Source organism: Drosophila ananassae, chromosome 3L, assembly GCF_017639315.1.
Source record: "Drosophila ananassae strain 14024-0371.13 chromosome 3L, ASM1763931v2, whole genome shotgun sequence".
Classification (NCBI taxonomy): domain Eukaryota; kingdom Metazoa; phylum Arthropoda; class Insecta; order Diptera; family Drosophilidae; genus Drosophila; species Drosophila ananassae.
Genome location: NC_057929.1, coordinates 1,343,048 through 1,897,793, shown reverse-complemented (window position 1 = coordinate 1,897,793; position 554,746 = coordinate 1,343,048). Strand labels below are relative to the sequence as shown.

General features: G+C 43.4%; 66 protein-coding genes, 6 long non-coding RNA genes, 1 other non-coding gene and 1 pseudogene across 112 annotated transcripts; 35 read left to right on the top strand and 39 right to left on the bottom strand.

Annotated features, from left to right (window-relative positions):
- Window positions 1-16,076: 16,076 nt before the first annotated feature.
- LOC116654731 lies at window positions 16,077-17,465 on the bottom strand. Of its 3 annotated transcripts, none has more exons than XR_004309923.2 (3): window positions 17,001-17,465; window positions 16,680-16,945; window positions 16,077-16,336 (listed from the first exon to the last, which is right to left on the bottom strand). It is a non-coding gene; the product is annotated as an uncharacterized LOC116654731 (long non-coding RNA). The 3 variants fall into 3 exon arrangements; XR_004309922.2 differs by lacking the exon at window positions 16,077-16,336 and having other exon boundaries at window positions 16,676-16,851; window positions 16,913-16,945; XR_004309921.2 differs by lacking the exon at window positions 16,077-16,336 and having other exon boundaries at window positions 16,676-16,945.
- Window positions 17,466-23,596: 6,131 nt separating this feature from the next.
- Window positions 23,597-24,890, bottom strand: LOC116654775. 3 transcript variants are annotated; one of them, XR_004309991.2, is made up of 3 exons: window positions 24,519-24,890; window positions 24,199-24,463; window positions 23,597-23,855 (listed from the first exon to the last, which is right to left on the bottom strand). It is a non-coding gene; the product is annotated as an uncharacterized LOC116654775 (long non-coding RNA). The 3 variants fall into 3 exon arrangements; XR_004309990.2 differs by lacking the exon at window positions 23,597-23,855 and having other exon boundaries at window positions 24,195-24,370; window positions 24,431-24,463; XR_004309989.2 differs by lacking the exon at window positions 23,597-23,855 and having other exon boundaries at window positions 24,195-24,463.
- A 20,852-nt stretch (window positions 24,891-45,742) lies between these two features.
- LOC6495204 (POU domain, class 6, transcription factor 2) lies at window positions 45,743-110,013 on the top strand. Of its 5 annotated transcripts, none has more exons than XM_001958817.4 (11): window positions 45,749-46,412; window positions 63,161-64,023; window positions 102,081-102,546; window positions 102,996-103,607; window positions 104,029-105,286; window positions 105,340-105,575; window positions 107,563-107,743; window positions 108,331-108,384; window positions 108,787-108,870; window positions 108,976-109,124; window positions 109,197-110,013. In XM_001958817.4, the coding sequence occupies exons 2-11, from the start codon at window positions 63,199-63,201 to the stop codon at window positions 109,319-109,321; spliced, it is 3,990 nt and encodes a 1,329-aa protein (XP_001958853.2). In that variant the 5' UTR covers window positions 45,749-46,412; window positions 63,161-63,198; the 3' UTR covers window positions 109,322-110,013. The 5 variants fall into 5 exon arrangements, with proteins under 5 accessions (XP_044571679.1, XP_001958853.2, XP_032306922.1 ...); XM_032451031.2 differs by having other exon boundaries at window positions 108,328-108,384; XM_032451032.2 differs by lacking the exon at window positions 108,331-108,384.
- On the top strand, window positions 74,505-75,741 carry LOC6495202. The gene has a single exon (XM_001958827.4). It carries the CDS (start codon window positions 74,644-74,646, stop codon window positions 75,547-75,549), a length of 906 nt encoding a protein of 301 aa, XP_001958863.1. The 5' UTR covers window positions 74,505-74,643; the 3' UTR covers window positions 75,550-75,741.
- LOC6495446 lies at window positions 75,745-77,572 on the bottom strand. Its single transcript, XM_014907824.3, has one exon. The coding sequence runs from the start codon at window positions 77,371-77,373 to the stop codon at window positions 75,880-75,882; it is 1,494 nt and encodes a 497-aa protein (XP_014763310.1). The 5' UTR covers window positions 77,374-77,572; the 3' UTR covers window positions 75,745-75,879.
- On the bottom strand, window positions 77,627-78,645 carry LOC6495445 (cysteine-rich motor neuron 1 protein). Its single transcript, XM_001958825.4, has one exon. The coding sequence runs from the start codon at window positions 78,571-78,573 to the stop codon at window positions 77,644-77,646; it is 930 nt and encodes a 309-aa protein (XP_001958861.1). The 5' UTR covers window positions 78,574-78,645; the 3' UTR covers window positions 77,627-77,643.
- On the bottom strand, window positions 78,744-79,789 carry LOC6495444. The gene is made up of 2 exons (XM_001958824.4): window positions 79,652-79,789; window positions 78,744-79,544 (listed from the first exon to the last, which is right to left on the bottom strand). Exon 2 carries the CDS (start codon window positions 79,448-79,450, stop codon window positions 78,902-78,904), a length of 549 nt encoding a protein of 182 aa, XP_001958860.1. The 5' UTR covers window positions 79,451-79,544; window positions 79,652-79,789; the 3' UTR covers window positions 78,744-78,901.
- LOC6502552 lies at window positions 79,717-81,798 on the bottom strand. Of its 4 annotated transcripts, XM_001958823.4 has the most exons (3): window positions 80,889-81,788; window positions 80,818-80,833; window positions 79,717-80,764 (listed from the first exon to the last, which is right to left on the bottom strand). In XM_001958823.4, exon 3 carries the CDS (start codon window positions 80,720-80,722, stop codon window positions 79,880-79,882), a length of 843 nt encoding a protein of 280 aa, XP_001958859.1. In that variant the 5' UTR covers window positions 80,723-80,764; window positions 80,818-80,833; window positions 80,889-81,788; the 3' UTR covers window positions 79,717-79,879. The 4 variants fall into 4 exon arrangements, with proteins under 4 accessions (XP_001958859.1, XP_032306924.1, XP_044571681.1 ...); XM_032451033.2 differs by having other exon boundaries at window positions 79,717-80,833; XM_044715746.1 differs by lacking the exon at window positions 80,889-81,788 and having other exon boundaries at window positions 80,818-80,840.
- LOC6495443 lies at window positions 83,703-84,678 on the bottom strand. Its single transcript, XM_001958820.4, has one exon. It carries the CDS (start codon window positions 84,477-84,479, stop codon window positions 83,841-83,843), a length of 639 nt encoding a protein of 212 aa, XP_001958856.2. The 5' UTR covers window positions 84,480-84,678; the 3' UTR covers window positions 83,703-83,840.
- On the bottom strand, window positions 84,935-86,751 carry LOC6495441. The gene has a single exon (XM_001958819.4). The coding sequence runs from the start codon at window positions 86,613-86,615 to the stop codon at window positions 85,671-85,673; it is 945 nt and encodes a 314-aa protein (XP_001958855.2). The 5' UTR covers window positions 86,616-86,751; the 3' UTR covers window positions 84,935-85,670.
- LOC6495203 lies at window positions 87,087-88,184 on the top strand. The gene has a single exon (XM_001958818.4). It carries the CDS (start codon window positions 87,275-87,277, stop codon window positions 88,031-88,033), a length of 759 nt encoding a protein of 252 aa, XP_001958854.2. The 5' UTR covers window positions 87,087-87,274; the 3' UTR covers window positions 88,034-88,184.
- A 152-nt stretch (window positions 110,014-110,165) lies between the features above and the next one.
- LOC6495440 (UNC93-like protein) lies at window positions 110,166-118,888 on the bottom strand. The gene is made up of 6 exons (XM_001958816.4): window positions 118,668-118,888; window positions 112,342-112,745; window positions 111,179-111,709; window positions 110,691-111,118; window positions 110,474-110,636; window positions 110,166-110,410 (listed from the first exon to the last, which is right to left on the bottom strand). The coding sequence occupies exons 2-6, from the start codon at window positions 112,704-112,706 to the stop codon at window positions 110,344-110,346; spliced, it is 1,554 nt and encodes a 517-aa protein (XP_001958852.1). The 5' UTR covers window positions 112,707-112,745; window positions 118,668-118,888; the 3' UTR covers window positions 110,166-110,343.
- A 9,829-nt stretch (window positions 118,889-128,717) lies between these two features.
- Window positions 128,718-135,927, top strand: LOC6495205 (COP9 signalosome complex subunit 7). The gene is made up of 5 exons (XM_001958815.4): window positions 128,718-129,013; window positions 129,067-129,319; window positions 135,059-135,279; window positions 135,361-135,514; window positions 135,651-135,927. Exons 1-5 carry the CDS (start codon window positions 128,825-128,827, stop codon window positions 135,674-135,676), a joined length of 843 nt encoding a protein of 280 aa, XP_001958851.1. The 5' UTR covers window positions 128,718-128,824; the 3' UTR covers window positions 135,677-135,927.
- Window positions 135,928-137,722: 1,795 nt separating this feature from the next.
- LOC6495208 lies at window positions 137,723-155,737 on the top strand. Its single transcript, XM_044715284.1, has 15 exons — window positions 137,723-137,921; window positions 146,779-146,888; window positions 146,955-147,240; window positions 147,293-147,489; window positions 147,548-147,733; window positions 147,786-148,026; window positions 148,083-148,262; window positions 148,319-148,524; window positions 150,774-150,936; window positions 153,288-153,494; window positions 153,891-154,000; window positions 154,057-154,406; window positions 154,467-154,836; window positions 154,896-155,070; window positions 155,133-155,737. The coding sequence occupies exons 1-15, from the start codon at window positions 137,756-137,758 to the stop codon at window positions 155,546-155,548; spliced, it is 3,363 nt and encodes a 1,120-aa protein (XP_044571219.1). The 5' UTR covers window positions 137,723-137,755; the 3' UTR covers window positions 155,549-155,737.
- Window positions 138,951-139,779, bottom strand: LOC6495439 (larval cuticle protein 1). Its single transcript, XM_032450742.2, has 2 exons — window positions 139,523-139,779; window positions 138,951-139,464 (listed from the first exon to the last, which is right to left on the bottom strand). The coding sequence occupies exons 1-2, from the start codon at window positions 139,532-139,534 to the stop codon at window positions 139,084-139,086; spliced, it is 393 nt and encodes a 130-aa protein (XP_032306633.1). The 5' UTR covers window positions 139,535-139,779; the 3' UTR covers window positions 138,951-139,083.
- On the bottom strand, window positions 140,722-141,422 carry LOC6495438 (larval cuticle protein 2). Its single transcript, XM_001958813.4, has 2 exons — window positions 141,281-141,422; window positions 140,722-141,217 (listed from the first exon to the last, which is right to left on the bottom strand). The coding sequence occupies exons 1-2, from the start codon at window positions 141,290-141,292 to the stop codon at window positions 140,843-140,845; spliced, it is 387 nt and encodes a 128-aa protein (XP_001958849.1). The 5' UTR covers window positions 141,293-141,422; the 3' UTR covers window positions 140,722-140,842.
- Window positions 143,645-144,357, top strand: LOC6495206 (larval cuticle protein 3). Its single transcript, XM_001958812.4, has 2 exons — window positions 143,645-143,803; window positions 143,869-144,357. Exons 1-2 carry the CDS (start codon window positions 143,792-143,794, stop codon window positions 144,193-144,195), a joined length of 339 nt encoding a protein of 112 aa, XP_001958848.1. The 5' UTR covers window positions 143,645-143,791; the 3' UTR covers window positions 144,196-144,357.
- LOC6495207 (larval cuticle protein 4) lies at window positions 145,830-146,514 on the top strand. Its single transcript, XM_001958811.3, has 2 exons — window positions 145,830-145,981; window positions 146,041-146,514. Exons 1-2 carry the CDS (start codon window positions 145,970-145,972, stop codon window positions 146,365-146,367), a joined length of 339 nt encoding a protein of 112 aa, XP_001958847.1. The 5' UTR covers window positions 145,830-145,969; the 3' UTR covers window positions 146,368-146,514.
- Window positions 148,838-152,121, bottom strand: LOC6495437 (probable cytochrome P450 4ad1). The gene is made up of 9 exons (XM_001958809.4): window positions 151,911-152,121; window positions 151,100-151,209; window positions 150,740-151,019; window positions 150,204-150,273; window positions 149,997-150,123; window positions 149,769-149,933; window positions 149,472-149,712; window positions 149,228-149,410; window positions 148,838-149,170 (listed from the first exon to the last, which is right to left on the bottom strand). The coding sequence occupies exons 1-9, from the start codon at window positions 152,074-152,076 to the stop codon at window positions 148,959-148,961; spliced, it is 1,554 nt and encodes a 517-aa protein (XP_001958845.1). The 5' UTR covers window positions 152,077-152,121; the 3' UTR covers window positions 148,838-148,958.
- Window positions 155,738-155,974: 237 nt separating the features above from the next.
- On the top strand, window positions 155,975-158,016 carry LOC6495210 (probable cytochrome P450 4e1). Its single transcript, XM_001958807.4, has 6 exons — window positions 155,975-156,180; window positions 156,327-156,436; window positions 156,496-156,845; window positions 156,906-157,275; window positions 157,338-157,512; window positions 157,571-158,016. Exons 1-6 carry the CDS (start codon window positions 156,021-156,023, stop codon window positions 157,984-157,986), a joined length of 1,581 nt encoding a protein of 526 aa, XP_001958843.1. The 5' UTR covers window positions 155,975-156,020; the 3' UTR covers window positions 157,987-158,016.
- On the bottom strand, window positions 158,013-159,965 carry LOC6495436 (maltase A1). The gene is made up of 3 exons (XM_001958806.4): window positions 158,610-159,965; window positions 158,355-158,550; window positions 158,013-158,296 (listed from the first exon to the last, which is right to left on the bottom strand). The coding sequence occupies exons 1-3, from the start codon at window positions 159,937-159,939 to the stop codon at window positions 158,089-158,091; spliced, it is 1,734 nt and encodes a 577-aa protein (XP_001958842.1). The 5' UTR covers window positions 159,940-159,965; the 3' UTR covers window positions 158,013-158,088.
- A 1,719-nt stretch (window positions 159,966-161,684) lies between these two features.
- On the top strand, window positions 161,685-163,815 carry LOC6495211 (maltase A2). Its single transcript, XM_001958805.4, has 3 exons — window positions 161,685-163,214; window positions 163,273-163,401; window positions 163,460-163,815. The coding sequence occupies exons 1-3, from the start codon at window positions 161,713-161,715 to the stop codon at window positions 163,530-163,532; spliced, it is 1,704 nt and encodes a 567-aa protein (XP_001958841.1). The 5' UTR covers window positions 161,685-161,712; the 3' UTR covers window positions 163,533-163,815.
- Window positions 163,816-164,385: 570 nt separating this feature from the next.
- On the bottom strand, window positions 164,386-166,382 carry LOC6495435 (maltase A3). Its single transcript, XM_001958804.4, has 4 exons — window positions 166,188-166,382; window positions 164,763-166,128; window positions 164,561-164,704; window positions 164,386-164,503 (listed from the first exon to the last, which is right to left on the bottom strand). The coding sequence occupies exons 1-4, from the start codon at window positions 166,333-166,335 to the stop codon at window positions 164,437-164,439; spliced, it is 1,725 nt and encodes a 574-aa protein (XP_001958840.1). The 5' UTR covers window positions 166,336-166,382; the 3' UTR covers window positions 164,386-164,436.
- Window positions 166,383-167,078: 696 nt separating this feature from the next.
- Window positions 167,079-169,128, top strand: LOC6495212 (maltase A3). The gene is made up of 5 exons (XM_001958803.4): window positions 167,079-167,905; window positions 167,964-168,020; window positions 168,080-168,278; window positions 168,348-168,799; window positions 168,867-169,128. The coding sequence occupies exons 1-5, from the start codon at window positions 167,094-167,096 to the stop codon at window positions 169,084-169,086; spliced, it is 1,740 nt and encodes a 579-aa protein (XP_001958839.1). The 5' UTR covers window positions 167,079-167,093; the 3' UTR covers window positions 169,087-169,128.
- A 657-nt stretch (window positions 169,129-169,785) lies between these two features.
- LOC6495213 (maltase A3) lies at window positions 169,786-172,120 on the top strand. Its single transcript, XM_001958802.4, has 6 exons — window positions 169,786-170,074; window positions 170,137-170,597; window positions 170,656-171,108; window positions 171,170-171,624; window positions 171,680-171,823; window positions 171,883-172,120. The coding sequence occupies exons 1-6, from the start codon at window positions 169,864-169,866 to the stop codon at window positions 172,049-172,051; spliced, it is 1,893 nt and encodes a 630-aa protein (XP_001958838.1). The 5' UTR covers window positions 169,786-169,863; the 3' UTR covers window positions 172,052-172,120.
- Window positions 172,121-172,175: 55 nt separating this feature from the next.
- LOC6495214 (maltase A3) lies at window positions 172,176-174,208 on the top strand. The gene is made up of 3 exons (XM_001958801.4): window positions 172,176-173,343; window positions 173,403-173,998; window positions 174,066-174,208. The coding sequence occupies exons 1-3, from the start codon at window positions 172,192-172,194 to the stop codon at window positions 174,130-174,132; spliced, it is 1,815 nt and encodes a 604-aa protein (XP_001958837.1). The 5' UTR covers window positions 172,176-172,191; the 3' UTR covers window positions 174,133-174,208.
- A 929-nt stretch (window positions 174,209-175,137) lies between these two features.
- LOC116654714 lies at window positions 175,138-175,765 on the bottom strand. Of its 2 annotated transcripts, none has more exons than XR_004309887.2 (2): window positions 175,451-175,765; window positions 175,138-175,372 (listed from the first exon to the last, which is right to left on the bottom strand). It is a non-coding gene; the product is annotated as an uncharacterized LOC116654714 (long non-coding RNA). The 2 variants fall into 2 exon arrangements; XR_004309888.1 differs by having other exon boundaries at window positions 175,138-175,375; window positions 175,451-175,720.
- A 916-nt stretch (window positions 175,766-176,681) lies between these two features.
- On the bottom strand, window positions 176,682-178,752 carry LOC6495434 (maltase A1). The gene is made up of 3 exons (XM_001958800.4): window positions 177,185-178,752; window positions 176,982-177,125; window positions 176,682-176,922 (listed from the first exon to the last, which is right to left on the bottom strand). Exons 1-3 carry the CDS (start codon window positions 178,648-178,650, stop codon window positions 176,838-176,840), a joined length of 1,695 nt encoding a protein of 564 aa, XP_001958836.2. The 5' UTR covers window positions 178,651-178,752; the 3' UTR covers window positions 176,682-176,837.
- A 313-nt stretch (window positions 178,753-179,065) lies between these two features.
- LOC6495215 (maltase A1) lies at window positions 179,066-181,872 on the top strand. Its single transcript, XM_001958799.4, has 4 exons — window positions 179,066-180,196; window positions 180,262-180,716; window positions 180,794-180,937; window positions 180,996-181,872. Exons 1-4 carry the CDS (start codon window positions 179,096-179,098, stop codon window positions 181,060-181,062), a joined length of 1,767 nt encoding a protein of 588 aa, XP_001958835.1. The 5' UTR covers window positions 179,066-179,095; the 3' UTR covers window positions 181,063-181,872.
- A 465-nt stretch (window positions 181,873-182,337) lies between these two features.
- LOC6495433 (metabotropic glutamate receptor 2) lies at window positions 182,338-223,954 on the bottom strand. 2 transcript variants are annotated; one of them, XM_032450740.2, is made up of 17 exons: window positions 222,325-223,954; window positions 193,600-193,742; window positions 191,966-192,136; window positions 191,603-191,747; window positions 189,179-189,321; window positions 188,647-188,755; window positions 188,394-188,565; window positions 188,231-188,337; window positions 187,608-187,757; window positions 187,251-187,384; window positions 186,736-186,926; window positions 186,299-186,433; window positions 186,068-186,230; window positions 185,790-186,003; window positions 185,548-185,699; window positions 183,269-183,452; window positions 182,338-182,930 (listed from the first exon to the last, which is right to left on the bottom strand). In XM_032450740.2, exons 1-17 carry the CDS (start codon window positions 223,535-223,537, stop codon window positions 182,410-182,412), a joined length of 4,047 nt encoding a protein of 1,348 aa, XP_032306631.1. In that variant the 5' UTR covers window positions 223,538-223,954; the 3' UTR covers window positions 182,338-182,409. The 2 variants fall into 2 exon arrangements, with proteins under 2 accessions (XP_032306631.1, XP_001958834.2); XM_001958798.4 differs by lacking the exon at window positions 222,325-223,954 and adding an exon at window positions 195,330-196,657.
- Window positions 223,955-244,817: 20,863 nt separating this feature from the next.
- Window positions 244,818-250,475, bottom strand: LOC6495431 (trichohyalin). Its single transcript, XM_001958796.4, has one exon. The coding sequence runs from the start codon at window positions 250,432-250,434 to the stop codon at window positions 244,987-244,989; it is 5,448 nt and encodes a 1,815-aa protein (XP_001958832.2). The 5' UTR covers window positions 250,435-250,475; the 3' UTR covers window positions 244,818-244,986.
- Window positions 250,476-250,508: 33 nt separating this feature from the next.
- Window positions 250,509-256,932, bottom strand: LOC6492911 (alpha-amylase 2-like). 2 transcript variants are annotated; one of them, XM_044715743.1, is made up of 3 exons: window positions 256,808-256,932; window positions 251,931-252,134; window positions 250,509-251,874 (listed from the first exon to the last, which is right to left on the bottom strand). In XM_044715743.1, the coding sequence occupies exons 2-3, from the start codon at window positions 252,105-252,107 to the stop codon at window positions 250,567-250,569; spliced, it is 1,485 nt and encodes a 494-aa protein (XP_044571678.1). In that variant the 5' UTR covers window positions 252,108-252,134; window positions 256,808-256,932; the 3' UTR covers window positions 250,509-250,566. The 2 variants fall into 2 exon arrangements, with proteins under 2 accessions (XP_044571678.1, XP_032306632.1); XM_032450741.2 differs by lacking the exon at window positions 256,808-256,932 and adding an exon at window positions 253,619-253,704.
- LOC6502549 (gram-negative bacteria-binding protein 3) lies at window positions 256,928-257,326 on the bottom strand. The gene has a single exon (XM_032450744.2). It carries the CDS (start codon window positions 257,324-257,326, stop codon window positions 257,018-257,020), a length of 309 nt encoding a protein of 102 aa, XP_032306635.1. The 3' UTR covers window positions 256,928-257,017.
- A 358-nt stretch (window positions 257,327-257,684) lies between these two features.
- Window positions 257,685-258,054, bottom strand: LOC116654713 (gram-negative bacteria-binding protein 3-like). Its single transcript, XM_032450743.2, has one exon. The coding sequence runs from the start codon at window positions 258,052-258,054 to the stop codon at window positions 257,722-257,724; it is 333 nt and encodes a 110-aa protein (XP_032306634.1). The 3' UTR covers window positions 257,685-257,721.
- Window positions 258,055-259,783: 1,729 nt separating this feature from the next.
- On the bottom strand, window positions 259,784-265,506 carry LOC123257273. Its single transcript, XR_006507298.1, has 4 exons — window positions 265,248-265,506; window positions 264,750-265,195; window positions 259,948-260,001; window positions 259,784-259,863 (listed from the first exon to the last, which is right to left on the bottom strand). It is a non-coding gene; the product is annotated as an uncharacterized LOC123257273 (long non-coding RNA).
- Window positions 265,507-269,565: 4,059 nt separating this feature from the next.
- LOC6495430 (probable cytochrome P450 6a14) lies at window positions 269,566-271,946 on the bottom strand. The gene is made up of 2 exons (XM_001958793.4): window positions 270,478-271,946; window positions 269,566-270,420 (listed from the first exon to the last, which is right to left on the bottom strand). Exons 1-2 carry the CDS (start codon window positions 271,589-271,591, stop codon window positions 270,005-270,007), a joined length of 1,530 nt encoding a protein of 509 aa, XP_001958829.1. The 5' UTR covers window positions 271,592-271,946; the 3' UTR covers window positions 269,566-270,004.
- Window positions 271,947-272,265: 319 nt separating this feature from the next.
- Window positions 272,266-273,955, bottom strand: LOC6495429 (annotated as a pseudogene).
- Window positions 273,956-275,753: 1,798 nt separating this feature from the next.
- Window positions 275,754-277,621, top strand: LOC6495216 (probable cytochrome P450 6a14). Its single transcript, XM_001958790.4, has 2 exons — window positions 275,754-277,025; window positions 277,085-277,621. Exons 1-2 carry the CDS (start codon window positions 275,921-275,923, stop codon window positions 277,498-277,500), a joined length of 1,521 nt encoding a protein of 506 aa, XP_001958826.1. The 5' UTR covers window positions 275,754-275,920; the 3' UTR covers window positions 277,501-277,621.
- A 486-nt stretch (window positions 277,622-278,107) lies between these two features.
- Window positions 278,108-279,726, top strand: LOC6495217 (probable cytochrome P450 6a13). Its single transcript, XM_001958789.4, has one exon. It carries the CDS (start codon window positions 278,142-278,144, stop codon window positions 279,627-279,629), a length of 1,488 nt encoding a protein of 495 aa, XP_001958825.1. The 5' UTR covers window positions 278,108-278,141; the 3' UTR covers window positions 279,630-279,726.
- A 699-nt stretch (window positions 279,727-280,425) lies between these two features.
- LOC6495427 lies at window positions 280,426-292,606 on the bottom strand. Of its 5 annotated transcripts, none has more exons than XM_044715739.1 (11): window positions 292,387-292,606; window positions 291,151-291,739; window positions 290,105-290,240; window positions 288,957-290,026; window positions 288,817-288,879; window positions 284,132-285,334; window positions 283,740-284,075; window positions 281,881-282,346; window positions 281,616-281,821; window positions 281,116-281,299; window positions 280,426-281,056 (listed from the first exon to the last, which is right to left on the bottom strand). In XM_044715739.1, the coding sequence occupies exons 2-11, from the start codon at window positions 291,278-291,280 to the stop codon at window positions 280,729-280,731; spliced, it is 4,122 nt and encodes a 1,373-aa protein (XP_044571674.1). In that variant the 5' UTR covers window positions 291,281-291,739; window positions 292,387-292,606; the 3' UTR covers window positions 280,426-280,728. The 5 variants fall into 5 exon arrangements, with proteins under 5 accessions (XP_044571674.1, XP_044571675.1, XP_044571676.1 ...); XM_044715740.1 differs by having other exon boundaries at window positions 291,151-291,723; XM_044715741.1 differs by having other exon boundaries at window positions 292,501-292,606.
- A 6,546-nt stretch (window positions 292,607-299,152) lies between these two features.
- LOC6495218 (histidine-rich glycoprotein) lies at window positions 299,153-300,959 on the top strand. The gene is made up of 3 exons (XM_001958786.4): window positions 299,153-299,278; window positions 299,981-300,042; window positions 300,555-300,959. The coding sequence occupies exons 1-3, from the start codon at window positions 299,258-299,260 to the stop codon at window positions 300,814-300,816; spliced, it is 345 nt and encodes a 114-aa protein (XP_001958822.1). The 5' UTR covers window positions 299,153-299,257; the 3' UTR covers window positions 300,817-300,959.
- A 737-nt stretch (window positions 300,960-301,696) lies between these two features.
- LOC6495425 (cuticle protein 1) lies at window positions 301,697-303,216 on the bottom strand. The gene is made up of 2 exons (XM_001958785.4): window positions 302,521-303,216; window positions 301,697-302,308 (listed from the first exon to the last, which is right to left on the bottom strand). The coding sequence occupies exons 1-2, from the start codon at window positions 302,533-302,535 to the stop codon at window positions 301,835-301,837; spliced, it is 489 nt and encodes a 162-aa protein (XP_001958821.1). The 5' UTR covers window positions 302,536-303,216; the 3' UTR covers window positions 301,697-301,834.
- A 601-nt stretch (window positions 303,217-303,817) lies between these two features.
- On the bottom strand, window positions 303,818-307,749 carry LOC6495424 (endoplasmic reticulum junction formation protein lunapark). Of its 3 annotated transcripts, none has more exons than XR_006507296.1 (7): window positions 307,597-307,749; window positions 307,266-307,495; window positions 307,057-307,189; window positions 306,561-306,990; window positions 306,306-306,482; window positions 305,790-306,057; window positions 303,818-303,888 (listed from the first exon to the last, which is right to left on the bottom strand). XR_006507296.1 is itself a non-coding variant. In XM_001958784.4 (6 exons), exons 1-6 carry the CDS (start codon window positions 307,621-307,623, stop codon window positions 305,900-305,902), a joined length of 1,155 nt encoding a protein of 384 aa, XP_001958820.1. In that variant the 5' UTR covers window positions 307,624-307,749; the 3' UTR covers window positions 305,695-305,899. The 3 variants fall into 3 exon arrangements, 1 of the variants encoding a protein (XP_001958820.1); XR_004309878.2 differs by lacking the exon at window positions 303,818-303,888 and adding an exon at window positions 304,969-305,718; XM_001958784.4 differs by lacking the exon at window positions 303,818-303,888 and having other exon boundaries at window positions 305,695-306,057.
- A 416-nt stretch (window positions 307,750-308,165) lies between these two features.
- On the top strand, window positions 308,166-318,054 carry LOC6495219 (zinc finger protein 136). Of its 2 annotated transcripts, none has more exons than XM_001958783.4 (4): window positions 308,166-309,097; window positions 315,120-315,332; window positions 315,394-315,738; window positions 315,794-318,054. In XM_001958783.4, exons 1-4 carry the CDS (start codon window positions 308,396-308,398, stop codon window positions 317,165-317,167), a joined length of 2,634 nt encoding a protein of 877 aa, XP_001958819.1. In that variant the 5' UTR covers window positions 308,166-308,395; the 3' UTR covers window positions 317,168-318,054. The 2 variants fall into 2 exon arrangements, with proteins under 2 accessions (XP_001958819.1, XP_044571673.1); XM_044715738.1 differs by lacking the exon at window positions 308,166-309,097 and adding an exon at window positions 313,624-315,071.
- On the bottom strand, window positions 318,055-319,707 carry LOC6495423 (fibrinogen-like protein 1). The gene is made up of 2 exons (XM_001958782.3): window positions 318,509-319,707; window positions 318,055-318,254 (listed from the first exon to the last, which is right to left on the bottom strand). The coding sequence occupies exons 1-2, from the start codon at window positions 319,639-319,641 to the stop codon at window positions 318,083-318,085; spliced, it is 1,305 nt and encodes a 434-aa protein (XP_001958818.1). The 5' UTR covers window positions 319,642-319,707; the 3' UTR covers window positions 318,055-318,082.
- Window positions 319,708-320,692: 985 nt separating this feature from the next.
- Window positions 320,693-330,352, top strand: LOC6495220 (latrophilin Cirl). 4 transcript variants are annotated; one of them, XM_014907705.3, is made up of 13 exons: window positions 320,693-321,317; window positions 321,442-321,516; window positions 321,595-321,747; window positions 322,005-322,194; window positions 322,291-323,750; window positions 323,810-324,037; window positions 324,088-324,301; window positions 324,362-324,602; window positions 326,063-326,228; window positions 326,286-326,515; window positions 326,573-326,670; window positions 326,734-328,509; window positions 328,570-330,352. In XM_014907705.3, the coding sequence occupies exons 4-13, from the start codon at window positions 322,160-322,162 to the stop codon at window positions 329,057-329,059; spliced, it is 4,938 nt and encodes a 1,645-aa protein (XP_014763191.1). In that variant the 5' UTR covers window positions 320,693-321,317; window positions 321,442-321,516; window positions 321,595-321,747; window positions 322,005-322,159; the 3' UTR covers window positions 329,060-330,352. The 4 variants fall into 4 exon arrangements, with proteins under 4 accessions (XP_014763191.1, XP_044571533.1, XP_044571534.1 ...); XM_044715598.1 differs by having other exon boundaries at window positions 321,595-322,194; XM_001958781.4 differs by lacking the exons at window positions 320,693-321,317; window positions 321,442-321,516 and having other exon boundaries at window positions 321,596-321,658.
- A 1,164-nt stretch (window positions 330,353-331,516) lies between these two features.
- On the top strand, window positions 331,517-332,384 carry LOC6495221 (vacuolar protein-sorting-associated protein 25). Its single transcript, XM_001958780.4, has 2 exons — window positions 331,517-331,655; window positions 331,707-332,384. The coding sequence occupies exons 1-2, from the start codon at window positions 331,606-331,608 to the stop codon at window positions 332,179-332,181; spliced, it is 525 nt and encodes a 174-aa protein (XP_001958816.1). The 5' UTR covers window positions 331,517-331,605; the 3' UTR covers window positions 332,182-332,384.
- A 28-nt stretch (window positions 332,385-332,412) lies between these two features.
- On the top strand, window positions 332,413-334,703 carry LOC6495222 (nucleoporin Gle1). Its single transcript, XM_001958779.4, has 2 exons — window positions 332,413-332,511; window positions 332,565-334,703. Exons 1-2 carry the CDS (start codon window positions 332,509-332,511, stop codon window positions 334,575-334,577), a joined length of 2,016 nt encoding a protein of 671 aa, XP_001958815.1. The 5' UTR covers window positions 332,413-332,508; the 3' UTR covers window positions 334,578-334,703.
- Window positions 334,671-336,291, bottom strand: LOC6495422 (zinc finger CCCH domain-containing protein 15 homolog). The gene is made up of 3 exons (XM_001958778.4): window positions 336,080-336,291; window positions 335,551-335,988; window positions 334,671-335,494 (listed from the first exon to the last, which is right to left on the bottom strand). Exons 1-3 carry the CDS (start codon window positions 336,146-336,148, stop codon window positions 334,781-334,783), a joined length of 1,221 nt encoding a protein of 406 aa, XP_001958814.1. The 5' UTR covers window positions 336,149-336,291; the 3' UTR covers window positions 334,671-334,780.
- A 6,565-nt stretch (window positions 336,292-342,856) lies between these two features.
- Window positions 342,857-344,623, top strand: LOC116654717. 2 transcript variants are annotated; one of them, XR_006507225.1, is made up of 3 exons: window positions 342,857-343,915; window positions 343,977-344,270; window positions 344,332-344,623. It is a non-coding gene; the product is annotated as an uncharacterized LOC116654717 (long non-coding RNA). The 2 variants fall into 2 exon arrangements; XR_004309891.2 differs by having other exon boundaries at window positions 343,647-343,703; window positions 343,823-344,270; window positions 344,332-344,369.
- Window positions 344,624-353,779: 9,156 nt separating this feature from the next.
- Window positions 353,780-368,640, top strand: LOC6495223 (protein patched). The gene is made up of 6 exons (XM_001958777.4): window positions 353,780-354,908; window positions 363,673-364,226; window positions 364,399-366,331; window positions 366,396-366,603; window positions 366,662-366,933; window positions 366,998-368,640. The coding sequence occupies exons 1-6, from the start codon at window positions 354,780-354,782 to the stop codon at window positions 367,772-367,774; spliced, it is 3,873 nt and encodes a 1,290-aa protein (XP_001958813.1). The 5' UTR covers window positions 353,780-354,779; the 3' UTR covers window positions 367,775-368,640.
- Window positions 368,641-368,969: 329 nt separating this feature from the next.
- LOC6495224 (long-chain-fatty-acid--CoA ligase 3) lies at window positions 368,970-382,109 on the top strand. Of its 6 annotated transcripts, none has more exons than XM_014907710.3 (12): window positions 368,970-369,071; window positions 369,979-369,995; window positions 375,607-375,779; window positions 377,053-377,188; window positions 378,099-378,161; window positions 378,566-379,004; window positions 379,067-379,273; window positions 380,122-380,596; window positions 380,657-380,829; window positions 380,893-381,156; window positions 381,213-381,488; window positions 381,553-382,109. In XM_014907710.3, exons 3-12 carry the CDS (start codon window positions 375,757-375,759, stop codon window positions 381,705-381,707), a joined length of 2,211 nt encoding a protein of 736 aa, XP_014763196.1. In that variant the 5' UTR covers window positions 368,970-369,071; window positions 369,979-369,995; window positions 375,607-375,756; the 3' UTR covers window positions 381,708-382,109. The 6 variants fall into 6 exon arrangements, with proteins under 6 accessions (XP_014763196.1, XP_014763193.1, XP_014763195.1 ...); XM_014907707.3 differs by lacking the exon at window positions 368,970-369,071 and adding an exon at window positions 369,175-369,511; XM_014907709.3 differs by lacking the exons at window positions 368,970-369,071; window positions 375,607-375,779 and adding an exon at window positions 369,176-369,511.
- On the bottom strand, window positions 379,275-380,057 carry LOC6495421. Its single transcript, XM_001958776.4, has 2 exons — window positions 379,611-380,057; window positions 379,275-379,554 (listed from the first exon to the last, which is right to left on the bottom strand). Exons 1-2 carry the CDS (start codon window positions 379,934-379,936, stop codon window positions 379,335-379,337), a joined length of 546 nt encoding a protein of 181 aa, XP_001958812.1. The 5' UTR covers window positions 379,937-380,057; the 3' UTR covers window positions 379,275-379,334.
- Window positions 382,110-383,585: 1,476 nt separating the features above from the next.
- Trnal-cag lies at window positions 383,586-383,668 on the top strand. The gene has a single exon. It is a non-coding gene; the product is annotated as a tRNA-Leu (tRNA).
- A 2,234-nt stretch (window positions 383,669-385,902) lies between these two features.
- On the bottom strand, window positions 385,903-386,418 carry LOC26515431. The gene is made up of 2 exons (XR_001408684.3): window positions 386,247-386,418; window positions 385,903-386,181 (listed from the first exon to the last, which is right to left on the bottom strand). It is a non-coding gene; the product is annotated as an uncharacterized LOC26515431 (long non-coding RNA).
- Window positions 386,419-390,332: 3,914 nt separating this feature from the next.
- On the top strand, window positions 390,333-391,157 carry LOC6495225 (serine protease 1). Its single transcript, XM_001958774.2, has one exon. It carries the CDS (start codon window positions 390,342-390,344, stop codon window positions 391,155-391,157), a length of 816 nt encoding a protein of 271 aa, XP_001958810.1. The 5' UTR covers window positions 390,333-390,341.
- Window positions 391,158-392,381: 1,224 nt separating this feature from the next.
- Window positions 392,382-393,289, top strand: LOC6495226 (serine protease 1). The gene has a single exon (XM_001958773.4). It carries the CDS (start codon window positions 392,400-392,402, stop codon window positions 393,210-393,212), a length of 813 nt encoding a protein of 270 aa, XP_001958809.1. The 5' UTR covers window positions 392,382-392,399; the 3' UTR covers window positions 393,213-393,289.
- Window positions 393,290-393,611: 322 nt separating this feature from the next.
- Window positions 393,612-395,686, bottom strand: LOC6495420 (phenoloxidase-activating factor 2). The gene is made up of 3 exons (XM_001958772.4): window positions 395,594-395,686; window positions 394,621-395,104; window positions 393,612-394,556 (listed from the first exon to the last, which is right to left on the bottom strand). The coding sequence occupies exons 2-3, from the start codon at window positions 395,086-395,088 to the stop codon at window positions 393,678-393,680; spliced, it is 1,347 nt and encodes a 448-aa protein (XP_001958808.1). The 5' UTR covers window positions 395,089-395,104; window positions 395,594-395,686; the 3' UTR covers window positions 393,612-393,677.
- Window positions 395,687-395,839: 153 nt separating this feature from the next.
- Window positions 395,840-397,645, top strand: LOC6495227 (phenoloxidase-activating factor 2). Its single transcript, XM_001958771.4, has 3 exons — window positions 395,840-395,941; window positions 396,087-396,599; window positions 396,671-397,645. The coding sequence occupies exons 1-3, from the start codon at window positions 395,912-395,914 to the stop codon at window positions 397,535-397,537; spliced, it is 1,410 nt and encodes a 469-aa protein (XP_001958807.2). The 5' UTR covers window positions 395,840-395,911; the 3' UTR covers window positions 397,538-397,645.
- Window positions 397,646-399,335: 1,690 nt separating this feature from the next.
- On the bottom strand, window positions 399,336-400,530 carry LOC6495419 (CTD nuclear envelope phosphatase 1A). Its single transcript, XM_001958770.4, has 2 exons — window positions 399,921-400,530; window positions 399,336-399,862 (listed from the first exon to the last, which is right to left on the bottom strand). The coding sequence occupies exons 1-2, from the start codon at window positions 400,362-400,364 to the stop codon at window positions 399,458-399,460; spliced, it is 849 nt and encodes a 282-aa protein (XP_001958806.1). The 5' UTR covers window positions 400,365-400,530; the 3' UTR covers window positions 399,336-399,457.
- Window positions 400,531-403,619: 3,089 nt separating this feature from the next.
- Window positions 403,620-405,997, bottom strand: LOC6495418 (mitochondrial sodium/calcium exchanger protein). Of its 3 annotated transcripts, XM_044715274.1 has the most exons (9): window positions 405,804-405,997; window positions 405,535-405,755; window positions 405,400-405,479; window positions 405,154-405,330; window positions 405,025-405,099; window positions 404,473-404,970; window positions 404,283-404,422; window positions 403,996-404,230; window positions 403,620-403,939 (listed from the first exon to the last, which is right to left on the bottom strand). In XM_044715274.1, the coding sequence occupies exons 1-9, from the start codon at window positions 405,876-405,878 to the stop codon at window positions 403,656-403,658; spliced, it is 1,785 nt and encodes a 594-aa protein (XP_044571209.1). In that variant the 5' UTR covers window positions 405,879-405,997; the 3' UTR covers window positions 403,620-403,655. The 3 variants fall into 3 exon arrangements, with proteins under 3 accessions (XP_044571209.1, XP_001958805.1, XP_044571211.1); XM_001958769.4 differs by having other exon boundaries at window positions 405,154-405,479; XM_044715276.1 differs by having other exon boundaries at window positions 405,154-405,479; window positions 405,535-405,744; window positions 405,804-405,819.
- Window positions 405,998-406,252: 255 nt separating this feature from the next.
- LOC6504315 (peptidoglycan-recognition protein SC1a/b) lies at window positions 406,253-406,903 on the top strand. Its single transcript, XM_001967756.4, has one exon. The coding sequence runs from the start codon at window positions 406,296-406,298 to the stop codon at window positions 406,851-406,853; it is 558 nt and encodes a 185-aa protein (XP_001967792.1). The 5' UTR covers window positions 406,253-406,295; the 3' UTR covers window positions 406,854-406,903.
- Window positions 406,904-406,911: 8 nt separating this feature from the next.
- LOC6504313 (mitochondrial sodium/calcium exchanger protein) lies at window positions 406,912-409,368 on the bottom strand. Its single transcript, XM_001967757.4, has 8 exons — window positions 409,170-409,368; window positions 408,895-409,115; window positions 408,511-408,836; window positions 408,371-408,445; window positions 407,827-408,309; window positions 407,614-407,753; window positions 407,321-407,555; window positions 406,912-407,262 (listed from the first exon to the last, which is right to left on the bottom strand). The coding sequence occupies exons 1-8, from the start codon at window positions 409,230-409,232 to the stop codon at window positions 406,964-406,966; spliced, it is 1,842 nt and encodes a 613-aa protein (XP_001967793.2). The 5' UTR covers window positions 409,233-409,368; the 3' UTR covers window positions 406,912-406,963.
- Window positions 409,369-409,625: 257 nt separating this feature from the next.
- On the top strand, window positions 409,626-410,323 carry LOC6504316 (peptidoglycan-recognition protein SC1a/b). The gene has a single exon (XM_001967758.4). The coding sequence runs from the start codon at window positions 409,719-409,721 to the stop codon at window positions 410,274-410,276; it is 558 nt and encodes a 185-aa protein (XP_001967794.1). The 5' UTR covers window positions 409,626-409,718; the 3' UTR covers window positions 410,277-410,323.
- Window positions 410,324-411,956: 1,633 nt separating this feature from the next.
- LOC6502539 (peptidoglycan-recognition protein SC2) lies at window positions 411,957-412,664 on the top strand. The gene has a single exon (XM_001958767.4). It carries the CDS (start codon window positions 412,008-412,010, stop codon window positions 412,560-412,562), a length of 555 nt encoding a protein of 184 aa, XP_001958803.3. The 5' UTR covers window positions 411,957-412,007; the 3' UTR covers window positions 412,563-412,664.
- A 208-nt stretch (window positions 412,665-412,872) lies between these two features.
- Window positions 412,873-418,970, bottom strand: LOC6495417 (tetraspanning orphan receptor). Its single transcript, XM_014907818.3, has 5 exons — window positions 418,814-418,970; window positions 418,389-418,592; window positions 414,711-414,900; window positions 414,512-414,650; window positions 412,873-414,445 (listed from the first exon to the last, which is right to left on the bottom strand). Exons 2-5 carry the CDS (start codon window positions 418,575-418,577, stop codon window positions 413,638-413,640), a joined length of 1,326 nt encoding a protein of 441 aa, XP_014763304.1. The 5' UTR covers window positions 418,578-418,592; window positions 418,814-418,970; the 3' UTR covers window positions 412,873-413,637.
- LOC26514191 lies at window positions 414,827-418,380 on the bottom strand. The gene has a single exon (XM_014908502.3). The coding sequence runs from the start codon at window positions 416,858-416,860 to the stop codon at window positions 415,157-415,159; it is 1,704 nt and encodes a 567-aa protein (XP_014763988.1). The 5' UTR covers window positions 416,861-418,380; the 3' UTR covers window positions 414,827-415,156.
- Window positions 418,971-419,292: 322 nt separating the features above from the next.
- LOC6495229 (protein germ cell-less) lies at window positions 419,293-423,934 on the top strand. The gene is made up of 4 exons (XM_001958765.4): window positions 419,293-419,533; window positions 421,551-421,713; window positions 421,772-422,719; window positions 422,784-423,934. Exons 2-4 carry the CDS (start codon window positions 421,580-421,582, stop codon window positions 423,409-423,411), a joined length of 1,710 nt encoding a protein of 569 aa, XP_001958801.1. The 5' UTR covers window positions 419,293-419,533; window positions 421,551-421,579; the 3' UTR covers window positions 423,412-423,934.
- On the bottom strand, window positions 423,929-424,400 carry LOC6502548. Its single transcript, XM_001958764.4, has one exon. The coding sequence runs from the start codon at window positions 424,387-424,389 to the stop codon at window positions 423,946-423,948; it is 444 nt and encodes a 147-aa protein (XP_001958800.1). The 5' UTR covers window positions 424,390-424,400; the 3' UTR covers window positions 423,929-423,945.
- Window positions 424,401-424,481: 81 nt separating this feature from the next.
- On the bottom strand, window positions 424,482-481,021 carry LOC6495416 (protein EFR3 homolog cmp44E). 5 transcript variants are annotated; one of them, XM_014907816.3, is made up of 9 exons: window positions 480,119-481,021; window positions 427,450-427,654; window positions 427,235-427,388; window positions 426,932-427,177; window positions 426,720-426,761; window positions 426,482-426,612; window positions 425,551-426,414; window positions 424,867-425,491; window positions 424,482-424,803 (listed from the first exon to the last, which is right to left on the bottom strand). In XM_014907816.3, the coding sequence occupies exons 1-9, from the start codon at window positions 480,132-480,134 to the stop codon at window positions 424,651-424,653; spliced, it is 2,436 nt and encodes an 811-aa protein (XP_014763302.1). In that variant the 5' UTR covers window positions 480,135-481,021; the 3' UTR covers window positions 424,482-424,650. The 5 variants fall into 5 exon arrangements, with proteins under 5 accessions (XP_014763302.1, XP_001958799.1, XP_014763301.1 ...); XM_001958763.4 differs by lacking the exon at window positions 480,119-481,021 and adding an exon at window positions 428,797-429,309; XM_014907815.3 differs by lacking the exon at window positions 480,119-481,021 and adding an exon at window positions 428,296-428,439.
- On the top strand, window positions 430,721-453,917 carry LOC6495231 (serine/arginine repetitive matrix protein 2). The gene is made up of 9 exons (XM_001958761.4): window positions 430,721-431,485; window positions 440,809-441,110; window positions 447,525-449,340; window positions 449,393-449,954; window positions 452,086-452,271; window positions 452,338-452,495; window positions 452,548-452,997; window positions 453,056-453,356; window positions 453,417-453,917. The coding sequence occupies exons 2-9, from the start codon at window positions 441,017-441,019 to the stop codon at window positions 453,603-453,605; spliced, it is 3,756 nt and encodes a 1,251-aa protein (XP_001958797.1). The 5' UTR covers window positions 430,721-431,485; window positions 440,809-441,016; the 3' UTR covers window positions 453,606-453,917.
- Window positions 432,514-433,332, top strand: LOC6495230. Its single transcript, XM_001958762.4, has 2 exons — window positions 432,514-433,118; window positions 433,190-433,332. Exon 1 carries the CDS (start codon window positions 432,680-432,682, stop codon window positions 432,950-432,952), a length of 273 nt encoding a protein of 90 aa, XP_001958798.1. The 5' UTR covers window positions 432,514-432,679; the 3' UTR covers window positions 432,953-433,118; window positions 433,190-433,332.
- A 7,849-nt stretch (window positions 481,022-488,870) lies between the features above and the next one.
- Window positions 488,871-554,181, top strand: LOC6495233 (nephrin). Of its 4 annotated transcripts, XM_014907712.3 has the most exons (23): window positions 488,871-490,117; window positions 495,204-495,321; window positions 508,704-509,045; window positions 517,075-517,227; window positions 519,182-519,355; window positions 521,239-521,392; window positions 521,485-521,621; window positions 523,736-523,903; window positions 524,048-524,179; window positions 526,981-527,117; window positions 527,886-528,039; window positions 528,268-528,405; window positions 528,819-528,983; window positions 529,179-529,457; window positions 529,526-529,807; window positions 529,919-530,342; window positions 530,432-530,598; window positions 531,261-531,452; window positions 532,427-532,576; window positions 539,200-539,354; window positions 540,673-540,784; window positions 544,698-544,879; window positions 549,817-554,181. In XM_014907712.3, the coding sequence occupies exons 1-23, from the start codon at window positions 489,098-489,100 to the stop codon at window positions 550,459-550,461; spliced, it is 5,580 nt and encodes a 1,859-aa protein (XP_014763198.1). In that variant the 5' UTR covers window positions 488,871-489,097; the 3' UTR covers window positions 550,462-554,181. The 4 variants fall into 4 exon arrangements, with proteins under 4 accessions (XP_014763198.1, XP_032306135.1, XP_001958794.2 ...); XM_032450244.2 differs by lacking the exon at window positions 532,427-532,576; XM_001958758.4 differs by lacking the exon at window positions 531,261-531,452 and having other exon boundaries at window positions 495,198-495,321.
- LOC26515208 lies at window positions 524,276-525,631 on the top strand. The gene has a single exon (XM_014908618.3). The coding sequence runs from the start codon at window positions 524,405-524,407 to the stop codon at window positions 525,509-525,511; it is 1,107 nt and encodes a 368-aa protein (XP_014764104.1). The 5' UTR covers window positions 524,276-524,404; the 3' UTR covers window positions 525,512-525,631.
- Window positions 554,182-554,746: the final 565 nt, after the last annotated feature.

Sequence of the window (554,746 nt, the reverse complement as noted above, 5' to 3'; positions counted from 1 at the left end):
GATGTCGGCTTAGAAGTTGGGCTTACACTGCGTATACTTGATGTGAAATGTGTAAACTGAATAAATAATGGAAGTAATTAGTTTTAATTGAATGCTTTGGTTTCAAGGCATTCGTGTTTAGTTATTCGTTTTATTGAGTTATGGTATCTGAGATAGCCCTGACCACATTATGTGTAATATTCCCTTTGAAATTGAAATTGACAATTTCCTTGGCCCACAACTGATGGCTTGTCAGCACCTTGTTCGACCAACCTTGAAAACTTCCTTCGGGCTCACTCAAACTTTTCACGTTTTCCGCTCAAAAATTATGCTCAAAGAACTAAAAGGATTTCCGAGTGAGTCGGTCGGTCGGTCGGTCGCCCCCTTTGGCCAAGAAGTCAAGAAAACTACCCCCGAATTCGGGAAAAGCCATTTCTCCTGCTCTGCGGCAGCGATGCGGCTGCGCTGCTTTCTCCTGCCGGCAGCGACGCATTAGTTTGCAGCGACGTAGCTGTTGCCTAACCTCAAGCAGCAGCAGCAGAATCGGAAGCAGAAGCAGAAGCAGAAGCAGCAGCAGCAGAGGCTGCCAGAAAGCAGCGTCTGTCATTGTCAGCGTTGGTTTGATGTTGTTGTTGTTGCTACTTATGTTTTCCTCGTTTCGTTTTTCTGTTATTTATTTTTGCGCGCTTTTCCACGAAATTTTGTGATTGGTCGCGACGCCGACGAGGATGCTGAGAAAAGCGATGACGATGACGGCAACGACAACGACAACGACGACGCGGAAAATGTTCCACCCATCTTTCCCATTCCCTCACACCCACACATAAATGGCACTATATGTGTGTTCCCTTGTAGGTGTATATGTGTGTGACTCATTTTTTCCGCGAGTCGCGAGCCGGAAAGCTGAAGCTGTCTCTGTCCAGCGTTTTTGGGGGATGGCGTCGACGCTGGCGCATTTCTTATTATGATAAAAAGGATAATCTTCAGAAGTTGTACAAGTTTCTAATATTTATATTTATGAAAAACAAGGTTTGAATAATTAAACTATAGTTTCTTCAAATTTATTTTTTAAAGCATACTTTTCGGTGCTTAAATAAACGATTTTAAATCTCCCCTTTTTCATCTATCCAGATTAACCAAATATTTAATTGGATTTTCCCTTTTTTATTGGTATTTAATCTTTCTGTTTGTTTTGGAAGTAACCTTTCGGTCTTTTGGCTTTCACGGCCAAGCATCGAAATCCATCCACACCCCAAAAAGCTGAAGCTTTGACCCAAAACCTTGCCAATAAAGACATTTTTGACATCATCCTGCCACATACACTGGCAGAGCTCCTTCGCCCCACTTTGTCGGCCACATCCTGTCTAGCAAACATTTTGTCTGCGCGTCGTCTTGCGTCCTTGAAAAACAACACTCAGCCAGCTGGAGGGGGAGTCCGCAGACCATAGATGCCCCAAAAGGAGCAAGAAGGATTGAAAGGAGAGCAACAGGAAAACGTTTCAATTTTTTCCTCGTTTTTGTTTCTGTGTTATTCGTTGTGTGACACTTTGCCAATTTGCTCCAGAAGATTTCCAGGGGGGTTGGTGTCCTTAGAAGAGTTTCCACCGCAGAAACTTCGAGTGGAAAGATATCTCCTGACACTCAAAGTTATTCAAAATTAAAGTCTTACCTTTACAATTTAATAGGTAATTTGATTTTAAACACCCTTGCTAAAAAATTACTAATTTGTATGCTCTTTATGGTAAAAGGATCCATCATATGTAACATCATATTCCAATTTATTTATTTCATTTTAGTTTATTTACGACATACCTTGACTGTAAAATAATGAAATTTATTATCTGCGGCTGAATCCATTAAACTGTAACAATAATCAAAGAGTCAGGAGAAGCAAAAACGACAGAGATTGAGGTTTTTGTTTTGGGGTTTTTGGACGTTTTCATTGAATTGTCGTGTGACCGAGAAACGTTTTGCATTTAATTTGCTGGTTCTGGTGATGGGGGAAAAAAGTGTGGCTCGCTTTTAAGCCAAATATGATGAAACAATTTGATTACCGGCTGCCAGGCCAGCTGACAGACATGGGGCCATACAATCGTCCAAAGCATAGGATTGAGAAGCCAACGGGCCAGGACCGAACCGGCCTGGCCCGACTCCGGAAACGGAAGTGCCGCTGTCACATATTGACGTGGCGACAAATGCGACGCCATTCAACTTTGAGATTGTAGCAAAAGTTGCCCTTTGGACCCCCCCAGGCCCGTTTCCTTGATCCCTCGACTCTCCCTCCTCAGCTCGGCCGGCTCTCGGCAATGCAATTAAACTATTTCCGTGCTGCCAGTGGCTGTCGCATAGTCAATAAAAATTAAAATAAAAATCTCTATAAATAAATAACAATGGCGACTGGGCACAGGACAAAAAAAAAAAGTATAAAAGGGGCGGGCTATTGGCGACTTATTGGCTCCATGTCGCTGGAAACAGCCAGGTTATTAGTAAATTGGGCGCCGAATAACTATATAGATGTTTCGCAGCCATCGTTTATTCCCAATTGTCTGGTAGTTGCAAGTCAATGGCCCCACAAATCATAAATGAATATTACTTTAATCTTATTATTTATAGGTTCTTTAAATTAAAACCTGATTACCCCATCTTATCCATAGATTTTTCTCACATCATCTAATGCTGGTGGGCAATGCCACATATCGAAAATGAGCCTCTGCTATGCCACAAAAAAGCAATAGTCACAACAACAATAATGCAACGTCTTCGATTCCAGGTGGTCGCGGACTTTATAAGACCACAAGTCGTTTGTTGACCACTTGGGTTAGCTGGCTTTAGAACACTGAAAGAAAATAGGAAATGAAATGAGTATAATTAATATGAAGTAATAATAGATGATATAAAATTATAATCTGATGACAGTCTTAATATATATTATAATTAAAAGCTCTATCTAATTATTTTCTGTGCATTTTGGACCGCCTAAGCTGGGCCAAGATTTACACTTCCTCGTCCATTGTTAACATTTACGCCATTAACCTGCGTTGGCTTTTAGTGATATGCCACAAGAGACCACACATCTTTAGAGGTTGTGCTGGATGCCCCATGCTCCCCATGGCCCGGCCACCTTGCCACTCCGTACGCTGCATATTTGGTGCAATTAAAATTTTCGTTCGGCTTTTCTTGCTTTTCGCTTTTTGGGGTCCAGGCCTTGGGGGTCTTGTAATAATTTCTTCTTGGCAATGCGGATCTCCTCCGGGCAGAGTGGGAGGTGGGTGGGATTGGTTGGACAAGACGGGGAAGGGAGCGAAGCATTGTGGAGATCGAAGAGCGGGCCTCGCCTAAGTTACTTGCGCTGTCCTATGCAAATGCAATTGCCTCGTCTATAAATTAAATTATGCTTGGAAATTATGCATGCATAGCAGCGTCAACGTTCGGCGATGAGAAGCGGCCAAATGCAAGACTCCAGACCAACCGCCGACAACAAAAGTAAGCTATTTGTGCAAGGGCACTGAGGGAAATGCTAAGAGGTTTCTTGAGAGATTATTAAAGTAAATTATGGACAGGCCTGTGCCCTAAGAATTTGTTGCAGGAGGCTAAAATATATGTCTTTCTTATATATATTTTTCAAACATTTTCTTTCAGTGCCTTAGTGGCGAAGACCTAGCTATTGGTAGTGTGCCTGTGTGCGAGTATCTGTGTGTGGCGGCCGCAATCGTAGTGCACTAATTCACATTTGATGTTCGTCGAATGCGTTTGGTCAATGAGGTTAAGTTACATGACGAAGGCAGGCAGCAGGAGGCAACAGGAGGCAACAGGAGGCGGATGAGGAGCACTTGGAGATGGAGGCTAAAGAAGGTGGAGCAGCAGCAGGAGTTCACCGTCTATTGATGAAGCTGATGTTTCTGGCAGCAGGCCGCGAATTGCAAGGCTGCTTTAGTCCAGCTTGAGCTCCATTTGCTGTTACCAGTTTACTAGTTGCAAGTTGCCAGTTGCCAGTTGCCTGTTACCAGTTTCTGTAGACTGCAAGCTGCAATTTGGCTGCGGCATGCTAATCGATGGTGTTGCCAAATGCCGATTTTCTTCTTCTTTATGTTGTAATTACATAAAAACTTCTAGGGAGGTGGTCAGATGGTCAGTTGCTTGGTTGGTCGGTTGTCTCCACTTTCAAGTTCATTAAAGTTGGTTTCTAATGTCTCTAAGGAGGAATTCCTTAGGGGCGGGTATTTAAAGCACTACATTAATGATTTGTGGCCATTGGAATTCAGTTATCTCAGCTATAATTTCAGGAAATTGCTCTTGAGTAATTTATTGTTTCTTAACAATTGTTTATTGCTTATTTGCTTTTATTATGCAATTAGTGTTATCTTATGGATTATATATTTAAATTTATTTGCTATTTGAGAGTTTTTTTTTTAAATTTAAATTCCTTTAGTCCTCATCTGAACACTCCTTCAGTGGTGACATCAATCATCCTTTATCCGATCCAAATGCATTCTGTTCACCATTGACTAATCCACAACTTTTGACACATTTTAGCATCTAGATTCTAGACCAAAGTGCCTCAAGCACTCTCCACTTTATGTCCCACTCGGTGAGCTCATGCTCCAGTTGGCAATTGAGTGAAAAAATGTGCGCCACCCAAGCAATTAGTGGAGTCTTCCTACACGACCTAGCCCACTAAGCATTGCTAGTTGCAAGTTGGCCAAATTGACAGGAGACCCCAACAGAACCGGTTGCTTCTCTGTTGCCTCTCCATGCCACACCATACCATGCCACTCCATACTCCACACTCCCACCTGGCACCTCGTTTTTCCAGCACTTTTCCCCCGTTTGGGTCTGGGTCTGGGTCTGGGGCCTGTGTCTTCATTTCTTACTTCCTTCCTCTGGCAGTTGCTTGAGTTGCTTTGCTTTCTTTGCTCTCACGCCTTGCTTAACTCAATTGCTCACCCACCACTCACTCGAACTGGTCAGCAGAAGCAGAAAGCATCACCATCAGCAGCAGCAGCAGCAGATGCGGCAGTCACTCGTTCGTTCAGTTTTGTTTTTCCCCTTTTTTCAACCTTCGTTGGCTCGGTCTCGGTCTCAGTTTCGGTTTCGGTTTCTCCTTTTTTGGAGTGCTCACCACCCGTGACGTCACTCCCACGACCACTCCACAGCTGCTCCAGTTCTTTTGGGGCATTCCTCGAGTCCGAGATGCTCGCACGTATCCTCGCAGTTTGCCTTCGGTCAGCACTGAGGCATGTGGCATGTGGTCCTCATACAGCGGGATGAGGAGTCGCAGCCTCGCTGGTTTTTGGTAATGTTTGCTTTTCGGCCAGGTTACGTGAGTAAGGCCTGGAATTCTTGGTTTCTGGCTCAGTCAAGTGCGCATTCCAGAAACAATAAATTAAGTGGCCAAAACAGAGTTGGTATTTATTGAAAAAAGATTATTTACTGAGGCTTATGATTCAAAATTAAGAGAAATTTTAAAAGTACTAGTATAAGTTAAGATATTTAGGTCTGTTTATGGCACAAAAATGATTCAGAATTTTATTGTATTTTAGAAATATTAAGTCAGATAGCAAGATTGCTTCACAACCTCTCTTATAATAACTCTCTGAATAAGTTGCCTAAAAAAATGAAATTGTTGATCTTATGCACACAAATTAGCCCCCCACCTTGGCTCCTGTCCCTGCCACAAACAAAAGAAGCCAATTTCACAATCCCCCGCTCACTTCCCTGCAACGGAAATGCTAAATTTTCATATTATTATACGGACAAGCCAACTGATCGATATCGATCGATCGATCGGACGCTGCGACTATAACTGTTTCGACAGAAGCACAAATTAACATAATTGAATGAGGCAGAGGGGCTTGGAGGTAGGGGGCAGGAGGCACTCTGTGGCAGATACATGTGGTAGATGGAGATGTGGTAGATGAGGAGGGAACCAGTCTACTCTACTCGCTTTTCTTGGGTAATAGAATTACAAATTAAACGCGCACACAAATTATACCAGGCCACGGATATCAAAGATATCCAAACAACCAGACCCCCAAGGCGGGCAGGCAGGCAGACTATCTGTGGGCCTCCCTCCAGTCTCCAGTTCAGTGTCCAGTCCCCAAGCTGCGTTCTCCATTCTGCGACGCCATCTCCGGCATTTATGTAATGCAAAATTAGACTACTTTTTGAATGATTGGCGGGACGAAAGGGGGTTCGGATTCGGATTCGATTTACAATCCAAATGTGCTTGTGACGCAGGAAATGGTCGAACTAATTCCATCGAATTGGTTGTGTTTCGAGTGTTTACAAAAATTGTGAAAACTTTTGGAAATTAACAAAAACAATTTGGAAATCAAATGGGCGAACGCACTTTTTGCACATTACTGACGACTGCCATTCGCAAATGTTTAATGTTTTTAATTTCCTGTTTCGAATGACATTTTAATGAAGGTCTTTTTGCCAAAAAATCCACAACACAACATAATCGAAGTGAGGTTTGTGTCAGGATTTAATTTTCCATGCGTTTTTAATGCGTTTCATCCATGAAAAAGGATTCGAGGTCCTGGTCCTGGTCCTGGACCAAGTACTCACGCAGCGGAAGTTAATTAATAAAATATTAAAAGTTATTTATTATCATTTAAGTTAATTACAAGCAGATGCGAAAGGGGGCAGGACAACAGGAAATGCGAGGAATATACAATTTTCTTCTTGAAATATGAAATCGAAAGGGCAAACAAAAAGTTAAGTCCTCTTCAGAAGGGGTTGTTGCAGGATACTTTTTTATGAAAATGAGTCATCTGCTGAGTTTCTATTTTAATTACTGTTTACCCTTCGTATTTTTAAACATTATTTAACTTTTTATAAAGCTTTATTAAACTCTGTGTGACCTCTAACGTTTCCCATCCATAATCTATTTACTTATTTAAACAATTTGAAATTACAGTGCCTGATGAGCATTTTAATGCCAACTGGCTTTAGTTTAAGCCAAGTTCCCACGACTAAACACCGTGATTATTAGCAACAATTGTGGCAATCTGCGTGCCAAGAGCCTGTTAACACTGGTAAAATAAGAATGTGCTAATTATAGAAAGTAAAGAGCCAAGAGCTGCCACTACTTAGCCGGGCTAGTTGAGAGACCGAAACTAATTGCGAGTAATTGTCTGGCCGCCTTGGCTTTGCCACTCATTAAATCAGCCTATTAAATATGGAAAAATAATGCGAGTTTCATGTCGGGTTTTAGTTTCCACAACCATATTTCTGCACTGACACTTTGCCACTCAACACTCACCCACCCACCCACCCCATTTTTCAATTAGTTTCTCTTAGCTTGTGTGCCGTGCGCTAATTTTCCAATAAATTAAATTCTCAAGGAAATCTAAACAAAGGCATTTTCGGGAAGCTGCGCCAAAATGCAAATTTTTGGCCCAAGAACTGATAGGGTTCTCCAACGTCAAAAAGGACGAAGGATGGTATGGTTGTGTGGGGATGTGCTCTCATACTCAGGACTTTGTGTCTAAATTAATTTGGTTGTTGTTCGTCCTCGACGTCGTCATCGTGGCCTTTCCGCATCGGGGCTGCACTGCGTCCTGGCTGCGTCCTGGCTCACCAAGGCTCACCCGGCACATAATTGCATTTATTATTGAGCAAAATGAGTAAGTTATTGTGGCTGTGACAAAAGGCAACCGCATATATGACGCTGACACAGCTGCCAGGACGCACTTTTGAGCCTCAGCCTCTGCCTCTGTCTGCCTTATGGTGCTCCAGCTATTCAAACTTGTAATCAATATAATATGGCTGCTCCTTTGACATTTGACTTTGTGCCGTCAATGTCATTGAAGGATTTCCCAGAGTTCAAGTCAACTATATAGCTATATAGTCCCAATAACCTTTAAACTTAAAGGATAGAAATGTTGTATAGCCTTGTTTAGATATTATAATTAATATTGAAGCCTTCTAATTCTAATTTTGTTATAAAATCTCTGGCTAAGAATAACAAAACTTTCCCTTTAGCATTTTCATTATACCCCAGTGGAGGAGGATAGGCTTCCAGGCACTCGGCTTGGCTAGTTCCATTGTTCGAGACAAGGAATGCTCCATGATGGTATTCTAATTGAAATACGTAAAATAAAATTATGAATATGCAAAATAAGCAAATGGATGACAATGCTAAGCAGCTTGGCTCTCGACCAGAATGGGGAAAAAGGACGAAGAAGGATGTTTTTGCTGGTTATCCACTGCATAGTGGTAAATGTTATGCTGAGTAGTCGACGTCCAGGTTCTGGCCATAATGAAAACTAAAAATCAAAATGCGTGATTATCAGGACTCTGGCCAGGAGGGCTTGGAGGGCCTGGAATGGGAGTGAAAGTTATGAAAAACATCAAAAGTTTTGCATAATTCGGTTTTGCTTAAAATTGTTCAAGTTGTTTCTGTAAAATCCTGTGAACTAGGACTGGGACTGGAAGTTGACGAATATTTTTAATTAAAATTTCCGTATAATCAGAAATGGTGCAGCTCAACGGCTAAAGGCGTTTGCTTATGTAACAATTATCTTTTGTAGATGCCGTTGCTGTACGCATGTCCTTATGTAATTGCCATTCGTACATAAGTTTCCATTATATATTAAGCAATAAACGAATTTACAACAGCTGCACTCGAGTCTCGAGTCAGGACATGTATGTACAATATATATAGGTATTTGTTGGGATAAATTGCATTGCGTACTTCTAGGCGCCTTAGAGAATGTCTGCAAAATTACCAATTTGCAATGTCCAAGCGTATGTTAGAATGTGTGTGTCCAGTTTCTCAGGGTGTTTATATGTGGACATTGAGTATCACTTATAATTAGAAACTCAAAAATGCACAAACACATGCATGGGAAAAGTTGCTAAGGATATGCAGCAGACAACAACAGCCCTGAGCAGGACAACGACATCGACTAAGGATCCCTCCTAGCTCCCACTCTCAGCCCCCTTCCTTCAACTATCCTGTTTAATGCATATTTCGTATAACTTTGATGTGCTGCAAATTTACTTGAAATGTGTGTATGTGGGTGGGTGGGTGTGTGTGCACTTTCTGCCATCCAGACTGCCAGCCAGCCATCTAGCCAGCCTGCCTGACTGCTTTCCTTGCCACTTGTGTGTATGTGTGTGTGTGTATGAGCTGGCTTTTATGTATTTACGTTGCATATGAAATGATATTTATAGTAAACAGATTATTTTATATGCAGGTATATGCAAGCCTGAACAACTTTGGAACACTGCAATCGCCTTCTGGACACTCCCGCTCCTCTCAATCCTCCAAAAATCCAATCCTTTTCCACTTTCATCGGTATGTGCCAGAGATGACAAAGACAGAAATGTCTGCTTTGTCTGTTGTTTGCCAGCCAGGACTTTGCCAGCCAGGATGAGTTGCTCCACTGGCTCGGCGCTGCTGTTGTTGTCTCTTTAGGCATATAAAATGATTAGAACTAATGGTCAATATGCAGATGAGTGTTGAGAGTAGTTTGGTGTTTATTTGCACATTGGAGCATGGATTGATGAAAAGGATTTAAATTTTAAAGGAAAAATTAATATTATTGAAGGGTAAGGTAGGTGGAAGATAAAAGGGAGATAGGTGTATCTAGGAGATTAGGAGGTCTGGGAGACTAATAGGTCTTCAATATTTTAAGAGATTAGTTTCCTAATTATGGGGTTGGTTGGATATCACTTTTATAAATATTTTATTATTTATATTGTATCATATATATTTAATATGTTTTATTTATTTACTAGTTACTTCAAAGATTTCCCCTAGAAAATGTATCTTAAAGATAATTAAATGGATTTCACACCAGTGTCTCAACATCTTTTCTCCAGACATCTCTCCCACACCAGCTCCACCCGCTGGCTGCTGCAGGCCACACTCTCGACCACAACTGCATCCGAGGCATCTGCAACTCCATCTGCATACTCATTATATGCATTATGTATTGGCCGAGTGGACGGAAAAGAGATGGAGCACTGTGCGCATGTATCCTATAGATACTCCATCCAAATTGGTATGTGGGTGTGTGTATTGAGAGCTCTAAACAAATCAAGTTTTACTCAACATTATTATCAACATTTATGCATTCAGAAGTCACCCACACCCAAGACACTGAGCACACACACAAATACACAAATGCCGGCCAACTAAGCCGCATTGGAAAGACATTGCAGCAATGGCCCGAAAATGCAAACTGCCTTCTTGGCCCCCCTAAGAAAATTTATCGAAATGTAGAAACAGATTTTGTGCACTAGTTTTTGGGGAGGGGGAGGTGGTTGAGTGGTGGTTTTGTAGGGGGTGGATGGAGGTGGTTTAAGGAGGAAGGGCACAGAGAAAAAATTCAAAGGACTATACCATTTTAAAAGTAGTTCTCCGCTTTACTGCCTTGATAATATCAAATATTAAGTCTAAATTAAAAAGTAATTATTAAAAATTATTTAAAATAAATCAATCATCTTAAAAATGAACTAATTAACTATCTTAGCTAGTTTATTTTGTCTGTGTAGTGCCTCGATCCGAGGTGGAACTGGCTGACAGGCAGGCTTGGTCGACTGGCGGACAGCCGCATGGACACAACCGAGGGGGCTTCTCCTTCGCTTTCCCCAAGTCCTCCCGCTCCTGGAACCCTGTCCTCCTCCTACTCCTACTCCCTACTCTCCACCACCACCACTAGCTTCAGATTCGGCTTCTGCTTCTTCGAGGTTCCTAATTTAAATGCAAATGAGATTCATTTGACGACGACACCAACATACTTTGTCCATGTCCATGTCTTGCGCTCGCACACAGCCATTGCTTTAGTGTGTGTGGAATTTGATAATGTGCAGAAGTGTGTGTGTGTGTACAATTAGACATCGGTCTGTGCATGTATTTAGTTGCATGTTGTCCTTTCGTCCATACATACATACATAGCTAAATCTCGCATATAATACATAAGTTGGCTACGAGTTTGTCTCTTTTCCCATGAGTTTGTGTGCCTGTGCTTGGATTTCATATATAAATGAACTATTGCAGTGTAAATGAATTAGTCCAAGGACAGTGACGGCGAGTTTGGTAATTGCTGGAAGGGGGGTTGGGGTTCCTTTGCCTTTTCTGAGAGATAAGGTCATAAGAGCAACCAACATTTTGTTTCAAAAGCAGCTTAAACAGATCACTTAAATAAAGATAATTCTATTTACAAATTTTAAAATAATTATTCATTAAGTTTTATAAAATATATCTTCCATAAAAATATTGTTTATATTATATAGATTAATTTAAAGTTAAAAAGTATTGGTTATTTATAGCTTTTTATGGTATATACATATGACTGAAAAGACTTATAAAATCCTCTTAGAATCATCATCATTTTTTACCCAAAAACTATCATATTCCTTAGAATATATTTTCTAAACTGAAACCCCTTTTTAAATTAGAAACTTAGACACCGCCTCTGCCTTAATTAAGCACTTGTCTGCATACATTAAAAGCTGCCACTGTCGCTGTCCTTTGCCGAGTCCTGCTCTCCTTCTCTGGCTGCAGCTTCTTCATTTTCCTTATTTCGGCCAAATACAAAAGCCTATTCCGCACCGATAACTGCAAACACAACAAACACAGTAGAGACAGCAGCAGCAGTAGCAGTGGCAGTGGCAGTGGCAAGAACAACAACAACAACAACAAACAACTTGGCCAGTTGGCTGTGTTTTGGACAGGAAGCGTTAGGAAGCGTCAGGACATGCAGCCAGCTACTTGCACTCATGTAGATGACTTGCTGTTCCCCGTCGTTTCCGCTCAGATCCCTTTTTCGTATATATGTATGTATGTATCTACTACCAAAATAGCAACAACAACAACAGGGCACAATTATAAATCTGTCCACACACACACACACATAGATGTAGTTACCCCCTTTTTCGGACATGGACGTCGCCAATGATCATCATGGAACTACGACGACGACGACGACGACGACGACAATGATGATGATGATGACGATGACGACGCTACGGCTGCTTAAGTTTTTGGCATTAACAAAGCTACCAGCCACACCCGACCCTGTCTCCCCCCCTCGGGCTCCATCAAACCAGAACGGAAGCCGACACACACACACTAGCACACACACACATACCAACACATTGCCGGAGTGCCTGACAACACCATACCAACACCAATGCAATGTCCTTGCCAACGCTGCCAAAACCGCCTTGGAAAATTAGCATCAAACGCATAAAATGACCAAGTCTAAGTCTGCCGCAGTGCGGGTTGAAACGGGAGGTGGGGTTGTTTCTGCGGGGCTGGCAAATGAAGGAGGGGGGGATGGGGATCAAGGATCGGAAGGAGGGAGGACGTGGCGCTTCGATGCAGAGAAGGTGGAGCCGGGCCTTGCATTCTCATTTGGAATTACGAAAATTCAAAATTTACAAACGAAAATGTTATGAGAACGTAGCTTGGGCTCTAGGATTTTACCCCCTCTTACCCCCCTCTCTACCCCATCCCATCGTCTTCGTGTCCTGTGCCTTTGGCTTCTCTCTCCCTTTCTTCCGCACTAATGCCATCTCGTTCTCCGTCTCTGTCGCCGGAGTGACGCACAATAGTTGGCTAGTGTAACAGGGTTGTCCTAGGTTGGGTCCTTGGTCCTGGGGCAGGGGTATCCTGGGGTGGCCATGCCGTACAAGTTAATTCAGTTAAAGGACCCAAAAAGTCTGGTGTGCATTTTCGGCTCTACCCTAACGGTGGGTTGGGATTGGGGTGGTGGGAAGGCCTGGGTTTGGGTCGGCTTTGCCAATGCATGTATTAGTATGCGTAGTTAAGTTCTGACGCCCAGGACCTCCCAGGACCCAAATGCGTTGTGGTGCGGGTCTGAAGGAACTTTAAGTAAATGAACAGAAATGACAGGCAGACATTTGCATTATTATTAGTACAAGTTGCAGTCGTGTATCTGGGTGGGCAGCTTGGGTGGCCTGGTTTGGGTGGTTTTAGATGGGGTGGTTTCTGGTTGGGCGGGTACGCCTCGAAATGCATTTCATTGCATACATTTAGGAGGTTTTCATTACGTCGCAAAAGTTCTAGCTTCTCATTCTCTCTCTCTCACTTGTGTGCAATGTAAGTTTTCGGTTACGTGTTGAGTCCTCAATGTCTATAAGGATATCCCTGTGTGTATGAATGTGTCTATGTATGTATATTCAAAAGTCATTGCAAGTTATTGAATGGAATAAAATGTAAATTAAGTAAATTAGAATTTCAGCCGCATAGGAAAATTTTTGATCCAGGTATGCAGTCGAGAACACACACAGGATTCTATCCAAAAGCAGTGGCTCTTTGATTCGGAATTCCACTTACTTCCCGGCATGCCTTGCATATCGATTATTGTCTCTGATGGGTGATTTTCTTTGGCAAGTTTTGTTGCCAAGGCAGTATTGCATTTAAGTACGCAAATAAAACCTATACATTACGCAAACTAACATCAATTGCTGAATCACCTTTTTATCTGTCTAGTCTCTGGCCGGAGCAGGGAAAGTCAAAACTTGGCTTGCAATTGACCAACGCTCTACTCCGGTTTCCAACCAGGTCCAAAAAAGGGCCAGAAAGGGTATGAGATTGAATGAAACACACATTCGGTTGTCGTCTGGCTCAGGTCCTGGCCCAAACCACCCGTCACTACCCTCAATTGAAGCTGCTTACCCTGGCTACCAGCGATTTTTTGCATTGCCATTTTTAGCGCTTCAACTTCACTCCCAACCCCACCACCGGAGATTCTTTTATTTTCGCGTAAATTCAGCGGGGAACTTTCTCATACAATTTTTTGTTTTTCGGCCAACAGTTTGGGGAACTGTCGCTTGACCAAATGGTCGCCACCCAGCTGCCCCCGAGACGACTTGCAGGGTGTACCTACCCTTTTTCGACTGATTATGGGTACGTGCACGTTGGAAAAATGTGCAGCGACAGTGCCGTGTTCCTTCCATTCATCCAGCCAGTCCTCCGCCTCCCAGCCACTCCATGCCACTCCAGCTCCCTCCAACCACCCAGCAATCTCCAACTCCTTGCCACATGCGCCCAAAAGTTTGTTTTGTGTTTTGTTAATTTTTTCTTGGCCGCGAATTTGTTTTCATTTACGTTTTTGCATCGCCCTGTGCCAACGTTGTTCTCCCATTTTCTCATTTTCCCCACCCCCACCAGAGGAGGTGGTGTGATGAGGGGGTGGTTGCGAAAACAACGCGCGGGTTTCGGTTCACTGAAAATTGGTAAAAAACGATGCCAAGGAAGAAGCCGAGCCACGGAGTATGCACGGAGGAGGACATCGCATTCGCATTCGCAATCGCCAGCGCCACCTTAAGCCGCACACCCGAGCATTAAAACCAAAAAACCCCACCTGCCAACCCACACCAACCAAAGCCCACTACCCCCTACCCACCCACATGAGCTGGCTGGGGGTTGTCCCTGGCTCAGCTGTTCATTTTTATTATTTTGACCATTATCGCGTGTGGTTCGTTGCTTTGGTCAGCAGCCACGGATGCTGCTCGCGGTGGTGGTGGTGCTGCTGTTGCTGCCGCTGCTCCTGCTTGGCCGTTTGTTCGAGTCCTGCTGATTAAACATTAATTAAGGAAAACAATGCTTCTGGTCTCTCTCTCTCTTGCTTGCTCTCACTCGTCCTGTCACTTTTTCCATTCCTCGTATTTCGGCCAAAAATAAAAATAAGAACAAACTCGCGGAATTTGTATGAAAATGCAAAATTACGAATTTCGCGAGTTTCGTATTCGCCTCGCATTGTCCACATGTATGTGGCGGTGATGTGTGTTCGGCTGGGGAGGTTGACTGGACCATAAAAAAAACACCAAAAATTTTACTTAAATCGCCATAAAAAGTAGTAGAAAAATCATCGACAGACGTAATAAATTAAAAATTTTTTGGTGGAACGAGCGAACAGGCTTGGATTGTTAAGCAGAAGACCCGGAAATGGATTGGGGATTTGTCCGCTGTACACTCCAGGGGTAGATGGACCTTTGTCTGGACTTATTAGAATTTCACTAGAAATTCCATTCATCTTCATTAAACTCATAACATTCTGGTCTACTTAACTCTCCTTTTCCTTTGTAATCAACAGCTTTAATTATAGTTATCCCAACTGGATGATTTGAGCCAAATTAGTAATCAACTTGCCAATTAAGTTTGCCAATTTTATGTCATGACCTGACATACTTCCACTGCCCCCTCGAGCTTGTTTGCCATTTTCAATGAGCAAATATTAAAATTCAAATCACGTATTTTCGTAGCTTGACTCAGAAAATACACACACACTGGAAACTCTTTCACACGAACACATAAACACACACACATAGTGACCCTTTTATCCAGGCAACGCGCATGATAATGCATTTTGTGTCTGCAAATTAAAATTTGCCATTTCATACTATTATCCTGACGTGTGTAATGTGTGGGTGTGGTTCGAACTCCCTACGTTGTTAGCCAACTTCTAACGTGGGGGTGTACGGGCTGTAGTTAAACAGAACCAAATTGCCAGATCTACTGCAAGGTCCAGAGGATATACCTTGGGGACGTATGGATGGGAGTGAAGGGCGTGCACTTCTTGTGGTCTTAGACTAAGCTCGACGGATGGGGTGGTTCTTTTCACGTATCCATACTACACATCATCAAAATAAATTTAAGTGCACTAACTAGATGCAAATTAATAACGAAAACCCGGATGATTGTCTTACTGACTCAAATCCAAAAGAAAACTAAGGAAACAAATCACCTAAAAGGCAAACAGGCTCAGAAGAAAGAGAGAGAGAATGACTTTGATCAGTTGTAGGGTATTAGATGTTCATTATACCCTATTCTTAACCCACCCGACCTTGGCGAGATCTACGACGTTTGATTCGCCCCATATCACAATCCTATGTGATACCTATTGTGGTTCCAGCATGGCTATTTGAAGTTTCGGTGGCGGATCTGTAATGGCCTTAAGCCTTCATGGAGTTCCTAACACTCAAATTTAAATTGGAGCGAACTTGATTCATTTTTCCCAGTCGGGTATTTCTATTTCATTATAAAATTTCTCCTCAACAGCTACTTTATATAATTTCATTAGAATTCATATTAATATATATATATATAAATTTATATTTAGATATAAAGAAGAGATTTAAAAATATTGGGTTAAATTCAATAAATCAGTTTAACTACGTTTGGGATTAATGTAGTAATTAAATTAGGAATTATAAAATTTGCGATTTCATTAGTTAAAATTATTATCAATCCAAAATTATCCAATTCATGCCTTGCTAAAATTTACTGTTTGCTTCGCAAAACTATTAAAATTTAATTTAGGGATATTCACTCACCGATGTTCGCCGCCGTTGAGCTCAAGGACAGGAATAGCTAGAGATGTTTATAATTATTAATTTAAATAGAACAATAAATTAGCCTGGCCATGCTCGAATATTATCGCAAAGTTATCATTATTTAATTCAATCTAAATTCTTTCCTTATATTTTCATATCACTTATATATATATATTTACATAAATCTATATATTTATAATAAAATAACAACGGATATTAAGATATTAATTATTTAAAAAAACTGAAGGGTGTGCAAAATTCGAATTAAGATACAATATTCTTTCTTTCCGCAGAATAATTTCATAATTAACAAAAGGGATTTGAGCTTTGAATAAAATTCAGCAGGCCAATATTCACATAATTGCACTTCTTATAGTTACAAATTTATCAATAATTCGCTGGAGTTTTCTCTCCGTGTAGCGAAAAGGGGGCTTGTCGTCGAATCCAAAAATATTTATCAAAAGATTGCGATCCCGCGTCGAATCTCTGCACTAGTTAATTCCCATATTTCATCCATTTCGGCCTCCAGATAGCCGGTTGCATAATAGGGTGCTAGACGATTACATAATCCTGTACTAGCCGATTAAAAAAAAAACTGGTGCTAGCCGCTTACATAATTTGGTACTAGCCGCACTGGCACGTGGCACTGGGGGGGTAATAAATTCATGAAAAAACTGCACTGCACTGAATTTATAACATACCTGGCATAAAATAACTAAACACTTATTAAATGAATCCCGATAATTCGTCTGGGATTTAATTTTATTTATTTTCAGCACTATTTAAATATTTATTAAACTTGGCTTACAATTGCAGCCGTATTGCTTTCAAGCTCGTCAAAAAATGTCAAAGCTCTCCTATGCAAATCTAGCCCTAACTATGCTAGAGAAAAAGCTTTTACATAACGGCACTCTTATCTCGATATGCAAAAACATAGATAAGAATCGCGTGATGTTTCGTTCACTTATCCAAGGTGACCGCAGATCAATGATATTCGGTGATAAGCTTTTAAGCTTTTCTATGTCTATCTTATGACCGCTCTTCGCATGCGTGCCCTGTTGGAAATCCACACACTACACCACAGTTAATGCTCCAAAAATCTTATTAGCAGGGGTCATTAACTGAAATCACTAATATCTACTAATATTTTATTTTATTTTATTACTTGAATGTCCTTTAGTGGTAGGTTCCTAAAATTTTCCCTGATTCATTTACCAGTTCATAATAAGAACGTCCTACTTTCTTTTTCACTTTAGCTTTAATAAAGAGAGGTGCTAATTTAGCGTTAAACTTCTTGCTGGCATTACTTTGTGCGAAATTACGAGCAAGGACTTCTTCACCATTTTTAAATTCTACCGATCTAGTCCTTAAATTATAAACCTTAGCGTTTATTTCATGAGCCAAAGATATATTATTCTTAGCTTTATTTCGAATACACTGCAAGGCGTCAGTACGCTGTATTTCCGTATTGTCTTTTAAAAGATTCAAATTTCTCAGCAGTTCGTAGTCTTTCCCGTGAAGGACCATATTCTGACCGAAGGTCATAAAGTAAGGCGAAAATCTAGTACTTTGATGGATATTGGCTCTAAGGGCTCCGCTTATCTCCGGCAGATGTCTATCCCAATTGGAATGATCGGTGCCGATGTATGCGCGTATTGCGGCGAGAACTGACCTATTTAGGCGTTCGCTTGCGTTAGCCTGGGGCGAATAGATCGCTGTACAAATATGCTTGGTTCCAAACCGGGTCAGAAATGATTTGAACTCGGCCGATCGGAACTGTGAGCCATTCGGTTAAAATCGTCTCAGGAACACCGAAGGTATAAAATACTGAAGTTTCGAGAAATTCACAAATCCGGCTCGAAGTAAACTTCTTGATCGGATGTAAAAAATGGAACTTAGTATAATGATCTACTATGACTAGTATGCCGATATTCCCACTTTTGGATCTGGGATACGGGCCTAATAAATCCATGTACAATTTTTGAAAGGGCCTATCTGACGTTAACGGCTTTCCCATCGGAGGTTTCAACACTACGTTTGGGCTTTTCGTTGTGCGACATACGGAACACTTCAAAACGTAATCCCGAATTTGCGAAACCATTCCTGGCCAAAAGAAAAATCTTTTTAGATTTGCTACCATTTTTCCAATGCCGCAATGAGCTGCGTCTGGGGGGGCATGTGATCTGTATAAAGTCCCTTGTCTTAAGTTTGAAGGTACCCATAATTTCCATGAATTCATTTCTTGGACAACGTCACCAGTGGCCTGCTCTACTCTTTTATAAACAAAATTATCCATAATCTTGAGATCTGGTAGCTTAGACTGATTCCGTTGGATGTTTTCAATCAGATCCGTGTATTCTGTTGATTTAAATTCAACCGAGGTCAAATCTATCAATGGACCGAAGTCTTTGATTTCAGATACCGCTGGTTCATGTTGACGGGAAAGAGTGTCAGCTACTACGTTTAGAGTTCCACGCCTATGCTCAATTTTCATCTGCTTGGCAAAAGGCTGTAACTTGACCGCCCATCGACCCACGCGACCTGTCAAATCTTTCTGTTCCATTAGCCACTTCAATGATGCATGATCAGTGACTACTGTAAACTCTAGACCTTCAATATACGCTCTAAATTTCTTCACACCTCTGACTACTGCCAAGCACTCTAGTTCGGTCACTGTGTAATTGCGCTGCGCTTTTGTCAATTTCTCGGACATATAGGCAATCGGCATTTCGTCGCCGTTAGCATTTGCTTGTGCCAAGACACATCCCACTCCATATATACTTGCATCGCACAGTAGTATGAAGGGTCTAGAAAAATCGGGAGTGTGCAGTATCGGTGCTGATGTTAACTTTCCTTTCAACTCAGCAAATGCTTTATCTGCCTCCTGGGTCCATTCTAATTGTCTATTTTTCCGTAGCAACTGAGTTAACGGGAAACTAACAGTTGCATAATTGTCCACAAAGCGTCTATACCATCCTGTTAAACCTAAAAATCGTCGCAGTTGCTTGACGGAAGTGGGAACGGGGAATTCATTGATAGCCATAATTTTCTCGTTGTCTGTTTTAAGCTGACCATATCCAATGATGAATCCTAAATATTTTACTTCTCGCATGCAAAAGTTAGACTTAGCGACGTTTATTGTCAAATTGGCTTTCCTTAGACATACAGCCACTTCTTGAAGAAGCTGCATGTGCGACTCAAAGTCTTCCGATAAGATAAGAAGATCGTCTAAGTAAACAAAAACTCTTGTACGAAAGTGAGCCGGGATCACAAGGTCCATTAATCTACAAAGTGTCTGAGGTGCATTGCACAGACCAAAAGGCATTACTTTATATTGGTATAAAGGCCTGTTCGGAACTGTGAACGCGGTGTACTGCCGAGAGTTTTGTTCCAGAGGGATCTGCCAAAAAGCGTGCTTCATGTCTAAGCCGGTTATGTAACGTGCTGGTGGTAAACGGCTGAGAATTCCGTCAATATGTGGTAGTGGATAGGCGTCCTTTATAGTTACCTTATTAACCACTCTGGAATCGAGGCAAAGACGAATCTTTTCTCCTCGTTTTACAATGACACTGTTACTACTCCATGGGCTTTTCGATTCCTCTATGATACCTAATTCCAACATCCTATCTACTTCCTCAAACATTAATTTTTCAATTGCAGGGGATATGGGCCAATGTCTCTGCTTTACTGGCTTTGCTTCGCCTACCTCGATGACGTGCTCCATGAGATGAGTACGACCCAAGCCTTCCCTATCGAACGATGGAAATTTACTGATGACCTTATCAAGGTTGTTTTGTTGATCAGGTGACAAAAGGTGTATTTTTGGGCTTCCCTTTTGTTCATCTCTCTCAGTATCTAATTCTGCAACCTTAGGGCTAATTAGGTGGTTGATTAGGTTGAAGCTTTTCCAGAAATCAATTCCTAAATAAACATCCTGACTTAATGTTGGGATAACATAAAATTCAATAGGTCTTATTTTGTCACGGTAAGAAATATTAGTCACATATTTCCCTACCACGGGACATTTATTATTATTGGCTGTTCGGATATTTCCCGAGCATTTCTTAAGTTGGTGATTGCTCATAATTTCGGTAGCTGCTTTTCCGCCTAAGCAACTTACTGATGCTCCCGAATCTAGTAATGCAACATAGTTCCTTTCTCCTATAATAATATCGGTATACAACCTATCATCGGAGTTAAAAAATATAGATGAAACTAACTTTTTCCTGGTATTGGTAACATTTTTCCAAAATAACTTCAACCGAGTGGTTGAACGTCTTGGTTTCAGTTTGGCCGTCGTCTTCGGGTATCCGAATATGCGACACTTTGCTTCATTGTACCTTTTCCATCGAAGGTGTAGAGGTACGAATGAGTGATGTTCGGTGACTGCGCAAAGGGGCTCTGCCTCTTCCTGAACTTTGTTATTCTCTGGAATAGGTGTTGTAAATTCCGTTTGAGAATAATTTTCTTTAACTATTGGTTTGGATTTTAAGGATGCGTCAGATAGGTGGTGTTCTGCGCATCCCGCTGACGGTTTTCCGACGGGTTACACCGAGAGCATTTTGGCTTATAAACATCTTTGGCTCCGCAGCCATAACAAAATACTGATCGGACCTCCATACAATCGTCGAACCTATGACCTGGCTTCTGACAATTCCAGCAAACCATCTTCCTCTTATGGATTTCGTCTACTTCCATTTCTAGTTCATCTGCTGAAGTGCCAAATAATTCTGAAACGGAACGATTTGGTATCTTCGGTTTCAAGGATTGGGCCTTGACGTGCTTTTGAAATTGCTCGTGAGTACGAATTTCTTCACGTAATCTAGCAATGGTGTTAATACCTAAATGCATCAACTCGTAACGTAACGATATCTTTGCATTTCTGATAAGAATTCGTACGGTAGATTGTTCGGATATGGGAATCTTTAGTCTACCTAACAAAGTTTCTACAGCGAACTGATATTCTTCGAATGGTTCGTGTTCTGACTGTCGTCTAACATTGATCAAGTCCCAAATGTCCATATCGGAGTCCACTTCCTGAAATTTTTCGCGAAATTCCTGTTGGAAGGTTTGCCAAGAGAAATTAGGACGAGCACGATGAAACTTCCAAAACCATTCATTCGCCTTTCCTGCGAACAACAAGTACAAATGATCACACAAAAGTTGATAGTCGCCTCCTAAATTTTGTGCTGTAAGGGAGCGAATACGATATAGGAAGTCTTCGACTTGCATGCCGTTTCGCGCACCGTCGAATTTAATTCGCCAGCCTTGTATAATGTTAGCGACTTTTTCAGGGGAAATACTGGACGTTCTAGAATTTCCGGCTGATGTCTCACTATGATGACTGATATTTCTCTGAATGGGTGGTAATTGCGATTGGTAATCGTCAAAGCATCGGGGAACGCTAGGTGACCTTTGATCCTGTTCTGTTGACTCGATATTAAGGGAAGTCATTTTGCTTTTTAGAGCTTGTTCTATCGATGAGTTAATAATTTGGGATATATTCTGCAACATGTTGTTTTGTTGAGCTTGTATACATGATTGTACTAAATCCGTTATTTCGGTTCTGCCTAATCCTTCTCGATGGTTGTCGCTCTCGAGGTATGAGTCACTTGACTGTCCCTTACGTTGCATAGACCTTGTCTGTACCCCTTTTCTTGCTATAGCACCTTTCCCTCTGTTATATGGATTAGCTCTAATTGGTTGAAGACTGGGATCTAACATTTCTCCTAAGGCCTCTGCCTCGTTTATTTCAACCGTTACGTTATTGTTAGTAAGGGATAGTCGGTTCACTGAGCAACTACTGCTGCAAACGGGACAAATTGATTTAACTTGTAAAAGTGGCATTAAACAGCTGTAATGAAATTTATGATTACAGGGAGTCGTAGCCAACATATCGTTTGAACTCGTAGGTTCGCGACAAGTGGAACAAATAGTTTCCTGCTCTCCTACGCCTTCAGCTGGATTCTCTAAGCTGTGTCGTACTGCCATGGTAAAATATCAAATTATCTATTCAATATATAAAAAAAATTACTATAAAACTCCAAAATTAAAATTACGCCAAATAAAAAAATCAAAACCAATCCGCCACCAAAATTCGTATAGCGCTTTTCGGAAATCCGAAATGTGCTGAAACACTTAACTGATCAAATCTCTCTTTCTCTGATACTGTTTGGGGATACACTAGAAAATTACTGACTCGTAAAACTTCCGATAATATGTACATCCAGTAGGTCAAGAGCTAAAACTCTTTCAGCGTCTTGCGATTCCTAACCAGATTTATTATTCGGACCTGATAAATCTGAAATTATTTAACTTGGAGAAGTGAAGTTACACACAAGAGTCGCTCTGGTCGATCAGTCCAAGCTGCTGAACTGCAATCGCAATTCCTAAAGACGAACAGTTGGTGAATTCCATCGAAATTCAAGTTAAACAGATCTAATAGGTTTTACTAAAAAAAATACTACTACGATATATCATTGTCTAATGGGTCAAGATGCCAAAAAACTCTAGCCTCTTGCAGTTCCACAAAAGACGATATGAAAAAAAAGGAAACTGACTAGATAACTCTAATCAGGCCTCACCGTTTGGGCGCCAATTTTGTAATGTGTGGGTGTGGTTCGAACTCCCTACGTTGTTAGCCAACTTCTAACGTGGGGGTGTACGGGCTGTAGTTAAACAGAACCAAATTGCCAGATCTACTGCAAGGTCCAGAGGATATACCTTGGGGACGTATGGATGGGAGTGAAGGGCGTGCACTTCTTGTGGTCTTAGACTAAGCTCGACGGATGGGGTGGTTCTTTTCACGTATCCATACTACACATCATCAAAATAAATTTAAGTGCACTAACTAGATGCAAATTAATAACGAAAACCCGGATGATTGTCTTACTGACTCAAATCCAAAAGAAAACTAAGGAAACAAATCACCTAAAAGGCAAACAGGCTCAGAAGAAAGAGAGAGAGAATGACTTTGATCAGTTGTAGGGTATTAGATGTTCATTATACCCTATTCTTAACCCACCCGACCTTGGCGAGATCTACGACGTTTGATTCGCCCCATATCACAATCCTATGTGATACCTATTGTGGTTCCAGCATGGCTATTTGAAGTTTCGGTGGCGGATCTGTAATGGCCTTAAGCCTTCATGGAGTTCCTAACACTCAAATTTAAATTGGAGCGAACTTGATTCATTTTTCCCAGTCGGGTATTTCTATTTCATTATAAAATTTCTCCTCAACAGCTACTTTATATAATTTCATTAGAATTCATATTAATATATATATATATAAATTTATATTTAGATATAAAGAAGAGATTTAAAAATATTGGGTTAAATTCAATAAATCAGTTTAACTACGTTTGGGATTAATGTAGTAATTAAATTAGGAATTATAAAATTTGCGATTTCATTAGTTAAAATTATTATCAATCCAAAATTATCCAATTCATGCCTTGCTAAAATTTACTGTTTGCTTCGCAAAACTATTAAAATTTAATTTAGGGATATTCACTCACCGATGTTCGCCGCCGTTGAGCTCAAGGACAGGAATAGCTAGAGATGTTTATAATTATTAATTTAAATAGAACAATAAATTAGCCTGGCCATGCTCGAATATTATCGCAAAGTTATCATTATTTAATTCAATCTAAATTCTTTCCTTATATTTTCATATCACTTATATATATATATTTACATAAATCTATATATTTATAATAAAATAACAACGGATATTAAGATATTAATTATTTAAAAAAACTGAAGGGTGTGCAAAATTCGAATTAAGATACAATATTCTTTCTTTCCGCAGAATAATTTCATAATTAACAAAAGGGATTTGAGCTTTGAATAAAATTCAGCAGGCCAATATTCACATAATTGCACTTCTTATAGTTACAAATTTATCAATAATTCGCTGGAGTTTTCTCTCCGTGTAGCGAAAAGGGGGCTTGTCGTCGAATCCAAAAATATTTATCAAAAGATTGCGATCCCGCGTCGAATCTCTGCACTAGTTAATTCCCATATTTCATCCATTTCGGCCTCCAGATAGCCGGTTGCATAATAGGGTGCTAGACGATTACATAATCCTGTACTAGCCGATTAAAAAAAAACTGGTGCTAGCCGCTTACATAATTTGGTACTAGCCGCACTGGCACGTGGCACTGGGGGGGTAATAAATTCATGAAAAAACTGCACTGCACTGAATTTATAACATACCTGGCATAAAATAACTAAACACTTATTAAATGAATCCCGATAATTCGTCTGGGATTTAATTTTATTTATTTTCAGCACTATTTAAATATTTATTAAACTTGGCTTACAATTGCAGCCGTATTGCTTTCAAGCTCGTCAAAAAATGTCAAAGCTCTCCTATGCAAATCTAGCCCTAACTATGCTAGAGAAAAAGCTTTTACATAACGGCACTCTTATCTCGATATGCAAAAACATAGATAAGAATCGCGTGATGTTTCGTTCACTTATCCAAGGTGACCGCAGATCAATGATATTCGGTGATAAGCTTTTAAGCTTTTCTATGTCTATCTTATGACCGCTCTTCGCATGCGTGCCCTGTTGGAAATCCACACACTACACGTGGAATACAATTAGAACCTTGAATATTGTCATAATTACTTTGGAAATTATGTCAATTACTTTGGGAAAAAGGATGTCGACATGGGAAGGAGGTTAGTCCTGTTTTTAAGATTATTTAGAACTTGGATTTAATATGTTTTGGGGCTAGTAGGTAGTTCCGGGTATTATATAGTTCTTTCTACTAAAAGTATAGTTAAATAATTTGATTTCATGATATACTGTTAGCTATTTATTTGGTAGCTAGCCACCACCTCCATACCAATTTCTGCCACCTGAGCGAGTGCACCTGCGTTTTCCCTGGCGGTGACCTCCAATCCAAATTGGTGTTCATTTAGACAAAATGAAATTCGTGCAATTAAGACCGCGCTGCTGAAGCTGCTACTGATGGCGATGATGATGATGTTGCACTGCTGTTTCGAGCAGGACTCACCTTTCGAGCATCAGAGCATCACCTCCTCGACCCACTCCCCCATCTGCTCATAGAAGTTTCACGCGCTTTGGCGGTCGCGTCCTTTGGCTGCTAGGATCCTGAAAGCAGAGTTCTATTCCTGTGGCATCTTCCCAGGCAGCTCTTCATTTGCATCCGGTAGGAGGTGGACGGAAGGTAGGAGGTGCAAGGTGCGAGGACATGACTGTCCTTCATTAAATGGGCCGCTGGCAGAAAGCAGCGTAAAATAGGTTAGAGGTTAATTTTAGTGCAAAGTTATGCGCCCGAAAGTATGCAATTAGATTCTGGCCCTAGCCAGGAGCAGGCCTTCCTGTTATCCTGCCCCTTAAACTAGTGATGGCATGAGAGCTTGTTTCTGGCTTGGGTCATTGAATTTAAAGTAAAAAACTTGAAGAAAATGAAATAATGAAATAGTTTAATGATTTTAAGAAGAAAGAGAAGCTTAATTATTAAATATATTTTATTCCAATATCATGTTAGCTTGTTTTTAGTATCATCATTGTCCATTTAGCAGGCTTTCCCCCGTGTTTCAGTAGCTGTGTGAAAATTTTGTTTGCCTGCAATTAGTTATAGAGCGAAGGCCGAGGAAAATGGCATCCTGGGCGGCAGAGGTGGCCATGGGGTCGTGTGGCAGAGACAGTGTGGCAGAGTGGAGAGCATGCAAATGTAATTTTGTCATTAGGCAAATTTTTTCGTAATTGAGTGCATCCTAAGTGATTAAATTTCACTGCATCTAGTTTTTCAAACACATTTTACACTTCTTTTTTTGGCCCTTACTGTCCAGTTTTTCCTTATCTCTCCACCATTAAAATATTTCAATTTTTCTAAATCCATTTCGATTTGATTTTTCAATTACTAAAATCCATAAAAAGTTTGACTGATAGGGGATCTAACAATAATTAGAATATTGTGGCCATTCGACACGAAAAAAAAGGATTATTAAAATAGACCAGAAATGGCATGGGTGGGGCGGCGCAAAAATATGCAAAATTGCGGCCAAAGCGTTCATTATGTTATATGGCTCGATATGTCAACATCGAAGCCCCCAAAAAACTGTCTGCTTCCCCCGCATTAGCAATTCAAATTTGCCCATTAAAAAGCCAGCTGAGAGGCGAATGCAGGACACCAGGCGACACCACCAGCGACAGCGACTACAAAAGTCAAATATTGCCCGATTTCAAGATTAATTGTCTACGCACCTTACCAACGGCCAACGCTCCGCTCTTCTCCGTCCAATCCCCGGGATCCAAGGACCCGGGACATACGCCCCAACCCTTTTTCCGGGATCTTAAAGGGTTATTCGTCCGGCCCGGGCCACGCAATTAATGCAGAACTCAATAAACTTTTGTCGAATGAAATTTTATGCTAATTAGAAGTTGATTTTTTGGTACCCATCACACACAAAAGCGTATCCAAATGATAATGCCGAGGCATTCGGACTTTTGGGTTTGCCTACTTGAGACAGCCCCCTGGGCAGCCCCGCCTCCTTGGCTGGCCTGACCCGCTCCTGGGCCGCCCTTCGCCTGATTGATTTGCATTTCTAAATGCGTTGTCGGCATTTGTCGTAATTTGCTGCTGCCAGGAAAATGTTGTCGCATTTTCGTTATAATTATGCATTTTAATTATCTCGATGAAGACGGCCGTCTTCTGATGCCAATAAAGGGTTTAACTTTGGGTTCAGCCTGGTCGGCTCTCTAAACGTATGCTAATTTATCATTTGGGTTCTATTTAAGATTGGGCGACATTTAAGGGAGTCTGACTTTGGCCAAGATTGAAATAATGCCCTGAGGATTAGCGTTATAGGACATCAATATACTCAGGGATATAATTTCTAAGAGGTAAGTATCTAAGAGTTTCTTGTACCTCATTTAGATAAGAAACATAAATACCTTTTAGTTTACTTTAGATTCTAAAGCTTCACATTAACTATTCACTATTTACCATGTGTCTGGTGCTGGGCCGAGCAATTCCCTGTATGTCTGACAGTCTAGCAAGTAAATACCCGTTGGAGGTATTATCCTCCTTATCAAACTCTTACGGTGGTCCCAGCAACCAATTGAGGCATGACAAAAGCCAGAAATTTATGTCATAGCCGCCTGCTTTACATAACTCACAGGCCACTCTTGACTTGGCCTGGGCTTTCTTAACTTGGCCGGGCTCGGCTCGGTGTGGTTTAGCCCGTGGGCTAAGCGTGCTGCTCTCCATCCGATGAAGGAGAAGAACCTGAAGCAGAAGATGCTGGATGTCCAATGCGCATGCCAGCCCCACCGGCCAAGACAGCCCGATGTCCGGGCCAGGATCCAGTCCAGTGGCCAGTGGCCAAGCTGGCCGAGCTGGCAAGCAGCCGCGCTCCACCATCCACTCATATATGTATATGATTTCGACGAATGCTCGTTATCGATTTGAAACTTATATGGAAAAAACTAATGAAAATCAGGCAACATCATCATGCCACAGCGACGAGTGCCACAAAAGCAGAAGCGTAATGAAGGAAAACCAAAAAAAACCCGAAAGCCAAGCAAAAGTGAAGCTCTGGCCAAAGCGAATTAAATTAAATTAAATGAAAACTAAATTCAAATGAGTTTTCGTTGGCATTAAGAGGACAGACAGTAAAACAGGGACCACAAAAAAAAAAATGTGAGGGAATCGGGAGGAGTAGAGCAGCTTAGGGCCTGTCCTTTGGTATCCGCTGATTGTTGTTATTATTTCTTGTGCTGAACGGGTTTTTGTAATGAATTAATCCTCACAGCGCTTGGCAATTTGACTGTTGGTGGCTTCGGATTCGTTTCGATGCAAATCAGCTGATGGCCTGACAGTCAACCAGTTAATACAGTGTCCTCAAAGGATTATTGATTCAAAAACATTATACTAATAAGAAGCTATGAGAAAGGAATTATATTTTTTAAGTTTAAGCTTTCTGGTGATATTTTAGGTTATTGTCTTATGAATAAAACTATCTTTTAGAAGCTTGAAAAGGGGTTTTCATATAAGGCGAATTAACTATCAAAAAAATGATTTAATCTTTAAATTTTGTTAATTATATTTTAAAAAACTAAAACCACTGTTAAATCTTTTCGAACTGGAGTCTCTGTACTTGACGTCTCAACAAAACGAAACGTAAATGAAATAAAACAAAATCAGCCAAAACAAAACAAAACAGCGCAAAACATCAGCATCAGCAGCTTGCTGGGAGACAAATGCAAATTGCATGATTTCTTTTGTAAATAAGAAACTGATGAGCAAAGGCAGGACCCACTGCCATGGCCAGAGTACCCACAGACAGGGTAAGGGTTAAGGGGCTACCATTGGATGGTATTGGATAGGAGGAGTAGAATGGCAGCTGGCGTGTACTGGTCGTCGCGAAATGAAATCGATGGCCCCCAACGATTGACATGTGCAGGCAAAGGACAGTTGGGGACAACTTATTGTCGATGCAAAATAAGTTGTCTTGCCATCGACGGAAATTAGTTTAATTGTATGAAGGAATTGACCCAGCGGATGTGGTGGCAGCTGCAGATATCCCCAAAAAAAAACAACACACCATTTTTTTGTAAATAAAAAATTGAAAGAAATAAAAAAGGATACTCACTCGTTGAACTTTTTCGATGGATCATGGGGAGGTGATTAACATTTAACTGAGCTGCGGGGTTGCCGGCCAAATTGTGCATTCCATCAAACATTTATTTAAACTTTTGCGGCCCAGTTGCCAGGATCTGATGCTGATGGGCAGTGGTGGACAAAAAAAAAATAAAGGAGAGTTAAAATGCATCGCATACTTTTTGGCGTAACCGCATAAAACAATTTTCATTTCCTTTCAACTACCAGAGCAATAAAATATATATCCCCCCCGCACACACAGTCGGCAAAAAAAAACATTAACTGGATTCGGCTCCCTCCTGTTTGGTGGCTTGAATCCAGGTAACATCGAAACAATTTTTAACCATTGTCAGGAGGACCAGGGCGCGAATTACAATGTTTGAACAGTTCAGTTGTCCACCCAATATCTATGGATAGCGCCGAAAAGGGGTACTAGGGCCGGGCCGGACCTTAATGGCCACGCATATCCGGTGAATGCCGGAGCCGCTCAAATGGATCAAGGATATGAACAGTAAAGAGCTTGGTTTTCTTTTTTTTTATTTGGCATGCAAGGTTGTCCTATAGAACAGGATGAGGAAGAATTTTTCTTTCAGCGAGTCTGCAAAAGGGCTAACCGCGAAAATCCATTCCGGTGTTGTTCATTCTATATTTGAAATATGTGTTTTTCCAACTAGATAAGGTTAATTTTTTTTCTCCATTTTGTATTCTTCATCAAATTAGTCCTTCTAACAAGCTGGACTAGTGGATGATAGCCCTAGAGAGTAAGAATAGCAACACAACAGCGGCTGCTTGTAATTAGTGGCAATAACGAAAAACTTCATGGCATACTTGCAGGCACTTAAGCGTGTCCCTTTCTGTATGTGTGTTTGTGGGTGTATGTGTGTATGTTTATTTTTATGCCCAAGCCTCACTTCCACTTCCACTACCACTTCCATTCTCCCTGTGTGCATTTAAGTATGTTAACAAGAAGCGTGGAGCGCGGATGAGGAACTGCAATTGCAACAATTGTGCATCTAAACAACGACATAGCATACTTTTCTGGGCCCCAGTTTCAGTTCCTTTTTGCCTTTTCCCATTTGCCAGCTGCAGCGCCAAGTGCCGTGTGCCGGCTCACTCAAATAAAAAAAAATTGCCTCTCGTTGTCAGTTTAATTATGACATAAAAATGCCCGCAAGTAATTTGACATCATTAGCCCCAGCCAAAGGATGGATGGCTGAATGCAAGGGGCAAGGGGGCGTGGCATGAGGACAACAAACTCAACGAGGACACAATTGTCAGCGGAAGTGAGCACACAACAACACACTCATCGTTCCCGCCTCCCCGCGTTGTTTACTGGTTTCCTAACTACACTTAAAAATTATTTTATATTTTAAGGATTTTTTTAATAAAAAATATTGCTTTTGTGGCTATATGATACCCGGTACTTGATCTTATACTTCTCCCAGTACTATACTAATATGATACCCGGTACTATTCCTATAAAAATATATTCAAAAACTATTTCAAGTGTACTGTTTCCTACTAATTAAGCGGCGTAAGTAAGTTCTCCTCGGCCCTCGTCGTCTATTTCCACATTCAGTTTGTGACTGCAACAATAGTTTTGCTGCACTTTACATGACAAGAAATATGAGACAAGTGCAAGTGGCATCCCAGCAGTCTAAGCTCAATTAGGTGCATCCACATACATGCATACTAGTAGCACATAGAGTAGAGGTGGCCTCTCATTTCGGACATATTTGCATACGAAAACCGGCTGAGGGCAACGAAATTAAAATGGCACAAATAGGTGTAATGCAAAATTTCCTCGGAGCTCGGAAAATGGTCTTTTGGCAATGTACGCTATGCTGTGCGGACAGTAAGCGTAAGCTTTGTCCTTTTCCAACTTCGGATATGGTCGTCCCATTCTAACTGGATTTCTGCCCAGGCATGTGACATAATCCCATCGCCTGCCAAAAATTCTTCGGGGCCTGAAAATCTTGCGTAGAATGTTGAAAATCATGTTGAAATCTACTCCAATGCACAAGGCCAGGTGTCCTGTTTGTTGCTGTTATTGTTGGGGTTTTCGTCCTCGGCTATCCATGTGTGTGTGTGTGTGTGTGTGTGTGTGTGTGTGGACTTGGGAATGGCTTATGATTTTTGAGACGCACACTCACACAAACATGCCCAAGGATTTCTGTACATAAGATGCACATGCAACTAATTTTTCTTAATTTTGTTAGTCCTTGTGTGTGGGTGGCTAAAGAGCAAACAAGCCATAAAAGGAAGCCAGATATGCAGATATATACGCATATATACTCGATTTGAGGGATACACATATCCAAGTGATATATAGATGATTTGTATATGAATATGCGATAGGCATCTAAAGCACATAATGTTAAATTTATGAGCCTGCTGCACTCCAACACAACAGCCTCATTCCTCATCCCTCTCCAGTTGCAACGTGTGGATGGATGGGCCATGCGATGCAAATGAATTGAAAATTTGAAAATTTGCTGCATTGAAAGCGAATTGATGTTGGGGGCAAACGAATGTCTTGTGTCAAGACTTCGTGGCTGTGGTCAAGTGTGGGTGACTTCAAATTAAGAGAAATGTTTTATGCAATAAACCAAATGAAAATGTTGATTAAAGTTTTGCTTTTTCATTTTCCTGCCAAATTGAACAAAAAGCAGAAGGTAATCTGTGGAAAACCTTCAGCAAAAATTCGTTATTTTTTGTGGAAAATACATATTGTTTTTACTTAAGTCTTGTGATGTTTTCAAGTAACAATCTATTTGGTTTTCTCTGCAAAAAATCGAACAAGGTATCCCTCGCAAGGATATGATGAAAATTGGTCAAATTATGGATACCGATAGGGGCCGAATATGAGTATCCAGGATTTCACAAGAGGTCCCTCCTAAAAATTTGAAATTTGATGCAGATTGAAAGAGAATTGATCCACAAATCGAACAAGGTATCCCTCGCAAGGATCGGATGAAAATTGGCCAAATCATGGATACCGATAGGGGCCGAATATGAGTATCCAGGATTTCACAAGGGGTCCCTCCTAAAAATTTGAAAAATAGGAGTCAAAAATTTTGTTGCTAGGTTTTGATGCAGATTGAAACAGAATTGAACCACAAATCGAACAAGGTATCCCTCGCAAGGATCAGATGAAAATTGGCCAAATTATGGATACCGATAGGGGCCGAATATGAGTATCCAGGATTTCACAAGCGACCCCTCCACAAAAATTTGAAAAATAGGGGTCAAAAATTTTGTTGCCAGGTTTTGATGCAGATTGAAAGAGAATTGATCCACAAATCGAACAAGGTATCCCTCGCAAGGGTCGGATAAAAATTGGCCAAATCATGGATACCAATAGGGGCCGAATAAGTAAAGTATATTTAATTATCTTTTGTAATTTCCATAATCGCAATAAGAAGTAAGTGCAGGAAGAGCTTTACATTTAATGTGACACAAAGTCATATTTAATTTTATTGGCCGGGGGTTGCCGAAACCTCCGCAGAATGTTCTCGAGGACCCCCACTGCCCCCCACTCGGAGACGGCGGCTGCAATTGACCCGACGCCAATTATCAGCCCAGTTGCAGCAGCCATGCCCTGCCCCGGCCGCCCCTCGCTGAGCCAACATGGATGCGCTGACAGCGACAAACTGTTTTTGTGGCCAGCGGCAACCGCATTATCGAAATCATGGCCATTGCCACAGAGACGCGGCCCAGAGACGTCGCCGCCTGGCCAATAACAGTCCAAAAATGCAATTTTACGTTTTCAATTAATAAACATTTGGCGTCACGGTTACGGTGGGAATGGGGGAGATACGGAGTGCGATGCGGAATGCCCGGTTGCCCGGAATGGTGTATTTTACAGTTGCGGCTGCATAATTTGGTAAATCATTAACGGTAAAGCAAAGAGCCGTGAAGCGATGACCGCAATATGCAGTAGGGCTTTCTGGTTTTCACTGAAAGGATGAGGCTGAAGGATCCTTATTTCATTAATGGAAATTAAGGCGAAACTTGTGACTTGCCTATAAAAACCCAAGCTAATAATGATTTATTTGCCAAGCCTCTGTGTCAAATGGCCTGGTGTTAAAGTTCAACGGTCAAACAGATAACGGTTATCGAATTTTAATTCCATATTCATATTTACTATAGAACACCGTGCATAATTTCACAAAAAAGTACGCATTTTTTTTTTCTTGTTTTTATTTTTAATTTTTTGTTGAAAACTGAAATGTTACATGAACAGTTTCTCTTTCTCTCTCGCCTCTCGTATCTCCTTCGCTTTCTCTATCTTTCTTTTATGAGACTTTTATTTCGGTTTTCCCGGGGAGAGCTCCTCCCTCCTCCTACCCGTTCCCATCGCTCTTTTAACCAAAACCGTGCACCCAATCCTGCTGCCTGCCTACACACGCCCATTGCTAAAAAAGAAGAAAATGTTACAAATGCCGGCAAAAACTACGCAATGGCGGCGGCTCAGTAAAAAAGGCGCGACAGCAGCGGATAAAAAACAGGCAGCACTTGCAGTTTAACAACAACAACAAAAAATCAACAAAAACAATAACAACAACAGTCATATACCCCCTCACACAAGGCTCCGCCCACCAAAAAGGCGAGCAGAGCAGCAGCAGCATCGTCGGCAGCAAGAAATCAACAAAAAAATGCTTATAGTTGATTTTTGACAATTTTTTTGTCCGCTGACTTTTGGGGCTTTATTTTCATACATACATACATTCCTACATATATGCAAATGTGTGCGTTGGAGCCATTGTGTTTTTTTTGGCAGGAACAGGAATGTTTTTGTTGGCTTTGTTTCCCTGTTTCCTGCCTTACTGCATTCGGTTTGAGGTGAGCCTGCCAGTTTATTGATAAACAGTGATGACTGCTGGCCAGGTGGGAGGGTCTTTAAAACGGGGAAGGAGGAGGTATAACTCAAAGAAAAGGATTCTAAAGGTAGAAGGACATCCTCCTAACTCCTCATACCTTTAATCTTTCATCTTCAATCTTACTCACAAAAATATTAATTGCTATTTAAGACACTAATTGGTTACTTTAAACTGGCGGATGGCATACGCGGCGTATGCGTAATGCATTGACCCCGCCATCCAAAAACAAACAAACGTACGCACACACACACACTGAAACACTCACACTTATGCAGGCAAATGAAAATTGCATTCCAATTGAGCGGCTTTTAACAAAACACTCGAAACGAGCTGTGTTTTGTGTGTGTTTTGGGATGCGGATAAAGATGGGAATGGGATTGGTATCGGTATTGGATTTGGGGGCTATGGCCAGCCAAGGATGGACTGGGAGAATGGCGAGGTCCTGTGGCAGGCCACATGAATCATCATAACGACAAGTGGCGGTGGTATCGGGGATCAGCCGATTTTATAGTTAGGCCGTAACAGGCGCCAAAAGTATGCCACACAATCAAACACACACACACACGCACCATGAAAATCTGTTATTTGTTATGTGTTAACAAGAGCCAGAGACAGAGTGTGAGGGGGGATCTGGCAATGGTCCAGGGGGCGTGGCATTCACGCAACATTTTATGCATATCCGTTTTTGGGGGAAAAAGCAACAGTTGGCCAGCAGACATCCAGTTTTTAAAGCCAAAACGGTTTTTTGTTTAAAGTACCAGAGTCCGGTCGTTCGACCTTGACATATTTACGACAAAAGGGACTAAGCCCCCTTTTCACTAGGTTTTTTTTTTCACCAAGCCACCCTTCTCTGGAACGAGGAAAGTAGCTTTACGAACTGGAAACGTCTCTAGTAAGACCCAAAAATATATTGCATGCTTCGCAACTGAAGTTTCTACCCACACACACACACACACAAGCCCAAAAACAGAGGAATTCCGAGAGTGCAGAGAGACAGATAAAGATGGGGCCATGGGAAGGTGGATGTGGAAGAAAGGTGGCCCAAAAGGCGGCAAAGAACAAGTGGCAGGGCCGGAGGCAGGACCACAACCAGTTGCAGGACTTGGCAGGACCCAGGACAGAAACAGGAGGCAAAGTGGAAAAACTCAGGCGACTCGCTCGAAAAAGTATGCTACGTTTTTTCCCCCAACACGTGTGACTGTCTGTGTGTGTGTGTATATGGGTGGGTGTCTGAGGTTCGTCTATGTGTGTGCGGGTGGCAGTCCTTGAAAATAGCATTTCTCGCACAGCGGGACAATGTCTAAGCTAGCCAAAGTTGAACGAACGTCTCTGTGTCTTTTGGCCTTTTTTCCTGTTACCCTCCCCTCCCTCCGAGGCAAGGACTTTCCCTGCTTTTTTTCTCAACCTTCTGCTTGGTGAATTTGTTTGCGTTTTTCGGTTTAACAGGTTATGGCGCTTTAAGCTGAATTTAAACGACCTTGACTCCAACGACCCAGAGAAGATGTCGTGCGTATTTGTAGCATGTTTAGCACGCCACTGAACCTGCAACTGCAACTGGAACTGCAACACTGTGACTGTAACTACAACCGGCAACCGCTCTGTGTCTCGTCTTTTGGACGCATCCTGCCAGTGCATTCCTCCGCCCACTCGTTGCAGTTTTTCCGGACATGACCATGGCCATGGACAAGGACATGCATATGTGGCAATGTGGCTATATGGCTGGTGTGGGACAGGATGAGGGACATGCAGGACACCGACATGCACCCTATTGTCGCTTGCCGGCATGCGTTTGCCATTCACTGCTACCCATCCAGTCTTTCAGCCAGCTAGTCTGTCCTGCCGCCTGTCTATCTGCCTCTTGACTCCGACTCACTTTCATTCATTAAAGTCCTTTGACTGGCTATTTGCCATTGAGCTTATAACTGACACCTCCACTCAATTTTTGACTTTTCCTCTGATTTAAACTTTTATTTTCAGTTCAATTGGCTTGAAAATATAATATATATTTAATGGCTTTAGCAGCCACCCATGTAAACCTAAAATTAGCTCCGATTTGGCGAATAGGGAGTCCTGCCATCCAATCAGCAGGATGTCTAGTTGCCAGGGCCAATGGCAGACGCAGTTGCCAGGCATCTCCAATTGGCGCGGCAAAAAACGCGCCCGCGTTTTCGGATAATGAGCAAAAAGTTGATGAAAAACTCACACAGGAAGAGTTTGCTAAACATCCGGGGGAAACTCTAAAATGGGGATGAAAATGGCAAGCAACTAAAGGGCAGTTTGGGTTCTTACTTTTTTTTCCAGTGGAGAGATAATCTGTGGCATGATATTTTTCCCCACTCTTAAGTTAAAATGTTTTTAACGGTCCGCTTATTTTTAATGAAAATTTATCGCTTGAGGATCAAAAACTGATACATGCCAGATGCTGGAAGATTAACCAAATGAGACCCCAAAAACGGCAACTATGTATGTAGTATGTAGAGGCAGTAGACCCACTAACCGGGCCAACTAACAACACCAACGTGCAACAACAAATCGCAAAACCTTTTGAACTACAACCAAATCCATTTCACACAATTTATGTACAAGTTTATTTCGCGCTTCCAATTTTCCGTCGATGTCGATTTGCTTTTTGGGTGGCTCGGAGCATATCGGTTTGGACTTGGACTTGGACTTTAGAGTGGCTGCTGCCACGGCGACTGCGGCTTTCCACAGAAATGTTAACAAGCTCTTAGCTCACATATACCCGAGTGTCCAAAAGAGTGTGTGTATGAGTGTGTGGTGCAGGGGACCTGGTCGATGTCTAGATTGGCCTGGCCTGGCTTTAAGCATGTTTTCGGGGACCGCTGCTTAACCCAAGGTTGACAAGAACTAAACTAGGTTGACAAGAATTAAATTGACGGGAAAATGTTGAAATTTAAACAAAAACTCAATAAACTATAATATTTTAGTCTTCTCCTTTATTTCTCAAGTCATAATTCCCTTTATAAACAAATATTTAAGATTGTAAAGCAGACCTTATATACCCTTTTGGGTTAAAAGAGTGAAAATTACAAGGCATACCCTGGACTGTCAATGCCGGAGAGAAAGAGACCGCAAGGTGGGAGTGAGCAGAGACAGCCTGTTTTAGCCAGAAAGAGGAGGAAGGAGGACCTGCCTGCCAGAGGATCGGGGAGAAGGAAGACCAGACTTGGAGTAGAGAGACCCATGCATTCCTAATCTTGTTCGCTGAATTCGTAATCTCATTAAATTTACATATTAATCAAGGGATTTTAATTACTCTTACACCGCATTGCCAATGGCAGTGCCAATGCAAAAGCCACTGTCAGAATCAAAGGCCCAGCCAGTGGTAATGGTAGTGGCCAAAAAGGAGACACTCGAAATGAGCCAGAAGACCCCAGCCGGCCGGCCCCAACATCCTGAAGTGAGGCATAAGCAGTTCTTGATATCGGAAAGTCTTAGGGTCTGGATACACAAAGAAAAAGAGGTAATAAAATATAATTCTTCTAAAAACATACTAGTCTAACTATTGTGAACTCTACCTAGGCTTCCCTTCTTTATTTACCATTTAATAAGACTTAGTATTTAACTTTTCTCTCAGTGTTTTAGGGGGGGACGCAGTGTGAGGAGTCACAGACTGCTGTGGTCGTCGCCGTCGTCGTTGTCTTGGCGTGTGGACCCTCATAATTTAATTGGACTTTGTGTGGCGCATTGGCAATGGCTCGATGTGGTAATGGTTCGGGCCATGGCTAAGACAGCCACTCAATGCTAGTCCCCCTTCTGGTGCCCCCTCGAGCCTGATTACTAGCCTCCTGGCCGGAGCAGCAAGGATTACACGAATTTGCGTGTCAGGCGTCAATGTAAAATCGCAATAAATGAAACTAAATTACAAACTAAAATGCAAAATGAGCAAGAGTACCTCCAGTTGCTCCCCTCCTTCTTAATTTGTGGGTATGCGGGTGTCTCTGAATACAGAGAAAGAAATATTACACAAATACTATATGAAATTGAAAGCCATTTAAATCTATACTTTACCTTTCTAGATCTGAAATAATTATTTATTTTTTATAGTGTCCTTAACCCTCTTTATCTACCAATGTCGCCATGCGTGTTCTCTTACTGGTGGTGTATTATGCATAATGTTTTGCCTGAACTCTATCTGAGATAGAACTCTGGGTTCCGGGAAGGTAAAGGAGAGGTCCAGGCTCTTGGAGATCCAGGGACATGTGTGTAGGAGTTTTTCTGAATATTTCTCGAATTGTCAAATCGGACGAGTTTATAGATGGAACTCGATGTCAGGACCATTAAAATTGTACTCTTTTTGGCTCATAATTTGCCAGCAAATGAAGCGAGTCTCTCCCTCGTCTTCCAAGACCAAGATCCGCCAAGCAAACGTGAGGGACTTGGCTTGGGGGGACCGAAATTTATGGCATTTATAATGACTACTTTGAGGCCATGTTGCAGCAGACACAGTTTTAAGGCTTCATAAATTATAAAAAATAATTATAATGAGATCAATTTTTAATCGCCAGACAGGGCGAAGAGCTGGGACCGAGGGCCGAGGCATCGCAGGGGGCAAGAGGCCAACTTCCTGGCCAGATGGAGATGGCAGCAGCGAGCAGCAAACGTTGAAGGTGTAATTATTATCATATCCTGCATCGCATAAACAACCGGCCAAAGTAGAGAACAGCCAAACGGCCAGCCAGCGGAGGAGCAGCAGCAGCAACATGAAATACAACACTCGCGCCTAAACACGCAGCACCAGCAGCATCATCATCAGAACCATGCCCCTTGGATGCCCCTCCTTTTGCTCCTCCACCAGCTGCAAGCTGGAACCTCTGAGCAAACACATTCAGGCGAGCACTTTGGTGCAAACATTTAGAGTAGCAACTCGTAAAACTTCAATTTAAGACACGTAATTTGCAATTCACTCGAGTGCAGATTAGAAGCGGCATGTCCACCATCACCGGGCCAGGGAATGGGTGGTGTGTGTGAGCGGGTCTAGTTGCAAAGAAAAAGGCAATAGGAGCTCGAGTTGGGAGTTGGGAGTGGCCAACTGGCCACGCAGCCAATGATCATAATGATGAAGGGGCAGGGTGCATCTAAAAAGAAGTTTGGCTACAATAAATGACTTAAAAATATATATTCAAGACTATCATTTAGTGGTTTATAATTTCTTTTAAAATTTATATTATTTTAGTTTTTTATCCTTCATTTCTACTTATATTTTTCCAGTGTACTCCCATCTAGGAGTGAAAGAAGCTTGCATGTGTACTCGGCATTGGAAATCTTGAAATGATCAACATGTACGAGTACTTAGCAGGCTGGTTAGATCAATTATACAAGTGGAAGACTTATTAAACGAAACTTTATAAAATGACTAAGAATATAAACAGTATCAGGGATCTGTTGATGAGGTTGAAACAAGGACCAGGATGTGCTAACATTCAGGCTTGTTTTGGCTTAGAATCCAAGAAGTAAGGATCTTCTAAGAAACATTTCATGAGTAGTCTTGTTCAAAGTCAATGAGTTCCTAAAATCAGAAAAGGAATTGGGCGGCAGCTACCGCCTTAATCCTTGAACTCATAAAACAGCGGCTCATCCGGGCCAGTTGCTGTTGGTTGCCTGGCTGTTGGTTGGCTGCCAACTATTACTTGGCCAACACCAGTGACTGCCTTGGCCAGTAGTATAACAACAACAAGAACATGAATAACAACAACAGCAGGCAAAACAGGCCGCGATTTTAATCGACTTTAATCAAAGAAATTTCATATGTGACCACGCCCACATGCAATTATGTTTAAGAATGCAAAACGATTTCGCCAAGAAGAGGCTGGGGAGGATGGGGAGAGGACTGGAAGCGAGAAAATTAAAACTGGCAAAAATAAATAAAAAGACGAAGACCAAGTTGGCTAAGAAGACTAAGGAGGCTAAGGAGGCTGAGGGCGCGCCAAGGAGATGCCGAGTGCCGAGGGGGCAGCTTCAGCGAAAGGCTACAAGGCAGAAAACATAAATTTAACAGCAAAAAGAAATATTATTATGAATGCATTAACCACCCGAGCAGAAGAAGGCTAAACAACAACAATAACGCTGCCTAATTATAAAGTCGTGAGTCTGGGGCAGGAACAGGTTACCTCCAAGACTCCAAGATCCGAGATCCGAGCTTCCAGCTCGCCCAGAGACTCGCCCATGAATGAATGTGGAGTGAATGCGGAATGAATGGCTCCAGACCCATACCCATACACTCATACCTCACTCTCTCAGAAATAAAAAATAAAGGATCAAGAAACAAAAAGGTGAGCAAAGGTTATGCAAAAATCCAAATGCCCACGACTAATCATTAAAATTATACGTATCTATAGGCCAGAGTCACATAAATCTTTTATTGATTTATGTCGGCTGGCAATGCACTTTTAATTGGCTTCGTTCCGATCCACTCTCATAATTAGAGCTAATTTTAATGCCGCCAGAGAAGCATTCGCTTTCGCATAAATCACCCAAAAAGGAAGTGAGTCATAAAAGTGGGCTGGCTCGACCTCAAAGCTTCAGTCTAGACTTTAAACTTAGACTCTCTACAGAGTTGACAAAGCCCTGGCAGGAGGAAGGCTTTTTTTTCAGAAAACTCTATGAGTGTGCCGAAGGTGGTGCGTTCAATTAAAAAATACTTTACGATATTACAAAATTACCACGTACCAGGGTGGTGCAGTGGACTAGGCGGGCGTGGCTCAGGTGGAGGGGGAGCAGGAGCTGGAGCTGGATGGGCGGAGGCAAGGGCAGAGCCCAGTGGTTCTCTCGTTTTCGAAAACCAGCCAGATCGAAGCCTGGCCGAAGAAATCGCCGTCAAGGGGACGCATGCGCATAATTCGAATGGCATTAAGTACGCCACTTGAGGCAACTGCACATTGGCTTAAATATAAAGTAAAATCTAAAGAAATAATATAATATATTTATTATAAAGTTTATTGAATATTAGCTCTATTAATTCCTTTCAAAAATATATAATTTTTTTAGCCATTATATATTTTTTTAGTAAAATACTCTAGAGTCTAGATAAATCATATAATTCCACTGTTTTCTGACAAGAGGCTTCCGTGTTGCCTTCAGGCTGCTTCAGATCTTTTTATTATTGTTTCTGGCCTGAAAAAAAAAAATGTCAGAAAAAAAACAGAAAGTAATAATAAGAATTCAATAATATTAAATTTTTATGCGCGCGAAATTATTGCCGAGTGCGCATAGTTGGTGGACATGTTTGGTAAGGAATGTTCCACAGAATGCCAGGAAACGGAGGGATCCCAAGGTGGAGAAGTGCCATCGAAGGCGGTTGACTCCTGGCTGGAGTACAATAACAATTAGCATTCGTTGGCGGGAACAGGAGACTGTTCATTTGTCAGTTAGCACCTTCCGCATTCGCATTCGCACAGAAATCTCCTTTGAAGAAGGTCTCTTTCTAGATGGATAGTCGTTCTCTTTCTGGTATGACAGCTTGGGTCTTTGTTGGGTTTCCTTAAAATTCTTTTATTTATTAGCACTGAAAGAAAAGGTTCTTAAATTGGATGGTCAGTTAAGAATATTAGCATGAATATTATTTGTTTCTCAACCATTTCTTTAGATTTTTGTTTCTACTTCATCCATTTTGTTTAGATATTTTTTGTTAATTTACTTGACATTTTTTATAAAATTCTTAATTCATGTGGGTCTCCTTTCCTGGTCTCTTGGTGGCTTGTGATTAAACTTCAACTAATTTGGTACTCCCGAAGAAAACCGGTCGTGGACTCTGGGCTGAAGAGCTGCCTGCTCCCTGATGCCAAAAGCTCCTCATCCTGCCCTTCCCCGCTGGCTAAGCGAATGAATTATGTTATTTGAAATTAGTTTGTGCCTGGCTTTCAAAACTCCTCCAAGCCGCACACTCTCATCCACATCTACATCCACATCCATACACGATTCCAATCCCACAATCTGAGAGAGCTGGCAGCGCCTGCGGAGTAATCAGGTTAATTTTAATATGTTTTGTATGCACTGCCCCTCCTTTCGGACCAGAGCCCCCCTCCTCTGGACACCCTTCTTCGGCCGTCATGGCCATGGCCAACTGACGCCGTCGCCGGTTAATGGAAAAATATCTCAAATGATGCTGGCCAGGATGCCTTTTGTAATTAGCAGCCATTTCAACGAGGCCCGTCGTCCACCGAAGCTAAAAAGTTTGCACGCTCTTAATTACTCTCCCCTCTGTGTTCCTGTCTCTGTCATTGTGGGGCTTGTTGTCTCTTTCTCAGGCTCTACACTCCCTCTATCACATTATTCTTTCTTCCAATGGGTCTTTGAACCTTTTTTTTTAATTTTTTAGCTTTATATTTTACTTCAATTAATTCCAGTTTTTAGATAACATTTTTAAGGACTTGGTTTTAAGATTGGATTGGAGGAGTTTGGATTGGAAGTAATCCCAGGATATTTATATAAGCATTAATGTCCTTGTTTTAAACTTTAGTCCTATACTTCGTTACACTAGTTATTCATCTAATTATAACCCTAAATCCAAAAGATGCAGAGATATTATCACTAAGATACTTGGTACTCAACTTGTAATCATCATAACCTAATACCTTAAATAGATATCCTTATATCCTTTATAAAGAGTATCCCCCAGCCTGTCTTCCCAGTGATCTCTCACCTTTATGCCTTTTATGGCCAGTCTAGGCGATAATTTTAATGTTATTTGTTTTATGCACATACTCGTATATGTGCACTTCATTTTTTCCTACACCATGAGGCAGTGCTGACAAGTTTCGGAACGTTGCTGAAAATGTGGCCACAGTTTGCCCCGTGGCACTATGGCAATATATTAGACACGGATCAGGAGGGGGCATCAGGGGAGATTTGCATTTAATTACGAGCTGGGGTTCCAAGGGGGGGATGGGAGTTGCACGCCCGAAAGCCAAGTTTAGATCGACTCAAGACGCTGGCCTGTCCCGGCCTGGCCTGGCCTGGCGTGGCCTGCGTGTGTGTTCCAAGGCAAACGGACGGAATGGCAAGTGATAATTACAGAAAGCATGTAAGCTCTCAGCCCCAGTTCCAGACAAGGATGGATATAGGCGGAGTGAGAGAGACAGCCGGCCGGGAAGCGAAAGAGAAAGGAAGACGAACAATATGCTGGAAAACGTTAATTTCAAATTTATGTAGAGCGTCTAGTTTCTCGGCCGTCTAAGCCGATGATGAAGCCCCAGCACACTCCCCAGCACACCCACCCTCCTTGATGAAATCCAACCCGTCCGCCTCGCCGGGCCAGAAGATGGAGAAGTTTCCAAAGATGCCCGCAGGGCGCGTGCTGAATTTAATCAGTTTGGCCGGCCAGACCGTCGAGCTGCAATGACAATCAAGACCAAGATGGAAAGTGGGCAGTGGCTTGAAGCCGCAACAGCACCAAGCATCCCTCTACATCCCACCGCCCACTTCCCAATTTTCACCTCCCATTTCTCCGCATCCTGCATCCTATCGTGGATGGAGCCTTCAGCTCCCGGGTAACGTAAATTAGACGACAACTCGACGACGGTGCAACATTTAACGGTAATACGCTTTTATAGCTGCCGGTAAAATGCAGCACAAAATTAGACATAAAAGACAAAGCCAGCTGGAGTAGCCTCCTCCACCCTCCCAGCGAGATGGACGACGTGAAATTCGGAAAATTAAGTTGATGAGGTGATGTGGAGTACTAGACGTAGTCGACATGCTACCCGACAGTGCCCCTAGAAGCTGAAAGCCTCGCCAGGCCTTCGGCAGCACTTAAATATTGACCAAAATTGGCCAAAAAACAAAATCAGAAATTACGAGAATTCAACATCCAAGAAGATGTGCGAATATTAAATGCTCTTAAGGAACTAAAAAAGAATTATTATTTTTTTTTAAATTAAGAATTATTTTCTAAGGTAAATTGGCTTAAAAAGTTAATAGTTTTTAGTCTTTTAGACCTAATGCTATTCCCTTAAAAATCACATTAAAAGAAGAAACTACAAACTCATTAAAAAGCGTAGGCAGTTGCAGTCACTTGGCTTGTAGCAGGAGATGGAGTGGAGCAGGGGGGGATTCAGATTTCAGAGGTCTGGCCAGACGACGTCGACGTCATCGACACCTCCGATAGCCGAGGCGGGTGGGTGGCTAGACTGGCCAGAAGCAGCCACATCACCAGCAGCAGCAACAGGGGGAACAGGGGCATCTACGGCGGGCAGGAGGAACAACAACAGAGGCAGCCTGTTTGGCAGCTTCGACTGACCGACAGCGACCGGTTGAAGACCGCACGAGTCGCTGATGCTGCTGCTGCGGCTGCTGTTGCATCTTCTGCCCCCCAAAACAGTAAGAGAGAGGGGCATAGTGGCCATCAAGGGGACGAGGGCTTGTCTACTGACTTGACTGTAACCTCATTGACCAGAAAAATGCAAGCGGCAACAGCAACAAGCGCAGACAACAAAACATCAAATGTGAATTAGTGCAGAGTTAGCCAAGGAGCAAGGATGTGCACTGAAACCAGAGGGGGTGACTTCTTATGCAGAAGTATGTATTATCTCAAGGATGTAAAAGAGAGTTGGCCTTATAATTAGTCCTTGAAAGTGCTTCTCTGACCACTATTCTCTGGGTCCAAAAAACCATAACTAATTTTTAATTAATTTTTTTCGAGTGTATAATATAGAAGAGAATAGAGTGAGAGAGCTGAAGAAGGAACAGAAGACTGTGGGGCAGTTGGGGTGTATCGGTAGTGGGCGGAAGAGTGGGCCGAACAAGGCAAAACGTTTCCATATTTATTGGCACTTTTCGGTTTTCTGGAAGCGCTTTGAAACGGGTGATAAAATAGGGAGGGGGCGAGGAATAGGAAGGGGCTGTGCGGTTGAGTGGACCCGGCACACGACAGTTGTGGGTGAGACTTCCACAAGAAGGGGGGGGCAGTGGAGTGGGAGGATGGTAGGACATGAAGTTCGAGTTTCGAGTGAGGTTGTGAGCGACTAGAGCTTTTGGCATTGGATTTGCTCTGCGGATTGACACTTAAATTATTAATTTGCAGCAATAGTTGTCGAGGAATCTGGAATGCGGCAAGTGACAAATGGCATAGACACTCTACTTGGTCTGGTTAATGGAGAAGAAGTCCAAGTTCCATTAACAAAGGATAATGAACTGCAGAACTTACAATTCATTTTGAATTAATATTTATTTTTCTATTCCTAACACTCTCTAGATGCTATAGGCTTTGTCGCCCGACTGAACCTACATGGCGTATGAGTGATTTTCACACAACACTTTTATGGCAAACTTAAGAGCAAAATTAAACGTTCCAATCAAAAATGTGCCAATGAATTTTCTAGATTACAAAAGCAACAAACAACAAAACAACAACATCTTTGGCTCAATTTTCCGCTCACAGCCCGCCACTCTCACTCACTCTACAGCTCACCCACACACAGCCACACTTGCATTGCACACATGGAGCCCTCTCGCGCTCGCCATTGCTCTTCTTCTCTCTCTGTCTCTCGGTTCGGGAGCCATCGTTGAGTGCGCCTTCGTCAAGTGTGCAACTTCTCCTGCCCCAGAACAGAAACAGTTATAAGCTCTGCCGGCGTTGACTGTGCAGCTAGCAGCGACTGCAGCATCGGCAGCAGCGCCGCTCATTTGTGCGCTTAATGACGTCATTATTTTTATTTTAGTAGGCGAGCAAATTGCATATACTATTGCTGCTCCTGCGCAGTCGACGCTGTCGGCGCAGGGAAGCGCAGGGGAGGCTAGCGCTCTCTCGCTCACTCCTGTTGGGTATCGAGCCGAAGCTCGGTTAGGGTTCGGGCGGCAACGGTTTGTTTGCTCGTGTTTGCTCGGGGGCTGGCTGTGAGTGTGTGTTGGTGTGTATCTGTGAGCAGGCTGCTACTTATGCTGATGATTGCTGGGGGTCCAAGCGCCGCTTGTGCGCCACGCGTTCATTCAGTCTTCGAACGACGCTGCGCCTGAACATACGACGGCTGGATCCGAACCGGACCGCGTACAAGCCAAAAACAAACAAACAAACACTGAAGGCACTGAAAACCGCCAAACCAAAACTCACTCACACACACGCGCAACCGACGTACCCACACACTCGCTCACACACACACACACACACACACGCTGCATTCCACTGCCGGCGTGTGCCAAGAAATATTATCGGAGACACTTAGCAGCTGCAATTGCAATTGCCACTGCAACTGCAACTGCAACAGCAGGCAGGCGGCAGGCGTCGCTGGGACAATTCTGTGAGATTCAAAATTCGAAAGTCGAGATTTTTTCCACTTTTACGCGCGACGCGATCATCTGGAATCTGTAATCTGTAATCTGGTATCTGGTATCTGAAATCTGAATTCGATCTGTGCTTTGGTGCGATAAGAAACTCGTAGATACTCTCAGTGATTGGCAATCCCAAGAATACTTTCGATTGGCTCAGTGCAAGTGATAAAAATAATTAACAAAAAACAGAAAACAGAAAAAGTGTTAAAAAAACTTGGATTCATTAAACTTAAGTCTAATTAAAAATAATTAAGAAACTCAACAAGGAAATCGAATAATTAATATCATTGTGTTGAAAAAACGGTAAATTTTATGATAATTACATATTACTTAGCATACATTTTGGGCACATTTTAATGGTTTTTGTAAATAGAAGTTATCAGTTTTAAATATTTAAATAAATAGTTATTAAATAAGTGAGTGTTGGCATTAAATTATTTGTTCCAAAGAATCAATCAAACACAGATCACTGTTCTTATTAAATTAGTTATTAGTTTCTATAAAGTGCTGTAAATAAATTATATTTAAATTTAGTTAAAATCCTCTTTTTTATTGACCTTCTCTCATTATAATGCATTATAAAGATGCTTCTTAAGAAACCTTTTAAGCTTCACACGCACTTGACTCACTTGAAAATATGGCTTAAAAAAAAGCAAATGCATTTTTTATGTAAATCTCAACCCTGACATGGTAGAATGCAAAAACCAATAAATTGATGCGATTTCGCTGCAGGCGGTTAATAACTTTAATTAACGTTAATTTTATCAGCATCACTCACCACCACAACACACATTCTACACACCGCACTCTAAACACCACCATTATTATCGTTGTGGCATGAGAACGACGGTGCCCCGGCATGAGCATGTGCATGGGCATGGGCATTTTTGCTGGCTACTCGAAAATAGTTGCGACGTTCTAATAATAAAATCAAATATAATAAATAGCCATAAACAAACTAATAATACGGCACGACGACAGCGGACGGCTGGTGTGGCAATTTGCAACAATGAGGCTCATCAAACGATCTGAAATCAGAATGAAACTCTACACATAAATAGTTTAATGTGCTAAGCCTTGCAAATGATGCCACCCCACGAAAAAATTACTAAAACGTATTACAATTGACTCGCGGTGGCTCAGTGTCATTTTTGCAAAAAAAAAAAATTCAGATAAACGTATCTGTGAGATACAATAAACGGCAGCGGACAACAGTAGCAGTAGCAGCAGGCGTAACAACAATTGTAATAATCAGTTTCATTTCAAAAGCCGGACCAACCTGCGAGCTACATTTTTTTCCCAGTGCCCAAGTTCCACTTGATCCCCTCCTCTGGTCCCATCACCACCCAGTCCACCCACCGATCGTGCCTCCTCCTCCTGCTGCTGCTGCTGCTGCTGATGCTAGGTATCTATGCAGTTCATTGTTAGCGTGGATCGCTCATTTAATTAAATATAATTAGCTGCATTAATTGCAAATTAATACAGAATTTAGTCTCTTTGTTGTTAGTTTCATTGTCGTTGCCAGGCAGAGTTCACTTGGCCAGTTCTCCTGCTGCCAACCAACTAGTTCTCTACGCCTCGTTATCGCTGGCAATTATTTAGCGGGAATTAACTTGGCTCAAAGGCACACACACTTGAGAGCAATCGACTGGCCCGGAATGATATTCGGCGGGTGCATATTTTAGCCTAATGAGGTTTCACTTTATCTTCAAGATCTTTAAGTTTTCAGTTAGTTTTTTTTTTTTATAATTTTAATAGCCAATAGCCGTCGGCTTTTCTTAATGAAATGTACTTTCTTCTTAAGCTTATACTAAAAATAGTTAAAATTAAGTAAATATCTCGTTTCTTTCGATTGTGAGACGTGGCTCATTAAGTTGTCGAAAGGATTTCTATAATTTTGATTGGCATCTTCAGACAAATCAGAGAAATCCATTAAAATGGCATTGCGACAACTTTTAATGCACAAGTGGTGGGAAAAAAAAGAAATGATTAGATATTAAATTATAAATTAAATGTTGTTGCTGTTTCTCGGTTTCGGTTTTTTATGACAAACGGATGACGAACGCATAAAAATGCAGCGGCACAAGAAGCGGAAAAGTGGCAAGCCGACTGTAGACTGCCGACTGCCGACAATCAGCCAAGAGGCAACAACAGCACTTGGCATTAAAAATAACTAAAAGCCAGCGGCGAAATGCAACTGCCCCACCGCGATTCTTCCCCTCAACGATCGCGTCACGTTGTCACTTTACGTAGCCAAATCGTAAAAAAATCTTTGAAAATAAGGAGAAAAAAAAATTAACGCTTAATTATGTGCCGTGTATTTTGGACAGCTGCCTGACCACGCCCAGCCGGGTGGGCGGGCGTTTTAATTAAACATAATTAAAGTAATAATTATGGCCCGGCAGAGGAGGCATTGAAGTGCAAGGCAAATGGGGCGCACTCTGAGGGCGGGGCGGGCATCTTGAAAGGATTTCGCCTTCTGTTTTTGATGTGTGGCCAATTTGCAACTTGTGCCAACATAAAATGCAATTTTATGGCCTAAACACACAGAGACAGGGCCCAGAAAGTGCAGGAAGTAATGGTAATGTCTCTCGAAGAAAATAAAAAAATTATTGAAAATGTATTTGCTGTTGGACGTAAAGGTGGAATCAAAGGAAATTCTCTAGATCTTCTATTATAGCTATTATTCTTATTTTCTAGTTATAGTTTTTTATAATTTTTGTAATTTAATCCGAAAGATACACTTTTAGTTTGAGATACTTTTCGTGTCAACTAGATTCCCTCCAATTATTTAAGAAAAATAGATCATTTTCTGAGATGATATCGCGGGGATTGGATCACTTTTCGTGGAGAGAGCCACCAAAATGAGACATTGCATGCCGCACATGCCGCACATGCCACAAAGCCTACACACGCACACGCCTGGCGACAGAGACGGCCGAGATGCAGGCTCATTTAATAATGAACAATAATGAAGAGTAATAATAACCATCAACAAAACGTGCAATAAGAGTGTCCGAGCGGAGGAGTCACAGACACACACACTGCCACATACTGCCATATAGGAGGCAACGAAATTTTATCAACGAACGCGCATCATTTCAATTAAGAAAATGTCACAAGTGTCCAAGTAGCAACATCGGGCTAAAACACGCTAAATTTTACTATATGTGTGAGGGGATAGTGAGTTTTTGGGGGGATCTCCGGCAGCGCACTTTCATTTCGCCATCCGCGCGAGTAGTCCCTGCCCCCCGATCTAATACTCGCATTAATGGCTTATTTTTTGGAGCATTTCTTGTAATAAATGCGAATTGTCACACGCTAGAACTGAAAATAATGTCAACTGCCTTCGATTCGCCTTCCAATTCATTAGGTTTATCGCTTGCTGGCCGTTTCCTATTCTTAATTAGTAATTAAACAATTTATGCTTTTGCGTGAACAATGAGAAACTAACAATAAGTGAAATAAGTGCGCATTTTTTGTTGCCCAAAAACATGAAACTAGAATTAATTTCATTCCATAAAGTATTTTGCTCAATTAGCAATTAAAAACAATACTTTACCGCCCTACCATTGCGTGTATCGAAATTCTGGAAATGAAGTGTCGGAAAACACAATTTGGGGTTGTTCTATTACTTTTTTTTTTTGGGGGAGTAGGAGTAGGGGCTTTGGCTCAATCATGCTTGATGGATGGATTGTCAAAGATTCAAGATATACGATAAGAATAATGTAAGTCTGTCGTGCTTAGGTAATTATGCTGGCAATCGAGTGCATTTGTAATGCCAAGTAGTATCATATCATCGCGGGGGGGTGGAACAATGAATAAATTCAATTTGTAGAGATACTAGATACTGTCATTCTATGAGATACTTTATCCCGACGGTGAACTATCTCAAAAGTCTGAAGATTTCTTTGCAGATCACTCACAGATCAAGAATTTCATCTAATTTTATTTCTCATTTTTAGTGTTTTTCGTTAAATTATTGTTAATTAAATGAGACGCCATACAGTTGCACAGATGTTCCACAAAACCAGCTAATTGCGCAATTAACTTGATCGGAGGCGGGGCCGGGACCCAAGGGGGGCGAGATAGGGACCAGGAGTCATGCAACATGTGGCAGCTGTAAATGTGCTGTATTAAGTGCAGAAAATCTCGAGCACTTAATTCACGCTTTGTTGAAGGTGTTGAAATCCTGGTGGCCGTGTCTGGATGCCCAGAATCCAGAGTCCTGTATGGCAAGACCCAAGAATAGGACGGGTACTTACCAGTTACCAGTTAAGTTAAACCAAATGCGAAAACCGCAAAAAAGGAGCTGCCACACACGAACCCTCGTAACCTTTTTTTTTTCATCGTGTGTGTGTGATTTTTTTGCTCATTTGACTTTGGCCGGGACTAAACATACTGCTTATCCTTTTGCCCAGGACCCGGCCGAAAAGAAAAATGTTAATTACCCTTTGTGTTTAAATAGACCCCACTCATGCCCACCCGACATCCTTGTCCAAGGGTCATACAATAGACCCTTCTGTGTTATTCGAGGCAATTAAAATTATTATTTTAATGTCAACACTTTTTTTTTGGTGGAGCGTTTCATTTGGTTTTTGGTCAGGATAATGCATGTAAAACGACTAACGCCTCCCGGAGAAAATCCGTTAAATGCTTCCCAAGATTTCCGGGGGTTTGGGACTACATTTCAGGCAAACGCAACGTCTCCATTGCCACTTTTTGCCGTCGGCACTTGGCTGCGACTTTCAAAACTTTCGGTTTTGGGTTTTTCGTTTTGTTTGGTTTGCTTTTTATCCTCTCGAGTGTTGTTTTTTTTTTCTTCTGTCGTTTAGTCCTGCTCCTGCTCCAGCTCCAGGTCCTGGACCTGGAACTTGCTGCTTGGCCAAGGGGTGGATTTAACGCCCCTGCCCTGGTTTACCAGGCGTTGAGGAATTCCGTATAAGTGTTTCTACGGTATTTGTTGGCTCAAGCATTTTCCGGGGGGGTTAGGTCAGTAGTCAGTAGACGGCAGTCGGCAGTAGCTTCCCCGAATTTTCCCTCTCGTTTCGAGAAATGTTTTTCGGTTGCCGTTGGGCTTGCGGCTTTGCTTTTTTCGGAAAGGGTGGGTGTTTCTGGGGTGCTCGGATGGCATTTGAGATAAGCAGGTGTTATATTTTTATGGCTAAAGTGGCTAAGCAGTTTTGCGGAGAAAGCCCTGGGATGTGCTCGGTGTAGGTGTTGGCAGTGGCAGTGTGATAACGCCCCGAGTGGATTTTTGCATTCTGGAATAGTCATCAGGATGTATAGAGGACAGAAACATGGCTTATTTCTAAGGGGGACTTAAAAGTTAATCGATTTTCAGGCTAGAACTGTATCCTTATTATTTTTAACCCACTTTCCCCTGAGTTGTGCCTTATGCTTCCGAAAAAAACCATACTATCCCAACAGTATCCCGCCTCCAAAACCACAAACCGTTTGCTGGTTAGCCAGAACAGCTGCTTTGGGGTCGGGCACCCTCTGCATCACTCCTGACCTGGGCGAGACCCGTCCCAGACCCTATTAACTACATAAGCAGCAGCAGTATCTAGCAGTGACCGCCTTAATTGTTTCGCACTTAATCAAAACGAGCAGCGCAGTGGCCCAGGGGCGGAGTGGCCCAGACCGAGACTATCAAAGGCTGTCGACAGTCCTTGTTTTAACCAAAAGTCGCACAAAGGCCAAAAGCAGATACTGGCCAGAGAGTGCCGTTTGCCGAAAAGCAAAAAATTGAAAACTAAAGAGCAACTTGGGGCGCACGCCAGTCCCGGGCTTGGAATAAAGGGCCAGACTACCGGCAATATACACTTAAACAAATCTGTTGGCCATCCCATATATAAATGAACTAAATATTTTAAAAATAAATTGAACATTTTGTTCTGTGTAGAAGTTACAAGCGACAACGACATCAACACCCTGGCTCTTTGAAAAGAAAAACGTTTTATGAGCTCATTCACAAAAAGGGCGAAGGCACAATCACACTCACTCCCTGGCTCCCTGACTCCATGGCACATAGAAAAAGGAAGTTTTCTGAGGATGACGACAGAAGCAACCTGTTGAACCCTCCATCCGTCTATCCCAACCATCCCACCCCCGCCAGTCATCCAATCCGCCTTTTCCCCGCTTCTGTAAGTGCGCCACACTTTATTTTTCCTGATTTCTTTCCTTTTATTTTTTTTTTTGTGTGACGAGTCGTGTGCCAAAATTATATGTTAAAACATCAGCGCCCAGGGGGGAGATGTCTTCAAGTTGGCCATGTTTTATTTTCGTAAAAGATTTGGCTTTTAGAGCTGAAAAGGTGGCTGGAAAAAAGAGTCTTGTTGGCTGCCTTTGAATTGGCTTGTTTGTCTGGCAAGTGTCTGTAATTTCCTTTTTAGTGGGAGTTTCCCAAACAGCCTGCATGTTTGTATTTTTTTTGTTGGAAAAGTGTTTGAAAAGAGGGCTTTGAAGAGCTCTTAAAGAGTCAAGTGGCTGACTGAATGTCGCTAGTTACAGACTAACTTTTGGAGGACTTATTACTTGTTTAAAATTAGCGCATCTATAGCACCTGCTCAGAAAGTTTCATCATTAAAAGCATAATTAATATCTATACACTTCCATTAAACCAAAACCCTATAGATAACATACCTCCCTACGCTCTATGGGGCTTACTTTTCCCACATTGCTGTGTGCAATCACTTGTTCAAATCGGTTTGACTTCATCTGGCTGGCTTTCCTCCACCCACCACCGAAAACAAACAATTCCGCCACCCGCTCGAGGGCGGAGGTGGGGGCTTTGGCTCTTTGACTCGTTGGGGGCTTTTTATCGGTGAGCTTTTTCTGCTTTTGTGTCGGCGCACACGCTCTACTGCCAACGTGAGTTGTTGGCGATGCCGGGGCCGGGGCCGGCCCGCCACCTTGCTTCCGAATGCTGAGCGCCTGCTGCTCTTAGCCAAAGTGGAGGCGCCGGTTGAGCGCCAACTAGTTGTCACAAATGCCGCCTGTTGCGCCGGCCGTTTTGGCCAAGTTTTGTTTCAGCCGTGCTGGGGCTGCCTTGGCCAAGACGCTAAGCAGAGGCTTTACAACTTCATAACTTGGCAGCAATGTCACGGCTGCTGCCACGATTTTTTTTTCGCACATCACTGGGGAGATATTTATGTAGACTTGTGACGTTGGGCTTTGGCGGCGTCTGCCTTTGTCTGCTGGGCTTCTGTTATTCCACCGATTTGAGTTGCTCTCTCTCCGCAAGTGTGTGTCTGTTGGCCATTTGTTTGTTTGCCGGCCTGGCTAACACAACCATTTGGCTGTCAGTCATCCGGGCCATAGCCCTACCTTGTGGTCTGTCCTTATGGTCCTGAGATTAGGGGGTATTGCGTTAGAACAGGAATAACTTATCTAAATGAGCCCCGACTTTATGGCTGGCAATTATAGATCTGGCCAACGTTGCGTATGTGTAATTGCAATGCGATTGCAGCCAATCCGAATCGCTCCGACCGACTTTTCATTACCGGCATCAACACTTGCATATGTAATTTAGCATAATTTCAAATGCACGACCCAGGCCATAAAACTGGAGCTGGAGCTATAGCTGGTATAATTAATAAACGGTAACAACTCTGGCTGTGGCAACTTTTGCATGTAAAAAGCGTCAAACAAAGCTGATTTCTATTGGCAAAGGAATGCCAAATGCTATTTTTTTGTTGGCCCTCTCTCTGTCTATTGGTGTAGTTCGGTCTCTTTCGAACTGACAGTACAAATGCACATATAGCCATGTCTTGACGGCAATTTATGAGCCTAAATGAGCGCAAATTTCAGCGAATACAGTGTCGTACTTTGCATGTGAGTCGTGTGTGAGCGATTTTGGCGCTCAATTGGCAATAATTTCTGATCAATTTTCCATTGACTGACAAAAACAGAGCAAAAGAGACAGACCCACTCGTACAGAGGAATTTCTGGATTGGCCATCATGATAAGCTCCGCGAATACGTTTAAATGTGGAAAGTATTTTCACCTATTTTTCTTTAGAATTTATTGGTCTGCAGTCTTCCAAAATTTGTATTTCGATTGGCAAGCTGAAATCGAGCATTTTATAGCTGAATTTTTCATTTGGCATGAAATAATCAAAGAGCCCATAAATTTAGCTCCCGTGCAGGGGGCTGGGTGCCCCTTCCACAGCCCTCTCTCATGGTCGATTCTTAGCTTGCCACTTCACTTAATTACCCCTTTGGCCTGCTTTGCTGGGTTCTCGTATTTTATTTACAATAATTAAATCTGTCAAACTCTGAAATGTCTTTCTACAAAGCCGCCACTTGCAACCAAAGTAAAAAGAACAACAAATATGGGCTCTCTGCGAGCTGCCATTGAGTTTTCTGTGATTTTTGTGATGGCTGGGCTGCATGGAATGTTGTTGCCGTTAATTGGCTAAATTATTTTTACTGATTATTAATAAATATGTATTGTACTGTCGTAGTTGATTAATTGGCATTATGGCCAGGCGGCCGGGCATAATTGGAGAGCAAAGTAACTCTTGATTGCGTCATTTATAACGCCTCATTTAATTGAAACGATAGAGAGCTACTGAGTAGTAGAAAAAACAATCTTTTCACCATAACTCAGATTCAGATACTACGGGCTAAGTTCTTTCAATTTTCCACAGAATCACCATCATCATAAGAAAGCCCCAACAAAACAATAGCAAACGTCGTATAAAAATTAACACATTTAAATGACTTTCATTAAAGATTGATTAATATGGCCCTGATTGGTTATATTTTTTTATTTATTTCCCTTTCTTGGCTCATTGTCGTCATTTGCCAGGCACCCCTGGCTCTGGCTCTGGCTCTGGCTCCAGCTCCCCTATCCCTACCCAGTCCCAATACCCCTCTCAATTATTGTCACATAAATTGAACATTTACTGGCGGTTTTTCACTGATTTCTGATTTTATTAATTTACGTATTTGTTCCGTCTTCGTTTCAGCTTTTTTGTTATTTTTTCCTTCGTATTGATTTCCAATCATAGAATGCCTCTCGACAATTTGTTTTCAATGAGCCGTAATTTAGACTCATTTAAATAAATATACTTTGGTTGATTGGTCTTTGGCGATATTACTCTATCGCCGGCAATTGCGATAACGAGTTCAATGCAAAGATATTTAACCTTTTAATAAGCTGGTCGACGGACAGAACTAGATGTTAGATAATCGATCTTATGAAAAATAAATGTACTTAATGGGAATGGCTGAAAATTGCCACAGATATGGGGGCTGGTGAGCCGACTTCCTTTTGGGAAAGTTTCCTGTCGAAAGAAAAGGAGGTACAGTTGTGCCAGCCCGGCTTAGTTGGCCGCCTCATGAATTTATGCATCAGTTGGGGCCGTCACGCACTTAATGAGCCCCTGAGATTGAGTCGGCGACTGACGGCAACAAATTGACGCGTTTAATAATGTTCCACAATGTGTGTTTGCAGTTGCTAATTTCTTGCAGGCGTTATTGTGCGCACACCACTTTCAAAATGTTGCGTGGTGCGCCCCTTGGGGGCCTCATTTGATGCCCGACAGCGTTGCCATATCGCCTGTTGCTGTTGCAGTTGCAATTTTCATTGCACTGTTGCAGTGTTGCTGTTGTCGGTGTCGTGTTGCCGTCGTCGCCGTCGCGTAATTTACATTAATTGGCACACGGCGTCGTACATATAAATTTTTGCGCGCTTAAACTTTAATTTCATGCGTGCCATTTGATTTTTGTTGCCACTCTGGGCACAAATTATGGGCAAGTGTACGGGACTAAGGCCTGGCAGCCACTTTCCGTCCTGATCGTGTCCGTATTTTTGTTGTCTGCGGCAAACACTTGTGCTGGGCGTTGTTTCGCAGTGGGCCGAACTGAGCCCCGGGCCCATGAGGCCTAATAGTTTAATATCTACGCAGATTTGCTGGCATCTAGTTACTGCGGGGCCTTTGCATAATGGAAAGGTGTCTGCAAATGCAGACACAATCACCTGATGGGTTTACCGTTTCCATGGATTAGCATTCCCAATCGAAGGTTATCTCACTGGCTTACTGGATAAATTGTTACTTTTAATTGAAATAACTTTGGCGTCATTAATTGCAAGACATAAAAATTGAGGTTAGCTTTTTGAAGCGAAATAAGTACAGTTGCGTCAAAGATCTCTGAAGTGTCTCTGGCGCTCTCGCTCTTGTTCTTCCATTAATTAACATACTTTCACAGAAATTTCTTTCTAGCAACAATTTTTCGTTGACGTCAATTTCGCTCATTGTTGGTCATTGTTGTTGTGCTCATTTCGCCATATCATCAGGTCAAATCTCAATTAGCAAATATAACGATTGTAGCTTTCTTCCCTCTCTCTAGCACTCTGGCACTCTACCCCTCTGGCCCCTCTTTCGCTTAACTAACAATTAACAAATATTAATGGAAATTTATTTCAATTGAAATCAAAAATTTCACTTCCAAATGGTTGGAATAGCAGTCGTATTCTTGTAGTTCTATCGGGCCTGTGGAATAAAGTTAATAACTAGGTAGTAGTCCTTGTCTGGGTTTAGCGTGGCCATTAGCCAGTCATTGGCTCCTCAAATGACTTTCCCCCTAACTCAAGTTAATTAAAAAACCGCCCACCCACACAATCAGCTTATAATCAGCTTATATTCTGGTAAAATTTATATCCACCCGCTCCTCCTCGCGATTATGCCAGGCAAGTTGTCATAAACTAATGACATGCCAAACCATAAGCGCCATCTAGCGAGCGGTGCGTGCAGCTACGTGGACTGCATATTAAACTGCAATTCTTTTTTTAATTTTTATTTTTTTCTAGTAAGCAAACTGCAAGTGCAACAGCAACTACAGTAATTATGACGAGGTTACATCGGGGGGAACCTAATGGCCTGGCTCGCCAGCTAGCCCATTGTTGGGCACGCGGGGCTTTAAGTAGCTTTTAATAAGCGTTCGCGTCAAGCAAATAAATAATTATAATAAATAAATAATAAATTACGGCAATCGTCAGACATTCGCGGGCTAGATGGCTGAATGGCTGGCTGGTACAGTCACACCGTGTTGCCGTCTCCTTCCGGCTAATTACACCCGCCAAAGGGCACATGCAAAGTGCAACATTTGATTTGATTTCCTCCTCCACCTATCCACCTTTCCACGTAATAACAGACCTCCCTCCCACCTGCCATCGACGTCCTATTTTATCGCGGGTTAATTAAGCGTTTTAAAGACTCAATTTGAATGCAACTTAGACGATCGATTGACGGCCATTTAGTTGCATTTTCATATTTTGCAGCTCATTATCGGGGGAGACTTTTAACGAGTATGCAAATGATGAAATGCATTTGAGAGCGTTATTGATAATGAAAGCTGCTGAATCGGGCAACCCACTACAGTACTTGACCAAGCTCTCACTGGCTTTATCGCAAGAAACGGGACGGTTACCCGGATAATCGATTTTAAATTCGATTACCATAACACTTGCCTGGCAAACCCCCTTAGCCGAATAAAACACTTTACAACCCCAGATAAGGGCCAGGAACCACCCTCGGTCGTATCGTCGAATGGTCATGTCATGCCACACGAGGTCCATTTGCAAGGACCCTGTACACTGTATACTGTGCTGTACTGCAATGTACCCCGCGGCCAAATTCTAATTATAATCGCATATCGCATGTGCCAAAGCCCCAATAAACCTTTGTCAAGCGATTCGCCCACTAAGCTCTCCTGCCCCGCGGACCCTTTCCCGGACTCTATGTCATTAACGCCCCATACTTCCCACAGCGGAGGTCCTTGCATTAATTTTTGCACTGCCACAGAGTGAAATAATAATAAAAAAAAAAAAATAATCGCAATGAAAGAAAGAAATTTCCATAATGAGCACGTACACAATCACTTACCCCATGCAATTGGCAAAAAAAGGGGTTTTGCGCTTAACTCCGTTCGGGGGTTGCAAAAATTTTATAATTAGTTGGCCGTTGCCCACCAACGGCACCAAAGTGCAGGTTTTCGAATCCAATTTTTTCCAACTTTTTTGCCAAATATTTAGACGTTGATTATGGCCGCTTCACCCCTCGAGTCGGGTTCTGCAAATGATTTTGGTGCGTGCTCAATTGGGGAGTTTTCAAAAGCGAACTGGGAATGGGAACAGGAACAGAACCGAATGAGTCGCCTCCCTCCTGGCATTTCTTTTGTTTTTCGCTAATTTAGCGAAATTATGTTTTGTGCTCTCATGTCTAGATGTCGTGTGCGGTTCGTGGTGCACTCCTGGTTGCCCTTCCGACCGATCCTTGCTGGTCCCTACCCCCGGCTAGATTACACGGCTGCCACACGAAACAGGACATGCAACTCACCTATTACTCGATGTTTTTTGAGTGGAGGGTATTATGATTGTTATACCATCTTGGTGGCTAATAAGGAATACAGATTCTTTGAAGAAGTCCTAGATAGCTAGATTTTTTATATTAATTATAATAATAAACATAAAGGAGGTCTAAAATCTATGTGAATTGGTTTTAACATGTTGTCTAAGGCACCATTTTTTTGAATCCTTCCTTATAGAGCATTTAAAATTCGTTAGTAATCAACTAATGATACCCTGCTATTTCTCATTATTATTTTCCTTTATAAATGAATTAAAATCGCCGAATGTGGGCGATCAACTGCCAGCGAGCCAGCGGGAAAAAATCGAAAAGGAAGAACTCTTCTTTGCAAAAAAACCAAACAGGAAAAAATGCGAATAACTCATTACGCGGCGCATTAAGGACAATGTCTGGCCGAGTGCGAAGGGGCAGGATCCAGGACCCCAGGATCCCAGAGAGGGTTGATTTTTCAGCTTCAGACTGGGCATGACTTTGACTTCCTTTCCCCGGTTATTTATAATTTTTCTGTTTTTATTTTGTAGCTCGTCTCTCTCTGGGGGCGTTTGGTTGCACATGTTTATTGTTGCTGCCGTGCTTGTTGTATTGAATACGCCTCCGGCGATTGTTGTTGCTGGTATTGGCATCGCCTAGTGCGTGCTCGGCTTCAATCACGCAAATTTCATTATTATTATTATTATTTTTTTAATGATTTGAGTGGAAAATGTAAATGGAATGAATAAAACGGGCATTTGGAAAGGAAGTTGGCCGAAGTCTACTGACCGGATTGCAAGTGCCCATTGTGTTCGATATTTCTGGATGGGTTAACGATGAAGATGGGTGAGGCCTTAGTCAAAATATGCTTTAAACGAATATTTATTCATTAAATTTTGTCCTGGAAAATCCCGCATTAGGGACACCTACCACAACACCTTGAAAACTTTGCCAGGACAGAAAACTTTAAATACATTTCGTTCTACCCCAAACCATTGGTTCCATTATAATACATATATCAGTCGCTGTATTTCATGTGTAATCGTGTGTAATTTTTAAGAAAATTGCACGTTTTGGTATACACCCTCAGTGGCAGTAGAAGCAGCAGTTGCAACCCTAAAACAATGAAACCCCATCCCCCCAACAAGAACTTGTGGAACTTTTTATGCTCACGTCTATGTCGGAGTGTGTGTGTGCGTAAATAAATGTTGCATAAATAATTTCAACTCAATGACTTAATGTTGCTTTGGCCACCCGTGCCTTCCCATTATTGATTATTTTGTGCCCCGGAATAAGTTGGCTAAAGCAACCAAAATCCCGGGCAAGAAGGGGCAGCAGGTTGCAGGTTGCAAGTTGCTAGTTTCTGTTTGGCTGCTCTGCCCAGTTGCTGCAACCTCCATTCACTTCCTCGATGCCGGGGCACTCGAGTTTGTCGTTGGCTATTTAATATGCATTTTGCGCTAATTACAAATCAAAAGAAAAATTTAATAGCCCAAGAGTTGGCCATAAAAATGAAGTTGTCTAGAGCGGGCCGTGGAGTTCGGGTATCGGGGGGTTGGATGTCCGTTGGACGTTCGTTGCCGTCCGGGCACTGGTTTCTAATCAAAAATTGCTTTGTGCCACATTTGGCTCCTAACTCTAAATGATGGCAAGTGTGCTACAATTTAGTTTGACTATTAATTACAACAAGTTGCAGCAGCGGCAGCAACGGCAGCAATAGCAGCAGCAACAGCAGCAGCAACATGTTCTACATGTTTGCAAAGCCATGCAAAATTATTGATGATTTTATTAATTTGAATATTGCCTACGAATTGCTGTCGAAGACAAAACGCTCGCCAAACGACTCTCCTCGATCCGATCCGATACGATAGCATGCCCATCCTCTCCAGAGCTGGCAGCTTTGAATGATAAATTTTTTATGCCCGCTTCTTGGCGGCGATAGAAAGTTGCATGGAAATTGCAATTTATAGCTTGGCAGCAGCAACTGCAGCAAGAGCAACATGTTGCAGGTACCAAGAAAATGAGTATAATTAGACCGGTTTGTAATGCGTTTGCCAGTCGATAGGATAGGATAGGATAGGAGCTAAGCGTGTGTGTGTCTCATGTTGCGGATGGCATGTTGCTGGCGTGCATTGAAAATGAAGCTAGCTTGATTTGAATTATAGTTGCCAGCATGGCGATAATTAATCGTGCTATTTAGTGTGCTACATGAAATTCTACTAGTTTGCTAGTTATTGATTAGATTTCGTGGCGAGCAGCGATCGCAGGAAGCGACAAAATATTGCCGTTGCCGCATGTTGCTGCATCGCTAGCAATTGCTCTTGCCGTTGCTACTGCTGCTGTTGTAGCCACTGGCCTCCGTGTAATTTTGTTAGACTTTAATATGCGCAAATTGTACTTAATTTGGCTGCACATTTTGTCGCTCCGATTTTTGCTCGAGTCACCAGCTTTCACAACATATTGCCAGATCATTGCAGTGGCAACTTGCAACCTGCAACCTGAAGCATTGCTCCCTTAGATTGCACTGATAGCCTCCGCTTGCACTTCACTTGCTTTTGGCATTTGCTGTTGACGCATGCCTGAAATTATTTTGTGTATTGCCGATGTGCACTCTGGCTTTTGAGTTTGCCTTTTTGTGTTTGTTGCTGCTATTGTTGATATTATGCATTGTTTTTGCTTCTTATGCATATGCCAGATGCCAGGGCAAGGGACAAGGGGCATGGGGCAAGGGGGAAAGGGCATGGAGCTGATGGCCAGACATTTGCATGCAACGTACGAAATTAATTATTACGTCCTCTCACCGAAACCCTCCAACCACCACCTACCCAAATGCCTCCCGGTTTCCTGGCCAAAATCTACAACACGCTCAGCTCTTTGCTCAACTCTGCCACTCGGGCTTGGACTCCGAGGCAGAGGCATTGGCATTGCATGTCCTGCACACTCCAACTTTCAAGGCACACGGTTCCTGGTGTGTGTTCCTTCTTCCTCCTCCGGCCACTACTTGCCCCTGCCTCTTGTGGCTCATTACGGCGATGGCTGTGTGGCCGGAAAAGTGCGTTCGTTGACTGCTGCCGGCTGGCCAGTGTCGACATAAACAACAGACACTGAAAGAAAGGGTTCTTATCTGATTATATCCTTTACTCTGCACACAGTACATAAAATAAGAAGAAACTAAGTATTTTCTCATAGTGCATAAGCTGCAGAAAACTGAGGGTCCGAATTCGAGCTACAAAAGTTCGAGTCTGACTGCGACTCGAGTTCTGAGTTCCGAGTGCAGTTGCTTGCATTATTACAACTGCAGACACACACACACTCAGATAGAAGGTCCTGTGGTCCTGGGAAGGAGTTGAAAGGATTACTAGGAACGGGAGCCAGCTGTATGCATTATGCATTAAAATCAACGCCCGTTTTGTGTAGACCTGCAGACAATGCTGCCTAGGACCTGCACTTCTTCTGTCTTCTGCTCTCTGTCCCCGAAATTGGGGCTTGTGTTTTTTTTTTTGGGCCAAATGTAAAGGCATAGGCATTGATGTTTCCTTCGTTGGCCAAAGTTAGGAAAGCTCTTTAGGCAAATTTTTGGTTAAATTTAGGCGCCTTTAGGACCTGGCTTTTACCTGGAATTTCTCTCAGCCCCAACGATTATGAGAGCTCATTGTATTTAAAGTACGCTTTTGAAAAGTGTCTACTTCTTATTATCCTTATCTTGGCCAGAGATAGCATTCCATGGTCCATGTTTGTCCTGCACTCCCGAAACATTTTCATACGTACATATCCCTCCTCTTAATTTGGTCCTTAATTTCTCCTTTTTCTGGAAAACTTTCTTGCCAGACACGTACGCCGCATACTGCACCCCCGAATCCTTTTTGGTCAGCTGTCCCTCTTCGGACATAAATTATAATGCAGAGTAGGTGTAAAATTTTCGATCACGACTGTGCACAGACCCCTTACTCCTTCCACAGGCCACCGAAAGTTGCATCCCTCTTTTGCAGAGATATACCACCCGTATGCCTCAGAATTTGTGTCTATCATCTGGAGCTTTACACCGGAAATAATATATATATTTAAATATTTAAAAGTATACATAATTTTATAATATAATTATTTTTGTTAAGAAGATATAAAGAGATTCTTTTGATGATATTTCTATTTAATCGCCAAAATGACTTTATTTTATTTCTGTGCAATCCCCTCTTAACGTTTCCGGTGTGCAGACCGCCGTGACTGGAAAAGGACATGGCCTCAGAATCGGACTCCGACTCGAGCTCCGGCTACGCTTCGCATTTTGCAAAATTATGCGGCATATGTGGAGAGTCTGTGTGTGCCACCCCCAAGTTATTGTTGTTTGTGCCATGTTGCCGTGGTCAACCGACGGCCAACAGGGATAATTAATGAAATTAATGCGCTTGGGTATGGGTCTTAAGTGCACGGAATATATTCGATAAATGCAAATTCTAAATTATGAAGCCAAAGCCAGAAACCTGAGAAGGAGTCATATCCTGGAGGAGCTCCAACCAGACAGTATTAGATTGGGTACAGAAAATTGGGAATAATGGTTGGATTTCAGTCAGGTCTCTATATTTATTTTAATCCCTTAAAGTCTTTGTTTTCTTGACTTTAATTTTGTTCTTCAACTTATATCTCTGCGTTTAATTTTTAATGCCAGCCAAGGTACTTAACGAGGCCATTCTTTTATCCTTATTTTCAGGTGTGGCCCAGGATGCGAGCGGGTCAGTGACACGGGACATGGCCGAGGGCTGCGAGGACTCTGCCGGTGCCGCTGAATCCACAACGTCACAGTCACAGTACACACACAGTACGCTGGACAAGATGCTGGGCACTGTTCTCCCATGCGAGGCGGCAATTGGGGCAACACCCGGTGGCAGTAACAGCAGTAGCAGCAGCAGCAACACCAGCAACATCAACACCGGCGGCGGCAACACCAACAGCAACAACAGTAGTGGCGGTGGCAGCAACATTGTTAAGAGGGAGTTCTGCGATGGAAGTTTAATGCCCAGTGCTGGGGCCAGTGTTAACAATAATAATAGCACCATAACCAACAACAACAACAACAACAACAACAATAGTAGTAGCAATAACAACAACAATAATGCCAAATTGCAGGCACTGATTTGCAAAAGCAACACTGCCAACAACAATAGCAACAGCAACAATAACAATAGTAGCAGCAGCTCATCGTCCTCATCGTCGTCCTGCTCCTCATCCTCCTCGTCATCCAGCTCAGCCACCAGCACCCTGACCAGCTGCACCACCGCTGCCGTCGTGCCCTCCAACTGCTCCACGAGTGCCAACAAGTCGCCCGGCTCCGTATCACCCTACTCCCTCGGTCTCGGCATGGGTCTGGGCCTGGGCATGGGTATAGGAGCGGGTGCGGGAGCCAGCCCGAGTCCACTGCGCGAGGCCAGTCCGCTGCCCAGCAGCCGGTCGCCGCTGGGAGCCGCCGCCGCGGCCGCCAAGTCGCCCTGCAGCGGAGCAGCGCCCGCTTCGCCGCCGTCGGCCTCCTCCAACAGCTCGTCGCATGTGTTGGCGCTCAACATCAAAACCGAGTCGGTGAGTCGCACAGAAATGCTGAATCTGATTAATTCCCATATCGTATGAGCAACTGCAGATCAGTGGAGGACAGACGCGGTCACAATAGTAGCATTATTTACCCGATAATCTGAGAAATAAACCAGAAAAGTAATCATGTTGCAACGACTCCCATATGGGGTTGCAGATTCTTAAGATTTTTGTGTCAAAGCTACAGCTATTACTCTGACTGTGTCTGTCCAGAATTAAATAAATAACACCTTTGTGATTAGCTTGCGTGACACGTCTACCTGTAATAAGCATAAGCCGTCAAGAAACTTGTCTCTGGTGTTGAAGGTATATTAACCTCATGTCTTGCTGTGGGGACACTGGGGTCCTCGTGACTCACGTGCCACCCTCACGTCGCTGGATTGATTTTGATTTCTTGCTTGAATTTAATTAGCATGCACTCAGGCCTGAGACCGGGTTCGGGCGACGGATCATTAATTAGTCGCAGCTTTTGGACCGGCCTAATCAGTTTGATCGGCGGGCCAGCGGGCCGCAGAATGTTGCAACAACGCCAATCAAGGGCAACACCGCCGTCGCTGCCACAGCACTCTCAAGTATATAGTGCCCCGGGGCCGTTGTTGCTCAGTCGTGCTCTAGAATCGGTAAACAACAAAACGGCCAGCAAGCCAGAATAAAAGAATAAAACCTCAATTCCGAGCGCGGTCAAAATATTTCTGTCCCAATTTTAATGACCATAAAAAACCGATCACAGAAGGGAAAAAAAGACTTTTGTGCAATTGTCAGCAATAAATAAAAATTTCGCATGTCCTCGTCGGTTCGCAGCTTGGTTCTGTTTGTGTTTTTTTCTTATAAAAAATAAAGCTTTTTTTTTGTATATTGTGGTTGCTTGTTGCCTTGTGGCACATAGTTAGCCTGCGAATCAGAAAACTTTAACCGAAGCGGCAAGAACCAGAAAACAATCTGCTGATCACTGCGGGTTCTAATTTTTGTCCGCCAATGGGTCTTTGGCCGATTATTGTCGTTGGTCTTGTCGTAAAAATGCCTAAGTTATGAGTTAGCAAAATAAGGGATCAGCTTGTTTATCTTTCTTTTTTTGTTTTGAACTAAAAAGTGTGTCAACCGAAATGAATATAAATACGAAAAGGGCCGGGCATAAACAACTGACAGCTCAGAAATGCATGCCTATGGGAATTATTTGATAATTTTCCATTTAAATTCGCAATTAAATTGAATCGCTTGCCGATTGCTGACCCAATTCTAATGGAAAATCAATTCGCTGCGCAGTCTCGAGTATCTCTTCGACCGCATTCTGTGGCATTTTGGCCGCTTTGTCTCTGTCTTGGTCCTCGTATCCGCTGGATACGATCCACTCTAATGACACAATCAGCTCACACGATACAGGCACGCACACTCTGTCTTATAGAAACACTTACCTCCTCCACCGCCGCCACTAACAGAATGCTGTAAAAAGCAATTAATAAAAAATAAAGCAATCAAAATATAAAAAAGGAAAAAATGAGTAAACAAGAAAGGAAAGCTAACTTCGGGCGGAGCCGAAGTTGATATACCCTTGCAGTTCAGTCGCAGTCCGCTAGGTGGCGCCACCCATCTTATTTTATTAGATATATGGCGGATCGTTTATAGTCGGCCGATCCTTATGAAAATTGGCAGATCAGATTGTTTTCCCCAAAATAGAATCTGTACCAAATCCCATCTTTCTAACTTAAAAAACACCAAAGTTATGCCAATTTCGATCGTTCTATGACAGCTATCGGATATAGTCGGCCGATCCTTATGAAATTTTGTACATAAGATATTTTGGTCAAATATAACATGTGTAGAAACTCCCAACCCTCTAACTTAAAAAACACCAAAGTTATGGCATTTCCGATCAATCAGTTATATGGCAGCTATAGGATATAGTCGACCGATCCCGGCCGTTCCGACTTATATACAGCCTGCAAAGGAAAGAAGGGTGTGTGCAAAGTTTCAACTCGATAGCTCCAAAACTGAGAGACTAGTTTGCGTAGAAACAGACAGACGGACAGACGGACAGACGGACATGCTCATATCGACTCAGGAGGTGATCCTGATCAAGAATATATATACTTTATAGGGTCGGAGATGTCTCCTTCACTGCGTTGCACACTTTTGACCAAAATTATAATACCCTCTGCAAGGGTATAAAAATAGAAAAAGGTGCATTAAATTTATGTGCTTGCAGTCAAATGAGTAATCGACTGCGACGGCGAGACAAGCGGCAACAAAGCCGCAACATTTATTGAAAATTAAGCAAAAAACAAAAAGTTTCTAAAGAAAAAAAGCACAAGCTCAAAGGCAGCAAATAATAAGCGCGAAATAATCAGCACACACACACTGTTCACAGTAAAGATTGAGGAAAATAAACGTATAGGAAAATAAATTGTCTATTGGCAGCGCCAAACAAGAAAATCCAGGTGCAATAAAAATCGAATTAGAGGCCAGAGGAAAAAATAAAGTTATAAGTACAAAGCATTTTGAAAAATTAATGTGTCTCTCTGAGATATTAACAAGACTACATGATACACTAACTTGAATATTTTAAAGGAGGTAGCTTGAGACCACTCTTGTTGAAATGGAAACTGGTAGCATGCTTTTGAAAGCCTTTAACACCCTAATACCCTTACCTCAAGTAAAATATATTACATCTAATTATGAGGCCTAAGCCAACTACGCAGCTGTGTCCAGTTTTTATTTTTTTCGACCAATTGGCGGTTTCTTGAAGGCCTAGATAGCCGCCAACCCGCTGGGTGACTCATAGGCCTCTAATGAGTATCAGCCTGTGGCCAAGCCTTTTGGCCTTTTGGCTGGATAGGCAGCTAGGCAGCTCACCTGGTGAAAGTCGTCCACTCTAATTTGAGGCTTACTAATTATAAGCGGATCACAAGCTGTACTCGGACTACTACAACTCCTTCTGGGTGGAAAACATGCCGCGCATGCGCAATGAACCGCCCGAGAGTTCTACTACGTGCGTGCCAAACGGATTTGACTCTTGTGGGTGTTTTTTTTTTTTTCCACCTTTTATTTTCTCGTTTTCTGGTGCAGTGTCATCGCGATGATGACGAGGGGCCCATGCCGATGATGAAGTTTTTATGGCAACCGGTTTCTGCATTTTACTTTAAATGTTGCAAATATTTAAGCGGGATTATCCATCCACTGCCACACGGCCCCAGCTCCGTTTCGATGGAAAGCCTGGCCTGGCCTGGTTCTTTTTGTTTTTGGTCTTGTTTTGGCCTGAGAGTGTTCTTGGCCCTGGTTATCGTACTCCCAGCTGTGTTGCATGTAAATCGTTTGTAATTAGTTGAAAGTCTTGACGCGTAAGTGCAACACAAAACCAAAACAGCAACAAGAACGGAAAGGCAGCAGCAGCAGCAAAAAAATATTAAAGAGGAGCAGGCAATAATTGCTTATTAAATGAATGTTTTGTGCAAAAATTTTTATGACTAACCACGTGAGCGCTAAATTGACTGCAAATGAGCCAAAGATGGCCCATTGTCGGCACTGAAATCGGGGTGGGGCAGGGTAATTTAAATGGTAGATGCATTGATAAATGACTGGGGGCCTCTTAGCGGGCCCTGAGATCTTCGTATGCGGCCGAAATTTTAGATGCGTGCTACGAAAAACTTTTCACACATTATACCTCCCCAGTGTTTAAGGTGCCCCCATAAACTGCAGCCAGCTCCCAGCTCCTTTGTCCAAAAGTCCATTGGGGTTTTTGTTTTTGGAAGAAAATAAATTGGAAACCAACGAACCCCAAGACAAGACCCAAATTCCTTGGCAGACATTTTGGTTCGTTCGTTTTTCGTTGATATTAATTCAAAATTAATTGCAAATAAATTACAAAGCAATTTGTGTGTCGAGCTTGTTGGTTGCGGCTTTCGTCTGCGCCAACCAACAGCTGCATGCAACATTGAAATTGTCAGTGAGTTTAAGTATAAATTAATTATAATTATTATTGCAAGTAAGTTCAACTTATGCCCGTCCACGTAATGCCAATAATCATCGGGCCAACTCGACGCAGTGTAATAAGTATATGGCAAGTTGATTTTGACGTTGTCTCTGACTCTGACTCTGTTGGCCTGCCTTAATTTCATTTACGCAAAAGCCGAGAAAAAATAACAAACTGCAAATGGCAAATTGCCTTCATCTTAATTATGGTGGTATTAAAAAATTATTAACAATGTTTCTGACGTTGTGCCGACAACAGCATGAACTGGTTGTTAAACGTAGAGTCCAGCTTGTGGTTTTAAATATCAGCAAATAATAAGCTAATTTCTATTGCGTGATAATGCCATGTAAATACTGTACTTCAATGATTCATAGATGCATCTGCAGGAGTGGATGCACATATGAATCACTGCTCAGGATCCAGTCTTCTGACCTTTTCCTTAGTCATATGCCAGATGGGCATCCAAATAAAAAAAACTGGTACAGATCAGGACTGACCCCGAACTATCGATGGCATCCCGACTGGCGGGGAGATAGGAGGACCGGCCAAATAATTAGCGAAACGCGATTTGGGCCAGTTGCCGGGACCAGAAAGGCCGCCATGGGAGAAAATATAGAAACCATGCCCACTGGCCATATGAGCGGAAAGCTAGCGAGGCTGGAGTTTGGCATTAAAATAAATTTAATATAGCCGCCGCCGCAGCCGCCACCGATCTCCTAGCTTCGAGCCGGTTGGTCCATACCTAAGCCTGAGCCTCGGCCTGAGCCTGAGCCTGAACTTGGCTAAAAAAGAGCTGGGACAGGGGCCTCTCATAATTTGCGAGGAGAGTCCAGGAGGAAGCTGCAGGCCGAGTCGCCAGATCGAACTCGAAACCGAGACACTCCACAGACGCTGTGTGGCTGCCTCAACTTGGCTTCAATTAAACCTGGCTAGTATGTGTGTTTGTGTGTGTGAGCCAGCAATAGTTAAAGCCAAAAATAGCATTTAAACTCATTAATTTAACGCGTGATTATGACCATGTTTGTAAGAGTACAACTCCGACTCGGAGTTCGTGGCTTCGACTTGCCTGCTGGAAGTCTGTCGAGTCCGGAGTATGAAAAACGTTGCCAAAAGGCATAATATTTGTTGCTTGTGTTATTGTTACCACTCGCTGTTATTTTTGTTTTTGCAATTGATGTTGCAGCTATGCTGTTGCTGTTGCTGCTGCTGCTGCTGCTGATGCCTTTGCTCTTGGTTTTGGCATTTATTTTGCGCTTCTTTTGCGGCCCCAAGAGATGAGCGGGTATCGGTTTTTGGCTTGTGAATTGGCCTGGCCAGTTCGTTTCGCCTCGCATTGTCGATGTTTTATGCATCAGCGGGAAAATTCAGGCCACACAGATAGAAAATTAAGAAATAAAATCGAGGGTAAAATATCCTTAAACTTAAGACAAGCCGACTCTAAAAAATGATTTTGTTTCATTAGTTTATTGTTTCTAGGAAGAGTAATAGCTGAAAACTAGTCAGTAATTTATGTTTAAATTACCATTTGAGTTTATATTTTTTTATTAAGATTTCTGTCAGTGCATTTCCCTGAATGCGTCACAAATTAAATGCACATTCGCCTTGACTTAAGGAAAAAAAATCCACAAAACAAGCTGGAAAACCAAAAACATAAAAAAGATGCCACAATTGCGATAATTTTTCTATTTGTTAGCATTGCGTTTTGGCCCCAAAAGAAATTGGCCATGAGCAGACATACCTTTATGGCCCGAACCGAGCGGGAGAGCATTAATTTTTTTATGTGCTCATTGTGGGGCCAAGTCCAATGGCAATGGTCTAAGCCAAGTCCAAGTCCGAGCCAGGCTCTTAGCCCGTTTTGTTTATTTAGCCCAGCCATGCAAAGGAGGGACGGGACATGGTCTACAGGGGGGCTGGAGGAATAGGGTGGGGGTGCCTCTTCTCTACTTGATAATTGCAATGAAATTGCATTCTACTTCCATTTAGCCAAAGGCGCTAATTCGTTTATTATGAGCTTCGTGGGCGGAGCAGAGCGGGGAGAAGGTAGAACTGGGTGCTTGGTGCTGGGTGCTGGGGGGTCGTAGTCCAACTTAGATCCATTCCGCAGATGGCATAGAAAATTTCCAAGAAAAATGCATAATTTTCTAGTCTCTGGATTGGGTGTGGCACAGATAATAAAAATAGAAATAACAATGGCAATGGCCAACAAGTTTTCTCTCCGATTTTGTTTGTTTAATGAGTTGCTTTTGCGGGTGGATAGCTAGCCAGGCTGAGAAAGGATCAACCACCAATATATTGCAAAAAAAATATATTAAACAACATACAATTTTTTAAAACCAGTGACTTTGGAGAGTAATTAGTCTGCTAACTAATTGCCACTAATGTGCATGTGCAAAAAACAAGAAGGGCGGTCCATAGGACTTTTCAAAAGTTTGTTGGTGTCATCGTTAGTTGGCTTTGTGTTGTTGCTTTGTTATTGGCAGTGCCAATTAAGTGAAGTTTATGTGCATCAATAAATTATGAGTGTCGCAGCTGACATATGCGACACAGTTTATAGAATAAAAAAAAAAAGAAACCGGGTGCGGAACAGTTCGAGCCAAAAACATTGACGCAAAACTTTTGGCCAAAAAGGACAACGGAAATGTGGTTCTGTCGGCGAGTGCGACACATGTCGCTAAGGTAAAATAGTTATTAGTAAATATATTCAGTACTTTATTTGCATACCGCCCCCACCGCTCCCCTACCCCTCACACACACACACACTCTTGTCCTGGGCATGTATATTACACATCCGCCGGGTTGTCCGCCAAACAAGCTCGTCTGAGGGTAACTAATGAAACAATTGACGTGCAGAGAGGGACCCGAAAGCCGGTTGATACCCGAACCGAACAGTAGTTGACTGCAATAATTATTCAAGCGCCAAGAACAACAGCTACGGCAGGGCAGGGTAGGGCATGGCAGTAACAGGAGCAGGAGCAGGTGCAGGAGCAACATCGTCACCGTAGACAGCAACATCAATACGGCAGAGGAGCAACAGCAACAGCAGTTGCTGGATAGATGGCTATTATGCGCCCAACTTAACCTGTTTTAGTAATTAATTTGGGTATTGTATGTTTTAATTAGTTTAGAAGGCAGTAGTTGCACTAACGGCAAACAGGAGGCTCATCCCAGAGAGTCTTTTGAGAATAAAATTTCATTATGAGGCATATGTTGCGTGAACTTTTATAGAAAAGGTTTTGAGTTCAGCTTTTTTTAATTTCCTTTACCTTAAGAGCACTTTTTCAAACCCTTTTCAGAGACCATTTCACTAGAAATTTATTTCTTTTTACCGTCAATCGTAGTTGCAACCCTTCTGGCCACATCGCGAATACACACCCCCAACATTACCCGACATAGTCGGACATATTCCGGCTAATTACGAGTCGCCTTCGGGGGCGGCCAAAGCATATTTCAAAGTCCGGCTAAATACATTTTTAATTATGATTTTGCGTTAATAATTATGACCTAAGCTAACGGCAGCAACAAAACGAGTTGCAAGTTGCTGTCGTGCACGAGTTTGCTTGGTGTTGCTCCTGTTGGTGTTGCTGTTGCTGTTAGTGTGTTGCAGCTCGTAATAGCCTACGATACCCAGCGGAGTCGTCGAATGGTTTAAATTAATAATTACGCGAAAAAGGCAAAAAGGCGCAGGCCACGAGGCACCGACCAACGGCGACTGGGAGTCGTTCTTGTTGCATGCATGTCAGTGAAAATAATTAATGCACTTAATGTATAATTATTTCAATTAAATGATATACCCCCCTATTCGCAACCGCGATCGATCCGGTTCTCCTTCTCTTCGGCCTAATTGGGTGGGACTGGTAAGAATTAGGGTCGGCCTAATTGGCATTTCGTTTACTGATCACTGATAGACATACACATAAAATGAGGAGCCTGCTCCTGAATCAATCTGCGATTAAGAAGCCAAAGCTGATTGAAAACTTGTCTGGCCGTGCCTTCACTTTAGTCGACTTGACTTGGCTTAATTATGCTAATGTGGTGGCTAGTGACATTACCGTAAATATCATATGCTTGCTGTGAATTTATATTGACGGCCAATTGGATTATGGCCTAATATAGCCGAGCACTTAACTTAGTCGCCATTTGTCGCCGGGTGTTAACCAACTGATTAGCCGTCTTTCCCAATCGTACATTGGTCTCCACTCTGTATGACTTATGCTCCCCACCTGCAATACTCTAATCTTGGCAGCATAATTTAATGCAAGCTGCTAGCCAGTCTACCTGGCCGCTAATGCTCCTTTCTTAATTTGGTTTATTTTTTGTTGGCCACCCCGGCAATTATATTGCGATTAGAAAGTTTTTCTTCGCCGGTTCATGCCATTTCATATTTCTCCTCGTGTTTCTGCATGTGCAGAGTACGAATTTGGAAGGAGTTAGTATGCGGGTTAATGGCATATTTATTTATTATGGCCATTTTGTGCGAATTACGCTCGCGTGCTGAGTAACTTTAACTTCTCGGACTCAGGCTCTGGTTCAGACTCAGGCTTCCCCTTTTCTGGACTTTTCTCTTTCTCTCGCCACAGCCTAAAAATCGAACAGGCGCCCAGGAATCATTGGCAGCACAAATTACTTCTGGCTTTCTCTGCCACAAATTCTGGGCAGCCCACGCACTCTTTCGAGCCTCACAAACTTGGCTGAGAGGACATAGTACTTGGGCAGGAGAGAAACCTCCATTTGAGACAAAGAGAAGTTGGAATGTGGCAAGATGCAGAGTAACTGAGAGCAAGTCCAGAGTAACTGATACAAAAGTGGCTTAAATAAAATGTGGAATTAATACTTGATTTGTCTTTAATAGTATTAGATAGGAGAATCTCGAACAACTTCCATTAAAATCATGTCTTTCCCTGCCAGTGCTACCAATTTAATTATGCCATGTCCAGCAGCTATTTTAGATTTGATTTTCCTGCATGTTTTTTCAGTTTTTCCTGCTGATGTTTGTGTCCTGACATCAGAACCCTTTTCCCTCCTTCCTCCGGCCAGAGTATTTTTCATATTTTAATTTAAATTAGAGGGCAACACCCACTAAGCCACTCAGTACTCAGTGGATGATGGCTGCTGCTGCTGCTTCCACTGTTGCAGACAGTGGAAAGCTGCTCGTAACTCAGTCAGACACTCGCTTCGAGCTTAACGCGCTGATGTATGCTAATGAGCCGGCATTGTCGCCGACTCCGGCTCCGGTTCTCTCCCTCCTCCTACACACTACGGCTCTAACTCGATTGCCGGAGCTGGTGGCGGTGTGGGAGGAGCTGCAGCCGGAGCGCTTCCATAAATATGCATAATGCAATTAACAGCCAAATGTAATTGCGAGCCAGAACAAGAAGGACGAAAAAAAAACAAGAGAAAGTTTTCAATAACAGAGAATCGAATAATAAATACCCGGTACTTGGGTCAGATCTTTCTACTACTGTCTATCTACTAAGATAAGTGTATTGTTCTTGAAATAAATATTACATAACTCTAAGGATTTCCATTAATTGTTCAAACTTTCCACTCGGCTGTGTTAACTTTCCACATACCTCGTACCAAGAGCTGGCAGGAGAGCTGCCTGGCTGCCCGGCTGCCTGGCATTAGCAGCTGACAAACCACCCGCATGGCATTCACTGTCTCGTCACATCACATCACTTGGCGCTACATGACAGGGTTTCTTTCTCTTTCCTTGAACGGCCATCCGTCTCTTTTGGTTTGCATATGCCCGACTTTCCCGGACCGACCAGCCAACCGGCCAACCGGCCAACCTGTTCCCTCGCACATTTTAATTAGGCTATTAAACAATTGCAGAACGCATGTTAGTTAGGCCCCGGGTTCGAGCCGGAGTCTCGAGCCTCTAGCCTGTCTCTCTAACCAGTTTTCCGCCAGCGGCCTGTCCTCGCAGTTCGCAGTTCCGCCTCAAATCGAATTGAATTGAACCAAAATACTTCGAATCTGCCCCGGCAAATCTGTGCCAAATTTCGCATAAGCTCTACCAACAGTTCAGAGCCGAATAACCGTTGCGTGCCTAGGCCCAGTCAGCAATTTTGGCTTTTGGCTTTGTCTTAGTATATGCAGTGAGAGAAAAAGTGACAAAATATATTTAATAAAATATACAAATTCATTTAATTAAGAAAATTAAATACTCATGAATAGATTAATCTCTTTTTTAATAACTTATGAATAGTGTTTCAGTTTCTTAAATATTTCCAAGTGCTTCCAAGTCTTTAACTCCAACTATTTTTTGGGGCCCGGCTAACTCCGCTGACTTCATTCGACTTGGCCTGGCTGATTGGGCGCGCGTTGTTTTGCATTTCCAGGCCAGAAAACGGCGGACGGGGCTGCGTAATAAAATGCATTTTAATTTGGCTAAATGTTCAATTAAATTTAAACATGCGCAGTCCGCTGTTCGCGTTTTGTGTTGCCTGTCGCTCCGCTGTTTCGGCTGAAAAGTGACAGGACCCTCTTCTGATTCGACAGATTTTCAACAGTCCTTGGATCAGATGTCAGACTTTTAGTTTTTATCAAAAAGAAAAGTATCCGCTACCTCCATTCAGAAAAAAAAAAAATAGAAAATTTTAATTTGAAAATTCTGGTAATAAATTAAATGAATTGTTTTGGAAATGTTTTGGTCAACACTTAGCCGGGCCTTCACCAGGCGACAGAACTCCTCAGCATCTGCTGGTCCGCCAAAGAAGCCATCGGGATCCGATGGTCCGCCAAAGCCACCGGGATCTGGTGGTCGGTCAAAGAAGCCACCGGGATCTGGCGGTCCGCCAAAGAAGCCACCAAAGAAAACGGCTGAGTGCGAGACTCGAACGATGTGCAACCCAGGCGCGTATTGCGCCGAGTCCGATAGGTTTATCTCCATGTGGGATCCCCCGAAGAACCGCCGCAAGCCATATCCCTTCATAGTCAGCCGCTCCAATGCGCTCTGCTGCGAGCCGAACTGCACCAAGCCGCTGCCCTCGTTCGATGAGCTCTACTACTGGCCTTCGTGCAAGAACAAGAAGTACCAGAAGCACTGGGTGGAGTGCCCGCAGTTTATGATGCGCGTGAAGAAGGTCTGCGCCTACGACAAGCTGGAGGCCCTCATAGGGGAGTCGAATTTATCTGGGCCCTGCCCCCATTTGGCCCAGCTCGCCCGCTGCATAAAGGGCCGTAAGCCTCCCATATGCTTCAAGGCCAAGACGCCCTCCTGCTGCCGCCGACTATGCGCCCCCATGCCTTGCTGGTCCGAGTGCAAGAAGCCTCCGCTGGCCAAGAAGCCCCGCCGCCCGGCCGAGTGCGAGTGCAAGAGGCCGATCAGTCTCTGCGAGGTGGAGCGCGGACGCGTGTATGCCTTGAAGCATGGCGAGAATCATGTGTGTCCTGCCGCCATCAAGAGATACAAGGAGAGGAAGGCTAAGGAAGCCGCGAAGGCGAAAAAGGATAAGGGTCAGAGGAAGAATAAATCGGCCAAGGATGCCAAGAAGGAAAAGTGCAAGAAGAGCAAGAAATCAAAGAAAGATAGCAAAAAAAAAAAATAATAAATTCTAAATTTTGTTTTAAATTTCGACGACCCATCTGGATGACCACTCTAACCAAATGGCTTTACCACTAAAATCCTATTTTGAGAACTCCAATCTACGCCCAAAGTTTCATTTTAAATCCAATCGAAGAAATTTGGGAATGAAGAACCTCTCCCGAAATGGCGTGAGAAATAAAATATCAAAAGAGAATCATTTGAATTATTTTTGTGTCTCAATTGGTTGGAGGATTTTTTATCTACGGCATAAAGATTTTAGAAAAACTTTCCTCTGGCTTTACACAGAAGTTACCAGGTTCGCAGACTACAATATTTTAGGTAGGACAGCTAGTTATTGGTTAGTAATATCACTCGGCTTGGCCATCAGAATGGTAGCAACATACTGGTTTTTTCCTTCCTCTAAATTATTTAGAGCCTGCCTCAAAGCCAATCTCATTAAATGCCGCGACTCGGCCTCCGGAAGTTCGGCCCAAACGTTGTATCTCTTGTCCTGAAACGGATGCACTTCATCCTCCATAGTTTGTGACCCTTTCATCGTGGCTTTTTTGTTACAGGCCTTTAAGCTCATACTGCGGTTTGGCTTATTAGCCGGCACTACGATGGTCTTGAAGGGTCTGTAGGTATGGATGTCTTCTTTAGGATTAGCGGATGGGTTTTGCGGGTTTTGGTCACCGGCCTTCTTGGATTTCTGATGGCTCGGATTTGCGTGAGGAATGTTCTTGTTTTCGTCGGAAGACATCCACTGGAGAGGTTCAGCCTCCGCGGTGCAAGCCAATCGATTTCCGTCAGCCACTGAATCATAATCCAATAGATACGATTGCGGATCCAGTTCGTATGCCGAGATTAAGGGAGCTCCAAAGTCCTCTTGAAAAGGATCATCGTCGTCATCGGTTATTTCTGAAACTTCAGATGTGGACTCGTGAGAATCGGCATCTTGAGGAGCGTCTTCCTTGGTTTCCACCTGAGCTGTTTGCTGCTGTCTAGAAGCCTCCATCTCCCTGAAGACAGGCAGCTTTTTCAAAAGACTTATAACTTCATGTGCTTGAAAAACCTCCACTAACTTTTCATCCTCCGCTTTATGTTCCTTTAAGACGTCTTTTAATGAACTAATTTCCGATTCAACAGACCCTAGGAGAGTTTTGTGGCTTTGTCTTTGTTTGGAATGAAGATAGCCCCAAGAAGCATTCTCGGGCCCCACATAAGCGGATCCTATATTTTGGCAAGCGATCGCTGGATTTTCCGTATTCTCCAACGTTCTCAGGAGGCCTGATATCTCACGTATTTCTTTAATCATTTCGTTCAAGTTTTCGTGGACGTAGTCGATGAACTGAGGATCCGGTTCTTTTGAATTCACTTGAAGGGCCAGACGATCCCGTAGAGACCGCAGTGGATAACTAATAGAGTCCTCCCGCTTGGGACTGGGATTCTCGGCGTATTGGTAGTCACTCAACGCAGATATTTTGATACCGTCCTTGGAATTCGTCAGATTAGTTTGGGCATCTACGTCCAGTTCGTTGGGCTTGAAGTTCCACGTAGCGGTCATATCCTCGTCCTTTTCATCGGGGAGCTCAGAAGATCTGATCTTGAGATCAGAAGTTGTAGCGGCTTTTGATTTCCGCTCGGTATGGACGTACAGATCGTACGCTTGTCCCTCGAAGTTATCGACATTGAATTTTCGGCGTCTTCGATTTGCATTCCTGGAGCTCTTTGGTCGTAAAAATTTATCACAGTCATCTGACCTCCAGCGTATGGAATCCGCAGGCCTTATGCGGAGCGACCCGGAAAGAAATCGCGGCATCCTGCTGAAAGCCGATAGACGAGACATGTTTGAATTTTGGATATGTTTTGGAGTTCAGGGTTCCGGAAGTTAGCTCAAATGTTTCAAAGTGAGTTACATATTTGAAGTTAGCCTCAAATGTCCGGAAAGTTTGCTGGCTATGTCCAAGATTGCTGAGATTTGGGGGAAAACCTACGATCACCGGCAGACCATATCCAAGTGTGAATATTGGCTTCCGGTGATTGAAAGTTTTCCGGGAACTATGCAAAGTCCTTTGCTCCAAGCATCAAATGAAAGGACTTTGCATAGGTGGCACTCTTAGAATTTTTGAGGTGCCTGAGGACACTTGGGGCAGGGACAGAGGGGGATTCCGTGCTTGGCCATACGAGCGGCGTGTGAATACATTTCACACATGAGTGGCATTATCCTGCATCTGCACTCGGGCGGACGCTCTGGGACGATGGCTCGATCTTCCTGCAGGCACTCGGAGAAGCTGGGAAACGGACACTTGATCTTTTTGCAACCGGTAGGCGTTCGTACGATTTGGCAGGTCGGAGGAATCCGGGCCGCGCGACAGCAGGGCATCGTCAGGCGCTGACATTCCTTGGCCTTGCGGTTAATGCATTCCATGCGTTTCTTCTCATGATCCATGTTGCAAGCGGATGTCGGACAGAGTGGCAGGTTGCGGCGCATCACCTGTGGCGGAACGGCGTCGCACCAACAGCACACCCGCTTGGGCACCATCCGGGGACAGCACTCCCACCAGGTGCGCTGGTAGGTGCGGCACTTGTCCGAGGGCTTGTAGTAGAGAACGTCGAAGCGTACGTCTTCGCACTTGGGACAGCAGTGCTCTGGGTAGTGCCACAAGTACTCGGGCCGCTGATCCTTTGCATCCTTATAGTTCTCCCACATGGAGACGAAGGGATCGGGCCTAAGTTTGAAGTCCTTACTGTGACCGGACTTCTCGCAGGGGCGCTTCGAGATGCGCGAATCCACGCAGCAAGGATATCGCGGCTTCTTGCAGTCGATTTCGCTGCAAGGACGTACGGGTGGGTTCGTGGGACTGCACGGAGGTTCCTTCACGTTCTTACATTGTTTGTCCTTGGTCGCCGGACAGTCTATCGGCTTCCGGTAGTCGATCTTATCCTTTTTGAAAAATGCCTGGCTGGAACAAATTTCCCTAACCGGAGCAACGAGTGCCGGAAGGGATCGTGACGGCAGAAGCCTCTTGCTCAGGTAGCTGAGCATGGCTGCTGATTTTGAATTTGGCCTCCTTCTCGAGGAGATTAAGTTCCAAAACGTAAGCCGAAAGGGTGGGGTTTAAAAAGTTTAGTGTGAGATTTTTTGAAAAGGCTATGTCATTATCTATCCATTCCGGCTACTTAATAGTTTATTGGGCCCGGAAATAAAAAACAGTCTTTTGACACGAAACATTTAATACAATTATAATTGGTCCGTTCCCGGATATCTGTTGCCCTTCTCATCTGCAACTCAGTCACAAAACACGTTTTCGCGTTTGTGGCTGAGCTGCATCTGAGCCTGGCAACAGCACCAAGGATGATCCACTAGTGTCCAGTTAGTAGCAGTCCCTATACAGCTTTGTGCCATCGAATGTGGGGGTGTTCTGTCCGAAGGGTTTCCTGGGCGCGTTGGGGCTTTTCTGGTTTTTGAAGAGACTGACCAATGATGGTCGGTATTGCATGGACCTCTGATCTTTCCAATCCCTGAGGTTGGTTGATGTTTCGATATTCGCCGGATAGCCCCCACGGATACGTCTTATTCCGCTACCCGCGCCCAGGATGGGAAGGCAGGCCGCCGGATCTCCAAGAGCCCTCTTGCGTCCGCGCTGGAATCGATTACCAAAGCCGGTATTGATGCCGCCCAATTGATGCCATTTCCCGACGAAGCACGTCTCGCCGGCGGGTGCCGCCAATTTCTTCACCTGGCTGGCGGCGGTCAGCGGCTTCAGATAGGCCACGGTGGCCTCGGTCTTGGGCAGGGGACTCAGCACCCGGGCGGCGCACTGTGAGTGGTTGCGCACCACCGGTGGTTGGGCGCGAGCGTATCGGACCAGCAGCTTCGTAAGGCGCTCGGCACAAATTGTGGCCAAAACGGAGGCAGCCATTGTCGATCCTCTCGAACTGTCGCTGGTATCTTCTGCTCTATAAATGTTTTCTCTGGTTTGTTTGAATGAAAACGTTCGATTTGGAAGCCTTTTACTTGATTAAAAAAGTGGCACACCGGAATGAGTAAATCGGAACGGGTTGGGTTGAGTGAAATTAATGGCAAGGCCATCGCTATCGGGTTTTCAGTAATGTTAACTTACCGCTGAGAAGGGATGTTAACTTCATTAACAAGGGAAGTGATAATCCTTGAACAATAACAATATCATAAGAGTTGGAAATAAGTTTATTTATGTACAATGGATTCTGTTAAATTGAATGCCGTAATTTTGAGTATTAAGTCCTGACTTTCTGAGCGAAACAGTAACGACAACTAGCCCTTACAGTTTCGCCCAGGAAGTCAGAACTTATGATTGAATTTGTGTCCCCCGCTAGACGTGCTTTAGCTTCAGGGTCTCGATCCTCTTGGCCGCTCTCAGAGCCACACAAAGAGGAATGGGGTCGGGGCAGAGGCATTCGGTGGGTCGGCGTGGGCGGGCCCACTTCTTGCGCAGCTCCGAGAATGAGGGGTAGGGGGCTCGCAGCTTCGTGCAGCCGGTGGGGCGCTTCATGCCCCTGCAGTGCGATTCGCAACGCGCCGGCTTGCAACAGGGCCAAAACATCTTGGTGCACTTGCTCGTTGGATCCTGCTCGTAGTGGACAGCGGAGCAAAGTCTTTTGAGCCTGCTGTAGTCTCGCTCGCAGGCTGTTCTGGGGCATTCTTCCTTGATGCGGTAGAGAACCTCCGGCGGCTTTATGCCATCCAAACAGCACACCTTCTTAACGCGCTGGTGCAGCGGCGGACACTCCACCCAGGTGCGCTGGTAGCACCGGCACTTGTTCGAGGGCGTGTAGTAGATGGCATCGAACCGAGGAAGCATATCCGTGCAGTGTGGTTGCTGATCAGTCCGGCAGGGTGGCTCCCACATCGATCGGAAGGGTTCCGGCTCTTTTGGAAGCTCTTTTTCCTTTTTCCTTTGGCCAGCGCACGGATCACGGTGAGCCGATCGCAGAATGCAGCACTTCGCCACCATCTTCTCGTAGTTGTCCAGGAACTTCTCGCGCGGCAGTTCACGGTTGATCACATTCCTGGCCCCTGGGCAGCCTCTCGAAGACACGTGATGGCACATGGGATCCGCATCGATGCAAGGTGGATCCGGAAAGGAAGGCACCTTACAGGCCAGACCCCTGGTTGCCGGCCTGAAGATGACGCGGAGTGCTGACTGCAGCTTCATAATTTATGGGGGGAATTTTGAAACGAATCAGAAAACCAAAATCTAAAAAATAAAAATTAAAAACTCTGCGGTTTTCGTAGAAGGCCTCGCATCACCTATCCAAATGCCGTTCTAAAATCTATAGGAATGAAACGACAAGTCTAAAAAATAGGGCTTGGATTTTTACCTCATGGGTTACCAATGGGTTGCAGATGGTATTCCCAACAAAGTCTCATTACCAGGGGAATCGCATGCGGGGTCTAAAGGGAGTGAACCCTATTAAGGGCCTAGAACAGACTTTTCTGGTTCTACCCCGTTCATGGTAAGCGGTCCAGGCTTCGCACATGCTGGCCGGTGCCGAACAACTGCACTCGGTAGGACAAAATTTGGGCATCAGGTGCCGGCATGCCTCCGAGAAACTGGGCATCGGGCTACACTTCTTCTTGCAGTTGGTGGGCCGGCGGATTATAAGGCACTTGGGAGGAGTACGACCTGGTCGGCAGCCGGGCTCTGTAAGAGTGGCTTTGCATAGTAGGGCCATCTGATAGAGGTGCATTTCGATTGGCGATAGCCGGGTTTCAGCGGGGGGATGAGGTCGCCGCTTTCCCGTGGGATAGTACTCCGGATCCGGGCAGCAGTAGGGCTTAGGACGCAGCCAAATAAGTGGACACTCGGCCCAGGTGCGCTGGTAGCGACGACTCTTGTCCGACGGCTTGTAAAGTGTAGCATCACGCTTTATTAAGGTGCAGTCCTGTTCGCCTTTGCTCCGCGCGTAGATTTCCTTAAGGCGCTTCGGGTACTCCTTCTCCCAAAAGTTGGAAGTGACACTCCGGCCGACACACTTGTTTTCCATCTCCGGCCAAGGACAAAAACTCTTTCCCGACGAACAGGCGGCTATCTCCTTATCACGCATCTTGCAACATTCACCCGAGCTGGCATCGTAGTTGCCCCAGTCGTACTGCCCCTCACTGGATTTGAACCTCTGGAAAACCCTCAGCATATGGGCCGATTGCAGGCGAAGCTTTCGGGTGAACATGATGAACCAAATTTAGAAAGGCCTTGACCGAAAGGGTGTGAACTAAAAATTGGACGCCAGAGATCTGACACGTCAGCAAAGGGACCCCCTGTCCATCGACCACGTTCTAAACACATAGTACTTCAACTTGTATAGGCTATATTTTATTTGAAATAATAATTTTGTTTTAGTTTGTTTGGAAACTCTTTTTAGCTTTTTGGGGGTACCACAGATTTTAAAAGTACACGATCCTTAACATAGCCGATCACGAGGGACAAACTATGACTTTTTCATTCGATAATGATTCCACACGGTGCACGTGCTTGGTTGAGGTCGAATGCAAAAGCATTCGACGGGTGGCAAGTGTGGACTTTTGGCTTTATCGCACTCCGAGTAGCATGGGTACTTCGTCTTGCGTCTGATGCACGGCAACATTGATCGCCCAGCGTAACATTTACCGGATAGGGCTGGCTTGCAGCGGGGCAGCTGGAGCTTAGGGCAGGAACTTTTCTGCAATCTTTTACAGGCTGCCAGCCCCAAGCTCCGGCTGCCCTCTGCAGATGGCTTACATGTTCCATATGATAAGTTTTTACGGGGTCGCCGTTTAAACTCCACAGGCTTATGTGTACACACGGGCTTTCTCTTGGGTGTCTTGACAATACATTCCTTCCATGTTCTTTGGTATTCGCGGTTCAGTTTGTCGGAAGGTTCATAGTAAATGGAATCCATAGCCGGAAATCTATCGTAGCAAGGATCAGCGAGACAAAGCTTGCTGGTATTAATAAAACTATGGACTGAAAATTCTGGATCAGAGCGGCACTTGAACTCGGTGCGACGCATCGCCATCCAACAGATGTCGGCAGGGTCCCTTTTGGTCACATCTGGGCTCTTTAACTTCTTCAGATCCTTTCTCGGTTTCGGCATCGGGTAATCACTCTTCGAACGTATTGTATTGTTGAACGACATAATAAGTGTGGACGGCATATTTCCCACAGTTCTTCTCGTCACAAACATGGCTACCGTGTTCTAGAATTTCAAACCAACCGATGCTCAATACTTACTATAGTCGAACAAATTTAGAAATTAAAAAAAGGCCAAGATAGAGTTACTGGTGAGAGCATCGGTCAAGCTCAGAATAGTAACTGACTGTTAACGGGTTTCAGTTGATATGTCACAACATTGACAGTTTTACAAAAGCCCACTCATGATCCAATATACAGAATATTGCAAAATAATCAAACAAGTATAAATCTCTAACCATGTTAATTAGATTTCTCCCACTTTGATGAAGACCTTGATAATTTCTAAGCAATTATTACCCTACACAATATTTGATTCCTCTTTCTTATAACATTCATTGATTATTTAATGTATTATTTAATTTATTCTAAAATAACGAGCCCCAAACCAATCCCATATGAAATTACCCATTGTGGCATCCTGGATACACATAGATAACCCCATCCAGTATCCATATCTTGGCCAATTTTCATCCGTTCCTGGAGAGGGATAGCTTGATCGATTTGTAGCTCAAATATCTTTTATTCTGCACCAAAATCGAAAAACATTTTTTTTAGATTTTTTCCAATTTTATGGGGCATCCCCTTTAAAATGTAGACAGAGAATGGAGACCCCAACATGACCCACTGCGAAGGCTATATCTTGGCCAATTTCCATCCTATTCTCGAGCGCAGTACCTTAAACGATTTGTGGATCGATAAATCTACATCAAAAGCTGATAACAAAATATTGTTTCAATTTTTTATATAGACCCCAATATGACCCACTGCGAAGGCTATGTCTTGGCCAATTTTGATCGTATGCTAGAGCGGAATACATAAAACGATTTGTGGATCGATTCTCCATTCTCCATCGATTCTGCATTAAAATCTGAGGATTTTTCATCCATATCTTTGCAAATTTTTCGAACCCCTTTTAAAATCCGGGATATCCCTATACGGCCCAGACCATAATTTGTTTAGATGATAATTTTTTCCAAAAGATGTTATTTAATACCACAAATGTTCAAATTTAGATTGTGTAGATCAATTTAACTAACCGATGATTTTTTCACAAAAGTTAGACCTTTTTTTTGGCATCGGGATAGCGTAAGGGGCAGACTAATCAGACTAGGTAGAATCCCTCTTGTCCAATGCGGTCGGAGAACACCTCTGCCTCATAGTGTCGCATCTTGTTCTTCCTTTGATCCGAAAGAAGTTTCGATATGAACTCGCTGGCAGGCACGGTGATCTTCTGAAGACGTCTTGTGGGATCCAAAGACTTTATGAATGGATGAGCAGTGGCAGTTGGGCCAGAGTCGGCACTAGCGCCAGTGCCGGCGCTATCTGAGATGGCTCCAGATGCCGAAGTGGCATAATCGATTCCACGCTTAGCCCCCCGGGAGGCGTGGCCAGAGGTCCTGGATGATCGGTTCTCATCCCGTTGCGAGCCCGATGACATCTCTTCCTCCATAGTGGTCTGCTCCTGCAGCTCCTCGCGCTCAGACCGTCGGGCAGACTTATTGCTGCTTGTTCTCCTATTGCCTCGACTTTCGTTGCGGCGACCACCTTGTCCGGGCCCCTCTTCCGGTTCCTCCGTCATATGCTGCTCCGACCAGGTTTGCTGGTAGACGCGTTCGCGGTAGGAATTAGGCTTATAGTGCATATCATCCAATCGGAGCTGCTTCATTCCCCGTGATATGACCGGCTTGAAACACCTTGAAAACCTGCTGCAATTGCATACCAGAGCTTTTGACGAATTCATTACTTTTTTAATAATTTTGATTCCTCAAATTGTGAGACAAAAAAATAAATATTTTCCAAAAGTTCCAAAAAAAAAGAAGGAAAAAAAATATTTATATAGCTTAGCCCGAAATGAAGCTTTATTGTAGTAGACGAAAGATAAATTTGGGAAACGTGTTACATCTGGGTTTAGAGTTGAAAGTCATGGCTGCCTTAGTTTTGGAAAATTCTTAATTGTACAAAATATTTGATAGTCATTTTGGTAGAATTCGACAATTCAGTATTCAATGGAATTTATGTTAAATTCAAGCATCGCCTACTCTGATGCGACGTTCCTTAAGATTCAAAAATTACTCTATTTGATAAAAAGCAAAGCCAAACCTTCGGTGAAAACTAGACTAGATCAGCTCTCAACTATCTCCCATTGATTCCCAACTGCCAACCCAGAAAAAATCTTCCCAAATAAGAAACCATTGATACTTTATATAAACATTAGCGTTCTTTAATTTCATCGAAAGATTCTTGGATGTAGCCATTAAAAAAGGTGACTAGATCATTGAATTTTGTTCGTCTGGGCAAACAACACCTAGCCTTCCAGTGCTACCCACGGCAAGTTACATTTATTGAGTCTTCAGTCTTGTCCAGTCAATCTAGAATTTGGCAGCGTATCGAGGATGTTTCTAAGCCAAGTCAACCTTAGAGATTCACAGTGTACCGGTTGTGGTCAGCACTTGTCGAAATCCCAGCAATCGCACTCCTTAGATGGTTTTGGATCTGTTGGCTTTCGCTTGCATTCCGAGTAACTGGGGAATGGCGTTGGCACTTTCGAGCAGCATTTCTTTTTTGGAGATCGCTTGCAACTGCGCTCCTGTCTGCCCTTCCCCTTATCCTTCCCCTTTGATTTTGATTTGGAGCCTTTACCGCATTTTGAAGGGGAGGAGCAGTCACCAGAGCTAGAGCAATTGGACCACCGGCTAGCGACGATTGGCATTAGGTTTTTGAGTAAATACTTTCCGAAAGGTTTCAGCAGCATATTTGGAATTTGGAAAACGGTTTAAGACGATCAGGTTTGATTAAACAGATCACTATTGTAGTTCTGGAAGGTAACTAAGCACTGGAAATTTTTTGATGCGAGCGGCGCAAGGATTCCGACCGAACTGTCACCGTTTCTCCATTGCCGCTCCATAGTTACAGAATGTTCCGTCATGGCCGTCTAGAATTCACCGCATTTAACTATAGGATCCTTTCCCCTGGCTATCCGGCGACGCAGCTCAGCCCACATCTCGCAAGCCATTGGAACTTTCAAGCACAAGCACTCGATTGGTGGTGCCTCGGCAAGTGCGTCCTTCTTGCATTCTGAGAAGCTCGGATATGGTGCAAGGCGCTTCTTGCATTTAGATATCCTGCGAGTGAGCTTACAGCTGGGTGGGTTCCTGACTGGCTCACAGCAGGGTAGGACCCACCGGGGACACACCAGCTTATCCTCCTTTTTGCATACCATGGGGTTTAGCATTGTCATTGAGGGACGGGCCGTGGCAGCGTTCACCTTGCGCTTCCTACGGCAGGGCTTCGGGCGTGTGCTCTTCTGGTAGATGCAGACCTTCTTGGGCTTGATCAGAAGTCTCGGGCACTCGTTCCAAGTGACCTGGTACTCCCGCTCTGCCTTATTCGATATCCGATAATGCTTTATATCAAGGCGGACTGGCACGTAGCACTTTTTCTCATACTCGCACCCGGGAACGTACCACATCGACTTCATTCTTAGTTCGTCTGCCGTTTCCATCGTCTTCTTGGGCTTATCCTCGTCCACTTCCTTCTTTTTCTTTTTTTGACCCATTTGACAAATGGTGCCCTTGAAGTGGGCAGGGCCGCAGCTTTTGCTCACATCCTTTTCCGCTTCGCACGTCTTCGGTTTCGGGCATTCCTCGGGTTCACTGTCTTTTTTGCCTCCTTTTTTGCCACCTTTTTTGCCACTGCTGTAACGCCGGACCTGGATGGGTTGAAGGAGAACGCTGGGGAATTCCCTTTGGCGCAGCAGGCCACTTTTTTTCACCCAGTCGACCTTCAACTGGGTGCAGGAATTCATAAGGGATTCTATGCACGGTATCATGCTACGGTCCATCAGCAAGCGACACTTCAGACGCAACATTCGTAACATTTTGAAATTTTAGTGTTTTTTTTTCAACAAATTTTGATAATAGTGCCGAAAAGGACCGAGAAAGTGTTAGGCCGAGGACTGAAACGTAGACTGAAGCTACCCAGAACACACACGGACTGAGTCACAGTCGAACGCCAACTAGATTACATGTTCAGGAAAAAACGGATTTTAAAAAATTTCCACAGCCTACTAGAGATCCACATTCTCATCTATGCGCGTAGCTTCTCTGACTAAGTGTTTTGTATTAGAGTAATTTATTTAAGTTAAAATAATAATATTATTAATAACTCATTAATATGTGTCATCCCAAAAGGAAGAATATTTTACCACAAAAATCATATTTCTTTGGCCTGTAACTCAATGTTTTCTAAAGATCTTTCCCCTACCAACATAATACCTAAATATCAATAAAAAATTTTCCAAAAAAGCATGCCTTGAAATGAATTTTAAGTATAAATACCAGATGATGTTCCCCGTAGAGCTCAGTTTGTCTCGACTTCTTCTAAATTAAACATCGGCTCCATGAGCTGAATGTTTTTCGGTTTATTATTTTAGTTAGGAAATTTCTCAACTAAATACTTGTTCGGTTTCGGAATTTTCTTTTTTTTTTTACGGTGTCCTTTTATAAATATAGTGGTTAGAATCTGAAAAGCACGAAAATGTCATTGTTACGCAGTGTGTTAAAGGGGGGAATAGGGGCCTGCCTTCTACCAAGAGGCGCGACTAAGATGGTATCGATGCGTCGATATGGAAAGAAACCAGATCATAACCCATCACCTAAGTGCAGTGACTCCAAGAAAGGTGGGGGCTGCGGCAACTTCAATGACTGCGGTGATCCACGCTTCGAGTCAAAGGACCGTAAGGTGGTGGATAGCGATCCCTTCCAGTTTCATCATCTGGTCGCTATGCCGGAAGACTGCTGTGATGACCCCTGCTTCGATAGATTCCCTCCTTTTGACGAATGTTATTACAAGATCTCGGACAAGGCTAAGCGTCACTACCAGGTGACCTGGGTGGAGTGTCCGCCCATCAAGATCAAGCCAAAGAAGATATGCTGCTTCGAGAAGGGCATCCGTCCGCCGATCCCGCGTCGCAAGCGCAAGGAGTTCAAGGCGGAAGAGTGTCCTCAGGAGCGTGAGTGTACATTTGCCGATGGTCCCTGCCCCAAGATACGGCTTCCCGGCTGCAAGGCCGTTCGCAAGTCGGTGTTCTGCACCCTCACGCGCAGGATTACCCCGTGCACGAAGGTAAAGGCCCCATACCCTTCGTTCTCAGAGTGCGATCGTCCCAGGATGCGCCCTCATCGTCGTATCGAATGCAATTGCTTGACCGTTCCTTCGCAATGTGAGCTAGTCCGTGAACTCAAGGCTCGTGGAGGTAGTCCTCGGAAGGGCAACTGCGGTGGTAGCAGTCTTTAAACAAAATTGTCCTTCGCCTATTGTGGATGGAGTATGTACCGAGCGAATACAACTGAGTTACTCTTCCGATTCCGGAACTGATCCAGCAACTGCCATCTACTCAAAACCACCGAAAATATTCCAACTATAAATAAACCGAACTTTCGACCCATTTTGGTTTTTTTGGCTTGGCGGGACTTTTCTTTCAGTGTCTTCGGCTTAAAACTAAATTCCAGTCCGCTGTTGCTACTTAGCCATGGTAATTCAAAACGTTTGCCCAACTGCGGATGAGTATGCAAAATGTGTGTCCGGGTGGATCCGGTGGAGGGAAGGGAGCTGACGACGACGCCACAGCCACTGCGTGCCATATTAAAGTCGCTTTATAGTAAATTACCAATTCAGATATATACGGGTACACACAAATCAGTTATACCCCGGCATCTATCAGCATATTCCCCTGATTGTTCTCCTTTTTTTCTGTCGTTTTTGGCTTTTTGTTTTTTTGTTTTTTTGAATGCAAGCAGGCCGTCACATTTATTCGCGTTCGAGTTTGATGTACGAGCCGAAATGCATGTGCATAATCAAAAGGGGAGCGGAAGAAACGCTTCTCCCAAAGACAATCGAAATCCAAAAGACATCGAAGGCATCCCCATAGCCCAGCTGCAGACATAATTGATGGATAGCCGGCTGACTGGCTGCAAAAATGTTCTGGTCGGATCCAAAAAGGGGTCTCGAGTCGTTCGCCTACCTCTGTCTAAATAATGATGTCGCATTATTTATGCCGCTGCTGATTTGCATAGGCAGCCAGGCAGAGGAGTGAGGAGCTTGGCTAAGAAACCGAAAGGTAAGACGATTTAGAAGTGGGGTGTACGGGTACTAAGGGGGACTGGGAAGGATGTGGAGTGGTTGCGTTGCCCCTGGGCAATGTGTGCGCTTTCTTTAATAAATGTTTAATTTATAATTGATTTTCCCCCAATGCCTTCGCTCGAAAGACCTCTAAAGTTTTGCAGAACCGAACCGCAGAAGGATTTGCCCGCGCACGAAAACACTTAATTAATTCGCATAGACAGACAGCAGTGAGTGGGGGGGTGGGGAAAAGGGCAGGGAAGGATTTTGGCCCACCCAGATGGTCAGACAACCAAACACCCGACTCTACTTCCACCCACATACTCACACACACACATGAAGAAATAATTAGAAATTAGAATGGAAAATGGCTTGCCAGCCAACTTGGCGATAACAACGCCCCACAAATGTCCGCCCACACACTGAGCTGCCGCCCCCTTAACCTCTTAGACCCCACAGAAACTAACCCCTTTGCAACCTGCCATCCGAGGGCCAAGGAAGCATATTTAAAATGTAGCCGAGTTGACGTCGACACGAGTATGATTTAAACTATATACTTAGACCCTTTTAGCAGACCAAAGCCCAAGACGGCGGCAGCCCGAATCGAAAGCGATGAGCTCTGGTTATGGCTGAAGCAGTTTCAATTTACTTATTACTAAGGGAGATGGCAAGGGACTATCGAAACTATCGATCATTTCGATAAATCGATAACTTAAAGTATGATAGCTTAAGATCTTAGAGGTTAAAGTGTTTCAAAGCTATTTTATTTCTTTTGTATATATTTATATATTTTTTAATAGAGTAAACAGAAGAAGTACAGAAACAACAGATTTTTTCGATAAACGGTTAATCTATTATTTCCTATTAGCACCTTATAGGTAACATAGTCTATTTAATAACCTAATATCCCTCATCACTAGTCCTAGTAGACTTGGAAAATCAGGACATGGGAGGGCTTAATTTGCTGCTAATATCCGTTTACGTCTTTAGTTGCAAGAAAATTACAATATTTCGTGAGAGTTAGTTGGCACGCATCCACATCCACTCCCCCAGCTATAGATACTTTTGTATCTAATTTAAATTTCACAATTTTCGGCGTGGCCAAGAAAAACTTCTAGCTGGAAAATGAGCTTGGGCCTCCGCCTGAGCTTCGGCTAATTTTCCATAGACGTTACTGAGGGGTGGCTGGGGGTGGAGGTAGCCGGATTAAGGCCCGGCAAGTGGACATGGGCTGGGGGAGCCACTGCTTGGCCAAATTATATTATGACTTGTTTAAAATTCAAATTTGAAAACACTAAAATCATGTTTTCGATGTCTGGCCACCCCCATGTCCGCCCACATCCCCCCCTACCCTTTGCGGATAGTTTTCGGCAAGGGTTTAAGTAGCACACGCGGCCAAAATGGGGTGGGGGTGGGGGTAGTTCTGGTCACAGGAGGTGGTTGGGCGACTGATGCGACTGGGTGGCTGGGGGGTGTCTCCGCTTTTAAGGATTTGCCTCTGCCTTCAACTGGCAACTTTTGCTGTCTGTCCTCGGCTTCGGCCCCGATCCTAACTCAAGGCAATGTCCTTTGCCGAGTGTCTGTGTGTGTGTTTGGTGCTTGTATATACAAATACATGCATATATATGCATATTCGTAGATATGTCCCGGTGTCTCTGTGTGCGTGTGTAATGCCAAAACATAGTTTCCAGTTGCCACATAAATTTTGCAGCTATCCTAAGCCTTGCCCGGCCAACGAAAATTTGCTTTTAAACAATTTTAATGATTTCATTAGTCGCAGGACGAGCCATTTAATGAGGACGATTCGGGGGTAAGAAATTGATTTTCCCCCAGGATTATAAAACAAGGTAATAGATTGGTTATCCTAAGGGTTATCACTTAAAAGATCTTATAAAATGAGGATGTTCTTTAAGAATCTCTAACCTCCCTAACCTCCCTAATCCCTAAACCTCTATATATTTAGACCTATTTTATCTTTAATTTCAAGTCTAATAACTATGAAATCCTTTTATTTTAATATAATTAAAGTTTTAATTTTTATCATATATGGTATACTCTTTGCCAGCACATGAAGCTGAATCCTTGCTGCCTTAGACTTGAGTTCTTGAAACCTATGGACTGAGAAGCCATTTTGCCTCACACACTCTCACTCCGACGAAGACATAATTAGATTGCATAATGTAAGTGTTGCTTAGTCCGGCCTGTACAGAGAACACTCGCCCCGGAGTCTCGGCAATTTCAATAAAATTTGTGCTGGCCATGGAGTGGGCCCGAAGGCGAAGTAGGGCTTAGCCCCAAAAAGCAGTCAAATGTCTCAGACACAAGCCGCAGCAATGTCTCACACTAACACTCACACACACATACACATACTAGTTCCCTCTCCCTCGAACACTCTATCTGCATCTCTGTTTATCCTTGGGTCCTGCAGGGCCTTAACCCTTGTGGCTAAGTGTGTGTGTGTCAGTCCTGGCCAAGGCAATGGCCTTTCAAAATTTTCGAATTTACGTAAATTTAACTTTCTTGAAATACACTTAACTGTAAAATTAATTATAAAAGGCAATTGTGAGAGTATGTGTAAGGCATCCCTGTGTGGTATGTGTGTGTGGATTTGCCTGTGCCTGTTCCTGTGGAGGGGCTTATGTTGGACCCACTCTGCCACCCACTTAAGTTTGTCTTGGTCTTTGGCCGAAAAGGTGTTGGCATGGAATTTGCATAACCGACAAAACATCAATGTCTTGGGAACACAGAGAGCGGGAGAGAGAAAGCATTCACATATTATATGTATTAGTGTATGTGTATGTGGATGTGTTGGGGTGAGCATGTACAGTTGCGCCCATCGCCATTTGCATACCCAGACACACATACAAAGATGGCTCCCTGTGTGCGAAAACACACTAATTAAATGTTGAAGGCAGTTTATATTGAGATGCCACCCAACCACCCAACCACCCAACCACCCAGTCGACCTAACCACCCACTTGCATGGCCAGCGGGCAGACAAAGGCCACAGCCAGGTATATATATGTGTGTGTGTGTGAGTGGGTGGGTGCATTATGTAACCCCTTTTCACCCCAAACACCTGCATACACACTGCTCTGTGTGTCGTAAGAAAATCTATAGCCTACGGTGCTCAAGCCCGAACCGCAAATTCAAATGTCTTCATTTTGCACATCAAACCAACTGCAGCCGCAGCAGCAATCCTGGCCCCCCAAAACTCACCCATACACCCACTCAGTCCAGCCATTTACTGGAAGGAGCTGCCATTTACATATGTATATTTGCTAAGGATTTCTAATTACATTCGGCTTCGTTCGGACTTTTGAAATCGGGGAAGGAAGTGGCCCGGAATGAGCAGAGGTCTGCTGCTTATGTAAAGTATTTCAATGTCGATAAATTATAATGGTATGTGATAATGGGAACCCAATCCTTAGACATCATATATGATTTGACTTTGATGAAAAATAAGAAATCCTTATGATTCGCTTTGCTGCTTCTAATTGCATATTAAGCCTGGCAATTATCCTTCTGACAGTTGGGCTAATGTCACGGCTTGAGGCCCAGAACCCCAAACCCCAACTGCCTTCTGGCTTCTGGTTCCTGGCCTCTGTTTTCTGCCACCTGCCCCGGTTTACACACGCAGACATTTTTAATTAAACGTAAATTTCGCTCTATTGATTAGTTGCCAACAACTCTGGCAACTTCGGGTGCCCGCGGGGCGAATATGGGGATGTCGAGCGGGTGTGGGGCTGAGCATGTGCAACCTTTGTTATTGCGAACGCATTAGTATTAGCGCAACGGATGACGTGACCGGGGGAGGCAAGAAGCAAGAGCCTGACACGCAAACTACTGACGGCAACTACAGGTGGCCGGGACGGGGTGGAGGGTGAAGGAGTACTGTCATTGTTCAACTGGCAGGCCACAGAAAGAGGGCGGGGCACGAACGCGGAGTTTTTGGTTGCCAGTTTGGCGTCTTTTTAACACAATGACAGTTAATTAGATTGTGTTCGGGATAAGGATAGCGCGAAGGATATGCCGGTGTAATAGTTGGCAAACTTGTTGGCTCCCTCGAGGCCCCCCCCCCCTACTTGAAACTAATGGTGTGAAAAGTGTTATTGGGGGGCTGGAAGGCCGCAATCGATATGGCTCATATTAAAATATTGATTAAGCCGTCTTGGCAGCCTGTTCTGACCGCAAGAAAGTCTTCCCGAGCCATGCATATTCCAGTTGCTTATAGACAGCAATCATTGCGGAGACCTACGCACTTTCTGGGCACTGGAAAGGCTCCTCGATGTCCTGGCCAGACTAACTAATGACCAACGCCTGGGCTAAAATATTGATCAATAAATTGCTGCAACAAAAATGGCTTAAAACCCAAATGTGTATGGACAAATAGTGGATGCAGTTAGCAGTGGGTGGACTTGGGTGGGGGTGGTGCGTTTCCCACATCAGTCCTCGACAGGAAGGCTCTGGCTATCCAATGAATGGTATGCCTGCAACACACACACTCGCACACCCTCAGAAAGCCTCGGAGAGGAAACGAAGCAAACCGACCGAAAATATTTCAAATTCATGACAAATGCATAAGATTTCAACAATACAGGGGAGCCGGGCCGGGTGCGGGCAAGGAGGTGCGGGCTTGAGGCCTTGTTACATGTAACCCCAAACAGTTAAGTGCAATAAATACGAGCAAATACGAGTGCAGGCCCAGAACAGGCTCTGTGCAGACGAGTACAGTCTAGCCCGGCACAATCACAATCAAATAAATTACACAGCATTTAATAATTCATGCAAAAAACGGCCACAAACACATGCCAGATACTGCCGCCCACTCCTGCCGAGGAGAGGCTCCTGCCCACTTTTCGACAATCTGGGAGCGTGTGTGTCTGTGTGTGTGTTTTAAGACTTGATAATTTCAAAAATCAACAGGATATATGTGTATTCATAACTTCAAAATGCATTTTGACCGCACACAAATCGGATGTGGGTGGGCTACAGGGGTGTGATGTGTTGTGGAGCAGTGGGTGGTGGTGCTGCTTGGATTTTGCCTTTGTCTTTCTTATCGACTGTCTCGCTCTGCAATTTCCCAGCGACTCGCCTTACATATCGCTCACATGCCATTGCACTCAATTAAAATCCCTTTGTCGAGACACCCTACTCCTGCTCCTACTACCGACTCTGCCCCTGCCACAGCTTATGCCCCTTGGCTTTCTTTCTCTGTCATCGGCAGGCGTCTCACTCGCACGCACTGAACCATTCGAGTTAAATTTTCGTAGCCATTTTTGTTATTTTGTAGTTTTAGTTTAAATATTTGATAGCCTGCATATTGATTGGTGCTCGGTGCAACGTGGCGCATGAGTAATAAGTTTCGGGACGCTCGTACATGCCACAGCTGGGGAAATATTTACTTAGATAACGGTTTGATTGGACTGCTAAAAAGTGCTCAAGGTGTTTGCTGTTTTGGATTTTCCCAAATTAGCAGCCTTTTCCGCCCGAAAGTCACAAAACCCACTCCCTTTCTCCCTCTGGGCCTCGCACTAATCAAGAAATCCAAAGGGCATGGCTTATTTCCGGACTGATTATATTTGCGGTCCAGACATCCTGACAGCAGGCAGCAGGTGGAAGCGAGATGGCTAACGCCGACCCCGCCATTGTTAAGCTTGAGGTTGCAACTTGCAATCGCACTTGCAACATGCAACGTTCTGCAACGCCTGCAACACGGCCCTAATGTATGCTACAAATCTCGCCAAAGCAACGCATTTTGTAGCCATTTAAGCTACTTGCATAAATGTAGATGGCCGCCCCAAAAGAAAACACACTAGGCTGCAGTGGAGAAAGCCTGGAAAGCCGAGATCCCACCCGGAGAAGGAGCACCGGGGAAGACTCGTGTGTCTGCCCCTCTCTGTGTGTTAATGTGCGTCTGTCTGTGGCATTGTTTGTGCCAGCGTATGTGTTGGAGTGAGTGTGTGGCATTGACCAAGTGGGTGGGTAGCAGTGGGTTTTGGGGAAAGGGTAGAGCTTTTCCAAGCAGGGCCATGGCTGCAGCCTGGACGACGTCGTCGTCAAATGAATCTCATTTGCATTTAAATTAGGAATGAAGCCCGATTTGTTGCTGCCTTTTGAGGCGAAGAGTGGGCGGTGAAACCATTGCAACTTCCAACGTTGTACAGGGCAAATTGTGCCCCAAAATTCTCTAATTATAGATGATAAACTCCATAATGAAAGCTGAATCAGGCACTCAACCGGAAGTATCTATATTACTTTGCAGCTGTTTCGGGTAAAACTTACCTTGTAACAGCTAGCAATTTCTTTCAGTGCCCCTAAGCGTCTGCTGCCTGCTAGGGGGTGCACAATTTTTAATGAAGACAGCGCAGCTACTTAGGCGACCATGCATGCACCTACACATACTAATACTATACATGTCGGCCATGATTGCGGCAACGATTTCGAACTCAGTTTTTCGGACAAGTTGCCCCATTGCATGGCAAACTAATGGCCAACAGCCTGGACAAATAGCACACCCCCACTCGACCGGGTACTGAGCTCCGTTTCCTCAAAAAACACTCCCTCTAGTTATGGAAAATATGTTAATAACCTGGCCTCCGACCAGGGCTCTACACAAAATTTTAATTAGAAATGTTATATGAGTTGTATGTTTCCCTGAAGCCTCACTTAGGGCCAGTCTGGCCGGCTGGCTCATTTTCCAGTTCAATGGCAAACTACTTTCGGCCACATATGCATAAATGTAGCTATGAAAATCCTAAAATCTACTTGAGTTGTAGTGAGTTGGTTCATTTAATTGTAGAATGGCTTATCCTGGTAGTGTACTACCGTTCGCATGTCCATCGATAACATTCCTTTCAGCTGTCACTGCTCGGGCAGTACATTCTTGTCCGACTTATGCAAACTCGAGTGCTTGGCTTTAATTAACGCTAATGCGGCCATTACAACAATCTAAGATGGAAGCCAAGCCAGTGGCCTGCCGTCTCTCTCTCCCCCTGCAGTGTCCATCTCTTTCTTTCTGGGTGCTGCTGGCTGCCAAATGCAATGAATGCGGCTATTCATTTATGTCAGCGGTAATGACATTTTACATTCCGCATTGGGATTGCAATGGGGACTGCAGTAGGGCGTGTTAGTTGCCTCCGCCAGTAGGCTCTCCTCTCCTTTGAGGCCTGGGGGGATACCTGGGGGGTGGTGCCACATTGGGCTCGGCCGGCATAGACAAGTGTCAGTGGTAATTGAAAGTACGAATATTAATTCCAAAGTGTTGCAGCTAGTATTCCAACTGAGGCATGTTCCGGGAGACAACGACATGGTGAAAGTATGCCGGAATAAAGTAATTGCAGAGCAGGGCTCGAAGGATCAACTTTTCGCAAAGGACATTATGTTTCAGTTTCCAATCAAACCTTTATAATCATAACCATATCAAAGGTATTTCCATCACCTCGCTTTAGCTGCTTCCATCGCTGGATACACACTCGAAGGGGCTTCCGTGGAGTAGCTGCCACGGCCAGCAAGGGGCACCACCCATGCAGCCACCCACATGCCAGAGACAATAAAACGGGTGTGTTGGTCTACGGCTAAAACAAAAAATGTGAGTGTGTTGTTCTCGCAACTACGACGGAGGCATGGGGCATGTGGATGGGGATGGGGGATGGGGGCTGCAAAAGCTCCGAGATGAACAGAGGGTGCAACCAATCAGCGAGGGCCGCAAAAATGTTACTTTTTCGTTTTCTTGATGGGAACGCAGCAGCGAATGAGAAATGTAGCTGAAAGCGTTAGTACTCGCTCTCACACACATGTGTGCCGGCAATGTGCCCCCTCTTTGGGAAAAAAAATGGAAAAACGTGCCACAAAAACTGGCAAACTTTTGTGTGTTTTCTCAACGGTTGCCTAAAAAATAAGAACAACTCTGCCCGCCACAACCAATAAGAAGGAGACAGTGCCAGACAAACGGCAAACAATCATTCATGGGGTGACCAGAAAATCAAAAATATTGGAAGGATCTATATCCTAGGATCATATGACAAAAGGATATAGGGTTTAAGAAGTCACTTTAACCGTCTCGCAGAGTTAAGCCATCGTGATTATTAGCCAGGGTCTGCTCTGATCTAATTTATTTATGAGCTTAGCACTTTCAATCAATTGCCATCGTTGCCAGGACCTCTGTCCTGCCTTTTATCGCCATCCTTTAACGTTGTCCATTGCTAGCGCCAATTCCAATTAAAAATTTTGATGCAAATGAGCAGCGGAGAGGCAAACGAATCAACTCCCCGGGGCTACATTGCGGCAATAAATGCCGCGACAGGCGCCCAAGCCACCTACACCCATTCACCCACTCACCTATCCACCCAAGCCACCACCCACTGGCTGACCAGTGCGTGGGTGGTGGGATTTACTTTTACTTTTTATTTTTGGGGCGAGAAGAAATGGCCAAAACAAAGTAAAAAAGAAATGGGCCGCCAAAAGTGAAAATCAAGCAAAAGTGCGAAGCTTTTTCGGGAGCTGGTGGGTGGTGGGCTGGAGATGTTGGGTGGAGTGGAGGAGTAGGGATTTATGCTCGGTCCACTCAAGGCTCAAAGGAGTGGGGGCCATTTGGGGGGGGGGAAAAGAAAGGGAGGGGGTGGTACACAATTGCATTTATTTGACCAGAGCGGTGACCAGTGACTGCTGCAACAGTTTCCCCAGCAGCCCGGCAGCCCAGTGTCCAACAACCCAGTGTCCAACAGCCCAGTGTCCAACATCCAAAGTCCCATGTCCAGCGACCGGTGCCCCCAAAGAATAACTGCGGCTGACCAGCGACCAAGCAGTCAGAAAGTTGTAGCAGGCGACCGGGCCGTAAAAAAAATTGCCCAACGAAGCAGCGGCCGAAAAAGAAAGAGCCAGACCAAAGAGGGCAGAGAGAGAGAAAGAAATTAAAGGCATAAAAAGTGGAAAAAAAATAGAGTAAACGAAAAGGAAAAAAAATTGGGACAGGCTTGCTGGCACACACACACAAGGACATGGCTTTTTTGGGGGTTGAGCGGAGTGGTCCTGGGAGTTTTTCGGCCTGGACAATGCTTGCCCTTCATTGTTGTCAAGCAGTCAGCACCCACCACCCACCAGGAAAAAATCCCCCCCCATCACTGGCCACCACCCACCCACTTTAGCCCAAAGTGGGGTTGATTGAGTGGCGCGCCCATTGATGTTGTTGCTGTTGTTGGTTTTTTTCGATGTTTCTGCTGCTTCTGATGGACCAGCTTTCAGCCTGGCTCAGCCCCTGCCACCTGCCACCACCCACTCTCCATTCGGACTTTTATTTTTGCTCTTTTGTTTTGCTCCATTTCGCCCCCTCCGTCGTTCATCATTTTTTACACATTTTTGTTTTGGTTTTTGTGCTTCGCTGTTGTTTTGCTTCGTTTTTTGTTTTCCTTCGCTCATTCGCCATGCGACTGTCAGCTGCGCCGCCCTGTCCATATAAGGTAATGGCCATATATACATAATAATATATAGATATACCGATATATCCGATACATGCCCACGTGCCGGCATGTACCAAATACGCGTATATGGCCAGGAGTTGCAATGTCTGCAGCGTGCAGCTTTTGTTTGCCGCCAGTGGGTGGTGGCGCATCCCGGCAGCAAGTGGGCTTACACTTTTTATCGACGCCGTCTGTGTGGCAGGGAAATGGTGCAAGAAATCGTCTCGTCACATTAAAAACTTGATGGGCCATTCTATTTGAGTTTAGGAAATGGTTAAGGCCCCTGTTGGCTTAAGAGGAAAGTTAGTCTTTAGATCAGACACCATTCTAATTATAATTAAGGATATTCTTTACAATTATCGCTTAAAAGAGATATTTTTCTATCCTTATCAGTTGTGTATAACCCTTACTAAGGATACGAATATCCTTCTCCTTCAATAGACCTGTTTTGATAAACATTTGGGCTTCCTTTTCTGCCGATCCATCAGTCGGCAATGGGGAAATTATCAATTCAGGCACATAAAGCAACATAAATATTAATTGAAAAATATTTTCACATCTCCCGGCAAAAGGAAATCGAGAAGGAAAACTACACACACACGCAGCCCATGCAGCGCAGGCCAGTGATGAAATTATGTGCATTTGCATTAAACAAAGCATTAAATATGCAAAAGTGCAAGAACCCTACTCACCTCCCCACACCATCCTTGCCACAACACCCCACCCCACCCAGCTCAAACACGGTCGTCCTGCCAACAGGAGGAGAAGGGAGGAGTGCAGTATACTGAATCGGAAAGCATATTGCTGGCCGCAGCAGGCTCTGTTGGCCGAATGGGCCTTGGGTGACCAAAAATAGAACAAGTCAAATATTTTTCGACAATTTATGAGCCAGCCTCCCCAGGATGGAGCATGGTGGTGGTGGTGGTGCTGGTCAGCTTGTAACGTGTATGTCCGCCGCTACCACTTCCACTTGCCCCGTTCCCAGGACTCGTTGGAAAAAATGCCATTTGCAATTAAAGCAAACAAGCAACGCAGCCGTTCGGCGACGTCGACTTGCTCCGCGTTTTCGCTTTCTTTTTGGCCGGCTACTTTTTGGCAATTGCATTTTTTTACTGCCTCTCTGAGCAGTTGGGGTGACCGGGCACCACCCCAGCGGCCCCAGCCCAAAAGCCACCCAACTGCCCAACCACCCAAATGGCAAATGGCCGAGCACCCCAGAAACCACTCACCGTTCCCCATTCCCTCCGTTTGGTCACATGTGTGAATTATAATTTCGCGTCGCGCTCAAAAGCGCGCTACATAAAAAACACAGACAGCGAAAGAGATAGGACGATGGGCAACGAAAGAGAAGGGGCTATTGGCATTGGGCAGTAGGCGGTGGGCGGTGGGTGGTGGGAGATGGTAGAAGTGGCAGAGCAGGCATAATAAGAAGAAAAGCAGCGGCTGCCATCGAGTTTTCCATTTCGCGCCGGGATTTTGCTTATCACATTCGAGGCTGTCAAGTGCCCCGCTTTCCCATTTCCCTCTCCTGAGCCCACCCACTCTCACTCCCACACCCACACCGACACCCACCTGCCCCTGACTGGCCAGTGCCCATCCCTGGGAGCTGGCATCTCTGGCTCTTTGCAATAATTCAATTCATTTTCTATTTTTTGACTTATTTTCATTTGACGGTGGCGCAACAAAAACAGCAAAAGGCAGAAACGAAAATGTTGCTGCCACCAGAACAGTGGGGTGCACTGCCTCAAGTGGGCTTCACTGTCCGAATCTGGCGGATACGATTGTGCCGACTGACCAAGGCGATGGGGTAGATACACATTTGTTCTCCGTCGGAAGGTAAATGGCACATTGGTCGCTGGGAATGGATGTGCATTCCAGTTTAATGCCAATACCTTTTGAAATTAATAATATTTCATATCCTAACTCCACTCAATAAATAGAATAGGACCTCCTTTTTATGAGAAAACTTTATCCTGTATCCAATCGGGGACATTTACCCAGTTCCACCTGCCTTATGCTAAATCAGTTTTTAATTTCCGCTCATTTGCGAGGCTGCAAAAAATAGAACTGCTGGGGAACAAAAGCCGGGCGACAGCGTCAGCGCCTCATTATGGTTGCCACGTTTTGTTCTTCAACTTTTAGCGGCAGTATTCCTCCTGCAGGGACACTCATTCACCCACACACCGGCACTCACACTCCTGGCCCAGTCCCATTCAATTGAGCGTGAGTAAATATGTTGAAAAGTTAATTCATTGCACATCAGTGGACGCCCAACTACTTGTGGGTGGGTGGGTGGGTGTAGGTGTGTGTGTGGCATAATGGCTGTCAGCGGCCGTCTGTTTGCCGCCAGTTTGCATAAAGGACATGCACCCACACCTACAGACACACTACTTGCACATACAGGAACACTCTCAGGACATTAACGTTGCCAGCTATGGGTTTTTTCTTGCTTTTTTTTCACTCTGGCTCACTCTGGCTCTCGGCGTGTCATAAATTTAGTTCGATTTGCTGTTCAACGACATTAACTTGGTTCGTCCTGGCCAGGACATTCTTCCATTTTTTCTCCCATTTAAGTAGTTGCTGTTGTGCCACTGACGGCGCCAATAAACGTCAATTTCTAATGTATTTGCCGCACGTTGCACTGAAATTTATCAACTGCTCTAATTAATGTCCTTGCTTCCCATTCTCAGATAGATAAGAGCGTGGTTTTAAGCACACTTACATGGCTACTTGATCGGCGATAGAATTCCCTATTCCTGCTCTTTAATTGCCGCACTTGCAACGCCCCCCAAACAGTGGTATATGTATTTGCATAAGTACACTTTTTTTAACACTTTTGCGTCGTGGCTGTCACGTTTAGCGCTTATTTTTATTGCTTTTCCTGGAGACCTTTTCCGATTTTCTCATTTTTCTCCCTTCATTTTCATTTTTTTTTTTTGGGTTGGTATTTTGCACTACAATTATGTTAATTTCCTATGCAAATAAAATTTAATTGAAGCTCCGCCACGGCGCAAAGAAGGGTCCTTCCTCGCCGGGTCCTTCCGCCCGCTTCTGCTAAGCGCATTTGGCGTCGCCAGCATTAATTGCCAATAATTATATTGGTTTACCTTTCCAACCGTTTTTTTCCTTCTATTTCGTAAAGAGTCTGCTGGGTGTCCTGGCTATTTACCCAACAGCCGCGACAATTCTTTAAATTGAAAGCCGTTTTTGGGAAATGTAAATGGAAGGACCATAATACCACTTGACGACACGATCATTTAATATTTGCTAATCAAGCAAATATTGATACATTTCGCTGGCATATTCATTACGGAGCCGGCAAACAATTGCAACCAATTAAATTTGCATAAATTGGCCAGCTCATCCGCCTGTACCCAGATCAAAATGCCAAACAATAAATGTGCACTGACAATTACAACAAAAATTAAATTAACTTATTAACACGCCCCATGTAGATGTCGGAGCCTCGACTCGACTCGATTCGACTGCAATGAAATGAAATGACACAAATGAAATGTAATTCGAGTCCGAAAATGCCATCGTTGGCATTTTAAATATATAATCCAATCAGCAAACAATGAACGGGGATTCAGGGCTCGTCATTAGCCCACGGCATGGGTTATTTCTGCCGAACAATTGCAAAATATGTAATTGAATTTTGTCACTGATTTGCAGTTGCTCCTTCATATGGTTGAAAATTTATGAAATAAGTTCTATGCCTATCCAAGTTTTCCCACTAATGTCCTCCTGTTTCTGATTTGCAGGACTTTGATAAGGAGATCAGCTGCCACAAGATCCACTCACCCACCAGCAGCAGCCACGCCCACTCCCTGCACCACCACCATCACCACCACGGCCTGGGTCGGAACAGCAACCGTGACGATGAAATGGAGACCACGGACGGCCACGCCCTCCTATCACCACCGCCGCCCTCCCACTCCCATTCCCACTCGCCCTTCGACAGCAAGGATCACGTCAAGGAGCTGGAGTTCTACAAGAATCTGGCGGCTAAGGCGGCCTCCCTGGCCAACCATCAGTCCTCGCCGCCCCTGCCCATGCCCCTCCCACTGCCCATGCAGATCGACGGGGAGGAGGACGAGAACGAGGGCGAGGGCGACGGCGAGGGTGAGGCGGAGACGGAGGATCAGGAGCAGGCGGCCGAGGTGCTCCGAATACGGCGCGAGGAACAGGCCCAGGCCAAGGCGTTTGCGGCTCATCTGAATGGAACTAGTGAGTACATATCGAAAGCCAAAAAATAATCAATCAGAGCACATAACATATCCTGTTGGAAAAAGTATGGAAGCTTAGACTTTGTAATAATATTAAATATTATTTTGAATATTAAATGTCACTATATTATAGTCTTTAAGTTTTCTTGTTTTCTAAAGTTAATTTACATTTGCTTAACGCTCTAATTCCCTTAGACTAATTTTGTGTAATTTATCTAAGACTTCTTTGCCCGTCGAGTTTCCATCCTTGAATTCCACAACGACACGCAGTCATTTATCCCCGAAAAGCCAGCCTGCTCCAAAAGTAAACTAGCAATTAGTGCTGGCTGGCCCTTCTGCCCTTTGTCAACCACCACCCATCCCGATCCACTTTGCACTAATTCGGCAAAAGAGTTTGGCAACAAAAACTAATGACAACATTTTGTGTGACTCTTGTTCAAAATCCCACAGTGCAAGACATGATAAATTTGCAAAAATTACAAAATTTGGCAACGCTACAACAGCATCAGCAGCAGCAACAGCACCAGCAGCAGCAGCAACATCCGCATCAGCATCCGCATCATGGACATCATCATCATCCCGCCACGGCGGCTGCATTGGCAAGTCTTCAGGGCTTAGCCGCCTCCGTGTTCAATTCGCCGTTGAATCTCAGTGTGGGCGGAGATCCACCGACAACCGCAGCAGGACCAGGAGCTGAAGCAGGAGGCGGAGCAACGGGGGCATCCACCACCTCCTCGCCCACCCACAACGGCGGTGGCAAGTCGGGAAAGACGGCGAAGGGCGGCAGCTCGGGGAGCACCTCGGGGGGATCTGCTACCAACTCCGGCTCCGGCTCGAGCTCTGCCCAACAGCAACAGCAGCCGGATAATCCCGCCAGCAGCAGCTCACCGCACGCCCTTAGCGCCAGCACTCTGGCCAATGTCCTGGCGGCGGCAACCGCCTCGCCACCGCCCGCCCTCCAGGCCCCGCCAGCCAGCGCCCAAATGCCCCAGCTGATCCTGGCGTCCGGGCAGCTGGTGCAGGGCGTTCAGGGCGCCCAGCTGCTCATACCCACGGCCCAAGGTGAGTGGGGTGCGGTTGGGGGTTTGATTTTAGTTTCCCGGGACTGTATGGGTATCAATAACATAGTTGACTTGGTTTGACTTTTTGGCGGATTTCGTGGACGGAGGAGTCGCGGGGCCTTAAAGCTTATAAAGCGATTAGGTAAACTTTCAATTTCCTCTCTCCATCTCTCCGAGCGGAAAAAGGATGCGGCGTAATCCTGACAAAAACGAGAAACGAAATGTTAGCCGTTCATAGAAGAAATAGTTGAAAATGTATGCGTTTTTTGGCTAAAAAAGGATACAAACTAAGATTCATTTTAAGGGAAGAAAATTCTTATTAATATCTTAATAATTTAATTATAATTTCCTTTATTTTTGGGGCTAAGAATACTTTACAAAAATGTTTATTAAAAACATATCCTTGATCGAATATTTTACAGGCATTGCTGTTCAGACCATTCTCACGATTCCCGTGAGCCCGCAGATTCCCACCACTGAGCAGTTTCTGCCCAATGCCTTTGGCGCCTTTGCCAGTTACCAGCAGCAACAACAGCAGCAGCAGCAACGTGACTTGCTGCCACCCTCTCTGGCCGCCTTGCAACATGCCAGCGCCCTGCCCCAATTGGCCCAGACCCCCACGAATTTACTCAAACCGAATCTCTTCTCCACGGGCGTGCAGCAGTTGCTCACGGCCCTGCACCCGGAGCTCTTTGCCGCCGCAGCAGCCACGCATCAGCAGCAGCAGCACCAGCAGCAGCATCAGCAGCAACAAGTGCAGCAGCAGCATCATCAGCGGGAAAGAGAGCGCGAGCGGGAGAGAGAGAGGGAAAGGGAACCGGAACGGGAACGGGAAAGAGATCGGGAACAACACCTGGCCATTGGTCATCTGCCACACTCCCACTTGGCCGCCGATCTGAGACGCTCTGCGGACCGATCTCCCCCAGCCCGTTCACCTTCGGGCGGAAGTCCAGGGCTGTCCGCCAAGGTGGCACCCCCTCCACCACCCGGAGCCGCTTTTCTGCTGCAGCAACAGCTGCACATCAAGCCCGAAACGCAGACCCACCTCCATCATCACCTGCAGCAGCAGTCCTCGCAATCGGTCTCCTCTTCGATGCCGCAGATCAGCCTGCGCCATCCGGACGAGCTAACCGCCCCGCAGATGGACCTTAAGCCGCTGGAGCTCGCAGGCAGCAGTTCGCCACCAGCTCCACCGCCACGACACCACTTCGGGCACGGTCTGCGGGGCTCTTCGGCAGTGTCGCCTAAGCACAGTCCGCAGAGCAGGAACCCGGGCACCGCCTCCGCCGGAATGAATCTCAGTCAGCATCACGAACGGCTGGAGCGATTGGAGCGCCAGGAGCGACACGAGAGGCGTTCCCACACGCCCACGGCGACGGCCACAAGGGCCAGCGTGTCGTCTAGCTCGGGCGGAGGTCATCTGTCTGGACGACTCTCCCCGCCGGTGCCAGCTCCGCCCAACTCAGCCACCAGTATCAGCGACAGAGGCTACACATCCCCCCTATTCCGTACGCATTCGCCTCCGGGCCACCCCCTCTCAATGGGCGGATCACCGCGTTTGGAACGGGACTACCTGGGCAATGGACCAAGCTCCGGAGCAGCCACCTCGACTAGCAATTGTGGAGCGCCGGCGATAGGAGGCTCCAGTGCAGCGGCCAACGTACTTAGCAGCATCAACAGGTAAGGACACAAATCATTACCAGAAATCCAAATCTATAACCCTTTTGTAACAGACTCAATGCCTCGAATGGCGAACTGACCATCACCAAGTCCCTGGGAGCACCAACGGCCACGGCCACGAGGGCCTCGTCCGCATCTCCGCGAGAAGATTCTCCGGGCCCGGGGCCATCCACCTCGGGCGGATCCATCATGCAGCCCCTCAAGCTGAGCCCCTCGTCGCGGAGCGAGCCGCCGCACATGTCGCCCAATGGGAACGACAATGACAACGACCTGCTCATGGACTCGCCGAGTGAGTAAAGATCGATTCTCTGCTAACAATCAGATTACTCAAGGGAGGCACACTGGTTAGGAGTTTAATTGGAACTAAAATAACTATAATAAAAGCACCATAGGGTCAAGAATATTTTCCAAAAAATTTTCCAATCAACCAGTTTGCATCCCAACTTTAAAGCCCATAAGTTAGCTTAGAATTAATTTCTCACACATCCTTTTTTTGGGCAAAGCCTCTAAGCATCCTTCAGCGTGTAATGATCCCCAACAGCTATGCCTGTCGAAGCTCAAGTGCACTTTGCGAAATGTACTTGTTTAATTGGGGGGAGGTGGAGTCCTCGGGGAGCTGATGATGATTTGATGTTTCAAGAGCCGCACTCGTGTGCAACCCGGCGTATGAGTGATATATGTTCATATGCCCAAAGGCGAGGGCGAAAATCAACTTTTTGGCCAACATTAATTAACGAAATTTTCGTCGAAAGCCAACTTTCCGGCTGCCTCGTTTTTGGCAATGCCAAAAGCCGTAACAAGTTGACTGCACTTTATGTAATTTTCCAAAAGAAAATCAACTTGAAACTCTCAGTCTGTGGGGGTGGGGGGTCCGTGTGAGTGGCAAAAGTTTCGCCGTGCATTTACACGACTTCCCGGGGATCCGGGATGCGGATTCATAATTGATGCAGCAGCCGAGGAGCGTGGTGGCCGGGGGGCCTTGGAGACCGGGGATTAGGTGAGCAGCTAAACAAAACTTGCAAGAATGCATGCCCCAAAGTTGAGAGATGTCAACCGAGAGTGTTAGGCAAATTAGCAGAAGCGCTGACGTTGTCACGCTTAGCATTTGGCATTGGATTAGGTTTCGGGCCAAGACAGCAAGGAGGCTCAGGATACACACACCCACTCACATATATGTACATTTATAGAAGCTGTCAGAAGGCATTTGGCCCCAGTTGATGGGATTAGCTGGGGGGGGGCGGATTATGGCCACCACCGGAGGCTGACTCTCTCTCTTGTTTGAGCATATTGAATTGATTAGACTCCCCGGCAAGCAGTAGAGCTGTACTCTTCCGCTCGGCAGGCCTTAATTGAAACTTTTGGATGCATTAAAAATGCAATCAGCACAAGCTCTAACAACGACAAGAAATCAAGTCAGCTCCCGGTCTCAGGCTGAGCCATCACCCATTAGAGCCGGGCCATCAGGATGGTATAGCTACCTAAAGCAGTCTCGATTGCGACAACGGATCGTTTGCGCATACAAATTGCAGACAATATGCGGCTTAATTACTACTAATTGATGCATACAAAAACTTAAGATGTCTTCCGCATTTAATGACATATTTCAAACGCTGCAGCAAACAACAACCAGCCATCCAACCAGCCATCCAAACAGCCAACCAAAGAGCCAGCTGGCTGGCAAACAAAGCAACCAAACTGCGACGACAGCTTGAGTTACGGCTTGGCAAAGGACGCTTCCTGTGGATCCTTGCTAGCTTCGTCCACCCTGCCTCTCCACCCTTTCAATCCTCCAATCCATTCTCGCATCTTAATTACCGCTAAAGCACAAGGCAGCAGCCATTCAAGTTGCTGTTGCAGTTTGTTATTGCTGTTGCTGCCAGGACCCTTGTCGTTCCCTTCTTGCATATCATTAATAAATAAATCAAAATTCTGCGCGAGTAGTTGGCTGGCTGCAGATTTCCAGCTTCCTCGCTAACAAATTAGGCAGATAAAAGCCGAGAGCTTCGCACTTGCCTAATAGACAAGAACAACTTGCACCGTAGACACCGTAGAAGAGGCATCTTCCCTGTGTACTTTATCAATTTACCTGGGCTGTGCGGTGCCATAATGTTTTCCCATTACCGCAATTACCTGCAATTAAGACCACGACACGGCAGCAATTTATGGCGACATTTCCTTGGCGTAATATAATTTGTCATTTATTAGTTAGACTTAATCTCGAATGTAATTGCAACTAGAAATGGCACTCACCGGATAATTTCTCTTTTAATCTCTAGATGAACCCACCATCAACCAGGCAACCACCAACGTGGTGGACGGCATCGATCTGGACGAGATCAAGGAGTTTGCCAAGGCCTTCAAGCTACGGCGACTTTCGCTGGGTCTCACCCAAACCCAGGTGGGGCAGGCCCTGTCGGTGACCGAAGGACCCGCCTACAGCCAGAGTGCTATTTGCAGGTGAGATATGCATGGACAAGTTCAATCCTCTTAAGTCTAGGGATACAACGAATTCGCGCTCCAACTTCTCTAATTCTTGTTAAATAATCCCTCTTAAAAGTCTGCAGTTTATTAGTTTTTATTATCAAAATTAATTTAATATTTGAAAGAGAAGTTTGGATTTCCAGCAACTTTTATAATACTATTTAAAGTCACTAGAATTTCGGATACGTTAACCCCCTTTAGCAAATGTGTTTCATTATATTTTATCAAAAGAGTATTGTTTGCTTAAATCCACATATTTAAGTTTACCTGATTTGTTTTTCGTAAACTTCTGGAACCGATTTTGGTAGAGTGCCAGGACATTTTCGAATAAAGCTAAAAAAAAACCGATTAAATGCTAAATTAAGCACGAAAAACAGACATCAAACAAATTAAATGCTAAATTAATTTTATTTATTTTATTTGTTTATTTTTTCGATTCAAACGCCAACTCTATCTAACTCTCTCTCTCTCAACATCGAATGTCGAATGCTACGAATCGAACGCCACCCGAATACCAAATCGAATAACGAATCAATCGAATCCTGACTATCCAATGCAAGCAGTGCACTCGCTGCGCAGATGTACGCCGCTCAACTATCGACGCAGCAGCAAAACATGTATGTGTGCCACTCTGAGGGTGTGTGAGTGTCTGGTGTTTGCTTGTGTGTGTGTATGTCTGTGTGTGTGGCTGAGTGTCCTGGCTTAACCCAGAGAAACCTAACTAAAGTGCAAGTCTCATTAAACTGTTCATTTCGCCATGTATTTCTTTTGTTTCTCGTTTGATTTGCATGAATGCGCTTTAAGAATTGGCCCAGGGCATTGCCAATGAGCAGAGTATAAGCAGCTCATGAAAAATCCAACTAATAATATCAATTGAAGATACAGAAAGAGCGTTCCCAATACCAAATTGAATGCTAATTGACAATGTCCTGGCACTTTAGTTATGTTTCTTTTGCGTTAAGCCGAGAGACCGAGAGAGCAACGATCTAATCCCATCAATATCCAACCCAAAATACCAGGTTCGAGAAACTGGACATCACACCAAAGAGCGCACAGAAGATCAAGCCTGTGCTGGAGCGCTGGATGAAGGAGGCCGAAGAGAGGTGAGAGTATGGAGGCAGTTCCACGCGCCGTTTTCGCCCGATCGCTGGGCGCCATTAGGCAATGGGTTTACTAACAGGACACTTTCTTTCTACTCCCATGTTTAGCCACTGGAACCGCTACAAGTCAGGCCAGAACCACCTAACCGACTACATTGGTGTCGAGCCATCGAAGAAGCGCAAGCGAAGGACATCTTTTACGCCCCAAGCTCTGGAACTGCTGAATGCGCACTTCGAACGGAATACGCATCCATCGGGTGAGTGGTAACTTTCAGTTACAACAAAACACCGAATCCTGGACATAACTGACTTTATATTCCCTCCAACAGGCACCGAAATCACCGGACTGGCCCACCAACTGGGCTACGAACGGGAGGTGATCCGGATCTGGTTCTGCAACAAGCGGCAGGCCCTCAAGAACACGGTTCGCATGATGTCCAAGGGCATGGTCTAGGGCCAGGGGCCCGTGTAAATAGATTATCCTTGTATATAGCTAGGTGTATAAGTGTACGTGTGTACTGTGTGTGTAGATGGACGTGTATTACAGTGTGATAGTTGTACAACCAACTAGAGTTTAACAGTTAGGCCATGTATAAACAGTGTGTGTCATAGCATTTACATAGGACATCGGCTGACGGAGAGCGAACCACAACCCGAACCGTAACCCAAAAACCCAATCCAATTGAATATCTAGAGACTAAGCATTACTTAACACTTATCATATCCCAAATAGCCTAAAAGTAGTCTAAAGTCCCACGGCAGACTTGTGCAGTTTTAGGCCAAATTTTATCACATTGATGTGCCATTCCAAAAACGAAACAAAAGTAAAAGAAAGAAACTTCATACCGCATAAAAAATTTAAAATTAATTGTTTAAAAACATTCAAAATGAATAACTGCATGAAATTGATGTATGTACTACCGGCAGTCTATGAAAATGAAATTCTTAAGAGCTCGTAAGGGATGAGTAAAATATTTGCATTTAATGCGTTGGCTAAACTTGTATACTGAAGTGAATTTGATTTCAACCATTTATAAAACAAATTATAACCTTAGCAATTAGCCAGTTCATTTTCGGTAAGAAAACTCTATATGGTAGCACTCAAAGGACAAGCAAATAATAAAGACAACAAGAGTTTAGAATAAGCAACTTTATGTAGCAATTTAAAATCATGATTAAAAGAACAAGAAACGAACAAATATTTCCACTACGAAATTTAAATGATACACAGCAAAAACAAAATACAAAACAGCTACAATTGAAAAAATATTTAAATGATTGTAATAAAAAAACTACTATTTAAAAAATTAAAACAAAAATGGTTTTATTGTCACTTGGGAAATGGCTTACATATTATTGTCTTATTGGCAATATCACAACGGGAAACACTTGTGAGAAGTGTAGAAACTTGCATTTTTTCAGTAAACTTTAGAACAAGGCTTAAATGGCAAGATGATGGGGCATAGTCTGTTAGTCTTAGTCGCTTAGCATGGCTTCCAGGTTCTTTTGCTTCTGCCAAACGCGGTACTCGATAAGGCCATAGCTGAAAATATAATTTACATCTTAAAAAGAGGGGTACGGAATGGGTATAAGACCTGAAACCTACCCTATACAGCCAACAAGCATTACGGCCATCAAGATAACCAGTTTCGTGGATGTACAAAGCTGCGAGCTGATGACATAGCCAATAACCGAACCAGTGCTTTCCCACAACCGGAAGTTGCTATAAGCGGCAATCAGGTGGTTCGGAAACAGGATACCATAGAAAGCTGCAAAGATTTGCGTTTGAGCCAAGTTTATACGTGAGCTTTTAGGCCACTTACCATTAACCACAACCAGCCAGACTCCATCGCAGATGCCCCAAATGGCCGCAAAGGTGCAGTAGCGTAGATAGTCGCCCTCTCGTGCCTCCCAGTGGTACATGTAGGTGAGCAGGCAGAGATTTAGGACAGCACAGAGTCCGGCCAGGGTGACTCGACCGATGCGCTCCACCAGCGCCCCCGCTATTCCGGCCGCCACTGCGTTCGCCACTCCAAAGCAAATCATGGCGAAGCCTATTCTCGAGATGCCCCAGCCGCAGGCCACGAAGGAGCGGGTGAAGTCCACTGCCAGAAATGCCTCCTCCAGCCCGATGAACATTGTTATTGGTAGCATCAAGATTTGGCGACGCTTCCGGAGAAGGTTAATGGTCACTGTGAGCAGTTTCAAGCCAGAGAGGCCATCGCCAGTGTCACCACGTTTGACGCCATAGCTGAGAACAATAATGATATTTTAATAAGCTAACATTTACTTCCTCTACCAAGATACTCACCGCTTAAGGGAACTAACACCGAAGATCATCATGACAACAGCCGCGGCCATGCACGCAAGGAAGATAGAGTTCAGGAGTTGGATCTGCTCGGGGGCGGGAGGCACCAAATTGGGATTCGCCTCGGCTCCCACTCCGGGGCAGAAACGAGCGCCACACAGCTCGGCCACCCTGCTGCGCTCCAGTTCCAAGGCAGTTTCATTGGCCGGTGATTGAGTGGCCGGGGCACTTAGAGTGAGGACCGAGGAGGAGATCAGATTGCCCCAAACCTGGGCCATCTGGTAGAAGATGAAGAACAGGCCGAAGAACTTGACAGTGTTGACATCCTTCCGGGACTTGTTGCCCCGGACCTGGGTGAGGGCCTCGGAGACGGTGGAGAGGTAGGTACACTTGGAGCACCACAGCGGTCCGCCACCAAAGCCCACCATCAGGGCGGCCGGTATGAGGGTCTCGAACCGGGGATAGAACTGGGCGGCTATATACGGCATATAGGCGAAGAGGGCCAAGGCCATGGTCAGTCGACAGCCGAACCAACTGTTGATTAAAAAACACAGAAAAGTTAGGATGACGGCTAGGAGTAGGAGTAGGAGGCTGAAAGCTGGAGGCAAGTGGCAAGTGGCACATGCTTAGCAGGCGGTCATTTATTTCGGTCCCCTGGGCCATAAATCTAAATAAATCGAGTTAACTGATTAAAGTTGCCTGAGCCAGCAGTTCGTGCCTCGAATAAGCCAAGTGAGGCGACGGTTGCTATAAATTAGCGATTTGTTTAAATGTCAGATGGCTGCCACCCACGGAATGGGATATACTGGGAATAGGTTTTGGAAACGGAATTCAAATGAGGGATGGGGTAAGTCAAAGGGGAGCTGGGAGAAAGGTTCTAATCCAAGGACTTCCTGTTGACATTTTTACAGCCAAATGCGTCTGCTGACTGCGCTCTCGGTGTTGGATGTTGTCACATCTGCATAAAAACACCATAAAAAACGCCGCCAGACAATCAACAAACTTTTATGGCACGCCACACGTTTGAAAATGAGTTTTAGCCTCTCAGGAGATCCAAAAACAAACAAGCAACAAAAGTTCAATAATTATACGAAGAGCGGTTAATGTTTGAGTGGTATTCGAATTTAATGGCTTATTACTTTTTAATTAAAATTGAAATCACTCACCTTATCACCGTCATGGGCAGAAAGATATTGGACAGTATCAGCGATCCGTAGATGACGGCCAGGGTGGTGGTGCCCAGTGCCTTGTCCGCATTCACCGAACTCTGCAGGTTGGACGTCCCGTGGAAGGCCGTGAAGTGTATCATGAAGGCCAGGCCTATCACAACCACGTTTTTGGTTATAATGAATCTCTCTCGCGGCTCGTATTGACGCTGACTGACTTTGTTATCCCCATTTGGGCCGATGTCAGTTGTGGCCCCAGTCGAGTGGCCATTGATGTTCGAGTTCCTGGTGCCACTGCCATTTCCCTGACCCTCGAGGGCCAGTTCTTCGTTGTTGCCATCCGATGCATCAATTGGGTAAACCATCCTTGGCTTTTAAACGTAGAACGATAGCGGGGGAGAATCCTATAAAGCAAATGAATTTCATTGTTTAGTATTTGCTTTGCAGCATCAAGCCAGGTTGCAGTTTCAACTGTGTTTTTTTGGTGGGAGTATTACGGTCAAAAATTGAAAATGAACAATGAACCACCTGACAAACATCGCACTCTGCTGGATGCTTGCTCCCATAGGATTTTCGAACTCGATTATGGAACTTACGCAGACAAAACCTTTGAATTCCTAATTGGAATTGCAGTTTGTAGGTTGCATTCAAATTTTGACTACATGACAAGAGCCTGGGATTTATTTCGAATTCGTCTTTCAAATGCCAATTGTTAGACCATTCAGAGGCCTCCAAATGGGGCGTCCTGCCGTTTCAGATGCTCAACTTGCTGAACTTCACAGGATCAGCTTTAATTTATTCATATCGCTTTCCGTCTAGGCCATACATTCTCGGAGCTTTTTGGGGTTCAGTTTCTTTATTCGCATTCCGGCAGTAAGCCTATTCCCGATGCCGATGCCGCTGCCACGCCCATTCGCCCAAGACACACAAAACGCCCACACATCCAAATGGGCTCGGGGCTCAAGGACATTTTCGCCAACTTATAATCCTTTAGGCTGCCTCACAGCACGAACTCCGTCTGCCAGCCGACAATTTATGCCCGTCTACGCCCAAAAAACGGGGATGGATGGAAAGCGATTCTGTGACTTTGTTTGCATTTGATTTTCGGCAACGCCAACGACACTTTATGAAATCTTACACCTTTGATACAAAGTTAAAGGTTTGTTTGCCAACTTCTGAGTGGCTACACATCCCATTCCGCCTCGCGGCTCTTGTCTTGATGTAATGTAAATCGCTGGCGGTACACAAAATCGTTTTAGAAGCGTTGTGGGCCTCCTTTGGTGGCATCAACACTGGCTGGAAGTGTAAATTGATTTTGAATACCTTGAGGCGTTCCGCGAAATTAATTGCCGAAAGTTGGTTGAGTCATTAGACCAGTCAATGATTGTAATAGCATCAGCGAAATCGGAGCTGTAAATCACATTAAAAGCCATTACAACCCCACACTTAAACATTAATCATACGCAGTGTGGGCCAACATGCCGTGCGGCTGGCTTCATTACAGTCACATTCCTGAAAGAGAATGTACTTTAAATGGCTAGTTGACAGCCCATATGAGTGGCAAAATACAAGATAGAGGAGGTGTTTGGAGGCAATAGAGAATTTTACCTAATGTCGGGTCAACGAGAGCATCATCGTTCATCATCTAAATGAAAATCTGGCATAATCATCAAAATGGGCGCAACCCAAATGGCTGGCCATTTGTTTTTTATGCACAACTCCCCCGCTCTGCCCCCTTTACACTCTCGGCCCGGACTCCGGCATTAAACAAAATATAAAGCAAAGCCCCAGGACATGACGTTGGCTCGTTAAAGGCCATTCGGGCTTTATATAAAATGCGAAAGAGTCCACTGGACTCGGCCTGATAACAATGATTTTGTTGAGGCTTGAATTCTGTTTCATGTTTTATGTTCCTCCTGGCTGGTTGACCAGTAATTTAGTTAAATTATTGCCCCAAAAATGACAGTCGGTCGGTCGGTGGGTCTATCAGTCAACTAGAAGGGCCTCCAAAAGTGTTACGGTTTTCCCTCAATTGAATCTGTATATGCACAGCATATATATTCGCTAGGACATAAATCTCATTCGAAACTTCAATTTGTATCCCTCAACTTTGTTTTACATTTGTTTAGATTTGATAAATCGACTCTGGCATATGTTGAGGTTCTTGTTTACACATTTGCCTGTCGTCCCGAAATATACAAAAAATAAAGGAGCAACAACTCCACACACATTTACCTTCGCCTCCTACACACTAATCAATCACTGCCCCCCGAAAAAAAAAAATTGGGTTCGGAATGTCCGTATGTGGGCCAAACGAAAAGATTGACTTATGGCGCTGACACAGAGCAAATAAATACAACAGCCTCCTGGCCAAAATAACTTGGCACTTAGCCGCACATGTTGCCCTCGTCAGGCATTAATGTCTCGCAATTAACTTTAGATCAATTATGTAGCCGGCGAGCCTGGAGTTTTGCCTGTTAATTAGGCAGCAAGCCAGGCAAAATGGCCAGATGAGTGGCCATATAGTGGGTTAGAGGTTAGGCTTAGGGGAGTAATTTTCCAATTCCCTTCGCTTTCACTTCCTGTTACCAGGGAAAAGGTTTGTAAATATATGGCCGCATGCCAAGAACAAATTATCGAAAACACTTTTTTAAACAGTCTGAATAGAAACATTTACTAAAGTGATACGAGGAGCACCTTGGACCGATTCCAATTCCCATTACCCTTTGATGGGCAATGGAACAATAGATCCGTTCGAACAATTGACCGACTTGAATCTTTGATTCTTCGTCAAACGTGTGAACTCAGATACCATCAGCTATTTGATTTTCTTTCCAGTTGGTACGCTGTGTCGTAGCTTTGGCATTTGGCATACAACCTGGCTTTTATGACATCCTCAAAGGACTTAACAATGCAGTGCATCCAAAGGATGTCAAAAACTTTTGTGCCCAGAAAACTTTGTTCCTACACCGCAGCATCGCAACAAAGCAAGTGCAAATGAAAATGAAACTGCGGCGATAAGTTTTTCCTAGGAAGCACCTCCAAGAAAAGGATAAAAAAAGATATGAAACTAAATATATACATATCTAGCTGACCACTTGCTTGAAAATAAAATACAGTATTAATGCCCAGGCGCAGCAAAGTGAAGATAAATCTTGGAGTGAACGACGCCTCAGGATGGAAAATATTTTTATGGCTCACTTCAGGGCCAAAAAGGAGCATGCTTTATAGCCCGACATGTGGCATCTAGTTGGATTGCCGGCGTTTTGTTCGCTTTGCAGTCTCTGAAAATATTAAATTAGTTGAATCACTTCGAATTCATTTATTCAGTGAAATTACAATGCAGTGCTTATCCCATTTGCATAACCCGAAAGTTTCTTTGCCTCTGCAAATATTTTTGCTTTCAACTAGTAATCATTGAATTTCATAAGAGCAGTGATTGTTTTCAATTATATAAGCTGCAAAGCTGTGTTTAAATTAAATACTTTTGCTCTGGCAAATAAAATTATGGTAAAACAAAATAAAGCTAATTCCGGCGAGTACGTCAAAGTTATAAATATTAAATGGTCCATTTCAACCACTGTGCAATGCCGTAATGCAAACGTAAACGTTTTCATTACTCCAGCGGAAGTTCGGGGCCAATAAAAATGACAATAATAACAGCGGGTGGGGCGGAGGAGTGTGTGGTTGTGGCGGAGTGAGCTCCACCAAAAATATATCCGACCCAGTTCAATCAAATCATTTTTACTTTTACTTTAATATCAGCACTTCCATTCGGATGCTGTGATTCCGCCGGCTACAGGCTAACAGACGGCTGTTAAAATTTCCCTCTTTTAGCCAACATTGCCTGAACAGACTAAGAGAAATAACCAAGAGAGCGGTAGTTGCTCAGTTTCTAATCAATGATAAGGATTCAAGGGAATCCATCTATCAAATTGATTGATGGTCAGGACTCTCAGAGATAAACGAGAAATGGTTAATAAATATGCAAGTTATAATTGGCACTATTCAGGGAAAACTAAAGAGCTGGAGCATGACTTTCGATGCAGATACGGCAGCAGATGCAACTTTGTGGCCACATTTATGCAACTGACTGAAAACTTTTGCGTGCCCCAACTAATTTTCCCGCTTTATAGCCAAACAGCTGCAGCAACAATGTACAAAACATCAAAAGTAAAAGCATCTGGTGGTAAGGGCAGGTGTGGAGCTCATAACTGTGAAAGCGCTAGGAAACGGAAATGAAGTGGCCGCACCAAACCACTCTCACATGCATGGTCTGATGATGTGGCCAATAACTTTCTGGTGGGGCTTAATGTCAACCCGTCAGACCTTCAATCGCGGAAATCTTTAAATTTTCATTCACTGTCCTCCGCGTTGGGACGAGCCCTTTGGGGCATTGTGTTTGCCGCTTATTTCCGCTTTGCCGCCCTCTTCCTGTTTCCGCTTGCGCCTTAGTGCATGTGTGTGCGTTATGCGTTTTGCGTATTCCGCTCAGTAACTGCACTTTATGCGCTTTCTGCACTTGTTGGATGTCCTCGATTTTCCACTTTTCCGGCTGTTGTGTTTGAGGGCTCGTGCTTAGCTCTGCAATCGAGAGTAAGTGCTTCCTCGTTTTGGAAATATGGTGCAGATTGAATGTGTTTATTTTTTTCATAATAATTTCTTTAATAATTTCCCTTTTTCACATAAATATTTATTTGTGATTGGATCTCTAAAGTGCTAACCATAACTAGTGGTTGAAACAGAACGAAGTCGAATAATTATTTCAAATTATTCAGAGATTTTAAACTTTAATTAAGCTAAAGTGATTTGAAAGTGATTTCTGGGTGTGCAGAAATCATAGCTAATTATCAATGCATTTGCTTGAACGCCGCCCTCCGCAACTACCAATGACCCCCATTCAAATGGCAGCCAAATGCCAATATTGGCAATGTGTTAGCCTGGCCAATAGACAACCATAAATACGGTAATGGAATAGTGAATGAAAATGTCAGCCAAGCTCAGTCTGCTCCTCCTTTTGAATCGAAGGGTCGGGTTCTGGATTAATGATAAAATATGCGATAATCAACATGAACTGCATGGCCAAGTGTGGGAAGTTGTGCTAGCTTTTGATGATGCAATTTTCTCAACGATTTCCAGTACAGTTTGGTTTGGTATACTCCCCCTATCCGGGGCACACTCACGTTTCGCTGGGCAAGTTAAACACGATATTATGACTCCATCTAGTTTGCAAATGTAATTTATGCCAACTGAGCAGCAGCCCTCCACGACTGACATTTTCGTTCTCCATAATTTATTTAATATACGAAAGCATAATATAAATATTTGCCACATGCTGCACGATGAAAGCGCTGATGAGGGAAAGTTCGGTTCGTTGGCAGAAGCGACACGGTTTGCCCAACGACAATTGGCTGCAACAGTAATGAGTAGAAGCCACCTACTCCTCCACCTTGCCACCCACTTTTGGCCTACTTTCTCCCCGGAATGCACTACAGCTTCCACATATATTCCTTTTTTCTACTTTTTATACAATTTCACGCTTCCGCAAAGAATGTTAATAAACTCAAAAAACAAGGATAAGGAAATGCAGAAAATACTGGCTTTAACAGCAACCCTTCTTATGAAAGGACAGCTGCATAATGTTTCATTCACATATTTTTAAATGATATTATTGATTCAATTTCTTGAGAACAATTTAAAATTCACCAGTTGTAAGTGAAACTTATAACAGGAAGGACATTGTGTATTTATTTGCATTCACTTTGATTCTGCAGTTACATATTTAATGAAAATGGAATACCCCACGATGGAATATTCAGAAACTTTTCATGGCAGCCCGGATTAATTCGTTGAGCATCAAGAAAACAAGGACATGAAATCCGCAGCGGTTAATTAACAGCGAAGGATCGATCAACGACTTCTGCTCTGTGGAGAAATTATTAATTTAAGCTCAGTATTAAGGTATTCATTGGACAACGATTGTTTCTGCTCTTCTGTTCTGTTCTTTGTTCATTTTAACTTTTTTATTTCAATTAATTTTCGGCTCCTTGCACAAATATTTTACACCTGTCTGATAAATTGTTGTTCATTTATTTACTTTTTTGTATTTGATGGAAGAAACGCGTCTTCTTTATGGTTGCATTTATGACTTTTAATTAACTTTTCTGGCGAGCTTTTTAATTTAATTAACTTGGCATGCCTGCTGCAAATATTGACAATAACCACCATCGATACGTATTGATATGTTACAGAAAACCACAATAATGAGACGGTATAATAAAGTATCGGTGTTCTTTAAAAATATACACTGTTTCACAAAGATTTACCTGCAGGCTTCTTGTTCTTTTCAAGTACAGTTTACACTGAGAACCCAGCTCTTCCCTGGTCTTGACGTTGATGCCCAAACGTGGTGATATCTGGTTTTATTTATTGTTTATTTTATTTACATCAAGACGGGCACGCGGTTTTAAAACAAGTCGGACAAACTTGGAGTCGCTGGGGAACTCAACCGTTTTCGAGCGCAATTAAAACTAAACTAAAATCTCGGACGGCGAACTTCTAAATATGAATTGGAATGGAAATGAATCGAATGCGACAGCTCGGCAGCAACAGGTTTGAGCTGTACGCTCTCGGCTTGATGACGATGGATTTGCATAATTCCGACATTTCAAATGTTTAATATTTTTTTTCCAATATTCCAATATCGGTATTTTATTGCAATTCCCTTGAACAAACTTACAAGAAACGTGACGACAGTGTGGGCGTGTCAGGGCCTTATTTTTAATGCCAAGTTCACCACAGTTCTGCGGTTAGCCACCTGGGATGGCATCTCCAGTTGCCAGAAATGTATCTTCTAATTACAATTAATCATACGCAGTGTTGACGGTTTCTTGACTTGCTCACTGATTCATGTGAAGCAACCCAAGCTGATAATTAAGCTGCACACCTAAACTGGTAAAGATTAATTTGGAATAACTAGTTTTAAATTGTTAAATAGTTTTCTATGCAGAAACGCTTTGCTATGCAAAATATTTTGAACAATAATGGTGAATTTTTTCAAGTGTTCAAGACCGCTCACTTGAACTTGTTTGCATATCAAGGAAGTGTAATGAACGCCAAACACTGCCGACCTGAGCGATTTAGATAGTCAGTTGTCTTAAAACAGATACATTAATTAACTTTTCAGCGGGTTGTTGAGTACTGAATCAACTCCGAACGAGAATCACCATTTAACAAGTCCGATTGACAGTAACAAATGAGGTCCAAAACCGAGCTCGACGAACTTTCTTACCAATTACGATGAGTTTTCTCCTTATAGATAACGTCTGATAAGGCGACAAGGTGTTGCAACGCATTCAAGATAAAATCGGAGAAACAATTGGCCGGAATCGACACTGATAAATGTAATTTGTCGATACATCAGCCATACTCGATACTCTCCCAGAAAACACTCTAATTTGTGTATTCCGATTCGATGCTAATTATAAAACAACCGCAGTCATCCAATTATTTGTGACCCGAAATGGATCAATATTTTGGTCCAGGGAATCGGGGGAAGTTCGAATGGTAAATTCCCTCGATGCGTCACAGAGAAAAAACAGGTTTAGGAATGTTTTTGTTTATTCTGGCCGCTTGCCCTGCAAAACCACCGGGTAAGTGATACGTTCGATATTAAATTGTTCACAGTTTGAACGTTTTGGGTATTTTAGTATTTTGCATAAGCTGCTTATGTGCTTCTCAAAATCAGAGAACCCGAAATCCAAACATCAATTCGGTTTGTGGCCGATGGCGCTTGTGGTGATTTTGGCCAAGTACGAATATCACGTACTCGGACACCTTTCACTTGCTAACTATGTGTCTGAAATTCAGTGCTCTCGGCTCGCAAATCTGGCCCAGGGTCAATAATTGTGCTCTTGTGCGAATATATCTGCCGGCTAGCTCTGAGTTGACACGTTATTAACTGTCAGTCGACGACTAATAGATTTCAACTCGCATGGCAGTTGACATGCCTCTCGATGGCTGGGCTTGAAATGCAATTTTGATGCAATAAGCAAATATTTCTTTAACCTTAAATTTTATTTGATTTTAATCTATTTGATTATTTTCCTCTAATTAGTAACCACCTCCCTAAGTAATCAGCTAAGAGCTGTTTAATCACAAATGTCAAAATGTTTATGTAAATCAAATGATACTCAATATGTTGCTTTAATGCAGCTGTTGAAGCGTTGTGTTATTTTCTTTTTAGTTAAAAGCGATGCAGGGGTTTATTTTCAAATCATTTGAATGCTAACTCTTGTTCTGGTGTTGATTTTTCGCCTCATTAAAAAAATTGAATGGGCCATCAGCATATTTCCCTACTGTGCAAGTGCATTGCATAATTTAAAATAATAAAACCATGAATTTTAATCCAAAAATTAATTATTTATTAGTTAACGATAGAGCGATAGTAGCGATAGGGATGGTAACATTATCAGATTTTACTTTTCGTAATTTAAAAACTGTATAACTTGGCTAATAATTGGCAGATCCACAAATGGTATACCTTCCCGATCTTAGAACTCCGAGGAGCATCACATTCAATCAAAATCTGGCAGCAAAATTTTTGACCCATTTTTCGAAATTTTTCAAAGGGGTACCATAATGATTTTAGCGAAAATTTGATCGAAAACTTTTTTGTACCATGTTTTCTAAACTTTGATGCAGATCAAAGCGCATTAGAGTCCTGATTCATAAATGGTATTCAGTTTTCAGATAGGTTTCGAAATAGCTAAAATATTGACTAAAAAGTGAATAAAGAGCTTCTTTTTTGGCCAACGAAAAAAATATGAAATAGGCTGATCCAATTTTTCACTTTTTGTAATGGAAAAATATTCATAACTTGGCTAATAATTGGCAGATCCACAAATGTTATACCTTCCCGATCTTAGGACACCGAGTAGCAACATTTACAATCAAAACCCGGCAACAAAATTTTTGACCCATTTTTCGTAATTTTCGTAATCATGATTTTAGCGAAAAGTTGATCGAAAATTTGATTGTACCATTGTTCCCATATTTTGATTCACATCAAAGGGCATTAAAGTCCTAATTCATAAATGGTATTCATTTTTTGGATCGGTTTTGAAATAGCTAAACTATTCACTAAAAAGTGGATGAAAGTTTTTGGTTTTCAGCAGGATGAATGGCATTTTTGTTATGCATAAATGCGTTGGCAGTAATATTAAGCAGATGAGCTTAGATATTGACATAAGACTCTATTAAGTATTTAGAACAGTTAGAATTGTAGTAGCATTTCGTTTTAACATAAGATCCACTTGGAAAAGCTCATTTTAAGCTAGTGCCAAAACCGAGTTTTGGGACAAAGCTCTCTTGAAATATGATTTCTAGTTACATTTTTCAATAGAAAAATATCATGTCTGGAAGTAAAATTTACAATTATTTTAATTTTCTCTCTTTTAATTTATTTTTTTTTTAATTTTCAATATAAAATTAATTATCAAAATAAAATTTAGTATCAAAATATATTCTTTTGATGTTCCATATCAGGAAATTATAAATTGGAGAGAGTTTCTTATCCTAATCCCTAAATACACATTCCCTTATTAAAATCAATTTCAATAATTGAATAAATGATAGCACATGTTTTAATATTACAAAGCCATTTTGGGCAATTAGGTAAATGTTTAATCAGCCGTAATGAAACGCAACAATTTGCCAATCATATCGAGTGTAATCAGCTCAATTGCTGCCAAATTTTGGCGTAAAATTCAATCAAATGGTTTTGCTTTAATTCCTCATTACCATAAATAGTAGTATAGATAAAATCGTTTTAGAAACAAAATATTTTCTTTGTGGTGTAACAATTCATGGACTTAATTACAAAACAATTCATCAATCACATCACATAATCAATCCAAAAATATATCATTTACATGTTGCAGTTGCAACATGTTAGCAACTGCATTGAACATTCCTCATTTAATTGCACGCATTCATATTCGGACATGAATCCATTAATTTGTCCATTCATGTATCCTGTGTATGTCTGCATTGTCCATTATACAAATAATGGCTCTCCAATTATACACATCTGCCAAGGATCCAGGACGCCCCCGGATGAATTTCAGATCCGCATTTCTGGCCTTATGCTCCTCGCCATAAGTTAGCCAATTATTCAAATGTGATTTGGATATGTGTAAGCGAAGGAGCCATAATTATCATTGATTATAGCCAAACCACTTCAATTAACCTGTACTCAGGTGCTCAATTCAATAAGCAGGAGCCCGGAGCGTGAAGTCTCCAAGGAACTGCATTGAACCAAGGTTTAAAATAATTCCAAGGAACTAACAATTACCTCACTGGAGCAACCCTATCAGGTCGATTTTAATTTAAATCTCACAGCGAATAGTTGTTGAAGAATGAATTGCATTACAGTTACAACATTTTGCTTTTAGCCAAAAAATGTCATTTTATGGCCCTACGCGCAGTATTATGTATTATTAAAGCGCGTTATATAAAATTGCAATTAAGCGAACAAAAACTAATTGAAAATTCCATGGGGGACAGCACGGATGGGAGCCATCGCCACCACCTTTTCCTCCATCAAATTAAACTTAAATTTTGGAAAGTCACACGAACAGGATGACAGACCGGGACTTCTTTAATTAGATTATTAAGGCCATCTTGAGTGAATAAAACTTTAACATATTCATCCTACAGATACAAACAAACATACACCATTTGGTGGAAATTTAATTAAAAAACTTTTAGCCAATCGAGAAGAAAACGAGGCAAATCTGTTTGTCCTACAGCCCGGCAAATAAATCTTTATGGATTAAGCGCACTGCTTGTGTTGATATTGTTGTTTTGCTTTAGCCACAGCCTCATCCTGCTCCTCTGGCTTTCCACTTTCCCACTTTTCTGACAACAAAGAATTTTTGGAAAAGCTTTAAAAACTACTTTGTAGCCGGGAGACCTCGATGCAAACTTTTGCGCCGCGCAATGAGAAGGAAACCAGAAATGATAGACCCGTCCCGAAAAATTGAGGGCCACAAAAGTTAAGACAGGGGGACGGCAGGAGGAAGGTTGGTCTATAGACGGGCGAGTGATTTATGCGTTTGGCCGAAAACTTCCAGCCAAGCGTGTGAAAGCCAGCTGAGCTGACTTGAGCCAAGCTGCTGTTCCCGTTCCCTGGCAGCAAATTTTTGGTTTAATGAACTCGAATGTTAATAAATAAATTTGTCAATAAAGCCCCCGTCACTGGTGAGGTGCTAGGTTATCTCCGACTTCCAAGGAACATAATGAAACGAAGATGAATAGAGGATGAAGGCCTCCGCCATCGTTTGGGCTGTTTAATTTGCTTTTGCCCCGAAAAGCAGGCAACACATTGCTCGGCCTAATGAGCTGCGATGAATGAAAATGGTCGGTGAATGGCCAAAGGATCTCCGAAATAACAAGAAGCATCCAAAGAGAATATCTCGAACAATCACTGACATTAAAATGCCCCAAGAGCTTAAAACTTCCTTTTGCGACAAAGTACACAAATTCGGCTAATTAACGTTAATTAGCAAATTTTCGTAAATGTTTGAATCGGACTTCAAATCGAAATGGAAATTGATCGGATAAATGTCTTTTTCGATTATAAAAAAAGAAAAGGCGGAATTAATGGAAAAACACAACCTTTAATCTGGCAAACTTCATAAAATTCTGTCTTTACTGGCCACTTTGTTACCCTATTTAAACGTGATTTAATTTGATTTCTATATCCACGCATGCAGTTGGAATTGCTTCGATTCTTATTCCCGCCGGATTTTACTGCCGTCTGACCAATCGACTTGCCCTAGCGGAGGGCAATCAACACATCATCGACGAGAGGGGGAATCGCCCGTATATCTCCTAATGGTATCGACATCCTTATTATCCGTATCCAGCTCATCATCAAACCCAACCCGGGTCGACACTGATGGGTACGGGGGATTGTGGATTCTGGATTGGGGATAGCAACATTATCGTTTGTTTTGATAGGTTTTTTGTTCGCTTCCTCGTCGGGATAATTCTCTACACACGCTGGCTTCTTGCTCTATGACCAGCTTGTTTGTTTGTTTGTGACCATCTTTTCTTTTTTTTAGGAGGCTCTCGTGTTTGTTGTTCGGGCAACGGGCAAAAACATTCATCAAAATCGTTATCCCTGAAAGCAAAACCCTGAGTATTCCGATCCCCCAAACAATGTCAGGTGCTTACATGCGCCCAAAAATAGACGAATGCAGATTGAAATTGATGGCCCGTCTGTCGGATTAGAGCCCCAGCCACTTCTTAAATGTTTAAGTTCTCGATTACACGACAAAAGCTGCTTTTCAGCACTTGGGTATTTTACCATGTTAGCCGGGTAGGCAAGGGCCTTACGTTGAAAAGTGCTTACCGGTTGCATTTAGGATAAATAAACTACCATACCATAGATTTTATCGTGACGATGGCCAACAAAAACTTTCCACTAAGGTAGCACGGCAAAACCAATCCACTTAGGAGCTGAGCTGGGTGGGACAGATTTCGATGGTAACGAATAGCCTGGCATTTGGAAAGTATTTAAAAAGGGTGCACCATTCCACGGAAATGTACAATTTAGGGATAAGCTCTTAAACTTTCAGACCTTGATTGGCCCTTATAATTTGTATTACTCAAAGGCTGTCAGAGCCTCTAAAAACAATAAATACTATAAAGAAAGCAGATGTGATTGACCAAGCAACAAGTGTATTTAGGACAACCAGGAATTGTTCATTGATTGAACCGCCTCCTCACCAAAAATGCCACCCATCCAACCGATATCCTTGTACCAGGCACCTGTCAATTTTGGTTTATATTCGTGTTTCTATTTTGGCCCCCTCCTGTCAAGTAGTTTTTTCCTGATTTTTGCCTGCGGTGGAAAAACAAAAAAAAAGAGCTGTAATAATATGCCATACTCGACTAGTTTCCATGTGGAAATGATGTTTGTGGTTCCGAGAGTACTCCATGTCCTGTTAGTTGGCTTGATTTGTTTTTCCTTTGAGCGTTAGACGAAATTTGATTTGACATTGTTATTGCGGTTGTGGTTACTCCTCACTGCTGTGAAAACGTTGGCATTTGCTCTTGGTCGAGTAACAAATTGAAGTTCGGGGCTATTTCCGCGCTGAACTCGAAATGGTCTCGAGATTTTGTTATTTAAATTAACTGTCCTACTATCGGTGGCATCTATTCCGTTACCCATCATACTCTATATTTCTCACCGACCGCGTCCGTGGAACTTGACCCAAATTGCTTTTTACTTTGCTTCATTCCATTACTCCACGGCGATTCTGTTCTTTTCATTGCGCTTTCAGCAACAAAGTTTTAGTCTAACAGGAATTCCTTGATAAATTGTCATAAAGAAAGCGCAATATTTTATCATCAGCCTTTGTGCAACCTTTCGCTGCACTCGTCGAATGGAGCGATTTCATCGTCCTTGTTTATTACGACTTATTTTTATATTGTACCGCCTTCAACAGCAGTGACCCGCGAGTCCTGTCCCTTTGCCGAAAACAAAACAAACGAAAAATCCCATGATCCAGGTCAAGTCAACCTTGTTCCGGGAAATATAAATGCGGGGGAAGTTGCCAAAGTTGTCCAGCCGCTTGTCATTTGCATCGATAAGCGTTCCCAATGCCATAACCATAATGACAATACGTCCAGTAAGCCCAATAATCGCGGTCGAAATACACTGATAATAAATTATTTTTATAAGATTAGTTTGATAGAATTATTGGACAATTTTAAGGGCAAGGCTTATTCTTGTTAAAAACTTTATTGATTAATCATTACACTGACAATCCAGTCTTGTAATATGTTGCTCTTAACATAAGTTTTGAACAAACATCCTGTTTTTTTCAGTGCCACAACAAACATGCAGACGGGAAAAGCAATTTAAGTCCTAATGAGCAGAGCGACAAACTTGCTGGGAAGGTCAAGTCTTTGTCCTGCCGGCCGATAAAAAATGATAAGCCAAAGGCAAACGCGAAAGCCGCAGCTGCTCCCCAAAAAATAAAGAAATGTATATAAAATAATGCAGAACGAGGGGAAAGAATCGTTTTTAGAACATTGTTATACACAGTCCCTGTTGGCGCGTATAACAGCTCGTTGTTGGCCAAGTTAGTCAAGCGTTTTGCATGCAAAGCGCGTTCACGGAGCTCAGTGCTTTTATGTGGCTATTTGAGCGCCCCGAAGCTGTTTTGATATTTTATTTCCATACAGTTTTATGGGCTAGTAAGCAAATTGTCGGAGCGCGTGGCAGGATCGAGTGGGTTCCACTTTTCGGGGATTTTCATGTGATGGATTCGAAAGTGAAAAAGTGTAATTAATTTTAAAGCTTAGTTGTCAACCAGCTAAGCGGCGTTCCAGCTCCCAACAATTTAGAAACTTGCTGCGATGCTTTTCCCGCAAATTAAACTGAAAGCCTTCGTTCTGTAATCTGGGAAATACATGTGAAAAACCGAAGAACTGAACAACTGAACAACCTGCCAACTGCCGATTCATTGTGCGTCAAATTAATGACAAAGTAAAATCCCAAAAAAAGAGGCGAAAACCAACCACGGCTAAGAAAGTTTTTCGCTGTGACAAAGCACTTTCCAGAATTCGGAAAACTCAATCTGAATTAGGAAGTCAACTATAGCTTACCCTAGCTTGAAATTTTCATTAAAAGCATAGAAAACATACACATATTATTAAATGTTTGCTTTCCTCTAGTTATCCTTTTGAATGGTCCTAAAGTTTTTGATATGTTGGCTTCATATGTTGAATATTTCCCTGCTAAAAACAGGTAAGGGGAAGTTACCCTTAAAATAATTGAACAAAATATTAATTTCAACAATATTTTTCATAGCTTTTACCTACAAATTCCAACAAACCCAGAACCCTCAGGGAACTGGCTCTGCGCAGTTTTGGCCAAGATAAAATATTATAGAAACACCCACTTGGCTGTCCATCATCCTCCCATCTACCTCAGGAAAAAGGCCACTGGGTGTTGGTGGTTTCGAAAACCAACAACAAAAAAAAAAAGCGACCACGGCAGGAACTTTCAGCACGCAGGCCGCAAAATGCAAGAGAGCCAAGGCAATGGGATTTCGCATTATTCTAAAAATGTTTCAAACGCACCAAGGGAACTAATCACGAATGTATTTCCACGTCCAACACCGCAGAAAAAAGACCGCATTCACGGGTATTGGGCCGAAACGGCCAAAAGGAAACTGCAGCTGAACAGACCAAACGGTAACAGAATCTAAACCAATTTTGTAATGGCCAAGCGGTATTGCGAAAATTGCCGAATCCAATAATATGCGTAGGCCCACTCAATAGGAGGCAGTCGGCGTTGGGCGTGGGGTGGTGGGTGTAGGCGTGCCAATCCAATTGGAAAAAATTGCAAATCAGTCCAGTCAATGTCTGTTTAAATACGTGGAACTTGAAAAACAAAACAAAAAATCGTAAAAACTACAGAAAGGGAAAATATGCCAGCATAATGGACACAGTGTGGAACAGTTTTAAAAACCGACAAAGTGGCTTTAAAGATCAGCTTACCTTTTTCCACAGAGCTCTGTCTGTCTGTCCCCAGAGAGCCCTGACCTTTAGTTAACTTTTCATAATCGATGAGCAGGCAAATCCCTTCAGATACCTCACACCCTCCTTTTCCACCCGCAGGACTCGATAAAGGGTTTTCAACTTTGACCCTGCACCTTTTTTTTATATTTTTTCCCAGCATCCCCCGTAGCAATAATAACAAGTGTGGCTTGAGCAAAGTTTTGGCAGCCCAAAGTGGCTCAAGGAACATATATATTTTTTTTAGGCCCGGCCATCTCTTCTCCTCATTTTCCAACTGCCCCCAGGGGCGTGGCGTGTGTTTGGGCGTATGTATTTGCAGAGTGAATATTGGGTGAAAAGTGTTTTAAAATGAGCCCAATACTGAGTGTGCTTTAAGCATAATGACTTCAGAGAATAAAAGGCGCCAATGCAGAGCAGGAATCCGATTATAGTATTAAATCTTAAAAACTGTCTTTCTGAGGATTAAAGAAGTATTAAATATTATTTCACAGCTTTTAAAGGTGTAATCATCTTTATGAACATATGCATTGTGAATTCTTTTAACATTTATAAATTTATTATTAAATGAGCATTTTCGATAAGCTATAAGACTTATCAAACGGGTTTCAGCGAACTACAAATGAATAGGCAACCTAATAAAGAACATTTTAACATTAAATGGAAATAGCTAAACTATTTCCTTTTGAATTTACCGCCAAAATGGCTGCCACATCGACGTTAGGGGGTTGCCGGACTACTGCCGGATAACAAACAGCTGGTCCCGGCAAAGTAGCAATCGTTTTACAACACTAATCTTAAACAATTTCCCATCACTGTGAAATCATTTGCAAAAACACAACAACTTATCAGAAAACAGCAAAATACTTCAAATTAAACGTACAAAATGACTCAGGACATGCTGCTTGGTAACGAGGAACCGAGCAAAAGCAAGGAAACGTTCCTAGAGAAGTTTTGTCTGTTGGCCAAAGCAGCAACCACGACCTCCGCCCTGCTCGACGTGATTCGCCAGGCTCTGGAGGCTCCAAATGTCTTTGTTTTTGGTGAATTACTGGCGGAACCTTCTGTAGCACAGGTTGGCTGTGAAATTCCATCATTAAGTAATCCACTAATAAGCTACTACCCCAGCTCAAAGACTCTGAGGATGCCAAGCACTTCGAGACGCTGAATCTATTCGCATATGGAACCTACAAGGATTACCGCTCCCAGCCCGAAAAATACATTGAACTAACCCCAGCGATGCAGAAAAAGTTGCAGCACCTTACCATCGTCTCGCTGGCCATTAAGGCCAAGAGCATTCCCTATGCTCTGCTACTCAGCGAGCTGGAGATCGATAACGTTCGCCACCTGGAGGACATCATCATTGAGGCCATCTATGCAGGTAGGTGCTGACTAAAGCAAGGCAATCCTGATGAAAATAGCTGTTGAGGGCTTTATTCTGTGTTTCTATTCAGTCGTTTATGTTCCAGTCTGTAAGGCCAAGTCTATACAGTCTATTGTGTTTTGCCAAAAAAAAGTTCAGAAACTTCTGATTTGTCTATTGTAGTTCTGGATATTTAACGGATCTGGAAAGCAAGCTTTAAGAAAGCATTGCAGCCAGGAAGTTTGCTTAAAAGCTGAAACTAGTTCCCTTATAACATCAAGTTGCTTAAACGAGTCTGTTTTTCTAACAAAACTGTGTAAAATATAAGCACGAGTGTTTCACCTGGTCTCGTACTTAGCTGTCAGCTTGGCTGATTCACATTTCCGGGAAATATTTTCATAATTAACTTAAATGCTAATTTTTTTGCAACTTCGCACCCACGCAAGTGTAGGAGTGCCAATTAGCATTTTAGAGGGATGCTTCTTTCGCGCCTGCGGCCCATCAGCTGTAAAAGCAGCTGCTGCAAAAGCAGTGTCACGTTGCGCCGCCCCACTTCCATCTAGTCAAGTAGCCATGTAGCCACCGAAAATATCCACCGACCACCCACCATCATCTGCCTTGGGGCAGTGCACTTGATTAGCCTGGACAGCTGACGCATCCTGGAAACGACGCTGGTAACGAAAAGGGAGAAGAATCGAGTCGAAAAGCGAGGCTAACAGAGCCGGGCCAGATTCATTAAGCCTGTCGGTGGGAAAGTCGGCTACCAGTTGCTTTGTACCCCAACTCCCCCCTGGGGAATCAGTTTTTATGGCATTGAAAGTCGTCAGCTGGATGAACACTTTTGCCTCGATGATTTCCTTTCTCAACTCAGCAAGCATTAGCTCGACCAACCACAGTGAACAGTCAATGATTGACACCAGAGGTGTTTTAGAGGCTTATAGACTAGGTGTAATTTTAGTTATTTTTAGGCCAAACATGTCTTTAATATAGCGCTTATTAATTAATATTATTATATTTTTAATAATAATAAATAATGTAGAGGTAAGACTATAAAAGCGTTGGTAATAATAGCTTGGTATCCCTGTGAATCGAAGAATGGCTTGCTGAATAATTCAGATTCTGACTCCAATCGAACTCGGGTGGCCTCCTCCTCCAATCAATCATAATGCGCCGGCACAGATTGCAAATTTAACACACTCTGCGTTTGTGTTTCCGCTTGTTCTGCAGCTGTCTGGAAAAAGCCGTAAATCAAACGCAACATCCGGAATCCGGAGCCCAAACATGGGGCTAAAGTGCCCCATGAAAGCATACTTTTAGGCCCTCGATGTGGTGCTGAACTTGTTGTTGCTGTTGATTTTTGAGCTCTGGACTCGTGATCTATGGTCCGGAGGAAAAACAAACAGAAGCTGGCCAGGAATACTAAGCCCTGGGGGGAGAGGGAAAAACAAGGAGCACAAGCTCTTCAGATGATAGTAGGCTAGTGTGGTATTTTAAGCGTTTCAGCGTCCGACAAGTGTCCACTCGAACCGCATTATTTGGGCGAGGTCGAAACCGGCCAAACACGGCCAAAACATAAGCGCCAGAACATTAGTTGGGGTGGGGTGGGGTGGAAAGCAAATAGCAGTCGGCACTTTTTAATGGAGTCTTTGCCGTCCATTATCTAAGCAAATAAAGTGACAACTCAACACCCGACAGCCATCTGTCCCATAAATAACCCAGGACTCCAAGTCTCCCAGAGCCACCAAAGCTCCAAACGTCGTTACACCTGGCCCTCCTTCTAATTGCTTTCCAAAGCCCGGCGATGAGCAGACAAATAAATTCCCTCGTACCAGCCAAGATTTATGTTATGATAGCCATCATTAGGGCGTCACTGGCGGAGGGGGCAACTGCCAGATGGCTTGGTTCCTGATGTCTGATGCCTGATGCCCGCCGCCTGCCAGCCGGAATGCGAAATCATTGCGTTCTATTAGGCGCCGTAATCTGACATCGCAATTTAATGTAGCTCCCAACGTGGGTCGCCATTAGCCGGCGGGCAGGTGGAGCACTTGCCCCGGCCTGCGATTCCAGGTCATCCCATTAGAGCATCATTTGTCTCGCGGGCCGTGCAGTTGGGGGACTTGGATGGTAGGATATGGTAATTAAATGCCTTCTATAATTGAAATTCGCTTGAAATTTATTTGGGCCCGGTTCCATTAGTGAGCTGCCTCCTGGTGATTGATTTGGCTTAAAAGCAAGAGGGTGTAAAAATACTCTACAAAAATAATATAAATGAAATAAATAAATTTTATTATAATAAACCTACTTCATTACTAGTTAAAATAAAGCTTGTATGGTAACTAAGCGAACAACTTTGTCCTAATTAGGTTTCTGATATTTTTTATCCTCCCTTGGCTAGGACACCACTGTTAACCCTCTACAATCTGTCATTTTAATTAGAGCTTAAAATAGAAAAAACAAGTGGAATATTTCTGTAAAAGTTTATAATGTAAAATAGTTTTGAATGAAAACAAGCTGAGCACCCACGGGAGTCAAACTATGATAGATACGACCAAAATTCAGAGGAATCCGGTGGGATAACAAAAAAAAAAAAACCATTAAAACAAACAGAAAACCCGCGGACCTGTGGTATCTACTTTATTAAAGCCTTGGGATATCGATGCAACCACGAGCTCAGAGGCAAACAAAATGAGACGACCCAGGCGTTCCATATTTTTCGAGTACACAGCTCCGAGAGCTCGTGGGCTTTTAATTTTCATGCAATTTCCTAAATATTTCCCCCGATGGACTTACTGCATCAGCCGCGCAGAGAGAGAATTATTCAAAGGACTGCTTTACCTTTTTGGGGGAAAAAGCCTAACGTTCTTAAGAGCTCCACGGTGCAACGATGTTGTGGATGTGGATGGCACCTCGTTTTTCGAGAAACTGATGCCATGTGTGGCTTTTTTGCGTTGCATGGGGAATGCATGTGTGTCGGGGAATGTGGCGGCTTGATTGTTGCCTTTTGGGCCCAGTTCTTTAATACCTTTTGTGTCAAAGAAAAGTTTCGCATAATTCAGGGTGCTTAAAAGCGGCTTTCAGACCTTGCTCTCCCTCATACCATCCATCTCGGCCGATTTGCAATTCAGGGGTGAGGCGGAAACACAAAAAACAAGGATGTTTTTGTTTGGAGGTAGCATGGGGTAGCAAAAAACACAATCCTTAAGCGCCTTTTTGGATGGCACAAAAAAAAATGGTTATCCTCTTTTGCAATCGGTTAATTAACAGCATAAAATGGAAATGTGCGTTGCATTCAATGGCAAGGCAAAGAGCTGCATCAAAATCGGCTTAGATGATTGCGTCAAAGGTTAGGGGTTAGCCCGCGACCTTGCCACAGAGACTGAATTCTCGGCAGCCACGCAGCTTGGAGATAATTTGCATCCTGTCCCGAATTTAGGACTCCGCCTAGGACTTTTTGCCACTCGAATAGTTTTCAGCGGCTGTGGCTCTTGGCAATAACTACACCGGAAAACGGGAACTTTATGAACAGTGCGTGTCTCTATCGAGCACTTTGTCAGTTTTAGGTGAAAACTTTACCCAAGTTCAACGCCAACTCATATTGATGGCTGAAGTTACCAGTTAACCAAGGGAGTCTGGCAGCAGATCTCCTAAATCTATTAAACAGGACTTAAAAAATCGTATTATTAAAACCAAGGCAACTAAAGTGGTGGACAATTTGTGGCCACACTGGTGGGGCATTGCCCACAGCTACCTTTATCTTAAGCCATTGTCATGGTCTGCTTTTGGCATTCGGGTTTTGTGTAAATTTCAATTAATAAGTTCTACAAAGTCCCCAGGTTGGGAAATGTCTGAAGAGTTGCCAAAGATGTCAGCGGCAGGTGCGTCCCTAAAAAGAACGCAGCCCAAGTTCGGTAGCTCCTTTGCATGGTTGACTAAAAATTCTGGACAGCGCGTGCAATAATTTCATGTTTTTTATTCATCTCGTGGAGGCGGCCAGACTCCAACCATTTGAATTCCAACAGAAACCACAGCCGTCGGCGGCTTTACATCATCGCCTCCTGAAGCCTGGCAGCCGGCGATTCATTCTGCTGCTGTCCGTCAACAGTTTTTGCACAATTTGCGGGCATAGCAGTAAGCATGATTGATTGCCCTGGCGTTGAGTTTCCCGCACGCGACAGCAGGCGGCTCTAGCCCGCAAGGACGGAGAGGGGAGAGAGACGATGGCCCAGGATACCAGACACATGTCAACGCGGAAAAGCCGCACAAATTTTACAGCACTTGTGGCTGAAGGCGTCAAACCACGAAGGAATCCTCCATTCCCCCATACGCTTCAATTATTCGGCCCAGCTCTCGGCCCACTTGAAGGCGTCAAATCAATAAACATTTTTGCACACAGCTCTCAAGCTAATTAGAAAAGTGTTTGACAAATTGTCGAATCAAATGCCAGGCCTCGGTGCGAGAGCATCCATGGAATTGAATATGCGGGCGAATTCCCTGAATATTTGACTGAATATTTATGGCAGAAGTCGGTGCCATAAACACGGAAACTTGGTCCTGAGACTGGGTCTCCCGTTCGGGGCACCCGTTCAAGGACAAGTGCTCGTAAAGTCAAAGTAAAAGAGCTTAAGGACTTAACTAAAGCTTAGCCTTGGCCCCAGAATAAGTTTCTGGCTCGGGCTCGGGCCATAGTTAAGTTTAGCTTTCAACGCCAAACGATTGAATTTCTGGGACTTTCTCTCCATCGATCGTCCCTTTAAGAGGCCGAGGCCTGACGATGTCGACGAAAACAATTCCCCAAATCCACTTGTTATAAATTCTAATCCCCGCTGAGCAGCAACTACAACAACATGAACCTGAAAGCGTTGCAAACGACTTTTCAAATTAATTACTCAAACTACTTTTTAGCATCGCCCATGACATCAAATTGCATCTGCCGGATTACATCCACTGGGCTATATTTTTGGTAATTGAGTCCAGCTCTCCCGATACACAAAGCTAATCTTTCCCAAGCCACCCCCACTGGGGATTAGTGGGACGGTCCCAACGCGTTCTAAACAAAAGTTAAAATGTTTGTTTTTGATTACACACCGTACGTGTCTCGCCAACCGCAATGTTTTCCTAACATTTGGGATTTCGGAATTTTGAATATGTGGTGCGAATTTGGCTTATACATTTATGGAACTGAAACTTCCATTTGCCTAATTGTAGCCAATTTTAGACTGTTGTTTTTACGCTTTACTAACTATTAATTTATCAGTTTAATTGATTGAGTGTTTCCCTCGGCAGCTCAGGGGGAGTAAATTGAAAATTGATTGAGTGTTCTTGGTTAGAAAAAAGAGTTTGAAATTAATCTTCTGCAGGTTTTTACCAAAATCTATACAAGCTTCGTAAACTGAGCATCTGGATTTTATGTACATCTTGAATTGTAATCAATCACTAAGTAATTTTTGAAACTTCTTCCAACAACATGCTTTCTGTATTTGATAAACAAACATAGGCCTTAGATAATCCATTTATTTATTTGTTATGTTTTTTAAGACCTCTCTTTGGTTAAAGTGTATACTTTATATGCAATTGCATCACAGTTGCAAGCACTTGTTGCATATACTTTCCCTTGCAACTGAGGGAACTTTAAACTTGCCACTTGAGACCGGCAGTCGGGACAACTTTAGAGACTGTTCGTTCTGGGCAATTAGTCAGGAAAAAGCTGACAGAAAATTTAAAAAACAACTTTCTTTTTGTCGACTTTCTTTTGCGCAGACATCATCCACGGGAAGCTGTTCCAGAATACTCGTGTTCTGGAGGTTGACTACGCCCAGGGCCGGGACATTCCGCCCGGCTACACCAGCCAGATCGTTGAGACCCTTCAGGCCTGGGTCAACTCCTGCTACAGCGTCTCCAACTGCATCGACATGCAAATCAAATACGCCAATGCCGAAAAGTCCAAGAGGATTTTAAACAAGGAGCGGGTAGAGCAAGATGTAAGTATCTTTCATACGGCCTTAGTTAGGTATTCAATTATTAAGTTATGCATATTTTTGCTTTAACTTTCTTCCCCTTAGCTTATTAATTTGAAAAAAGTACTGAAGAGCCAGGCATCGGATAGTGACGAAAGTATGCAAATCGACACTCACGGACCTGGAACGAGCGGTGGCTTGGGTCAATCGGAGCTACGCAAGAAGCCCTCGAAGCTGAGGAATCCACGCAGTGCAGCTGGTAAGTTAAAGTTTGCATCTGAAACTGAAGAGAACCTCATTTGCGGAACTTAACAGCTAGCTTAGGGAGAAAAGGAATGTTATAACTGATTAGTTCTCTTGCTAATTTTCTATTATCACTCTTTTTCTTTTGTTAGCTGTTGGCCTGAAGTTCAGCAAATGAGTGGAGCCTTGTCGAGCGGATGTGTGGTGGATGTGGTAGGACGCCAGCCAGCTGCACTTGTTGCCACTTAAGGACGAGTGCAACCCAACGCAGCACTCGATGATGGGGGAGGAGAACTTATTATCTAATACAATCACAGGAAAAATCATCTCAATTTATTAAACAAATACCAGCTGCCCGCGAAATGGATTCCATAATTAGCATCAAATTGATCATGAAACCAATAATAAATACCATCTTGTAATAATGAATCAAAGTTCTCTTTTTAATTATCCTACTTATTTATCCACATTTGCGTGATTTGCGCGCTAAACGAAAGGCCGTAGTTTACCTCTAGATGCTGTGGGGCTTTCCCTCAAACGAGCCTTTAATTAATGACAAAATAATTCTGGTTTAGACAAATGTTTGTTTGGCACATGTGCATAAATCTAAATGGTGCGTGTTGCGGTCTGTTTATGCACATTTGTGTTATATGTGGCCAATTACTAATCGAAAATTGAGTTTTTCCTGCGCCCTTTGATGGTCATTAATTCTGCCACTTGCAACCATTCGGAATTTTCGGCGGCTTCCCACATATTTCTGGCTAAAAATGCTTAGGTAATAGCGTATTTTAATGTAAGTCTTCAAAATTTATGTTTTTATCTATCAAATGGAAGTGGCAGAGATGACAAAACTGATTGTTTATAAAACTGGTAGAACATTTGGTAATTTTTTTCATTAAAAAGTGACTGAAAGTGACAACCTACCCCAACTATTGTGTCAGACTTGCAACGAGTTGCCCCCACTTACATGGGACCTGGCTTGGGGCAATTATATTCCATTCTGTGCTACTGTTTGCATTTATAAAGTTCGCACAGAAAACACAATCTGCACACGACGTCAGTCAAATGGCACTGCAATGTTGGCCAAAACCCAGAGTGTTGATTTACATCTTCCTTGCGGCTGTTTTCATTTAAATATTGGAAATGGCGACAGGAATTGACTTTCCTAAAAATAACGTTTTGATTCCATATTGGAAAGTGACAAATACAAGCAGTTTCAGCATGAAGGTTATTGCTCACTTGTGTTTCTTTAGGATGATTGTTTAATCCTCAAAACATAACACTGTGCGACAAAAAAAAAAAAAAAACGAAATACACTTGGGAAAGGAGATAGTGTAGGTTGTTAATCTGGTCGAAGAGAACTCAAAAATATTTTTTTTATATTTTTGGAACCCTCCAATTTTTATTTATTTAAAAAAAAACCGTTTTTTCGGGACTTTTTTGCGCTTAAAAATTCCTGAACGAGTTTTTTTCAACCGATTTCAAAATTTTCGGTGTTTTTCAATAGTTAAATGTTGTAGCTTTAGAAAAAAAAATATATCTTCGATTTTGTTGAACAAAAAGGACAAAACTTTTACACCTGAAACTGAAGTTTTCGACTTTTATTCGTGTTTTTCGGATTTTGATGCCAGTTTTTCGGTACAACTTACAAAAATTCGGCCATTTTTGATACATATCAATGTTGCCTCATTCATTCTGAATAAAACGAGACAAATTTCATCAAAAAATTATGAAAATTGGTGAAGTTATAACGCTTTTCCCAAAAAAAGTCAATTCAACCTTGCGTGCGCTCCGGAGTAACAGTGAATTTATTTAACTATTGAAAAACACCGAAAATTTTGAAATCGGTTGAAAAAAACTCGTTCAGGAATTTTTAAGCGCAAAAAAGTCCCGAAAAACGGTTTTTTTTAAATAAATAAAAATTGGAGGGTTCCAAAAATATAAAAAAAATATTTTTGACATCTCTTCGACCAGATTAACAACCTACACTATCTTGTTTCACAAGTGTTTTTTCACTGTCGCACCGTGTAATTGATACCCAATTTGAATTTATCTTGTGAATGGGAGGCTATTGAATTTATATTTTGTATTAAAACATTGTTGTACTGATTGGTTGTGATTAAAGCAGCTCCCGTCAGTTCAAAGATCAAATATGATTATATTATTCTATCAATTAAGCTGCCATACTCGGATAGATCACACTTAATGGACGGGCACTTTTTGAAATCAGTTTACACCGGTCGGTCGAGCAGTGAAAATGTTTGATTTTCTGTTTTCCGTCGGCATATTGGGCATTATTGTGCTTTTCGCCATTCTTTATAGGGAAAGGTATAAACGGTTAATCCAACACATCGACAAATTCAAAGGACCAAAAAAGATTCCAATTTTGGGCAATGTATTGCAACTGGGATTCACTCCAGATGGTGAGTTTTTGGTTTCGATTTTTAGAAGAAATCAGATTCAGGTTTGCAACCAGTTCTTTGTTATTGAAAAAAAAGAACAATTAAAATAATCGTATTTATCGCTTGGCGACAAATTTAAACTTTATGGGTGTCAGATTTGTAGATTCGCACTTTTGGCATTCAATTCTTCAGCATCGCAATCGGGTTTTGGCAATTTTAAGATATTTAGAAATGTTAAAGTTGGCCTCCCGTCAGGCTTTATTCGAAATCTAGGGCAGATTCAATTTATGCTGAATATTCTGAACTCGTTTTGGCAAATGAAACCGAATCTAATTCGAACAATCAGTCGACTGCATAGTCCGGTGATAGCCAGATAACATTTTTGACCTCATCAAGAAAATTATTTAGAAATAAAAAAGTTCTTATCAGCATATGCTTTATTTTTATATTTTTTATACTATTAAGATCGTAGTGTTTTCTAAGTAATGGATATTATTATAATAAGCCCACCATACTTTTAAAATAAATACTTACACCACAGACATACACACTTGTTTTTCTTACTTGGATAACTGGCTTTGAACTATCTAAGATTGTTTTGTTCTCTGTCTTATAAATAGTAAACAATTACTAAAAAGTATTATTAAGAACCTCAAGTACAAGGTGTAGACCAAGTGGGGTAAATATAATTAAGTTATTAGAACCATTTTTCCTTAATCCCCTTGGTGACTAGAAAGAGTCCGAGTGAACTACAATGTCATTGATATCTTGAAATCACTTTTAATTATATTTAATTAATTAAATTATTTCATATTGAAAAAGAATCTCCACGAAAGTTAGCCTAAGTGTTCATAGCCTTTGTTATAATTTGAACACTTAGAACACTCCCACCTGAAAGCGTGTTTTGGCCATTTGTTTGTGCACATTATTGGTTGAGTGCAACCACTTATTGTTCCAATGTGACAAAAATTCGAGTGAATCGAAAGCGAAATTGAAACTGGTTGGGCGAGTTCAGAACCGTTACAGTTGATTAAAGCCAAAGCCACTAACTTGTTACTGCCGTAAACAATTTGCATGTATTTCGAAAAACAGAATTCTTAAACAACTAGGTCGAAGGGTGTCCGGAGAACAGTCCACATTGCGATTCACATTTCAGGTAGGAGGTGGGTTTCCTGGGGCGGTCCTAGTGGTGGTAGCTGGGCTCAGGTGCTGGGGGGTGGGACTCCAACCAGGCGACGGCGCGGGCGATGGCCTCCGGGATTGGGGGTGGGGTTGGAATCCAGGCACCCTGGGGCTGGTATCCGTTCTCATCGGCCACATACTTGATGTCTACGTGCTCGCCCTCCGGGGAGATCCAGCTGAAGCTTCCGTGGATGTTGCCATGGACATCTCCGCTGGCGGCCTGCTGGATTCCGTTGCTGGTCTGCAGGCTGGAGTCGAAACCATCGGCACGGATGTCGTCCGATCGGGACTGCACCTCGGCGTGGACATCCTCGGAGCGGCCCACTCCATGGGACACTGGAGGATTGGCCAGGGCCAGTCCCAGAACGGCGCAGATCATAGCCTGAACAAAAGAAGATACTTTAGCTTTTGGAGGATTCCATGTCCTGCCTGCTACTCACAATCTTGAACATTTTGGCTGATTTCTGTCTGGTCGAGTACGAACGTTGACTGATAACTGCATCTGGCCAGTGGCTGTCTTTTTATATGATTATCCCGAGCAGCGGCTTCTTCGAAAACAAATCGATACATCTTGCACCCAATTTTCGCTTTGAGTTATGACATGACTTCTCGGAGGCGCCCGCACCCAATAAAACAAAAATGAATTAAAAACCCCCACCTGGCGACAGCGAGGCAAATGCCAAACAACGGGATAAGTACTATATATATTCATTTAATAGATGCTAAAATGAAGCACTCGCATTAATAAAGATCCGCAAACGGGTCCGAGTAGCATCCCAACATCCAAACGAGTTCACTTCTCTCCTTTAGACAAAACCCTCTCAACTTTTTGTGAGCCAAATTTTAGAGTCACCCGATTCTTCATTTCGAAATTAAAAAATTAACGACTTCTAATAACAACAAATACCTCTTAAAACTGATTTCTTGTCATACATTTTGTCATTGGGAACTCCTCAGCAATTGAGTTTCAATATGGTCTCTACAAAAACATAACAACAGGCTTTAAAAGTTTTAAAATAATGGATTTTGTTAGGGATGGTAGAATTTTTTTTTAATATTTTAAATCTTATTTCACGGTAGTAGCTTTGAATGATTCCGGTCTTAAAAAAATTGTTACATTTTGTAAAATAAACCATTGAGATAGGTACATACATAGGTAGAGTATATTGGTTCATACATTTATTGGCATGGATGTTATTTAGGATCTTATTTATCTGAAGTAGAATAAAGCCTAATTGCTAAATATTATTTAGGATCCTAAAAATATCGTGCGATTCAATAGTTTATCTTGAAACCTGAGGAATATTTTATAAAAGCTTTAAATTGTTCTTGGGGTTTTTTGCTAGAAGTTTTCCAAATTATAATACCCTTTCGTACCCCATTTGTTTGTTTTTGTATTTAGCTAACACCTGACATTATCTTCTATTATCTATTTATGAACTTTTTCTGAAAATGGTATTCCACTCATTAGCTTTAAGGCTAATGAATATCTCAGTTCGATAAGTCAGCTCTAAATGGTAATGTGCTTTATTTGCAGCTATATATATTCAACTATGCCCACATGTAATACCAATACTACAATCTTCCTTGAGAAGTAATCCATTATTGTTTTGCATGTTTTTGGAATTAAAAGAAAATGTTTTACTATTTTAAGCAAGTGCATGTATTCTTTTGAAAGTCAATAAGTACAGCTAAACAGCTAGGTGCATAGGTATCGAGAGAACAGTCCGTTGAGCGATCCGGGTCCGGAGCAGTGGAGTTTAGTAATGACGGGGGTGCTCGGGTGCTGGGGGGTGCGACTGCAGCCAGGCGACGGCACGAGCAATGGCCTCTGGGATTGGGGGTGGGGTTGGGATCCAGGCACCCTGGGGCTGGTATCCGTTCTCATCAGCGACGTACTTGATGTCCACATGCTCGCCCTCGGGGGAGATCCATCCGAAGTTGCCATGAATGTTTCCATGGACATCTCCGCTGGCGGCCTGCTGGATTCCGTTGGTGGTCTGCAGACTGGCATCGAATCCATCGGCGCGGACATCGTCCGAGCGGGAAACCACATCGGCGTGCACATCATCGCCACGGGCATGAGAGGCGGGGGAAAGGGCGGCGGCCACTCCCAGAAGGGCAAGGATCGTTACCTAGATTGGAAAAATACATTCTGTTACTTTATCCCTTCCTCAGTCATCCTGCAAGTTACTCACAAACTTGAACATTTTTGCTGATTTTTGTCTGGCCCAGAGCGAACGTTGACTGATATCTGATTCGGGTCGGTCAGAGCCTTTATATATGATTTCCAAGCCAGTCTTCAAATCAATTACCAAAAATCATCTTTTTAAAGTTATCGGGTGCACAAAACGCCCCTAATGCAGAAACCATAAATTTCACACTTGACTCTGCCATACAAATGTCAAAAAACGAGTCTTTCGATATTGAATGGATGAAGCAAAATGAAACATGCTTTCGCATATTTCGTTGTGAGAGGGCTCCGTTCTGGTTTGTGATTCTTCGCTAATCGATGACGTTTTATCTTTGACACACCTTCAGATACACATCATATTTTGACTAGTATTCCGATTGGAGCTTATAGATCTGATAAGTCCACTAGGCAACCGAAAATGTAATCTATTATTCCCAAAAATTCTATTCAATATACATTACATAGATGACACTATATATATTCTATAGTTTGTGAAATATTAATTCTTCATGTAATAAACAAGAAAGGAAAGCTAACTTCGGGCGGAGCCGTAGTTGATATACCCTTGCAGTTCAGTCGCAGTCCGCTAGGTGGCGCCACGCATCTTATATTATTAGATATATAGCGGATCGTTTATAGTCGGCCGATCCTTATAAAAATTGGCAGATCGGATTGTTTTTATCGGACAAAATAGAATCTGTACCAAATCCCATCTTTCTAACTTAAAAAACACCAAAGTTATGCCAATTTCGATCGTACTATGACAGCTATAGGATATAGTCGGCCGATCCTTATGAAATTTTGTACATAAGATATTTCCACACAAATATAATATGTGTGGAAAGTCCCAACCCTCTAACTTAAAAAACACCAAAGTTATGGCATTTCCGATCAATCAGTTATATGGCAGCTATAGGATATAGTCGACCGATCCCGGCCGTTCCGACTTATATACTACCTGCAAAGGAAAGAAGGGTGTGTGCAAAGTTTCAACTCGATAGCTCCAAAACTGAGAGACTAGTTTGCGTAGAAACCGACAGACAGACAGACAGACAGACAGACAGACAGACGGACAGACGGACAGACGGACAGACGGACATGCTCATATCAACTCAGGAGGTGATCCTGATCAAGAATATATATACTTTATAGGGTCGGAGATCTCTCCTTCACTGCGTTGCACACTTTTGACCAAAATTATAATACCCTCTGCAAGGGCATAAAAAAGGGCGCATATTTTAAATACTTGCTATAAAGTAATTAATTCACTCTCATCGGATAATAGTAAAAAAATCACTACTTCCTTTTGAACACCTACCAATATTTAAGAACCGACTGTTTAACTTAAAAATTCTTAAATGAAATAAATACCAGCTTCAAACTTTATTGAATGCTGTGTGTTTTTCTGAGCGCTTCGTATGTCTCCAAAAAATATGCTACATTTTAAACCAAATATTTCCTCCTGATCCAATTCAGGCAAATTCATTTATTGTATTTGCACGTATTTTGATCTGACGCAAGAGAACAATTAAAAATTTCTTATGAATTATTCATTGTCTAGTCAATTTGCATTGCGTTTCCGTTAAGCGCTGGTTTATTATACCCTTGCAGAGGGTATTATAATTTTGGTCAAAAGTGTGCAACGCAGTGAAGGAGACATCTCCGACCCTATAAAGTATATATATTCTTGATCAGGATCACCTCCTGAGTCGATATGAGCATGTCCGTCTGTCCGTCTGTCCGTCTGTCCGTCTGTCCGTTTCTACGCAAACTAGTCTCTCAGTTTTAAAGCTATCGAGTTGAAACTTTGCACACACCCTTCTTTCCTTTGCAGGCAGTATATAAGTCGGAACGGCCGGGATCGGTCGACTATATCCTATAGCTGCCATATAACTGATTGATCGGAAATGCCATAACTTTGGTGTTTTTTAAGTTAGAGGGTTGGGACTTTCCACACATGTTACATTTGACCAAAATATCTTGTGTACAAAATTTCATAAGGATCGGCCGACTATATCCTATAGCTGTCATGCAACGATCGGAATTGGCATAACTTTGGTGTTTTTTAAGTTAGAAAGATGGGACTTGGTACAGATTCTATTTTGGACAAAATAATCTGATTTGCCAAATTTCATAAGGATCGGCCGACTATATACGATCTTCTATATATCTAATAATATAAGATGCGTGGCGCCACCTAGCGGACTGCGACTGAACTGCAAGGGTATATCAACTTCGGCTCCGCCCGAAGTTAGCTTTCCTTTCTTGTTTTTTGGCTAAAAATCTTTCCAGCAGCTACTGAGGCTAATTTTGATCTGATTTGCATTGAGATATATTTAAAAAATTCGGCAGACGATTTTTATGGACCTCAGACTTCGAATCGCATCCATTTAATTAAATAATCATATTGCATCAGCATTATGCTGGGAAGATAGATACCTATATAAAGCCAGACTTTGGCTTCGATTGGTATCAGTCTCACAGTTCTTTAGTCTGACAGTAAAACCAAATCAACATGTTCAAGATCGTAAGTATTCAGAGGATATTTTTGGATATAACTCCCTCTAATAATGGATTATCCCGCCGCATCAGCTGCTTGTCTGTTCTCTTGCCGCCCTTGTGGCCGCCAACGCCGTTGTGGAGGTTAAGGAGCTGGTGAACGAAGTGAACCCCGACGGTTTCCAGAGCAAACTGGTCCTCGATGATGGATCCGCTTCCTCTGCCTCCGGAGATGTGCACGGAAACATTGACGGAGTCTTCGAATGGATTTCCCCCGAGGGCGTTCACGTCCGTGTGAACTACAAGGCCGATGAGAACGGATACCAGCCCCAGAGCGATCTGCTGCCCACTCCCCCGCCAATCCCTGAGGCTATCCTGAAGGCCATCGCCTACATCCAGGCCAACCCCAGCAAGAACTAAAGGAACCCTGCGAAATACCCACCATCGAATAGGAACAGCTAGTTCGAGATTGGATTACCTTCGACTGCTGCTTAAAAATTATACAATCGGAATGATTCATGTACATGAATGTTGTTGAGAAAATGTTAAATAAAATAAAACTTTGCACGCTTAAAACATAAACAAAATTGGTTTTTAATAATTATTTTTTTGGGTGAAGGAATATGTGTTTTTTGTTTTACTTTTTATTGAATACCATTTATGAATCAGAACTCTAATGCGCTTCAATCTGCATCAATCAGTAAAACACATTTCAAAAAAATTTTCGATCAAATATTCGCTAAAATCATGATGGTACTTTGAAAAATTTCGAAAAATGGGTCAAAAATTTTGTTGCCAAGTTTTGATTGTAAATGATGCTACACGGTGTTCTAAGATCGGGAAGGTATAACATTTGTGGATCTGCCAATTATTAGCCAAGATATGAAGATTTTTCCATTACAAAAAGTGAAAAATTGGATCAGCCTATTTCATATTTTTTTGTTGGCCAAAGTATAAGGTTTTTATTCAGTTTTTAGTGAATATTTCAGCTATTTCGAAACCTATATAAAAACTGAATACTAGTTATGAATTAGGACTCTAATGCGCTTTGATCTGCATCAAAGTTTAGAAAACATGGTACAAAAAAGTTTTCGATCAAATTTTCGCTAAAAATCATGATGGTACCCCTTTGAAAAATTTCGAAAAATGAGTCAAAAATTTTGTTGCCTGGTTTTGATTGTAAATGATGCTACTCGGTATTCTAAGATCGGGAAGGTGGATCTGCCAATTATTAGCCAAGATATGAAGATTTTTCCATTACAAAAAGTGAAAAATTGGATCAGCCTATTTTTTTGTTGGCCAAAGTATAAGGTTTTTATTCAGTTTTTAGTGAATATTTCAGCTATTTCGAAACCTATATAAAAACTGAATACTAGTTATGAATTAGGACTCTAATGCGTTTTGATCTGCATCAAAGTTTAGAAAACATGGTTCAAAAAAGTTTTCGATCGAATTTTCGTTAAAATCATGATGGTACCCCTTTGAAAAATTACGAAAAACGGGTCAAAAATTTTGTTTCCAGGTTTTGATTGTAAATGATTCAACTCGGAGATCTAAGATCGGGAAGGTATAACATTCGTAGATCTGCCGAGAATTAGCAGTGTTATAACTATTTTTCCTTCAAAAAAAATCTGAAATTTGGAACAAAAGAAATGCTCCTAAAAAGTATGCTAAGCTCAGAGCTGAAGAAGCAATCAAGTTAGGCCCAGTTAGCAACACCGTTTAAATTAAGCCATCTTCTCAAATTTTACCTGATGCAATGGATTGAAGGAATTTTACCAAACGGTAATCACAAAATTAATTACTATCTGTGCGGTTTGAAACAAAAATTCCTTCAGCCCTGTCCGAAATACGAAACGATTTATATGCCAGAGCCATTGAAAGCTGGTTTAACCTTTCCGACGAATCGTGGTCGGAGAATCATTCTAGAATAATTACGGTAGCAATTTGCATAGACTGGTGAAAACAAAAAGAGTGCAGCGGACGATTTTTATCACCCCGGACCCGGACCAAACATTCCCAACCTGTCCGTCTTCACCTAACGAGGCTTATGTTGGCCGAAATGTTAATTAAAAACGGGTTGCATCAGCTTTGAGCTTGATTTGGCCTGGCTGAAGCGTATAAAAAGCTTAATCGCTCCCGGATTGTCATCAGTCTCTCGAGTTCTCTAGTCGGACAATCAAAACCAGTAAAAATGTTCAAGATCGTAAGTACGATAGAGTGAGTTGGCCTGATCAAATCCCTAATCCCGGATTATCCATCTAGCTGCTTGTATGCGCCCTCGCCGCCTTGGTGGCCGCCAACGAGAATGCCGAAGTTAAGGAGCTGGTCAACGATGTGAACGCCGACGGTTTCCAGACCAAACTGGTCCTCGACAATGGATCTGCTTCCTCCGCCACCGGTGATGTCCACGGAAACATCGATGGTGTCTTCGAGTGGGTGTCCCCTGAGGGCGAGCACGTCCGTGTGAGCTACAAGGCCGACGAGAACGGATACCAGCCCCAGAGCGACCTGCTGCCCACTCCTCCCCCAGTCCCTGAGGCCATCCTGAAGGCCATCGCCTACATCCAGGCCCATCCCAGCAAGGAATAAGTACTTTCCCGGACTACCCAAATCGACCAATCTATGGGTCATCAAGTTAAATTTGACTTGCTGTCCAGTTCTTAGAATTTAAACCGCATGCAGACTATATTAGTTTGATTATCGAGTGAACCAATAAATTCGATTTTCAATAGAAAACAATTTTGTCAATTTAAATTGGAGTGGGATGGGCACTCTTGATACACTTGATTTGTTTTGGCTGGGACAATAAAATATTCTCCAGATGGCCCACGCTCTGTTCGAATGATTTTTGATTGATATTGGGCCATAAAACTTGGAAATAAACTGGTTTAGTTAGCGATACATCTAAACAGCATCAAACCAGATTTACATATTTACCTCACTGTCTGAAAATTATTATTAACGTTATTATTAAATAGAGCTTTTTTATTTAATCCATAGCCTATTTGAAAAATGTTATGAAATGGTACAAACAATTTGATTATAAGAACTTCTATGTTTGGATCGGGCCGATTCCATTTATCTTACTAGTTGAAAGTAAGTTCGTTGAGGTGAGTTTAATTTTGTCTTTACTTTTTGTATACCCTAAAAAATATATAAATTTCTCCATCAACCAGCATGTCCTTAGTAGCAATACCTTGACTTACAAAGAGGATCCGTACTACTTGATGTATCCCTGGCTGGGAAGGGGTCTGCTCACTTCCAATGGACATCAATGGTTGTTGCGCCGAAAGCTCATAACTCCTTCCTTCCATTTCAAGATCCTAAAAGAGTTTCTTCAGGTGATGAATGAAACTAGTGGCCGATTTATTGAGCTGCTTTCCAGGGAGGCAGCTGGTTCCAAAGACCAGTTGTTGGACATTCAAAATTTAGTTCCCAGACTTACCATAGACGTAATTTGCGGTGGGTCCTGCAATATTTTAGTGAATCCAAATCCTTCTTAAATTATCTGTAGAAACCGCGATGGGTACAAAGGTCAACAGCGTGGAAGGTCAGCCCTCTGAAATTGTAGAAGCCATTGGAGTTCTTTGCAATATAATTCCCGAACGAGTGCTGTCGTGCCTAAAACGTATTGAGTGGTTTTTTATGTGCACTCCCATGTATTGGCAGCAGAAAAAAGCCTTAGCCACGCTAAGGAAAAACTTTGCAAAGGTATAGAATAAAGTTATTCAAAATATATATTTCTCTAAAACTGGAGACTTTTTCACAGATCATAGAAGATCGTCGCCGACTTTTAGAGACCTTTCCGCCCATTTCAAACGATACTGAAGAAGATGAATTCACCAGCAAGCGTCCTAAAATGGCTTTTCTTGACAATCTCCTGACTGCAGATGTGGAGGGTAAGCCTTTAAGTTTCGAGGACATCTTCGAGGAAGTCTCTACCTTTATGTTTGAGGTAATATTGTCTAGAATCTTTAAAAATAAAGTTTTTCAAAATGAGTCGTTAGGGACATGACACCACTGCCACGGCTATTATTTTTGGAATCTATTGCCTGGCCTGGACACCACGAGTTCAAAAATTGGCCTACGATGAACAAAAGCTAATATTTGGCGAGGATAGCAACCGTCATCCAACTTATGATGAGCTCCAAAATATGCCCTATCTGGATTTGGTGATTAAGGAAACTCTACGTATTTTTCCGAGTGTACCATTTATATTCCGTACAGCTCCAAATGATACACATCTTTGTGGGTATAAGCTTGTTAAATTTCGTAACAAAAAAAAATAATTCGGGTTTTTTCAGTGGACAAGTTCTTGCCGAAGGGTACAGCTATGGTTATTCCTATTTTTGGCCTGGGTCATAATCCTCATAATTTCGATGAGCCGACCGAGTTCCGTCCGGAACGTTTTGCCAATACTGACAGAACCAAAGTTAATGTTTTTGATAGTGTGCCATTTAGTGCTGGAGCTAGGAATTGCATTGGTAAGAGGATAATCCAAAATGATATTTTTCTATGTTTAATAATGTCTAACCCTTAGGCCAAAAGTTTGCACTACTTGAACTGAAAGTGATCCTGTCGAAAGTATTGCGTCGTTTTCAGTTACTACCAGCTCCTTTGGCCAAACAAAATATTGCGGATATATTAAACCCTGATTATGAGCCCGGAAAACAAGAAGTTAAGATGTATGTGTCCATCACCCTAAAATCACTAACTGGAGTGCCAGTAAGACTGGTAGAGCGAAAGTGATTTAAACCAAACAGTTTCTGTCTTTTTGGATCTGGAAATGTATATATTTTGGTTGCACGTTATGCAATAAAATAAAATCAACCCGTCTCAAAATTAATTAGTAGCGAATACGCAAACATATGCTAATTAAAATGAACTATTTGCCAAGTCAACTTTGATAATTTGCACAGAAATAATGATGCGAACTATGCGAAACTGGTTTGATGTGGAGTCTAAAACGAGAACGAACAGAACATGGCAACAAATATACACTTTTACTTCTTATTATAATTGAATAAAAACAACGGGTTTCTTTGTTAAATATGTTTATTTAATTTAAAACCATATGTTTATTTAATTTTTTGTTGTTGAAGTCAAGAAAGATGGTTTTTTTCCAAACTATTTGAAAAATGAAGAGTAAAATATAGTTTTGTTTTAATTTGTTTTTGGGATTATCGTTTCTTAAGTCTTATCTGTATTCCATTCTCCGATTTAAGAGTAACTCTTATATTCAGTATTGGGTCATATTCACTTTGAGGCACACAGTCAACACGGGAATGATCATTGATGCCCGGAGGAAGACCATCAACAGCAGGCAGGATTTCATAGTTTCGCAGCAACTGTGACAAAATTGACTTCAGTTGGTACATGGCGAATTTTTCAGCTGAAATAAGAGGTATTTAATATATTTCCGTAAATTAAAATAGACTTTTCAACATACCAATACAACGTCTAGGACCTGCACTAAAGGGCACACTTTTAAAAGCCTCGATGCCCACATTTCCACTGGAATTCTCGAATCTTTCGGGACGGAAAGCGCAAGGTTCCTCAAAATATTTCTCATTGTAGCCCATAGCAATGAGGCACATAATCACAGTAGTACGCTTAGCCACCTGAGTGCCATCTACATAGAAGCAAAGATTATATATAAGGAAAGGATACAATCAACGACTAAAGAAACTCACTAATATCAATGGCTTGGCGGTTGGTTCTTGCAATCAGTGGCACTGACGGATACAAACGCAATGTCTCCCGTATAATAAGCTCCAGATAATGCATTTGATCCAGACGAGCCAAGTCCGCTTCTCCGGCTAAATCCTTGCCGAAGATTCGCTGCTGTTCCTCGAAGGCCTTCTGCTGGATTTCCGAATGTCGGGAAAGAGTGTAAAGGGTGAAGGATATGGCAGCGGCTACGGGGTCATGGCCCTAATTAAAGGAATAATATGTTAGGGACAATATGGTACAATATTGTCTTGCCTTACTGTGAATATGAATGTGGATATTTCCTCAATGATTTCGCGCTCCTTTAGAGCTCGTCCATCGAGCTTTGCCGCCAAGAGCACGTCAATAAATGGCTTATTAATATTTTGGGTATTTGTGCCACTTGCATTTTCCTTAGCCAGCTGGTGGCGACGTTGGGCGATTATCTGCAACAAGAGGCAAGTATATACTTTAAGGCTGACTCATCCGCTGAAAATTTAGAAGCTTACCCGACCCAGTTCACTTCGGAGGAGCGATAGAGCCCGGCGCTGCTTCATGTAGTATGAAGTTAGTCGAAATAGAGCATCGAACCTCTTCACAATGCTGAAGGTGCGCTCCTGCACCACATCGCATAAGCTAGAATTCGAAAAGGACATTGGGTTGTGGGTGGTGGACAGTAATCCTTGGAATCTCAGGATTATGCAAAATGAACTTACTCTTTGACGGAGCCATGCAAATCGGAGGGCTCCCCGTTCAGGGAGCTGCTGTCCAGGCCAGTGGCATTCTCTGCGAAAAACGAACGAAACGATGAAACACTTAGTTTAAAGAAGGCTAAATGAACCTGAACGAATCAAAATATTCTCTATAAATTACCGCCGGTTAACAGGGAAATTCTTCAAATCATTTCGTCCTGCCCAATATGCACCAAAGTGGGTCGGTTGTATCTTCCCCGCCGACGGGGCCAGTACCTTAACCGCGAAACTTTTCCGCCCGCACAATCTGCGGCACTTGTAGCCATTTTCTACGCTATAAATCTTATTTATAAAACGTTCATAATAAATTACAAAAAATAAACGAGCGCGAAGCCCGGAGTGCGAAACTCGGCCCCGAAAACGACATGACAAATGTGTAAAGTTTCGCTCTACTACACAGTGGAATATGTTTTCTAAAATTCGCAAAAGATTTCTTTCCTAGGTTAGCCTAGGGCATAATTTAATCTTTCAGTGCAGTCTTACCGAGCACCTCCACTCACCACACACAATATCCAGGGTACACTGGGCCACTAGCTCCTGGGCGTCGAAGATTTCCTGTGTTTCCGACAAGGAACTAAGCTTCTGGATGAATTGGCCACCCGTTCGTTGAATCACTCGGAGATATCCCTCGATGGCCGACCGTTCGAAGGCGGGGAGGTAGATCTTTTGATGCTTCAGCCACCGGGCACCGGAACTGGTAAGCAGCCCATCACCCAGCCAGGGTCGGAGGAAGGAGTACAAGTGTTCCTTGTACAGCAACGATGAACTTGACAAAATATTCTGCCAAGCAAGAGCACACAAAACACAATGTGATGAGGGTTGTGAATTGGTAGTGGGCGGGAAGGACACTCCTCACTCACCTGGATTTCCGCCGGATCACTCAGCATCATGTGGTACTGCAGGAAAACCATTGAACGGAAACCCTGGAAATCATATTTCCGGCAATATTGCAAAACCTTTTTTGGATATTCTGTGGACAAAACAGAAGTCACTTTCATTAAAAGGGACAAAGTCCAGGTTTGCTTAGCACTACAGTTTTTAATTTCGTCAAATGTATATGGTTATGGCCAATTTTGGTAATGAACATATACGGTTGTTAGCTTATTGGTGTTTGCTTTTTTTATCAGGGCTACCAGATATTACTGGAATAAGTTTGTAAAATATGAAATTTAAGGACAACAATTTAAACAGGCACAAACCGAATAAGCAACAAGAAAACTACATGGATCCGTTGAATTGGACACCCATCCGAGCGTAGAAGAAATATGGCATTATGGAAAAATATGCTGCAGCATCAATTCTTTCCCCTCCAGGCATTGTGCATTTGAAATGATTACTTTAGGCACGTGCACCCAGGGAGGAAGGAAGGGCGGCTGGTTAGAAGGAAAAACAAGACCAAAATTATTCAGCCGTGCAAAAGGAAAGCACTTGGGAAATGCAGATAGAACCTGATGAAAGTTGTAGCAAATATTACAATAAATAAGTATTGGGAATCAGACACAATTCAAATGCGCAACTCGATACCAACGGGAATTGAATGCATTGAGTTCCTTTTGTAATGGCAACCGAAGGTTTTAACGGATTCGATCAGACAAATGACATTCCATATATGTATGTACATATGTACGTGCATACGACGGCCAAGAGTTCATAAATATAGCCAGTACTTACCGGCGGGCTTAAGGCCAAATTGAAATAGATTGCCAACGAATGGATATGGCGTCGGTCCTGGTATCATTTCCATAATGCTCGCCATATGATCAATATAATTGAATATTTTCACTCCCTTGAACACCAGAATGGTGGCCAAAATAATGGCTATGGCTATCAGAAACATTTTGTTTCGTATAACTGTTCTCGTTTAATGCTCTATCCAGACTAATTTCTCTAATTCTTTGAACCAGCTATTGGGCAACCCATTTCCTACACGATAACCCCTTGATAGCTTATCAAAAATACATTTTGCATCCTTTTTTTTGTGTTTTGTGGTTGTATTGGGTTGTTATGAGTCTACCATCGATACAAATAACATTATCAAACCATAGTAGTTTATGGCTTGCTTCTGCTATTAATTGATAAATTATAATTAGCCTGAGCTACCAACCAGTTGGAGGCGATTTGACTCACTAGAACAGTGACGTGTGGGTCTAAAGGGTGGTTTAGTATCGCCAGAAGATATAGTGCCAATAAAAGATTGTTAATCGTGAAATTGATATAAAACTGTAGGTTACGGTCAAAGCTTTGAACAAAAACACTAAATTGGAAAAAACTTGAATAAAAGGGGTTTTCAATTAAATAATTTTTTTAATTATGTGTCTTATAGTTTTCCATAAAAATTTCTCAATGTTACTGATTTTTTTGAAAACTTGGAGTGTAATTCAATTATCTTGGAAATACATCACATGAATATATCTGGTCAGTTTGAATTTTTAATATTTTTTTAAGTTGCGCCTAAAGCTATTTTATTTTCAAAATATACTTCTTTAAGTGAATCTTGTAGTCAGTAGATAAAAGTATAAACTTAAAGCGGATTTAAGCGGGTCTTAGTTATGTTACTTTATTTTATACATATTCTTTAGCATAAGCAAACTTTAGACATTTTTTACTTATGTAAAATTAAACAAACCCTACTCTTTGATAAGAATTTTTACTCACTCTTAATTTTAAAAAGAGAGGCAACCAAAAACTCTCTGTTGACATGAGATACATTTTTTTTGAGCACGTTTTAGGTTTGTTTACTTCTTTAAAGTACTCATTTTTTATCTTTTATTACCAAATTTCTTATCTTAAAGTATGGAGGAAAATGCAGTAAAGCAAATAAACTTCAAAAATATGATGCTTCCATAAAAGATTCTTTTACTTTAATAGATTAAAAGACCGCTGCCTAAAAAACAAATCTCTTTAGAACTTGATTGTCAAAATGCCAAGTCATGCTGAACGCACTAAAATATATTCAGATACTTTTAAAGCGATGATATTTTGTAAGAGAGTAACAGAGAGACCACATTAAGTTGGCTGAAAGTCATGTATATAACCGGAGCTCCCCATGAAAATACTCTCATACTGCAACCCGATCCCAGCGCGTCGCGATCGAAATGTGGGTCGTGCTTATTTTGATTCTGGCTCTGCCACTTTTGGCAGCAGCGTATCTCCAGTTGACCACTTACCGTCGAAGGAAGGTTTTGAAGAAGTTCAATGGACCGAAGGGCCTGCCCCTAATTGGAAATGCCCATCAAATGGGCAAGAATCCTTCCGGTGGGTTTGTGAAAAGCCTTCTTTGGTTTCCTGAGGATACGTCCAAAATGACTCATCTCGAATAGCGTTGTGACTGATGGTATTTAAATATAAATCCGAGACAATGCTATTCTTGTAAAGTCATCTTGACCAAGCAACTTTTTCTAATCGATTCTTAATAGTGTCGGGACTAAGTTATTTTCGCTACTACACTTCAAATCAAGTACTGCAACTTCACAGATAAGAAAATGAGAACTTTGCTCACGTGTTGCGTAAAACAAATAAACTTTAAATTTGCAAAAAAAATAATTGGCGTGCTGAGAACATCGCGTGTGAAAAACAAACAATCCTACCTCTAATTTATAGATTTATATGTGAGGTGTGATTCGCATTGTAATTAGCCTCTGAAATCCACAGAAATACTCGACCAGGTCTTTGCTTGGTGGCATCAATTTGGAAAAGACAATTATGTCTTCTGGATAGGATCCTACTCCAATTTGTTGGTCACAAACCCCAAGTTCTTGGAGGTTAGCTTTTACTATATTGAAATTTTATTCGGATAATAGAGATCTTTCTTTTCTAGTATATACTCAGTAGCCAGACGTTGATCTCAAAGTCCGACATCTATGACCTTACCCATCCCTGGCTAGGACTGGGTTTGCTCACCAGCACTGGCAGCAAATGGCACAAGCACCGCAAAATGATCACCCCTGCATTCCACTTCAATATCCTGCAGGACTTCCATGAGGTGATGAACGAAAACTCAAGCAAATTTATCAAACACCTGCAAAAGGTAGCTGCCGGGGACACTATCTTTGATTTCCAGGAACAGGCCCACTATCTGACCCTGGATGTGATCTGTGATACAGCAATGGGAGTGTCCATAAATGCTATGGAGAATCGTAACTCTTCTATAGTTCAGGCTTTCAAGGAGTAAGGAAGATTCTTTAATAACTTTTTTAAAGAAAACTAATAAATTTATGGAATTTTCAGCATTTGCTACAATATTAATATGAGAGCCTTTAATCCTCTGAAGCGCAATGAGTGGCTCTATCGCCTTGCTCCTGACTACCCTGCCTACAGCCGGACTCTCAAAACACTTAGAGACTTCACCAATGAGATAATTGACAAGCGAATTGAGGCCCATAAGTCCGGTTCCGTGACAACAAGCCAAGGCGATGAATTCTCCCGTAAAAAGATGGCTTTTCTGGACACCCTTCTATCGTCCACCATCGACGGTCGTCCTTTGAACTCAACCGAGCTGTACGAGGAAGTGTCCACCTTTATGTTCGAAGGACATGACACCACAACTTCAGGAGTTTCCTTTGCAGTCTACTTGCTTTCCAGACATCCTGACGAACAGGTAAGATTATGATATATTATAAATAAAAACTCCTTACCTAAATCCATTTCTCCTTTAAGAAAAAATTGTTTGCTGAGCAATGCGAGGTAATGGGCACTTCGGAACTAAACCGGGATGCCACCTATCAGGAAATCGCTCAAATGAAGTACTTGGATCTCTACATAAAGGAGGCTCAGCGAGTGTATCCCAGTGTACCATTTATTGGTCGTTATACAGACAAAGACTACGAGATTGGTAGGATTACATGTTATATTAATTATTTATCAGTCTTTTATACCAAGCAAACTGTTTTGCAGACGGAAAACTTGTGCCCAAGGGCTCCACCCTGAATTTAGGAATCGTAATGCTTGGTTACAATGACAAAGTATTCAAGGATCCCCTGAAGTTCTCTCCCGAGCGCTTTGAACAGCAGAAGCCAGGACCCTTTGAGTATGTTCCTTTCAGTGCCGGTCCACGAAACTGTATTGGCCAAAAGTTTGCCCTACTGGAAATCAAGACAGTAGTCTCCAAAATCATCCGAAACTTTAAAGTACTCCCTGCCCTGGATGAACTTGTCTCCAAGGATGGCTATATCAGCACATCTGTAGGATTGCCTCCTGCGGAGAGGGCAAAGCGGGAGGAGCATCGTCACAAATACGATCCCATTTTGTCTGCTGTTTTGACCTTAAAGTCTGAAAATGGCTTGCATATCCGTTTGAAAGAGCGAAATTGAAAAACTCTGTTATGCCAACTCACATCTACTACGTATGAAGAAGGCTTAGGTTTTTGTTAAGCTTATTTTCGATCCCAAAACAGGTACTTGGAAAGAAATGTTCGTTCTCGTTTTTTCTCCCAAAAGAAATAATTAATAATGAAGTGTTAATTAAAAAAGTAGAACAAATAAACATTGAAATGATTTATACTTTGGACTGGATCGTTTACTATGTGTATTTAATTTATTGTGAAATTTTAATCAAGGTGAAATATGCCAAGCCGTGAAAATTGTAGCTTTTGACTCAATCATCTGGGTGCTGCCTTGATCGGCTAAAGTCTTGAGTCTTTTTGAGTGATAATGAACTGAAAGAGAGCGATTGAGACAAAGAGAATACAGCGTCATTATCGCCTAAGAATCCGGTATATAAACCCAATGCGTTTAAGTTGAAACTTAGTCAGTTCTCAGTTCGCGGCTTGTGTCTCTTGGGAATATGTGGGTTGTGCTGTGCATTCTAGTAGGCTTGCCGCTGCTTTTGGTGGCCTATTTCGAACTTGGCCTAATGCGCCGCAAACGCATGCTAAACAAGTTCCAGGGGCCCCGAATGCTGCCCGTAGTTGGGAATGCACATCAAATGGGCAAGACACCCACAGGTAAATAGTTTTGAGAACAAGGTTTATCTGATATCTGAGCAATTTGATAATGTGTATACCTTGTTATACATCAGAAAGATATAAAGTGAACTTTGATCTTGGGATCTTGAGTGAAAAAGCTTAATAGAAACTATCTGTTTTAATAGAAATTCTAAATCGCTTCTTCGGTTGGTGGCACGAGTATGGCAAAGGTAATTTTCGTTACTGGATTGGATCCTATTCAAACATTTTGATAACATGCCCCAAATATATGGAGGTAAATTAAATAGCTATTTTGAAGAATATATTATACAATACTGCAAATTTCCTTCACAGTTTATACTCAGTAGTCAGACACTGATTTCGAAGGCGGATTCATATGATCTCATGCATGCCTGGTTGGGTTTGGGCTTGCTTACTAGTACGGGTAGCAAGTGGCACAAACGCCGAAAAATGATCACTCCTGCCTTCCACTTTAATATCCTGCAGGACTTTCACGAGGTGATGAACGAGAACTCCAGTAAGTTCATCGATCAACTGAGAAAAGTGGCGGACGGGGACAACATCTTCGATTTCCAAGAGGAGGCTCATTACCTGACTTTGGATGTAATTTGCGATACCGCCATGGGGGTTTCCATAAATGCCATGGAGAATAGAAGTTCATCTGTTGTGCAAGCTTTTAAAGAGTATGTGTTTCTAACGGCAAGATGAACAATAACTTATAGTGCTTTTTTTTTTTATTACAGCATGTGCTACATCATTAAAATGAGGGCCTTTAATCCGTGGAAACGGAACGAAAAGCTATTTCGCTGGGCATCCGACTATCCAGCTTATAAGAGAACTTTGAAAACTCTTCAAGATTTTACAAACGAGATCATTGAAAAGAGGATTGAAGCTCGAAACTTGAACAACACACCGGAAAGTCCTGGCACTGAGTTCGTTCGCAAAAAGATGGCCTTTTTGGATACATTGCTTTCTTCCAAAATCGATGGTCGTCCCTTGACTTCCCAGGAGCTTTACGAAGAAGTATCCACTTTCATGTTTGAGGGTCATGACACCACCACCTCTGGTGTGGGTTTTGCGGTTTATTTGTTATCGCGACATCAAGATGAGCAGGTGCAATAGCTGAATAATTTTTTTAATGATTGTGACACATAATTAATTGACATTTATTTTAGGCTAAATTATTTAAAGAGCAGTGCGACATAATGGGTGAATCCAGCCTCTGTCGGGATGCTACTTTCCAAGAAATCAGCCAAATGAAATACTTGGATCTTTTCATAAAAGAAGCTCAACGTCTCTATCCCAGTGTTCCGTTTATTGGACGCTTTACTGAGAAAGACTATGTAATTGGTAAGTTTATTGTTATCCTAGAGGAACTACTCTGTTAATATTTTGTATATTTTTTCAGATGGTGAGGTAGTACCTAAGGGAACTACGCTGAACTTGGGCATTCTCTTCTTAGGATATAATGATCGCGTTTTTAAGGATCCACATAAGTTCCGACCCGAGCGCTTTGAAGAGGAAAAGCCTGGTCCCTTCGAGTACGTGCCATTTAGTGCCGGTCCGAGGAATTGCATTGGACAAAAGTTTGCTCTTCTCGAAATCAAGACAGTAGTATCCAAGATTATACGAAACTTTGAGGTTCTGCCTGCCCTTGACGAACTCGCCTCTAAAGACGGCTATGTAGCCACCACTGTTGGGCTACCGGCAGCGGAGAAGGCTAAAAAGGATGCATTAATTCACAAATATGATCCCATTTTGTCCGCGGCCATGACACTTAAATCGGAAAATGGTCTCTTTCTACGCATGAAATCGAGGCTGTAAAATAAAGCATACTCTTAGGCCCAAAATGAATTTTTAGATTGTTTTTATTTACATTTTGACGTGTAGAATCCCCGCTAAATATTTATTGGTTTTTAATACAAGTTAAACTGCTACTAGAACTGTACCCACATATGGGTTAGCCGTGAAGGAGACGGGGCTAATGACCTCTCCATCGGTGTGCTGCGAGTTTAGGGAAGTGGTGATGACCTCCGCTTGGGTGCCCAGTGCATAATACTTGGTCAGGTCCAGGGTCTTGGCGGTGCTGCCCAAGTTCAGCACGATCACATACAGGTCACTGCCAGACGTTTGGCTGTAAACAATTGAATATTATTAAACATAACTAGATTTTTTGAAAAGTAGGATCTCACCGTGAATAAATAATCACGTCATCATCAATGGCCTGAATACTAAGCTCTCCTTGACGGAAGGACGGCTCCTTTCGGACGCGGACTAATTTCTTGAAAATCTGCAAGTGAGAACGAGGAGCACGCAGCTGCTGCAGGGCATTATTGGTCTTGTAATTCTCTGCCACGGGCAGCCAGGTGTGATCGGCACTAGTGAAACCTGGGGGTGAAAGATATTGTAATAAATGGTACACTGAATGTATCCTTTTTAAAACTCACCTGCGAGGGAAGAGGCATCCCACTGATAGGGTGTACGTTCTGGATCACGAGTGCGTTCATAGTAGTTATCGGGATCCGAGTTACATGCTGGAGGATCCACAGTATCTTCCCAGCTAATCCAGACATCGGTCATGCCCAGCTCCTCGCCGTTGTAGGTGACCGCATGACCAGGCAATGTCTGGAGCAGGATGTTGATGAGATCAGTACGTTGGATTCCCAGTCGGGATGCTACTCTCTTGTTGTCATGGTTACCCAGCACCCAGTTGGCGTAGACACCAGCCGGCATGGCGTCCATCCACTTCTTAATGTGCTCCACATAGTCACCTGCAGTTGAGGTATTGGAGATGCTCGTCAAGAAGTCGAAATTGAAGGGGATGTGGGAACCGTTCCTCACTCCATTGCCGTAGTACAGCATAATGTTGTCGAAGCTGGTGTAGGCCTCCGTCATCAGGATTCGCTTGTCGCCGCCGTGTTCCTCTTGGAACTCGTCCACCAATTCACGCCACTGGTAAACCATGTCGATGGTCTCCGGCTGGTCTTGGGTGTAAATGTGCTGCGTATAACAGTGGTCATCCGGGTCCGGGCAGCTTACTGGATCATTAGTGAGGGGCTCATCGGGGTACTGATTGTAGCGATCGAGCTCAACCTCAAACAGGTAGGGCACGGCATCAATACGGAAGCCGGAGACACCCTTGGCCAACCAGAAACGAATCACGTTCTTCATTTCATTGACCACGGCCGGATTGCGGTAGTTCAGATCTGGCTGTTGAACAGCGAACTGATGGAGATAGTACTGCTGACGGACCTCGTTCCATTCCCAGGCACTGTAGCGGAATTCCGAGATCCAGTTGCTGGGGGGCTCACGCTCTCCGGTCTCGTTGTTGATCTTTCCATCGTGCCAGATGTAGAAGTCCTTGTAGGTGGGGTCACTGTCCACCGACTTGGTGAACCACTCGTTCTGGTCACTGGAGTGGTTGGGCACAAAGTCCAGGATAATCTTAATGCCCACCTCCTTGGCCTTCGCAATCATGTTCTCGAAATCCTCCATGGTACCGTACTCAGGGTGGATGTTGTAAAAGTCGGATATATCGTAGCCAAAGTCCACCATGGGCGACTTGAAGATGGGCGACAGCCAAGTGGCCGTAAAACCGATGTCCTTGAGATACTGAAGCTTCTCGGTGACGCCATTCAAGTCGCCGATGCCATCGCCATCCGAGTCCCGGAAAGATCGAGGGTAGATCTGGTAGTAATTGCCACTCTCCCACCACTCGGTGGCTCCCACAATGCCCGCCAGGGCGAACAGTAGACACGCTGCCGATTGAAGCCGCATTTTGTTCGAATTTGTTCGCTGGCCGACTTGTCAGCCGACTTTTATACAGCTCGATAAGGTGGCTCCTATCAAGATCTGGCCCACTTGGAGTGGCCATTTGAATTGCTGCACAAACACGACACCTGACTTTCCAGGCCGCTCAAGTTCTCATACTAAAATTATCATTGTTTTCGCACTCCCAGTGACTCTACTTTACGTAAAACGATTAACTCACCATCGAGTAGATTCTGATTGTTGGAAAAATTCCGATGACACTTCTGTGTATCTATCTGAAAAAGTCTCTTCACTCTGTTTTGGTTGGGTCTCTGAAGTGGCTATTAGTCAGCTGATAGGAGAAGAAAAACAATTGGCCCAAATCCTACTCCTTCAACTGCAACACTGAAAATATGGTTTTTTCGATGGTTTTGTAGAAACACACTAAAGATAACCTTGCCTAAGCTCTCTGGGTCATTTTAGCGTGACAAAACATAATCATTGTTGCAGAAATGTTAAACCAATTGTTATTACTATCTATGTCTATCAAGTATCTCTGATAAGTCTACTTTTTAGCTTGAGTATCTCATTGCCGGGCCGAAAGACATTAGGGAAGTACTTATTCTTCAAAGAAATAATATGGTGTTACCTGGAAAACAAAATAATCTGATATATGAAACCATATCGGGTGCTCAATTAATGATAAGTGTTTGTATAGTGAGCTTGATTCATATTTATGATCTAACTTTATTGTTTTACACACTTCGTAAGCAATACTAAAATTTTAGATTTTATATACTGCTCCTTTAAACAGGACTACTTTTTCAGACAACAAATTCAAGCCAAACTTTTATGTTTGCACTGTCAGCAGCTTCCACTGTAAACTTTGTAACTAAAAACGGTATATTTAATTTAAATGGATTAAATTAGCCAATATTAGCCCAATCAGAGCTTTTGATATGTGAGGTGTTTGTTGACTTTTTGGTGAAAACACTACCCAAAGGATTCATTTCCGATCCAGTTGAAGTGCCTAAAAAGGAGGCCAAATGGCAAGCGTGGATTTTAATTCAATTAAAACCACTTGTGAGTGGTTTGCTTCTGACGGTTTAATCAGCAAGTGTATTTCAACAGAAACTGCAATCTCCTGTTGGAGAGGATTCAAGGATACTACATGGAAATTATATTCACTTTTTGCATCAGGAATTGGAATTTACTTTATGGCGTATACATTTGAATAGCAGTGCGGGAAAAGTGTCTAATTATGTGCTTTTGCGGGGCTTTGCATTTGGAAAATGTAGGTGGAAAACTAATTTATTTAAAAGCAACTTCACAATTCAAATATTTTAGAGAGCTCGCTTATAAATTTAGCGAGAATTTTTAGCTCCATTCATATTATTTAACACCTTGTGGTGGTTCTGTTTAAGCAAGAACTAAAATTTCTTTTCTAATTGGGTTTGAAAACATCCTTCAGTGGTTCCTGTTCCAAGTATTACTAAGAGTATTGATCCAGTATCAGAATGCGTGGCTTGTCAGCGGTTTATTCCTGCAATCGTATTTAACATTTTTATGGCAATTTTACGACACTTCGCGCTTAAGTGGAATATCCAATAAAATGGGCGAAAGGAGGGCCCGGAGGAGGAAAGCCCTGCCCGCAGTTATTTAATCTAGCAAATATGCGATAAAACACTGACAGATTACCAGTTGGTCGGAACAATTGCGGCCTTATCGGAGTTCCAATCGCTACATGGCCGGGCAATTGTTATTAGCAAATTGAGTTTGGCCCACTCAAACGCTATCGAAATGCCAAAGTGGACACATCTCGGCCTGGTGGCATTCCTTCTGCTTTCCGCCGCAACGGCGGGTGCTGCCGACATTGATTGGTGGGAGAACGCCGCCTTGTACCAGATTTACCCGCGCTCCTTCCAGGACAGCGATGGCGATGGTATCGGCGACCTGAAAGGCATCACTTCCCGGCTGGGCTACCTCAAGGAAATCGGCATCACGGCCACCTGGCTGTCACCCATTTTCACCTCGCCCATGTCGGACTTTGGTTACGACATCTCCAACTTCTACGACATCGACCCGATCTTCGGCACTCTATCAGACTTCGATGCCCTGATCGTCGAGGCCAAGTCCCTGGGCGTAAAAATCATTTTGGACTTTGTGCCCAATCATTCGAGCGATGAGAACGAGTGGTTCGAGAAGTCGGTGAACCGCGAGGAGGGATACGACGACTTCTATGTCTGGGATGACGGAAAGCTGAACGAGGTTACGGGCGAGAGGGAAGCACCTTCCAACTGGATCTCAGTGTTTGGTGGACCCATGTGGACGTGGAACGAGAAGCGCCAGCAGTACTTTCTACACCAGTTCCAGGTGAAGCAGCCCGACCTCAACTTCACCAACCCGATGGTACGGGAGCACATGCTCGACGTGCTAAAATTTTGGCTGGATCGTGGTGTGGATGGATTCCGTATCGATGCAGTGCCCCACATCTATGAGAAGCGAGAAGCCAACGGTTCGTATCCGGATGAGCCAATAAGTGGCTGGAGCAATAACCCGGAGGCCTATGACTACCACGACCACATCTACACCAAGGACCAGCCGGCCACAGTAGATCTGATGTATGAATGGCGGGCCTATTTGGATGCCTATCAGGCGGAGAATGGGGGCGATTCACGGGTGCTTCTGGCTGAAGCTTACTCCTCCGTGGAAACTTTAAGCGCTTACTTTGGAAACAGCACCAACCTGGGCACTCAGCTACCCATGAACTTCCAGCTGATGTACCTGGATGGCTACTCCACCGCCAGGGATGTGGTAGGATCCATCGACTACTGGATGAACACCATGTGGAGGGATCATCAGACGGCCAACTGGGTGATCGGAAACCATGATACTATTCGGGTGGCCGATCGTATGGGAGCTCACAAGGTGGACCTCCTAAATGTGATAGTTAACGCCCTGCCAGGAGCATCAGTTACGTACTACGGCGAGGAGATTGGTATGTCCAACGTAGAAATCGCGTGCACTGGCGACTCCTGCGAGGATCGTGATGGAGAGCGGACACCCATGCAGTGGACACCAGGACAGAACGCTGATTTTTCTTCGGGTGAGACAACGTGGTTGCCCGTGAACCCAGACTACGTAAGGTACAATGTCCAGACTGAACGGGGAGTCGCACGATCCTCGTTGAACATCTTCAAAAGACTCCAGGCATTGAAGAGTAGCTCCGCCTTTCTGTCTTTCAAGGAAGAGGGAGGCTTCTCCTATGAAGCGGTCACAGAACAGGTTCTGCAGATCATTCGGTAAGTAATTTATGATTTATATCCATCTTGTCTTAAAAAAAACCTCTTTCTTTTCAAGTACCAACAAAATCAGCGAGGAATATCGAATTCTGGTAAACATGGGCAACAACATGGAGATCCTAGATGGCCTGGACTCCAAAACCTACGAATATGTCCTGGTCACTGCTTACTCACCACGTTATCCAGGGTAAGTCATACATTACAAATTGAATTTGTTTCAAATAACTATTATTTATTTTCCCCAGCAACACTGTTAACCTAAAAGAGAGAATTATTCTTATGCCATACGAGGCGGTGGTTTTACGTTGGCATGCATGAACAGCGTTGGATTTACACTATGTGCGGTCGGTGCTCGCGCACAGGGCGGCAAATTTCGGGGGGCGGCAAAATTTAAAAAAAACAAATAAATCTAATTGATTAAAACAAGTAATTGGAATCCTACAATTCCGTAAGAAATAACGATGTATTCCAATGAAGTCAACAAAAACAATTGTGACATTAATAATTACGGTATTAGCTAAAGTCAAGTTTTAGTTTTTTTGAAATAAACCTTATGTGACTATTTTTATATCATAAAACAATAAATGAATTCAACCAACGATATACATTTATTTAATCTGTTAATAATTATGTATATAGTTCACGGTTTCCCCGACATTTGATTTAGGAAGTTTTCAATTTCAATTAATAATAAGGGCGGCATTTTCTACATAAATCCGGCCCTGTGCATGAAGTATTTTTGTTTGATTAAAATTAATTTAAAATACAAAATATTATATATTTTTCTTAATCAATAACTGTGTTGGGGACCCCCATAAAGATATGGATTGGATGGTTAAGTCAGCCGTTGAGTGCATGTGATTCGCGGCGACTGAACTTTGAGTGGCAATTACGTAAATCTAGATTACAGGACCACCCACTTGAGACCCCCCAGATATAGCCTTCTGATATGGAACTAGGAAATATTACCTTGGAGATTAATCTTAAAATCGTGCGCTAAGAATCGGAATATTATGATACGGGCTAATTGCCCAATGAATTTAATAGCTATTAGTCCGAGTTTTCAGTTTTTTCCGGTCTAATCAGTGCTTATACGACTTTGTGTGGGTCGTAATGCGAGGCATTACGATAAGCCTCGCACTGAGTAATAAAAATCGGAAAGTCCGCCAAATTTTTGTTTATAAATCGTTTTTTATTTTTATGAAAAAATTACTATATTAGTTTAAACAGTGCTCAGGACGACTGCTTCCTTGGGCAGCAGCAGCACAGAGTTGGCAAAGGTGAGGTCACTGTGGAAGGTCAAAATGGGTTAAATATAGTCTATAATATTAATTTTTCAAACTCACTTCTTTCGGCGCACACTCTTGTCGTTCACGACGACGTACTGCAGCTGAGTGGAGATGGAAGTAAAGGCGGAGTCCAGGTCAACTGTCTCGACGTCGTCGTTTATGTTAATGACGGCGATGTAGGACTTCTGCCCGGCCAAGGAGCTAAAGTAAACCGACCGAGTTGGTATGGAAAAAGGATTAAATCAGTCCTAACACTCACCGCTTGATGACCAACACATTGGGCCCAATGGCTGTTACTGTGGTATCGCCCTGCTTCAGAGTGGGCTCATCCCTCAAAGTGCGAAGCTGTTTGAAGATGTTCAGATGGCTAAGAGCGATTCCTCGCTCCCGCTTCACATTGACCAGCTTGTAATCCGAAGACACCGGCAGCCAGGTGGAGGAGGCGTTGGAGAAGCCGGCGTTCTGCTCGTCGCTCCACTGGAAGGGAGTACGCACGGGGTCACGGGTGAGTCGCTCAAATTCCTCCTCGTTCGACTGACAGGCCTGGGGATCCACTGTATCCTCCCAGCTAATGAATACGTTGGTCATGCCCAGCTCCTCGCCCTGGTAAGTGATATCAATGCCGGGCAGGATGGATTTGATTATGTTAACGGAGTCGATTCTATCAGCTCCCAGGCGAGTTCCGATGCGACTTTGATCGTGGTTGCCGAACACCCAGTTGGCAGTCTGTCCCTCGGGCATGTTGTCCAGCCAGTTGTGGATCAGCTCGGAGTAGTGGTAGGCGTCCGAATAGTAGTTGATATTGGCCAGCAATTCGAAGTTGAAGGGGATCTGGGAGCCGAGATGGGTGCCGTTACCGTAGTACTGCATCAGGACTTCCAGTGGGGAGTAGGCTTCAGTAAGCAGGATACGGTCATCACCGCCAAGTTCACGGTCCATCTCCTCAATGACATCACGGAAGGCGTAGACCAGTTCAATGGTCTCAGGCTGGTTGGTGGTGTAGATGTGCTGCAAGTAGGAGTAGTCCTCTGGGTCATCCACACCCTCGTTGCGGGGCTCATCGGGCCAGTTGCCATCAGCATCAGCGGACACTTCGAAAACATGGGGCACAGCATCGATACGGAATCCATAGGCTCCCTTGCGCAGCCAGAAGCGCAGGACATCCTTCATCGCCTCCACCACCTGGGGGTTGCGGTAGTTAAGATCGGGCTGCTTGGCATGGAACTGGTGCAGATAGTAAGCCTGACGCTGCTCGTTCCACGTCCACATCTGGCCGCGGAATACACTAATCCAGTTGGTGGGCGGTTGGCGGATGCCATTCACCACCTTGCCAGTGTGCCAGACATAGAAGTCCTTGTATTCCTCCTCGCCGGCAGCGGATCTGATAAACCAGTCGCACTCATCGCTAGTGTGGTTGGGCACAAAATCAAGGATAATCTTGATGTCCAGTTCCTTGGCGCGGGCCACTAGTTTCTCAAAGTCCTCCATGGTGCCGAAGATTGGGTCAATGTTCTTGAGATCGGCCACATCGTAGCCAAAGTCAGCCATGGGCGAGGTGAAGATGGGGGACAGCCAGGTTGCAGTAATGCCGATTTCCTTAAGATACGGCAACTGCTCAGTGATTCCTAATGGGAGATTATAGTAATTCAATAAGTTCTTCCAGCAAAAGAGACTCCTAACTTACCATTAAGATCTCCCACTCCGTCTCCATCGCTGTCCTTGTAGGACCTGGGGTAGATCTGATACAGCTGAGCTGTTTTCCACCAGCCAACCTCCGCCAACGTGGGCAGAGCCAACGCCAAAAGGCAGCCGAGCACCAAAAACTTAACCATGACTCCCGTAGAATCAATCGACTACCAATGGCCGGACGGATTATGCAGCTCCCCTATTTATGCACATCACCCGGGTGTTGATAAGGATGCGATAAATAAGCCCCGCCATAAAAAAAACTATTTCTGATTAGCCCAACGCGTTGGCAGATTTACGATCCCCGTTCGCTTTCAGCAATAGGTTTCTTATGATATGGTCATTCTGGAATTTATTGGCTCCAGGCCACAGTGGAGTTAGATTTGTGGGTATTTCGAACTGGCTCACGCGAGAAGATCATGAGACAGATTGGCAGTTGCATATTGGCAATATCTTATCAAATTCGGAATATTGGTACGAAGAAATTCTTGGGGGTGAATAATTTATTGAATCACTTCTGTTGGGGGTAGATATAGAAAGACTGGAGGGTTCAAGGCCGTGATAAGGAATGAGAAGAACGCATATTTTTCAAAAAACATAAGGTAGGTAAATACTATTATCTAATACCATAAAATATGGCTAACCTAAAATATGATGAGATGAAAGGCCTTTTAAATTAAAATGGCACTTAGCTTCTCGGTGATTCCCTTACAATTAAATGCATATTAATTTATATTGTCCAATCAAAGGTACCACCATATATTATCCCCAGGTGGTCGTATGTGTTTTCGTCGAAAGAATATGATCCGAACGATAAGGTTTAACATCGTTTAGATTATGAGGAAGGCTCCATGGCGGCTGGTATATAAAAAACCACTAATAGCCTCAGTTCTACTAGTTAACAATGACTGCTTGGACTAAAGTGTTCTTGCTAATAGGCCTTGGCCTTCTGGCCGTGGATGCGGCGGCGCCCTGGTGGAAGACAGCCTCCTTCTACCAGATCTATCCTCGATCCTTCAAGGATACCGATGGCGACGGAGTTGGGGACTTGAACGGAGTCACCGAAAAGTTGGAGTATCTGAAGGAGATTGGAGTTACGGCCACTTGGCTGTCACCTTTCCTTAAGTCCCCTATGGCCGACTTTGGCTACGATATCTCCGACTTCAAGGAAGTGGATCCTCTGTTCGGAACCATGGAAGACTTCGAGAAAATGGTGTCCCGCGCGAAGGAGCTTGATGTTAAGATCATTCTCGACTTTGTGCCCAACCACTCGAGTGACGACTGTGACTGGTTCCTCAGATCGGCTGCCGGAGAGGAGCAGTACAAGGACTACTACATCTGGCACCCGGGATTCGTTGATGACGATGGTAACCGCCGCCCACCCACCAACTGGGTGAGCGTGTTCCGCGGCAGTGCCTGGGAGTGGCATGAAGGTCGCCAGGAGTACTACTTGCACCAGTTCCACAAGAAGCAGCCGGACTTTAACTTCCGCAACCCTGTGGTGCGTGAGGAGATGAACAATGTGCTGCGGTTCTGGTTGGAGAAGGGAGTCGATGGCTTCCGTGTGGATGCCATTTATCATGCCTTTGAGATCGAAGCCGACGAGAATGGAAACTATCCGGATGAGCCGCGCAACGACTGGACCGATGATCCAGATGAATATGGATACACTCATAAGATCTACACCGTAGACCAGCCAGAGACCCCTCATTTGGTGTAGGTTTTTTAACATATATTGTTTATAATTTTTTTTCAAATACTTGTTTAACAACAGCTACGAATGGCGCCAAATCCTTGAGCAGTTCCAAGCTGATAATGGCGGTGATGAGCGGTAAGTAAACGTTAAATAACCTATGAAAGTAATCTGAAGACCTCCTTACTAACTTCTAGCATTCTTATGGTGGAAACCTGGTCCCCCATCGAGATCGTTATGGACTACTATGGCAACTCTACTGCCGACGGTGCCCAGATACCATTTAACTTCCAGCTGATAAGCAATCTGCACTACGATTCCGATGCCTATCATTACGAGTACCTGATTAACAACTGGCTCAACTTGATGCCCGAGGGCAAGAGTGCCAACTGGGTGGTAGGTATTAAATGGGGATTGGCCATTAGTCACGTTGCTAATCACATCAATTAATTACTTTGCGATCAGATTGGAAACCACGACAAAAACCGAGTGGGTTCCCGTTTCGGTGCCGATCGCGTGGATCTTTTCAACATCCTGCTCTTGACCCTGCCTGGCTGCAGCATCACTTACAACGGCGAGGAGCTGGGCATGCTCGATGGGTATGTGTCCTGGGAGGACACCGTGGATCCCCAGGCCTGCAATGGCTATGAGGCAAACTACATGGACAACTCTCGTGATCCGGCTCGTACTCCGATGCACTGGTCTGACGAGAAGATGGCTGGATTCACCACGGGTAAGAGCACCTGGTTGCCAGTGGCCTCCGACTTTACCCAGCGTAATGTAAAGACCGAACGTGGGGTATCCCTCAGCCATTTGAATGTGTTCAAGCGGCTGCAGGCCCTGCGCCAGGAGCCCAGTATTGAGGAAGGATCTGCCGAGATTAAGGCGGTGAGCAACTATGTTCTGGCTGTTAAGCGGTAAGTAAATCAAAGTTTTCAATTATGTATGTGTTTTCCAATTATAATATATTTTTTATTTTTTTAGCCACTTGAGCGGCAACTATGTTTACATCTCTCTGTTCAACATCTTCGACTCCATTGAGAATGTCAACCTGTCCAATGTTTTCGACGATCTTCCCGCAAAGTTCCAGTATGCTCTGGTCACCGAAAAGTCCATCAAGAAGGTCGGAGATCAGTTGTCCACTAGCAGTGTCACCCTCATGCCCCATGAGTCCATTGTTCTCCGATCCACCGTGACCGTTTAAGTTTATAATGCTTCGAAAATTAAAAACAACTGAACATTTTAATGCTTTTTAAAGCAGATTTTAATCGAAGGAGGGAGGAATATATTTTATATGAATAACTTCATTCAAAATAACAAAAGTTGTTGATTGTTTAAGCTGAAGAGTTGATTGATAACCCTCCTTATATGTTTATGAACAAGCCGTGATAAAACCTTTATAGTATATATGTTCTTTTTAATATACAATGTACATATATTACTCTTTAATTAAAGCTAAGATATCAGAAAACCTATAAAATAAATCGAACAGAAAAAATTTGAAATTTGAAATTCGATTCTAAATAAAAATTAAAATAATACCAATAAAATAAATTAGGGTTATATTCTAAAAAACTGTAAATATTTTCTATGGGTTCTTATTTCTCTCCCACTCTTTGATTTTCGCTGGTCGTTCTATTTTTCAAAAAAATTTGTTCTCTCTTTATTTATAAATAAAATATATGTACGAAAGTATATGCATTCCATCATGGGCGTAGATACCGGCGAAAAAGAGGGGTTGGGTCATATCTTGGAGTTAAAAGCTTTACGCCGCAACAAATCAATATCCAGTATCCAAATTATATTTACTTCTACTACTACTTCCCCTTGTTAACTACGCCTCTGGTTTATTTTTTTGCTGTAGTCTCTGTGCTTTAGTGAGCTTTGGATTTGCATCCGATCGTCAGTCGCGTTTGTTTACTCACTCAGGAAAGATCAAATAATAAGCAAGAATCTGCTGTTAAGTCAATCAGCGGGCATTATGATTACGCACCGACTGGGGGCAGTACTCTTTGTCCTGCTTCATATTTTAGGGGTAACCTGGAGTCAACCCTATCCCAATTACCATGTGGACTTTGAGGACATTTTGAAAAGGAACGAAGGACCAAAATGGTGGCAGACAGGTGCCTTCTATCAGATTTATCCAAGGTCATTCAAAGACAGCAATGGCGATGGCGTTGGCGATCTAAATGGTGAGTTTACCTAAATGTTGTCTATATTCATTATAGCTTACATTATGTTGACTTTCGTGTAGGTATTGCCGATCAACTGCCCTACCTCAAGGAACTGGGAATCACGGCCACTTGGCTCTCTCCCATTTTCACTTCACCCATGGCGGATTTCGGCTATGATATTGCCAATTTCACAGAGATTGCTTCCATTTTCGGAACAATGTCGGACTTTGAAAACCTTATGAAGGTGGCCAAGAAGCTGGACATCAAGATAATTCTGGACTTTGTCCCCAATCACTCCAGCGACGAATGCGAGTGGTTCCGTCGATCGGCGGCCAAGGATCCAGATTACAAGGACTTCTACGTGTGGCATCCTGGACGCATAGTGAACGGTGTTCGACAACCTCCATCGAACTGGATCAGTGTCTTCCGCGGCAGTGCCTGGGAGTGGCACGAGGGTCGGAAGGAGTACTACTTGCATCAGTTTGTGAAAAAGCAACCAGATCTCAATTATCGCAATCCGAAGGTTCGCGAAGCGATGAATGTAAGTCATACATAAACATACCGATGAAATTATTATTTCATTTATCAATTTCCAATAGAACGTTTTGCGCTTCTGGCTGGCCAAGGGTGTCTCCGGATTCCGTATCGATGCAGTGCCTCATGTCTTTGAGATAGCGCCTGATGCCCAGGGTCAGTACCGCGATGAGCCGCGCAATGACTGGGACAATGACCCCGAGGACTACGGTTATCTGAAGCATATTTATACGGTGGATCAGCCGGAGACCATTGACCTGGTTTACTCGTGGCGGGCCGTGCTAGACGCTTTTGTATACGAGAACGGTGGGGAAGAGCGAATCTTGATGGCTGAGACCTATTCACCCATCGACATCGTCATGAAATACTACGGCAATGGCACGGCGGAGGGGGCCCAGCTTCCGTTTAACTTTCTTTTGATTAGCGAGCTATCCAACTCTTCAAATGCCCATAACTATGAAGATACAGTGATGAAGTGGCTCCAACATATGCCAGAGGGTCGCACCGCCAATTGGGTGGTAAGTTGAAACACTCTTCTAATCAATGAAACTCTTCCTTATGACTTTATACAACCCCTAGCTTGGCAATCATGACAAGCCCCGCGTTGGCTCCCGTCTGGGCAGAGATCGGGTCGACATGTTGAACATGCTCACCTCTACCCTTCCCGGCGCTAGTGTCACATACCAGGGCGAGGAGCTGGGCATGACGGATGTTTGGATCTCCTGGAAGGACACCGTGGACCCTTCTGCCTGCAACACCAATCCCAACATCTACGAGCAGTTCACCCGTGATCCGGAGAGGACACCCTTCCAGTGGAGCTGTGCTCAGGATGCCGGATTCAGCAATGCCAGCAAGACGTGGCTACCAATTGCATTGGACTACAAGCAGGTCAATGTAGAGCAGGAACGGCAGCGTCCTCTTAGTCACTTGAATATTTTTAAACAGCTTTGGCAGCTGAGGAATCAATCCAAAACACTACAACTCGGAAACACCAAAGTCAAGGCCGTCAGCGATGCAGTTCTGGCTGTGATGAGGTCAGGAAAGTGAGGCTTAATCCTGAAAGTAATATAAAAAACTCCTCTTTTGCAGATACTACCAGGAAGACTCTACTTTAGTGACTGTTCTAAACATTTACGATGGAGTTGAGACTATTAACCTGCAGCAAAGCTTCCCTGGTCTTCCGGCTCAGTTCAAAGTTCTGGTGGTCACTGAACGATCCATTGCCAAAGTGGGGTAGGTCGAGAGGGCTGAAGTTTTAAACTTATGTACAAACTTATATATTTTATTTGTAGCGATGTCGTGAACTCTTCGTCCCTGCAATTACAACCCAAGGACTCTCTTATCCTACAGTCCACATCGTCATATTACAGTTACGCCACTAATGGAGAGGTTCGCTTGCTTCCTGTGCTGGGGGTTTATCTGTTTCTGGCTCAAGTGGTACTCTATGTGAGCAATCGATGAGTCGAATATTTGGTTCCAGCTGCTGGTTTATTATTGAATACTTAAAATAAAGGCAGTCAAAATACTTGAGCTTATCGGGGAAGATCTTGGGGAGCTTGGCTATAAAAGACGTGCCTCAGCGGCGAGGTGGTCAGTCAGTGATGGCGTGTCTCAAAAACTTAAACTTAATCGTAGCGTTGCTCGTTCTGGGGCAGCAGTGCGCCCTTGGGCGATCAGCGGCCGTAGATCTGGAGGAGCTGGAAAGGGCTTCCACCACTACAGATACCACTCTGGATTGGTGGCAGACGGCGCAGTTCTATCAGATCTACCCGCGCTCCTTCAAGGATTCCAACGGCGATGGTATTGGTGATCTGCAAGGCATTATCTCCAAGTTGGATTACCTAAAGGAGATTGGAGTGACGGCCACTTGGTTGTCCCCCATTTACACCTCGCCAATGGCAGATTTCGGCTACGATATCTCAGATTTCTTCGACATCCAGGAGGAGTACGGAACCCTGGCGGACTTTGATGAGCTGATCCTGGAGGCCAACAAGCGAAACATCAAAATTGTCATGGACTTTGTGCCCAATCACTCGAGCGATGAGAATGTCTGGTTCCAAAAGTCGGTGAAGCGCGAGAAGGGCTATGAGGATTATTACATGTGGCACGATGGCTACCTCAACGCCACCACAGGGGAGCGCGAGCCTCCTTCCAACTGGCTGCAAGCCTTCCGGGGAAGCGCGTGGGAGTGGAACGATGAGCGGGGCCAGTACTATCTCCACCAGTTTGCCGTGAAGCAGCCGGATCTTAACTACCGTAATCCCGCCGTGGTGGCGCAGATGAAACGGGTGCTTACCTATTGGCTAGATCGCGGAGTGGCTGGATTCCGCATGGATGCCGTGCCCTGGTGCTTCGAGGTCTTGCCCGACGCCAATGGACGTTATCCCGATGAGCCTCTTAGTGGCTACACAGATGATCCGGATGACTCTTCTTATTTGAAGCATATTTACACACAGGACCTGTACGAAACGGTGGACATGGTGTACCAGTGGCGCACTCTTATGGACGACTACCAGCGCATCCACGGAGGCGATACTCGAATCATCATGGTGGAGACCTACTCCGGTCTGGACTATGTAATGCAGTTCTATGGCAATCGCACCACCAAGGGCGCCCAGATTCCCTTCAACTTCCAGTTCATAATCGGCGGCAATGGCGATAAAAATAATACTCAGCTCAATGCTGCCGGGTTTGTGAAGATCATCAACAGTTGGCTAACTCAGATGCCAGCCTCAAGAACAGCTAACTGGGTGGTAAGTTTGAGGAAAAATAAGTTAATCCCCTTCCTTTTTAACTAATTCTCAATCATTAGATGGGAAACCATGACCAACGGCGTGTTGGCAGTCGCTATGGGGAAAATCGCATCGACCTGATGAACATGCTCCAGATGTTCTTGCCCGGAGTCAGCATCACCTACCAGGGCGAGGAGCTGGGCATGACGGATTTGGACATTAGCTGGGAAGACAGCCGGGATCCGGCGGCTTGCAACTCCAACGCGAACATATATGAACAGTTCACCCGGGATCCTGCCAGAACTCCCTTCCAGTGGAGCGACGAGGCGAACGCTGGCTTCTCCACCAATTCGACCACATGGTTGCCCATCAACCCCAACTACGTGACAGTGAATGCAAAGACGGAGAACGCAACAAGTCCCAGTCACTTGAGCCTGTACAAGCAGATGGTGGAGTTGCGAAAACTGAAGACTCTGCAATCGGGAGCCACTCGATACGCGAATGTGGGCGAGAATCTGTTGGCCATCAAGAGATCGCTGACCGGGGAGACTACCTACATCCTGGTGGCCAATGTTCTGGATACCAGTGTCTCTGCTCTGGATGTGGCAAGTGCCCTGTATGCCCAGGGCAACTACAAAATCAAGTTGGCCAACCCGCTGGCCAAGGCAACCGTTGGGTAAGTCCTATTCGGTTTATGACTCAAAAATTAAACACCAAGTAATTTCCAAATTTTATATCCACAGTGACAGCGTTACTCTGAGCAACTTGTCGCTGGAGCCATATGCGGCCCTCATCTTGGAGTCAGTCTAGAGTTTACATAATCATATGTTTTAAAAGAACAACATGCCACAACATACATAAAGTACATCGATAATGTGGCCTGTTATATGGGCGTATAAGTCATTGGGGCGAACGACATTGGAAAACTTTTCAATTTTAAGGTCGCGTGCTGGGGGGACGGAGATGGAAACTTATTATAAATTATTAAGGAACTTTGTCCTGGTTCAAGAGTCAGGCGACGGCGGTGGGGCAAAAGAAATTCCATTAGACGTGATTGATAAGACACACAAATCACGCATACGCAGCGTTGCCGCCGCACAAAAACCAAAGCACTGTCGAAGGTGTCTCGGATATGAGGCGAACAGTGGCAAGTGTAAGTGCTTGTAGGCGTGGCACTTGTATGTGTTTAGGTGTGGGTGTGGGTGTGGGGTAAGTGTGGGTGTGTGCGGGAAGCTTGCGTGGTTCAACTCGCTGTTTTTGACAGTTGAGGTGGCCAAAAGTGAAAAAGAACCAACCACACGGTTGGCTTTTTAATTTTCGCAGAAAAATGAAGTCAAATCTTGATGAATTTTCCCCATTTACAGTCAGTGGCTATTTTTAGGGGGAAATGTTTCCAACGAAGCTAAAATAACTTTAAATAGAACTGATTTATCATCATCACCACTCGGTGAAAAAAGTCCCCCCGCATGACATCAGCGGCAATTGGTCTGTCATCGGCTGGGTCCTTTTGCGGCATTAACCTTTGCCCCCCAAAAAGTGCCAACAACCCCAAAAGCCGACCTACGTGAGTGCCATTTAAATGAGCAAGTGCTCTTCACCCCAATTGGCCATTTTGGCCGTTCCGTCAACCCGTTAGTCGCCAGTTATGAGCCATGTTTGCGGTGCAATTAATGAGCGGCCAGCGATTAAATGAACTTCCAGGACCAGGTGAGTCCTACCGTCCAGCCAACCAGCCGTCCAGACGGCACGTGCCAAATCAGAAACCAAGCATCGGGGCTCGTTAGGAGCTCTCGCATTATTAATATGCAAGCTCTGTCTGAGTGGATGAATACATTTACTACATGAATGTGCAAGGATGTGCCGGGATACTGCTGGGCCTTCTTCCGGCTTTTTGGTCCCCCGGATCCTGCCAGATTACAACGGGCTTAATGCGTTTTAAAAGTTTTCCAATCGGAAGGGGAGCAAAACTTTTTGCCAACCGGCGTAAATCTGCCAAAATCATCTTAAATGTAATCATTCGGTTTTGCTCCTCCGACATTGTGATTCATTTCTTCTTTGGGAAATTAACTTGATTATGCGAACGAAAATGAAATGCACAAAAGCCAGAAGACTTTGCCAGGAGACTCACCTGATGGTTGGCTGCCTGAATGTCTGTCGGTAAGTCCTGCGGTTTTCATTTTCACAATTTTATATATACATATATGTATGTGGCATCTTTTTTTAAGGTTTCTGGTCACGTGCGCAAGGGTAAAGTGGCCCAGGCAGTCGGAGCCGTGTCTGTGACCTTTTTAATGGGGTGACGGGTCACGCAGCCATTTACACGATTCCATTTTATTCATTTTTGTGGCCAGCCCGGCACAGACTGCTAATTTTTCAGCGCACTTCACACAATACTGGGCCGTACAATCGAACAAATCGAATGGGCCCGAGATTATTTAAAGGGAGAAAATAATTTGTAAAGATTTTGAAGGGAAACTCACTTAGCATTATGCTGAATGAAAAATGCAATCTGGGCTTTGTTCTGTAACTAATCACACGTAATACCCCCTAAAGTCAGGTAATTATTTCAAAGCTCATTGAATTGTTACTCCTGTCGGACTGTGGGTTAACTTTACCTCCATCCTGTTGCCTAAGCCTTCTCAAGTTTTTCCACAAGCATTCATGACTGAAGACGAAAACAAGTTAACCTAGTTCGAAAATCTTTGCAGCTGGCACACGCGGCGTATGCTTGATGCAGGGGTATCGCAACCGTCTGCCAATTACCATGTGTAAACGCAATTTAATTATTTATAACGCAATTGAAGTCCTACTCTCGGCTGCCCCGTTTTAAGAGGGCAGATGCGAGTGTAAATACTGCGGGGCTGCCCCAGAAATTTCCAAGATTGGTAATAAATCTCGCTGGCGAAATTGCCAGAGCTATCTGCATGAACTCATCAAGCCCCTCTCGAAGGTTTCGACTTCAAAGAGCCCAGGATTCTGTGGGGATGCCAGGCAAAGTCCCAGTCCCAGTGCCAGGCCAGACCAGGCCAGGGATCTCTGTTTTATAGGCCTAGTCCCCCCTGGTCGTCGTCGTCGACATCGTTGTCTGTATTTACATTGTGTAGCACACACAGAGGCACATACACTCTGTTACACACTGGTTTTTGGTTCTTTTTCAAGCACACAAAGTATAAAACACGAAATACTTACCGAATAAACCCCAGGGGGTTGGGGACTTGTGCTTGACTTTAATTTGTGTGTAAACACTTTAAACGGCGAACCCCACCGCCGAACGTGAATTAAAAGAGTATGCCGACCACTTGAGCTTATCTCCCACCAGGATATGTGTGCTGCCGCCTGGATGGAGGTGGAGTGGCTTGTTTGTCTGGTTCTTTACTTATTTATTTATTTATTTATGCAAGCCACAGCATATTTGCCCAAGAGCCAAAGATAAATGCCAATTGAGTGCCCGACCGAGTTTGCTTTTTTCAAGTGTATCGGATAGGAAATTCCATCTAATCGAACCAGGAAGAACTTTAGCTGCTGCTGCTACTACTACTGCTGTTCAATACCAAGGCTTCGCCGGCAGCCAGACTTAGTCCACTGACCTCAAACAGAGAACTGAAAATATATAGGAGTAAGCCAACGCTATAATATTGGTCAAATGCCCCAGTACTCACCCCTCCGCCTTGGCGGATTGCAGACTGCGAATGAGAAGTGTCAGATGCGTGGGCAGGGTCGTGTCAAAGTCGAGCAAGCTCACAGTCACACCCTTGCTGGCCAAGTTGGCCACGTATATAATGGAATCAGAGCCGGAAAGGTATCTAAGTAATTTAAATTAAAGACTGGCTAAAGATAATAACTAATGGCTTAAATCTCTTACCTCTTCACCACAAATACATTGTCTGAAATAATTCCGTACTTAGTGGATCCATTTTGGAGCGTAACTGAGGATTTTCGCAAGGCTACCAGGGCCTTGTAGATACTGAGGTGGGAGCGCTGTGCTGCGGCTTCTGTTTCCACATTTACAGTTTCGTAGTCCGCCGCCAGGGGCAACCAGGTCTTGGCCGCAGTCGAGAATCCTGCATTTGTGCCACTCGTCCACTGGAAGGGGGTGCGCGAAGGATCACGGGTGAACTGCTCATAGATGTCCTGGTTTGAGTTGCAGGCCGCAGGATCCTGGGTATCCTCCCAGCTAATATCGCCATCAGTCATGCCTAGCTCCTCGCCCTGGTAGGTCACACTGGCTCCCGGCAGGATCATAACTAACATATTCATGGCATCCGCATTTGCGGTTCCATACCGACTGGCTGCCCTTCTCTGGTCGTGGTTGCCAATCACCCAGTTGGCAGTGCGTCCGGCGGGCAGGTTGTCCAACCAGTTGTCCACAGCAGTTTTGATAGAGCTTGCCGAGAAGCCATCGCTTGCCAGAACAGTGATCAGGTTGAAGTTGAAGGGCAAATGGGCACCGGCCACTGATCGGTTGCCATAGAACTGCATCGTGTAGGCGGGTGGGGCGTAGGTTTCGATTAGCAATACTCTCGTATCACCTCCGTGGATACGCTGGTAGTCGTCCATCACCACTCGCCACTGATACGCCATGTCAATGGTTTCCGGAAGGTTCTCTATCAGGTCGCTCTTCAGGTAATTACGGGCTTCGGTGTCGTTCGTCAGGCCACTCACCTCTTCGTCGGCATACTGTCCGTTCTCATCCGGCTCGATCTCGAAGAGGACGGGCACAGCATCGCACCGGAAGCCTGCTACTCCGAGATCCAACCAGTAGCGTAAGACCCGCTTCATTTGCTCCACCACCAAGGGATTACGATAGTTGAGGTCAGCCTGCTGGACGGCAAACTGGTGAAGGTAGTACTGCTGACGCACATCATTCCATTCCCAGGCACTGCCCCGGAAAGCCTGGAGCCAGTTTGAAGGGGGCTCCCTCTCGCCAGTCTCGGCGTTGGTCTTACCATCATGCCACACATAGTAGTCCTCATAGCCCTTCTCCCGGTTCACAGACTTGACAAACCAATCATTTTCATCGCTCGAATGGTTAGGCACAAAGTCCAGGATGATCTTAAGGTCCAATTCGTTGGCCCGCTTGATTAAGGCCTTGAAGTCATCCAGGGTTCCGTACTCCGGCTGAATGTCAAAGAAATCCGAAATATCGTAACCAAAGTCCACCATGGGAGAAGTGAAAATGGGTGAGAGCCAGGCAGCGGTTACTCCAAGGTCCTTGAGGTACTCCAGCTTGCTGGTAATGCCATTCAGATCACCAATACCATCGCCGTCGGAGTCCATAAAAGATCGGGGATAAATCTGATAGAACTGTGCCGTTTGCCACCAGTCCATCGAGGTGGTTGTCGTGGACGATGTGGTGTCACATGCCCAAATTGGTTGGGCAAGGACAACCACACAGCACAGAGCCACTGATAGTTTTGTGAATATCTGCTGCATTCTGATGACTTTTCGAAAAACCACCAATGATGGGACTTTTATAGGTTGGCGATGCGTAAAGTAATAGATTGATAGCAAGGGCTTAAATGATAACCATACGGAATTAGTTGAATCAATGGCTAAAACACTCAAAAACCACTTCAGTAGAAAAACAAATCGGAAACTATGTAGTATATATGTGTTCTACATTCGTCATTAACCAATTGAATTAAATTGAAGTATAGGTGCGTTTTTTTCCATTATGTCTAACTGCTTATCTAACTGACTTATTGAGTGGCCTATAAAAGATCCAGTAATACCGGGGATCTTACCCAATGTGTTTTGAATCTTCGACCTAGCAATGCGGTTTTTTCTGCTCCTTACATTTTTTATATTTTCCGTTGGCAGCGGTAACGGATGTCAGCTGGAGAACTCCTCCACAGAAGCTACCAAGGACTGGTGGGAAACAGCACAGTTCTATCAGATTTATCCGCGCTCGTTCAAGGACTCTGACGGGGATGGAATTGGTGACTTGAATGGTATTACTAGTAAGCTAGAGTACCTTAAGGATCTGGGGGTAACCGCGGCTTGGTTATCTCCCATTTTTACTTCTCCCATGGTGGACTTTGGCTATGACATATCCGACTTTTTCGATATTCAACCGGAGTATGGAACTCTTGAGGATTTTCGCGCCTTGATTAAGCGAGCCAAGGAACTAGATCTCAAAATTATTCTAGACTTTGTGCCCAACCACTCGAGCAACGAGAGCTCTTGGTTCAAGAAGTCCGTGAAAAGGGAAAAGGGATACGAGGACTATTATGTATGGCACGATGGCAAGATAAATGCAACCACCGGCGATAGAGAGCCTCCTACCAACTGGCTGCAGTATTTCCGAGGCAGTGCCTGGGAGTGGAATGAGGAGCGCCAGCAGTACTACCTCCACCAGTTTGCCGTGCAGCAACCAGATCTTAACTATCGTAATCCCTTGGTGGTGGATCAAATGAAACGAGTGCTCCGGTATTGGCTAAACGAAGGAGTATCTGGATTCAGATGTGATGCCCTGCCGCCACTTTTTGAGGTTCTGCCTGATGCGGATGGGCAGTTTCCTGACGAGGTTATGACCGGCGCCACCGATGATCCCGATGATCGCGACTACTTAACCACCACCTATATAGAAAATCAGCCCGAAACTATAGATATGGTGTACCAGTGGCGAACTGTCTTGGATGACCACAAGCGTATTTTCGGGGGGAACTCCAGTGTCTTACTTATAGAGACATACTCAGCCGCCTGGTTCAGCATGCAGTTCTACGGCAATCGGAGCACCGAGGGTGCCCACCTGCCCTTCAACTTTAACCTCATCACGGTGATGGAGCAAAAGGGCTTGAGTGCCAGTCATGTTCAGGAGGCCATAGATCTGTGGTTGAATAATATGCCTGCTGGAAGGACTGCCAATTGGGTGGTAAGTTTTGGCAATCTTATATTTTTAAAACCTAATATCTAACTAATATTTTCTTTAACAATCAGATAGGAAACCATGACAAGAGAAGAGCGGCCAGCCGATATGGTGAGGAGCACATCGACGCCATGAATATGCTAGTGATGATACTTCCTGGTGCCAGTGTCACCTACCAGGGCGAAGAGATTGGCATGACCGACGGTGACATCAGTTGGGAGGACACTGTGGATCCCTGGGGCTGCAATTCCAATCCAGACATTTACGAGCAATACACAAGAGACCCGGAAAGAACTCCTTTTCAGTGGACGTCGGGCAGCAATGCCGGATTCACAGATGGACCTTCAACTTGGTTGCCTCTGGCCGATGGCTATGAGACCGTAAATGTGGAAACGGAATCATCCGCAGACCGTTCTCATCTCAAGATTTACAAGTCTCTAGTGGCTCTACGTAAATCCTCAAAGACCCTTCAAAATGGTTCTACCAAATATGGGATTCTAGAGGAGGATGTCTTGGTTATCAGACGGTGAGGATTAAAGATTCTTTCTTAGGATAAAGATTCTTTCTTATAAATGTACTCATTTTAAAATTTTTCTTCTTCAGATCACTTACCAACTCACCTACCTTAGTGGTCTTAATTAATTTTGGAACGGAAACCAAAACCGTCGATGTGAGCCAGTTTGATAAGAGTCTTACAGCCAACTTGAATTTGCTGATCCGCAGTCTGGACTCCACCAAGACAGAAGGGTGAGTAGAGAATACTTAGACCTTTTCGATTATTTTTTATGTTTTAATTTTTATGCAGAACTGGGTACGATCCCCTCTCCTTGAGCCTGGAACCCGCAGAAGCTCTAATCCTTACCACCGAATAAAACTCAGTTCTTAAACAGGAAAGTGTTTTTATATTCTTTGATAATCGTCTTGCTTTATTCGTAAATACATACATACATATATGCAGCCAAATAACATTTAGCATATTGTTGTCAATATTATTAATAGCTATAAATCGAGTAACTTATTTGAGAGACATTCAAATCTTGGATGTTCCATGGGGCCTCAGTAACACACACATAGAAAACGAATATATTTCGCTAATATTTGAAGGAACCCCATGACATGGCTAGACATGATTCGCATTTCTTAAGTACTTTAACAAATATGTAACTACGCGTATTGGAGATAGCACATTTCGAGGGGAAAGCTGCACACAATTAACATTAATTTGTATTCACATCAAAGTATATAACTATAAGTAGAGTTATGATCATATATGTACACCGCAGATGGACAACAATTAAATCTACCATGTTGATGGGCTCAAACAACACAATAAATGCAATTGTAATTGTTCTAACTAGCTGGATTTGGATTCGCCTTGACTCGACTTGCCGCTACATTGCAAAGGGGCTGGCTCCCAGCCCTTTTGGAACATAATTGCGCCCCTCCTCCTGGTTACCTGGTGCTCACTGTACAGCTTTGCCTTCCTTAGCCTACATATTTTCAATTACTATTCAGATAGTTTGTTAGCTTGTTTCGGTTGTAGAAAACACATTTTTGAAATTATATCACATTTTTTGTCATTTTTTTGTTTCGTTCGGAACTCTTTGAAACAACGCTTAGAAAACTAGATAAGCTTAAAGATTAAACACTTATTAACAGTAAAGGAATGACTATTATTCTGACATATCTTTGCATTTTTTATATAATTTCCTATGCTAGTTAAGTGGCGGAATATACATTCGTAAATTGGAAGAGTTTCCAATCGTTTCACTTCGACATATTTGAGACATTTGAAGTAGCCGGCTTTTTCAAGAGTCTATCAATATTTGAAGATGTAACAGAAACCATATCAATAGAAGCTATCTTTTGAAAAATAATCAGTTCAGAAATAAAAACGAAGCCAGAAGAAGTAAACTGTTTGCAATCTCATTAATAAAAACATTTGAAAAAGCCTTCCTCATATCTTACCTCCCCCTATCTGAACCTTTCAATTACTTAAGGACTATGGATACTTTCCTATACTTACGTATTGTTTATGGGGATTTCCCGTTTTCATTTCAGACGGGAATGGCAGCCCGTTTTTTTGTTGCACTACCACTGCCCGTGCTGCCGGCATCGCTGGAAGAGCTTTGTGTTGCAGGTTGCTGCTGCTGTTGAGATTCTGCTTGTTGTCGCTGCTGCTCTTTCAGTAACTGCTGTTGTAATTGTTGTGCGTTTAGCTATAAGTTTGTTTGTAGAACCGGTGGTCGATTTACAGCGGCGGATGTGGCCTCACCGGCGTCAGTTGTCGGTGTTATCACGGCACTCATTGTCGCTGTTGTTGCTGGTGCCGCAGTTTCTGTTGCTGTAGCTGTTGTTGCTGTTGCTGTCGTTGTGGTTGCGGCCGTGTTGGCTATGCGATTGTTGGCCGTTGGAATGGCGAAGCCTACGGCGGCTTGGCCATGTTGCCGCTGATTGATTTTGTTATTGTTGGCCACAACTTTCTCGACAACCTCATCGCCAGCACCATTGCTATTGTTGCTACTTCCATTGCCGTTGCTGTTGCCATTGCTGTTGCCATTGCTGAGACTGTTGCCGCCGCCCTTGTCGGTGGGCGTGGTTGTGGCCGTAGTCGTATTGTTTGGCACATACTGATCGGCATATGGTATTTGATTGTAGGCATTGATGTCCAGCGAGGTGATGATGCTCGAAATTGTCTGTGTTGCCATTTCGCACAATTTCTTCGTCTTGAGGGAGTTCTCTGTACATTTTCATGGTAAACAGAGTGGAAAATGAATAATACTTTGAGGGTTTCCATAAATATTTATTAAATGAAAATTAAGGCAGTTAATACCAATCACTTGCTAAGCTTTTCCGAATAACAACATTATTAAACTGAAAGATAATCCCATTTTGTTCAAGTAATGCCCTTAAACAATAGCATAAGTAAACTTATTTTAATAATAATGTAATTCATATTTTTGTTTACCAAAAAGCAACTAATGATGTAATCAATATTAAAGTGCTTCTCTGTTTGTTTGTTTATTTTGTGTTTGGTCTGGTCGCCCAAAAACCTTTTAGGAACCCCCCGTGGCTTACCTGTGTTTGTGGGCGTGATATGCTTCTGGATTTTCTCCTCCTGGGCACAGGTGGCCGCGGTCACCACAGCAGCTGCCATCATGGACGAGGGCCCTGTGCCAGCGGTCCGGTGCATGTTGCCATAGCGCGGTGGCATCATGCTCTGTCGCACGTTTCGCTCCGGTCGAATTAGTATTATGTAAAGCTGTAAGGACATACATATGTAAGCACTCGAATGAGAAAATCTGTATGCTTCCAATTAGCTTAATTCGTTTGATTGACCCCGGGGGTCACTCCACCACCAGACATTAATCATACGACCCATTGTACTTAATAGCCGCTTGAAAGCCAGTTCCAATTTGGCTTGTCCTCTCGATGGCTTATCTGCAGCTCTGGCTTATGGTTTTTCATTAGAAGTCGCTGCGTGACCTGCCACTGCCCACAACTAACGCTCACGCCCCCCATTCGGGCCAAGAGCTTGGCCAAGACCCAAACCCAATCAGAATTCGAGTGTCATTAGCCATTTCCCGTTTCGATGGCCAGCAGTAATTGTGGGCTAAACAAAAGCCACCGACAAGAGTCAGTGTCATGCACGGGAAAATTAAAAAGAAAAGATTGAAAGGATATTGACTAAAGGATACTGGACACCCTGTACACTGTTAAACAAAATCGAAGTGGATAGTGGTAGTTTATTTGATTTCATAATTCAATTAAGGGCTTCTTTTTAAGTTTTCTCTTTGTAGATTTTTTTCTGTGTGCTCTATGTTCCAATTTGCGTTTGACTTGCGTTGGGTTGCGTTGCCCGTTCGGCCGCTCGGCCATTTCCGCCTTCCTTTGACACTGTTTGGCTGCCATTTGGACTCCGTTTGTTATTGTTTTGGCCTGGCTCTTATTTGCTGGCAAACAAACCGACGCGGGAAACACAAAAACAAACTGAGTCGAGGAAGCAGAGCAAGGAAACGTGAACCGGGCGAATGGGTGACTTGGTGAATGGCAGTCGGAAGTCGAAATTGCTTACCAACTCGGTTCGCCTTTGTTCCTGCGGAAGGAGGCGTGGCTGTTGGCACCTTTACGGCACGGGCCTTAGTTTGTTGCCTCTTAGTCCAGTGATCCCCAGTTGCTTTGTGGCATGCGGCATTCATTGTTGCCTGTGCCGCCTTGCCCCTCTTATCGTACAGCAATTGTAAATTGCATTTTTATGGCCCTCGGTGTGGCCTGGTACAAACAAATAGTATGTGGATAGCATGGGTGTGTGTGTACATACGGGCGGGTATTTATGTGCAGCGCGCCTTCCATGTCGGCAACTAACCGTGCATTAGGCGACATCTGACAGCGGATAGTTGGCCCGGCTGGGAGACACTGGCCAAAGAAGTATGTTACGCTCTGTAATTTAATAACGCCACCTGGGCGGAGGGTTTATGGCCAGCACGGAGGTCCTTCCTCAGAGATTTGTATTATTTGCTATCAGAAATATGCATGCAAGCCCATGAACTGCGACAATTTAAGCCAGTCCTTTGTTGTTTACCAATTGTATATGCCATTTGCATTGGTGAAGCCCCACTCTGATACTCTGCATACATATATAGTTATTGTGTGTTTTCATGTTATTTAACTTTATCTTCTGACTACTGACGACTCCTGTCCCTTGACTGCACCCTTTGCTCTATGAACTTAAAGTGCCGTCCTTATTTGGCTTCACTGGCTGCTGTCATTCGACTTAATGGCTAATAATGCAGTGGCATTATAAAAATTGTGGAGCTGAAACTGCGGATGGAAACATAAAAAGCAACACGCCCGAAGGACGACAGAGGAGCCAGGGTCCATTTTTTCCTCTTTTTTGTTGCAGCTTACTCAGCGTACTTGGCTGTTGACATTTTAACTTTTTTTCGATTAAACATAATGAAATGGCAAAGGGCCCCCACCAGCTCGGAAATCTGGAAAGGAGTAAGCGAACAAATGAAAATACAATATTGATGGAAATCCATCGCACGTAATGATTCCGGTCTCTGAATTAAATACCCCTTGACGACAGCTCGTCAAAAGCTTCCGTCTTATTGCATTTTAATGAACCTCCCATCCGTCTCTGCCTCTGTCCAGGATGAAGTGAAAGCCAGTATTCTCAATAAACGGGCACTGTATGCACCCGAAATCATTAAACGGGCTCAAGGAAAATACCCAATAATGGAATGCATAACGCAATTAACGATTGACCGTACTGCATTAATTTTTCAATTGTGAAGCCCAGAGGCTTCCTACTTTTAATTTGAATCTTGGTCCTTTGGCCAATTATCTTTACTTACCTTTGGGGAGAACAGACAGGCAATAGTCACGCTGGCGGAGAGACTGATGGTCACCGACATGCTGGTGATGCGGAGCGGGACGTGGTTGGCGGTTCCAAAGTAGAGTGGGACGAAGGCCAGCCAGATCACACAGGTCGTGTACATGGTGAAACCTACAATAAGAGGAAATGAGAATTGTTAAAATTTAATTGGTTATCAAGCAGATATTGGTCATAAAACTCAGATCTCTTTGAGACACATACCTATATGCTTCGATTCATTGAAGGCCTCGGGTATTTTTCGTGTGAGCACCGCGTAGACTGTGCAAATTATAATTAAGACGATGGGATAGAAGAAGGCTATCATGTAGGAGGCGTCGATATACGAATCGCAGACAAGCAGGTTATCCTCGCGTGTCGGATAATGATGCATGGCATGTGATGGCGCAATTACCATCCAAACACCGTTGATGAGTATCTGAAAATGGGGATAGAATAGCATTTTGTTTACCGCCCACTCTTCCACCGCCATACACACTCACCTGAACACTGACCAGGCACGTACAGATTACCAGCTGGGACTTGGGACTAATGAATGAGGGCCGTTTGGCGGATTGTTTGCCGGCTTTGAAGATGCGTGCGATGCGATTCGTTTTGGTCAACAGTGCAGCATAGACGACCGTGAAGCAGAATCCCACACCGAACCTGTCGAAGGCGGAAAGTGACATTGTTGTGTGACAGGTCGTCATTTGGGATGGCACTTCTGCACTTACCGCTGAATGGCACACACTATGTTGGTGGGCTTCAGGACCAGGGCAAACGTGACACCGTAGCACATGAAAATGCCGGCCAAAAGGATGTAGCTCAGCTCCCGACCCGATGCGCGAACTATGGGCGTGTCGTTGTGTCTGCAAATAGAAGCAGCATGAACTTCCAAACTTTGACCATACACCCATGAATCTTTCTCCCCAATTAGAGCATATTTTTAACGACTCTTTTTCGCAAAATTGTAGCATAACTTTGCAAGGTTTTTAAACTAAAAGTTTTTAATTGCTTTCCCATATATCCGTGGGGGTCACACTTTCATGGCAAAGAATGCACTTTTAAAATTCTCTAAAGTTTTCGTTGGCAAAGGTTAAAACTGATAAATGTTTTACTGTTTTATCTTAAAGTAATTTTTCACAGTGATTGCACTTTGCTTTTTACGCACCTGACGAAGACGCCCATGACAAAGAGTGTTATGAGAATGCCTGTCGCACTAAACGCCATCGCTCCAATGGCCCAGGCGGACTCCGGCCGGAGGTATATTTCCGGGATGGGTCGGCAGTACTGCTTGTGGGCATCGGGCAGGGTGCCTAGCTTGCACAGCTTGCAGTGGGTCTCGTCATCAGGGTGTCGGATCTGCAATGGACACGGGGGCACAAGACACAAAAGAACGCTTGATGAATAGCAGTACATGAAGGGGTAGGAACACAAAGGCATCGTGTTTTAAATTCAATTGCAGAATCTTCCGGTATGGACAGCTTAATTGTTTCTGCCTGCGATTCCCCATTTTTCTGCCTGCCATGGCAGATAACGCGTTAGTTCCAGAATAATTCACTCAGAAGCGCCGCTTTTCAATCGCGTCGAAAGCCCTACAAATAAATTTACCCCACAGGCTGGAGCTGGAGCTCGAGCTGAAGCTAGAGCCCAGCTGAGCCGGATGGGACGCCATGTCTCACTTACTTGATAGGTTGTGCAGTTAAAGCAATGCCAGCAGCAGCTTTCACCCTCGACGTACTTCTTGGCCTGGCCCAGCTCACAGGGCAGGCTGCAAACGGATTCGGGGGGCTTTGGGCTCAGACGCTTGAACTTCACCTCTGTGGAAGTGGCAGTAATAAAATATAAATCAAATTCCGTGTCATGGAGAGGGTGCTGCCAACTCTGCCATCTTTTGTCTAACAATGGCTTCAAGATGGTGGAATTATTATTGTCTTCGTTCTGTTTACACTTAAATATTTGCAGTCTAATTAAAATTGAAGACAAATCCATTCCTCTAGTTGGCAGCACTTTGTCTTGGAAGGCAAAATCTCTATTATTTACCAGACATATTGAGTCGCAGTTCGCCCTCGGTATATTCGCCCACCTTGACCCAGTGGTACTGGCCCGCCTGGGATTGCTTAAAGTGGATAATATTGTAGCGGGCCGGGCCGTCGCCGTTGCCATCAAAGCGGAACTCATCGCCGCTGAGACCTGCGGTGGAGAAAGTGCGGAAGGATCGAGTGGAAGGGATGTTAAATGGGTTTATGGTTTCACGCCTGCAAAGCCGGCACTGCCGCTTCTGCCGCTAGTGCCGTATCAGAAAATTGACAATCTGCGTCAGTCAGAAGCCTTTGGCTTTACTCTGTCCGTCTGTCTGTATAATTTATTGAATTTCAAATCGAGTTCAATGACGATGACAAGCAAGTCAATTTTCCACTCGAAAGCATGGCCAATGCGCCTTCTAGGGGCAAGACATATGTACCAGACTGCTTGTGTATTTGGCTGTTCACACAACTGCAAGGATGGGCGGCTAGGATACTTCCACTTAAACTATTTGCGCAACACTTGCCCGCTGAAGGAACGAAACAAGGCCAAAGAACTTAACTTGGTTCGCTATATTGAGTTTGTCTGGCATACTTGAAGGAGCCCACTATTCCGGTTATATTAATTCTACCCCATCCTACCTTCGAACTCCACTTTTCGCAAGTATTTCAGTAAATCAGCTCCCTTGGTTGGCTTCATGGCTTCGCACAAAGAAGGTCCTCCGCCACAGAGATCTCGGTGCATGTCCCTATGAGGAAGTAAAGGGTAAAAGAATATCTAATAGATTTACCATTTAGTAAGTACCTCAAAGCATAAGCAAAAGCCATCACAGCATCGCTTACAAACTGCAATTGATCCTCAAAGTCGGTGTTTTGTCGAGAAAGTCTCTCTTTTTTGGTGCACTCCTTGGTGTAATTATTGTAAGGAGTACTGGTACTGCCAGGATAACGACACTGAAAATGGTCTTCCCAGAATTCTGCACGAAAAAATCAATAAAAATGAAATAAGTATTCAATTTGATATACTGGGCTTTGGGATTTGGGTTCACATTACTTACCGACAAACCAGGGATTACGTTGATTATTCTCCACCGTCAGACCGAGAAAGTATTCCTCGAAACCACGAACAGGATTCGCCTGAGGCTGCACAGACAGTGTGCCTTCCACCTGTTGATGACACACGGAGAGCACGTGGCGTATACTTAATGAGTTTAAAAAAAATTTGAACTGCGGCGTGAGTATTACGCGCTTAGCACGCGCTCATCTCTGCCATGAAAGGTTTTCACAAATTAATTAGCCAGCCACACACCAACACACACACAATTAATTTCAATTAGGCCATAATTCATCATGGGAAAAAATGGGGTGAAAGTACCATATCCTACGCCATCATTTATAAATTTTTGGGGGTGTCCTACGACATGGTCACGCCCTCGCGAATGGACGCGTGTGTGCTAGTATGTGTGTTGGCTAAATCCGAGTCATTAATCAAAACGTAGTTGGTGCGCCCATTCAGGCTCATAATTTCCGGGTGACAGAAACCGCCCCGTCATCGAGCTGATGATATAGATCCGGTCATAGTTCACTTACCTCCGGCTCATAGTCGTCAGATACCAGATTCCGGGCACTCCAGCCATCCGATCCAATCCAGGAGAAGGAACCAGTTGCATTCGCCCGCCGCACGGCCCGCATCACTTGCCTCACCTCCTGGTCCGAGCCGAATATTATGGCTCCTGCGAGGCGAAGGATTAAGGGATACAGGGCGACACAAAAGAAGAAGAGCCAAAAATTAATTTTAATTGCTTTCAATAAAGGATAAGGGGCTTAGTGCTTGAAATGGAAGCAATCGGCAAACGCCAGACTATATCAAGTTTTGGTTATTACTCTCCAATTAAGTAAGCCTTATTGAAACTTACACAAAGTTGACTTATTGAGGTCGTGTATGAATAATTAAGTTACAAGCCTTTTAATCCTAAATTAAAAGTAAAATCCCATAAATTTTTAATTTTTGAAGTTAAATTTTCTGCCTCAAAGCTTAGCTGAGTTTTATAATTGGCTGTAATTTAAACTAAGAAAGGCACTTTTAAATAAATTTCAATGCAGTGGCTAATTGCCAAAAGCTAAAATTTAAGCCAGAATCCTTCGGGCTTAGGTCCTTTGCTCTTTGATGAAATGATTCTTTTGTTGCCGCTGTCATCAATGTCCTCCTTTGATAGGATTTTCCTGATGTCGGCAGCCGTTATTATTACGGACCAGGAGCCCGGATCTTCTTAAGATTTCCGAGAGGGAAACGTGAGCTGCAGTTGTCACTTCATATCGGCCACGCCCTGGAGACCGTTGTCCGCCTCTTGCCCGTTTGTCTTAGCCATAATTTTTTTCCCCTTCAACATGTCTTGGTATCGATTCGCCTTTAGCGAAAGGAAACTTAATCAAACGCAGCATCGACAACAAGAGGAAAACTTTCCGATACTTGTTTGAAGTGAAGCATGTTTGCCATAGATTTTCACTTCAACGGCTTCTTTGTCCCAACAGGCCTTCTACTATATACAAGTAGGTATATATAAATTGGTTGCACCCTGGTGCTATCATGTTATATTTAAGGGCAAACTTGCCGGAATGCTTATGCAGATTTAGTTGCGAACTTCCAGTGCTCGAACTGATCTAAAATGGCATCGTACTCGCTAAAAATGCTACGAAAAAATCTTGACACAACAACGATAAAAAGCAAAAACATGTCGTGCCCTCCGCCCCAGTCATTTGTGCTCCAAAAACGAGCGACATGTGTGGGGATCCGGACAAGCATAAAGTTTGCCCTCGACGGCAGTTACCAGACGCAGTTACGGAAACCCAGAGCATCATTTTTCAGATACCCAACACGAGAACGTACCCCTACCCATATACCCATACCCATACTGAAACCCCAAACGCAACCCGAACCCTCGATATGCAAAATTAAACAACTGATGCCAAAGAAAATACTTTGTCAAATTGATTAATCGTTACAAGGGGGCAAAAATGGAATGGCCCGGCACCAGTAAACGGCGTCAAATCACAAATCACAATAAATAATGATGCCTGAGGAACCCTTTTTTCCCTTTTATTTGCCAAAAGTAGTCGCTGGGGCGTTTCGACTGCTTTACGACTCTTGATGGCACATTTATGTAAATCAAAAATTGTTTGCCAGACAAAAGTCAATTGTTATTGGTTGGCCCCCGTGTGCTTTTTATTGGCGTTTGAGAAGTCTCAGCCTCCTCCTCCCCTCCTCGACACTGTTGATTAATGATATTCGGCAAAGGTTTAGGCGGTAATTATTTTTAATACATATTTTTGCAAAGGGCTTCTGTAACTGGCAGTTGATTTATATCTGCCAATGTTCTTTGACGCAGGTCTAAAAAGTTTCAAGCTTAATTGATTGACATTTATTATTTATTTATACCGTTTCGTTTCGAATCCACACGGCGTATGATTGACGCAGATTGTGGGTGTATAAAATATTTCTGTTTAATTACTTTTTTTTGGCTAACTGACTTTTAAATTGGTTCTGTCATGTCCAAAAGTCGAACCTTAGGGGTTTCGCATTTTATATATATATATATTTAAAAAATATCGGACACTCTGTGTTGATTATCGTTCAACTTGTTTGCAAAGAACTTAGCATTATTTGCGTCCGAGGACTCAACCCCGATAAAATGAACTTTTTAATTTCCGGTTGCAGCAGATGGGACAAAGGCACAAACAGCAGACGGCAGCGGTCGCTGAATGCTTTAAATATTTTCATTTAATTTGCGCAATTTCCGTGGCACAACCCAGTTTAAAAAAAAATAAGAAAAAGTTGTCGCAGTTCACGCCCGACAGCTGCATTTATTTGGCTGGTTTTTGGGGGAAACGTTGGGAGGAGAGCGCTTTTCCGCTCGCATTTGCGAAACGCCTTCGTTTGACATTTTCCCTGGGAATTGCATTTTAACTGGCACTCGCAGTTGTTCCTGTATGGTCTGAAGTTTACATTACTCTTACCTCGAGCTCGCGGCTTCGTCAGCAATTTCTGTACGATATTATCGTACGCAATGTCCTCAGCCACTCCCGAATCCTTGACGAGCTTCTCCTTGATGGCAATACAAATGTTATGGCGCGCCAGTAGCTCCTCAAGTTCCTCAAAAGCCTGAGAGAAAAATAACAACCAAAATTGCAACAGCAATGGTGAATGGGGCAATAAAAAACATGTTCGTGAAAACGGAAAGGTACTAGAAGGTAGCTATTCTTGTTACCATTCTTGTAAAATATGTATTGGCCACTTTTGAAAGGGGGAATAATTTTATGGGTAACCGTTTAAGGATTACATGCAAATTGAATTCATATTTATTTATAACAAGTAATCACCTTTATGCCATAATTACTCTCCTCGTAGATTATCGACACGTAGCTCCATCCCATCCTCTTGACAATCTCCACCATGGCCTTAACCTGGTAGTGATCCGAGGGAATTGTGCGAGAAAAGTACTCAAAGCGCTGTTTATTACTAAGCTCCGGGCTGGTAGAAAAGTAGGATACCTGGAAAAAAATTAAATATGGTTCCTGGATATAAAGCAAAAAACTAACATAATCTGACAGAAACGTTCTTGCATTTCCATGGGAAATACACTCGACTATGATGGCTTTACCTGAAAGCGTATTTTTACGTAAATTAAAGAACAAAAACCTTTTTTTTCCTTAGCCACTGACCTGCGTTTCATATGTTTTATACTGTGATTTTACATTCATATTTTTCTTCCCCTTGGTTTTGGTGAAACCGCAAACAATGCTGCAATGTAGCCGAAGGAACAAAAAAGCGCATGGTATTACTTGGCAAAATGCGCTGTTGGGAATGCAAATGGGAAAAGGGCAACTGGAGCAACCGAGCTAAAACCCAAAAACCAATTTCACGCACAAATTAACTCCCACACATGAGATTCTGGAAAAGGAAATAGATGCACTGGAAAAAGGACTGGGTTCTGGCAAAGGAGACTCTTTTCTGCCAGGGGGAGTATAAATTAAATAAAATGTTTAGAAACTGCTTGCTCTCTAATTAAGTCTCATTAGGCCCAAGTTTTGAGGCTTTTTCTTTTGAGTGCTTGGCAAGGACATGTAACTTTTGAGAAATGTTAAGCAAACTGAGTTTGAATTATTTTTTAAATATATACAACCCATATAATAAACCTGAATTTTGATATTTTTGTGATTCTCAAGATTACCAAATACCTTTGCCAGCTTAACCTCCTATTGACATTCGCATTTTTCAATTGCAGAGAACCACAAAATTTGTTGCAAAATGTCCTTTTGCGGCACTAGGATACGAGGCCGAGTGGCAAACGCGTACAAACAAAATGCAATCAAATGTTTATGGCTGATTTATGAGCTCTTTTCGTGGGGGACTCTGGCATGGCTGCTCCTTTGGGAGCAGATCCTTCCTAGATCCTGGGCGCTGCGTGTGCGTTTTATGGCGTAACATTGGGTTGTGCTTTCGGCAGTCAGGCAGTTGGTTACTTAGTTATTGTCGCGTATTGACTTTTGGCCTCAAGCTCACGTACTAGTACCACCGGCCACTCAATCTCCTTCAACGTCAAAGACGAGATTCGTGCTCTCACTGAGAGAAATTAATTGGTTTCGTTTGAGGTTTGAAATGGAAAATTCCTGCTAGCTATTGCCATTTTCTTGGAGTGCACTCACAACGAGGAAAACACAATGCCTGCCAAAGGCTATTGTTGGTCTCAGACATTTTTCATGTGCAACGGCTGCACTTTGTCCAATTTTTTTGCTTGCTTGGCTCGCAGGACTCGACTAATTCAGTAGCACGTGCAGGCACTTAATAGTCGGCCACTATTACATGTGTTCTCATTCGGCTTTTGGTAAATTTTAATTACGAAAGTCGGAAAACTTTTGTTGGCCAAGCTGGCCAGCAAAATATCTATCCCCCCTGGCCATGTCTGACCTTCGAATGCACGTATATTCCTTTCAACTTGGGAAGAGTAACTCACCTGGGGAATGCGAAATAAACGCAATAAATTGGCCACTTGTATGGATGTGACCGAGGAGGCGGCGCCCACCACCCCCGAGATGACCTTCCGCACTTGCGTCTTGTTGCAATGGTATTCGGCATCATCAATATTGCTAATGGATCCTGCAAATATGAAAGAAAATATGGAATGAGTTTCCGTACAAATCAATCATTGGTGCTTTAAAAAAATACTGATTTTCGTTTATGTCGGATCGGTCCTCCTGCAAAATATAAATTAATTAATTCTCTGGGCGAGATAGTGGCTTGATTCTGCCCATCCAATTGATGCCTAACTAGATTATTATTAACCAAAATATGCGTAGAAGCAAATGGCAGTGTCTGCCTCCTGGGAGGCAACTATAGTTTACGGCCTGCCTAATCCTGTCAATATAATTCAGTGACTTGGAAAATTATATTTTTCGTACGTCACACTTCACAAAAGAACGAAAGAGATGGCCGCAAAGCCACTGAAAGAGATAGACAAGGGTTAAAGTGAGAGAGAGAGGAAGAGTGAGAATGGGGAACGCAGCACGTCGCTCAAATAAATCCTTGCCGCGCACATAAATAATGAAATTATGGAGATTAGAAAGTGTTCAGGGACGATGACAAGGATGCCAGCCTGTGCCCAATTGATTATGGATCGTTGAATGTGTGTTATTTTGTTCTAGTGCTTCAGTGTGTGTGCCTTTGTCTGGGAGAAAGTGTTTGCCTCTTTGCTCGACTCGATAAAAGTAATAAGCGGCACTTTATGTCCCGCCTAACTGCCTTGTCCTTGATCTTCCCCCTTCCCATGGCAATCTCAATAAGCCTCGTCTCGCTTTGTCTTAGGGGAATTATGCATATTCCTTTGGCGGGAGAGCTTTGCCACTTTCCCCCAGCGTAATCCCATAATTTATTTATTAATTTAGTTTATTAATAAAATCATTGGCATGACCCCAAGCCAAGAAAGTCTGCTTGGTTAGTATGCTTGGATGATTGATTACATTTATGAAACTGTGTTGAGCTTATTTTTATTTGTATGACTCTGTTCCACCACAATTACAGTAACTGCAATTGAAACTGAAACAACGCATGCAACCTATAACATAAAAATAAGTTCCAACTCCCAGAGGTGAGCAAAATTTTATAAAAATACAGGAATGCTACCGACGGGGTACGTGGCGTATACGCAATTTGTAGAGTGCAAAAACCGCACTCCCTGCTATGAAAACAAAACAATTCGAGTTACGCTCTGGGCTTTGAATTAATTTAAAACAAAAAACACACTCATAACTTTTTCGAACTGCAATAAATAAGTGAAGCCATTCATCAAACCAGAAAAATTTGAATAAATGCGCAAACATTGAAAATTTGCGTTGCCAGTTTTTTGCTTTATATTAAATGGACTATTAAATTGCTTATTGGACTGTGGTGTATGGTATTTTTAGCTTGAGCAGGACTACAAAAAAAAAGGGCGGGGAATGCATGGGTAAATGAATAAAACCTATTTTACTTACAAATTCATGGTTTAATTTGGTGCAATTTGCTTGAATCCAATGTTTCGATGTTAATAAACAAGAAATAAAAAGCAATAGTCTGCCCGAGGTATGCTCAAATTATGTTTGAGGAAAAAAGCTTTTATTTTGTTTGGTTATATAATTACAATTATTTACTTTTATAATCGATTTTGTGTAATACTTTAAATATCCTTTTTTCGTAAAAATACCTTACCTTTGATAAAATCCACTGCCATTTCTAGCCCATAAGAGTCTTTGTCGCAATCATCCAGGATATGGGCACCCAACGTGATATTAGGCAACAGTTGCTCTCTGTTTATTCTATCGATGGTAAAGAGCATGGCCTCCAAAGCCTGTATACCACCCTGGGGCATTATCGGGCCACAGGTGATGCTGTCCTCGCGGGAATGGACCATCATCAAACCGCCCAGGATCACGTCCCCCTCGACGATAGCCTCCCGCTTCACGGGCCAGTGCCGTTGCGGCTGGGTGGCATACAGGCGGTCATGTGGAAAGCTGAGGGAGTCCGGCAAGGATCTAAGGTACTTGCCAGTGGGCAAAGCAGCTCCCGACTGCAGGATATTGTTGTTAAGCGGCAGATGGCGACCCCGATGTCGACCGGAGCGAGGGGCGGCCAGGTCAATGTTGGCATACCGCTGGTAGTCCTCCAAATCAAACTGGCCATAGATCTGCGACTCCGGCACCCGCTGCGGACTGAGACTGTTTGACTGAGATTGATGCTTGGTATCGTGGGACATGGTCCCATCGTTCACATAATCCGGGGACGGCAGGTGGCTTACCCACTGGCGCCAGTGCTTGCCAAGCTGCTGCTGCTGCTCCTCCAAATGCAGGATCTCGTAATGGCTTTGCCTGTGCCTCCGGATGTGCTTTCTGCGGTGATGATGCTGACGGTGATGGAGGTGCTCTTCCTGATTGTGATTGCTCCTGTGATTGCGATTGTGTTGATGGTGTGGCAGCGAGTGGGAGTAGGAGAATGGGTTCTCGTCCACTCCCTCCTCCTCGTCCGGAGGTATATCGCCAATTACCTGGCTCTCGGCCCGCAGCCTGTGCCATTCGGGCAGTACTACTAATACCAGTAGCACACAAATTTGCACAAACCATTTGCTGTGGCAAACTCTTTTCATATTGGCATTGGGTCTAATACTACAACGTGATATATTTCTGTGTTTATTCAGTTTCCGTTTCTGTTTCGATATGCGCGTATTTTTGGCGGATAAATTTCAGGATTAGCTCACAGTTCAATTGCGTTTCGGTATTTGTGGCACACATTTTGAGTTTTGTTATTTGTTTTCATTGATTTCTCACAATTTATTGCATTTTTTTCGCTTCAACATTTTGGATGTCTGCTTTTGAAAACATGAGGATTTTGTGTTTAATTTAATGTGTAAATAAACATTTTCAACTAGCCGGCCGTTGTGTTTAACTTGTTTGGATTGCAAAAGTCACATTATATTTAACGCATGTGTGGCATTGGTTTAAATATTTAATTTCAGCGACTTGTCATTTTAACACTATTTTACATGTCACAGCAAATTAAATTAAGCTCTTTCAATTTCAATTAAAATTTTTATGCTCAAGTCTAATAATACATCTGATTATATTCAAAGCTGCTATATAGAACCTTAAAGTCTTAAAGGCTTAATGGGCATTAATGGGAAATATGCAAAAACATTTCCTCAAAGCACTACAGTTAAAAAGTTGTAATCTCTAGTTTTATGATGAAGCCCCCCATCAATCTGCATCAAAACCGGTGAACAAAATTTATGACCTTCCAAATTCCTGGAAATCTATAAAAAGCTAGTAGGATGTCCATATCTCTGCTAATTGGCATCCGATCCTTGAGCGGAATATCTTAAATGATTTGTGAAACGATTCTTTACCATTCTGCATCAAAATCTGAGAACATTTTTTTTAGATTTTTTTTCAAATTTCGTGTGGGATCCCCTTCAAAATGTGGACAGAGCATAAAGACCCTATGATGACTCACTGCGAAGGCTATATCTTGGTCAATTTCTAACGGATCCTACTGCGGAATACCTTAAACGATTTGTAAATCCATTCTTTACCATTTTGCATCAAAATCTGAGAAAGACATTTTTTTAGATTTTTTTTCAAATTTCATGGGGAAATGTGGACAGAGCACAGAGACCCCAAGATGACCCACTGCGAAGGTTATATCTTGGCCAATATTGTTCGGATCTTAGTGCGGAGTACCTTAAACGATTTGTGGATCAATTCTCCACCATTCTGCATCAAAATCTGAAAACGACATTTTTTTGGATTTTTTTTTTAAATTTCATGGGCGATCCCCTTCAAAATGTGGACAGAGCATGGAGACTCCAAGATTACCTGCGGACAAAATTTTTCATCCATTGGGACGAGTACCTTAAGTGGTTTTTATATCGATTCTTTATCAATCTACGTCAGAACCTTTAAACGAAATTTCGAAGCAATATTTTTCCTGTGTTGCCCCTGTAAAATTTTTGTAATGAAAATTTTAATTTTTTGGTTCCAATAAAATTTTAACGAAATTGTCTCGATGTCAACCCGAAAACCCCAAAAGGTTTTTCATTAGCATTGTTTCCCCCACAGGCCGCAAACATAGACCCCGCTTATGACTGTCAACCTCGTTTTAGGGTAGGAGGGTCTGTGGTGGGCGTAGCTCTTGGGCATTTGCCCATAAAAATGATTGCCCTGAGGTAAATTAAATTTGCATAAAATTTTACGCGCCGCCACAAGCCGAAGGAAAGTAGCAGAGGGAAAACAAAATGCAAGAAATCCTTTGCTGTGGGGTAGTGCAAAAAAGAAATATAAAGTCGGGACTCGGCGAGGGTTGCCAACGGTAATTAATCAAATTGTTGGCGTCGTAATGAGCTTGTCGGTGGAGCCCAGGACCCCAGACCCTAGAACCCAGACTCTGGGTGTTTGTATCTTCCACCCAATAAACCTCCTCCCACCCAGTCGGGCTAATCAACAAACGCGTTAGCGCCACTTTAGACATGGCCTGCAGTTCGAGTTTACAGAATTACTTATCATCAGCATAATCAGTGGCATTATCAACGAAAGGTAACGCAGAATGGGATCAGTTGGGTGGTGCGGCGGTTGGGTGGTTGGTTGAGTGGTTGCCTCAATGCCTGTCACTGTCAGGCGGCCGTGAAGCACTCGCCTGCAGCATCTGCGCCCGAGGCTCTGTCGGGTCGCATCAAATAATGAGATTGCGTTAAACAAATGGTGTTTTCCCTTTTTATTGTACGTAATAGACACCGGAGGCTGCTTACACGCTCGTAATTTATTTTGATTACGATTGTCGTTCTATCTGTCTGTCAGTCTCTCTGACTTTCAGAGTCCCTCATCCGGCAATCACTTTCCCTGCATGACGGGCATTGTGACTGGGTCAAGTTTTTTGTTGATTTAACTACAACTACGTACAATTAATCTGGCTAACAAGAATTCCGAGTAATAAAAACTTGATTAATGGCGAGACAGTTTTCAGCTAGACCCTTTTGGGTGACGACTTTATAGAGAAAGTTTTCTGTTTAGCTTGGAAGTATTAGACCTTTAACCTAAGAAGAATTTAAAAACGAGCAACATGCATGCTTAAAGAAAAAGCAATTTTCTATGTTATATCCTGGACAAGTCCAAGGATTTCCCACAATTTTTCCAACGAAGAGCACGTATTTTTACTTTCTCACTTAAAATTCAACTCCAACTCCGAATTCTTGCATAACGAAAACAGCCTCTGGCTGTCAGTGACACTTGTCCCATCGTATTCTGTTGGACAATGTTCCTGCAGAAACACTGCAAGGAGCAGAAGCCCATCCCAGACCCCCACAATTCCCACAATCCTATCCTGTCCCATCCCATTCTGAAACCAAAACCCGAGCTCGAACCCAAAAGCTGTCTGTTTGAAAACCCATCACCCATTCCTTTGCATTTTCATTTTGTCATTGTCTTATTTTGCATTTTGTATGGGAGACTTTGATTTGATTGAGCATTTTGTTTCCTCGCCTGTCCTTTTTTTTCGCTGATTTGAATTTTCGTTCGACGGTTGTGCCTGAGTGCTGAAATATTTTGTATAATGCCGTCATGGCTTTAAGGCCAACGCAGACGATATCAATTTGTTGGCTTTTTCAATTCGTTTCCTCTCGCTCGGCTGTGCAAATTGATTTCCGTCGATAAGATTTACAGTCGCATAAAATTGACGACTCTTCTGAGTCCCCAAGTGTTTGTTGAAAGCCTCGCGACAAAGGTCAGTTTCGGGTAATTCGAAATTCACAAAAAGTGTATACATTACATGGCCATATTTTTTGGGGCCAATGTTTCAATACTCCACAGAGTACACAAGAATATTCTTTCAACATATTTCGCCATTACCCCGGCCACTTAACGTTAAATATTCGAGACACATTTCCATGCGGCCCTTCACTTAAGTGCTTAAATAAATGTTTTTCACTTTTTTTTTGCCGAAGCTCAAAGGAAAATGTAATTCCTCTCAATCGCTGAATGCTTGATGCTACTTCAGGCGGAAAATTAATGGCAGATACATTAAATAGTTGGGTTACATAGTTTGTTCATTTGCATTCAAGGACCTTGCTCGAATATTTAAGTCGGAAAATTAATGGCAGATACATTAAATAGTTGGGTTACATAGTTTGTTCATTTGCATTCAAGGACCTTGCTCGAATATTTAAGTCTTGAGGACTTTCAATGCCTCACTTTAATGTCTAATTTAATTTAAAGAGATTTCGGTGACAACCGCGCAATTCGGCGGCACATTTGCATAAATGCCAGGCCCAACAATAAAGCAAATTTCACATCAAATAATATTCAGTCACCTGCCACACATTTCCACCATTTCGGCGACTGACATCTGAGCAGAAAGCCCATCCTCCTGTGGTGCTAATGTCCTAGCAGGATCATCCGCCGTCTTCAATTTCTTGGCAAAAACATAGAATTAATAGTAACACATGTAGGAGGTGTGCGGTGGGCAGAAAAGTATGCTACTCGCTGCCGAAAATATGAATAATTCGGAACGAGACATGCAAATGCTGTACCCAACAAATGTGAGTCTGTGATAAATTTCGTTGACATGCCAGAAACACAGAAAGTTGTCAGCCTGGAGGACGTGGGCGACGGGGCCAACGGGCCCGACGATGGATAAGGTAGCAAGTAATCACGACATTTCAAATTCCATGTGCACCTAGCTGCCTCACCTACGCTCCAACGAATTTGTGTGACAGTTGTGTGAATAAATTTTTTTTTTAATTTTATTATCGCGCAGATGTATTACGGGCAATAACATTCAGTCCCCAAAGAGACCCGGAGACTGAGATGAAAATTATGAAATTTTCTTTAAGGCCCCTTCTGAATGATCAATCAGATTCAGACCTTCAGGACGTCAGACCTTAAGTTCAGTGAGACCGGCCCCTTTTGTATTCAAAGCACACAGAAAATTCAATGGGTTTTCGGCAGGGTTTCCCTCCAATTTCGTTTTTGTTTGTCTGCGTGCTTAGATGGGCTTATAAGAGGCCTTCCCCGAGGGAAAAACGCGTCAAACACATGAAATCAATTACATTTCTCTAATGTAGGCACATCTGCCCGTTCTTTCGCAAACTTTTGTCCAGGAGATGCCTCTAGTAGCTGGAAGGTCTTTGTTTTTCCTCTTTTACCATCTTGATGGTACAGAGGAAGAAATAGGCACTGACTAAAATATAAATATTTTGTGTATGCTATTCTTAGTGCGAGTACTAAAGGTGGAGAATTGTTTTCCGTGCAGCCACAAAACTCTGCTGAGGCCAAAATCTCAGGTATTTGCGAGCTAATAAAGTTTGCCTTAAAGAATTTGGCATAAAACTTTGGCGTCTGCGTGGGTCGGGCATATTTGTTTTAATATTAGTGGGTCCTAAGCATGCATGACATGCCTTCCATCTAGTCTATTCATATTTGCTTAGTTCAGCTGTCTGGCCCCGTTAGATCCAGTTTTGGCCCGTTCCGTCCTGGCCAGGCCGAAAGCCCGTACACGTGGAGCTCTGCGCATTGGTAAGCAATTTCCATGCCCCGTTTTACTTGGCTCGTATCAATAATTTCTTAGGTTTTATTGTTATTTGTGAGTATTTTTATGTATTTGCCAAAGTCCAACCAACCCTCGCTCTAGGCGTGGATTCCTCTTTCCGCCCAACCAGAAATGGGGCTTCCGACTGAAATAGTTTTCTGACCTTAATGGGAGGAATGTTGGCAACCGGTGGCAAATTAAATTTCATTTTCTGATATACTGAAATCAAGATTGTTTCAACAAAAAATTAACTTGTATACACAAATAAATTAATTCAATGGAGTTGCATTTAAAATAATATTGTCAGTTGATGCTTTTGAAATCAAATAAAATGGTTTTAATTGAAACTCAAAGAAGCCGCAACAATGCAAAATAAAATCAACTTTTATAAATAATTGGTGCTGTGTCAAATGCAATTAACATCCAATATAATGCAACCAAACACCATTTTATTCAAGGAGTGGAATCAAAAACCGGAAATCAAAACCAGCCATTAAAACGAAATGCGCCGGAAGTTTCATATGAAAATGCAATTACGCACAGCCCAGAGTAGGGAAGGAGCTGGATGCTAACAGACGACACGAAAACGTATAGCAATTTAGTAGAAAATTGCTTTCTTTCACCTGACATCAGCAGATAAGCTTCTATTTTAATCGCAAGGACAGCGGAGGAAGTGCCCGACCTGGAACTGGTATGGTGGAATCAAATATAAGTTTATTGAAATTGAATAGTTCCCCATAACCGTAATGTGAGAACGTGTTTTTGGTGTAATTAAATATTTCACAACACATAAACGCATTAGGCTAAGTAAGTTAACCAAAGTAACCAAAAACGGGCGTAAAGTGAAAATTTTCATAATTAATTTTGTGCTTCTATCACGGCTCCTCTGGCATGTCTAAGCATACTTTGTCTAGAGAAAGTTTCTCCTCCGAAAACAAAAACACCCCACACCCACACCCGAGGGGGGAAATTTTCAGGTGGGCCTACGGTTTACGACACGCCTCTCAATGCATACAAGTTGTGAATTATTCAAGCACTGACCGGGCTGATCCACGGCTATCCATTCCAGTTAATACATGGCATATACTTCAGGCCCATGGCTTCTATAAAATTCGATTTGAATACGGGATAGACCCTCCTACTGGCATTCGGCCATTTGGCTAATTGAATTCCGTTAGGCCTTAATGGAGAACAGACCATTCGGGTCAATGGAGTTCCAGTGGTTACTCGTAATGGCCGATTTGCATTTCGCCAGGGGTATAATATTTATGGAATTTTATTGTTTTGTTGATGCCATACAAATGTCCTTTTTATTAGCGTGACAGGCAAATTTTCATGGAATTGTAAAGCAATTTTAATGTACTTTTGACAGCCAAGGTCACAAATTCATTTCGAACACACAATGTCGCGTAATTTTAAAAGCAATCTTGGCTAAATCACTTTACTTTTCCTAGCCTTTTTTTTTGATAATTTTTCCTTTATTTAGTGACGATGAACACTGGGATGTAGGGTTCGGTGAAAAGCGTTTTGCACAAATCGTTGTGCACCGCGCTGTAAATAATCCAACCATGTTTGCTTGCCACTTGTCAGGACGGAGATTCTGATGGCAATTCTATAAGCGTGCATAAGTGTATGTGTGTGTTTGCCGAGCAGGAAGGGTTCTGCCTGTTTGTTACTGGCTAACAGTCAATATCAGCAAACAGCCAGCATTGGCAGCAGCCACCACGCCACCATCTAGCTGCCAGCAGCTGGCGAGAGGCAATATTACCAGTATATTGGTTCGAAAATCGAATTGTGACACGAAGGAGGGACTTTTTTGTTGGCCCAACATAATGCACTGAAATGCAGTCACCCAAGCTTGAGTTTATTTGCCTATCAATATATGTACTTTACTCATAAAAAAGGAGAAACTTTCATCTACAAGGAGTATTCCTTGTTACCTTAAAAATCTTTTAAAAAAAAAGTTTAAAGCTCACATAATCGTTCCCGAAATTAATTCAACCCTCTGGTCCACTTTTTTGAAACGGAAATTACTACATTTCCCCTTGATAATGTTTTAAAAGACCTGTAGATCTAACGAATGAATAATGCTCAGCTTGCATTCGACCATTTCTCCATAAATTACATGAGAAATTGAAAATTTAAACGCCCTCGACATGCAACAGGATGCACTAGGATTACCCGAAAGGGTGAAAGTTTGGCGCCATGTGCGAAAAAGTGGTTTAAAATGCAAATTGAATCCTGTAAAATGGTGTTAAGAATATTTTATCGAGTTCACTGGCTCGACAAACACCCCAACTGGCACGACTTTCTGTGTGTATTTGGATACCAAATACAAATTATATTTAAGCTCCAGGAACACTCTTTTTCATGGCATTTTGCTAGTTTGCTGATTTGACTAATTAAAGTAAAACTAACTTTGAAAGTTTACCGCTTAGCTGCTGGATTATACGACTCTAGGCAACCAAACTTTACGACTGCAAAAATTAAGCGGCTTTTGAATACACTATTTCATCTGAAGAAGCGCCATCATGGCAATCCCTCTTGAGGGTTACAGTCCTTTGCGCATTTTATAAAAGCTACTGGAAAGAAAAATGACAGCCACGTGGCCACTCAGGGATGGATTTGCCGAGTTAATTCCAAGCAACATTAAATTGGGTGAAAATGTAATACATGGGAACAGGAAAAATTGATGTCAGTACAAAAATATAATTTGCACACACGTAAGTGTCGTATTTTTTTATGATATGCATATAATTTGACTTTTTAATACCGCCAGACAACGACGATTCCATCCGCGTGTCAACTCGTAAATAATTAGGGCTCAAGTTGGAATTTTTGTCGGTAAGTCGGAATCCTGAGGCGGTTACAAGCCAACTGACAAGACACTTGAGATGCGAATGCATTTTTTATGCTTTGCCTGTAAAATAAAATTAATTTTATTGCCGGCTTACGTGGCGTATGTGTAACTTTTTGATGTCCCGGCTGTAAAGTGTCATTTTAAGTTGATTGCCATGGGAAATGCTTAAAAAATTTCCTTTAAATCGTGTCCATTTAGCTGCCCATATAAAAGTTTAGAGCACTTGCAATGCCAGTTACAAGAATTCTGATTTATTGGAATGGTTTTTTTTTTTCAAAAAGGTTACGTTAGTCAAGAATTCACTAATTGGAAAGCAAGTTAATAAAAAAAATTCTCCAACGGCGAGTAAAAAATTATATTAGCGGCTTGTCTGCAAAATTGAACCGTCAGCTGCGTTTCAATTTTGGCAGCAAAAAGCTGCCCAAAAAAAGAAAATAAAGTAAATAAGCTCTCATACGCCCTGTTGGACGAGGGGGAAAAAAACGGAATCTGCCAGGTCGCTTTACAATTAAGTAAACGTGCCAGGTGGTGCTGCCACTCAATTTGAACATAAAATTTAAATGAAACATTTTGATTTCCCCATTGAAAATGTTAAAACAAAAAATAAGCCTCAACAGCGATACGAAATTCTACGAAAGTTTACACACTTTAAAATATCTATGTTTCGAAAAACAACCAAATTCGATAAAAGGAAAATATGGTTTTCATCGATATTATAAAACATTTTTCATGAATAATTTTTATAATACGGCCTTATCATGAAAAAATATTTAAGAATTCATTAAAATTAATCGGCTTTAAATTAAAATGCAGCGTTTGCTCTGGGTGAGTGTGTCCCGGAGCTCGAATTATTTTGTATGCATATGGGGGGAAAGTGCAATGTTGATGTTTTCTTTATTTGTATGCCTTTTAATTAAAACTCATTTGCACATTTGTGGGCTGTCGTTAAAAGTTACGTGAAACCGAAACGGGATATGCAAAGGGAAGGCCGTGAATACGTACTTGCAAGTGGGACGTGCCTTACGGCATTTATGCGCCGTATTCTGACTGAAAATGAAAACTAAAACCGGCAATAAACGAAGTCAACCGAATAAGCAGGAAAATATACAGGGGGTGGACATATATACGTTAATATGCACAAGCATGAAGCCATCTCATGAATCGATATTAAAAATTTAAAAAATGTACAAACTGGCATATAAAAAATGAAACTTCAAAGTATCATTTCAAGCGTGTTTTTCTCTCGTTAATATTTAAATTCTCAAAGAAGTTGGCAATCGGATGTTGAGAATCAGCAAAAAATATATATTGATATATTTTAACAAGGGAATATAATATTATTGAGGAAAATGGGGAAAACAGATCAATCATATGCTGAGTATTTGATGGGTTAAAAAATGGAATATACATATTTTTTACGTACAACAAAGTCATAAAATAAAAGACATGGAAAGGAATATTAGGACGACTTTGATCATCTGCTAATTATTCAGATTTTGTGCTGACGTCACAGCCAACACAGGAGAGCCCTTCAGATTGATATCGGCGAATGATATACTTTTATTCGCTGCCGTGGGTAATATTTATGCCAACACCAAATACAGCCACTAAAGCAGCCATAAAACAGGCTTCATAAAGTGCTCAAAACCGCATGAGAATCGCTTTTATTTTTGGTGTGTGTGTGTTTGTTCACCATATCCTCGCAGCCCTCCTGTTATCAACAGTCAATAAATAAAATCTCATTAAGTTGAAGGCGCCGCAGGAGAGTGCAAAATGGAAGAGAATGAAAATTCCTTCCAGTGGCAATGAAGTAAAATTATAAAATTTCCATTTTATTGACATTCGAAATTGACTGATATCAGGTTGGCTGGGGCAAGTACTAGAGGCAGGCAAGCAACAAAGTACTGGGGCGGCACGAGGCACGCACGACTGCTGCGGTTGAGTTTAAGTGTCTAAGGCGAGCATAAGAAGCCAAAAGCAAATTTGTGGCTGGCAAAGTAAAAGCCGACTTGAACATGCGCCAAGGAAGTAAAACAAGCAGCAAGGGGCAACATGGGGCCATGAGTCAATCAGGTTCGTACTAACGAAAAAAAAATGCAAAAAAAATGGTTCAATAAAGTCAACACCCATGGGAAGTTGGAGGCGTGGCATTGCCCATGGCCATCCCGCCAGTGAGCCGTGCAGCCAGTCAGCCGTCGCCATCGCCGTCGAAGTTCAAACAAAGAGCGTTGAAAATATTCCCCGGCATCCAAATTACATTAACGCCGCGCCCAAAGGAGAAGACATCCAACAAAACCCAAATGAGTGACTGTCGAAGAGTCCCAAGTGTCGATGGCTGATAACAGCCGGAAGCCAAGTGCGACAGTGGCGAAAGCTCAAAAGACAAAGACTTTGGGGAAAACAATTTTCGCCAAAAAATAAAACACAAAAGGACGAATAACCAAATTGGCTGAAAAGCAATTTTTTTCCTTTGTTTTTAGAGTGTAGGTGTATGCCTTAAAGGTAGGCGTGGCCGAATTGATGGTTGACACATAAATTTAGACATTTTTGGGGGGGCCGGGCCCGTAAAAGGAAACTTTCGCCAATCAATAATTCAAATTGGTCGCTTGGGCGCAAAAACCAAACAAAAACATGGCCAAAATATATACAAGTAAACCAGAAATTCAAAACAATTGCGTTAATTTGCATTGGAAAGACAAGTAAAAGGGAAGAACTTATAAGTACCACCAAATATTTATACTTTTCATTCGTGAAATATGCGAGTATAAAGCACAATTGAAATTAACATAAAAACGCAGACAAACAATGGAACTCGGGGAGGCAAGAAGTAGTTGCCATAGAAATGAATAAAAACATGAAGGACCTCAGGGAAATATGTGGTTTGGTTTGTTTACTTTGATAAAAATACCAGACAATGCTAATTGTAAATTCCTAAGCTGCTGAAAACAAGACTATTTTAAACGGACAAAAGGTATACCACTTTTTCTTCAATTGAAGAACATTTTTTGGCTCCTAGTTCTAGTTTCCATAGAATCCTATTCTCATATGTTTTTTCTGGCTAAAACAAATCAAGAAGTTTGTTTGTTGCTTTTCCATGCAGTCCGAGATTTTTGACCCATGTCCTGGCAGATTATGATTTATAGCCTTGCCACATGGATGCGTTACTATGCCACTTTTATGAGTTGAAATAGAACAAAACAATTTATGTTGCACTCGTGTAGTAGCTCAAAAAAAATGTCCAATTGATTTTGTAGCCGGGTCTCTGTAAGCCTGCTTTGCTATGTATTTCATTTAAATATTTAAGAAACTATGTTTGGTGTATATGGTATTAAATTATTTAGAATCTACCTGTATTCCAATTTACTAAAATCAGAAGGTCCCAGGGCTAGACAGCACGTGCCTGTTGTCCGGGACTTGAAAAATAAACAAGTGAACTACAGAGGACAATCAATCGAGGGTATGTTGTCGATGTAGGATGTATAAGAGGAACAAAACAACATCATAATACGAAAATCAACATCAAAGACTGTGTGAATGGTGAGCGAGGCAAAGGCAAGCTTAACTTGTCGCCCATAAAACAAATTGGCATTTTTATTATTATGACAAACAGTCAGGATGTCACACACTCAACCCATCCGCCTGTGAGCCAAAGTCGGGCGGGCAGAAATGTCGGGGGACAATGAGCTATGCTTATCTTTTGAAAGCAGCTAAACGTTTTTGATTATATAGGAGTTGGCCAGAATGAGCGGGCTGACGGCATGAAGCGGCTCTAATAAAAATGGCAACAGTGTTTCCGAGCAAAAGCAACATTTTTGCCACCATAGCCTCCAGTCTTTCCCTCTCTAGTCGCTCTAGCCTTCTGGGTTTTTTGGCTGTTTTTAATGAGTTAACATCACAGGCATGGCCTGACGTATGTGAGGATTTGCGGTTTTTCCCCGAGTAACGCTCTCAGCCAAAAACTCACAGCACACAGCATGTTGCAGCGAAATGCCATTTTGATGGTGTCGGAAAACGCCATTTTGATTTTCCGACTTTTATGACTAGAACTGGAACTGGCGTTGTTGTTGACCGGAGAGCTTCGCCGACATCGCCAACCCCGCCAGATTGCGGAGAGCGTTGAAGTTAGTACATCGTAAAAGGGTTTTTGTGGCTCAGCATCCAGAATTCAGAAACCAGCCTTCCGGCATTCGGGGGCAGAAGTTTGTTTCAACTTTCCATTACAGATTTTCATGTGCCATTAGTTGCCGGACCAGCTACTGGTCCTTAAAATCTTCTTAACTCTGTCAAGAGCATGGAAAACAATTACCCATTTTATACAAGTATCAGTTTTAACTTAAAAAAGCTATATTCTGGCCAAGTTAAGAAGGGTTGAAGTTTTTTGGATTTATTTTTAAAATGTCAAAATATTATACCAAGCCAACACTTGTATCTGGAAATGAAAACAGAAACTCACTTAAAACTTTTGTATTTTTGAAAATCAACACCTAATCTTTTAACATGTTATCCTAACATGACAAGAAAATTGGTTTTAAAATAAAAACATTCAGAGATATATTCTAAACTATCCGAAGCAGCTTCTATGTACATTAAAATAATGCCATTTTGAAGGGAGATGAAAATGTTTTTTCCTGAAAACTAATTTGTATTTTCCATTTTCTTTATTCTGAAAAATACCTCTTTGTATGTATTAGCCTCTCGAAGGGCTTTTGTACCAGCAGGGTCCCAATAACTATGCAAAATTATTTGCTAAGCCGAGACTGACAAGCCATTTGAAACTTCAAAGGGCGGAAGGAGCTGGTGTTTTTTTCAGGACACAGAGTCGTTCTTTGGCTCGAAACACAGCAATTGAGTTTCTAATTGTCCGCGTTGATGGCGCATAATTTGCCAGCTCATAAATAAAAATGTCCAGGGCTGGAGCAAAGCTTCCAGCATCTGGATCTGGACAAATTTTGTTGGACCTCGAAATGACATCCAAGGGCCGCGTTAAATGTAAAATTTATTGGCCATTCTGTTGGCCTTTTTGTAAGCCTTTTTAAAGGCTTTAAGGTATTTTTTCGGGGGCCTTTCGGTCTTAAGGCCTTAAGGCCTTAATCGGCTTGCCATGCTAAACACGCTCTTTGTCTATGGAAAATTCAATGTATTGGAATTAATAAAAAAGGTCCTGGGCGCTGGATACGCCCGCCAAATCTGGGCTCGACCTTGAGCCTGCTTACTCCTTACGCTTGGCGGCCAATTTTCAAAATTATTCCCCCGTCACACTGGCCTTCCTTTTTTTCGTCTTTTAATAGCTCGTTGGAGGGGGATATAAAAGAATCTCACGATGCGAACCCGTAGCGCTACACAAAATATTTTTATTTCTATTTTTACGATGGGCCAGATAGCAGAACCTCCCGACCCTAGAAATAAATAAGGAAGCGAAATAAAAGGCCAAAAAGATGTAAAATCCTTATTTCATGATTTTTGGCGCTTTTATGCACAGCTGCTGCAAAAAGTAGTTGTCTATAGGCGTTAATAGCCGCACCGCAAAACTCTGTAACACAAAGGATTCTGGGGTGGTTTCCATTTCCAGCCCCGAGCTTTGTATAATTGGCAAGCTGCCGTTGCAGGATCCTTTCACCTCTCGGATGTTACTGACATTCGGTTGCAAACTCCGTGCTTGCCTCAAAGGACACCCGGAAAAGGGTCGCCATTTTCGATATTATTGTCAGAATTGTGTTAAAATTCTTTAAGCACATTAAATTGTAACCCGAAAAGGTCACACGAAAAGGTTCTCTGAAATAACAAAATGAAATATACTTTCATATTTTTCATTCTCCCTTTATTTGAGTTAAAAATTCGTTTATTTATTTAACATATTTTCCCTTTAATGCCATTGATTTTTTAAAGATATTTTCCATGTTTAGATTACATAATACTCTCAGTTTATTCAGTTATCTAAGAACATATTTGGCATCGACAGAAAACAAAACAAACACACAATAGGAAAATGGAAAACGACAGCAGTTTTCAAGCCATTTGACAGTCCATTTTAATATGAAACCAATAAAGGCGAGAGCCAGCATTTGCGAGCGGGCTTTTAGAAAGAAAATCAGAAAAACAAGCACAACAGCTGCGTAAATTTTGATTACACCAAGTGGATGCCGGAAAAAAGGGTCAAATGTGTCGCACGTTTCCTGGCACTCCTGCCATTCCTGCCTCGTTGCCCCACTGCCTCTGTTCATGTCCCAAATTGTACTTTACGGCTTAAATACGCCACCCGGCTGGCAATGGTGGCCAAAATTAGGAAAAGCGATGGGAGTGGGCGGATGACAAGGTCACAGCAGGGTCCATTGAAGCATGAATTTACTTTTAATTAAAGTCGAAAGCGAACAAAAATTGTTAAATTTCCTTTACCGCTTCGATGGTTTCTGATCGTCCTAATTACAGTTCAAGAGAGCTTTGCTTTCTTTTTAATTTCATTGTCATTTGATTGTTTAAAATTTAAAAAAAAACATAAAGGATATTTTGGCTTTTAGTAGACTCCTGTTTTAATTACCATTTTGGGCAAGATTTTTAACTATGTTCGGTTGGCGGTTTCCAAATCAGTTCTGAATCTTGACTTGGTTTACCCCAATGACAAGTCTTTTTTTATAGCATTTTATGCATACTTTGTGGCCATAAAAACGAGTTAAAAATAACAAGGCGAGTTGGCTAACGCCTTTCAGTTGGAAAGCCAATTAATTTAGCACTCTGCCGCACTTGACACGCTCCTCCAGCTCGACACCCCGTTCCATACATATTCAATTAGGCGCCGGCGCAGGCGTCACTAAATATGCATAATCATCAGGCACACACACACCTACTCACCCACTAAAAATGTGAGCATAAATGCCGTTTTACCATTCATCCACACACTCGCATACACCCCACCACAGACACACACACAGTCCTTTGGCTGGAGAAAGTGAAAAACGTGGAGAAAGTGAACGCTGCGTGGAAAAGTTGCCGACATTCTGGCTAAATTTTGTGGCTAATGCCGTCGGGCGAAAGTGCAAGCCAAGCAGACGCCATAAACGTGGCCCTCGAGTGTCAATTAAAGTGGCCGAGAGCTTCCAGCCACTTGTATTAGAGATGATCCACTGCTGGATGAGGCTTAAACTTGAAAAATAAGGTAAATAGAAATGTACTAACAAGTCTACGGATGACAGCATGCCATATTTTGATTTTCTGGCAAATTTGTAAATTGAGTCTATATCAAAAGTCAATCATAGCTCAAGAAGGCTCAAGCCAAATCTATTAATCAATTCGAAATAATCTCTATGCAATCACACTGAAAATTATTTATTTTTTTAAGCAAAAACTTATTGCAAAAACTGCGATTCAGGAAATTAAAAATATACATTCACTTTTGGAAGTTATTATAATATAATAATATTTTTCCAAAATGAGTGCATGGAAAGTCATAACATTTTTTCCAAGTTATGCCTTTAATGAAACCAAAACTATTGCAATGCTTGTACATTGAACAATTCACAAGATCCTTTCAAAGGATTCCATATAGGATTCTTGGGGTATGCAACTCATGCCCTAGAGTTGACAATAGAAATAGCAAAGTGAAGAAGTTTTGAATTATTTTGACGAAACTTGCACCACTTACATGCCAATTATATGTCGAAAGTTTTTTGCGAAAAAGAAAAGTTTCACTTGTCACGCTGCCATCTCTAGTTGCTGGGCAATCAACATGGATGTGGCTCCTGTTCCTGGGCATGTGTCATTGTTGGTTCGTCGTTGCTGTCTAGTTCAGGATGTTCATGCTTTACGCATAACAGAGCTTAATTATTTTCTCCCAGGCCTGGCTTGCTGCCTGCTCCTCCACGCTCCATCCCCCTTGTGTCCTATCCTGTCCTGTCATCTGGCTCCACCGCACCGCTCCGGTAGAGTGTCTGTGAACACGTGTAGACCGCACAACATTTGAGATAAATTACCACCACTACACGGTAGATCCACTAAGCCGGTTGCCTCGCCGCCGTCTAATGACTGGCATTTGATAATACACATGTTTCCGGTCCCGAGCCCAGGCCCGGGCTGGCAGGTGTAACGATGGGCAATGTAATTGCCAAAAAATAAAGCCCACACACCCTCTGGCACACAAAACTGTAATTAAGTTATTATCTGTGTGGGGCGGAGGGTAGACTCTGGGCGGTAGTTTGCTTTCTAGATGGCTAAATGGTGGGCTGGCAGCTGGGTGACTGGCTGGCAGGTGGCTGATTGCGTGTCAGCATCACATTCGACACACAGAAGATAGTCGAGGGCTGTCAATTGGGGCAGATTGCAAGTTGTTGAGATTCGGAGCAACGCCAGTTCTTGCACTCAATGATCACGGTCCGACTGGGTACTCGGATAGGTACATGAAACATTAAAGACTTGACAGAGGCTTAATGCCTTTAAAAGCAATTCCTTGCTCCAACTTTTAATTTGATTACGGCCACAGACACGCACACACGCACTCGCAGGGCCCAGCCCCTAAAAACTTGTCGTCGGCAGACGTGCGTGGCTTAGCCAAGAAGTATGCAACATGACATGCCTCAACTTTGTCAGCTGCCCGCCCATAAGCCATTATCCTGGCCCACACACTGGGCCAGTAGGTAAAGCCAGCAGAGATGGCAGGAATTTATATAAAAGTCATAAAAATAGCCAACATATCTTTAAAGGCAGCTGTGTGAGATTCTTCTTTCTTAAAGTCTTGTCTTTACTTTTTCAAAAATAGATTTGAAGCATACTCTTTTGAACACAAATACTGGCAGCTAAGGCTTACCATTTTAAACCTAAAAATAAACTTTGAGAAAACGGCTAAACCAACAACACTTTTGCCCAAAATAAGCACTAACTGAGAGTGGAACGAACTGGCCGAAAAGCCAGAAATTTATGGGCTGCGTAAATATAAATTTCAATTTTTCCTCCGGGCCCACACCACCCACTATCCTGTGTATCCTCTATTCTCTATCCTCTATGCGTGCTTTGACCTGGGCCACCTTTTTGGGATTCCGTACCTTTTCGTGTTCTATATTTTCTAGACAGGACTGTGTTGGTTTGGCATCGCCAGGCTTATGCTTGTAGTTTTTGGCGTAAATATCGCCCGTACATGTGTTCAGAGACAAAGATATGTGCTCGGGACTCTTGAACCTGGTCCAGACACCCAGCCACTTAGGCAGCCACTCAGCAGTATTCGTGCTTTCATTTTCATATGCGAAATTTTTGTTAAGCTGGGAGATGGAGCTCGGGGTGGTTTTTCCCAAATAAAGCATCAGAAAATATTATAGATAGGCCATGGGACTATTTCAGTTCATAAGCTGGGTAAAAAGTTTCCATCTTTCTTAATTGCCTGTCGAATAGAAATATCAATGATTCTGTAAAAGATGATGCTTGAATATGGCCTGAATACGCCACGCCTGTTTAGTCTCCTTGGGAAATCATTTCCCGTTACTTTTATGCTTCGAGAAACAGGGGTTTCCTCTTAGAGACAAGTTGCCCTTTGAGACAAACCCCCGACTGCAACTGCAGGAGTTGCCAATCAATTTCAATCAGGGCCAGGAACTTACAGGAGACAACACAGGGAGCTCATGCTCGTGCTGGCGAACTGCTGACACATAAAGGAGGAAAAACAAGGACGAACAACAACAGCCAGCTTTGTTAGCTGACAGGCAACGAAGCAAAATGTTAATGGCAGGCAAATGTGTGGAAATGTCGCATAAATCAAAAGAGCAGCAGCTACTGGTGCGGGGATTTTCCGTCAGCCTCACAGCCCATTGAGCACATGATATTGTGAATTACAGCTGCCCACCGACTCCCGCTAGCCATACACAAGTATATATATGTATAAATATATATATAGTATGTACATGTTTGTATGTAAGGGCAGATTGGCGCGTGACTTGCATAACATCTTGGCAAGTAACGCAAATTGAAAAAAAAACCATTGCCTACTTACTGCGTGTGTGCTATTGCCTGACCACGGAGACGTGTTTATGGCTGGCAAATAATTTAACATTTTCGCAAGAGCCTCGCCCTTTCCAGGGATTTTTTCTTTTTAATGCAAATTATATAGTGTGCATGCAATTTTTAAAATTCTATGCGTGTTCCTAAGCTAAAAACTAATTAATTTAAAGCGTGCGCAAGGCAAACTAGAAATTATTCACTTTCCACGATTTTGGCTTTCGATAAAATCCATTTAATGAATAATTTAATGGTACCTTTAATAGAAGCTGCTTAAATTGCAATGATTTGTTTTCTAAATAAACATGAATATTTATAACTTTATTCTTTAAATCAAACTACATTTTTCCAAAGCCAATATGGAGTGGGTCAAATTTTTGTACCATATATGCATATTTTTTCGAATAATATCATCTTTTTTTTTACATATGCATAAAAAATAAAATGCCAACAGTGCGTATGAACGATGAACTTTAAAAAATCAATATCTGTAGCAAAAGGTGACTGTCAATCGGACCATAAAAATTAATATACAGCCATCGAGTGCAGACAGTGATGAAAGTGGATGGAATCGTTGTTGATTTAGCGACAAAATAATAATCCATCCGCCCTGTATGCCGACTGCCAAAAAGTATGCTAACAATTGTTGGGGAAACAAAAAAAAATACATAAACCTAAGAGACAAAGTCCCGAAAAAATGGCGTGTACTGTCGTTTTCTGCCTTTTTCTTGCTGCTTTCTACTTTCTCTTTTCTTCTGGTGGCAAAAGCGCAAAGTCATGGCAAACAAAAATAAACGCCGAGCTTGTGTGTGTTGGTGGGTGGGTGAGTGTGCGTGTGTGTGTGTGTGCGTGCAAGCCAGTATTTGCACTTCTCCGAATGAATGTGTGTTCGTGTGTGTCGCTTGTTTGCGCTTCCCTCGCCCATTGCTACAAAAAGATCATTATTGCTGCTTGTCGTTTGTTGATGATGATGTTGTTGGTCTTACCACTGGTATAGTCTATTGTTTAGCAGTTTCAAGCATGCTTAGCACTGCCAGGACTGTCTATATATTTTTTCCTCTATCCTACCCTAAACGATAATCCAGTGAAACCACCGAAAAAAGCGCATGTGGAGGCCACAGAACTAAGCACTAAATATTTTATGACATACACTGTTGTGCAGAGACCATACCATGAAAATATATATCATAGTCAAATAAGTATACACCGCAGAAAGTTCATGCAGCTGAAATAAATCATACATTTTTAAGCGCATTTTACTTGCAAAAAAGTAATTAACTTCCAACATTTTGATCTTTTCCCACGGACAGGCACTTAATTCTTATCCAAATACGATTAAAATTAAAGCGCTGACCACTTGTTCCCGTTGTCATAAAAAACTTTCGCACATTTGGCAAAAGTTTCGTCGTGTCGTAAAAAACTCATAAAAAAGGAAAACTCAAGGGCGAATGCCAGAATATAATTGCATAATTAGCGGAACGTATCTGCCGACGCACTTGGGGAAAAGCAAATGGCTCTTTCAACCTTCCTAAATAACTTAAATACCGCATCTATCATTTCAGATCCATGGCGATTTTTCGACTCATTTGGAACCAACGCAACTATCTCTGAGCTGCAGAGTGCACATTTTGCGTCGCCTCCTGTCAAATGGGGTTTAATCATAAAAGTTTGTAGCCACAAAACTTTAGCGGGTTTGGGTGAAAATTGCAATCGTCAAAAGGAAAGTTTCTCTGACAGGTTCTTCTGTCAGGAATAGTTTTGCCTCAACGACTAATGTCAGAGTAAATTTATAAAATTGGTTCAGTATAGCTTACCATCTACAAATTGGCCTCTTTTTGCCATAAAAATCTTATTTAGTAAGCCAGGTAAATTAATTTTTTTCATATACTTTACTCATTACTTTGCCAACCGGGAATAAGATGGGTAACAAGACTTTATGTATGTTAGACAACTAGTAACTTTCCAAGTGTGTTTGCACCATAAAAATCACCAGGGCGTACTTTACTTTAAAGCGTTGCTCTACTCTAGCACTTTTATGCAAACTTTTTAGCGAGTTACTCCAGGCAACGTAGAAAAATCCCTTTCGTGAGCATTTTTGTCTCACACTTGCCACGCCCTCAGACAACAAAAAAAAAACAAACTTTTTCCCGTTGCTTAACTTCACGGTTGAGTTAAACTTTAATGCAGTTGCGTCATTTCCGTTTCCGCTGTGTGGAATGAAACTTAAGTCCACTCGGGGCTTTACTCCGACTTTTTCCCACTGTGCGGGACAGTCGCTATATTTCTGTTTGATTTTCTAATTATTTTACTCATGAGAATTAATGGCACGCTAGGTGGGGGCAACAGGTAAAGGTGGACCCAGAGGTGAAAAGCAAATAACTTTCACTCGTTTCCACTTTTACGGCAACGCCAGCCAGGCCATAAATAAATTAACAGAAACGCAAGCGAATGAGTAAATGTGGCTGCTCATTAGGAGACATTAATTTATTTTAATTATTGCGTTTGCGCCTCGATGATTGCTCACATAATCATGTTTACGTCTCCTGCAGGACTGCCAGCTGGCTTCCAATCTGATTTCGCAAATTGAATTTACCCGAAAAGTTTTCCAATTAGCTGCCATTTAACCTAGATGTCATTTATAATTAGATGCATTATATGCAACCATGATTTAAGAGTCGTGTGACAATTTACATTAGCTTTAAATAGTCCGAACTTTGCAATTAATTATTTAAAACATTATAATGCAATTAGCTGGAGCTCAAAACATTTTGCACAGAAATTAGTGAAATTTGCAAGTACACAACTAAAAAACATCTCCAAGAATCTGCATACATAAAACATCCAGCAGATCTTCTTGTCGCATCCTGTACTTTAATAAAAGCGCAAAACCCAAAACCAATGGAGGCAATTTGCGGGCTGCAATTTCCGACAAAGCAACTTATTAATTGCCTTATTTTGTAATTAAACAAAGGTCTGACCGAAACCAGAGAACAATACACAAAAATTTGTCAACAGCTGCCCTGAGGAGGACCAGACACTCGCTCTAACCGCATCCCAGAGCATTCATCACAACTACGTGACCAGAGCTCCGGACTTTGTCCTCCGCTAGCAAGGGAGACCCAAAACTATCATTAAAAGCCGAAAGGCCCAGGGGAGTCAAAACTGAATGAGACTTTGGCAATTATCACTGCCTAGTGCCCATTTTTCTAATACCTTCCAGGGACGGGTGCCAGGAAGGGCAGAAATAAATGAACATTAAATTACAAAACGTCAGCAAGCCTGGCAAGGAAATTGAATATCCTGTGACCAAACTTGGGTCTCTGGGTCTTTAGGGTCTGCATGGTCTACAGGCTATAGAGGAAATAACAATCAACATTCACCTGCCAGTTCAGATTGTGTGTTAAATTTTTGGCTGGGATTTCATGTTGATCCTGTCACCACCGAGATTTCCACCCTTTATCTCCCCAAGAGCTCTTGCCAGTCTCTCTGATTTTTGCATAATTTTCAAATTACACCTAAATGCTTCTAATTGTTATGGGCTGCCAGTTTATCAGGAAATGTGAAGCACACATGGCGTATGTGTAATAATTCGTTCATTCGTGTATCATTCCCTCTCACGACCAATGAAATTCGCTTGAATAATGCTGAATTTCAAATAACGAGCGGTTTCGATTGGCCCGAAGACTGATAAACTTTTTTCCCAAAGCGAAAATATTTCTGGTCGGCTCACTTTAATTAAAATACTTCAACATCAGATCCGTCCGTCAAACTTTTCCTATTTCAGACCTAAAAATGAATTTTCACCAACTTCTAATTAAAGGTAGAAATTGTATCTAAGTACAAGCACTGGACAACTTTTTCGTCCAAAATTTACTTTTTCCCGAAAATTATTTAGAAGTTGTATTAATTAATATTTGTTTGGGCCTTGTTGTATACATATACATTTTTTTGGTCTTCGGGCAACTGAAAAGCCGACTCAACCGACTACACACAGAAAAAAAGTTTAGGAGAGGTGGGAGAGGTTAACCAGGGTTTGACCCGCACAGACTTTGTGTGTTTATATTTTCATAATGAAATTAGTTTCGGCTCTTGCTAAGATTTATCTTTTGCCTGGCGAGACATCTACAGATTTATTAAGCGGCGGCACCAGCAACTTAATTAATTAAGGCTCAAAACAAGTGGCTTATTTTTGTAAAAAAAATTCAAGGACTGATATTATCCCATTTTCTGTTATTTAATATTTATATTTTTTTAAGAAGAGCTTGACTTTTAATTTGCTAAAACATTTTTATAGTAATTTTTTTATTTAAACTGTTTATTGACACTGAAATGTTTGCTTTGCAGCTTCCGTTTTTAGTTGATTTTGAATTGTTTTGTTTTAATTAAAATGCCTCACTGATATATTTTAGTTATTTTCTATTTTTTCTGTTGCTGGACTTCTTTCTTGGTTATTTCTTACCAAATATTTTTATTTTTAATTTTTGAATAATTTTTATTTTATGTATAAAGTTATCCCATTATTTTAAAAATAAACCTTTTTACTGTTGATTGTTTTTCTAGTTTACAAATTAAGTTTTAAATCCTTTCACATCACTTTTAATTTTCACTAAGGTTAACATTTTAATTAAAAAATTGTTGTAGTTTGCCAGTCGGAATCAAATACGATTATCCTCCGCGGACGTCTGCATTGTTGAAGGACCGGCGTGTAACTGAAAGGACGCTGATAGCAGCCAGAGTGACAGGAGTCGTGTACTAAATTTTAGGATATATGAGGGGTGTTCTAAAATTTGTATAACAGTACGTTCGGGATTGCTTGACAACTTCGGCACCCTTCGGACTCCATTTCTTTGGAGGCCACTGGGTTAGTTGGAGGCCGGCGAGAATTTATGAATGGAACAAACACTTGTTAGCATGCGACTGGGGAAGGCAGTGTCCTCCAGGCACAGTCCTACTCCTAAACTGTCCTACTGTCATACGCAGGGGGAGACAATAAAGCCGACTTGGCATGTGGTTGCCCCTTGTCAACGACAATACATTCCGTCTGTTCTTCGCTTATGGACGACAACTATTGCCTTTCCATCGGAATCGTTTTTTTGCTGGTTGTTTGCTTTCCGGGCCATTGTGCGATTTGTGTGGGTTCCGTGGAATTTCAGCTAATTGATTGCATAAAACATAAAAATAAAATGCAGCAAAAATCGATCGTTATTTTAAGTAAAGTTATATGATGGGACAACTCTGGATTCAATATGTTTAAATTTACAAACTTTTTTAAGAGTCACTTTTTTGAAAGGAGTGTTTCTAAAATATCTCAAAGTGCCCTTTTTGGAAAAAAAGAAAATTCTTGTAATGGATATTTTCAATGACAATTTTTTTCTCACAAAAGGCGAATAAATAGGAGGCTTACGGAATCCGTAATACGGATACAGTTCGTTTCTCTGAGGCTCTGAGACTGCCATACCTCAATATCTGAAAAAGTAAACATTCTGCAACAAAAGCTACGATGCAGAAAAATAAATACCATTTTTGGAAAAAAAATAAACTATAAACTAGAAACAGTTTAAGTCCCAACAACAGACATTGCAAACGCCAGCAGTCCTCTTCGTCGGATTGATTTGCATCAAAAAATGGTTGGTTGTTACAACGAAACACTAAAACAACAAGCACAGTGCCTTTTCAGAGTAAAGAACTAGTCATGAGAGTAATTGCTCAAAAAAACATCTGGTTTCTGAACTAAGTGCGTATCCCAGATATCAAATGTTTAAATTGGAAATGAAGAATCAAAAACCAAATATTACGCTCTTCATTCAAAAGAAACCTTATAGTTGTACATTTTCTTGATGTTTGTTTTGTTAAAATCTTAAATCGTATTATTTGCTTGATTTCCACAAAATCAAAAAACAATTTGCAAAGAACAGCAGCCACGAAAATGTTTTGCTTAGACACCCACAATCGAAACAATTATCCTCATCACAATTGGAGTAAAAAGTCATCCCAAGTGGGAATGAATATAATTCCCTGCTTAGCCAGCTTAAAGGAAAGACGTAAGAAACTAGACAAAACACGCCAAGAATTCTGGTTAAAAGTCAAAACACACAAGACACCACAAACATATAGACCTCCATTCATTCATATGTGTATGTGGGTCTGAATATGCAAGAGGGTCTTGAGGAAACCAGCCAAGGAAAAGGAAAAAAAAATCTGACAAAAACGCCAGAAAACAAAAGAGGAAAAACGCCAAAATCGGCAGGAGGAAAAACTTTTAGCCCAAAAACGGGCAGCATGTCAAACGAAGGCAGAAAGCAAAAAGCTTGGGTTTCACAGGAAATGGAAGAATGGCAAGATGGCAGGATGGCTAGAAGGCAGGCAAGCCAGCAAGCAGGCATAGAAAGGATAATGCGCGGCATGCGGAACGCATAAGCGGCAAATTCCATTAAGTGGCAACAACACAGCCAGCAGATTGAGGGCTTCGCATCGAATTAAAACGATATGAGGAGAAAAGAAACTCTTCGTCCAGGGCTGACACACCGCTTCATGGGAGATAAATTTTTTTATGCGTTCTTTGGTATGATATAAAAGTAAGGGGCAAGAGCATCAAGGAGCAGGGGTTTCGTTTTGGTGAAAATAAAAATTCAATTTACAAGTAACTGGGTCACTTCGACACGGATTTGGCCCCAAACCTTCTGCCATACGATGATGATGACCACTGAACATCGTGGCTCATAAAGAATCTTTAGAGGAACATAAACCATTTATATGCCGAGTGGCCTTCAAATGGATTAATGTCCCAGAGTTAAGATGAGAGTCCAGAGATTGGTTATCGTAAACCTCGAAATAGAAGGAATGTGGATTTTATAGTCACCGAGGAGCCCTTTATGCTCTAGAGTCTGTCCCAACCCACAGCTTCACCTTCATAGTCAAGACACCAACCCAAAAAGCTTTTTGGACTGTTATACAGCAAGGATATACATACAATCCACATGGGATATGTTAGTTAACAGCTCATACAGGTTTCAGGTAGTAGTTTATCTTAATTCTAAGTTAATATATATTTTGGACTTTTTTATTTGTTGCTTAATTTCCTCATTATTCGATTAAGAAAGCCCGGAAACCTCTAAGGACCTTTAATTGCAATGAGCTTATCCTAAAAACAAACAACAGTTCGGGTGTTTTCCTGTTTACCACCTATGAAGCTGTTTAGCAAATAGACAAACTCCCTTCTGGCTCTGGCAATGTCAATATCAATATTGTGGGGCATGGGTTGGATGTGACTTTGCATTTATATGCTGAACTGCAACATTTCGAATGAATTCAAATGAGCTTGAACAAGGAACTTGCGTGTACATTGGTAAGCAATTTGCATAGAGAAAAAAAACAGGAAATAGTGTAGAATCAAACCAAAATACATTAATTCAATCGAATTTCTGTTCGAATTGTCTTTAAATAAATATGCCGAAAAATATGGTGTACTATTGACTGTATTGTGTGCGTATTGTCTTATTTCCACTTCACACTTGCCTATTTTTTCATACCTATGAATATTTTATTAAAATGTATAAAGGACTTCATGAAATTTAAGCCACAAATATATGTACGTTGATATATACGCTTTTAATTGCTGTGGAATTTTAATTGCGAGAAAAGAAAAATGTAGAAAAAGTTATGTATCGGAATAAAAAATTAAAATTATTTGAGAGCAGATAGATAAATAGTGAAAGGGAACCCCCCAGGAAACTTGAAAAAAATCTAAAAAATATTTTCTTTCTAGATTTTGATGCATATTGGTGGAGAATCTATCTACAAATGTTTTAAGGTATTCCTCTTAAGAATCCCATGCATCTTTCAAAGCTTTGAGAGAGATATCCTTAAAATTTTTTTAAGAAGTAATTTAAGTAATTTAAATAAAATCATAATTTCTCAAAAGTGTCTTCAAAAAGAGAAATGTAATTTAACCAAAAAAGTTATTAATGCGAGCGTGGGCAAGGTGGAATAAAAATAATCTTTTGGGCGCTAAAGTTAAAATTTGCTGGGGAAAGTTTGAAATCACATTCCTTCAGGTTAATTTGTCATTGAAGTCAGACCTTTGAACAAGTTAAGCTCCATTCGTCTTTAGAACTTTGACTTACAAACACACAACAAGAAAATTGTTTTTTTGTGTAAGTGGAGGAATGTGAAATCTTTTCCTTAAATATCGGTCATTAAAAACGTTATAAATTTGTAATAAATTCTTAAAAGCCTTTCAAGGGCTTTATCTTCATAAAGTTAATTGAATTTAAAGACTGGAATGGAACTGACTTCGACACTTACCTTTTATAAAGTCAACGGCCATCTCCAAGCCGTAGGTGTCCTTGTCACAATCGTCGAGGAGGTGAGCGCCCAATGTCACATTTGGCAGCAGTTGCTGCTTGTTGACCTGGTCCAAAGTATAGAGCATCGCCTCCAGTGCTTGTATGCCACCTTGCGGCATAATCGGTCCACAGGTGATGCTATCCTCCCGCGAGTGCACCATCATCAGGCCACCCAGGATCACGTCCCCCTCGAGCACTGCCGCATGCTTTACGGGCCAGCCTGATGCCGTCGTGGTAGCGGATGGAGTCAATTGGGAGGGAAGTGGATTGTCCAGAGCCTTGGCCATAATCTGAGCCGCATTGCCAGCAGACAAAAGTAATCTGGGGATGGGAATACTTTTCCCAGAACTAATCCTTGCTGTTGTTGTGCTTGTTACTCCCGACGATATCGTTGATGCGGCTATATGGTTGGCATTTGTTGGCACTGTTGTTGCTGCCACTATTGCTGTTGGCACTAGGGGTGTTGGCCACCCCTCTGTGGCATTTACATAGCTTTGTGCGGTATCCAGCGACGTGTTCATATTGAATTTCATTCCAGCTTTGTCAACAATCTTATTAGCCCCATCTGTCCGCTCAGTGCGCTTTGTTTTTGCCGGCATTATTGCTGCTGTTGCTGAGGTTGCCGCTGTTGCTGATGCTACTGTTGGTACTGCTTCTGTGGCTATATTTGCTTTGCTTGTTTCGGTGGTTGGATGGGTTACAATCACTGTTGTAACAATTTGTGGCACTGCCACCATAGTTTCTGATATATTTATTTGTACAGGTCGCAGTTGTTGCCCCAGGGATACTGCTGTTTCTGCTGACACACCTGCTGTTTCTGCATCTAAGGTTGCCGCACTTTCCATGTTCTTGGGCTCATCATCATAAGCATGAGTTCTGGTTACCACTGTGACAGGACTTTTAAGCGGTAATTGCATAGCAGGTGTCACTTGCAACCTTAGCTCTGACGGTGATGATGCGACTGCATACGTAGTGGCCTCCTTTTTTATAGTTTCAGTTGGTGTTGGCGTAGAATTTAAATTGTCGCTTAACGTCGCGGTTTCATCAGCATCAGCATCGGGGGGCCTAGCTAATTGCCTTTCTGAATGGCCGACCTTTTCCGCCAGCAGCGATTGTTGCTGCTGGGGCTGCAATACCAGTAACTGCAACAGCAAAACCACCAGCCACGACATGTTGTTCTGTGCACCTTTGTTCCACTTCCGTCGACGATCAGCAAAGGCAAGGACGTCCGCTATTTGGCCGGACACATCAGGAGCCAGAAAGAAAACGAAGGCTGACGCATTTGTTTCGCGAACACCGCTCGGGGTATATAAATTTCAATTAATTATCAACAGAGTCCGCAGAAATTTGTCTGGCCAACACGCGTTTTAATTAAGTTTGAGTCGCTGGCCTGAAATTGATGTGGCTGCTAATTCGTGCTCTCACTCGGCCAGTACATTTTTACGGACGTTTCACCAACTTTGTTGCCAACGGTTGCCGCTGCTGCAATGGTTTGTTTTTTGTTGCCGGACAACTGTAAAATAAAACGCAAGTGAAAACTCCATTCAGACAGGATATAAATAGTAAAAAATAAACAGTATAAAAAAAAGAAAAAGCCAACACCAGTCGGAAGGAGGAAAAGTGAATTATAAATGTTGGTAGTTAAGCGAGTTTAATGAGCAGTGAAAATATGCATCAAAATGAGCAGCCATTTGTTTTTTTTCACCACCACTGTTTTTTTGTTGCCAAATTTTCACCGAAATTATTTCATTTTGGTGGTGCTTGGTGGATATTTAAGTATCTCCTGGAGAGCAGGAATAAATTGAGGCTTTAAAGTGCGAGGGTGTTTCAAAGGAATTCAAACGAAGCTGAAGGACATACTCAAAAACTTGTTTAGTTAATGGAATATTCCATAAATAGATATGCAAATTAATTCCCGCATCTATTTTTTTAAAAGTAATTAGAAAAGGTCGAAAATCTTTGGCCAAACAATTAAATTATTATGGAACTAAACTGTTCGGAATTTTTCCCGCCGCTTTTCGAAGCCCGCCCCCCGATTGGTCATAGAAATTGTACTCATGTCTGTCAGAGAAAATTGATGAGATTAATTAAATTTGGGATGCAGGCCGACTAGAACATTTTCATTAGAGACGCTGCACAGTAATTTATGGCCACGTTTCAGCAATTTGTGGCAGCCTTTCTCGGCCCACGCACACATCTTGTCTATTTTCACATGGCAGTTGACACTTATTTTGGGGCTTGTATCCGGATCCTCTGTGACCTTCCAGCTCTTGTCGCCCAACAGGAAAATCCAACAGCTATTTTAGTCTCCACCAAAGTCAACAAATTTGGTGATATGCCAAAATATTCCTGGAATTTCATGGGAACTTTGTAGCAGTCACCAAACATTTTTCTGCCTACGGACATTACGTATACGCCATGGTCATCGTGTAGAACTTAAAAAAATTTTTTTTGCCCCAAAAATTTATTATTTAAGTTGTCATAATGTTTTCTGCCCTGAGGTTAATTGTAAAAACGAATGCATAACATGGTTATATAAGCATAAATATGTAAAAATTGTGGTTATTTACGATGGCGTGTAGCTTTGTTTTTTGGGGGTGACCAATGGGCCATTGGACCATTTGGCCATAACTACATACAAATTGCGAAAGGGACCCATAGGCAATGTCGTTGGAGTCCATCGAAAACCCATTAAAGGGTCTCATTAAGCGGCGACAAAGTGGCTAATTGGTTTCTGCCCAACCGAGGCGAAGCCCTTTTGTCAGGCTTCCTGTTATCTAATTAGCTCGTTTTAATTAACGCAAATACTTTGATTAGATTGCCCAGCCATGCAACTAAATATCCAGTTAAGCAGATTGGGTTAGTCTTAAATAAACATTGGGGCAGGCTGGCTGGCATGGTGTGGCATGGCTTCTATTCCTGGCATTTGTCCATTTCCGGAAAATGCGTTCAGCACTTACATACAATTTTCCATTTTCCATAAGCACTCCCCCATTACCTAGGCTGTCCAGCCGGACATCCTCATTTGCTGACTGGACAGGCAGAAGCCTAATGCCTACGCACTTTCTGTTTGCTCACATTTGTGTGAAAAGAGCTTACTGGGAAATTGTTTACACTCGCCATCGGAAAAAATGCGCAAAGCCTGAATACTTTATGAGAAACTCAAATGGATAGGAGACTCTAAAAAGGTACATTATTGAATTTATCATTTTGCTTTTGGCATTGCCGCCTAATCGCTCTGATTTGTAAGCAGATTCTCTTCTCCCCTTTATCGTGTTTGCTGACTGGCGGGAGGGCTTTTTCAGCAAATCGCATTTATTAAATTTTAAGAAGCTTTCCCGACTTTGACTGCCTCTCATCTCATAAAGGACAACACATACACTCTGACCCTTATCGCCGCTGGGGATGAACCGAAATTGCTGCCTACTTGCAGGCGCATAACCGTTATTTTCTTATACGCCACAAACACATGCAGACAGCCATTCAGGTAATGGCCATGTTACAGTTTTTGGCCATGATTTTTTATGTGCAAATTATGCACAAAGTTCACTTGAGCGTAAATTTACAAAAAAAAAAAAATATGGAAAAACTTAAAAAAAGGGAAAGGGTAGGCCCAAGTTTTGGCGCAGAGAAATTCAAAATTAATGACCATCTTTCCACCGGACTAAAGGAATGCGGTCATCCAAGGGCTAACCCGATATTGCCGCCGCTCAATTATTAAAATATTATTTATTATCCCAGGCCGGGACGTAATGGCTGGCACGTGACGGGACTGAATTGTGCCCGAAGTGCTGGCGGACTGGTGGCCTGCCCACTGACCACTTAAAGCATGATTATCTATAATGAATATGCAATCCGTATGTGGCTCTGGAATTTCCCATTAAATATTAACAATGTGGCTGGGCAATTTGTCAACCGATCCGAGGGTGCGGTTAAAATTTATAATGAGCTTCAGACTCATAAATCAACAGCCCAATGAGTACTCTAGAACTTTGCACAAAAAAAAAATAATGATTAACTCTCTGTTTGCAGACCCTTTTTCTTATATCCTTACTTCTTTTGGCTTAATATTTTTGCGGCCTGAATTCAAGGACGCAAGTTAATTTATTCCTTAGGATATGCTCTTTTATTTCGCTGTGCGTCTTGACCAAAACTTTTCACATTTTTTTGTCAGGGGCATCCTACTCGTTTAATTTCATTTATTATCACTTTTATTGTTTTGCCAATTAAAAAGTTTGAACATTTATTTTGTGCGTTTCCACTTTGTTGTCCCCGTTAGCCGAGCGTGGCTAAAAATTTAAAATACGATTTTAAGCACTCTGGCGACAAAACGTGGAAAAGTTTTAAGCCAACTTTTAATTAGTGGCGTCCAACACGCATAAGGACAATTCCCTCGCCGCCGCGTCGGATGGGCGATGGAAAGCTAATTTTCTATTCATGCTCATCATCATGGGGAGAGCTCGGCAATTCACCTGTCTTTAAATTTAGACGGGTCGCTGAAAGCTTAATGTCCCTGCGAAAGGACCTGGCTTTCAACGACAATTCAAGGAAATACGACAAAGAGGCTTTAAGGAAAAGTGGTGTATATTTATTTTCCATTATTCAAGAAGACTTTTGATATTTTTAAAAGGAACTCTATTGTCTGCTTATGACATAGTCTTTTAAAATAGCAATTATGGTCCTTGGCCAGTTCATAGAGAGTGGCTGCCAAGCCACTAGAACTTTCAACTCTTTATAAATCTTGACGAAAATTTCAATTTTGAATCGGCGCCAATAAAAACCCTTCGTTTCATAGAATTTTATTTGGGCTTTCGCGACGCAAAGTTTTCTGGTCATTGGCGCCAAAATGTGCGACACACGCGCCGATATCCACCACTACTACATCCCCCTACTAAATGTCCTTTGGGCAAGATTTCGCTGTGACAGTTTTGCAGGCCATAAAGAGGCACTGGCGGCATTCCTCGCGGCTCTCCTCCGACCCAGTAGTAAACAAATTAATCCAATTTTGCAAGTGAGCCCAGGGTCCTGAGTCTGGAGAGCTCGAGGCCCAAAAGCCCGGACGGGAGGTCTCTATAAATTAAGTAATTAAGTCGATTGGGGCTCCTAGTTGGGTTAATTGATGCTATGTCAATGCGTTTATACGCTTCGTAAACACTCACACATTTTCCCTATTTTCCACTTTTTTTTTTTTTTGTTTAATTAATTTGTTTTTGGCGAAATATGTTCGGAATTTCGAAATCTGTGCGCCCACATGGTGCATGATGGATTTGTTTGTGAGTTCGTAGTACTACATACGTGCTGCAGCGGAAACGAAAAACGAAAACAATCTTCAAAGTATTAAGATTTCATAAGTGGATTACGACAAGTGAGGAAAAGCGAAGCAAATTAATCAAAATTAATCGCATTTCGCCGACAAAGCCGAAAGTAATTTTCAGCAAACAGGGCGTATGGGGCACACACTCGAGAAAGGAAAACGACGATGCTGAAAATACTTTTAAGTGCTCTGCAGGAGAGAGGACTCATTACGGAAATTGCTTTACACAGACCAAAATGAGCTCAGGCATATTCCGCATTCCATCAGCCATACAAAAATGTATACACAGCAGCATCAGTAAGTGCCAGTCTTTCCAGCATTCACAGTCCTCGGGTGGCTCCTCAGGCCCTTTAGTCGCTTCAGTCCCTTCAATCCCTCCCAGGCCCGCCACTCGTCAGTCGGCAATCATATGCTTATTGAAGTGGGACGCGTCACGCGGTCTCTGCTTTCGGTTTCACTTTATCAAATGAACAAAACGTCGAGTGGAGCGGTTTTCCGGCAGGTAACTCTGCAGGGCAGCCTCGCAGGCGAAGGTAAAGTGTCCGGCGCGGCACCGCCACTCATGAATACACATGAGGCGGTTGAGGCTGGCCAGGAATAGCTGTTTGCCATGGAAATTAAAGCGCCGCCAGGATGCCACTGTAGCAATCCTAGTATTTTAAATAAATTTTTATGTTACACCCAGAACAGGCGATAATTGGGACTTAAAATTAGAAAAATCATCCATACTTTTGAAAGGAATTATTTAATGTTTAAAACATCTAAAAATGGTAAAATAGAAAACTCTCAAAATTAAAATCTTTACACAATTCTTTTAAAAGACTGAGGAAGTGTATATAAAAGCTGAAGGACATTTCCTTGAAACATCTCCTCTTTGATTTTTGTTTGGAAGACTTTCAGTCGGCGTCAATACCACGGTAGTGCCTGTCAGTATCTCAGTACCTAGGGAGGCAGAAAGGATACATCGAGTAGGAAGATTCTTCCAGACATAACACACCGCCTCCCTCGTGGCACTCATCTCCGGTCCTTTTTAATTTTCGTCCACAGGCAAAAGGCGGCTAAGGAGGTGCTCCCGAGATCCTGTTGACAGCGAGACTGTTTGTTTATTGATTTTGTGTTTTTGGCGGTTCGTGTATATGGAGATTGGCACTGATAGCATTCGAAATGATATACACGCCGCATTAAATGGATTATTTAATGTTGTCACTCACGTACGTATGCCGAGCAAATGATGCGTACAGCTGATAGTCCCTCAACTTAATCCCAACCCCCATACATATATGTATATCCATATCCTCGACCCCAATACCCCCACAACTTATGGGGGGATTCTGGGGACAGACAATGTTGCCTGCCTCGCATGCCACGATTACACCAGCGGGAGTCATTTCCATTTGTCTTGTGCCCCCGTCGCTTCGATTCCAGAACGATTCCAGAAGGAGGTTAAAGTTGATTGTGCTTGAAATTGGGCGGTTTCGCCTCGCCCAACTTGGTTACTCATCGCAATTGAAGACTTGCCCATGCTCATGCCCCATTCCCCATGCCCCATGCCAGTAGAGATTCAATCGATTTGAAGCCACGAAGGCACCTGTGGCATGTTCGTTTTCCCGTAATGTCATTTAAGTATGCAGGTTAAATAAAAATAAATATAAAAAGAGTAACATTTAATCATATTTTTCAGTCTTCTGAGACGCAAAAAACTTTTTGTTTAATTATTTCCCAGATAATACCCCGAAATTGTTGGCTTGGACAAATCGTTGAAGGCAATTCGTGAATAACAATTATGTGTAATCAAATATCAGTTGACTTACTCATCTCTGGAGCTTATTCCAGTTCATTTGCGAGACGGGCTTTGATATTAGCTGGATGCGTTGCTCCAAACGCACATTACAATTACAAGGATAGGAGGTTTATTGGCCTTTTGGCCTGGCTTATCAGGCATTTCAATTGATGCTCGGCTTCACTGCCAGACTGCTAATTAAACAGGCCAAATGCCAAGAAGCCAAAGAGCAGGAAACCGGATCAGCTCGACTTGCCTGCCGGAATATTGAGCGAATCACTCATCTGTCTGCGATTATAATTAACCATATTATTCAAGTTTATCGAGTGGGATACTCTACCACTCCCACACAAACGCACACACGTTGGCCAATCTAGGCTAACAAACACGCGCTGGCACACACATGAAAAAATAAATAAAAACAGCGTTTGCGGCCTAAGCCACTTTAGGCTTAGTTCTTGATCTACGAGGCTAATACCATACACACATCCTCCGTACGAATGGGCCCCAGGACCAAGCCCAAACACGAATCGAGCATTTGTAACGCAAATAATGAGCAAAGGAGGCACATGCCCCATGCCAGGACACAAACTTCGAGAGTGAGCTCCATAAATCAAAAGACACGTTCATAAATAAATAATGCGGATTTAAGCACTCGCTGAAGGAATTGTTTATTCTTACACAAGCACTTGAAAAGGCTGAATTATATCAAGAAAAATTCACAGTAATAGCAGTACTCCATTTTCCTTAGTTCCTTGCAAAACAAAATTGCATTCAACTGCTTTGGCCAAAAAAGAAAATAAAAGTTCTCTTCCGGGCAGCTCATTATGACAGGATGTTTGCTGTCAAAGGACCAAAGTTGCCAACATGAGGCGGGATGATCTATTAATTTTAAATGCAAATGCAGCTGGCAACTTTCTTGAAGTTTTGAAACTTTCGAAGTACCTTTTTTTTGTTTGAATTATCTAAGTGCTGGTCATAGTTTTTGTATTTCAAAATCATAAACAGATAACTTGTGCCTGTCAGCTTTTAAACTGGATTTGATTTTCAGGAAGCTGCGTGTTTTCACTTCATTTAAATCCAGGACATTTTTCTGCGTTAATCTGACACAATTGGCCATTTAATAAGAGCCATGGTGGGGCTTTAAAGAGCCATAAAAACGCAAAAAGAAAGCTCAAATAATAAATATTAATGGGAGAAGGCCGAGCCCCAAAGGCCAGATTTCATTGCCTCAAACTTCCGCATCTTTGAGGAAAACCTCGTTTGCGGAGGTCCGAAACTTTGTTTCCATTTTCTCCAAAAATATTTATTTATTTATTCACGCCCTCGCCCCCGCCATCCTAACATCCTAACGCCCTCGCCACCCTATCATTCTGTAGCGACCCTCGGGCATAATTTGCACTAGAGCACTTATTGTTGTTAATCTGCTCATAGAAAATTTAATTAAAGCAATGGTTTTGTCGGCTGCGTTGCGGCAAAATTCAATTTATGATAGGGTCCGGCATCAATCATGCATATCCAGTGACAACAAGGCTTTCCGTTGCCACGCCTGACTGCCGAGTGCCGAGAGCCGACTGCCCATCGCCCATCTCCCATTGGCCGTCATCAAGGTCCCGGAACACAGAGCCCCAATATCCTTAAAGCTCTGTTCCTCGGTCCTAAATGGCCCAAAAGTCCTTCGAGCATGAAAATGTTGCAAATAGCATTTTGTGAGCACACAGAATCTGCCCATCGACCACCTCGTCTGAATTTAATATACTCGAACGCTTTAAATGGAAACGCCTTGGCATAATTGGAGAGCGAGGGCGCCAGAAGCATTTTAATTAAGTAAGCCAGGAAAAATTAAAATAAAAAATATATGAAAAAAAGTGTGAAATGGCAAATGACGCCCAGGAGAATACTTGATTGCCATTTTCACTTTGGCCTTCTGGCACTGGGCCAGTTATCGCATTAAATTTTAAAGCCCAAAACGCTAATGGGGAAAGTACGGAGTATTTCCCCAAAAACTTAATGTCCTTAATCCTCATGATTTCAACATCTTTTAAGCATACAACCCCTGAGCCAAAGAATCTTTGGGGTAACTATTTAACCTGACCCAAAAGTCCGACCAACAAACTTCTAACTCATTTTCGGACCTATTTTCACACACATTAGGCTTACGGCTTCAAGCTGGAAAAGTTTTTGTGAAAACACTCACACATCCCCCTACATACATCTAACCACATAATCTGGAGGTCGCCTTCCGTCTAGATTCTGTCAAGATCTTGAGCAAAAATGTCAAAAAAGTTATTAACAAAAATTTACCTCGTTCTTGTGCTGGCTTTTGCTCTAATTTTTCCATCGAACTTTTGAACATTAACTGAAATTCTGGTAGGTTATTGCAAGAGAATTTTGTCCTCTTTTGATGCTTTTCAGGCTCTCGTGTTATGGTCAACTTTGCTATGTTTTGCTTCCATTACTCCGACTAATAGACATGGACTTTAAAGCAAAGGACCAAGTAAGGAAAGATAATTAGGGACAAAAAGTAGGGGCTTTGAATATAAATATTAAAGACAGTTTTTAGGTTTTCAAAATCCTTTAATCCTTTAATGCTTAGGAGACACTGATTTTATTTTATATATTATTTAAACCTCTTCCCCCTAACTCAACAGTCATTTCAGCCTAATTAAATTTAAATAAGCCATTTAATGGATACAGGCTCCTTAACTGATCTCATCTTAGATTGAATTCATTTTATAGATATCCAAGTCAAATATATGACTTTAGCTTCATTAATTTTCACAGTCTCTAGGACTTTGCATTTTCTTTGTTTGTTTTGAATTTTCGAATTCACAATACGCAATTATTTTACCGAATAATTGATTTTTATTAGATCTTCGTCGGCTCGGCAAATTAATTTTGCCTTCTTCTCGCATTTGTCACTGGGCCCAAAAACAATAAGCAGAACAAGGACCAAAGAGCCAGCTAGGAAGAAACATTAGCAAGTCATATATAACCAAGCGCCATCTTTGACATTGGACCACGCTTCTTTTGTTGCCATTCTGCTCCCTGATTTTTGCTCCTTGCCACCGTGCCCCCTTGACCCCTTGCCACTCTGAGCCACTCACCCACCACTGGCTCCCAACCCGGGGGTCGCTTTCTCTGTCATAAATCAGCTTTGTTGCATTTAAGTCGCTGCAAACAAGCTTACAACAATAGCAATAAGCTAACCGCCTAAGACCAATATTTTTCCCTGCCGAGATTTATAGTTGCGACTTTGATTTTCGTAAACATAAATTTGTAGAATTTTGCTCAAGATATTCTTTTAGTTTATTTCTCACCTCCACACATAAATATTAATTATGTAATTTATTGTAATCCTTTTTTATGAAACACATGATTTCAGACACAACAATGGTATTAAACAACACTTCGAATTATGTTTTTTGTATTCAACTATTTATAATTTAGCACCATATTTTAAACTATATGTATTTACATTTTGTTGCAAACATTATTTTTTTAAACGATTTTTATTCTTTTAAATTCTTTAGTTAAAATTCAGCACTGTTTTCCTTTTTTTATATTTTTTAATAATTGTTTTTTAATAATCACTTTGAGATTTGAAATGTCTTTTATTTTTATTTGAAAAAACTGTTTCCCAACCCACAACAGCAAATTTAACGACCGTCCTGTGAGGAATCCCGTTAAAGACTGATTCAAAATTTTCCGAAGCAAGGACACGACAGCATCCTGATTCTGTTACTTGATGTTTGGGAAATTTTGTAACAGAGCTCTGTTAGCGGAAAAATAGACGAATCTCGATGGCTGTCGGCCAAGCTCCTGAAACCCTGGCTCCAAAGTGAGATATTTTATTAAAGATACGACAACAACATTATATTCCAACTGCAGTTAAAGTAATGGAGCTTTTTTCGATTGATTTTCATACATTTGTAATATTCACATTTACGGAGGACGAGGATCTGCTTCCTGTATCAAAGAGCGTAAAAATATTGAATATCACACTGACTTTAAGTACTCTTTTTGATATAGCAGTGATGCGGAAGGACGACATTAAGGCTGAGATAAACATAATCATAATTGATGAGAATGAAAATGGGCCAAGTGTAATGTGCCAGCAGGACATTCATCATATTCCTGGAAGCCAGTAATATTGTTTTTCTTTTGGGCCTTCACCAAAAATTATCCAGCAATAAGTTTTTGTGCCTTCATACATCAAATATGCTTGGCTAGCCTTTGTGGCACAAATCTACGGCAATAGTTGACAAAACATCTGCAGATTAGTGTACCTTTCGCACACATGAACACACAAAACATACTTTTAGTAGCTACATGTGTCACACCTAATAAACAAGTCCTTGCCAAGCTTAGGTGGCTGCAGAGTCTGAAAAACATGCTAGATACTTTGTATCTCTTCGCACACAGACTTTTTGCCAAGTCATTTAAAATCATTTTACACTTTTTGACAATTTAAATTTCTAGCCAAAAAGTTTCTCTAAGCCGGAAAAGTTGCAGGATATAAAAACCCTTCCTTATAGATAACAACAATAAAGTTTAAACAAAAAAGTGTGAAGAGTGTTTTTTGAGTGATTTATTCATTAACCTAAGCTTTTATTTTCCCACCTATTTTTATCATTAAAATCAATCATTATAGTCCTTTTTTTTATCAATTCGTTGCTTGTTTTAATTGCTCTTATTCATAGGTTTTTAGTTCAATTTGCAGGTCTTTTGTCAGCTGCAAATTAAATAGAAAAAAAATTGTTAAACGCTTTACGCACAATTAGGCAGTCAGCCAGGAGACGTGTAAAGTGCGTGCCAATGAGCATTAAATAAATATTTGCACAAGAGCACAGATAAGCAGCAAGCGGACAGCCGGACAGGCGGACAGCTGGACAGACAGAGCGGACTGGACAGATTCTGAATCCCAAGAACACCCACCAGGAAGGAGGGATCAGGGAGGAACGTGCTTAACATTTAATACTGGTGCACGTCTTGGGCTCCAAAGGCGACAAGCAGCTGATAATGATGACGATGACCTGGCCAGTTCAGCTTGTCTTACCCCGCGGGTCCAGAATACACAGAGGGAAAGTCTATATTTTTATATAATTTTTAAATAAAGACTATAAAAGTTGGAATAATTATATTTCATGATATTAGAACTCTTAGTTCTCAAGAACATAATAATTTTGTAGACATATAATTTATATTATTTTTCCTAGTGAACTTTTCTCAGGTCCATGACTATACCCATCCGTTCTTTTTCATTCCGTGCTTTTTTTTCCTGCCTTTTTTGTTGACAGCATAATTACGTTGATGACAGCCCTTCGACAGGGGGCTTGGGGGTATGAGTGTGTTTCTAGACGCTAAGCAAACACAGACACTGCAATGGACATGGACATGGACATGGCTATGTGGACGTGGCCACGAACAGGCGCCGCCATTAAGTGACCCCAGAGACGACACTGACTCCGACATCTTGGCCATGTGTGCGTGCTGGCGGTGTTGAGCGTTAGCAGGTGCTTCTCTGGTCAGCCATAATGGAGTGGAGTGGACAATGGCGTACTATAAATAAAGTCCCAAGCACCACTCACCCCAGGATAATCTGTTCGGTATGTGGATGCCCAGAGTGCACCGAAATGCAGTTAGATGATTTGTTCTGGGCTTCCCCGTGGTGTCGGATGACAAACGGCTCTCTGCATTGGTACGAGTAATCTCACCAAATTAGGATAAATTTGATTTAATACAGAGATATACATACATATATTATTTAGGTAATGTAGAGCTGAAAGACTCTCTCAAGTGCACTAGGAAAATATTTTGAAGCAAGTTCTTGAAAATGAAATATGAAATTTGAAAATATTTTTAATACAAGTGAAATTCATTAAAAAAAAAACATAAAAACCATAAGCAACACTTTCATGGAAACATTTTCGATAGATTTTTGGGAAACCACACTCACACATCTCCGAACGGGCCAAGTTTGCCCTCCGTAAGTGGGAAACTTTGTTCGCCAGGACATCCCCATCACCATCATCACAACCAACATAACCCCCATAGCAGTGCCATGACAATAATCGTGGTAATGGCCCGTCTTATAATAAGGCTAATTATGCCTGGTGGGCTCGAATTGGGGGGCTGGGCCAAGTGAATTCTCGGGCACGCCCTGAAAATTATAACTGCTTTCGGCAAAATGGCAAGATGAGACTTTCAATTTCCTTCACGGATGCGAAATAAACAAACAAACATGACCGAGTGTGCAATTTTCCCATTAGCAGTGCCTCGGAGTGAAAAGTTTTTAATTGTTCCACCAGGCAGCTGGGGTAGGCAGCTCGAGAAATGCAGCGTGGTAAAAACTTTCTCCTTTCCGGAGACACTTTGTGTACCTCAGCCCGTTCAGACTGTTTACCAAATCACGGCCAATTAGAACACATGAGGTGCGCTACAAAGGCCGGGAACGGTTTCTTAGAATATGCAACCACATTGGCAGTGAGGAATCCTGTCAAAGGCAAGACAATTAATGTCAGTGATGGAGTAAATTAAAGCCTCAAATGGGAACTAAATGATGTTGTACTCAATGACTTTAATGAGACATTAAAAAACTACTACATAGTGAGTTCTTTAGTGAGTTGAAAAAATGTCAACTCTTGTCAAAATATTGCTGAAATAATTTATGGAAATATATTCCGGAGCTTGCCAAATTCATAGTCATTCGGGGGCATGCAAATAAATGCCAGAAGTAGGAAAAAAATACAAATTCCCTCAACTTCCAGTTGCATCTCGGTGATTTTGAATATTCTGCGAAAGCGAGTTAAGTTGCAGTATCCGTGGAATTACAGGGTTTTACCGGGTTTCCTGCCATTTTACTCGTCGTGAACGTGTACGGAATTGGCAAACTGTAAAAAAATTCATTTGTTCGTCTGCTCCCCAGCCAGCAGTACAAATTGTATGTGTTCCATTCAAGGATTTGAGAGAGCAGGGGGAGGTGGTGCAATTTAAGCGTGACGTTATGCTGCCACTTTAAGCTCTCACCTAAGATCAGATTTTCCGCCAGATTGTCATTTGCATAAAACGCTGACCAGTACAACTGACTTTTGGGCTTAGAGTACGGCGGCGACCTAAATCAGGAAACACATGGCGTCCGTCGGTTTAACAAAGGCAACAAGGACCCAGGACCCTTGGGCGAGGAGAAAAAAAATAAAATGGAAAACGTTTGTCGTAAAAATGACACAAAGGTCGCCCAAGCTGCGATGGTCACGGAGATAACCGGAAAGCAATATTTTGAATTAACTATCTGATTTTTTATATTCCGAATTAAATTTGGGAGAATTATTGTTTCATGGACTAACTTTTTGTTGATCTTTGGAAGGCAGCCAGGAACAGCAACCAGGGCATCAATAACAGCTAGAAAAACAACTTCATTTGGCTTATTTACAAACTGCATTTACACAACAGTTAAACTTAGTGGAAAAGTGGCAGGAATTCTGTTGCGGTTTGATAGTCGTGGCTTAATGAATTTTACCCGTCTTGTCTGGCCTTGACTTCACTTCACTTGAGTCGAGTCTTCGCTTCCTGTTTACGGCACGACACGCTTCTGCCGGGAAAGTTTCGACATTATCCACCAGCCACGGGAATCAGGCACTGATACGGGGACATCTAAGGCCGACGAGTAGTAATAGGGTTCTCACTAGGTCCGTGTCCGGTTCGGGGCCGGTTGTCTGTCTGTGTCACTCGAATGATTAAAGATTTCGTTTTATGGCCATGCCTGCTACTTTCTGCTACAATTTATCAACTTTCAAGGTTAAAACTGCCCGCAGCAGTTGTAAAAACTTTGACATTTTGTTTTGAGGCCATAAAATTTCTAATTTAATCAACTTGAAGTTGGCTTGTGTGTGCATCACTGATTCGGCCGACCCCCATATTTATCGGTGAGTTCAAGTTCTGTATTAAACGAAAAGTCATAAAAACCTCAATAGTTGGATGGCCGTTGAAATGTGGGTGGTGGGCGATGGGCACGCCCTTTAAATATTCAATCAACCTGTCCTTCCGCCAGCATGGTCCTGTTTTTAGAGCTCTCATCAAAAATGATTGATGATGATCGTTGAGGGACACTGCACGCTGTTTCTGGTACAGGTTTCTGCTACCATCCCTATTCTTGGCCAGAACGTCATTACGTTTAGGACTCTATTTTTTCCAGACATCCCTATCGCCCTTTGAGCTCCTTCTAAAGTCCCAAATAAAGTTATGAAAATGCCAGAATCTGCAAAAGTCGTTTGCCAACCCTTTTTGTTGCCTGTCATCGGGATGACAGCGAAACTGGTTTGTCATTCCGCTAATTAGTCTAAGGATACTCGCTGTAATGCAGGCCAGATGAGTGGCAGAATTATAAACGCATTAAGACCCAAGAAATATTCACAAACATGTCAAAGAAGAATTAGCGTATTCCACCAATTAAGATTTCTACGATTCTGGCTGCCTTTGGGTCCTGGCCGGGTAGTTAATAATTGCTCCAATGGGATAAAAAAGCACATGACGCTAAAGCAAAGTAATTAGTTTTGAATTTCCTAAGCAAGTTGCTGTCACGGGCAGTACTTTCAATTGTGTGCTAAGGGCGTGAAAGTACTGAGTCCTTCACACAACAAACTTCAAACTTCGTCATTAGTTTCTAGGGAATATCCGCATGCATATTTATCATTTCCGCACGGATATGAGAAAACTTCGTTTTGGATATATTATGAAAAGGGATTATGAAAAGCCATCTGTGCCTCACAAGGTAAGTACATACTATTTGTGTGGCAGTGGCAGAAACTTGTTGGGGATACTGAAAAAAAAAATCTATTAAGCGCGACTGCAATCTGAAAAAGCCTTTAATGAGCAGCTGCAACTTGTTGTCAACACTCAATGGACGTGCCACCCCCAGTCTCCAGTCTCCCCTGGCTTTTCACTTGATTGTCAGATGCATCCGCCCGGCGTTCGCTCATTTGGCATTCCGCAGTGTTTGTTTGCATAAACTTGAGCGACAGAACTCTGGTAGCCAGGGCTTAGGGGGGAAGGATAAAGGGTGTCACTGGAAAAAAAAATAAACTGCTGGCGAACACTTCTGGTTTCACACGCAGCCGCTGAATCCGCAGCTCTCTGTGTTACGCATACGCCCCGTTGGCTTCTGCTTAATATGTACGATGTGTTTATGGGACATGCCCTTAGAAAAGATCAGATTACCGAATGCCACAAAGAAGTAATCGATATTGACCATGGTCAATAGCAATCCTTGGCTTGTGGCTACACAAGTGGTTTCTTAAATATTAAATACATTTAAGAAATGCACTTGAGATTGATTAAATATTTAAATCCTATACAGACTACTTTTCCTTAAATTCTCTTCTGAATCTTTTTGGTTACCCTTTAATACTGGCCAAAAAGTAACAAGTCAAATATTTTATCGTATGGGAAAGGACAACATGTGCGTCGAAATAGAATTTTCCATTACATTGGTTTTTTCAGTCGTCGTATCGAGAAACGGGGGCAATCATAAATTCCATTTAGCTTTGGTTCACTTCCTCCCCGACTCTAGCACTGTTTGTGGCAGCAACAGTTGCGGTTCCGGCTATCTGCCGTACACAGAGACGGTCAAGTTCATGTGCTGACATTAATCAGGCGACAACAACCACGCCCTCTACTCCCCAGTCCGCCCCATGTCCTCTGGAGTTGTAAGTGACAAACACTTGGTGGTGTCGAGCATCTAACATCGTTTACACCCGATGCACTGGCAAATAAAGAATGGCACCCTGACACGCTTGGCCCCTCGACTCGGTGTTGCATGCCCCCAACCCGTAAAGCCAGAGACTGTGACCCTGAACTTAGCCTTTAGTCTTTGGAATTTCCGAAATGCTCGGTTAGCAGGTTAACCTTTAAAACATTATTTTGTGTTGGGATAAGCCAACAAACTAATCAGAGAGCAAGAGAAGGCTCTATGGTACCCCTTCCTCAAACCAGCTTTTTGACTCAAAGAAGTAATCAATAATTAAATTCCAGGGTAATTAGCAAACTAATTACATTAAATTACATTTATTGAGAATTGATAAATGTGTCTTTTACAAATGATATCCGAACAAAAACACAAGACAAGTCATAAAAACATGGAAAGCAGAAAAACTCATGCTACAGAATCGTACAAAATGTAATATTTAATTAAAATATGTTTTATTGGAAGACCACTTTTTTTGTTGTCCAACATATTTGCATTAAAATAATTTTTTAGGTTTTGTGGCTGTAATTGATAAATGAAAATTTTGCTACCAAAATTGTCGAGTGATTGGAAAACAATAGCTATGAAGTGAAGCAACATTTAACCGAATCGCATACTGAAAATTTATAATTGCCAAGTTCCAGCTAAAATAAACAACAAAATTGAACTGTAGTTGTGAGATTGAAATTTATGGACTTCTGCAGCGAAAATCTATTTATTCCATTCCAAAACCGGCTGACAGGCCACAAATCGACGGGTGTTCGGATGGATGGACATGAATGGGTTGCCTATTGGATTTTTTGTTTAGGTTTTGCTGAGTTCCTCGGCATGTAAAACAAGCTAACAAAAAAATAAAACAGAATCCTGGCCAAATCCTGGCCGTCGCAACAGCTGCCCGGCTATTACATAACCCCTTCTCGCTACCAAAGAACAGACAAGCTATTTGTTTCCACTCGTGTTTGCCTTCGAAGAATGCTGATGCCAATAAAGAATTTCATTTATCATTTTAGCAAAATGGTACTCATACACATTTCGGCCACAAAACATTGTTTATTTGATTCAAACGAAAAATTCATCAGTTGAGTATTCAAATGTATTTGATTTATTTTATTTTGTCAAATTCCTTCACAAGCCGAATCATTCTAGGCGTTTTAATTGTTTTTGATTAAAAATTACTCTCGGGCCAAGATAGCAAAGAAAAGTGCCTCAAAAATACCCAATGACAGCAGAAGGGCAAGAAATATTTTTATTAGCTATGGGATCAAGTTTAATTAAGTCAGTAATTGTCAATGGGACTACTGGGAAATAGGCAAAGCTCCAGATATTCTTGGGAAAATAATTACTTTTCCTCCTCCAAATCATCTTTATTTGCTTAGCTGTTAATCGGCTTTGAAAATCCATTTCATAAATAATAATGAAAACGAATCAAGCTGCCATTGAGGAAAATGCATTAGCATAAAAAGTCGGAGTGACTTGGCCAAAAGTGTCCCACTTCATGGCATGGCAATCATTAAAAATGAACAATAGACAAAATGTACTTCTATTAAATATGCAACATATTCGTGTAGAGCATATGTGGGTGGGTTCCTTTTTGCCATTGATTTATAATTTATGCGCAGTAAAAGGTCGTAAAACACGGTTACGCTTCTGCTCATTTCGGGTTTTCTTATTTCAATTACGAGACCCGGACAGAATACACATTTGTGGCAACACAAATGCCACACATGCAACGCCACTGCCTCACAAACATATGCACAAAAATTAATTGCATTGCTTCTGCGAAAATTAATTAATTTAACAGCCTCGGGAAAGTATATTTTAACTGGCAATTAAGCGGATTTAAGATATATATGTTGCTGAATTTCTTAAAAGCTTTAGTGCATGTTGTCCTTTAAGGGGCTTTAAAAGCCTTTATGAACTTTCCGCTTCTTATACAGAAGACTAAAAAAAAGAATAGCACTGTAAGTAAAATCATTGTAAATTCTTAAAATAAATAAAACAAAAAAAAACTGTATTATCTTACCAAAAAAGAAAAATTTAAAGCAACAGACGGACCAAAAAAATACTCAATTTTCAGGACTGCTGGCAAAAAGCATTGATTTTAATGTTTTTTAGTCCTTTTTTGGTCTACTGAAGTCCTTGAAAAGGCTTTCGCTTTTCTCTGTGTAAACATAAACTGGCATTCACTTGGAGCCTGAATAGTGCGATACAGAAGCCCGACTGTCGACTGCAGTCACTCAGCCGCTCATGTGTGACACTTTTGTGTGCAGCATTCTGGCCCGACAATGAAAAATAAAAAAAAAATAATGATAAGGATGTAAAAGTATATGTGTGTAAAAATATAGACGTATATTCAAATAGAAATTCAGGCAGGACTCATACGATGACATATTGGCATATTTTGACTGTTATCGAGCCCATTTTCTACGATGTTGAAGAAATTATTTTCATGCTCGCCTGCCCTCCAATACGTCGGCATGCAAATGGGCATCAAGATGATGCCCGATGCTTGATGCCGATGCCATTCCATTTGGAGTCCAGACAGGGCCAAGGGGAGTGCTTTCCAGATAAGCTTCCGCTATTGTCGGTCCTGTTGATTGACTGAACCCTTGATCCATATTCTGCTTTTTTTTCTTTTCTTATCCACCGAACGCTGGCAAGTTGCCATTGTCCGATTACGTTCTGCCATGCTGGCATTCCGGTGCCAACTGGTGCCCTAAACCCCTCTCGTGCCCCAAAAAGTGTCGGTAAAGGGCGTGGGGCCCATACCAAACATAAAACGGAAGCATCATAAAAAAATGGCGTCAATTGGCGACGCGTTAGCCTGACAAATTGCTGAGCTGTTGCGAGCTGTAAAAAGCGAAAATAATGGGTGACTTTTGAACTGGTTGCCCCCGTCCGTTTTGTCACTGGCTGAATGTCAGCCATGTTCAGGTTCGGGATTCCAGCTTGTCTGTGGCTGGCATTACAAAACGTGACAAAATCTGTCATATCAGTGGACATTCTTGCAAGAAAGCATCGAGCTGCCTTCAAAGGACATAAATATTGTTGCTTTTAATTGGCTTGTTTGCATCTTATAAAGGAAATATGAACCCTATGCCATAAGCACTTCACCTTACCAAAATGTGGCATCCAAAGGGTCCAAAAGGCTCATTTTAATTACGAAAAATGCATTGCCATCAAAGGCTCAAAAGTTAACCCCCAATTCCTAGAATTGGGCCAAGTCCCCTGGGTAAAAAAAAAATAAAATACTGGTCTTGCAACACAGTAGCAACTGTTACTCGGTCCGTTAGAACTAAATGCAATTCAACCAATAGCTTTATACTTTTTTCTTCCGAATTTTTTGTTGCTTTCATAGTCCTGGGTGTCGGACTATATTGTGTAGCTGAATGTTTTGCAGGATTTTTCGAGAGGGGAAAATGCACTCATTTTCATTCTGTAACGGCCAGACTTTCTCTGCTGGGGGCAATCGTGTTGCACAGTGCTAACATGAAAAGGCTTTACAAACTGGCAACATAGTCAGCAAGGTTAACAAAACGAAACGATTGTTCTACTTTCCTTTAATTGGTTTGACCTGATAGTCCAAACAGGACAGGACAGAAGGCCCAAGCGAAAAATAGAAACAATTTCCATATTTAAAAAGCGGAAAACAGAAAATTTCCATAATAACTGACACTTGAGAACAATTGTCTAAAAATGTTGGGCGTTAATTCAGACAAATAATCGGATTTTATGTGTAATATTTTTTATATATTTTTTTCTCGGCCATTATTTATCAGCTTAGCGCAGCTTTTTGTACATTTTTCAGTTTGGCAATATTTTATTGGTCCCCCAGCGCGAATCAATCAAAGGCAATCGAAAAAATAGACTACACGAAATTGGCAACAAGCATCAATTGATTTTGGTTTGCAGCTGCCGACACTTCTTTTGAAACAAAATCATGATTAATGAGCAGAATTTTCAAACCAAAAACCATTTCATTTTCATTGAGGCTGTGAAGAGTGCCGGCGAAAACAAACTTATATGGCCAACATATATTTCTAGACAAGAAGAAGTCCATTGGTCTATAGAGAAATGAAAAATTGATGGCCATCGGATGGGTGGGTTCATCCTTCAAGTTTTATGAGCCTTTATATGTTTACACGCAACTGTTTCCCATTATTTTTTTATGTCGCCATCGCAGGAAGGACACTAATAATCAGACTAAGCAAAAATGGTAATGGCAATAGTTAAGCGGCCTCTAAAAAGCAGCTTCCGTTTTACTTTAAGCGACAGGGTAATCTTAGAAATACTTCTTAGCCAAAAAAATCGATTACGTTGCTTTCCAATTTCGCAAAACCATTAATTTAACTTCCCGCTTCTAGGTGGTCCGACGGTCAAAGTTCTTTTTGGAAAGTTCAACTTTAACAGATTCATGGTTTTAAATCAATTTTAACTTTTACTTTAATGCTTAGAAGTTATTTACGCTTGCAATAAAATTACGCATACGCTCCATATACCAAAAGACTTTAATTAAAAAGAAATAAAAAACATTTGGAAAAAAACTGTGTTGGGCAACAGTGCGAATGAGCAATAAATGAGAAAAACATTTCTTCAACTCTAAAACTCATCTCTCAAATGAAAAGGATATTAAAGAACGCATATTCATAACTTTTTTGAAATATGTAGGAATTTATTATTTGGAAATTTGTAAATACTGGCATGGTTGAAGCAGAAGAGGTTGAAGCAAAAGTATACGCTGCAAATAAAACTCGATTTGGTGAAATTCAAGTGTCAGGATTGGTGTTGTTGCTCCGAGGACATGACAAAACGCTGGCAGGCGGGCAATGAGCCAGCGATTTATGGCAGCCCATAAACGGAGGACCCCATGGGGAACGGGAGAAGCTGTTTCCTCGGCTTTAAGTGCGCTTTAAAATAAGTGAAAGTGGATATAAGAGGGGGCTAAGTAGAGACGGGGCATCCCGTGGGGATCCTCATCTCCTCTGTCGGCTGAATGGAAATGAGACAAGCTGCAAATCGGAACTGGCAGACAATTCATACTCGTCGAAAGAGCCAACGATGCGAAGCCAAAGAGCAAAGGCGAACCATAAGCGGACCAAAAAGCGAAAGCTATAGCAAAAAGCTGAAAGATGAAAGCTGGAACAGAAGCGAATCCGAAGGCAAAGAGAAATATTTGCATATGTCAAAGTGGATGGCAAATATGGCATGCAATTCGGGGGACAGGCTTGCAATGCTTGACTGCATAAACCGCACTGCACTGCCACTAACAAGGGCTGTGATGTTCCGAATGCCAAGTCAGCACCGATGGGCGGTTAGCAAAACACCCACCCATTGCCACAGACACTGCCACAGCCCACCCAAGACACCATTCCAGCACGCCTCTGTTTTTGTTTGCTACCAACACAATGCAACTTCGGCTTGGATGCCGCCAAAAAGGTGCCTGAGGGCGGTCGAGACGCTGAAATATGTGTCAACATATTGTCGGAAGTCGGTGGCACTGTCCCTGTTGTTTTCGCATCTCTGATGCAGAAACAAAATGTAGTTGGTAGCAAAAAAGCCATATTTTCTTTAAAGGGAAAAGAGAACGCTTCACAAATAAATAACATTGATTTTGGCTACGGGTGCATGTTGTTTTGGAAAGACATAACTATTTTTTTTTCATTTTAAGAGCCATTTACAAATGGCCATAAAGGTTAACAAGGACAATTTTAACAAGAAATAGGGTAACTAAGTAACAAAATAAACAATTAAAATTTAAGAAATAAACGTAAACATCAACTCAAACTTAAATCTGCTCAAAAACCAACTTTTGCAGGCTCCACTCGCCATAAAACCATTCAATCGTATCTAGCGTTTCCTTCACCAAAGGATCACTTAAGTTACAGTACTGGGAGAATAGATCCTTCAACAAGTTGACAGTGCTCCTGTTCAAGTTCCACCATTGGTATAAAACATGAAACACGGATGCCCGGGATGTGGCAACCGTTTGATCATGCTCCGCTTGGCGAAGTTGATTCTGCAGCTTCGTAACCGTTCGGCGCCGATCCTGAAAGCCATTCCAATCATGCCGAAGATGTCCCACATGCCTCTCAAGCTGCTCATCCAAAGTAGAGACTATCGCCATGAGATTTTGGGCCAGGTCCTGGCTACTTTCTAAAAGCGGTTCGGCCAGATTGCGGAAGATTGGTTCGGGTAACTTCTTTCCAAGATGTTTGGCACACTCCTCGGAGGATTCAGAGCTACTGGGATTCGCGTTTGAGGCGCGAAGAACTGCTATTATGCGTTTGGCACTCTCCAAAAATGCCATGTGAAAATTTTTGCATTTGGTATTACAGACTTTCTTTGAAGTCTGAGGTAATGGAGGTGCTGACTGTGGGATTTCCGGTCTGGAATGGGTTCTCCCACCTTCATATGGCTGCCATCTTTCTTTCTGTCTTGATTTTAGAATGGGTGGTCGAGGATTTTGCATAAAATTCCGAACATCACTTCTTGTCGGTTCTTCTCCCCCACGATGTCGTATCTCTTGAGGATCTATATCCCTCGGGCCCACTACATAGGTTCTTCTTTCTGGGCAAAACCGACCAACCAGGGAAAGTCGAAACTCCGGTTGTTTTCCGCTGCTTGAAGTTGATATAATTTCTTTGGAAGACTCGTCATTGACTGTCTTCTCTGGGCCAAAAAGTCGATTGTGGTCTCGTAAGGATTCTGGTTGGAAGTTTCGAGGTAGAGATCTCTGCTGTCGACCTCTAGGCTTCTGACCTCTAGGCTCCTGACATCTGACTGTTTGCTCTTCGCCACAAGATCGATCGTCTCTTAAAGCTCCTGGCTGGAAGTTCTTAGGTCTTGATATCTCTGCCCGATGATCTCTATTTTCCTGGCATTTGGTTGTCTGCTCTTCGCCAAAGAATCGATTGTGGTCTCTTAAGGGTCCTGGCTGATTGTTTTGAGGTCTAGATCTCTGGGGAACGTGTTGACCTCTGGGTTCCTGGTATCTGACTGTACGCTCTTCGCCAAAAAACCGATTGAGTTCTCTTACAGATCCTGGGTGGTAGTTTTGGGGTTTTGATCTCTGTGGTACCTGCCGATCTCTAGCCTCCGGGGATCTCTCTGTAAGTTGCATCCAATCGAAATCATCTCCTCCCTTCTCTTCCAAATTGCGTCGCTCCGAATCTAGTTTTTGCTCCAATCTTTCGATACTTCGGACTCTCTGTTCTCTATCCTTTTCCGCCTTGAGCCAGTTTGCCTCTGTCCTTTGTCTATTTATTTCACGAATAGGACTGTGATGGTGCAGATGACGAGGATACTGGCTACTATGATCTCCTACTGATCGATCAAAAGGTTTTTTAAACGGACCCTCTGGTCCATGTCTTCGAGAATGTTCTACCGTTGAAAACTGAAAGCTTTCAGGCACACGACGATTAAATTGGACAACGTTTGTACATTTTGGAACCATATCCCCAGGAGGCATTTCTTCGCCTTCTGATCTATATTCCCGTTGTCTCCCGCTTCTCTCCGACTGCAGCGACTGGTGGGAAGTAGGTGATTTTTGACCATCCTGAAACTGACGAATTTTCAAATCAATGTACTGTCTGTTTTTCAGCTCATTATCCATTCTAATTATCTCTTCGTCCAGCACGGACTCATTGTCATTATTTTGTAGTAACTGCCTAATTTGTATGCTAACCGGTTTGGTGTGTTCTTGAAACTTTCCTGAATAATCTTCGCTACTTTCTTGATATCTTTCCAATCTCGGTCCCATTCGTCGAATTCTTTCCATTTCCCTCTCGGATTTTTTATTCGTAGAGCTATTTTTGCGGCTTTCATGTCTTCCTGACTTCATTTCCGGACTGCTGTCTTCCCACTCTTGGCGCCTTTTCTCTTCCGGTTTTCCTTGCACCCTCACTGATTCCATCTCGCTTCGATTTTTCCAAAAACTCGTATAGTGTTGGAAAAGTCGTTTCATTTCCTCTTTTCCTTTCTGACTCTGCTCTCTCATTTTCTGCAAGTGTTCAATTTGCATTTGTTCTCGTTTTCTGTATTCTTTCTCAGCTTCAAAAAGCTCCTTTATTGCTTTTTTCTCCAGATCTTCATTCACTCTTCTTTCGATTTGAGCCTTTCTCTCCATTTGTACCATCACTTCCTGTCTGCTTTCTCTCTCTTCTAGACTTTTTCTTTCCATCATTTGAAGCCTTTCCCTATCTTGTTGATGTTTCTTGATATCTCTTTCCATTTCTTCTCTCTCAAATCTTCCCCGCTCCCTTTCTTCAGAGGCTTCTATATGCCTTACGCTTTCTACTTTGTCTCGTAACTCCTGTTCGATTATTTCTGCTATTTTAGCGATGGACATTTCAAATTCTTTCCTTTCTGCTTTCTCGTTTTCATTTTCTCTTAAATCTGCCTCCTCTTGTCCAGGACATAGTCTTCTACCAGATTTTTTAACTCCTCCAGATTCATTATACATTCTTTCACGCTCTGTTTTCTTTTTAAGATTCATTGTATCTGGTTTTTTGTCTTGATCTCTTTTCCTATCTGATTTCTCCCCAGCTTTTCTTTTGTCTTCTACACCCTCTTCTTTTTCATTTCTTTCTTCGTGATCTCTCTCCCTCTTATTATTTTCTAATTTCCCATTAACTTTTCTTTTCAAAATGGCGTCCTTTATTCGTTCTCCATCTTTCCCATAACCATGATTTTCTTTATCTTCCTCTCTCTCTCGGTATGATTTTTCCTCGAGTTTCCTTTTGATTTCTTTTGCCTCATTCTTCTCCCTTTCTCTCTTTTCTTTATTTTTCCTTTCCATTTGTTCCCATTTTCTTCCTAAGGCAAACAGCAAAGAGAGCGGAATAGATCCTTCTTGCGGAACACTTTCCTGCAGTTTCTTTTCATCGTCTTTTGATTTGTCCTCCAGGACCTCTTGATTCTCCTTTCTCCTAACCTTCTGTTCTTGTCTTTCTCGTTCTTTTGTGAAAATCGGGCTTTCTTGCCTTTTCTTCTCATCAGATTTTTTATTATCGTCCAGGACCTCTTGATTTTTCTTTATACTTTCTCTTTCTTCGCTTATATCCTTGTGTTCTTGCATTTCTCGATCTTCTATTGATACAGGACATTCTTGCTTGTTACTTTCATCAGCTTTTGTTTTATCGTTCTGCACATCTTGATTTTTCATTTTGCTTTCTTTTTCTTCAATTTTCTTATTTTGTTCTTGTGTTTCTCGTTCTTTTGAATATGAAGGACTTTCCTGGCATTTCATTTTATCAATTTTGGTATTATCGTCCAGGATCTTTTGATTTTCCTTTTTACTTTTTTCTTCAATGATCTTCTCCTGTTGTCTCTCTTTTTCTCCTGAGAATGAAGGACATTCATTCCGTATTGTCTTTGAAGAATTTATTAAATGTGCTTGGACCTCTTCGTTCTCCTCATTATTTTCTGTTTTTCCACTTTCTTCTGCTTCAATATTTTTCTGTTCTATTACAAGATTTTCTTGTTTGTTTTCCCTTAAATTTTCCAGATGCTCAGCTACTTTCTTTTCAAGGTCATCCTTTTCTTTCCTTTCCCGTTCAAGTTTCTGCAACAATTGTTGTTCCATTAATTCTGCTTTTTGGAGGGCAAGCTCCAGTTCTTCCTTCTTTTTTGAGTGCCTTTCGCTTCTTTTTGAGTCCTGTTCTTCTTGAAATCCTTGAATGATTTCAATTTCGACCACTTTATCCATTTTGGAAGGCTCCAACTCGCGGGGTGTAGCATTAAGTTGTGCTGCCCTACGCCTAACTTCCAATTCTTGTAGCATAGCTCTCTTTTGGATCTGATCTTCCCTAGATTGCCGGAAGAGCTTTACCATCTCTATCATTTGCTCCTTGTGTAGTTTCTGAATCCTTTTTATGTTATTCACCGTAGAAATCGCTTGGTCACATTCCATTCTATTCTCCCGCTGGCTTTCCCGGCTTTTCTCCTTTTTATCTTGGTCTTGTTGCTCTATTGGAGGTTCTTCTAGCTTGGTTTGAGCCTTTTCCTTAACATTTTCATAAGTTGGAGCTTCCTCCACCTTTAATTGAGGATTTGGCTCCACGCTATGAAGTACGGACTTACTTGGAATGTGACGTACGTTCTCCCTACACGATGGACACAACACCATCCAGGATATAATCTTTTCAGCAAGCTGCACTTCGCCGCTTTCCATCCGCTTTTCGGGTTCCATGATCGTCACAAATTCTTCATTGGGGGATAGGAGCTTGGCCCGCTCCATGCGATCCATTCTTTCCATTTCTCTGCGTTCCCGATGCATTTTCTCCCAGGCCAAGTGATCCCGCTGGAGTCGCTCCCTGGTTCGTTCGTTCTGCTCTCGCAGCTCCTCCCGCTTCTTTCGGATTAAATATCGCTCATGTTCAATCCGTGCCTTGACCTTTTGTTGCAACTTGCGACGCTCCTGTTGCCACACCCGTTGTCCAGTCAGCATCTGCTCTCGATCCAGCCTGATCTGCTCGGCCAACTGGGCACGTTCTTGTTCACGTTGCTTAGCCCTAAACTCCCGATCCAGTCGCTCCTTCTCCTTCCGGTGATTGATTTCCAGTATCCTAAGTTCGCGATCCTGTCTCTGACGCGCGGAAGTTCCTTGAACAGGCGACACTCTCGGCTTTGTTGGTAGACTCTTGGTGATGAGTTTCGTTGCAGCGGTCGTCTTGTCAGTGAATCTAACCGTATTCGCTCCTGCTTTCACCCTAGGGAGCACACAACCCCTCTCAGTACCGGCCAGCAAGCGGACTTCCTCGGACATCGCCGTGGAAGTCGAATCAATCCACTCGCCGTGCTTGTAAAGTACCTCCAACTGGTCCAGCTGCTGTAGTTTCTCCCGCCACTGATATTCTTGTGGATTATAATCGATCTTTTCCTTGGAGACCTTCGGTTGAAGTAGCTGTGGCTGACCCAAGCCCTCCGGGGTAAGCAGCTCGCCGAGATCACGGTCACAATTAGAAGGATCGGTAAAGGGCAACGATAACTGACCCGTCTCCTGCAACTGCCGCAGCATCAACTCCATCAGGCAATCCCTCTCTTGAGCCTCCTTCTTGGCTGCTCGGCATAGAATCCCAAGCCAGGTGACGCAAATACCAAGATCTTTGGGACTCGTCTTTCCAAGGGTCAGAGTGCGGATGATTTCCATTTTCTTTCGGCAACTGCGATCCAGTCGTTCCTCCGCTGGAAGGATTTTATTCTTAAGGTTTCCATTCTCAACATTAAAAGCCATTTGGGATTTGATAATAAATCTGTCTAACAATGAATTAATGGCAGGTCATGACATTAAAAACAAAGGTTGCTGGATGTGCCTCTTTTTTTTAGAATTTTATTAGGAATATAATGATACATAATTTTTTCGACTCTACAACTTAGCATTAATATGAATAGCGAGGACCCCATCGTACTCCGATCGATTTATATTAATTCTGGCCATTCCATTAGATTCGATGACTACAGTCTTGCCAGTGCAGACAGATCCCTTCTTTGCGCCGGAGATTACATCACAGTAGGAACCCTTAGGAAGTTCTGTCTTCAAAGATTGGTTCAGGTCGGAGTTGTCGTTGTTGAATGCCACAAAGCCCTTGTTTCCCCTGCTAAAGGCAATCTGATTGTTGCCGTTATCCCACCAGTTCTGGACAGGATCCAATCCAACGGAGTTTCGGAAGGCCACCATGTTATAGATCTGGCGCCAGCGGTGCTCGCAAATCCAACCGCCTCCGCACGAGTCGTCACTGTTAAAAGTGGGACTGGCAATGGTCTGACCATCGACAGTGGGTGGACCCTGATCCGTATTTTCGAAGGCAAAGGAAGACATGATGCGAGGAGTGCCGAAAGGGTGGGCCAGCATGAAGGCATTTGCCATCTTGTACTGCTTGGATAGCTTATAGGTGAGCACATCTTCACCACCTGGTCCGTGTCCACGTTGGTTATCATGGTTGTCTACAAATACCAAGGAGCAGTTCGAGGGAGCAAAAGCCCATTCAGTGCCCCAGTTGGTCAACCATCTCAGCTGGTCTTTGCCACCAAATACCTTCCCAATGGAGTTGGAGTGCCGGAACTCAGTGACCAAGCCCAGGCTAGTGTATTCGAACTTACTGATAGCCTCACCGCCCATATCAATAACTTCCTGGATAATGAAAGCTTTAGAACCCTGGACAAAACCATGTGATGGATTGAGATTCTTAAGGCGACTGTAGATCACACCAAGGTCAGCGGGCCACATGTGCTTGGCGGCATCCACCCGGAATCCAGCCACACCAAGGTCAATCAAATGGTTCAAAAACAGGACAACTTTATCCCGGACATACGAGTTCCCTTGGTTCAAGTCATGCAAGCCAACCAGCTCGCAGTTGCGCACCTGGGCGGCATCATTGTAATTGTTAATGGCACAGGTAGGATGAAAGTCCGGGTTGGAATACGGAACTGCAGGATAACTTTTGACGCTGGGATTTGCAATACTTCCTCCTGTGCCAACAGTCCCACCATCGGCTGCCATGTGATTAAAAACCACATCCACGTAGATGCGAACTCCGACATTATTACATCGCCGGACCATCCTGGCAAACTGCTCTTCATTACCAGAACGAGTCATCAACTGGTAGGATATGGGTTGGTAACGCTCCCACCAGGGACGTCTCTCTTTCACAGCATTTTCATTAACCGGCGAGACCTATTAACAAAAGTGAGTTGAAATCATTCTATTTCAGCTGCCATCTCTAGTCTTACCTGGACACCTGCGTATCCCTTCGGTGCCAGAAAGTTTTCACACTCTGTGGCAATGTCATTCCATTTCCATTCAAAAAGATGGACTATGCCGCTGCGGCCTGCCACATAATTTGGGTTGAACTGGGCCTTGGCCAACACAAAAAGGGTAAGGCACACAAAACTCTTGGCCAAAAGCATTCTGATGCCAAGCTTAAGCCAAGCCAACTATAATAATATTTCATTAAAAGGCTATTCTATAAATTTTAAATAGAAATCTAGGCCAGTAACTTTGCATTTTTAATTAACCGTAGTACACTTTTTTCCTTAATTAAGTATCCACATATTTCTATATTTATTTTTGTTGAAAATCGCAATTAACATGGTTCGTGACAATCAGAATAATTAAAAAAAAATCTTGTGAAATAAATAATATTCTGTGGACATGGATATACGGAGTTTATTATCTGCAAACAAATACTTAAATTGTAAAAAAATACGACGGAAGAGTGTCATGATAAGAGCTTGAAAAATAATTATTAAATTCTACGAATAATTTCATTCCGGGCTAATAAACTTCCACTGAAAATTATCTCAATATAAACTGCACTTCCCTTATTGGACAACATGAGATTCTGGGAATTTCCTAAAACTACAAGTAAGAAATTCCTCATCAAAGTTCATGGTCAAGAGAAGGAGAATCCCAGAAATGTCAAACCCATTTTAGAGTTTCCATAGTCAACATTAAATTGAATTAGATACGACCAGGGGAATTCTAATAATAACAAGTAAATCACATTCTCTGCCCGAACTTCGGGAACTGCCAAAGAGGTTAATGGACCAAGCGGTTTAATTGCTTTTAAATCAGAAACCAAACTCTGACAAACTAATTAAAGCCCTGTGGAGGGGCGAGGGTCTCGAAATAAATTCTGGGAGCTCAAGTAGCTGCCAGGCTGTCATGGCAATAAGCCAAAGGACAGAAACCAGAGGACACGACTCCATTAAAAACTCTCCGGCATCTTGGCCAGCAGAATGACATACATAAGTAAGCGGAAGGCAGGCTCGAAAACCTCCAAACGAATTGTATTTTAATTGTTCGGCATAAAATTGTAAAAATACGAGAGACCCTGACCTTAAGCGTGGCGCGTATTCCTACCGGAATCGCGTCCGTGGGTGGCCCAGGACGAAGGAAGGACCATTAATTGCCAAGGTGGGAGGAAAACCGGCAATAAAATGAATTCATTAAGACTGGCAATCGGTGGGACGTTATCGCAGTGGGCATTCATTGTTTGGCCCAGTAATATAAGTATCTCATAATGTTATCCAATTAACAGCTCACCTTGGCAGAAATTAAGCTCAGTCTTTTAAATGGCTTTAATTTTTTAACAGTAATTTCAACCATTTTTCACTCAATTCTAGCACCTCAATGGCAGTCAACTGTCAACTCGTTATTCAAACAATTTTTAAGTAGTTTGTAAGTGGACAAAACTTCTAAAAGCTGTCGTACAACTTGAAAAAATATCACACAATTGAAGGGGGCTATTACCACAGACTATTAAAATCACCATGACTGAATATTTTTGTGTAACCACTTATAAAATCTTTTTTTTTTTTAATCCTCTAAAAAGTCACAATTATTTTGTTTATTTATTTGTAAAAACTTGGCCTTTAATAATTATTTTCTTTTAATTCCTACTTGGATTAGTACCTACCAGATCTTTTGTTTCTCAATGAATGAATTTCTTTATTCTATCCAGCCACGCCTTTGATTTTTTCTTGAATTTTCCAACACCCTTGATAATTGAGGGATGAATATCGATCAGTTCCCGCTCAATATATCGGTATTTAAATTCAAAAATAAATAAATTAGAAAGCCTTGCAAAATTGCCTTTAAATTACCACAACATTTACAATTAATTTGTTAATTGAAAGACGCTGCCTTTGTCTTGCCATTATGCCATTCAGATGCTTTTAACAGGAAACTTTGTCATTTTGTCTTCTAGGCATAATCTCACAATGATTTAAGCATACCTAACTTTATTATCCTGTTAGGCTTATATTAGTGTTTACCTCGAATGCAATCATGACCCTTAATGTGCCATGAAGGCAGAATTTATTCGCCCGATAAGTGTGTCATGCTCAATATTTGCAAGGGCTCATGGCCGCCCAAAATGGAGGCGATCAAGGAGCATTTGGTGAATGCTGGAAATGGCAGGGCGTCCTGTCGCAAAGCAAACATAAATTAAGTTTTAGGAAATCTACGTAATTTACGCATACATATTTGAGCTCAGAGGATGTGGGTGTCCTTGCTCCCGACAGTTGTTTATTTTTCGGCTAATGTAATTTTTGGTAAATAATCATCTAATTTGTTTACCCTCTACCAGTGTTTATCGGCGCGTATGCATTTAATTTATGGCTGAAGCTCGGATGGGAAATGCGGGAAATAGATTCCCTATAGTCTAGAATTTATTATGGGTGTAATACCCTGTGAACATTCGAGAATAAAACGCAGGAAAAACTCAAAGGATTAAATGCCAAGCTGGTGTCAAGCCCTAAAAAATTTCACTCGCAGATTCCTTTTAAAGTATGAGCCCTTTTTGAATCAGTAATGGGGAGTATGGGCTTAAAGCCTTTATGAACTTTCCTGTCTCATGGCACACAGTGATCTCATATCCAACTCCTTGCGGCAATGTGACAGACTAACTCCAACAGACACATGATGAAGGTTGAGCGCCTTTGAATCCGAGTCCGCTGACCACAATCGAGGCACGCCCACAAGTGCAGCTTCTGCTGAGATTTATGGGACCCGATGGGTGCCGGGTACCGGGTACCGGGAACCGGGTGGCTGAAACTGAGACCTTTTTCCAGTTAGACACAAGTGGGAGAAAAGCTCATCACGCCCTTGGCCCAAACGTGCAACTTGGCTCCGGATGACATGTTGATGCCGCATACTTTCGCTGGAAAGTTCGCTTTTTGGCCTCGGGTACGTGTTCCATCTGACGCACTATACGCTCTACATCTGGCTGAAATTAAGGTTGACATTCCCCAGTTAGCAATTGAAGCTAAAATCCTGGAGTCTGTCAAGGGCCGGGAATAAGATGCTTAAACACTTTTTAGCAGCAACCGGCTCATAGATCATGCAAATCATCACGCAAATAAAATTCTCGTAATGCTAAAAGCGACACAAACAATTTAATAAAATCCAGCTTAAAGGAAATTTACATGCTTCACAACGCTGCAAGATATTTTCACCCTCACGACGACCCGTGGTGGAGGTCCCTTCACAGAATGTCTTCTTTGTCTGGCTTTGAGTTCATAGTGAAAGTTTTTTTGCATGCCATACACGACTTTTGGCATCATTTTTTGTGTCCCCAATTTTTGTTTTTTTTTTGTTTTGTGTTTTTTTGGTCTTTACTTTTTTGTTTTTAGCCGTCTGTGACTTTGATGCCATGTTGGCGTTTAACTTTCGAGCCATGTTTGTTTGTCGGCATAGTTTCTTTAACCTTGTCCTTTCAGTTCAGCCGTCTCTTCAAATCGAATTTGTTTTTACAATGGCTTTGGTCTAAATAAATGGTAATAAGCTCTCAAGTCTTTGACCGTTTCTGACCATCGAACTTCCCAGCACACAAATAAATTATGCAAATGCTTTGGGCCGGGCTATGAACTTAAGTGAGATTTAGTTCTAAAGTGGTGGAAATAATCAGAAGACCCATAACTAGGCTTCGAAATATAATTAAAAGAAAATCCCTCGAGTAGTCTATTTCTGCATATTGATATTATACAGAGTAATAATATTTATTGTGTTTGCAGCACATCAAATTAATTTCTAAGGTTGTATATTCCCAAGGTACAAATGTTTTAAAGCTGAACTCATTATTCAAATGGGAATCAAACGTGCCTCTGCCATATGCAAATAGCCCGAGTCTGGCGAATAACAATGAAATCTTATTAAAGGCCATGCCAATCTGCATTCGAAGAGCTCAGTTCGTTTCGGCCCAGGCTCAGACCCCTGTGGAAATGCCAACTTCCACGGACCAGAATTTAAATCATACAATAAAGAAATATTACACCTGCGGCGAAAATTTCATTTTGCGGCTCGACTTGGTGTCGGAATCAAAAAAGGGAGAAAGTGGAAAAGCAATCACAGGAGTCAGGGGGCAAAAGTTCAACTAAAATATGATCAAAATTTGAATACATTTTTGTGCGATTATAAGTGACCGAAATTGAGCTGTATAAATGCAAATATGCGTGTAATCAGCTTATTTACGCATGTTTATTATATCAGGGGCCTGTTTGCTCCGACAATGTTATTCAATTTGTAAATTATATATTTTTCAGCCGTGAACAAGTCTCACCAACTGCTCGGGCATGGTCGAGAACGGAAAAGTTTGCAAGGAAACTTAGCTCTCCCTTCTGTGAAATTCATCAGCCTGGCATTCAGCATTGGTGTGAGAAATATGAAATTAAGCAAAAAGTTGACTGCTCATGGCTCACGGCTTAATTTACATAAATTTGCACAAGTTTATTTTTGCTGAAAAAGTGTGCCACCCGCGCATACAATCGCATCTTTATATTTTTTGTAACCCATCTAGACCTTAACCCTTTTAAAAAGCACGCCGCCGAGAGTCATTCCTCATTTTTTCTGCCAGCTAGTCTCATTGCAATCCCACATGGCGTATGCGCAATGTCTTTGTTCCCTTCACCAAGTCGCTTTATTTTTTGTTTTATTTCTTTTTAGTGATTTTTTCTTTTATTTTCAAACCTTTTTCCCCGCTGTGGGCAAGTTATTTTCCGTAAAAATATAACTTTTTCCTGCGCTCATTTTCCTTTTCGTTATATTTTGTACTTTTTTCTCAAGTGGTTTGTTTGTTTATGAAATCATGTTTGTATATATTACTCACACTGGCATATAAATCTGTTTTCCGTCTACTGCTGCGATTTCCCAGTAAATACAATAAATCCGCATTTCAGTGACAATGACAGAAGTGCAGATTCCCAAACGGATATAATAAGAAGAAAAATACTTTTTCCCAATCATATATTTCAAGTGTTCTCTGAAAAATTACTATTTTGTGTTTAAAAATGGTGTAGTCTTTAAATCAGAAAATAATTCACTGTGGAGTGAACTGAGCTTGTTGGCCCATAGCATGATAATCCTTGCCAAGATAACGCACAGTTAGCCAATAGAAAAGAACGTCTTTGGGTCTCACCAAAACATCCCGATTTTCATAAACCCAGCGACCTTTGGTTGGACGGATAATATCCGCGGCCCAGTCTTGATCGCTCAGATTAACTATTGGCTTGTTGAGTTTTCCGTGAAAAGCGAAAAGTGTTATACCCTCCTCATGGGGTATGGAAACTTTAAAACCTTGGGGTAAAAGGGGAGACACCACCGCGGCTGGAACTTGATATCCCGACATTCTAAATAAAACTGAAAATTATCTTTTAAATTCTTAAAAGGTAGCTTCGTAAGTATATGTACTTGTAACGATAAGATACAAGATAGTATTTAACAAAGAGAAATTATACTTTTTATATCTTATCTTGGCACTTAGGTTCCTTTCTGATTAAATAGATTTTACGATGGTATTTGTTGTTATTAATAGACTATTAGTCATTAAAGTATTATAAAAATAAATCTATTAAATCCTTTTGAAACCATAGTTTTTAGATCTTAAATTTTGAATGAAAAAAGTAAGTTTTTTTTTAATATTGGCCAACCAACTTATAAATCGTTTTCTGTCCACCCGCATATCAGTAACAGTACTGGAAAAATTCTTTTTATTTTTATATATTTATGGGATTCTTTAAAATATTACCATTCCCACGAGAAAAATCGCCACTTTTGGCCGAACTTGTAAGTTTGGTGCATTGCATGATAGTCCACTCCTTTAACACGCACAGTTAGCCAGTAGTACAGAGTATCTCCGGGTTCAACTATTTTCTCCTTATTTGTATACACCCAACGGCCATCGGTTTGCTTGATAATATCTGCGGCCCACTCATGTTCGCTCAGATTACGGATTGGCTCGTTGAATTGTCCGTGGAAAGCGAAAAGTGTTATGCCCTTCTTATGGGGTATGGAGACTTCGAAGCCTTTCGGTGAAAGCTTAGATACTTTCGCATCTGGAACTTGAAAGTCCGACATTCCAAATGAAACTGACAACAATATTTCGAATTTGCCAAAGCTAGGCTCTTTTATTATTAACTCAATTATCATTTATTGAACAATGGTAAAAGAATAATCATACTTTTTTATATCTTATCTTGGCATTTTATAAATTCCCTCTCCGATCAAATAGATTATTACAATGTTATTGGTTGTTATTAATAGTCTATTACTCATTAAAGTAGTGAAAATATAAATTTCTAAAAAGGCTTTTGGAACCATAGTTTCTGTATCCTAAATTTTGTATGAAACTGAAGTCACTGTTTTTCGTCAATATTTAATATTTCCCAACCTACTCCTAACTTCACACCCGAATGCACGAAAAAGAGGAAGCTAAAGAAGCGAGCTTCTTAATTGGAAAATACTGTCAGGACATTAGGTTGCTGCTGACAACACCCTTCATCCCTGACCACAACAGACCAGCCATCGCCACACTTGACTGCTGATTAATTAAGTAAAGCAAATCAAGCAAACGGCGAGAGACGAGGCGCAAAGATTAGGGTCACGACGAGAAACCGGATCTGTTAATTAATTTTGCTTAGTGCATGTGGCGGCTTCAACTTGTCTAATGGCAGATGACTCGGTCTGGCTTTAAACCGCACAAATTGAAAAAGAATGGCCAGAAAGAGCAAACATTGAACAATCCCCCCATTGAAGGGGGAACAATGGCAGTAAAGGCCATATCCCACCGCCACCTAAGCCCCACTCCATGGGTTCCCTTTTTTTGTATTTTTTTCTCTTGTGTTCAGGCTTTTTGCAGCTTATGCCCATCTGATAGCTATGATCTTCATTATGGCCATTCCTACTGTTGTTTTTATTGGTATCTGTGGCGCCACTCAAATGTTGCGTATACGCTCCGTATGCTGTATGGGGGGGATACAAAGACCAGGCATTTGTATAAAACATATAAAAAAAAATGTTTGAAGTGGGTGCCTACATGGGCGTGGCCAAGACTAAGGCTAAGGATTTTATTGGGAATCCCTCTATTGTGGTATCTACGTCCCTGACGGGAAGAACCCAAAACAAAAACTACATTTGCCGGGCGTACACTATAAATAAGCGCCACATGCTCAACATTTTTATGCCGTTTTATTGCATTGCGCTAAAAGGCAAGCTCGGAATTGAACCGAATCCCGAACCCCCAACCACCAAGCCCAAGCCCACATGACCGTATACCGTATATCCGCACATATAAGGCTTGTCTGGCGAGGATGTTTCTGCTGCCAGAACCTTATTATGTGCCACATTTAACGCCCTCCGATAGCCGAAACAGTGCTGCCAACAATGGATTACGGAAATCAGCTGAATGGGCCACTAAAAACAATGGCTTTAAATAATTGAAATTTTCCGAAGAGAGCTATCGAAAAATCTAATAAATGCTTTTATTATTTTTCATTGCAATAAGCACATAAAAAATTAATTAGTATTAAAAGAAGGAAGTCACGATTAATCATTTTTAAAAAAGAGATTATATTTTCAATAAAAGACCATTTTTTTTTTATTACAATTTTCATTTTATTTGAGAGTGCCATAATTTTTAATGGCTTGTGGTTTTTAAGATTCATCTTCAGCCAAGAGCTCACAAATTGGTGCCAAAGATAAAATATATTTGTTTTATTTTAATCACTGATGGAATTATAATCTTTTGTTTTGCCAAAAAGCCGCTGTGCTAGCAACACTATGGCCAATAACTCCCCGCCAAGACATCATCCGGCAAAAGCTGAGCCAGCAAGTCCTCTTTGCTATTTTCCACTCTTCATTTCGAGCTCAACTCCGCTAGCTTTTCCACTGAAAAATGCAATAAAATTAAAGTTGTTTTGTGGAGCAGCGTAAGCCTTTCCTTTTCTATTCCCTTTTGGCGGGAAATGGTACCTGTGGTTAGTGTTTTAGCCAGGCATTTCGCCACCCCTCTCTTGGCGGGTCATTCTGCAAATCGATGAGCAGTCGTAAAATGTTCCCCAAATTTATTGCATACTTTTGTGCGTGCAAATTGCGTGAGGAGAACTCTGCCCTCACACATGTGTGTTAGTGTTTGCCATTGTGTGTGTGTGTCCTGAACCTTTTACATGTTTTTGATTGGCTTTCGGGCAGCTTAAAGTTTAATAACAAAAGGCGTAAATTTTATGAGGGAAATCATTAAATCGTTTAAGAGTGTGTGTGCGCGTGATTTAGTTCCGCAGTAAATGCCAAATTCAGTAATTTACTACGAAAACAATTGAAACTGGCAAATTGAATTGAGTGAAACTTTAAATTGTATTGTTATTTACATTTTCTTTAATTAATTTTGCTGACGAAATGTTCATAATAATGCAATAACATTTGATTGCTTTTAAGCCTGAAACGAGATTAAATCTGGCTGTTATTATACCAGAGCCATTCGTTAAAAGTCACTGCCCCGTTGCCAATTAAATACACTCGACTGCATCGCCTGACCAGGTAGCCCAGGTAGCACATCAAACTGAATGGCCTCCGTCGTCGGCCACACTGGGAACAGTTAGAATGCCAGACAACAATGGAAAATGAAGAGGCCACTTGAAGCCTGCCCAAATGGCCAAGTTGGTAAACTGCAATGTAAGCAGCTTTTCATCGCCAACCGGAGGCAAGTTGAAGAAGCGGCCAAGCTCTTGATGCCACACTGTAAGTCAATCGAGGCATAAAAAATGTCCACTACCTGAGCTCAAGACGTCTTCATTCTTTTTCCGGAGAAGAGCAAGGATTTCCGACCAGGATTTATCAGACCAACTAGGTTTATTTACGAAAAGGATGGCCTGTAAGTGCACTGCCTCACATAATAGTCTTCAGAAGTAAGGGAGTCCTTGCATGCAAATGGAATGGATTTTTTACTAACACAATACTCTTTTCCCCAGAGACTACTAAGTTTGGGACTTTATGATACCCAGTAATTTGCCAAGGCTGAAGCTATTTTTTTCTGTTACTAACACAAGTACAAATACGGGATGTAAAATTCCACAAAAGTATTAAAACAAAAAGCTATTTTGTAAACCTTAACTGAAACATCGATGTTTCATTCAAAGTGCCTTCATAGAAATCTGTTGTTCTGCCATTTTTTTCAACCAAACAATCACTATCAGCTTTGAAAGCAGTCAGTACGTGCTGTTATCCGGCGGATTGCGAACCGTTCAGAGGGGCTGGAGAAGCGTGAAAACAATAGCCGGTCTATCTGCCAGCCCACGCAATCACTAATTGCGAGATTTGTTGGCTGTCGCACAAAAATCGGCTGAGATCCCTTTTGAATTTACCATGGCCAAAAATTGTTCGCCGAGCCATGGGTAAATGCAAATATTTACCATTTTCTGTTGTCGGCGCGAAAGAAGCCCGCGGCTTCGTTCGTTCCCCAGTGATTGGAATCTGCGGCGTTCATGGCAGGAATTCCATGCTGACTCGGAAATAACGCAGTTCGCATACGCTATTGAATTTTAAATGAAGATCCCGGGCCCTACTCGGTGAGACAATGACATGTTTATAAAAGTGCAAGGGGAGTGGACACTCAAAAAAATCAAGGCCTATGTTTTCTTTTAAAAAATCGATGTTTAGGGAAGTTATTAATGATTTTTCTTACAAACAATTGCCTTCCAAACAGTGCAATTAGGACTAAATGTTTACACAACGATAGATGATAAATCTTATAAAATATTTACGAGGATTAGTGCTTTGAAAAAGGATTATATTTACTAGAAACTTAAATTCCAAGCAACTCAGAATGTTTTTTTTTACTGTGCACTAACAAAGACAAGTCAAACAATCCAGTAACAAGACGGGGAGCCCTTGCCAAGGCTGAAAGTCACTTCTTGGCTCGAACCACGCCCCCTTTTCGACGGCATAATTGGTGACGTGTGCACGTCGTTGTCACGGTCGTTGGCGCCGCCTGCACTTCCTCAGCTTATAAAATTTTTACCGGAATGCTGCTACCACATGGGATGCTCCTCCTCCGCCCCCTTTTGGGAAAAAACTCCACCACGCCTGCATCTAATAAAGCGTAATGGGAAAGATATTCCGCCAAACTGGCTACCAAAATTAGCCGTGCTCGAAAACACACAGCTTTTCCCACAAAAAACGTGCAAAAAAGTTTGCACATAATCACGAATTTATTATAAAATATATATGTACTAAAAGACAAAACCAAATATTTGGATACTCTAAAAAAACTTTGAAAATAAATCTGTCTATTTTGTATGAAAAAATTCCATAAGCTGCCAGGAAACATAAATAAAATGAAATGCTAGTTTTTGTTAACTTCATATTTATTTCACGTAAACAATATTCTAGTTTAAAATAAATATTGGTTTATTGCCTTTTTGATATGAAAACATGCAATATTTGTTTAATAGTTTGATCTTTAAATTTATGTTTGGCTTTCCGGCTAAAAGCTTATATTTTAGGGGAAAAACTAAGCCCCAATTAATGAGAATCAATTTGTACATATTGGTATGATACATAGCTTTTTTTTTTGACTATTTTAAACAAAAGTACCTAGAAATGAGGAACCAAAAGGGGCTTTTAGAAAAAAGTAAGCATTGCAGTATACTCCCAATTAATTTTCTAAAATGTATATACACAACTTGAAGAGATAGTTCAGACTGGCATCTTGTTCATAGAGCATAATCAAACAGCTTATGCAAATGAAAGTAAAAACATTGTTCCCGTGAAAGTTTCCATCCCGGCTTCACCGCACACGAGCGAAGCTGCTTCAGTTTGACTTTTGCATACAGAATCATTGGCTGGCAATGATGGTCCTCGGCCGTCCTTCTCTTCGCTCCCCACACGCATTGTTCTATACCCTACATATTTATGAAAAATTTAAGTTTTTCGTGAAAAATGACGGAAACGGATTGTGGAATGGGAGGTAGAGAGGACCAACTCCAAGGTAAGAAAATGGTGCAACCTCGAAAAAGTTTTTTGTCTGATCGTTTTGTAATTTTCATGAGGAGCAGCTGCAAGTTTGTTTCAGCACTCGATGCAAATGCGTGGGCGTTGAAAGTTGTCGAAGGGGAACATAGAGGAGAGGGAGAGAAATGTTGCAGGCATGACTGTTGGGCTTTCCTCCTGAAGTACGCCAATGGCTTTTCTCTGTTTGGTCCAGGCTAACATGGTATGAATAGAAAAGCGGCGGCCACCAGCTGCAGCGCGAGTGCAACAAAAGTTTCATAAAATATTTCGGAATGAGCAAGTACTTTTTACAAATTTCATATGAAAGCGCAAGAGAAAAATGTCTTTGTAATGCATGTGAATTTTATAAAGAAATAAAGTACAATTATATGGTATAACGCATGCAAAACAGCGTTAAAATAACACACATTTCTCTAGGGTTTGAGTTTTGTTGGAAATTCCTATTCTCACTTTAAAGAAAATATGACAAAAAAATTTAATTGCCAGGTTTGTTTTTTGTTTGTGAGAATCTCTTCCTTTGGATAGTTTTTTTGCACAGTTCTCGCATTCCCGAAATTGCAATTTTGCAACAAATTGCTTGCTTACATATTCCCTCTGAGCTCAAACCGACGAACAAAAAAATGGTCAAAAGTGACCAACAAATTGCACGATCTCCAAGCTCAGCTTACACAATAATAAAGGACCAAAAATTAAGAGTAAAGAATAGTTGAAAAATGTCATGCTGTTGCTGCAGGTTCTCTATCATTTGGTATTTACTCGTTTTTGGTCGAAGAAATCCAATTTAATCGCGTACACAAAACCGAAAAATATTTCCCCGATAGATTGTATGTTTAAGCGTTCTGTGCAATGTTTGTGCATGGAATTGTGTGTCCTCGAATCGAATTTGGTACTCATTGTGCGCTGCCCAAAACACGCTCTCCCATAGATTATTTGCCAATTATTGGCAGTGCAGCGTTGCACTAATGAATTGATAAAAAGGCCCCCTCGCTGTGTGCATTCACATTATTTGAATAGTCACTACTCTCCAAACAGGCTCAAAGTTTTGCAAATGAATGACGAACAATGACCCCCATGATGCATCATCGGCAACGGCAACTTTGCCGCTACATAAGCCTGTGATAATTGGGAAAATCTCCTCTTTACTTGGTAACCACCTGTGTCCATGATAAAAACAATTTAATTAGTTAACACATCTCTCGACGTGGCTTAAATCACTCTACCAATTCCGAAAGTTACTTGAACCTCAAAACGAAAATTCTTTATTAGCGGAATGTTTATGGCCGCTCGGACATGGCCCGGCAATAACGTCCGACGAATGCCATCTCTCTACTAAATCAATAGCAATAATTTTGGCCAGAGGCCATAAATTTCGTTGCCGAAGCGTGCAACAAAATATATAGAATTTGATATTCCTTTTTCCTCGGCCATATTATCAGCTCACACACACACCCACGTGTTGGCCATAAATCTAGCTGCGGTCGCCTTTTTTTGACGCTTTATTAAGTGGTCTATCAGAGGGACATGTGTTGTTGTTTATTTTTTTTCTGTTGCCTGTGGACTTACGGAAATGGGTTTGACTGAAAAATTGATTTTTAGTTTTTTTTTTGTGCATTTTTTTGTCTGGCTTAATTGTTTGTTCAATGACGAACGCTGTTCAATGTTATACAATGGCGAATGAAAAAAAATCGTAAACAAGTTTTTTCATTTCCCAGCTTACGCTGAAAAGTTCGAGTAGGTGTTTGTAAAAGACTTAAAAAGTAACTTACATTTTGCGGGATTTAAGGAATATGTGAATTTTGTTTAATATCCAACCGATTTTGTTCAATTATTGTTTAACGCTTTTCATAACACTATTTCCACTTTATTTGTGGTGAATAAATCTTTCACAAAAACACCAAAAAGTGTCAATAGTACACAAATTCTTTGAATTTAATTCAACGTATATTTTCGTATATTTTTCGTGAACCACTTTGCCGACTAACTGACGAGGACACGACCTTTTTTCAGCAGGCAGGATACGCACACTGGAGCCAGGAGCCGAAGTCTGTTACATTTTGGCCATTGGCAGTGGGGAAATTTTAGCAGAGATGCTGGCCAGATGAAAGCGAAAGCTAAGCAACACGTGCTGCCTTAACAGCTGTTACTTTCACCCACGACTTTCTCTCACTCTGGTTCTCTTTCCCTGTAGCAGTCGCTCTTAAGAAGAAGGATTCTGTGACAGAATTTATTTATTAAACCGAATATATTTTATTAAATCCGCTAACCGTTTTTATGACCCTAATATACACAGGGACATACGCATAGTGACATGTATCTAGGACTCACATGCAGCCAGTCCCTCATAAATTCATGTCAAACAGGGCCAAGGTTGGCCGTTTCCTTTCCTCGAGTTGGCGGAGAAGCCACAGGTGCGACAGCAGCAAATTAAGTTGCACGTATAACTCACAACCCCAGGACTTTGCCTTCAAGGAAATTGCCTCAGCTAGATGTGTGTGTGTATGTCTGGGGGTGTGTGTGTGTGTGTGAGTGTGCTGCCTCGGAAAAGTTGTCTCACACAAAATATAATGTGTACGACCCATGTCATGTATTTTACAATTGTTGCCAACTCCGTTTGTCATTACAGCAAATGACTTTGGCAGCAGCCAAGAAAACCGAAAATAAAAACAAGCCAAACAAGGAGCAAAAAATGTAAAACTCGCATAAATTACAGAAGCAAGCAGCTGCCACAAAATCCAAAATACTACAAATCAAAAAAAAAGTAGAAATCCTTGACCATTGTCTTAATCCTCTTAAATTAGGGCACTCAAGACGAGGAAAATGTCAACGACTTGGTCAGGACAGTTCAGCGTTCGAGCATAACTCGCGATAATTCAGTTATTACGACCCGAATGTCGAATTGGCCAACGAGAGAGTCAATGAACGTGTTAACCATATATGACCCAAAACTCGAACACAATATCGGAGTCAATGCCTGCCTCGACGGGGAGATAACTTTTCTGGAACATAGACGGCCGACACAAAAATATACGATAATTGCACGCACACAGGCTGAATGAGGAATGAAACGACACGACAACTTAATTTGACTTGACAAGTGGCAAAGGCCGTGTCAGGATCAGGTTAATCAGCAGGAGGTTAATGCCTTTGCCAAAACACCAAACCCACAATAGACCAGACAATTGAACTCGCTCGTAGGTAGAAAACTAATTTAAATTTTAGCGAAAACTCAACTGATTAATGAATTGTAATTCCTAAGACTCTAAGGCTGTCACTCACTCTGCTGTCTTGGCTTTAAAGCATGTATGTATGTATGTTCATAAATTAATTCTCAATAATTCATAATTGTTGTCAAAATCAATTTACCGTATTGATTAAAGAGTAAACTTTCCTCTTACTTTATTAATCCATTTTCACATTTACTTCCAATTAAAATTTCTAGCCATCTTGCAGCAAACCAAGGCTTTGAATATTTGTACCTTATGTACTCCTCGAAGGTTCAATTTAGGAAAGTGCTTGTTTACTTTTATGTAGATGTCCTTTCCGAATCATTGGCACTGAAAGACTACCCAAATATCCAGCTTACAGCTGAAATATTTTCACATTTTCAAAATGCACATTCTAGCTGGATAAACTTTTTATTTCCCAGAAAACTGAATGCATTTTGTACGAAATATTTTTCTTTCAAAAGCCCAAATGTATGCAACTGGTTGGATATGTTATTACGACCAGAAAGATTTTTCATGCACGAGTTCCGGCTTGGAATGGTTTCTTAACAATATTTTCTTCTGGCCTACATGATAAAAAAGTATTGCATTAAATTGAATTTCTACGGGGAAGTTAAACTTCAAATGCAATTTCAAAGCTTGGAAATGGGTTTTCAAAGGCACTGAAGTGTATCAGGACACGTCCAGGTAATGACATAATGAGTGTGCCACCCTTTCTGCTTGCTTTCGTTTCCAATCGACCAAATCCCTCACTCGCCTCGAATCGAGTGCACTCGTCTCGAAAGCCAAATGCAATTGCCTGGCTAAATCAAAGGCAGCGACTTTCCGAGGTGTTGAGACACTAATGGCATCGAAAGGAATGCCAGAATCCAGGGCACCATCCTCACAATTTTGCCAAAAATTGAAGGGCAGGTGGCACGTTCGGGGCTGACAACCCGTTGACAGTGCAGAAAATGAGCATACGTCGTGTGTGCCAAGGTAGGAGTCTTTTCCGGTAACATTAATCAGAGCCCTTGAGTCCCTCTGACACGAAGCTAACACTATGCTAAAAGGATTTGTTTCGGGGATTGGCGAATGGCGAGATTGTCGAGCTGACAAGCGGTAGTTGACATTCAGTTGGGGCAATTCGCGTTAGCTTTTTATCGAATCAAGTCCTGATTTGATTAGGTTTCCACCATCCAACGCCCAACACCCAAAAAACGGGATGATAAATGATTGACCAGACGGACAGTCGACCAGCTAGTGATGTCTTCGGCAATGTCCATCTGACAGCTTAATGCCCGTCGTCTGGCAAACGATTTGGAAAAATTGATTGTGTCCACGCTCACAATCAATTGCCGGAGGAAATTCGCCAGTCGAATGGCACAGCAATAAACAATTCAGCAGCTAAAATCGAAATTGAAAGTGTGATTTGGCTGGGTTTGGTAGAACTGGTAAGATAAAAAACAGCAAACTGCTGGCCACAAATAATTTAAGCTGTGAAAACAGGCAGCAAGCCACATAAGTGGATCTCTTCTTTCCAATCGAATGCCCTTGCATTCTATTTTTTTCGCTTCTGTCAGGTAATATTTTCTCACTTAATTTATCTCGAATGGGGAACAAACAAGCAAACGGCCAATGAAATTACAAAGTGCCTTGTCACCGACTCTTAACAGAGATCCCATGGCTGACCAGCCAACAGCGAAGCGACCAGACTCTAGAGACTCTGACACTTTTCAGCTCAAGTAATTAGCAATTTGTATGGCTTTGGGTTTGGGCCATTTATTACGCAAAGCGCTTACAAAATTCGGCCCCCTCGGGGCCATAAAAGTTCAACACCGTTGGAGCACCTCAGCGTTGCCCGCAAAAGTGTGCTGCGAAAAATTTCCTTGAGGCCGCTAACCGGCAACATGAAAGCATAATGAGTGTTACCTAAGCATGATTTATATGTCTACGCAGCTCATAAATCTCTGGACCAGTGAGAAAGACCAGGAAAAAAAAAAGTCACTTGTGGTGACGAAAGTCAAATTCTCTAACGTGGTTATTGAAAGAAATCAAAGATACTAGCTAAGTTTATAAATAATTGAAGTTCTATCTAGTATTAAGCTATGATTTAAATAATTTAGCATTCATTTTAATAGTTTATTTTTATTATTAACTGAAACCCAAAACAATGAATTTTTAGATATACCCCAAAGAAAAAGAGACTCTCACATAATTACGTGCACCAATCTTTACTGAGTTTCAGGTGGGCGAGGTGCAAGGTGTAAGGTGTAAAGGCTCGATTCCGACACTTTGACCTTTCGGCAACAATGTACCCTCGTTAGTCAGTGTTTAGCAATTTGTTATCAATCAATAATAAATGTAAATAACATAATAATAAGAACAACAAGGCGCTGGCCTGATGCGTGGGCCGCAACGTCCACTGTTGATGAGCCATCGGAGCACAGCATCGGCTCAAATTGCCTGTAGTAGGGAAAGTAAAAGGAATTTGGCCTAAATGAATTATGGCCAAACGAAGAAGGCAACAAAAAAATGAATGACGAGAAGTGCAAAAAAGTGGAATGTAGCACGCGTCGATTCGATATTGTATTTTTTCCGCCCCATCATGGCAGATGTTTTTGAAATAGACAACGCCGCCAATTGAGCGAAAATCAATGGATGGCCAGCTTGTCAGTCAGTCTGCCGACCAACAGATACAGATACGGATTCCTTCTCACAAATACAACCACTCCAACACACTGACTACACCCACAAACTGATTGGATATCAGCCAAAAATGGAATGATGAGAAGTGGAGGTCTTTGTCTTACTCTTCACTTGGTTATTTGTTTTTTTTGACTGCAACTGCTTCTGTATCCATTTCAGTTTCAGTTCAACCCGCTGGCCATTCAGACCGGGATTCATTTGAAGCTTCGGATGCTTCACATCCCGAGCTTCAAATCCAGGAAAAACTCAAAACCAGAAACAGATACACATGCTGAGTAATGTGAGGGAGGCAATGGGGATTTCGAGTTGGGGTGCACCTGTTTGGTAAGTCCCTATCCCATCCACCAATTGCCGTGAGCAAGTTCATCTTATTCTAACTAATTATTCCATTTGTTTTGCAGCTGAAACTTTTTGTTGTTTCTTTGTTCGACTGCCTGGAGGAGTCTGTGGCGTGACTGCACTGCCAAAAAGTGTTAAAACAAAAAGTTTGGTGCCTGTCTGCCCAACTCCCAGCAGTTGCCGCTGATACTTTCACATCCCACATCTTTGTAAAGAAAACATATTGCACGGAGCCATGCAGTTCTCGCCGAAAATAAACGAATTCTGTAAGCATCTGCTAAGTAACGCGTGAGAAATGAGAAAATTAGAGAAAGTTTAAGTCGGATTTTAGTTTCAGATTACTATAAGATTATATTTGTATGCTTTGTAACTAATTTTGCTTAAATATTACACATTATCTTAAATGTTACACCAGCATTGCTTTTAATACATAATTTTTAACTAATTTAGAAAAAATTAGAAAGAAACAATTGGCCTGCAAGGTAGTAATTATGTTCGAGCTCTAAACTGTATAAAGCAACCAATTAAATCAATTAAAACGGCCACAAACATGGGAAAAGTTTAGATCAGTTAAGCCAAAATTATACTGGCATTTTAGCCAACACATTGTTTTGGGCTAAGCGCCAAAAAGGTTATACAAACTGCTATTGGCATCTGATTATTACACAAAAAAGTTTTGTCCTAATTAATTAAAAACTGCCAAACAAATTAGAGATAAATTTAAAAATTAAATTAAATGTATATACTTTTTCACAATTGAGTTCTTAAATTTAAATTCTCTCCACTTTAAGGTGAATACCGTTTTTGGTGGACAAGGTGAAGGTCTTATTGGAGAGAATCAAAGGGATTTCTGTTTGCTTCGAGGGACTGAACTTAAAATTACGCAACAAGGCAACTAAGCCGATTTTAGACTGAATCTTGCCAAAACGCAGTCCGATGCAATTACGAGGACCATCTCCGAAGGGCAAGTAGGCCATTGGATGACAACTGCTGACCTCATCTCTATTAAAGCGACTCGGATCAAATTTCTCCGGCTGTGGGTATATTTCCGGGTCGTGGTGGATGTTGTGAACGGGTATGAGGATGTTGTTTCCTTTCTCAATAACAAATTCTGTGTTGGGAACCTGGTAGTTGCGATTTATTTCCCTCACAAGATGAGGGAGAATGGGATGTTTACGAAGGGTTTCTGGGGGATAGAAAAAGTTAGATACGCTCTTTATAGATTTTTCATTTTTTTGTTTACCTGCAATGACTTGTTCCAGGTAAGTCATTTCGCCCAAGGCATCGTAAGTAATCTCACCACCCTCCACTTTTCCGAGCACACTGTTGATCTCTTCTCTTACTCTATCCTGAATGTCCTGCTGCAAAGCCAATTCATAAAGGCAGAACGACATTGTACTCGAAGAGGTCTCGAATCCGGCTATAAAGAACACAAAAGCCTGGGCAGCCATCTGTTCGAGGGTCAAGCCATGAGACAGCTCTATTCCCTTGCCTTTTTTGGCAGCCTCTTGATCCTCAGCTCGAAGCTCTATCAACTGATCTACGAAGTCGTTTCTTTTAACATTGTTCTTGAGCCGATAATCGACCGTATTCTTAACAGTTGCAATAAAGAACTCAGTCACTTCATCGGGCAACACTTTCATGCGCAGCTTCCTAGCCAGTTTGGCGTTAGTGAAAATAAAAGCCTGAATCAACTGATGATGGCGAGGCTTCTCGAAGATCATTCTTCCCTTGTTTCTGAACTCAGAATTCGGATCCTTAAGGCTGAAGCACTCTAGACCAAAGGCACAGGACCCAATGACATCGGTAGTGTACCGTGCACAAATATCCTTAATTTCTACTTCGCCATCTTCTAAGGAAGCGGTTTTCAGCTCCTTTTCCACGGCATCTACTAGGTGATGGGACACTGCCACAATTATTTCAGACATGTGCTTTATTTTTCCGGATGTGAAAACCGGCGACAACATCTTCCGCATCGACTTCCACTCGTCACCTTCCAGCGCGAAAAGATGGCCCGTCAGGGGATCGTCTTTTGTGTTATTGAAAACTCCACGATCCTGGAAGTAATGGAAGTCCTTTATGAGGACTTGCTTAACCAGATCCAGATCCAAAATCATTGCTGTTTTCTTAAAGAAGACATGCATTCCGGCGAAGGGAACCTTTCCCTTGAATTGGTCGTAGATCCTCTGGTTGACGTCTCTGAAGTGGTATTTCGATCCGATGCCTTTCATGTTGCCAACTAATGGTAGCGGGCTCTCCCGGGGGACGCCCCGCCGGGACCAATAAGTGTATATATTAAGGTAGAAACTGATGGCCAAGGCCAAGACCACGGCCAGTAGGAGCAGTGCGAACAGCATGACGAGCGTTCGCTAAACACTTTCTCGTCAAAGTAGCAAGAAAAACTGATAATTTCGCTGACAAGAACATTGGTTTATATTCTTCACCGGAGCTTTTTCCGAAATCTTATCAAACATTAAGGTAGTCTTAACAGTGACTAATTGACGTAAAATAATGGATTGCATGAAATTAAAAAGTGCGCAATCTAATCTTTAATTTAAAATAGCACGCCAGTGGAACAGGTTTTATAGATACTAGCTATTTTCAGGAAAATACGTAGGAATGCCTGATGAAATTTTTGCACCGACTCCGGGAAACGATTTGAAATATTTGAGCAACTTGACGCGATCAGGTCGGTTACACGACTGGCAAAAATTTGTCGCCGGGCATGACTTTTAAAATTCAGCTTGAAGCTTTTTTGTTAGAAGTTCTAACTGGGAACCCGCCTCTCCGGTTCGCTCAAATGTTCTCAACCCCAAATCAGATGAAAAAAAAGTTGAATAAATATGTATATGTTATAATAATCGGTTCCATTGTTTGATCTTGACCATATACAATATTCGATCGGAGAGAGAATGACTCGACACTTAAACGAAAGTAAACGAGTCGTTAGTCATAATGAGGTTCTAGACTTGCCTTTTTATAGGTATTTTCCATGTCTACGCTTTAATTGATTTGTTTTTAAAAAGTCAGATAATTTTGTTTTGATTGTCTTTCACTTTTATTGAAAAAATACAAACAAGTAAACAAAAAATTTAAATGCGCTCCACTTTGAGATGCATACCATTCTTTGTATTCAATGTGAAGTTCTTATTTCCCAATATCAAGGGGATTTCTGTGCGCTTCGAAGGACTAAACCTGAATCGACGCAACAAGGACACCAATCCAATCTTGGACTGTAACTTTCCAAACCGCAGACCAATGCAGTTTCGAGGTCCTTCGCCAAAAGGCAGATAGGCCATCGGATGGCGGGACTTGACTACTTCGGGATCGAAGCGACTGGGATCGAACTCTTCGGGATTGGGATATATTTCCGGGTCGTGGTGGATACAACTAATGGGAATTAAAACTGAGGTTCCGTTGTCAATGACAATGTCTGTGTTGGGGAGTTTGTAGTCCTGATTGGCTTCCCTTGTCACGTGGGGAAGAATAGGATGCTTTCGAAGGGTTTCTATGTGGAATTAATGAATTAGATTTAGTTTTCATGTGGTGTTTAGATCTACTCACCAGCTATGACTTGTTCCAGGTATGTCATTTCGGCTATGGCATCGTAACTGATCTTATCACTCTTTCCGAGCACAGTCTCAATCTCCTCCCTCACTCGATCCTGAATGTTCGGCTGCAGAGCCAATTCGTATAAACAGAAGGCCATGGTGCTCGAAGAGGTCTCGAACCCGGCTACAAAGAACACAAAAGCCTGGGCAGCTATTTGCTCGATGGTCAAGCCATGGGACAAGTCGATGCCCTTAGCCTTTTTAGCGCGTCTTGATCCTCGGCGCGAAGTTGAATTAACTGATCCATGAAGTCGTTTCTCTTGATGTTATTCTTAAGGCGATACTCCACGGTATTCTTTACAGCAGACATGAAGAATTCTGTGATATCATCGCGAACAATTTTAAGCCTTAATTTCTGAGCTATCGACCTGTTGTTAAGAATGAAAAAATGCACCGGCAAAGAGTTTCGGGGCTTCTGGAAAATCTCTCGTCCCATGGTTCGGAATTCTGCCTTTTCGTCGGCAAGACTGTTACACTCCAGGCCAAAGGCACAAGTGCCAATTACATCGGTGGTGTACCGAGCACAGAGGTCCTTAATCTCCACATCGCCAGCCTCCACGGAAGCTGTAGCCACCTCCTTGTCCATGGCATCAGCCAGACGATGTCCTACCTCTATGACCACTTCAGACATATGCTTAATCTTTCCGGAGCTGAAGACGGGTGTCAGTTTCTGCCTCATGGCCTTCCACTCCTCCCCCTCCAGGGTCAGGAGGTGACCCGTCAGCGGGTCATTCCGGGGATTGGAGAAGAGGCCGCGATCGTGAAAGTAATTGAAGTCCTTGATCAGCACCTGCCTAACGAGGTCCAGGTCGATAACCATGGCAGTTCGAGTCATAAATGTGAACAATCCGGCTATCGGGCCTTGGCCCTTGAACTTATTGTAGATTCTTTGGTTGATGTCCCTGAAGTGGTACTTTATCCCGATCCCCTTAAGGTTTCCAATGAACGGGAGTGGCTTCTCGTGGGGAACACCCTTCCGTGCCCAATAGGTGTAGGTGTTGAAGTAAAAACTGTAAGCCAAGGCCACGGCCAGGCCCACTAGTAGAAGCGCGAAAATCATGGCAGGTTGAAAGTGTACTTGTAAGACTGTTGAAAAAGTCTAACAGTTTAGCTGGGAAACTTCATCTATTTATACGTATTTCTATTTTTGCCGCTTTCTCATGACATCGCAAACATTTTGAAGTCAAACACGTTATCAGCCATAAGCAGTTGAGACATCGTCACCTTTGATAATGAAAAAATCCACCAAGTGCAGCACTGCAAATAAATTTTTTATAAAAATTGGTAAATATGAGAGTCAAATTTAAAAATTTTATTTAAAAAACAATTTTTGTTAAGAATAAATTGCTTCATCCGTAGAACCAACTAATATAATAAATATTCTAAATCTAAGCTCTAGCATTTTTTTCTCTGTATAAATATACTTGATAGTGCAAAATATACGAGTACTGTCGTTTTAATTGCCGAAAAGCATGACTATAAAAATAACTTGTTCAAGCTGAATTGTTCGCACTTCATCCGTAGGCCCAACTTGACTATTTAGCTCGGGCCTTTGTTTTGGTTTTCGTTTGTCACGCTGCGAGTTTTATGGCCCAGGCTGTCTTAGCTGCGACATTTCGCTTTTTATGTCTATTGGAAAATGGCGCATTAGCGGCATAAAACGGGTCGTAAGAATTTGGCCCAAATCCTTTAAGCGCAAACAACTCACACACACATACACACGCCCGCAGCCACAACTCCAAAATGCTTTTAGCCGCGACTCGGCTTTATTATTTACTGAAGGCCCTGAAAAGTGTGGAGTGTCCTTGGGTGTTTGTGGGCGTTGGCTGTCCATCAGGAATACCGTTTAATGGGCCTTTAATCGCTTTCGCATAAATTTTCCCTCGGCATGGCAAGTTTGTAATAAACCTGGGAATTTCGCGCCATGCCGACTCCCCCTTTATTTTATGGTAGTTTCATTTGATTTGATTTCTACACTTGCTGGATTTAATTAAAATCGGTATACAAAGGCCAAAAGACGTCAGGCAAATCATCAGCACTCTGTCAATAGACTTCTTCTATGTATTTCCTCTTGACATCGAAGCTCACGTTTCAATTAAAAAAGGCAAACATTCTGGGGAGTCGATTAAAAATGTGGACTCCTGCCTTAAAGGGAGCAGAGATCAAACAGGACAGACTTCTCTAGGTCATAAAATAAAGAGACCTTAAAGTTATCGTTTCAATGAGTTTAAGAAACTTGCATCATTTTTTTTACGAGTAAAAATTAATACGTTTGCTTTTTTTTCAGCATTACCAAGCACATTCTCGACAAGTATCCAATGATATATGAGCTTATCTCATTATCTAACCGGTTTTTTGTTGACTGCCAGACAATGTTTTGACTCAAAACATGGGGGTAGTCCCCAAAAAATTTCCCAAGTGTTCAAAGATAGCTCACCAAATATTTCCGTTGATATTTTGCGTTTTAGAAAATGAATGATTTGTTTGAAAGTACATAATTATTCCGCAGCTAACAAACATTTTATTTATTTATAGAAAAAAATCCAAAAATCCTAAAAAGAGTATTTATTAGGTTGCCAATCCGGTTGTATATTTTTACCAATTCTATAAATTCTCTTATCGAGCCCCAACTTTATTTTTTCATCATTAATTACCACATTTGCATCATTTTTTGGATTAATTGTCGATTACCTAGCCAAACCATTGCGTTCAAACTTTCTTTCCCTCTTAAGCATTACAAAGCAGTTTCCGAACCAGAATAATACGTATTCTGACGTCGACTATAGCGCTTTATCAATCAAGTTTTATGATCATCGAGAATAGAAAACATTTCTAGCAGAATATAGAGAAAAAGCTTTGAAAGCTCCGAGTTTGTTTATTAATCCATGCCCTCATCGAGCAAAATTTAGTTTTCAATTCAACGTTTCTGAGCAAATGTCGGCTATTGCCTTTTAGTTAAGAGTGTTATATATTTAGCAAAATAACATTTATTTTTGCGCGTTTTATGATTTTATGACATCGATTTTATAAACCAAAGATTAGATTGGCAATCAAGTGAAAAAACAATCAATTGCCATGCTGTTCGCTCTTCTCGTTGTGGGCGTGGTCTTGGCCTTGGCCTACAACTTCTATTACAACAAGTACACCTATTGGACCCGAAAAGGGGTACCCAATGAGCCTCCTCTACCCCTGATTGGTAACATGAAGGGCCTGGCGAAAAAGTATCACCTCCGAGACATCATTCAAAGATTCTACGAACAGTTCAAGGGAAAATCTCCCATAGCTGGGTTGTTTATGTTCTTCAAGCCGACTGCCATGATCATGGACTTGGATCTTATCAAGCAAGTCCTGATTAAGGATTTCCATCACTTTCAAGACCGCGGCTTATTCAATAATCCCGAGGATGACCCGCTGACGGGTCACCTATTGAACCTGCAGGGTGAAGAGTGGAAGGCCATGAGGCAAAAACTGACACCCGTGTTCACATCTGGAAAAATAAAGCAGATGTCCGAGGTGGTCGTCGAGGTGGCTCATCACCTGGTGGACACTATGGACAAGGAGGTGACCCATGCTGCCGTGGACGATGGTGACATTGAGATCAAGGAAATCTGTGCTCGGTACACCACCGATGTGATTGGCACCTGTGCCTTCGGTCTGGAGTGCTACAGTCTTAAGGACCCCCAAGCCGAGTTCAGGAAAAAAGGACGTATGATCCTAGAGACTCCTCGCCACTCGATGCTTGTGCAATTATTCATCTTAACCAACGGCAAGTTGGCCAAGCAATTGCGGATGAAAGTATTACCCGATGAGCTGACTGAGTTTTTCCTTTCTGCCGTAAAAAGTACAGTAGAATATCGTCTTAAGAATAACATCAAGAGAAACGACTTCATGGATCAATTAATTCAACTTCGAGCCGAGGATCAAGAGGCTGCTAAAAAGGGAAAGGGAATTGACTTGTCCCATGGCTTGACCATCGAGCAAATGGCTGCCCAGGCTTTTGTGTTCTTTGTAGCTGGATTCGAAACCTCGTCGAGCACCATGGGCTTCTGTTTATACGAATTGGCCTTGCAGCCGGACATTCAGGATCGAGTGAGGGAGGAGATCCAAAGTGTGCTTAATGGTGGCGAGATTACCTACGATGCTCTGGCTCAGATGACCTACCTGGAACAAGTTATAGCTGGTAATTCAATTAAATTACTTTTCCTGCAATTCAATTCTTAATGCTATTTTTTCTTCTAGAAACTCTACGGAAACATCCCATTATATCGTCGCTTTTGCGTGAAACAAATCTGGACTATAAAGTGCCAAATACTAACGTTATTATCGAAAGGGGTTCTACGGTTTTGATACCCATTCACAATATCCATCACGATCCAGAGCTGTATCCGAATCCAGAATTATTCGACCCCAGTCGCTTCGACCCTGAGGAAGTTAAGTCCCGTCATCCGTTTTCGTATTTGCCATTCGGGGATGGACCAAGGAATTGCATTGGCTTGCGATTTGGAAAAATGCAGGCCAAGATCGGTTTGGTCTCCCTGCTGCAACGTTTTAAGTTTGGAGTTTCCAAGAGGACCGAAATACCCTTGATCTTGGATACCCGAAGTCCGTTTTTGTCTGCAAAGAATGGCATTCATTTAAAGCTGGAGAGGATCTAGTCAGAAAAGGATAACTATTTTAATTTAGCTTTATGTATTAAGTACCAAAGAAAGAGTTTTTGTTTTAAATGTGGAATTCCTAACATGACCAAATAAATTGTTTACCTGAAATAATTTTCAAGTTGAATTGTTTCTATATACTTTTATTATTTAAAAAGGAATTAAGATAGATACATTTTTCATTTCATACATTTTTCAAGTCATTAGCAAATGAATTCTAGTCTAGTAGACTTGTGAATGATACTTTGTTTACTTTCATTAATTTAATTATCATTTGTTGCCGGTAGTTGAGAAAGTTTTGGTAGTTTCTAATACATATTTGTGTAATCTATTTCTCAATGTTTAACATTAATTCTGTTACTTGTTTCATATAGAATCTATAAGAAAAATTATCTCTTTTAAAACCTAAAATTTTAAACCAAATATGCGTCTGAGCTTATGTTTATAAATACAAACAAAAAGCTTTAAAATTATCAATTTTATAAGTCTTTCAGTCTATTATTTTTATTTATTTATTTTTGTTGATTGCAAACCGGCAGTATAAGAGAAAATAAACGCTTTTGTGAAAGCTTTTTCCCCAAACAAATAAGTGGTCTCTTTTTTTAATTCAGTTGCTTTTTTATATTCGATCTGGGAGAAACATGCTGGTGTTCTTATTTCTGGTGTTTGCCACTGGATTTTTGGTTTACCTCAAGCTCCGATGGCACTATTCCTACTGGTCCAGAAGGGGCGTGGCCGGCGAGAAACCAGAGTATTTCCTTGGGAACATGAAAGGCTTCGGGAAGAATCTGCACTGGACAGACATTAATCTCAGGATCTACAAGAAATTTCAGAACACAGAACGCTACTGCGGATTCTTTACTTTCGTAACCAAGGCGCTTTTTGTAATGGATCTGGAGTTAATAAGAAGGATAATGGTCAGTGATTTTGGGAGCTTTGCAGATCGTGGTCTTTTCCACAACGTTCGAGATGATCCCTTGACGGGGAACCTTCTATTTCTGGATGGACCCGAATGGCGTTGGCTGCGACAGAATCTTACGCAGGTTTTCACCTCCGGAAAACTCCGATATATGTTCTCCAACATGCTGAAGGTGGGCGAGGAGCTGGCCGAGTCCTGCCAGAAACAAGAGGGAGAAATTGAGGCCAAGGACTTGTGTGCCCGCTTCACCACGGATGTGATTGGAAGCTGCGCCTTCGGCCTGGAGTGCAATAGTCTCAGGGATCCGGAGTCCAAGTTCCGACAAATGGGCAAATCGGTCACCACCAACCCACACCACTCCATTATTGTTCAGGCTTTCATGTTTGGCCAACCGAAACTGGCCAGAAAGTTCAGACTGCGCCTGTTTCGACCAGAGGTGAGTGAGTTCTTCCTGGACACGGTCCGCCAAACTCTGGACTACAGGCGGAGGGAGAACATAAAGCGAAACGATCTCATCCAACTGCTCATGGAGCTGGGCGAGGGAGAAGGAGCCGAAGGTAAGAAGGAAGAGGCCCTGTCCTTCGAGCAAATTGCAGCCCAGGCAATGGTGTTCTTCCTGGCCGGTTTCGACACCTCTTCCACCACCATGTCCTTCTGCCTGTACGAACTGGCTCTGAATCCTGAAATCCAGGGAAAGCTGCGCGAGGAGATTGTGGAAGTCTTTGAGCGCTACAACCAGGAGCTCACCTACGAGTCCTTTAAAGAGATGCCTTATCTGGACAAAGTAATCTCGGAAACATTGAGAAAGTACCCCATTCTCTCCCATCTTCTGCGTCGCTCGACGAAGGACTACGCAGTGCCCGATACTGATCTAGTCTTAGAAGCGGAAACTAAGATAATAATCCCAGTGCACAGTATTCACCACGATCCAAAGATATATCCGCAACCGGAAGTGTTTGATCCCAGTCGCTTTGATCCGGAGGAGGTCAGGAAGAGACATCCTTTTTCATATTTACCCTTTGGAGAGGGACCCCGGAATTGTATTGGCGAGCGTTTTGGCAAAATGCAGGTGAAAGTGGGAATCGCTTATCTGATCAGGGACTTCAAGTTCAACCGATTAGATAAAACTCAAGTTCCATTAAAGTTCTCGAACCGAACATTCCTGATTACGACTCAGAAGGGAATTCATCTGCAAATGGAGAGACTATAACCTGTAGACTATAACCTGTAATATACTGTATTCCTGAATTAAAGAAAGCTTTTCAATTGCATTTAATAAAGAATGTTATTCAAACCTTACTAAAAAATACTCTTATCAATGGCAGTTATCTCAGAATTGGATTTTAAGCACCTTAATATTTTTGATTAAAGTTTGTTTACCTTTTTTTAATTACTCACAAAAATGGTTAAGTACATTATAATTGTACCTTGGTTCAGAGAATATACTTTGTGTATGTCCATATGTGTATCATTTGAATATATTTGAATCATTTAAGCACTAATTTAGGTGCATTGCCGGCAGTATAAGAGTATAAAGATAAGTAAACAATGGGGGGCTTTTTCAGCGAGCTTTTTTCGCCAAACAAAGTAAGCTACATGTTTACACTCAATTGCATTCTCACGTTTATCAGGAAAAAAGGAATTCATTAGCTTAGAGAAGTTTTAATAATCTCCATCTCACCTTCAAGAGCTTTATATTGAAATTGTCGTTATCTTTTTATCTTTAGCTTTGGCGCCGATTTTCAAACTCAAATTGATAACAGCGACAGCGCCCTCTGTGGGAAAATACCAAACAACACAATCGGCTGATGTCTTCCAACACTTAAATCGTAGTTTATTTAATTTGTTTGAGGGGAAGCCCCTAAAGGTTTAAATATTTTTGTTTTAAATAATGGTCTTTTAAGGAATTATACTTTATTTATGGAACCCAATTTCAATGAACCTCTATGAGGTTTTCAATAAATTAAGTTATTGTCATTAAAACACACGAAAATAATTAACTTTTTCGTACAAACTAATTTTATTAATAATACATACAATTCAGCTTATAGGTAGAAAAAATGCCTGCACGCAAGCTGTCATTAAGATCCATGCAGCCGGCATTCGGGGGAGTTAAGTTAATAAGTTAATTGGGTTTGCTTGATTCAATGATGACAATGGTTTATCCAATCTCAATGATGATCACAAAACAATGCCGCTCGAGTACATCTGCTTGGGATTTTTTTCGGGGTTCGTGGCTGCTATTGTACATATGTATATTATATACGTAATTCTTAAAGGTCTATGGATCTACAAATATTAGCGTACTACTAGCACGACTCCTTGTTGCAGTCGACAAAGTTGCTGAACTCGGTGGCATTGGGTGGGCCCTCACTGTACAGGTAGGTCACGGGCCACAGACGGGCGGCGGCAAAGTCGCTGAGGCTCTGGAGTCCTCCGGGCCTCGGAGGATGTTGGCTGTACTCATTACTGGCCGCCGTTGCTGGCTGTGGATGCTTCTGCTTCTCCTTGCCACTGGGCTGAGCCAAATGGGAGTGAGTGTGGCTGTGCCCAGGTCCGGGCTGTGTGCTGTTCTTTCCGGGGAAGTAACGATCACTGCACTTGCGCCACTGATCTGGCTCATCGCCAACAAAGCACCTGGTTACGTAGATTAAGATGTATGTAGTAAGATTTTAAAGATGTCCTTATTTACTTACCACGGATAATCAAAGCCCCGACTGTAGCCGCAGGGATGATCCGCCTTGCAGCAGTAATCCCAGGATCCGACCTCGGCTCCATCCGTCTCGCAAGAGTAGAAGCCCGTGACCAGATTCTTCTCACAGGGGCTGCTTCGGCGGCAGGGCTTGCCGGAAACGGTGTAGTGGCGCCAGGCCACGTCGCCTTTAGCGGACAAGAAGCGGATTTAGTGGGGTCATGGAAGATTTATTTTGTTTTTGGGTAACGAGGGGTAATCGGTGGCATGCAAACTGGTTCTAGCTGGTTAGTAATTTGGAGGATTCGTCATATTTTTTTTTCCTGGGATGAGGGGCAACTGTACATGCTAGTAGTAAACGTTATTTACACACAAAACATTCTCCGCTACAAACTAAATATTTAGATAAAACACTAATAATACACAATTAATACTAAAACCGCAGCAGTTATCCGGTTATTTACACTTGGATCGAGGTGCAACAGGTTAGTAGGTTGAGTTTACCCGGTTCCCGGAAGATATCCATGCGCCGGTCATTATTGACCCGCGATCCCCCAATGGTGTTGACCTTGTCCCGGCAGGTCCAGTCGAAAGGATTCCAGGCAAACAGCCAGAAGTCACGGTCCTTGGTGTGTGTATAGTGGACATCCAGTTTAAGTTCTGTCTGATCCAGATCTGAGAGCTCGCAATTAAAGGAACTGGCACGGGAGCTGGAAAAAGTTCATTTGTTTATAATTATTTTAAAACACAATGTTTTCTTGTATCTTACCCATAACTGAAGGCAAAACACTTGAAGGGAGTTGTTTCCCGGAAACGAACACACTCCTTCTTGCAGGCCATTTCCGAGGGCACAGATATCACTTTTTTGATGGCCGGAGGAAGTAATCTAGCGGGTGATCCATAACCCAAATAGCAAAGTTTCTTGTGCTTTTCATCCACTATGGGCTGGATTTCACAGCCATGGCCATAGCTGGCTCTTTCAAATATATCAAAAGCGGCATCCAGAATAAGATGACGCTCCTTGTCCATATCCCGCACTGGCCAATCGCTCAGCTGGCAATTGTCGATAACTCCAGCATGTCTCTGTTGTCCATAACGGAAGGCAAAGGCCCGACAGGTGAACTTCGTAGACCGGATACACTCCATCTCGCATTCGCCCACGGATCGCACGGTCAGGGAGTCGCGCACAATGGACTTGAAGAACCGTGTGGCATCGATAGCACGGAAAAAGCATTCTGATGAGATTCAATGCAGAGAGAGGATAATATGTTAAAAACTCAAAAAAACGGTGTTATGTATACTACTAAAAATCTATTAAGATATTCCGCTTAGGAATCGGATGCATATTGGCAAAGATATAGCCTTCGCAGGGGGCCATATTGTCCTTTCCATGCACTTTCTCTATTTTTAAAGGGGACCCCAAGAAAAGTTGATGAAAAATCTAAAAAATATTTTCTTTTCAGATTTTGATGCAGATTCATGGAGAATCGATCTACAAATGTTTTAAAGTATTCCCCTTAAGAATCGGATTAATATTGACAAAGATATAGCCTTCGCAGGGGGCCATATTGTCCTTCCATGCACTTTCTCTATTTTTGAAGGGGACCCCCCAGAAAAGTTGATGAAAAATCTAAAAAATATTTTCTTTCCAGATTTTGATGCAGATTCATGGAGAATCGATCTACAAATGTTTTAAAGTATTCCGCTTAAGAATCGGATTAATATTGACAAAGATATAGCCTTCGCAGGGGGCCATATTGTCCTTTCCATGCACTTTCTCTATTTTTGAAGGGGACCCCCCAGAAAAGTTGATGAAAAATCTAAAAAATATTTTCTTTCCAGATTTTGATGCAGATTGATGGAGAATCGATCTACAAATGTTTTTAAGTATTCCGCTTAAGAATCGGATTAATATTGACAAAGATATAGCCTTCGCAGGGGGCCATATTGTCCTTTCCATGCACTTTCTCTATTTTTGAAGGGGACCCCCCAGAAAAGTTGATGAAAAATCTAAAAAATATTTTCTTTCCGGATTTTGATGCAGATTGATGAAAAATCGATCTACAAATGTTTTAAAGTATACCGCTTAAGAATCGGATGGATATTGGCAAAGATATAGCCTTCGCAGGGGGCCATATTGTCCATTCCATGCACTTCCTCTATTTTTGAAGGGGACCCCCCAGAAAAGTTGATGAAAAATCTAAAAAATATTTTCTTTCCAGATTTTGATGCAGATTGATGAAAAATCGATCTACAAATGTTTTAAAGTATACCGCTTAAGAATCGGATGGATATTGACAAAGATATAGCCTTCGCAGGGGGCCATATTGTCCTTTCCATGCACTTTCTCTATTTTTGAAGGGGGCCCCCCAGAAAAGTTGATGAAAAATCTAAAAAATATTTTCTTTCCAGATTTTGATGCAGATTGATGGAGAATCGATCTACAAATGTTTTAAGATATTCCGCTAAAGAATCTGATGGATATTGGCAAAGATATAGCCTTTGCAGGGGGCGAAATAGTCCTTATCATGGATTTTCGACTCTTTTGTTGGCCATCCCCTATAAAACGACTTTTAAGCAGGTCCTTTGAAGCAATCTTAAATATATAAATTCATGAAATATACTAACGCGCATTTCTAGGATCCGAGAGGGCGGTGGTAGGTCCCGTATCATGGCGACGTGGTGGCTGCCGGCACACATCCATGTCGTCCGCCATGGAGTAGATGTCGTAGTCGCGATCGGGCTCTATGTCCACGTAGTAGTCCAGCATATTAATGGGCCTATCGCACAGCATGCAGTTGTCCCGTCCCGCCTGGTTGTACCGGTAACTAAACGTTTGGCAAATAAAGCTGGGACGCTGATCCGAGCAGAGTCTTTCGCATTCCGTCAAAGTGGGCACATTGTAGGCGTGTTTTACGGCGGTTTTGTGCAAACGGAAGCCCTCACTGGTCTTGGCCGAGCATTCTAGAAGGGTTTTCAAATGAGTACTCCTAAAAGGTTCTAAATTTGTATTTTCTTACCATCCGGCCCTGGTCTCCTAGTCCACTGCTGGCGATAGTCATTGCGGCGTCTGGGATAATCATCTTCATAGCCAGATCCCGGATAACTAAGCACTGAGTTAGAATCGCGATGGGGTCCTCCAAGCTGGAAGTAATTAAAGTCCTGCTGGTCCTTGCGACGTTGCGACTCACTTAGTCCCCAATAGGAGGAGGACGACGAGGAGGAGTGCTTGCTGCTGCCGCCGTAACTTCCGCCGTAATGTCCCCAATTATCCTCTCCACCGATCAGGTATGGAACAAACTTATTGGGCTTCTTATAGGGACCAGGTGCTCCTGGCGAACCTGCTCCGTCGCGGTCCAGATAATTGTGAGACGGTCGACTCGGTGGGCGGTAGGGCGAGAAATCCGGACCCGGCCTGTAAGGAGGCCGGTACTTGTCAATGCGATCGGTTTCCGGGCGTGGTGGTCTATAAGCGGAGCTATCATAACCGGAGCTACTAGGCAGAGTCTCCCATCGATCAGGTCTTCCGGGTCGATAGTGTGGCGAATCATGGCGATCTACATAGGGATGGTCCCCGCCAAAGCTGCTGGGCGGGGTGTGGCCAAAGTAGCCGGAACTAGAACCCGAACTGCTACCAGAGCCATGCGAGGAGAACTCATACGATGACGAGGAGGAAGAGGAGCTGTGTGAGCCATGGAATTCCGCTGAGAAGGGCGGTCGGTGTTCGTAAGAGCCGCTTGATGGACCCGAGGGACCCCGATAGTGATCCACAGCCGTGCTGATCGGTGGTCGATACTGATCCCGATCACGATCCCTGTCCCTGTCTCCATAACCTCCAGGTCCTCCTCCTCCTCCACTGGGCTTGAAGTACACTGGCTGACTGCTTATTAGTCCTTTGGAGCAATCCTGGCAAGCATTTCGTCGGCAGCTAGACGGGGCATTGCGATCCCTTTCATAGTAGTCATAATCCGGATGCCGCAGTAAGTTGGCATCCCGACGATCCGGGCTGGAGTAGAGGTCCATCTGGGCTAATGGCATCTCCACCAGCTCGCAGTCACCCTGCCCATGACCGGAAGGATCCAGCCGGTAGTTGAAACCTTCGCACATGAAGCGCCTCTCCCGGCCGCACTCGCGCATGCACTCCTCTACACGTTCACAGGAAATGGAGCGACGCACCCAGTGTGGTGCTATTCGCTTTCCGGCCAGGACTCGCCGGAAGCAAGCTAAAAAAAGGAGATCAATGGGTAGTTGCAGTTGCAGATGCAGATGCTGCGTCTTACGCAATTGTGGCCACAAAAAAAAACAGATTGGAAAAAATTCAAGCATTCAACGTTCGAAGTCAGTGAAGCGAGGACAGAACCCAAGATCGGGGCTGGGTTACCTCATGGGTTTTCGTTCACTCAAAGAAAAAAGGAAAGTACTGGTATTGAAAATTTTTAGCTTTCAGTTTCCCAAACTTATATACTCTTGAACGAACATTTCTAATCTAATTTCTAATTCATAATCTGAAAGCAAGAACCTCTTTTTAAAATATTAAAATTCAATTACCAACTTTAAACTTCAACTAGATGAAAATTAAGAACGGAAGAAGCTACTTTTCTAGTAAGACGTTTTAAAAAAAATAATTTGCGTATACCTTTCATTTTCTAATTATTTTTTCAAGTGCATTTATGCCCAAGTCTTGTTTCTGTTTCAGTTATGGGTCGAGCTGTTTTCCGATGTTGTATTTTCGCGGCACATCCGCTGCCGTTTGAGTAAATTATGTTCGAGTCATGTTGGCTGCCGTGTACTTCATCAGAGATTATCTCCGGGAAAATTGCCAGCCGAGACGTTGGTGTTTTTCACGCAGAACGCCGACGCCACCGTCAATGGCATATACCAACAACGATGAAAATTATGCAAATTACTTTAATACGCACTCCGCTTTTTTGGCTTAAAGTGCGGCCAAGAACTGAGCCCCCAAGTGGAATGACCTATAAGCCGAAGACCTATACCAATTAGCCCCTTACCTTTGGCATCCTCCACAATGATGATGGTGCTACTGAGATCGCTGTGCCGCGTAGGACTAACAAATTTTGATTCGTTGTCGGAAACGCGACAAAGTAGAAGCGACAAGAACAGACAGATAATCCGCATTGTTTTTTTTTTGGTGGGGGTGAGGAGTTTATTGTTCTAAAGCGATTTGGCGCGATTACGTAATTGCTAAATTTGACGTTCTGGGCTAATTAATTTCTGTGCAATGTCAACAATGAAACAACAACAATGCTCTTGAAACAATGGGCCAACATTGCCGCACAGCTAGCACACAGGACACGGATACCCGAACACGAAATTTCCGGACGGACGATTTTTGACGCGCAGCGCTGGCGATTCTAATCGCGAATGAACAGCGGCTATGGTCAAGCTTGCGGTTTTATACGGCATTAGAAAAATCGGGCTCGTTTTCGAGCTTTTACGCTTACGCTTAGAAAAGCGACGAGCTTTTCGCTCGGGCCCCAACTCGGAAATCTCGAACATCTCCCGATCTACTGGGTCCACCAACGCTCTCGGTTCATCCGAAGCCTTGGGTCTGCGGTTTAATGGGTGTTTGCTGTATATGCTTTGCATTTTTTCATTTTTTTTCGGTAGAAGATACCTATCTTGGCCGATGATTCAGATGAAAATACGAGGGTACAGATCGCTGGGAGATGCGATGATGCTGATGGGAGCAGCCAAGCGTTTCCAGACCTCGCTCAAGGATGCCGCAACACGAAGCGAGTCTTATAATTCCGTTTCAATAAGAGCGAGTTTAATGAGGTACTAGGAAAGCTAAACAGTTAGCCGAATAAATCATAGGCAAATTAAGTTGAATTATGGCTAGATTAGCTTCTTATAATTTGGCATCTAGATCAGGGTTGGCTCAGGTGGCTTTTATTATTTACCTTAGCTGAGGGTCTACTTTTGCAGAGTCTGACAATAGAATTGGTATTAATTTTAGGTATGTTTTTAATATATACTGTTTTTAATTTTCCTTTTCTATAATTTAAACTCTTTTTTAACCATCTTCAAACCCCTCCCAGCAAAGAATCCTATTTTTGTTTTTATTAAAAATCAAGTTTTTTGCTTAAGTCTTTTGTTTTTCTTAAATAAGAAAACTCTTGTAACTCATTATGGAATCAAGTGATTTTTTATTACTACTTCCCCATCGAACCTGACCATAGATATCTGTACATCGATCAGCCGCCCCAGAACTTCCCCCACCACGCCCCCCACTCGCCAGCAACCAGACAACTTGAGCGCATTTCCGTTTCTGAATCAATGTCACTGCTGTCAGGCGGTTGGTTGGTTGGTTTGTGGTGGTGCTATGAGCTGAAACCATAAATGTGGGTGGTTTCTATGTTTTTGTGCACTGGCTCCGTGTTCTCCATTTGCATACAATGAGTGCCGGAGGAGTGTGTGCATACTGAGTGCAGTTCAACTCCATTCCGTTCTATTCTGATCTTGCACAACTCCGCCAAAAAAAAAATGAAAAATAAAAACAGAAATCGTATATTAGTGTGGTGTGAGCGAAGAACGCTTCCGCCTCGAAAAGCGAATTGTATCCCAATCTTCAAGTGTAAATTACGATCTGTCCCACGCCAAATAAACGCAAAACTAACTAAGTAACTAACTAGCAACACGCCACCTCGGAAAACACACATAATTAATTGCGACAACGTCATCAAGTTTGGCATTTGAACTTGGATTCTCTTTGCCTTTTGGCATATAGTATAGGGCATAGCTTATGTCACCGGAATGCCGGAGCACCACCCGCCGGGTTCATGTACTCCACTTCGTCACACTTGGAAAACTCGAAAGGAAGTTGAGTCGAAATCAAAACACAAATCGTTCTTTGATGATCTGGCTTGGTAATTTCAGAAATGTCATAAATCTTCTGCACTTGACAACTCAATTTCTTCTGTAAAACAATGAGATCATGTTACTTAAATGGGGGCCTTGACAACGAAATTAATAGAAGAATAATTAAAATGGATAAACTATACAGTCTAAATAGAAGTAACACACTTTTATAAAGAGATATTTCCTTCTATTAATTTCTTAAGTTTTAAAGAGTAAATTATGTAATTTTAAACCATCTCTGATTACCCTAGAAACTAAACGTATTGCCAAATTCTAGGAAGACCTATATTTTCATGTCTATTAAGCTACTCCCGCCATTTATCAAAAAAACTTTGGCCACAGAATGATGTAGTATACCGTTCGCGAGTGGGTTAGTTTCGGAGCTTTTGGCCGTATTTTACAATTATTGTACGGGTTTGTATGCGAATGCGAATAATACCGATGTTTACTGCAACCACCTACCCACTTAACCAACCACCCACCCACCGACTCACCCAACTCCACCACAACAGACCAGATCCGATGAGCTTTATGCCAGACTAATGGGTTTAGTTTTGTTACGCAAATAAAAGCGACGGAATGTGGGTCAATCGACCGTCCGTCATCTGTCAGCTCGCCCCAAAAGCTAATGAGTTTTAGTTGTGCGGCATGTTAATTCTAGAATCTAGATTTTAGTTGATGCAACACCTTTCAAGTGACCCGTGTCATTTTCTGTTCTATGATTCTTTTGGGACTTGTGTTATTGGGTTTTCGGGATAGAACGAATCCGGGAATTAATTGGGGAATCAGGGTCATTCAAAACCGGGTATCTTGTGGCATTACTCACCTTTTAGCTCGTCCATGGGGTAACCAAGACGATCTCGATCTCTATCGCCAGGCATGGGACGTTCTGAGAAAAATGAAATGAGGATTTCATTAGTCTAGGGCTTAGAACCCTCTCTAAAAATCCCTGTTTCCTCCACTTACTGTTGCCTCCTTGCATAAAATCATCGGGATTAAAGTAGGTGGCTATGCTTTTGTCATCATCATAAGCGCCGTAACCGTCTCCGGGCCGCATGACACTTCCATTCCTGCGGACGTAATCGTCTCTTGGTGGAGGCGGGGAGCCTCCGTAGGGTGGTGGAGGGCGTGCCGAAGGTCCATTCATGCCGTACCCATCGTGGGGCGCTTGCGGTGGTGGATCCGGACGATTTGTGTAATCCGGCCGTGGTTCGCGATGCGGATCGTAGGTGGGACTTGGGCGTGGTCCGTAGGAGGATGGCGTGGAGCTTTCGTAGGGACGTGGTGGTGGCCCTGGCGGATAATCCGGACGATCGGCGGTGGGTCGTGGTGGGCCTGGCGGATAGTCGGGACGATCGGCGGTGGGTCGTGGTGGCCTGGCATAACTTTCTTCGGATGATCCACTGGGTGGTCTTATTGTTGGCGGAGTATATCTCTCCGGAGATCCGTAGCTATACCCATTGCCGTAACCCAGGCCAAAAATGGGCCTTGGGGGACCATGGGGCGTGGGCCGTGGGCCCTCATCCTCTGACGGACCATAGTGGGGGCGATAGCGTTCGTCCACTTCCGGGACATTGGCCGCATAGCCACCTGGTATGTAGACCTCCTCGTTCGGAGCCGGATAGTTGTGTTCGTACAGAGTGGGATACTTGTAGAGCGGATATAGATCGTGCGAGAAGTAGAGGCGATCGCCCACTCCCGGTGGCCCCAGCGAGGGCGTGGGTGGCCCGAGGGAGGGCGGCGGCGGTGGTCCGTCCGTGTGGGGCGTTGGGTTCACCACCAACACTGGCGTATTGCCCACGTCCAGGGGTCGATTCGGAAGATCCACCGGCGTCGGACCAGGTGAGATGGGGCTGGGACCCGGGATGGGCAGAGGTCCGGGGCCAATCGAATTGTCGCTCAAGTCGAAGCAGTTTGTCTTGCGCGTGTACAGATCAAAGTCGGGATCGAAAATCACGCCCCCCGGCCGTCCGCCGCCCCCCGAGCCGTACTGCTCCGACGACAATTGACATGTGCCGTTTCCGCGTCGATGAACACTGCAAAAAAAATACATATAGATGTATATATGTAGATAAACAACTTAAAAATTGGGCAATCAACAAGTGACAGCTTACCCGAACGAGATGGCCTGACACTTCTCCCCCGCCTGGAGGCACTTCTCCTTGCACATCTTCAGCGAGTTGGTGTCTTCGGTGCGGAAGGTCTTCTCAAATGGCAGCATCGCCTCCAGTGCGATCCGTTCGAAGCAGTCTGTCGATGTAAGATGCAAAAAAATAGAGTTGCATTACAAAAGGTCCACCTGCCAGTTGGGCAACACCCTCCCCCCAGCTGTTGCTCCCCTCCCTCGCATGGACACAACAATTACGTCACCCACTTGCACTTTCAAGGCCACCAAAAACTGGCTGCTCCACTTCGTCCACTCTACGGTAGGTTAGTTTTATTGACTCTGCAATTGTCTCTATCCAATTGTTGGCGCTCTTTGTTCTCCATTTGGATTTGAATTTGAATTTTTATTAAGTTTGCGTGCTGTTGGGACGCAGTTGACTGGCATTAACCCGTCGCCGACCCATAGAATTCTCCTTTTTGGCCAACACATGAATAATTCAAAAAGGTCAAATATCATAAACAAAACACCCTGCCATGCTTGATGGATTGGCCCCCAGCCTATGGTCATTAGATGGACATGATCTTTTTCGAAGAAATTATCTCATTTTAATAATATTTAGCCAAAAAATTGAATTAATTAGTGGGGATTAAAACAGGTACAGTTCTATCTATTAATTGAAAGCTCTTTTTAAACATTTTTTAAATATACATTTTTGTTCTAAGACTTTATGAAACTCCCTTATGATTTTATGGGAAAGTATCAAAAGGTTAAGGCGATGTGTACTCTTTTTAATGATTTTTGTTTTTTTATAATCATTTATTACATATTTTCCCAAACATATAAACACCATAAAAAATTAATTCTCCAAAAAAGAACCTATTAAAGCCTGTTATGACCAATTGTTTATGAAAACTATTATTTTTTATTGAAAACTTTAGTGCATGATGTTTTTTCTACATTTATTTAAATATTAAAAGTCTCTAATTTTAATGATAATTTAATAATGATACCCCTTACTTTCCCAAAACCCCCCCTACTACCAATTTCACTTACCATTGCGTGCTGAGACCAATTGGTTGTCGACCGTCAACGCTGATGTGGAATCCCAGGTACTGATCAGGTGAAATGCGACCAGCAGGTACTTTAATCGCCGCCCGAAATTATTATCGCTAATCGCAATCATTTCTTTTTATTTTTTTTTTGAAGGGAATGATATATATCTGATCGGATATGTCCAATATCCGTTTGAGCTTTCTTTCGGACGGGCTCTCACTTGGCTCGCTTGTTGGAACTTCCCTTGGGCATTATCGCCGGTTTCACTGGGACGGACTTTTGGGCCAGAAGAATTGCTCGAGGCACCGATGGGTTGGACGGAAGATTGCGAACTGAGAGACGGCGATCGCGGCGAGGCGCGTAGAAACCTTCTGCTCTTTCTTCCGCCTTTCTTTGCAGTCGCGTGTTTGATGCTTTGTTTCTTCTTGGATTTTGTTTCTTTTATTTTCTGGCTTTCGCGTTACGATTCGCTACTTTTCACATTCTTTTCACCGTTAATTATGTTGCCAAAATATGCAGATCGTTAAAAATGAGCCAAGATCTGCTTTATTTATGGGTTCGTTCGGGCCAAGACTGAGTCAGAGACAGACTATTAGAGAGGAAGAGCTTGAGAAGAGATTCTGCGGTTGCGGAAGAAACCGTCTCTACATAATTATGATGGGTGGGGTGTGGGAGTCAATAACCTGACCAACCAAGCGTTGCCAAACTCTTCGGGCCTTCTTACAGACAGACGTGATGACGTCAGAGACCACTGCACACCCAGCACCACCTATGACCTTTCTACTCCTACGCTCCTAGGAAGTCACTCCGATAATTAAAAATTCTAATTACAAAGTGCTCATCAATGCGTAAATCCAGCATTTGTCATCGCAATGCCATCTAGTAATCCCCAGAAACAATAATAATATAATTTTAATAGTTTTTTTTGTTGTTTGTTGCCAAAAAAAACTTGGGAAAAAACTTTAGTGGTTAATTAAAAGCTGACAGGGGAAAGAATACTTCTATAAAAACTTCTTCGTTTCTGGAGGAAAAATCGTTGCTATTTTGCGCCATTCGACTTTCTTTCTTTTGGAACACGATTTGGGGCAAGAGGCTTTCCGCTTGGCGAGGGAAATTAAGCTGGGAAATGTTGCGAATATAACGGGAGTTTCCGTTTCGCTTTGACACTTTGTTTAAAATCTCAAAATCTCCAAAATTTCGGCTAATGACATAAAGAAAGCATCTCTCTTCACACACCTAATTTCAATTAAGTTTTTTTTTGGTTCTTTTTTTTAGTTTCTTGTTTTAGCTTTTCTATTGGTTGTGGCGCTTTTTTTTTAGTTAGTTTTTTGTTATTTTAGTTTAATTCACTTTTAGGCCGTTTCGTTTGGTTTGTTTTCGCTGCGTCGCCGTTCGCCGTTCGCACTCGTCGCCGATCCGCACTCGCTAAACAATTGAAACTGAATAAAATTCTGATTTAGTTGTGTTCGAAACTCATCGGAAGAGCAGAAAGCGGCGCAGACGCGACAGTGCTGCGGCAGAGCCGCGGGCAGAGGCTGTGGCAGCGGCAGAGCCCACCTAGCATCTCTCTTTGTATTTTGTTTTTGTTACACTTTGGATAAAAGCTTCGAAAGTATTTCAAAAACGTTTTCGAAAAATTTTCAAAAATTTTTTTTTGGGAATTTTTGGAAATTTTACAACACAATTAGTTAAAATCATTTTGTGTTCTGGGTTTTATCAAAAAACATTTTATTTGTTTTTAATATTTAACAATAAAATGTATTAGAATTAGTAATATCTGCCTTAGAAATACTTTCAATCTTCATAACCTTCTAAAAACTTTTCTAAATGGCACATTTTAAAAGTGCAATAGTTATTCCGATTTCTTAAAAATGCTTTGAAAATCCATTTGCCCAAAACTCTCATCATTTTTCTAAGTGTAATTTAGTTGTTTATTTAGATGGAAGCTCAGGTGAGGCAGCGCCGGTAAAGTGTTTGGATGTGAGGCGCTAGGAGGCGCTGGAGCTTGGCTCTGGAGATCGTCATCATCATTATCATCATTAGCATTACCTACGCTGCGCCCACTTCAGACCTAAGCCAGAGGGGGGACCTGGGTGCGAAGATACAAAAATATCTGCTTGGGGGTTCGTCGGATTTCCCTCAAAAACCCCTTCCCTTATAGCTGGCAATGACTCTCGAAAATTGTTTAAAATAAAATTGTAACAAAGAAAATAAAAGGTAAAGTTTAATGCACTTGAAATACTCTTACAATAGTAATATTATTAAAGTTTGGCAGTAGTTTTAAATTTTAATGTATGTTAGGTGTATATTAAAATTCTCTACTATTTTCTTTACTGAAATATTCATTCTCAAAAGCTCTTTTATGACACTTGTATTAATACTTTTAGCTTTAGATTTTGTATGATAATTATATGAATTAATTACCATATTTTTTATCACTTTTGCAGTAAAATAGTTATGGTTCATATAATTTTGCACATTGTGAAGCAGAAAACCATTAAAATGAAGTTCAGAAGCTCGTACCTCATGACTTAACCAATATACCCTGAAAAAAACAAGCATAACATCATCTTTTCGTGATTATTGTCTGTTGGATTTTTTTTGATGCAAATAGAGAACAGAACTCTTGGTTAGAAGTCGGAAATTAGTGGAGCAGTCGAATCAGAACCATTCCCCGGGAGAATCCAAGAACCAACCTGGTGGTGGAGTTTAGTTTCCTTTCCGCATTGCTGGCCCCGCTAAGCGGTGTGAAATTCAAATTTAACGGACACCCCCACTAAGAGCGACTAAGAGTGGCCGCAAAATGCATTTTGGGGGATTTTAGTAGCTATGATTACCGCTCGAGCGTTAATTCGAGCGAGTTTTCACAAAACGCTCACGCTGGCGAGGCTCTTTGGAAGATGGTCTCCTAAGATGATGGTGAGGGGCAAGTGGCACAGGTGAGCCTTATAATTGGCGACACCTTTAAGTGCCGACCTTGTCATGCTCGCTGGCGTCGTCTAATTCAGGCCGGGGTTGTTCTTCATCACCGCTTCGCCCATCGACTTCAAAATCAACTTTAACGCCAGCGTCTCAGTCGCAGTCGCAGTCGGAGTCGGAGTCAGCGGTGGAGCCAGCAGAGGCAGGAGCTCCAAGAAGGCAAAGATGAGCTCATTAGGCCAACTAATTTGCATATCAGGAACTCTGGAGAATTCTAAGCCACTGCAAAAGTTACGCCCCTCTCAGAAAAATGATCATTAGGGGCTTGGCTAAGACATTAATAAAATGAAATATTAGCATGGGGAATTTTGACAAAAAAAAATATAAATAAGAAATGTGATAATTAACAATTTCTTTTGAAAAATATTTATATAATTTTAAGAATAGATTTTTATTATATAATAGGGAGAATATAGGGAGTAGGTAGTGCAAAATCAGTTATTCCTTAGACTAAACTCTTTTTAAATCCATTTTTTACTTCGTTTTTACTTCTTAGAAAGAGTAATACATCTAGATTATAATATTTTTAAGTGCACTTAAAGGATAAATATCCTCACAAATCACCCTAGACACTTCAAGTCCGCTCTGTCTAAAAGCCAAAAGTCAAATGATCAAAACAGAAGCCAAACTATTTTTGGGCATTCACATGCATTGCACAATGAATTGCTTTTGTTGTGAATATTTTGATATATTTTTTGGGGGCTGCTCCAAATATCGGAGTGGACTGAAAAACCGTTTGGCTTGGCACTTGTCCCTCGACCCTATCATAGCCCCAAAATCGCATCGCACGCGAATCAAAATTCACCAAACATTCGATCCCCGAGTGGCGATCGGCGCTTTTGGCGGACGCTTTTCGCCTGCCAAGTGGGTGAGGCTTTGGCTTTGGCCACGTTTCTATCTATATACATATAGACTCTATGGACTATCTGGGTGGAAATTTCAATTTGAATTTCGGTTGCTAGTCGTGTCTAAGTTGAAGATATTGGCGGCAGATACGATACAGTTGACCCGATAGGAAACCGATGCCGCCATGGTCCGTGTCATGTAATACGTATCGATTGGGTAAACGATTTCGGCGAGGGCGAAATAATTTAATGTCAAAAAGCTGATTGGCAGTTGTGGGCCAGCAGGAAGCCCTTACTGGCCAACACGTACCAAAAGCATCCATCTTGGGGGAGTGAGTTGGTGCGGATATGCAAATTGAAAGGAAATATTATACAAACTATTTTAAGTTTGAGTTAAGGTAGATTTTTAAGTTTTAAGAGGGTATGGCATGGAAAAGCTATAGTAGATACTATTATCTTTACAATTCCCACTTTCACTAAACATCCTAATTACTACAACGTCCGAGGGTATTGGGTCATAGTATATCTTAACAGTTTTGCAAATTTAATTAACAACTTGGAAAGAAAGAAGCACTAATTTGTTTACAGTATATATTAAAAACACAGGCATTTCAAACAAAAAATATAAAAGAGCCAATACATTTTTAATAAACCAAAAAATAATAAGTTTAAATAATTAATTTGATTGGTAATCTATTTTTTTGTTAACCAGCTTGGCTTGCTCCAGCGGATAGTTGATTTATGAGGCACTTATCTGGTATCAATCATTTTTGTTTTTATCATAAACGATTTGTCCGAAGCTCTGTGGACTTATGTCCACTCATGTTTAACCAATTGAGTGAACAGCCGGCCATGTTTCGCCGTCCAATTAGACAGTATTGGCCTGGCCAACATATATCTGCATAACGACGAGCACTTGACGTGTTTTACGTCATGTTGGTGGTGCTGAGTGAGCCATTGACTTTTCATCTGAGTCCGCATCTGTATCTGCATCTGAGTCAGAGTCAGAGTCTGTATCTGAATCTGAGTCTGAGTCTATTGGTCAGCTGCTGGGGATTGCAGAAATCCTATTACACTGAAAAAAATAGGTCAAAGATCCAATACTTAAGTCATTTGAGAGACACCTGTATAGCTTCTGTTGGTGGACTTCAAGTTCCAAGTATTTTTAATAGTTTCTTTTATCTAAAATCTTTTTTCTCTGTACTGATTGGACCTGGTCTAAGTATTTTGTGTGGTCCACATTCACAGAAATCAAAACTCGCCTAGCAGGAAGTATTTGCATGCGCAGATCCCGAGACCGAGACCGGGACCGGGACCGGGGATTCGAAGCGCATTCGCAGAAAGCGAAAGTAATCATCCACCGCAGCCACTTGGGGGGATTATTGTTTAGCTCCCGGGCACGCATGGCTTCCAGGGACTGGAGGCAGGGGTAGGCAGGAGGCGTGGCACTGGAGGCATGGCATATTTATCACACAAATACAAATAACCATTATGCAATTTGGCATGTCTAAAACGAGCAATTTGCCGCAAATGCAATAACATTCAGTTGGCCAAGGAGGGCGGGGTGCAGTAGTCTACTGTATGTAAGTCGGTGGCAAGCTCGATAGTTTGTGTTTGGTGGTTTTGGGGGCAGGATGGTAGTGGAGCGCCCTGAAACGCAGAAATAACATACTGGCCTACATATACTAGTACACCCATAAAAAATTGGCGAAAAGAAATGAAAATACAAGAGTGATAGTGATGGTTTAACCCATTTGTTAGCAAATTGTTTTAACTTGTTATGGTTTATTTATGAAGTTGCCTTTTTTTGTTGGCAATTTTAATGGGCTCTCTGTTAGCCACTTTACACACAACAAAATACTTTTGTTATGGCTATAAAAACATATATAAAATATCAATAAAATATAATTGTTTTCTTGCTTCTTTGGGTTAAAAAGAAAAACCCCAGATACTGAACTGAAGCTGAAGTACGTCAGCAACATGCAACACATGCGACTTAACAGCACAGCAGCAACATGCAACAGTTGGTTGCAACATCTGGCGGAGCTAGCGTTATGTCAGGGGCATTATAGAATCCGCCAAAACCCAAAATCAAAATCGAATTCCCGTAATATCGTGTGATGCCTGGCCCGATTAGTGCCACCAATTGTTAAGTAATGGCCCGAAATGCGTTTTATTGCAAATCTACGTAGCTTTATGTTGAACGCGTAGTGTACGTGATTCGTGATTTGGTTTTTATTTTATTTTACTTTTTTGGGTACATCCATATACTGTGTTCCTGTAAAGTTACAAAGCTGACCCGATTAACTGACACCACCGGCGACAGTTACCAAAAAAATAAAAATAAAAACAAAAGCAGTGGTCGTTCAAGGTCGTTCGGTTGAGATGTCTTCCAATTTTTTGATACGAAAGGGCCTACAATTGGGATTAGCGTGACAACTTTGTGGACTCACTCACGTTCACTTTTGTGGAGAAGGCCGCTAAGTGATCCATTCAGTAATGATATATGTGCTACTTGGTCATTCACTCGGAATGATTTCCCCAAAAACTAACCAACCAGCCAGCCAGACAGACAGCCAGCCAGCTAGTCAGTCACTCGTCGTCTTGCGATTATGATTATGAAATTAATGTAATTTACCTTGTATTACACAAAGCATCAACGATCTGCACTGAAGAGTCAAAGTTCGATTGTCTGCGACATAGTAGGTAGGTATGTATTATCACTAACCATACAACATATAGACTTCTCATTTCATACAACGAAAATGGACGCAAAAATTTCTTGCGACAGGCCCCCGGAGGCCCCAGAGAGAATCTTACTCTCATTCTTACGCTCATAATCTCATTTAACTTTTTTGGTTGTTCAGTCGCAGAGAGGCGCATCATCAAGAAGGTTCTTCTGCGGTTTAACCGATCTTTATATGTATGCGTGCTCACACATTCACACACACGGTTTCATGTGTGCGTTGGATTTCGTTTTGAAACCAGCTAAAATTTTTGATTTTTGTAACTTTACAGGCATGCTACCCTAAGAAAATTGGGATATACATACATTATACGCTAATGATGAAAAAATATGTTTTATATATTAATATTTCAACCTATATTTTATATTTGTTATGGAATACGATTAAGTGGTAGCTGTAAAATGTTTTTCATATGTATATATATGCATATGTCAACGAATGCATTAAAATTTATATATTAAGGTAGAAACAGGGTATATTTCAGTCGATTCCTTTTAAGTTGTTGTAGTTCTGCCAGCGGATGGTGTTCCATACCCTTCTGATAGATGATTTTTGTGGAGTGAGAATAAACAAAAACAGCTGATTTTTTGTTTCCGTGGGCATCAGTAGGGTATGCAAGAACCATCCGTTTAAAAATAACAACAGTAACAACAGTAAATACCTAATTTCGTAAATATATATGTGAAGCATTTTACTGCTGCCATCTAATCGTATTCCTAAATATGTATAAAAAGTATGATATATAAAAATATATAATATAAAATATAATAAAATTTTTTCACAGGTATATAATAATGATAACTCCCATTTTCTTAGGGTAGCATGCCTGTAAAGTTACAAAAATCAAAAATTTTAGCTGGTTTCAAAACGAAATCCAACGCACACATGAAACCGTGTGTGTGAATGTGTGAGCACGCATACATATAAAGATCGGTTAAACCGCAGAAGAACCTTCTTGATGATGCGCCTCTCTGCGACTGAACAACCAAAAAAGTTAAATGAGATTATGAGCGTAAGAATGAGAGTAAGATTCTCTCTGGGGCCTCCGGGGGCCTGTCGCAAGAAATTTTTGCGTCCATTTTCGTTGTATGAAATGAGAAGTCTATATGTTGTATGGTTAGTGGTATTATACAGCAACTGAAGCATGGTCCGGCACTGCGGCCACTCCACCACCTCCTCTGCCGCTTAACCCGCCGCCGGGTCTTGACCCCAACTAAACAGAAGCCGCCAGAGGAGTCAACAGCTTTTGCCCGCATTTATTAACATGGCCAACAGAGTCCACTGTTATGGCTATTGTTGTTTTTCGCATTACTATGTAGCAGTCAGCAATCACTGTTGTTGCTGCTGCTGCTGCTGCACCAACGTCACGTCTTTCGCAGTGCAGCGCAGTCGGGCCCAATCGCTGTTAGCCATGTTAGCCATGCTAGCCATGGTATAAAAACGGATGAGCCGCAGCCTGTGGTTATCAGTCACCACCTGACAGAGTTCGGTTTTTGTATTGCTCCGTGCCGAAGAAATCTGATAATCATCTCAGCCATGTCCGCCCTGAAAGCCTTCGTAAGTGCGGAAAGGATATCGGTGTTCAATGTGTTTTTGAGATTGGTTTCGGAATAACCATTAAAATCCCTCGAAAGTGAATCTTGTGTTTTAAAAAAGAATACAGAAAACATTATTTACTTTTTCAAAAATCTTAGAAAAACAAACAATACAATCGTTTTGGATATTCAACAACTTTACAAATCATCAGAGGCCTTTATCTTATGTTTTTATAAAAATTATATAAAATATTGTTTTTAAGTTTGTTTAAATCAAAAAACTTTAAAGTTTAGACTATTATTTTCAAGAAAAAAGAATTGAGAGTCGAAATTTATGTTTCCTTTTCAAACAAAACGTTTTTGAAAAGAATCCTTCCTCTCCCAAAATGTTTAGAAAGTGTTTAAAGATTCTTAAGGCTCTTTTATTCAATTTTAAATATTTAAATAAACTTGAATCTATTAAAATTTGAATTAATAACTTAAATGTTTAAATTTAATAATTCTCTATCTTAAAACTCTTAAAACTATTTTGAAAATATGCCACATAACTGTTACTTTTTCAAAAACGTTGTATATGTTTCATAACACTACTCTGGAAACCGTGACTGTTCAGTTATTTAACTCACAACACATTGAAAATTAATTATATTTATTATGTTTTTTACTCAGTAATTTAAGAGATAATTTGGTAAATGGCTAAAACGCTTCCTTATCCCCATTTCAGATCTTTGTTGCCCTCTTCGCCGTGGCCTACTGCGCTCCCAGTCCCGGTTTCTTTGGCAAACAGTAAGTTCGAATAGTACTACCTGAAGTATTTGTAGCTCCGTTCGATTTGCACCTGAACCGATCCATAAATAACCCGACCGAATCGATAAAAATAGTCATTTCCCGCTTTTATGCTAACCTAACGAGCGATCGCATGGGTTTTTAAACGCTGCGATTGAGCGGCGGGCTTATAAAATATGTGTCCGATTGCGATCGAATTGAGCAATCAAAACGCTTGTACCACTTAACGTACCACCAGTCACCGGCTCACTGCCTTCCCCCGCAGTCTGAGCCGATGGATACCATTGAACTTAGCCGATCTTGGCTTGGCTTAGGAATTTTACAGGCTGCGATTGGCATTTAATTCATTGTAATGCGCGCATAATTGTGCGACTTAATTGCCAATTCCAATAGCTGCCAAGACGCTGGGTTCAAGCAACTGATTAGCTAATAAAATAAAAAGAAACAAACACGCCACGCCAGGCCACAAGAGGTGCCAATCTGACCGATTTCACTTTCTGTCCCCAACACAGCGAGCACCACACCATCCACGTTCCATACAAAGTGCACACCGTGCACCACCACCACGTGCAGAAGGTGCACGTTCCGGTGGTGAAGCATGTGCCAGTGCCAGTCTACAAGGAGGTGCACGTCCCCGTCCACCATGTCCATCACGAGGAGATTCCCGTCCCAGTCCACCACGTCCACCACGAAGAGGTCCCAGTGCATCATGTCTTCGATGATCATCATGATCACCACGGTTGGGGCTCCCACCACGGACACGGATGGCTGTAAGCTCTTTGGAAGAATGCTGTTTTTTATCCACCCACCACCACCAGCTCAGCAAGTCCAATTAAAGTCCAACTAAAGCCTGTAAATACTGTAAAATGCCTAAGTTAATGATTGTAAATAAAAACACAATATATTTCGACTGTAAACAGACTGTCTTTTTATATCTTTTTCTCATAAATAATGTAATAATTTCTCAATCTTTCTTACTAATTGGATGATTGAAATATTTCTCCAACCGTTTCAAATATGGAGCAATAACCCAATTATTAAAAATTTCGACTGGCAGGTGAACTGCCTGGGAATGTGATAGTTTCGATTGGATTATTGGCCCATTAGTTGAGCCCATTGCAAGGCACTCTGTAATTTGCAGTTGCACTTGACCTTGGCTCTGCAACCTGAAGGCGGCAATTAAGCCGAAGTTTTGCAAGAACGACTTTCACAAAGCACTCACTCACTCGACCAGCTCCGACTGAGGTCGACTGCCCTCTCCTGCCGGTTCCACTTCTCCCCCCCCCCCCAAAAGACTTAGATTCAGATTCAGATTCAGGGGCTAACCAGTCTGGTCACTCGGCTCCACTCCTTCCTCGAGTAATTCTAGAAGACAGGGGCGTGGCAGGGCACATTCTCTTTACATGACACCACCATAAGGTTCCTATTTTATTGTCACTTGATGTTGACAAGATAGTCCTTGAAAAAAATCCAGTTTTAATTAAAGGAAGTGGGAACAATTTCAAGGTCTCTGGAAATCCTGATTTTTGAAACACTTGAGAGGTTTCTTTTAAATATAAAAGTTACTTCTTATAATCCCTAAATATTTTATACTTTTTTAACAAAAAGATACCCCTAAAACCCACTATGTAATAATTAAAAATAAAATCCATAATTATTTGACCAACATTTGCATTTTATTCGGCGCCAACAACAAATAATTTCAAATTAATGTTCACTAATTGAGAACCTGGGGAGGAGAGGCGAAGCGTTAGAGGAAACTGCGGGTAGCCGCACGATGACCACCGTCATCCTAGTGGCAGTAGGGGAAGTTGGGGCACTGGTGCGGTGACACTCCAGCGGGATACAGACGCTCCGTCCATCCGGGCAGTGGGGGCGCGGCCACGGGAGCACCACCATGTCCGGCATTCACATCGCAGTACGGATAGTTGGGGCAGGTCTGGGGATTGACGCCAGCCGGATACTTATCCCCGCCAGCGGAGGGAGCCGGAGCCGCGTTCCAAGAGGGCTGGGGCTGCCACTGGGGCTGGGGCTGCTGCCACTGAGGTTGCGGCTGCCACTGGGGCTGCGGCTGTGGCTGCCACTGTGGTTGCGGTTGCTGCCACTGGGGCTGCGGGGCGCCCCACTGTGGCTGGGGGTTGTGCAGACGTGCATTATCACAGATGGGGAATCCGGGGCAGTCCTGGGGATTAACGCCAGCTGGGTACTGGGCAGCAGGTGGGTGCTGGGGCTTGGCCAGAGCCAGAGCCAAGCAGGAGGCGAATAACTGAGGGGAGGGAAGATATAATTTATTAATTAAATTAAATATTCATAAAAAGGGCACTCCCTTTGGAGAAAGGGAGGACTTTTTTTAGAAAAAATGACAGTATTTTAAAACTAATTAAATGATTTTAGAAATTTCAAGAAACTTTATAGAAAATTTAATTTAAATTTAAAAAAAATCCGATTTCTGATTTAAGGAGCTTTAAGTCCACTTACCAGCTTGAAGAACATGTTGTGGGTGAGTGGGTGGGTGTTGCTGGTTGCTGTTGGTAGGTTGGTAGGTTGGGGCGGTTAATGGTAATCCTTGGCCAAATTGGACTATGGAGTCTTAGCTCAAAACTTCCAATTGGGTTCCTGGTCAGCGCTGCACTGTTGCTGGCGAGCCGGCCATCAAGCTTTTATACCTGATGCTGGCTAGAACCGAGACTCTTGGCCAAGACTGAGTCTGAGTCTGAGTCGGAGTCTGAGTCTCTCGGGCCGGCCTGGCTCGGTTTCACTTTCATTGCTGTTGCAGCAGTTGCTGCTGGCTGCTGCTGGCTGCTTTACTTTGCTTTTTCTGCTCTGATCTGTATGGCTTTACTTTACATTTGCTTTTGGATTTTGCTTTTGTTATTATTGTTATTGTAGTTGACTGATCTCGCGCATATTTTACTTGATTGGCCCAACAGATTATTATGAGTCTTTGTTGCGGAGCGCGGACAAATAAATCGAACGGGGCCGACAAACCGACAGACAGAAAAATCTCTATATATATGTATATGGGTGTATATATGGGGGTAATATGCTTAAACACCCAACTATGCAAACACACACACGAGTGTGCACTTATATCGAGTTACCGACATGCCGTCATTAGCAATGAACTAAGCCCCCGACTTGCAATTCGGCCAAAAAATAAAATCGAAATCTCCTGCCCGGGTTTTGTATATTGTTTTTGTGCGCTTTTTGACATCGTTGTTGGCGCGTTGGCGTTTTAACAATTTTTACAAAAAAAAACGGGAGGGAGGGGATGTCAGTTCGTGAATCACTTTATTCAGAGGGCGGCAGAATGGATCGGATCGTGTAAGAGGCACACAGGTCGCCATCGGTATCGCCATCGCCTTGGCATGCCACCAGTGCCACATGTCGGCCCGGAAGGCAGTCGGAGTCATTGGAAACTGGTTTCGGTGCAGCGAACTTGCACTAGATCTCAATGCACAACATTCGAGCGGTGGCCCGAGGTTCACTTCTAAGTGCTAGGGCTGCACAATGTCACATAAGTATTACATATATCTTAAAGATAAGTCTTACAAAATATGTCCCTAAAGTAGTTCTTAAGAAGATTAAGATAGCTTTTTATATAATTTATTTAACAAATTTCATACAATTTCATTTATTATAGAACTAAATTAGTTCTTAAAAAGAGTAAGATAGCTTTTTACATAATTTATTTAACAATTTTCATACAATTTCATTTATTGTTAAAAACATTATTTAATCTCGTATGAAATTTTCTCACAAACAATTTATTTTGAATAATTTTTCAAAATTTCAATAATATTGAAGAGATTACAGAATGCCAATCCGAGTATTATATGAGAAATTCTGAAAAATAAAACAGAAAAATATTAGAATTTTGATTTAAAAATATTAAAAATATATACAAACCAAAAAAAGATCAAGAAATACATGTTAGTTGGACCTTATGGGTTAAGTAATCGATCATAGAGACCTCCCCCACACATTTTTTCAATATTATAGACAATTTTCCAGCCCTAAATGTTGATTTTCCGATTCAGTTCTATTTCCGATAACCCGTTATAGGTTGACGGCCGTTCAGATTAGTCCCACACACACCGACAATACTGTTATTTGCTCCACGCAGTGCCAGTGCGAAACTGAAACTTGACAACCGACACCCGGACCGCCTTACGCACCAATATGTGCGACTACTTCCTGGGCTGGCTGGTCGGGCTGGGGTTGGGGTTGGGAAATTCAATTACTTGGAAAAAAAAAGTGAAAATCGCACTGCCACACAAATTATGAGCTAATCAGGCAGCACCCAAAAGCGCCCCAGGTCGGCACACGACTCTGCAACACACACACAATGTAGATACAATCCATGTTGCACCTCACCTATCCATATGCATATATGAACATGTTATGTTTTGGGGGACAGACATGCCCAATTGTTGGCAACGGTGTAACAGATTTAGTTTAATTCTTATAATTTGTGTTTGCCGCCAGCCATTGGCAGGAATTTGCGCGGGCGCGGCACCGTCCAATCTACCCAGTCCACGACTTCCCCCTCTCAGCCGCTTAACGATTTCTTTTATAGTGAGAAAAACTGGAAAAATTCATATCTGTAAGCCAGCTATCATAACACAATTAAATGGAACAAGGTAGGGGTGAAATAATATCTCAAGAATACTGATTTTTCTAGCAGGGAGATGTTTTCTGGAAAAGTTATTGAAGTTGAAAAACGTTTTTGAAGAAGAACTTGATGATATTCTTATAGATAATATAGATATATGCTATAGAAGTTGCTTAAAACAATATAATGCTCTATGAAGATTGATTTTTGATGATTTCAGAAGAAAGTCTTCACTGAACTGAAGTTTTTGAAACTTTCATGGAAGCTCAAAAACACAGAACATGCTTTAAGAAAAAAATACTCTAAGAATATTGATTTTAGAACTCTATTTATTAAAAATTGTCCATTATTTTTAAGCTTCCACCAAATATCTTCCTATTGGAAACTAAAACATAGTATTTTATTCTGCAACTAATTTATTAATAGTCTTCCATTTCCCACAAGTGTTTTTCCAAATTCAGAGCAATTTCTGGTCATATCTAGGCATTTTTTCTTCGTGTAGGTGGGCACTGGTGGTGTTGGCCGGCTAATGCGTTATGTTACGTTTGCTGCACCACTGCTGCACCACCAACCAGGCAGCCAGGCCAGGCCAGGCCAGGCCAGCCCGGCCAGCCGATCGATCTCGTTAGCCTTGATCAATGGCCCGGAAAAACAGAATAAAGCAAAAATAAAAGCCAGCGAAATTGAAATTGTTGACCGTTCGCATAATGCAGTGCTCGTAGTCTGGAGCGGCACACACATGTGTGTGAGTGTGTTCTCGGGCTTGTAAGTGACTTGGAGTACTATCCACTGTAGCCCCTGGGCAAAGAGATATCGCCATCGTTGTCGGCCGTTGTTTGCCTTTTTTGTCACACATGCCGCAGAGCGTGCTTTAAATTATTATGCCATTAGTTGTCGCCTTATTTTGCCTAGATTTTAATTATCAATTTCCTTCTATGCTGACAGTTGCAAGGGGTGTGACGACGCCGCCACCACCGCCCACACCTCAAGGTGGCCTAGGTGGCTGACCCACCGCAGCAAGAAAGTTGACACGACACTTCGAAGCATTATCATATGGTATTCTATTGAAATCAGTACTTCGACAATGGTTTAAATTCATGATAGCCGATCATTCTTATTCGAATTTGCTTACCAACAAAATATTAAATATGTTAACTAATAAGCAAATAATCCAAGAATTTTGCTTGACTGGCGCCTAGACATTGTGGTGGTTGGGTATTTTATATTGGGTTAGAAGTGCCCTCAGGAGCTGGCGGCCACCTCAGCCATGCTGACGTCAGGTCCAGTCTCGGTTGTTTCGCTCTCAGTTACAGTCTCTTCTGTTACGACGGTGGCGTTACTAACAGCTTCACTCGATGGCACATCCTGTAGCAGGGCACGTCGTGCTGATGGTTCCTTATCTGAAAAAAGATTAAGGGAATTATATATACTTCTATAGCTAGAGGCTAGATATATATATATACGAAAAAACCCTTGTACTCTGCAAGCAACGTCTATAATTAGCATGCAAGAGCCAAGTGCATTAAATTTTCGATTTGCATATTAAATGACAGAATACGACAATTTAGAATGTCAGGTTGTGATTTGTATATCTATACTTGTATATATCTTTGTCATTCTAACCAGCTTTCTTATCGAAAATACACACCAGACTCATCATCAGATGATTCACTCTCGGAACTAACGTTCCGCTTGGTCGTCGCAGGCGTTGGTGCCTCCAGAGAAAGTCGGGGGGCGACGGGACGCTTCTTTCGTGCCGGATTAAGTACATTGCAGAAGGCACACCGGAACGTGGTGTACTCATACTCTTCCTTGTGCAGCATACCTGTTGAATGGGTCTTTGAATTAGCAATTCTTAGAGGAAAGTGGAGCTTCTACAAAAAGAATTCTGTAGCTTTGTTACCGTTGTGAGCGTGGCACGCCTTGCAGATCATGCCGAAGCGATTCTGTGGCGTATCGCCCACAATGAAGTCCACAATTCGATCGATAGCGCTGCGAGAACGCTCATCGACGATGGGGAAGGGTGAGCGGCGTCGGAGTTCCTGAACGGCGCGCATCTGCGGTGATGCTGACGTCAACGTCATCGACTGGGTGCTGGCGATGCTGCTGTTCAGGGTGGTGTTGTTGTTATTGTTGTTTCGGTAAACGCTGCTATAGGGAGTGACCGACCGCTGGCTCGGCTGCTGGCCGCCAGCGATGGTCGTGGAAAGTCGTGCCGCCGGCTGTGGCGTCCTTTGCTGTTCGACAGTAGTTCGGTTTAGTGCCTGATTGCTGGGATTGGTCAGACGGAGCTGTTTCTTGTCCCCGAAGCGCTCCAGGAGATTCACTGCCACCTGGACGAAAAGAAAACATGAGAGATAAGCATGAATTGCAGAAGCGGGAATAGTGACTAAGCCCACCTTGTAGGTCTCTTTGTCCATGACCTGTTCCAATATCTTGCGCTTGTCCTCCTTCAGCCGCGCCAGCTTATCGCCATTTTTGTTGAGCTTTCGTTGAAAGTACCACGTAAACAGACGCCTCAGAAATATGATTCTACAATCGGGCGAATGGGAATGGGAAGGTCAGGGACCTTGATATTTAAGGTGATCTGATAGCCAGTAGTACTCACACAATCGGAAAGAGGAGTAGCGGAACCAAGTACATGAAGCATTCCTGCAGTGTTGGCGGAAAGTAGAAGAAGTACCATAGTCCGAAGCCCACGATATAGGCGCCAATGGTGAAGCCAACAAAATTGGTGACGAAGCGCCGTTTCCGCTCCTCAGTGTTTATCATGTACTTCTCCAATGCCTGGATCTGCGTCTGCAGCCCCTCCAAGACCGCCTCCGTAGACTTTTCCTTCTAAAATTAGATATTCGTGGGCACAGCGCCATATTTTCGGGTCAGTATAAGGCAGAATGCAAGCGAATCCAATTGGCGACTCGGTGACGGATAATACGCACCCGGAACTTGGACAGCACGAATCCCATGGTGTAGGTAGAGAAATATAACTAAAAGCGAACCAACTCGAACATTTACTTGATTATTTTGCTATTTAAACCGCCTGCTATGAACTATTTGTTGTTTTTAGGGTTGTTGATGAAATATCAATATATCGATAGACATGGCAAAGATATTGCGCTTTTTACTGCTTTTTTTTAAGTGTTTCAGGGTTTGTGTATTGGATTAATGGTTCGTGACTTGGCACAAATATACTTTTAAACAATTTTAAAACTTAATTTATAGCTGTTTTTAGTTAAATCCCCTAAAATACACAATTTTGAATATTAAAAATCATCATTCTTTGGGCTTTTTATTATACTACAGTATTAACAATGTGGGAATACCATTTTCTTTGACATTTTAAAACCTATGAGGTTAAGTATTATTTTTTGTGAATTATTATTGCAAATGTGGCATATTTTCAACAGTAAAATATATAATATTACTAAAATATTCAAATTTGAAGAAGGCCTTGCCAGACTTTGAAAATATAGCTATCATTCTAGCTTTTATAGCTAGATCTAGCATTAGTGTGACCAAATAGAATATAACCAATAATACTTATATTATATTATACTCCACCATATTATATTATATTGTTTTGGTTTCAAATCGTGATATTCAATTGACGGTTGCCCGGCAAAGTGAAAAGTTGAAAGCCTCCCGCGGTTCCGCCGGCTCTTGGATCGGTCGTCTATATTCCGCGAGTGCGCGACTTGAGATAGTTCGTAAACAAACTGTGAGCGTTGGAAAGGAGATATGTTGGAGCCGCTGCAGGAGCAAGTGCAGCAGGAGGAGTCGCCGGCGCAGTCCCTGAACTGGCAGCTGGAGGACTATGCCTACTTCCGGAAGTGCGGGGAGATCACCGCCTCGCCGGACGTCCAGTGCTTCGGCTTCAATTGCGCCTTCTGCCCGTCCATTTGCCTCCAGTTCTCCGTGTTCATGGACCACATCCGCTCCCAGCACACCCAAGACGTGAGACGGCGCTACGAAGGCGCCCAGGAGAAGGGCGAGAAGTCCACCCAAACGGACCTGGTCATCATGGAGATGGACTATCCGGAAATGTATCCCATGGAAGCCGCCTTGAAGAAATCCAATTGGGAGACGGAAGCCATTGACATGGACATACAGCTGATGAGTCTCGTCCAGCCGACCCCCACTGCTGCCGCACTGCCGCCGGAAAGTCAAACAACAACGCCCGAAATAGACCTGGTGTATGTGGTAGAAAATCCGTTGCCACCCTCGCCGCCGCCCTCGGCGGACATATCGGGCGATGAGCTGACTGAGGGTTGCGGGTTGCGCCTGCAGGCCTCAGACCTGGATCCCTTCACCGTGCTGCACGACCACGAGGTGGTTATGACTCCGCCCACACCGCCCAACCACTCCGGTTCGATTTCGCCCGCCGCCCCCCCACCAATAGTGCTTCCGACTCCAATGCCGCGCTATGAGACACGACGCGTGGTAAGTTACTAATCACCTATGGGTGGTACAGTGAAATCTCAATAAAAAGAATATTTTATAATATTTTAATTTAAGTTGCTTAATAAGTTATACTATTTAATAAATTAAAAAAAAAAAAACAAATATTTTTTAAAAAATATTTTATTGTTTAGCGAGTAATTACTGTCTCGAGTTGCTTCCCCCTTTTTTTTCATGCGATTTTGTAATGCAAAATGGCTTTCCGTTTCTGTCAAGAGTGAGGAGGAGGGCGGTGGGGAGGGACATGTGGTAGGAGGGAGGCAGTTCCGGAGAAGGTTCCCCTGGTCACTTGACCTTCAAAATAACGGCGCAATGGCACACAACACTAAATATTGAGCAAAAAGTGTGTCGCGCATTTAGTCCGCTCTTGCGTTCTCTTTTGTTCTCCATCTCCTCCTCAGCTGTTTCTCAGCCCCCTTGAAAGTCCCGTTAACCCCACCTTTTATTTATTTTGGATTTTTGGATGGTTTGGTGACCAGGGAGGAGGAGGCGGACCAGTCTGTTTTGTCAGCCAGTCTGTCACTTTTCTTGCTATTTTTTTCCTATTTTTTTCGACGCAATTTTCAGCTTTTTCTTAAAGTTTTCACTTTTGTTTTGTTCCATTTTTTTTTGTTAAAAAATAAAAAAAGATTGTAGTCTTTTGTGTTCTTACATCCTATGTCTATAGGATCATCTTAATTTATGGGCCAACATCTCGGGGAGGCTGAAAAACACTCGAAAATTGGGACACAAACAGTACAGACAGTATTTTGGAATATCGGGCCAGACTACATATATATATGTATGTTTTCTTTGTTGTGGAGGCTTTTTAAAAATAAATGTCTATTAAATGGCAATTAAAATGATTATTTATGTCAGCGCAGATACAGAAATTGTGGCAGAATATCGTATGGCTTTGAAAAACATTACCGAATGAACTTGAAAAAAGCCATTTTCCAATTGTCCGATTGTCAGAAAGTCAAATTATTGGCACTGTAGACCCTCTCGACCACTTTGTGATAAATGGGCGTCAATAATTTAGGTGATAATCGACGGACTAAAACGTCAGACTTTAGATTAAGTCTGTACTAGTTAGCAATACTACGTAGAGAGACACTTCTGATGGCCAAAAATAGCTGCAATTGCTTTGACGTAAATTCCAATAAATAATCATTTCACACTCGAGCTAATTTTATAATAATTAAAGGAAAATATTCGAAATAGATGAGTGAGTAATGAACTGCAGTTGTTGTCAGAAAAGGTCAGATATTCGGGAAATGCCAGTCTATAGAAATAAAAGCAGAATTATTGATAAAATCATTCTATTTTTTTCTATTTTCTATTCCACCGTAGACACTTGCAATAGAAATTATTGGTAATTTGTTGTTAGTGGTTTTATTATCAGCTCGGGGCTAGCTTGTCGGCCGATGTTGGTTCTGTTCAGGGCTTTATCTCGACCCCAAAGAGGTAAACAAATAGGGGAAAATTATCTAAGCTTCGATTTGGTAAGCATTTGTAGGCGTTTCCACACAGTGGGTCAGGTGTTCTCAGCCCCAAGGGGGAAAAAGAAATTCATTTTCCAGTATTACTTCTATTCAAAAATAGTTAAATTATGATTTATATTCAAAAACCACTTGAAGCCATTTAAGAAATGGCAAAAAAAACGTATTTCCGATCAATCGATCGTTAAAATTGTCGTTCTGGCCCAGACAACCACTATATCACTTGCACCACCAATAGCACCACCACCACTCGCTCCACCATATCGGTGCGGTAATAAAATAATTTTCGATTTCTGGCGATGTTTGTCGATCGACCGGCTATTGGAAGTGGCTTAGAGATAAGAAGCCACTATAGAACTTAACTAAGGAGGTTTTAATGTTCATTTAAACACTTGTAATTGGAATTTTTAGAGCACCTGCCATAAAAACCCGCCCAGCTCATAAATCATTGTCCGCACAGCGAGAAATCGGCCAAATCGGAATACTATAATTATAGTTAGGGGGTGATTTTGTGGAATTTTTAAAAGGAAGTTCTTTGGAATGAGAATATTATATCACCAATTAGCTATTTGTTTTAGATCCAACTCCCCTCGTGATTAAATCAAAGAGTTTCAGGGGGAGTTTGTTTTAAAATCTTCTGGAAATTTTCGATTTATTTGAACGTTAATCATTTTCCCAGGCAATGCCTCACTTCTTATCGAGCACATCCCATGCCTATCAAATAATTAACAAGTTTAACCAAACATTTTGTCAGACGTCTGGAGAGGGGCTTATATGGAGCTTTCCACCCACAACTCGGTCTCCTCCGATCGATCAGCTGAGTCGCCTTTATAATCAGTCTAATTTAATTAATGCAGCCTTGTGACTGACACTCCACTGATGTTTATTTAAAGTTTTAGTTACGGTTTCTGGCTTAAGACTTCCACTCCGGGCGCATTCTGCTTTCCTTTATTTTTTGTCAGAAATTGATTGCATTTAATGCCCCCGCATTATCTTTGAATCTGGCTTACGTTTTGTTTGTCATTTATTTCCCGGTGGAGGTTCCTGTGGGCTCTATAAGGTTTCCCCCATTCGGTTTATATTTTTTTTTTGTCGTTTTCAGGGGCGTGGACGACGAGTTTTATGTTTGGGGCCATAAAACGGAAAGAAAAACCCTCCGCATGGGTTGCGTGAAAAATATTCTTCATAATTTATTAGCTCACGTTGGGCTTTATTACATTTGAGTCTCGTGTTTTTGTCGGATTTTGCATGTCGTCGTAGTAGTCGTTTTTTCCATTGTTCGTTGTCATATGGCTTGAAGGGGGGGATCATTTTTATATATCGTAGCATACAACTAAGAGCTGGAGCTGGAGCTGGGGCCTTCCTTCCATAAACCCATGGCCCCCTTTTTTCGATCAATTAAACCTCCAGGGCGAGTCGTCACTCAAAGTCCCCCCAAAATCCAAACAGTGTGAACCGAAAAAACTTGTAATCAACTATGGCCCTAGGTTGTACAAAGAACATACATGCCCTGACACCGTTTCAGGCCAAAAAGCCTTACAAGGGTATTAAACGGTGTATTAATGGGCTTTCCCCATGAATCTTTTATTTGCGAATCGCCTAACACCATTCGAGGGCTGAAAGGGCGCTCCACATACCAACCGATAATCAACCCGAAATGGTTACGAGGCCATGCGGAATGGAATGAAATGAAAGTGTATCTAAATAAGAATTTTCATTAATTAATCTGAAGCCCAGCAGCGCATCATCAAAGAGGCTTTTTTGATTGGCATGGCCCGCATGGCTGGCTGGGTGACAAATGCATTAAACAATTGCCTCTAGCTTTTAATTGAAACTGCTCGCTCACACCCGGAATGAGATGACTTTGATCCAAGCCGCATATTAATTTTTATAGAAAAAGGGATCATCCAACTATCCCAGCTACCAACTCCTCATTTATGGCTTCATTTCCATCAGATTTCCCCTAAAAACCCTCTCTCCAGTTCACAATTTCAAGACTCAGACAGTTCTAACGAGCTGCTAGCCCCTTCGATTGAACAATTCATAAATAAACATAAAGGGGGAGACCACACCACTCAACTAACTCAATAAGATTGGTCTGCGATCGGGTTTCAATATACATATATATCGTATATATCGGAAGACTGCCACTGCCACTGCCACAGCCGCTGCTGTTGTTGTTTATTGAATTTTTATGCAATTTTGTTAACTGGATCAATTATTTCAATTGCGTGTTCGGTAAACACTGCCAGGCAGCCAGTCAGCCAGCCAGCCGGAGCCGTGACGCAGGCAAGGCTCTTCCAGACGGAGACAGAGCTGGGGGGAGTGAGGGCACTACGGCGGACAGCCGCACCCCAGACCGCAATGTGCCTGGTTTTTTGGGTGGGTGTTTGTCCGGAGACACCAGACTAGTAGCTACCAGTGCCCAGCCTTTGTTTGTCCGACTGAACAAATTGCTGGGTCTTTTGTACTGCGCCCGATAAGGCACCAGAAGTGCCAGGCAGGAACACCATAAAGTGGTTGGTTTGGAAACAGGAATCTAGACTAGCTCTGGAGGACCTGCGAACTTGAAGAATAAATAGTATTAAGCCCACAAAGAACCAGGAAATGCTAAACTCAAACAGAATAGTTGGAAACTATTATGAAAAAGAAAACACCTGTACAACCAATATCCGATATGAGCTGGAATGCAGGCCAGAACTGGTGGCAGTGGTATGCAAGTTGCGATATAGAACTATTTCCTGTTGCCAGGCAGACAGCGTCAAGGATGTCAGTTGGGTCAGAGGCTAGGGAGTAGAGGGCCTGGCTTTAATGGGTTTACTCTGCTCACCTTTCCGATGGGCTATGGGTCTGGGGTGGATTGGTGGCTCACTGGTAGCCAGTCCTTGGGTCGAGTGGGTGTGACCCGCGTTGTAGCTCCACTCGCTCGAAATGAAAATGTTTTCGCCCTCTTTACCACCGAAGGGGCGAAACTTTCATTTCGACGTTTTGAAATTGCATTTTTAATTGGGGCCAAGGTTCGTGGGTTGTTTTCTTTTTTTTCTGCACTCCCTATTTTAACTTTTTTTTTGGCATTTTTCAGTTATTCAATTATCTTAGTAAAGTGACGCTGTTTGCGGATTGAATTGCGAAAGGTCAGGGTGCTACTTGATTGGTAAATAATGACTGTTTCCCCGATTAATCACACAAAGGCACTGGAGGGCACAGGTGTGCTCCAGTGGGAGTTGGAATTACAAACTCCCCACCATCTATCAGAACAATAGGTTCTCCTTATCCAGAATTCATGGACTTGTTGTTGATTCAGCCTGTCCAGCAGAGCAATTAATTAAACATTAAATACCAATCGCCAATAACCCTAATAGAACCTCCCTCTAGCTGACCTCCAACTGAAAGGCTATCGACTTTTTGTGGGTGGTTGTCCAGGTGGTAGCTCCTTTATTTCAATTGCCAATTATGGCCCACCGAAATACTTCAAAAAATTAATCAGAACTTGCTCGAAACACCAATCTCCCCAGGCACTCATTTCTTTTTATGAGAAAGCCTAGTTAACTAGCTAATACAGGTACTACCATTAGTTACAATTAGCCCCAACAGATGCCCCAATAAATATTCATTCCAAGAATAGTCAGTGTACTAGACTGTTCTTTGGGAAATGTTTTCGTTTTCGTCTCCAGGTGTATAGTGTAGATATGTAAACCAGGTGAAACCGGTTGATACTGCTTATCGTTCACGGATACTTTTGTGCAATGTTTGTCGGAATAAACATTTGCATGAAACACAAAAAAAAAAAAAACTAAATAGATTCTCTCTGGCGGGTTCTTAATTAGGGCATTGGAATTTTTTGAGGGGGAACCTTATCGGGAACATGTGTTTCTGTTTTTTTTTGGGGTAGGTCGGATTTTCTTTTCAATGAGAGTGTTTTTTGGCGAATAGTTTAGTATTTAGACATCAAGGCTTGAGATTTATAGATTACTTAACCCACATGCCCTTGAATTACTCATTGGAGGCCATCGTTATCCGAGAAGAGGAAGTACTCCACCATGTTATACGATATATTTGCATTTGTGACGCCGGCTTAATAGGAATCCCATTTGAATCCGACTCGTAAGCGAAAAAAATAACAAACGAGCAAACAAATAGATACACGAGGAATACGACTATTCCATTATAATATATAGAAAAATATATATGTATAGAAATGTCTGGCCGATAAGAACAATGACGACGACACAGAGGCCAATAGCCGATGATATTCTGATATTTGAGAATTGTATAGCCGAGTCGAGGGGACACTGGCATGCGGGAGCGGACTTTCCCTTTTTTGTTTACGACTTCTGCGGGAATATATAAATATACAACCAGATACACCAATATACCAGATACAGTATGGTATTCCGACGATAAACTCTCGGCAAGATCATGTGCCAGGGCACATGGCTTATCTCGAAGATACACCACCAACTCTGGGGGCAACTGTAACAAATTTATTTATTTATGCGAAATATATATTCTACTTTATGCAGGCATTGCAGCGTAAGCTTCGTCAAGCGAAAAACGAGAATCCACTGGAGATGGAGGAGCTGGAAGAGCTAGAGGAGCTGGCAGAGCTAGAGGAGGAGATGGAGGAGCAGCCGGAAAAGAATGTGCTGGAACTAACGCCACCAGCAACGCCCCCAACCCCAGCACCACCCACCTCGCCCACCAGCAGCATTGCCAGCAGCTTGGATTTCCAATCGGTGAGTAAACAAGATCACTGCCTCCAGGGTGTCGGAGTACTTATGTTTCTACACCTTCCAGAGAACACGTCGTGAGCTGGAGAGGAACAGGGAGTTTGTCAGCTCGCTGCTGAAGGAATACGAACGCATCGAAAGGCTCTGGAATCCCCGACATCCCGACTACAAGTACAATGCCAAGAGGAGTGCCTACGAAGAGCTGGCTGCCCCACTGGAGTCCATCTGCCACATGCGACTGACTGGAGCGGAGATCTTCGCGGTGCTCAAGGAACTCCGGGGCAGATACCGCCGGGAGCTGAGCAAACTGAACGCCCTGGGGGGGAAGTACAAGTCCAGACTGTGGTACTTCGACAAAATGCACTTCCTTAGAGGAGTGATTGAAAACAAAAGAGCCGAGAGGGAAGCTAAGGTGAGGTCTATTAACTAAACTAAAACATATATTAAATAACAAGAACCCTCAACAGATCACCAATGAATGCAATGAGAGCGAAAAGTCCTGCGAAACGGATGCCGACTCCTGCAGCAAGTCCGCCCTCTACCGAGAAGTCCTGAGCTTCCTCCTCGACGCTTTCAAGCGCATGGAGTGCCTGTGGAATCCCCAGCACTATGACTACTCCAGCTGTTGCAAGAAGGAGCTCTACCGGGACATATCCACCCAACTGCAGGAGGATCTCAACTACGAGCTAAGCGGCGAGGAGTGCTACAAGGAGATCCAGAAGCTGAGGACCCGCTACCGCAAGGAACTGCGGATGGTCATCAAGCACAAGGGCCTGTACTTGCCCAAGCTGTGGTGCTACGACGAGATGGAGTTCCTGCAGCCCATCCTGCAGGAGCAAATCTTTCACAAGATCAATAAGAAGGTTGGCGTGGTGGAGACCAATCAGAAGACCAAGTTCATCGATGCCAGCTCCATTCCGTTCGCCACCTCCGAGGATCAGCTGCAATTCGTGGAGATCTACCGCAACTACGCGGCTCTGTGGGATGTGGATCATCCCGACTACCGATCGAATGCCTATCGAAGTCAGGCCCTGGGCCAAATGCTGGAGGAGATCAACACCAGCTTCGCCTCGGGCTACACCCCGGAGCAGTTAGAAAAGACACTGTTCGACTTGCGGAAGGACTTCTCGGCACAAAAGCGTAAGATACTCACGGAAGCTAGTGACACAATCAGTATTCCCCTTCTGCACGCCAAGTTAGCAGAGTTCCTGGAGCCGAATATCGGACCCTTCCGCTGCGATGTGTGCTCCGAGCTGGTAAAGACCTGTGACCAGTACAAAGTGCACCGATCCGGGCACGATGGAACCCAGCCCTTCATCTGCACCTTGTGCGGAAAGGGCTTCCAAATGCCCTGCAACCTGACGGTGCACATACGCCGGCATCGAAGGGACTTCCCGTATGCCTGTGAGCAGTGCGACAAGCGCTTCGCCACCTCCACCGAGGTGGCCATCCACCTGCGCACCCACACCGGCGAACGGCCCTACATCTGCGACCTGTGCGGGAAATCCTTCAAGACCTGGTCCTTCTTCGACATCCACCGACGCCGGCACCTCAACCAGTCGACCTTCCACTGCCCCATCTGTGCCAAGGGCTTCTACGAGAAGAACCGCTTCACGGATCACATGAACAGTCACTGGGCGATACGCAAGCACCTGTGCACGGTGTGTGGGAAGGCGTTCACCACCTACGGCAACCTGAAGAAGCACACGGAACTGCACCTGGCGGTGAAGAAGTACAAATGCAGTGCGTGTGGCAAGAGATTCGCCCAATTCGCCAGTCTGCGATGGCACAAGAAGAAGGAGCACTCCGCCGAGACCGGTACGGAGGAGGAGGAGAAGTAGACCTCCGCCGGACACTCTACTCTATTTACACAGCAATCGTAGAGGTTTAAGTTTTTTCATCGCGTACTTAATGATATCAGTACTTGTAGCATATCGTCGATCTAGCACTAAGTAATCTATTTATTTAGAATTTAAGTGAAACTGATAGAGGGCCAGAGTGCCGTTTAAGGAATTCTTAAAGCAAAGAAAGTGAAACCAAAAATGTATTGTTTTAAACTCAATTTTGTTTGTACAATCTGGCCAAGTGCCGGTTGTAACCAGATTACGCTAGAATATTCCTCGCCGCCGAGTCGTAAATCTTCCATCCAATCATTATTCATTTATATATCCGCTGTTTGGCTAATTTCTCGAATGTTTATTGACTCCAATTCCCAGTCATCCCAGTCGATGAAAGTGCAAGTGAATCGTGAATCGCCCAACGCCCAGAGTTATTGCATTTTTATCAGCCCAGAATGCTCACCCTTCTCCTCAATTAGATTTCATTAAATTGTTGCAACAGAACGAGTACGAGTACGAGTACTGCTGAAAATGAAAATTAATTGCACCCAACGACTTGTGTGCTCACAGAACAATGTCTCGAGCTAAATGCATTGAACTGTAACGCAGTAATTATCCAAAGGCATTGGTAAATAAAATCGAAAGCTAATCAACTGTCGAGGGGGCGTCGGAGGAGCTCCACAAATTAAAAACAATATATCAACAAAGATAAATGGGGCTTGGCTCCGAAACGCGATTTATATAGTTCAAATATACGGCCATAAATATTTATTGTTTCGAGTAATAAGCTTTGGAAGTCGGCACGAGTTAGAAGTTTTTTTTATTTAATGTTTATGACTTTTAATGTGGCAATAAAAATTATTTAAAGTGAAATTGCACTACTCATGGAATACCTTTATTATTTATTTATTTATTTACCTATAAGTTTCGTAAGTTTTTCTTAGTTTTTGGCAAATCTTTCAGCTCCTTTTGGCTCTTGGGACGAATCAGCATCTGTACGGACTTCAAGGATCGGAAACTATACCAGGGCTCCCAGTAGATGCCCTGGACATTGTCCACCTCGTCTTTGAAGTATTTACCATTTAGATTGCTTAAAAATAAAGACAAATAAATTGTTAAATCAAATTAATAGAAAGAGTTCTTTTGGTAGTACTTTTTATGAAGAGTTAAGACCTTGATGTCATTGGGAACTACTTCTTTGATAAGAGCTCTGGTTATCATATCATTTTGATCAAAAATAATTGCAATAGAGAGTACTATTCTTAAGAAACTTAAATCGTTAATATTTTCTGATATTTCTTGGCTTAAAAAGTACTATAAAGTAATAAACTATAGTCCCCCTACCTTCTTGAACAAAAATCATACCACCACGCCCCGTGATGATACTCGGCACAGTTCATATGAGTAAACTCATCGTTGTCCCGGTCGAAGGTCGAGAACTTCATCTTGTCGTGGGTGCGCAGTGCATCACTGGCATTGCCCTGATAGTGACCCAGAAGCTTCAGCTCGTAGCCTTCCTCGGCACTGCCGATAAGGAAGTCATCGTAGTGGGCATAGCTCCACTCGCCGTTGAATCTCTTGAAGCTGATATACAGTTCGTGTGGCTGGGATTTGGTAATTTGATGCAGTTTCTCCAATCCGATGAAGAACTCCCCATTGAGCTTCCCAAATCCCTTACTGTAAGAGTCCCAGTTCCGGTAAAAGTTCACGGAACCATCAATTCGACGCTGAATGGCCATCCAACCGGCTCCGGCTGTGGTGAGGCCTTCACAGGGCACCAAAAAAGGCAGGAAGCCCGGGATGTGGAGCAGATGTATTCCGGATGATTTTCCGAAGGGGATACAGGTTGTGGTGGCCGCCTCCCAGTCCGCCAATAGGTCGTCCTTCTTCTCCCGGAACTTCTTTTCAAAATACACTGCTTTACTTCGGAAATGATTGATGAGAGCCGTGCTGGAAGTGTTTTGTTTCTTCAACTCCGTCACTAAGTGCTGTTTCCTCTTCAGCCTGGTTTCATAGATCTTCACTTTGGTCTCCAGCTCCTTGATCTTTTCGTCCTTCTCCTTGATGGCTGTAGTCTGGGAGGCGTTCTGGGCACTACAGGTCTGGGTGAGATTATCAAGCCTAACTTGAAGATCATCGCTGGTGGGGTTGACGGTTTGCAGCTTATTGATCTCGATGTCCTTGTCCTTGATGGTGGCCGCACTCTCCGCGATTCTCTCCATATACACGTCCAGGAGATCGTCCAAGTCTCCCTTGCTAATCCGAATTGTTTTATGCTGATCGATATGAACCTCAGCTAGCTTTTCCGGCGCGGCAGTCACTACTGGGACTAGTGTTGCATTTGTACCTATTAGCTCAGTTTTGTTTTTAGAGTCTTTCAGTGGATCCTTGCTTGATCCTGGCTTGAGTTTGGGGGGAACTTGTACGGAGAAGGCATATGCCAACAAAAATATGAATATTAGCACTTGGTGTTCCATTCCGATATGGATTATTCCGAAGGGAACTATCCGCAATCAAGTCCGAATTCAACTGAAATCGCCGGAGAATGCATTTTTCTAAGCTCAGCGAATCAGGAAATTAAAACTAAACATAATATGTAAGCAAAGATAAAAAATATCTGCCATGAACTTGCTCTTGAACTTGGGAAGTAGACGGTTTGTTTTATTCCCAGAATAAGTGTTTTCTAACTTTTAATTGATTAATTTTTTTGAATATAGAGTTCGCAGTAAATTGGATGAATATTGGAAAAGTCATTTGGCAAAGATCATTTGGCCATATTTTGAAGGGGACCTTTTTTAGAAATTTTCACAAAAAGTCTGAAAAATATTTTGTTTCTAGATTTTGATGCAGATTGGTGGGGAATCGATCCACGAGTCGTTTAAGGTTTTCCGCTCAAGAATCGGATGATTATCGGCAAAGATAAAGCCATCGCCGTGGGCCCCATAAGCCCGCCATGCATTTTTCGATATTTAGCAGGGGGTCCCCTAGAAATTTTCACAAAAAATCTGAAAAATATTTTGTTTCTAGATTTTGATGCAGATTGGAGGGGAATCGATCCACGAGTCGTTTAAGGTAATCCGCTCAAGAATCGGATGATTATCGGCAAAGATATAGCCATCGCTGTGGGCCCCATAGGCCCCCGCAAGCTTTTTACGTTTTTTGGAAGGGGGTCCCCCAGAAAAATTAACAAAAAATTTAAAAAGTATTTCGTTTCTAGATTTTGATGCAGATTGGTAGAGAATCGATCTACAAATGTTTTAAGGTATTCCGCTAAACAATCGGATGGATATTGGCAAAGATATAGTCGTCGCTGTGGGCCCATATTATCCCTCCCATTGATTTTTAAATTTTTTGATGGGGATCCTCCTTACTTGCATATTTTGTTGTAGATTGATTGTGATTTGATCCAATAATCTTATGAGATCGGAATATATATGGCCTCTTGAGGTAGTTTCCAATTTGAAATTCCCGCTCTGCAACGGTGTGGCAACCTCAAAGAGTGGCATGTTGGCAACGCCGCAGGTCAACCAGACATTCAAGTATACAGAATTTTTCTAAAAGAAAGTTGATTGTGAACCCGAGCTCTCGAACGTGAAGGAACGTCCCAACCGAAGTGGAAATAAATAAATTATTTTATTGAATTAAATGTGAAATAATTGAAAATAAATAACAGAAAGTAGTGCCTGAAACAGTGACACATGTGGGCTGAAAAAAGTAGTTGACAAAGCCTGGTTTTCCGAAGACCTTTCCAATTGAACCCAATACGTCAGCAATTGCCATCGTTTTTAGACTTAAAAAAGTGATTAAATTAAACTAAAAACTCTTCAAAACATAGCAACAAGTTCAAACTTGAGCAATATGCAAGAATTTCAACATAAATCGAGGAGTTTTCGAAAGAAATCGAACCTAGACGGGGGAGTCATGGAGAACAAAGAAAGCCATCGGAAATGGGGCTCCTCGGGGCAAGTTGCAGCAGCAGCAGCAGAAAAAACTTGATGGAGCGCAGCTGCAGCAACTTTTCTCTATATGTACTTTCGACGAGACATACATATATGTCCATATGTATAGCCATATCGGGTGTACAAAGAAAACGAGTCTTTGTTCTGCTGACAAATCGATGGAAAATGCAACAACCACATCGGAAAAAAGAAGGGTGTGTATTTTTAGGTCTCCCTTTTTCCCTTCTCTTATCTTCTGTTTGCTTTCTACCAAGTGTGTGTGTGGTGTGTGAGTTAAATGTGTAAACAATTATCTTATGGGTTTACTTTACTTTTTAGAGTCTTCGTGAGGGTTCTTCCCATCCAGACTTTTCGGGGAAGGCGAAGAATGAGTTCCATTGACATTTCTGGAAGGTATGCATTGAATGACCTGGAAATGGGTCACCTTCTACTGACCTATCTTCCGATACAACTTAGCGTTTATCTTTTCAGCTAAAAGGATCCAACCCAAACCGATTTAAGGAGAAATGCAGATATCTAGGACTGGCAGGACTTGGTATTTATGACTACTATTCTACTTGCTACAAAGCATCCATCGCTAACGACCCACCAATTGCACAAAACCAACCACCAACCATATACTAAGTATATCCCAGGCTGTGTAAAAGCGTATCATGCCACCGACCATATTGTTTATAAATCCTATGTGCATATATCGTTAGAGTGTAAGTGTCTTTCCAGGTCAACCATCATCACCAAAACCAAACCAAACCAAACTACAACATCAGCGCCTCGCCCACTAATCATTTCTTTCTCTATTATATATGCCATATATATACCATATCCCGATAAACCCTGCCCTCCTCCCGATCCTCCTTACTGACGTACTGTTTGCCTTGCAGTTTCCAAGTACCAGACGGCCTACGCCTGCGAAGGTAAGAAACTGACCATTGAGTGCGATCCCGGGGACGTGATCAACCTGATCCGAGCCAACTATGGCCGTTTCTCGATCACCATCTGCAATGATCATGGCAATGTGGAGTGGAGCGTCAATTGCATGTTTCCCAAGTCGCTCACAGTACTGAATTCAAGGTAGGTTCTAGTTCTTATTTAATATTTCTTATAGAAATTAATTAAACCTCTCTAAAATATCTGAAACTCCAACATAAACCCCTTAATCCCTTATAGATGTGCCCACAAGCAGAGCTGCAGTGTGCTAGCTGCCACAAGCATGTTCGGAGATCCCTGCCCCGGCACCCACAAGTATCTGGAGGCTCACTATCAGTGCATCAGTGCTGCCCAGACCTCGACCACCACCAACAGGCCCAGTCCACCGCCCTGGGTGCTGAACAACGGCCCACCGATCTTTGGCAATGGCAGTGGGCTGATCCACCCACCTGGCTCGCCAGGAGCTGCACCACCTCCACCCCGATTGCCCACTCTGCCCGGCGTGGTGGGCATTAGTGGCAACGGGGGACTGTTTAACGTCCCTCCACCCCACACCGTCACGCACTCGACGCCCTCGAGCAGCACTGTGCCGGGGAGAATGAAGGGCGTGGCAACGTCCACGACAACCACCAAAAACCCCGCTGGTCGACACGATGGCCTGCCACCTCCACCACAACTGCATCACCACCACACACACCATGGCGAGGAGGCAGCCCCTCCCACCAAGCCGAGCAGCAAGCTCCCATCTGCCGGGAATGCCACGGCACCGTCAAACACCCGCATCCTGACGGGCGTCGGCGGCTCCGGTACCGATGACGGCACCTTGTTGACCACCAAGAGTTCCCCCAACCGACCGCCGGTGACGGCCAGCAATGGATCTCCAGCATCCGGCAATAACAGCGTGGTGCGAACCATTAACAACATCAACATGAACGCGGCTGGAATGTCTGGAGCCGATGACGAGAGCAAGCTCTTCTGTGGCCCCACCCATGCCAGAAATCTCTTCTGGAACATGACACGGGTGGGCGATGTAAATGTCCAGCCCTGTCCGGGCGGAGCAGCCGGCATAGCCAAGTGGCGATGCGTGCTGATGAAGCGACTCCCAGACTCTGGCTACGACGAGTATGATGATGATCCCAGCTCCACCACGCCCGCTCCCAGTGGCGGCGACTGTCTGCACAACAGTAGCAGCTGCGATCCGCCGGTGAGCATGGCCCACAAGGTAAACCAGCGGTTGCGAAACTTCGAACCCACTTGGCATCCCATGACGCCCGATTTGACGCAGTGCCGCAGCCTGTGGCTGAACAACCTGGAGTTGCGGGTTAATCAGCGAGATTCTTCGCTCATCTCGATCGCCAACGACATGTCGGAGGTGACTAGCAGCAAGACGCTCTACGGAGGCGACATGTTGGTGACCACGAAGATCATTCAAACGGTGTCCGAGAAGATGCTCCACGACAAAGAGACCTTCCCCGATCAGAGACAGCGCGAGGCTATGATTATGGAGCTACTGCACTGTGTGGTGAAGACGGGTTCGAATTTGCTGGACGAGAGTCAGCTGTCCTCCTGGCTCGACCTGAATCCGGAGGACCAAATGCGAGTGGCCACATCCCTGCTCACAGGACTAGAGTACAATGCCTTCCTCTTGGCGGACACCATTATTAGGGAGCGCAGTGTGGTGCAGAAAGTCAAAAATATATGTAAGATTTATTTAGTTTCTATATTTTATTTGAATTACAATTATTCTACTTCCCAACAGTGCTCTCGGTGCGAGTCCTGGAGACAAAGACTATTCCGCCCAGCGTCATATTCCCAGATTCGGATCAGTGGCCTTTGAGCTCCGATCGTATAGAGCTGCCCCGTGCCGCTCTCTTGGACAACAGTGAGGGTGGTCTGGTGCGGATTGTGTTCGCAGCATTCGATCGCTTGGAATCCATTCTCAAGCCCAGCTATGACCACTTTGATCTCAAGAGTTCTCGCAGCTATGGTAGGTTTTTCTTATGATTTATTTTAAGAACTATCTAAATCGGATTACAGTTCGCAATACAGCAATCCTGGCCAATGATAGCAGTGATTCCAACACCGGGGAGATCCAACAGCGCATACGCATACTCAACAGCAAGGTGATCTCGGCCAGCTTGGGCAAGGGAAGGCACATCCAGCTGTCGCAGCCCATCACTCTAACGCTCAAACACTTGAAAACCGAGAATGTGACGAATCCTACTTGTGTTTTCTGGAACTACATCGACCAGTAAGTGTTTTAAGGACCATCTCTAGGACTAATTGATAAGCTAACCTGAACTCTCTGTAGCGCCTGGTCTGCCAATGGCTGTAGTCTGGAGTCCACCAACCGCACGCACAGTGTTTGCAGCTGTAATCATTTGACCAACTTTGCCATTCTCATGGACGTGGTGGACGAACACCAGCACTCGCTCTTCACCATGTTTGATGGGAACATGCGGGTCTTCATCTACATCAGCATCGCCATCTGTGTGGTGTTCATCGTCATCGCCCTGCTGACACTAAAGCTGTTCAACGGGGTCTTCGTCAAGGTAAGAGGCTCCTCGAGCCCACTTCCGCACCAGCGGACGGGTAGCAGACGTCAGCAGAACAACATTCGCGACCAGACCCACGAGTCCCTGACCCTTACAACTCCCAGCAGCCAGACGAATGTCTCGGCGCCCATTCAGGGCACCACGAATTTCATTCAACACAATTCCATTCGCAACTCGCATCGCAACAATCTCAACTACAATGTCCAACAGCAGCAACAGCAACAGCAGCAGCAGCAACAACAAGTGGTTGCTGCGGCTGCTGCAGCTGTTGTGCTGTCCAATCAGCCGCAGCGCAGCCTGCAGATGAACAACCTGAACCTGAACTTGCACCAGCATGGTCAGCAAACGGCGGCTGCTGCAGCGGCAGCTGCCTCGATTGCCGCAGCCCTGCAGCAGCATGCCAGCAACAACCTCAACATTAGCCACAACTACTTGCAACAACAGCAGCAACACGTCGGCCCACCGCCGCAGCAACATCCGCATGGCCATCACAACCACAACTTGAATGTGGAGGGAGGCAATGGCAGGGAGAACAACACGAACAACATCATCATGCAGGCCAACATGGATGACTTACAATATAAGTGGTGGTGGTGGTGAACAAACAGAAAACAAACACGAATATAGGCTAGGCTAGGCTCTCTAGATATATGTATTTATGATCGAGAGACACATGTGATATAATGCTTAAGTAACTCAAATTGTTAATCGAACTCGGCCTCTCCGGAGGAGTTCGAACATAAGACTCGCAAGCCGCCCTGGGAAAGGAGATCAAAGTGCACTTTCCGGTCCAGGCTTGCTCCCGAAGACTCTCCAGTTATATTTATGTATCTTAGTAATTGTCATAGTCTAAGTTTAGCACACTTTTCCCAAAAAGAAGTCATGGCTTCTTTTTTCGTTTAAATAGAAATCATTTAATCATTGTGGCATGTTTTAATCAATTAACCCATCAGTTGTGAAACCTCTTAACCCCTCAATGTGCATTCATTGTTTAACAAATTTAAACTAGACGTCGTACACTTGATTTAATATCTTTTAAATTTCTGATTTTCTTTTGTATTTAATTAATTAATAAAAAATATACAAATGTTGCTAATTTTGTCCTGTAAATATTGCATTTTGTGTTGTTCATTTCATTTAGTTTTTACAATTTCTATTTGTATATATCTTTTCTGTATGTTGTGCTTGTTTCGTGTCTTGTTCATTGTTTTATTTAATCCGTATTTTTATCTCTATCATAAATACTTTTAAATTTTTTTGGAATCTTCACCACCACCCCACCAAAATTATTGTAAACGGAAGCTTATCATAAGACTATCAAAATTTTAAGAAACCCCGAAAGGCGACCTAGTTTTGAAATACTTTCCGTTCTGCTGGCTCTGTTTTGGAAATTATTTGGATGAACTATGACACTTATCGACTCTTTCCACCGCTCTTCCTTTGTCTTTCGAAACCAGTCGGCTCGCACCACGATCTATACCAGCATCTATGTCTGCCTTCTGGCCATCGAGCTGCTATTCCTACTGGGCATTGAACAGACCGAAACAAGCATTTTCTGTGGTTTCATAACCGTTTTCCTCCACTGTGCCATCCTATCCGGCGCCGCCTGGTTCTGCTACGAAGGTAAGATCTCCGCACTGCCGCCTATCATCCCAGTTCTAACCCCAACCATCATAATAGCCTTCCATTCGTACTACACTCTCACCTCGGACGAGCTCCTGGTGGAGGTGGACCAGACCCCCAAGGTCAACTGGTACTACCTGCTGTCCTACGGCCTCTCTGTGTCGGTAGTGGCTATCTCTGTTGCCATCAATCCCAGCACCTACACCCAGAACGACTATTGTGTCCTCATGGAGGCGAATATCCTGTTTTATGCCACATTCGTGGCACCGGTTCTCATTTTCTTTGTGGTAAGTGCTAATATTTTTTCTAAAATTATGTTTCTAAAAGTAATGATTTGTTCCCAGGCTGCCATTGGTTACACTTTCCTGTCTTGGATCATCATGTGCCGCAAGAGCTGCACTGGCCTTAAAACCAAGGAGCACACTCGCCTCGCTAGTGTTCGGTAAGTTTAATCCTGATTTTTAAAAGAATATAGGCATCACTAACTCTGAAACTCTTCCCGTAGCTTTGACATTCGCTGCTCCTTCGTATTCCTCTTGCTCCTAAGCGCTGTTTGGTGCTCCGCCTACTTCTACTTGCGAGGCGCCAAAACGGACGAGGACACCACCACCATCTATGGCTACTGTTTCATCTGCTTCAACACGCTGCTGGGTCTCTACATCTTTGTATTCCACTGCATCCAGAACGAAAAGATTCGAAGGGAGTATCGCAAGTATGTGCGTCAGCATGCTTGGCTACCGAAATGCCTGCGGTGCTCCAAGACCTCTATTTCTTCGGGAATTGTGGCGGGCGGCGGGCCCGCTGCTGGTACTCTCTGCAGCGTAAACACCTCCAAGAAGCCTAAGCTGCCGCTGGGAGTTAGCGAGGAAGTCCATGGCGAGCAGCAACAGCACCAACAGGCGATGGGTGTGCCAGCTCCCGAGGATGCCATCATGGGAGCCACTTCTGATTGCGAACTAAACGAAGCCCAGCAGAGGAGAACTCTGAAGAGCGGCTTGATGACGGGCACTTTGCAGACACCCCAGCAGCCGCTGGCTGGGCATGTGGTTCTTGAGAGGGGCAGCACTCTGCGCTCCACTGGTCACGCCTCGCCCACCAGCTCAGCCGGCTCGACACACCTCATCTTTGCCCACAAGCAGCAGCAACAGCAGCAGGCCCTGGGCGAGTCGTACTACCACCAGCCGGACTACTACAGCTGGAAGCAACCTCCCCAAGGAGGCCTCAAGAGTCAGAGAGAGTACTATAACAATGCCGGGGTGGCTGCCTCTTCGCCGCAGCAGGCGCATGAGGTGTTCTACTGGACCCAGAAGCCCAACAGTCAGCACGGTAAGAAGAAACGCGGCGGAGCAGTCCCAGCTTCGCCTAGTGGATCGCTCCACAGCCGCACCGCCGCCGCTTCGCAGGTGCTCTTCTATCCATCTTACAAGAAAACTAAGCAGGGCCAGCCATCCGGCTATCCACACTACGCGGAGGCCCTAGATCCCCCACATAGTGCTGGAGCTGCTTTCTACCAACAGCAGCAGCAGATGCGTCGCCAACAGCAGCAGCAACAACAACAGCAGCAGCAGCAGCTCTCCTCAGACGAGGAGCAGGCTGAGCAGCATGCTCATCTTCTGCACTTGCAGCACCAGCAACAGCATCAGCGACGAGTCGGTGGCCAACAACAGCTTCCCGCTCCACCGCCACACATGGCGCACTTCCAGCAGGAGTTCATGCAACGCCAGTTTAGAAATAAGACTTCCAACTGTGATCTGGCCATGGGGGGCGATACCTACCACAACCAAGGCAGCGAGGGCGGCGCAGATGTCTGTCCCGTATACGAGGAGATCCTCAGCAATCGCAACTCGGACGTGCAGCACTATGAGGTGGGTGACTTCGACGTGGACGAGGTGTACAACAACAGTGTCGGCACCGGCGTATTCAACAGTATGCGAGCAGCTATTACCGCTGGTGGCAGTCGCTACGGCGGCGGTAGCCTAAGTGGCGGCAGTGTCTCATCACGGAGCCAACAGCAGCAGCTGCAGAAACAACAGAAGCAGCAGCAGCAACAACAACAGAGATCGGCACGCCGCTGCACAGCCGATGATGACGACGACGATGATGAGGAGGAGGATGATGAGGCTACGGCCGCGGAGCAACTGCACGACAGCGTCTGTGATGATGATGATGAGGAGGAGGATAGCGATCTGGATGACGACGCGCACAAACTGCCACCCCAAAGCGACGAGCGAATGCGCCGTCTGATGGCGATGCAGGATGAGGACTTTAAGCGGCGGTTTCAGTAAGTATTCTAATTATAATTTAGTAAGAATCCAATCCAACTTGTACTCTTCCTTTTCAGACGTCAGCAACGCAAGAATGGCGCGTCCATTGATTATGGAGCCTTGCCTCCGGGAGTAGCGCCAGGAGCTGGATCAGCAGGTCCGCACCCCGACCACAATCGTGCGGTTTTTGGGGTTAGCGGCGGCGTTGGTGAGGGCTCCATGCGTGGCGCGTACCGGCAGCAGCAGCAGCAGCAACAACAACAGCTAAACGCCAAGTCGCCAAGTGCCCGCTTGGCGGTGAATGAGCTATTTGGTCATGGTAATGCCGGGCCACCGCTGCCGCCGGCAAATCAAACGCCTGCGCAAAAGCGTCAGCAGCTACAGAAACTGTCACCACAGTCCACCACATCATCGTCGTCGCATACATCGCACAGCAACCTGCAACCACATCCCCATCCTCTAACCCATCAGCATCCGCATCCTCCGCAACACCAGCAGCGCCATTTGTCGGCCATGCTGGATGAGAATAATACGGTACGCTGCTATCTGGAGCCGTTGGCAAAGTGAAGGAGCTGCTACCAGATACCAGAGGTCGGTTCGGGTCACCGGTTACCGGTTAATTAATTACCCCCGGAACAGTCTTAGGCAAAAATTGTAGCTTAGGGTCTATAGCTATACCTAGAATTAGTCGTTAGTCGAAATATGGAGCATTGTGTGAAACAACGTGCTGTCATGCTATACGTGCAGTGATTCGAGAATCCCAAAACTTTATGAATGTATATGTAATAATTGAACCTAGACCATAGGGCCCACACGAAGAACAGACAGGACGAAGAACAGGAGCAGTGCAAGCTTAACCAAAACACGAGAAAAAGGATATATAGAGAGAGAGGTCCTTCGACTTGCATGCATTTTATACCGACTTTGAAATCGATATTAATATAAATGTATGTACCATATATGTATAATGTATTGTAATACATGTCACCACATGCCATTTTTAAATACTTAAATAATAATTTAAACGAAAAAGAACAAAATCAAGAATATATATATATATATATGAGTGTATATGTATAAGATCTGAACTGTATGTACATGATATATAGAATGCAGGCGAATTATGTTTTATGTATTTTGTAAGGTATTCGATTGTTTTTGATTTTCGCTGATTATGCTCGTAAGATATATATATATATATATAGACACAGGCTTAAGATTTGTTTCGTGTTTCATAAACCAAAAAAAATAATAATGAAGAAAAGAAAATCCCCATGTTTTTTTGCTATCCAACTGCCGATTTACACTTCTAAACCCAAAAAATAGTCCTTCCAATTATAGAAACATGATTCCGAAGGAATTGTAATGCCATTTATGTCTAATTTATTTCTAATTTTCAAAGACGACCAGAACGAAGCATTTGAAGTGTACATTTTCATCAATATAGATGCTTTAAGCACGCAAATTAGGGGCATTTATTTTATATATAATTTTTATGAAAGGACGATCGCTTAGAATGCTTTATTATTTATAACGAGATGTAATGAATGAAATTAAATAAATTGAATGCTATGTAAATGTCTTGGAAATTGCATTGCAGGCAGGCACCAAACCAAACTGAACACTGAACACTGGATAGATCAGAATACAGAAATACCTATTATAGCAAAGAAAGATTTCAACAAAACCTCACTTGTTAACTAGGAACTAACTTGTAAACTCTTTGAAAACTAGCCGGCTAACTTCACAAACCTACCTACTACCTACTATCTCCCTGAATGGCATTCCTTCTAGAATTTCACGCATGTGTACAAAAAACCAAATAAAATAAAGTGCAAAACCGAATGATTACCAATACTATATATGGATGTATCTATGTGTCGTACGTAATAGCCAAGGAAGCTCCTTTGTCCAGTTCTCCCTTTAATCCTGCAGATCCTGCAAGTATAACTTGCCCCGCCTATCAACAATGACTCTATAAAGCACACAAAGGATAAAGTTAGTTATTAAGCACCCGCAGCATAAAAAAAACACAAATTTAGCATAAATGGAAAATGGAAAATCTGTTTGTGGACACAAGATCTGCAAACTAGCCGATATTGAATGTATAGTGTTGCGAATCCTAGTACTTTACGTATATTAAACCAGATATATCAGATACCAGTATATATGTGAATGTATATTGAAGCTGTACGCAGGCCACTGAAAAGCCATTTTCGTCTCAACGTCCTTCTCCACTCTTCTGGAAGGATATCAAAATCTGAATTACGAAACATAAACAGAACCGAACTACAACCAAAATTCAAGTTTATTGAAAAGCCCGATGAAAATGTTAATGTACACAATTTTTTCTAATTAAGAAAAAAATAAAAAAAACTGATTGCATTTTAATGTAAATGGAAAACAGTTGTTTTATTAGGGTTGGCTGTTTGGTTATTCTAAGGACATCCGATTGCGAGAGAGTCTCCTTCAAGAACTCCAAAATATATGGGAAGGACAATATAGCTCCCTCCGAAGGCTATATCTTTGTCAATATCCATCCGATTCCCAAGCGCAATACCTTACAAGATTGTGGATCGATTCTCTATCAAATTGCATCAAAATCTGGAAACGAAATATTTTTTAGATTTTTTTATCAAAAATTCTGGGGGTCCCCTTCAAAAATAAAGAAAGTGCATGGGAGGGTCAATATGGCCCCCTGCGAAAGCTATATCTTTGTCAATATCCGATTTCCAAGCGGAATACCTTAAAAGCTTTGTGGATTGATTCTCTATCAAATTGCATCAAAATCTGGGAACGAAATATTTTTTAGATTTTTTACTAAAATACGAAATATTTTTAGAAAAATTTGGAGGTAGCAAGTGTGACCCTAGCAAAGGTATAGTCTTAACCAAAATACTCTTGATTCTTCAGCGAAATACCTCAAATCATTTATAAATCAAATGTTGGGCCAATATTATGTAAAACATTTATTAAATATTTTATATATTGTTTCTAATTCATTTTTTATGTTTTTTCGTGGTATTTACTCTTCAAGACGATACGGTCACTCACATGTATTAGTAATCTATTTTTTTGGAAAAACAAATGTTTACATCGCGTAGTTAGCCACAATGACTGATTTCCAATGGCCCTGGGAGTACTCCTTCCCACCTTTCTTCACGTAAGTTCTTAGGATTCCATAGATTGTCATCCAACTAATCCTGGAAAGCAGTTTACAGCCCCATGAAGAAACCAGGCAACAACAACTGAAGGTCTGGACGGATCTGTTTTTGAAATACCTCAAGCATACGAATAAGTTTGCCGTTAGCATCGGAGACCAGAACTCTCCGTTGTTCCACAACGAATCTCTCAAGCGCCGCCTTTCCCCAGAGCTCATCGTGGCGATCCTGGGGGAGCTGGAGCGAAGTGGTCACGCCAGTCCCCTGGACAAGCGCCGGCAGGAGTGGCAGGTATACTGGTACACCCTGGAGGAGTATGGAAACCTGGTCTACGATTGGATACAGGAAACTGGCCAAACGAACAGTATATGTACGCTCTACGAGATTGCGGCCGGGGAGAACACCACACACCTCGACTTCCACGGTGTGGATGAAGCGGTGCTACTGAATGCCCTGAGATTGCTCGAAGAGAAGGGAAAGTGTGAGCTGATCGAGATGGATGGCAGTCATGGTGTCAAGTTCTTCTAATTTTTGTTGTTCCCATTAAAAAGTGTGATTTTTCAAGATAATACTTATTTTTGTTCAGTGCATTAAACAATAAGCCATAAAAATATTTTAATTATTACTTGTGCAACTATTAAAGCCACAATTATACAATTTTAGTTATAAATTTATTATAAAGAATTCTTTTTTAATATTTGCATTTTTAAATAAACAAACGTTTTACAGCACTACTCTTATCAGTTATTTATTATTTATTTTTCAACCCTATTTATTAATGTTGAAAAACGGCGCGCGGCATTCATGTGAAGGTTTTGTTTTTGTGTGAAATTGTATTGAAATTAAAGAAGAAAAATGGTGAGTAAATAAAAACAAAATGGATTCAGTTATTTTACTATTCCTTTAACCAGAGCGTGGAGGATGTGATTCGGGAGATCGACCGCCTCAACCTGGAGACGGTCCTGCAACATGCCGCACTAGCGAGTCTCACATGCACGGGTCGCACTCTGGGTTCCGACAAAAATCCATTTCGAATTCCTGTTGACGAGAATGACCTCGTACTTCCAGATGAATCTCCAACGAAAGCGGAAAATCTCTTCCCCGTTACTATTGACTTAGAACCCAGTTTAAGCTGCTTCCCGGACGCGGATGCCATCAACGCAAGCATCGTAAAGAGGGAACTGGCGGAGCAGTGTAAAAAGAGCGTTCGAATGCAGTTGAATCAACTCCAGGAAAGGCAGCAGTCCTTCCGTTCGAAACTGGACAAGCAGCAGAAGGAGCAAGAGAACCTCGAAACCGTCAATCACAAGGCGCTGCGAAAGGAGCAAGAAATCCTTATTTGCCAAAAGGCCGACCAACTGGCCAATGCCCATTTGGATGCCCAGCAGCGGGAGCAGCAGGCACTGCGCCGTCAAACGGATCAGAAACTGCACAAGCTGGCCCTGGAGGGCGTGGCCCGCTGTCAGAGGCGTTTCGGTAAGAAGTTCGAGGGTATCACAAAGCTGCTACTCTCCCTGGACAAGGACACGGTTCAGGTCTGCTCTTCGCACAACCGACAGCTCAAGGATCTCGCCCAGCAGTTCGAGCAGCTCGTGAGCAACGTGAAAGCAGGAAAGTGTGAGCAGACGCAGTATTTGCGGTCCATCATTAAGGCAGAACAATGCTGCAAGAGCTTGGATGCTCTGGAAATGGACATGATCAAGCAGTTGGCGGAGTTCTCGGAGCTAATCCAGCAGCAGCTGAAGGTGGAGGAGGCCAAAAAGCACGAGGAGGAACAAAGAAAGAAGCTCGAGGAGAAAAAGCGCCTCCAGAAAGAAAAGGAAGAGTCCGAGGCGCGTCAGACTCAACAGCAGCAGCAGCAGGCAGAGGAGGCAGCCAAAGCTGCTGCGGCGGCCCAAGCAGCGGCAGCCAACACAGGAGCCACAGAGGTCCAACCAACGGCAGCAAAACCCGCAGTTGTTCCTCCCACTGCCGACCTATCTACCTCCTACGTCCACCCAGATCGATTGAAGTTTTACAACGAAATCCTGGCCTTGTACCAGGCCAAAGTGGATGCAGTGAAGCCACTACAAACAGAGGAATCACTAAAGCAGTACCGCACCGGGTGCCAGCGGGCCATAAATCTGCCCCTGAACGCCATTTCGGCGGTGAGTCCCCAGCACTTGAGCAACAACTTTGACAAACTCTACAGCTTCTTCGCCGGGCAGCCGGTGAAGCTGCTGAATGGAGCTTCAATGACCATCAACGATCATCCACTGGCCCGCGACTACTGCCTGCTCCTGATGGCCAAGAAGTTTGTCAGCCAAACGGAGACTGCCATCTCCAGCAACCCGCAGGCCGCCTTCCCCTTCGCCTCCGTCATTGTCACGTTTTGGAAACTGCTACCCGACTTTGGAAAGATTTTCCTGGCCTACCTATACAAGGAGTCGCCGTTCCTAGTGCCCTACGTGATTCCCCAGCAGCAGGGACAGTCCCCTGAGCAATACCTAAAGACTATTGGTTACCGCCTGACTGACAACGAGCTGGAAAAGCCGGATATGTATCTGAAAAGACAGACGGGAATAGCTCGACTGTATTCGGCTGTCATCATCACACCGGGACGAAAGGCTGATGGGCCGGAGCACTGTTACGGTCTTGAGGAGGGATGGCGTTGGCTGGCGCATATGGTGCATGTTAAGCCGTTGCCCGATGTCAGTGCCACCCTTATAATGGAGGTTCTACAGACCCTCGGATTCGAAATGCTGCGCACCTACGGCAAGCAGTTTGTGAAACTTTTGTGTTACATCCAGAACACGTACATGCCGCAGTTGTCGGCACACGACGAAGGCGGCCCGAAGACCCGACTGGAAATGATACTGGCCAAGTTCCTGCGAGAACGCCAGATACCCCAAGCCGTTGGCCTACTTCCCCCCGGCTTCTGGTAGTTTTGTAAACCTAGTGCATAACAACAATTATTTATGAAATGTTAAAAGAATTTAAGAAACTGTCCATTGTATTTGATTTAAGAGACAAGCAAGTGTCATTTCCAGAAATGCAACGTTTGAAAGCCACAACTTTATTAATCGAAGGGTAGCTAAAGGCAGAAATCATTATATGAACTCATTTGAATCAATCTACCCCGGGAGCCCTAGTCATCGTCCTCGTCCTCCAGGTCCAAGTCATCCAGTTCGTCGGCCAAATCGACGAACAGATCCTTGTTGATGGGGGCGGCATCGTTGGCAGGTGCAGACGACGAGGGGCCGTCGTCCTCGGGGGCCGCAGCTTCTTCTGCTGCGGCGGTTTTGGCTGCTTCCGTGGCTTGGTCCAGTAACCGAGTCTCGGAGGCGACGGTTCCAGATCCATCCACCTCCTGGGCGGCCAGCGACAGGGCAGCAAGATCCAGCTCCTTAAATTCAAACGCATTGTCGTCGTCATCATCTTCCCGCTTGTAGACATCGAAGGCAGCGTCACCCTCTTCCATGGGTCCGTCGTCGACCAGGTCGGGATTGAAGCTGAACATCTCACGACCCGAGATACCGAACTGTTTGCCCTTGCTGAAGTCGCTCTTCTTGCGTTCCTCCTCGGCGGCCAACTTGGCCTTCTTCTCGGCAAGCTTGCGCTTCTTCCAGGCCAAGAACGACTCGAGAGTAACACGGGTCTGGTTGGGCCCGAGAGCAGCACGTTCCTTCTCGATGAGATCGACCAGGGAAATTTCCGTGGGCTTATCCTCCTTCTTCTTGTCGCGTTTCAGAACGTAACCAGGTGGCAGAGCGTGCCGGTAGATGCACTTTTCGCCGTTGGGGCACTCCCAGAACCAGCCGTACTTGGACTTTTCGACGGCCTCCAGGAAGTACTTGCAGATCTGAAGTAAAAGATTAATGGAAAGGGTACTCTTAGGTAACCGAAAAGAAAACGTACAATATCAGTGGTTGGGCGTCGCTTCTCGCCGGAGTGCTTCTTGTCCACCACCTCCTTGAGCTTGGCGTCGTCCCAGTTGGTCATCGGGTCGTCCTCGCTGTCACGCATATCCACATAGATGGAACGCTTCTCGACCTTGTTCTCCTGGGAGAGGTCGTGCGAGAACTTGCACTTGTCACCCTTGGTACAGATGCCTTGCTTGAAGAAGGCGCAGACCACCGACTTGGGATCGGTGCCCTTCTCCACCTTCTGCGTCTGGACCGGCTTGAAGATCATGGCCATCTCGCGCTGATCAGCCAGCTTCTTCTCTTTCTCCTCCTTCTTCTTGTCGCCATCCTGCCTGGGATGGTGGCCGCCGGCCTGCACTTGCTTCTGCACCTGCTGGATGAACTTCTGTTGCTTGTTGCCCTTCTTGTTCTTCAACCCGAATGTCTTGTCCTGCAGATGAAATCGGCGAAAGTAGTAATATATGTATATTGAAAAGCTTCCACATCACAAAGTAGCACGGCACTTTTTCTTAGACCCTTACCTCAATAACCTTCTCCTTCTTCTTTTGCTCCGTCTTCTTGCTGGGAGCCGGCGCCTTTTTCGGTGGCATCTTCGGTCGATTTACGAGAATTTATAATCCGAAATCAAATTATAAATTGTTTTTGCACAACCAGGTTAAAAAACAAAACGTGTTGCTATATTCTTTTATAAATCTCATCAGTGTGACCATATAGCAAAAAAAACGTTCCTTTTTTGTACGGTATTTTTTAAAATAAAAGGCGGTATATTTTGGATTGCTATAATTTTTATGTATGGCTAATTGACATATATTCTGACACAAATAAGGATAAATATTTAATTATATTATTAAAAGAATAATTTTATTGATTAAAAGGTCATATATTCTTAAATCTCCTAAGGGGCTCTTTGATCGAGCTAACAGAGTATGTTACATGAAATATGTTAAGTTTGAATTTTAACAGAGGCGGGAAATTTAAATCTAGATGGGTTTTTATTGAAGAGGGATTATGGGTTTTATAAAAGCAAGAGAGCTTTGCTTTCATTTGTGTGATGAATTATATCTATCATAATGCATAGAATCTACAATAAGCCCTAATATTTACTATATTATTCAATTAAAATGTGAATTCTTTCATAAAACCCTTTTCATTACATACACAAATAGACCAGTATTTATTTACATATTTTGATGCCTTTTTTGCCTTTCTCAACCTCTTTTTTATTATTATTTGTTTGTGGCCACTTCAGTGCACATGTTCAAGTTTTACGCATCATAATAAACATACATATTTCAATTATCCGCCCTGGTTCCCTTCAATGCAGAAATCGCTTTCAAAGGCCTTTTAACTCACACTTACACAGTAAACAGTTGCACAGAGAAAAATTTGTGGTTTTTATTTTAATTTATGTTAGAAAAAGAATTATTTCAGATAGTAATTCATCTCAAACACATATATTTTGATATATGATATTTTATATTGAAACAACATATACTTATCAAAACAAATATTAATCTCTAATTTTTCACAGTGTACTTTGAGAGGGTATACACAAACACGAGCACTGGCATGTCTCTTCGTGGGTGGCCCTTAATTCGTCGTCAGTCCTCTTGGGTGGCCTCTATTAGCCGTCCCACTCACTCGGGCACATGCGGGCCCCCGGCTCCAGTGAGAGGAGAGGAGAGTGAGTGCCCCCATTGATCATGCCCCTCGTTTGATAGTGCGTGACGTTCCAGTACCGCCAGTGCTCGGATGGTGGGGCGCCCATTTTGATCCTTCGTCTGCTCTCCATTCGCGCTCATTTATTCGAGCATAAAATTAGCAATTATTTGTTTCTTGCCTCTAGAGCTCTTTTTTTTTTTATTTGCTTTTTAAGTGTACAAGCTTCTGGGCGAGCTATCTGTGTGGTCCATTATTATTTTTTTCTCCTTTCGGGGCTTTGATCCGATATTTGGGGCTTTCTAGGAATTGCCATTCTAGTCCTAGGGGGCAAAGAAACCTTCGTAAACTTTGGGTTTATGATTATACTTTTGTGGAAAGTTAAACAGAAATATTTCGAGAGAATTAGTCACAAAAAACTAAACCTCAAGGCCAATATTTATAGTCAATAATATCTCTTCTCTTTCCATTTTTAAGAACTGGATTTAATGGAGAAATTATCTTGCACTTGTCTTTCAGAATTTTCCCAGCGGCAGCAATAAAATTATGACAAGCAACGGCAGCAACATCAAACTACAATTATTTTGATGTTGACAGCAAGATAGATAGATATAATTTGCATCCAGAACAAGTAAGACGTTGTTATTGTATCTTACAACTTCCAGATAAAAGGAAAACAAGCTGCAAGTTGCAGGCGTAACAAAAGGGGAACACCAGCAGCAGCAGCAACAGCAACATCGGCAGCAACATCAGCAGCAACATCAGCCAAGATGTTACTTTTGACAATATAAAATAGCAGCATGGGTTTAGGATATCCCCCCTGAAAGATCTCCGCCAGTGGCATTCGGACTTCATGGTGGTCTCCCCAGCATCTCTCCATCTCGGGGGCTAAGTCGCTGCTGCTGTCAATCTTTGGTTAAAAGGGAAATGCTGCTACTGTTTTCTGTTGCTGTTGCAGTTGCATTTGCAGTTGCTGTTGCAGACAGACACACTCTTATAATTGCATATAGCGCCAGTTGAAGTTCCGGTCGGTTGAGTTTTTGCTTTTGCTTTTCTGTTGTTGTTGCACGCGCTTTCTTTTTTGTGCTTTTTGTGGCGCCGCCGACAGACGATGCTCCGGGTATACGAGTATGTGTGATTGGTGAATGCCATGTTGCCACCCAAGTTGCCAACTGGCTGGCCTGGCCAAGACTTAATAGCCGCTTTCATTGGCCAAAAGCCCCCGATAAGAGGCCCCGACCACACACGACGAGCTCTGTCTGCCCCATCTTGTCGTCGCGACGACTCCTGTGGCAACTTGGCAACCAATGCGACCAGTGCGAATGCGTTCGCCTTGATGTTTATCGGCAATATGTTGTTGCAACATGTTTTTGGCCAAAACGGTAGCTCCCCCTTCCCTCCTCACCATCTCTTAATTACAAAAACAAAAGCAAATACAGCTGCCTGTCTTGTCCATTAAGATAAATCGGAAACGGAAATCACTAATGAAAAATTTCCATATTTATGGTGGCAATAAAGAGTCTACATCAATAGCAACACAAATATCCAAGCCGCCATCAGCGGCAACTAAACAACTAAATTTCGTTGTCGACTGATTGGGGGGCTCTGGGATATCCATATGGATGTGAGTGGCCGTCTGGTTGGCCACCAACGAAGTCTTTCTACTTGGGCGGTCCAGTCCGAAGCTTGCGTGATTTGTTCTCTTTTTGTTTGTGGTTTTTTTTTTTTTTAGATTTTTTTTGTGGCCTGTTTGGCTCTACGTTATGTCTTTATTCGTGAGTATGTGTTGCAATTAATTCCAATGAAATTTAATTAGAATTTAAGCTATAATGGGCTATAAGGCAGGGCGCTATATGTGATTCAATAAAATATCTCTCAAGTATAATAGGCAATTTAAATGCAAGTGTTGGAATACCTATTGTAGTTGTCAGTTTTTTTAATATTTGATGAAATTTTTGAAATATATATGAACAAAAAAGGAGCCACAAAAGCCATAAAAATATGGTACAAGCCCATTGAATAGCCTCCCATAATTGGCTCTGACAGCCATACGATACAATTGCTATTCGTGCCACAAAAAAAAAATTAACTGCTCGGTGCCCCCCTTTAAAAATAGAAACCAAAAATCGAATTTATATGGCCCATAGAAAATTAGCTTTATTTTCCAAGTATTTTTCTTTTCTTTTTTTTTTTTTTGTATTTTGTTTTTCAAATGGGGGGGGGGGGGGGGGGGGGGAGCCCACCAACGATGGGGAGACCGCCATCAGCGATGCCATAATAAATGATTGATCGAATGTGAGCGTGTGAGTAGGCATATGGGATGCACTATAAAGATATATACATAAATATATACATAAATATATATAGAATATGAGAGGAGGATCGTTGGCGGTTCGTTTGATTGATGCGCTTTTCGTGGCTGCGAATGAATGCCTCGCTCTCAGATCTCTGAAACGCTTCAGATACGCACTTGGCGGCTTTATAGTGTGGTATAGTATATGTTGCCTGAAATGTTCTTTCTTTGGCATCTTTATGCTTCAACACAACTGTCAAAAGATTTGCCCAACAACGGCATTAACGGCCGCCAGAAGAGGGACGTCAATGGGCTGTTTGCAACATGCTGTGATTTTTATCGCCGTCACACACGATGCGTGTGGTCCACGTCCACATCCACATCCATGTCCATGACCGTCTCTCTGTCTCTGTCTACATCTCAGTGTCCAGTGTCCAGTGTCCAGTTCCAGTTTGACGTCCCTGCTCCTTGGACTTTGCTCGTGTTTTATGGCTGTCACACATATTGTCCAAACCCGATGGCTATAATTAATTGCTCTCTTAAGTTGAAGCAAGTTCAAGAAGTTGGTGGAAATTTAAATTTTTTAAAAGTAAAAATATATAAAATTTTTAAAATTAAGTTAGAGGAATCAAGTTCTTTAAAGAAGGTATTATTTCAAGGTTCTCTATTGTTCTTGCCCCTTAAACTATGATTTATAAACTACCACCTATCCTACCTCAAAAATTGTTTATTAAATAATAAATATATATTTTAAAAACTGTATTTACCTCTAATTTTTACCTTTTAAATTGAAAAACTAAAAACACAAATCAGTCACCGTGTTAATTTCCAACGTCAACAGCTATTTAAATACCAAAAACTCCTAAAAACGAAAGAAAAAATAAAATTTATGGGGGAAAAAAACAAGGTCACAGCAGTTAGCAGTAGAGAAGGTCCATAAAACCAGATCCTATGCCATTTCCCGAGAAATCATTGCACTCGGAAACCATGCTAAGGTCAAACAGAGAGCCAACACGTGCTATTTATAAAGAAAACGCTGGGTCAGGCTGCCTACTACTAGATGGATGATATATGAGCTGCTGCTCACTTCACCGGTCAGTTTACATGGCTGGTTGCTATTTGCATGTCAACAATTTTCCGAATTGTTGGCCGTGACAGACTTGTGGGTAAACAGACACCACGTGGGGGATCAGAAACCAGGATCTGGGCTGGGGGTCTCTTGAATATTAAGTACCCGCCTTGTGTGGGGTCAAGTGCTGACTTTAGACTTTAGAACCTTTTTTTGTAGTTGGTAGGGTAGCTTATAATTTGCATTCCAAATACAAGATTGCACAATTGATGATTTCTCAATCAAATTGCAGGGTCGTCGGTCTACTACCGATGGGAAAAAAACAACAAAACTGGAGAACAAAAACAAACTTGGCGCTCGGATTCGCCTGGCCTCTCGTCATAATTTCAAACAAGAAAGGAAAGCTAACTTCGGGCGGAGCCGAAGTTTATATACCCTTGCAGTTCAGTCGCAGTCCGAGAGGTGGCGCCACGCATCTATATTATTAGATATACAGCGGATCGTATATAGTCGGCCGATCCTTATGAAATTTGGCATATCGAATTATTTTGACCAAAGAAGCATACATTGAAAATCCCATCCTTCTAACTTGAAAAACAACGAAGTTATGCCATTTCCGATCAATCAGTTATATGGCAGCTATAGGATATAGTCGACCGATCTTTATGAAATTTGGCAGATCGTATAAGTTGGACCAAATAAGAATCCATAGAAAGTCCCAACCTTCTAACTTGAAAAACAACGAAGTTATGCCATTTCCGATCAATCAGTTATATGGCAGCTATAGGATATAGTCGACCGATCCCGGCCGTTCCGACTTATGTACTACCTGCAAAGGAAAGAAGGGTGTGTGCAAAGTTTCAACTCGATAGCTTTAAAACTGAGAGACTAGTTTGCGTAGAAACAGACAGACAGACGGACAGACAGACAGACGGACAGACAGACAGACAGACAGACGGACAGACGGACAGACGGACATGCTTATATCGACTCAGGAGGTGATCCTGATCAAGAATATATATACTTTATAGGGTCGGAGATGTCTCCTTCACTGCGTTGCACACTTTTGACCAAAATTATAATACCCTCTGCAAGGGTATAAAAATGGGGAAAGAAAAAAAAAATGTTAAGACAACTCGCCGAACGCCACACGGTGGCAGTTTTGGTCCAAAGATTACGGCCAAGAGAAGGAGGGCCTGGAAGGGGTGGGGTAAGGTGGGGCAAGGTGGAGCCGGAGGCCCAGAGGCCGCACACACGGAAGGCGGCTGAAGATCAAAGCGAGCGCCAAAATGAAAATTATTACAAAGTGATGTAGCATGACTAAATACAATTTTATGTAGTCGGGGTGGAGGCTTCGTGGTTTCTCGTCTCCCTTTGAGATTGGTCCATCAAGGAATGCGAGTATATGGATGCACTGAGAAAAAAGGGCCGCCATAAATAAAAATGTTTTTAAAGACTAGAGAAGAAAAGGATGAAAAACAAACTCTTAGAACCATCTCATAGTCATCTTAAACCTTCCTCTCTACTTACTTGTCTTTATTTTTTTTAAAACCCTTTTCTTCCAGTGCATTTGGAGTGGGAGGAGATGACTCTGTGGTCACAGCCTCTGCTGCAACGAACGATTCTGCTGCACAGGAGCCATAAAAATGGAATTATACGCATCCACACAACCGCAAAACAGTTGAACAAACAATGATCCGAACGTTCCTCCTATGTGTGTTGGCCGGATCGGATCGGATCGGATCGGAACGGATTCCCCCCGAATAATGTCTAAATTTGGCCCGAACGTTGGTGCCACCACCATCGGATCGTAAAAGCGATTCGGGCCTTTGGCTAAGTGCCTTCTCCATTATGACTTAAGTGTCATATGTGAGTCATCTACTACATCGCTTTTCATCCCATTCCGTTGATAATTGCCAAGACAGACTAATGGCTTATAGCCGAGAGTATCTGTATCTCTCTCCTTTTTTGGGTTATGGGTTTTTGTGGCTGAGATACATCCATCCATCCACTTTGTTGACATCTTATGCGGGTGGCCGTATCGAAGGCGATAACTGATACCCGAATGCCGCATTTCCTGCTTGCCAGGATGATTGGATTAGTTGTGCAGGATTACGATGCCAAAAGGGGATAGGATTGCGTGGGAAAGGATTTTTGAAGGGATTAAACAAATTTTTTGAGGGTAATTAAGGTAAGAAGGAGTTACTTCTTTTAAGTCCTAAGTCTTTCAACTCAAATAAACTGAAACTGAAACGAAAGCGAATCTGACATCTGAAAACTAAAAACTTGATGTCTTCCCTGAACGATATGTCAGCCCGATCGCATCAAGCCACTCGTCCGTGGCCAGCTTGGTGGTGGCCAGCCTGTAAAATGTAAAACTGAAAATTCCCCTAAGCAGCTTAAGAGTCCTCCTCTCAGAAGAAGTGGGGAGCATCAAGTCTTGAACCGTAGCCAAAGTTCATGTAACAGCCAACGACTCAATACGGGGAGCTACTGATTTACACACAGAGGCACATATGAACGATGCATCCATCTCGTTCGAGAAGCCAAAGCCAGATCGAATGCCACAGTTGGATCCACTGAGTCGGACTCGGACTGTGGCAACATGATTGCACGTATAGTGGAACAAATTCATGGCATCGCGGCAATCGCAGGCAGCACCTTGGCAATCAGCAAGGTAAACAACAAGTCCTCAGGATTCGGGCCAAGTAGGCTGAAGCAATGAGCTTCTATTTATTAAATTTTGTTAAAATATATAGTGTTTATATTAAATTTTAACCACTTTCTTCTGATGATAGGGATAGTATACCATCTAACCCTCAATAGAGCTCTCCCACAAGTCGTCTATGCCTGGCTGTGGGGCATCTTCATCTTCGGGACCTGACGGATAAATCCCTCTGGGCTGTGCGGCTGCCACTGTTCTACGCTTAATGCGATGCGCAGTGGAGCCAGAAGACCCGTTTGGACCCTGTCTTCTCTTCCCGTCTTCTTACCAATTCTTCCCGATGCTTCTCAAGTCTTCTCGAGGCTCTGAAGCTTCGACGATGGGCTGTTTTGCGATGAAATCAATAAATGTAAGGCGACCGCACAGTTTTTTCCTGTGTTCTCATTCGAGTTATATATGGTGAGTGTGTCTGTATATATCTGTAGGACATACTACACCGATCCGGATGTTAGTATGTCTGACAATTTTTGAACCCTAAACCTGGGACTCTCTCCTATCCATTCCTACGTAATTTGTAGGTAGGTTAATTCGTGGTGGTCCCTCAAAAAAGCTTACCTCATGTCGGTGGACGTTTCCTTTTCATATTCCAAAGCATTTTTTAATGGGCTGAGGTCTGGAAAAGGTCCTCCTTAAATTAGCCACATAATCATATTTATTTTACCCTTTTTTTAGAGGTCCCTCGAAACATCCTGTATACAGAATATTTGCCTAGGTAATTTGCCATCTAAATTGTTTGTTTTTTTCTGAAAGATACTTCCAAGAACTAATTCAACTGTACATTGAACTTTATTTAAATTAAGATACATCTTAATTAGTTTATATTTGGGAACTATTCTGACTGCTTTTCAAATGAAGTCTTCCATTAAATATCATGCGATTATCTGCAATCAGTCTGGATGTGAGTGTCTTCCCTTGATTAACTGAAATCACCATTGAAATTTTCAAGAAATTATTTCGTAGAAAAAGGTGTGAGAAAATTAACTTGTCTTCCGCTGTCGGGTAGCCAAAAGGCAAAATAATCAATTAGTTTCGCAGAATCGTTCCAGCCGAAAAGAAGAATACAAATCGCTTTTACGGAATTACGGAAACTGTTGTAAGAAAAGGGGGCCCAGCCGACGACAGAAGACAACGAAGACCGACAGAAGACCGCAGATCCGACAACAGATCAGCAGTCCACCAGATGAGACAAGATGGGATGAGACAACAGGTAACAGAAGCCGTATACGCCAGATTAACGCCCGAGGCGAGATGGCTTTGGCATCAGAATCGGCATCGGCATCGTCTTCAACTTTGACATTGATCTCCAGCGACTTTTGCACTTGCGCAAAAAAAAAAAACAAAAAAAAAAAAATTAAATGAAAACAAAAAGAAATCCATAAATCCAGCAAAAATTCCCAGCAAATCAGATTAAAGTAGGGAAACGGTACGAAGAGGGGCCCGAAATTGTTTTAATTATGACATTTGCCCAGGGTGTATAGGAAGTGTGAGCCAAGAACAACAATGATAATAATAACAATAATAATAACAACAGCCAGGCCCGGCCCGGTCTGGGTTCCCAGTGGCCTTTGATGTCTTACCTTATATTCCTTTGGCTCGATGCCGACACTGTGTAACACCTGAACAGAAGAGAGAGATCTGGATATCTGGACATTCCCTTGGATAATCTTCCCTTTGGACCGGTGACCGGTCTGATCTCTTTCTCTACCCGACTCTCTCAGCGGGAATTCAATTTGGCTTACAACAATAAAACGTCTTATTTAGGTTCGGTTATTAATGATGAGTTATGGGTTCAGACCTCCTTCGGAGACGGTTACCATCATCATCATCATCATCGTAGTCGTCGTTCGACTGGCAACTGGAACATCCAGTGTTCTTGGAAGGTAGAACGAATTCTATTCTACACTCTGATCTCGTAAATCTCGACGTTTTTCTTCTCGAACCTATAATGGTTCTAGATCTTGTGGTGTTTCAAATTGACTTTCTATACATTTTTTTTTGGTACTATACTTGGCTAAGAGACTCTGAAGACTAGAAGACTTCTAGAAGTCTTAGACTTCTTAGTCTGAGAAAGTCTGATATTTGTAGAATTTGTAGTTTTTAATGAATTTCCTAAAAAGTGAAAGATTGTCGGGTAAATATGAAAAACAGTTTGTCACTTCTGCTGAAAGATCTCTTCGTTTGAACTTACCCTTACCTTTAAGACCCGCCCCCGCTTCCACCTGGACGTTATTTTTTTTTTTTTTGAAGAACCAACAACTCCCACGCACTGCCTGGGAGTTTGGTGTTTAGTTAACCTTTCCGAATGACAAACGCAGATCATTACACCGAGTGCGACAACAAACAAATAGATTCTCAAGATGAATTCCCCGGTGGGTTTCCAAACAAAAGGGGACTCCTCGAGTCGTCGTCGTTTCTGTTGTTTCTGTTTTCTGAATAGAGGAAGCGCTTCCCAGCCACAATACATTAGGAAAACTGTCAAAGCTGAATGGGGAACTTAAGAGGTTTAAATTCCAGTTTCTACATTTCTTTTCTTTCCACAACCTACCGCAGCGGTAGAACGCCTAGAAAACTAAAAAGAATCTACAGCCCGCATTTCAGAGTCGATCAAGTTATTAACTGGAAATTTCAATTCTTCTGGAGCTGAGCTCGCTTTCTTCTCTATTTTGATAAATGGGCGCACGTCTGGAGAGGGTAAATCACTAACTTCCGGCAGGGCGAAGCTCATAAATAAACTTATTTATACACTGAGGAAAATTAAGATTAAAAAAAAAGAGGAGAGAGAAGTACCAGGTACTATCTCCTCTAGTTTCTCCCTGTGTACTTCTAGCAAAAAAAAAGTCTATGCCCCTTGGAATGACTGCCCACGCATGACCCCGACTGTGGGACTGGGACTTGGTGGCCCGGAGGGACATCATAGTAGGGCTTATCAAAGAACCGATACCGGAGCGACGTGTGCGGGCCTCGCCCCCCGTGCCCGGGATCAATTAAAACATTGGCCCGAGGGCAGCGGGCGGCGGGCTAACAACTCAATACAATGTAAACAAATGATATACGGTCGGTGGCCCAGGTCTCTCTCGACATCTACTCCTACTTCTAGTTCCATTTTCATTACCATTTCCAGTTTTCATTTTGAGTTTTTCCGGGGAGGAGAATAACGATTGAAATGTTTCTACCTTTTTTTTCTTTTCCATTTCCACAAAAGCGACAGCCGCACAGCTGGAATCGGACGACTGGCACTGGCAGTCGCTGCAAATCAATTCAAAAGAGATTTTCATTAGATCCGAGTCGGAGTCGGAGTTAGAGTCGTAAAAAGCGGACCTGTGGTTACGCTTACATTTGGCTGGATAGATGGCTAGATGGTTGGTGGTCCCAGCGACTGCTCCGGCGATCGTATCTGGCCAGATATGTCGGCCCAAACAAGTTGAGTTGTCAACGCAGCTCCGCAGGCCAGTGAAGTGTCGTTGAGTTATGACGGTCCAGTCGACCGATCCGACCGATCCTGTGTCTTGGATTTGGGATCTTATGGCCAGACTATAGTTTTTTTTTACAACTCTCCTAGAGTATTTGCCTAATTGATCGTATTAAGCGAGGGAAAAAGTAGTTTGGGTAGTCAAGACCTGTAATTGCACCTGGGTGCTCTGGCCAGATGGTTTCATATCGCTTTTAGAAAGTATTACGATCGGCTATTCAGTCTTGGCTAATAATGGCTTGGCTGTAATAAAATAAACAATAAATATACAATCCATATATGTAGTTCCTAAGACAAGGTTGCAACTTAGTTAGTCAGTGCCTGTCTGAGATATTCTCACTCCCCGGGTTTAAGATTCAATTTGTTGGGCTGAAACACTCCACACTCTTATTACTTCACTTCACGCCAGTGTAAATAATGCCTGGTTTTGTGGTATGAGGCTTAAAAGTGTGGGGGTTATGGGGCAAGGGGCTGGGGGCTGGGGGCAGTAAGGAATAAGGGGCAGCAACGAGACATACCTTTGAGCCGTAAATAAGCAACTCAATGAGCAGCGAACGCCAGCGCACGTGCCTCATAAACCACCGGGTGAGTCTCCAGTCCCCAACTTGAACATGAAACACTGATAAAAAAATGGTCACAGACTTATGGAGTTTAAAGAAATAACATTTTCTTAAACCTATATATATGTATATCCAATAAAAATAGCTTTTAAACAACTATGTTTTAATATAAAGTTACTATGATCTTTTAATCCAATCTCTTTAGAATAAACTATCTCCTAATTTTCCTTAGTGTTTTCAAGTCAAACTTAAGGCTCGAGTGGAGTCAAGTCGAATCGAATCGAGCTTGGAGACCACCCAGGTAACGATTTGTGCAGTCATTCCACGAATTCCCAACTGAGGGGGCGTCCGCTCGTTCTCCGCTCTCGCTCTGCGGCTTTTGTGGCAAATACTGCAGACAGTGGGGGGACAGGTTGGGGGCATTTCACATTTCACCAGTCTTAAGTATGCTAAGGATGGTCCCCGACTGGATCCATTGTCAAAGTCCAAATTATGTACGCGTCCTCAGAGATATGAATGGACAGATGAGGTCACATTTTTAGAGACACTTTTTATTTTAAGAAAATTTAATAATTAAAAATCTTTTATTCGATGATCTATTATTTATTTTAAAGACTGTATGTTAGTAATATTTAAATTCTATTCTTTTGTATCATCCTGTATTTATGTTAATTCTCGCCCTTGTCTGATTGTTGGTGGTGCAGGGTTTTTTGTGGTGCACCAAGGCAGCTGCAATCGCACAACGCCCACGACATGTTGCAGCCACAGCAGTGTCGTCATGGTCGCCGTAATCGCACTCGGAGCAGCGAACGAAATTAATTTGACAGCCAACGCAAAACGCATGCGTCTTCGACATTCTTCGCTTGCACCACCCTGCACCACCCTTCCCTCCCCCTCCCCCCTTGAACATAATTTGTGTGCCCCATACATATATGCCCCAATCGCCTTGGACTTCGACAACGTCGCATGGCAGACCTACTGACGTTCCGGGCTTATCGCCTTACTCTTATATCTATCTTAAGCTTGTTGTTGGCTTGCCTCGATCTCAGATTCTCCTCCTCGTCATTTCGTTATCGTCGTTGCAGTCACATTAACACATCCGACTTCAAAAAGGGTTATGCGATGAGCTTAACTGATGTCAGCGGAACGGGGATTACGAGGGAATTAATGGGCTGGGGATTGCGGATGAAATCCGCGAAGGAATATTTTTTGTAAATCAAGGAAAGGGTCATCAGTTTCGTCGTTTTTTTACCGCCTTGCAGAGCTTTACATAATTTTGTTTCCTATACCCATCTCAGATCCTACCCCATCATAGGCTATAGCTTAGTCAATATTTATCCGATTCTTAAGCGGAGTACCTTAAAAGCTTTATAATTCGATTCCCTATCAAATTGCATCAAAACCTGGAATCGAAATATTTTTCAGATTTTTTATCAAAAATTCTGGAGGGTCCCCTTCAAAAATATAGAAAGTGCATGGGAGGGCCATTGTGGCCCCCTGCGAAGGCTATATCTTTGCCAATATCCAACCGATTCTTAAGCGGAGTACCTTAAAAGCTTTGTGGATCGATTCTCCATCAATCTGCACCAAAATCTGGAAACGAAATACTTTTTAAATTTTTTGCCAAAAATTCTGGAGGGTCCCCTTCAAAAATATAGAAAGTGCATGGGAGGGCCAATATGGCCCCCTGCGAAGGCTATATCTTTGCCAATATCCAACCGATTCTTAAGCGGAGTACCTTAAAAGCTTTATAATTCGATTCCCTATCAAATTGCATCAAAACCTGGAATCGAAATATTTTTTAGATTTTTTGCCAAAAATTCTGGAGGGTCCCCTTCAAAAATATAGAAAGTGCATGGGAGGGCCAATATGGCCCCCTGCGAAGGCTATATCTTTGCCAATATCCAAGCGATTCTTAAGCGGAATACCTTAAAAGCTTTGTGGATCGATTCTCCATCAATCTGCACCAAAATCTGGAAACGAAATACTTTTTAGATTTTTTGTCAAAAATTCTGGAGGGTCCCCTTCAAAAATATAGAAAGTGCATGGGAGGGCCAATATGGTCCCCTTCGAAGGCTATATCTTTGCCAATATCCAACCGATTCTTAAGCGGAGTACCTTAAAAGCTTTATAATTCGATTCCCTATCAAATTGCATCAAAACCTGGAATCGAAATATTTTTTAGATTTTTTGCCAAAAATTCTGGAGGGTCCCCTTCAAAAATATAGAAAGTGCATGGGAGGGCCAATATGGCCCCCTGCGAAGGCTATATCTTTGCCAATATCCAAGCGATTCTTAAGCGGAATACCTTAAAAGCTTTGTGGATCGATTCTCCATCAATCTGCACCAAAATCTGGAAACGAAATACTTTTTAGATTTTTTGTCAAAAATTCTGGAGGGTCCCCTTCAAAAATATAGAAAGTGCATGGGAGGGCCAATATGGTCCCCTTCGAAGGCTATATCTTTGCCAATATCCAACCGATTCTTAAGCGGAGTACCTTAAAAGCTTTATAATTCGATTCCCTATCAAATTGCATCAAAACCTGGAATCGAAATATTTTTTAGATTTTTTGCCAAAAATTCTGGAGGGTCCCCTTCAAAAATATAGAAAGTGCATGGGAGGGCCAATATGGTCCCCTTCGAAGGCTATATCTTTGCCAATATCCATCCGATTCTTAAGCGGAATACATTAAAAGCTTAATAATTCAATTCCCTATCAAATTGCATCAAAACCTGGAATCGAAATATTTTTTAAATTTTTTTGTGAAATTTTCTGGAGGCTTCCCTTCTTAGTTTTCTGTGTAATTTTTGAGAAACAAAGCTGAAAGCCTGACAGGACCACACAAGAAGCTGGAAAGCCACACACACACCGTCGGGGGGCAGACTCCGCAGCTCGGTTCCTCAGCTGGCCATGTCGGTTGCCGGTTACCAGTTGCAAGTCGCCGGTCGCCGTTGGAGCGTTGGTATTGGTGGTGGTGGAGTCGGAGCCGGAGCTGGAGTAAGACGGGGCGGTTGATTACATGAACAAACGAACCGATCCGTCGCTTCAGACCCGGTCCGATCCCCAGTCGCAAAGATCTCAGACCAAACCGCAAAAGCCGACGCCAAGATAACGAGTTAACCCAAACCGAAACCGCAGCCCAAAGGAGGGCCCATGCCGGCAAGGGGATATGGGGAGCCAAGCCACACACGCCTGTCGCTGGGGAATCGCGAGCTGCCGGCCTACGTATTACCGGTGGCAAATAGTAATTATTACATTAAATGCACCGCAATAATGCAGCAGGAACGTCAACATTTAGCCATAAAAATTGCTTACACTCCGGGTAAAAAAAAAAAACGAAAAAACTCCGCGTGCAGTTAAAGTTGACGTGGTGGTGGAGCTGGAGCGAAGAAGGTATTGTGTGAATGGAAGAGGTAATGGGAGGGGCAGGAGTAGAGTGATGGGTAAAAAAACAGAGAACACTACACAGAGAGAAATGATTACTAACAGATATACTTTTATATTTTATTTTGAAATATATAATTTAAAAAGTTCCTCTGTTAGTTCCTTAAAGTATGCAACAAAAATTACTAATCCCTATCATCCCATTATTTTATTTTAAATCATTTTTCCTTATCACTCTTATTTTTTTCTGTGCACAACTACAACTAGCCGGGTAATGTTAATGGCGCTATAGGCCAATGACAAATGCAATTGCATTGCATGGAGCTTGGTTAGAGAGAGATAGAGTGGAGGGGGATCGTGTATCAAGTTGAGGTCTAGGCAATGCTGCACTATAAATTAAGACATTATACGATTAAAAACAAACAGCCTGTCGTTAAAGTCGCCAAAGGAGAGAAGGGGGGACGAGGGTATGGTACTGGGAGATCAGGGTTGGCCCCAAGCTTAAAAGACTGGGCGAGACTAATTATACAAAATCCTTTACACCGTTTTTGGAGGATTTTCTTTTAAAAGTTTTGTATAATATACAAATTTCTATGATTTCTATGGTAATATTATGGACATTAAATTGAAAAAAGACGACAATTTTATTCAATAAATTAAGAAAATTATTTAAAATTGATATATTAAAAAATACATTTATTCTTCTATGAGCAAATGATTTAAAAATGTAAGTTGGCCCACCAAAGCCCATTGCTAGGAAAGCAAAGAAAAGATCTCAACTTTAACTCCGGCCATAAAAACAACAGCAAGCAGCCTGCGTCTTGGTATCGGCACCCCTGTCCCCGTATTTTTCTCTTGCCCCATCCCCCATCCCTATCCCCTACCCGGCTCCATCTCGCTTTCTGGCCTCTCCAATTCCAAACGAAACGGCAAATGAAGCTCTCAAAGCAAACTCCACTTCGTTGGTGGTCCAGTGGCAGCTGCCCGCCACACAGGCGCAGTAGTGGCTGCTCTGCGTCTGTGTGTGTGTGTGCGTCTGGGAGAGTATATCCCTCTCTTACACTCTCTTTGATGGGGGAGCTCTGGCAGATTGGAGCTGCAGGCGAATTGAGCGAAAGCCAAACGAAATGCAAGTCATTGAGAGCAAAATCCAAGCTTGAGAGCGTAATTGTGTATGTGTGTGTAAAGATGGCGCAATCTGGGGAGAGCGGCTGATCGGGAGAGCAGCGGATAAAGCTAAAATATGCACGTTGGAGCTGCTGGGGCAAAAAAAAAAAAGGCCGCCCATGTCGCCAAAATGCGCCACACACAGAGACCAAATGATAGAGCAAGACAGTGGCCAACCATTGATGCAATATTAGTCCAGGTGAGCGTGCAAGCGAGACAGCAAGAGGGGGAGCGTCAAGGCGGTGGGGCTGTAAGTTTTTCTGCTTCTGCTGCTTCTTTGACTGTTTGATTATAATAGCTGGCTCGGTGGTGGGTCCACATCCACATCCACATCTACATCCACAGTCAGAGCCCATCCTCTCCATCTTATTCGTTTCCTTGGTGCTCGCCCCAGGAGCAAGCGAGAGGGGCGCACCATGACGTTGCAGTTGCATTCGAATTTGAATTCGATGGAGATTCGAGCGCCAATTTTTGCGGTCGTTCTGAAGAGTTCTTATTTGTTTGTTTTGTTGTTGTTGGAAAGGGAAAATCTTGGGGGAGGGGAGGCGGTGTGGTTATGAAAATATACTCATTGTATTTTCATTCATAAATTGGGGGGTTGCCACCAAAATGGATAAAAAGGAAAGCCTAGTTTGTGACTAGAGTCGAATAAAAGATACTCTGAATATAATTTTTATAAAAATTATAATAAATATATATATATTATTATTATACATTTTCCTCAATTTTAAGAAGGGTTTAGGAGCTGCAAGGGTTGTATCTAAGTATCTAAAATATCTAGAATTCACTTTAAAATATTAGTTTTTTTCTGCAAAAAAAACAAGAAAACATCTCTATCTGGGTGGTCCCCCCCATCCGACTTAATTCATATTTCAGATACTTGGGGCTAAGATGCTTCATAAACAAAGGCAACACAAAAACATCCTGCTGCCCATAATTTAGCATCGGGTACATGCAAAAACAGACATCAGCACATGGGGCAAAAACAATAACAGGAAAGCAACAAAAACAACAATAACCACCGAGGCAATGTAAAGCTAACAAATTTGCCAACAGTTCGCGGCACAAACACAGATACAACCGCCAAAGCCTGCCACGCACGCGCTCCCCACGGACAAACAAACACACACACACACACACACACATACACATACACTCGAAAAGATAAAAGCTCCACTGAAGGCCGACGCCAGTCGAGGAGGGGGATAGGAGAAGGAACGGAGACCACCCACAACGCTTGGCGGTTTCAGTTTAATGAAGGCAGCAACAAATTTATTTTTGGGTGGTCCCCGGTGCCATGAAAATAAACCACCGCAGAAAAAAAAGGAAACAGAAAAAGGCTTTTGGGTGGTCTTCGAAAATATAGCAACCAGAAAAGAAAACCACCGCCACTAAAATTAGCAAGTAACATATCATAGTTTAAGGTAATTGACGAGCAGTGATTGTCAAACTGTAGAGGCTAAGATATAGTTTTTTAATATTATTACTAATTATTTTGGAAACAATTTTTTAATCTTTAAATAAAAATGATAAAGAGTCTTACTTACATTTAGTATCTATTAAGTTAAAATGTCCAATTAGCATAGTTACTGAAACAAAAAGCACTAAAAATAAAAAATAATTATTAAAAATAAAAACTAATTTTATAAATTTTTATTCTGCAATTAATATATCAACAATTAAAACACCCCTCGGTATTTTAAGTAACAATTAACACTGGAAATACCATTCGATCACCCCTCGGAGAGAGAATACTCAAACCAAAATGGCCGCACACGACCAAGAGAGTTGAGAGAGCAGAGAGCAGCGAGTGTGCTGTCTGTGAATGGGTCACCCACGCACACAGGCGCACAACTGCAGACACACAGACACACTCACACTCACACCAAGGCAGAGAGACAGTGGCGCGCGCTCGCCTAATGAAGTTGTTGGCCTGGCTGGCGTGCCGCATCCGCGAGATACAGATACATCTCTCAGACTGCGTGCGATCCTCGAACGAAACGGTTGTGTGAACGGAGCGCGACGAAATAGTACGGTTTGCCAGCACCTCTCTGTGTGTGGCCCAGCAGCAAGATAAATAACAGAAGCATCGTTTACAACGACAACTTCCAACGAAATTGTATCTTACGGATGCGAGGCGAAGTTTATGGATTAAATGCCAACTAAATCGACGAAATCGTCTGGCTACGTGCGCAAAGTGTGTGTGTGTGTACGAGAAGTGTAAAGCGAAAGAGCAAGAGCAAGCAAAGAAGAGTGGTGGTGGTGGTGGAGAGAAACGAGCGAGCAGCAAGAAAACCGTGAGGCGTCCGTCTGTCGCTTTTCCTTTTTCCATTTTCCTTTTCCATGTGTAAATGATGTGTGAAAATCCTGTCAAATTCCCCACCAAATTGTGCACAAATGTCGGCTAGATAAGGCCCTCAAAAAAAAAACCGTGTTTCAAACCCAATTCCGATACGAGCTACAAAAAAAAACCCAAAATAAAAGCTAAGCCTGCAATCACAACAAAACCAAACAACACAAAGAGAGCTCAGATACATAGCGTGCCACAGGGAGAGAGAGAGAGAGAGAGAGAGTGAGAGATCGAGAGCCCCGAGAGAAAGAGTATCTTGTAGATTAAAATGCGGTGTGCAGTGAAAAATGCATCAAAACAAAGTACGAAATTGCAATAACAATTAAGAAATCCGACCGACCACCGAAGACCAAACAATCGAACAATCCACACTGCCTCCCAAGTATCTGGCTAGTGGACGCAGACAAACGGCAGGCACTGTCACTGGCAGGCAGGCAGGCAGGCACCACTCTCTGCACATTACTGTTCTGTTAACAACGTTAACAGGAGGAGCACGGGCCCCAATCACCTCCCAATCCCTATCCGCTGGAACGAAAAAAATAAAATGGACCGCGACAGCCTCCCACGCGTACCGGACACACACGGCGATGTGGTCGATGAGAAATTATTCTCGGATCTATACATACGCACCAGTTGGGTGGACGCCCAAGTGGCGCTCGATCAGATCGATAAGGTGAGTGCCAGACTACAGGGAAGCCTCTATAACTATGACTTCAAAGTGGAATAAGATATAGACTTTATAGTTTTCATTTCAAAGAATAGTTTACAGCTTTAAACCCATTTATCAAAGAAAAGATACTTGTTTTTTAGTAAAAGATACTTTTTTCATGTCCTTGTGAGACTTGCAAGCTGAAATTGTAGAGTCCAGACTGTATAATGAACCGCAGCTGGCTTTGCTTAATGCGCCCATTAAATCGCCGGGACAGATTTCAATAAATTTTATTGCCAATATCTCTCGCAATATTTTTTCGCGATTTTTTTGTCGTCGTTGGCGACGTCTTGGAGCGTTTCGATTTCATTTTATTTCGTTTCGTTTTCTTTGGCTGAGATTCTTTTTGGCTAATAGAGTTGTCTGATTTAAGTTTTGGTTGCTAGTCAGCCTATTAATTACAGTGATTAGCTAAAAACTCTAGCCATTATGTTGGCAATCGGCTTATATGCTAATTTCTGGCTCTATTCTTCAGAACGAAAGAGCGTGGAGGATTAAGTTCTATAGATAGATAGATATGGATGGCCAAAGATAGTATATCTTTGGGTATAAATAATATGTTTCTTGGTGCTCTAGCTGCCCATCAATCCAAAGCTATTTTCTCCTCCTTTGGAGCTGGCACACAGCAGGACTTTCGAGCCCAACCCCAAACCAGACGAACATATCCACAGACAACTTCATTACTTTGGGAGCTACTGTGCGGAGTTGGCCCCAACCGCAAAACAGGCAACAATAACAACTGCAAGCTGAGAACTGAAAACAGAAAACTGAAAACTGCAACTGCAGCCAAGCGCCAAAAACAGCAAAGCAACAAAAGGCCGCCAGGGCAGCGGCAGTGGCAGCAGCAGGAGATCCAATACCAGTGGTGGTGGAAAGCAGCCGAAAAGGCAAAAGGCAAAAAGCTTTAACAGCAGCAGCAGCAAAAAAAAAAAATAAATAATAAACAACTTGGCATGTCAGTATGTTAGAGTGTGTGTGTAGAGAGTATCTGTATCTGCAAATGTATCTGTGACTCGATCCAACATGGGTGGGCGCTGAGGTCTTTCCGAGAGTCGTTTCGTACGTGCTGCTGCTGCCGGCGGGCTGGGCTGGCTGGTTGGGCTGCCTTCCCTCCCCCTGGTACTGTCCCATGCCTCCCACCCAACTCCCCACTCCCCCACCCAGTTCGCTGGCCCCACGTCCGCTTCACGTCCAAACACACTTTTCAGATGCTCTTTGATAGCACCCGGATTTTTAATGGCTCTGGTGTGATCGTTTGAACCGCTAGGGTCAGGAATGCTCCTCCATCCGCAGATTGATAAGAAGTGGGTGTGACGTAAGGTTGAATCAAAATATTTTGCAAATAATTCATTTTGAGAGACTCTTAGAAGGGTATCCTCGAATCTTAGTAACTTATTTTGATCAAAAAAGAACAGTAAACGATCATTATTTCGTATTGTTTTTTATGATTTTATTTTATTTATTTTATATTGTGGATGCAAATGAAGTTGTCATCGGTTTTCGGGTTTTTCTGGGTTTGGTTTTGTGGCAGGGAATGCGGGTGGTCTTTTGGGCCAAAAAGAAAGAAAAATTTCACTGACGCACAAACAGTTTATGGCTTTCTTTGATGGTTCACTAGGTTCAGTGACTCTCAAACTGTATAATTAGTATCTTGTATCTTTAGTCTTGTATCTAAAGTTAATCAAGAGATTAAGATGTTTTTTGAAGAGGTGATTAGATAGCATTATTTTTCCTTTCTTATCCCTTAAAGACACCCCCATTTCGGTTCAGTGTAGCGCTTTTTACAGCTTGATGTCTTCATCATTGTTGCTGCAGCTTCAGATACTACGTTGCTGCAGTTGTTTGGGGCAACCTCGTGGCGTGTCTTGCTCTGTGGTTGTTCCCCTTTTTTTCTCTTTTTTTTTTGTTGTTTTGTTGTACCCTTCCCCAAGTTTGTTTTCCTCTTGTTTTTGCCTTCACTCCCCAGTGTGCCTCCATCTGTGTGTGTGTGCATCTCAATTATTTCTCGTAAAGTCTGCCTGTTGTTGGGGCTTCTCGGTTGTAACGTGCTTTTGAGGCTCTGCCTGCTTTGAGACCATGCCCCAGCCTCAACTCCTCTGGAAAGTTGTGGCAAACGATCGATCGTGATGGCGCCGACATCGCCAGCGTCTTTTGTGGTCGTCTTCGTCGATGGCGATTTATTTTAATGACTCAATTTAACGAAATATATTAATATATTAAGACATTAAAATTGTCAAACGAAGGCAAGAGTTCCTTCTTTCTCTTCATTTTTTTTTTGTTTTTTGAGGACTATGCAAATTCTTCAACATGATCATTATTATTATTATTATTATTTCTGTTTATTTTACTCTCTAAAGGGAAAAAAATAAAGCTACTGGGAGGTCTGAGTTATCTTGGATATGGGATGACGTTTTCATTCCTGCTTTGAATGTCAAATGAGGCGAGAATTGTTTAAACAACAGAAGATTGTGATCTTCTAAGGGGTAGAGTTAATTCTTTATAAAGTTAAGAATTGTATAATTTTATATATGATCCCCAAGTAAGCTACTTCTTAAAGAAATCTATTTATAGTCTTGTTTACAGAAAGCCTTCATAAATCAAATGCCTTCGGAAAAAGTATTTCTTTTTCCTATTTTTAGCCCCAAGAACCATACACTTTCCATATCTTTTCGTAGAGTATTTGAAAGCTACACTTTGACAGTTGGATACCTCTTTCCGTTCGGCCTGTCCGTCGATTTATATTTATTTTATTTTTTACCATAAGTCCGGCGACTGCTGAAATCACATTTATGGCAATGTCGCACTATCGATGCAGGCCATGTACTCGCCGCCGCCGTTCGACGACGTCCATTGTATCTATAAGATACATATAAATTCATGAATGAAAACGCTTGTCGCCGTTCCGTTGCCCCCCTGAAAGTCTGTGCCAATTGTAAAGCAAACAGACACACACCAGCACACACACTTTGCACAGGAAGTTGGGCAACATTGGCGGCATTTTGAAGAAGTCTCCGCTCGTAGGCAGTAGGCAATAAATTTGTTTAGTCATGCCGGGAGATGTCCGATCCGATCCGATCCGCATCGCACCGCACCGCTCTTTTCACAACTGCCTTCGAAAAACAAACACAAACACAAATATTTGTGGCATCCACACACAGACACAAGGGGGCAAACACACACAACATATCTCTGACTGACATGGCCAAAGCCAAGTCCCAGTAAGAGTACGATCCAAGACCAGTAGCCCAATGGCAAAAAAAAAGAGAAGAAACTCGGATAGAAAGCTTGGAAAAATAATGCAATTTATTCCATATTTCAGACCCCACTTGAAGTCAACCGTGGAGGTAACTCAAATATTTAATCAAGTCCCCCCCCCTAGGCTATTGACTTTCAGACCGTAAGTCAAATATTATAATTTCCAGATCGTTATCTGCCCTGATAAGATCTCGGGCAGGGAAGGTGTAAGGCAAATAAATCATTGTCACACTCTCGATCAATATTTGTTATTTGATATGGAGCCAAGTGGAGGGAACTACCAGCGATAGCGGATGGCCCCAAAAGAATTCAAATTTTAAATAAAAATACTCAAGCAGAAGAAATGGGAAGACGGGATATAAGATCAAAGACATTGAACCGAAAGCAGAAGCGGGGGTGAGTCCGGATCTCAAGTGGAGGCTGGAGACTGGAGGGTAATCCTTGAGCAAACCCACTCGACGAGGGACAACCAGAAAGGGAGAGATACCTGCATAAATTGCTATTCCCTTGTTTCTTTCTGAAGGGTGGAATAGATCCATCGATGGGTTTTGCTTCCCAGAAGGCTGTCCCAACAATGCCGATGAAGATATCTCACGCCTACAGGCGTTTCCGGCTTATGGTTACCGAGGGAGTGAGATGGTCGGAGCGGATAGCGGTGTAGATAGGGACAGTAGGATCGGATCGGAGTACATATAGGAGTACCTAACAAGTTAACTGTAATTTGACATGCTGGGCGTGTTGAAAGCAAAACAAGATAAGGTGTACACTTCTGGGAAAATGGAAATTCAAACTCCCTTAGGGGTTAGACATCAAAGTAGGAGGCTAGACATCAGGCGAGGTCAGTGAGTCTTAATCGGATTGCCTGCTAACTCTTTAGCCCCATTCATAAAAGCATTGCCCCCTTGGTATCATAATCCTTTGACCCATTATCTCGCTACCCATTCAAGCCAACCGATCTGAACCCAATGGCCCACATACACGTAACTCCCACCCGGTGATCCAACAATTGACAGCTTCATCTCGTCTCCACCAAGGTGTGCCCTCGTCCCTCGTGGTGTGCGTGGCCAACTTGACTTGATCTGCAGCTGGCTCGGGGAACTGGAACTCTGAACCACACACATGAACACAACAACAAAAAAATAAAACAAAAATCGAAAATAAAACGTAAGAAAAAAAAAAAACAGCTTGGGCTTCATTAGGGACGGGAAGACTTGGCCAAGAGACGTCGGACGAGTCGGTCGCACATAAAACTGTTATTGTCTTCATCAGACGACTCTGGGGTCTCGACGACGAAGCCAACAACGAAGACATAACAACGGCGGGGCCCCAGAGAGAAAGAGAAGAGAAAAATCAGGAGAATTATGAAGACATTAACTCGACCACACAGCAAGCGGGCCCGCACCGAACCCGTAGTACCCGAAATCTGAATTCGAATCTGGGTTTCAGTGTTCGGAGGTCCAAAGAGGGGGTTACGATCAAGGGCCAGAGAAATATAAAGGTATACACAGAGCTATGGAGAGACAGAGTGACAGCAGCGAGCGAATACCGGAAAGAAACATTCAAGCAATAATCACGGAATTCACTGAAAAAGCAGTTAACAGACAGAGCCATCGGAGCGGACGGACAAACGGACAGGCGGCCGAAAAACTCCGCTGAACGGACACGAACTCAAAGTCGAAACTCGAAAAACGAAACGAAATGATCGAGAGTGCGTGTGTACCTGTATGCAGGGCAATGGGTATTGGGTATTGGGTATGGACATGGGATGGGCAAGGCAAGGTAGGCCAGGTAGGTAGTTCGATTTTCAGACGAAAATAATAAAGAAATTAAAATCGTTGCGGTCTGAGGGCAGGTGAACTTCTTCAGTTCCTCCTCCAGTTCCAGTTCCAGTTGAATTCGAAGTTATTACAAAACTTTCATGACAGACCGGCCCGGCCGAGAGGGAAAAATAATCAGGGCTCTGCCACACACTCATACACATATAAATGTGTGTATGAGGAGTTGGAGGAGCTGTCCTGGTGGTCCTTTTGCACCTGGCGCTTCTGGAGTTAACTGTAAACCGTCTGCCTGAGACGGCCAAGAGACAACCGGCCTACCTCTCACCTGAATATCACCTGAGTTGTCTGCCTGTGACCTTCAAACCTTTTTTAACGACTTCATTTTACGGGCATGCAAATATCTTTATATATTTTTTTTTTTTAGTTTTTTTTTTAGCTCAGTGCCGAGAAGAAGAGCATAAAATGGTAATAAATGTGGAAGACTGCTTGCTAGTCACGTTTTGGGGGCGCCATAAATTGGCGGCAAACGAGAATTTGCATTCAACGGTTTCACATTCGTTTGGGCCTCATTTTAAATTTTTAATTGCTTCGGAAATCAATTTACCTCCCAGATCACTCCGATTGTTTGCTGTATGTGTGGTCCTTGGCTCAGGGACTGGGACTTGAATCCGATCCAAAAATAAATATCCTATAGTAGTCCCGCCCAGGGGCCAGTGACGCAGTACATCCATTTGACAGCTGGCCCATTCTGTGTGTGTGAATGGCATGTGAAAATAAAAACAGAGTTCCATTTAAATGCCAAGCAGATGAGATGGGGGAAAAATATACACCATATACTATATAAGATCGGATGTGGCAATGCAGGGGGATATTCGTATTCAAAAACGTTATCAAGTGGCATATAACTTTTATGGTAGCTACAAGTTTTATGGCACACGCTTACGTGAGAAACATGGAAAACCTGCGACTGCGAGGCTTTCATTTCAGAGATCCCACTCCCCCATATATGGATCAGTAATCCCTTGTTGGCTATCAAAGGCCAGGGATCAAAAGAAGTGATCGTGAAAGCTTTAAAAGATTCCCCTCAAAATGATTCATTCCACAATCCCCTCCGACACAACCCCATAAATATCATTCGCAATGGAATCTCCCGTCCTATTCATATGGATATGTTGGAATATTTGAATGGCTCTGGGCTCTGAGCTCTGGGCTCTGGGTGGTCTGCCTGCCATATTGAATTTCATTTTATGCTAAAATTATTATTATTATTGTTGGTTTTGCATTCGATTTTTATTGCGGCATAACTGGGTGCGCTCATATTTTATGGCCCAGCCGAACCATATAAGGGGGGTACCCCAACTCTCAAGTGCTTTTCACATATTCGAATATTTCAAATTTAGATTGGTTTACCCCGAAAGGGGTCGTGTAATTAAGTAGTCAGTCTCTGTGGGGGTTCTGGAGGAAATCGATTTCAGAAAGCAGCACATGATGTGTCGGATATTTGATTGATTGATGGCTGATTGATGTGATGTGATGTGATGTGATGTGGTGGAGGAGAATGTTTACAGATCTTTGTTTTAAAACTTGATCAAGAAAGTTTATGTTGTGGGCTTTCAATACGAAAGATATTAGAACTAAAGCCGTCTTCTGGTATACTGAATATTTAATTTTCCTTCTACCTGCACCTGCTGTGACGGGGTCACAGTTTTTGGGATTAGGAGAGGCTGGTGCGCATTTCTAATGAAGTTGTTGCAACAGCATCAGCAGAAGCAACAAAAGCAAGTACCATTTCAGTTGAAAATGCAACAACAGCCAGAAGAAGAGGAAACCCCCGGGCAAGATCATAAATCAATGCGTGACATTTCCTCACAACGAAGAAGTGCTGCGGGGGTGGGCAAAAATGAAAGAAAAAATAAAGAGGCACGCCATGGCAAAATCGTCCAAGAGACAACAACACTATAAGATTGATGATATGTCACATAGCCATTCGGGGCAACATGTTTTCGGGTAGGAGGCAGGGCAGAAGGAGCGGTCCGGAGACCGGAGACCGGACTACTGACAAGCGTTAACACAAGACCGATCTTGGCTTGATGTCTTAATACTTTTTTCCGTCTTCAAGCCACACAGTTTTCGAAGCACTGGCCGGAATGCCGGCCAAAATCTAGATTAAGCTTATTTTTAGCCAACTTTGCCGCCCCGAGGGGCTCGAGGGACCAACAATGTTGTAACAATAATGTGCTGTGTTGCTGGCTGGAAAAATTCCTAGAATTTTGTGCATCTTTTGTTTGTGTTGCACCTTTCGGAGCAGGAGATCCTCTCGAGGAGTAGGATGAGGAAAAAAATTATGGAAAAATTCCACGAACAGGTCGCCGCAGGGAGTCTCAAAGTGGATGTGCCGCCAACGACTTAATTAATGGCGACAAAGTCGAGCGCGCCGCCCGTTTGATGTTTTTTCTTTTTTTTTCTTTCAATCCATTGCGGAAATGCAGGAAACTGGTGGGCTGCATAAACAAGCAGCAGGAAGTTGATAGTAGTCTGGGGATTATCATATCCAAGAGTACTAATACTATACTCCACCCACCCAAAAAAAATAAAGACATTAAGCGATGTGGTGTGTTTACGTAGGACTCCCCGCTCCATCTTAACGGTAGTCATAAAATGTTCAAAAGACCCAACAATAAAGCCATTTCTGGTTGTGGCCACAACCTGACTTGGCTCGGGAAAAATCTGTGAAAAGCGATAAAAGGCGGTCTTCGGCAAACGCGAAGAAGCCAGAACATTAAAGACCGAGAAGGTTCGAGTTCGAGTTGGAGAGCTCTGGGCTCTGGGGGTCTGGGGGTCTGGGGTCTCCATGGAATGTGTTATTTGGTGGCTGGTGGCTCGATTCCTGATTCACTGGGTGCGCCACGATTGTTGCACGGTGGGTTTAGGCCTGGCTTTAAGGAGTTGAGAGTTAAAGTATTTAAAATATTTAATTTTCAAAGACAAGAGATGAGGATTTGACTGGGATGAGGTGACAAATGGAACTCTACTTTAGAAATATAATATTTTTAATATTAACCCTTTTTTTAACTCCAAAAACCACTGTATTCTGAAACTTCGATTGAGACGTTAGCGTTAGCGCTTGCCTCATTATTATTTTTTTTGTATTTTTGTTGAAAAAGAGGCTCAATTTCCGTGCAGCATTGCAGCAGCTGGAGCAGCAGCCTCATAACTTGAGAAGCAGGGAGCTGGGGGTTTAAGCCAGGCCCAAAGCCAAGGCCCAGATCGGACCAATTGCCCGACCAGGCGATTATAGGTTCGCTCTCTTTTGTTTTTTTTTTGGCCCGCCAATGACGACAGCGGCGTCTTGTGTTGTTTTTGGGATTCTTGGGGTTCTGGATCAGGGATTTCTGGGTTGGGTTCCCCCAGCCCCATGGACCTAATAATGGGGATAAAATATTTGTGAAAATGTGTGGCTTACCGCAATCAAATACTAGAAAAATGTCTTTCTTTCAAATAAATAAAAAATGAAATATTTTTGGGCTACGCCCATGTTGGGTCGAACCTTGTTGGGAGCCGAAGATATAAATTATGTGGACCCCACGCTGATTCGTTATAATTTTAATGCGCGATTTATGGCTGTGAAGAAGAGCAGGAACCCTGAATCTTTAAGCAACTCTACTAACTTGGCCAAATCTTTTCGTATTTTCCAGGGCAAGGCGCGTGGCAGCCGCACCGCGATCTATCTGCGATCAGTATTCCAGTCCCACCTCGAAATGCTAGGCAGCTCCGTCCAGAAACACGCGGGCAAGGTGCTCTTCGTGGCCATCCTGGTCCTGAGCACCTTCTGTGTGGGTCTGAAGAGCGCCCAGATCCACTCCAAGGTCCACCAGCTGTGGCTGCAGGAGGGCGGCCAACTGGAAGCGGAACTGGCCTACACACGAAAGACAATCGGCGAGGACTACTCCGCCACGCATCAGATGCTCATCCAGACGTCCCACGATCCGAATGCATCGGTGCTCCATCCGCAGGCGCTGCTGGCCCACCTGGACGTCCTGATACGGGCCACTGCGGTGAAGGTGCATCTCTACGACACGGAATGGGGGCTGAGGGACATATGCAATATGCCGTCCACGCCGTCCTTCGAGGGCACCTTCCTCATCGAACAGATCCTGAAGCATCTCATTCCATGTTCGATCATCACGCCGTTGGACTGTTTCTGGGAAGGAAGTCAGTTACTTGGCCCGGAAACAGCAGTGGTTATACCGTAAGTTGTTATGTCTTTTTGTTATCTTAACTGAGCTCTGAAAAGTATGCTATAAAAATGAACTACCAGCCCAAGTACCGGGTATTGCTTTCTATTTTCTCTCGTGCTTTCTACTCTTCGAACTTTCTTACCAAAATCCCCATTTAACCCTCTTTTTTAACCCCTTTTCTAGTGGTCTGAACCAGCGACTCTTATGGACCACCCTGAATCCCGCCTCGGTGATGCAGTTCATGAAGGAAAAGCTGTCCGACCAGACGACTGGCTTCGACTTCGAGACTGTGGAGCAGTACATGAAGCGGGCGGGCATTGGCAGTGGCTACATGGAGAAGCCCTGCCTGAATCCGATGAATCCCAGTTGCCCGGACACTGCCCCAAACAAGAACAGCACCCATCCCCCCGATGTGGGAGCCATATTATCCGGCGGATGTTACGGATATGCCGCCAACTACATGCACTGGCCGGAGCAACTGATAGTGGGGGGAGCCAAGAGGAATCGAAGTGGCCACTTGCGGAAGGCCCAGGCCCTGCAGACGGTGGTCCAGCTGATGACCGAGAAGGAGATGTTCGACCAGTGGCTGGGACACTACAAGGTCCACCACCTCGGGTGGTCGCAGGAAAAAGCCGCCGAAGTGCTGAACGCCTGGCAGCGGAACTTCTCCCGCGAGGTGGAGCAACTGCTCCGCAAGAAGTCACGGATTGGCGCCAACTACGACATCTTTGTGTTCAGCTCGGCCGCTCTGGACGACATCCTGGCCAAGTTCTCGCATCCCAGTGTTCTGTCCATCGTAATTGGAGTAGCTATCACGGTGCTGTATGCCTTCTGCACTCTCCTCCGCTGGCGGGATCCGGTCCGGGGCCAGAGCAGTGTGGGCGTGGCCGGAGTCCTGCTCATGTGCTTCAGCACAGCCGCCGGCTTGGGATTGTGCGCCCTGCTGGGCATCGTCTTCAATGCCGCCAGCACCCAGGTGGTGCCTTTCCTGGCCCTGGGCCTGGGGGTGGACCACATCTTCATGCTGACGGCGGCATATGCGGAGAGCAATCGCCGGGAACAGACCAAGCTGATCCTGAAGAAGGTGGGACCTAGTATCCTCTTCGGTGCTTGCAGCACGGCGGGATCCTTCTTTGCGGCTGCCTTCATCCCGGTTCCGGCCCTGAAAGTCTTCTGCCTGCAAGCGGCCATCGTTATGTGCTCCAACCTGGCGGCGGCAATCCTGGTTTTCCCGGCTCTCATTTCCCTGGACCTGCGCCGGCGCACCGCTGGTCGGGCTGACATCTTCTGCTGCTGTTTCCCGATCTGGAAGGAGCCGCCCAAGGTGGCTGCCCAGCCAGTTCTTCCGCTGAACAACAACAATGGCCGGGCTGCCAGACATCTGAAGCACTGCAACAGTAACCGAGTGCCGGTTCCCCAGCCGGCCCAGAATCCCTTGTTGGAGCAGGGCGAACCCAAGTCGTCGGGCTACTCGCTGGCCTCCTTCTCTTTGTCCAGTTTCGCCTTCAAGTACTACGCCCCCTTCCTCATGCGCAGCTGGGTGAAGTTCTTGGCTGTGATGGGCTTCGTGGTGGCCCTCATCTTCAGCCTGTACGCCTCGACGCGGCTGCAGGATGGCCTGGACATCATTGACCTGGTGCCCAAGAACAGCAACGAGCACAAGTTCCTGGATGCCCAGACGCGACTCTTCGGCTTCTACAGCATGTTCGCCGTGACCCAGGGCAACTTCGAGTACCCCACCCAGCAGCAGTTGCTGAGGGATTACCATGATGCCTTTGTCCGGGTGCCGCACGTCATCAAAAACGACAATGGAGGACTTCCGGACTTCTGGCTGCTCCTCTTCCGCGACTGGCTGAGCAACCTGCAGAGGATTTTCGACGAGGAGTACCGCGATGGAAAGCTGACCAAGGAGTGCTGGTTCCCCAACGCCAGCAGCGACGCCATTCTGGCCTACAAGCTTATCGTCCAGACGGGACACGTGGACAACTCGGTGGACAAGGACCTGGTGCTCACCAATCGGCTGGTGCACAGCGACGGCAACATCAACCCGAGAGCCTTCTACAACTACCTGTCGGCCTGGGCCACCAACGATGTCTTCGCCTACGGAGCCTCCCAGGTTAGTCCCTCCCAACTTTCTAGATCCTGTTAGCCGGACTAACCTTATCCTTTTTACTTCGCAGGGAAAACTGTATCCTGAACCGCGCCAGTATTATCACCAGCCCAACGAGTACGATCTGAAGATACCCAAGAGTCTGCCCCTGGTCTATGCCCAGATGCCGTTCTACCTGCACGGTCTTACGGACACCTCGCAAATAAAAACTCTGATAGGTCATATCCGTGACATAAGTGTCAAGTTCGAGGGCTTTGGCCTGCCTAATTATCCTTCGGGTAAGTACCAAGATCACCCTTCCACATATTCCCTATTTAATCCGATTTTAATCTTCAGGTATTCCGTTCATGTTCTGGGAACAGTACATGTCCCTACGCTTGTCCCTGGCCACGATCCTGGCCTGCGTCTTCCTGGCAGCTTTGGTGCTGGTCTCCCTGATCCTGCTGTCCGTCTACGCGGCGGTTATTGTGATCCTGAGTGTCCTGGCCTCGCTGGCCCAGATCTTTGGCGCCATGACAGTGCTGGGGATTCAGTTGTCGGCCATTCCATCTGTTATTCTGATCCTCAGCGTGGGCATGATGCTGTGCTTCAATGTTTTGATATCCTTGGTAAGTCCTTACTGCAAGATCCCACTATTCGAACTGAAACTAACTGCTCTCTTTCCTCCTAAAGGGCTTCATGACCTCCGTGGGCAATCGACAGCGCCGCGTACAGCTCAGTATGCAGATGTCCTTGGGCCCACTGGTCCATGGGATGCTGACCTCCGGCGTGGCAGTCTTTATGCTCTCCACCTCGCCCTTTGAGTTCGTTATCCGACACTTCTGCTGGCTCCTACTGGTGGTCCTCTGCATCGGTGCCTGCAACAGCCTCCTGGTGTTCCCCATCCTGTTGAGCATGATCGGCCCGGAGGCGGAGCTGGTGCCGCTGGAGCATCCCGACCGGATATCGACACCCTCGCCGCTGCCTGTGAGGAGCAGCAAGCGATCGGGCAAGTCGTATGTGGTGCAGGGATCCAGATCCTCCCGTGGATGCAAGAATTCCCATCACCACCATCACAAGGATGCGAACGATCCCTCGCTGACCACCATCACCGAGGAGCCGCAGTCCTGGAAGTCCAGCAACTCCTCCATCCAGATGGCCAATGACTGGAATGCGCCGAACTGCAATGGCTATCAACCGGCGCCGAGGGAATCGCGACAGTCCGCCTATGCGGTTCCTCCCCCCGCTTACCACAAAGCCACCGCGCCACCGTTAACACCGCCCACGCCGCCGCCCGCATTCCAGCCGGCGTATCCGCCGGAGTTGCAGAGCATCGTGGTGCAGCCGGAGGTGACGGTGGAGACGACGCACTCGGACAGTAACACCACCAAGGTGACGGCCACGGCCAACATCAAGGTGGAGCTGGTGACGCCCGGACGGGCGATGCGCAGCTACAACTTTACAAGTTAGCACTAGTTCCTGTAGCCATTAGCCCGTATCTGTAATCCTAGACTAAGAGGTACTTCTAGACGTATCTGTATAATCGGTTTGTCCTGCAGGCTGGCTGGTTTTCGTCCCTTTTTTTTGGCATTTAGAAGCGTAATGTACAGGAGTCACAAAACGAACAGGATCATTAAAAGGAAAATCTCTTTTTAAAAAGTAAGAAAGAAAAAAGGAAAATTGAAAACCCAAGTCCAGCCTGCGTGTATGTATATGTGTATGCTTGATAGTTAATTTTCCGGATTCCGGTATTTTAAGCGGCTGCCTCCTAGACCTCCCACCCCCACATATCCTATCCTGGAAATGTCCTCCTCGGAAACCCTCTCTGCCTAGCAGCTTTGTATGTATGTATTGTAGCCCCTAAGACATTCTTAAACATAGAGTTATTTATTGTAACACAAAACAAAAAAAAAACACAAGAAACATAAGCAACCAATGTACTTACATACAAATTCAACGCGAGATTCAAATCCCACAAGAAGCACCCACTCCCACACTAGTAATTTCTAGTTTATAATTTAGTTTAAATATGTACATAAAACACAAGGACTTGAACCAAAATAGTATCGCTTAAACGGAAACGAAAGAAAATTATTAACTATAACTTAAATCGACAACTAATGTCGTTTTTCCCTCCCAAAAAAAAAAAATAAAAATAAAAAACAAAATAATAATAATAATAACTCGGTATAAATAAATAAAAAAACGATGCGACGAACGATGATTTATTTAAAGATTGTAAACGCGGCATTTATCCATGTACATTTGTTGCACAAAGACTGATTGTCTTTTTTTTAAATAAAAATATATATATTACACAGTTTTTTAAAAGCGAATTAACAGTTTATTTAATGGGAGGATCTATTTCCTTTTTAAGGGTTTCGCTCCAAGGTAACAATTTTGAGCCAGGGAACCGCCTAGAACCAGGAATACCTTTAAAAAGCGTTAAAATCCATATGGAAACATGTACATTATTTTGAAAAACGAAGAATTTTGAATTCCCGCCACAATTGTGATGACAAGGGAGCTTTCCGATATTCAAGTGTTGGTAAGTGTCATTTTCAATTACGATATAAATATCGATAACAAAATATCGAATACAGATGTGGCAACGCCGGGGATAGCCTTGCCAGAGATGGAAAAAATCGAAATCGAAATGCGATAAGAAATGTTACCGATAAATTTAAATGAATGTTAATTGCAAAAAACAACAAATTCGTAAATAGCAGGCAAAACTCGGATCAAAACAGCTTAATTGCGGCATCATGTGAGTAAGTGAGCGGCAGATGCATTGGACGAATCAGTTGCAGCATAAATCCACGTAAAGAACATCCAACCGACCCGTAAGGAAATTAATCTCGTGGCAAAAGCGAGCTGCGGCGGAGAAATTTCTGTTAGAAATCGTTGACGTGCTTGTCGGTTGGTTCTCTTAAAACTTGGAAGCACAGAGAACACCATAAGTACGGCCCCCCATCGTTGGCGCGACGTATAAAACCGGGAAGAGAAACAGGAATTTGGTTTAATCGACAAAATTGACTCGGACGGGAAAGTGCTGTCGCTCGGCGCCGCAAAAAAGGAATATATTCGCACGAGGCATCGTTTCATGCGGGCGCTAAACTAAGGACGCCAACATAAATAACAACAAAATTAATAATCAAAACAAGAGGGGAAAACCCTAAAACGCAATTAAAAAACACTACCAAGTGTGTAAGTAAAATATATTGTTTTTAGAGTGGCGTGATAAAAAAAAAAAAAAAAACAGACACCGACAAACTCTTCCCCCCCCTCCCTCAACCGACGCCTGCCTTGTGAGCAATTGTGCAGTTTTGTGAAAGTTTTGCGAAAGTTTTTTTTATCAATTAAAGCGCAGTGGCCAAAGCGCTGGCCCATTTACCTAGAGACTATTAAAAAATATAAATATAAACTGAGAAAGAAAAATAGTCTCGGAGAGAAAACGTGTTGACGCCAACGCAACATTCTATGCTGGTATTACGTGTTCCGAGTGCGTGTGTTGTTGTTTCTTGAAAAAAAAAAAGTCATTTTATATAATCAGTGATTTGCTGATCTGTTGTTGCTGAACGTTTAGCTGATTTTCGTTCTTATTCTGATGTTTATTCCATGTGCCATCATCGCCGGACCACCCAACTATCCAACTAACCACGTTTCTGCCACAGAACTTGAGCGCTACAAGGTGAGTCCAATTAATGTGTACCTTTCTCAGCTGACGCGACTGCAACTCTCTTTCGCTCTCTCTCTTAATCACTGTCTCTCTCTCTTGGCATTCAGCCGGCTGCCCCTTATTTGGTTTTCCACATGTCACGCCACCTTATCAATGACGCGGCTGAAATTCAAATATCCTACTTAGCCAGGGCCATAAATCCATCTCGAGAATCAACAATCTTCTACTTCCAGAAGTGACCCAATTCGCAAAGAGTGCGGGGTTTGGGGAGGGGAGTCAAGTGCAACGGCAACTGCAACTTATGCAATTGGTTGCCACTGGCAACTTAGACTTGTCAGCTATATTGTTGTTTGGTTTTTGTTTATTGATTTGTTCGGAAGTTACAGTCAAGCCTGGCTAAGAGAAACCCGATCAAGAGCAACTGTTTATTATTGTTTATATTTGAAACTCATTGTTTACTTCCCTTTTTTTTTATAAACTGTTAATTGGCATTCTTTCCTAGGCATTTTTTTAGGCACTAATTCTAACCGAAAGCCCCAAGCACATAAACAAATGGCCTTCCTGGTCCTTGCCTTGTTCTTGCTTGACTCTCTTTGCTCTCTTCTCTTGTTCTCTTAAGAGATTTCCCCTCCTGGCCATTGCACGTGTAATTTCCTTGTAATGCTTTCTGCGCAGACTCTCACCCGCCATTTACTCTTTGCCCCCGGGCTTTGTCTCTCTCTCTCTCTCGCGCCCTGTCTCTGTCGCGTCTGGTGTTATACCAACTGAAAATCATGCGAGTTTTTATCATTTGATGGCCAAAGGGGGGCGTGGAGATGGCGGGGGCAGGTATCCAGTTCGGGGTCATCTGTATGTGCCGCCGTGTGTCATCTGTTTGTGATTCCTCGCAACCAGCTGAGCTGAGCGGTGGGTGGGTGGTAGGTAGAAATGTGGGCGCGTTGCACTTACCGTGCTACACAGACTATTGTTTCTGGGGCGCGGCTTGTTCTAATGGCCGGAAATGGGGGGAGGATGGAGGTGGAAGTGGAAGTGGAGGTGGCACTTTATAATCGGAATATCATTCGACACGGAATGCGATTTCAGTCCAGAAAAGTTCAGTCCAAAAAGATAAAGTCAGCGATAAGGCCGACAGCTTACGTGAGTTCTAGTTTAAGATACTTTACTTTCGATTCCGGTTTCAAAAGTTCAAGTGGTAAGTGGTTCTATATCTTATAAAAAGAATCTCTTATAAAGAATATGAAATATAGAACCTGAAATCTCTCAAAAACTCAGTAGCATTTCATAATCTAATCAGTTATTTACAAATTTTTACTTTTGTGACAACAGTTTCTAAATAATTTAAAGAAAAACATCGTGGAAATTCTGGTTATTTTCCTTTTTTTATACCTCAATTTGTTATTTTTTAGTTTATTTTTAGAATTAAAGTTCAGGAATGAAGAGTCCTCCTCGTGGGTGGTCTGTGTTTGCCGGTCTCCGCTTTCATTCATGGCCAGACAACACTGCCTCCCACCATTTTCCGCCGCGTCACTGGCCATGTAAACAATTTGCTCTTTGACCTTTGCGCACTTCGTCGCCCCCCCCTTACTCGATTCTCTTACTTTGCTCTTCGCCCTGGAGTAAAGTACAGTACCAGCTCTCTCTCGATTACTCACCATCTCGGCCCTCTCTTCGCCGCAGTCGCCTTGTACTTTTGTTTTAAGCTTCAGAGCATTTCCATTTCCCCTGAAACTCATACGATTTTTAGCTGGTATAACGAAAGAAAAACGTGCCACATTGCTGCCAGCTAGCTACATAGCTACTTGCCACAAGCCGCCTCACCACCCCACTTCGGCTGCCGGTCCCTTTTGCCTTGCGCCTCGTGACTTTTATCCATTTTAACACTGAGAGAAACGAGGTTATTTATAGTTTCTATAAAAATACATTGTTTGATAAAAATTTCTATAAAAAAAAAAATAAAATATAAGTAGCTAAAAATAGTTTTTTTTTGTAAATTAATTGGTTTAATTATCTATTTCTTTAAGTGCATTTCAAGTTGCAGTTGCCTTTCTTTTCCATTCTCCTATCATCCCTTTCTCTTTCCCTCCTCCCAGTCGGGCGCTGTGTCAAAAATAGTCACGCGATGTCTGGGACCCCTCGCCCAGTGTCGCCTCCTCCGCCCCCTGGCTTGTAATCTTCCTGTTGCCCAACCCCCGATCTGGCAGCTTGCCCTAAAGAGTAAAGCTCTTTAACAACCCAACTTAACCGTTAATTTTTTTTTTATATTTTGATGCAACAGCTGCCCTCTCTTTCCACCCTGATTTCGAAATAGAATTTTTTTATTTCATAATTAAAGTTCTAAAAAATGTTCAATCATTTCCTAAAAAAGTGTCTGAAGTGGTGGGATTTTCAAGAGCTTATCTAGAGGATTTTTTATACAAATCACAGTGACAATTCTAAAATTTTTTTTTTATTTTCTTGAAAGATAAGATAAAGAATCATAACTTTTTTAAGATTATTTATATTTTTAAAAACATTTCCTTCGCAAATTCTATATTTAAAATTCAAGTTTCGGTTCCTGTTTCTATTTCTGGTTCAGAACAGTTCTATGTTTGGGAAGACATGTGGTTTTTAGAAAACAACTAAGTATGTAGCTTGTGGCAGGGGCTTGCTAGAGAGAGGGGCAAGCCCCAAGCAAACATCCAACAGAATCCCCCCCAAACGCAGCCCCTGGATCGTGCCAGCAGTATTTGTGTTTGTTATTTAGTCATGACTTTGGTAGATTTTCTAACCGGTTTTTGCGCAGTACCGCTTTGATTAAACCGGGCTTTGAGCTTCGCTTCTGGCTCACGATCTCATTGCCAAAGCCAAGAGTCGTACTGACTCTTAGATTGTTTTTCTTTTTTTGGAAAATTTCACTCCAACACGTGCTTTGCGGTGGATGGTCACACTGAATGATAAGTACACTGCGACGCACGCTTGTCTAGGTCATTTATTTTAGCGCTAGGCCGCTGTCTTACTTTCTCACAGGCAGGCTGGCAACTCATTTGCATCTCTCTGACCTGAACAGACTTGCAAAGTGAGCGAGTGCAAAAGAGAGAGTGTTTCAAGATCTTTATTCTTTCCCCCAGTGAGTGGGAGGTAGCTTATGCCTCTTTCTCTCTGTAATCTCTCTCACGATCATCTCTCACCCACACTTGAAAGTTTGTTTGTTTTGCATGTTTGTTGCTCTTTTTAGTTTTTTTATTCAATGAAATATTCACAACGCCCCGGTGTATCTCTGATGCTGTTGGTTGGCCCGCCTGCCTTTATTTCAATCTCGTTTGAGCAATTTTTTCTCGTTTTTATGTGAGTACAGTGAGTGCAAAAAAATACAACAAAAAAAAAAAAGTATTTTTATTTTGGACTTTGGCACAGTCATACGATGATTTTGTTACCCCATCATTAGCCAGAGAGAGAGAGGGGGAGGGCTAACGTACACACGTAACGTGTGTATGGAAAAATTACTGTAATTCAATGAATTTTTCTCACTCTCTTAAATACTCTTGCCACCCTCCCCCAATGTCAAGGCTGCTGATCAGCTGATGAACAATTTCCCGTTACAATTCCTCGACTCCCCTTGACCAAAGTTCAAGGTATAACGGTACTACGGCGTGAAAGCTGCAATTTGCAAATATTTACGAAAGCTTGGTAGGGGGGAAACAGTAAACAGAATACCAGCTGATCGCGAGAGAGAGAGAGAACTGAAACAGAAATGCATCTTTTGGATATCTTTCCTTTCCATCTTTCCATCAACAATCAAATGAAGAATGTAGCTCGTGGAACGTGTTTACTTCGAAATAAAAGTACAAAGACAAAAGTCCACGTAAGGGGATACTATTCTGATGACGTCGTACTAGCCTTTGTTCGATGTTTTGTTTGCTTTTTTTTTCCAAAACACAAGTCAGTTTAATAATTAATGTTGGACGGACCACATCAGAAGTTAAGAGAGACTTGAACCCAGGGCATGCACTGATATTCTCACTGATGTCAGCAGAAAACTGAATAAAATCCGGATTTCATTTTCAAGTTCGAGGTTTGTTTTCGAGTTTCAGTTGCCGTTTTCGTTAATCAACCATAACGTGCTGGTCAGTTGCACTTTTTTATGCAATTTAGGTGTGTTTTTATTGTTGAATAAATAACAGTTAGAAGCAACTACTAATACCAGATGTAATTAAGGCCACGTAGTTAGTATTGTTCTATTGGAATAAAAAGCAATTAAACGAGTTTCCAATAGGCTGGGATTCAAAGTGTACTTGAGAGTAGTTGGTGATTAAAAACACGAAAGGGGCTCTAAAACCCGCTAGTTACTAGCCACGGCTATCAGAACTCCACTTAACAATATTTTTTATTATTTTTATATATTTACTTTGTATGTCTTCCCCTCCACGATAAGATATAATATTTAAAGCGCATAAAAATATAATATTTGAGTTTATTTTAGAAATTACATTTTAATGACTCATTAATGACTTCCCATAAAAAATAAAAACAAAGTTTCGAGTGTTTTGTGACCTTTGTTCGGGGTTAAAGTGCTAGCTGGCTCGCTTTGTTGGAAATTACGCATACGCCCTGTGTGCTTTCTGAGCATTATCTAACCCCCAAGTTTCGTGAATCGGATCTGATTGAATCAGTTCTCGGAGCAGTGTGTGCTACGAGTACTATTTGGGGAGTGTCGCTATCCGTACAAAGTACGGATTACAGTAATCACAGTAATTTCCTTATTGTTTCGAGGCAGACTTTGTAGTTCTAGAGAGATTCTGAAACGCCATAAGTCTGGGTCTAGGGGCTTCTTACTTTGCCCTTTCAAGGCCGTAAGTCTTCAGCTTTTTTACTTTCAAAGTTAAGCAGATCTCAACCCACTGTGCCCAGCTACTCTCTTGTTTCTTCGCTTTCTTTGCAAACAAAACACGTATTCTGGCAGTTTATGAAGGAGATCTGTATTTTGGGGCCAGTTCATTGCACTCCACTCTCCAAAACTCAACTGAAAACAAAGTTCCCTATCAGTTGCTTATCATTTAACTCATTACTGTGCCATTGATTGCATAATGGACGAACTTTGGGCGGAATTTTCGCTCTCGATTGTTTATCTGTGACGGCAGATTCTTAGGCCAGAACGATCCATTCGATATCGGATATATTCCGGGGCACTAGAGTCTAGACTTTGGACTCGAGACCAGCCTTCAATAAAATAAACAAAATACTTGTTGTAAAGTTGTGTAAATAAATGCCAAGGAATTTTTTTGTGGTTCTATTCGATGTCCCCGACCTATGCCAATAGTGGAGAGAGTTGAAAATGGAGAGCGGAGAGATTCTGGGTTTTCAAAAGCGATTATGCAATGTCTCTCTTGTTTTAATTTTAGTCTAAAATTTAAGATGAACTACCTATAGATAGCTATTCGTATTCTCTGTTGACAATATGTATCTTTTTCGTTCTCTATTTATTTAATTTCTATTTTAAGGAAACACTTTTTTAACTAAATGTTTGTCTTGTTTCTGGTTTTTGGTTATAATTTATACGCTTCTCTCCTCAATGTTTCATATTCCTAAATGTTTCCATTGTGACGACACAAAAACCCATACATATTCGTTCTATTTCCGGTTGCAGGTGAAACCAATATTAAGACCATCCCAGAACACATTGTTTCTCGTCCTTGTCGTCCATCCAGTCAGCGGAGCATCTCATCCAACCCGAAAGGTATAAAGCCTCCAATACCCATTTAAAGATCGGACAAAAGTAAAGAAAAAAACCGCCAACATGTTCATCGAAGATGATGCGCAGTAAGTAGTATCTATAAGATATCTCTGTTTCACCTTCTTTGTTCTGCCCTAAGTGTTATCCATTCGGTAGCGGGAGAATTGGTGGTGGAAATAGGTCTCTAAACAAGGGATCTTCGGGACTATAATATTCTTAAATATATTGTATATTATATAGTGACTTAGAAATAGCATTTAAAATAGCATAAGTAAGACCGATAACCACCCTGGTACTCACTGACGTCATGCCCGATTGCGCAATCCAAGTTCAAGGCTTCGTGGGATTTGCTTATCAGGCCGGAATACATTTTGTGCTTTATCAAGAGTGCAGGAATGAGCTACATATTGCAATATATTATAAAGAAATATAGAAATACCATTAGACTTACTCCAATTCCGACACAGTTTCTAAGAAATAGAAAGAATTCCAAGTAAAATCTATTATTTTAATTAATTCAGCAACGGGAAAAAAACATTTTAAAAACTGGATAATGAATTGATATCTTGAAAGCTATATCCCACCGATAAGCAGATGGTCCGGAAGTCAAAAAGTCAGGCTATTTTCACAAATAGACTGGATATTTTTGGCTTTAGATAGCGGGCTTTCATTTTTAATTTTTAATCAGAGTCATAATTCATGAATCGTAAATTAGGAAGTATAATTTTTTCCCAGATCGTAAAGATTATAATGACTTATGGCCCAATTCCTTGATTTTTGACAAACACACTATAGGGCACTCTTGACAACTACTAGAATTGGCCAGAAGGCTGATAAGAAACCAGCACCAGCACCAGCCCAGACGGGAAGGTTAGTCAAGGGTCCAGACGACCACACCGAATACCAGACCCAAAACTTGAGTTCCAGTCCATTACAAATAGCCAATTACCAATGGGGCCGATGACTCGGACTTCGAAATCGACTTTATAGAGCTTACCAGCAATCTCCAACTGATAAAGAGCCGAACGAACGAGCGATCGAGCGACGAAACCCTTTCGACACTCTTCTGTTATCGCCAGTTTTCTGAAAAGCGTTTTCTGAGCGCCACAATCGGGAGAGTGAGAAGGCAACCCTTTCCGCTTTTCAAGTCTTGCTAACTGTGGCAGCAGCAGGTGCTGATATCAGTTGGTTTTTGGTTTTCGACGCTGCTACAACGACTTTGGTTGGGTGGGTGGTTTGTTGGTTGCAATGGGGCGTATACGTAATATGTGTGGGAACTGAACCAAATCGGATATAGTAGTCCAAAAAATTTGCATCACCAATTGGCGACTAATTTTCATTTTTTATTGCATCTTCCAGAATGGACAGCTTCTGGGTGCTGCTCTCAATTAACGCGATCAAGGCGATCACCTGCGTATATGACATTGTTACGTTGCCGATCTACTTGGTCCTGCAACAGCCATGGAAGCGTCGACAGGACTCTCGCCGTGTGAAGGTAAGTGTCCAGACCAGTGGAATCAAAAACCAGGCAGTTAGAATCAAAAATATGAATATAGTTTCTATTGCGACGCCAGAAACTATCTCTGGAATCGTTCGAGATACTTTCGACTTTGAACTGGCGGTTCCAAAGTGCATAGACAGAGCTACCCAGTAATTGCCCACCATAGCTGGCTATAGTTTCTATTTCTAATATATATATATATATATATATATATTTGAACGAAAAGTGCACACTCGTTATCAGTTTGATTACTTTTATTTAATATTTTTTCGCTCTAGTCCCGCCTTCTTCACCTTGAAACTTGCTCCAAGTGCCCAGGTCTCTCCCATTTTAGACTAATCTATAGTATAGTCCACATTTTCCACTATACCTTCTTATCAAAGATTCACTTTTTATTCAAAAAAAAAAAAAAAAAAAAATTCCAATCGAGTGATATTCTTTACTTATTTTTTGGGAGAGAGTTCTAGGACGTTGTCAAGCAGCCATAGTCCTGATAAGAAACTAGAAAGTCGAACCTCTTCAGACTAGAGCCATGCAGACATACTTGAGGACTAGCTGAGGATTCGAGAAGTGCTGCCCGAAGAACTCTTGTGTCTCTCTGGCTCCTCATTATCTAAATGGAGCGCTTTCGTGGGGCTGATAAGGTTTATGGGTTATGGTTATGCCATGTACGGGCCATATAGCCGTGTTTTTCATCATAAATTCGTGGGCAGCTTGGTGGGGCTAGAATAACCATAAACCTTGAAACAATAAAACCTTAAACACAAATCCATTCCGTGCATCAATAAATAATCAGAAAACCATTGCAAGAAATCGCTAATAGGAAGTGCTTAAGGGAATGATAACCCAATGGATGATATAACCCGCTTCTCACCGCATATCTCAACTCCTCCTTCCTCAACAGGCCAAGCCCATTAACCAGAAAATGTTGGTCGATGAGTCCAAGTACGCGCCGGATGACATTGAGGTTGAACTTTTGAAAATGTGTTTTTAAATAGTTTTTAATAAATAATATCTGTTATGGAACGTACAGTACACAAACACATACAAACACTGGGGCACCCCCATACCACACACACACACACACATACACACACACACTAGCACAATATATATGTTCCAAGGATTTGGGTATATCGTTCTCAGAGGTGGTGTCGGTCAACAGAACATGATCCTCCTGAGTTGTGGCCCTCACCCATTAAATACCCGCCCCCCCAATCACATGTCTGTTATCTCTCTCTCTCTATATATTATATATTGTTGTCTTCTCGCTGTGGCCCCTCCTCCCCTAATCTCTGGTTCGTTATTCGGTTCAAAACCCCTGACCTGACCCCAGAAACTAATCGCCTTTGAAACGTCTTCCCCCCGCAGGCCAAGATCGTAAAGAACGATGACCATGAGCTGACCTACCGGACTACGGATCCGCCCCGTGATGTTCACGTGAAGATGCTGCAGGAGAACATCGACACCCTGGAGAAGGTCTTCATCTATGTGGCCAAGACCTACACGTCGAAGAGGTGTCTGGGAACTCGCCAGATCCTCAGCGAGGAGGACGAAGTGCAGCCCAACGGACGTGTCTTCAAGAAATACAATCTGGGTGACTACAAGTGGAAGACCTTCACCGAGGCGGAGCGAGCGGCTGCCAACTTTGGCCGTGGATTGCGCGAACTGGGCCAGGCACCCCGCGAGAACATTGTCATCTTTGCCGAGACCCGGGCCGAGTGGCTAATTGCCGCCCACGGATGCTTCAAGCAGGCCATGCCCATTGTCACTGTCTACGCCACCCTGGGAGATGATGGAGTTGCCCACTGTGAGTACTGAAGCCACATTCTTGCGCCCTCCCAACTTAATCTTTGAATTCTCATATATTAGGCATCACTGAGACGGAAGTCACCACTGTCATTACCTCGCACGACCTGTTGCCCAAGTTCAAGACCCTCTTGGACAAGTGCCCGCTGGTGAAGACCATTATCTACATCGAGGATCAGCTGAGCAAGACGGAGACCACGGGATTCAAGAGCGGTGTTAAGATAGTGCCCTTCAACCAGGTGGTCAAGACGGGACAGGAGAGCAAGTTCGGTAGGTTTCATAAGGATCATATGTATTTGGCCAATCGCAGAATCCAAATGCCAGAACAGGGTCATGTTCTAAAGGGAGTGGAGTTGGTGGAGTCGCCATCGATGCGGCTACCGTGAGGGGCCGTTGTCGGTCTTGAGGTCGTTGTGGACGTGGCTATGGAGACCGTGCTGGGCGTAGGGGCATCCTTCTCCGTTACATGTCGTCTTTGTGGGACATCCTCATCATCTGCTGAGCTAGCTCTGAATGCGGTGGAGGCCTTTTGCGGATCACCATATCGCCATCTAAGAGAATACATATTACATGAGGAAGTGAAAGAGGTTTTCCAGGAGAACCCTACCTTATATCGGTTCTGGAGCTGCCGCCAACGGGTTGCATGTGGATAGGCGTCTGCGAGGAAGCGTGCTCGCTCACCAGACTGGGAGTTGGCACGCTGTTGATAGCCTCGATCTTCGCCTGAAAGGGCACCTTGTTCTCTTTGGCATCCCGAGTACGGCAATAGTTTCGATATGTCCGGTACATGAGCACACCGCAGTACACCCCGAACAGGGTCAGAAACAGACCGCATCCTCGGGTTTTGGGTGGATCGGAGCCGAGCAGCGCATTGACCTTCTGGAGACAGTTGAGGGGCGTCAGGGTGATGAATTCCTCGTACACTTCTGACATTCTGGATTATGAGTCGAGGCCAAATCGAAACTATAACCTCCAGCCGATAATTTTGAAAGTATTGTATTTGGGAAACCGGAAACGTCTGGGGATTGTTAGAAGCTTGGGGATATGTGACACATTAGAGGCAGCATTCTTAGCTCGTCGAATGCCTAACTAATCTAATCGAATCTATATTCTTGCAGAGAACGTGCCACCCAGGGGAGATGACATCGCCATCATCATGTACACGTCCGGCTCGACAGGAACGCCTAAGGGAGTCCTGCTGTCCCACAAGAACTGCATTGCCACGATGAAGGGTTTCGTCGACATGGTGCCCATCTATCCGGATGACGTCCTGATCGGATTCCTGCCCCTGGCCCACGTTTTTGAACTGGTGGCGGAGAGTGTGTGCCTGATGACCGGCGTGCCAATTGGATACTCGACACCACTGACCCTGATCGATACCAGCAGTAAGATTCGGCGCGGATGCAAGGGCGATGCCACTGTTCTGAAGCCCACATGCATGACCTCGGTGCCGTTGATACTCGATCGCATTTCCAAGGGCATCAACGACAAGGTTAACTCTGGCTCTGCCTTCCGCAAGCTGCTCTTTAAATTCCTCTACCAGTACAAAGTCAAGTGGGTGCAGCGCGGCTACACGACGCCTCTGATTGACATGTAAGAAGTTATGCCCTTCGAACTGAGATTTGAGAACTAATTGCTTTCTTTCCACTACAGGTTGGTGTTCAAGAAGGTGGCCAAGCTGATGGGCGGCAAAGTCCGCATTATCATGTCGGGAGGAGCTCCTCTGTCGGCTGACACTCACGAGCAAATTAAGACCTGCCTGTGCCTGGATCTGATTCAGGGCTATGGCCTAACGGAAACCACCTCAGGAGCCACTGTAATGGATTGTAAGTTAAATCGACTCATCTCTTTCTTCGAGTGAAAAGTTGTAATGCCTTTTTGTAATCCAGATCGCGATATGTCCTATGGACGCACTGGAGGACCACTGACCGTCTGCGACATTCGTTTGGTGAACTGGGAGGAGGGCAACTACCGCATCACCAACAAGCCCTATCCCCAGGGCGAGGTTCTCATTGGCGGCGAATGCGTCTCCCAAGGATACTACAAGCTGCCCGGCAAGACCAACGAGGACTTCTTCGAGGAGGATGGCAGACGGTGGTTCAAAACTGGAGACATTGGAGAAATCCAAGCCGATGGCGTACTTAAGATTATTGGTAAGAATTATCAACTATTTTTTGTACAAAGAAGACTAACTAATTCTCATCCTTAGATCGTAAGAAGGATCTGGTTAAGCTGCAGGCCGGCGAATACGTCTCTCTTGGAAAGGTTGAATCGGAACTGAAAACTTGTGCTATTGTTGAGAACATTTGCGTTTATGGTGATCCCACCAAGCAGTTCACGGTCGCGCTGGTCGTGCCAAACCAAAAGCATCTGGAGGAGCTGGCCGAGAAGCACGGACTGCTTAACAAGACCTTCGAAGAACTGTGCTCCTCGCCCGTAATGGAACAAGCCGTGCTCAAGGAAATCGCTGATCATGCGCGGAAATGTGAGTCCTTAAAAGAACTTTATATTTTACTGAAATCCTAATCTTATGAATTGGAATTTTCTAGGCAAATTGCAAAAGTTTGAAGTGCCGTCCGCCATTACGCTGTGCAAGGACGTTTGGTCGCCAGATATGGGTCTGGTGACGGCCGCCTTCAAGCTGAAGCGCAAGGATATCCAGGATAGATATCAGCATGATATTAACCGCATGTACGCCTCATGAAAGTCAGCATACTAAACTAGAAAGAGCAAAAGCAGATACGACAACAACACGGAGACAACTACGTTAGTGGAGCAGCAGCAGCAGCGGCAACTGCAACAGCAGCAGAAGTGGCAGCAGCAGCGGCAGCGGCAGCAATGAAGCTAGTGCGATTTAGTAGTGGCGATATAGTAGCACCCCCATAAGACACAAGCATGCGTACCAAATCCAAAACCAAACTAGCTTAAGTCCATATAGATCTGAAAGCCAGGCACAACACAAGGATTAACGCCAACATATGTTAGACGTTATGCGTGTGGTATAAAAAACAAAAAGTTCTCATTTACAAATTGGTTCTGTTCCCTATTGTTTGCTAGATTCTTTTTAAATTATTTGTTTTTATCCTAATAAATGAAGTTTGTTGAAGTTTCGTTGGTAGATGATAGCTCTAGGCTGGGTTTGGTTTGGAACTAAAGTGCGCTGTTTATGGGCCCTAAAATGCTGTAGAACAGAATGACAATGATAATGATAAAGATAATAATAATAATAATAATACTAACTGAATGGCAATGATGAGAATGAATGATGAAATATTGTATAATGTACAGTTTTCGGTTTTTAGTACATTTTTTGTGGCAAAATGAATTATAAGTAAACAATACTTATTTTTATAGTAAGCTTAAGTGGTTGCCTATTAATTATGTACATACAATATACACCCGTACATCTATATACTTGCATATACATACGTGTATAATAAATTTAATAATTAGTGTACTCCTCTATTCTAAGTTTAAATGTATGGAATGCGCCCCCCTGAAGTAATGAATTGTAGCAAACACAATAGGAGCGACTTGATTATGAATTAAAAAAAAACACACACACACACAACAGCTGAAAAGTAAATATTTCCTTGGAGAATGCTTATTCTTGGCATTAAATACTACAAAATGGAACCATCCAAAAATTATTTTTAAACACACAAAGGCAGAAAGGTTACAAATGGCAAATGTAAAATATATATTTTAGCTCAATTTAGTTAAACCAAAAGCTAAATCAAATGAATTTTATTAAATTATGTCGAACACAAAACGGAGAAAAGTCAAAATTAGAAAGCAACATTGAAAGACTTGATGAACTAAAATGGAATATAAGGTTACCGCTAAGCAAAGGCCAACAAAAATGCCTAATTTAAAAATAATTCAAACTAAAACATTTTGTTTTAGATGTGCAAAAAGTCTTTGAATACATTTTTAGTCATATTTTTAGTTAAACTGTGTATATTTAGGGAACTTTTAGCAATTTTTTGAATGGGAAACGTTGCGTTTCTTCAAAAATAAAATTCAATTGATGAGAAATGTTTTCATTTTCTGTAAAAATCTGTATGGTCGAAGGATATATGTAACTTCGAACTTCAACTATCACGCGGATCATCAAGTAGATTATTGTAATAATGGAATAAGTTACAAACAAATAAATATTAAGACAATTATTAAAAATAGGTAACTGCATTATTATATTTTTGATCGTATAAAATACTGGATAAAACAATAAATGAAACTATTTTCTAGTTTTAAATCATTTGTTTCTTTGTCTTTTGGGGTTTTTGTCATTTAAATTTTCGATATACATGTAATCGAGTATATGATATCGGGAGATCTTATCGATTTTGGGAGTGGTCACTATGAAAGCTATGGTTCTAAAGCTTCCGGCTAGATCGGTCGGTCAGTATGGAAAGCTTTTTGAAAATTATTCTGGTTTCTAAATCTCTTCTTTTATATTTCTATTTTTATTTAAGGTTAGTTATATAATCAAATTAGCTCAATGAATATATTTTTCAAAGCTTAAAATAATTATGTTAGAATTTTAAAAGAAGACTTCCTGGCAGACCCTCACACAACAGTCAGGATGGCCGAGTGGTCTAAGGCGCTGCGTTCAGGTCGCAGTCTACTCTGTAGGCGTGGGTTCGAATCCCACTTCTGACAAGATCTTTTGTTTTAATTTATTTTTTATTTGTTTACCTTGATCTCATTTACATAAAGTTGCATTCCCTCGACACTTCCTCTTGCTGGCCATTAATTTCACTGAGCAAAGAACTCCGCAGGTGCGCTCAACCTCAATAATTGGTCTGGGTTTCTGACTTGTACGCCCGGCACTTGTTTGTCCGTGTAAATGACACAATTAGCACGCCTTCCTGCATTCCACTTTCAGCAGTGTTTACTGTACTGTCAGTACACCGTTTATTTGCCTGTGCGTCTGCACTTGTTTGCTTTGCTTCGACTTTGTGCATTTTTATGTAATTAAGAAAACAGAATGGTTAATGTGACTTCACTGGGATACACTGGGATTCACTTGAGAGCAATAGCAGTTCACCTCATCTTAGTGGGAAGTGTTGCCTAACTTTGGGCGTCCAGGGCAGGACCTCACATACCAAAATGGCCGTTGCAATGGCTCCAGCTGCCCACGACACATACTAATGTTGGAAATAAATCATAAAATAAAAGTACTACTATAACAAGGTTGCTACTTTTCTGGGCATAGAAATATTAGCCAAAAAAATAAAGTATTTGCAAACTTGTTGCACTTTTTGCAGGTCGCCAGAAATCCAACCGAAAAGTCCTTCACAAAAAAGTCACTTTAGCAGAAAAGGGCAGACAGACTCAATGGTTAGAGACTAAAAAAATTAATAGAGCATGTCAGGCGAAAGGGGAACAATGGAGTACACTTTCAACCGCACAACTAAGGACTCATAAGTCACGCTTAAAGGATTCCTGATGACATAAAGACTTTATTAGGAGAGAGTGCTCAGCACAGAGAAAAATAACTCTATTCTGAGTCATCTGCTATAAATAATTTCAATCGAATGATACAAAAAGCCATTAAAGCCAAATCAAATTGTTTTTGTTCCTTGTTGTGGCAGAATCTGTGTCACAGGCTTATTCGAAATGCATTTGCAACCAGAGGGAGAGATAAGCTCACATTGGAAACTGCAAGCGGAACGCACTTGATGCAGATCTGTATCCGAAAGTGTAACCGTATCTGTATCTGTATCTGTATCCACAAGTGGAACTGCATCATTTGCGTGTCAGTATACTGCGTGACTCTTTTGCTTTTCTGTGTTTTGATGCATTTTGACTAAAAATAGTCTTTGTCAAATGGGAATTTGCATTTGGGAGACCTGTGATGCCCCCTTTTCTGGCAAACATTTGCATTTTTACTGCAAACTTCAAATCGATTTTATTGTTTTCTCAACAGACTTGGGTTACATATCAATTACGAGAGGATGCTTTTAATGTCTCTTGTGACTATGCAGGACTATGTCTTTGTCTGTATTTGTTTTTGTATTTACATAGGAGGTAGTCAATTTTGTAATCCTTGCTGTTTTTGTTAGTCATTCCATTTCCGCTCGTCCTTGTCGAACATGTCCGCCTGATATGGCGTCTGATTTCCGTTTTGCGCTCCAGCGAGCAGCGAACGATGGATGGACTGAGATTGACAACCCGTCCATCTCGCTGTGCGTGTCCTGCCGCTCTGTGTCCTTCGAAGTGAAAGTCTACCCATCCGCCCTGTGCACTTTCCTTTTTTTTTTTAAATAAATATTCTCCTCCACTTTAAGGCTGATTGTTTTTGGCATTTCAATTAAATAAATTTAATTGGAAAGTTCAGAATTAAGAAAGCCTTTATTTAAAATGTCAATTAGTTTAATTGGCTTAGATATGTTTGTTGAAATTAAATGAAATTAAAGTGCTTTAATTCAAGCTTTTCATCCCATTCAACTCTCAACTCTAAACAAACTCTTTATTTCGTGTAAGCTTGATTTTTATTGTGTAAGCCAATTGGTTTCAGGTTTACACACAACAATTATTTACACATGAAGCTGACTGCCTGCCGCCTGCCTGCCTGCCTGCCTGCCTGCCTGGATGGAAAGAAAAGTTTTCTGGCCTGGTCGGGTCTGGCCCGGTTGCATCCTCGAAAAGCTAACTGCTGCGCTTAACAAGAATTCTTTACGCCATGTTGCACATTTTGCGAATGTTGCCAAGTTCAAATGGCTGTGAAAATGCACACGCTCCGCGTCAATGGGGCTTGCGGGGATTTGGCCCGAAGGCGGGCGACACTTCTGTCTCATTCAGCAACAACAGCCATTTGATAAGAATCACCGACAGTGAACGGCAACAAAATGTTGCCAAGCCTCGAAATGGGGGGCACTGAAACAACTCTCTCCACCTTCTCCAGCAATATAATAATATTCCACTATATAGAGCATGACAATTTGGACACAGATATAAAACAGAAATCAATGAATATGGCCTTGGCTGCGTCAGAAATCCAGGAAGCGCAACGGATGCATGGAAGTCAGGGCATGGAGGCGGCTCTCCGCCCCCAGGATAATGCCCGGATAGAGGCGATCATGGCTGATAATCACGAGCCTCACGGTGACATCACTCTTACGCTGCAAGCCTTTCGATTTTCTTTGGCGATTCATTTTAAAAATTGTGCTCTTAGAAAATTAGGAAGTTCTTGGCTGAATAAAATTGTAATTTTATAATGTCCTTAAAAACTTACCTTAAAAATGAATAAAAAATTCAAAGAGTTTGCGTTTGTTTTTCGTTATATTCGATATTAAAGAAGATGCTTCCTAATATGTATGTCTATAATATAGAATCTATAATATTTGGATATTATAATAGTGTTTGAGTTTGAAATCTGAGGTTACTAGAGCTTCTAGTCAAGTTTTTAATCTCTCTTTTATAAAATAATTAAATAAAACTACGGATTAAAGTTCAAATTCATCGAAGGGGAGAGTCTAACCTCTTTTAGGTTATCTGCTCTCTTTTTCTCCTTTCACTCTCCTGCAGATAACTTAACGGTAAACTTGGGACATTCTTTACGCAAGCGCAAGGAGAGTAAAGGAGAGAGCCCGAGAGAAAAGCTCTGTTTGGATAAAAAAAAAATACTAATTTTAATCAAAACATGTTTGGATGCTCTCTGGTTACTGTTCCACTCCTCTGCTCCTTTGAATCCTTATCATCCTGGCCCCCGGTGATGGTTCCTATTTCAAGACTTGCAAAGACGAGAGCATTTGATTGAATTGTTATTGTTGAAAGAGTTTGTGCATTTTTACCTGTCTTGCTTTTGCCTCTGTTGTTTTTTTCCTTTTTGATGCCATTTTTGTTTTTTTTTTCATTGCCATTTGTAAGGAAACACATTTGAGGCTATGCAGTCCTGGCACACATGTGTAAGCGAACAAACAAGCCCAAAACTTGTACGTGAGCTGATTTTTGTAGTCCTGATTGTGTTTGTGTACATTAGGACATTTTGGTCGGGCCAGTTGTTGGGCTACTTAATGGTCGAGTAGTCATGGCAGGCACTACCACCCATTGCCAAATGCGACCCTGACCTAATTTTCACTCCACTTGCCTCGCTTTGGCGTTGCATGTGCATGTGTGAGGCGCGTTCCATCGCAAATCATTCAACTGAATTGATTCAACTGTCATTTTAAACGAACATATGCCTCCATAATGAATGTTATGTCCTTTGCTGACGCAGGCACAGGTGTCTGTCAATCATTTATGTTGTTGGGATAGACAACGATTTAATTATAAAGAAGATATTACAATAAATTAATCATACTAGTTAGAATTTTAATATATGAGAAAGCCATCACTCATACGCACTGTTGTATCATGAATTTTCTACTAAAACTATCCTTGATAATTGGCATTCCTTGGTGCACCTAGAAGAAAAATGTATAATATCCTTTAAACTTAGGATTCTTCTCTCTGAGAAGCACCTGCGGCAAAATTGGTCGAATGAAACATTTTCCAGGCATGTTGTCGACATTTTTATGGCTGCCACGTTCACTTTGCTTACAACTCCCCTTCGCTTCGTCCTTTGGCTCTGACTCTCTCGCTCCTTCCATACTGCTGTTTGGCATGACCTTCTCACTCTGCCAACCACTTGGCTGCCCAATTAAAAGTTTTAGCACATTTTCACTTGAAATTAATTGTCGGTAAACGTAATTCATGTCCGAGACACGAATGCGCTAAAGGAGCTCAACAGCGCAGGACCCAGGCCAGGATCCAGGATCCAGGATCCAGGACACACAACAACAGCAGCCACAACAACGGGAAGTGGCGGAGCAGCAGGACCTTCAAATGTTGCCAAATGCACCATCACCACACCAATAAGCTGAAGATGCCAAGTGAGATGCAGAGCTCGTAAGAAGCGTTGTGGCCCCAATTTTAGGACTCGCGCTACTTTGTTGCGAAAGCTGTTGCATACTTATGTGCGCTAATGCCAGGACAATTCAAACAGCTGCCCAATTTCAGCAACCATAAAAGCGTCTTTTTAAGTGTATATTAAAATGTATATAAAAATTAATATGGATAATAAGTTAGTGAGTTTGAATCCTTTGTATAATAAACAAAAATATAATAAAATATATTTTTGGGAAAATGTCATTTTCCGTGGACAATAGAAAACATAATTAAAATGAAACTCCCACCAATCATACTGGGAGTTAGAAAAGCGAGGAGAAATGAGATAGTTATTTGGCTAGTTCCCACCCAGGGCCATAAATTACCCTGGCACCGCCGTTTAGCTGGAACAAAATGAAATTTTTCAATTTAGTTAAAGGCCACTGTCGATGGCGGGCTAATGTCATTAGCAGGTAAAGGACACAGGAGTAGCAAGCCGGACCGGACCTGCTCCTGCTGCAAGAACATAAATTAAAATCGAAACCATGGACCATTTTATGTTCGTTTAATGGCAATCGATGGGCAGGAGGATGGTCATAAAATAATATAAAACGGGGGAGCAGGTCAATGTTTAAATAATGCCAGAAATTTTATTTAGAGTCTCTGTCTCTCCGAGGAAAATGGTAATGGTTGGTCATAACTCGAGGGCCACAACCGGGCCGAAACTAATTGACAATTCAAAATGTTTCGGATGGCCAAGTGGAGCTGGCGTGCTGGTCATAAAGTTAATAAGCAATTTGCATAACAAATTGTCTAAAACGTTGACAACATGTCGTATGGAATTGCCGAATGTGAAATCCGAATGTGAAGTGTGACGGGATGGATGCTGGTCGGTGGGGGGAGGTGGTCGGCGGTGGTCTCATTACTAATTTTCCATGCACTGCCTTGTATTATTACGCATACGCACTGTGGGCCGCCCCAATGGGCCGTCCTGGGCATGCATTTAATTGTTTCAAAACGGGACACACACTCCTCCCTTGCAGCGCTTGAAACTCTCAGTCCCTCTGGCCATACAGTGTTCGTTTGGATCGGATTTTTGCAAATGTGCATGCTCGTAATTTATTCTCGGCCTGTTAATTAGCGCGACAACAAGAAACCGAATGATTTAGTTTGCTACCATAACGAATAAGAGGGTACTCACTATAAAAAATCAATAAATTAATCAATAAAGTTTGAGATTGCAGATAAACTTCTTTGTGTTTTAGGGTCTTTATTTTTTATTTCCTCTTTCAAAGTGTTTATTTGAGTGGCAGGACCTGAAAGGCAAACTCTAGTGATGTCCTTATACACCCTTCTTATAAAGGGTATTAGCATTACATGGTTATGGCCGCATTTAGTGTACTTTCCACTGCAATTAGCCAGTGTCAATTGTTCATGCTGCTGTTGGTGGGGCATTAGTGGAATGCTTTTTTCTCCCACATTTAAACAAACGCATATGCATTCGAATACATATAGGGTATCATATATACATACATATACATTTGTGATGCTGGGGATGCAGGGCACTGAGCTAACTGCCATTTGCAGCTGTTTCTATTTCCGTTCACTGGCCACAAAGCTGCAGCGGTCCTTCGGCCCATACGTCCGCCTGCCAGTACGTCCTTCTGTCTCTCTGTCCGCCTGTCCGCCTGTCCGTTTGTCCGTTCCATTTTCCCCCAGGCACTACATCATTTGTAATTTGATGGCATGCTTAGCAGGGAGCGAGTAAGGGCAAAAGGGTTGAAAAGGGGACGGGCGGACAGCTGCCAAGAAATTGTGCCTCAAAGTATGCACCACAATTGCGGCCAGGGCCATTATAATTGCAAGCACACACATACACACACATAGATTGGCAACACAATCCTTCAAACATGGCAACCGGACCAGCACCGGAGATACATTTGCTCTTGGCAGTTGCATTTTGCATTATGCTTTGTTATAATTAAATGATTATCAATTTGGCAAATATATGATTGGTTTCGGTCTGAGACTTGAGAAATGAAAAGCATTGAAGCGAAAATTGATCCCAAAGTGCACAAATAAACTACCCACTAGGATGTCCTTTGCTTTTAATCAGAGGGACGGTTCATGGAATATATTTGTTATCTTAAAGCAAGCTTATCCGGCACGCAAACTAATTTGAGTAAGATTTTTGCGAGTGCATTTTAATTAGTAATCTAAACAATCCGAATTGTTTACGGCGCCTCTCCAGCATGTGTCTCCACATGGAAATCTCCATATACATACCTTATCATACTTGTCCCACCTCTTTAAAATTCAATAAGATCACTTTAAGTGCTTATAAATGACAGGATTTATGAGTTTTAATAAAGTATGAAAAGACTTCCGCTGGAGGATGATAAGAAGGCTTCATAAAAGCCACTAGCCAGGGGGATCGATCGATAGAAGTAAACTGACTAACATGAAGTTGATTGTGTTCTTGGCCCTTGTGGCAGTGGCAGCTGCCAATGTCCTCCCATCCGAGCTGAACAAGGTGGTGCCCGTTAAGGACATGACCCGCCCCGGCAAGGTAGAGGGACGTATCACCAACGGATATCCGGCTTACGAAGGAAAGGTGCCCTACATCGTGGGCCTGAGCTTCAACGACGGCGGCCACTGGTGCAGTGGATCGATTATTGGCAACACCTGGGTCCTGACCGCCGGCCACTGCGTCAACACCGCCAACCATGTCCTGATCTACTACGGAGCCAGCTTCCGCCACGAGGCCCAGTTCACCCACTGGGTGAGCCGCAGCGACATGATCGTCCATCCCGACTGGAACGACTACCTGAACAACGATATCGCCCTGATCCGCACCCCCCATGTGGACTTCTGGTCCTTGGTGGACAGGGTGGAGCTGCCCAGCTACAACGACCGCTACAACAGCTACGCCGGCTGGTGGGCCGTTGCCTCCGGATGGGGCCGCACTGATAACGACAGTGGCATGTCCAACTACCTCAACTGTGTGGATGTCCAGGTCATGGACAACAACGATTGTCGCAACTACTTTGGCGGCTACTACATCACTGACAACACCATCTGCATCGACACCGACGGCGGCCGATCCTCCTGCAATGGTGACTCTGGTGGTCCCCTGGTTAGCCATGATGGCAACCGCATCATCGGCATTACTTCCTTCGTCGGCTGGGAGGGCTGTACTGCCAGCAAGCCAGCTGGCTTCACTCGAGTCACTGGATACCTGGATTGGATTCGCGACCACACTGGAATTTCCTACTAAGGATTTTCAAACAAATAAAAAGCAGCATGTTAAAAAATTAAACTGTGTGACTTTAAACCATAGGCTCTAGAAAAAAAAATTATTCTATATAATGTTATATTTTTATTATTTCTATAACTATTTTAAAGTCAACTTTCAGGCATATTAGCCACCTAGTTTTAATCAACTTAGCCTTATACCCTCTCCAGGCTTTTGTTGGCAAATCTTTGGCCATCTTTTAGGATCCTTTTGTTATTTTTTGTTACAGGATGCAATTGTGGCTCCGCTAAACTATGCTAAAAAAAAATCAATATGAAGTGCGAGGGCCGAAAAATCGCCAATAAATTTCAGTAACGTAAAACAACACAAAAAACGCTGGGCAATTTACTTGAGAAATGAGTTTTTAGCGAAGCCTGGCCGTGGAGCGGAGGAGGAGGCAGCCCGAAAATCAATTCACTCAGCCATTTGCTCGACCCAGCGTGTAATTTCTCAATTTTTGGCCATCCAGACCAACCAGGCTCACGCGATACTTCTCGTGTTTTCCAACTTCCTGTTGTTTTCCATTTTATCCGCCAATGTCCTGGTTAATTTGGAGCCTTAGCCAGCGAAGGAATTGAAAAGATGGGGGACTTAGGTTTGACTATTTATAAGCTTCTTGGCTCTGAGTTCCTTTTGCTGCGCTCCGTTGTCCTGGGAAGGCAATAAATCTCTTGGCCTGGAGGTACGAGTTAAGTGCCTGGATAGAAAACTATTCCGGAGCTTCAGTTGCAAGTGGCAAGGATAAATAGCAGATAGTTTCATAAGAAATGTGCGATGAAGATGCAATATTTTGTAAATGGTTAAAGTGTGAAAAGGAGTTTAAGGATATTTAATTGAAAGGATAATTGAAGGTTTATCCAGATAATTTATTTATAATTAAACCTTATGCTGCATGACTCACTCGGATGTCCGGATAGGGATGGTAAATATAGGCTATCTTGAATCAGACTTATCAGATGTACCTGCTTTTAATAGGGTTTTTGAAAGTGCATTTTAATTAGTAATCTAAACACTCATAATTATTTACTGCGGCTCTCTAGCATGTGTCTCTGGCAAATCACCATACACATACCTTATCTTATTTGTTCCACCTCTTTAAAATTCAATAAGATCATTATTTATGAGTTCTAATAATGTTAGAAAAGGCTTCCGCTGGAAGATGATAAGGAGTCTTTATAAAAGCCATTGGCCGGGGGATCGAACGATAGTAGTTAACTGACTAACATGAAGTTGATTGTGTTTTTGGCCCTTGTGGCAGTGGCAGCCGCCAATGTCTTGCCCGAGCTGAACAGGGTGGTCCCTGTTAAGGACATGCCTAGTACCGGCAAGGTAGAGGGACGTATCACCAATGGATATCCGGCTTATGAGGGCAAAGTGCCCTACATCGTTGGTCTGAGCTTCAACGACGGCGGCCACTGGTGCAGTGGATCGATTATTGGAAACACCTGGGTCCTGACTGCCGGCCACTGCGTCAACACCGCCAACCATGTCCTGATCTACTACGGAGCCAGCTTCCGCCACGAGGCCCAGTTCACCCACTGGGTGAGCCGCAGCGACATGATCGTCCATCCCGACTGGAACGACTACCTGAACAACGATATCGCCCTGATCCGCACCCCCCATGTGGACTTCTGGTCCTTGGTGGACAGGGTGGAGCTGCCCAGCTACAACGACCGCTACAACAGCTACGCCGGCTGGTGGGCTGTCGTCTCAGGATGGGGCCGCACTGATAACGACAGTGGCATGTCCAACTACCTCAACTGTGTGGATGTCCAGGTCATGGACAACAACGATTGTCGCAACTACTTTGGAGGCAACTACGTCACCGATAACACCATCTGTATCAACTCCGAGGGCGGACGGTCCTCCTGCAATGGAGACTCCGGTGGTCCCATGGTTAGCCACGATGGCAACCGCATCATCGGTATTGTTTCCTTTGGCAGTTGGGAGGGCTGCACCGCCAGCAAGCCAGCTGGCTTCACCCGTGTCACTGGTTACCTGGACTGGATTCGCGACCACACTGGCATTTCCTACTAAAGTTTTTAAAACAAATAGAGTCTTTCAAGAGCACCCCGATTAATAAATTGTTTAGCGTTTTATTTTTCCATACCTCATTCCTTTAGCTTTTATTTAAAATTGGAATATGCAGTGATTGATAAACACCAGCCTCGATTTTTCTTTATAAAGTAAAGTTATCAGGGAGTAATAAATTATGAGTCTAATTGGTTTATTTCGCAGTCTTATTGAAGCAAAAAATATTCTAAAGTCAACTTTTGGGCTTACTAACCACATAGTTCTAGTCATTTAAGCTCTATGTCTATACAGCGTTTTGTTGGCAAATCTCTGGCCATCTTTAAGATCCTTTTCTTATTTTTTCCTACAGGATGCAATGGTAGCCCCGATAAACTATGCAAAAAAATATACACAGTGTTTAAATAAAATTTTAACGCGATAATTTATTCAAAATTAAAACTTATGCTTATGGGTGGACAATGTCGGAGCTTAGGGGTCCTGCAGGGTGAGTCCCAGTCCCTTGATCTTCTCGTCGATCCACCTGCGCAGGTAGGGGACATTAGTGTACACCGCCGGAATGTCTTCAACGGCGCATTGGACGCCCCAGGATACCATGCCAACAAGCTGGAAGCGATTCTGCTGGCCGGGTATCGTGCAGAACAAGGGTGAGCCGCCGTCGCCTTTGCAGGTGTCCTTTCCGGCAACGCCACCGGCACAAAGGAAGCTGGGACGTAGCCTGAATCTTGTTCCCACAACTGTGTTCCGCAACATGGCCTGGCACTCGTCGTGCTCCACAAAAGGCAATTCAATCCGCTTCATAATGTGCTCCAGCTGCTCGCTGTCTATGTCCTTGGAGCCCCAACCGGTGGCAATGCAGGTCGATTCCTCCAGCTGATCAATCAACTCAGGAGATTCCGTGGGAGGCAGACACAGGGGCTGGATGTGAGGAGCCATCGCGACGGGCTCGTCCAGGAGCAGCAGGGCTATGTCATTGTAGAGCTTTTGCTCGTGAAATTCCGGATGCATGATTATCTCCTTTATGCGCCTAGCCTCATGGAGGTAGGGTTCATTGATGCTGTTTAAGTCCCAGTCGCCCATCCTGGCCACTAGGGTGTCCACCGTCTCGTTGACCAGATTATGGGCACTGGTAATCACCAATTGCGGATGAATCAGAGTGCCGCCACATAAGAACTTCTGCCGTCCCGTAAATATTCCCACCATCCAAGGATACTGCCCAAAAATGGCCACATCCGACGTGTAGTTGTACTTGTCATTGTCGGGAATCAGGCCCTGGGGATTGCTCCATCCGCAACTCTTGTACTTGAAGTCTCGCTGCTTGGCCACGTAAGGGCTGTGGTTTTCATCCACCTGCAAAGGAATACCAAAAAATTAAATCTTAAAAAGATTATCTAATCCAGGTTTAAGACCTAACCTGTTGATCCACAGCACAGCACCGATAGAGGGATCTGGAGCACACCGAAGTACCGATCCTGGGATTGATCAAAGAGACCCCAGAGTCAATGATGACATTGTCGCGGCATAGCCTTCGTGGCACACACTCCATGTTCACCCCACAACTCTCGTTGGGCTTCGGTTCCAGGACACGGCCTGCCTTATTCCGGATTCCTGGTGTAGCGGAGGTCACTGGTGTTGCCAAATTGGCCAAGAACTCATCCCAGCTCTCCAACTGGGCCCGGTCGCAGCACACCATTCCGGTGCCACAAAAGTGTGCTATCCGAGGTCCAATACCCTTCTGTCCCGAGTCATCCGACTCCTCGCAGCGTTTCGCCGTGGTGCAGAGTTCATCCGAGTTGCACATTGACGAAACGGTGTCCTGGGTCAGGGCGCATTGGATGAGAAGTGCAACCAGCAAGCAAGCTGGGATTAGCCGACTAATCATTATTGCGGGGCGGGAACTGGACAGAACAAAGAGGGAGAATTAGAATGCAGCTGCCAGATAAGAGATTCTAATCTAAGTCAATGCAAGACGGAGGTTATCAGAAATCATTGACGATTTGTACAAACACAAAAGTCACTTGAGATCAGAACACAGAACCTTTAAAAAAATGTTTAGATTTTTCAGTTTACGGTTTGAAATAATTAAAAACGCATTGGGTTAATCCATTTTAGACCGGAATTTATGGTTTTTCATTGATTTGATTGAGGTTCTAGAACTACAAACATATTAATTTTCACTTAGAAACACAACACAGGTTGATTTTCAATTCTAAACAACTTTTGAAGTCTTTTGTTTAAATAATACGTAGAGTGCATTTTAGACGGAACATATTTTATGCAAATTTATGGTTTTTCATTGAGTGCGATGCGGTTTCCACAAGTATTACTAGTTTTGAGAAATACTCTATGCATTTAATGCACTTATGTAAAGTATATGTAGTATATACCTGGAGCTTTATAAGTCTTGATTAAACTTGATGCGAGGGTTTTCCAAACTCAACTGATCGGCTAGTGCGAAATCGAATCATTTTATAGAACCGGCTTGGAGTATTCTGAGAAACCACAGATCGAGAGCTTGAAAAAGAGAATCCATTAGACTTATGAGAACAATTAAGGGAAAAAAGTATGGGGTAAGTATTATGATTGGTCTTCGGAGAGGAGAGACCCGGATTTAAACGATTTGAATCAGATTCATATGGAGTGCCCCATCATTCCGAGTTCAGTGCTGGTCGAATACGCGTCGTATCTTGGAACACACAGTTGAAATGGCGCATTCAATTGATTTGTTTCGAAGTGTAAGTGGGATTTTTTGATTTTCAGTAGATTATGGCTTATTATTGTTTGGCCGAAAGAGCAGCAGAGTAAACAGTGAACAAAATACATAAGAGTATGTGCTTTTGGCGGCTGGATAGTAATCGAGTCTGGTATTTCCCATTTCAGATCGCCATGCGTCCGGAGGCGACGATTTCTGTGTTGATTCTCCCACTCATATCTCTGGTCCCGGTGGCTTTCTCATCTACCAGCTGTCTGAACCATGAGATTTGCATTGGCGAGAGGCTGTGCAACCTCACGGATGATTCCGGCCTTGGAAAGCTCATACCTCGGATTCTGTACAAAAGCTGCGGCCAGGGCCTGGTCTGCTGCGAGAAAGTGCAGGTGGAGAGCTATTATGCCGAAGAAGCCGACATTCAGTATCGCAACCAGAAGAAGGGAAATCCATGGGTCACTTCGGAAATCCCAGATACAACTATTCGAACAACTAAGCAAAACACTAAAGCTAAAACTGAGGAGCAGGGATATAAGAGCTGCGGCATTCGGAAAGAATGTGTGCCCCGGCACTTGTGCCTCACCGGAACGGTCAACGAAGACGGAAGGTATATCGTGAAGCCTCGAATTGGAGATAACAAGATTGGTTGCCTATCAGTGGAGGAGTGCTGTGCTTTGGATGACCAGGTGAGAAGGAATATAAATTATCCCTTTAATCTTTCTGAATAAGTTGAAATCAAATTGTACTTACTATACAGATTGATGAAGATGAAAGTCCCACAAAACGAAACCTCAAGGACTTTAGGTATAGGAGCTGTGGCTACAGCAATCCCAAGGGTCTCTACTACAAACTGGACGGCTACAACGACAACGAGTCAACGTTTGCAGAATTCCCCTGGATGGTGGCACTGATGGACATGGAGGCGAACTATATCTGCGGTGGAACCTTGATACACCCCCAACTGGTGCTGACCAGTGCCCATAATGTGGCCAACTACAGTGAAGACTCGCTGTTGGCGAGAGCCGGAGACTGGGACCTCAACAGCCAGACAGAGCCGCATCCCTACCAGATGCGAGGCATTAGCCACGTGATGCGGCACGAGGGTTTCAACAACCTGACCTTTTACAATGACATTGCCCTGCTAATGTTGGAACGACCCTTCCAGTTGGCCCCCCACATCCAGCCCATCTGCCTGCCACCGCCGGAAAGCCCGCAACTGATGTTGGATCTGGAGCGCGCCAAGTGCCTGGCCACGGGTTGGGGGCACACCAATTATTCTTCCAATGTTTTGGAGCACCTGCTAAAGCGGATAGAGCTGCCGGTGGTGGATCACGAGTCCTGCCAGAAGCTATTGAGGAGATCTGTTCTCGGGCGGCGCTACAGGCTCCATTCGAGTTTCCTCTGCGCCGGTGGCGAGGAGGGCAAAGACACCTGTTATGGTGACGGCGGTTCACCCTTGTTCTGCACAATGCCAGGCCTAACAGATCGGTTCTACCTGGCGGGGATTGTGTCCTGGGGCATAGAGTGCGCCGTAAAGGATGTGCCGGCTGCTTATGCAAACGTTGCCTACCTGAGGAACTGGATAGATGAAAAAATCGCGGAAAGTGGCATCGTCCTCCAATGAAATGTTTTAAAATTTTCTTAATTATAGACTAAAAGTTCGTTCGTTTTTTATCACATTTGATTCATTTCCAAAGACTAAAATAAACTTCAGAGAGACAAGTTTCCCACACTTATTCAAGAGTATACCTTTTAAATAAAATAAATTGCCGAATTGTCTTACCATTCCAAAGACAAGTCAAAGAATATTTATCAGGGAATTGAGCTCAAGTAACTCCACCAAATCATCCTTAGCCCCGTGGCCCGTTCCCCGTTGACAATGTTGGATTGTCGGGCGTTTAAGCCAAATTGACTGGCTGCAATGGAAATAGAAAATGGAAATTTATGGCGCAGCAGGTGAAAGTTGTCCCTGCTGCCACCCACAACCTGCCGCCCACAATCCATTCACTGAAAGATTTATGAGGAAGCTTAAACCGCCAATACTGATTGCAAAGATTCATTCTGAGCCGCTTAGCTTGGGGCTTGAAAAGCCAAATGAATTCGCTTACATCTCGGAATACACTGTAGTTGTGCCAGGTGCACCATATCTACTATTTGCATTGTTAATTGGTCCGATTCAAAGTTCACAAAAACCACAACGAACAATCAACTAAGCACTTCCTCTGACTCCCACAGAGCTCAATTTAGTTTCAGTTTATTTAAGGCCGAGATGAAAAAGCCATAGATTCATTTGCAATGCAAAAACATAATTAGCTGGTGAGTTTTTATCCTTTGACACTGCAGTCTTTTCGTCTTTCGGAACTGATTTGCAGCAAATCCTAAATGAGAACCGCAATTGTAAAGTTGAGACTTTAAAGAGTCCTTTGCGGAGACTGCGGAGAGTTCACACTAGGCGAAGCATAAAAATTGAGATATCGGCAGCTAACTGACTCACTGACTGGTTGACTGATTGCTCATACGCACCGTTGACTGCCACTGGCAGTAGTGGCAGCAGCATTGGGAGTGCCAGTGCCAGTACCAGTCTGCCACTGTGGCAGTTGCAGGCCCGCGCCTCTGTCATGTTATCTGTTGGATTTCAATAACCATGTCTGGCATGGCTACTGTTTCATGGAATTTTGTTGGCCGTTGTCTCTTCTAGCTGCAACATTTTATGGAGCTACAAATCAAAATTTGTTGAGCCACATTCCCTCATAAATCAGACTCTGGGCCAGCATGAATCTCTATTTGATGCCGAAAAAAAGGGGAGAAATCTGAAAAAAATTAAACTATCATGAGTCGTTCCTCGGCACAGCCAGCCGGGTGTACATTTGACAATTTGCAGGAAAACTGAATTATTATCTAAACATTTTCCAGTCTGGCCAAAATGTGTGTGCATTAAAATTGCAGCCTCGTGTGCGCAATAATTAAGAATTCAATTTAAAGTTTGCCAACTTTTAGGTTTTGGCTTGCAGCAGCCGGCTAAAAGGCATCAGGTGGCTCAACGTTGTGGCATTCACTGTGGTCGTGTAAAGTCAAAAAGCCGCAACATCATTACGCTCTCATGTACCTTTTGGATGCAAACGGCATTCCACAAACTACCGGCATCTCACACACACACACACCCGTTGAACACACTAACAAAAAACACTCGGCTCACGTGGCGTATGAACAATAAATGGCATCTGCGCCGGGCTAAGCCCATATGTTGCTTTTGGCTGCTTTGGCACAATGCAGCATAAGGGGTTTTGGGGGTAAATTAAAATATAAATGCACTTTAATTATGTTTAATGTCTAGATTTCTAATGGAATTTGGAAACTTTCTCACATAAATTTAAGGTCACAGGAAAAGAACTTATTAAAATAAACAAGAACAGCATCAGAGATAGCTTTAAAATATATCACTCATATTATTGGCATTTAATATACTGACTGCAATATTTTAAAGGGCTATTACATGGTTTTTGGCTTTTGATTATCACATGGGAAAGTTTCACAGGGCAGATGACTAGCGACTTGTAACTCGCCTGCTGAGTACCGATCTCACATCCTTGGTGAACCGCAAGGCATCGAGGAAGGGCAGCAGATTGAGGAGCTCCGTGTCATCCGGATCGTAAATGAATGTCTTGATGGGAATGGCATTGTCCGGAAAGTCGCGATAGGCATTCGGCGAGTTATCGATGATGAAGGTGCCGCTCATGTCTGGATTAACCACTGTAAGATCCTTACTAATCATCGAGGTGGTGGAGGAGCAGTGCTGTCGGTAGTAGCGCTTCTGAATCATGCCACGTCCATTGTCCAAGCGATCCACTACCTGGGCTGCATAGACCTCTAGACTGGCGGTGAATATTACCAGGTCATACCATTTCGACGCGAATTTTAAAAACACATCTACATGTGGTCGCTTGTAAACCTGAAAAAGTAATATATAATTTAAAAAATAATAGGATTCATGACCCTTGACCCCACACCTGGAAAGCAATTGGATCGAGACCCTCGAGTGTAACCGACAGCTCATAATCCGGTTTGGCAGTTTGTGGCACAAGGCTGCAGCCCACCAGCTCATTGGTTTCGGGATCACTGTAGCAGGAGTGCACCAGGGTCTCGTCCAGGTCTAGGACCAAAGTCTTTCGACCCACTTGCCGGAGTCTTCTTTGGGATTCCGGAGATAGAGGGACTTCCTTGTAGATGGGCTCAGTGACCGGCCGTAAGTACGACTCTACCTTGGTCGCGATGAGAGAAAAGAAACTCCGTACGTAGCTGCCCAGGTCGCTGGTGAGCAGTATTGAGATAAGTGGCTGTCGATTGTCACTGGAGCGGGATCTTTGGAGGTTACCGACAACGGCAACTGCCACAGGACTCGATGGGGCGAGCTTCACCAGGTGTGCCGATTGTGCGGGCAGCTGGCTGACCATTTTGTATCTGACGTCCTTCCGAATCGCCGGCGACTGTGTGCGAATCAACAAGAAGCTAGTTCTGCTGGGCACTCACTTACATTATATATATTGCGTCAATTTTAAAATGTGTAAGCTGAATCAAACTGTTTGTGTTACTTTTCTGCACAGTTTTCAAATGATAAAAAAAAATCCCGACTAGGAAACAAAACCTTTTTTTCAAAGCCTATACAGTTTTTAGTTTAAATCCAAGTCCCAAGAAAACAACTGAAATACACACCTCTTACTGCCTATAATCTGATGATTTTCACGCCGTTGCTCTGAGTCAAATGTGAGCTGACACTAATTGCCAGCAAGCCACAGACACGACTACGGGGGCAGGACTGCAGCCTGACAGCCGATTCATTACCCAACCCAAGCCATAGTCCTTGCTCGCAGAATCACCGAAATGATATGCAAGCCAGTGCGGATAGGGAGCTGCCAGAGAAAGCCATGCTCCCTTGCCACCTGACGTTAATTAGGGCTTGCATAATTTACTCGTACACCTGTAAATGTAACTGTTACTGCTCCGGAGCACCTGACTTCCGTTGGGCCAACCGGCCGCATACGCAATCCCCCCCTCTCAAGCTAATTGAGTTATAATGCTAAGCGGCAATTTTGTGGCAAAGTTGCATTAGCAGTGGCCAGTTGCACGGTAGACGGTCTCCAGACATAAATCACCACGCAATGCCGCGTTCCGAGTTCCGAGTTCCTTCTGCAGTTATTTAATGTACCATGGCCCACGCCATAAATACGTATGTTTCTGCCCCACATTCCCTGACCTGTCCGGAATATTTTCCATTTACCCAACTGACAACTGCAGCAAAAAGTTTTATGGCGGAAATAGCTAGCTGTAAACTGAAAACTGCAAGCAGCAACTTGCTACTTGCAACTTGCAACTTGCAGCTTGCCACTTGCAAGGTTGCAACCAAGCAGCCATGTGAAATATGTTTGGCAATTTCTTGGTATATTTTTCGTTTATTAAGAAAAATGATGGGTTTTCTGCCCTGGCGCACAACTTTTTATGAATAGTTTCAGGGAAACAAAGAAAATAACTAAACTTCCAAAAATGTGTACTAAGTCTCATTTTGTTTTCAACACTTGATTCAGCTAGGTAAAGGATCCAATCGGTTAACAATTGACTAAGAAATTGCTACCGCTCTGAGCTCCATAAGCCCCCCATGCATTTTTCGATATTTGGCAGGGGGTCCCCCAGTAAATTTAACAAAAAATGTAAAAAATATTTCGTTTCTATATATTGATGCAGATTTGTGGAGAATCGATCCACGAGTCGTTTAAGGTACCCCGCTCAAGAATCGGATGATTATTGGCAAAGATATAGCCATCGCCGTGGGCCTCATAAGCCCCCCATGCATTTTTCGATATTTGGTAGGGGGTCCCCCAGTAAATTTAACAAAAAATTGTAAAAAATATTTCGTTTCTAGATTTTGATGCAGATTTGTGGAGAATCGATCCACCAGTCGTTTAAGGTACTCCGCTCAAGAATCGGATGATTATTGGCAAAGATATAGCCATCGCCGTGGGCCTCATAAGCCCCCCATGCATTTTTCGATATTTGGCAGGGGGTTCCCCAGTAAATTTAACAAAAAATGTAAAAAATATTTCGTTTCTAGATTTTGATGCAGATTTGTGGAGAATCGATCCACCAGTCGTTTAAGGTACCCCGCTCAAGAATCGGATGATTATTGGCAAAGATATAGCCATCGCCGTGGGCCTCATAAGCCCCCCATGCATTTTTCGATATTTGGCAATGGGTCCCCCAGTAAATTTAACAAAAAATGTAAAAAATATTTCGTTTCTATATTTTGATGCAGATTTGTGGAGAATCGAACCACGAGTCGTTTAAGGTACCCCGCTCAAGAATCGGATCATTTTTGGCAAAGATATAGCCATTGCTGTGGGCCCCATATGCCTTTAAGTTCAACAATGTTCCAAAATGTAGAATATGCCTGTCAAATCGAAATCAGCAAAAAATCAGCAGCATAATATTCTGGTTTTATCATTTCATTTTGTTTACACGTTTCTGTGATACTGTGCAATTTATGAGTCGCCATATATAAAACCCCAAACTGATAAGAGTGGCCCTGTAGTATAAATAATTTCATTCATGAGTGATAACAACAGAATATTCGAAAACAGAGGCTTGTCCTATGAAATTAGTGTAAAGAAATGATAAGAGGTTTAAATGTATGAGCTAGGTGTACCTCGAAACTCACACTAGTTTGAAGCAGAATGTGAATCCGAATCAATTTTCTCTTCTTGCATAAGAAATGATTGCCAATTTGAATGCGATTTGGCACTTGAATCTTAAATATTTGATGACTTTCACATTGAGTCGTGTACAAGAAAAGGAGTTTTCTCTTCTTCATTTTTTTCTGAGCTTTGAATTCGGGAAGGAAGGTCTATTTAAAAAAAAACGTGAAGGAAAATGCAAAACAATTTGGTAACAAGTAAAATGCATCAAATCTCATGGATGTTGAGGGTCCTGCTAGATTGGAAAAAGCTCGAGTGGCGAAAGGAGAAGCCAAAGCTGTTGCGAAAACATGTCACATTAAGTGCACAGATAGAGGAGGTCCTGGGCGAAAGGACATTCAGCCATGCAGCCACCCCGCCAGCCAGCCATCCAGCCAGCCAGCCAGGATGTCTAAGGGAGCTGAGTGCTTTTATTGCTGTCGGAATTCTGCGTGGCATTTGCCTTTGAAGTTTCAACTGAAAACTTGGCTTCCGCTCCGCTTTTTTCTCTCTATTTGGCCCGGCTTGTTTATGCAATTGTACTTAGATTCAATGGTTATGTTTCAACAGCTGGCATAATGGCCAAAATCAAGTAGAATTCATATCCTGAGTCAATATAAGCTGTCAGCATATTTACATTGAACTTAAAGTTCAAATCCTATAGTAACCTTTGTCAGACATTGACAGGACACCAACCTCGATTGACTTTAGCCCCTAATTAACGCCCAGGACTTTGCCGCTGCTACCATCAGTTTTTCCTTCATTATGCAAAGGACCTCTTTTTATTTTATTTCTCACGCAGCCAGGACAAACTAACAGGAGTGTCTGCTTCGCTGCATTTCAATGGACCACAGAGTATTTGCTTTTTGCCGACGCCCCGGAAAGCATTTCCCTTGGCAAGGTTTTAATTATGATACTTCATTAACTTAATTAGTCCATCCTCAGAATGCATTGCATACTAACAACTGAGGACTGATGCTCGATTGCGGGTGAGAATTATAATGTCAGTTTTCAGTTTATTTATTTCGGCTTAAAAAATACGTCTTTTGAGAAATCATGAACCAGCTCCCATTCTACACAGGCTGCATAGATAATGAATATGATGAATATAGTCCACAAATAGACGCCGGCGGATCGTCGTCCCTGGAAATTAAAGGTGATGCTCCACCACAACGTGGTTATAATGGCTATCACCAGGAAAATATAACAATTCTCGCCGTGTTCTCCATATACCCAAGCGGCAGTATCCTCCTGGCGAAGTCGATTATTAAACAAAAAGGCCACACTGATGCTGATTACCACCGCTAAGTTATGAGAATTGATTTAAAAGTAAAACACTATAAACTATACACTAGATTACCAAAAACAGGGCCTCCTATTATGGCAGCAAATGCCATTCGACCATAACCCTGCATGGCCAAATGGGAATTGGCTATAATATCTGGGGTGGCATTTGAAATGGCTCCAATGGTTACAGACATAAAGTTCTCTGACAGATTAAAGACTATAGCCACAATATCCATAAGGACTTCCAGTTCAGCCACTGAAATCCATATAGTTACTACGGAACTACAAAAGGTTAGAAGGATAAAAACCTAAGGAGAAAAAGGTATTGATAAAGATTATAAATAATGCCACTTTTTATACCAAATGATAGACCGGAGGAACATCTGTTCGGGCATGGATAAAAACCACGACAGCCAGGGGGACTGTCACAGCAGGAGACCACATGGAAATACTATAATCCAGAGATATATACCAGCCAGTGTACTGACTCATTATGGAGGCTAAGGACAACCTTATGTAGTTCACACCATATTCTATAGCTAATACCTACAGTGAACCAGAGTAATGACCACAAAAGGATTCGTAACAATCTGAATACAGTTGAGTAACTTGCTCCAACCATGCTTGTCTTTCTCGTAGTCCACCAGCGGAATAAATAAAAGCAAAACGAAGACTATGGGGCTCCTGATGACCAGGAAGGCACGTCGACATTTCCCGCCCAACTTCCATTCCTCCCGGTCGATGGGATTCAAGGAGTCCAAGAACTCTCGAAAAAGCATCAAGTTCTTGGGATTCTCGCGATTATGCAGGTTAGTACGATTGGCCTCGTAGTCCACTGGCTCCGGACGATCTTCTGGCTTAGGAGTGACAAAGAATCCCGTATTGGTCAGATCGGAAATACGACGACCAAGAGATAGACGATCGGAGGTGGCATGAATCCGAATGTCATCGTCTTCTTCCATGGATCTTAATAAGATCATTTTCTTAAAATATTCCTTATTCAAAGACGAAGAATCCATCTGCATTACCTCAAGCTCCTGCCGAAGTTCTAAAATATTCAATGGAACAATCGATTAAACAGAAACTCTACTATAAGGCTTACTTTTAATCTGGCGCCGCATCAGAAGCACATCGATCACATTAACTACCACATAAACGACATAAACAGCCACCAGGACTGAAAAAAGAGTAAAATAATACAAAAGTTAATATTTAAAAAGATTTTCATCACCTATACTATTCCATTTGGTGACAACTCCACCTTTAACCATAAAATATCGAACAATCTCTACTCCCAGCAACAAAAACAGGAGATCTCTTATAACGCAGTGACCATTCATTTTAAAGGGTTTCAAAAAACACACTGTTCCTCCACTCATAAGGATAATGGCCAGGGCATTGCCAACGGCTATTGTAAAAATGGGAGCTTCAGCTCTTACAGGCATAAGATTGGCAAAAATGTCGGGACATGAATTACCAAAAGCCAGAAACGTAATTCCTGCCAAATACTCATTCATGTGGAGCTTCAGAGACACTATCTTTAGGGCAGGAGAAAAGCTATAAATTTTTTTAAATGAGTATTAAATATATGCCTCATATAATTCAGGCTCACAATGAATCAATATTGAAGGACATGATCCACAGAATTATCACACACAAAATCAAGAAGAGGAACATAAACCCGATCTCTGTCCACTTGCCGTCTATATCAATGGTGCAGTACATCATCCTGAAGTAGTTGAAGAAGTTGATGATCCTTTTGCAGTCCTCGGCTTGGGTGGCCATTCTACAGCGCCACTTGTAGGGAAGCCTCATCACCGCCCTACAGTCCATCTAAGAAAAGAGGTCCTTAAAGGATCAAAGACTTAAAAAGAGTCTTACAATGGCTAGATAGTTGCTGAACTCAAGATCGAGCTCTGTAGCGCCACCCTTTAGCTCCTTTGTGTCCGGATTCATGATGAATGATATAGATAATCAATAGATAATCAAAAGCCATTCATTGCTTGAAAAACTTCTCAATTTTGACAAGATTTGTAAAGCCCACTTTTTTGTTTCCTTTTTCCGTTTTAATATTCAAAAATCTAAACTAAACTTCTGTAGGAATCAAAAGGGACTAAAACACACCTCTGGGCGAGTGAATGGAGTGATAAAGAACGTTTTAATCTCATAAATTATAATCGACATATTGTGACGAAGTCCGTCCCGAGGGTCTTCCCCTAATACAAATCAGAGAATGTGTTCCGTCTTGAGTTGTAAATCAGTCGCTGCCGTCGATAAGATGGCGAACACTCCACCGATCCCTGCCCACCTGACTATATAAGCTCGGACCCGACCCAAACAGACCAATCCAGTGATCCAAACTACAACTTCAACATGGTTTCCAAAGTGGCTCTCCTTCTCGCCGTCCTGGCCTGCAGCCAGTACCTGGCCCAGGGCGTCTACGTCGTCTCCAAGGCGGAGTGGGGCGGTCGTGGCCCCAAGTGGACTGTTGCCCTGGGCAACTACCTCAACTACGCCATCATCCACCACACCGCCGGTGCCTACTGCGAGACCCGTGCCCAGTGCAACTCCGTCCTCCAGAGCGTCCAGAGCTACCACATGGACTCCCTGGGCTGGCCCGACATCGGCTACAACTTCCTGATCGGCGGCGACGGCAACGTGTACGAGGGTCGTGGCTGGAACAACATGGGCGCCCACGCCGCCGAGTGGAACCCCTACAGCATTGGCATCAGCTTCCTGGGCAACTACAACTGGGATACCCTGGAGCCTAACATGATCTCTGCCGCCAAGCAGCTTCTCCAGGATGCCGTCAACCGTGGCCAGCTGAGCTCCGGATACGTCCTCTACGGCCATCGCCAGGTCAGCGCCACCGAGTGCCCTGGAACCCACATCTGGAACGAGATCCGCGGCTGGTCCCACTGGTCTGCTTAAATCCGATCTTTCCATTCCCACTTTCAAATAAATGAGCAAAACAAAAATCAGTTGAATCTTTTCTTTGGAAACTATTAATTTTATTTGAGGAATGTATAAACATATTACAATTAGTCGGACAAGATTTTTTCTTCCACAGGTAAGAATACATCGTCGGCAAAGTCGTGGATGATCCCAAATTCGACGCAAACCATGTACACAATATATAGAGAAAATAGACAAAGCATGAAGATGCCAGCAGAGCGACGGGCTTTGAAGTCAAAGGTCATGCACCACCACAAGGTGCAAAAAATTGTTATTTGAATAAATATATACATATTTTCACCATGCTCGCCCATCAGGGACAATTTATCATTCCCGCTTAGTGTGGTACGGATCACCATCTCAAGCCCTATTGTGGCCACAACAGCTAAGGAGGAATATGATCTTTTAAGAAGGAAAATGTAGTTTAAAATTAAAGTACATACTGAATACTCCCCCACCCATGATAGCTCCAAATGCCATTTTTCCATAGCCCTGCTTAGCAAGATGAGCATATGCCAGTATGTCAGCTATCACAGCGGAAAAGGTTGAAAAGGTCACAGACATGAAGTTCGACGATAAATTAAATACAACACCGATGATCGAAACGAGGACTTCCATTTCCCAGGAACAAATCCAGCAGGTAAGCAAAACGCTGAACAAAGTCAGTATGGAGAAAACCTGCAAAAAAACAGATTCCTTAATTCTTGGAGTAATTTTTAAAGATCCTTTAACTTACGACATGATAGGGCGGCGGGATATCCGTCCGAGTATGGATAAATGTAGCCAAAGCCAATGGAATCGTTATAATCAATGTAGAAACGGCAACTGTATACCTTATTTCCACATTGAATGAAGGGTATGATGACCAAAGCATGCCTATAAGGGGAAAATATAATGTTAATGATTTAGTTTTATGTCTGGGGCTTAGGCGAAAAGAACGAACGCTTACTTTCCATAAATATACATACTACAAAAGGATTTAAGACAATCTGCAAACAATTAAGCAGTTTTGACCATCCATGCTTGATCGCCTCATAGTTTACAATGGGAATCGTCAAATGAAGGAAGAAGACTATGGGACTCCTTATAACATATACTGTGCGCCAAAATTTTCCATTTACAGCCCATTTCTCCTTGTCAATGGGATTTATGGACTGAAAGAATTCCTCAAATAGAAAGAGATTCTTGGGATTGGCTTTATTATGAAGGGCGATTCTATTTGAGTGTACATCGACTTTCCTGCGATGATACAGAGCCTTTGGAGTAATAAAGAAGCCAGTCCTATAAGGGGACTTGAAGGATTCATGGATATTAATGTCGTCTTCTTCCTCAAGCTTGTTCAATAAGCGAATCTTTTTCATCAGTTCTTCGTCCAAATGATGGTTGAGAGGATTAAGGCCTTTGCTTAATAAAGAAATCTCTAAACGTAGCTCTAAACTCCAGAATTAAAAAATAAATAAAATAAATCAGAAAATTTAATATTGAAAACTCACTTCTAATAGAATATCGCAAAAGGACTAAATCAATTATGTTTATAAGAATATAGATGGGATAAATAATCAGCAGTACTAAACAAACAATAAGAACTATTAGCTTAAAGGTTTTTAAGGTTTAAAACATTCCATATACTTACTGGCACCCTCAATCCAAGAGGTTACTTTTGAGGTGATTATAAAATATCGAGACAATTCTATGGTAAACAACAAAAACAGAAGATCTCGAACAATATGGGAACCATTCATAGTAAATGGTCTAATGAAACAAACAGTACCACCGCTCAAAAGGACAATTGTCAATATATTACTCATGACATTATTCATGCTTGGTGTTCCACTTCTCACCGACGCAAAGTTCACCAATAGATCGGGAGTTGAGTTGGCAATGGCCACAAGAACCACTCCTGCGATATACTCATTCATTCGTAATTTTAGAGCAACTATTTTCAGAGTTGGAGCATAACTGAAATAGGTTTAACTTTTAGCATATACTTAGAAGATTATATTATAATCATACTCACTACACATTAATTGTCAAATAGAGAATACAGAGAAATGTGCAGTAAATCATTGCAAAAAGTAGCATCACACAAAACTCGGTCATTTCGTTTTCGATGATGAAGGTGCAATACATTATCTCGTAGTAGTTGAAAAAGTTGCAGAAGCTCCTGCAATCAGTGACTCTTCGAGCCATATTACAACGATTTGTGTACTGCAGCTTCATGGAGGTAATACAACTGGCCTGGGGGCTATAACTATTAAATCGGTCTTCATGAATATACACTTTCATACTTACATTATCCAAGAAGTGTTCAAACTGGTGTGCGAATTCGTAATTAGAATCTCCTAGACGGACCATGTTGGGGCCTCACAAATAATGTTTTGTGTAATAATTGTGTGATATAAATAAATAGTCTGACGGATATTGTACGACTAACTTTAACTAATCTAAAAATGAAAATAAAAGTGCAGTGCTTTTCATATTTTCACAAGTATTGATAATTGCTATTATAAGTATTTATAATATAAGGGCACTTTGTGAAGAGAACATTCCTGTAAACGGAAATGAATAGCAAAATTGTAACTGTAGCCTTATCTACCCATCCCGACTGATAAGGACCTAACTGACTGTATATGGAATAAATCAAAATCACCAGATTGTGACGAGGCTTCTTGGAGGTGCTTCCCCTTATACGAATCTGAGTATGTGCCTCGATTTGGGCTGTAAATCAGTCTTCACCGCCGATAAGATGGCGAACACTCCACCGATCCCGGCCCACCTGACTATATAAGCTCGGACCCGGCCCAAGAAAACCAATCCAGTGATCCAAACTACAATCTTAACATGGTTTCCAAAGTGGCTCTCCTTCTCGCCGTCCTGGCCTGCAGCCAGTACCTGGCCCAGGGCGTCTACGTCGTCTCCAAGGCGGAGTGGGGCGGTCGTGGCCCCAAGTGGACTGTTGCCCTGGGCAACTACCTCAACTACGCCATCATCCACCACACCGCCGGTGCCTACTGCGAGACCCGTGCCCAGTGCAACTCCGTCCTCCAGAGCGTCCAGAGCTACCACATGGACTCCCTGGGCTGGCCCGACATCGGCTACAACTTCCTGATCGGAGGCGACGGCAACGTGTACGAGGGTCGTGGCTGGAACAACATGGGCGCCCACGCCGCCGAGTGGAACCCCTACAGCATTGGCATCAGCTTCCTGGGCAACTACAACTGGGATACCCTGGAGCCTAACATGATCTCTGCCGCCAAGCAGCTCCTCCAGGATGCCGTCAACCGTGGCCAGCTGAGCTCCGGATACGTCCTCTACGGTCATCGCCAAGTCAGCGCCACAGAGTGCCCTGGAACCCACATCTGGAACGAGATCCGTGGCTGGTCCCACTGGTCTGCTTAAATGTTCAGTTTTAGAAGAAATCATTAAAATTGATAAAAAAATTATAATTCCCTTAGTTGAGTTTATAGAGTTTGGAACATAAGTTAGCAAATAGATTAGAAGAAACCCTACTTGGTCTTGTATCCTTACAGTGCCAAAAAAAACTTTAAAACTTTAAAGTTCTGTGATAAACTTGACACATTTTAGCTATTTTCTGAATGGTAATTTCTGCAGGGAAATGATGGCCGATTGCACGACAGTTTTTCCGTCCAAAAAAATTAACTTCCATGACTGAACAAAGCAGCCATAGGACTTGCAACATTAAATAAATCCGCCAAAAAAAATTAAAAGCCAAATGAAAGTTTGGAAGTACTCGTTGACCAAAGTGAACTGTTTGAAACTTCCAACCGCAGTCTCATTAACGACATCCTTGTTAACAAAGTATTTCTGAATGAGTTGCAGTCGCATTTGTTTTTTCGGCTTAATAACTTGCTTAAGCTTTCAGGTTTCAGGACGAATCCTGTTATCCTGACAAGAAGAAACCACTTGGATGGAATTGGTTGGATGGACAGAGAAGGTTGACAAAGTGTTTGGATTGCAGGACTTTTCGTTTATTTTTAAAGTATTTATAGTTTAAGCTTTCTGGAATTAATCAAAAAAGCTTTCCAAAAATAATAATATTTTTTTTTCAGCCCTGGCTTCATTCAGTTCCGCTTTTCTTTATCAATAAGCTTGCCGAATCTTTTGTTTTTTGTCTACGTCATCTCGTTAAAGAATTCGAACCAAACCAAAATATTGACTATTGATCCGTAATCTAATCGAAACTTTGGCATATAAATATTTCTATGCCACGCTTTGATTCCTATCAACTATTAATTTCTTTATTATTTTTATAAAACAACCGTAAATTAATGGGAAAATCCTTAAATCAATGATGATAACAAAAATAAAAAATGGCGGAGTAAAATTTATAAACGAACTATTGAAATCGTATGATGCTTTTAAACTTTGAAACCACACAGTGGTGCGGTTTTTAGACTTTTGGAGACTAAATAAAGAAGCCATTAAGACTCATTAAATTAATAAATTAAATGGTAAACAAATTCTAGCAAGTAATATCGAATATATCCATAAATTTTATAAAGCTTTGTTCGAAAAGCTTTCAAACTCGACAACTGTTATGGCAAAAGGATATGGCATGGATAAAAGCTGTGATTTATCCTGTTCCCATAAAGTTTGCAAGTCTCCAAAAGGGAATAGAATGGACATTTTTGAAAGAGTTTCCTAAATAAATTATAGATTAAAACTTTGTGGTAAGTCTGTTTTATAGCTATAACTTTCGAGCTTCAAGTATTATAGTAAAATTCCCGCAAAAGCATTCGACAGATAACTCTAAAATAAAATCAAAAGTGAGGATTCCTGAAGTAGCTATTAAACGATAATAAAGTTCTATCAGTTTCGGGCAAGCTAAGAACTGGAAATCAAGCCCCCGAGAGATATTTTGATAGCCCTTAGGTGGGAATATTTATGGTCCTCCTTTTGGACAAATTAATTAATGCCACTTGGTCTGATTAGAGCTGTGATTGGGACCTTCGTCATCGCCATATCAGGATCTTGCCCAGATAGCCCCCCCATATCATATGAAAGCACACGACCTGACCGCTTCGCATCGCCTTGGAGCGATAAGCCCGGACTGCGGGTATAAAAGGCGCTGTCAGAGCACAGAACACACACAACAACCGATCCGCAAACATGGCTAACAAAGTCCTCGTCCTTCTCGCTGTGCTCTTCTGCGCCCAGGCCGCCCTCGGCTTGACCATCATCTCCAAGTCGGAGTGGGGCGGTCGCTCGGCCAAAAGCAAGAGCACCCTGGCTAGCTCCCTGAGCTACGCTGTGATCCACCACACCGCCGGTAACTACTGCTCCACCAAGGCCGCCTGCATCACCCAGCTGAAGAACATCCAGGCCTACCACATGGACTCCCTGGGCTGGTCCGATATTGGTTACAACTTCCTGATCGGCGGTGATGGCAACGTGTATGAGGGTCGCGGCTGGAACGTCATGGGGGCCCACGCCACCAACTGGAACTCCAAGTCCATTGGCATCTCCTTCCTGGGTAACTACAACACCAACACCCTGACCTCCGCCCAGATCACTGCCGCCAAGAGTCTGCTCTCCACCGCCGTGAGCCGTGGCCAGATCGTCTCCGGATACACCCTGTACGGACATCGCCAGGTCGGTTCCACCGAGTGCCCCGGCACCAACATCTGGAACGAGATCCGCACCTGGTCCAACTGGAAGGCTTAAGTGCTCTCAGGAAGTGCATTTTCAAAAAAAAATAAAAAAAAAATATCAATTACGCTTCAATAAATTCTTAAAAATATAAAATCACACACAGTTTAAAGCAAGCTTGAATTTTGTTTTCTTTCGAGGGAGTCCCCGGCTTGGAGGTCTTTGTGATTAAATCCCAGGGGATTAACACTGAGACTTTATTATTTATTCACTAATTAAAGGGGCTGTAAAATATATCAGCTCTCCTTTGGAATATCCCCTTTAAAAGTTTAATAATATTCAGCCCACAATGCTATAAGTGAAATAAATAACAAAACCCAAACAATTAAGTTAAATATACACTAATATTTATTCGAATATCTCTGCATATTTAGTATACAGTATACATTTAAATAATGTACATACACAAAACACTGCTTTTGTTGCTGGTATTAATACACAATAGTAAAATACATTGATATATCATCATAATTGCGGATTATGTATGCCTGTGCTCAGTATTCAGTACTATGTATTTAATATGCATAGAGTCTTACGTAGAGTCTTAACTTAAAACATTGAACTTCCGCTCCGTTCGTAGAGGTGCTTGCGAAGAAAACGACACACTCTGGTAACAAATACATGGGCCTCAACTAAGCAATATTCTCAACCTAACTCAGGCTAAACGAAAAAGTTTTTCTTATAGATTGTTGCAGCTAATTTCGGGTCAGATCCGGCCGAAAAGGAATTGAAGCTTTTCTAGCCAGCATCGCCAACCGTATTTGGTTTTGTTCAGCTTTTTTTCGTTCACTCGATGAGCAGCAACCAGGGCATCTTAATTGTACGTTAAACAACAATAATGAGCGACGACTAAAAGCGGAAACTAGTTTGGATTTCGCCTTTCTAAACACAACACTACTCAATACATTTATGCATCTATATAGACCGCGTATGTGTGCCTGGGAATGATAGTTAGGGGGTAGATGATGAGAGTTAGAAACCAGACCAAATGGGCAAGAAAGGGATCCGGAGAGTAGTGGGTGCATGACTGCCTGTGATGATCACAACCCACCAGACATGACATGGGGAACAAACTAGCTGCGACCACAACTTAGGCCTGGCTTTCGTCGCGACCGCCGAGCACCTGACCCGGAATGTTTGACTCGCGATGCATCGGCGACTGAGAGGGCACCTGCACCTGAGCATCAGCCACATCGTTGTAGGGCGGTGGTGGCGGTATTCCTCCGATCACCTCCATTCCTCCATCAATGACTTCCAAATCCTCCTCCTCTTCGTTGTCCAATCCCTCGTCGATGTTAACATTAACGGACGCGTCGCTACGTCGCATTGGCGGCGTGTTGGCATTCACGTGCATTGTATTGTTGTTGTTGGGTATATCGTTGTTGTTGTCCATGTTGGCATCTGTGTTGGAAGCGGCATTGGCCGTAGTTGCTCCAGCAAGGGCAACAAAGAGAGGAGCCACTGCCTGAGCGGCCTCAGTGCCACTAGCCTCTGCCTGGTCTTCCTGGTAATTGGACATGGCCACTTGGTAAGACGGTGGCGGAGCTTGTTTCAGATACTGGGCAATGGCCTCATCATAATTGGGCAGCAGCGTGGAGTAGGCACGCTCCTCGCCACCAAAAGATCCGCCAACGTTATGTACTCCAGTCGGGGGCTCCAGGAAGGGGAACAGGGTGCGTACATGCTGCTGGCGCAGGGTCAAGTACTTGTAGCAACGCCAGACGATACCAATGCAGTAGGCCTTGAGGAAAACAATGCAGACAAAGACGACCAAAACGACTACAACCAATTCCTCGGGCGGCAGCTCCAGAAGCTTCTCGCGCCAGGGCAAGCGGTGCGACTCGGAAATCATGCGGTGAATAGCCTGAAGGTAGCACAGATATCCAGCAGCAGTTAGGCTAAGGAGGAAGAAATATTTAAGTTATATATAATATTATTTTCCAACTTTAGATCTGTTTACTTACGTTGTAATGGCAAAATCAAAGAGCTGGAGGCAGAAAAACGGTAGCAAGTGAGAGGGCTTTCCCTTAATGGTTCCGTAGATCATCATCAGAGTTATGGCTATCATACAAGTGCACACCAAGCCACCCATGTCAAAGTTTTCTGAGGTTTAAAAAAGAAATTAGAAATCTTGGCTAAAAAGAAGTTAAATTGGATTCTCACGGTAACGATTACGGTAGTTGAAGGAGTGATCGCGGTAGGCGTAGGGAGGATCCACCTTGCTGAGCGGCGTGGGCAGGGCCGGGGCACTAAGATCCACTGTGGAGTCGTGGCTTCCACCCTCTAGCTCGTCCATCATCTCGGGATTTCGCCAAATAACTGCCAGGACACTCAATGCCAGGATGTTCAAGAACTGAAAGAGAAAACAATGCAAAGTATAAGTATTATTGTCCGGGATATAGCTTGTGAAACGATTTAATCATTATATTAACCAAACAAAATAGACATATATCAGCAGACACCTCAATGGGTTCTTTGTTTTTCAAGGGCCACTTCGATTAGACAATCTAAAAGATAAATTATCTATTCATTTTAATTTATAATTCGAAAGCTAAGGTTTTTTTCAAGATATATATTTTTGCGCAAATTTAGCAAACAAACATTCAAAATCAATCAGTAGTTTTGGAAGGATCTGAATCGCCAGCCGCCTGAGTCCGTTCACAACCCACACACACGTTGCTGGCATCCGCCTTCTCAAAGGTCTGCCAGTAATCCCGCTGCTGGCACTGCAAATAGTTCAGGTACTCCACAAACGACTCAAAGGTGAAGTCCAGTGCTAGTTTGCAGTGTAGTCGGTGGTGGTGATGACAGTTGCGATCGTAAATCCAATTCCTATGCATGGGCGGTGTGGCGCCAGTTCGCTGGAGGTGCTGCTTGAAGGCCTCGCGATCGGTGCCATAGAAAATCCGCGTCGTAGTGTAGGCAATGCCTTCATGGATTCCCTGACGCACGTCCTGATGGCCAACGATATTTCTAACTTCCAAGGCAGAGATGTCCGTCCGCTGTAGGCGGATAAGCAGCCAGGGAGGAATCAATCCGAATCGAATACATCCTACAACCTTTGCCGTGATTCCCTCACGCTTTGGCCACTCATAATTTAACCACCGTACAACGGACATAAACACCTCCAGCTCTGAGTTCACACCGATATCATTGGACGAAAGCAGCATTCGCAGCGGTTTTAAGGGCAGCTCCAGGAACTCCTTCGTAGCCACGAACGTTAAAAAAAACAAGGAAATGCGCAAGAGTAACATGGTATGATTGGCCTCCACCTTGAGAAGCTTTGCTTCCAAGTACAGCATCGCGGCAGCTTCCTCTTTGAAGCCCGTGGCTATACAAGCTTCGCATTGGGTAACCAACTGTGGAATTTGTAGAAATTGAGCCGCATGAAGCAACTCCAAGAGTCCGATACGCGGCAGAAACGGATTGGTCTCGATCATCCAGTCGTAAAGAAGGCCGAAGGCGCGAGGAGTTACCACTTCGGCAGGCAGCTCGATGCTCAGTTCGTTCCCAATATCCCGAAACATGGCAGAATAGCTCTGAAGGACAATCAGATGCACAGGGAAGTGATTGTGGCCGATGGTCACTATGGCGTTAGTCTGCACTCGGCAGCGCGCCAGCTCCACAATGTGGTCGTACAGATTGGACTTCTCGGGCAGGAACTTGCGGTGTTCCGGCGACTTCCAAGTGTCCGGTACTCTGTGTCCTATCGAGAACAATCGTTGCTCCTTCAGCTTGCCACTTCCACTAACCTGAACCGCCAAATCATTCGCTTCGGATGAGGAACAGCTCCGGTTCGCGGCAGGCCTTTTGTATAGACATGTTAGATCCTTATCTTCGGACTCAAAAGGACTTCCATATGGACCATTTGACTCTGTTGCCTCCGAATGGTCCTCCTCTTGCGAGTCCCAAGCCGGCCTTCTGTAGAGACATTTCAGCTCCTTTTTCTCCGAAAGTTCCTCCTCTTGGGACTCGAGCGGCCTTACAGATAGATAAGTTCGCTCCGTTTTCTCCGAAGAGCCCTCCTCTTGCGAATCGGCCGGCCTTTTATAAAGAACTTTTAGTTCCTTTTCCTCCTCCACTTCGGCCTCGGCCGACCTTACGGATAGATTCAGCTTATCCGTTTTCTCCAAACTATCGTCCTCTTGTAACCCTCCCGGCTTTTTATATAGAACTATAACCTCCTTTTTCTTTAAATGGTCCTCTTTGGGATTAACGTCTCCAGTTTCCTCCACCTTACTTGCATTGCTTAGTTCCGAGTCGCATAGGTATTCGCATTCGTCACCAGTACTGGCGCCGTCGGTACGGAGCATTGCATTGGAATCACGCAGACACCTTTACCGCTGGGACAGCTTCTTCGGGGCCGCTTTCATCGGAAGTGAGCATTGGGGGGAAAATGTGTCTGGCCAGAAACCTATTGTATTTAATTCTGAGTAAAATCTGAGTGGAAAGTCAACCCATATTCGATTTTCTCAAGGATCACGAGTGGGGAATTTCAAACCCAATCTATCCATCTAAAAGTCTTTCAAGTACTCATAGCAGGTGTGTCAGCCGGCTCATCGCGATAAGGCAAGAGCCCAAAATAGATAAGAGTCATTTGATTTGATTTGCAACTGTTGGCTGATAGCTGACAGCGGAATTAACAATTCTCGAATTTATGGCAGAGACCATCAGGAAGGTTGCTTAAGAAGATAGATACCCCGAGGCAGAGTAAACTCCCGCTCCCGCTGGAGTTAATGTTTGCACATCACTTGTCGGGTACGTGTAGTTTATAAAAATAAGTGAACAGCTCATGCAAATATCTTGTTGCTGTTTGCACAAATGGCCGTGCTTGGATATCCGATTTTGTGTCCAAGTATCTCAGGTTGATGGCTTTGTTTTCAACACGCCTCGACCTTTGATGCGGCATTCATTTCTCATATATTCTTCTCCCCATTACCCCCTGAAGGAAATTGAATCTTATCTGCATAGCGGAATGTATCAACAGTCCATCGTCATCATAGCGAATGAGTCAATCATCTTGGCCATCCGACAGCGAAAGTTCTTATCAGCCGAAATGCATTCGCCATTTTAGTGAAGGTGATAGCTCCAGTGCTCCTCAAACTGTTATCATTGGGGTAGCGCATGTGAGGGAGAGTTCTGCCATGAAACGTGACCTGACCGCCCATAAATGCCCGGTATCACAACAAACGCATTATAAACGAAATAAGCAGATCAGCAATTCACATGCTACACTGAGAAAAATCTATAAATAATGATGAAAAAATAGAATATTATTCAATAAAATAATGATATGGCAAACTATAACTATTATTTTTTCTACCCAAGTAGAGCAAGGGAAACGCTTTTCCAGCCAATGTATTTTTTCCAGTGTAACAATTGTTTATGCAAAGTCACGAGCTTGTGAAAGGTTAGTTTTAGACAATGAAGCTTCCCCCGATGGTGAAACTTCCGCTGCACGAAGAAATTGTCATGCTTTGATCTTATTTTTAGGCAAATTTGATCAAATGACGCACTACCTCATCACGTACTCCCCCATTGACGTCACAATGGGGGAAAGTGAGTTGAAGTTTCAGAGTCACTGGGGGGGGGGGGTCACAGTTTGTCGGAAACTGGGCAATTGGGAAATTGATTTTTCCCCTTCGCCGACACTGAACAGGGTCAAATTTTTCGCACAGGCAATGAGAGTTGCATGCGTGGGTGGCACTGCAAGCAAGTATTTGTGTATATCCGCTGGGACAGGTGTGTATACGTACACCCACCGCCTACGCGTTGCACCTCCTTTCAAAGGTCAAGGGGCATGGGCATTAAGGAATCGTTTTTATTAGTTGTTTTGCTTACCAGGTGCCACAAGCCGATCATCAGGGTGGCGGTGTGAACATGCAGGCCAAAGCAGCAGGTAAACTCCTTCAGGTGACGAATGTTGCTACTGGTGGTAGCGGCGTTGTTGCCATTGTTGTTGTTAGCGGCGGCGGTGGTGCCGTGGAGCTGGTTGCGTTGCGGACCCATTTTTAAGTGGATCCTAAACATTGCTCGCCCCACAAACTGCGAAAGAGAACGAAGGCAATAAAGAGTTCAGAGCATTGCAATAATTGTGTTTATTTCTGTGCCCCACACACAACACACACACAACCGCGAAACCCCAATTAAGTAAATGTGTGTGTATTTGTTATTGTGTGCCACTTTTCACGGTTCCCTTGAAAATTTTCCATCCAACACTTTACGCAATTGATTTGCCAATTTCGTTTGATTCACTTATCTCCTACCTCGGATGTATGTAATAATGCAACTCGAGCAGCTTTTCAGTTTGATTTGTGTCCAATTTTGGTGTATTCAATTTTATTTAACTGCTGCGCAGCGAAGAAAATCCCTCTTTTCTTCGCAAGAGCAAAAATCCCAAAACAACGGTCTCACAAAATTAACAGTATTGGCAGCACTGAAAAATTTGATTTTTCAAAACAAAATGATGTTTTAACTCGAAATTTGCAGAACTAGGACAACGATAAATTTAAATAAACAATTTTCTCAAGCTTTTATTCTTTTTATATAAGTAATACAGCGTTTCAAAGTATCTTGTATGAAATTAAAGTAAAAATTGTGATGGCTATTTCTTCATTCATTCATAGCTGTCCTTTTAATAATACTTTAAATATTCTGTTTGTATTATTAACTAATAAATAAATAATAATTAAAGAGAGTTCTATTTAAATAACAAAGTTTGTTTTTTAATACCAGATTTAAAAATATTTGAATATTTATCAAAATCGACTACGGTCACACTTATGTTTGTTTTTGCTCATGTTGGAAGGGAAAGAAACTGCATACAAACAGAAACAGAGAGACTCGGGAACGAACTGAATACTTGGGCTCGCACGCCTTCATCGGACTATAATCAGTGCATATATTTATTTATCGGCGAATTAGTGAACGTGGAGTGCAATTGCAGTTATATAAAAAAAACGCGCAACGGTAACTGCACATTTACAGTAAGTTCCGTTTATCAGTTCTGCACGATGTGCTCTCTGATTTTCTCTTTGTTGCTCCCTCACACCCCTGCTGCATTTCCCAACTACGTCACACCGAATTCACTTTTGTTTGCTATTTATAGACTCGAATTAACTGCACTCTGCTCATCCACGAAACTTGGGATAAAGAGAAATAGTCCGTTTTTGGTGGTTCGATGGTCTCTTGTGGTGTCTGGTGGGTCGAGTTCATATCACGATGTGTGGCGGTTCGTGTTATCAGCGCCAAACAACAGCTAGTCGTAAACCATGTTTTGCGAATCAACAATGTTTTCGGTCTGCCAATCGGATAGGGTTTGAGGCCCCAGCTGATTCGGGGGGTCATAAACAAGGTACCTCCACTCATGTTCGTTTTTTGACGCCGTCAGCCTTCTAGCTGCGGTGGCGCTGTGGTCTAAGTGGCTGGAAGGGCCCCTGTACCTTTGAAACGAAACTGTTGAGTCGTGAGTTCGAATCTCCGCCCATGCTTGTTGGCTTCTTTCGACGATTACCCACGTTATTTAGCCGTTAACTCCTTGGGCAACATTAATTTTTTATTTTTTATAGTTAATTTTTTTGTATTTTGTCCTATTTCTAAGTCTGGAACTTAACAACCATGATTTTCTTTATTTAGAGCATGAAATTCCTTATTTAATGATTTATTTTTTGAATCGCAGAAACGACCTGGAAAAAATCGAGGTATATTTAGAAAGGAGCTCCTTTAGCCTCCCCACCCTTCCCAGTACTGGCTCTCCGCCTGTCGTTTCGCACTCTCTCCGAATCCGAATCCGACTCCAAGTGATGACGTAATTTGAAGCGCTGCAATCCTCAGTCTTGTTTTGGTCTTATAAGAAATACATGCTCCGGGAACCGGTTTTGGATAGTTTACTTTTGTTTTCGGAACTGCGCCGCACCAAAACAAACTCGCCATCTGCTGTCGACCAGCCCACCGCGCCCCCACCCCAACCACTCATCTCCCACCTCAGCCCAGCCCCCCTCCAACCACTTTTCCAAGATGGGTTTAAGAGTCCGATACAATCATCGGACGATTATAGAGCCTGATTGTCTCGTCGTCCATATCAATGAGAGTCGCGGCTGTCGAGGTGTCGAAAGCACAGGCAACATCGCTAATGTGCGCTCGTTTGTTTATTTATGGGCAGCAGCAGCATGAGTAGCTTCCGCTGCGGCCTTGACATGGTTACAACACTCGTCCAGCTCCAGTAATTGTCCGCCGACAAAGCACGACTGCTTCCAATGGGTATGGTATGGAATCGCCCTCGTTTGATCTTGTTCTAATTATAGAACCTGCCCCCCTTACGAATCTTTTTTGGAAATACAGTGGAGTTCGTGTTGGTAAGACCACTTTTCCGTGGCTTTCATTCGTTATCTGTTGGTTGAGGGATAGATAATACCTGTGAGAGAGTTATGAGTTCCTTCAAAATGGTATCTGAAACTGATAAAGTAACTACACATCAATTATACTTTTAATTTATTTGTTTATTCAAATTCCCTCTCAAACTAGACACTCTAGACACCATACTTTTATGAAGAAACACTTGCTTATCAAAAGAAAGATCCAATATTTCATGTCTGATAGTTCCCCCTTTCGCGTGGGACTTCATTACAACTGTCGTATGGCTTTCTCGCACGCGGCCAAGATGCGCGGTGACATCATCATTACAGAGTGGCAGAGTCATTGATGATTGGATGCGTTTTCCGTCCGGTTCAGGGCGCAAGCTCTATGGGTATTATTTGTGACCACCCACATGAATTGTCGCCCACCCGGGAAGGTGTATCCCATCCACTCCGTTACAGAGACTGGCGTTACAGTTTGGCGGAACGAAAGTGGGTCAACCGGTTGGGTTACATTTTAGGGCGCTCGCTATCAACACGCAACCTGTCAGATCGATAATCCACGACGACCCAGATCCCTTACAAAAATTTGTAAACAAACAAATGCCAACATATCTCACATCTACATATGTATCTGGGTTCTTTTCAGAGCGGGAATTCCTGTGCCAGCATTGAGCCATGGGTCAGATCATGGGATCCATGCAGAGCAACGTAGCCGACGTGTTTAGTGGCCGGCGAAAGCGGAGGCGGAGCACCGACTCTTCGGCGGGGGCGGATGAGCAGGCCCACCTGGACGCCACGGTGCCAAAAAAGTTAGTGGCTTACATCGATATTCCATTCCATACTTCTAAATGAACTCTTATTCCGTAGGAAAAAGCTGCTAACCACCACCCAGTATATATACAAAGCCCTGTTCAAGGAGCAGCAGAACTCCGACGTAGCTGTCATGGCTCTGGACAAGGTGTGGCATTTGCACAAGGTGTACCTGAGCCAGAGTCCCTACTTCTACACCATGTTCAACGGAACGTGGCGGGAGGCGCAGCAGAACTTTGTCCAGATAACGATCCTCGACGATCGAATAACCGTGGCCAGTCTGGACGCCGTCTTTGGATCGATGTACTCCGATGAGATTGAAATAGAACCTGCGGACGTTATTCCAGTGTTAGCGACGGCGACGCTCTTCCATCTGGACGGCATTATCGACAAGTGCTCCGAGGTTATGGTGGACTCCATAAGTCCGGAGACAGCCATCCAGTACTACGAGGCTGCCTGCCAATACGGAGTCGTTGGAGTCAAGAAATCCACCTTCCAGTGGTTCCAAATAAACCTACTGAGCATATACAGCAAGTTCCCCAATCTCCTGAGGCAGATCTCAATCGAACTGATGAGCGCTCTGACCGCCAGCCACGATCTGTACGTGATGCAGACCGAGTTCTCATTGTATACCCTGCTGCGCACTTGGATGTTCCTGCGAATACATCCCGACTATGATCCCGAAGACCCGGTGCAGCGGGCCGAGGCACTGAAAACGCAGGAGCGGCTAGCCAATGCCGGCGTGGAAACTCACACGCCCAGCGTGGACGTCGTACAGTGGACGTATTTCACTAACCGAATGGAGGAGCGTTCGTTCCTGGCCACGCCAGAGGGACAGCCGTACATTCGTGTCTTTCAGAGGCTTCGCACACAGTACCTGACGAATCACTACATGGATCTAAAGATCATATACAATGATAACATCATACCCAAAGAGTGGCTCTACCGTCACATTCACAGCCACTGGGAGGCGTTGCTGCGGATAGATCACGGGCAGGAGGATTGGTAAGATGCTATCCCCCTTTTTTTATCCACAAACTATAGCATTATCTTTCTTCCGAAATTACAGCAGTCCGACGCAGCTGGACGACGAGCAGTTCTTTGAGAACTGCATGCGGTGTGGGCGCCTACTCCTCGAGCCTGGCTATCAAAAATGGCGCTGGACGGGCTTCAACTTTGGCATGGATCTCATCCTGATAATGGACTCGCGCCGTCTCAACATTCGGCGCCATCACCGGCATGAGCACGAGCGGGTGCTGAGCCTGCAGACGCGGAGAAAGTTCATGGTTCGGACTACGGTGACCTCTATAAATGCCCGCCGACAGCCTGTCTTCACACAGACCTCCGAGATCTGCACCCTGAGTCTGGAGAAAAACGAGGAGGTGCCGCTCATGGTTCTCGATCCAAAGCTGGTGCATCCGCTTCTAATCTCCATCAACATGTTGGTGGTAAACCCACCGAATCAAAGTTTCAAGGAAGTTGTGCCGTATAGCGAGGACGGGACGACGTCTCTTTCTGATCCCATTTCGGAAATTGGTGCCGACTGCGAAAGACCACTCACACCAGCCAGTGCCGACGACTCGGCGGTCTTCATTGGCGACTCTGGACCATCGACGCCGTCATCGCCAGCAGCACGGCCGCGAATCGCCTGGTCGGCAAGCGATGCGGACGCCATTTGCGGCGACCGGGCGTGCTGAGCGCGCTCCAACCAATTGTCCACTCAATCCACCACTACCAGTACCACCAGTTTTTGTTCATTTACTCGTTAACGTTGTTACCGGGCCTCGATGTAGTTTTTAATTGTAAATTCTTTTATCGCCACTGCGATTGGCACTCAATCCGCATAATTGTACATTCATCGCTAGCGTATCAGAGATCGTCTGGTATGCGAAAATCTATATTTTTGTATATCGTTTACATCATTATTAGATTGTAATAATGGCCAACCACTATCAATTCTTAGAGTAAGAGCACACTCTAGTGCCCTCGCACCTACGTAGATGTTGCAAAACGTAGTTTTAAATGATTCAGCGTTTAAAGATGTGATTGTTATGTTTAAGTAACAAGTAACGTGGCAAGTAACTAATATATAGAAAAGCGTATTCGGAAATTGTATGTTCAACGCATCTAACTAACTGTCCTAACACATTTTTACTCGCTTCATGTACGCACAGTAACCATTACCTTGAGTGATTTATTAAAGTTTACACCTAATTACAACGATTCGATTTTTATTTGACATCAAAATTGAACAGATCTTGTATGACAAACTGCCGCCAGGACACAATGGCGTTCAACAGCAGCCAGCTAGACTGGCATTGGGTTTTACTCTCACGACATGAGTCTCGAAGGGTTCTGAGAAACCAATTTATCCTCTGGCTACGCGCCCAGTACATGTATCTGGACTTGCGGGCTGCTTCCACATACGGCTCCTTCTCCTTCGGGCACATACATCGCCACAATGTGCCTGCCATGATAGACACCTCGGTCGCTGGCAGGCCTTGCAGCCATTCTCGGTTGCACCTTCGGAAATGGACCAGAAACCTGAAGAAAGGGTTACGCCCGCCGCCTTTATAAACATGCTCCCCAGCACGGAACGACTGGTTCCGAGTCGCATTGCAGATGGCTGCACAGGGCTTCGATCTCCGACGGCACTTGATTTTCGTCCGTCCCATTTTGGTCTGAAATTTTGACTGAATGCCCCAACAACTGCGTATACATATATATTATATTTGTATAACAATTAATTCAAAGTACATATGCAGGGTATTTTAACAATTCAATTGTTTGCAATTAACAACGAAAAATTTAATAAAATTTATCTAGTTCCCATATACATCCCATACACACCAAACAAATTCGCTTTCGGATTATGAATATACATTGATTCCGTACAGAATAATCGCCGGAATGTAGTCCGGTTTACATAATACCATTTAGTAATAAAAGAGTTCGGGGAAGTTCGTCTCATAGATGGGCTTCTCATTGCTCGCCTGCAGTTGAGCCGCCTTATTGTCGCTCTGCGTGATCTGTCGTTCCACGGCCAGGGAATTAAAAAGCTCGTTTAGGCGATTCTGAATGAGATCGTGCTGGAATCAGATAAAAAAGAGAATTTATTATCACGTTATCTAACTCGCAGTTCAAGATCTCACCTTGGGTTCAGTGCGTCTCATCAGATCGTCAAATTCACCTTCTCGGAAGTTCCGCACAATCTGCATCTGGCGTTCTCGCTGCTCCCTCTTGGCAGCCTCCGTGGGTTCTGCCAGAGCCCGCTTCATAGCCTCGAAGTTGAACTCCGGAGCTAAAAGCTTCTTGCAGACACCAGGGGAACTGCTCACGCTGTCCACGTCCCCGTTGTAGACGGTGAGGTCTGCCGAGCTGTTTCGCTGCGTTAGCTGAGTGCTGACGGACTCCACCCATGAGTGACGGTGGCCCGGGTGGTCCGTCTGGTTAAGAGTATACGGGGTGCCAGTATTTAGTCGCTGGGCATCCATGCCCGCGTTTTGCAGGCACTCTCCCAGCGCCAGTTTATCAATGGAGAGGTGTGGGAGCGCCAGGTTCAGGTTCTTGCCGGACATTTTCTTGGGCTCCAGTAGGGGCGGTAGGAAGTGGGTGGCTTCCTCGCGACGCGCGTCCACAATTTTCTGGGCGTAGTCCAGAAGGTTGTTAATTCCACTTACTCGTGAGATAAGCACCAACAGGGCAATGGAAATGGCGTGCAAATTGCATTTATGCACATTTCCCAGGGTGTCCACAGTACTTGCTACTTGCTGAATGCTGAAACGGAATATAAAGATTAGATTTTATTGCTCCCAAACGTAAGCACTATGACTCACCCCAAGATGAATAGCAGAAACTCCTGTACTGTTTCGTTGCAGGACATCTCCACGATGAGCAGGGCGGCGGTGTTAAAGCTGGAGGTCAGCGCGTCAACGCGATCCGAGAGGGCCATGCTGTCGATGAGCGCCTGCATGATATTCGCTCCGTACTTATGCGTGAAGATTATGTCGGAGCGGGATGGTGGTTCCTGGGACAGCGCAGGGTATGGCTTCACAGAGACGCTGCTAAGCACCTGTTCGTTCTGGTGGCGGTCGAGCAGCGCCTGGAAGATCTGCATAACAACCATTCGAGTGGGATCATGAGGCGCCCGGGCCATCTTCAGCAGAGGCTGCAGGAAAGAGGCCGGGAATGCCTTCTCGAACGAGACAGTGCTGTACTGGGTGCCAACTTTGAGCAGGGACTTGAGCAGTATGTTCTGTAGCATCTGATCGCCCCGACTCTTCTTCGAGAGATCGGGCACCGTGTTCATGATGAATAACATGATTTCGATCTTCTGATAGTCCGGATGGTGGTTGGCGAACTCTCCCAGAGCGTTGATCAGCGCCTCCTGGTACTGCGACTCCTCCGGCGTGATCTCGGTGGTGGTGCTGACGCTGGTGCGGAGGTGGGTCAGCAGGTTATTGATGATGTCCAGGGCGGATGGTCCAACACTTTCGCCCGCCGCTATGGCGATAATCTTCGACAGCACAACAGCCAGCGATGTGCGTGTTTTGGGCGAAGACTTGAAGTTGCTATCAAGATGCTGCATCAGCGTCTCCACCACAGTGTACGAGTACTGCGGCTGGATGGAGATCATGACAATACGGAATGTATGGATCGCAAATGTGTTGGGCACCCACAGCTCATGACGGTCCAAATGACTGTTGATAAGAAGAGGCGAACAACTGATTAGCATCTGTGGTTAATGCATCCGGGTGAGTAACTTACGTCAACAACGGCTTCAGCACACTACGAATGTGTCCGAAGGAGGCGCGACCCACCAGTTCTCGGAGCACTTCCTCGGCCAGTGCCGGTGGCGTTACATTGGTGGCGTCTTCCACGGGAGTGAGATCACCTGACTGCGTTGATAAACAAAAAACTCATTAGTTTAGACTGTAACATTAAGGGGGTAAGGCTCTAATTAACATTCACTATGCTTATATAATGGTAAAATTCGAATCATTACCGCCAGTAAATTTTTCTTCACGAACATAACGTTTACACAAAACTGTTTGGTTATTGTTGTGTGTTGGTTGTGTTGTGGTTAGTTTGGGTTTGGTTTGCATTAACAAATACACGAAAACGAAATGCAAAATACATCGAAATTAGTTCAGTAATCAGCCAATGGGACAGACATTTCCTATCGGTTTGGCGAGTCCAGATCCTCGCAATACCAACCTGCATATTGAAGAGCAGCGAGGGCACAATCTTCTCCATGTGCTGGGCCTCCCAAATGTTCTCCACCAGGTCGTCGGACACAGTTTTCCGGATGACTCCCTGCAGGCCCTTGATTCCAGCTAGTCTCAGACTGTCCCGCAAACTGGCCGCATCGCTGTGGCACATCGACGAAAATTTCGAGATGAAGAAGTCGTAACGGCGATGGTAGGAAGGGGTGTCCTCATTGATGTTGGCGAATTTAACAAACTGAAGAGGACAGGAGGTATGAGAAAAGTCTTTTTGCTTTTGTGAGTAGTATCTTACCGAATTGGTTGCCATAATCTTGAGATTAGGGTTTGAGTCCTCCAGCAGCTTCTGTACCATACGAAGAAACGACTCCACGAAGAGGTTAAGAGTGGTCTGGGCATGGCAGGCCTGAAGCAGCAGGTCCATGGCCTCCATGGCGATCTCAGCCAGCCTGTGGAAGAACAGGATTTAATACAGTTCAAAGGTTATTCTTAGGTAAGTGGGAAACTCACTTGTATCGCTTTCGGTTGATGTCCTTGGTGGCCTTCTGGTACAAGTATTCGCCAATTCGATCCAGCTTGTCCGGTGAGCTGAGCGAGTAGAAGGTTAGTTTCTCCATGTTGGACTTCACCAGACCGTCCTCCGGATTCACGGGGAAGATGTTGTCGACCAGGCGCTTGTAGCGCGGCCTCAGGGCCGAGCAGCACCCACAGCAGCCTAGAACGGCACAAGGAAAGGCACAGCGATTAGAGGGATTTGGCAGGCAGACACGGAGGCAGCGGTACGTGAACATGGCGCCACCTCTCTCGCCGGCGGAGTGGTGAGCTTGTGAAAATCGCTCAGGTCGTGTGGGTGCGACCACCATTTTCCGCTTAATCTTATCGCGATAATTGCTCCGCGGACCATAGTTTCGCTGTTCGGATTGCCAGGGCCGTCGAGAAGCCATGTCGGGCCCCGGGGCATGGATTTCTCACGGGCCCTTTTTCGTTTTCGTCCCGCTGACCCCCCGGTCATTAGACCCCGCTGCCGGGCCCCTGTCCATTGCGGGCCCCGGGAAAATTACCCGGCTGACCCCCCCTCTCAACGGCCCTGCGGATTGCCCTTAGTCGCGTGTCCGTCTCCCCCTTTGCGACTGTGCATATGTGTGCCAAGCTGAGTGATTGGACTGCTCATCGTTTCCGCACTTCCTCCTTCCTGCCCAGCCCTTAAAACCTTTCCTCCATCGATTTGAAAAGTGTCGTCATTCCTCGCCAATGGCTTTGATATTATTTGTGTGTTGGTGTCGAGGTCAATTCGCTCAATGGTCCGTGGCACGGAACGCTCCGGTCCCTATATCACCTGCCCCCTGAAACGCTTACCAGGCATGACGGCGTCCGCTGCTAACACGTAATTTGTTTCCCGGGGCCGTTATCACGGCATAAGATAAATAAAACGCTTCGACTTTATCGTGATACAAGGAAACTTTGTCTAGTGATGCCAGATGTTGATTCCGTTTATGGCGTTGCCTTACCGGTTAGTTAAATGGCAATCTGGCAACGCCACTCACAATTTTCATGCATGAATCAGGCATGAGCGAAATGTCTAAAGATTCCGCTTATATTTTATGGTTTAACTTTTAATTTAGTTAAAGAAGGGAGTTTAAAAAGGGAAATCCATAAAAAGGATTGCTAGAGAGATACTTTTTTAAAGGATTTCATAAAAAATGATTAAACTTAGTTTGTTTAGAAGTCTAGGATTCCCCTTAACTATAGAAATTCCTCATTGAAACCGTTTTATTTTAATTTGAAAGAAAATTTTTTAGTAAAAATAATAATAGTTATCCAAAAAAACTATATTTTTAAGGATTCTCATATACTTACAACTTGGATCCGTGCATCTCTGCACAAAACTGTCGAAGAACTCGGGTAATTCCGGCGGTTCGAAGCAGCAACGTATCAGGGCCATTTTAAACTTTATTATTGCCAAAAGAAATTGGCCCACTCTACCACAGGACGTTGACCATGAACTTTAGTTATTTTTAGCGCGAAACTTAGTCCGTTTTTAGCTGCTTTGTTGTTGCTTCGGGTCAGCTGATATCTCGCGACTAACGGGAACAAAGCTCGGATTTGTTCGCAATTGAGCTTTTTATGGCCATAATGGGTACCTTATATCACAGGGGCTTCAATTTTGGCTTTGCCAAATGATGCCATTTTCACTTTTTTAGCTTACACTCTTAATGAATACCAATATAGCGCGTAATACGAGTTTCCTAAGTTGTCTACTGTCTAAAATAATACTGCAATTGCTTTGGCCAAATAAAATTGATCAATTAAGGGTGGAAATTTGTGAAATCAAAAACTTAAACCGCACACAGCGAGAACAACAAACTGAATGGAAAATGTGTGCTATGAAAATGGGTTTTTCGCACCAAAGCTTAGCACACTTTTCAGGCTTCGCAATGGCCTACGACCCCCAAAAAGCCCCCAAAAGCTCTGGGGAGAAGTCAAGCTTTTCGCATCCTGCTTTTCATTCATAAAACAAGTTCTATAACAGGTGGGCATGGGGGTAGTGTGTCGAGAACTCCCTAGCCTTCGTTTTGTTTACCGTTATGCGGGGCTCTCAATTAAACACTTAAATTCGGAATGCAAAATGGGTACTTGACGACAAAAAAATGATTATACACTTGGAGAAAAGTCAGAGGAAACAATATTTTAAATTTTTTCTAGATTCAATATAGAATAAACATTCTTAATAGTTCTTAAAGCTATAAAAAATGTTTATATTTTTATCAAAATAAATTTTCCTATTATCAGGTGTGGTTTTTATTTTTCTGTGTGCTTCAAAGAGCGCTTCACACGCCAGTTTCGTGGGTTGACAACTTTATTAATCCCAAATGGACTCCTTTGGCTTTGGGAGAGGGGCCGAAGGTGATGGCTGGCGGGCGAAGTGGACGTGCTTTATAGTTTCTTGACCGACGATGACGATCGATGATTTATTTGAATGGGCTGCTTACTTCTGCGACTTTTTGATTAATTACTGTGATATTCAAATATTCAAGTGTGTGGCTATAAACGCGCAAAAATATGAGCATGTGGATACAGTCAGACGTCCAAGAGTAAAACCTTCTGTCGCATACTTTAGTGTAAGACCTTAAACGAGACTAAAACTGAAACTTGTGTTAAAATTAAGCGTAGTATATGCAAATACTGAAAGATCTTTATAAAGATTTATTGTATTTTAAAAGAAAATTCGAGTTAGAGATGATGGACTGTAGGCAGTTTGGCTGGAGATTTCCCAGCGTTAAGTTCTGAGCATATTTTACGCTTTGTTTACTTTTGTGGCCAGGGATTAGCGCCCTGTCCGCTGGTATCTGGAAGATGAATTAATTAGTGACCGGCTTTAATGACTAGTGATTGATGAGTGGGAGTGGCCTCGGAGAGGAGCGGGGGAGGCCGCAGGCCAGGGCTGGGGGGACTCAATGTATAGGGTCACCGAACAGTAGCTCCAGTGGAAACTGGTTGACAGCAAAGCAGGAACATCATCGACCATGTTAAGCCAGCAATATTTTCATATTTGCCAGCGCGTAGGAAAACATCTAAAGAATGTTTGGGCGATCTGGTTTCACTTGTTTTCGAGTGAGTACTCGAACCTTGATTTGATTCATATTCGCCAAACGAAAGACTCTAGAACACGAACTCGCGGGAGAGCGGCTCTCAACTTGCCGAGCCACTTGTTGCTTTGGCCCAAGCTCGCTCGCTCTCCCTCTCGCATTGGGCCGTTTCTCTGAGCTTTGGCCGAGCTCAGTTATAGCCAAGTCTTAGTTCAGTCGGCTCTGAGACCGGCCCGCGATCACTTGGCCCGGAGAAAAGTTCCCAAACTGGCTAAAACAAAAAGAGCAAACAAAAAAAAAAACGAAACTGCGTCGCGCCGCATCTGCCAACAATTAAGCTAATACAAAAAAATAAACAACGAACTGGCCAGCGCCCATCAGTCAACATCAACACACCGCCTTGAGGATATATAGCTCGATCCTCTTTCTCTCAAAAAGTCAAAAAAAGAAACAAAAACTAACGACCATCGTTACGTCCATTCAACCGATCGGCAACCCACGCAAAACGACAAAACGCTTAAATACAAATCGTGATAAATTTTTGCTAAATTGTGCAAACGTTATTTGATGATTTTTTCGGTTTGCCCGCTTGTGTTGACTAATTAAAATTTGACGTGCATACCAAAACTCCAACTTCGACAACCTTAAAAGCGAAAAAGCCAAAAAACGTAAAAAAATACAATCAAATTTTCGCAAAACGACACTTGGCAAGTGAATCAATTTTTTGTGTTTGCCCAACGACAGCAGTAACAATAATAATAATAACAAAAGCATCAGAGACGTTAAAACGAACCAACAACAAATAAAAAATACAAAATAAATGTAATTAGAACTGCGCAAATTACTTAGAACTGCAAAATCGTTTGTTCTCCCCCCCACACAGACACAACACACTCCACACCATTCAAAAATTACACACAAGTACACCCCCACTAACGCACGAGGAATGCTGTTTTGAGGTGAGTCGATTACCCAGTACAGTAGAACAACCCTAAAACCGCCCAGCTAACGCCGTAGATGCTTTGCTCTGATAACCAACTGAAACCGATACGGAACTCTGGACCTATCCATATACTAAAACCCATGCGATTCTCCTTGAATAATTCAGACTCTCGGTTCAGAAATCGCACACACGATCTCTATCTAGTCGGTTTACGACCCCCGAATAGTGTCCCAGTTACACACTTACGTGGGTGAGTGTGACTGTTCCAAATCCGTATATAGAATAGTGTCGGCCAACGCATTACTATCGATTGTGAGTCAGATCTGGCTCGAGCTATATCCAAAGATTCGAGGAGTCAGAAACCTACATAATACAATTGATTCGGTACAACCTTTCGCCCGATCTGGTTAATTGGAAGTCATTTTGGAGTTCAATGATTCGCACCGGGTACCGGGCACCTCGCACAGTAGAAAGAGAAGATCTATTTAGCCGGCCACTTTCTTCCAATATTTCTTTATAGCCTTCTTGGCTCTCTACCCTCCTAACCCTCAATCATCTCCACCTCCTAATGGCTGGGAACATTAACATCGAATACACTTAAGGTTTGTGGCCGCCAACCTTCGGCGGAGCTTTTGAATGTGGATGCAAATTAATAACCAATAGCCAATTCTAATGTTAATAAAAACTCGCCCCGCAAATGCGAGCGTCTTTATTGTTTTGGGGCGGAAATAGAATTTTGAAGGCCCCACTCAACAGAAAGCAAACATTTTTCAACGATGACTGCCCAGTTGAGTGAAAGTTTTTTGATTTTTCAAATAGAGAGAATCTTTTTTTGAAACGCACTGCACCTTCCAAACGACTCACCTGGCCATTTGGCCAAAAGATCGATTTAAGTTCTTGGGAATTAGAATTGCAAATTTTAAATTTGCATTAACTTTGGTTTTTAAGTTTTTAATTCGATTAGGAATCTAAAATTTATCGTTCTTGTGTGGCTTTTTGGCAAAATATACATAAGTAATTGGCCAGCATCGGCATATTTGAATTCAGGTTCTGGGCTATTTTTTGGAATCATTAACGAATCAGTGTCGAGAACCTTATCGGCTGGGAGTTAGTGTTCATTTCCAAAAGCTGTCTGGAACGAGAAACTACATATATTTATAAATATTATCTCTCAGACATAAATATAAGAAAAGAAACCAAACCGAGAAGCATGGATCTGCAGAAATCATTGGTCTGGTTCTTTAACCTTCCATCGGTGCGATATATGCAAATCTTCATCGTGGTAATGGGTGATCTGTTAACCCTGTCTAATCTCCTGCCCAAGCACTCCATGTACATCTCCCGTCCGTTCCTGGTGTGGCATCACTTTGATGCCGATGATCCGGACTCTGATTGGGTCGACAAGGACGACCAGGATGAAGAGCCCGAAGTGGCGATGGGTTACTATCTCACAGATGATAAGGATAGCTGTGAATCGGATTGAGGTTCTGTTGTATATATTTGTACATTCGCGTGGGAGACGATGTTGTTTTTTTTATTGCCAAAGATTTGACCAGCCTAACCTTGAGTTTCAATGCCAATGCCAAGTGCCAGTGCCAGGCCCATGACGTCACTTGTATCTGTATCTGTATCTGGGTGCAGTTGTGTGCGTACGTATCTGTGTTTTTGTCTCGTGGTAGGTGCCTTGGTAAACACCTCGTTCTCATTTTGTTCACTGCAGCTAAGGACCCAGAAAGCCCAATACCCAAAGCCCCGTGTGCCTCTTCAAATGCCTGGCCAAATTAACTCGACTCCTCATTAAAGCCAAAAAATTCGAAAGTTTCGACCGACGTTGTCTGGAAATAAACGTCAATTTAAACGAAACCTCCAAACAGGAGGGAAGCATTGACTCGGGGTATGGGTTGGGGGTTTTTGTGTGTTGAAAATAAAAAAAAAATCAACGAAAAAAATTGAAAATTCTCAAAAAGCCGCTTTTGTTGATGTGGCCAAAAAAGGTCTACAGCCTTGCCTTGTATGCAGTCCTACGGCCTGTTTCATTTTCGTTTTTGGGAGTTGCGTTTGCCTCCGTATTATCTTGTTTTCATTTTTTTAGCTCCCCGACTTTTATTTTTTTTGTACAAAACTTATATATAAATTTTGTATTTATTTTTTCGGCTGTGGGCTGCCGTTTTTGGTGTGCATGCGTCAAGGATGATTTGTTTTTGTGCATAAGGCGGAGATGGCAGCATTTCGATGTTCAATATTCCATTTGTATTCGATTTTTTCCGAGTTCCCTGGCAGCTTCCTGCTTTGAGTCAGTGTCCGGCTTTTAGCACGTACACCTACGGTAATTAGTCACCGAGATCAAAGAAAGCCACCGCCAAACAGCTATTCTTGGAACTAATGCAACTATTTATTTAGTATAAACAAGCATAGCTGGGTTCTTAGATAACTCATGTGGTGATGATGGGTTTCCCGGTCTTTAGTCATACATAGACTTCAAAAGTAAACATCCATAAAAATATGAAATGCTTGAAAGGCTTGAAAAATATTTTATATCAATTGTGGAAACATTTTTCAACACATATCGGGTCTCAAAAGTTGTTCCCGTTTGGCCGTTTGGTGGATTGGATCAGGTTGATGTGTTTGCCCCACTCCCTGGTGACCTTAGCCGATCGATTGGAAGTGGAAGTGCGAGGTGCTCTTCGGAGCTCAACGCACATTCACATTCACTTTGGGCATCGTGCAGCTTTAATTGCCCATGGGGGTTCAACAGCCAAACAAAAGCCGGGCAAAAACTCACAAAATGGCTTTAAAAAATCAATGTCTGTCAATGTCTGTGGCGCAATCGGCCTGAAAGTCTGTCGATCGCTGATTGTTTAACTGTTGACTTAAGCGGCAGTGTTAACAAATTATTTGATTTGGTCGCATTTGATTTAAAAGCCAAAACATCTAACTGGCATTGAGTCTTTCAGCGGAAGTTGGAGCGCGGGAATCGAAACGAATCGAATCGGTATTGAATTTGGCCAAAACGGTAAATGGCATACGACACTTCACAGACGGCTGCGGAAGTACTTGGCTCTCAATTGGGGTTTATATCGCTTCTGGGCCAGCTCTCGCCCCCCAAACCCCAAACCCGAGATCCAAGACCCGAAAGCCAAAACCATTCATAGCGAATCAGCGGCGTTTGACACGCTCGTTTGGCTTAATTTGGCTTTGGCTCTTTTTCGGGGCTCGGGTTCAAAAGCTGGCAGACTGACCTTTCTGGGGGATATCAAGTGTCGCTCCGGCAAAAAGCAGGTGCAACTCGACGCCCTGGGAACTCTCCGGTTGACTCTGGGAAGCTGGAAGAGCACGAAAAAGTCCCCGATTTGACTTCTTTCTTAACTATATTTTTTTTTTTGGCTCAGGGCTTTGGGATCTTTGCTTTTTTTCGCAAAAGGGGTTCGCAAAAGGCTTTCAATGAAGTCATTAATTTGATGTATTGGCTGATAGTTTTGCCTTTTCGGTTTGTATTGGGGCGCTTTCATCTCGAGCCAATTACGAATTTCTAAGAATCGTATCGCCCCCAAGACGTGGGCCGTTCGTCATGATATCATTGGTGCCCCTGCGACACTGCTCCATGCACATAAATTAGACAAAACATAGAGAAAAAGAAAAACTGAATCGATTATGGCCCAAAATGTTAATGAGCCACAATTTGGCCTATGACGGATGGATGGATCGTCATCGTCATTGCCTTATCACGTACTTGTGGCCCATCTGAAGTGGAGTTGTCTTGTCCGAATTGTAGATTTGTAACGCTTTCATAACGCAATACCTCCCAAGCTCCCAGGCCCCCTCCCATCCAATGAAAACAACACAACAACTGAATTACTCAATGAGGAATACATAAAAATTACACTCAAAGTGTACAAAGGCTCTGGTGTTGAAAGCGTGTGTACTTTGTATGCCACTCGACAAGTTTGCGACTTTGATTCGCGGTCAACAACATTGGCCAGGGATTGGAGTCGAACGAATCAAAGCCCGTTTTCAATTGCATATCAATGAACTCTGCACCGGAAAAAAAGTACATAAATTATATCCCACACACCCTAAAATAATGTGTTTGTTATAAGGAAATAAAGGATAAATCTTTCACAGATTTTGATTATTTTTGAACAAGAAAAGAAATGGATTTCTCAGACGTGTCATCATTTTTCTTCCACTGTCTCTTGCGAGGGAGACTCCAAATCGGCATTCTGCCAATCAAATTGAAATCGAATCTAGCGTCGATTAATTAATTGATCTGCGAACTGAAATTAGCATAAATTACGATATCAGCTACCGCTAGCCGGACGATTGGCATTAATTACCCGGCAGCTCGAATGGAAATGGAAAAAAAGTGAAACTCTCCGGGTCTTATGCAAGGCGGAAGATGGCGCATGCACCGTTGATTATGACATGTACTACAGACCCAAAGAAGGCATTCAAACTTGGCTAAAACGAGGAGCTCGAATCCGCGAGCTGGAAGCTGTGGGGATCGCTAATACTCTCCAGCCAGCATCGCGTGCAAGCTCGCCCTTTTCCCACTCCGAACAGTCGTTTTCCTAGGCTTGGGGCTTTTTGGGTTTTTTTTTTTAGCTTTTTAGCCGGATTGTGAGATGAGCAGCGACGTTGACCTTTGCCACCGCGCTTGAGTCGTTGCCGGAAACTTTTGACACTGTCTTTATTGATTTCCCAGGGAAAGCTTCGTGTTTCAGTCGATTCTGGTGTCTTGGCCCGCAATTTTGGCCATCAATTGGCGATAACAAGCTCAGAATGTCTAGGAATGTTGGCATTGCAAGAATTACTAAGGAGTGGCGCTAAAAGTTGCTACACAAAATACGTGAGAAGGTAGTTTATAATTCATATAAAGTGTAATATAAAGAGCCCCCATAAAACTGAAGGAATTTCTAGGTGTATCTCATGATATTCTCTGAAACTTTTTATATAAATTTCTCTCCTCTTTTTTATATGGACTTTTGGTGTCATGCTGCCAGCCCAGTGTGTCTGGTCGCATTTTAAGTGATTGAGAATTATGATCGATCGATCGATCTAAGCTCTCTACTGTCCACTCGCCGGGTCCCCTAATTGATTTCCGAGCAGGTTAAGAGTCGCTCAGCCAACAGCTATGACATGGATAGAATTTGGCGCTCCATCATTTCGCGATATAGTTACCCTCCCAGGGCTAATTATGAGTTCGAAAAGTGAAATCTATTGTCTTCTCGGCATCGGCAGACATCGGAGAAGGCCTTTCTCAAGCTGTGATGTTGGATTATTAATCATGCAAAAAATACACAGACTTGTAAGCTAAGAAATTGATTTACATTTTTCGCTGTCTGGGAACAGCTTGCAATTATGCTATCGACACTTGCCGCACACGGTGTGAGAGACGGGGAAAAGTTGCCACGTAATGCCGCACAGATTAACCTTCTAACATACATAATAAGCCAGGTCCGAGTGTGAGATACTTGGACAAAAGGGAAGCTACCACCGGGCCACTATGGCCACAGATACAAAGATACATAGATACAGTTTAGCTGGCTAACAAAGCGTGAAAACGACAGCGGCCCAAGAGCGTCAGCGGCCACAAAAACGATGACGAACAATGTTGCCAAGTTTGGCATTGGTTTGCTGCCTGGTTGTTGGTAACAGAGGCGTGGGCACTAAGGGGTCATAGAACATTTTCATAGAAACCTCCAAGTTCCATTGACTAAAGCATTCCAATGGCTTGAAATTAGTTATACTTTCAGTCAATGAATAGTAACCATTTGGAATTTATGCGAGAAGTTCTAAGCCCCATGACGTACACCCCTGGCGGGTAATTGTGAGTGGGCGCTGGACAATCACCAGACAATCCCCCAAACCCCCAGCTCGGAACTTGTCATCGTCATCGCCGTCATCTGGCGAATGCCACACGTACATAGATGCTCGCATAGATGTCTCTAAATGGGAGTAGCAATTACTAATTTCCTTAGTAAAGCGCTCGGCTCAAGGGGAATTTAGTTGTAAGAAACCTGACAATACCCACAACGGCAGTCGCCTGCCTGGGTCTCAGCCCAGGCCAAAACTCTCCAATCTTAACTCTCGCTAGCGATTCTTGATTCCCCGTTCTCCATTCTCCGAGTCCCGATTCTCAAAGACGCCTTGCCAAAGACAGCGCCGGCGCGTTCTTTGGCTGTCTGCGCGTCTTGGCCGTCTGGGGCATTGAGCATCGGGCACATTGGCCACATTGGGCATTGGCGGCCAGTCGGCCCGCTGAGGCAGCAGCGCGGCATTCACTCACAGATGCCTGGGCATAGATATCGAAATGCAATTAAGTATTTGCCAAAGTCGAAGACGCGAACGAGCGCCACCAACAAAGCGGCGGAGTGCCGGAGCGGCGGAGGCACGCATGGAAAAATGTTTTCCAGCGCTAGACAACCGCCGCCAGTTTGGCCAGTCCGGTGCCCCACCATAGCCGCTCCAGAGGGAGTTGGATCCAGAATTCAGAATTCTGAATACCCGAGAAGTGGTGGGGAGCGACAAACTAAAGGAGCTCGATCAGGAGCAGGAGCAGGGGTAGCTCTGATCTTTGCATAACATGGACTTTGAATGGCCACAGGGCTTGGCCATACTTACAAATTGGACTACACCTTCATTTTCACTTCTATGAGCAAAGGCCGTTCTTGTCCATGGCTGCACTGGCAGAAAAGTGTTTAAGAATATATGAAGTAGTAAGTCCTCCTTCCTGCTCTCTTGTTTTATCATCCATTTGAATTTAAGAAGTTGGTAGACCCTTTTCCCAGTGGACTTTTGCGATCCCCATCCGCTGGCTGAACTCGAACCCCAGAGGTCAGATCCGCGGCGCTGAGAACACACGCAAAGTGGCCAACTGTCGAGACGTTTGTTTGCTTTTTGCTTGCTGCGCACTTTTGGTTTCACTTGACAGGGAAAGGGGGCCGAAACGGGGGAGAATTGGGTGGGGTTCTGAGCTTTGGAGTGGGGTCTGTGTCTGGGGGTTTCCTATCATTACCGTCGGTGTTAAAGTTCAAGTTCAGAACGATTATTGTTCTTTTCGTCGGGGCAGGGGAGGCAGCAGAATATATATATATACATATATAAATATAAATTGTTTATTCTGCGCGCTAATCTAATCCCATTCCCACATGTACGGGTGTAATTTATGTAATTTCGAATAATTTGTCTTAAATTAGCTACTCCCCGGACGCATGCAAATGGAGTAGCGAGCTGTGAATGGAATAGATTGCACCTGGGCAGGTAGACAGGCGAGGAAATGGGGATTCGGGAGGCGGGTGTCCAACTTTTTAGTTTAATTGAAAGATGTTGGGCTGGGCAGCCCAATTGCAAAATGCAATTGCCAGTTGCAACTAAGCAACAACAGCTGAAGCTGAAGCTCAAGGCCCGCCAAGCGATACAAATTTTATGTTTATTACACCTTAATAATGCGTGTTTACAAACAAATCACGTTCATGGCGCAATCAACGCTCGGCAATCGGCATCAGGAATCAGACATCGGCATCTGCCATAACATTGCGCATAAGCGCCTGCCCAGCTAACATAAAACTGAAACCCCAAACCCCAGATCCCAGAACCCTAGAACCCAGAGCCCAGTGTCGAACTCAAGACAGGATCGAGTCGACTACTTCCCATCAACGTCAGGGCGCACGCATGCGCACTCAAATTATATGGTAAAGGATTTTTATTGGCAGCTCGCAGCGTTTTCCCCTCCAAATGAAAGGAATGGCCACGACTGGGAATGGACGATACTGGGTCTGGGACTGCATCGGTGCCCGGCGATCAGACAGACAGACGATGTTGTGCCATTGATGTCTAGCCGGGCGATTGTGCTCGTTAGAGCGGAAGGCCAAGTCAAGAGTCTGGTTTTTCGGTCTGGCTTTGGGTTCGGTCTTCAGCCGAAGGACTATGTCTCTAAGTAAGCCAGTAAGTGAATGAGCAGCACCTGAGCCACCAGCACCCTCGTCCTGGTTCAGGTGCCATAATAGACAGACATTTTCCACACATTACCTGAGCTTCTTGTTATACCCTAAGAAGTCAGAAAAATTCATAAAAAGAAGGTCTTAAACTTTAGATTATATTAAATGTTCTTTTAGTAGAAAGTTTCATCTTCTAAGAGCTATAAGAGCATTAAGCTATTTAAAGATTTTATTTATAAAATTCCCCAACTCATTAATGATCTTAGAATTCTCTTGGAATTAAGTCCTAAAGCCAAAGTGAGGCAAAAAATTATGCAAATCGGAGTCTTCTCAAAGCTGAATTAATAAACAATAAATTTATGAAATTATTAATAGAAAGGGTATCCAATCTTTTGCCAAATCCCTTGAGATTCTTCAGAGACCATCATTGAACCACTGTGGTTGCATGTGTGCGCCTGGGTGGGTGCGTGTCCATGGAGTGGTTGTCTAAACTGGACGTTCTTCTGGGCGATCCGAGAGCTATTCCTAGGCATTGAGGGATGAAGGGGCACTGAATGTCCTCCGGCATAATGCATTGTTTAAATAGAGTTTGCACTCTCGTATTCAAATATGAATATTATCGCGTTTGCTCAATCGCAAACAATATTTCTACGAGTTTCTTCTCTCAGGCACTCCCCACACGAATCAAGAATATCCCCTTATATCCCCCTCTGTGACAATGGCGGAGTAAATTTGAATCTCGTATGCAGCCCAAGCACCCTCATCGTGTGTCTATTTTTGTAATTGTCAGACTGAAAAGAAAACAAAAAGTATAAATAAATAAATAAATAAGGCAAAAGCTCAATTCGATTGTGCCCACTCCCGAAAGCGAGGGATCAGTCAGAGTGAGACTCAGATTCAGAATCGGAATAAGAATAAGAATACGAATTAATTGGCAATTATTCTTTTTGACGACTGTCATGTTTATACTCCGGCTAAGAGGTGTTGTGGCTGAAAGTGCGAGATTCGCCGGAAATTGCGCAAATTAAAATAACTATAATTCTATTTTCAAATAGGTTTCTCCAACTATTCTCTGTTCTTCTTTTAAAATTCTAATACCCACTGCATATTCCCTGGAATATTGAAGTGTCTAATCCGATTTTAATAACACTTTCTCCCATATTTCGGCAATTGCATGTTCGAAGTACATAAAAATCAAACTTAACAAGCTAAAACCATGAAGTAAACCAGAAAAAACTGTAACAAAAACTAGGCTAACCTAGGCTGAAGCCGTGGAGCTGCGAATTAAACTCACGCTGGCTAATCACAGGAAAAATAATCGAATAACATAAATAACCAAACCAACAAACCAACAAAGAAACAAGCAACAGCAACAGACTGAGCCAACTATTTCTTCTTCCAGCTGAAACCCATTTAATTTTCCCAGCTTAAATGGAAAATGCGAAAAGTTCAAACAGCTCGATGAGACTGTCGCACAAAGAGTTTACATAGGGTTGCGATTCTTCACAGAGTGAGAAGTGCCCCCTAACCCCAGGAGAGAGAAGAGTAAAGACAGCGGAGAAATAGCAGCAACAATCAAAGATACAACCAGGAGGTATCCAATAGATACAATGCAACTGCAATCCGGAGCAGCTTCGGCGGCGGCGACAACAAATGGTGGGCCAAGGGTCAGCTTCAATCGAGATGTGCACGTGAAGCGGATAGGTCAGTGCGTAGTTTTTTGGGGAAATACCACCCCCACTCCTTCTAAACCAAAACGTAACCCAAATAATAACGAAAAACAAAAAAATTCAAACCAAAACCAGAAATTAAAAGCAAATAACCAACACGCGCAGCATCCAAATGAGAGCAGCCAACACGAACCCACAAAGCTCTCTAATGACAAACTAAGCAGCAAAAAGCATAGCCCAGTCACAAGAAAACCCCATCAATAACCAGCTAACAAAAAAATTACTAACCAAGTCGCATCTGAAAAAACATACCCGTATACTTACCTTGCCATCTAAGTGTGTGAGTAGGCCAATTTTGGTCAATCAATGACGGACAGACTACACGGACAGCGGACAGCGGACAACCCACGCGAATGCAACTCATTAGCTGGCCAAGCAGTTCTAACGTTTTCGTGATCTTGGCCAATGGCTTTCCATCATCGATTGCACAACAAAATGTGAAGAAGCTCTTCAGCTGCAGCTACGGCTGTGGCTTTGGCTCTTCAGGGTGTTTTGAAATTTTTGGCAAAAACTACAAAAAAATAGCAAAAAATATAAATAAAAATTAAGGTAAACTTTGTGTGGAAAAAAGAAAGAATAACAAAAAGAAACCTCGCCGTGGCGGTGGTGGTGGTGGGCGAATAAAGTCAGAACGAATGCCAAAAGCAATAAAAATAATAATAATAACAGAGCCGCCCCAACAATAAAATGTAGTTTACCTTGAGAATAATCACACACAGATACTAAACACACACAGAGGCAGAGAGACATCGATGCTGGCATAAAGTAGAGAGCTCCCATATAACTATTTAAAATAAGTTGATATTTTATAAGGCATTACAAGTTGCAGCTAAAAGCCACCTCGCTCGCACTCGTACCCACTTGAGTATCATTTTGCACATCTTCCCCCCAAAAATATGCCGGGCCGGGGGAGGTATACTAAGTATAGCCAGGGACCCAGACCCCCAAGACCCCACTCCCCAGCTGGACGGCTTTGTCTCTGCAGCTTCGACTAGATTATTATTGTTTTGATTATGTCTGGCAGCCGCGACAGCAACGACATGGGATTTATTTCATAGCCGGATAGAATTTATGGCAACTGTCGCCGCGATCTGGCTGCGGGAATGAAGAAATTAAAAATTGATTATGACAAAACCTGAGCAAATGTTAATTATTTAGACAGTTCTCTGGCAGTGCCAGACCAAACTGGCTGCACTCGCCATTTCCTTATGGCTCTTATTTTGTGGCTAATTAGCCGTAAGTCCTTTTGGCCAGCTTCCAGTTAAGTGCGGTGTGCGTAAAGCCGAAATGGTTATGGACCAGATCTGCCCGGTCGCGTAATTGCACCAAATGGTTGCCATTTCGGTAGACCAGGCTTAATTGACGTGAATGAATTTAATTGCGATTTGTGAATTGGTTTAGGCAAATGCAACAAGTCGAGGTCGTCGAAAATGTAACGTGATTAGGTAATCTGCCACAAACAGGCACGATTCATTAGCTTTTAAAATTGTTATGCGAGCGAGGTAACCGCAAAAAGTTAATTCCAATTAACTTAAAATAAACAAAAATCTGACGGCAGGGGGTATCCAAATTTTCAAGGGAACTTCTATAATGATTTCTGGAGGAAACCTTTTCGAAGGACCTTCGAATAATCGTCACAAGTCACAAGCGTTTAAAGTAATTTAACCCCAGAGATGAAAATGAATTTCCAGTTTCTCGGTTTGCTGCTATCTTTGCATGCAAATTAAAGCAATTATGTGTAAAACACAGATTTAATGATGATTTAATTTTGACGCAACAAAGCAGCGAGATAAAGAGAAGACGACAGCCGTCTTAAGAGGTGGAATGAGGAAAATTATTCGCCCGCTGGGCACAAGGCAACATTTTTCATACACAAGTTAACATGTGAATTTTTCTGGCAAATTACAGTGCAGTCAAAAGTCAAAGTTGTTGACTGTAAAAAATCAACTAAAAGACGACTAATTTCAGCCAATTTGAGGCAGTGCTTGTGGTTGGTTACAGGTGAGCCTCGCTGGGGCGACCCCGCTGGCTGCGAAAGCGTCTCGTCGACGTGATCAACCTTGCGGAGCGACAAATTTGGCCAAGACGAGTCGGGTCGGCAGCTGTTCTGCCTTCGGAATCGGAATTGGAATTGAAATTGGAATCCAGTAAGGCGGACAAGTGACGAAAGCCCAGCTCCTTTGTTCAAAATCTTGAAATTGTGCCAACTTGGCGTCCTTCCTCTTCTTTTATTCCATTTTATTTTTTTCTCTCTCCCAACTCTGATGACATAATTTCTGATGGCTTTTTTCAAAAAGGCGTTGCGAGAACAAGTCCACCTTTAACTACTTGCCAGAAAGCGTAGGCCCAAGATTGCGGGGAAACTTTCTTGTACAGTTGCCTCAATTGCGTAATGGCCAGGCCATTTCCCCCCCTTCCATTTCCATTATGAGACGGCTCTTTAATGAGCTCGTACACATTTAATTAATTAATTTAATTAGGCAAAGAGCAAGTCATTATTATGAGATTTGCTACGTTTCTTACACTCGCATTTCAGCATTTCAGCTCCACATTTGATTTGCTTTCGAGTGCGAACTTTGTCAAAGTTCCTCCAACTGGTTTTGTTTGCTCTCGTGCCATCTTTGGGGCTTTGGCTGGGGCCCCGGTTGGGGCATATGGGAAGGCAGACTACTATTAAAATGCCATTTATGCTTTTTTATTAATTCATCATTTGCATACATTTGTTTTATATTCGTATTATGTCTCTACGGGCTGCGCAAGAAACTTAATTAATAAGTCTCATTTTTGGCTTGCCTGCCCACAATTTTCGCACTATTTTCTCGCCGTTGTTGTTCTGTATTTATTATTATTATTTTTTTTTAGCTGTCTTATTTTTTTCGCCAAGTGACATTGGGCGTAGGCAGTCACAGTTTTTGCTGGCTGTCGCTCGACTGAGATTGCTTTCAGTCGCTTTTTGATATTGGACTCAGTCAGGTTCTTGGCAACGAGCCTGTGAACTGTTCGCTGTGCTTTTTGTCGATTGTGTGTGACAGCCCCCGGGGCACTAAAAATATTTCGAGAACTCGGGGTAAATTCGCCTAAATGGAGTTGTCGATCATCGCTTTTCGATCACATCGCATGAAAATCCTCAAATGCTTAACTTCAGTTGTCGCAACTTGGAAAAAAAATCACTTGGAATTGCAGACGATTGCGTCATTTGTTTATCGAAATGTGTATTGAAATGAGTCGCAGATTATTTTTAGAGCTCTTTAACTCTTTTTCGACGAATGCTTCGATTTTTCTTTATTTTATTTTCGGTGATTTGTTATTTGTTTATCCGCTCTCGCCAGTCGCTGTAGCTGTTGCTGTTTCTGTTTCTGAGCCGTTTCGGTTTCTGTTGACAGCTGCTTTGGCGCAGAAACAAGTTTGTCGCCTCAGTCTTTTGAATCGAGCTCCATTCTTTAGCGAAAGTTCCTATTTGTTCGTATTTTGTATTTGTTTTGAAAGCCATGCGGGAATTGGCCAATTGGCCAGCGAGCAATTTTAATTGGCTTTCGGGCCCGGCTAAAGTCAAGTACAACCCGCCTGATTTGCATACTTGGGCTGCCTCAAGGACGCGGCGCCGCTTTTGAAGTGATTAGGTCCTGAGTCCACGACTACGATTAGCCGCGGAGCATTAAATTATTTTCATACGGAAAATAAATGCGACCTGTCCCCCGGTTCTAGATAAAAGAACCAGAACGTCAGGCTCCGATCTGGGGCTTTAAAGGAAATCGAAAGTGCGCTCAGTTAATTGAAATACCCCATAGCAACCTACGCAAATCTTTAGCATGCCAGTTCTAGAATTACACTGCTAGGAATCTCAAGGGGATTACTGCTAGGGATTAAAGTATCTTATAGAGTTTAAGTTTGGCTTGACAAGGCCTTGGGCCAAATTGAACAAATATTTTTTTTGAATGTACTCCATAGACCAAAACTGAGAAGGTGGAATGCGGTAAGCTCCCATTTAGTAGACTTGCCACGACCTTATCTTGTCACCGACCCGGCTAGCAGGGGATAAAGCATTTTTGCCAACTAAAACGTTTTGCTATCGACGGTTTACAAAAAAAAAATGGAATGGGCGGGGGAGCTGGCTGTTGCGGTTGTGCGGTTTGTGGCTCTTAATGAAGCGGGCTGGAGGTCGTAGCAGCATCAGCACCATCATCATCATCCATGGACAATTACTGGGAGTCATACCATTAAACTAAAGTAAAGCGAAACCATAAGTATCAGCCTGCTCCAGGAATCATTTGAGGCAAGCAAGTGAAAGTCGTGCCACAAAGCGCAGATTTCATTATTTATATGATCCGAATTTCGGCATATTTTTGGAGTTTTTCGATTTTTGTTTTTGTCGTGGCTTGTGCGTGGCAGCCAAGTTGGTCAGTGTGTTGGAGCCAGAGTCGTAGTTGGCTATCACGACAACCAAATTATTTGCAGCTACCACCCGAAACCGGAACCGGAGAACCGAACCTGGCAATGGCAGCTACAAGTTGCTGGAAAGGCGCCCAAAGGCAGACCAGTTGGAAAAGTGGATCAGATGTTTTATCGCCAACTTTTCAAAAGAGCTGCTTGCTGCCTGCTGCCTTCACAACAAAACACGAAAAAAAAGTTATTAAAATTCGCAGCTCCTTTTGGGATGGTCATGGAAATCATAGAGCCCGCTGGCGTGGCTACATTAAGTGGATCAATGATTAGATTAATGAATGGCTCTCAGCGCCTGGTAATCAATCAAATGCTGCATTCGCAACAAGATGGAAAAAAGGCAGAAAAATAGTAGAAAATACCTCATGCCCCGAGATCATTGTCTTAGGGTCTTGGGAACTTGGATCTTGTTCGGTGCTACGGTTAACCGGCATTGGACTGACTTGGTGCGAATTTATGCTTTCCTGTTGCCTCCAAAAAAAAAATCAACTCGAAAAGATACAAAGCCTGCCCCGGGGCCATTGAGCATGCGAATGAAACCTTGCAAGTAGCGCCCAGTCTAGTGAGGCATCTGATGGTGATGATATGGTGGCACTGCAGCCACGAGGCAACATTTCACCTTGACACATATCGCATGACAGCTGATTGCAACTAAAGATGTAGCCCCTACAATAGTACCTGTACTACCTCTATACCTGTTGATGTGGCAAGCTAATATAACTCCTTCGCCTTCCTTGGGTTTCTGTTCAATTTTCAATCCCATTTCCAATCCAATTCCGCTAAACCAATTTGGCACACGACACGCCCAGCTCTGTCATTATTCATTGTTGTTTGAATTTCGATTAGACATCGGTGTCACTTTGCCATTTTGTAGCACGATTCGGATTTGGATTCGGAGCGAATGTGGGAGCGGTTCTGGCTCCACAAATGTGACAGGTTGTGCAGGTGAATGGACAGAGGTTTCTGGCTAGAAGGGAGATCGGGACCCAAGAGGAGAAGGGGAAACAGAAGTCCAGTTGATCTCGGGGCAAGGTCAGCACAGAAATGCGATGCCTCCGATGATCCAAGTGTTTCTTTTTTTATCGCATGTGTACGTAAGAGTTTGGGTTACACTGGACTACACTATAAGAGTAGAGGAAACAGATTGATGCATTAGTCTGTCTAATTACTATCCAATCTTATTTTTTCCCTCAGTGTGGCTGGCTGAATTGGCCTGGAAAAGGGGCTGACTGGCTGACTAGTCGACTGGTCAACTGACGAGATCACGCATCTCGGCTAGCACATCTCGTTCTGCCCGCGATGATGGTGCTCGTTTCGGCACGTTTTTCTTCGCCTTTCTGTTTTTTTTATTCTCTGTCTTGGCGCTGTTGTTTTCGGCGTATTAAATAATAATGATTATGAAAAAAATGTGAGGAAGTGGAGGAATCTTTATGAGAGATAGATCAACTGGGGCCGCAGCAGCTTCTTCAATGGCCATTAGCGCTTACAGCGCCCGATTACAGAGCAAGCGTTCTACCAGATACGAGATACGAATGCGAGATGTGAGATGCGAGAATCCGAGAATGCGAGTGGTGTATCTGGGCAACAAAGCCACTCGCATCCCAAGTCGGTTTCGAGTCATTTCGAGTTCAGCAGACGTGGGCCAGATAGATCCATCCATCCATTCCATTGTCAGACGGCCAGTCTCGCAAAGTTGGCAACTTGCTGGCAACCGAATTGGTCTGGACGGGTTGTGGGGCTGGCTGGCTGCCTTATTTAGCGGCCAGCAGCTGGAAAGTGTGAATTGGCCACAGCTGGCCAAGCTAGATGCCTGCCAGATATTACATCATCGCCGACTAATGTGCTAATTTGTCTTTACATGAATGCCAAAACTAGTTCGCGGAACTGCCTCTGCAATTGTATGTTAATCCCTGTCTTTTATTTTATCGTTTTTGTTTCTTCCCAACAGGCAAGCATCCCAGCGAATACGGTGACTCGGTCAACCTTCAAAGCTACCACCAGCTTCCGCCGGACATCGATCCCGAGGACATACGCAAGGAGGCTGCTCTGGTGATCGCCCAGGCAGGCAGGCATCACAGCAAGGCCGAGAACGGCGATCATATCCCTAATTTCAAGGTCAAGCATCCCAAGCGCCAGAGCCAGCCCAGTGACTTCAATTCGCTGCCAACGAGGCGCAAGAAAAGCGGAAAGCCCGTGGCTCGTAGTGTCAGCGACGCCTCCAGCAAGAAGCCAGCCAGCAAAAGACCCTCGATCTTCGGATTATTTGGGGGAAAGAAGACCGACTCGAATGCCAGTCAGCTGGACAGAGATCCGCGATTCGAGGACGGCGGTGCCAGGCGCTTAGTTCGGAGCAAAAGTGATGTGGGCAGCAGCAAAGTAGCTGCCAGGAAGTCAAATCCCGAGGACAGACCCTCGCAGTCCAAACAGCAGCTGAGCCCCATTATCGAGCAGTCCCAGAGGGAGGACTTCTTCGAAAAGGATTATTTTCGAGAGCGCGAGCGTCGCAAATCGGATGCCGTTACACTGCGCGAAAAAGATGAGAGTGGCCGTGGCCTAAGGGAATTGCTAGCCCGCAGTCGCTCCCAGGCAGAGCTAGATGGTCCATTGATCACAGGAGAAGCTCCAGTCACAGCTTCCAGTACTTCCATATCGGCGGGCATAAGAGACCGAATCGAGACTCTGAAGGCGAAGTCCGGAGAAAACATGCACAGTTCCCAGCAGCCGGCAGAGCGTCTGCCCCTCACCAAGGGACGGACGGTGGATGGCCTGGTTAAAAGGCTGTCCATGGAGCGATTTTCCCCACAGCCGGTGATTAGTCAACCGGGCTTCTCCTACATACGGCCCAACGACGGCATTACCTACGCCCAGTTGGATTTGGGTGAAGATCAAACCCTGCGCAGAGATGTGCGCACTCCCCAGAGGGAGATACCCTCAATGACAGCTCCAGCTCGACCTCCAAGGGCCACTGACTCCAGACCCAGCTATTCGCCCACATCGCCGGTGAATGGAGCACCGTTGGGTAGCCGGCCCAGTCATTCCCCGTCACCCTGGCAGCAACTGAGTCCTCGGAACTTGAGCGACGAAGACGAAGGTTTGGGATATGAGCCTCGCAAGGTTTACTACGAGGAAGATCTGTCCCGCAGATCAGAGCCACCTATTGTACCGGTCATTAGAAGCGTCAGCCCTTCGCCCTATCTGGATGAGCTGGGCTATCGAAGGGCCCAGCTGGAGACTCGCATCCTCACCCGGCGCTTCGGGGAGGGAGCGACTCTGGAGAGGAATAGACCCACTCCCGAACGGGAGCCAGAACGTATTCAGCGGATAACCGTTCGACAAGAGCCGGTCCAAGAAAATGGCTCCACAATTCCCAGAATGGAGAAGACCTCCAGGTACCGGCACACCAAGTACTATGATGATGGTCATGGTGGTGTCAAGGAGACTTACGTCCGGGAGACCCAGAGGGATGGACAGGTGCGGGAGTCCCGGCACAAGGAGCGTATTGGAGACAGGGATCGAGAGTACAACTCCGCCGACAGGTTGGAGCAGGAGCCCAAGAGCCTGGACTCCCAACTGACGGATCAGTACCGCTCCTCCCCGGAATTGCGGGCCCAACAGACTTTGCACAGGGAGCAGCGGGAACCTCAGGAGTTCTGGCAGAGCAGTCTCAAGCGCGACAAACTCCAGCAAAGGAGCTTCGACAAGGGCGACTCTGGAATAGAGAACGATTTCCGCAAGGAGTCCTTCAACGGAGATCTGACCACAAGGTAAGGCTTCCCATTTAATTGAATCATTGAAATTCTACAGAGTCCTTTATAGGTGGCGTAAGCGCACTGTTCATGATGACATGAGGGCCACCGAGTCCTTTTTGCGTAAGGAGCGCCGGGACAGTGCCCAGCAGCAGCGCCAACTGCAGCAGCAACGCCAGACGGCGCCGGCTCGTCTCCGGCGGGAGCACAGTTACGTTTATAGGGAACGCTCCATCGACGACGGATCCCATTTCGATCCGCACCTGGACAAGTACCCAGTAGCCACCAGTACTTTGCGCCGGCGAGAGCAACATTCTCAGTCCCAGTCGCAGTCCCAGAGCCGCGAAGACTCGGGCACCCTGAAGCGCAACAAAAAACTCGGCGGCTTTGAGAAGGTCAAGCAACTGTTTACCGGAACAGGTGGCAGCCATGGAGGCAGCGGTCGCAGCAGTGGCAGCAATGTGTCCAGTGGCAAAAAGGACCGGATGAGCAACGGGAACAGCAGCACTCTCAGTCGCCGGGACAAGGAGAAGGACAAGGAGAGGGAGCGCTACATGGTCCGGGAGGAGGAGATGCGGTCACGCTACCGGGAGCATCATTCCCTGGCCGAGGAGACCTCGCGCGAACCAAAGGTAAGACTTCCCAAGACTTTTCTAAGACTTTTCTAAAGAATGTTGCCCAAAAATGAAGTAGAAATGAGTAAACACGCATTGTTTGGCTTTCCTCAGAAGTAAATCCATGATCCCCTTTGGCCTAATGTCCAATTGATGGCGCCAGTCCAAGTTCGTTAACCCGCGGGCTGGACAATATCGTTTTTGGGAGCCCCAGACTCGGGCCAACTCATTTGGTCATGGTCTCGGCTATTATTAATTTCGAATTAATCAAGACTTATGTCGATGGGTCGGTCGGTTGGTTGGTCTTACATTTTCGGGGGAGTAGCAGTTGAAGTAGTGGTGGCCTGCCAATTGTTCTGGCTTAAAGAAGGTTTCTTGGCCGAATCCACTTCCTGCTCCGGTTCGAAATCGTTTTTGCTGGCCACGTAGAAGTGGGCGTAGCAATCCGACCCCAAAAATGGTGCCAAGCGAAGAAGACAAGACGTCACGTCCACTTTGGCGGGATGCTGGGGAGCGGACAGCGCACCTAATCAAACAGCCAAGACCATAAAGTAAAACTTGCGACTTTGCTTAAGTAATAAACGACAACTGGCCAAATAGAGTTGCAAACGGAACGAAAATGTTGACGCGAAAAAAAGCTAAACTATTCAGCGAGGAGGCGTCGTATAAATTTTGAGAAAGAACAAAAGCTATAAGCAGATATACATAGAAGTCGTGGCAGAAGCGATGCCCACGCAGCGGCTGTCATTCTGCCAGTCAGTTTGTCCATCTGTCCGCTTGTCCGTTTGTCCCTCTGTCCGTTTGTCCGTTTGTCCGTCTGTCAGTCCGTTTGTCAGTGCGCTCGCAAATTAAGAAAGCCGACAGCGAAACGACAAACATCAAGGCGGCGGAGATTGAATAAACTGAACTGAACTCGCGCTCCGATTCGAATTGGGATTTGTTGTATTCACAATCAGATTCCGATGCAAAACGGTTGTTGCTACTGTTGCTGAGGTGTTGCTGTCTGCGTTGCGCAACTTACAACTGCAACTTGCAACTGTTGCTGCTGCTGCTGAGCTGCGTGCCGCCAGTTAATTTGCAATGGTTGAGCGAATTTCTTGGCCAAGTCTAAGAGGGCTAGAGGATGTTGCCACTTTGCGTTTGGCCGGATGTTCCATGTAGGCGGTCCGAAATCTCAGAGAGACTAAGCCCAAGACCTCAGAACATCTCATCCTGCAGGAGTTCTGGGGACCATTGTTTCGGGACAAGGTGTGCCCCGGACCGTTGTCAAAAAATTAGGCTTGCGTGCTAACCAAAAAAATATAAAAGCGGCATCGGTATTTACCACCGATTGGTGGTAAATATATGCCTCTGACCGGGACAATGTACCGCCATTATTCATTGGGAGCTCCCCCCCAATAAAAACATGCCGCCCGAAGTGTTCCGCCGAAATCTTTAAGTGTTTGCCATTCATTCCAAAGAGATTCTACACGCAAAAGAGAAACCCGACAGAAAACAGAAAAAAAAACAGTTTTGTGTCAATAATTCTGTTAGTTTATTTATGGGATCCCAAAACTGAGGCCATAAACTATATTGGGCCGTCTCGGTCGGGTTCTGGGCATATTTGAATACATAATTATTTAGTGGGTGCGTAATCTTTAGCTTATTGTTCCGACATTCCAAGCTATATTTTAGTGTCTCACTGTCCGTAATAAAATGGAATGGGACAGGGGGCTGGGCACCTGTAGACCTCTATTCAATTTGAAATCCAATATACTGCCGCTGACAATGTCGGTCTTAGCCAATCACCGCCACCCACCGCTCTCCGCCCGTTTACGTGCCTAATGTCTGATGCCTAATACCCAATACCTAATACAGTTTCAACCGCAACTGGGCCAAAGTTGCATTGGGCCGGCCAAAACGAGCCGACTCACAGTCGCACATTTGCGAATGGCAAAAACGAGTTTACTTTTGGCCCTCGCGCCGCCCCCACTTCCCATTTCCCACCTTTGGCATAAAGGCCACCTGTCCCACATTCGCAACCTGTTGCCGAACGGAGGGAGACGCGACCTTTGACCCAAAAGCGAAAGCAAGCCGCCCACACAACCCTGCACTAGGAAAAATATTATTATAATTTTAAGAGTACTTATGAGATTCATTCCATCTACAGACTATTGATATCTCGATGCGTCGTCGCTTGTCCACGCCCAAAGCTAGTCCCCTACTGGTGAAGCGAAGTCCGGCGGACAAGCCGCCCAAAAAGCAGCCCAAAGCAAAGGATGCGACGCCACCGAAGGTCGAGAAAACTAGTTGGTTCAGGTCACTAGACCGTCGGGCCAAAAGCAGTCCCAAGGAGGTGAGATCTTAGAGAGTACTCCATGAGTTTCATCCCCTAATCCCTGTACCTTGTAATCCCCTCTAGCTGAATGTCTCTGTAAATGGACATAGTGAGACCACTTCGAGCCTAAAACGGACCAAACGCAATCCCACGACTGCCCCGGCCAAGAACCTGCGTTTCTTTGGCGACACCGACCTGGACTCCAATCCGCCAACCCTTTCAAAGGCCAGCAGTATGCCAAGGTGAGAAATGAACTCTCTTTAATCAATAAAGAACTTAGCATAATCCTTGCAGGAGTCGTCCAACTCTGGGCCAGTCGAAACACTCGCAGAGTGCCTTTAACCTGGACCGCAGTCCGCCGCCTTTGGGGCGTGACTACCGCCACTCCCTCGCCGGTCAGGTGAAGTCGCAGAGCCAGAGCAGCAGTCGGCAGAGGGCCACCTCTATGCAGCATCTGGATAACGGTGGCAGCGATGAGGTGGACTTCCGGAAGAGGCGCCACTACTCAAGGTCGCGGGAGCTTCACGACATCTCCGAGAGTGGTTCGGAGCCAGAGCCGGCGGAGCGGCACAAACGTAGCAGCACGGCGGGCCAAAGAGCCATGTCCCTGGAGCGAACAGTGGATGGTCCCAGGAGCCAGCGAATCGAGGACCGCCCAATGATGGGACCACCCAAACCAGCCAGAGGAGCTGACCGACGCGGTCTGCTCAACAGTTTAGGCCAGGAAAACTTGGGCTATGGCAGGTGAGTTTCTATGGCCAGTTATAACCTTCAAAGGGACTGTACAATAATTTGCTTGTAGGGATCGATATCCGGCGGAGAGTTCCGGCACGGAGGGCGAATCGAGCCTGCACAGTCAGCGCAGTGTGGTTTACCTGCACGCCACCACAGTGGGCGACATCCCACAGCCATACAACCTGCGCCGGCGTTCCATGTCCCGGGATGACCTTCGCAAGGGCAAACAACAGTCACCCCAGCAGCCGGCTCCACTGCAGCCAATGACCAGGACTGTTTCCCGATCTGTTTCCATGCTGGCTCCGTGGAAGCCAAAACATATTAGCGACGGCTACGAGATCAATTACTCTCAAGAGCAAAACAAGCGGGTAGGTTATCCTCTCTTATCCTTAATTTATGAGAACTAAACAATAAAATCTTAATTTTAGATGTCCACATTGCCACGGAAACCGCCGCCCCACAATGGAGCCACCAGTGCCAGTACGTTGAGCCGTTTGAGCCGCAAAACGGAGACTTCGACGCCCACGCGCCGCTACCACATGGACAACATTGAGCGCCCACCACCCCCCAGGTCGGTGCTGTCCGCATCGAATTTACGCAGCGCCAAGACGAAGTGAGAATGTCTGACTGGAGCCAAGGTCTCCATCTGGTGCTCCATTGTGGATGACCCACAACCTAGTTGCTAATTTTAATCTTTAATGCGAACTCGAATTCGATATCCACATATCGAAACGTAATTCTAATCAATTGAAACGATGGAGGATGAGGAGGAAAGGATCTGCATCCTGCCGAGATGCGACCGATGCCTTTGCTTAGTTGCGTAGAAATTCTTTAACCTTTGTTGCAATTCTCGTCATATTTTAAAAGTGAAATGTATTCGTACTTCAGTAATAATTATAAATTAATAAAATATCTGACTTTAACTTAAACTATTTTCATACAACTTTTAAAACACCAAACCGATTTTAAGAGGCTTATCAGAAAAATTTGAAAAAAAAACAAAAAAATAAGCTTTCTAGATTTTAGTGCAGATTAAAAGAGAATTGTTTCACGATTCCATAATGGTATTCCGTTTAGGGATCGGATTAATATGGTCAAAGATACAGCATTCGCAAAGAGCCACTTTTCGCTTTCCTCGATTTTCCGCATTGTCAAGGGGGTCCATCAGAAAAATTTGAAAAAAGTCCAAGAAAATCATAAAAATTTGAAAAAAGTCCAAAAAAATAAGCTTCATAGATTTTAATGAAGATTAATAGAGAATTGTTTCACGATTCCATAATGGTATTCCGTTTATGGATCGGATTAATATTGTCAAAGATACAGCATTCGCAAGGAGCCAGTTTTCGCTTTCCTCGATTTTCCGCATTGTCAAGGGGGTCCATCAGAAAAATTTGAAAAAAATCCAAAAAAAATAAGCTTCCTAGATTTTAATGCAGATTAATAGAGAATTGTTTCACGATTCCAAAATGGTATTCCGTTTAGGGATCGGATAAATATTCTCAAAGATACAGCATTCGCAAGGAGCCAGTTTTCGCTTTTCTCGATTTTCCGCATTGTCAAGGGAGTTCATCATAAAAATTTGAAAAAAATCCAAAAAAATAAGCTTTCTAGATTTTAATGCAGATTAATAGAGAATTGTTTCACGATTCCATAATGGTATTCCGTTTATGGATCGGATTAATATTGTCAAAGATACAGCATTCGCAAGGAGCCACTTTTCGCTTTCCTCGATTTTCCGCATTATCAAGGGGGTCCATCAGAAAAATTTGAAAAAAATCAAAAAAAAATAAGCTTTCTAGATTTTAATGCAGATTAATAGAGAATTGTTTCACGATTCCATAATGGTATTCCGTTTATGGATCGGATTAATATTGTCAAAGATACAGTATTCGCAAAGAGCCACTTTTCGCTTTCCTCGATTTTCCGCATTATCAAGGGGGTCCATCAGAAAAATTTGAAAAAAATCCAAAAAAATAAGCTTTCTAGATTTTAATGCAGATTAATAGAGAATTGTTTCACGATTCCATAATGGTATTCCGTTTATGGATCGGATTAATATTGTCAAAGATACAGCATTCGCAAGGAGCCAGTTTTCGCTTTCCTCGATTTTCCGCATTGTCAAGGGGGTCCATCATAAAAATTTGAAAAAAATCCAAAAAAATAAGCTTTCTAGATTTTAATGCAGATTAATAGAGAATTGTTTCACGATTCCATAATGGTATTCCGTTTATGGATCGGATTAATATTGTCAAAGATACAGCATTCGCAAGGAGCCAGTTTTCGCTTTCCTCGATTTTCCGCATTGTCAAGGGGGTCCATCATTAAAATTTGAAAAAATCCAAAAAAAAAACAAAAAATCCAATTTCAATATAAAGGTAAAAAGTTAATACATTTTACATTTTACCGAAAGCTTACACTGCATCTGTGGATGTAAAACTTTGCTTAGCTGGGTTAGCAACCTTTTTTCCACTGGCTCTAAAACTCAGAGCAGAGTTTCTCAAACCCCATGGAAAATTTAATTTTAATTTAGAAAAACTGCATCTGTTGACCGATTGCCGGCGAAAGTAACTCATCCCGCCGTCCGCCCACCATCCGGTCATGCCCACTGGATGCATGCAGTTCGCCCACAACGACAAAAATAAGCAAAAAATTGAAAATAAAAATAAAGCAGAGGGGAAAACTCAACATAAATTATTTTTCACGCAGCTAATAAATTATTCGCAGTCACTCAACACCCAGCAAAAACACATTTCCGCCGGCACGCTCTCCTGCCAGCGGCAACTTTCTGGCTGCATTGCAGTCCCTCAGCTTGACTCGTCTCGTCTCGCCTCGTCTCGAAGCTGCATTTTCAAGGATAATTGCGAAAAATACAGGCTTCTCAGTCAACTTTTTCCCGGCAGATGGAGGAAGGGCGCTGGGCTGGGCGATGTGTTAAGGGGCAAGTGGCAAGTAGCAAGTGGCAAGTGCGGCGGTGGTATTTTAAAGTTCAGCAATAAATTTATAGCCTCGCTTCGGGCATTTGTTTTTATATGGAAATCCGCTGGCTATGGAAATATAGCCCAGCCCCCTCCTAAAACTATTCACAAAATAAGCAGGAAACTGTACCAACAACAGCATCAAACAGGGTCGGGTTTTGGGGAGGATTGGGAGGAAAGTAATGAAAAAATTGCTTGCGAATATTTTCTTAGAGTAAACAAGATTTATTTGGAAAATTTTGCTTGACTGGGCTTTCCGCCTGGACTATGAAAAGTACTAGCATATGGAGTCGAGGGGCCGGGAGTCAGTGTTATTAATCCCCTCGACAGCCATTTAATCAGCACCTGCTGCTGGTCCCTCTCCGGCAACCCACCTGCCGGCTAAAGATAAGCGCTGACACAAAATGGACACAATGCGAACTGATGTTTATTGTCCCTTGAAGACAATCATCATCTGTCATCCAATGGGTGCAGTTTTTCCCTTAATTAATTTCCCGCCCACTCGCATGCACATTCGTTTAAAATATAGGTAGGATGTGAGTGGGACAAATAGTTGGGTTTTTAATTTTCCTAAGTAATTGCAATACCTTGCCAGGTTGACAGTACAAAGTGGAACAGAAAGAAAAGTGATAAACGGATCACACTTTTGTTGGGTAAATTACACACATTCCATTTACTAATAGATGTCGGAGAACAGAAAGGAGGAACACTCGTACTGGCACTTCTTCATCCAAAGGTCATTAATTTCCTGAGATTAGATGATAACTCTTTTGCAAAACTATCGGATATCAGGTGGGAATGAAATGAAATTAAATGAGGAGGATTCAAGGAGATTTCAATTAGAGGGTTTTTCTAATTCAGGCCACTTAATTAAGGCTATTGATGTTTCCAATTAATTAAATGAGAATTGAGAAAAGCGATTGAACGCCATTTAATGAGGCACATGCACATTTATCAAACTCAAATTGGTTGCATATCTCGGACGAATTACGTATTTAATTGGACCTATAATTGACGGCGTTTTTAGTAGCTAATATGCGAACTGCAGGTAAATAATATGAAACAAGAGATATATCGTATAATGTATACAAAAGAAAATATTGTAAAAATAAATGCCAAATTAACTCTTGGTGGCCCGCTATCGGTCTCATAAATATGGAAATTGTGGATTATGAAACGTTAAGCATTTGACTTTACCGCTTTGATTAAACCCGAGCCAAAAAAAACTGACACAGCTTCAATTATTCCGGGCGTTTTTTTGTGTCTTTGCGAACAAGAGAGTGAAATTACATTTAAAATATAAATTGACGCCAACGCCAGATGTATTGCGAGAACAGGGCCCAACAACATATAACTCTTTATATTTCAATTTATGGCTTTAAATTAATCCGGGCAAATAATACTGACAATTATGGATTAAATGTGTCAATAATGCAACTGTTAACAAATTGCTGTTGGGCCCAACGAGTGTCCAATGCAGGAGACCATCACCCCGGAACACGGAATACCGGATCCTGGATATTTGATACTGCATCCTACACCTGAACCCAATAGAAGCATCCTTAATTAATGCCCAAACATTTTTAGAATTAATGCCCACTTGTCAGCGTGGCAGGGAAGATGAATGGTCCGGCCAAAGGTCGGTGGTCGAAGTAACCACACTAAAGCCACTGGCTTCGGTTTGGGCATCGGCATCGGCATTGGATTTGCTATCCGACGGATGCGGATGCGAATGCATGTGTGCATGCCGTGCGGTAGTGCGGTGGTAGTTGCCGTTGCAGTTGCAGTTGCAAGTGCATGCTTAAAACAATAATTTCAATTTGGTTATGCTCACATTTCAATGTAAATATTTACGTATGCATAAGCGTAAATTGGTTTTACACAAATCGCAGACACAAAATGCTCTACAAGGGTAAATAATTAATTTTTGCAAATTTAATTACTTCTATCGATATGGAGAACAATCGAAGGATCAAGTCAAGTGTACAGAATCTGGGGCTTAAGCTTACAGACCGCACACACATAGCCGGCAGCCATGCTAAACCCATTTATGAGGACTTATCTTTCGATTCGCACAAATGGGATGAAAAAAGAGCGGATCTAGGAGAAGAAATTTGCATATGTCGAGAGCAGACAGACTTCCCTCTTAGAAAACAACCATTTATCAATTAACCGAAAGCGGGAATCACAGCGCCACCAAACCAAGCCCTCGACTCGTCTGCACTGGGCGCCAATTAATTTTCGCTTCCGCGAATCAACAAACACTACGTCAAAAAAAAAAAAAAAAACAACAGAAAGGAAAACCAAAAAGTTGATTAAGGATACAAAGGATGTAATGGTGGGGACGGGGGTGGCAGATATGCCTTCACATTTAAATACGGAAGCGATAAAAGTGGTAGCTGGAAAGCCTTTACAAAACAACTATGCTTATGTAATGCCCCATCCCATTATCCTCCGGAATAGTTGGAGGTCCTTCCCAGACCTCCTCCACTCTCGGCTAATTAATCATCGACGTTTATCCGACTTGATGCAGAACTAAACAAATCGTTTCAAATTATTAAAATCATTTATAATGCGAACGATGACGATGAGCCACGCGATCCCAAGGAGCCACTGGCGGAAGGCCATGGCGAAGGATGAAGGATGTGCCCCGTGCGTCTGGCGCCGGCTACTGAAGATGGCCACGTCCATGGACTGCTTCTACTCTTGCTGCTACTCAGCTCTCCAGCTCCAACTCCTGTTTTTGATTCTGTTTCTGCTGTTGCCGAACATAAATCAGTTGCCCATATTAACCTCCTCTCCAGTAGCCAGACTACGGGCCACCAGGAAGAGTCCTGCCCGGATACTCCACTTCATTAGAGATGACCTCGTGTTCCGGAGGACAAGCTTTTAAAGTTTTTAAGTGAAATAAAAACGAATTCCCTATTAAAAAGGAGCTATTTCTGTTTAAGAGAGTGTTGTTTTTTTTACTCTTAAGCGGATGTCCTTTTAATCGCCATTTCCGGTTAAAATTTCCATCTCTAGGTCCTGGACAAACAGTAACTATTCGCAGTTTTGGTCGCAATTGCTTTTGCTTTTCCATTCACATTCCCTTATGGACCGGCGTGACCAATTAAAGTCGATGTTGTGCGTTTTATTTATGTCTTCTTGTGGACAGGACCCTGGCGGGAGGAGCGACAAGGACTAGGGACTGCAGGAGCACCGCATTTGCTACGCCTTCCATTTCCTCATTATTCGCACATTCGTTAGGGAACGGGCGCATATTTCTCGCAGTCAGCTTATCTCCAAGGCGCTGACAGCCAGCAATGCGGGGCAGCAGGACCTTCGTCGCAGGACACACGCACGCACTGGCACACACACACACACAAAGACAGGACACGCAAGGACATCGCAGCCAAAATAAATTATGTGCCCGTCGCGTCCAGCACAAAACGTAAACAAAATAAGTGGAGCCGCAGTGTCAAAACTGGATAAACGGAGGGAAGCATGGCCCGAAGGACTACAAACTTTGTTAGCGTTGACCGTGGTCAGGAATCTCTCCCTCCTTTCGGCCAGTTTAACCTTGAGGCATATTCGATTTGATGCTCTGACCAAAATGTGCCTCGATTTTCTGGCTCGTATTTGCCTGGGGCAGCTGCAATTGCCGCCATTAAATCCAAATCCAAACACTCGGACATAAGGCTAAGCAAATACGTGCAGAACATATAAATTTCAATAAATCTATTTATGCTCGACCGCAAATGTGGCAGCAAAATGCCCAGACACTGGAAACTAATTTGCGGTCGACTGGACGAGACTGTAAAATTTTGTATTCGAGCATAAATCCACTATATATGTGCATATCTAGATATCGTGTCAATGGGTCACTGAGCTCACCGGCACTGACATTAGGAAAAAAGGGCCAATACCAAACCAAACTAGAAACCATGAACTTTTTCCCGCTCAAGTTTTTGGCGGATGCTTCCAACAAAGGTGACTGCACGGGTATAATCAGGAGGGTGGCTTTATGGTGGCTATGTCCTTCTTCTGCCCCATCCCCTCACGTACGAGGCGAAATCCATATCCGAATGCGAAAGCGAACCTGTTACGCCTGCCGATGTGTTTCTGGTCCGCTGAGTTTTTCAATCAAATTGTTGCCCAGCCAGAGATCACAGTCCGTGGGATTTGAGGCGGAAGCGGGGACATCTACTTTTGCTTAGATGATGGCTTGGCCATGCACTGATAAAAAATCATAGTATTAAATTTTTTAAATTTATTTTTTTAATTTTTATTTATTGTTGAAAGAAGTATAATATATAAAGAAGATTGATAATAAAAACTATGCAAGTATGAGGTTGATTTATAGGTATTTTTCTCAGCGTTACCCACTCTTGAAGCTTTTTGTTCCAGCAGTGCCAATGGCAGCATATTTGAAAAGTTTCTAAATCACGCCTGAAAAGCCAGATTCTGAAAGGCAGAAGGCGACTGCAAATATTTCTTCAATGAAAATGTGTGGCAGCCAGAGACAAGCACAAACATGGCTTAATAACTCATCCGTGTGAGTGTGTGTATGGTCGGTTTAGTGTGTGTGCGTGTCCCCAATTCCCCAATAAAGCAGTCAATGGCAGCATCATGCCCCAGCCAACTATTTACCATCATTGACCCTACTACCCATGCCCCATGTCCCATGCCTCTGCCACCCTTTACCCCTCGATGGAGCCAAAAGATTGCGGTGCAAAGTGTCAGTTTGAAGTTGAGCTGTTGACTCGTACTCATTAAATAAAAGATTGCATGTTTCCAGCCCTTTGTTCAGCAGTTCAACAGTTCGGCAGAAGGACACAACCGGCTAATCCTAGAACCCTCCCCCCAAACTGTCTCTCTCTCTGCCTCCCAATAACCATCCAGATCCCTTCCAGATTCTAGGCAAATATATCACATGTCACTGGGCCAAAAGTCTGCTCCATCTGTGCGTTTGGATGTGGCAAAGAGTTTGACTTGAGTTAAGTGCTGGGCCAATGTCGTTTTCAAATAACTTTTGGTATCGAATATTCAAGCGAAAAGTTTCTGACATCGTCTGTGAAGTGGATGGGGACTTTTTCCAGCTGCCATTACAATAAAAGCTGTCACTCCCGTTTTGATATTTGCTATTTTTGGCTTTTCCTTAATTAATAAGAATATTATATTTACAAGCCATCACCTTTAAGACATAAAGTAAAATAATTCATTAACCACACAGTTGCATTTAACTCGGGGTCATAATGGTGAGATATGTTCTGCATGCTTTTGTATAAATATGTGGGAAATTTTACGAGCTGCTGCTCTTAGCCCTTGTTTCTGTGGTTTTTGTAGCAGGATTCTAACTCCTTTTGTGAGTTTTAAGGGTATACCTAGTTTATGGTTAAGCTAGAATTACTTAAATAAAAGTTTTCTAGTCTTTGTGGCTTATAGTTTTTATTATTTCTTATAGATATGATTATGTAAATAAATTTTAACAATAGAATATATAATCCCTTAATGATGTACAATCTTTAGGACCTTGTGCCAACTCACCTGGGAAAAGCAATCTCTGGCAGTTGTGGTTTCACTTATTGACTGTGGTTGTCTGGCCAAGTTAGTTAGGGCGAATGTGTTTTCCTGGGGCGGAGGTGGTCGTGTTAGTGTTTGTGGGCTAACTGTTGTTTAAGACCCGTAAAACTTTATAATGTGCCACAAGATGCATGCACCTTAATATCCATTTCATTCCGCCAGCACATTAAATTCAGCTTTGGCTTTAGTTTTTTGCTAGTTCTACCTGGTTAATTATGCACAGCAGCTGCTGCAAATTCAGATTTCTGGCGAGAATGTAAATGCAGGTACTGCTTTAGTTTCGGTTGCCTACTTTCGGGGGCATCAGTGTAATTTCAACTGCTTAAATTTAAACAAGGCCGCCAGGATGCCCCCAGCACAACACTAGGCTGCAAAACAAAACAGGACCGTGCACGGATTGTGTATATTTTTATTGGTCCAACACCTCCGACAGGACAGGATGTGATGGTTGTCGGCAGCCATGCGGGGTCCTTATCCATTTTAGAGTGTTCGGATTTTGATTTTTGGTAATTTTCGTCCAGTATGAGTGTCTGCAGCTGAGCGGGGTTATAGACCCGCCTGGCGATTGTTTTACTAGACGCACACAAAAACACACATTCGCCTAATTTCCATGTGTTGTCTTATTAATATTCATGGAAATTGCTCACGCCAGACTGGGCCGAAGAAAAGCGGCAGTAATGGCATAACCGGCAGCCGGAGGATCCTCTGCTGAAAATTTGCATATATTTGATTCAGTTTTTGGTTTGCAGTCCATCGCCCCATCGAATGAAAAACTTCCTTCTGGCTTGCAGTAAAAAGTTAATGTTCGTATTCAAATGAATTTACAAAAATTTATGGCTGAAAATTGACAACCGCAGAGAAGCTGGCAACAACATTACGATAAGTGGGCCCGAGAGGAGGGTAGCGTGCGACGGAAACAATAATCAATTATTGGTTAAAATCAACTCAACAGGATTATTGGGTTATAAATGATTCATAAAATATTCTGCGGCACCTGTCCCAGTGCCTTTCACTCTACAGCCTCACTTCATAACTCTCGCCACTTTGGCTTTTGCGGTTTCAACTGCCAAATGGCGTAAATAAAATAATTCTGCGAGTATCTGTATCTGTGAGAGCAAAAACAAACTCCTGCCCCGCTGCTCCAATATGAAAAAGGGCTTTAAGTTGCAAAGGACGAGATACGGGTGCTGGCCTCGCACTAATTAAATTTTGTGACACCGCCACAAAACTGACCATAAATGTGCAAAAAAAGGGTTGGTTTGGTTTTGTTAGCCATAAAATATATTTTTCGGAATTTCATAATAGTTGCTGAGTTCAACTCTGAGATGAATCGGAGGCAGCAATTAAAATGTCATGAGGCGGCTACTTTTAAATTTCCAGATATCATTCATTACGTATAAGCCGTGTGGGCCGCTGAAGGGAAAATGGGAGAAAATAATTGTCAGCTGTCGTTTGCCGTTTGACGTTGGTGTCCGTCGACTCTTTCCCATTTGGTTACGGGTCACTGAACACTCTTACACACAAACAGTAACACCCACACAGACACACTCAGTATACATATGTATACAGTGAGCACACATACATATAAAAAATAAATAAAAGACGCAATTAAAAAGAAAGTAGGAAAGCAACAGCCATCCGACCAACCAACCCAAGGCTCAACTCAATTTGTTCATTTAACTGCTTTTATTTTTATTATATTTACATTTGCTTCACGCTCGCTACACGCTCAAGAGATAATTACGACAATAATAAGGACACATTGTCCCTGTTGCCTGTCAGCGCTGTTGCCCGGGCATTCCTGCCAGAGACACGGAGACACAGCGACACTGAGACAGAGAAACGGAGAAATGGTGGGAGAGACATGCTGCTGGGAGAGGGAGCGAGAAGGACAGACACATACGGCCGGGAGACAGAAGACACGAAGGACACATGCTGCCGCATCCTTCGTTTGGTTTTTCATGTTGCTACTGCTACTGCCACTGATGCTTCTGGCCAGCCTGGCCAGCGTGCGATGCCAAATTCGCAGCAAATTGCACAACAAATTGCTGCTGGTCAATGCTGGCGAAGGCCTTCGCTCCGATCCGAGGGACGGACATGGAAGGACGACGGAGGAGGGCTGGGCCCGAGGAGGTCACGCCTTAAAGCTGCGGGGGCGCAAAAGGGTAAGCGAGGCAGGGAATAAAGTTATTCAAAAGGTTGGCGCTGCCTTCGGCGAGAGTGAGTAAAAAACGCGCCAAAGTTTGCCAACTATGCGGAAAGGATGGTGGGTGAGAGAAAATAAGAAGCAGAGTGAGATAAAGCGATGGTTAAGGTGACGGGGGTGGGTGGTGGTTCGGTCGGTCGGTGGAGGTCCTGAAATCTCATGCAAGCACATTACACACTATGTTCACACACACACACCGCCCAGGACCTTTGGCTCGACCTTGACATTACCCAGCTTAGGTCTGACAGATATCTGAATTCTTGAATTGAATTCCCAGCCTCAGTCCTGAACCGATGCTCTTCCCAAAAAAAAGTCACTCAAGTTTCCCTGAGTCCTTCCCCTTTCGAAATGTGACTGAAACGTATACGCCCTGTGTGCCGACGACCTGCCTCGATATGCAGAAATAGTGAGAAGTGTGAGCAAAAACTTTACAACTTTTTCGCATGCGAAATAAAGCAAATTTGTAGCATATTCCTCTTATTATTATTCCTCGCCTGCAACTGTTGCAGGAGCTGTGCATTCTGTTCTGTTCCATAAATTTCATTGTCTGCACTCACACACGACGAAAGTTCCTCCTGCATTCCGCATAAGTAATGTTCTCCAATATGCGATATGGTATAAGGTAATATACAAATTGAAATTTGCGCAAACAGGACGTGAGACTTCGTCCTGGGACGCCTGTACATATGAGTAGATATATCACGGGACAGGACGGGACGGGACTCTCTTCTCGCTTTTGATGGCTTCTGCAATGCAAAAGTTAAAGCGATTTATGGATCATCAAATTGTTTTTGCCATTTGTGAGTACGTTCGAGGATGAGTGGGGCTTATTATATGCTCAGATTGCTTCATCCTTCGTACACTGAAAGGAAAAGAATGAAATCTCATTCATAGACTTTGATTTAATAATTTAAGATTTGAAGATATGACCTTCTGAGTTCTATGACTACGTCGTTACTACGAACTCCGTAGTTTTCGTATCGCTTTCATCTCGGCACGCCCCGCGTGACACAATTAATATGTCCGCCCATTCCACCCCCGGAAAACCTGCCTGGGCAGGAATGTTATATATCTGGGTATCCATACCTCTGGCATTGTCATTACACCGTTTGCTATTTGTCGTCGCTGAGCGCTTTGTTGTACTCGCATTGTCAAAACGCGCTGTCAAAACAAATGCTCAACAATTTTTCAGCGCCCGGCGGACACAATTGTTTGCCTTCCGTCTCCCAGTTGGCTGTCCGTCCGTTCGTCTATCCAGTCTTGTCCTGTTCTGTGCTTTTTGTTGTTGGTGGCGCTGACAGTTGACAGTTGTCAAGCTTCTGTGTCTTGTGAGGCGGCGGTGGCAGCTCCATTCCACTCGGAGATGTTCATCTGTGTCGATGCAGGCAAAAAGGGTTCGAATTGAATCCGTGGAAAAGGGAGGCCACCAGGCCACCATGCCACTTGATAAATGAATAACGACAGCGAATTGTTTTGTTCAAACAAATTACTTGATTGCCGGGCTACGGCACGGCGCTATGAGTTATAAATGCGGCTGATTTATAGCTCTTCGGGCACTTCAAGCTGTTGAGTTTATCTGGCAGTTTGTGTTTTGGCCATGACCAAAGTGGAATGTGCAGCGCATAATGGCCCAGGCACGCACTAACTGAGTGCGCTCCCCTTTGAGGGTACATCACTCCGTTCGCCCTCCAGCGTCCTACCGTCCACAAGCCGCCATCTCCTAACAAATGCCGAGGCATGCGCGGCTTACCCTGCCACCAGAACAGAACGCCCACGAGGCAATTAGCAGAATCATGAAGCTGTCTCGGATATCAACACAAGGTTCACACACACACACACACTCACACGTTTGGTAAGTGCCACCCCCATCAACCCTTTGAGCCCCCTTCCCCTCCTACTACCACCCACCCCCCCGTTCTGTGGACCCATTCACACGCACATCTTAATCGCCTGGCAGCTGGTTAGCCCAACTCCCGCGCTCTCATCCTTTCGCCAGGATATTTATGAACTTATTTGCTTTAAAGTAAACATTGTCGCTGGCCCAGTTTCCTCCCTCAAGTTTTTGTCGGCGAAGAAGGGTCGAGGTTGGACTTAAGGGATTTGCTTCTAAAAAGGGTTTTTTTCTGCTTATTGATTTACAGTTAAAATTCCATGATGTGAACTTTCCTGATCCTTGGAGATCTAGCTTCGTAAGGCTACAAATAAGTTACAAAAATGTATACAAAGAAGAAGGAATAGCTAACAGGAAGTAGCGGATATCAATACTAATAAGGAAGGTCTTTACGTCTGAAAGTCTTTAATGTTTCTCTTTTATTGAAGCCCACCTGTACTACGAAAAGTATGCCATGGCATGGACTGTTAGTCGCAATCCAATTCGAATCCACTGAGACACTTGCTAACACTTTCCCTGTCGCTATCTTGTTTAGCGCTCGTGAATTTTCTAAGCAGCTTACTGTTTATGAGCCGCTGAAGGCAGGTGGAACCTAGAGCGGGAAATGTAGAATACGCGGATCAGGAGGGAGTGCTGGTAAGAGGGGAAGTGCTGGTAAATGCCTGAAATGTGTCATCACTTGTTGTTGCCACTGAAACAAGTTGCGCAAGCTGCAATGTGCAACCTGCAACCTGCATTCGGGGGCGAAAGACATAGAAAACTTTCAGCACAATGTGTGGCAGGCGGCACCTAGGAAATAAGAGTCTTGCCGAGTCCCGAACCCTGCAATTCCTGTCAGTCCAACTAGATACAAAATGCTCTTTTGTGGCAGCAACAACAGCAGCAGCAGCAGCAGCTTTTCCCCAAAATGGAAAAGTAAGCAAGTTAGCCCCGAAAGTAAGTTGGGGCAAGAAACAAACTCCTCGGCGCACGTTTCATGCATTTTCACTTTGTAAAACATTTTTGATGCGTACGTGAGGGCTGGGCTGCAGCGCACAAAATTCTATTTAAAGTTTGATTAGCCGCACAAACACTCAGCCTCCCCTTAGCCCCCGCACCTACCCCCCTACATGTTGCAACACCCACATATGTATGTATACACAAATAATTAAGCAGACACACACAAGTTTGTGCTGCTCATGTCGGAAGATAATTTTCCCAAGCGGCACACCTGGCGTATGAGCAATGCGCACCAGGCAGGCATCTAAGGGGCAAAAAGGGCCAGGGGGCGGGGTAGGTGTAATTAATTTTACGTTGTTTGCAATTAATTGCCACAATGCAATTATGAGCAATGCTTTCAGCCACAAACGGAGAGCCCAACTGACCTTGTTATCCAAATTATTCCCAGTGCACTTTCACTTCAACTCCTGCCCGAAAATTTTCCAAAGGGGAAACTTCCACACACAAATACATACACTTGTATAGTACTTGAATGTATGTGTGGCAGGACTCAACTGTGCCAAGAAATGTCGGCAGAATGTCAGGATGGCCACCCATGGCGAGGCGACATGAAGGCAAAACCCAAGATGTAAGCCACAAAAATACTTGACAATTTGTTTGCAATACATTTTCCGGTTCAAACCCAGCTTGGCTTGCTCTTGCTCCTGCTCCTGCTCCTTCTCCTGCTCTTGCTCCTGCTCTTGCTCCTTCTCCTGCTCTTGCTCCTGCTCTTGCTCTTGCTCCTGCTGTGGCTCCTGCTCATACTCCTGCTCCTACTCCTCGTCCTGCTGCATCAGCATTTTCTCAGTTCGATAATTTTTTATTTCTCCGATTCTCGAGTGAAACTATTATGGTTGCTGCGCATAGAAGAGATAACAGAGAAGAAGGAAAGAGCCAGACCCGGAGACGGTGGATAGGATACGGAGATGGAGCGGCGAAGAGAGCAATAAGTTCATAAAACAATTGGCTCCATTTGCTCTGATTTTCATTGCCTGCCATTTTGTGTGACCTGCGATGACCAGCCCGAGTTATGGCCAGAGGGGCGTGACCCCCGGGGGGTATGACCTCTCACCCCAAAGTGACACATGATTCTGTAGCTCCAAGTGGAGCCGTTGTTGCCTTTTCCCTTGCTCTTCCCCCCCAGCTCTGGCTGCTGTGATTGAAACTCGCTTGTGCTCTTGAGCCTTAATTGGTTTGTTTATATTGGCGCCCCCGGATAGATGCAATCAATTGCACACAATGACGCCAATTACTCCCACTCCCAGCGGGCACAAACACGCCCCCAAATAGACTAGCCTTCTGCACCCCGATTCACCCAATCCCTCCAAAACACTCACATATAATTAATAATTTTTGCCTTTTATGCTTGGTAATTGCTTTGACATTCGTAGGCAATTTACTATTTACCCAATGATAACGAGATACAGTCCCTGCAACAGCAACAACTGTGCTCTGGAGTGCACTCCACCTATAGCGGGACCACATAGTTTTAGTTCTCGACCGCCAGACACCCGAAGCCACCCGCCTCGACCACCCACTTTCCGCCCATCGGCACCACATCAGAATGTACAAGCATTTTCTGGCTTCAGCCTCATTGCATATTCAGCTGGCTGGATATGTACACGGAGAGAAAAAAGTGATGTACATATCCAATAAGAGAAATAAAAGAGGAAAAATTAATGAAAAAGGTTTTGAAAAAGGATTTTAATAAGTTATGACCTTCATAAACCTAGTTGTTATAAAAAGTATATCAGTATACCTTAATAGTAGGAACCTCCTGTTAAAAAGAAATCCTGTTAAACTTAAAGATAAAATCTTAGATCCTTAATATTTTTCCCAGTGCATGAAGAGTGGCGGGCTGACTTAGATACTGGCTGCTACTGCTACTTGATTTCTCAATACGTGTGTGAGAGTGCAAGTGGATGAATGTGTGGATGTGCCGATTGCAATCCCGCATTACATCTGTAGATGTGCCCGAGACAGGTGGTAATGACTGCTGCAAGGGGGGATGATGTCGAAAGGTTGGAGATTGGAATACGGCTTAGATGCTTGCTGTAATTAGCTGGGAACCCTGCTGCTGGCAAAGCCAAGCTTCAATCCGAGCTGAAAGCGACGCATTAAGCTCAAGTGGCTGGGCAATCACGGCAATGGGGCAGAAGCGAGAGCGCTAAATGCGAGTAATTAATAATTGCCAGTTGAACGGTGGCGAAAGCTTGCTACTTCGTATGCTTCATAAGCCGATTTCCACCACGACCCAACAGGCAACAGGCCGGGGAGGGCCTGTTGCCCCTCTGGCCCATCTGGATTCTGGAAACTGGCCAAAAAGCGAGTGATTTGTACCCCGCACTTATATTAACCAAATGAGCTGTTTATGTAAATGTGTATATCAAATTAAAAGCCATAAAACGAGGAACAGGACAGGACACCGCAGAGCAGTCCACTTTTTTTATGGCATGACTTCATTGCCCCCGAGACTTGGCGACATAAAAAAGTCCTAACGCCAAGATGGACTGAATTTGATGGTCCTGCATAAATCTTTTCTAATTGCAAGGGAGAGCCAGTGGAAATGGACAAGCCAGCTAGCCAGTCAGCCAGGCAGCGAGGACCAAGGACACACAGCCACTTCATATTTCGAGAGTTTGTCGAAGCCACTAATTGAGCTCGAGATTAAGTTTGATGAGCACACACACCGGAATCGCTACGAAATGAATCAATGCTCGAATGAATCACTGATTTTCAGATTCTCCAACTGGACACACAGTCATGGATGTGTGGATATGGATGTGAGCTGCCGCGGGCCAGGCTGATATGTAACAGGTTTTTATTCACTACGTGACCATACAAAGTTGGCGAAACTGCCATAAAAATAACAGACACAGCAACAAACCATAATCGAATGATGGGTGTCCCAGATACCCAGTAAATATTAAGAATAACAAGTTTATTATAAGAAAATCAATACAAAGGTATAATAACCTTAGGCACTTTTAGTTCAGTTAGTTTGTCAAGCTACCATAAAGGTTAAAGAATATTAAAAATTAAAACCATCCAGCATACCCTTTCCTCCTTTTGAATCTGAAATGTTCCTGGGGCGGATTGTAGCGAATATATAATAACAATCCGCTCCACTCCGGCCAACCTACACGGAGCTTTTCTGTCGGCCTATATCAAATAATTACCGGAACTTGAACGAATAACCAACAGTTTCCGTCGCACAGGGAGCATGGGCAGGTGGCACGCAGGAGCCCGATGGGGGGCAGGTGGCACTCAGGAATATGGGCCAACCCCCACGCGGTGGGTTGGTCGTGGAGGAAAGTCCTGGACATGCACATGTCCGTTTATAATAATTCACATGCAATGAAAATGTCAATAATTGTTGCTCGTTTCGTTGGAACCTGCCACCCAGCGTTCCCTTTTATTTTTTTTGTGCTTGGCCCAGAGAAAATTTATGTTCATATACATATATTGAATTACATTTAAAGCATCGTTTCCGAACCATTGCAAAAAGTTTCGGTTTTTTATTTGTCATATATGATATATACATGTGTGTATGGAGTATGTATGATTGTGTGTGAGAGCGGATAGCGTGGGAATACTCGGGACAAATTATGCAAATGTCTTGGCCATTAGCATAAAGTGATTTTGATGAGGCACCAAAAGTGGACTTTATGCTTGGCTAGCTCTGGACACTGATTAGGGTTATGGTCTAGGATGGATTCCCCCAGCAAACAGTGCTCCTTCCCTCCATCAGGCCCTTTCCATCCGTTTATTTTGGCCAAACAATTTTCACGGTCAGCAAACATTCTCTTCCAAGCCATATTTTACCAGCTCTTCGGGATTTAAGTTATTCAGCAATTGGATTTTCCCAGCGTATAAGAGAATCAATATTTTTTTCGAAGAGTTCGCTCTGGTAGATTAGGTTTTTTGGTCCCGTGGTCGGGGGCGATTGTCAACCTAGTAATCCTTTGGAAACCCTGACGTCAGAGTCGAGAACATGCTCTGCTCCTTGGTCGAAAAGGATAACATGACAAACTAGTTACGTGCATAAATTATATTTGTGCTTTCCCACCTGCCCCGCAGGTCCTGTGCCTGAGCCAGTGCCAGTGCCATTCCGGTGGTATGTTGTCCTTGCGACGTGTGCGTGGCCCGCTCCTTTTGATGGATGAATATTTTGTGGTGGAAGTGGCAGTCATCGGATGATGATGATGTTATGCATAAATATGACCGGCACTCGGGGACCCGTAGGAGAGAACTGAACAGAAAATGCAATAAGTTAATGATATCAACACGGGGCATCACACAATCCTACCATCCCCTCACTAATCCTATTTAAGTGTCAGCCGGGTCTGGAGAGGATACTAATGAACGTAGCTGAAGAAATTATGCAGCACTAAAAGCTCGCAGGACAGTTGCCACTCCGATAAGCACTTCTCCAGCTCTAGCTACAGCTCCAGCTCCAGTTCCAACTCGACTAAATTGTCACGAGTGTCCTGGCACATCCTTGTTACAACAAAACAACGCCAACAGCCTCTTCTCGGTCTGTTTTTGACAATAATTGTTTGCACTTGTTCAATGTTTTTCCCTTTTTTCCCATTGACCACATTTCTCTGCAAGCTCGTATTTGTTTTTTGGGACAGAGTCCTGGCCAAACAAGATTTATATGCATCACAAGCAGCGGGAAAAACAATTTCCATTTTCAATATGCTGTAAAAAAAATGGCTTCAATTTTGCGCAAATTAAATGGAACGCTTTTATTATTCAAACAAAAACCCAAAAACAAAGCAAAAACTGATCATTTCCCTTTCGTACAATTAGGCCTTGACTAATTGTGCTTTGTTGGGCCAGTTGTTGTATAAATTTTGTTATTGCAGCACGTGACATCCATACATCACGGGTGTGACACGGCCGCTCAATCCGTCAGATACTAGATACACGCTAATTGCAATTCGATAGACTCCGCCGCTGCCGGCGACTCGATCCGAAGTCCAGATAATGGACTAAAATGGGCAAATAATTAACTCAAATGCGGCACACGGTTCCAGGTGCTCTTTACCCGGATTCCAGGTCACGGTTTCAGGGAATACGACTGAGCCCAGGCGCGGCAAGCCCAAATGTCACATCTGTTTTTGCGGGTGATGGGTGGTGCAGGAGAGTGCTGGCGGCATAAATACAAACCATTCAGACCACGCACACAAAAATCTATTTAACTACACGAAGGTAAATGAGAAGTGTTTTTAGTGTTTCTACTCTAGACTACTACTATAAGGAAAACCTTTACTATTGTTGTCTTTCAATCATACTGACACTATTTATATACTATAATAATTTTAAATAACTGTATTTTTAATGAATAATTTAATGTCTTGAAGTAGTTATGAGAGCTTACCAGAAAAAGGAATAGTAATTCAATACTATTAATGTTTAGGAACTATCGATACATAGTTTATAAGTTATCCTATATTGTCATCTTTATATTTTCTATACCTACTAGCTTTAGAATCCACAATATGTATGCACACACACACACCTATCGTTAAGTTCCACAAATGTAAATTTTCTTAGTACCAATTAGACAGCGAAACTGACAAGAACATATTACTCTACAGTCCACTACTCATTCGTCTTGCCGGTTGGGGATCATTGTTTGGTCCTTCGAGCCGGATTTGTTTTGTAGTTTTCTGTGCATTGGTTCTCATTTGTAATTGTTTCTCGGCATGGAGCAATTAAAAGCATTGACAAAAGGGCGCGCCAGACTCAAGGCCAATATCACACGGAGCTTGGCTTGGGCTGAGGACGCGCAACATTCGAACGCCACACGGGCAGAGGTGTCTTCGCGGCTGGAGCATCTCAACACAACATGGAAAGACTTCAATAGATTTGGTGATGAAATAGCTATGCTCGACGAAGTAGATGGCTATGTGGATCCGGAGCATGACAACATATTCTACGAGGAAAAATATCTAAGGGCGCATGCATTACTTTCGGCGATGGTAGGTACAAGACCTAGTCCATCAATTGGGAACAGTGAAAACGGCAGCGGCGTGCTGCAAAACAACGACGCAATAATAAGTTTGCTACAACAACAACAACAACTCTTCGAGCAGTTGGCGGCAAATCGAGCCACTGCAAACATGTCGAGACCTGAAGGAGGAGACGCCTACGCGGCGAATTCAGGTAGTGCTCAAATGGTAGGGGCATCAGCTCAAAGCGAATTGCCTAAAATTCAAATTAAACGGTTCGCTGGCAATTATTCAGAGTGGCCAGCTTTCAAAGACATATATGAGAGCACAATTCACAACAAGGCGAATTTGACAAATACGCACAAATTTCATCATTTGAAATCTCTTCTGATCGACGAAGCTGCAAATCTGGTACGACATTTGGCTATTACGGATTCAGCTTACAACACTGCGTGGGAGCGACTTAATGAAAGATATAATCGTCCACGGCATATCGTGAATTCACTATTGGAGCAGTTTATGAAGCTGCCAACAACAACCAGGTCGGATACAACAACATTACGGAAGGTGTCAGACGGCGCCAATGAAATAGTGCGTGGTTTGGATGCCATAGAGGAAACAGGACGAGACTGTTGGATCATCTACTTGACGCTGGAGAAGCTGGATGCAGATACTCGACGCAGGTGGATCGAGCGCAGTGTGGAGACAGACTCACCCACACTGGAGGAATTCTTCAAATTTTTGGATGCACGTTGCGAGGAACTAGAGCTCAGCAAGCGTGAAACAATCGGAGGCAAGACTACAGCCTCAATCGGTGACAAGGGAAGGAAGGTCACACATTCGCTGGTTGTACTTGAAGGAAACAAGTGCAGCAAATGTCATTCTACAGAGCATCGTCTGTATGGATGCCAACAATTCTTGGATATGTCAGCAGGACAGAGGTTTTCGTTTGCCAAGGAAAACGCTCTATGTTACAATTGTCTGAATCCTGGTCATGGGGTCAGAAAATGCAAATCTACGTTCAAGTGCAGACAATGTAAAGGTCAGCATCACTCACTGTTGCACCTGCAACGCACGCAACAGGCTATTGGAACAATCTCTCAAACTGGTGAGGATCAGGAGGATCCTAGCGCACACATCTCAACGGTGGCTACGAGTCACATCGCACAAGCAGAAGGTTCTGCAGCAATTGTATGTGCACAAGGCAGTGCAAATTCACAACAATCAACTGGATGGAACAGGAGCACCTTGCCGACGGCCATGGTCAACGTTCGCAACGCAAAGGGAGATTTGGTTGCATGCCGACTCCTATTGGACACGGGTTCAGAACTGTCGTACATATCTGAACGCTGTATACAAACACTTGGTTTGGCTCGTACGCCATCACGCATACTGGTTACGGGAATTTCATCAACCAAAGCAGACACTACAAGGGGATGCAGCACTATAAGCATCCAATCCCGTATTTCGCAAGATCAGCTGGTAGTCCAGGCTCACGTGCTTGGAAAGATTACATCATCATTGGAAAGGCAGACCATTGACGCGTCTGTACTTCGAGTTTTCAACGATCTGCAATTGGCAGATTCGCAATTTAGCACGAATGCCCCAATTGACATTCTTTTGGGCAGCGAACACGTTTGGAGTGTTATAACTGGAAGAAAAATCTACGACGACAAAGGAAAGCTCATTGCTATATCATCAATTTTCGGATGGGTAATTACATCACTGCTTTCATCACGCGCATGCAGCGCTACGGCACTTACAACAACAATAGACATCGATGCTTATCTCAGAAGGTTCTGGGAACTGGAAAGCATACATCGCAAAGCAGAAGTTCAACCTGAAGACGAGGAGGTGGAGAAACACTTTCTTGCAACACACACTCGAGACAAACAAGGCAAGTACATCGTGGAACTTCCGTTTAAAGTATCCGAAACACTATTCGCAGATACACTTCAAGGAGCGCTGCAGAGGTTCAAATCAGTTGAACGACGTTTGGCACAAAATCATCAATTACGTAACGACTACGTGAAGTTCATGAGGGAATACCAGGAGCTAGGACATATGCGAGAAATCTCACCGAGCGAAATTCCCAAGGGTAGGAATTTCTACTTGCCACATCATCCCGTATTGGGTCGGAAACTTAGAGTGGTTTTCGACGGCTCATATCAAGACGCCAAAGGCATGGCATTAAACGACACGCTCTCAATCGGACCGAGTATTCAGCGAGACCTATTTGCTGTGTGCTTGCGATTCCGTATGTACAAATACGTCTTTTCAGCGGACATAGTCAAGATGTTCCGTCAAATATGGGTGAGCGAAAAACATAGAGACTATCAAAGAATCGTATGGAGAGAGGATCCCTCAGATCCTATCAAGCACTTCCAACTATGCACGGTGACGTATGGAACATCATGCGCACCATTTCTAGCAGTCAGAGTGCTAGAGCAACTAGCTGCTGACCATAAGCACGAGTTTCCGAACGCAGCAAAAATCGTGTTGGAGGACTTCTATGTCGACGACGTTCTCACTGGAGCAAATAGTGAGGATGAGCTGCTACGCAACAGGGACGAACTGGTCCAACTGATGTCCTGTGCTAACCTAGAGCTCGGGAAATGGGTATCGAATACCAAATGCATCAAATCGGAGGATAACACGGATTCCTCACAATCACCAGTCAAAGTGCTAGGGCTGCATTGGCACCCTGGAGAGGACACATTGTCGTACAATGTAAACCTATCGAAAGACCCTCGCTGCACCAAGAGGCAAGTGTTGGCGGATGTCTCACGTATATTCGACCCTCTCGGTCTATTAGCACCAATCGTAGTTCAATTCAAAATACTATTTCAAAAACTCTGGCTGTTGAATTTGAATTGGGACGACGAACTACCGAGCAAACTAGCAAACGACTGGCTCAAATGGCGAGCTGATCTGGACAACCTTCACAAGCTCCAGATACCGCGCTTAGTTAAAAGCGACAAACAGAGAATCGAATTGCACGGATTTTCAGATGCATCCACCAAGGCGTACTCAGCGGTGGTATACAGCCGAGTGGTTAACGACGATGGAACCATTTCGGTCGCCATACTTGCTGCAAAAACCAGAGTGGCACCTTTGAAGCAGCAGTCTTTGCCGCGCCTGGAACTATGTGGCGCACTTCTATTGAGTCAACTTCTGCAATCCATAAAAGCTGGACTAATGAACAACGACGTAACGATCTACGCATGGAGTGATTCGACGATAGTCCTGTCATGGTTATCGTATTTACCAGCCCAACTCAAGACGTTTGTTGGGAACCGCACTTCAGAAATCCTCGAAACCATCCCGAAGCATGCATGGCGGCATGTAGACTCAAAATCGAACCCAGCGGATTGCGCATCCCGTGGCTTGGGAGTATCCGAGCTCATTGACTTCCAATTATGGTGGAAGGGTCCTTCATGGCTGAGGGACCAGGAACAATTCTTGGAAAGGTTGAACAATACTCATAACTGTACTTCTCTTTCAGACAAACGCATACAAGACGAAGTCAAAACTACCTGCCTAGCTGCGCAGACGAATGTCACGACGGACAACCCATGGGATAAGCTTCTCAATCGCAACTCATCTTGGCTGAAGCTTATACACACACTTGCTTACGTTTTGCGCTTCATTCATCGCATGAAGCACCCATCTTCGAAACAAATATCGAATTCTCTAACATTCGATGAGATCAAGGCAGCAAGGATTCGGTGGCTGCAACACGCTCAAGCTGGTTTTCAACAGGAGATCCAGTTACTACGCGCAAACAAGGCTCTAGGGAACCAATCTCAATTGGTCAAGATCTCACCAATCATCGAAAAGGACAACCTGCTAAGAGTAGGTGGACGAATCCAACATTCGCAGTTGTCAGCAGAGGCGAAGCATCAGCAGCGTCCTAAGTGGACCACGCCAACCCCTAACATTTCGATCGGCAGCGTTGCGCTCGTCAAGGAGTCCAACACACCACCAGCATTATGACATCTAGCGAAGGTGATCGACACGTTCCAAGGAAAGGACAATATGGTTCGCGCAGTCAAGATCAAGACGGCAGCAGGAGAATTGACCCGGCCAATAACGAAAATTGCGAAACTACCCAGTTCAGAAACCGTGTTTCAGGGTGGCCCGGGATGTTTAGGAACTATCGATACATAGTTTATAAGTTATCCTATATTGTCATCTTTATATTTTCTATACCTACTAGCTTTAGAATCCACAATATGTATGCACACACACACACCTATCGTTAAGTTCCACAAATGTAAATTTTCTTAGTACCAATTAGACAGCGAAACTGACAAGAACATATTACTCTACAGTCCACTACTCATTCGTCTTGCCGGTTGGGGATCAATTAACATACTTTGTTAAGCGCTATGTTTTTCCCCTGAAAAGTATGCTATAAATTATTAAATAACCTACTCCCTAAGAAAAAAGCCCTGATTCGTACAAATAACTAGGTTTTTAAGCCAATAAAATCTTATATATCTTAAATCTATATAAATATGATAGTAACTAGGAGCATTTTCCAGTGTATCCACCATATGTGAGCAAGGAAAACGTAACTTGACAGGTGACATATGACGCATATAGTGTGTGAGGCGTACCGCCCATCCTGCCGCCAGGTGAGGAGAGTGTGTACGGGAAGAGGACTAGAGGACAACAATTCGTGTGCCCTGTAACTCCGTCAAATAGTAAAGGAAAAAAGAAAAGGCTAAGACGCACCCGGAAGGCAGGATAAATGTACGATACACTTTCTCCTTGGTCCTTGAATGCAAATCCCCTTGAGTTTCGTAGGCTATTTGTTGCACTTTTAGCGAACGCGATACTTGGGCCATTTGAAACTTTTTGTGTTTGGCAACAAGGACAAAGTAAATCTGAAAAGATAAATGATTTAAAAAGACAATATCTAGAAAACAAACTACGCTTTAATAATTTTCCAGCTTCGTCGCCAAAGAGAGAGAGAGAGTGGGTGTAGAAAGGCTTTCCGCTTAGAAGGAGGTAAATCCAAAAATACAAACAGCACAAGCAACGCACGACGTCTAAGCTGGACGCAGAGCAGACAATGCGGCGTATGTGCAATATTTATGGCCAAACAATGCCGGGGTCAGGCCAAGTGGCAGGTGGCAATGGGGCAATGTGCTACCTTTGTGGATTCTTCTAATTACCGCACCGAATTAAAGCGGGCAGAGATGGAGACCAACAGCAGCAGCATCAGAAAATAAATTACAGTTTATGGCAGCGGGGAGACCACAAAGAAAAAGCACCAAGAGTCAACAAATTAAATCCGCTGAAAGGAAAACGAGTGCATGCTATCCATACATTTGGCAGTATCGGTATTGCGTTGTCTGGTATATGAAATCATACATGGAATAGAAATAAACTTCACCGCAAAATAAACAAATAAATATTTACAACATCCCATATGGAGAGGACTTGGTGGATGGAAGGATAAGCAAGGAAAGCAAATAAGTTGGAAAACATGAGAAGAAACTTGAATTTAATAATAAACCGGATGATTGGTTTTCCCGCACTATTGCATTGGATGTCCTTCACTAAAATAGTATAAAGTAATCTACCCCTCGATATGTGGATCGGGGGGTGCGCGTGGGTGTATGGGTATGTGTTTTGAAAATGCTCGCAAATTATTCGTGTAGAAAAGTGGCAACATATTTGAAAAGTTTTCCAATCAATGCCAGGGCTATTAATAATTTATTGGCTTCTTTAAACTCTCACACATTTGCTTGGCTTCACCGACGAGGTGTGAGTGGGCTGTTAGCGTGTGTGCCTGTGTGTGTCATGGTGTTTTTTAGTGTTTTGGCTATAACATCGATCAGAACTTTAGTAATTTCAATATAAATTAGGTTTATTTTTGGGTGAAAGTGTGTGAGAAAAGGGCACACGAAAGATATTGAATTGGCAACCAAGTTCAATGAATTTTAAATTCCCTTCCGAAGATGGAGGAAACTATTAATTATGCATCCCTCAAATGAAAGACCTTTATTAAAGATAATAAATTTGAATACTTGGGAAATCACACTCACTTTTATGAGGAAGCAAAAAATTCTTGTTCCGGTTTTTGGCAAAAATGGAAAATTGGAAATTGTCATAACTTGGCTAATACATATCCGATAAACGAAAGTTATACCTTCCCGATCTTAAATCTTCGAGTAGATCCGTTTTCAATTAAAACCTGGCAACAAATTTTAAGACCCATTTTTCGAAATTTTTCAAAGGGGTAACATCATATTTTTAGCCAAAATTTGATCGAAAATTTTTTTGTACCATGTTTTCCATATTTTAATGCAGATTGAAGGGCATTAGAGTCCTGATTCATGAATGGTACTCTGTTTTAAGATAGGTTTCATAATAGATAAAATATTCGCTAAGAAGTGCATCAAAAGCTTCGATTTTGGTCAACAAAAAATATGAAAACCACGGTTCCAATTTTTACTTTTTGTTATAGGAAATTACACATAACTTGGCTAATAATTGGCAGTATACCTTCCCGATCTTAGATCTTCGAGTAGATTCATTTTCAACCAAAACCAGGCAACAAAATTTTTGACCCATTTTTCGAAATTTTTTAAAGGGGTTACATCATGATTTTGGCCAAAAATTTTTACTTCCTGATTTTGACGAGAAAGGAAGGTCTTTTTTTATATATTGGAATATTGTAGGCCATTATTTTCAAACTTCTAATTGTTTTTAAATTGAAGTCAGTATATCATTGAGTAGATAATCATCTTTTAAGCTACTGAAATTCAGTAACTGAATTTTTAATATTCAAGCCTCTATCAATTCAATTCCGTTACGCCATTTATAAAGTCCAAAAATAAACTGTTATTTTAGCAGAAAATTAAAAAGGAAAAATCGGCGTACACTGTAGACATATACATATATAGTACATATAAGCGTTCTAGCACTACAAAATACCAACAAAGCCGGTAGCAATGCCAGAGGTAGCTGTATTGCAGTTATTCAATTAAAAAAAACCCGCCAACAACTTCGGCGCAGAAAAAAATAACAGAGAGAGACGTAAACAAAAAATGCAAATTCTATTAGGACACAAGCCCCAAGGCTGAAGGGGATTTTTGTTGGCAGGGCTTTTTCCATGGACACTGTAGGCGGGAGGACCTTGTGTGTATTTAGATCAACGGACACATCAGCGTAGTTTCTACATCCTCTCTTTTTCTATTTTTGTCTTTTTTTTTTCTTGCTGGTAAAAATTTAGGCTTAACTTTGTTGGCAAATTAAAGTTTGGTTCATAAAAACAAATCGGATAGAAGGTTTACTGCAGCTACTGTCAGGTCTTCTAACACTAAGCTAGAAAATATCATTTAATATGCAAAAGGACATTAAAACTTGGGAAAAAATATTAATAGACTAGAATATTAATTGAAGTGGTTCTGAACCTTAGAAACTACTTCTCATTCTGGGCTATTTTTGTGATTAAAAGACCAAAAAAAGACGAGGGCTGTTGACCCAAATAAGAAAACTTCATTGCATACAAAGTTGTGTCATTCCGCTTAATACTCACCCTTCGAAGGCTTCATTTGTTTTAGGAGAAGTTTATCTTAGTTCAAAGTTTTAATTTTGAGGATATAGAAGATGTATTTTCCAACAATTTCCTTTCCAATGGGAGAGGGAACCCCCAAATCTGTTGTCAACATTGTTTGCTGTTTTCCCTTCATCTCTGTTGTTGGTTCTAGTTCAGCGATTATGCTCCTTAAGATTTTAATGCAGCTTCTTGGCTTGAAATGTGGCAGTGCCATGCCACGCCCCCATTCCCGACTGCATGTATGCAACGGTCAGCCCCTTGGCTGGGAGTTATCCTTCAGTCTGGATTCTCTGGATCCGATTCTGGGATTCTCCGGCTTTTCTGCTTCTGAAGCTGCTTCTGCTGCTGATACTGCTGCACTGTTGCCAATTGTTGCCATTTCCCGTATCCAATACATTGAAGCGTCCGTTTTCAACGTTTGCCGGAAGTTTGCTCCGCTTGGCTGGGATTACATTTTCCTGCTACTTGCGCCGTCTTCTGCCTTCTGTTTTGTCCAGATACGATTATATATACATATATATATAAATACATATATATAGACATACAGATGAGGGAAGGGAGTCGAGAGTCTGGAGCCTGGAGAGAACATCTCCTTGCCACTTCCTCTGGCCAGTGTTATGTAAATGCATTTTCATGTTCCTGCTTTGGCTTATCCTTAAAGTCTATAAATATATCGTATTGAAAAGCAAAATGAAGAATTTCTTTTCTTTTATTTGCCATCCTAGCAAGGAAACAATTCCTAAAATTCCCAGATCCTATTCATGTTCCTGTTATTGCTGCTGTTTGTGCTTGTGTGTTTGCATACTGAGCAAGTGCTAATAAAAATATACAAATTTGTACATAAAATTTGTTCAATTTTATGGCCGAAATATAAGACAAAGCAATTTCGAATAGCATCTGAAATAAAACCCACGGGGTGTCTTGACAAAAGACAAGTCCTCACCCTCCACAATCTCACATCAAAACTTTAGATGTACATATTGTATTCCAATTCAAAGTCTGGAAAAAAATCGACCATTAAAGCTTGTTCATTAACATGCTGGGATAGTAACTGCCCGGGAGAAGGAGGCATCATCGTCTGGCGTCAGCAAATGAAATTATTTTTAATGCGCTTGCAAATGCACTCAAACGCAGGCCAACCAACCATCAGAGCACAACCACCGCCGCCCACACAGAGAGAATTTCTAACCCCACCCACCGACACAATCATAAATTGTTAATTAATGCGTGAACAGTTTTCCCAGCTAAGCGACCACGCCCACTGCCATCCATATTCATGCCCAGCCCCTCCATTCAGCCATCATCCCAATGCTGCTGCACACGAAGCATCAACTCTGGATTGAACTCTTTGTACACAGGAAACTCTTAGGGGCTTAGTCCTTAAACATAAATGTTTGGAAAATGTGGAATAAATTATTGAATTACAGGATGAATTAGGGTAAGATTAGGAATTATTCTAGTGCTAGGAATTTCAATTCATAGCTATTCATAATAGGATATCCTATGAGAGTCCTTATAAGAGTCTTCAAAATAGTTAATAAAAGACTAAGACCTGCTAAAAAATACTATTTATTTTTTCAACTGCTTTGGGCGAACCAGTGAAATGAAAATGGTCCTGGCATGGAAGGTCAAATTGACGTCATCCTAGATCCCGGAACCGAATGGTTCGGAATTGACGGGGTCTTTGGCGAGGAAGAGAAATGGGAGGGATACTGTGGGCTGCTGCGGGCTCGGGGAAGCATTAGGGGATTGGTCGCCTCAGACGCAAATGGAAGGCAAACACTTAAAGCCGCAAAAGGACAGGCGGTTCAAACGGTTGGAAGTAGGGAGGGAAGGATGCAAAGGATGGAGGACAGGACCTGATGTATGCTAAAGTTTTCCACGTTGAAAATCCTCATTTAGCGTGCAGTTGTGGGGGAAAAAAAAAACTTCATTTTGCAAACACATTTTAACCTAATTTACAGTTAAACATTAAATATGTAAAGCACGTCAGTTTCTGTGTGAACGCGTCTTCTCATGGCGCCCACCTCTCCTACTTGCCGCATGCCCCACCATTCCTGCCCCCATGCTCGAGTGCCCTTTTCTGTGTGTGTGTGTCTCCCTTGCTAAAATGAAAGGGTTTGCCGCTGGCTCCTGGCCATGGCTCTGTGTAAAAAAGTTACCTTATTAAATTGCCAATCGAAGCATGTAACTGTAAATTTGCATTGTGATGGTAACAGAGAGCATATAGCACACACACACACACACACACTCCCATACACATTCTGCAAAAGAGTGTGGCAAATGTTGCTTAGGCAGCAGCCACATATCCCGAAACCCAGACAAAGCCATACACATTACCCATACGCACTGTTGCACACACTTGAAACGGCTTGAAATGAAGGCGGAGATGATGGTGGCAAGTGGCAAGCAGAAACTGGCCGGGGATGGCGATGGGGCAAGCATAAAAGAGATGTGGCAGATGTGATGGCAGGAGCCTAATCGAAATTACATATGCAAAAAGTTAACAATCACGTTCGATGCTAATCAATTATTTCCATCGCAACTCGGGCAGAACTTCTTCATTCCCCCCAGGCTGTCGGTCTTCCATTCTCGCCGGCCACGCCCTAATGCATATGTACGAGGGCGTGTGTATATATTATTTATGATCTGTTTTGTCTCTCAGCTGGTCACGGGCCCCACTTAGGCCAACCATTCTATCCGCAATTAGCAGGGAATCATCTGGCCTAGCCCCAAATCGTGTCGAATTGAATTAGGCCACCAAGTCTAGAGAAGATGCTCTCCTTTGATGCCACAACACTGGAATTTAAGGAGTCTTGAACCTGAAATATTTGAAGATTTATGGATTTTTGTAAGAAATCCTCTCTAGCCTTTTGAAAGTAAAATTCCAATTGACCATTTAGCTGCCTTGACCTTTGGGCATTAAATAATAAAAGTGCCAATGCGTAAATGATGTGGAGTAAGTGAGGCGGGCTTATTGAATTTCATGGCTTTGCCAGCTCCAGCTCCGTTCGCCTGGCTGCCCCCGAAAGATGCACATAAATATGAAACACAACCGGGAGTGGTAGCACTACAGGGTCACCTTAAGCGTCCTGAACAAGATTTACGCGTATTTGCGTAGTGGAAGATTTACGCCCGAATGATGAAGTGGCGCCACCTAGTTCCGTTAACCACCCCATCCACCAGGAATTTGCCACCCACCCCCATGGAGTTTCTGGAACCTTACCCCCTTGGTAGCGTCAACTTAGGCACTCAAGTGCAACTTTAAAAGTTTCCCAAAAAAAATATATAACACTAAGGAAATGTATCGCTTCAGAGTTTGGCATGGCAGGTCCCCCAACTACCTACCAGCTCCCACCGCCATCCTCCTGTCGATTTTTTTGCGTTGTGGGAGGGGTGGGCGTGTTCAAGGCTGAGGCGTCACCGTCGTGCGTAGCACATTTTCCGCATCAATGCGCGTTTATTTTACTGCTAAAGCCTTTACGAATGAATGAATGAGTGCTTCGAAAAAAGGCAGTAACTGCCAGCTCCTCAGATCCTGGATCCAGGATCCCCTTTCTCAACTCCCCTCCTCCGCCCTCTCTAAACTTTCAAGTAGCTTACGCCTCTGGGTGGCCTTTTTTTTGGGTTTCTGGTTATTTTGTGATGTTTTTGTTTTAGTTGGCAAGAAATAGAAGACGGGGACAGGGGACAGAGGACAGAGGACACGAGCGTCAGGACCAAAGAAAAGAAAGGCAAGATGCACATTTCCTTGATGGTGAAATCCCTTCCGAACAAAAAACCAAAAAATGAGTGAGGCGGGAGGTATAATATTATAAAGAAAATGTTTTTGTGCTGAGTGAGCCAGAAACATATTTATTGATTTCCGGTTAGTCTGATTTTCTCTCTCTCTTGCTATCTTTCTCTGGTCTAATAGATATCCTTCTTTTTCCAGCAAAGTAAGAGTGTAATTAAAAATAAGTCTCAAGGACCTTGCCATTTACTCTGCATACTTAATGTGCAGAGCGGGAAAGGTCATCTGCGGAAATCTGTAGTGGATTTCTATAATTAAATTGGATGACCTTTTCGCTTTTCAAATAATACACATTCAGTTCTATCAGCTAATAAAACAAGTCTCCATTAAACTTCGGAGGTCCTTGAGGCCTTTAAATAATTGTTCATTAATTTATGAGCCTTGAGCGGTTTTGAGGCGGAAGCTTTGCTTACTCATTACGATATCGTTTTATAATCTTGGCTACATCTTGAACATTTCCAGATAATATTTCAGGAATTAGCTTACAAATCGAATTAAATAAGCGACTGAGCATGGCCAAGAACAACAACAACAACAACAAGAACAATAATCTACCAACAACCGACCTACTTGTGCGTTTTTCAACTTGACTGCACCGCACCAAAAACAACAACACCACTTGCAAGAACAATAAATTTATGGCTTTTAAAAATGTTTAACTCAAAACCACCCACACCTCCCACCCAGATTCATTCCCCAGCCACGAAGCATTGGCCATGTTTGCGGTGGTTGCTTTTGCTTTTGTGTCGCAGATTTATGGCCAAAAAAAAAAAAAAGAAAAGAAATAGGGAGTGGCATGGGGATAAGGCCAAAACTTCAGAGAGCGCCTATGAAATAAACTTTACGATTTTCTAGGTAGTCAAATTGAATAAATGTTAAGACAATTGCTGGCAACGCACCGGGATCGGGGCTTGGGGCTCAGAAAGAGTTAACGCTAGCCCAGACCCCAATAACCCCCGATTTTCTCTATCGGAGAGGGCACGCCCTTCAGTTTCAGTTTGCGGGGGCAACAATCAAACATGAGATCTGAGGACAAGGACGAGAGGATGAGGGCGAGGACGAGACCCAACTCCAAACTTTCCACTTCTGGCTACAGCATCGCCGCTCCCCCATGACCTTTAACCCGCCATCAAATGTCGGTGCGAATTTCATTAAAATAAACTTTTTCTACAAAACTCGCGAGCTGCGAACTGCGAGCTGCGAGTACATTTTCATTTTATTTGCACGGGCAAACGACACCGACAAAAAAAAAAAATGAAATGAGAACAAGAACTGAAGTGAAATCACGGCCAGGCACTTTTGGCCCTTTCCTTCCTTTCTATTGGGAACACCCCTCCGAACCCCCTTCTCAATTGACTTGGCTTTTATGGTCGTCGGCGCTTTTTACGGCCAACAGGACCGACAGCATTTGCCTCATTTCACTCCTGAGCGAGATCTCTCTAATTTGAATACCTGGCCGAGGCCCGTAGGATGAGAATCTGTTCTGGTAATTTCTGTCATCCCCCCTGCCGTCACTTTCGCCCGATAACATTTGCATCGCTCTTTATTGCTTTTAAATGTTTTTTGGCCTCCCGCGAAAGCCTTTCGCCATAAAAACTAGACGGACTCGGATCGGAGGATGGAGGAGTGGTAGTGAGCTGGTGGCTGGTGGCGGGGCAGCGAAAGAAAGAGCATTGAAATTTTGATATACGAATTGTTTTTACTGCCGCAGCCATCGCGAAACTTTTGGCCCAGATTCCCACCCCCCAGTCCGGGTCAAAAATGAAGCATCAAAAAAAAAGTAAAGCCACCACCTCCCAATTACTTATCAGCGAGTGTAGTCATCTTTTGCACCACACAGCTTGGTGGAGGATGGGTGGTGCGGTGCGGTGTAATGCAGTGCAGTGGACCTGACCCACCGGTAACGGCGGATGATGAAGTGGAAGTGGACCGGAGGGGCGTGGACAGCAGGGGACAGAGTGCCAAGAGCTAAGTGCCGCTTCCGGTGGTCGCTGGTCGCTGGTCCACGAAAAAAGCTGCAGGTCCAAGCCATAAATTTACGAGCAAAAAGCTGAAAGACTTACGGTGCTCTTCCCATTACCAAAAACCCTCTTTTTGAAACTTACTCTACAAAAAGGCAGTGAGAGAAATTGGGTAAAAATTGTATTGTTTCTTGAATAGTACTAATAGGAAGTATTTTTTAGCCTATTAAGGGATTTGAAAGTAGATGATCCTACCAATATAAAATACAGTCTTACAGAAGTATGATTTTCTTTCAGTATTTCTGCCACCTACTGAAGCCGCAGCATCGTTGCATGGAACCCAGTTATTGTTGCAATTAATAAGGACGTCGCCAGTGGCAAAAAGCGACCGGCGTCTGCCGTGCGTTGCCACTTGGATGGGCGGCCACTCGTCACACAGGAAGCAGGAGGCTGACCCCTTAGGACACTCTGGGCCTCCTCATGCCCACCGCTCCGCCGGCTCTATGGCCCACCGGCCTCTGACCCATCACTGAGGGAATATTTACTGCTTCACGGCTATGCTGGATGGGATGAGCAACTGCAGCAGGCGAGTAAAATGTCCTTTGCACATTACATTTGCATTGCAGTTACAAGCATTTCGCATTTATCGCAACAGCAACAACCAGAGCAACAACATGGACGGTAGCTGGAGTCGGAGGGCCAGGGATTGAGTTACGGTTACGGGCCTGGGTCCGGAGGAGATGGAGGCGGAGTCTAACAATGGACGAGGCAGAAATCTCGTCGCCAGCGTCGCTAACAACTCGTAGCATTGCAGCTGCCAGATGTGGTAAGAATAGAGATGTGACAGCGGGTTGGGGGAGGGATTCCAGTGGCTGGGGCAGGAGCAGTGGCAGTGGCAGGGGTAGCAACATTTATTGTTTGCAAAGCCTTGTTTATTATTTTACGTGCATTTCTCTTGCCAGCCTCGGCTTCAGCATCAGCTTCTGCAAGGACTCTTTATGATTCACTCGGTGGCTCCTTTTTGGTCGAGGACATTTTGTAAATAGCAATGCAGTGGCCTGGCTTGGCCGCCTGACTTGGCCCGGGATTATATTCACGGCTACGATTTTATTCACTCGCCGCTGTTTATGTGACCCGGATCATCCAGGACTCCATCCAGCTCTTCCAGTTCTGGGGAGGACTCTTCGTCTTTGGTTTCTCATCTCCTTGCGGTTTGCTTTATGTTTTTAATGCCGTGCGCCAAAAGTCCTTTTGTTTGTACACTTGTACTTTATGTACCGAGCGAAATTTATGCGCCGCTAAGTGGATTCGTGGATTCGCGGATCCTTGGATTTCACCCTTGGACCAGCATCTTGGCGCTCCTGTTTCCGGTTCCAGCATTTCAATGCATTGTTGCCTGCCTGCTTGCCCGCTTTCCTTGCTTGTCCTGCCTCTGCCTGCTTGCTTTCCTGCCTCTGCCTGCCTGCCAAACAGGAAATGCAATCCTCCCCATCCATAAAACTTGTCCAAAATCTTTGGGCACCGGCCCCTGCAACACAAAAAAAAATGGTTATATCCTTCGGCTTCTTCTGCGATAGACCAATATCGAGTTGAAGAGCCATAGAAGAGCCGGGGGCATTACAATTATCCTGCGCGTGTCCGAGTCCTTGACTGCTTCGTTATCCGTCCATTTATTGCGCCATCGAAGAAGTTTCTGCCGGCCGAGGGTAGAAAAAGAATTTGCGTTTGCATGAAATTAAAGTTGCCCCATTTGGCATTTGTAGTTGGAGAAAAAGAACTTAATACTTTGAATCATTGTTATGGAAAATAAACTAGATGATCCTATACAGATGACCCTTCTCGAGATACCCTTTGTGAAATTATTGTAAGAGGCATAAAAAGTCAAACCCTAAAGCTAATTAAAGTATTTTTTCTTCAGTGTTTTCTTCATAAAATCGTAGCAAGTGCAAATCCTCAATTAACACGAAAACACAACGAAACAAATAGCAAAGGTATTTTTCGTGGCAAGGCAAGGCCAAGGAGAGGAAAAGGACGAAAAGGTGATTTCTGTTGCTAATTGGAAATCGAGGGGCACGACGACCGGAAGAGATAGACACTGACCCTCCATGAAGACCCAAGAAAACGTCACAAATGTTTGTTCTTTTCAGGAAATTAATGCGAGACATAACAATCGAATTAAGCCAAGTTCGGGGTAAAGGCCAAGACCCGATACCAAACCGATTTGCCACGTTCCAAAGCAACTGTTTGACCTTCAGTGTTTCGGGGGCTTCTCAACTTAAAATTGATTTTTCATATTCATTGGCAATGGGGTTGGAGGGATGAGGTTGGTCCAGGTCGAGGTCCTGTGACAGGAAGGGGATGATTGGGAGTAGCGGCAATACTCATAAATTAAACATGCCCAACATAAACTAAAGTGAAAAATGCGAGGGCAGTGCCGGGAAAAAAAGGAAGAAAAATAATAATATAAGAGGGGAAACTCAGCGTTTAACTGTATATTTGAAATATTTTAAATATAAATTTCAATATTTAACTGCGCCCGCCGACAGGAAACGGTTGCCGGGGCAGCTACTACGGATACGGGATACGGGATGCGGAATACCCCGTACGCCGTACGGAATACAGCATACGGGAACGGAAAAAGGGACTCCGGACAGGAGGGGCACAGGAGTCAGGAGAGCGGAAATGATCCATCGACCCTCGGCTGTCGTCCCAAAACGGCTCTGACTCAAAATACGAAATAAAAAAGGTTTCCTCTGCTGCCGTTTTGGGGCCAGACCACAAAAACGTTGAAAATATTTGTGTTTCCACTTATTTGCATTAATGCCACGAACCGATTTACTGTCGTTTTGTCTGTCCGTTTGTCCATTTGGTCCATTTCATCCGTTTTTGGGCGGTTCGTTTTTGGGGGCCCAAAGACAACAATACTACAACATGGCCAACACAACCAACCAAAGTCCCATCGAACATGGGGTCAGGCCAATAAATATCTGTATGACTTTCGATTGGGCCCCTTTGGTCGACAGGTCTCCTTTCATTCTAATTTCTACAACACAGGGGAGATTTTTTGTCACAAAAAAAAAAAAAAAATAGAAATAGAAATAAACCTAAAATTAAAATCAAATCCATTCGTAAAAACAGCCATTAAGCTTGGCTATGTATTTGGCTATATCACAATAAACCAAATTGAGCGTTAATAAATCCACAATGGCAACTTCCAGATCTCAGAAAGAAGTGAAAAACTGGCCCGGCATCTTGGACTCTAGCTGCGCCTTGAGACGTTTCTTCTATCCAACGGCCCAGGCTGCCAGAAAACCCAAGTCCATGTCTGCTCCGCCGCCTACAGCCGTCCCCGCTCCCGCTGCCATTCCCGCAGCCATGCCAGATGCCATACCAGCTTCAGACATCGAGACTACGACCGAAGGGAGCACTGACGCCAGCCTCGTCACTACCGTCCGATCGGAAAAGGAGGCCAAGCTTCGACCGCCGGTGAACGCGGCCTGGCAACTGGCCAGTGATCCCTCAAACCTAGCCGATGTTGGACGACGGAAGAGTCGCCTCTTAAAGGAACTCAAGCCGGCCAAGAAAACTGAGCGCAAGGCTTGGGTCTGGGCAGCTAGGCTGGAGCGGCTGGAAAGGGCGGCAAGAATCGAGAAGTCAGAATGGATGGAAGTACCACAGGAAATGGAGCAGCCCTCCGCGTCCTCCCAGAGGCTCCAGCGGCTCATGCGGCCCCTGAGATGCAAGACGAAGTGCCAGAACAGGTCCTCTGCCCACAGAATCCAAAGGGCCCAGAAATTTAAACCGAGTTGTCCGAAAAAGGCCCGCAAGAAAGTGTCCAAACGAAATCTAAAATCACAGACACCCATATATCGAAGACGCCACCCCTGGCGTTTCCAATACACGAAGAATGACATCCTGGTGGTGGACGCCAAGAGTAAGCCATTCCAGCAGGCCGAGCGGGAGGTAGCCGGAAGCAGTGCATCAACCGGCCGGAATCGGCAAAGAAGAGGTAGCCAAAGTATGATGGCTGGTCATACCATAAAAGGATCCGGAGTTCCACTGTGCCAACGACCCACCGTACTCATGGGCCAAGGATACCCCTACACCAGACAGATGCAGCTGCGCCAGGAGCAGCTCTTCCGGCAGCCGGAGTACTACGACCAGTACATGATCATGTTGCAGCAGCAGCAGCACAAGATGCAACAACAGCGCCAGCAGGAGCAAATGCAGCACATCCAAATGGCGCAGCGGCCAGGCCGGCATCCCTACAACTATCCCACGAGTGTCCTGGCCGGAATGCAGCGCATTGCCCCGTACGCGGTGCCATCGAAAACCCAATTCCAGCGACTGAAGAGAGGAAAACGCCTATGTGGTAACTTTTACTATGATTAGTGGTGATCTACTCCCCATGATGAATATAGCCTAGAACTTATACTGGGATTTATAGAAATGCATACTTTGGACTTTTAATCAAACAAGTACTCTTACATATTTCACTAATATTAACTTAGATAATTAATAGTTTAAAAGGTAATCCTAAATTAATTTAAAGACAATACAAGTTATAGTTCAAAAACAAGCTAGTTAGAACTCAGCCACGTTTACGGATAAAATATATCCACAAATTATGTTCAATCTTAAGTTTTAAGCTTTAAATAGTTTCCTTAAGTTATCTTAAAACCCTTTTGAGCTTAGCTGCATATTTTCATAACGAAATACTTTAATTTTCGTAAACACTTTTCCGTACCCGCTTAGCCAGTGGTTTTCCAAATATTTTCCTCGGTCGCTTGCCCTTCAGCGACCTGAGAACTTTTCGGTATTTAATATACTGCCAGGTGCTTTGGCGGTTATTGGGCAGAGGGTGTGGAGTGGAGAAGGAGTCTACGGTGGTTTGTGGAGTGGGTGGGGCCTGGTGGTTTTCTGCACGCAGATACAATTAAAATCGAAACGAGCCAACAATGCAAACTGGCGAACAAACAGGCCAACACAGCCCAAAACAGTGAAACACAGCAATGGAAACGAGCAAATAATGAAGTGGATAAAGTTTGCTGAAACATTGAGTTTTCGAACCGAGCCCCAAATACGAAATTGAACCGAGAATCCAACCTGCTAGGGTGGAGGGATAGGAAATGGAATCGGGATACAAATGGGGGATTGGGAGTGGGAGCGAAAATGGCAATGGGAATGGAAGTCGAAATAGAAAATTTCTCTGAGGAGGGAAACCTATTTTGTGTATAATTCAAGGTATCACGGCATTGGAAGAGGATGGTGGGTGGAAAAGCGTGGCGAAACAACATGGGAAAACTTTTGTAATTACAATAAAATTTTCACAAATAACTTGCAATTGTTTGTGTTGGGCAAAGTTGGGCAAAGATCCTGGCTAGAATGAGCCGAAAGGAGGGTTAAGCAGTTGGTCCTTGAATCGCAGCGAATGTGTTAATTTTGTTGTGTATACCACTTAGAATGTTCCCAAAAACAGTCTATAAGATGCAAAAGTGCCAAAAAATAAAAACAAGAAAACAACAACAGCAGAGTGTATAAAGAAGAAAATGAAAAGAAAACACCGCAAAAATGTCTCCTTGAGAGATTTTCCCAGGAGTTACCAGTTGCCCCCGCGTCGAAATAAATTAAAATATAATTAAAAAAAAAAAAAACAAAAAAAAAGGCAAAAACCAAACAAAAACTGAACTGAAAAACGTGGACCGGAATCGAAATACATCCGCTTTCGCCTGTCCAAAAATTTAGTCAGAGCTCTGGGGAAAAGAAGAACCAGGACCAGTAGCGGGAGCTGGAGATTCGGGTAGAAGGAGAATTGGGGAACCGGAGAACCGGGGAACCGGAGATTGCGTGCCTCACCAATCCTGAATTCTATATGGAACATTGTTTGCAAATTAATCTTCGAAAATGTCTGTGAAATGCTAAGGTATAGGAATGGGACTGCTGAAGTTGTTCAAGTATTTGGTTGAGCTGCCTCGCTCTACTTATTTATGATCAAAAATTGGATGGCTCATTTTTCAAACAAATATTTATGCTCCACTTGGAGTGCCTCGGTGGTATGCGTGCCGAAATATTTGCTTTTAATTTTTCATAAAAGTGCCAGGAGTTTCTGAGCGTTCTTAGATGCTACTGTTTGGAATTAAAGAATAAATACCCAATGCATCCTGCAGTTAATCCAGTTACTGACAAGGAAATTGAGGTGTGGACATGCAAAGCTTACAACAAACACTGCCACACAGGTGTATGTTAGAGAGTGTGTGTGTGTGTGTGGCAAAGAGAATCAACAGCAATGGGCAAATATTGGCAGCAACAATGAGGAAAATCTAGTTAAACCAAGGGGCCTCAAACACGTCCCCATTCCACATGGTGGTGCCTCAAAGTAAACGGGAGCAGGCCTGGTCTGGGCTGTGCGGGGTTGGGCAAACGAAACTGAAGATTACGAATGTCTGCTGCTTGTTGCCCCATCTTCAAAATAAGAATAACTCAATGCACAGGCAGGAAAAACAGGAAAACAAATGGTAGGGGTACACAGAGAGAAACCAGAGGGAGCTATGGGGCTTGGACGTTGAGAACAACGTGCTAGCTGTTCCGTTTAGTTAACCTACCATCCACAGCTACCAATTCATTATTATTCCAGCCATCAAATCAACGACTATTTAGCCAAAAACCTAGTGTTTCAGTGCAGGATGAGGGAAAGTAGAAAGTGGCAAGTGGGAGGAGAAGGACGAGAGGAAGGTGAGTTGTACATGCAGACCTCGATTCACGATTGATGTGGCGGATCCTGTCTGCAAAGGGAAACCCTGGCCGAGGAGCCGAGGGGTGGGCCGGAGTCTTGATGGATGGATGGAGGCTTAGCTTAGGAGCGATGTAGCTTAAGCTTGCCGCTTCCAATTGAAGCTTTTCGGGAGGGGTCTGAGAGGAGCATCGTGGAGGATTCAGGGGCGGATTCAATGCCTTGGGTACATAACTCTCGTTGTCGTTTATTGATTTGTTTTGCTCCAAGCCTGCAGCCCACAGGGAGTGATACATAGCCCCAAAAAAAAAAAAAAAGGAAAAGGTGGCGACTAGCAAGGATACCCCACATCCGTTGCATCCTGTGAATGTGCGGACAAAAAAGACGGCAGATTCGAGGACACAGAATGACGTGCGGAAAGCTGAAGAAAACAAATTCATCGTCGCTTTTCTTCTTCTGTATCCTTTTTTGTTTTTGGTTCAAGGACATTCTGGGATGACCACTTTAAGGCTGTCCATGCCGTCGAAGCTTGTATTAATTAATATTTTCTCTCTTGAATCCATAAACTTTTTTCTGCCTTAAAGATTAGCAGTTACTTTTCCAAATGGGAATAGCTAAGGAGTGGATCCTTTTTGTTGGGGGAGGAGTGGGATTATTGAATTTCTCTCCCTGCGCACGAACTCCTCTGCAATAGATTTAATTTGGTTTTTATTGTGAGCCCTGGCTGCCTTTTCGCGCATAATGAGCTCTTTCCCCTTCACCTTCGGCATAGACCTAACATATAGCTCTGTAATTTTGAGGAGTAGAACAGAAAAAAAATTCCCTTAAATTCGCATCTTATGTTTTCAAATAGCATTTACCGGGAAAATTGCAAGGGAAGCGATCCCAAGGGGATTTTCAGCGTTGCGTGTAACAAGTGTTTGGTGCCTCGCATTCCCATCCATATATTTATGTATGTGGCATAGGTATGTGCCACATACATAAATGTGTAAGGTAATTCCCGTGCAAATTATATGAAAATTGCTACCGAATGGGCCAATGGGCAGGGTAGGCTGGGGTACGTGCACCGTGCACGCGAATTGGACAAGGAAACGCAGATTAAAAGTGAGTGGCAAGTATGACGAAACATATTCGCCCCTTCTGCCGACATATTTAACAATTAGGAAATATGAACCCTCGGGCCAAAAACCCAACAAACACCCGCCCATTGCAAATTGTAAACAAAACCGAAGAACAAAGTGGCGGAAAATGGTTCGAACTTCTATGGAAGGCTTCGAACTTATACGAAATATAAGCTTATACTATCTTACCAAGGCTTGTATAACAGTTTCAGTGGCTTATACTCATATAAGCTTGTGTAGCTGGTTCGGTGGCTTTTCTAACTTATACTTGCTTATACTGTTAGCAGCCTACTATTTCAGTCGTATAATGCAAGGACTTATACTTTCGCGGCTTATACAGTTAATTTAATAATTTGGAAAACAAAATCATATTTATTGTATTTATTTTTTAAAAATATTTTTCTTAAAGTATAAAATTTTGTATTTTATTTTATTAAATAAAATATATTTAAACAACAACTTATTCTCCAAAATGTAGCTTCATATACTCCAATTGTAAGCAACGGAAGTATAAGTATAAGTATCTTTTGCTTGTAACTTTGAATGCCTAGAGATACTTATACAACTTCCACCCTCTCGGCCAGTATAAGAATAACCGGCTCTTGGGCAGCAACAACAAATAAGGTATTCGAAGTGTTGGTTCTTGCAGACGGAATCGCCTCTCACTCTCTGCTACGCTCTGTATCTCTCGGATGTGCGGCATGTGGTGCCGATGCTGAGATACATTGCCACTCGAGTCGGTTTTAGTTCGGTTTTAGCTCTGATTCCGTTAGGACGCACCGCCAGACGCACCGGGTGTCCCGCTATTCGATTGCGTCGCACGGAGCCTACCGCTCACCCACACTCCAAGCACTGTAGCACTCCGAAACACACTCACACAACCGCACACACGAGTGGCAGCAGTACGGACTACGTACGCAACCAACGTACCCGTGCCGCGATAACAACGCCAAATTATCGAGTCTGCGCCAACTGCGGATGGCAAGTGCGAATCTTGAAGCCAAGTGGCCAAGTGGCGGAGGTCCTAGTGGCTCTGGAGGTTTTGTGGAGCTGGTCCACTAAATAGACCCCAATCCGGTTGCCCTTAGGTTGCCCCAAATCCCGTCTTTGGTGGCGTCCCCAGTTATCGTATGTCAGTATGGGGCAATAACCGAAACAAGATATAAACGGGGTTCGCGATTCTCGATTCTCTAACTCTTTAGAGGTTTAACATAACACACATCCCAAAAAGAAAGTGATTAAAGTGGCAACAAAACAAATGCGTCGCACCAACAGCTGGAGCGACAGCAGCAGCAGCAGCAGTGGCAACAACGGTAACTGCTGCTCGTTATTATAGTGCAACATCGGGTTTTTGCTCAGCTTGAAGAACAATCCGCAAATAGCCGCCAAAGCGAGCATAACGGCCAGAAAAATGGCTTTGCATTCGGCATTAGCAAGTGCAACACAGCATCACCAACACCAACACCAACACCAGCAGCAACATCAGCAACATATAAAGTGGCAGCAACATGCAACAAAGCGACGACGCTGCCGTCAACATTGGATTAAACATCTTCAGCTACTGGGACTGGGACTGGGTGAGTTGACAATTTAACAAAGTTTAGAACGGACAGGAAAGTTAGTTAGTTGGGCCAACAGCTGTTGCTCTGCCAAGTTGCATGTTGCACGCTGACCTGACCCAAGCAGGCTTTTAATGTACATTGTGGTTTTTCGGACGCAAGGATGGCAAAAGGAAGGCAGTGCAACAGAATGGTCAGAATGGCCAGAACCGTTTCATTAAGTCAGTGGGCGTGCTCCAATCAAACTCTTGTGGTTGCCGCAATCCATTTGTGATTACTGGGATGGGGCAAGAATTGTAAACTAATTAATAATTACACATTATGCGAGGCAAGAACAGCAGCACCTGGCCTAGGCCATCAAGCCACCGGACACACGTACCACAACAGCGCTCCACTTCCGCTCCAATCAAACGCATTATCGTCGGACAGGTTGGGGACTGGATTCGAGATGGGCCAGTGTGGTGGGGGATTTGGTGGGGAGTGTGGCGTGGAGCGTTGGTAACATTGCCAGCTGGGGATCTGGGACCGGTACTTGTGCCCCATGCACTTGCGGTCTTATCTGGCTTCCGCCCCTCAATCCCTGAGCAGCTTTTCGGCCCCCTCCAAAAAAACAACAAAACAAAAACAAAAACAAACAACAATCGAATATAATTTACAAAATATTGTGTTGACGCCCACAGTTCACAGTGAGTTTGGTTTTTAGGTTTTTGGTTGGCTTTGGGGAGTTGGTTTACTTTTTTCCAATTTTATATTCCGTATGAGCATGGCTTTGCATGACATTTGTGGGCGTGTACAGGTCCCTGTGTGTGTGGTGTGTGTGTGTCTGCGGGGTGTATCTTGCCGGATGGGGGGAACCCTGGGAGTAAAGTAGAAATGGAAGCGGATTTACAGAGAACGCCCATCATTAAAAGCCCTGTTGATAAGGCCTAATAAAGTGGGGGAACCGAACCAATTAGTTACCAAGTACCTGGCCTGGCCAAAAACAAAAACAGCCAGAGCCACGCCCCTTGGGAAAAAAACCAGGGCCAGGATAACCAAGAAAAACAACAAAATCAAACACGAATCAGAATCAAAATCAGAGTCGGAAGTCTATCTAGATGTACATCGTATCTATGGAATCGTGTGCGAGTGTTGTGTGTCCTGTGTGTGTGTGAGTGTGTGTGTTTGGTTGGAAAAAGGAAAAGCATGTATTTGTCAGCACAAAATAATCAAGGATCATAATATGTCAACAAACAGACAGGCCAAGCTAAGGCAGCCAAAAAAAAAAACCAAAAACCAACAAAAAAAACAAGCACAAGGACATACACAAACGCAGAAAAGTTGCGTCTGTCTGTCAACTGTTTAAGGATATGTGTGTGAGTTGTGTATGAGTGTGTGTGTGCGGGTGTGTATTTGCCAGAGTGTGTGTAAGGATACAGAAATGTGTGCCACCAGAGCAGCAGCAGCAGCAGCAACTGAAGCTGAAGCAGTGGCATCAGGAAAAGTGTAGGACAAACATGCCGTAATAGATATATACCGGAGAGCATGTGTTGGTGCAGTTAGGAGAAGCGGGAAACCCGGAAAAACTGGCCGGGGAATGGTACAACAACAACAACAAGAAAAAAACGGGAAGAAAAGCAGAAGACAGCAGCGGGTGTGGAAAAGTCGTCGCGACTTGTCGTTTTTGTCTCTGACAGTTGGCAAATATACTGAAGTGCATTGACAATACCACGAACCAAGTACAGCTTGACCAGCGAGCGCCATCAATGGGGCATAGAAAGTGCAGAAAAAAAAATGGACAGGAAAGAAACGGGGGCAGGGATAGAAACCGGGAGCATGCTGCTGCCACTTGAGGGTCCTGAAAGGGCAGAGTGTTAAGCACACAGACGCTGCTGCCACAAGTCGGAAAAGGGGAAGCTTGCTGCCCCATCTCGATAGATAATCTTTCGAGATAGCCATCGCCAGGAAGCAAAACTGAAAGCACACTGCAGTTGACTGCGGTGGGTATGTGTGTGTGTGTGGTGTGTGTGTGCGACTGTCATTTTCGAGCTGGCTGAAAGTTAATTGCGCTGCCCGTTCCAAACGCTCCACAAAAAGCGAATCTCTTGCCACACTTTGGCAGTGTGGGCAGCTGGGCCAGCTTGGGCAGCAAAAAAAGAAAAAAGATACGGAGCAAAAACGACGCCCATGTTTGGCCCAGAGTCGAGTCGGTCGGCTACTTGGCTTAACGACCCGGACGGTTGATAATTTTCGCCCCAGCAGCACCTTGAAGTCTGCTAACCAGTTCAATATTGACTCAGACCCGTTCAGGCCGCCCGCCCACACGCCTCCTCGAAAGCCAAAAATAAAAGAAACCATCAGGTGAAGCCCAAGCTGGCTCGGCGTGGGCTAAACGAACTTACGTAATTGTAAATCAAAAGTGGTCGCCCAGTTTGCAGATGAAATATTAACTGAGTTGGTTGTGATGCCAGTTGGGGGGGTTCTCAATGAAACAGAACTTAAAAGTATAAAATTTTAACAATTTTTTGCCTTAAATTGGGGTCAGTTAATAGGCATTATTTGTTAGCTAAAATGTTTCTTTAAATGATTTGACTTTTATCTTGTAGCTTATTTTAATTATTATTTATTTCATTAAAGCCTTTATAATTGAATCCTATTCATATAAAATTTGAATTCTGATCCTTTTTGTATCTCTTAATCTCTTGAAACGATTTATTAGCTGATTAGTATTTTAAATAAGGATTAGTTTGTATGACAAACAAAATAAATACTTTTCCCCTTTTTTTATTGTTTATTTATCTGTTTTAAAGCTATTTTTATCAGCGATTAAAATAGACCAAGACCGCATTGGTCATATTCCTGTTGACAGAAAGATGAAACTAAATAAAAACATTATGGAAACATGTTGGGGCATAAATAAATCGACAGCATGTGGCAAGGTGAAGCCAACAAAGACTGAAGGCAGAGTGGTGGGGGAGTTGTCAAACAATAATAAAAATTCCTCGGCACTTGAAGTCGCCACCGAGAACGAACTCCCGCTGCGTGAGTTGATCGTGGCATGTGGTAATTGCCTCAATGCGGATGCATCTTCATCCATGTTTCCATATCCATACCATATATGCTACCTAGCTGGGATTTATGAACCTACAACACATGTGGCAGCATTAGAAGATACCGACCCCTTGCCTCGGTTCACCGAAATATGATGGTGTTTTCCGCCCCGCAAGGCGAAAATTGAATTTTGTTTTCTTTTTTTTTTTTATAATTTTAAAGTGTGTATGGGAAGGGTAACGAGCGCGAGCTCTTCTGGCTTTGGCAGATTGAGAATGAATTTCAATTAGTAGGATACCTCCTTTATATATATACTATATTGTATTACGTACGCACAAAGAGGGCGGCGGCAGGGGCCAGGATATTAGCAATGTGCAGCCTGGCGTGCTTCCGACGCAGAATATTCCCATGCAGAGGCCACCGAAGGATGTGGATGCGGATGCGGATGCGGCGGATGGATGGCATAGATGATTGCTCTTCAAGCTCCGCCTCGCGCATCACTGCTGCCTCTCCGCTTTGGCGATGACTGACTTTGATGGGTTTGCTCGATATTGATGCGAATTGATTTGGTTAGTCAGCTGTCGGACAGCCGGATGCCAGCCATCCACACTCCCCCCATACCCACTGGCTCGTCCTTTCTCCACCAAACAGACAGTTGAATGAATAAATAAAAACGGCAAATCAAGCAAGATGCCAAATGAGGCTCGTCATAGACTCGTCCTGACGGCCAAATGAGGTTTTTGAGGAATTGGAGGGCAGGCAGGTCCTCGAAATGGAATACATTTAATGGTGTCTCATTTTACGGCCCGTCTTACGGCCCTTCTCTACATCCCACCATCCCAATCCCGATCCACTTCAGTTCTCGGCTCGACTCAGTTCAGCTCAGTGAAGTAATTGAAAAACCATTTTCAAGGTGAGGCCCAAACGCCAACGCCGAAGGTATGAGGGATATGGACACTAAGCACACCGCCTCGATAGCTTCATCTACTGCTAATTTAAATTTATGAATTTTTTGAAAAACATCTCAATGTGGGCCTCCTCGTCTTCCACGCACTTTCACTTTCCTTGAGTATTTAATCAAGTGTGAATAATTGCATCATTCTGCTCAAAGGGAGTCGATATCCTTTGTGTTTGTGCGCCGCCAGATACGAGCTGTTAGGAGGGTGTGTGTGTGTGTGTGCAAGTGGGTGTGGGTGTGTTATCGATATGTGGGCCAAGAAACCACTCTACCATCCCACCCAAACCATAACCCAGAGAACCACTTTCCTTGCAGACGACTGAAAAATCAAATTCAAAGCGAACCGGGTGAGTTTTCACTTTATATTGTGCGGCCCGAGGTGGCAACTTGCATATTTTAACCTGATGTTGAAATTGAGATATTGAAAAATGAATATTTTATCATTTCGGGTAAATATTGATGTATATGTGTTGCTCCTGCATCTGCCAACTAATTGGAGATTGGCAGCTGGCTGGGGAACTGGGCATCGTGCACTAGGAACTGGAAGTGCAACATCAACAGTGCCACAAACTTAAGCATCTGCCTAATTTCGAGTCATTGCGAGACGCGTGTCGAACCGGTTGGGGTATTAGCTCGTGGCAGCTACAGCTTCAGCATGAGCTTCTTCTCGGGCTGCCGCAGTTGAATTCGACAGCTGCAACTGCAACTGCTGGCTTTTGGGGCAACGCAGGTTTTCTGATGACTTCTCGGCTTTATTCGCAGCGTGTGAACTGCCGGCGGTCGGCCCATGTCCATTGCACGCTTCAGTAATCCACTGCGGCTTCTCTAGTCCGGCGAGAGGTGCCTGGTCTACACTGGGAGAAACAAAATCTTACTTCAATGAGTGAACTACCCTCCTGTGAAAAGACCAGGCACTATTTATTTGCCGTGTGGATGCAAGATGGGCGTCCAGTTGACCGGTTGACGTGTGGTTCCGCTCCGGCGAGTCTCTTTCCCTTTGCCGGGAAATCTGTGACGCGGCATTTAGCCGTGGCTGGGAAAACTTTAACTTTAACGACTTCACTTGCTTTAATTGCGACAGAGAAAAATTCGTTTTCCTCTGCAACAAATTCGCTGGGAACTGACTGACTGGCAAAGGGACTGCCCTTCTGAACTCCTGCTTTTTAACGACCATTGCCTGAAATATCGGATTTCATACGCAGACATGCTTCATTGGACCCCCGTGTATCCCGTGAGCCCCGGAGGGACACCCCTTAACCTTCGATGGCCCCGAGTTGCTTTGTCATTCGATTGCGCAAACATTATTTCTCGAGCAAGAGAAGAAAGCATTTGCATTCCTCATCCTCCTCCTGGGCTGGTAATTCGAGTGTTTTGCTTAACCCTTAACATACCAGCAGCATTGTTGGGCCTGCGGGTGTGAGTACGAAGTACCCAAGTCCCAAGTACAAAGTACGAGTTATGAGGTACGAGTGTGTTGTGTGTTTGCGATTTGGCCAAACAATGCCCAGCGCCAGTGCGAGCTGCGGATGCAAATGGTGATGATGTGCTGTGCTGCATGTGCCCCATGCCACAAATCGAAATGCGAATGAGAATGCGAATGCCGAGTGCCGAGTGCGACACACGCGCTTGCAGTTCAAACGGCAATTAAGCCAAACAATAAGCTGACAAACACTCCTCGGCTGCCAAAGTGGATGAAGATCCCAGCGAACAGGAGCTGCCGCTGCCAGCAAGCCGTGTCTCAGCTTCTAATTTGCCCGCTCATGTCTGCTCGACACCACGCTGCCGCCTCGTCCTGCACCACTTGGCCACTCCAGACCCCTTCCACTTTCATTCCCATTTCCATTTCCATTTCCATGCATTCATGCAACAGAAAACAATGCACGAATGCTAAGCTGCGATTGAGAAGTGTAAATACCCTTACAAAGCAATTCTGGCTTTTACGAACACGAGCTAAGATGGAATAATATCTTTAGATCCTTAATTTCGAAGGCAAACTACTACCAGCAATCGGAAATTCAAAAGTTATTACTACTATTATTGACTTCTGAATTAGCAAACCAGTTTATTGAGATGAACAAAAATTTCCATAAAGTTCTTAAATCCATGACTCAAACTTAAATCATGAGCAGTTCTATTTTAAAGTTAAATTTCGAATGAAATGTGCAAAGTTTGCATTTATTTGTGCTCATAAGTTTTGTGTCCCTTGGACTCGGTGAACTCCTGCAACTACTTGTTCCCTTTTCCCATTTTTCTGTACCCTCTCCAAGAATAGTTTTGCTTTATGTCTGGCTTGTATGCTCCTCGTAATGAAGCAACTGTCGCATACTCGATCCTCCAGCTGCCGACTTCAAAAATATCAAAGGGGGACAAAAATGTGGAAAGTTGTAGAGTCTCCGACGAGTACGAGTACGAGGAATTGGATGTGGAAAATGTATGAATATTCGAGAATGAAATTTACTTCGGGGAATGGCACAAGAGGCTAAGCAGAAAGTGGGTGGAAGGATGGAAGGCAGTAGTGGCACGTCGGTAACGTCGAAACATTCTTCTTGAGTGGCCAGCGGATGGTCTGCTCCCACAAAGATAACATTCGAGTGGTGGAGGAGTGGCTGCTGTCGCACCACACGCACCACTTTCACTCCGGCCGGAAATTTTGCTGCATCAGCGTATAGGAATTTTTGGTTTATGTCCACACAGACACACCACATACCCCACACAAACTCGCACATAGCCTAGAAAGCCAGAAAACGGGCTAAGGATATTCCCTAGATTTGACCCACCTCAAGGATACACACTCACACACTCACACAGAGATATTAGCCATGTGAGTTTATTTCGGCTTCAGATGCCACTTTTTGGTCTACACACAAAAATGTCTGCCCATGTGTGTGTGTGTGTTTGATGTCGGGGAGGAGGAAGGAGGCTTTCGAATATGAAATTTATTCAAGTCACTCTGGTTTAATGTTTGGAAATGGACAGCAAATAACTTTGCAAGCGTTTACAATGGCAACTGGGGAATTGTCTCGGCCAGGTCCCTAATTCGCCTCAGTTCCATAACAATTCTGGCCAAGACGATAACCATGATGATGATAATGATGATGGTATTGGTTCTGATATGGTTGTGATAATGATGGTTCTTCGTCCCGCTTTAGAATGTACTCCAATTACACCCACACACTTTCAAAAAGAGGAATCCTTTTTTGGCCTCAATCTCTCCTCTGTCTGCGTCCAAATGCTATTTTCACTTCAATTTCGATTCTTAACAAAATGATTTTTTAAAGATAATATTACGAAAAACCCATCAAAGCAAAGGAAAATCCGGCCAAGCCATTCGACAGCCCCAGATCTCTTCCTTGCCACGGCACACCACCCCGACTTGCCACCACTTCCAATTATCCGTTTTCCAATATCTAACCCACTTGGGTATCCTCCGCCCAGGAGACATTGGCGCATAAATTGATTGGATGATGTCGCTTTTTATGTCGTTTGTACCCTCCGGTCGCCTTGTCCCGCCGCCTTATCCCCGTCCCAGACAAATACATGTTTCTTGCTATTGGCTTCATGTGATTTTGTGAATTCCATAAGTTGATGCGATGCGTAGCATGTGTTATAAATAAATCAACCATGCGAGGGTGGCAATCTCTTAGAGACTGCCATTTTTCGTCCTCTACTTATTTTCATTTTTTACGCTTTCCTTTGCCAGTTTGTCATTTAATTCGAATGGTGTTTAGAATTGATTGGACAGCCAAGAGTCGAGGATGTGTTGCAACTTGGAAGACCAGCAAATTGCATACATGTCGCCATCTCAGTGGGGGGTCGCCCCCAACACAAACAAACAATGGAATTAAAAATTTCCCACCGATAAAGAGCAGAAAACAAACCGCAAGTCAGGAGGGCGATAGAGCTGGTTGGTTAATTGAGGCTACTCACCTACGCAACACCCATTGCGTGTGATTTGAGCCTGGGAATCCGTTCGCAGAGATCTGGGAAACTGGGAATCGGAATCGTCCAGCAATTAGGGCCGAGAGCAATGGCCAACAACTGGCGGGGCAACAAGTAACCCCAAGCTGACCAGCCAACCACTCGGGAAGCCCTCTGCAGGTGCACTAACATCCACCGAAATCGCCACCGCCATTCACCACACTTCACTCGTCAACAAGTTTTCCGCCAGAGTTCTCACAGCATTTCAAAAATTTCACCAATATCCCCAATAGCCAAAAATTGCATCAAAAGTTTGCCCTTCCAAAGCAAGCCCTTTCGGAAAATAACAAACATCCACAAAAATAAATGTAATCAACAAATAGATGCAGTTGTTTTTGTCAGTGTGGATGTCAGGCAGTGACATGGAAATAAAATGAAACATTACAAATATGGGTTAGATGCAATATATTTCATGATTTTGTCCCATATTTGCTATTTGTTAGGATCTACCTTTTTTTTTCCTCTGAAAGCAAACATTCCTCTGTGCCGAACATTAAATGGTTTCTGCTAAACCCAAAATATATCTAGTCCATAAATGTGACAAAATACATAACATAGATTAATATTTATTGATTTCCATCATCACTACCCGAAATGAATTGTGTTGAAACCCAGCTATTACTATTATTTAGTTGGGACATAAATCCTGAATACACATACGTTTCACGTTTTAATTGCAATTAAAATTATCAAGACTCTGTTGAAATTTCACCTCCGAGGTTTTTGGACTTGTCGTTTGGATATACATCTTGGTTTTGGGTTACTATTGTTGTGCCAACATTCTTTTTTCCTGCCACAAAATCCAGGTTGCAACATAATTACAGTTTTGAGCGCACTGCTGCGGCGGACTCTCAAACTGTGCGGTTTTCATAAATACAAATTTGTTGCCCTATTAACAAGAATTTACTCGCTACGCAGGCTGCAAATTATCTAGCACTCCTTTTGGGGCAAACTGGTGGCTCCTGCGGCGGGGAGTGTCCTTGGAGTGGAGTTGCTGCGTCGGCCAGCAGGTGGCGCCAGTGCCTTTTACTCGATTTTAATAATGCTCACCTTGATGATGTTAATAACGTTGTTGGGCGAATACCATTTACTGCGGCTGTTGCTGCTCCTGCTGCTTCTGTTGCTGCTTTTGTTGCCATGGTTGCACCTACTGCTCCCAGGACCTGCCGCATTCTTAATGGAGTTGTTGCTGAAACGAGGGACAGTAAGTTGGGGCCTGCGGTGCCGCAAAGTGTTGCCCGTAATTGCAATTCGTTGCCCCCTTCTGCAACAGCAACAGTGGCAGCAGCAAACTAGCAATCTAACTTGAATTCTCATTACGATGTCCTGGCAAATTGTTGCCACCTCCCCTTCAAGAACCGAACGAGAATCGAAGATCCTTCGCTCCAGATAGAACCGCAATAAAGGGTACGAGCTGAACGAGTTGCAAATTGAATTGATTAATCCTAATAGGGAGGGGGGATAGATGGTGACTGACTCCAGAATCTAGATGATGATAAGGACCAGTTAGTAGGGGCACGTAGCCACTGCAGAATAAGTTTGGCATGTGGCATGCGTCATGCAGCATGCACCATTAGATCGCAACCGTCGCTTCCACTTTTCTTATAGATATATCGTCCTATTTGAACAAACGCTGCCAAATGCAGCAAGACCCGAAAATCGTTATAAGACATTCGCTCGACAGCTTGTACTGTTACTGCTCCTGCTCCTGCTCCAGCTACTGCTACTGCTTTCCATGCAAATGCCAGGCACGTTGCTGACAAGAGGGCGTGGCAGTTGCCTGGCAGCCGCCCATCTTTTGACGGGAAGGGCCAAGCTCGTAGCCAAAAAAACAAGGTGCCACGGATTCGTTCGATTGATGATGGCAGCTTCCAGATCCGAGGTGAAGCTGCCGGTGGAGGAAGGGGCGGATGGAGCGGATGTGCTGCGACAATATGCTGAAGCAGCGCTAATTTTTTTCTATTTTTCTGGCACCATACGTGTCCACGCCCTCTTATAATATATAAAAATAAAATCCAAAGGGGTCTGAAGCACTGAAAATATTTGAAGGATATATGGTCTTTCATCTAGTTTTTCTTGTATAATATTAGTAATATTTTACTCATTTTAAGTTATCATAAATTCTTAGAGGTAAAGCCATTTAACATATGTCCTTAAAATATCCTGAATCCTGCATATTTATCTCACTGTATTGCGCCATAAAGCAAACCTAAGGCCCTGGCATGCGGAGGCTCTGTGTTTGCCAGTGTGTGTGTGTGAGCGGAAGTAATAATCGTCAAATTAATACGCGTCGAGAATTTTGCAAAGGCTCCATAACGCCGCCTGGCAACCCTAGAGGCCTTTCACACCGCCCCACCCTCTATCCACCCGTTTGACCCCCAAATCCCAAATACGTGAGAGCATTTAAAGCAAAAACAAATAAAACTTAAGTGCTGCATGTGTGAAAATCTTTTCAGGGGTTGCAAGAGTTTGGCGTGGTCGTTGGGTTGACATGGTGGAGCCGGAAACGAGATCCCGGCCCACTCAGGTGTCCCGTTCGGGCCTATGGTTAATCCGATGCCGGGATGCTTAATCAGCCCAAGCTGCTTGCCAAAGCCCGCCAAGATAACTGCCCCGAAACGAAGCGAAATCTTCCAAAAATGGGGCCATGGGACATGGACATACATACTGACTCGTACATCACACGCTCTTGGCCAGAAAAGCGGTCGGGGCCATCAAATTTCAGTCATAACAATAACACTGATAGCTCCTCGCTCATAAAATAAGACCCAAGCAACCCTTTTTTTGCGAGGTCCGGGAGAAAGCTGGCCGGGATTTGTTGCTGTTGGTGTTGTCCTCATGTGTCTCGCTATCTCAAGCCCGTGTGTTGTTGTTTTAGCCCCAGCTTGGAAAACAATCAAGAGAACGCGACACTAAAAACCACGCACGTTTTGGCCCTCTTACTCCGAGGCACAGAAATTCGACAATGGCACTTGACGTTCTCCGGCGTTGGGTGTTGGAATATAGAAGGGGTTAGGCAGGTCAAAGGGCGACGCCTAAAGCATTTAAATCCTTTTCGCACTTTCGACTGACAGGGACTGGAGATGTTTGCCCCTTTTCCCGCTTTACACTGCCAGCTTGTTGCGTGTGAATTTCCATTTTCATTTCGACTATTTCCGGGGGACAACACTGCGTATGACGTATGGAATGAAGAGGATTTGTGGTGGCAGTGGCGATGTGGCACTGGCATTCTATCCTGGAGATGGGTGGAATGGAGAAGGCGTCACGCTTAATTTTGGCCTAGCTTTTTAGAGGGGTATAAGGCCGTAAAATAGGAATTTGCTTTATTAAAATTTTTCGCTTGAAAAATATGAGACAACGGCAATGAAAATAACGCGTAAGCAACACGCGCGAACTGGGGCAAATGTTTGCCGAAAATCCGTATGGGACTGAGGGGCGCCAGGACGAAGGATATGAGACTGGGACTGGAACTGGGAGCTGAGGCCACCCAGAACGAGGTAAAAATTTACTCAACTATGAACTTCACCCAGTCCCCAAAAAAAAACCCGTGTATGCGTACGGGAATGTACGTATATAGTATATTTAAATATATATATATATTTTATATATATGAGGAGGATGTGTGTTTGTGTGTGAGTGGGGGGAAATAGGCAAAAATTTGCGACAGGGCGAAGGTTATGTTGATCCTTGTCTGGTTAGACTGTGTTCCTGGCATCCTGGCAAGGGTTCCGAAGTCATCTAGCTCTCGTCTGTGTCTGACAGTTGCTTTCCACTCCACCTCCCTCCCCTTTCCGTGGCAGCTCCGGTTGGAATCCTTGCTCCTGTAACAACGAAATTTATATAAATTGCCCGTAATGCTGCTGGCTGTTCGACAACGTCAACAACAAAAACAACATGGTATGGTAAAAAGGGCACTTTCGGGGGGATTTGGAAAGAAAAGTAGTAGGGATATGGAGAGAGGGGAAATGGGTAAATTGTTGTTGATTTTCAGCTTGTTCCTTTCACATTCTTTTGCCAAACAAATTATGTACGAAAAAGGCAAAATAATGAAATCGTAAAGAGTTTGGCAACGAATGAGTTCCTAACCCGGCTGCTCTGTGATATTTTTCTTATTTAAAATTCATTTCTGTCCTATAGCCCCCTTGGACCCATTCCCAGTCTACCCTCACACCCACCTACACCCCATCAACCCATCACTGTCCTTGCCACACTTTTACCCTCTCTCCCCTCTCTCTCTCTTAGACATGATGCGTATGCAAATTGTTGGCCATATTAATCATTGCCAGTTGGTAGCGCCAGAGCTAAGTTTTATTTCATTTTTCTCCCTTTTTTCTCTTGTTGTTTTTGTTGTTGTGATAAAATGGGCAAGGAAAACGCCAGTGGGGGGAAAATAGTAGAGGAAAATGGAAGGACTTTGAGAGAGTTGGCCAGATTTAAAACTGCATTTCTTTGCTTATAAATAAACAGAGATGCTGGTGTACGAACGCAAGAAATAGTCTCTGCTGGAAAATTTATGAAAGCGCGAATAAAATGCTCGTTTCACGGCACTACCGGAGAGGAAGGGAGGTATCTGATGGAGGTAGCCAGGAGGTTGGTGGGGTTTTCCGGGTTCTAACTGTTTCGCGGGGTTTTTGGGGAACACTAAAAACAAGTGCAGCTGCCTTCATCTGACGACCGTCGCGTTAAATGCTTTTGTTGATTTTAGATGCGCCACTGCCGGAGGGTTAAAAAACCCAAACCTAACACTATACTTTCCCCCCTCGCGAAACCCATCACCCATTACCCCCACACCCTCTCTTGGTTCAGAGAATTTAATAGTTTCGGCGGCGGCAAGAAATGAACTCCACAACTGCAGCAGTCTGCAATGTGTCTTGGCAAACAGACACGGACTATGGGACTACGGGACTACGGGACTATGGACTACGGACACGGATACGGACCACGCCCACAATTGGCTTTTGTGGCACGGCAAACGCGCTTTTTGTTTGGGTCCGGGAAATGTGTTTGTTTTTCATTAAAAAAGAACGGAACAGAATGGTTCTGGCCAAGTTTTTGCCTTCGTTTGCCGTTCGTTTTTAATGCTAGAGCTGGAAAAACGGTCAAAGTTCGGCTCGGTAGCCCCGAGGCTGTGGCAGGAGGGCTTTGCGGAATGTCCTGTTTTATTGCGGTCGGGATTCGCTTTGACTCGGGACAGCCGGACACTGTGAACACTGAATACTGGGCAAGGGCCAGTGGATAGCGGGCAATGGGATCTTTGAGTAAACACATATTTCATAATTCATCATACGGCGCCGCGATAGAAAGTCACGTTTTTAATAGAGGACCCAACGGACTCGCTGACCGGAGACAACAAATGGCCCCGAGGACAATTAATTAAGTGCATCGCTAATGAATCACTCTTCTTCTCTTTCCCTCCATTTTTTTTATGTTTTAGTTGTCATCGTTCTGGCCAGCACCCCCTGCCACGCCCAGCAACAGAAGTTCCGCACCACGCCCCATGACCTGCAGGTCCTGGAAGGAGCCGAGGCCATGATGCGGTGCGAGGTGGCCAACCTAGCCGGAGCGGTTCAGTGGACAAAGGATGGCTTTGCTCTGGGCTTCTCGGCGGTGATACCCGGCTATCCCCGATACTCCGTGCTGGGTGACCGCAAGCAGGGCGTCTACAACCTCCGGATCTCGAATGCCTCGATCAGCGACGACGCCGACTATCAGTGCCAGGTCGGTCCGGCGAGGCTCAACAGTGCCATCCGGGCGAATGCCAAGTTAACAGTCATATGTGAGTATTTAAATCATCTCAGTACGGGTCAATAGAAAAATTTGAAAAAAAATGTGAAAGAAATAAGCTTCCTAGATTTTACTTTAGACTTATAGAGAATTGTTTCATGATTCCATAGTGGTATTCCGTTTAAGGATCGGGTAAATATTGTCAAAGATACAGAATTCGCAGAAAGTCAGTTTTCGCTTTTCTCGATTTTCCGAATTGTTAAGGGGGTCCATTAGAAAAAGTTGAATAAAATGCAAAAAAAAAAGCTTCCTGGATTTTAATGCAGATCAATAGAGAATTGTTTCACGATTCCATAATGGTATTCCGTTTAAGGATCGAATAAATACTTCCCAAGATACAGCCTTCGCAAGAAGCCATTTTTGGCTCTCCTCGATTTTCCGCATTGTCTAGGGGGTTTATCAGAAAAATTTGAAAAAAATGAAAAAAAATAAGCTTCCTAGATTTTAATGCAGATCAATACAGAATTGTTACACTATTTCATAATGGTATTCCGTTTAGAGATCGGATAAATATTGTCAAAGATACAGCATTCGCAAGGAACCAGTTTTCGCAATCCTCGATTTTCCGCATTGTCAAGGGGGTCCATTAGAAAAATTGGAAAAAAATCCAAAAAAAATAAGCTTCCTAGATTTTAATGCAGATTAATAGAGAATTGTTTCACGATTCCATAATGGTATTCCGTTTAAGGATCGGGTAAATATTGTCAAAGATACAGAATTCGCAGAAAGTCAGTTTTCGCTTTTCTCGATTTTCCGAATTGTTAAGGGGGTCCATCAGAAAAAGTTGAATAAAATGCAAAAAAATAAGCTTCCTAGATTTTAATGCAGATCAATAGAAAATTGTTTCACGATTCCATAATGGTATTCCGTTTAAGGATCGAATAAATACTTCCCAAGATACAGCCTTCGCAAGAAGCCATTTTTGGCTCTCCTCGATTTTCCGCATTGTCTAGGGGGTTTATCAGAAAAATTTGAAAAAAAAATGAAAAAAAATAAGCTTCCTAGATTTTAATGCAGATCAATACAGAATTGTTACACTATTTCATAATGGTATTCCGTTTAGAGATCGGATAAATATTGTCAAAGATACAGCATTCGCAAGGAGCCAGTTTTCGCAATCCTCGACTTTCCGCATTTTCAAGGGGGTCCATTAGAAAAATTGGAAAAATATCAAAAAAAATAAGCTTCCTAGATTTTAATGCAGATTAGTAGAGAATTGTTTCACTATTTCATAATGATATTCCATTTATGGATCGGATAAATATTGTCAAAGATACAGCATTCGGAAGGAGCCAGTTTTCGCTTTCCTCGATTTTCCGCATTGTCAAGGGGGTCCATCAGAAAAAGTTGAATAAAATGCAAAAAAATAAGCTTCCTAGATTTTAATGCAAATCAATAGAAAATTGTTTCACGATTCCATAATGGTATTCCGTTTAGGGATCAGATAAATATTGGCAAAGATAAAGCTTTTGCAAGGAGCCATTTTTCGCAATCCTCAATTTTCTGCATTGTCAAGGGGTCCATCAGAAAAATATGAAAAATATCTTTAAAAAATAAGTTTTCTAGATTTCAATGCAGATTAACAGAGAATGGTTCAACGATTCCATAATGGTATTCCGTTTATATAGGATCGGATAAATATATCCCAAGATACAGCCTTCGCAAAGAGCCATTTTTACGTACTCCACGATTTCCTTAAATCATTTGTATTAATAAGAACAGTTTAGTTATTATAACATTTTTAAAATAGTGGAAGAACGATTTAACTAGTGTAATTTCTAATAGAAATATATCTAATACTGGTAAATTAATGATTTGTAAGACCGTCTCTAGAATATCTCCCTCGGATTGTGGTGATTTTCTTGGAAAAGATGTCTGCTCTTGAATCCTCCCGCCGACCCCCACTTGGTTGGGTGTCTTTCTTTCTGGAGGCTGCAATTAATTTAAGTAATAAATACAAATGAATTTGTCACCAGGGGGCGCCACACACACCCCCACACAGCCGCACAGATATCCCACTCACACAGTTACAGTGGCACACATTCCTCCTGTTTCTGTTTCCTGCTCATTGCACCTATGGAATTCTCACTAGAGAAATTTAAATGCGGGTCCTTGCCCCAACCTCCTCCTGAGCTGGTGTCGCTGCTGCTGCTGCGCTGCTTTAGCTCTGCCAGCATTTATTGTCAGCAATTTGCAAAACACAAACAACGACAACAAAAACAACAAAGCCAAGCTGAATTTAGCGCAGTTTATTGCTCCAAGGAGCCAGGATAACTAGGATGAAGTGGAGTGAAGCAGTACCAGTCTTTGGGAAATGAATTCCTTTTTATACTCTTCAAAGAGGGTATTTTCTTTGCAAGTTCTATATAAGAAGTATATATACTATATAACCTGATTAGGATTAATCAGCAATTAATTCTGAAATTAGTAGACTATATCCTTTATCAATATTGTTATATCATAAGAAGTATGAAGTATCAATCACATCATGGAGTGATGTTCTAGAGTGTCCTTTTGGTTAGTTTTTGGATGAAATATACCTTCAAGAGTATATAGATTTCGCATTTCATTACCTATATTTTTAGTCATTCTTTCTCCACTTTGTTTCATTTTTTGTCTCTTCTCTTTGCTGTGTTGTGTTTTTTGTTTTATTTTCGGCTGTTGCATTGTCGTCTAGTAATCACTTTGAATGCGATGCTGCTGGTGTAGTTGCTGTAATTGTAATCACTCAAGAAATTGCGCTACATTTGATGACAGCGATTTTCATTTTGCTCTGCCTTGCTCTGCATTCAATTCGAAAGAAATTCCCTGACATCGCGAGCGACACCATGGTGATGTGAGAATGGAGGATAGACTCCTTGGCTACCAAGGACCAAAGCCTTAGGCCCAAACACCACACACACACACATCCAACACACACCGCCCTCTGACACACACGCGCGCATGCCTAATGACGTTTGTTTAGTTAATTACGCCCCATGAGCTGTGACAATGGCGATGTGTGCGTGTGTGGGAGTATGTGTGTGTGAGGCCTTGGGGGCAACAGAAAAAAAAACCGTCAAGAAAAAATAAGGAAAATAAAATAAAGTCAAGAAAAAAACCAAGCCTGGCTCGAGGAGTTGGCTTGTTAGTGCTTCAGTGCGAAGAAAGGTCGTCACATGGCATGCTTGTCATAACTGTGGATACTTGTGGATGCCACCACCCACCACCTCACACACCCCACCTCCCTCACCTTTGTTTTGTAATGAAATCTTCGTCTTGGATTTCATCACAAGATACATGTGTATCTGTTTCAAGGTATTTGGGCACACCAAGTATAGGTGTCTGTGAGTGTGGGTGGGTGCGGGTGTGGCACGAGGCACGTGCGACATTATTGCTGCAATTAGCCAAAGGGAAATGTGGACAAATGCGTAATAATTCAATTAAGTTCGAATTACATTTATTTGATTTATTCCTAAAGGCAACTTTCCGCCATTTACCGCCTCTGTTCCGTGCTCTCCTATTGAATTCCCTTCTAAACTAATTAAATTTAACATTTTTTTAAGAAAATCAATATCTGAAACTTTTCCTTGCCTGATTTCTAAGCAAAGAAACTTATAGTTTCTCTTCATGGAATAATATCCCACATCACCACTCTGATTGCAAATCCCTCCTATGAGAAGATATGATTTAATTAAAACTTTTAGCAGATGGTCTATTAAATATTAATAGCACTCACCTTTTGTCTTTCTCAAATTAAATTTTTCGACTCGGTTACAAAGTTTGTGGAGCAACCAATTTGGCTGTAATGTTGCCTCATGGACTCATGTTAAAGTTCCAGTAGAACATTCTCCTCCATCCAGAGGTATGTGCTCGTATGGGCAAAAAATACACGTGAGGGCGCAATTAGATTATAAGTTTGGCAAAGCAAAGAACTTTTGCACACAAAAGTCCACGTGCAAATTTATGGAAATTCCGAGAATTTTTCGCATGCCATTAATTTTGAATAAAATAATAAAAAAAAAAAAGAAGAAATAGTGAAGCAAAAAGCATAAAATAAAATAGAGCCAAAAACACATATGCCGCAAGGAAACTGCACGGTCGAGGGCCATGCCAGGACCATGTCCATGTTAGAGTCCGAATCTGAAAGCCAGGGCACAAAACTTTTGTGAGGCAGTGCCGGTGCTGGTGCTAGAGGGGTGGTGGTGGTGATATAGGGGTAATGGCTATCCCACAATGGCAAATGGAAAATGGCAAATGGAATGGCCGAAAAGAATGGAGAGCACTTGCAGCAGCCACCTCGGAGCGTTTATAAATTTTTGAATACAATACTCTACAAATTTAAGTCGACAATTCGCCTTGCTGCGGATTTCCTGCTCTCGGCCAATAGACGGACGCACATCATTGATTTTCAAATGTCTGCGCATTTTTCACAAGCACACTCCCCCGTTTCCCTGGACTTTGCCCAGTAATTGAAGTGCAAATGAGGAAAGTTTTCATCTGCCGGCTTTCCCGGAAAATATAGCCCGACATTTGTTATATGGCGCTGACCTTAAAGTCGACACCGAGAGCGCCTTGGGTCTTGGGTCGCTCCTCCAAAACTGACTGGGCCTGATGGCTCAACTTACATCACAGTCGGCCACACTTTACCCCAAAAAAAAACACGGAAAACAAAAAAAAGGAAAACCTTAACTCCTGCTCCGGCTCCAAAGTTGACGTCAAACGAAAAAAAAATGGCCAATTCTTGCCGTTGCCTTGGATTGGGTTAAAGTTGGAGGTGGCAATGAGTGGGTGGGGCAAAAAGTATTCCGGCGCATAAAACTTTTATGAGGCGTACTATTAGTGGGTTAGCCGGGTGTCGTTCCCCGAGGGGGGAGTGCTGCTGCTGCTGCTAGTGCACAAAAAAATAGGGACTGAGCGAGTCTGGTTGGAGTAGTCCAGTGTTCATGGCAAATTGCACTTTGTGTACTCGCCTGCCAGGAATCCCAGCTATATAGAAACTGAAGCTAAAGCTCTGTTGCCGCTGCTCCTCCGGCTGCTGCTGCTGCTGCTTCTGCTCCTGCTAGGACCGTTATTGCAGCCATTGTTGCATAAATTATTTGATGCCAGCCAGTAGTGCACTCAAAGAAGCTGCATTGCCCCACCATTGCCCCGTCTCCATTACAGTCAACCAACCACCCACCCACCGCCAGGCTCCACTGTCATGTGGGTCGCGGCTTATGCATAAAATTTAATCAACTTTTAACCCTAACCAAGGCCAAATTTATTCTACACCTTGGGGGCTCCCAAGAAGTAACAAAAAATGCTGTGGCTACCCATCCCACATACATATATTATTAAGTAGTTTTAGGTTAGATGTCATTAAATTAAAGGCAGTATTTATAGATAATGAAGAATTCTTGAAGACATTGAAGGTTTAATGACAATAATTGTCTATTATTTGTTTTAAAACTTGATCAAATTCGTATTTCCGATGAAAATCATAGACTGACTAATCATAGACTACCATTTTTCTGTGTGCAAAATTTCTCAGAGGCCATTCTGCTTTCTGGAGCATCTCTCGTCACTTCCAGGGATGATTCTGGGCCACCTCGTTTGTCAATAATCAAATACAATATGCATACCAATCAACAATGCACATACCCCACGTTCCAATCCACAAATGTACATATTCAAAATTCCACATATATATATATTTATATCTATGTATTTATATGCCACATACTCCCCCATTGTCCTTACACTTTTCCCCAGGATGGCAGGCCACGCTTTGGCATAAATCGAGTTGCATTTGCCAGGACTTGGCGCAAGAAAAATCATAAAATGTGCATATATTTCGCATTTTAACTATGCAGCACGCGCATTGCAAGTCCCCCCTTAGTCCTCCCCCTCCTCTGGCTACGGTGTTCCAAATATTATGAATTTTCAATGCACGTATCACTCAGTCCGCCCCCGAAAGCCAGGATGCCCCCTCTTTGGTCCGAAGGCCACCGAACAATCTGTATAGCCAGCGGTGGCACGGCGACACCAATTTCGGCATACAAAGCCTTTAGTCAAGGTTGATGCCGCACCGGGCTGGATGATCTGGGTTTGCCATTGGCATTTCCTCGGGCCGAAGGGTTTCGCATCGCACAGCATAACAAGAGCATCCTTTCCCCAGCTGGAGCCTTGGAAAAACTAAATCGAAAAGTTGCACTCAGTCTTTGGCAGTTCCTTGAGACGCAGGGGATATCAAGATAATAGAAAGAGGGGAGACATACTTTATATTAAGTCCAAATGGAATTATTAAGACTGAAGCTTTAGCGTGGTTTCATTAAATTTCTGAGAAACTGAAAATGAAATTAAATCTTTTCGAAACATCCTACTAAGTGTGTAGTTCCTGGAATTACTAAACTTTTCATTGGTTTTATGTTTCATTTACCCAAAAAGATTAAAGCCCCCTATTAAATCAAAAAACAACTACGTAATGTCCCCCCCTGGATTATGTGAATGACTACTGATTTTCTGAATTTGATTTATGTATTAGATCTGATTTGATTTGCGCAGAATAATTTGCGCAGCCGCTGGCGATGCTAAACTTGACAAAATCAAAGGAAAAAGGACACCGTTCGCCTTCGCGGTGTTGATTTCATTTGTGTGGCAACAAAAGCAATTACCTCGACGCAGGATGATACCTCAGACAACCCTAACATGTTCCACCCACAGCCACCCACCATCCAGTCAGTGGCTGCCACCCTCCCAGCCCTCTGGTGCGGCATTAAGCATTCATTTTGCATGCAACAACTTCTGGAGCTGTTCGCGGAGCAGACGGCGACATATGTTGCATGTCAAATGCAAGACTCCCCGGCCATGTGGGAAAAATGTCATGGGGGGAGGGAGTCTACGGAGTAGTGGGAGAGTCCGCTCCAGCGTAGGCTCCACTTTCAACTTAGTGCTGTGGCAATGGCAACCAAACTCCTTCAGGTGGCATTAAAATAATGCACACGTGCACTTAACTTTATCCACGTTCCTTGTTGTTTGTTTCGCTGCACGCTCGTACTTTCATTCGTTCGCTTGTTTGTTTCTGCCTCTGCTGCATTCATGCACCAAATACATGATACTGGCCCCGCGCCCCACCACCCGCGGCCGACTTGCCACATGCAACACCCACCCATGGCAGCCAACAAGAAACACTCGGCACCACCCAGGCATCGCTCAGCATTGTTTCGCCGGGTGGGTCGTGTATATTTCAACAGTTTGCCAAGGCAAGCCGGCTCAGGAGGAGTCCTTGTAGTCCGCCATCACCGCCCCAAACCACCCACTATCCTTCAGCCAGCCCCACCCCCTGCCTGCCTTCATCTTGCTGCTCCCCGGTGAGCGCATATATTGAAACTCATATTTGAGAACATTAACGAGGGAAATACCACACAGCACAGTCGAGATTCCTGAAATTGTGAAACATTGTTCTATAAAATACGAATACGATTTTAAAACTTCAATAAGTTGGTAAATTAATAAAGTTAAAATAGTTTAAGGATTCTGATTAAAATAACACTGAAGTTATTTAACTAGACTCACTCTTTAAAGGGGTTCCTCTACTATCTCCCCTACAATCCCTACAAATCAAACATTTTTTTTCACTGTGCACCTTAAGCTGGCTGTGATGAAGTGCTTGTTGCACGGGCCGGGGCCGGGGCAGGGGCAGGTGCTGAGGCAAGGACTGCTGCATAGAAGATCTCCGTTCTTGGCACATTCTTACCCCATGCCACCATGCCACATCTGGCATTTCTGTTTCTGCATACGCGGCCATTCAACCTGGAACCTTCAACAACAATGTCGTCTGTCGTCGCATAAGGACAATGCATTATACGGCCACGCCCATTGCGCCCACCAAATGCGCCCTATAATGCCATTGTGGGCCATAATGAGCAAAGCTTCCCTGACAGCCATTAGCCTTTGTTTTCGACCTCCATCCGCGCTCCCAAAACCCCCATTTGTGCCACCACCACCCATCCATCGGACAGCCTCTAATCGTTGCCACTGTTTTCTTGTTTCTCTTGCAGCTCCGCCAGCCTCGATCGAGATCAAAGGTTACAGCCACAACTCCAAGGTTGAGGTGCGCGAGAACCAGGACCTGCAGCTCAAGTGCATTGTGGCCAATGCTAAGCCGGCGGCCCAAATCGTATGGTATCGCGGCAATGTGGAGTACAAGCCAGGTAAGCATAATCCTTGAGTCATAATATTAAATTTTTATTAATTTACAAGATGGTAGATTATATCATTAAGTTTTAAAGTAATTCAAAGTGGAACCTGCGCCACCCCAAACAATAAAAAATGCAAATATTTAATTAAATTAATCGCAGCTTGTCATGATAGCCATAATAAAAGGAAAACTATGGAAATGCCTGGAAATAAAATGACTATTTAGGGCCTCTGAGTTAGACTTCGATTATGTGAAAATATAGCAGCAAGGGATATTTAACTGCTTGGAACAACATGGGTTATGAGAACATAACAATATACATTTTCTTGCTGGGAGACATTATGCAGAATACAAAAAGTGTAAATGGGTTTTCGGCCATGGCCTTTTCCTGGGATAAGTGCTGATGGGGATGAGACCAGGGTCCGTGAAGGTGGTACACAAGGATAAGAGGGGACCTCTAAAAAAGAGCCAAATGAGAAAGAGGAGATGGGCAAAGTGACGCCTGTCAACCGTTTGGCCATCGCACATGTGATATGATAGAACGACGGGGGCAGGGAACAGGATGTGTGGGTCTGACAGGATGAGGGGGAAATGGACGTCGACTTTCGGCTTGATGACGGTGCTTAAAAAATAATTTTATACCGGAGTTGCCGACAAAGCGCCGACTGTCGATGTTCAAGCTCTCTTATCTGCCCTGTGGTCCGCGTATCCTGGCCAGGATCCTGGTCGACATCGAGGCCGAGACCGAGGCCGAGGTCCTGTCCTGTGTTTCGGCCTTGTCATTTAGCCGCTGCCGGGCAGTCAGCAAATTGGAAAACAGAGCTGCTGGAAAATATGGAAAAATGCAAATGTCAATGGTGGGAGTTTTTGGCGGCGGCGGTCGGTGGCCATCACACGGCGTTTAGCCGCCTTCACGACTTTTAATTTTCATAATGATTATGGCCATACACCCCCTAACATGAGAGCTGTATGGTAGGTTGCCCCTTTTTCCGTTGAGCGAGGACGAGGGCGGTGTGGGTGGAGTAACACCATTTTCCTACCCCACGTCCTTTTGGCTGTCATTTGGCCGAGTAACGAAATCATTTTAGCACAACTGGCGCGTTAAAAATGCTTAAAATGTGAAACGCACGGCAACAGCCACGATGATGATGGAAATTTTCTTCATTTTTTTGCTGTTTTGTTTTTTGGAAAACATATAAAAAACAAAAAATACAAAACAACCAAAAAACACAAGCAACAACAGAAAAGAGGGAAGAAAATTCGCAAAATGGGCGTTAAAATGTAGGAAAATCCGCAAGGAAATGTGGACAGCGGAAGGAAGCTGCATGATGAATTATGTTTATGACGCAATATGTTGCGGCAGGGACTCTGGCCGGACCGCAAAACTCTCCTTCCCATGTATGTGTGTGTGTGTGTGTGTCAGGGTGTATTGCCCCGGACCGGGGTTTACGACAATGGCCAGTTTCGGATCCGGGGGCCTGTATCATTTGCAAGCTGTCAGGACTCTACAACTGCCGGTGTGTGTAAATGCCGGGGCAGGGGGGCGCGTAAATGGCGGTTAATGTGGGCAGACGGCCATCTTGGTGATTACCCCCAAGGAAAAAATACAGACCATGGGCCTTGCGATTCAACAAGATAGTTGCTTGGGTGGTTGGGGATGAGTCTGCAGAGGAGGCGCCCATTTTTTAGGCCACACTTTTCAGGGCAGATGAGACTCGTTCAAAATTTATAACCGAAAATGATGTCACAAAATGCTGTGGCTGGTGTGGCAACTATGGGGGTTAAAAGTTATTGCCATAAAAAGTGAAACCACATAAAAAACAAGGATAAATGATCAATAAAATTAATTATTGCCGAAACTTAACAATATTGTATTTTATTCTCCAAAGAAACACCTTTTTAAATCATTAAAATACTTTTCTATCTTACTAGATAATAATAATCATTATCTGAATTATTTTCCACAGAAAAGGGAGAAGATCTGGTGGAGGAGACAAACTCCAAACGGTTCACCACCACATCCACCCTGAAGCTGAAGCCCGGATCCGATGACGACTACACGGAGTACACGTGCCAGGCGAAGCACAAGGCCCTCTCGCCGGACATGCCCATGCGAGTCACCGTTCAACTGTCCGTGTTGTGTGAGTAGCCCCTGAGCCTCTGAGCCTTTCCAGCTGCCATCTGCTATGCGAGGTCCTGGCGTGCCGGAGTCCTGGTCCCGGCCGGAGGGAGACGCGTGGGCGACCTCATTAGCTGGCTCAATTTGCGATACAATTGAACGTGCAATTGCGTGTGTGCGTGGGGGGTTGTCGAGAGTGTGTGTGGGTGGAGCGGGTGTTATTTTTTCGGTTGATACTGTGAGAGGTACTATGTACCCCCATTAAGCACCCGACGTCGGCATTTAAGGCACTGACATAAAATTAGTGATATTTTATATAAAAAAAATCATCAAAATGAATCGAATACTATCCTAGTTGATCCTAAATCAATCATAATTATTTAAATATTAGTCTGTTTTGGATATAATACTGTATCTTATGTTCCAGAAACTTTTCTCTCAGTGCAGGCAATGAATTTTTTGTGCCAGTCACCGTTGGTCTGACCCGATGCGGATGCCATTTGCCATCACGGCCGCTAATTGCGCGATTCGGGCGCGTATTAATTAGTTTTTAAATTCTAATGTGCCGCACAGCTGCCACTGCCTTTCGTTCCACTGCCACTGCCCCCACATCTTCTTCTGCCATTCCAAATACGAATGTGAATTGCGTTGCACAGGAGTGCGAGCCATTACGAATGCCAAAAGTTCTCATATTGATTGTTGCCGGCATTGGGAATGCCGATGGCAGTGGCGGTGGCGGTGACGGTGGCTTGCCCCAGAGGCACCTACCAGGCTGCCTAACAACCCAGCAGCACCATCCACCCGCCTACCAAACAGGGAGCAACTGGAAGCTCCACCTGCACGCACATTCAAATTAATTATGTTTGTTATTTATGCATAGGCAGCTGGCAAATGGTGGCCCCAACTGCCACAGTTCGTTGGCCATTTCGAGCAACGCGCACTCCCGTCGCTATGTAATTGGCAAAAAAAGAACAAAAGTCGCATCCAGCGGCTAGCGGCCAGCGTCCAACACTATCTGCATGGGATGGAAAAACGGGATATATACCCTTTCATTTTTCCCTTCCTGTGGGGGCTTAATTATGGCGCTATTATTGCATCCTCACTGCCTCATCTCGGCGTCTGGTCGTACCATATTTCAAGTGATTTTAATTTAATTTTCCATTGCATGCCTGCAGGGGATATACATGTGTGTATATGTGTTTGTGAGTGTCCTAGCGCACTTGTCGTATGTGTTTGTGTGTGTGTGTGTGTGCTTGGCAGCTTTTATGCTTCACCTGATTGCTGCTGTTGATTCAATACGGTTGACCGCTTGTCAAATTCTGATAAAGAAAATGCATTACATCCACGCCCGTAGCGAAATATTCCGGTTTGCTGATTGGTGATAATCAAAACCGGATAAGTATTAAAGCGTTTCAGAACTCTCCCAATGGATGGACTATGCCTACAACTAATAGCACTACCAATGAACCCTACCTTCTGGTATAGAGCTACCAATTATTCTGGACCCAGGCTACCACTTTTTTCACCATTATTTTTGTGGTATTTTACACTATTATTAATCGCCCACTGTCACGCCCACAACAAGGGAAATTACCGACGCCCGAAGAGGGGCAAAAAGCAAAAAAAAAGTATAAACATTGAAATCGGAAAATAATGCATATGACCACATAAACGATTTGCATGCAAACACTCCAATTAAAAATAGTACGAATTTCGCGCTTTTTCCCCCCAAGCTGGCCGCACTTTATTTTTGTGTAAATTGAATTTATTTGCGGGCAGCAGTCGCAATTAAATATTCGAGCTGTAAACACAGCAAAATGCCAGCATTCAGTGGCTGTATCAAGCCGGTTTTATTCGTTATTCGTTATTATTTATTTTTATTTTTGTGTTATTCTAATCCCACAGATCCGCCGGGACCGCCGTACATCGAGGGCTACTCTCCGGGCGAAACACTGCGTCGCGGCCAGACCGTAGAACTCATGTGCCGGAGTCGGGGCGGCAATCCGCCAGCTCAGCTAATTTGGTACAAAAATGGATCCCAGATACGTATGGCCTACAGGTAAAAATGATTTTTGGGGGACTATGGGGAGTCTTATATTTTACATTTCATTTAAATAACAAATATTATTTTGTATTAATATTTTTTTATAGAACATCTGGTCGATTATCGGAGAATATCTATACATTTACCGCCGCGGCGGGCGACAACAAAGCGAGATTCCGGTGCGAGGCGAGCAATGTGATGTCCCAGACGCCTCTGAAAGCGGAAGTGGAGCTGTCTGTCCTGTGTAAGTAGAGAGATAATGGAATCATCCTGGTATTGTCTCCAGGCCGGGCGGCCTAATTGCTTAGTCGTTGAATGAAAGGGTTCCTCTGACAGAAATCCCTTCGGAATTAGTAGCCTTTATTAAAATTACCTCTTACTGGAGTTACTTAGGCTTTATCATAAGAAGGAATGGGTATTTAATAGTCCTCATAGCCATATCTAATTCAACGCCAATCTAGATTACAAGCCGTTGGGTTGGATGACGAATGCGGGATTGGATAAGGGATAGTTGAGAGCAAGCCCTCCGAGATGTGAGGACTGGATTGTGTCAACAGCCTGGCTTGGCTGAGGCATCTTCCAAATTCCATAGAGCCAAGGCACTTGGCACGCGACATATGAGGAGAGGGAATGCGAGGGTTTTGGGAAGCAGTCGCCTCCTCCTCCTGAAATAAGCCATCATCCCTTTCCGCGCGTCTGTTGCTTTCTTTTGCAATTAACCCTAAGTTTGCACTTTGGAGGCCTCTCCAGGCCCGGCCCCGTCCTACGTCCCCCGTCCCACTTGGCTTTGTCAAATCAAGCAATGCAAATTCTTTTCAAGTGCCAAATAGCGCAGAGCAGCCTCTCCCAGCCGGAGGAGGACGGGCTCCTCCCTGCCAGCTTGTTAGAGTTACAACAATTGCAATCAGGCACACAAAGCTGGCAAAAGCTGGAGAGTGGACGGGGGGAGGGCGATGGATGATGGGCGGGAACGACGCGGTGCCAAAGTCGTTAGCGACACTTGGACAGACCTTAGAGAAGCAGAGACCAGCAAACATTTGCATGCCACATCCCCAAGATCCTCCGCCCATCGTGGCTGCTACTTACACTTCATGTGTCTAACATGTAAATGGATGAGGTGGCCGCTCAACGCGGCGTATGCGCGATATTTAAAATTCAAGTGCTCGGCAGTCCGCTGAAATTGGCATCTTTTACCTGAAGCAGACTTTAAGTGAGTGTGGCACGTAAAACGTCCTCCTGTAACGCCTCCAAGCCGGCACAAGCCGAGGGAGCAGAAGCCTCCATTTTATGCGCATACCAATCAAAGTCTCGTGCAGGTCCGCCCTGCCCACGCGACCCCATCTTGCCCCAATAAGTATGCCACATTGAGTGGCCAGCGCACGACCACGGCACTGGCAGGAAAAAATGAGTTTGTGCGAGACTATTTAAAAGGAAATTAAAGTGTATTATAAATCTGTAAAATACTAATACGAATGGTTAAGCTTTTTAAAATAAATCCTCATTCAAATTGCACCAAAAAATGTGCATTGTCTTTTGCAGAAATCCTTTCCAAACAGTTCCAAGAAAATTGTCTCTAAAGAAAGAATTAAACAAAGAGATTAGCTTAGTTTTGTCCAGTGCATTGGATAGATAGCAGATGTAGCCTCAGATGGCAGCAGAGGCTCTTAGCACACGCATTATTTATGTATAACGAATGTGGAACAACAAAACTGAAGACTTAGCAGGAATACATTCAGCATCAGCATTCTTTTCGCCCCAACCTCCCAACGAAACGTGTGTGTGTGTCCGGAATGAAGATGTATGGCTCAGTTGGACCGACGAAAGATGCGAGAAGTTAAGAATTCATAATGTTTATTTATATGCGGAACATATCGAGTCGAAAGTTTTGTATTCCCTTCGCGCAAGGCCATAGGAACGAGCAAAGGCAACAGAAGAGCCAAAGGCAAAGGCAACGGGCATACGCTGCGTATGCGTAATGTATGCACTTATCCATCAAGGCACCGGCAGCTGCAGCTGCTATTCCTGCCACTCCTCTTCGATGGCATTAGGTAATAGCTCCACAGACCGACTGACGGACAGAAGGACTGTGGGAAGGATGGAGGAACTAACTGACGGCCTGCTGTCAGTCACTCAGTCATCATTTGCATGGTGGCAGCATCAGGAGCCGACAGTCCTCCCCAAGGCTATTAGGGTAACAAGAAACAAGGCAGCGTCATTGGGTTTGAGGTAGCATGGTGGCAAGAGTTTGCCACAAAACCTATTACATATTAATGCCACCTTCATTATGCGACGCCCTGTAACCGGAATCAAGCCAAAACTCAAACTTCTCATACCATATTGTATATATACTCCATACAGTTGCACCCACCCACGTCACCGTAATGGGACCCACCGAGGCCCGGGTCGGCGATATTGTGCCACTGACATGCACCACAGCGCCATCGAATCCGCCCGCCGAGATCAAGTGGATGGTTGGTGGGCGGCAGGTGCGCAATGCCACCTCAAAGACGATTGTCAGTCCCGAGGGTAAGTGGTGCCAGCTTTTAGCTCCTGGCTTTCAGCTTCCAGCTAACAGCTACCAGCTACCAGCTCCCAGCCAGCAGCTGACGTCGTGACATAATCTCCAAGCCCCCAAACCTAATCCATTTCCATCTCTGTCTGTCATCGCAGGCGGCTGGACTACCAGCTCGAACATCACCGCCGCCGTGGAGCCCAACAAGCGCTCTCTGGTCGCCATCTGTCACGGGCTCAATATGCAGCTGACCGAGAATGTGGTCTCCACCCACACCATCAATGTTCTGTGTAAGTAATTTCTTTAATATTTTATATGTACTTCATAAAATAAATTATTTCACCAAGCGGGGAAAAAACTTAACTGGGATATATGATGTTTGCTTTTGACTTCAGTATTCAATAGAATTTTATCAATAGCTTGCGTTCAGAGAAAATTTTTCGATTAGGCTACTTTCATTATTTTTTTTTTAAGTTTTTGGATAGCGTAATTGCATTTCCTAAAAAGAGTTCACCATGGCTGAGTTCCCGATGTGTGTGACGCCGTCGCAGCGTGAACTGGCTCGGCTCACCGAGGAAGAACGCTTGACCGCCGAGCTGAAGGTGAAGGAGCGGAAGAAGGCTGCCAAGACGGCAAAAATGTCGATTCCTGGGAATGCTCAGTCCTTAATGCGCCACAAAATGTGGCTGCAACACCGCGAACGGGTCAAGGAGGCGATCAGCAAGGTGGACGCCGAGGCACCCACTTTCCAGGCTGCCCGTATCACAGGGGTGAACAATTTGCGTGACGAGGCGGTGAATTTCATGAAGCGAACCAAAGCTAATATCCAATTGCTGGTAGAAATCTCCCGGACGATGCGCACCCACGGAGCCATCAATCCCTTCCGGGGCGAGGAGGTGCACGCCGTCTCCGCCGTCCCTGTGATCCTTCTCAATCTGGAGAAGTTGGAGCAGGAGAACCGGGAGTTTGGGAAGCGTATTGCGGAGGTGACCAGTGAGGTGGACTCGGGCTTGTCCGACAGGTTGGCTGCTGGCCGGAACACGGTCCAGCTGCCGCCGTTGGAACTCCCCGAAGCGGCCATGGCCAAATACGAGGCATACAATATAGAGTTGCCAGAATCCGACGCTGAACTCCGCCGACTATTCCGCCCACGTATCTACTTCGAGCTTTACTTGAAGGACGCCCGTCCCCTGGGCCGTATAGTGATCCAGCTATACACGGAGGCCTGTCCACTGGTCGTGCTCCAGCTGATCCGTTCCTGCATGTGCAACCAGCACCAGAAGTTCCTGGTCAAGCGCCTCTTCCCCAACCTCTGGCTGGAAGCTGACCTGGAGCTGTCGCAGGACTCGCTGCTCCACCAGCCCCTGGAGTATGATGCCAAAGTGATCGATCACGGAGAATCCGGCTATGTGCTTTCCTTTAGCAAGGCCTATGTCAAGGGATTCCTTCAGCACTTGTCCTTTGCCATCTCCTTCAAGCCCCTGAATGTGGTGAACGGCTCCAGGGTGGGATTCGGCCGAATCGTAAAGGGCAGCAAAATATGCGACTGCATCCAGAGCTACGGCACTAAGAACGGAAAACTCAGCCGGGGTCTGGTCTTCACCAGCTGTGGGCTTTTGTAAATCGAGTGTTGACAAGATCTAAATTGTACATGTAACAAATCCGAGAAGTCCCCCAAATACTCGTACACGCACACAGACTATCGTATTCAGTGCCTCGAATAAAGTTCCAATTTATATGTACACAGGACCCTGGACCTTGACAGGACCTCCTCCACTCCTACCACAGCCACAGAGTGACACTCTGCTGCCGTGCGACAACTGCAAGTGTCTTGAAACTCCATTATCCGATGTTCGGTGTCACTCTTCATTAGCCTCAATTATAAGCGGAGGTTCTGACAAAAAAGGACAACACGCAGGGAAAGATAGATTCGTGGGAGTAATGACAATCGGGGGCGAGGAAAAAAAGTACTTTATTGATTATCTCTTTTTAATAAATTATTCACGGGAAGGACATGAAAGCGTTGGCTATATCTTTGAAATGAAATCTAGGAACTAGAAAAATCTAGAAACGAAATATTTTTTAAATTTTTTGTTAAATTTTCGGAGTGGTCCCCTTCCAAACATCGAAAAATGCATGGGAAGCCATATGGGGCCCTCAGCAAAACATAAGTTTTATTTCTGGGTATCTCATAAAAAGATAATCTAATCCTTCTGTAAACATTATAAATTAAATAAACTAATATAATCCATAATTCTCTATGTGAAAGGTAGGGGTGGATATTCGAGGGAAAAGCCTGAGAGGCACATCACTCGATAACACTCGTCCGGGGGGAGAATGCGAGTTATCAAAGTCAGGGCTTATTAATAATTGCGATTCCTAGTTTCGGTTTATCCGTGCTAGCACGCGCCCCAACAGCCCCCTGCCAAACACACCCCTCTGACCGGGGAGTGGACGTCCTTTGTGAGCGCTCTCCTGCAGCGCTAATTAATTTTTCTGACCAACATCACAGAGCAGGAGTCGCGTAGCGGAAAAAAAGGCGCCGAAGAGGAGGCGCGGGTGGCGAGAGATTTACATTTATTACCCATACCATGGAGCACTGAAAATGACTAACAGGCCCCAAGGTAATGAACCACTCCATCCTGCCCATCCAACACCCGCCCTGCTCTTCCCAGATCCTCGAGCTCAATCAAGGACGAGGCAATGTGTGCGTGTATGAGTGCGCGAGTCCTTGCATGGTCATGCCTTAAGGATGCGGACGCCCTGCGGATATTTTTACTTTATGCGCGGCAAATTAAATAATTTTAATTTTTATTGTTCGGCCGCTTTTGGCAGCTCGCTCTCGCTGTCCCAGTCTTTTTTTGCTGGACAGGACCCAGCCCAGCGGTGGTCCTGATGGTCCTTTGCTATTATTGTTGTAGGCCATAATTTGCTGGCTCGTGGCTAAGTTTTTGGGGCCACAATTTGTTCTCGAGTTCTCCCCACCGCCTAGCTTGGTGCTCTTTTGTTTGTCTTTTTTTTCCCATTTTTTTTTTGTGTTTGGACTGGAAACGTTTTTCTTATCCCTCGTATCCTGCGTCTGCATCCACAGATCCACCCGCGCCACCATTAATTTCTGGCTATATAGAGGGACAAATTATCCCAGCTGGGTCGGTGCAAAAACTGCTCTGCGTTTCATCAGGCGGCAATCCGTTGGCGACGCTAACATGGTATAAAAACGACAAAAGGGTGAGTACAACATTTTTGCCTTTTTTCTTAACCGACCCATCCCCTAGACCCCTTTCCAGCTTTTGTTTGCATTTTCCGCAACCAGAAAAAGAGAGAGAGAGAGGGAGCACTATCAACAGCAGGCAGCAAACATCCGCAAAACAATAATGGCGCTTTTGTTGACCATTTCCGTTTCCGCTTTATGGGCTTAAAGTGCTAATGAGCCACTGCCACTGCCACATCCAGTGCTGCTGCAACTAGGTGGTTCTAATGCCAGAACGATTTCGGTTTCACACCTTCCATTGGCCAATAATCGAGCCACCACACAGAGCGAAACTATCGTTAAAACTTTACCCGTTATCAGCTAAAACAAAAGCGGTATAAATACAACAACAAAAAAAAACCAGGTGGATAAAATGCCACCCACAACCGCAGCTCATCAGGCACACACACACACACCACACACTTGTGCATGCATGTGTCTGTCTATGTATAAGTGGCAGGTGGAAAGTGGAATGTGCACCTGCAGGTTCAGGTGCGGCTTCCTGTTTTAACGTTTCCCATTTGTTGCGGTGTCAGAGTTTTCATCTCCGCCTCCGGGGACTCATCTGTGGCTGCCTCTGCTCTGCTCTACTGTGCTTTGCTATGCTCTGCGTCTGCTTTGCTTTTGCTTTTTCCCGTACCCAGATTAGACGACGTTTTATCAGCGAAATTAAAATGCATCCGCCAGCTGAGCGCTTTTCTGAAATGCATCCCCCAAAAAAATATATATAACCTTCTCTTCTCCAGATCAACTCGGTTATCCGCTCGGCGGACAAGTCGGTTTCGGCCGAAATCACCGTTCTGGCGAATGTGTCCGACAACCAGGCCCAATACCGCTGCGAGGCCTCCAACAGCGCCACCGAAATACCACTATTCCAGTCCACCACACTAAGTGTTCACTGTGAGTATTAATTTAGAGTCTAATTAGAGCATTATTTAAAATGATTTATGATAAGATTTGGGTTTAAATTTTATCATGCTCCCTATCACCCTTATGTTCCTAAATTTAGTGAATTTATGGTAGAATAGTTGATATCCTTTCTTCAAGTGCAGTCCTGAGGAAAGGTTAAGGGTTTCCACTGCTCCTGCATCCACTCTCATTGTCCATTTGGTTTGTGTGTACTTGCAGTTGCCCCAGAGACGGTCAAAATACGCATTGAACCGGAAGAACTGCGACCTGGCATGGAGGCAACAATCATCTGCGACTCCAGCTCCAGCAATCCTCCGGCAAAGCTGTCCTGGTGGAAGGACGGCATCCCCATCGAAGGTATGTATGGCTGGTTTGGCTCGACTTTGGCTTGGCTTGGCTGGGTTGGCTTGACTTGGCTTTCGGGCTCACGGACTCATGGACTAACGGACTCACAGACTCACAGAATCACGGACTTTTGGACGCTTTGAGCCTGGCCAGGCGATTTAGCAATTGGAAGTTTGCCCATCGCAATTCGGTATTCGCCATTCGGCATTTTCCATGGACTTGCCGGCGCCGGTAGTGCACTTTGTTGGTGCGAGGCGTTTCCACTACAACATCCGGTTCGCTTGCCAGTCACTAAAATTACGCCCATTTCTTCTCTGCCCAATTCCATGTCCGCCCACCGGAATCCCTCGCATCTGCCATTTGGTATACTGGTATCTGGTAACTGGTATCTGGCATCCCAACATTCGCGACATCCACACACACAGGCATTAATAACACGTCCAAGCCGGGCCTCTGGGGCGGTACGGTCTCTACGCTGGAGTTCCGGGTAAACATCACACAGGAAATGAACGGCCAGGTGTACACCTGCCAGAGCGCCAACGAAGCTCTCCAAAGAAGCGTTCACGAGGCGGTCACCCTGGATGTGCTGTGTAAGTGCGCCAACTAATTGCTCAATTAGAGGCATCTGCCATTAAACATCTGCAATCTCCAGTCGAATCCATAAGTGCTGTCACAGAAATCCTTTGGGGTTGCATTATTTATTGGGGTATGGGGGACTTCTGTGACAATGGTGCGGATTGGAAGAACCTTTGATAACCCTAACCCGCCAAATTAACCATTCGCAGATCGTCCAAAATTCGTGCCGCCACCCTCGTCGACGGCGGTGGGTGTGGAGGGCGAATCGCTCCAGGTTTCGCTTCAAACTCGAGCCAATCCCACTACCGTCACCTACAAATGGACCAAAGATGGCATTGCCATTCCACAAGACGGAGAGCATCGCATCTTTGCGGACGGAGGAAGCCTCAATTTCACAAGGCTTCACAGGGACGACGCCGGAATCTACTCCTGCACGGCCAGCAACTCACAGGGCCAGGCCACCCTCAACATCACCGTGGTGGTGGAGTGTAAGTAATCGATCTGTCCCTTTGGGGATATCCGTTTAACCAACGAAGTTTCTCTAATCGCAATTCAGACGGGACCACCATCAAGTCGGTGTCCGAGAATATTGTCGTGAATCCTGGCGAGGATGCGATGCTATCGTGCAGTGTGGAGGGCAAGCCGCTGACCGAGGAGCACGTCAAGTGGGAACGAGTCGGCTACGACATGACAGTGAAGACATCGACCACTTTCGCCAACGGCACCTCCTACCTGCACATCAAGGATGCGCGGCGCGAGGATGTGGGCAACTTCCGGTGTGTGGCCGACAATCGCGTCGCAAATCCAACCAATCGCGATATCCTGCTAATTGTTAAATGTGAGTTTTATTTGAAAATCATTATTACTACTTATATATACTTTTTAAGAGGTATTCCTATAAGATTAAATATTAAATAATTAACCTTTCTTTTAACCTCCTGTACCAAAGTTTCCCCGGAAATCGCCAAGGCAGCGACCCTACTTCGAGCTGCCAGTGGAACAGGAGAACGTGGCCGGTTACCCTGCCGAGCTCAAGGATCCCCCAAGCCGCAATTCATTTGGCGCCAGGATAAGAAGGACCTACCCATCAACCGCACTTACAAATACGAGGTGGAAGAGCGCAAGATCGACTCTCTGACCTACGAGTCCACCCTGATTGTGGACAAGGTGGCGCCGGCGGACTACGGGGCGTATGAGTGCGTGGCCCGCAACGAACTGGGCGAGGCGGTGGAGACTGTGCGTCTGGAGATAACCTCGCAGCCGGAAACGCCAGTGGTCCTCAATATCCTGAACGTGACCCATGACACGGTCACTGTGGCCTGGACGCCGGGCTTCGATGGCGGCCTAAAGGCCTCCTACCGAGTGCGCTACAGGTTCGTTGATATTTTAATCTTTCCACGACTTTCACTTTTATTTTCTCCAAGTCGTCCTTAATTACATTTATTTTGTTGTTTATTTATAGAATGGCTGACCGTGAGCAGTACAAGTATGTGGACGGACTTCCGAATAGCCACAAACTGACCATCGGCGGGCTGCGCATGAATACGCTCTATCTGTTCTCGGTGATGGCCTGGAACGATCTGGGCCAAAGCACTTATCTGCCGGACTTGGCCCGGGCCCAGACAAAAGGTAAGCCTCCGTTCAGTTCAATATTCAAATTATCCGCGAGCAGCATTCGAACGAATCGCTGGATGGCTGGCTGGCTGCCTGTCGATGCCTGACATTGATTTATGCCAGTCGGCCATTTGGCTTTTATGGTTACCGAACCAGCTAGTACAATGGGCCAATACCTGGGCTCTCTACGCCCGCCCCACCAAAGAAAGGCGGAATCTGTAATGTGTAACTACGGTTGGTGGTGGCCGGGCAGTCAAATTTGTGAAATTAATTAGATAGCCGTATGATAAGCAGCCATCGGACTAATTAGACCCGAACCGTCGAAACGAATATTCGCGCCATTCAAACGAAATAATTGATGAAGAGAAATTGGATCAAAACTGGATTTATGCGGAAGTGTGTTTACCCGAAAGCCTCCATGAATAGCATATCAGTTTGCAGACAAAAATAATAGAAGTAGTTGATTTTTAGGACCTGAATCCTGTGCCACCACCAACTTGTATTACTGATTTTCGCTCTGGATATTCATTGTTATCTCATCCTTTGATCTCCTTCGAATCTTTGCTGCACCTAATTGGAATTGCATAACTCTCCGCAAACAACAACTACTCCGTGGACGCACCATGACCCACCTGAACTGGTGAATCACATTTCGAATGTCATATCAACGCACCCAGCCGAGGCACCGCCCCCCTCGCATCCGGCCTCGTCGCTGGGAGGTGGACCGCCGACCACTAGCCAGACGCCGCTGGGCGGCACATCGGGCATGCTGCTGGTGGGCGTGGGCGCCGGGGTCGTAGTCGTCCTGCTCAACGTGTTTGTTATCGGCTGCTGTCTGCACAAACGGAACGAGAAGCGCCTCAAGCGAGGTACGAAGGGACGGGTTCTCTTGCCCCATGGAGGCACAACAGATTCTGTTATTGGAGAGGATGTTGTTCTGCGGTTGTTGCTGACCCTATTGATACACTAAGAAAAATAGTAGGCCCTAATTTTGTTAGATATTTATAGGATTTATAATACATTACAGTTTTGAATCATATTTTTAAGCCAAATCTTAAATTTTGTGAGTTAAAAGCTTAGATCTCATAAATAGAAGTATTTACCCACTAGGTTCATGTCTAGGTGCATCCCCTAAATGGGGGCTTATAGCCATTCCATGAGAATTCGTTGAATTGGACAAGTCCTATTCCCTAGGCATTTGAATTTCTAATTCCCGCGGCTCGACCCCTAGTCGGCGGGGTTATTTTCTTTTAATTTGTGGGCGTTGGCAGTGCACGTGCCCGGTGGTCAGGCAGTTGCTAATGGGAACGAAAACCACCAACCGCGAGTCCTGAATCCGGGAATCGTGAATTGGGAACTGGGAATGGGCACGGAGATGGCCAGGGCGATGCCAAGTACGAATAGCGATGGCGTTGTCGCTAATTTCATTTGCCATCACATGTTCCGGCATCGCTTCGCAGGCTCTACGTGATTTGCGTCAATCGTTCGGACTCCGGGCTATGAAATAAGGAGTATGGACGACAGTCTACGGACCACGGACGACGGACTCCGGATTCTTTATTTGATTTCACTGCGTGCGCTGTGCGCCATGCCAACCGAAAACGACCCAAAACCAGAATGGAGGCGACGAGTCCTTCGGAACTGGGACACGGTCCGCTCGTTCATTGCTATGCTGCGGCCCTTTTTATTTTTATTCCCTTTGATATTATTCTTTTTTTATTACAATTTCTCATTTCATTTCGTATTTCGCATTTATTTATTGTCTTATTTTTGCAACCATATTTTTTTTCTTTCTCCCTTTTTTATTTATTTGCCACGGTTTGGTTCGTTTTGTCCCGCCAAGGAGCTGAACCGATGCCAGCCGAGTTAACCGAGGACTCCAGCTATACACCAAACCTGGTCATAATTGGCATCGCCCTGGCTGCCTTTGGCTTCCTCCTGGTGAACGTGGCCCTGGTGGCCTGGTTCGTGGTCCATCATCGACGGAAGAAAGGTTCGTTGGCCCATCATTCCTATATTATTTCTATTATTATTATTTAAGTTACTGTTTTGATTGTTCTGCGCTATTCTGTTGCTTAGTTTTATTTATTTTCTTTGCCTTACTTCCGACTTGGCCCCTCTTGGATCTCTTCCTGATTGGAGGAAGGCACTCCAAATTCTAGCAGACAATTGCATTTGCTGCCATGCTGCAGAGGCAGCCGGCAGCCGGCACCACTTCCGTGACACCACCGGAAGCGGAAGCAAGCGCGTTGTGCAGCTTCCGCTGCCCACTAACGGACGCCGGCATGCATGCTCACTTTATGGAGCTCACTAAACAATTTCCTGCATACGCAGGCTGCTCGAACCTCAAAAGGAGAAGGCACTGTTGTGCCCCTTCTGACAGTGCCACAGCCACTGCCACTTCCACTGACTTCGCCTCAGCCGCTTCATGCAATTTCCGTGTGCAACCAATGCCAGGCGTGGCAAGCAGGGCAAAAAGTCTCCTCTTCCTCTTCGGGCAGTCAACAAGAATATAATGATGACAGAAAATAATGATGCATCCTGGCCAACTAGACCAAGCAGCAAGAGCCAAGAGCAGAAGCCCCGGACAGGGATCAAGACAAATGTGCATCGTTTTCTTAGCTGAATGCACAATCTTCCGGAAATCAGATTGCATTCGCCTTACGGATTATGCCTTTTCAAAAAGGCCACGAGGTGGCACGTGTGTCGACAAGTGTTTTCTTGCCAGGCGAAGTATTGTTTATTAAAACGGAATTGCTTATTTTTCCAATATAGTTGGCCAGCCAACTTTAAAATGGAAACCATGATGGCGCCATCATTTTGGTAGCCAGACCAGGTCTCAATGTCTTGGCAATCCCCTACAATTCCATTTCATCCATTTGAGTGGCAAATTCGAGACGTGGCAAAAACCACGCACACACACGGCGTATACGCAATGAGCCCACTTTGAATAGGTATTACGTGCCGCATACCAGCACGAAACACGCAGCACGAAGTGGCGTTAGGGGCTAACCAAATTATTTCCACTAAGCCCCTAGTACAGGGTATGAAATGAAGCTGCAACACGGCCAAAAAAAATGTAAGTTTACGTGTCCGTTTAGTTGCAAGTGCTACGTCTCTCGCCATCATCTCGGAAAAAAACTGCAAATTGTGTTCAACAGACTCACACTTGTTTGTTTGTTCCTCCCAAAAAAATAAAAAAAAGGGAAGTAGAAATATGGAAAGGGAGCTAGAGGAGCTTCTGATGCTGCTCCTTGTTAAGTTTACACTTTTTGAGGCATATTTGCTGATGTAATATATGCGCCATGTCATAGAGTTTGGGCAAACATTTGACTTATGAGTTGATTAACATCTGGGGCTCTCAGTCAAAAGTTTTTGATTCATTAAGCGAGCACGCCCCAAAAACTAAACTGACTTAATCGGGCCAACAACAGTACTGAGCACCGAGCAACCAGCACCGAATGTGGGCCAGCATTTTGACATTTACAAACGGGTAAGCGACGCGAACGAGCATGAACTACAGCCGCAGGACATAAATAAGATATTTCCCTAAGAATACCCGGACCAGTCCCGGCCAGACTCCATTATTTTCTGTCTTTCGCTTCCAGTGCGACGCAGTTGAACAAATGGCGAGTGCCGAGCCTGTGAATGCATTCCCCCTTCGCTCCCATACAAAAGAAAATTCATATTTCAGTCTTGTTGCAAACAAACACACAGAAACGAAAAGGGAAAACCTTCTCCCCTAGCTCCAGGTCCTGCTTCGGCTCTGACTCAGTCTCATCCTTTTTCTGTTCCTGGAAGGAACAACATTTTTATGACAATGTACGGGGAATGGTGTTTGCAGGACTCCCTTTCCCTTATCCCTGTCAAAAGCCGATAACTGACAATGCCCAAAAGGATTTTTACTTTTCCCGTTTTGTGTATTCACAATTTTTCCATTTTTTTGCTATTTTTTTTTCATTTTTTTTTTTGTAAAGTTGTCAGAGAAACTGGTGCGTTGACCATCTGGAAGTGAGAAGGGGAGGGATATGGTAGAGGGCGGTCCCTGTCGGGGGATATCTCTCTGCATATTTCAATGTTTTCGCAAGCGAAACTTGACTTGTGTTTTTGTTGCAGCCCTCGGATATGCATTTTTAATGTGCATTTGTGCCTTTGTGTCAAAATGCCGCATGGCACACAGACGGCACAGAAAGGAAATCCATCCCGCCGGCACTCCGATCCTTCAGCTATCCAGCTATCCAACTCCCCGAGTTCTCCAATTCTCCGCCGGCTGACTATCCGGGAAAACCAAACCAAAAGCCCAACCGCATCCTAGGCCGCCTTAGAAGCCTTTCGCTGTAGTTGTCGCTGCCCGATAAACTATGCCAAAAGTCTGCGGTTGGCAGCGGGTTCAGTGGTTCAGCTCCGTCGCCGACTGTTGTCCGCTTGTCCGTTTTGTCCGGTTGTCCGGCTGGTCCGGTTGGTCCGCTGCCGGTCATCGACCACAGCCCGCCATGAACAAGAGCGAACAGCCCTAACCACCGGCATAGCCACAGTCACAGTCAATGCCCAGTGCCACATATTTCATTCTCCAGTCTCGTATGAGCTGCATCCGAGCCCGAACATCCCGAATAGCGCCATCCCTAATGTTTATTGCCATTCATTTGGCCTCGAAAGGCCAAAAGAAGTAAAGGACTAAGTACACGTATAGAAATAATTATTCAAAATAAAATAATTAAAGAGTTATTATCATTGTTTTTCTAACCATTCCACTATGCTGAAAAATCTGTTAAAATAATCTAGATTTTTAAACAAATATGAATTATTTTTCCAGTGTACTTTGTGGCCTAAATAAGCGGCCAGAGCCGTGTTGCATCAAACAATTGGTTCGGGCCATTCGTGAGTGGTTAACTAAGTTAGTGGCCTGGGCCAGGCAATAGATTCCTTGCCCAAAATAGTGTCGTTTTTGGCAGGAAATAGAGAGCCGCCATCAGCGGGCGGGTGGACGAGTGTGTATTATCTTTCTGCCAGGAGAGTGGAACTTTAAGCCAAGGACCTGGCCTAAAAGTAAAGTGGCCCATAACCCGATCTCGGGGATAGAGTTGAGTGCGACACTTTTACGACTTGGCGGGGCGAAACTTTTATGCCAACGTTGCCACCAGCGATAAGTCCTCTTCCCTCCAGCCAGCCGGCCGCCCATTTTTCCAGTGGCAAGCACTTGACTTTGACACTCTTTAAACAATTGACGGGGGTGGGGGCTGTGGGGTCAGGAGCAGGAGGTATGGAGGTTTGGAGGCTTTGAGGGCTTTTTGCTGCGTGAGAGAGCTGCGACATCGAATCTGAAGAGATAAGCGCACAGGCTGTCGTGGTCAAAGGATATAGAACGGGCAGGGAGGCTAGCAGGATTGGGGGGGCAGCAGGTCCAGAAGGCTGGCTCAGCAAATGTCGAAAAGTTTTCTGCTTAGGCAACTGGCCATGACAGCCCGAAAGCGGACCGGACCACTCGTAGGACCCATGCAGGATGGGCTACTAGGGGGTATGGGAGTTCATAAATCGCCTGGCACTGAAACAAAGCGGGGCTATAGCTCAGCGCCTCTTTCATTCAAATGTCGAATGCCAGAGAGCAAAAATTCCAAAAAAAAAGAAATCCCATTCCCGCATACCACAAGTCCGGCCAGCGAATAATTGAGAGCTGTTGCCAGGACAGGGGGCTTACCAGAAAAGACCTTCAAAGCAGACGGCGACGTCATTAACGTTCCCAGATGACCGCAGAATCTGTCTAAGCCGCGGCCCCACACACACACATGTTTATATCTATATAATCATATACATATATGTACATATATGTGTATGGCTAGCAAAAGAAATCCGTACGCGAGTTTTCGTAGCATAAGAGCAAAATTTGTAATCTCTGTGCGGCGCGGTGGAGCCGCAAAGTGCAGTGGCAACAAAAAACAAAAAGTCGCATGCGAGTGCGGATTATTTGACATCTGTGTGGGGGCAACCTAAGCACACACACATACACACAGATATATGTACACAAACACCGCATTGTCCCCAGCGACAAGGACGAACAGGACGTGGAGGACGGTGAGTGATAAGCCCGCCAGGCGACCATTAATACTCTGTCAAAGGGTAACCCAGTCTGGCATCCGTCTGTCTGTAAGAGGGTTTTCCGAGAAAACTGGGTTAAATCCTTATCAGCTTAAAAATGTTGAAAAAAATTTTAAGTTTTTATTAAAAAGGCAACAGAGTATCGATTTTAAGTAAATATTTAATGAGGAAAATACGTAATAGTTTAGATGTTGATTCAATCAATCAATATTTGGGAGAAACCTTCAATTCCCTTCAAATTTTAATTTTTTTCAATAACCACTCTTTTAACCCTAACTCCTAACTACAATTCAAAGAGCCGTCTATTTTTCTGAATTAAAATTAAACCCAAATAACACATAACAAATTCAAGGTATAGTTTCATAATAAAAGCCCTAGGAAAAAATATTTAAACTAATCTTTTTCTGAACCATTAAATATTCAAACTGAACGGAAGCTAATCCGGGTTTCTGCCTAGAAGCAGGCTTATAGCTCACATACATCTATGAATTTTTAATCAATTGTTTTAGATTGATTTAGGCAGAAAGGGATTTAGAAAAAAGAGGGTAGGCCCTGGTCGGATAGACCTTTTCAACCTCGAACCCTAAGCTCTTGTTTGATAAATACATTTATGAGAGGAGAAAAGTTTTGTAGGTAAGCGGTTTTGTTTTTAATTGCCTTAATTGATTAAAGCCATGTCTATTATTTTAAACGCCACTGAGCACACACCCTTGGCCAAATCCGGCTCCTATCTGGACTCGTTTGTCGTCATAAATAAAACAAGTGCCAAATGCCAAATGCCAAAAAATGTTTTTAACTCACTAAGCCATAAAATCACTTATGCCAATGCGGTGCTTCTGTGTGTCCCTGTGGGTGGGGATGGAGGTTTTCATAGCACATATATAGATATACGTAGTGTCATATATATATTTATATGGACCGCTGTCATCGGCAGACCAGGAACAGGATCTCTGAAGCGATCTGCGAACGCAGCCGACTCGACAATTAAATTCATTTTCAATTTTAAATTTTTTCCCTACGAATGCGCACACAGAAAAGTGTGTATAGATTTCCAATTGTACATACATATGTTTAATGAATTAAAATACAACCAGGGTGAGCTATGGTAAATCATAAAAAATGCAAATTGAGGCAGAAACCTCACACACAAACATTGAAACAAAAATACACACACATGGTTATGGAGACAGAACAAAGCAATTTTCGTACGAATTCAGTTGCAATTTGTTAAATATTCATTAAACATATATCGGGCGGCAAACAAGGCACAGGCTTACATACGTATTACGTATAAAGTAATTTTGATAACTCCCAAACATTCAATGTGCTTTGTGCAAATTAACAGAATACAGCAATTTTATCGACTAATAGTCCCCGCATGTCACGTAACCGACGGACGTGCCACACGTCCCCTACATCGACATATCCTCGGCTATATATCCTATATGGCCATAGTCCTTCGGCTCTGCCAGGGCCTAGGCCTGGTCCTGGGCCTTGTCCTCGTCCTGGTCCTGAGCCTTTAGAAATGTATTATTAAGAAACCGTTTGGCCATAATATCTTTGCATAGCTCCGGGTCGATGATGATGGCAATGATGGCCGATAGCAGCTGAGTAGCAGGGCAATGTCCATTTACCATTCACCTATTGGCAACACACACAAGGGGCACCACCCGGGGGCAGGGCTGGGGGTAGTGGCACCACACGTGTCTATGGCTTTTTGGCTTTCTGCTGACTCGTAATCGTTGTAAATTTTGTTGTGCCAGCACCGGAAAAAAGTCCAAGCACAACAAAGCCAGCAGCAATGGCAAATAGAAAAGGTGATTTTATTTCAAGATAAAAAGTAATATATATATTTTTATTATTTTCAAAATGGTTATGAATTTTTGATGGAGGGATAGTAAAATTCTATTTGGGCAACGGAAGCAACAACAGCAGCAGCAACTATCCTGATCCTAAAATGTCTTCAAAAAACATCCTCTATAATAACGTTTTTCTTTACATGCCACAATAATGGACTCTTGCCTGCAACATGTTAACTTTAATGGAAAAATGTGCCATAAATCATTTAATTGGATTTTTATTTTTATTGGACTGTCAACTCATTTGTATTTACTACTGACCCCCATACTTTGTCACCGACCCGGCCGGCATCGAAATGCCCATCAACGAATGCTGCGACAAATGTGAATAATTAACGCGATGCCTCTGACCCTTGGATGTGCCACACCGTGACTGCCTCACCTCCGCATCACCACCCCTCAAACACAATACGCCTCCTTTTGTCTGGCACTTTGACAATCTTGGCTATTTGCATTTGATTTGCATTGCCTGGAACTACAACGCCATCGTCCCACTGCCCAACTGCCGCACTGCACCATCCCCAAAAACCACGTCAACCCACCTGGCACCGTTGCGAATCATCAATTTTCGGGATGTCACTGCCAATTACACCTTTTCAATATTTGTGCGCATACCTGGCGTCGACATTTTTTTTTCGTCCTTTTTATCGCCATCGGAATACAGTGGCGGAAACTACAAATCAACCGGCAAAAACGGCAACCATCGAGATGTACGCGCCCAGTTCGTATAATGACACAGTTACAGGCGAGACGTTGTCCAGCGTATCCGAGAAGAGCGAATCCTACTCCAATGAGGGCAACAGCCAACCGGAATATATTGTGAGTATATATACCATTACCATCTACATATATACCAAACTATTTTTTAGCTCGACTTTTTTTTAAGAACTCTTTTCTTTTTAGGGGGCAGGGCTCTGTGCATGAATATGCAATTTCTGAATGGGCACAAAAATGAAGGGAAAAAAAGGACACAAAGCGAGCAGGAGCAGAAGCAGGAAATCGTCTGGCATTTTAGGCATTTTCATTGCTAAATAGATGTCCTGCAGGCACAGGGGCGCAACTTAGCAGTTTAAAAAAGGAACGAAAGAATAATCCTTCATTTTTCGCCAGTTTCTTGGCTAACAAACTATTCTCTATCGAAGAAATCGGCATGAAGTCAAAGATGATCTCTTAGAAATTAAGAAAAAAAAGCAATTTTTAGGAAGAGAATATTCCAATTACTTCATAGCTAGAAAACTGAACTTTCAGAAGGCAGACTGAAAAGTTGATTGTGGTCAACAGCAGAAGCCCTCCCTTTGGCCCGCGGCTCTGGGTTTTCAATTATTACCAATGCTCGAAATGAGAGCTGCCAGAAGACGAAAGGCAGGAAGTGCCAGACTGGGACCAGACCAAGACCAAGACGAAGACCAGGTCCAAAGACCAAGGACCAAGTCCCGAGTGGGAGCAGCGAAGCGGAAACGGAAGCGGCATGCCGACGTCGTTGCTAAGACGTCGTGATTAATTACGCGATGCTGATGATGATAATGATGAGCTCGCGAGGGGCTCGGAAAATGGAGTATAAGACAGCGGGATAAAGGGCGGGACAGGGCTGGGGCAGACAGAGTGGGCGTGGTCCTGGTCTTGGGACAGACTTGCGAAGCTGCTTCAAACAAATCGTTTCAAATTATTAAAATCATTTATTATCGCCGTAATCTTGCAGCGGCAGGAAAACCGCAGCAACTGCCTAACCCGCAGCTTCTGAAGTTGAAACCGAGGAAAGTAAAGTATGTAAAGTGCGTAAACTGCGACCGCGCGTGTTATAAATCAGTCCCCGATCCGATCCGCATATTGTCCTTGGCGTCCTTGTTGTCTTTGGTGTCCTTGCTTTTTTGTTCCGGCTGCCGACTGCCGACTGCCGGCTCTCTGCTTCGGATGCTGATGCTGGTGTCCTTGCTGTCCGTGTGTCGCCGCTGTCATTGTGGCTGTCAATTACGCGCCAACGACTTTCAACGCCTTTTGCCAAAGTATGCCAAAAAGCAAAGTGTGGAGTAATTACGGGGCATTACTCAAATGGGAATGAGAATATAAATTGATATATACCCATCCACGTCCCCATCTGCGCTCTTAGCTCACCCATTCTACCATCTTTTTTTTCCAGGACGAGGCCCGCAAAAAGGCGGCATCCACGTATCTGGTTGAGGGCGCGGATATGCCACCACCCAGATATCAAAAGGATGGCACCCTGCCAGTCATATATCCAAATAATATTGGTAAGTTTTTATTATTGTTTAGTGTTGTATATTAATTATGAAAAAGGTGTCTGTAAAATCTGTTAAAATTTTATAGCCTACTTATAAGAGCTGGGTTTTGTTGTTAGCGTATCCTTTTCGAATTCTTAATTGCATAACAAATATTACATATATATTTTTCAATTTTCCTAAAAAATACAAAAAATATACGTTTAAGATAATTAACTTTTGGGCAAAACAAAGTCCGGGGCTCTCACGCGCTGACAGGACATCCCTGACCTTCTCTTCAGCCTCTTCGCAAGTCCTTCACGGTTGCAATGGTTTTTTTTTCAGATTTTTTCGGTTTGATTTTTATGCCATGATTGCAACGCAATCAAAGCAAATGCTGGAAAAAGGGAAACAAAATCGCAAAAAGTTGAAAGGGAAGTGGCTGAGGAAGAAATAAATATACAGAATACAGAGAGCGGAATAGATAGAAGCTTAGAGTAAAAGGACGAAGGATGTAGGATGTAGGTAGGGATGTAGGGGGAGGCGTGCAAGCTGAAAATTCAATTCCAGCACAACATCTCTTAATTGTAATTGAGCAGCAAAGTTTTTGTCAGTCTTGATTTTCAATTGATGTGTGGATATACATATACGTACACATGGCTATATATAGTATATATATAGCTCAGGGCCAGACCCAAATCACGTGCGGTCTGCGCTAATTTAAAAAGAATCAAAAAAGAAAAAAAAAAGGAGGAAGGGAAAGAAAATTCAAGCCTGGGAATGTTGAATTTAAGGCAAGCAAAAATGGAAATGGAAGAATAATAACCAAAGACAAGGACTCTGGCATAGACAAAGGATAAAGGGATGGCGAAGACACCGCTGCTTCTGCTGCTGCTGCTGTCTATCAAAGCATCGACTGCGCTGGAACAACAACAGTTCTATAATAACAAACCACCCAAAAGCCACCCATCCACCCGGCCACCGAACCATCCAATCACCCCTGACTAGAATAGAACAAAAAGCGGGAAAATGCATTTTAAATGCAAAAGCGTAAAAATAATAAAAATACATTAGCTGCAGAACTTATCGCCCGGAGGCGAGAGCCCGAATAGCTGCCAAGGAAGTGGCATAAAAAATACAATTACCTTATGTCAACGACATGAAAATTTGGAAAGCTCTCTCCTCTCTCTTACCACACCTCACCTCACCTCACTCCATGCCACAAATAAATTTTGTTGGCAATTTCCCCATTTACAATAGATAAACCGAAGACAAAGTCCTGCCACCCACATAGCTGCACAATAAAAATTCCATAATGGTTTAGTTTTGAAAGAAAGTTTATCAGAATGTGTTGCGAATTTTTAATTAGAGAGTACACACTACGTATGCTTAATATTTTTCTTGTAGTTCTTTTAGTTTAAAAAGTAATATCAAAACATAACATTTTAACAAATAAGAAGTATAAAAGCTATTAATTCTTATTATACTCTTAAAAAATTTAAATTCCTGGCCAACAAAAATTTTAAGGATACATTTTATGTTAATTTTTCGAGTTAATTTTTTCTTGTGCAATTGCCACCTCACTGCCACCAAAAGTTTTCTGCGGCGACACGCATAATTATGTATGGTTGTGTATGTGTGTTCTTTATCCATCATTGTGTGTGTGTATGTGTGTTTGTTGTGTCTGTGTGAGAGTGTGTGTGGGTACCGCCATTTTCTTTATGGCCGAAACAACAACACGAGCAGAGCAGAACGAGCTGAAAAGAAAACACGCCAAGGGAGAAAAACAACAAAGACAAAAGCAACGAACCAGTGAGAAAAAAAACTGACAGAAAGGAAAGAAGAAAGCCAAAAAGAAAGCAAGAAGAAGGAAGAGCCAGCGTGAGAGGAAAGTGCAAAGGAATCCCCCACGTGGCACAAAAAATTAAAATGCTTGCCGGAAGCTGAATCTCAAACAAGCGAGCCCAAGGCTGTTGTTCCAAGCGGGCGGAAAAGCAATGGGGCGGGGAAAGTGTTCTACAGATGCAGAGCAAGATGGCGGGGGGATGGTGGGGGACAGTATGCACATGAGTTTCTCGACAGGCGGGGGGCAAGCGGAAATTGTTTTTGTTAGTCGGCGTCACATTTTTTATCAGTACTTTGTTTTTTAGGTATTTTTCTTCCTTTTTTTTTGTTATTTTTTTTTTTGTTGAGTATAAATTGTGGCCAAGCAACACACTACAGGGCGTGTCTGAGCCATTGACGAAAAAGCAGATGACACCCACATAACTGCCATCCCAACCCACCTGAACGCTGTGTCCCCTCAGGTGGTTGCAATTTCATTTGACATTTATGCAGTTACTGAGCGGCAAGGGGGATGAGCGTGTGGCGCGCTTTTAATGAGACACTTTTCAGCACGGCTTCAGTGTTAATGAGCAGTGAGAACTTTGGATCGTGCCACAGCCAGCGGCAGACCGTCAGCAACAAGTCCGACCTTGAACGAGTCCAAAAGCCCCTTTCCGTTTGTCAGTCAGGACCCTCAAGGACTCCCCCCGCCATTCCTCAACCAGAAAATATTTCTTATCTCAACTCGACTCCGGTTCGGCCCAATGTTATTAATATCAGATGAACTGGGAGCTGGGAGCTGGAAGCTATTGGTTCTGCCACAGGATTCCTGACCCACACAACAACAACAATTATGCATTTGCCAGGAAGCCCGAAAAAATGAGAACAAAGATTCTGGGTTTCCTTCAGGTTTTTCGCATTTTCCGGCACAACAAAGCCCGCTGATCGAAAAATCAATAATTCAGGAGTGACTGTCTTTTGAGAAAAGCCACCCACTACCTACATATGCTTGCCAAGGGTCTCTTCTTTAATAAATCTAACAGAAAAGTATTACATTTTAAAGAAGGCTTTTTGCTATAGCAACTTTGCTATAGCAACTGATAGCATTACTTCCTAATGAAACCAATTCTGGCAAGGACCAACGGGAGTACAGGGTATAACAAGCCACAAGATGAACATGGCCCGAACGCAGCTCCTTCGTTCGATTTGTCGCTGTCAGGGAGCCGCAAATTCGGAACTTTGGCAACGAAATTATTGTTGCCTACTTGCGGGGGCTCCGAAAAACCCACCTCAACCACACCCCCTTAAAAAGACCTCATAGAATTCGGGTGATGTGTGTTCGTGTGTCAAAGTCTATTTTACAAAATTACAAATTTGTTACGTTTGCGGGTTTCACGCCTCTGCAGCTGACAGGCGAACTCTGGCTGAATTTTCATGATGTTTGCGGCACGAAACGTGTCAGAATGGCAGCGGATCGGGCCAATTTGTCACGCCTCGAGCAGGTGGTGGCATTACCATTCAACCATCCAGGCATTCTGCCATCCAGGCACTCAGCCATCCAGACCATGCTGGCATTGTGGCATCTCCATATCCTGACCGAAGACTCCATTGACATTTGCATATTTATTGGCGAGCCTTATCAGCCATGGAATGCCACCCGTTGCAATTAATGGCCATCATTTTCTTTAGCTTTCCAAGCGCTTGCACATGAAATCAGGCAGAACCGAGCAGCAAATTGTTGCATGCAACGTTCTCTGGTCATGTGTACGCTATATAAGTGTGCAACTCCTTTGGACATAAAGCCTGTCGTTTGCAGTTTAAGTCTTGAAATTGAATGCATTCCTGCTCTTCGACATTTGCGGCTGGCCAGGCCAACAGCGTGCTCCGCTTATGGCCACAATCAAAGCTTATGGCCATTGGAAGAAATATAGGAAAATAATCAGTAGAACGCAGCACGTATTCCATACAAAAAAAAAATAGAGAAACGACCATTAAAATCAACCCAGAGCAACGCTAAAGTGGATTTTATGGCCACAAAATAAAATAAGAGAAATAGTTTATAAGCCGAGCCCACTTTTGATATAAGCACTCCTATTAACTTTATCCTGTTTCTTTCTTTCAGTGAATGCCTGCACACTGCCACACCCGCGGCATAACAACGGTGGAGCCACTATCCAAATGACCCGGGACGATCAGATGCTAATCAACAAGGGCGTCTATATACCGTCCCCATCTCCGGCGCCACCGCCAGATGGCTCCTACTACAACATGAACAGCGACAGATACTTGTCCTATCCGCCAATGGTGAGTAAGATCAATGAACTCCCCAAGGATATCCAAATTGGGGAGTGGGCGGAAGGGGGGCATGATTGCTGGGCGGGATTACCGGGTAGGATTTGGCCAAGAACCAAGCTTAACGAAAAGCAGCAGCTGTGCTGCATCGGAAGCTTAATTGCCCGCATCTGCAGTTACCTTCTTTTTGATCCGCTGCTGCTGCCACTGCCTCCCCGGGATTATTTCGCTCAATTAACCAAAGTTTTATGGAGAATGCTCTGCTCTTGGCGTTTTGCATCTGCCAGTCAGCCAGTGAGCCAGCTGGCATGCGAGGGGTCCATAAATATATACATGTATCGATCAGAGTAGAGAGTAGGTATTGGGGGCGGCGGTTCTCTTGTAGATACTATTTCCCATCGACTTTTATAATCCGCGCTCAGCTTTGCAACACTGTACTGACAAATGACAAACTTAAAAGCATTATAAGTAAGCTTCTGGCAAGGATGGGGGTGGGGGAGGATGCGCTGCATTCGCTTTTTGTGCACCATCCGGAAAGTCAACACAATATTTTCCCAAGACAACAATTTAATATCAAGCATACGCAGTGTATGGCGAGCAACGAGCGGCTTCTTTTACGACAAGCCCTGTTCGCAGATGCGACAAAGTTTCTTGTTGTTTTTGTTTTTTTTTTTTGGCTCGCATCACTCATAAAGTGTGGAATTCCCTGGCAAACTTGTGGCCCCGAAAATTTTGGGGATCCAACCACTCATTCCATTACGGGAGGAAGTCAAAAGGGAAACACCGCATCGTCTAGTCAAGGACAAGTGGCATGTATGTAATGACCATTCCACGCGCACATGCCACACAACATATACACGTCCACATTGAAAAGCATATCCGTTGGCTGTCGCATTAGCTGCCAATATAAATTCCGCAAATTTCACAATAAACATGGGGAAATCAATTTTCGGAATTTATGTTTCCTTCGCTCCTTTTTATGGAATATCGCCCCTTCGGACTTGATGACTCCTGGCACTAAAGGGGTGCAAATGCGACAGCATAAGATGACACCCGATGTGGGGATGACAGTTAGCCCGTTTCGTTGCCAGCTTTCCTATGGCAATGCCAGGGCATTTATGTGCCATCGCATCAACTTGGCTGAAGCTCAATAATTGTATAAATTAGATGAGGATGGAGATGGTGATTGGAGCAAGAGATGTAGGGGGAAACTGCAGTGACCAGAAGGAAATCCTGTAAGGGTACACACCATCTGGTTGCAGTGGCTGCAGCACGGGGACCAACAGCAGCTAATATAATAATATTTATGCTTAGCAGTGGAGCATGTTTATGGGCCTTATACGATTTGTTAAGTTATTCAATTGTGTCCCCAGTCCCAGTCGCAGCCTCAGTCCCAGTCCCACAAGGAGCAGAGCACAGTTAAATGATGTGGCAGGGAGGAAACTCCACAGTATCCAATGTCCAGCGGGCAGTGCTCCGTCATCGTTCTTTGCCATCGCCCAACATGGGACTAAACCTTTTGTTTGCGGTTTTTAGTCAACGAGGGAGAAAAATTCAATTTCGGTTTAGTTGGTCAACAATGACATCCCATATATATATGCTATATATATATATATTTATATGGATGTGTGGGTGTGTGAGTGGGCAAATGTTTGGACTTGCCACTTCACATGGAACCGAACGCCCACCCCTTCCGCTTTGTGCGGGCCTTTTGCCATTTCACATAAGAAATGCTTTGTGTGGAAGCCAAATTGAATTATTTGATAAACATCATTAGAAAAATTACAAAATATACAGAAAGTGTGTGGGGGGAAAAGTGGAGACAGGACGCAGGAGACAGCCCAGACCAGACCAGTCCAGTTCGAGTCCCTTCGCTGTGGCTTCCCGAAAACATTTGGCCAGCACTAAATTACTTTTCGAAGAGCATCTGTCTCGGTTTCCTCGGTCTCGGAATCCGGGACCCGGGACAAGGCACGTTGCCTGGCGGACAGTAAATGAATAAGGACAATTTATAACAGTAAATCAAATTAAATTTCAATTGGAAAACTTGACAAAATAAAAAAAAGTGTACAAGACAGCAAACAAAAAACAATCACACACAAAACAAAACAAAACACACTCCCTGAATGAAATGAAACAAAAGAAAAATGGACATATAACAAAGTTAGGGCATCGTTTTGCACATCAGATGCCTCCTCCGCCCATGGACCACCACTAGAGTGGCTCTGTAATTGGCCATCACAACTGAATCTGGCAATAGATACGGATTCGATTCGGTTTATCGCAAATCCAGTTTATCACAAAGCGCTGAAAAGTGATTGAGCAGCTCCTTAATCAATTTATGTTTCATCGGAATCTTCATTTATGAGAGGAAATAAATGGCCAGGATCCATTTTATTTTCATTTATTGGCCAAAAAAAGAGGATACTTCTCTGGAATTTATTAAAAATTTATACAAATTATTTTGCCAATATGAAAATATTTAAAAAGTATCCTTCAAATATGGAAGCAAACTTGTGTTATTAACTGATTGATTTGGCAAACTTTATTCTATTAGACCCATTGGCGGCAGCAACAGGATGTCCTGGGGGCAGGGCCCCAAGGCCCGTATCCTTTTGCCATATCCGTTCCGGCTGGCACGCAAAGTGGCCCGAAGTAAATGCAATTTAAAACAAGTTGTGGCCACACCCAGAACCAAAGCCAGAACTAGCCGAGTCCACCCACTCATCCATCCGTTGCGGTGTTTTTGTCCAACCAGCTTGTAACTATTTAAGCGGCAATTTGTATTTTATTGCCAACTTTGGTTGGCTTCCAACTGCCCAACTGCCCCAACTCGGCAGATACCCCTGGCCATACCCCATCGTATCATTCCACACCCATGTCAGCCCCCAAAAATACTCGAGTTTCATTTGGCTGGCGTTGGCGTTGGCGTTGATAAGTTAAATGCTGAATGCCGGACACACGCAGTCCGGGAATCCCTATGTGGACTACGTGCATATGGGTGTGGTGGCCCAGAGAAGGATCCAGAATAGCACGAGAGGAGAACTTGACTTCAACCGGACAACTTAACTACGGTTCACTTTGTTAACTTGAGTTCCGCACAGTTTTAAATTCAATTAGTTTTCGTGCGGGCGAACTCCTGCCATTGTTTGAATGTTCAACTGTCAGCTTCCAGAAAGGGGGTTGGGGACGGGAGACGGTAGCCGGAGCAAAGGACCAAAAGGACTTCCCAATGGCAATGGGGGCGTGGCAAAGTCAGGCATCCGTCAGATACTTTACGCACTCGCTGTAGCGCTGTATCTGTCATCAAAGCGATATACTCGAGTGTTTTGTTTTAAAATTCATGGGCGGCAACACAAAAAAAAAAAGAGAAAGAAATAAAATTAAGAAAAAGAGGGAGCATCTTAGCAGCTGATGCCGATTAAATAAATAACGGGATCCACTCACAGCCATAATTTAATTTTCACTCCAGCTCCGCAGAATTTTTCATAGACTTTGTTGGCCCGACGGCGCCGCTCTGTTGGCCTTAATGTGGAAAGTTTCATTTTTATGGCCAGTGTAGAGTGTTGAGTTTTTGGCTAAGAAGGAGGGCGGGTATCCCATACCATCCCATCCCATCCCATTCCACTCAATGCCAATTGGTTATTCTATTTACACAGAATGAAGTTCCAGCCGCAACTCCGGCTAAAACCGAAAAACAACAACAATTATAATGAGCTGCGGCCAAACGCGCCAAGAAAATTAGCGAACGCGGCATACAAAAGCCTTTAAGTGGCCAAAAGTTTACAGGGCCAACACGAAACCCTTTACGGAATTTGCTGCGTGCAACAAATTGTTGTAGCTACCACCATCACCATCTTGGCTCCTCCTGGCTCATCTTGGCTAAGCCCCTGAGCTGTGGACCCTGGGCCCTGGTCTTTGGGCTACGAAGTTTTCGTTAGAGACAATTTAACTTTGTAAACTGATACAAAATGTCCGCCCTGGTCTACTTAAGACGACTGACTACCAATTGCCTCTGCCCAGCCAGGACCTCCCCTATCCCTGTTTTGTTAATCAGTGTTGAGTGTTGCGTCCTAATGTGTTTCCAGCAATGTCCTTAAGCCCCAAGGAGAGCGCAAGACACAATTCTACAGTCCTATGGCCACTCTTTTTTCGGGAGGAGAACGCGGTTGAGAAGGAGAAGGAGACATGCTCCCCTTAATATTCCAATTAGGTGCACGATCCAAGTTTGCAACTTGAAAGTTGTACGTGCAGCAAAGTTGGACCTGGACACTGGACCGCTGGCATGCGGAACAGTTCCTCAACTGGCACAAAGTGTCATGTCAATTGAACTAGAAATCCACTCGCAGGCTCTACAGTCGCCTTTTTATTTTCTGTAGAATTTCACGTTTCTTTTTCTTCCAACTCAGTTGCCAGGAACTTGTCAAGAAGTTGTATTGCAGGACTTTACAGGCGAAATTCGCCTTTGTGCTCACTGACAGAGAGAGAGAACTGTCATAATTATGGCATCGTTAGTGCCAATCTTTGCTTTAATGCTGCCTCTTCACAAGCTAGCAGCCAAAGGATACCAAATACGGATGAAACGAGGTCCAGGTCCATAGTATTTTGAGCCTCAGTCGGCTTAGAGACAACTTTTGTTTGCGCTTTTCATTGTTTCATATCTCGGGCGACAGTTTAATGGGAAAACTTTTCCGCCCAACCAACAAAGGAGCTATGTCCACTTGCCATGATCCGGATTCCGGACGATGTGACTATGCTAAGCCTATGGTAACTAAATCCTTGCTGGGAAACAACAATCGCTTCGTGGTAATGATTTTTGGTTAGGTTTTCGAATTATGTTGAATGGCTTTGGATTTCAACTGGAAGGTTCTTCTTTAAGGAATGAGAATTGGAATAAGGACTATTTCTCTAGCAACATCCAAACTAATTTTTAAACATTTTTATTTCAGGAATACCCGGCTGCTCTGGACTTCACCGCCCAGCCAATGCCCCTGGCCCATCTCCAGCCCATCACAGTGACCTCGCAGGCGGCGTTACTGGCCACCAATGGCGGAGCCACGCTCATCGCCAACGGATCAGCCCCCTCGGCGCTACCAGGTGGCTCGGGCACACTGCGTCGGGGAATCCTGCGGGGTGTGGTGGGTGTACCGCCACCGGACGTAACCCATCACACGTCGGCGGTGGGTAGTCCACTGCAGGTACTGCATGATCTGCATCCCGTCAATCTGAGCGCCTCCACGCTCACCACCAGCACCACCCTGAACGGTAGCCTCCCGACGGCAACCACCGGCACGGCCACGTTGCCCCGCCAGCCACACGGCATCCTCAAGGACCCCAATCGCAATAAGCAGCAGCAGCAACAGCAGCTGCTTAACGCCAGCCTAGTGGGCGTCGGAGTGCCCGTGTCGGCGGGTATGGGAAGCCTGCAGATCCTGAACCTGCCGCCGGCGGGAGCCGGACTGGGCAATAACCTCCTGATGACGGCTAGCGGAGCCTTTGATCCTGCGGCGGCGGGCATGAGCAGCTTTGGAGCCGTTAGTCAAGCCAGCGGCATCCCGGTGGCCTACACAGACGCGGATGGACATCTGGTATAGCTGTAGGCCGGAACTGGGGCTTTCGGAGGCAACATCAGCACTAACACCACCACCGCCACCGCCATCATGAAATCCAACACGGAGCCCCGGTTCTGAGAAGCATCTCAACAACGTCACTATCCTATCCTATATACTCGTATCTGTATCCAGTATCCAACAACCTGCTCGCCAGGACGTAGCTAGTTTAGGAGCTTTCTATTCGGCAACCGGGGTCCCCTGTTCCCCCGACTGTCCACTGGCCATTACCTTATTCAAATCAGCCAGCGAATTAGTTTATGTAAATTTTTACCAAATTCTTTCTGTATAGCCCACACCTCCGAGTGTGGGTGTTTATTTAGATAAGGATGGGTGGTGTCGCGGGGGAGTGAGCATAATTTCGTCGAGAGTTCCACTAATTAGCCGGGGCCAAGATGGCTAAGAAGAGTACAAGAAACATGGCCAGAACCAGAACCAGCACCAGAAACGTTTCGCCGGCGTGGCGTAAAAGGCAGGCCGAAATAATTTGAAATTTCTTTAAGATGAAATGGGAAGTTGGGGGCGAAAAACGCGAAACGGTCCAAAGCCGTTTGACAGCTCCCTGGGGTGTGCTCTGGCTCAAGTCGAGTGGGCACGTGATTGCCCTGGACGCCGCCGCCAGTGACCATGGTCGGAAGTTGAAGGTTGACAGCCGCTAGCTGCTCCAACGCCCCCCCAAAACTCTAAGATTGAGGAGCTAGATTTGGCCCAATTCCCCTTTAATGGCTGCCAAGAAAATCCGACTTGGTAAATATTCTATAAAAGTAGACTACCTTGGAAGTGGTTCTTATTGGTTTTTAATTTTCAATGAAATGGATGTTGCGGGAAGGTCTTTAAAAATTTCAGACTCCATAGAAAGCTGTTCCTTTGAAGTGAATTCTAACACTTTCTATCGTGCCATTTGATGAACTTTTTAAAAGAAAGATTCTTTTTTTTATATTTTTCCCAACAATTCAACAGTTTTCGATCTAAAGGAGTGTATTTTTTTGTGGCCATAAAATCAATTGCAATGCTTACCATTCCAGCAATCAATAGTTCCCTCAGAGCTGTTGTACTGTGGGTGCTCCTTGAGACAAATCCTTCGAATTCAAATGCTACGCTGCGCCACGCCCTCGCTCACATTATGTACAGAAGTTGGCTCTATCTGCGCTCCAGCTGCCATTCATCGGGCACAGCTCGAGTGGCATTGCCGCACATAAACAGTTTTCATTTGCCACTCGTCGCAGCTCAGCGAGCGTGACATGCCAATCCTGGTCTGGTCGGTCGGCTGCTAAGCCATTATCCTTCCTCACCCATCCCAAAAGTCCCCAAAAAGCAAAGGAGTCCCGGAATCTCCGGACCACTCCAAGGGCTCGAATGTTTTTGGTGGGAAAAGCGTTAAACACATGCCCCGCATCCCTTACGTCCTTAAATCCTTACGTCCTTGCATCCTCATCCGCATCCGTATCTTGTGCTTTGACTTTGTAGTCAAGTTGCCGGGATCCTCGAGCATCGAGCATCGTGCATAATTGCCAGCAGCATCTCGGAGCGGAATGTGTGGATTTTAATATTCATTCGTCTGTAATTGCTGCATCTGGAGAGTGCAGACAATCGCAGCTGCACTCGCCTCCCATCCTTTCATCCTGCAACAGGATTATCGCATGTGAATAAATGCCCTGATTTCGGGAATAGATATTGCAGATGGTAGTATGGAGAACTCTCGAGAAGGGGGCGGCGGTAAAACAAACACTGACGTGAATCCCCTTCTGTGTGTAATTAAAAGTGAAATTATCTTTGAAATTAACGCACGCGTAGACAAAGACAAAGGCGAAAAGGAAAAGCGAGTGGGAAATGAAGAAAAATGCTCCGAAAGCTGAGAACCGAGAATTGAATTAAGAACGAAGATGAGGCAACTTTGTATCTGTGCCAGTGTGGTTCTGGGTGTGTGCGTGTGTGTGTGTGCTTGCCACACATGGATTTCCGCCATTGAATAATGACGATTGCAGTGGCCAGATAAAGGTTAAATGAGCAGGAAAACAAGGGGGAATTATTTTGCAGATGAGCCTGTTGCCTGTGGGCTCCGCCATGCCACCCATCCATCCATCAAAGGACAGTAGGGTACTGGGGACTCTGGGGCGGCCCTTCTATAACAGATATGTGAATGTATAGCTTGTACTAACCAACTCAACGAGTAGTGCTGCCAAAACTGCATTAATAATTAGCATTAAGCTGGATCCGTAGCCTAAGTAGCTAAGCCAAAACAAATTTTGAATTCAATCAGCAAGCCAAACCATTCAAAGTTGTACAATACCACAGAGCAGAAACAGCAGCAGCAGTAATGATTAATAACTAAATATAAACAAAAAGGACAAATGCAGGTATATCGATACAGAAAAACAAACACAAACGGAGGACGACAGAGTCATTGCAATTCATAGGTGTAATCGTAGCATACATTTTCGCGTCTCGTAACTTTTAGAATCCTGTCCCCATCCTAAGGAGCACTAAGGTGGGCATATACTTAGGAATAACAAACTCGCTGTTTTTCTTAGGGATAACTATTTGATTGCACTCGAACTTAATACTCAAACGAAATCGAACTCGAAATGTATCTTGTAACTGAATCCACATTTAAGAACGCCCCCGCCCCCCATCTCACACAAATCTTGTATGTCTTCCCCAGCTTGACGATTGTTTGTTGCATTGATTTTATCCGAATACGTACTTATAATATATATATATATTAAATTAAATTAATTACTTTTATAAATATGAGTATGGTATTTAAGTTAAAAGATTAGCACACTTGTCGGGGGAAAGTAAATAAGACTTATTGTAGATAATTATGTTTAAAACACTTAACGAATCGAATCGAATAGAAACGAAATCAAGTTGTTCAATTTGTATTTTTGCCAAAGAGATATTTGTTAAACAAAGAGCCGATTAACTTGATTCTAGACTATTTTTCTCTCAGTGTGTGAGTGTGTGTGCTTGTTTCACTCTCGCTGTAGTATGTATGTATGTGTATAAGTACTTACAATTATTTGTTGGTAATTACTTAACGATTATGTATTTCTAACTGAATCTGTGTATGATTTTAGAAATCCTCTCACTCGATATTAAAGGTAGAATAATGGGCAGCTGCAGCTGAAGGCGATGACACACAAGACTTGATTACTGAACCTAGGCTAATGTTAAATGTTAAATTCAAATCGAAACTTAAACGCAGCTACATACATAAGTAAATAAAACAGAGAATTAATTCTAAACCCTAAACACTAGAGCAGAATGTTTGTATGTGTGTATGATTATTTACAAGAGTATGTGAATGTTTTTACGACACTTATTGAGTTATTTGATTATATATTTTATGTAGTCTGTATGCGTATATCTAATACATGTAATTAACTGAAACGGTTGAGAAGCATTTGTACAGTAGTCGAGAGGAAAACAATAATTAACAAGGCGTAAGTTCATTCAAAGAAGCAAAACAAAACAACACACATAAAATAAAGTAAAAAATAAAATATAAATTTAAAACAAAAACGCATAGTTCATAACTCAAAGCATAAGCCGCCACTCAGAAAAATTGTATAAAAAAAAAGAATAAAAAAAAATTATTAAGAAAAAAATGAAAATTAATGCATATTAAATCTACTGCATTTTTAAAAACGATCTGTTAACAAATGAATAATAAAAACGTAAAAAAACGATGAATACCAAAAATCCAAAATGCATTTTCATTTCCGAACAAAGGGCCAACCGATTACGGCACAAAAGACAATTTAATGGCAAAACTTTTGAATCAATTTTCGGCGGCAGGACTCAAACAAAAGAGGATACTTTCTGGGTGCCATTTCCAGCATTTTCCCCAGTTCCCATTCCCCTAGTCCCAGTCCCCCCTCCGCATACGAGCCAAAACTTTCCCAGGGACGAGATCCACTATCCGTCTTGCCTGGTGTGGTGCAAAAAATTGAATTCCTTGTAAAACTTACGAGCTGGCATTAATTTTAACAGCATCTCTGCGTGGCAGGGACAACAGGGACAGGACGACCCCAGCCCAAGGGCCAAGGGGCGACGAATATTCTTCAAATTACGTATACGGCCCATTGAACGCTTCGCCCGGCATGGACATGTGTGCTCTGTGCGTACTCCAGCCCAGGACCAGGCCCTGGACGAGGACCAGGACCAGGACCCAGAGTACGACCATTATTCTCTCCTGACTGACTTTATGACGCTCATTCGATGGGCACAAATCGCAGCTCGTTTTTCATTTAAATGGAAGTTAATT

What these genes read in the sequence shown, in the direction of transcription:
- LOC26515208 (XM_014908618.3), top strand. Translation starts at nt 524,405, where the DNA reads ATGGCTGAGTTCCCGATGTGTGTGACGCCGTCGCAGCGTGAACTGGCT.
- LOC6504313 (XM_001967757.4), bottom strand. Translation starts at nt 409,232, where the DNA reads ATGGTCCGTCTAGGAGATTCTAATTACGAATTCGCACACCAGTTTGAA. An exon ending in TCCCGCCGCCCTATCATGTC is followed by an intron (nt 407,556 to 407,613) that starts GTAAGTTAAAGG and finishes GTTTTTTTGCAG; the next exon opens with GTTTTCTCCATACTGACTTT. An exon ending in CATGGGTGGGGGAGTATTCA is followed by an intron (nt 407,263 to 407,320) that starts GTATGTACTTTA and finishes ATTCCTCCTTAG; the next exon opens with CTGTTGTGGCCACAATAGGG.
- LOC6495218 (XM_001958786.4), top strand. Translation starts at nt 299,258, where the DNA reads ATGTCCGCCCTGAAAGCCTTC. An exon ending in TGTCCGCCCTGAAAGCCTTC is followed by an intron (nt 299,279 to 299,980) that starts GTAAGTGCGGAA and finishes TCCCCATTTCAG; the next exon opens with ATCTTTGTTGCCCTCTTCGC. An exon ending in CCCGGTTTCTTTGGCAAACA is followed by an intron (nt 300,043 to 300,554) that starts GTAAGTTCGAAT and finishes TCCCCAACACAG; the next exon opens with CGAGCACCACACCATCCACG.
- LOC6495220 (XM_014907705.3), top strand. Translation starts at nt 322,160, where the DNA reads ATGTTTCCCAAGTCGCTCACAGTACTGAATTCAAG. An exon ending in CGCCTGGTTCTGCTACGAAG is followed by an intron (nt 326,229 to 326,285) that starts GTAAGATCTCCG and finishes CCATCATAATAG; the next exon opens with CCTTCCATTCGTACTACACT. An exon ending in ACTCGCCTCGCTAGTGTTCG is followed by an intron (nt 326,671 to 326,733) that starts GTAAGTTTAATC and finishes CTCTTCCCGTAG; the next exon opens with CTTTGACATTCGCTGCTCCT.
- LOC6495225 (XM_001958774.2), top strand. Translation starts at nt 390,342, where the DNA reads ATGAAGTTGATTGTGTTCTTGGCCCTTGTGGCAGTGGCAGCTGCCAAT.
- LOC6495423 (XM_001958782.3), bottom strand. Translation starts at nt 319,641, where the DNA reads ATGGAACACCAAGTGCTAATATTCATATTTTTGTTGGCATATGCCTTC. An exon ending in TATGATTTTTGTTCAAGAAG is followed by an intron (nt 318,255 to 318,508) that starts GTAGGGGGACTA and finishes TTTATTTTTAAG; the next exon opens with CAATCTAAATGGTAAATACT.
- LOC6495211 (XM_001958805.4), top strand. Translation starts at nt 161,713, where the DNA reads ATGCCAAAGTGGACACATCTCGGCCTGGTGGCATTCCTTCTGCTTTCC. An exon ending in CAGGTTCTGCAGATCATTCG is followed by an intron (nt 163,215 to 163,272) that starts GTAAGTAATTTA and finishes TTTCTTTTCAAG; the next exon opens with TACCAACAAAATCAGCGAGG. An exon ending in TACTCACCACGTTATCCAGG is followed by an intron (nt 163,402 to 163,459) that starts GTAAGTCATACA and finishes TATTTTCCCCAG; the next exon opens with CAACACTGTTAACCTAAAAG.
- LOC6495444 (XM_001958824.4), bottom strand. Translation starts at nt 79,450, where the DNA reads ATGGCTGCCTCCGTTTTGGCCACAATTTGTGCCGAGCGCCTTACGAAG.
- LOC6495445 (XM_001958825.4), bottom strand. Translation starts at nt 78,573, where the DNA reads ATGCTCAGCTACCTGAGCAAGAGGCTTCTGCCGTCACGATCCCTTCCG.
- LOC116654713 (XM_032450743.2), bottom strand. Translation starts at nt 258,054, where the DNA reads ATGTCGGACTTTCAAGTTCCAGATGCGAAAGTATCTAAGCTTTCACCG.
- LOC6502548 (XM_001958764.4), bottom strand. Translation starts at nt 424,389, where the DNA reads ATGGGACGGACGAAAATCAAGTGCCGTCGGAGATCGAAGCCCTGTGCA.
- LOC6495422 (XM_001958778.4), bottom strand. Translation starts at nt 336,148, where the DNA reads ATGCCACCGAAAAAGGCGCCGGCTCCCAGCAAGAAGACGGAGCAAAAG. An exon ending in AGAAGGAGAAGGTTATTGAG is followed by an intron (nt 335,989 to 336,079) that starts GTAAGGGTCTAA and finishes TTTCATCTGCAG; the next exon opens with GACAAGACATTCGGGTTGAA. An exon ending in GACGCCCAACCACTGATATT is followed by an intron (nt 335,495 to 335,550) that starts GTACGTTTTCTT and finishes CTTTTACTTCAG; the next exon opens with ATCTGCAAGTACTTCCTGGA.
- LOC6495213 (XM_001958802.4), top strand. Translation starts at nt 169,864, where the DNA reads ATGATTACGCACCGACTGGGGGCAGTACTCTTTGTCCTGCTTCATATT. An exon ending in TGGCGTTGGCGATCTAAATG is followed by an intron (nt 170,075 to 170,136) that starts GTGAGTTTACCT and finishes ACTTTCGTGTAG; the next exon opens with GTATTGCCGATCAACTGCCC. An exon ending in GCAGTTCTGGCTGTGATGAG is followed by an intron (nt 171,625 to 171,679) that starts GTCAGGAAAGTG and finishes CCTCTTTTGCAG; the next exon opens with ATACTACCAGGAAGACTCTA.
- LOC6495226 (XM_001958773.4), top strand. Translation starts at nt 392,400, where the DNA reads ATGAAGTTGATTGTGTTTTTGGCCCTTGTGGCAGTGGCAGCCGCCAAT.
- LOC6495435 (XM_001958804.4), bottom strand. Translation starts at nt 166,335, where the DNA reads ATGGTTAAGTTTTTGGTGCTCGGCTGCCTTTTGGCGTTGGCTCTGCCC. An exon ending in AATGTGTTGGTCATCAAGCG is followed by an intron (nt 164,705 to 164,762) that starts GTGAGTGTTAGG and finishes GGTTTACTTTAG; the next exon opens with CTCCTTGGCCGGGCAGAAGT. An exon ending in AAGAGTGTGCGCCGAAAGAA is followed by an intron (nt 164,504 to 164,560) that starts GTGAGTTTGAAA and finishes GACCTTCCACAG; the next exon opens with TGACCTCACCTTTGCCAACT.
- LOC6495224 (XM_014907710.3), top strand. Translation starts at nt 375,757, where the DNA reads ATGTTCATCGAAGATGATGCGCA. An exon ending in TTCATCGAAGATGATGCGCA is followed by an intron (nt 375,780 to 377,052) that starts GTAAGTAGTATC and finishes TGCATCTTCCAG; the next exon opens with AATGGACAGCTTCTGGGTGC. An exon ending in CGCTGATCATGCGCGGAAAT is followed by an intron (nt 381,489 to 381,552) that starts GTGAGTCCTTAA and finishes GGAATTTTCTAG; the next exon opens with GCAAATTGCAAAAGTTTGAA.
- LOC6495230 (XM_001958762.4), top strand. Translation starts at nt 432,680, where the DNA reads ATGGATCTGCAGAAATCATTGGTCTGGTTCTTTAACCTTCCATCGGTG.
- LOC26514191 (XM_014908502.3), bottom strand. Translation starts at nt 416,860, where the DNA reads ATGCTCCGTACCGACGGCGCCAGTACTGGTGACGAATGCGAATACCTA.
- LOC6495217 (XM_001958789.4), top strand. Translation starts at nt 278,142, where the DNA reads ATGCTGGTGTTCTTATTTCTGGTGTTTGCCACTGGATTTTTGGTTTAC.
- LOC6495421 (XM_001958776.4), bottom strand. Translation starts at nt 379,936, where the DNA reads ATGTCAGAAGTGTACGAGGAATTCATCACCCTGACGCCCCTCAACTGT. An exon ending in AGCTCCAGAACCGATATAAG is followed by an intron (nt 379,555 to 379,610) that starts GTAGGGTTCTCC and finishes GTATTCTCTTAG; the next exon opens with ATGGCGATATGGTGATCCGC.
- LOC6502552 (XM_032451033.2), bottom strand. Translation starts at nt 80,722, where the DNA reads ATGAAGCTGCAGTCAGCACTCCGCGTCATCTTCAGGCCGGCAACCAGG.
- LOC6495210 (XM_001958807.4), top strand. Translation starts at nt 156,021, where the DNA reads ATGTGGGTTGTGCTGTGCATTCTAGTAGGCTTGCCGCTGCTTTTGGTG. An exon ending in CATGCCCCAAATATATGGAG is followed by an intron (nt 156,437 to 156,495) that starts GTAAATTAAATA and finishes TTTCCTTCACAG; the next exon opens with TTTATACTCAGTAGTCAGAC. An exon ending in GTTGTGCAAGCTTTTAAAGA is followed by an intron (nt 156,846 to 156,905) that starts GTATGTGTTTCT and finishes TTTTTATTACAG; the next exon opens with CATGTGCTACATCATTAAAA.
- LOC6495419 (XM_001958770.4), bottom strand. Translation starts at nt 400,364, where the DNA reads ATGGTCAGCCAGCTGCCCGCACAATCGGCACACCTGGTGAAGCTCGCC. An exon ending in TCGATCCAATTGCTTTCCAG is followed by an intron (nt 399,863 to 399,920) that starts GTGTGGGGTCAA and finishes TTACTTTTTCAG; the next exon opens with GTTTACAAGCGACCACATGT.
- LOC6495420 (XM_001958772.4), bottom strand. Translation starts at nt 395,088, where the DNA reads ATGATTAGTCGGCTAATCCCAGCTTGCTTGCTGGTTGCACTTCTCATC. An exon ending in GCTGTGCTGTGGATCAACAG is followed by an intron (nt 394,557 to 394,620) that starts GTTAGGTCTTAA and finishes ATTCCTTTGCAG; the next exon opens with GTGGATGAAAACCACAGCCC.
- LOC6495434 (XM_001958800.4), bottom strand. Translation starts at nt 178,650, where the DNA reads ATGGACTGGTGGCAAACGGCACAGTTCTATCAGATTTATCCCCGATCT. An exon ending in AATGTATTTGTGGTGAAGAG is followed by an intron (nt 177,126 to 177,184) that starts GTAAGAGATTTA and finishes TAAATTACTTAG; the next exon opens with ATACCTTTCCGGCTCTGATT. An exon ending in CAATCCGCCAAGGCGGAGGG is followed by an intron (nt 176,923 to 176,981) that starts GTGAGTACTGGG and finishes ATATATTTTCAG; the next exon opens with TTCTCTGTTTGAGGTCAGTG.
- LOC6495221 (XM_001958780.4), top strand. Translation starts at nt 331,606, where the DNA reads ATGACTGATTTCCAATGGCCCTGGGAGTACTCCTTCCCACCTTTCTTC. An exon ending in TCCTTCCCACCTTTCTTCAC is followed by an intron (nt 331,656 to 331,706) that starts GTAAGTTCTTAG and finishes CCTGGAAAGCAG; the next exon opens with TTTACAGCCCCATGAAGAAA.
- LOC6495443 (XM_001958820.4), bottom strand. Translation starts at nt 84,479, where the DNA reads ATGAATTCGTCAAAAGCTCTGGTATGCAATTGCAGCAGGTTTTCAAGG.
- LOC6495219 (XM_001958783.4), top strand. Translation starts at nt 308,396, where the DNA reads ATGTTGGAGCCGCTGCAGGAGCAAGTGCAGCAGGAGGAGTCGCCGGCG. An exon ending in GCTATGAGACACGACGCGTG is followed by an intron (nt 309,098 to 315,119) that starts GTAAGTTACTAA and finishes TACTTTATGCAG; the next exon opens with GCATTGCAGCGTAAGCTTCG. An exon ending in GAGCCGAGAGGGAAGCTAAG is followed by an intron (nt 315,739 to 315,793) that starts GTGAGGTCTATT and finishes AACCCTCAACAG; the next exon opens with ATCACCAATGAATGCAATGA.
- LOC6504315 (XM_001967756.4), top strand. Translation starts at nt 406,296, where the DNA reads ATGGTTTCCAAAGTGGCTCTCCTTCTCGCCGTCCTGGCCTGCAGCCAG.
- LOC6495203 (XM_001958818.4), top strand. Translation starts at nt 87,275, where the DNA reads ATGTCATTGTTACGCAGTGTGTTAAAGGGGGGAATAGGGGCCTGCCTT.
- LOC6495437 (XM_001958809.4), bottom strand. Translation starts at nt 152,076, where the DNA reads ATGTTTCTGATAGCCATAGCCATTATTTTGGCCACCATTCTGGTGTTC. An exon ending in TTGCATGGCTCCGTCAAAGA is followed by an intron (nt 150,124 to 150,203) that starts GTAAGTTCATTT and finishes TTCGAATTCTAG; the next exon opens with CTTATGCGATGTGGTGCAGG. An exon ending in AGGTCCTAGACGTTGTATTG is followed by an intron (nt 149,171 to 149,227) that starts GTATGTTGAAAA and finishes CTCTTATTTCAG; the next exon opens with CTGAAAAATTCGCCATGTAC.
- LOC6495231 (XM_001958761.4), top strand. Translation starts at nt 441,017, where the DNA reads ATGCAACTGCAATCCGGAGCAGCTTCGGCGGCGGCGACAACAAATGGT. An exon ending in TGTGCACGTGAAGCGGATAG is followed by an intron (nt 441,111 to 447,524) that starts GTCAGTGCGTAG and finishes TCTTCCCAACAG; the next exon opens with GCAAGCATCCCAGCGAATAC. An exon ending in CTCAAGAGCAAAACAAGCGG is followed by an intron (nt 453,357 to 453,416) that starts GTAGGTTATCCT and finishes TCTTAATTTTAG; the next exon opens with ATGTCCACATTGCCACGGAA.
- LOC6495433 (XM_032450740.2), bottom strand. Translation starts at nt 223,537, where the DNA reads ATGTCGTGGCTGGTGGTTTTGCTGTTGCAGTTACTGGTATTGCAGCCC. An exon ending in TTAACTGCACAACCTATCAA is followed by an intron (nt 186,927 to 187,250) that starts GTAAGTGAGACA and finishes TGTCCATTGCAG; the next exon opens with ATCCGACACCCTGATGACGA. An exon ending in GTCATGGGCGTCTTCGTCAG is followed by an intron (nt 186,434 to 186,735) that starts GTGCGTAAAAAG and finishes TTCTATTTGCAG; the next exon opens with ACACAACGACACGCCCATAG.
- LOC6495233 (XM_014907712.3), top strand. Translation starts at nt 489,098, where the DNA reads ATGGCAACTTCCAGATCTCAGAAAGAAGTGAAAAACTGGCCCGGCATC. An exon ending in TGCCAAGTTAACAGTCATAT is followed by an intron (nt 509,046 to 517,074) that starts GTGAGTATTTAA and finishes TTTCTCTTGCAG; the next exon opens with CTCCGCCAGCCTCGATCGAG. An exon ending in GGTCACCCTGGATGTGCTGT is followed by an intron (nt 528,984 to 529,178) that starts GTAAGTGCGCCA and finishes AACCATTCGCAG; the next exon opens with ATCGTCCAAAATTCGTGCCG.
- LOC6495416 (XM_001958763.4), bottom strand. Translation starts at nt 428,881, where the DNA reads ATGGCCCTGATACGTTGCTGCTTCGAACCGCCGGAATTACCCGAGTTC. An exon ending in AGATTATGGCAACCAATTCG is followed by an intron (nt 427,178 to 427,234) that starts GTAAGATACTAC and finishes TGTCCTCTTCAG; the next exon opens with TTTGTTAAATTCGCCAACAT. An exon ending in GTGCTGAAGCCGTTGTTGAC is followed by an intron (nt 426,415 to 426,481) that starts GTAAGTTACTCA and finishes TCTTATCAACAG; the next exon opens with TCATTTGGACCGTCATGAGC.
- LOC6495204 (XM_032451031.2), top strand. Translation starts at nt 63,199, where the DNA reads ATGGCCGAGGGCTGCGAGGACTCTGCCGGTGCCGCTGAATCCACAACG. An exon ending in GGCTCATCTGAATGGAACTA is followed by an intron (nt 102,547 to 102,995) that starts GTGAGTACATAT and finishes AAAATCCCACAG; the next exon opens with TGCAAGACATGATAAATTTG. An exon ending in GCTCATACCCACGGCCCAAG is followed by an intron (nt 103,608 to 104,028) that starts GTGAGTGGGGTG and finishes AATATTTTACAG; the next exon opens with GCATTGCTGTTCAGACCATT.
- LOC6492911 (XM_044715743.1), bottom strand. Translation starts at nt 252,107, where the DNA reads ATGCTTTTGGCCAAGAGTTTTGTGTGCCTTACCCTTTTTGTGTTGGCC. An exon ending in AGGGATACGCAGGTGTCCAG is followed by an intron (nt 251,875 to 251,930) that starts GTAAGACTAGAG and finishes TTTTGTTAATAG; the next exon opens with GTCTCGCCGGTTAATGAAAA.
- LOC6495440 (XM_001958816.4), bottom strand. Translation starts at nt 112,706, where the DNA reads ATGGTTTACCCAATTGATGCATCGGATGGCAACAACGAAGAACTGGCC. An exon ending in CTGGCTGGTTGTGGTTAATG is followed by an intron (nt 110,637 to 110,690) that starts GTAAGTGGCCTA and finishes AAATCTTTGCAG; the next exon opens with CTTTCTATGGTATCCTGTTT. An exon ending in ATGCTTGTTGGCTGTATAGG is followed by an intron (nt 110,411 to 110,473) that starts GTAGGTTTCAGG and finishes TTATATTTTCAG; the next exon opens with CTATGGCCTTATCGAGTACC.
- LOC6495427 (XM_032450936.2), bottom strand. Translation starts at nt 291,280, where the DNA reads ATGATTGCGATTAGCGATAATAATTTCGGGCGGCGATTAAAGTACCTG. An exon ending in TGTCAGGCCATCTCGTTCGG is followed by an intron (nt 290,027 to 290,104) that starts GTAAGCTGTCAC and finishes TTTTTTTTGCAG; the next exon opens with TGTTCATCGACGCGGAAACG. An exon ending in TGTTTTGCCTTCAGTTATGG is followed by an intron (nt 281,822 to 281,880) that starts GTAAGATACAAG and finishes AACTTTTTCCAG; the next exon opens with CTCCCGTGCCAGTTCCTTTA.
- LOC6495212 (XM_001958803.4), top strand. Translation starts at nt 167,094, where the DNA reads ATGACTGCTTGGACTAAAGTGTTCTTGCTAATAGGCCTTGGCCTTCTG. An exon ending in CCAGAGACCCCTCATTTGGT is followed by an intron (nt 167,906 to 167,963) that starts GTAGGTTTTTTA and finishes GTTTAACAACAG; the next exon opens with CTACGAATGGCGCCAAATCC. An exon ending in TATGTTCTGGCTGTTAAGCG is followed by an intron (nt 168,800 to 168,866) that starts GTAAGTAAATCA and finishes TTATTTTTTTAG; the next exon opens with CCACTTGAGCGGCAACTATG.
- LOC6504316 (XM_001967758.4), top strand. Translation starts at nt 409,719, where the DNA reads ATGGTTTCCAAAGTGGCTCTCCTTCTCGCCGTCCTGGCCTGCAGCCAG.
- LOC6495216 (XM_001958790.4), top strand. Translation starts at nt 275,921, where the DNA reads ATGCTGTTCGCTCTTCTCGTTGTGGGCGTGGTCTTGGCCTTGGCCTAC. An exon ending in CCTGGAACAAGTTATAGCTG is followed by an intron (nt 277,026 to 277,084) that starts GTAATTCAATTA and finishes TTTTTCTTCTAG; the next exon opens with AAACTCTACGGAAACATCCC.
- LOC6495214 (XM_001958801.4), top strand. Translation starts at nt 172,192, where the DNA reads ATGGCGTGTCTCAAAAACTTAAACTTAATCGTAGCGTTGCTCGTTCTG. An exon ending in CAAGAACAGCTAACTGGGTG is followed by an intron (nt 173,344 to 173,402) that starts GTAAGTTTGAGG and finishes CTCAATCATTAG; the next exon opens with ATGGGAAACCATGACCAACG. An exon ending in CTGGCCAAGGCAACCGTTGG is followed by an intron (nt 173,999 to 174,065) that starts GTAAGTCCTATT and finishes TTATATCCACAG; the next exon opens with TGACAGCGTTACTCTGAGCA.
- LOC6495431 (XM_001958796.4), bottom strand. Translation starts at nt 250,434, where the DNA reads ATGGCTTTTAATGTTGAGAATGGAAACCTTAAGAATAAAATCCTTCCA.
- LOC6495208 (XM_044715284.1), top strand. Translation starts at nt 137,756, where the DNA reads ATGTTTGATTTTCTGTTTTCCGTCGGCATATTGGGCATTATTGTGCTT. An exon ending in GCCACCGGGCACCGGAACTG is followed by an intron (nt 150,937 to 153,287) that starts GTAAGCAGCCCA and finishes GGAGCTCCCCAT; the next exon opens with GAAAATACTCTCATACTGCA. An exon ending in CAAACCCCAAGTTCTTGGAG is followed by an intron (nt 154,001 to 154,056) that starts GTTAGCTTTTAC and finishes TTTCTTTTCTAG; the next exon opens with TATATACTCAGTAGCCAGAC.
- LOC6495417 (XM_014907818.3), bottom strand. Translation starts at nt 418,577, where the DNA reads ATGTTTAGGATCCACTTAAAAATGGGTCCGCAACGCAACCAGCTCCAC. An exon ending in CAACTACCGTAATCGTTACC is followed by an intron (nt 414,651 to 414,710) that starts GTGAGAATCCAA and finishes TTTAAACCTCAG; the next exon opens with AAAACTTTGACATGGGTGGC. An exon ending in TTTGATTTTGCCATTACAAC is followed by an intron (nt 414,446 to 414,511) that starts GTAAGTAAACAG and finishes CTTCCTCCTTAG; the next exon opens with CCTAACTGCTGCTGGATATC.
- LOC6502539 (XM_001958767.4), top strand. Translation starts at nt 412,008, where the DNA reads ATGGCTAACAAAGTCCTCGTCCTTCTCGCTGTGCTCTTCTGCGCCCAG.
- LOC6495227 (XM_001958771.4), top strand. Translation starts at nt 395,912, where the DNA reads ATGGCGCATTCAATTGATTTGTTTCGAAGT. An exon ending in CAATTGATTTGTTTCGAAGT is followed by an intron (nt 395,942 to 396,086) that starts GTAAGTGGGATT and finishes TTCCCATTTCAG; the next exon opens with ATCGCCATGCGTCCGGAGGC. An exon ending in GCTGTGCTTTGGATGACCAG is followed by an intron (nt 396,600 to 396,670) that starts GTGAGAAGGAAT and finishes CTTACTATACAG; the next exon opens with ATTGATGAAGATGAAAGTCC.
- LOC6495424 (XM_001958784.4), bottom strand. Translation starts at nt 307,623, where the DNA reads ATGGGATTCGTGCTGTCCAAGTTCCGG. An exon ending in TCGTGCTGTCCAAGTTCCGG is followed by an intron (nt 307,496 to 307,596) that starts GTGCGTATTATC and finishes ATCTAATTTTAG; the next exon opens with AAGGAAAAGTCTACGGAGGC. An exon ending in ATCATCTGATGATGAGTCTG is followed by an intron (nt 306,058 to 306,305) that starts GTGTGTATTTTC and finishes ATCTTTTTTCAG; the next exon opens with ATAAGGAACCATCAGCACGA.
- LOC6495446 (XM_014907824.3), bottom strand. Translation starts at nt 77,373, where the DNA reads ATGTCTCGTCTATCGGCTTTCAGCAGGATGCCGCGATTTCTTTCCGGG.
- LOC6495205 (XM_001958815.4), top strand. Translation starts at nt 128,825, where the DNA reads ATGACTCAGGACATGCTGCTTGGTAACGAGGAACCGAGCAAAAGCAAG. An exon ending in CGGAACCTTCTGTAGCACAG is followed by an intron (nt 129,014 to 129,066) that starts GTTGGCTGTGAA and finishes CTACTACCCCAG; the next exon opens with CTCAAAGACTCTGAGGATGC. An exon ending in AGGAGCGGGTAGAGCAAGAT is followed by an intron (nt 135,280 to 135,360) that starts GTAAGTATCTTT and finishes TCTTCCCCTTAG; the next exon opens with CTTATTAATTTGAAAAAAGT.
- LOC6502549 (XM_032450744.2), bottom strand. Translation starts at nt 257,326, where the DNA reads ATGTCGGGATATCAAGTTCCAGCCGCGGTGGTGTCTCCCCTTTTACCC.
- LOC6495436 (XM_001958806.4), bottom strand. Translation starts at nt 159,939, where the DNA reads ATGCGGCTTCAATCGGCAGCGTGTCTACTGTTCGCCCTGGCGGGCATT. An exon ending in GGATGCCTCTTCCCTCGCAG is followed by an intron (nt 158,551 to 158,609) that starts GTGAGTTTTAAA and finishes TTTCACCCCCAG; the next exon opens with GTTTCACTAGTGCCGATCAC. An exon ending in GACGTGATTATTTATTCACG is followed by an intron (nt 158,297 to 158,354) that starts GTGAGATCCTAC and finishes AATTGTTTACAG; the next exon opens with CCAAACGTCTGGCAGTGACC.
- LOC6495418 (XM_001958769.4), bottom strand. Translation starts at nt 405,878, where the DNA reads ATGAATCCGGACACAAAGGAGCTAAAGGGTGGCGCTACAGAGCTCGAT. An exon ending in TCAGCAACTATCTAGCCATT is followed by an intron (nt 405,756 to 405,803) that starts GTAAGACTCTTT and finishes CTCTTTTCTTAG; the next exon opens with ATGGACTGTAGGGCGGTGAT. An exon ending in CACCAAATGGAATAGTATAG is followed by an intron (nt 405,100 to 405,153) that starts GTGATGAAAATC and finishes CTCTTTTTTCAG; the next exon opens with TCCTGGTGGCTGTTTATGTC.
- LOC6495215 (XM_001958799.4), top strand. Translation starts at nt 179,096, where the DNA reads ATGCGGTTTTTTCTGCTCCTTACATTTTTTATATTTTCCGTTGGCAGC. An exon ending in GATGTCTTGGTTATCAGACG is followed by an intron (nt 180,717 to 180,793) that starts GTGAGGATTAAA and finishes TTTCTTCTTCAG; the next exon opens with ATCACTTACCAACTCACCTA. An exon ending in GACTCCACCAAGACAGAAGG is followed by an intron (nt 180,938 to 180,995) that starts GTGAGTAGAGAA and finishes ATTTTTATGCAG; the next exon opens with AACTGGGTACGATCCCCTCT.
- LOC6495430 (XM_001958793.4), bottom strand. Translation starts at nt 271,591, where the DNA reads ATGCTGTTCGCACTGCTCCTACTGGCCGTGGTCTTGGCCTTGGCCATC. An exon ending in CCTGGAACAAGTCATTGCAG is followed by an intron (nt 270,421 to 270,477) that starts GTAAACAAAAAA and finishes TCTATCCCCCAG; the next exon opens with AAACCCTTCGTAAACATCCC.
- LOC6495441 (XM_001958819.4), bottom strand. Translation starts at nt 86,615, where the DNA reads ATGTTACGAATGTTGCGTCTGAAGTGTCGCTTGCTGATGGACCGTAGC.
- LOC6495229 (XM_001958765.4), top strand. Translation starts at nt 421,580, where the DNA reads ATGGGTCAGATCATGGGATCCATGCAGAGCAACGTAGCCGACGTGTTT. An exon ending in GACGCCACGGTGCCAAAAAA is followed by an intron (nt 421,714 to 421,771) that starts GTTAGTGGCTTA and finishes CTTATTCCGTAG; the next exon opens with GAAAAAGCTGCTAACCACCA. An exon ending in GATCACGGGCAGGAGGATTG is followed by an intron (nt 422,720 to 422,783) that starts GTAAGATGCTAT and finishes CCGAAATTACAG; the next exon opens with CAGTCCGACGCAGCTGGACG.
- LOC6495223 (XM_001958777.4), top strand. Translation starts at nt 354,780, where the DNA reads ATGGACCGCGACAGCCTCCCACGCGTACCGGACACACACGGCGATGTG. An exon ending in CGCTCGATCAGATCGATAAG is followed by an intron (nt 354,909 to 363,672) that starts GTGAGTGCCAGA and finishes CGTATTTTCCAG; the next exon opens with GGCAAGGCGCGTGGCAGCCG. An exon ending in GAAACAGCAGTGGTTATACC is followed by an intron (nt 364,227 to 364,398) that starts GTAAGTTGTTAT and finishes CCCCTTTTCTAG; the next exon opens with TGGTCTGAACCAGCGACTCT.
- LOC6495202 (XM_001958827.4), top strand. Translation starts at nt 74,644, where the DNA reads ATGTTTTGGTCAACACTTAGCCGGGCCTTCACCAGGCGACAGAACTCC.